The sequence below is a fragment of the Canis lupus genome, chromosome 4 (assembly GCF_011100685.1).
Source record: "Canis lupus familiaris isolate Mischka breed German Shepherd chromosome 4, alternate assembly UU_Cfam_GSD_1.0, whole genome shotgun sequence".
Taxonomy (NCBI): Eukaryota; Metazoa; Chordata; class Mammalia; order Carnivora; family Canidae; genus Canis; species Canis lupus.
The window spans coordinates 19,749,405-20,226,558 of NC_049225.1; the positions used below are offsets into that span (position 1 = coordinate 19,749,405).

General features: G+C 37.7%; 7 protein-coding genes, 2 non-coding genes and 3 pseudogenes across 34 annotated transcripts; 6 read left to right on the plus strand and 6 right to left on the minus strand.

Moving 5' to 3' along the window:
- The first annotated feature begins 8,510 nt into the window (after positions 1–8,510).
- Positions 8,511–8,630, plus strand: LOC119871731 (annotated as a pseudogene).
- Positions 8,631–35,816: 27,186 nt separating this feature from the next.
- Positions 35,817–35,898, plus strand: TRNAS-UGA. The gene has a single exon. It is a non-coding gene; the product is annotated as a tRNA-Ser (tRNA).
- Positions 35,899–60,817: 24,919 nt separating this feature from the next.
- On the minus strand, positions 60,818–111,361 carry DNAJC12 (DnaJ heat shock protein family (Hsp40) member C12). Of its 4 annotated transcripts, none has more exons than XM_038534080.1 (7): positions 111,232–111,318; positions 106,235–106,341; positions 104,970–105,076; positions 92,148–92,226; positions 78,352–78,491; positions 69,765–69,969; positions 60,818–61,243 (listed from the first exon to the last, which is right to left on the minus strand). In XM_038534080.1, the coding sequence occupies exons 3-7, from the start codon at positions 105,045–105,047 to the stop codon at positions 61,149–61,151; spliced, it is 597 nt and encodes a 198-aa protein (XP_038390008.1). In that variant the 5' UTR covers positions 105,048–105,076; positions 106,235–106,341; positions 111,232–111,318; the 3' UTR covers positions 60,818–61,148. The 4 variants fall into 4 exon arrangements, with proteins under 4 accessions (XP_038390008.1, XP_038390009.1, XP_038390007.1 ...); XM_038534081.1 differs by having other exon boundaries at positions 106,235–106,321; positions 111,232–111,272; XM_038534079.1 differs by lacking the exon at positions 106,235–106,341 and having other exon boundaries at positions 111,232–111,361.
- Positions 103,097–103,817, plus strand: LOC102153257 (U1 small nuclear ribonucleoprotein C-like). The gene has a single exon (XM_038534082.1). It carries the CDS (start codon positions 103,121–103,123, stop codon positions 103,655–103,657), a length of 537 nt encoding a protein of 178 aa, XP_038390010.1. The 5' UTR covers positions 103,097–103,120; the 3' UTR covers positions 103,658–103,817.
- A 783-nt stretch (positions 111,362–112,144) lies between the features above and the next one.
- LOC106558672 lies at positions 112,145–123,296 on the minus strand (annotated as a pseudogene).
- An 18,965-nt stretch (positions 123,297–142,261) lies between these two features.
- On the plus strand, positions 142,262–143,753 carry LOC119871461 (annotated as a pseudogene).
- Positions 143,754–152,534: 8,781 nt separating this feature from the next.
- Positions 152,535–184,933, plus strand: SIRT1 (sirtuin 1). Of its 4 annotated transcripts, XM_038534098.1 has the most exons (10): positions 152,535–152,970; positions 154,762–154,878; positions 156,742–156,983; positions 159,129–159,281; positions 169,408–169,555; positions 170,263–170,342; positions 171,421–171,607; positions 174,104–174,667; positions 182,275–182,619; positions 184,768–184,933. In XM_038534098.1, exons 1-9 carry the CDS (start codon positions 152,553–152,555, stop codon positions 182,601–182,603), a joined length of 2,238 nt encoding a protein of 745 aa, XP_038390026.1. In that variant the 5' UTR covers positions 152,535–152,552; the 3' UTR covers positions 182,604–182,619; positions 184,768–184,933. The 4 variants fall into 4 exon arrangements, with proteins under 4 accessions (XP_038390026.1, XP_038390025.1, XP_038390027.1 ...); XM_038534097.1 differs by lacking the exon at positions 184,768–184,933 and having other exon boundaries at positions 152,538–152,970; positions 182,275–184,390; XM_038534099.1 differs by lacking the exons at positions 152,535–152,970; positions 184,768–184,933 and adding an exon at positions 153,247–153,265 and having other exon boundaries at positions 182,275–184,390.
- Positions 173,438–176,372, minus strand: LOC119871462 (60S ribosomal protein L7-like). The gene is given in 2 exon segments (XM_038534101.1): positions 173,438–175,721; positions 175,724–176,372. Coding segments are annotated over 2 exon segments (612 nt in total). The 5' UTR covers positions 176,214–176,372; the 3' UTR covers positions 173,438–175,599.
- A 3,011-nt stretch (positions 184,934–187,944) lies between the features above and the next one.
- Positions 187,945–320,801, minus strand: HERC4 (HECT and RLD domain containing E3 ubiquitin protein ligase 4). Of its 14 annotated transcripts, XM_038534093.1 has the most exons (28): positions 320,421–320,800; positions 318,385–318,689; positions 313,837–313,970; positions 290,881–291,040; positions 290,109–290,150; positions 284,451–284,540; positions 283,518–283,594; positions 280,364–280,585; positions 279,189–279,280; positions 270,492–270,622; positions 256,641–256,801; positions 245,956–246,032; positions 245,563–245,687; positions 244,263–244,322; positions 244,019–244,130; positions 243,344–243,533; positions 241,537–241,709; positions 229,821–229,940; positions 221,237–221,260; positions 218,648–218,746; positions 216,782–216,949; positions 216,418–216,561; positions 202,758–202,924; positions 202,024–202,090; positions 199,497–199,579; positions 195,605–195,788; positions 190,207–190,309; positions 187,945–188,609 (listed from the first exon to the last, which is right to left on the minus strand). In XM_038534093.1, the coding sequence occupies exons 3-28, from the start codon at positions 313,850–313,852 to the stop codon at positions 188,401–188,403; spliced, it is 3,096 nt and encodes a 1,031-aa protein (XP_038390021.1). In that variant the 5' UTR covers positions 313,853–313,970; positions 318,385–318,689; positions 320,421–320,800; the 3' UTR covers positions 187,945–188,400. The 14 variants fall into 14 exon arrangements, with proteins under 14 accessions (XP_038390021.1, XP_038390011.1, XP_038390013.1 ...); XM_038534083.1 differs by lacking the exon at positions 313,837–313,970 and having other exon boundaries at positions 320,421–320,801; XM_038534085.1 differs by lacking the exon at positions 313,837–313,970 and having other exon boundaries at positions 284,469–284,540.
- On the minus strand, positions 229,128–229,234 carry LOC119871741. The gene has a single exon (XR_005358720.1). It is a non-coding gene; the product is annotated as a U6 spliceosomal RNA (small nuclear RNA).
- Positions 320,802–332,463: 11,662 nt separating the features above from the next.
- MYPN (myopalladin) lies at positions 332,464–442,543 on the plus strand. 6 transcript variants are annotated; one of them, XM_038534105.1, is made up of 21 exons: positions 332,582–332,596; positions 349,741–350,031; positions 360,344–361,249; positions 380,172–380,347; positions 382,814–382,865; positions 386,034–386,148; positions 387,382–387,453; positions 397,818–397,959; positions 399,812–399,835; positions 402,293–402,409; positions 403,015–403,387; positions 410,602–411,198; positions 411,557–411,695; positions 420,638–420,859; positions 422,040–422,189; positions 423,106–423,188; positions 424,986–425,112; positions 426,421–426,628; positions 428,480–428,645; positions 431,382–431,515; positions 434,051–442,543. In XM_038534105.1, the coding sequence occupies exons 3-21, from the start codon at positions 360,345–360,347 to the stop codon at positions 434,218–434,220; spliced, it is 3,972 nt and encodes a 1,323-aa protein (XP_038390033.1). In that variant the 5' UTR covers positions 332,582–332,596; positions 349,741–350,031; position 360,344; the 3' UTR covers positions 434,221–442,543. The 6 variants fall into 6 exon arrangements, with proteins under 6 accessions (XP_038390036.1, XP_038390034.1, XP_038390033.1 ...); XM_038534103.1 differs by lacking the exon at positions 332,582–332,596 and adding an exon at positions 346,271–346,361; XM_038534104.1 differs by lacking the exon at positions 332,582–332,596 and adding an exon at positions 346,298–346,361 and having other exon boundaries at positions 349,690–350,031.
- On the minus strand, positions 433,296–447,400 carry ATOH7 (atonal bHLH transcription factor 7). 2 transcript variants are annotated; one of them, XM_038534110.1, is made up of 4 exons: positions 446,851–447,400; positions 443,314–443,514; positions 437,928–438,022; positions 433,296–434,825 (listed from the first exon to the last, which is right to left on the minus strand). In XM_038534110.1, the coding sequence occupies exon 1, from the start codon at positions 447,398–447,400 to the stop codon at positions 446,942–446,944; it is 459 nt and encodes a 152-aa protein (XP_038390038.1). In that variant the 3' UTR covers positions 433,296–434,825; positions 437,928–438,022; positions 443,314–443,514; positions 446,851–446,941. The 2 variants fall into 2 exon arrangements, with proteins under 2 accessions (XP_038390038.1, XP_038390037.1); XM_038534109.1 differs by lacking the exons at positions 433,296–434,825; positions 437,928–438,022 and adding an exon at positions 441,141–441,279.
- Positions 447,401–477,154: the final 29,754 nt, after the last annotated feature.

Here is a 477,154-nt window from a genome sequence, read left to right on the forward strand (position 1 = left end):
TTCTTCTGAAATCTTGCCTGTCTCACCAGGTATCACACACTCTGCTCCCAGAATTTATGCAGAGCCACATAATTATCAGTAAAGCTCGTACAGTGAAGATTTACCAAAAACTCCACAGATGAAACCAGTATTAAAGTTACCAAAAAAGTCTTCTCCAACAGAATCTTTTTCCTGTGGCTGTTCTTTTTCACATTCCTCCCCTTTTTTTTTTTTTGAAATCCTTTTCCTCGATAGCCTATCATTCACCGGAACACATCCTGCATATCCCTGCCTTAGGCTTTATCATTTCATCAGTTCCTTTACTCCCCACTTGAACTCATACCACATTTCCTTACACATTACAACTTCTGCAACTTTTTTCCAATAGCTTCTAAAACAATAGGTGGTAACTTAAAAAGAACTACTCCACTGTATGTTAATTATACTGGAATTAAAATCTTTAAAAATATATTTAATAAATAAATAAAAGAACTACTTGTTTGAGTTTTTGGCATTCTTGTTCTTAAAACGCTGAATTCAAAATAAAAAGAAGTAAAAAAATACATTAAAAAAAGAAAAAGAAGGCATTCGTTTATTAGCTCCACAGGCACTCTTAGAACAAATATTAGGGAGCCAAGAGAAAACGCAGGGTCCTGGGACTGTCAGAATCACTGATGAAAGGGGCTTAATTTTATATTATTTCTAAGGAAATCTGCAAATAATTGTATTTTCATGTAGCTTCCTTTAAAATGTGCATAATTGGCATTTCATTTATCTAAAGATTCTTAGTTGCTGACATACTGTCCTCCCAGATTTTTTTTAAAGCAGCTCTTTCCCCCCGGAGAATCTAGGAATAGCCTCTTTTCACACTGAAAACAAAGAGTAAGTTTTATGTCTCTCAATCCATCTTTTCTTGAATAAAGAATTCACTTGACACTTGCAAAATAGAAGTTTTTGTTTTAGACTCTTAATAATGAATGTTTTCCAAACCCAGACTGTTGAACTGAACCCAAGATAAGATATCCAAATTCTATTACGAGCCACTCTGCCCACACTGTAAAACCACAAATAAGTTACTTACCTGCTCTGTACCTCTCTTTCCCATCTGCAAAATGGAAATGAAAACCCATACTCTTTCTGTTTTTCAGGGTATATGTGAATTAAATGGATACAATCTGAAATGCTTCAAATTATATTGAACTTCTCATAGATAAAATACAAATACAATTACAGTATTCGGTGTTATCAAAACAATTAAATATTATAAGTATCTGAAAGATACTTTTAAAGAGCTCTGTAGAGGCTTTGTCTTGTTTTAATTGCCTCATTAAAAGGTAACCTCTGAGATAGGCTTCAGTTGAAGTATTTCCCACTACGGCCACAAGAGGTCCTCGTCCTAGCAATTCAAATCACGTCAGATTTGATGGGCAGAAACCTCACAATCCCCTATATTTATATCAGCTGGCTGAGAAAAAATACAGATCACCTATGTCAAGTTTCCATGGCTAACTATAGAGCAGGAGACAAAACCGGCGAAATCCGGCTTTCTCTGGGTGATCACTGAAGCATGCTGAACACTAAATAGTTTCTGTAAACTACATAGCCACCGTGTTTTGCACCCTGGCCCCCTTCCAGGTTTTTTAATTCCTTCTTGTAACCTTGCCCAGTCTTGTTCAGTATTTATTCTTCTTCCCTATTGACTTGTTTCCTTTCTTTATACTTCTCAAACTTTAAAATTTTGGCTCACACTCTTGCAAGCAAACAAAGGTTAGGGGTAAAGGAGATGGAAAAAAAAAAAAGAGAGAGAGAGAGAGAAGAGAGAGAATAAACCAGACCAGTAGTAGCAATCATCCTGAGGTAATCAAAAGTGTGTCTTTGGCCCCAAAGTCACTCAACTACATATACTGAGAAACCCCTTGATGTGGAGTCTATGTTAGGAGCCAGCTAGAACATCAGAGGCACAGAAGGGAGGCCTCCAAAAGAAAATATTTCCATCTGTATCAGCAGCCCCTCTTGGAAAATAAGCCCTCCAGGATACAATCAGTTCTTCAACTAGAATAAAATACCTTTTCTTCTTTTCATTAAAATACCTTAAAGAATGAATTTAGCTTTTGCATGAACCATGAGTCCATTTTATTCTATACATGATACCTTAAAATGTTTCAGACAATTTCAGGTTGAGGTTTCAAAAAATTATGTGATTTTCTGAACAGTTATAACACTTTTCAGCATGCGTTTTAAAGCTAAGGATGGGACACCTGGGTGGCTCAGTGGTTGAGCGTCTGCCTTCGGCTCAGGGCCTGATCCCAGAGTCCTGGGATTGAGTCCCACAGCAGGCTCCCTACAGGGAGCCTGCTTCTCCCACTGCCTATGTCTCTGCCTCTCTCTCTGTGTCTCTCATAAGTAAATAAATAAGAATCTTTAAAAAATAAAATAAAATAAAGCTAAGGATAATTTGTCTGTGATACATAAAATTATCTTATTCCAAAAATGTGTGATAAATAGTTCTGGCACTTTGTCAGGTGTTTTAGATGAAACTAAATGAATCTGCTCCTGTTTCAAAGGTATTTTATGCTGCAACAACAACAACAACAACAACAACATGTTTCTCAACTCTCCCTTCCCACTTACCCTGTAATTAGCTACTAACCAACTCTCCTGTTTCAAAGACAAAAAACAGAAGCCACCTGGGAAGATGCCCCATTGCCTTCTCATCATCAAATCTACAAAACCACAAGCACTGAGTCCCACCTTCTCTGGGTTCCCTCCTACTACAATGTAAGCAGTACCCTTGCTCCTATCAAAGACTAATAATCTCTTCTCTTCTGGATCCCTTCTCCCCTGCCCCCCACAAGGACTCTGCTCCTTCATTATCACTTCATGTACCACATTATCACCCTTTCTCTAATGATCCACACAAAAATATGCCACAAGACCTCTAACTTAAAAATAGCCAACAAAAACATTAGCTTCACTCTAGGGCTCCTCCTAGCTTCTGCTACCTTCATCAAAATACTTCCCAAATAAGCTACTTACCGTAATTACCTACATTTTCAACTGTCAATCACTCCATAACTCATTTCTGTCCCCTTCCCTGCCCTGAGGGCTATTTTTAAGTCTACTACCAAGTTCTGTGTGGCCAAATCCATACTGTCACCTCAGGGGTATCTCATCCAATCCTACAGCTTTAAAAGAGATCTGTAATAAGATGCCAAGTGGGATTTCTCAATTGTGCAGAATTGGCAACTAAGCTCAAAATAAAAGAGACTTAAGCCATCTGTGTACATTGCATGCTAACGAATTTCCAATATTTGAAGACAGACACCTCATTTAGGGCTAAGACGCAGTTAAGAAAAGAGCTACATGATCTTGGCCTCCTGTCTCTTCTCCTAGCCCTAACACTACAGAAAAAGTCAGGGGATTGAAAAGTTGGAGGAACAAGGCCGACTAGATCTCTCCTCTTGAGAGATACCAAATACAGAGATACCAGAACAGGAGCAGTGAAAAAAATCAATCTTGTCCCGTCCCATTTCTAAGTCTCTTGAGAAGATATCTGGTCAGTGCTGAAGGAAAAGGAGATGAGATTTAAACTGGAATAAAGTACAAGTTTTAAAATGGACTACACCACCTTTAAAGCACTGTACTAAGTGGTAGGAAAATTATGGAACCTACTCAATATGTCATTCAAGAATGAGAAAGGGAGAAGCAACAGACCAAAGTGACATCAGACACTGGAGAAGGCAAATTAGCTCACCAGATATGCCAATCATACATCCATTTGCTAAAGAATTCCAAATTTGTATCCCCAATCTGGACCTCGCTCATGAGCCCCAGAGGTATACATCCAACGGCCTTCTCCATTTGTTTAGCTAAAAGACATTTCAAACTTATTATGTCCCAAAAACGAGCTTTTGATTATGCCTCTCAAATCTACTTCTGTCATTCATATCCTAGTAATTGGTATCATCTCCTAAATGCTTAAGCCAAAACCTAGGAATCATCATTCATCCATTCTTTTCCCTCACAATCATCAAGAATTTCCACTAATCCTACTTCCAAAAGTTATCTTTAACATATCCACTTCTCCCTATCTCCTCTGCCCCTACTATTTTAAGGCATCTGCCATCTATTCTCCACAAAGTATTTAAATGATCTTCCAGAATACAGCTCAGCTCATGTTATTCTCCTGCTTATTATCATACAATGCCTTCTTACTACTCATAGTAAAAAAAAAAAAAAAAAGTCCAAGTTCTTTGATAAATCTAAAAGGCTCTCCGTGATCTGGCTCCCGTCAACCTCTTCCAACCTCTTCCACTTCGACTTTCAGTACTCTCCCCCATTCATTGACTTCAATTATATTTTTTTTAATATTTTATTTTATTTATTCATGAGAGACACAGAGAGAGAGGCAGGGACACAGGCAGAGGGAGAAGCAGGGTCCATGCAGGGAGCCCGATGCGGGACTCGATCCCAGGACTCCAAGATTACGCCCTGGGCCAAAGGCAGGGGCTAAACCACTGAGCCACCCAGGAATCCCCTATTTTCTATTCATAAGATACCCAAGCTTATTTTCCTTAGGACTGCACTTACTGTTCCTCTGTCTGAAATAATTTCCTCCCAACTATTTATATGTCTGGCTCATTTTCATCCTTCACCTTCTCAGGGAGGTATTACCTGATTACCTTATCTCACTACCCCTGTCACTTAACACAACCTTGCATATTTATTTGTTTGTTTACTTATTCTGTCTTCACTTGAGAATAAAAGCTAAGGGCAGTGGCATAGTCCCTAATGGTACAGCATTTGCAAATTAATTTAGCATATGCAAATTAACTTAATAAAATGTGAAGCATCAATAGCTATGGGATTTCAAAGGATTGAAAGATGCTCTAGAAGAGGACGATCCAGGAATTTTTCCTGGAGTGAGTTACATTAGCCTTCATGCAGAAATAAAAAATACCAGCAAAATACAAGAACAATGTTTTATTACTTTTATTTATCAAATATCCCTCAAATCCACTGCACCTCCATCTTTACAGCTACTACCCAGCCCTAATAAAAACAAAGCCTCAGGGCACCTGGGTGGCTCAGTTGGTTAAGTGTCTGCCTTCAGCTCAGGTCATGATCCCAGGGTCCTAGGATTTAGCCCCATACTGAGCTCCCTGCTCAGCGGGGAGCCTGCTTCTCCCTTCACCCTCACTTCATTCATGCTCTCAATCGCTCAGTCCTTATCTCTCTTTCAAATAAATAAAATCTTTAAAATAAATAAATAAGATAAAATATCTCAATTTAACTATTTCAGAACTATCAAAATTGACACATCAACTTCATTGCCTTCATGATAAGAGGGACAAAAATGAATGTTTTCTCATTAATTTTTCTTATTTAATTTTCTCAGAGTGCCATGTTTCAACTTTGACAGCCCATCTTGCTGTTAGTCAATAACCTTAACAAGCACAGTAATTACAGTCAATCATGTCTGCTTTAGTACATTGATTACTTTGTTATTTCTTTTTCAACTTGTTAATGAAAATTCCCAGCACAGACCTTCTTGGTGACATTTCTTTTATTAATTAACCATCCTATCATCCCTTGAATATATTAATCAACCACAGGATCTAGTATTGATGGTTCTAAGAACAACTTGCTCTTGCAGCTTTGAAAATCACAATCATTTTCAGAGATACAGAACATCTAGAAAGAAATCAACATTTACTGTCATTCAACTTGCCTTTTTGTTTCATATTATTTAAACAGATGTAATTATTGTATGTAACTATTGGTCAAATTATTTAATACAAGAGATGTATTTAAATATACTTAATTTTTACTTGATATAGCTTTTATTTTTTAAAAGATTTATTTATTTATTTATTTTAGAGGGAAAGAAAGCGCATGAGTGGGGGATGGGGCAGATGGAGAGGGAGAGACAGACAGACAGACTTTGCACTGAGTGTGGAGCCCAATGCCAAGCTTGATCTCACAACCCCAAATCATGACCTGAGCCAAAAATCAAGAGTCAGAGACGCTTGACTGAGCCACCCAGGTGCCCCTTTGATACAGCTTTTTTTTTTTTTTGATACAGCTTTTAATATGCTAGAGAAATTGTCTTATCTTTGTGAATGTAACATCAAAAGCTAATAGTAAATAATGTAAATAACAAGTAATATAGCATCTTAGCCTAGAGGCCCTCAACAAGGAACACAGTAATATTGATATCATTTAAAAGATAGAATCATTTCTGGCCTCCTAAGAGTACTAGGTTAAATCTATCTTTGAGGCAAATTGTCTCTCTGTTCTGAAAAAAAAAACAATATGGTAAATTTTCTGGTTGTACAAATACACAAAAGCTAGTCTCACCTAAAATGTGAAGAAGAAAATGACTACTGTTTTAATTTTTTTTTAATTTTTACTTATTATTTATGATAGTCAGAGAGAGAGAGAGAGAGAGAGAGGCGCAGACACAGGCAGAGGGAGAAGGAGAAGCAGGCTCCATGCACCAGGAGCCCGATGTGGGATTCGATCCCAGGTCTCCAGGATCGCGCCCTGGGCCAAAAGCAGATGCTAAGCCGCTGCGCCACCCAGGGATCCTGAAACTGTTTTTTTAAAGAAGCAATAAAAATCTGTAGCGACATACCTTAATGAATTTCTCTGTATAAAACAGTAGTCAGGGATCCCTAGGTGGTACAGCGGTTTAGCGCCTGCCTTTGGCCCAGGGGCGATCCTGGAGACCTGGGATCGAATCCCACGTCGGGCTCCCGGTGCATGGAGCCTGCTTCTCTCCCTCTGCCTGTGTCTCCACCTCTCTCTCTCTGTGTGTGTGACTATCATAAATAAATAAAAATTTAAAAAAAAAAGAGAGAGAGAACAGTTTCTTTTCCCTTGATGGATTTTTATGGTTCTTAAGCCCATCAGAACACCCTCTTTATAAAATAAGTGTTTTCCATGTCCTTTTTTAATATCTAAAATGAAATTCATAGTTACTAACTACACATTAACCATCTATATTGAATCTTTAAAAACACATTTTAAAAAAAAAATAAAAATAAAAACACATTTTATATAGAAACTTAAGTTCTATACATTTTAAGTATTTACATAAATTATATATTTGTATTTCATTACACAAATGCTCAGTCCCACACTGGAACACATGATGAAAGTCACTTTTCTCCTTAAGCATAGAATCACTGTGAATGTGATACTTAAAAATGTAAATTGATATGGATGTGCTGTGTTGGTAATTCAAATATCTACAGCTGCTTTGCAACAGTGACAAGATTTTTTCTGAAATGGTGAACAATCCCCCATATAATACAGAACAAAACAAGAACAATCTTCCTTTGATATACCCAAGCGCAATCTTCCTTAGATATTCTCAAGTGCATTCCTAGAAAAATCAGTATATATTAAAACTATGCAAAAAAAGTTAGTGTTTAGAAGTTCTACCAGAGTTAAGTTCTAGGCTTAGAAATTTATAAATGGGACCCACATGAAGTCCAGTGGGATTTCTGAAACTTGCTTGGGCTGTGGGACAATTCATTTTAGAGGAGTTTCACACATTGCAAAATCTGTAAGCTTCTTTGGCTCAAGCCAATTAAATGCCAAATGAGCCGGACACTACATGACAACCAAAACTACCTGCCCTAGGGTGAAGGTGAAGAGACGGGACTTGAGAATCACTGCTGTAAACATTCCGTGTTTATAAGAGCCCCAGGGCTGAAATGAATTTAGATAGATAGATAGATAGATAGATAGATAGATAGATAGATAGATAGATGATAGATAGATAGATAGATAGATAGATAGATAGATAGATGAGAGATGATAGGTAGGTAGGTAGGTAGGTAGGTAGGTAGGTAGGTAGGTAGATAGATGATAGATAGAAAAGTAAATTTTGTAAAAAGTCCTAACTAAAATGGCATTGCACAACTTAGAATGGACTACTATAGTCCCAAACATGGTCTTAAAAAGAATAAGTCAGATTTCTAAAAAATGTATTGAAGACAGTTATGGTAATTGCCTAGAGGAGAGGAGAGAATGGGCAGTACCCACAAGGCCAGACTTTATCCTATAAGTAAGGGAGTGAGGTTTCTGTGAAAATACTGGATATTTCCACTGTTACTTACTCTGGGGAAGAAGTTGAACCTAGGACAGGAATGAGAACTGGAAAGTCAAGTTTTTAGCTGAAAATGCCAGGGGAGGGGAATCCCTTTCTCTGGGAAGTCCATGATTTGGGAGCCTGGACTCCAGATAGAAAGGAAAAGCCCGATAGTATCCCACAGTGAAAAGACAAGCTGACATGTTCATAACTGGTAGACAGAAACAAGGTAGAGAAACACTTTTAAGGATGCCTTAAAAATGACTCAGAACTTGGACCAGAGAATACTGAGCATAGCCCCAGTAATTATTTATCTGTATGTGTTTTTACCGTAATTATTGTGTTATCTTTATCATGCCTCTTTCTGTTAAACTCTGGTTAAAATGCTAGGCTGTGGAAAATTAAGAAAAGCATCTGTTTTCTAATTCAGAGCTTTGCACAGTGGCAGTATCATAGCCAATGAGGTTTTTCCGAGGCGCGATTATTGCTAATTGTTTTCTAATTCAGATGGAATACTGATCTGGAGAACATGAGCAAAAGCAACAATGCAACACATGACAAAGTGTCTAACACAGAAAAACATGGTAGGGCTCTTCATAAATATAATTGAGAGAGTTCTGGGGATGACTCAGATATAGCCAAGAAAGACTTTAAGAGGCTGATTTCTGGCATTAAAACAATGGGGACAAGGTGGGCCTGGCTGGCTCAGTCCCTATAGTGTGCAACTCTTGATCTCAGGCTTTTAAGTTTGAGCCCCCCGTTAGATGTAGAGATTACTTTAAAATAAAATATTTCTTAAAAAGGTGGGGGGAGCTGCCAGGGTAGCTCAGTTGACTGGGCTTTAGACTCTTGATTTTGGCTCAAGTCATGATCTCTGGGTCCTGAGATCAAGGCCCTCATGGGGCTCCAAGCTCAGCAGGGAGTCTGCTTGGGTCTGCCTGTCTGTCTGTCTGTCTCTCTCTCTCTGAGTCCCTCTGCCCAGTACATGATCTCTCTCTCTCTCAAAAAAAATACCTAAAAAAAAAAAAAAAAAGAAGACAATGGAATCTTGAGCTATTGAAATCTAGATATTTAAAAGAATATGTGACCTTATCTTATAAAACATGGTAATTCGGACATATCGAATAACATACAGTTAAGTCTTCAAGAAATGGTAGCTATATATACTCATGTTAACTATTAGTAAATGGTATATAGTTCACGTTGTATTTTAGGCAAACTCTACCTCAACTTTAGCAGTGAGCAAGCACAAGAAAGAGAAAGGACCAAGCAACAATATTGAGCAAGCAAGAATTAAGGCTAGAGGAACTGACCAAATGATAGGCCAAATCCCAAAGAGACCCAGACAGCAGCCCAACAAGTTGTTTGGGGGTGAGGAGGATACAGCAAATTTGTACTTAGCTAGGACCAGTTACAATGTCCAACAATCTAGAAAGTGGGGCGCTGCAGCAGAAATCTTCCCCAGCAGTGTGATTCTATGCTAGGTGGCAGTGATGCCCTATTTCAGGTGGTTCATCTGGGAACTGCTAAGTATTAGGCAGGGAATTAGAGCCCCAGCCAAGTGCACGGGGTCAAAACTCAGTCACCCAGATTGAATAAACATGGTGGAGACTTAGAAGGAAGGTTGTCATTCAATGGATACATCAGATATGGGAAATTCCAGATTCCATCTACGAATAGGATTTGTTTGGGAACTGGGATGGATCCGACCAAGGCCGTGGATTGCAAATGTCAGTATCAATACAAGTGAAGAAGTTTGAGATAGACATTCTTTACATATTGCAGGTTTAGTTTTTCTCAAATAATACATGCAAACACTTATTATGTCCAGAGCTATAAGAACCCTTTTCATATATTCTTGAGGGTAGGCATCTTAACTGACCAGCGAGTCAGCTCGATAAACAGAACCTTTACTATACAGCCCCTGGATATGAATGATCCTTATGGGTTTTTTTTCAGTATGCTATTCTTTTCAATAACAAAAACATAAGAGTTCAGTGTTTTATTACTAGAATTCATGTTATCAAATATGTTAACATGATGTTTAAACCAGGAATTTTTGCTTCAGAAATTACGTGATAGCAGCTAAGCATTAGAGATTTTAAGGTACTTATTAAAGGACCTAGTTAGTACCATGGATTCAAAAATAAAGAAAATCTCAGTAGCTGAAAAACTAAAGACCATAACTCACAGACATCTTCTAATTCTGATTGCTAATTGTGAATTTAAATAAGTTAAAACTTCTGGGGCACCTGGGTGGCTCTGCCAGTTAAGGATCTTCTCTTGGTTTCAGCTTAAGTCATGATTTCAGGGTCATGAGCTCAAGCCCAGAGTCGTGCTCTGTGCTCAGTGCACAGTCTGCTTGAGATTCTCTGCCTCCTGTCTTCCCTGCCCCCCCATCCCTCTCATGCATGCCATGTGTGCTCTCTCTTTCTAAAATAGATTTTTTAAATCTAGCCAAGTTAAAACTTCTATTAACAATCTTAATTGTTTCCTCTTGTTAATAAACAGAGTTAATATTTTATCTTGGAAACTAAGACAAACACTAAGAACTAAATTTTTAAAATTCAGTACAGGGCTTTACATCTAGCAGCATTTCTCAGAATCTCAGACTATTCACTAGTTTGACAAATGTTCAGAGAAAAAGAGTGACAAGGAAGGTTAGTAACAGATAAAAGAGGTAATGAGAGAATTCTTTTCTAGTAAGACTAGACCAGTTCTAGTTTTTGTTCCTCTTTTTCTAAAGAAGGTGAGGCAAAGCATGAATCATGTCATATAGTTTTTGCTATCCTCCTTGCTCTCTTTGAATTTTTACAGATGCCTCAACTATACAAATAATTCACAGCTACCAACCTCAAAGGAGGAAATAATGTAAGGATGCTATCTATCCCCAAATAAGAAACTGTCAAGGAGAAAGAGGTTTAATTAGAGATGTAGCTTTGAGACTATTATTGATATTTTGTCTTTATTCCTTTACCGAATGGAAAGAAACCATAGCAGAGACCTATGACTAAGTAGTAGAAGCACTAAAACTTCTAGAAATGTTCTCTCAAGGAAATAAAAATAATGAATACCTAAATTTCATCAAAGTTGTTTTATATGATCCCTTATCCCTTATAAAACACCTATAAAGACCTTTTAAAGGACTTCATGGGGGCAGCCCCGGTGGCACAGTGGTTTAGCACCTGCCTTTGCCCCAGGGTGTGATCCTGGAGACCTAGGATCGAGTCCCACATCAGGTTCCCTGCATGGAGCCTGCTTCTCCCTCTGCTTCTCTCTCTCTCTGTTTCTTGTGAATAGATAAATAAAATCTTTAAATAATAATCAAAATAAAATAAAAAAGGACTTCATGGTTCCATTATTTAAGTTTATATTTTCACATTTCTCACCAGGACACCTGTACCCCAATGTTTATAGCAGCCATGTCCACAATAGCCAAACTGTGGAAGGAGCCTCGGTGTCCATCGAAAGATGAATGGAAAAAGAAGATGTGGTCTATGTATACAATGGAATATTCCTCAGCCATTAGAAACAACAAATACCCACCATTTGCTTCGACGTGGAGGGACCTGGAAGGTATTATGCTGAGTGAAATAAGTCAATCGGAAAAGGACAAACATATGGTCTCATTCATTTGGGGAATATAAAACATAGTGAAAGGGAATAAAGGGGAAAGGAGAAAAAAATGAGTGGGAAATATCAGAAAGGGAGACAGAACATGAGAGACTCCTAACTCTGGGAAATGAACAAGGGGTAGTGGAAGGGGAGGTGGGCAGGGGGTTGGGGTGACTGAGTGATGGGCACTGAGGGGGGCACTTCGCGGGATGAGCACTGGGTGTTATGCTATATGTTGGTAAATTGAACTCCAATAAAAAAAATTTTTTAAAGTTTATATTTTCACATTTCTAATGTTAAATATTCATTGAATGAATTCACATATTTGATCATGTCTTTTCAATGTTTATGAGCTTTATTAAGATCTTTTCTGTGGGTTTCTTATGACACAAAAACACTACATAACCCAGAGTTTTACTTGAAGGAAGAGAAGCCTACCTGGCTGGCTCAGTCAGAAAAGCATGTGACTCTTGATCTCAAGGTCATGAGTTTGAGCCTCACACTGGGTATAGAGATTACTTATATAAATGAAACTTAAAAAAAAGAAGAAGGGAGAGAAACAACTACATTTGCCCCCTAAATTCTTAAACAACTAATGCCACAAGGCCCACGATCCAAAATAGTAGCTTCATTGTGAATAAATGCTTTTTAGTCTATTTTTCAAAATACTATAAACCAAGTATCACTGTATCAGATACTTCCAGTGCCCTGCCCACACAAGTTCAGCTTCATTTGTGATTCCAATCACAGTGGGGAAGATAGTTCCTGGAGGGCCACAACAACACCACCTCATCACTATCACACTTCATATCTTTCACTGGCTGCCCCAGGGCTTTTACAATGCCACAGATGATACAGGGAGCCCACTCAGTATATGCATATCCCTACAGATTTGGAGGAGTGAGTGCTCAACCAGTGAGGGCCAAGAACAACTAATAGACTATTGCTCCTTCTAGTTGACCCATAGGTTAAGAACTCTAAGGGGCATCAAGCCCCAAACAGGGCTCAGCAGTGAATTTGATATTGCAGGCTTATCCTACATTACCCTTTCCTCTTTTCATCACTCTGCCCGGTCCCTCATCCCTACTCCCTGCTGTAGGAGTAAATAAACTACCTAATAAACTACTTAGACACAAGTCTCAGTCTTTTTTCTTTTGGGAAGAATCTAAGCCAAGACCATTTATACCAGGAGTGGGCCTAGAAAGCAGACCCTTAGGATGGTACTTTTGAACAGGATCACTCACAGTCCAGATGGAAATGAGAGCCCTTTGCTGGTGATAAGCCCTAACATATGACAGACAGTTCACTAGTGTGGATTAAGACATAGTACAAGTGAAAGAGCTGATTGTGAGCATCTATTCCCAATTCTGCATTCAGTGACATCACACAAGTAATTTAAGAACAGCCATAGTTGTAAGTATTTACACCACAAAAACTGGCAGAAACTACAAATCAAGGTTTCCCCACCATTAGCATTCTACTGAAAGGCCTGGATAGTTGAGAAAAGGCACTAACTAGCAGATTCCTTGCTGTATAGAATTTTGGCCGAGACTCCAGTTTTCTGCTTCCTTCTTTCCATACTCCCATTTTTAGAGGTACCTGGTCAGTACCCTTTCCAGATTCTATGCCCAAATCACGAAATCCCAAGACTATTCCTGTTCCTATGGCACAAAGCAGAAGCTTCTAGTATGAACAGCTCTTATCCAAGTACACAAAGAATACTTTTAGCAATTAGAAAATTCCTTTAATAGTAAGGCTTGAGAAAGTTTCTAAATACGTATTATATTGCAGTCTGCCAAGGCTCAGGTGAAAATTCTATAAACACAAAAGGGTAATATAAATTAATCATATTCTATTTTTTATAAAATTTGTATCATCTGTACTCCCACTACAACCTATTTTCAACTTTTTACTTTCTCAGGGCACATACTATTTGATACGACATGGATTTATAGCCTGCATGTGTCATTTAACTATACACTCACCTAATAGAAATATTAATTTATTATATTGTTCATATATAATAAGATCTATCTGATATACTGTAAGAACAAGACACTTATCATTTGTCACACATCAGAGTACTCTAAGTCCAGAACAGAAAACAGTGATAGTTAATATTTTAACAGAACCATGATAACCAAGGAGGGGAGAAAAGGGTGGGGATGGGAAATGGCAGATGAGAGAGGGGAAATGAGAGATGTGGGATGGAGATGGGAGATGATAAAGATGCAGATGATGGAGATGGGAGTGGGAGATGAAGGTGATAGAAATGTAGTTTTAGGAAAACTTGAACTTCATAAGAACAAGACTATCTTTATACATTCAAGTTGTCTTTCATTCATGTCAGCTGAGCTTTAAAGTTTTCTTCCTTAGTGGACTCTACATTTCTCACTAAATTCATTCCAATTTATTTCCTCTTTTGTTACAATCTAAGTTTGATTTTTATCTTTCTTCCCTTTACAATCTAAGTTTGATTTTTATCTTTCTTCCCTTTACAATCTAAGTTTGATTTTTATCTTTCTTCCCTTTACTCTCAGGTCAGTTTACAGCAAGTATCACTCCTGGTCTGTGCACAGCCTCTCTCTTGTTATTTTCTTTTTAATTTTTTAAAAGATTTTATTTATTTATAGAGGGAGAGAGGGCACATGAGTAGGAATGGGGCAGAGGATAGAATCTCAAGAGACTCCATGCTGAGCACAGAGCTCGATGCAGGTTTCTTTTTTTTTTTTTTTTTTTTTTTAATTTTTTTTTTTATTTATTTACGATAGTCACACAGAGAGAAAGAGAGAGAGGCAGAGACACAGGCAGAGGGAGAAGCAGGCTCCATGCACTGGGAGCCCGATGTGGGATTCGATCCCGGGTCTCCAGGATCGCGCCCTGGGCCAAAGGCAGGCGCCAAACCGCTGCGCCACCCAGGGATCCCCCTCGATGCAGGTTTCGATCTCAAAACCCTGAGATCATAACCTGAGTTGAAATCAAGGGTCAGATGCTTAACTGACTGAGCCACCCAGGTGCCCCTCTTGTTACTTTCTTTTATAACTTGAGACCCTTCTCTTTCCCCACATCCTCAGAGGCAACTACCCTAATATACCCAAAGTATATCTTTGTGTTTGTATTTGTTCTGGAAAAATGTGCATTGTTTAGTATCAATATATTTTAATTCACATAAATGGTATTGGTGTCATATATCTCATTATTTCATGAGATATATGGTTCTTGGCATCATAATTTTATCATTCGTTTCTGTATATGTGTTTTTCATTTCTAATTCCTGTATAAATCTCCATGGTGTGCATCTACCATATTTAAACTCTCTACTTTCACTGTAATAGACACTCAACTTGCCTTCAACTCCCCTACCATAAAAAACGTTGCAACAAATACTCCTGTGGTAGTAATTAGGAGAATGTTATGTACTATAACAAACAAACCCAAAATTTCGTGCTTAACAAAATAGATTTATTTCTTGCTCTCATACATGTCCGATATACATGTTCCTGGAAGGTGAATCTCTTTCCTTCATGTGGTGGTACAGACAGATTACAAAATTTGCCCAAAATCACACAGTAAATAGTATAGCCAAAATTCAAAACTAAGTTGTCTCATTACAGAATCTGAGCTTTTAATCACCCTGCTATGCACGTTTCTTCATGGACATGTGTGAGAATTTGTAGTGATATCTTTTTTATATATTAAGATCTCATATTGCACCAGATATTAAATTATTGTCCCTCGGATTCAAATCTACTGCTCCTTTACTTTGCTTTGTGATATTGTAGCTGGAACCCAGCTAATTATTACCCTTTGTCAGCTGGCTTGCTTTTAGGTTCTTCCAAGGACACTGGAAGGCAAGAGAGTACATAGAATTCCCTTCTCCCTATTTCCTTGCGATTTATACAGCTCAGCCCAGCAATGGTTCTTCATTCTATCAGCAATGGCTCTTCCAGTGTCAGCTCCTTTATACTCTCAGAGGTGACCTCTCTGTAACCCCTCTTCCTGGCAGTACTCTCCCATCAGATGACTGAATCCCAGCTCCATCAGGACCTGCTCCATGCCTGAGAATTCTAAGAACTCCAACCTCTTCCCTTTGTTCTCCCAGGGGTGTTTCCTCTCATTTGGTCTGTTTTCTAGCCATCCAACACAATATAGCCATTGCCCAAGAGTGAATTATTTTTATTGAACCTCCTAGTATGTTTTCTGATTTCTTGACTAGACTCTGACTGATGTACATATGCAGTCGATTCTTGTTAATTATGCAATAAAGTCACCACAAACACTGAATTAGCAATACTGAACCATTGATCCTAGGAGAAATATGGTTCCTATAAATCTGTAGTCACAATATTTCTGGTACAATCAATACTTAACCTAATTTTGTGTGTGTCTCTGTTTAAAGATACCTTAGTTAATATATATTGTTAATTATGAACATTGAGCTCTCAGTTAACAGCACCATATAACATGTCTGAATGAAATTATATGACACAAATATTTTTCCAGAAAGCACATCACAACCTCCCTGTGCTTAAGAACACTAGACAGCACTTCAACACTATGCATCGAGGCCATTTTAAACAATGAGGTCACCATCAAAACACACAAAAATGCAGAAAACTTGGCTCTAAACAGACTGCAAATAGGATACATGTATAGTATGAGCACTGAAACAAGAAGAGCATCACTTTGTTCAGCTGGAAACATGCTTCTGCTCATCAGGCAACTCAAATTCTTCTCAATTCTACACACATTGGTGAATGACTGCAGAAGCACTGTGAATATCGATTTAGGTTTAAGAACAAGTTTTAGCAAGCCGATGAATTTGCAATATAGAATCTGTGAAGAGTGAGAATCAACTAACATACATAGCCTATCTCCAAAATCTCTAAGCTGTTTCATTGTGTAATACTGTGGCTTTTAAATATGTCTTAATACTTCATTTGATTTCATCTCATAAATCTTCACCCTTTGCTTTTTTTTTAAGGCTAATTTAGTTAACATTTATCAAATCCCTGAAAAAATACAACTATAATTTTAATTGGAATTGCAATTAATCTGTACACTCTTTTTTTAAAAGATTTATTTATTTATGATAGACATAGAGAGAGAGAGGCAGAGACACAGGCAGAGGGAGAAGCAGGCTCCATCCCAGGAGCCCAATGCGGAACTCAATGCAGAGACTCTAGGATCACGCCAAAGGCAGGCACTAGACTGCTGAGCCACCCAGGAATCCCCAATCTGTACACTCATTAAGAGAGAATTGACATATATTTATTAAGTTGTCATATCCAATAGGGGACATCCCTCCATTTATTTGGCTAATTTTGTCTTAGTGTTTCAAAGTTTTTGCCATTTAGATTTTGTATATTCTAGATACTTGAGAGATATTTTATATTGCGAATGAATTATTTAATTACATTTTCTAGTTGGTTATGACAAGTGTAAAGAAAACTATTAATGTTTAGAAGCTGATCTCACATTTGGCAATCTTGCAGGCCTTTCCTTCACTTTCCATTTCTCAGTTTATTTCTATGTCATCTATAAAGGATGTCCCTCCCTTTCTCTCAGACATACTAGCCTGGACCACCCTGCTAAATTTGTTTCCTTTCTTCAAAGCCAGATCAAACACTACCTTCTTGACAAGTCTTACCTAATTGCCTGGCCTCACAAGCAATCATCAACCAGCCCTCCTTGCTTTCCACCCAAGTTGAATGCCAAGTTAAAGGTCCTACCACATGCTTCTACAGCACTTTCTACATACTTCTGTTAAACTACTCAGCACACTATTGAAATTACTTGTTTCCATATTTCTCCCCCAAAATATAAACTCTTAAGAAGATATACTCTATCATAGCTTTCTCATGCTTATACACCTAGCACAAAGCATGGTACCTACCACTAACACTCATGCAACAACTGGGTAAGTGAATCAAGTGAGTAGGCCAAAATGTTGCACACTTCCCAGCATATGTAGAAAACAAATCAGTATTAATATAATCACTCATATGAGTAACTCATGTTAAACAGGTTTCTCAAATTCAATATATATATATGCACAAAATCCCTAAAATTATGCACAATGAAAATAAAACCCATCATACTTCCTTTTTTTTCAATTAGTACCTTGAGTTATGATGCTTAAAGACTAAGCAAGTTCGCAGATTGCAAAGGAAACACTGAATGTGCTTATAATCAGGGATCCCTGGGTGGCTCAGAGGTTTAGCACCTGCCACTGGCTCAAGGTGTGTTCCTGGAGTCCTGGGATCAAGTCCTGCATCGGGCTCTCAGCATGGAGCCTGCTTCTCCCTCTGCCTGTGTCTCTGCCTCTCTCTCTCTCTCTGTCTCTCATAAATAAATAAAATATTTTTTAAATGTGCTTATATTTAATAGCCTACTAATATATACATTTCCCCACAAATTTCTAGGAAATCTGTATTATAAAAACAGTGAAAATACAAGTATTCTACAAAAGACAACTTTCTCTGAAATAATTTTCAATTCTAAAACAAAAAAAATAAATATGAATCTGAGATAACATCTTCTTAAAACATTTTTTCCATAAATATTTAAAATTTGTCACTTTAAAGTTAAATTTAACTGTGGGATAAAGTAAAGCAAATTTTCCACTAACACAAAATATAAACAATAAAAAATTATTAGTCACAAAAATTAAGGACTAAAAACTAGGAGTCTCAGCAAACTACAAAAATGGTTGTAGACTTAAACAAACACTAATAGTACATTGTAATTGTAATAACTGATAGTTATTGAGGATTTATTATGTCAGACACTATACTAGCACTTCAGATATAATGTAATGCTCACATCTATAAATTATAAATTGTATAGAATGCAATGTTCATATCTATAAATTAGATACTATTAGACTATTAGATGAGAAAACCTAAGCTCCAAGGGATTTATTTGCCAAAGACACAAAGCTAATAAGTGGAGATGTGGTTTATCTGACTCTACAGATCCTCTATTAACCGCTAAGCTCAAGTAAGCAAGTGCCTCTATCCTGAGATTAAAGGCAAGGAAAGCTTTCTGCCCCTGGACACTGCTGAGTAAGCATCATTAAAGTCTCCCCTCCCACCACTGTCATGTCTAAGTCAGAGTCTCCCAAAGAGCCTGAGCAGCTGCGGAAGCTCTTCATCAGAGTTTTGAGCTTTGAAACAACCAACAGAAGTCTGAGGAACCCTCTTGAGCAATGGGGAACACTTACCAACTGCATGGTCATGAGAGATCCAGACACCAAGTGCTCCAGAGGCTTTGGCTTTGTCACCTATGCCACTGTGGAGGAGGTGGATCCAGCCATGAATACAAGGCCACACAAGGTGGATGGAAGAGTTGTGGAAACAAAGAGGGCTGGCTGTCTCAAGAGAAGATTCTCAAAGACCTGGTGCCCATTTAACTGTGAAAAAGATTTTTGTTGGTGGCATTAAAGAAGACACTGAAGAACATCATCTAAGAGATTATTTTGAACAGTATAGGAAAATTGAAGTGATTGAGATCGTGACTGACCTAGGCAGTGGCAAAAAAGAGGTTTTGCTTTTGTGACATTTGATGACCATGACTCTGTAGACAAGATTGTCATTCAAAAAAATTATACTGTGAATGGCCACAATTATGAAGTAAAGAAAGCCCTATCGAAGTAAGAGATGGCTAGTGCTTCATCCAGCCAAAGAGGCCAAAGTGGTTCTGGAAACTTTGATGGTGGTCGTGGAGTTGGTTTTGATGGGAATGACAACTTTGGTTGTGGAGGGAACTTCACTGGTTGAGGTGGCTTCGGTGGCAGTCGAGGTGGTGGTGGATACAGCGGCAGTGGGGATGGCTATAACGGATTTGGTAATGATGGAAGCAACTCTGGAGGTGGTGGAACCTATAACGACTTTGGCAATTACAACAATAAATCCTCAAACTTTGGACCCCTGAAAGGAGGAAATTTTGGAGGCAGAAGCTCTGGCCCCTATGGTGGTGGAGGTCAATACTTTGCCAAACCACGAAACCAAGGTGGCTGTGGCATTCCAACAGCAGCAGCAGCAGCTATGGCAATGACAGAAGGTTTTAATTACTGCTAGGAAACAAAGCTTAGCAGGAGAGGAGAGACAGAGAAGTGACAGGGAAGCTACAGGTTACAACAGATTTGTGAACCCAGCCAAGCACAGTGGTGGCAGGGCCTAGCTGCTACAAAGAAGACATGTTTTAGACAATACTCATGTGTATGCGCAAAATACTCGAGGACTGTAATTGTGACTAATTGTATAACAGGTTATTTTAGTTTCCAGTTCTGCGGAAAGTGTAAAGCATTCCAACAAAGGGTTTTAATGTAGATTTTTTTTTTGCACCCATGCTGTTGATTGCTAAATGTAATAGTCTGATCATGACGCTGAATAAATGTGTCTTAAAAAAAAAAAGGCAAAGAAAAGCTCATCAGACCCAAAATATCTTCTTCGATTGCTTATCTTAGTCCCCAAATTCCTGCTTTTAAAGGGCTTCCCAGTAGAGTCTGTGAAAGACTGAAAATATTTAAAGGAAGGAATCAAAAAGGACTAGAATGAAGGAGTGCCTGGGTGGCTTAGTGAGTTAAGCATTCAGCTCTTGGTTTTGGCTTAGGTCATGATCTTAGGGTTGTGGGATCGAGCCCCACAGTCATCAGGCTCCTCAGGCTCCTTGCTCAGCATGGAGCCTACTTAAGATTCTCTCTCCTTCTCTCCCTCTGCCCCTCCCCTCACCCTGCACTTCTGTGCTCACTCACACATCCTCTCTAAAAAAAAAAAGACCAGAGCAGCCAAGGCCAATAAACTGAGGTGATGAAAAAGCATGAAATGAAAAATAGAAAATTCTAATAGATTAGCATTCTTAAGCAGCCACTATTGCCTGATTTACAGTTTTAATAAATTTGTCTATGCCTCTGGACATAGACATGACAGGACACTAGTAAGTATATACAAAGATAATATAGTAGGCAAAAAACTGTTTCCCCATACTTTCTTCTAAAAATCCACAAATGTGGAAAACAAGAAGATGAAATTATGAACTATTAAGCAGTCTTTCAATATTGTTTACCAAGTATTTTTAATGACATGGTTTTTCCATAATATTAAGTCCAAATTCTTTTGCCATAATGTTAAGGCCAAAAAAGACCAAAGTTTAAAATTGTATAGATATTTTCTAAAATTTGCAGAAGTATATACAGAAAAAAGGCTTGAAAGAAATGTTGAGAGAAGGTAAATTTTTTTCAGAGGGGAAGAAGAGAGAGAAAAGGAGAAGGAGAGAAAGAATCTTAAGCAGGTTCCACACTCAGGGCAGAACCCAACTCGGGGCTCAATTTCACAACCTGAGATCATGACCTGACCCAAAATCAAAAGTCGGATGCTTAACTGACTGAGCCACCCAGGTACCCCAAGAGAAGGTAATTTTAATTTTTTTTTCTTTCATTTTTATCTTTACATGCAATTTTGGCCAAAAAAAACACTAAAGGACACCCTATTACACCTAATATAGTGGTTTCCAAACTAAAATTGGGTCCTACATCAGAACCACATGGAGGGCTGCTGGACGTTACCCCGAGAGTTTCTAAATTAGTACACAGATACTGCATTTCTTTTTTTTAAGATTTTATTTATTTATTTGAGAGAACGTACATGCATGCAGGAGGGAAGGGCAGAAAGAGAAACCCAAGCAGATGCCACACTCAGCTCAGAGCCCAACACGGGGCTCGATCTCATGACCCTGAGATCATAACCTGAGCTGAAACCAAAAGTCAGACTGCTCAACTGACTGCACTATCAAGGTACCCCAGATATTGCATTACTAACAAACTCCCAGGTGATGCCAATGCTGCGGTTCCAGGAACGGCACTTTGAGAACCACTTATCTAAATAATTACATATGTGAATATATTTATATACATACATTTAATTAACATGTAATTTTATTTTATCATTTTATTTATTATGTTATCTGTTATTATTTTCTATTTATTTACACTCTGTAATTATTAATAATTACACCTGTGTGCTAATTTATAACACTCCATAGTTAAATTTGTTAGATCTACCTGTTGTTAAGTGGTATTTTATTCCACACTAAAACAAAACAAAACAAAAAAGATAGGCCATGTTTATATGTGACTGACAGAATGGGACAACAAATCTGGCTCACCTACTACCCATGACTAACCTGGCAAAAGCTGGCAAGAGTGTGCTGAGAGAATGTTTCTTCCTTTGAAGTTTCATTATTAATATCTAAATGTTACCAAATAAACAAAGAGTTTTTAATATGAAAAGCAGGAATGCAAAGGGACTCTTAATTTTTAAAATAGGGGGGAAATGAAAAGATAAAAGGAGTCTCTGGGGGATCCCTGGGTGGCGCAGCGGTTTGGCGCCTGTCTTTGGCCCAGGGCGCGATCCTGGAGACCCGGGATCGAATCCCATGTCGGGCTCCCGGGGAATGGAGCCTGCTTCTCCCTCTGCCTGTGTCTCTGCCTCTCTCTCTCTCTCTCTCTCTCTCTCTGTGAGACTATCATAAAGTTTAAAAAAAAAGTAGTCTCTGGCAGTTCTCCTACTCTTTTTTCTCACTGCCTCTCTAAAGGTACCCAGAAATTATTCTCCAAGAAACCCCAGCCACTTTAAGTTCTATTCAAAAGAGAATCTCACTGAGTGAAGTAAGTCAATCGGAGAAGGACAAACAGTGTATGTTCTCATTCATTTGGGGAATATAAGTGACAGTGAAGGGGAATATAAGGGAAAGGAGAAGAAAAAGACTCCTAACTCGGGGAAACGAACTAGGGGTGGTGGAAGGGGAGGAGGGTGGGGGGTGGGGGTGACTGGGGGACGGGCACTGAGGGGGGCACTTGACGGGATGAGCAATGGGTGTTATTCTGTATGTTGGTAAATTGAACACCAATAAAAAATTAATTAATTTAAAAAAAACAAAAACAAAAACAAAAGAGAATCTCCATCACAGAATGACAAGATGATCATCCTACAGCATGTGACAAATGGCAGCATAATGTGCTGGTGGAAAAAACGGAAACATTTATAGATCTATTAACTTATTGGTTAAATGAACCATTTCTTCATGAGATTTACTTACTCTAAAGTTCTTTGGCAGTACATTTCTAAATATTCTAAAACAAAAACAAAAAATACAATCTAATTTTCCGAATACTATATTCTAGTTTAACTCCTACATTGTAATTCAAAAAACATGATAGGCAGGAATTTTGTGATTTTTCTGGTAAGAAAACTATAAACTGTGTACCGTGTAATTTGAAGGAACTGAATAGTCAAAATATAATAATTTGCCTTATTTCCTAAATGACTACTGATATATTAAGACTAAAGATGAAAGCCACCATACAAGTTTATGTTCTAAGAAAAGAATCAGTATCAATATTTGGCAATCCTTTCGGGGTGATGATATGTTTTGGAACTACACAGAGGTAGTGTTTGCACAACGTTGTAAATGTACTAAATGCCACTGAATTGTTCACTTTACAATGGCTAATTTTATTTTTTGGACTTGCCTGTCTTTGCAATAGCTTGCACATCCCAAATTGCAACTGTGATTCTCTGCTACTCCCAAATAAACCCATTTTACTGATTTAAAAAAAAAAATTACAACAGTATTGACCATATTCCCCATGCTGTACTTTTCATCCCTGTGACTTATTTACTTTTTTTTTAAGATTTTATTTATTTATTCATGAGAGACACAGAAGGAAAGAGGCAGAGACATAGGCAGGGGGAAAAGCTGGCTGGCTCCATGCAGGGAGTCTGATGTGGGACTCCAGGATCACACCCTGAACCAAACACAGACACTTAACCGCTGAGCCACCGAGGCATCCCGTGTGACTTATTTACAATTGGAAGTTTGTTCCTCCTAATCTCCTTTTTCTATTTCACCCATCCCCCATCCCCATCCCCTCTGGTAACCCACTTGTTCTCTACATTTATGAGTCTGTTAATCTTTGTTCATTTGTTTTGTTTTTTAGATTCCACATATGAGTGAAATCATATGGTATTCATCTTTCTCCATCTGACTTATTTCACCTAGTATAAAACTCTTTAAGTCCATTGCATTGTTACAAATGGTAAGATTTCATCCTTTTTATGGTTGGATATTATTATATTGTGTATATGTACCACATCTTCTTCATCCATTCATATATTGATGGATACTTAGGTGTATCTGTACCTTGGCTACTGTAAATAATGATACAATAAGCATAGCAGTGCTTTTGTCTCTTATACTAGTTTGCATTTTTAAAAAAAGATTTTGTTTATCATTTATTTTAGAAAGACAGTGTGAGCTGAGGAGATGGGGAGGGACCGGGCGAGAAGGAGAGACTCTCAAGCAGACTGTGTGCAGAGCATTAGGCTCAATCTCATGACCCTGAGATTATGACGAGCCAAAACCAAGAGTCAGATGTTTAAACCGACTGAGCCACTCATGTGCCCTATATTAGTTTGCTTTTAACAAGTGTTTCTATTGGGGGGCCTGGGTGGTACAGTGGTTGAGTATCTGCCTTTGGCTCAGGTTGTGATCTCAGGGTCCTAGATCGAGTCCCACATCAGGCTCCTTGCAGACAGCCTGCTTCTCCCTCAGCCTATGTCTCTGCCTCTCTCTCTGACTCTCATGAATAAACAAAGTATTAAAAAAAAACAACAACAAGCATTTGTATCATTAGATAAAAAAAGTAAAATGTATTTACAGATTTCTATGATACCAACCATTGGACTTGTATTTTAAAAATCAAACAGGGGTCCCTGAATGGTTCAGTCAGTTAAGCATCTACCTTCAGTTCAGGTCATGATCTCAGGGTCCTGGGAGTCTCATCTGGGAGCCTGCTTTTCCTTCTCTCTCTCTGCCCCTCCCCCTACTCATGCACACACACATACCTGCTCTCTAACAAATGAAATATTTTAAAAATAAAATAAAAACCAAACAAAAGTAGTATGTTATATAAAATAAGTATCTAAATGTGCTTAAATTAAAACATGCTTATAATACTTAGTCATTTAAGTTAAAATCTTGTTTGAGAGGGGTACCTCGTGGTTCAGTGGTTGAGCATCTGCCGTTGGCTTGGGCTGTGGTCCCCAGGTCCTGGGATCAAGTACCGCATGAGGCTCCCCACAGGGAGCCTGCTTCTCCCCCTGCCTGTGCCTCAGTCTCTCTCTGTCTCTCATGAATAAATAAAATCTAAAAAAAAAAAAAATCTTATTTGAGTATCTAAATGGGATGTGGTCTTAGAAAAAAAAGTGAAAAGAAAAGAAAAAAGTGTAATAAAAATCACAGTTTTTCACAAAATCACAAAAATCATAATCCTTACACCATTAATCCTCTGATCAGTAAAAACTTCATGTTAGTAATTTCACCTAACCTGAGAAGTCCTTTTAGCATGTTATAAGCACTTCTCATTGACATAACTTTCTAATTAAAAATGCCAAATGCGTTTTAGGATAAAAAAGAAATGCAACTCTCCATTTCAAAGCTCATCAGCAACAGAATGGCCCTAAATCTTACTATATATTTACTTGAATAATGAGGCAATAACACAAAAATGGGCGGTTTTGTGATCAAGATAGAGCATGAAATTAGATAAAATATCTTTTAACATACTATCTCACAACATATAACTTTCTCATTATTTTTTCATTTGTCCACATGACTCTATGAGACCTGAGTGTTAAAACTATGCAACATGACTTAATAAGAAAATATTAAAAATTAGGCTAAAGATGACAAATTGAGCACAGCCTTATCTTGTCTTCCTCTCAAGTCTCCATTAAAATTATAGAATTGGACAAACAAATTGAGCTCCTAAATGATCAGACAGCAAACACACCAAACCTGGAACACTGTTTATGGGGGAAATGCTCAGATATAGTAACAGTAGTAGGTTCACAGTCACCAGCTGCCCATTACATAACTGAAAATATAACCCATTAGGTATACAGTGTACGTACTCTTTCAAGAAGAAAAAAATTAAATAATGCAGAAAGGATTGTAATGAGTTATCCATGTACCTATATGAGTTTTTTTTATTTAAAAAAAAATAAAATAAAAAAAATAGTTAAGGTCAGCTTTAGAAAAGCAGAGATTAAAAAATAAAGTGGCCCACATAAATTTTCTTTGAAAAATTGCTACCATAGTTCCAATTGATAAGATTTGATTTTTCCCAAAAGGGTTCCAAGTCAAATCATGATAAATCTATTTAAAAGTATCAAATCTATCTGAATGTGGCATTTCAAATATAATACATCTATTATAGAATTCTGGATTCCTCAACACTCACCCTCCATTCCTAGATCTCCTATCCTCCTATTCCTAGATCACACCCAAATCCCACCTTTGTGCCTTTATTCAACATTAAAGAGGCTGTCCTCCAAGAGAGGAGCCACAGGGAGAACTTCTGGTGGTACGCATCCCCTTCTATTCAAAACAATTCAATTCTGGCCCTAAATGTGTACTTGCCACTCAGCAAAATAAGAACTGGACTCGCCTTCCTTGGGAAGTACGTAATTGGACACATCTTCCTTAGGAAAGAGTTTAACAACAACTTTTGTTATTGGAGCATGTTCCCCACAAATACCCTACTACTAGCCCCTTACCACTCCAAGTGTCTTATTCCTTCCTACCATATTTACTTTTCTTCCTGAGAGGCATTCTGGAAAATGGACGTTCTCCATCCTACTACACTGCCACTGATGTTTTATTAACACTTATAAGTAAACATTCTGCGCAGCTCCATGGTGGCCAGAACCTAAATTTGGTTCTGGTTTTGAGAGATTAAAAATATAAAAGAAGCCGTGTGCAAGCCTTCAGGAACTTTCTCTTTCCGTGAAAAGGCTGCACCTGGACCATTCAGAGGGAGACAGATTTTTCAGAAAATACTTAACTTCCACCAGAGAATTTATTTTAACATCTCATAACAACCACACTGAAACTCCTTTTATTATTTCCTAGCTTAAACTCTTCCAGGTGCAGGAACTCTTTCAGTTCCTTCTATCCTCTATGTAATATCCACGCAGAGACCTGAGACCTTATTAAATAACCCTTTCCCTTTCTCTTTTTCTGGCCAATCAATTAAAAACTCACTTAACCTTTGTTCAAATATTAAATCTACATTTTAATTAATTCAAATTAACGTTCCTATTTTTTTTTAATTTTTATTTATTTATGATAGAGAGAGAGAGAGGCAGAGACACAGGCAGAGGGAGAAGCAGGCTCCACGCACCGGGAGCCCAACATGGGATTCGATCCCGGGTCTCCAGGATCGCGCCCTGGGCCAAAGGCAGGCGCCAAACCGCTGCGCCACCCAGGGATCCCGTTCCTATTTTTTTTAATATGAAACTAAGAACCACATGAAGATGAAACACCTGATTGTGGTCAGAATCAGTGCACAAATGGGACTGAAATATGAACAATCATATTACATGTTCTGAATCTGGAAGTGAGAGTTGAATAATCTGCTGTTGTTGGAAATTCAAGTCAAATATACAAAAATTGACTGAGTACTTATCCAGGACAAGATTCCAGCAAGGACAAATAAAAGAAAAAAAAAGAGTCAAAAACTATCTCCTGAAAAAGTGAATAATCTAGCAGAAGAAAATAGTATGAGGGATTTTACTTATTACATTAAAAGATAATTAACACTGACATTAAATAATTAAAACAATAAGAAGATACTATTTCTTGCTTATTGTTGAAGATTTAAAAGAATGATAAGAGTGTGGGCATAAGAAAGTCAAGAGTAGGGGATCCCTGAGTGGCTCAGGGGTTTAGCGCCTGCCCCTTTGGCCCAGGGCATGATCCTGGAGTCCCAGGATCAAGTCCCACATCAGACTCCCTGCATGGAGCCTGCTTCTCCCTCTGCCTGTGTCTCTGCCTCTCTCTCTCTGTGTCTCTCATGAATAAATAAATAAAATCTCTTTAAAAAAAAAAAAAAAGAAAGAAAGTCAAGAGTATAGAGATACAGATACTAAGACACTTTTGGTGTAAATACAAATTTTGTGTGTGTGTGTGTGTGTGTGTGTGTGTGTGTGTGTAAATACAAATTGAGAAAACATCTCTCAAGGGCAACCTGGCAACACATACCAAATCTTGAATAGACCAGTTACCGCAAAGAAACTGGAATCAGTAATCCAAACACTCCCAACAAACAAAAGTCTAGGGCCTGGGACGCCTAGGTGGCTCAGCAGTTAGCATCTGCCTTTGACTCAGGGTGCAATTCCAGGGTCCTGGGATGGAGTCCCACATCGGGCTCCCTGCATGGAACCTGCTTCTCCCTCTTCCTGGGTCTCTGCCTCTCTCTGTATGTCTCTCATGAATAAACAAATAAAAATCTTTAAAAAAAAAAAAAAGCCCGGGGCCAGATGGTTTCACAGGTGAATTCTACCAATCATTTAATGACGAGTTAATACCTATTCTTCTCTAACTATTCTGAAATATAGAAAATGAAGGAAAAATTACAAATTCATTCTATGAAGTCAGCACTACCCTAATACCAAAACCAGAAAAGACACCACCAAAGAGAGAGGGAGACTACAAACCAGTATCTCTGATGAACATAGGTATAAAATTCCTTAACAAAATATCAGCAAACCAAATTCAACAATATATTGAAAAAATCACTCACTACAATGAAGTGGAATTTATTCCTGAGTTGCAAAGGTTGTTCAATATTGGCAAATCAATCACATGATTGATACATCACATCAATAATGGAAAGGATAAGAACCATATGATCACTTCAATTTTCAATGGTGCAGAAAAAACCTTTAACAAAGTACAACATCCATTATTGATAAAAACCCTCAACAAGGTAGGTTTAGAGGGAACATACATCAACATAATAAAGGCCATCTATGAAAAACCCACAGCTAACAGTCATCCTCAATTGGGAAAAAACTTTCCCCTAAAATCAAGAACAAAACAAGGACATCAACTCTTAGCACTTTTATTTCACATAACACTGAAAGTCTTGGCCACAGTAGTCAGCCAAGAAAAGAAATAAAAGGCATCCAAATCAGTAAGGAAGAAGTAAAACTTTCACTATTATCAGATAACGTGATGCTATATATAGAGAACCCAGAAGACTCCACCAAAAAACTTACCAGAACTGATAAGCAAATTCAGTAAAGATGCAATATACAAAATAAACATACAGAAATCTGTTGCATTTTTATATACCAATAAAGAAGCAGCAGAAAGAGAAATCAAGAAAACGAACCCATTTACAATCACACCAAAATAATAAGATAACTAGGAATAAACCTAATCAAAGACCTATTCTCTGAAAACTATAAAATGCTGATGAAATAAATTGAGTGCAACACAAAGAAATGGAAAGACATTCCATGTTCATGGATTGGAAGAACAAATATTGTTAAAATGTCTGTACTACCAAAAGCAATCTACATAATTTAATGCAATTCCTATGAAAATACCAATGGCATTTTTCACAAACTAGAAACAACAATCCTAAAATTTGTATGGAACCACAAAAGACCTTGAATAGACAAAGCAATCTTGAAAAAGAAAAGCAAAGCCAGAGGCATCACAATTCCAGACTTCAGGTTAAATTACAAAGCTGTAGGCATCGAGACAGTATGCTACTGGCATATAGATCAATGGAAAACAGAAAAGAAAATCCAGAAATAAACCCCCACATATATGGTCAATTAATCTTCAACAAAGCAGGAAAGACTCTCCAATGTATAAAAGATAATCTCTTTGACAAATGGTGTTGGGAAAACCAGACAGCTACAAGCAAAAAGATAGAACTGAACCACTTTCTTACACCAAACACAAAAATGAACTCAAAATAGATTAAAGATCTAAATGTGAGACTTAAAACCATAAAAATCATAGAAGAGAGCAAAGGCAGTAATTCTCTGACAGTAACCATAGCAGCTTTTTTCTAAATAGGTTCCTTACGGCAAGGGAAATAAAAGCAAAATAAATTATTGGGGACTACATCAAAGTAAAAAGCTGCTCAGCAAAGGAAACAATCAACAAAACTGAAAGACAAATTATGGAATAGGAGAAGATATTTACAAATGACATATCTATGAATGAATGACATCTTAATGAATGAATGACTTCATTCATATACATCATTTAAGAAACAAAACAAATAAGCAAAGGGGGGAAAAGAGCAAGAGAGAGAGACAAACCAAGAAACTGACTCTTTTTTTTTTTTTAATATTTTATTTATTCATGAGAGACAGAGAGAGAGAGAGAGAGGCAGAGACACAGGCAGAGAGAAGCAGGCTCCATGCATCAATTTTATTGACACTTTTTTAAAAAGATCTTATTTATTTACTCATGAGACACAGAGAGAGAGAGAGAGGCAGAGACACGAGTAGGCTCCATGCAGGGAGCCCAACATGGGACTTGATCCCAGGTCTCCAGGATCACACCCTGGACCCAAGGCAGCACTAAACCGCTGAGCCACCCAGGCTGCCCAAGAAACAGACTCTTAACTAGGGAGAAAAACTGATGGTTACCAAGGGAAATTGGTTGGGGGGACAGGTATAATAGGTTATGGGTATTAAGGAATGCACTTGTCATGATGAACATTGGGTGATTAAAAACTCTAAAAAACTATTAATATATCAAATTTATTGCATACTTTAAAGTCTAATACCATTTTTAAAAATCCTGATGCCACCAATAAAGTTCTGTTCTAATAAAAAAAAAAAAAGAAAGAAAATGAGGGCAGCCCGGGTAGCTCAGCAGTTTAGCACTGCCTTCAGCCGAGGGCCTGATCCTGGAGATGGGGATTGAGTCCCATGTCAGGCTCCCTGCATGGAGCCTGCTTCTCCCTCTGTCTGTGTCTCTGCCTCTCTCTCTCTCTCTCTCTCTGTGTCTCTCATGAATAAATACATAAAATCTTTAAAAAGAAAAAGAAAAGACTATTCCATTTGTCTTGATTCTATTTCTTAATTCTTAATTGGCATGGCATTAGGGGACCAAGTAGGTAGGAAAATCCCATAAATAAGTTGTGCTATGCTGAGTAAGATATATATCTCTAGTCTTCCTCAAATATATATGTGTAAGTAACATAATGACTATAAAGCAACCCCCAATTAATTGCTTAGGCTTCAAATGTACAGTCATTCACAATGCAGCAATTCCATATTTCCATTATTTTTCATGATACCTGTAGCTTACCAGCTAAACCTTCATTAGGGTTTTGTTGCCAACAACTTAGTAAATTTTTTTGACCAACCTGAATTAAGTCCTCTTACATAAATTGTCTAAAATGGATAGCTAGAGTTATTCTGCAATCAGCACAGGATTAAATTCAAGAACCCTGAAGGATGGCTAAGACTAAAAATTCTGCAGTTGTTGCCAACTCTATTTCTTTCAAATGAGGTACAAAAGCACATAAGGCAGCCAAAGTAAAATTTCCAGACTCTGATCACCTCTCATTGATTACTATGTATGTGTTTGGTGTGGGATGTCCATAAAAATACAATTGTGTAACAGAAAGAACGGGGATTTAGAGATGATGGGATTGGCCCAGCTTGAGTTATGTGGTAGGCAGGATTCTAAGATGCCCCCAAGATCCCTGCCCCCAGCTAAATGTATTCACCCTATAAAATCCCTCTTACTTGAGCTGGATTTGTGAACATGGTGCAATAGTCACTTCTGTGATTACCTTATATTTCATAAAACTCCACTGGAATAAACTAGAGAGTAATTCTTATGATGGCCACATGATAAGGGACAGCCTCTAGCAGCTGAGTGGTCCTCCACTGACAGCCAACAAGTAGTGATCTTGGAAGAGGACCCCAAACCTTAGATAAGATCAAAGTCCCTGTCATCACCTTGAGATCTGGTCAGACCCTGAACAGACAACCCAGTCAACCCATGACCACACCCATGAGCACATTCTTGACACACAGAAACTGCGATATAATAAATTCATGTTGCTTTAAGGCACTAAACTTGTTGTAATTTGTTATGTAACAACCAAAAAACAATGTAAGTCACATGCCTACCCCTACCCCTTGACCAGAAGAGGGTGAGATATCTTAATTAACAGCTGAAGAAAAGCTGTATCCAATCGAAGAGGAGCGGTCCTCTTTAAGCACAACTGAAGCATCATCGTCAGTTGAGAGGATGGATACTGGAATAAAAAAGAATCAGAACTCACCTGCCACAATATATGCGATATCTGACATCTCATAGGCCTTTAAATTTCAACTCACAACTCTCCCCTACTATTGCCTCTGTCTACGGCTATATATACCCACTTCTTTGTCTACATGCCACTGGGCCAGAGACTTTTTTGTTGTTGTTGTTGTTTAAAATAATTTTTTATTGCCCAAGATATTCTTTTTCTTGTGTCTTATTTTGTTTGTTTTCTTTTCCTTTTTTTTTTAATTTCTTTTCATTGGGAGTTCAATTTGCCAACATATAGCATAACACCCAGTGCTCATCCCATCAAGTGCCCACCTCAGTGCCCGTCACCCAGTCACCCCCACCCCCCACCTACCTCCCTTTCCACCACCCCTTGTTCGTTTCCCAGAGTTAGGAGTCCCTCATGTTCTGTCTCCCTCTCTGATATTTCCCACTCATTTTCTCTCTTTTCCCTTTTATTCCCTTTCACCATTTTTTATATTCCCCAAATAAATGGACCATATAATGTTTGTCCTTCTCCGATTGACTTATTTCACTCAGCATAATACCCTCTAGTTCCATCCACGTCAAAGCAAATGGTGGGTATTTGTCATTTCTAATGGCTGAGTAATATTCCATTGTATACATAGACCACATCTTCTTTATCTATTCATCTTTCGATGGACACCGAGGCTCCTTCCACATTTTGGCTATTGTGGACATGGCTGCTATAAACATTGGGGTGCACGTGTCCCGGCGTTTCATTGCATCTATATCTTTGGGGTAAATCCACTGGACCAGAGACTAACAAAGAATACATGAAGGTGTCCAAATCTAGTAAGAACACTGCACTAATACAACTAATTACAGTCTTGAATCTACCATTAATTAGTTACATGACCTTGGGCAAACCATTCATGGACCACAGTTTCCTGTCTGTCTGTATTGGACTAGCTTTAATGTCTCTTCCAACATTAAAACTATGATTTTTTTTTAATTCAAAAATAAAACCACCAAAATAATTCAAAATAAATTGTGATTGCTATAAAAAGAATCCATCTGCTCCTAAACACATGCCCCATCCCCCTCAGTATTCTGCCTCTGAAAGCAATACCGAGAAAGGTTTTTAAAGAAAGCCACAAGATACTTGCCTTCCACACCAAATTAGCTTACTATAAACTACCATATAAAAGAATCTGAGGTTAGTAAAGAGGAGAAGGCAATCAGAATCACCAGGGGATCTTTACAGAGTAAAATGTTCATGGTTGAAAATCAATGTTTTATGATGTTACTGTCATGAATCATAATACATTTGTTATAATTACATTGGACCCATGTATTTTTTTCCCTTAGCTGCCACTCACTGCATTACACAGTAATGCTAAAGACCTAAGATTGCATCTAAAAGAATTCATTTGTAAATTCACACTTTTTGAAAACCTATCATAATTTTATCTCTTGGCTCATTTTTGCAATATGATAAATCAGAAAAAAAGGCAATTTCATTTATTAGCTCAAGCAAGCTGAAAATCAAACATTAATGCAGATGTTTCACTTCTGAAATTTTGCAAAAAAAAAAATTAATCACGGTCATTCTCACCAAATACACATTTACTTTATAATAGATTCTTTGCCTTTGCAGTCTTCCCCTTCCCCCAAAATTAAACCAGAAAATGAGCATGAAACCTTCTGAGATTTTTTTTGGTTAAACTATTTTAACCATAATCAATTCCCATTACTATCAAGCTTTTTTTTTCTTTTCTTTTTTTAAAGATTTTATCCATTCACTCATGAGAGACAGAGACATTGGCAGAGGGAGAAGCAGGCTCCCTGTGAGGAGCCCCATGTGGGACTCGATTCCAGGACCTGGGGATCAGGCCCTGAGCTGGAGACAGACGTCCAGCCGCTGAGCCAGCCCGCGGTCCCTGCTGTCAAGCTTTTAAGCAAATCAGGAGAATTCCTAAGAGGGGAAGGGGGGTTAAGGAAGAGAAACAACTTCCAGTGAATATTATCATTCAACTCCACAGAAAAAAAAAAAAAAAAAAATTTAAAGATTTCCAAATCAAGATACAACTAATGAAACAGTATAATTAGATGATAGGTTATCTCAGAGTACATGTAGAATCCAAGAAAAGGATTAAAGAACAGAAATCTATTTCTTCTTGGATAGTCTCTACTGGAAAAGTGCTAAATAAAGTTCACATATATGATAAAATTTATGCCTGGGATCGTTGGAAATAACTCTGTTCCCGTATGGTAGTCATAGAGAAACTGGGACCGTTCCTGTGGCCTTGCCAAAATGAAAAACAAAAGATAAAAAGTCTAAAAACAATCCCAAACCAGATAAAAAAAAAAATTCATATAATTCTTAAGTATTTTGTTCCCCTTCCGCAATTAAATCAGTTTAGACCCTCAGCACCATAATTTCGGTCTGAGAAACGGTGTTGAAAGGTCTCAAGAAGATTCACCCATCGTGAGTCCCTTGCCATTCAGGTTTCCAGAAGGCAAGGATTTGCCTACTTGATTTCTTTTTTTTTTTTCTTTTATTTTTTTAATAAATTTATTTTTTATTGTTGTTCAATTTACCAACATACAGAATAACACCCAGTGCTCATCCCGTCAAGTGCCCCCCTCAGTGCCCGTCACCCATTCACCCCCACCCCCCGCCCTCCTCCCCTCCCACCACCCCTAGTTCGTTTCCCAGAGTTAGGAGTCTCTATGTTCTGTCTCCCTTTCTGATATTTCCCACACATTTCTTCTCCCTTCCCTTCTATTCCCTTTCACTATTATTTATATTCCCCACATGAATGAGACCATATAATGTTTGTCCTTCTCCGACTGACTTACTTCACTCAGCATAATACCCTCCAGTTCCATCCACGTTGAAGCAAATGGTGGGTATTTGTCGTTTCTAATGGCTGAGTAATATTCCATTGTGTACATAGACCACATCTACCTGATTTCACACTGGGAGATTAGATGGTGAAGTTTCTTTCCAGGAACAGTTTTAGAATTGTAAAAGTTTGAATTTAAAAAGAAATTTAGAAATGTTGTGAAAGGTTCCTTTTTTTTTTTTTAACCCAAATCGTGCATCAACAGCTAGAACTTGCAGGGGGGAGGTGGGAGGTGGGAGGTGGGAGGTGGGAGGTGGGGGAGGGGAGGGGTGGGAGGGACGGGAGGGTCCGCGCGCGCGGGGAAGCGGCTGCGCATGCGCCCCGGAGCCCGCCGCGCCGAGCCCGTCTCCCGAGTCGTAGTCCGGACCCGCCGGTTCTGAGAACGTTAACGGAGTTAGCTCAAAAATAGGATCTAGCGCTTGCAAGGGAGAAGACTCATGGTATTTAAAGGTAGAAAGCAGACCTAATACGCAGAACTTGATTCTCAAACCACGTGCAAGGCTCCTCAATACTTGAGAGAGCTGAGACCACACCTAGAGCCCGGTTTCTCGCCGCAGGGCTCAGCAGGAAAAGGGCCCTCAGGGGAAGAATGGAAGAGGACCGCTCGGGAGGGGCTCGGGCAGCAGAAGCCACAGACGGCGGCCCGGCCCCTCGCGTCTCCCTCCCCTGCGCACAAAGACGACGGCTCACGGCCACCCCCACGGAAAGGCGGAAATTTTCCAGAGCGCAGGCCCGCAGCACTGAATAGGATAGGTCTTTGTTTCACGGCTAATCTCCATTACCTAACGAGGAAGTGGGAGGGCAAAAACCAGGTCCGCCACCACTAGGCAAGCAACTTTGCGATTTTCGGAGCTCAGCGAAGGGAAGAAAGGTTTCCCAGACCTTCTACTTAGAGGAGTTTAAACTACTTAAGGGAGTTTCTGTTAACTTCTGTTTTCACGGTATTCCTCACGCAATTCGAGCGGACGGCCCCTGACGGCTCTGAACCGAGCTGGGGAGTTTGGCGGCTCCGCCCTTTGGTGGCCGTGGCGCGCCTGCGCGCACGCATTGCACTAAAGTGTCTCTGCGTTTCCCTCGCCTCCGTGGCAGCGATGGCCGAGTGGTTAAGGCGTTGGACTTGAAATCCAATGGGGTCTCCCCGCGCAGGTTCGAACCCTGCTCGCTGCGGAAGCGGGTGGCTTCTCTTTTCCTTTTTCAATATATGCTATTAAGTAATAGTCCTTGCTCTAACTGCTGCATTCCCTTCCTGCTGGCTTAATGGCTCACCTACAGAGACGTTTAATATGTTAAAGAAAAAAAAAAAAAAGAAAGAAAGAAAAGCCATTAAATGTGAGTGCTGCAAAGGTACACAGTTTACGCTAAAGGGAAAAAACAAAAATCCTCCTTTGTCCTAACTGGCAAGGTGATGGTTTTAGAATTCTGTTCCTCAATGTGAAAAAAAAAAAAAAAAAAAAAAGTTGGCAAAATAAAAATAAATACTGGCGCAATTTTTGTAGCTATCACAGCCCAAACAAGCTATCATATTAAAACTGATAGCAAATGAGGGGATGGGTTAAAAAGATGAGCACAGGGTGATGTATGGAAGTGTTGAATCACTGTATCGTACACCTGAAACAAAACACTGTATGTGGACTATATTGGAATTAAAATAAAAACTTTTAAAAATTTAAAAAAACAAACCTGATGCCAAGGCTAAAGCTACTTCTTCTACAATGCCAGAATCAACATCAACAGTTCCCCCCACTGTATCCAAAAGTGGTAGGAAGATGGGAAATAAGAATGTTTAAAAGTGTGACTTCTAAAGCATGACAGATACATCCACAGAATGGAACACTGCATGTGGCCACTAAAATGACAGTGATGACCAGAAAAGACCTTCTCAGTTTTGCCAAATGCAAAATGTTGCACAGACTGGAAAACAATATATAAAATCACATTTTTGTAAAACTATCTATAGAATCATTTTTGTGGAATGAATGGGAGAAAAGACTGAATGGTGGCTGGAAAGAAATAATCAAAATGTTAGCATTAGATATCTCTGGGTAGTGGAATCTGGGAAGATTTTAATATTTTTAACAGATACATTTTTGCTTAACTGAGTTTTCTAAAATTTTTATTTTGACTGAGTGTTTTTTAATAATAAAAGAATGTAGGAGGTTAGTCTTTGAGACTGTACACATCCCCTTCCTGCTCCTTTTCACCCACTTTCACAATCTTCCTCCCACTCCAGGCTTTCCAGGTGCTCTTATGGAGTTCCCTAACATCTCAATGCTGGGGATAGTTTTCTGTGGTGCCTGAAGGAGATTCCACACACATTGCCCCCATCCCATGTGACACCTGGCTGAACATATACACTTACCATATCCACATCTTCAATCCATCCTCTCTGCCCAATCCTACCTCTTCTGGCCCCCTCATCGAAGTCACTTCTCAATGGCTGTATTGGCTTCCTAGCTGGTCTCCTTCCCTCTTTCAGTCAGGATCACATTTCAGCTGCAAATAACAGAAAATCCAACTCTAGTGACTTAAAAACACACAGGGCGTGTCTCAAGAAATCAGGAAGTAGGCAAGTCTCAGATGACAGAGGGAACAACGCTCTTTCTATCATCTTGTTCTGCCATTTTAATGCATAGGCCTGGTCCCCTGCTTGTTGTCTCTTCACCCTAAGATGGTTGCTATACCTCCAGAGCTCACATCTGTTCAGCTAGGAAAGGAAGAGACAAGAACCCTCAGTTTGTGTCTCGTTTACTTGAACTGTGTAACATGGCTGTCACTAGCTACAAGGAACTCTAGCTGAGTATAGAGCTACCCAAATCAAAATTGGAATTTTCAGAGGTAAGGAAGACACATGGATACTGAGTGGATAACTAACTGAATCTGCCACACCCACACCCCTCTAACTGGGAAGTCAAACATGTAGGCATAAAGCCTTCAAAACAAGTCCCCCTCTCTGCCTTCCCAGCCCCCTTCCCTGTCTCCCTTCTCCTTTTGAGTTATTAGCAGGCCTCCCAGCACTGCATGCTAGGTCATGCCTTTGAACCTTTCTACATATTCACATACAAGTACCTGGGATATTTTTCTCTTGCCTTCATCCTTCTCCCCTCATTAGGAAAATAGGGCCGCCCATCATTTGAACTCCCCTTCTAGTTAGAGGACTTTCTCTCTTTTTGAATCTAGGTATGAGGCTGCAATCCATCCTCCTGCCCCATCATAGAAGCTGAAAAAAACACATATTTACTTTTCAGGATTAACCTCGGAGCTAGGGAAGCAGACAATCAGATGTGCCCACCTGCAACTTTCAACCAGAGACCAGAGTCATTAATGCAAAGAGGCAGGGAGGGTGAGGATCCAACCTGGTGATAAGCAGAGGCCTTGGTGGCAACCACAAGCATTACTAACAGCTGCAGGGCCAAGGTTACAATTGGTTCAGCATCAGTGACACTACTGTCTATACCAGACTGGTTTTGTGGTGTCATTCTGAAATGATCTTGGACTGTGCCTTACTCCTCTCCCATTCTCCAAAAGTAGCTTTGCAGCCTCCCTGGTAATTCTATGAACTATTCAAAATCCTTACAGTAAGTTTTCTGCTTAAATCAGCCCCAGGCTTCCCCTCCCCCCCCAACCGCAGATATATCTTCCCTCCTCACCCCACCATCACCTGATAGAAACTCATGTTTTCTTTTCAAGTATCATCTTGGGGGTAAAGCATTCCTGCAATCCCCCAGGCTGACTCATAAGACCCTTTTATATTCTCCTATTCCCTATTATAGCAAAGACCATGTTGAAATATTTCTGTCTGGTTGCCTGTCTCCCCACTAAGTGCTATTTCCCTGCAAATATATAAAGGGGTCGTGTCTCTCATCTTCATAGCCTGCCTGGCACAGAAAAGACACTCAATAAATTTGGGGTGAAGAGCTAAATAAATATGCAAGTTAAGCACACAAAACCACCCTCTGCCCTAAGAATCTCCCAGAAAAGGGGATGGAGGAGGACAACAGCCATTTTCCTCTTGAGAGACATTAATCTTTGTCTATGAGTTAATATATAGTATCCTCCTCTCAGAAAATTTTTAAGAGAAGAGAGAACAGAACCCCAACAATGGGGGCACCTGGGTGGCTCAGCAGTTAAGCGTCTGCCTTTGGCTCAGGTCAGTAATCCTGAGGCCTGGCGATCAAGTCCCACATCAAGCTCCCTGAGGTGAGCCTGCTTCTCCCTCTGCCTTATGTCTCTGCCTTATGTCTCTGCCTCTCTTTCTGTGTCTTTCATGAATAGATAATAAAATATTTAAAAAACAGTATATCCCTACTTGCCTTCCCTTTTCTTATTTTTGCCTCACCTTCTTTTACTTTTTCTTCCATTCCCTTGTCTTCTAGCACTAAAAGAGCAGATTTGAGCCAGGAAGCAAAAGCACCTGCACCACCTTCCTCTCCATGGGTCAACTCCCATGCCCATTTCCCTGAGAGTGGTTCACTTTCACTCTGGCCTCCATATAACCCGATCTTAGCTCTCTCCATGACAGAGAATCAGAGAGAGGAAAATCCATGGCGGATTTTAGAGGGGAGATGTGGCAGAGGTTCTGCAGTGCATTCCTCAGAGGAAGGACACTACTTTGACTTCTCTTTTCCATGTTTCTCTTCTCCCGAGTCCTCTAACCCCTTCACATTCCTGCGTGTCCCCTGGAGCCTGCTTTCTCCAATCCAGCTTTACAAAATGCATGATCCTGAAATTGCCCCTCCAGATCTCAACTTTTTCACTTTTTTATGGCACAGAGCAATTCTCTGTGCATTGGCATCAGTGTGCCCAGCCATCAAAGCCTCCCCTTAGAAGGCAGAGGAGGTTATAAATATGACACCGAAGTCTCCTTTTTCTCTAAATGTTTCTCTACTCACTTGTATAAATAAAAGATAAATCCTGAAACTTCCCAGAATCCAAAGGTTTTAAATGTAAATAGACTAAGGTGAATTTTTTCAAATGCAGAACTCATAATCATTCCTTCCCTTCTAAATCCAAGTCCTTCTCCATGTTCTTCACCCAGTTAGTGGCATCTCCAGCCATGGAGCTGGACACACCCACTTGGACTCACCCTGATACTCCCTGTTCTTCACCACATTTCCTATCCTACTCAAATGCCAGTAAGTTTGCCCAGAGTATACTCAGAATCCACTGTGTTCCAAATCTACCTCTATCACCCAGTCTAAATCAAATGACCTCCCCCACTCCTTCCACTACTTCTCAGTCTCTTGTCTTCCATTCTTCCTCTCTTTCAATCTGTTGTCCATTAAAATTTTTTTTTCTTTAAAATGCACATTTGATCTTATAACCTGCCTCCTGAAAACCCTTCTGGGGATTCCCATGTGCTCTTAACACAGACTAAAATCCTTAGCATGAATCCATGCCTTCCAGTGATCCAACCAGCACACCTATTAGGTATCTCCCATTCGTTCTCTAGCCAAATGTATTGTCCTTTCTTTTAGTTCCTTGAAGAAACCAAACTCTTTCTCAGCTTAGGACTTTAACACATGTTCCAATGTCATCCTCCCCTTTAAATTGGTCAGGTCCCTTTCTTATGTGATTCCATACCATTTTATTCTCTCTTTTTTTTTTTTTCACAACACTTACCATACTATGTATTACATTAGTATGAATATTTGCTTGGTTTCTCCTTGCGTGTGAACATGTGTATGGGGTGTATTGTGTATGTGCATTTAACCACTAGATCTCCTTATCTTGTATTTAATGAGCCCTCAATAAATAATTTTGTTGAACAAATTTTGTGTCTGGGAAAGTCAGAGAGCAAGAGGTCTCAGAATACCTGAAGTACTGGGAAATAGAGTCTCTAGTGAGGGTGGGTAGACTCTGCTTTCCTTCAACTTTGGGAGATGAATCAAAACTGTGCCTGAAGAGATTTGTGCTCTGACTGCATAGATCAGTGGGAATATTGCAGCTAAGCCACCTGATATATTGCAGTACTGTTTAGTGTGATTTATGAAGCTGTTATTTTGTTTTAACACATCATGTTCATTGTAAAGGAATTTCATCCCCAGAGGTTTCATTAATGGAGGCATTGTTGTGTAGTGAGGCAGTGGAAAAGGGATTGAGAGACACGGCTGGCATAGGACACGTATAAAGCTTGTATTCCAAGTCCCTCTGGTTTTGACAAGCCCTCCAGGTCCACTTTTGGAGGTCTTGCTCTCCAGTGTTCCATGTTCCCAAGAACACCTGCTCTTGGGCCCTCTCTACATACTAGAATACAAACAACTAGTAGAGATAGCTAACCCTAGCCCCTGCAGAGTTAAAGAGATGGAAGTTCCAATACTGGAATTTTCAGATGACGTGTTCTATTTGAAGCACTGATGGAAAAAAAAAAAAAAAAAACTTAGGAGCTTTCAGCTCTTATTCTAAAGACTAGATTCCTTCCCAACCTACACAAAATTGATCAGTCAGGTTCACCCAAGCTAATAGATTGGATGTCATGGGAAGTGAGTTATTTCCATTTCCTCTCCACTCTCCCTGACATCTACTGATCTGTGTTAGGTCTGGGGACACACTTTCAGAGATTGGACTCTGAGACCTAAGGATGGGATGTGATAGACTTAGATTTACCTTCACTGCTTTTTCTGGCACTGGGCTGCCTCAGGAGGCATGAGAGTAAGGCCAGGTCTCCTTTGACATCTCTAGGCCATTCAGAAGACTCCAGTGACAGAGAACATCGCCCACGGGCTTTATGCTCTTTATACTCTCTGCTGTTTGGATAGAGAAGAGTGAGGGTTGGTAAGTTCACATGGGTACTGAGGTAGTCCACAGCCTTCACCTGGTTAACTCATAAGTCCCCTGGTCCCATTCCAGAGTCCTTTGTTCCTTCACACCACATTTGTCCCCAAAGACTTTTAGGAAATATCCCAAACATATTCATCTAAGACAAGATTCTCAGAATATTTATCCAGTGAGGGAACTTTAGACACAATTTACCTGACAGCACAAGTCATTCCAAGAGATGAGAATATACAGTGTCCATATAAAAGGTACTAATCTCCCAGATGTTAAGACACATACATTAGTGGAGACACTTCACGCCATTTTCTGAGCTCCAACCATAGGCCAGGCACTGTGATAAGTGCTTGACATACATTATCTCACTTAACTCTTAAAACAGGTCACAGCTAGTGTGCTGCTGAGGAGCGGAAGATGAGATCGCAGGCTGTTACTTAACTTCCTCTTTACCCAGAGCAGGTCCTTCATAAAGATATTTGGGATTATCCTGAGGGAGCCACTGGACAGAAATAAAAGAGGCTATTTAATTCATGTTACTGGAGTGGAACTTTCTATGCTTTATTGTGTCTCTGAGCTGGACTGTCTCTCTGAACTGAGCAAGTTCCCTGGGAGTTGATGTACAAAGCTGCCCAGAGCTGGCTCTGGCCAGGGACATGTTCAGGACTTTATGAGGCCCTTCTCTCGGAGGCTTGGGGTTACTTTGACATTCTCTCCTAGCGGGGCTTTATGCCTTTTATAGTTCATTATTGGTTTTACAAATATCATTTCCCAGCCTGTGTTACATTCCTTCTTCCAACTCCAGTTCATCCCAGTTTTTTTTAAGATTTTATTTATTTATTTATGAGAGACACAGAGACACACAGAGAGAGGCAGAGACGTAGGGAGAGGCAGGCTCCCTACAGTGAGCCCAATGCAGGACTTGATCCCAGGACCCCAGGATCACACCTGGTGCCAAAGGCAGATGCTCAACCACTGAGCTCAACCAGGTGCCCCATCCCAATTTTTAATTATATCATATTAATTTGCTTACTGAACAGATAATATATTTTCATGATTCAAAATCACAATGACTCCCTCCTCCCCCTGTCCTCCTGCCACCAACGTCTGGTGCACCACCAATTACCAGTTTCTCATCATTTATTTCTATGCCTTCTTTATGTACATGCAAGAATATACATAGCTTTTATACACACGTTAGCATACTATACAAAATGTTCCGAACCTTCCTTTGTTATTTTAAAATATATCCTGAACATCTTTCTGTATAAAGAGCTTTCTCATTAAAAATGGCCTCTGCTAACTGAAATGCCCTCAGCAGCTAGAGCTCACTGCCTCAGAATAAAAAGACTATGACTTATTTAACCAAATCCCTATTTATGATAATTAAAATTATTTCCAATCTTTTGATTTTACGGGAAAAAAATGTTTCAAAGAAAATCTTGTATCCATGACATTTTCTAAAGCAGGGATCTTAGTCCCAGTCATCTACCGTCATGCAGAATTGAGAGAAAGGAGTCAGGCCTTTTGTGCAAGTATCAGGAATTGGGCACAAGAAATCACAGTGGCCGACCACTGTGATCACTAAAAACATAAGCTAACCTCAATAAAACTGAAAAGGATAATAAATAAAAGTATAGTAGTATAGTACAAACAAATGCCCTAGAAAGAAAGAAGAAGCTCTCCTCTCTGCTAATCTATTCTATTTCCAGGAAAAAGGAAGGGGCAAAAGTGAAAGTGCTCATTGACCTTGTATCATCTCAAATGAGTGAGTTCTTGGAAACTCTTTTCTTCCTCTTCCTGTCTCCTCTCTGTCCTTATCTCCATATTCTAGAAACTACTGGACTTCATAGAATTTTTATTAACAGTTCAAGATGCTTCAGTAATAATTCCTGTGACCACAGCCTCTGCTTACTCAAATGCTCTTAGGGTGTAGAATTCACTGCCTTTGGCCATAAAAAAGAGCAACAAAGTCTGGATTACAAGGAATGCAGGTATGGAACCTTCGCTGCATAATGACAAAGGTTACTTATAAGGAAAGAGAATGATGGGAGGTCCACAGGACCAACTGTCAGTTAGTTACTGCTTCTACTTGCCAAACCCTTCAGGGGTGAGATGTATGACTTGGATTTTTTTCAGTACTTACGTTAATATGGCACAGTCCCAATGCCTTTGCAAGACTGACTTGAGGGTGGATTCTTGTTAGAAATGAATTTATTTCTAAAATTCAGGCAAAGAGGTTCACAGACACTCTTATCTATTACTTTCCTTGTTCTTCTTTTTGCCATGAAAATTAGACAATATATCGTTCAGATCTACTTGTGACAATTTGATTTTCATTTACATTCATCCAGGCTTGAAAAATGACCGCTGCTCAGGCAGATTGATGCTTCCTGAGCCACTCTTTTCTAACATATATTAATATATCAATACCACCTTCACGTAGAATGTCTTTCTAAATTATTCTTTGTTTTCCCCCCAGTGCTATTTAAGCTTCATTTAAAAACAAAAGCAAAAACAAAATCCCTCTAACCATTTTTCTCAAGATTGTCTCTATAAAACATCCAGCCTGCTGCTGACGAGGCCATATCTTCATATTTCAATTTTTTAGTCGCTCTTTTTTTATTATCTATTATTATTACTACAGCATTTGAGAATTTCTCATGGTGGGGGGGGATGTTTGGCCACTGGAAAAATAGAGATTCTCATCTTTCCAGCTTAAACCCACCACACAGCTGTAACATTTCCTAGTTATGACCCTTCTGCAATGTCAGATTCCGGTGAGCACTAGTCACTTTATAAAAATAATAAAAGTATCAAAACACTGGGATCTGTTTTAAAATGTAGGTTTTATGCTTCTATCTCATGAAAGAAGATGTCAATTGAAAGACACTTTCCCCAATAAAAAATAAATAAATAAAAGAATCTTTGAAAAAAAGAAAGAGAAAGAAAGAAAGAAAGAAAGAAGAGAGAAAGATGCTTTCCATAGTGTTCTTTCTTTAAGTTAAGTATATGGCATTTCCCCTATGCTTCTACATATGCATATGAAAATGCTTCCAAATGGGCACCTGCACCCCAAAATGTTCATAGCAGCAATGTTCACAATAGCCAAACTGTGGAAGGAGCCGAGATGTCCATCAACATAAAAATGGATAAAGAAGATGTGGTGGACCATTTGCTTTGACGTGGATGGAACTGGAGGGTATTATGCTGAGTGAAATAAGTCAATCGGAGAGGGACAAACATTGTATGGTCTCATTCATTTGGGGAATATAAAAAATAGTGAAAGGGAATAAAGGGGAAAGGAGAAAAAATGAGCAGGAAATATCAGGGAGGGAGACAGAACAGGAGAGACTCCTAACTCTGGGAAATGAACTAGGGGTGGTGGAAGGGGAGGTGGGTGGGTGGTGGGGGTGACTGGGTGATGGGCACTGAGGGGGGCACTTGAAGGGATGAGCACTGGGTGTTATTCTATATGTTGGCAAATTGAACACCAATAAAAAATAAATTTATAAATAAAAAAAGATGTGGTGGATATATGTAATGGAATATTACTGAGCCATCAAAATGGATGAAATCTTACCATTTACATCAATGTGGATGGAACTGGAGGGTATATGCTGAGCAAAATAAGTCAACCAGAGAAAGACAAATATATGGTTTCATTCATATGTGGAATATAAGAAACAGTGCAAAGGACCATAGGGGAAGGGAGGGAAACAGGAATGGAAAGAAATCAGAGAGGGAGACAAACCATGAGAGACTCTTAACTGTAGGAACAAACATAGGAAGGGAGGTGGGTAGAGGGATGGGGTAGCCGAGTGATGGGCATTAAGGAGGGCATGTCGTGTGATAAGCCCTGGGTGTTATATGAAACTGATGAATTACTGAACTCTACAGCTGAAACTAATGATATACTATATGCTGACTAATTTAAGTTAAAAAATAAAATGTAGGTGTTAGGGGTGGCTGGCTGGCTCAGTTGATGGACCATGTAACTCTTGATCTCAGGATTGTAAGTTTGAGTCCCATGTTGGGTGTAGAGACTACTTAAAAATAAATAAATAAATAAATAAATCCATCTTTAAAAAATAAATAAATAAAATGTAGGTTTTATTATTATTCAGGTATGAGGAAGTCAACAGATCAGAAGATTGCCACTGAAAGGAAAGTCCGTTAGTCACAGCTCCCAAGAGGAGAGGGCATGCCACACAGCAGAGGCAATGCAGGAGGCACTGGGTCTGTCTGGAGCAAGGGGGTAATACAGGCTAGAGTCTTTATTTTGGTTTCAAAATAAAGTGGGTTTAAGATTGGCTAGTTTGAATGATTTCTGCAGGCTCTGAAACCTAGGAGCTGTCTCTTTTTATCTGGTACCTGTCCCTGGGGCAGGGCGATAAGGGCAGGGGAATAGTGACCTTGAGTGTGAGAGCTTGAGGAAGGAGGTGGTAGGGTGCGGGCTCAGGATTGATTTAAACACTGATAGTATTTACAAGAGGCACAAGAGCAGGTGAATTGTTTCCTGTCTCTAGGAGTTGGCTAGCCAAGGGAGGTTTAGTAAGGTCTCATGGGCCAAAGCATCAGAAATGCAGAAAATAAAAAGGCGTGATTAATATAGCATCAGTCATTATCTCAGCAGGAAGCAGAAGGCACACTCAATTTAGGACAATTCTACGTGAGTTTTTCTTTTTTTCTATATGGGTTTAGTGAACAATCTACAAAGGAATGGAGAGGGTATAGAGAACCCACAGGGACAGAAGAGCTGTCACCATTCCTAAGAGAGGAAGGAGCAGCCACTGGAACCCAGAAGAAAAGTTCTGAAAAGAGGGCTGCCCTAGAAGAGCAGCGACCTCCTTTTAGGGGACACAAGTGGTTCAAGGTGATCCTGCAAGGGGGTGGTGCATCTCCCCATTCTTCTCCCTCCCTCTGCTCCCTGGCTGGGCCTACCCATTAACCAAATGCAACTGGCCAGCCTCTGCAGCTCAGGACAGCAGAAGGTGGGTCTGAGGGACAAACAGAAATAGCCAGGACTCTGCCTTATGTAAAACTTGGAAGCAGTGTGAAAATGGAGAGGCAAAGAAACAACCAGGTCTAGAGTCTTTTTTGCACCATCACGGCAACTAGCAAATGCTTCTTGGGAGAATCTTTCTCCTACATTAGCCCAAAGCTGCCATCTTGTGGCCATCTGAGGAATGGTGACTTGGCCTTACAGATTTGAAGAACCATTTTTTAGGGGTCATGCGAATGTATTGCTGGGAGGAAAACTCTACATTTCATTGTCATACTTTCCAACACTTTTTAGTCTGGGTAGAACACAGTTTGAATTATTTTTGAAGTGGAATAGAAAATATTCCACTCAAAGAAGCATAGAAGTTTAGAATAGAAACAATCCTAAAAACCACCTTGTAAAGAAATAGCCAGGCAATTTGTAAGACTAGTCCACCAAAATGCCAGTCTTAATGTCTCATTCTGCAAAAGTCACTGTATATCAGATTACACGTTTGTCACCTGATAACTTTGCATCGTGAAACCCTCCTTGTTCCTGAAATGGAATCACCCCCAAGGAAAGACCTCACTCTATAGTCACTGCAAAAACCAAACTGCATGCGTTTGAAGTGCTTCCTCTGGCTCATTTTTCTTCAGGGCTTCAACTGTTACATGCATATCTGTAGTTCTGATGTCTTCCCTTGAGCAAAGAAAAATCCTTCTTCCAAGTCCTTGTTAAACATCGATAGTACTCTGTCGCTTTCTTGTTTCCTCTCTGAAACCAATTGTAAGGCTTAACTCTCATCACTAAAAAGCACAAAACTTTTGACACACTCAGAAAAATCGACCCCGGGGAAGCACTTTCGTTATCCTCGACACAGTTTTGGGCATTGTACCAAGTGCAGAACTAATGTCAAGCACCGTGAGATAGAGCCTCTGGGAGGGGAGACACTGATCCCCAAATAGTATATGGAAGAGAGGTACCGGCCAGAGTCCAGAGAAGAGTTAAAAACAGTTACATGCAATCAAATGACTTCTTCGGTAGCCACTCTGAAAGATTTACTATAAATGCAATATTGTTGTGGCAAGCTACTTCTGTTGAGCATTTACTAAGTGAGAAGCCAGAAGTTCAGTGAGGGGATCCCTGCTGAACAAGAGGGTCCCTGCCTCAAGGAGCTCATGATTCTGTGGCAGTGACCAATGGTAACCAATGGCAAATGGGATAAATGCCTGCTAGAGTAGGAACAAGTTGGTTCAGGTGCTAAAGGAGCCCCTGAGCCAGTGTAAGGTAAACAAGGAAGGTAGGTTTACTGGAGTAACCCAGCCCCCTTGCTTTACTGAGAAGAAAAGAAGTCTGTCATATTTTACGACTCGCCCAGTAATATCTCCGGGTTAGATAATGGTATGGCCAAGACCAAAAAATAGGTCTTCTGGCCTGAAGAAGGAACTCATCATCCCCCAGAGAAGTATGGTTTATTTGGGGCCCCGCAAGGGGGCCTGATGAAGCAGCATAAAATTGGTGAGGTAGTTTATGCATTTGTCTAGTTTTCTGAAAATCCATCCTTCTTTACTTCCACCTCAACCTCACACTCTTGGATTTTTAGTTCTGAGTTGTTCTCTTTATTCAGAGTAACTGAGCATCATGCCCAAGGTGGACACATAGTGAAGGTATTTAGATGAAGATGGAAGAGGAAGCAGAGAAGGAAAAAAGAGTTTAAGAGAGGGAAGTGGGTGATATTTATTATTTTAATTTTTTATTAATTTCCCAGGACTTCCATAACAAAGAACCACAAACTGGGTGACTTGTCTTAAAAAAATTATTCTCCCACAGTTCTGGAGGCTAGAAATTAAAGTATAGGCAGAGTCATGCGCCCTCTGAAGACTAGAAAGGAGACTTCTTTTTTTTTTTTTTTTTTGGAAAGGAGACTTCTTCCTTGCCTCTTCCCAACCTCTGGGGTCGGCTGTCCGCGTTCCTTGGCATGTACCTGTGTCACTCCAGTCTCCGCCTCTGCCAGTCATGTGGCATTCCCCCTATGCATCTCTGTCCAAACTCCCCTCTTCCTCCCTGGTCTTCATGGAGATGTAATTGCATAAGATTAAGGTGTACAATGTGTTGATTTCATATACCTATATGTTGCAAAATGATTACGACCAGGGTGTTAACTCACACCTCCATCATGTCACATAATTGCCATTTCTTTTTCGTGGTGAGAACCTTGAAGATCTACTCTCTTAACAACTGTCAAGTATACAATACAGTATTATTTTTTTAAGATTTTATTTATTTATTCATGAGAGACCCAGAGAGAGGCAGAGACACAGGCAGAGGGAGAAGCAGGTTCCTCCCATGCTCAACGCTGAGCCACCCGGGGGTCCCAATACAGTATTATTAACTATAATTACTTGTGGTATATTAGATTCCCTTTAACTTATTTGTCTTATATAAGTTATATAAGACAAACTGGAAGTTTGTACCTTTCGACCAACATCCCATTTCCCCCACCTCCACCCCCAGCCTTGGTAAACACTCTCTTACTCTGTTTCTATGAGTTCAGCTTTTTTGGATTCCACATATGGATTATATCATAGAGTATTTGTCTTTCTTCATCTGACTTATTTCACTTAGCATAATACCCTCAGGTTTCATCCATGTGTTGGAGATGGCAGGATTTCCTTCACTTTTATGGCTGAATCATATTTCTATGTTTGTGTGTGTGTGTGTGTGTGTGTATCATAACTTCTTTATCCATTCATCTATTGACAGACAAGTTGTTTCCATATCTTGCCTGTTGTGAATAATGCTACAATAAATATAGGAGTGCAGATACCTCTTTGAGATCTTGTTTCCATTTCCTTTGGATATACACCCAAAAGTAGCAGGATTGCTGGATTATATGTTAGTTTTATTTTATTTATTTTATTTATTTTATTTATTTTTTATTTATTTTTTTGAGAGAGAGAAAGTGCATGCGCGTGAGTGTGCAGGGTAGGAGGGGCTTGCAGAGAGAGAACCCCAAGCAGGCTCCATGCCCAGTACAGAGCCTGACCTGGGGCTCAATCTCACAACCCTGATATCATAACCTAAGCCAAAATCAAGAGTCAGACATTTAACCGACTGAGCCACTCAAGCACCCTGGTAGTTTTATTTCTAATATCTTGAGGAACCCCTGTACTGTTTTCCATAGGGCTGTACCAATTTACATTCCCAACAATGCATCAGACTTTCCTTTTAACCACATCCTCACCAAATCTTTTTTTTTTTTTTACATCCTCACCAAATCTTGTTATTGCTTTTGTCTTTTTTATAATAGCCATTCTAACAGGTGTGAGGTGATAGCTTATTGGGTTTTAATTTGTATTTCCCTAATGATTAGTGATGCTGCATACTGTCTTGTGTTAACCTGTTGGCCATTTGTATGTCTGATTTGAAAAATTGTCTATTCAGTTCCCCTGCCCATTTTTAGCAGAATTATTTGGGTTTTTGTTTTTGTTTTGTTTTTAAGATTTTATTTATCTATTCATGACAGACAGAGAGAGAGGCAGAGACACAGGCAGAAGGAGAAGCAGGCTCCATACAGGGAGCCTGATGTGGGACTCGATCCCAGGACCCCAGGATCATACCCTGAGCCGAAGGCCGACACTCAACCGCTGAGTCAACCAGGTGTCCCTATTTGGGGTTTTGAAGTTATAGGAGGTCTTTACATATTTTGAATATTAACTCATTATCAGGAATTGCCTTGCAAATATTTTCTCCCATCCTATAGGTTATGTTTTCATCTTATTGATTCTTTTGCTGAGCAGAAGCTTTTTAGTTTGACATAGTCCCAGTTACTATTTTTGATTCTGTTGTTTGTGTTTAATGTCCTATCCAAAAAATAATTGCCAAGATCAATGTTAAGGAGTTTCTTTCCCATATTTTCTTTCAGAAGTTTCACAGTTGAAAGTCTTATGTTCAAATCTGTAATCAAGTTCATTTTTGTGAGTGATATAAGACAGAGATCCCATTTCATTCTTCTGCATGCAGTCATCCAGTTTTCCCAACACCATTTACTAAGAAACAATCCTTTTCCTATTGAGTATTCACAGCTTTCTTGTCAAATATTAGTTGGCCATATAAGTTTCCCCCTTCTTATAAAGACACGCCAGTCATATTGCATTAGGACTAATGACCTCATTTTTGCTTGATTTCATGTGGAAAGTCCCTATTTTCCAAATGAGGTCTCACTCAGAGATTCTAGGAGTTATGACTTTAACATACCTTTTTAAGGACTCAATTCAACCAATAACATAGAGTATTTCAAACAAATACATATGCAAACATATTAAGAAATAGAGTCTAGCATAATGAAACCCCATGTACCTACTACCTGGGTTCAACAATTTTAAGTACACAGCCAATCATATTTCATCTGTACCTCATCCACTCCCTCCCTTCCTAGGTTATTTTCAAGCAAATCTCAGACTTCTTAGCATTTCATCCATAAATATCTGATGCACCTCTAAAAATAAGGATTTATTTTAATGTAACCAAAATATCATTATCATATCTAAAAATGTGAATTATTAATATCCAGTTAGTGTTCAAATTTCCAATCCTTTCACAAATCATCTCAGTTTTCTTTAACCCTAAGTTTGAATCAGAATCCAAGTAAGGTTCTGAGTCATTGATGTTTAAACTACCTTCCTAGGAAGTGGGTTAACAATCTCAGCATCTTTATTCTCCCTCTGGTTGGTTGAGCACTGGGTGATTTTGAATATAAAAAGAGAACTGAATTTTAAGTAGATGGAGGGAGATCTAAGCAGGGGAGAAGAGGGAATGAAAAGACAATGGGGAGTAGGAAGAGATTCAAGAAGAAGATTTAGATCCAGGGGACACAAGACTAGGCAAGAGGAGCCTGGGGATAAAGGAAAGTGGCCCAAATAGTGGTGGGAAGTGGCTACCAGACAGAGTATGAGAACAAGGAAGTCTGATAAATAACTTTTTATACCTTATACATAAGCTATCCAGAAGTTTTCTCTTTCTAAACACAACAAGCATTGTCAGGTCTCTAACCTATTCCTCACACTACTCTCTCTCACTCCTATCCCAGCTCTTCAGCCTGGAGAACTCCTGCACATCCTTTAAAACCCATCTCAAATATCCATATATGTGTGACAACCTCTCTGACCTTTCCCCCCCTCAAAGTTGATTCAACTCCTTTATATACCATTCCATAGGGCTTTGGACACACCTCTACTAGAGCACCCCACAAATTATACTATCATTACCTTAATTCATGTCTGAGTGTCCCACCAAGCTGTGGACTCTCTGAGGCAGAGGAGCAATGTTGCTTCTCTTTGTACCCTCAGTCCCCGGCACAGAGCATTCAACAAATGCTTACAGAGTGAAAGAAAAATTAGAGGACAAGAAAGAAAAGAACAAAAGGGAAGGGAAAACAAAGATAAATCGAAAAAAGAGAAGAAATAAGAAATAGTGACAAGAAAGGGGGAAATACACAAGGCAAACAGTTGATCTGGGCAAGCCAGAACCACACAGCTTGATTTTCAGGTCACAACACCAAGGTCAAATCAGATGTTCAGTAATGCTGAATCAGCTGTTTAGTAATCAAAATTTAAGACACATAAAAATCCAGAATTCTACATTCTTAACAATAAAACTGTCTAGTGTAGCCAGGGCCTAACCATGGTACCCATTGGCTGGATGTGAACATGCTTTCCCAGTTTACACAGAGCCCAATACTCCCCACAGTAGCCCCGGCATGGAGGCTGAGTCTCACTGGCCACTTGCCATTGTGCTTGTGCTCATTGCTCTCGTATATATGACATACTTCATTATTTGCTTTACCTGCCTGGCCCTTTTTTTATTATTTATTTATTTATTTACTTATTTATTTACTTATTTATTTAATTTATTTGACAGAGAGAGAGAGAGAGAGAGAACACAAGTAGGCAGAGCAGCAAGCAGAGGGAGAGAGAGAAGCAGGCACCCCATTGAGCAGGGAGCTCAATCCAGGACTCGATCCTAGGACCCTGGGATCATGACCTGAGCCAAAAGCAGACGCTTAACCAACTGAACCCCCCAGATGCCCTGTCTGACTCTTTTAAACATTAGTTTGTCACCCTTATCTCAGGCAATGCGCGCCATCTAGATGCTCTGTGGCTACAAAAAAAAAAATACAGTAATAATTATTCTAGAGGGATGTCTGGGTGGCTCAGTGGTTGAGCGTCTGCCTTTGGCCCAAGGTGTGTTCCTGGAGTCCCGGGAACGAGTCCCACATCGGGCTCCCTGGGAGGAGCCTGCTTCTCCCTCTGCCTGTGTCTCTGCCTGTGTGTCTCTCATGAATAAATAAATAAATAAAATCTTTTAAAAATAATAGCCATTATTATTATTGCTCTAGAGATGCACTATCCAATAGAACTTTCTGAGATGATAGAAATGTTCTGTAATCTATACTGTCCAATACAGTAACCACTAGCCACATATGGCACTTGAGCACTTGAAGTATGGCTAATGTGACTGATGAACTGTATTTCTAGTATTATTTCATTTTAACTAATTTAATTTTAATTTTTAAAAAATATTGTATTTATTTATTTGAGAGACAGAACACGGATGCGGTGAGGGGCAGAGGGAGAAGCAGTCTCCCTGCTGAGCAGGGAGCCCAATGCGGGGCTTCATTCCAGGAGAGTGTGATCATGACCTGAGCTGAAGGTAAATGCCCAGCCAACTGAGCCACCCAGACACTTCTAATTTTAATTTTAATAGCCACATAAGGCTAATAGCTACTGTATTAGAGATGCAGTGCTAGGGCAATGCTTCTCAAGATTTACCATGCATAGAAATACCTGGAGATCTTGTTAAAACATAGGTTATAATTTAGCATATCCAGAATGGGGCACAAGATTCTTCATGTCTATGTTCCCAGGTGATGTTGATGATTCTGGGCTTTAGACCACACTTTGGGGAGCAGAATTCTAAAATGGTATTGCTCAAACTTTAGCATCCACAGATCCTGTGGAAATTTCAGAAGGTTTCCAAACAGCTTCCTGGGCCTTATCCCTCATAGGTTCTGATTCCATAGATCTGAGGTGGGGTCCAGTAATGTACATTTGTATCAAGTTCCTGAATGATGCTGGAGCACTACTCTAGAGATTGGGAAGGTGTTGGGAAAAAAGTTTTAGTCACTCTGATTTTCTTTCCCAACTGCTACTGTTATTAGTTAATATTTTTTAATAGTTAATATTTGTGTCCTAAATCAAGGTAGCTACTATCCCATTTTACTGATGAGGAAGAGACACACGGAAGATAGTGAACTCGTCCAAGGCTTTGTTTTGTTTTAAGGATTTTATTATTTATTCATGAGAGACACAGAGAGAGGGAGAGGCAGAGACACAAGCAGAGGGAGAAGCAGACTCCCCACGGGGAGCCCAATGCGGGACTCAATCCCCAGAACCCAGGATCATGCCCTGAGCTGCTGAGCCACCCAGGAGTCCCTGACTTGTCCAAGGTTATACTGATGGTTAAGTGGTGTCTCCAGAGCCACCATCTTAACCACATATTTCACCAAGAATGACGTCACCATGAATGTCTGCCAGTGTAGTGTCCTTGCCTTGATGCATAGACTCCCTGATTCCTTGACTTTAGACCAGAAGAGAAGAATTAAAACCAGAACAGTCTGGCTTGGGTTCATAATTTTCCTGGGTTCATTTCATTTCCTGCATACAATGAGGTTTATATTTCCTCATTTTACAAAGGAGGAAATAGGCTCAAAGAAATAAAAGTGAAGGACCTGCCTTGGGCCACATAGCCAATCACATCTCTGAGTATTATCTGTGAACAACCTTCACATCAGCTTTTTTTCCTGTATCAGCATTTCTTTCTAAATTTTTCAGTCCCACATTTTGATTGTTTAAGCACTGATGGAATTTCTAGAACTGAGCATTTTTGCTGGCTGCTACTGGTGGAGACACATCACTCTCCCCTCTCCACATCCCCCACCCCTGACAGAATCTGTCCTCCTCTGCCCACGTGATCCTTTTTCCACAAGTGGGGGAAGAAAAGCATTTGGATGAGCCAATGTGAGAAAAGAGAAGGACTGGTGAGGGAGCTAGGTCTGTGCTCCACGTTAGGTGGGTGAATCAAGATCTGTGACAACTTGGTTCAGGGGGAGTCCCAGGTGCTAGAAGACTTCTAGACAAGCCTAGTGAGAAGGTAAACTGCAGGCTCTGCAGAACTTTCTTTCTGTTGGCAGGTGCTCAAAGCCTGGTGGGCGAAGATGAAGACAAGAGAGCCTAGGGGAAGTGGAGAGATGGCTGTAATCACAGATCTGTTTGGGAGCCCAAATGGAGTGCCCTTGGCATCATGGGGAGCTCCAGAACTAACTAGGGGCATGGAACGGAGAGCTACAGTGTCCTATATATGGGTAGAGCCATCAACACATTAACCATTTCACCTCTAATCCGTATGTGTTTAAGCTATCATGGCTCTCAACCTTACCTGCACTTGAGCATTACCTGGAGTTATCAAATCCCAATGCTGAAGGCATGCCCAGACCAATTAAATCCAAACCTCCACGATAGGACCTAGGCATTAGGTCCAGTTGACTTCATGTTTCCCAGCTGACTTCAAGATTGAAAACCAACAGCTTCAGAAAAAAATACAATAATGTTTTCCATTCTATTGCAGTTTTTAGAATGTAACAAAAGCTACAATTTCCTCAAGAAAATGAGGGTAGTTGTGAAATTCAAACAAGAATCATAAGAAAAGGCTCTGGACACTGTCAAAGGTGGGAATCACTATTATTATTGTTATTATTATTATTATTAAGACTCTAAGGAGCTGGCAAGTATTTAATATATTAAATATAAGAATGTGTAACATACTCTACTCTGAAGACATATCAGCGTTGTCTCCAGAGGTGCAATGGTATCAAGAATGGCATGAAATTTAGCTGAATGTAGAAAGATAACTGAGGTGTGTGGAGCTGGTATATGCAGTGATACACCTACTTAACTGTAATCTCTCCCTTTTTATCTCTGCCCTTTTACTTAAAAGAACAGTAAGGAAGAAATAATATTAGAAAGAAGGATGGAGGGGCAGCCCAAGTGGCTCAGCGGTTTAGCGCCACCAGGATGGAGTCCCACGTCAGGCTCCCTGCATGGAGCCTGCTTCTCCCTCTGCCTGTGTCTCTCTGCCTCTCTCTCCCTCTCTCTGTGTCTCTCATGAATAAATAAAATCAAGGAAGGAAGGAAGGAAGGAAGGAAGGAAGGAAGGAAGGAAGGAAGGAAGGAAGGAAGGAAGGAAGGAAGGAAGGAAGGAAGGAAAGAAGGAAAGAAGGAAAGAAGGAAAGAAGGAAAGAAGGAAAGAAGGAAAGAAGGAAAGAAGGAAAGAAGAAGGAAAGAAGGAAAGAAGGAAGGGGCACCTGGGTGGCTCAGTTGGTTAAGCGGCTGCCTTAGGCTCAGGTCACGATCCTAGAATCCTGGAATCGAGTCTTGCATTGGGCTCCCGGCTCAGCGAGGAGTCTGCTTCTCCCTCCTCCTCTGCCACTCCCTCCTGCTTGTGCTCTATCTCTCTCAAATGAATTTTTTTTTTAAATCTTAAAAAAAAAAAAAAAAAAAAAGAAAGAAGGATGGAGAAGACACATCCTCTTCTACACATCCTCTTCTCTGCCTTCCTGGTCCTCACTAGTCCGTGATTTTTGCACCACATACTCCTCCTCACTTCCACTGTCCTGGCCCCCCGGTCCTGGGCAGAGATCCTGGGTTCTACAAATATGGAGAGATTCATATTTTCAGCCACAGGTAAAAGAAACTGGATCAGAGAGCTCAAGTGATTTTCCCTAAATTCCACAGGTTAGAACAAGAGAAGTATCTAGTTCTCCATAAAACCTAGCCTAGATTCCACTATGAAAACATTCTCACCAAACAGCTAATTAATACAAGAAATTGTCAAAGCAAAGACATTGGAAGAAATGAAAGAGCCTGGATGGGAGGAGAAAGGATGAGAAGGAGCTGCCTGCTACAAAATATTCTGCCTCAAGGAAGGTGAGACGACACAGGCAGCTGAGAAGTAATAATGCTGAAGACACAGCCATACTGATGCATATCACAAAACCTGAAATTGAAGGGAACTGAAGCCTTTCATTGTGACACATTTCATCATTTTCTCAGTAATTGCATCAGTTTTATAATTTCTTCCATCACTGACTCCCCAGTGGTCCTGGCATCTCCTCGTCCAGGATGTGGAGGTGGCGGGTAATGGTGTTTGCCTCCAGGAAATTAAAGACCCCTCTCAATAACTGCATTAGTCATCGGCACTTGCTGCTGTGATTGATCTTGTAACCACCATCAGATCTGGGCACAGAAAGGATATGAAAATTCATAAGTAGGAAAACAATGTTATCTTCCCCTGAGCCAGCTCGATCTTTGTAAGAAGTGTCTACAAGTGGTTTTTTTGGTGTTGTTGGTTTTTTTTTTTTTTTTTTTTTTGCATTTCTAATTTGCTCATCAAGGGGCATACTTTTGACAGGCTGGGATACAGCCATTCAGGACTGGAAACTATTTGGGATCACAGGAAATTGCGAATTCTGTCTAGATTTTCCAGAGTTGCTCTGTTGAGTTCCCTGTTGCTCCATTACTTAAAGGAGCAAAATATTTCAGAATTATATTTCAACATTCCAGGACGCCCAGAAGGCAGGGAGCCATAACACCAAAAAAATACTCTGTTCTCTCTCTGGCTCCGTGAGAAGTTACTGGAAGAAAAGTATACTCTGGTTTTCTTACTGCTTTATATGTTGGTCACCCCCTGATAGCAGGGGCTTGGGGAGGTGATGGGTACACTGTTCCATAAGCAGAATGCCTCAAGCTGAGCCACTCAACAATTGTGGCCTAGATTAAAAAACAAAACAAAACAAAACTGTAGGCAGCAATCCCAATGAACAAACACTGTTTTCTGGGTTTTCCAATCCAATGGCCCTAAGAAACTTGACAAATTGCATCAGTTGTTTGTTTAAGAACATGATAATCAAATTCTAAATATATCTACTTATTCTTTGATCCAGTCCAGTGCTCACTTTTTACCCTACAGGTGTACTTCACATGCAAGAAATACTAAGTACAAAGCAATTCATTACAGAGTTATTTGTGATTGGAAAAAAAAAATGTAGGGGCACCTCAGTGCCTCAGTAGCTGAGCATCTGCCTTCAGCTCAGGTTGTGATCCCAGGGTCCTGGGATTGAGTCCCGCATCAGGCTTCTTCCAAGGAGTCTGCTTCTCCTTCTGCCTATGTCTCTGCCTCTCTCTCTCTCTATGGGTCTCATGAATAAATACATAAAATCTTAAAAAAAAAACAAAAAAAGAGAGAGAGAGAGAGATGGCCTAAGAATTTAATAAATTTAATGTAAAACTATCTTTTAACCAGTTTGCTAGGCCATGAAGTTGTCATAATCCAAAATAAATGGCTTTGAAAATATGCTGCTATATATACATCTGACTGTGGTCATGCTAGACACACTGGAGAATTCAAACAAATTATTGAAGAAAACTTGTCCAGTTTTCACCTTGTTTTTCCTTCAAAGAGAAAAACTATATTATCAAAGCACTGTCCCCTCACTTTATAAACTTTGAGCTGAGGAAAATATGTAAGTGTTTAAGAATAAAAGGCCTCCTACTAAGTTATGTGGGATCAAGTATATAAAGTTTTATGTCAATTGTGACCCATCATAAACCCACATCCAAGAAGAGCTATTTCCCATTTCTTATTGGAGGTTTCAGGCCATCACGGGAGAGAAAAGTAAACAAGAGCTGGTCTCGATCTTGTCAATAACTGGGAAAATGCAACTGTAATAAAAACAAAGTGGACTGTAGGAGTAGGGGTGATTTTCCCCTAGACAAGCACTAAAAGTCATCAATGCTATAAATTAGTCTGGTGGAAAAAGAGAAAAAAAAATGAATACCCTGATTCTTAGATTCAAAAATTCTCTTATTTGATCTCTTATCTAGTATTTATTTGAGGGCCCACCTAAGCCATACAGACCTATGACAGGCAATTGTAGTCCAAAAGCTCATTTTATTGACTTAACATGCTATATTTTTCACCACAGGGACATATCTGGTGAGCTGCTAAGGCTGTAGAGGCCAACCACCACCCCTGGCCCCAGCAATGCACTGTGGCCTGATGTTCTCTGACTGCTTCCTGACCTTCTACCAGACCCAGGGGTCCCCAACCAGGCCTCCCCTGAGACACTAATTCTGTGGAGGAGAGCTCCATGGCCAGCTTGGCTGAGCTTGAGATTCATTCCTCCTCATGCCACCTCCTAAACAGGTCCTTAGTCTTTCGGGTGGAGCGCAGAGCAGAAGGAGAGGGCAAAAAAATAATCCTAAGCAGGTTCCATATCCAGTGCGGAGCCTGACTCAAGGTTCAATCTCACAACCCTGAGATCATGACCTGAGCTGAAACCAAGGGTCAAATGCTTAACTGACTGAGCCACCCAGGTGCCCCTGACCCTTAGTCTTTTAATGTTCTTTGAATAAACACTTTGTTTTCCAATAAAACTACAAAAAGAAAAAAAACCCTTAAAAAATACTTCATTTCTATTTTTGAAGTAAAATTTGCAGATCTGTAACAATGCCAAATCACATTTTACTGAGGCGGTAAAAATGTTAATAGAAATAATTCTCTAAACAGCTGGCCCTGATTTTTTGGATTTGACAAAAGGGTAAAAATTCAAATAAAATTTAAGGAACCAACACAAGGTTGTATTTGTTTTGTTTTGTTTGGTTTTGTTTTGTTTTGTTTTGTTTAAGTTTTCATCCAAAAGAAAAAAAGTTTTCGTCTATGTTATGGACTAAATTGTATTCCTCCAAAACTCATATGTTGAACTCCTAATCCCCCTTACCTTAGAATGTAACCTTATTTGGAGATAAGGTTTTAAAGAGGTGAATATGTTAAAAGGAAGCATATAGAGTGGGGCTTTAATCCAATATGACTGGCATCCTCATAGAGGAAACAGAAGTACCAGGGATGTGTGTGCACACAGAAAAGTCATGTGAAGACACTCTGAAAAGGCAGCAAGCCGAGAAGAAAGGTCTCAGGAAAAAAACAAACAAACCTGCAGACACCTTGATCTTGTACTTCTAGCCTCCAGAACTGTTAGAAGCATTGTTTAAACCACTCCATCTATATATTTTGTTATGGCAGCCCTTGCAAATTAGCTCTATTTACCATGATACTATTTCATAAAAGGAAGCACATTTTAAACCACAAAGGACATAAGTTCTAATAATGTAGCTTTAATTTTTTTTAAAGATTTTATCTATTTATTCATAGAGACACACAGAGAGAGGCAGAGAGACAGGCAGAGGGAGAAGCAGGCTCCACGCAGAGAGCCTGACGTGGGACTCGATCCAGGGTCTCCAGGATCACGCCCTGGGCTGCAGGCGGCGCTAAACCACTGCACCACCAGGGCTGCCCAATAAGGTAGCTTTAAAAAAAAGTTCCCATATTCTTTTTTTTCTCATTTTGCTATATACACCAGTGAAAACTCTGTCACTGACTAAGAAACCCCTGCTCTAATATTATTTTTCTTTGGGGTACCTGGGTGGCTCCGTCAGTTGAACGTCTGCCTTTGGTTCAGGTCATGATCAAGTCCTGCCTCAGGGAGCATGCTTCTGCTTCTCATTCTCCTGTAGCCTCTCCCCTTGCTTGTAAGCTCTCGCTCCCTCTCTCAAATAAATAATGTTTTTAAAAATGAATGAATAAAATAAAATTGTTTTTCTTCTTAATTTTTCATTCACTTGTTTGGAAACTAAAAAATAACCACAGACTACACACGACCATCAATAACTTCAACCTAGCAGATATGTTCTCACTGTGAGAACATAGTTTATAAACATATCACTTGCTATATATAACAAAAGAAATCTTATAAAAACATATTTTCTCAAATAAATAATAACCTTTTCAATTTATAATTATTAAAATTAAAATAGAAATATCTAATGAAATTATTTTCAAAATACAGTTAATTTTTAAGTTCATCATGAAATTTGGGAAATTATTTATTTTACTATGGGATTTAGACAAGTAATTTCACATTTCATTTTTTTTTAAGATTTTATTTATTTATTTGACAGAGAGTACAAGCAGAGGGAGGAGCAGAGGAAGAGGGAGAAGCAGGCTCTCTGCTGAGCAGGGAACCCAATGCAGAGCTCAATCCCAGGACCCTGCGATCATGACCTAAGCTGAAGGCAGATGTTTAACTGACAGATCCACACAGGTGCCCCTCACATTTCATTTTAAGTCAAAAGTCAGAAAATATTTCTTGTACATCAGCACTGAGAGATTACAGTATATTTAAGAATTATTTAAATACAGAGAGAGTTTTTTTTAATGGAATTCTATAAATAACACTAATAGGAAAACACATACCATACAAGCTACTTTGGATCTAAGAGCCTTAATTCATTCAAATATTGAAAGAAACTAGTCTGAAATTTTTCTCATTCATAAAACACATTGTGATAGAATGGGTTCAAGGATGGAGGAATCAATCGGTACTGATACACAAACATGACAGAGAAATATAACATTGTTAAGACTTAAAGACTTGCTGGCAGCACAGAAGATGGTCTTGCTTTCTCTCTCTCTCCTATTGAGCAGGCACTTTTCATATTTCATAGTTTCTGAACTTCCTCAGGAGTTCTGAGGGAGCATCCCCAGACCAGCGGAAACGAAGGTGCCAAGAGTTCACATTTGAAAAACCTTTAAAGCACAGAAGAGAAGATTTTAAAATCAGAGAGGTAGGAAAAGAAAAGTCACAGTGTCATGTCAAAATAGCTTGCTGATAAGATTTCACTAAAATAAATAAAATGTAAGGGTAAGTCTTTAATATGGATTATTAGTATCTTATATAAACTGATTATCTTAAGCAGATTTTTTAATCCTTTTTCCTGCACACACATACTTTTATTTGGTGCACTCATTCAGTCATTTGTAAAGAAACACTTATCTAGCACCTATTACGTATTGCCAGGCTCTGTGCTGTGTACTGTGAGACAGCAGTGCATATCTCCTGACAGGGGTAACAGAAGAATCCACCAAACTATTAATGTAGAAAAAAAAAAATGGAGGGAAACAAGAGAATGGAAGACCAGAGAAAGGCATTCAGTGTGGACTAGAAAGAATAAAGGTAAAAATTTCTGGAAGGAAATCACATTCAAAGTGACCATGAGTAGGAATTAGCTAGACCAGGGAATCTCAAACTTCCATATGCATAGTAATTATCTGGAGATCTTGTTATACTGGAGAGTCTGATTCTGGACGTCTGGGGTGGAGCTTGAGATTCTGGATTTCTATGTTGATCCAAGTTGATCTGGACAACTTGATTCAAGTAGTCCCCAATCTCCACCTCTATCCCACCCTGTCCCCTTACCCTACTTTTTTTTTTTTTTTTGCTTTTTTTTCTATAAAACCCTTGTGAATATCTGATATTAAATATTCATTTATTTATATATTACATATGGAGAGGCCCCACTAAAAAAAAAAAAGAAAGGGCACTGTTGGTGGGAATGTGAACTGGTACAGCAACTCTGGAAAACTGTGTGGAGGTTCCTCAAAGAGTTAAAAATAGAGCTACCCTACAACCCAGCAATTGCACTACTGGGTATTTACCCCAAAGATACAGATGCAGTGAAACACCGGGACACCTGCACCCCAATGTTTACAGCAGCAATGTCCACAATAATGAAACTGTGAAAGGAGCCTCAATGTCCATTGACAGATGAGTGGATAAAGAGGATGTGGTGTATATATACAATAAAATATTACTCAGACATTAGAAACAACAAATACCCAACATTTGCTTCGACGTGGATGGAACTAGAGGGTATTATGCTGAATGAAGTAAGTCAATTGGAGAAGGACAATCATTGTATGGTTTCACTCATACAGGGAATATAAGAAATAGTGAAAGGGATTATACGGGAAAGGAGGGAAAATGAGTGAGAAAAATTAGAGAGGGTGACAAAACATGAGAGACTCCTAACTCTGGGAAACAAACAAGGGTAGTGGAAGGGGAGGTGGGCAGGGGATGGGGTGACTGGGTGACGGGCACTGAGGGGGGCACTTGACAGGATCAGCACTGGGTGTCATACTATATGTTAGCAAATCAAACCTCAATTAAAAAAAAAGGAAGGGACTTCTTAGTGATCACAAAATGTAACTAAAATGAGGAATAGATCTCAGATTTCTTTTTCCTTTCAATTTATCTATTTTGATTTTTATTTATTTTTATTTTTTTCGGGGGTTGGGGGGGCCTGGGTGGCTCAGCCAGTTAAGCATCTGCCTTCAGCTCAGGTCATGATCCCAGGGTCCTGAGATGGAGTCCTACATCTCTTCTCCCTCTCCCTCTGCTCCCCCTGCTGGTGTGCTCTCTCTGTGTGTCAAATAAATAAATAAAATCTTTTAAAAAAAAATAAATAAAGTAAAATTTTATTTATTTTTTGAGTAGGAAGTATATTCACATGGCTACAATTCAAAAGGCACAAAGAGTACATGCTCCAAAAGTCTTCCACCCTTCCACTCTTCTGATGTTTCCAAAAGACAAATTTGCTACCGGTTGCCTGCCTATCTTTCCAGAGATAGTACAGGTATATACAAATACATGCATACATTCTCCAACACCACCTTCTCATCCCTTCTTTAACCTAAATCCTAACATATGGTCCCCTATTCTGTTTTTTCACTTTTTGTTTCTAATATAGCTTGATGTTTGCTCTTTATCAGTATATGAAGAGCTTTCTCATGCTCTCTTACAGCAGAGTATTCTGTTGTATGATACACAAAAACTCAACCCTACTGAGGGGCATTTATTTGTTATTCTGCAGTGAATAACATGGCACACATGTCATTTGGTACATAGGTGGTCTGTAGGATAAAATTTGTGGAAGTAGCATCAAAGCCTTTGTGCAGGGGCACCTGGGTGGCTCCGTTGGTTGAATCTTGGCTCAGGTCCTGAGATGGAGCCTCACATCCTGCTCCCTGCTCAGTGAGGAGCCTGATTCTCCCTCTTCCTCCGCCCCCTTCCCCAGCACTGCTTATGCTCTTTCTCTCATGATCTCTCTCAAATAAATGGATAAAATATTTTTAAAAAATCATTGTGCATTTGTAGTTTTAATAGACATTGCCAAACAGTTCTCCATAAAGCTTGACCCAGCAGCAGTTGTTTTCCTTCACCCTCATTAACACCATGTTAACAAACTTAGTAACCTTTGCCAGGCTAATGAACACGAAACAGTGTGGTTTTAATTTGCCTTTCTCTTAGTATGAGTGAGTTTAAGCATCTTTTCATATGTTTCAAGGCTATTTGTGTATTTTCTCTTCTGTGAACTATCTGTTCATTTCCTTTGTTCATTTTTTTTACTGAATGGTTGATCTAATGTCTCACTGATTCATAGGAGCATACATTAAGAGAATTGCTAATTACATTTTGCTAATTACATTGAGATTAAACATCTTTTCAGATGTTTAAGAGCCACTGTATTTTCTCTCCTAAACTATTTATAGAGTTTCCCTCCTATCAACAAGAATTAATTTATATATGGATGAAAGAACCTCATGTGCATAAATGCTTAATAATAAAAGGATATTTATAGATGCCTCTAATCGTGGGAATTTGGACACTTCACTTGAAAGGAAATTGGAAACAACTTTCAAACAGCTGTCGTAAGGAAAAGGTTAACAGTAAAAGATCTCTAGAAATACAAATAATTTATTCCACAAGAGTAAGGTTTCTTTCATTCTAAACAACTTTGTTAAAAACTAGAGAAAAGAAAAAAATAATAAAATAAAATAAAATAAAATAAAAAAATAAAAAACTAGAGAAAAGGTCATTTTTCTTCTCTACTAGAGGGAAGGTAAACTGACAAAAGTTTTCTTGCTGGCAATTTTGGCAAAATTTATCAAACTCATTAAAAAGTTTAAACCTTTAACCCAATAATTCTACTTCTAGAAATTTATCCTAAGGAAATAACCACTGATGTGCTCAAGGGTTTAACTATAAGAATATTTATCATGACATCATTTATAAATGTTTTTTAAAATCAAGAAACAATCTAAATCTCCAGCAATAGGGCAGCCCAGGTGGCTCAGCGGTTTAATGCCTGCCTTCAGCCCAGGGTATGATCCTGGAGTCCTGGGATCGAGTCTCACATCGGGCTCCCTGCATGGAGCCTGCTTCTCCCTCTGCCTATGTCTCTGCCTCTCTCTGTGCGTCTCTCATGAATAAATAAATAAAATCTAAGAAAAAAAAATCTCCAGCAATAGAAAGTTGGTTAAAAGTCTTTGATATAGTCATTAATAATTTTTTAATATTTATGGAAAAATAGAAAAATTCTTATAACATATTGCTGACAGATAGTTACAAAACAGTTTATACAGTTTGATCTCATTCCTAAATTCATTATTGCATAGATATTTACATAAAATTTTTGGAAAGTCTACAAGGAATTTTGGAAAGTCTAACAAGGAAATAGTTGGAATAGATGTTTTTCATTTTTGATACTTTTTAAAAATCTATATTTTCTTATTACTCTGCAATGAATTCCTTGTGTCTTTTTTTTTAAGATTTTATTTATTTGAGAGAGAGAGAGCATGAACAGGGGAGAGGCAGAGGGAGAAGCAGACTTCCTGCTGAGTGCAGAGCCCGAGGATGCAGGCTCTATCACAGGACCCTGAGATCATGACCTGAGCTGAAGTCAGATGCTCAACTAACTGAGCTACCCAGGTGCCTCCCTTGTGCCTTTTTTTATGTTAATACTATTGTATATTACAGAATAATATACAAAATATGCTTCCATTGATATTTTAAAATATTATCTAAATATCTAGTCAGAAAAATACACACAGAACAGTTGTCAATGATTGTCTTAAGAAGATGATCTGTTGGGCAGCCTGGGTGGCTCAGCAGTTTAGTGCTGCCTTCAGCCCAGGGCCTGATCCTGGAGACCTGGGATCAAGTCCCACATCAGGCTCCCTGCATAGAGCCTGCTTCTCCCTCTGCCTGTGTCTCTGCCTCTCTCTCCCTCTCTCTCTCTGTGACTCTCATGGATAAATAAATAAAATCTTAAAAAAAAAAAAAAAAAGAAAAGAAAAGACGATCTATTTGTACTATCTTTAGAATTATCAGAGAAAACAAATTTTAGAATTTCCCTTTTGGGAAAAAGCAAAAGGAAATTTCTGACAACTGTAATTGAAATACACACACACAAACACACACAATATGTACAGTATGATCCGCTTAGTTTTAGATATACTGACAAATATAAAAATATAGCAAAAGATCAATAATAGATATGTCTCTAGGTGCTAAGATTACAAGTTGTATTTTCTACCTTTTATTTGACCACATTTCTCACATTTCTACTGTAAATATACTTGTTATTTCATAGTTTGAAAAATGGCATTTTCTAGTTTAGGTTCCAATAGAAACAGACCCCCAAACAAGAATTCAAATGTAAGTGGCTAGTTCGTTTTTTAGTAGGCTCCACATCCAATATAGGGCTTGAACTCATGACCCCAAGATTAAGAGCTGGATGCTCTATTGACTGAGCCAGATAGGCTCATAAGTGGCAAATTTAAAAAAATGATTCACGGAGGCCCTGGTAAAAAAGTAGGGAAAGGAATCAAGTTTATAAAAGGTACATTATCATGCAAGTTGCTACCCTGGGCAACTGGAGTTTGATTGCACTAAAGACCCTTGGAAGACAACATAAAAACCCCTCAGAGTTATCCAGTTGGAGAAGTAAAGGAGCCTCCCACTGGCATTCATCAATAGCTGATGGCTACATCCAAAGGGTGTTTATTTTTTTTTTTTCAAAGGGTGTTTATTCCCTAGCACTAAAGCCAGGGAATAAACCGGCTCAATTGCCAGAGAAAGCCCTCTGGTAGAAACTAGAGAGTTGACAAAGGGAAGGTAGATGTCCAGAACCTATAGCAGCACACGTCTGCAACATATGATCTTCTTTTTTTTAATTTCAGAATGTTATACAAACTATTTTATTCTAGAATTGCATTTATCAGAAGTTATATTTATTGCATATTTGAATAGGAAGAAAGGAAAACTGAGATTGTTTCAAACATCAGTTTTCAGAGACTGTGCTCCATATTTTACTGGTTGTAGTGAAGAGTCAGAAGAGGATGTGGAATATTTGATAGATGTTCATCACAGAAGAGGCATCAAAAGGCAAACTCCAGGGAGCCCGGGTGGCTCAGCAGTTTAGTGCCGCCTTCAGTCCAGGGTGTGATCCTGGAGACCCGGGATTGAGGCCCACATCAGGCTTCCTGCATGAAGCCTGCTTTTCCCTCTGCCTGTGTCTCTGTCTCTCATAAATAAATAAATAAATAAATAAATAAATAAATAAATAAATAAATAAATAAATAAATAAAATCTTCAAAAAAAAAAGGCAAACTCCAAAGTAAATATCAACCACTGCTTGAGGAAATTATTAAAATATGCTGTAAAGGTATGTGAGAAGTCACTCTGGACTCGGTAAAGCTGACATGAATAATATTTCTTAAATGTTGATGTTACAGAAATTTACAGTAAAATAAAGTTACAAACAATCACACAATTGCAGTTTGGTATATAAACTCCAAATGTAAGGTGCTACTCATTACACCCAATAATCTCTTAAATGGCATTAAGAAAATACTGGTAAATGAAGCTTTTCGTAAAATCTCATAATTCTTCTCCAACAACAGCTTCTCAGAACAATGATCCTCCTGTACCACTCCCCGACCTCATTCCTTGGTCACAGTAAGAGAATACACCTCACCATGTGAGGGCATCCAAACTGACATCACAGGGGCACCTGGGTAGCTCAGTTGTTGAGCAACTGCCTTTGGCTCAGGTCGTGATCTCAGGGTCCTGGGATGGGTCCCGCATCTGGCTCCCCACAGGGAGCTTGCTTCTGTCTCTGCCTCTCTCTCTGCCTCTCTCATGAATAAATAAATAAAATATTTTAAAAAATAAACAACTGACATCACACTGTATTGCACACCTGAAACTAACACAACACTGTATGTTAACTACACTGGAATTTATAATAATAAAATAGGAGTAAAAAAAAACTGATACCAAAATTTATTCTGAGTAAATTATAATAGATTTATCCTCTGGAATACTTATCTGCTATTTAAAAGAATGAGTTAATTCTAAATGTAAGAGTCTAAGGAGAAGCCCCATAATAATAAATGCCAATACCAAAAAAAAAAAAAAAAAAAAAAAAAAGCACCTACCATGTACCTGGTCTAAATATCTTACATATTTTATTTACTACTCAGAAAAACCCTTAGGAGGTAGACACTAATATTTCAGCCATATAATAAGAAAACACAGATACAGAGAGGTTAACTCACTTGCCTAGGGTCACACAACTCATCAGTGGAAAAGCAGAGACCTGGTTCCAGAATAACATAGAAAAATGAGCACAGTATAATGCCATTCTTTATTTTGAAAGCCCTCATAAGTGAATGTATATTTGTATATGCTTGTTTTAGCATAGAGAAAAATGTGGAAGGAGACGCACTTGGGCATCTGCATTGGTTACTTCAGGAAACAGAAGCAAAGAACTATGGGAGGCTGGGGTAGACACTAAGTCACTGTCTATATATGAGTCTTTGAATTTTCTAATAACAGCTCCTATTACTTTGGGGTGTTTTAAATATAAAAATAATTAATTTTTTAAAGGAAGAGAAAATTTCATGGAGTCTGCTGGGAGGGATTCCAGTGGGGCTCCCAGCCTCATGCCTGAATCTCTGACATAATCAGCTGCCCCTACCCCTCCAGTTTGGGTAAACTCAGTCTAGGTCTGAATCTGAAACAGAGTCAGAGGGAGGCCCCAGGGGTTCAGGAAGCACAGATCTGAACATTCCAGGCTGAATAGAAAAACATTTTTATGTTTGCCTACGTGTGCCTGTGCGTAGGTGTTTGTTCTCGTGTATTTGCTTAAAACTGTTTTTTTTTTCCGAAATTCGGGCTTCTGCTTTGATCAGTTTGTTACATTATAACCATTCCCAGTTATAAGGCTGATGCAACCAACCATTTGCAGACTCCACAAAAGGAAATCTTGAGTAACCAGCAGAGACACCTGAACCACACCCTAAGAATCTTTATCCTAGCAAGTAATGAGCATATAGAAGTTCTCCCCAAAGAGAGATTTCAAGTGACTATTTCTAGAAAGACTGTAATTCACCATAAATTAACTGTCTTCTTTTTCTTTTTTCAATAAAGATTCAAGGATTCAAGGACTTTCAGGAGCCTTTGGTTTAAAGGCTAAATTCTAAAGAGGTGTGGAATCACAACCCTGAGAATCAAGCAAGAATCTGCAGGACAGTGACAGGGTGTGAATATAACACATCTAGACGAGATCAACACAGTGGGATGGCTAGAGACACAAAGAAATGATAATCATGGCTGACATTAACCCAAGACCTGCTTGGTAGGTTAATCACTGTGCTACGAATTTTGCACAGATCTCAACTACTCCTCATGATAACTCTATGAGAAGGTACCATTATGATCTTGATTTTATAGATGAGGAAACTGAAATCTAGAGAAGTTAATTAACTTGTACCAAGTAATACAGATCATAAGTAGTAGAGCTAGGATGTGAACCCAGGTGGTGTGTAGCTTGGGAGCTTAACCTCTATAATGCTCTGCTTCAGTGGATCTGTATATCACTCAGAATGTCTACAGAGCTACTTGCAGATAAGGTACCTTCTCCAGCTGGTGCAATGCCTTACAAAAAGACTCTGAAGCCAAAATACCTTCATTCAGGTCCCCCCCCCCCGGCTGTATACAACTTGTACAGCTTTGAGAAAATTACTCAACCTCTCCAGATGTCAGTTTTCTCATTTGTAAAATAAGAATAATATTGGTACCAACCTCACAAGCTTGTAGTGAAGATTAAATAAATTAACGTATATAAAATGAATATTAAACAAGATAATACATGTCACGTAACGTACACAAAGAACATTCCTATACATAGGAAACACCCAATAAATGGCAGTATTATTTCAGAATAACAAAAATGCCCCAAATCTTCCCTTGCAAGGAATGTATTGAGGAATGTGTCTTCCAGTTTCTGTGTCAGTGCTAAGTAAGCAATCCTTAAATTTGGCACTATTGTTTAGTTGGAAAAGGTTGAGAATAAATACAGTATAAACCAAGCCCTTTAATTTCAGAAATTCTTTGTCTGCAAAGCTACATGACTTGACTTACTTGGAGAATCAGGATTTTGTGGGGAGAATGACTTCTCCAAGGACTTGGATTCTTCTTGCTCCATTTTCTCTGTGGTTGAGCCCAGCTCCTCTTTCTTGATTTCTCTTTGCTTGTTCCATTCCTCATTTTCAATCGTTTTGGTAAGACTCTGGTCAGATTCTTCCAGCATCAGGTCTTTTTTACCTCTGACAGCCCAGTGCATTGACTACATTAATTAAAGCAGACACATAATATAAACATTATATAGTATTCCATATTTAAAGTTCGATATGTGATAAAATCTGACATAGTATTATGAATTTTTCTGTAGGTTTTATTTCAAAATAAAAATGTTAATTTTGGGGTGCCTGGCTTGCTCAGTCAGTGGAGCAGGTGAGTCTCGATCTCAGGGTGGTGGGTTTGAGCCCTGGGTTGGGCCAAGAAAGAAAAAGAAAAAGAAAGAAAAAGAAAAGAAAAAGAAAAAGAAAGAAAAAGAAAGCCCTTCTGTTGGCCGGGAAGGAAAGAAAAGAAAAAAAAGAAAGAAAAGAAAAGAAAAGAAAAGAAAAGAAAAAAGAAAAGAAAAGAAAGAAAAGAGAAAGAAAAAAAAAAGAAAGAAAAAGAAAGAAAGAAAGAAAGAAAGAAAGAAAGAAAGAAAGAAAGAAGAAAGAAAGAAAGAAAGAAAGAAAGAAAGAAAGAAAGAAAGAAAGAAAGAAAGAAAGAAAGAAAGAAAGAGGTGCCCGGATATTCCAGTCGGTTAAGTGGCTGACTCTTGATTTCAGTTGAGGTCATGATCTCAGGGTCCTTGGATAGAGTCCCATGTCAGGCTCCATGCTCAGCCAAGGAGTCAAGTCGGCTTGTGGATTCACTCTCTCTCTCCCTCTGCCCCTCCCCCTGCTTGTGCTGGCTCTCTCTCTCTCTCTAAAAGAAAAGAAAGAAAGAAAAGAAAAGAAAAGAAAAGAAAAGAAAAGAAAAGAAAAGAAAAGAAAAGAAAAGAAAAGAAAGAAAAGAAAGAAAAGAAAAAAAAGAAAAGAAAGAAAAGAAAGAAAAGAAAAGAGAAGAGATACAGAAAGAGATGGTATGCCTGGCTGGCTCAGATGGTAGAGCATGCAACTCTTAATCTCAGGGTTGTGAGATCAAGCCCCAGGCTAAGTAAGGAGAATCCTGAAAAAATAAAATCTTTAAGAGGCACCTGGGTGGCTCAGTAGGTTGGTTGTCTGAATCTTGGTTTTGACTCAAGTCATGATCTCAGGATCATAGGATCGAGACCTGGGGGATCCCTGGGTGGCTCAGCAGTTTAGCACCTGACTTGGGCTTAGGGCGTGATCCTGGAGTCCTGGGATCAAGTCCCGCATTGGGCTCCCTGCATGGAGTCTGCTTCTCCTTCTGCCTGTGTCTCTGCCTCTCTCTTTCTCTGTGTCTCTCATGAATAAATAAATAAAATCTTTTTTTTTAATTTATTTTTTATTGGTGTTCAATTTACCAACATACACAATAAACCCCAGTGCCCGTCACCCATTCACTCCCACCCCCCGCCCTCCTCCCCTTCTACCACCCCTAGTTCGTTTCCCAGAGTTAGGAGTCTTTACATTCTGTCTCCCTTTCTGATATTTCCCACACATTTCTTCTCCCTTCCCTTATATTCCCTTTCACTATTATTTATATTCCCCACATGAATGAGAACATATAATGTTTGTCCTTCTCCGACTGACTTACTTCACTCAGCATAATACCCTCCAGTTTCACTCAGCATAATACCCTCCAGAATAAAATCTTTAAAAAAAAAAAAAAAAAGGATTGAGACCTGCATGGGGCTCCACTCGGCAGGGAGTCTGCTTGGGATTGTCCTTCTACCTCTGCCCCTATCTCCACCTCACTCTTTAAAATAAATAAATCTTTTTAAAAATAAACATGAAATCTTTTTTAATGTTAATTTTAGGGGTGCCTGGGTGCTCAGTCGGTTAAACATCTGCCTTCAGCTCAGGTTATGATCTCAGGGTCCTGGGACGGAGCCCCATGTCAGACTCTGCTCCCCAGGGACTCTGCTTCTCCCTCTCCCTCTGCCCCTCCCCCAACTCAAGGTTGCTCACTCACTCATTCTCTTTTTTAAAAAATGTTTATTTTTGAAAAGGGCAGTAGCCTCAGCTGATGCAAAAAATAATCTGCTTTTGGTCTGATTGGTTTGGTTCTGCTGTTGGTTAGTTTGGTTTCTTCCTTTTCCTGCATGTGCACAGAGTAAAAGAGGCTGGCCAGTGGCTTTCTCTGTAGAGGGAAAGGATATTGGAAAGGTCAGTGAAAAATAGAAAGTAAGAAACTCAAGAATTCAGGGCCCAGAGAGCTGAAAATGTGGTCTGTAAACATTACAGGTCAGTTAGGTACAGGTCTTGTACCGTGTATTTACTTTGTGCCCTGGTACTTTTGTCTTGAAATAAAAGTGCCTGCTATTTTCCTTAGATGGTGTTGAGGATTAATGACTTACCTACAGTAAATGCTTTGATAACCATCAAGCAATTGTGAGATAATAGTTTTACTCATCCATCCACTTTATAAGAATAAAATATTTTATCATCAGACCTCTGTATCTGCTGATCCCAATGAAAGAAATACACAAGGGAAAAATCCAAACTGCATCTAACCTCATATACAGGCACCTCTCATGCTTTGTACTTCAATCAAAGGACTAATATAAGAGCAATGCTAAGCAACCTGATTTACAGGGACACAATTAGGGCTTATTTCTGTGTTCACAGATTGTATTTCTCAGATTCCCTAAGATACTGATTTAACAACACTCAACATCAAGCAAACTAGTATGGAATGACTCGGTTCAATAGAATGATCATCAATAGAGACACCTGGGTGGCTCAGTGGTTGAGCGCCTGCCTTCAGCCCAGGGCCTGATCCTGGAATCCCAGGATCGAGTCCCACATTGGGCTCCCTGCATGGAGCCTGCTTCTCCCCCTGCTGTGTCTCTGCCCCTCTTGCTCATGAATAAATAAATAAAATCTTTAAAAAAATGATCAATAAAAATATCAAATGATAGTAGTTGACAGAGACTGAGAGGGAGATTAGGAAGAGGACAGTCTGTACAGCAAAATAATGAACTGCACCGGACAGAGTACCATTGTGTGTAGGGGGTGAACCAACACTAAACAGACACTAAGCCTGGGGGCAAAAGCCACTGTCCTACAGTCCATGAAATTGGTATGTTGTCTATTCTATCTTCTCAATTAACTTGTTTACCAGCTTTCCCTGATGTGTTTTTTCCCTTAGGAAGTTCCAGTCATTTTTTTAAAATTCTGGACTTTGGGGCACCTGGGTGGCTTAGTGGTTAAATGTCTGCCTTCAGCTCAGGTCATGATCCCAGGGTCCTGGGATGGAGCCCCGCGTCAGATTCCCTGCTCCTTGGGGAGCCTGCTTCTCCCTCTCCCTCTCTCTCTCCCCCTGCTCATGCTCTGTCTCTCTCTCTCTCTCTCCCCAAATAAATACATAAAATCTTTAATATAAATAAAGTAATTAATTTAATATAATTTAATTCTAGACCTTGGTTAACAATAAAAAATTGTGCCTACAAGCCAGTAAATATTAAGTAGACAAATAGAAAAAATAAACAAATAGAAAAAAATCAATTGACTCATGTGAGCCATGGATCAGTTGAACAACTATTCAAAATTGATTAGTTGTTATTATTCTGGATCAATAGAAGTAAATTATTTGCTTGTCTGGGTGATCTTTGACCTGCTTTTGGATAACATTCAATTAGGACTGACTGCCTTCTGAACAGGTCCAGAAGGTGCTTCCCATCTGACTGGGGAAAGTGCAACCACACAGGCATAGTAGGAAGCTTCCCTAGTCATTTTTAGCCAACTGGACTCACCCCAAGGACACCTCACCAAGCCCAGGAACCAAGAAACAATCAGTAGACAAACAGACCCATATGAGGGTAACTGGCAGTCCCAACAAGCCCTATAAGAAGCAATCAATTTGTCAAACAATCAATTCACCAAAAATGCATTTCTATTAACTCTTTTTTAAAAGATTTTATTTATTTGAGGGACAAAGAGTGTGCATGAGCAGGGGGAGGAGCAGAGAGAGAGGGAGAAGCAGACTCTCCTCTGAGCACAGAGCCTTATGTGGGGCTCAACTCGGGACTCCACACAGGGACTCAGGGCTTAGGGCTTGACACCAGGACCCTGAGATCACGACCTGAGCCCAACTCAGACGCTTAACAACTGAGCCACCCAGCACCCCTCTATTAATTCTTTATAAAATGTACAGCAACGGATATGACATGACAGTTATAACAGTTTATAAGAATTTTTCTCAGCACTTTATTTTAAGATTTTATTTATTTGTTTATTCATGAGAGGCACAGAGAGAGGGCAGAGACAGAGGTAGAGACAGAAGCAGACTCTCTGTGGGGAGCCCGATACAGGATTTGATCCCAAGACCCTGGGATCACCACCTGAGCCAAAGGCAGACACTCAACTACTAAGCCACCCAGGCGCCCCAACCAGCACTGTGATTGTGGCTTTGCTACAACCATTTTCTCACAGGCATCCTAAAGCCATTCTGCCACATATTTCAGAACTAGAGAAAAAACATTTCATACCCTGGATCCTTTGGGGTAAAACTATTTAGCATGACAGCAGTGAATTTCCCTACGATCCTTTTAGCTAGAAAGATCTCTGTTTTCAAACTATCCCAAGACTCAAGGGCCACAGTAACTGAAAACCTCACTCCATATCTCTTTTTTAAAACCAACATCACATATCTAAACTTAAATTTCCAGGACGCCTCGGTGGCTCAGTGGTTGAACATCTGCCTTTGGCTCAGGATGTGATCCTAGGATCCAGGGTTGAGTCCCACATGGGGCTCTTTGTGGGGAGCCTGCTTCTCCTTCTTCCTGTGTCTCTACCTCTTTCTCTGTGTCTCTCATGAATAAATAAATAAAATCTTTATAAATAAATAAATAAATATTTTTCAAATTAAAATGTCAGGAGAAGGGTGCCTGGGTGTTTCATTCATTAAGCGTCCAACTTTTTTTTTTTTTTTAATTCACGAGAGACCGAGAGAGAGAGAGACAGAGAGACAGAGACAGAGACAGAGACAGACACAGGCAGAGGGAGAAGCAGGCTCCATGTGAGGAGCCCGACGTGGGACGTGATCCGGGGACTCCAGGATCAGGCCCTGGGCTGAAGGAGGCGCTAAACCGCTGAGCCACCTGGGCTGCCCAGAGTCCAACTTTTGATTTCAGCTCAGGTCTTATCTCAGGGTGGTGGGATCAAGCCCCCTATCCACACCCGTGCCCTCGTTGGCTCTAAGCTCTGTGAGGAATCTGTTTAAGATCCCCTTACTCCCTCTGCCCCTCCCTCTCTGTCTGCCTGCCTGTCTCTCTCTTTCTTTCTAAAAAAAAAAAAAAAAAAAAAAAAGAACTATCAAGAGAGGGGGATCCCTGGGTGGCTCAGCAGTTTAGCACCTGCCTTCAGCCCAGGGCATGATCCTGGAGTCCCCAGATCACGTCCCACATCAGGCTCCTCACATGGAGCCTGCTTCTCCCTCTGCCCATGTCTCTGCCTCTCTCTGTGTGTCTCTCCTGAATAAATAAATAAAATATTAAAAACAAAAAAGAACTATCAGGAAAAACTTCTAAAAAGGAAAAGGAAAATAAATAGCTAGTAAAGTGACAGAGACTTGGTGTGGGGAAAAAAATACAGTTTCATCACTCTGGGATCATAGAAATCTGTCACCCCTGAAGTTGTGCCCATTTGAAGAATTCTCCCAAAGGAAATTCCTGTGATATGAACTATATGTGATGCTGCAAAAGTGCATTAGGATTTGTCCTGCCTTGAAGGTACAGAGACTAATATTGTTCTCACCAATTCTTCTCCTTCTAGAGGGATTATACTGCTTCAATAAAAAGCAGAAACACAGAGTTGGTGATGTAAAGGGTAGGATTTTAGGAGATTTAACAATCTACAAAGGTATAGGGCAAACAAACATGCATATGTGTTTCAGATAAATGTCACCTAAAATAAATCCTTTTTTAAAAAAAGATTTTATTTATTTATTCATGAGAGACACAGAGAGAAAGAGGCAGAGACAGAGGCAGAGGGAGAGGGAGAAGCAGGCTCCATGCAGGGAGCCCAATGTGGGACTTGATCCCCGGACTGCGGCATCACACCCTGAACTGAAAACAGATGCTCAACCACCAAGCCACCCAGGCATCCCTAAATTCTTAGTTGTAATCATTTTAGTCAGATGGCATATGTAACATACCTCACCCAAACACCCTAAGAATGATGTTTATCTACAAAAGGAGAAACAACGATCTCTTTAGATGATGAACAATGTTAGCATCATAATTGCTATTAATTTCTCTAAGTGGGGACGGTGAAAGGATGAGCAAATCCACTCACACAGAAAACAATAACTCAATGTTATAGACAGAGGTGAGGCTTTCACTTGTAGGGCTTAGAAGAGAAAGGAATGAGAAGAAATTTACAGAAAGTCTATTTAGGGGGATCCCTGGGTGGCTCAGCGGTTTAGCACCTGCCTTTGGCCCAAGGCGCAATCCTGGAGTCCCGGGATCGAGTCCAGCGTCGGGCTCCCAGCATGGAGCCTGCTTCTCCCTCCTCCTGTGTCTCTGCCTCTCTCTCTCTCTCTCTCTCTACGTCTATCATAAATAAATAAATCTTTAAAAAAAAAACACAAAACCTGTGAGACTTGGCATCAAGGATTCAAGTCCATGGAGAAAGAGAAACAAAAGCAAATCAAAAACAACAAGATTTTGCCCAAAGAAGCGTGTATGTTTAAAAAAAAAAAAATCACTGCTGATTTAAAGCATAAAAATGCTTCTTATCATTTTTGTACCATTAATAAAAATAAATCTCAAACCAAATGCTGGCCCAGCATACTATTTCAATTTTTTTTAAATTTTTATTTATTTATGATAGTAACAGAGAGACAGAGAGAGAGAGAGAGGCAGAGACACAGGCAGAGGGAGAAGCAGGCTCCATGCACCGGGATCCCGACGTGGGATTCGATCCCGGGTCTCCAGGATCGCGCCCTGGGCCAAAGGCAGGCGCCAAACCACTGCGTCACCCAGGGTTCCCACTATTTCAATTTTATTGACAAGACAATTGGTGCAGACAGTAATATCTAAAATATTATTATTGTAAGACCTCAAACAGTCCGTAGTTAGGCTAAATTCAAAGCAGAAATGGCATGTTTGGAGACAGAAAATTAGCATTTTTTTTAAAGATTTTCTTTATTTATTTGAAAGAGAATGTATACACATGAGTGGGGTGGAGAGCCAAGGGAGAGGGAGAAGCAGACTCCCCAAAGAGCAGGGAGCCTCAAAAAAAAAAAAATAAAATAAAAAATAAAAAATAAAAAATAAAAAAAAAAAAGAGCAGGGAGCCTCATGTGGGGCTTGATCCCAGATTCCTGGGATCATGACCTGAGCCAAAGGCTGATGCTTAACCCACTGAGCCACCCAGGAGCCCCAAAAATTAGCATTTTAAGGAAAGACATCAGCCATTTATATTAGAAGAGAAATTTGGAGAAAAGTTTTTGAGAAATCCACAGCAAATTTGATATTAGTGGTTAAGATTAGGTTCAGTGGGTCATCGGGACACCTAAGTGGCTCAGCGGTTGAGTGTCTGCCTTTGGCTCGGGGTATGATACTGGAGGTCTGGGATCGCGTCCCACATTGGACTCCCTGCATGGAGCCTGCTTCTCCCTCTGCCTATGTCTCTGCCTCTCTCTTTCTGTGTCACTTATGAATAAATAAATAAAACTTTTAAAAAAAAGTTCAGTGGGTCATCAAAAAACAACAACAATAACAACAACAAAGTATAAATCAAAAGACATTCACATAGCTAAGGTCACTAATTCAGTTGCAGTTACAATGTGTCACACTCAGAAGAATGGAAATATGGTGATTCACATCTCTTAAATTATAGCCCTTCAGGTTTACATTTAGATTTCCTTCTTGGGGATCCCTGGGTGGCTCAGTTGGTTGAGCATCTGCCTTCAGCTTACGTCGTGATCCTGGGGTATCAAGTCCCACATCGGGCTCCCTGTATGGAGCCTGCTTCTCCCTCTGCCTATGTCTCTGCCTCTCTCTGTGTGTCTCTCATGAATAAATAAGACCTTTTTTAAAAAAGAATCAATTTAAAATAATTTGCTGCTTTCTTTAATTAATCAGGCTCTGTTTTTTATGGAATTTACAAGCCTTGAGAAGAGAATATGACAATATGAACTAAAAAGATGGAAGAGATGAATTTGCCTTGGTTCAAAATTCAGCAGTATTATATGAGCAACATGAGAAGCAGTTACCAGAATGTATAAAATAATAAATGATAACAAGAAGTGAAGATATTGAATCAAACAACCAAAGAGATTGACAATTGTAGTCATGAGCTCTTCTGGTGCTGATCCATTGAATTCTCTTTCACAGGATTTATGAACAAAGTTGTATCCAGATTCTAACAGCTTCTTGGTCTTCTCCCTCCTATTGCCTACTAATTTTTTAAGCTACTATGTGAGTCGAATACATGAGCAGCCTGAGCTTCATGAATTCACTTCATCCCAGGGAGAAACCTACCGTTTTCACCGAGTCACTCAAAGCTTCCCACTGCTGAAATGGCATCGATATCTGGCTCCTCCGCCAGTGGTCATAGCGGGCACGACTCTCTGTATTAGTCAGAATATCCTTTGCCTTCTGCAGTTTCTGAAAAGTCTCCACTGGAAAACAAATCAAAGATGAGCACTTCTTTCTTGAAGGACTTATTTTAAACTCCTTAAACTCCCAGGCAAAGTGATTTCACTGAAATATGTCTGTTGTTTACTCACTATGTGACCTTGGGCCAGTTCACCTCTTCAAGCTTTAGTTTCCTCACTTGCAGAGTGAATCACAAGGATAAGTGAGATCACATATGTAAAGTGCCTGGCTCACAGTTTATCCACTCTTTTTACTGAGCTCCAGTGATATGCCACATGCTAGTCCAGGTGCTGATGATACAGGTGAGAACAGTAGACATGAACTACTTAGGTATTAACATTTATAAAGAACAAAAAAATTTCAGTTTTGTCTCCTAGGGAAAAAACTACCTTTGCTAGTGGTAATTGTGAGCAAGGGTAGTGATCAGTCTAGAGGAACAGTGTAAATGAAGATTCTAAAGCAGGAAGGAGCATAGTGATTTAGAGAAAGTAGAGAATGCCATTGTGGGGATCCCTGGGTGAGTCAGTGGTTTAGCGCCTGCCTTCGGCTCACAGCATGATCCTGGAGTCGCGGGATCGAGTCCCACATCAGGCTCCCGGCATGGAGCCTGCTTCTCCATCTGCCTGTGTCTCTGTCTGTGTGTGTGTGTGTGTGTCTTTCATGAATAAATAAATAAAATCTTTTTTTTAAAAAAAAAGAATAAAATACTAAGAAAAAATGTTAATAAAAGAACTGCAAGACTTACATACATTGAAAACTATAAGGGGATCCCTGGGTGGCGCAGCAGTTTGGCGCCTGCCTTTGGCCCAGGGCGCGATCCTGGAGACCCAGGATCGAATCCCACATCAGGCTCCCGGTGCATGGAGCCTGCTTCTCCCTCTGCCTATGTCTCTGCCTCTCTCTCTCTCTCTCTCTATGTGACTATCATAAATAAATAAAATAAAAATAAATAAATAAATAAATAAATAAATAAATAAATAAATAAATAAAACACTGTTGAAAGAAATTAAATATCTAAATAAATAAAGAGATCTCCATTTTCATGGATCAGAAGACCTAACATTGGTACTCCAACTGCACTATAGATTTAATGCAATCTGTCAAAATCCCAGGTGCCTTTTTTGCAGAAATTGACAAGTGGATCCTAAAAATCCATATGCACATGCAAGGGACTCAGGATAGTCAAAACAAACTTAGAAAATAAAAACAAAGTTGGAAAAACTCACACTTCCCAATTTAAAACTTTCTACAACACTACAATAATGAAAACCGTGTGGTACTGGCATCAGAATAAACATAAATAAATAGGATATTGAGAGTCTAGAAATAAACCCTCAAATTTACAGTCAATTGGTTTTTTCTTTTTTTAAAGATTTTATTTTTAAGTAATCTTAACACTCAACATGGGGCTCAAACTCACAACCCCAAGATAAAGAGTTATATGCTCCACTGACTGAGCCAGCCAGACACCCAAAGCCAACTGGTTTTCTACAAGATCATTCAACTGGGGGAAAAAATCATCTTTTTGGAGTGCTTGGACAGCTCAGTTGGCTGAGCGTCTGACTCTTTATTTCAGCTCAGGTCATAACCTCAGGGTTGTGGGACTGAGCCCAGTGTCAGGCTCCACACTCAGCACAGAGTCTGCTTGGAGTTCTCTCCCTTTATCTTCCTCTCCTCATGCACTCTCTCTTTCTCTCTCTCTCTCAAATAAATAAATAAAATCTTCAAAAAAATCATCTTTTCAACACGTGGTGCTGGGACACCTATAACAGAATGAAGTTCGGGGTGCCTTGATGGCTCAGTCAATTAAGTGTCCAACTCTTGATCTCAGCTCAGGTATTTTTTTAAGATGTATTTACTTATTTGACAGAAAGAGAGAGAGAGAAAGCATGTGCGCATAGGGAGAGGCAGTGGGAGAGGGAGAGAATCTCAAGCAGACTCCCTGCTAAGCATGGAACCCAACATGGGGCTCAATCCCACAACCAATCTCAGCTCAGGTCATGAGTTCAAGCCCCAAATTGGGTTCCACATAAGGTATAGAACTTACTTTTTTAAAAAATGAAGTTGGATCCCTACCTCATACCATATACAAATATTAACTCAAAATAGATCACAGATCTGCACTTGATCTTAACCAAAATGCTGAGAAGTGATAAAATGGATCACAGATCTAAATGTACAAGCTAAAACTATAAAACTCAGAGAAAATATACAGGAATAAATGATTATGACCTTGGATTTGGCAATAGCTCTTTATATATGACACCAAAAGCAAGAGCACAAACGACAAAAGAAAAAAAAAACAGAAAATTGTACTTCATCAAAACTGAACATTCTGTACTTCAAAGAACATCATCAAGAAAGTAAAAAAATAAATAAATAAATAAAAATTAAAAAAAATAAAAAAGAAAGTAAAAATAAAAGCTATGGAATGGAAGAAAATATTTGCAAATGATAGATGTGATGAGGGATTTCTATCTAAAATTATAAAGAACTCATAACTCAATAAGAAGACTAATAGCCCAATTTAAAAGTTAGTAATGGGGGATCCCTGGGTGGCTCAGCAGTTCAGTGCCTGCCTTTGGACTGAGGTGTGGTCCTGGAGTCCTGGGATCGAATCCCACATCGGGCTCCCTGCATGGAGCCTGCTTCTCCCTCTGCCTGAGTCTCTGCCTCTCTCTCCCTCTCTCTCTCTCTGACACTCATGAATAAATAAATAAAATCTTTTAAAAAATAAAAAAATAAAAGTTAGTAAAGGATTTGGATAGACATTTCTCCAAAGAAGATAAACAAATGGGCACTAAGCACACGAGAAAATGTTCATCACTAGTCATTGGGAAAATACATATCAAAACCACAGTGAGATACATCCATTTCACAATCACTAGAATGGCTAAAATAAAAAGGTAGATAATAACAAGTGTTGATGAGGATATGGTGAAATTTGAAGCCTCATGCATTGCAGATAGGATTGTAAAACAGTGTACTGCTTTGAAAAAGTTTAGCAGTTCTTCAAAATATTAAACATGGAGTTGACATGTGACCCAAGAATTCCAACCTTGGGACGCCTGCGTGGCTCAGTGGTTTAGCGCCTCCTTCAGCTCAGGTCATGATCCTGGAGTCCCGGGGTTGGATCCTGCATCAGGCTCTCTGCATGGAGCCTGCTTCTCCCTCTGCCTGTGTCTCTGCCCCTCTCTCTCTGTGTCTCTCATGAATAAATAAATAAAGTCTTTAAAAAAAAAAAAGAATTCCAACCCTAAATATATACTCAGGAGAATTGAAAACATATGTCCACACAAAAACCTATATGTGAATATCCATAGTAATATTATATATACTAGCCATGAAGTCAAAGCAACTCAAATTTCCATCAATTGCTAGTTGGATAAACAAATGTGGTATACAGATATAATGAAATTATCATTCAGCTACAAAATAAATGAAGTACTGATATATGCAACAAAATGGATGAGCCTTGAAAACACTCTAATAAATGAAAGACAGCACTCACAAAAGGCCACATATTGTATGATTCCATTGATATAAAATATGCAGAATAAATGAGGGGCACCTGGGTGGCTCAGCTGGTTATCCATCCAACTCTTAATTTCAGCTCAGGTCATGATCTCAGGGTTGTGGGATCAAGCCCCAAGTCAGGCTCCATGATCAGTAGGGAGTCTGCTTGAGATTCTCTTTGTCTCCCTCTCCCTCTGCCCCTCCTCCTTCTCTAAAATAAATAAATAAATCTTTTTTAAAAATAGATGAATCTGTAGAGAGTAAGTAGATTATGGTTACCAGGGGTTGGGCAGGGGGAAATGGGAAATAATTGCTAATGAGTACAGGGTTTCTTTCTTTTTCACAACAATCGTATAAGGTGGATATTATTATTATTATTATTATTATTATTATTATTCCCATCTTACAGAATCCAAGACTGAAGAAGTTGATGTAACTTTCCCAAAGTCTCAAAATTTCAAGGGATGGAGCCACAAATCAAACCAAGCCTGCCAGGTTCCCCGGCTGGTGCTCTCCACTTGACTGCCTTTCTCCTCCTTCCATTTTCCTGCAATGGATATTACCTTCCAACCCCCACTTTCTCCTCCACCTCCAGGGCTAATAAAATGTAATCATTCACCAATAACATCCAATTTTTGCCCTTGAGAACCTCAGAGTCTAGTAAGGAAGCAGACATATAAACAAATCATTTCAATTACAAGGTGATATCGAGGCAAGACTAGTTCTGTTTGGGAAGTCAGAAAATATTTCAGTAGTTTTCTTGGAGTCATCCTTGACTTTTACTCTCACATCTCACTTCTAATCCCTTAGCAAACTCTATTGGCTCTACTTTTAAAATATATCTAAGATCTGACCCGTTAGGGCCACTTCCACTACCATCATTCTTGTTCAAACCACCATCTTCTCTTGGTTGGAGTATTATACTAGGTTCTCAACTGATCTCCCTGCCTTTGCCTCAGTCTGCTTACTACACAGCAGTCAGAGAGATCTTTTAAAAAACAACATTGCTCTTCTGCTCAAAATGACTTTTAATGACTTCCCACTTCTCTTAGAGTAAAAGTGAAAATTTCTACCATCAGTGGCATGGCTAATAGTTCTGACATGCTCTGCCACCCTCTACCTTCTCTTCCTTCTCTGACTTCATTTTCTTCTACTTTCCCCATCTCCTCTTGCTACAGCTATAGGATCTCCCCTGATACATCTTGAGTACACCAAGCGCACTCCAGCCCTAGGACCTTGGCACTTACTGTCCTTTCTATAAAGAATACTTTTAAACTCAGGCATTCATATAGCTGACTTCCTTCAGCTATCATCTCAAATGCTGTCTTGTAGAGGGGGTCTTCCCTGACTATGCTATATAAAATGACTGCCTACCAGCCCCACGCCTTTGTCTCCCTTGACTTGCATTACTTTTCTTTATAATACTTGCCCTCAGCCATTGTGTAATTTTTTTATGATCTGTCTCCTCAACCAGAATACAAACTCTGTGGAAACAGAGGCTTTATCTGTTTTGTTCTCTGTTGTATCCTTTGCACAGAAACAGTATGGGATGTGCTCAAAAAAGTCTTTGTTCAATGAATCAATGAGTGAATGCTTCCTATTTTGAATGTGAATATATCTTTATCTTTCTATACAGTGCTACTCCCTTGAGTGCCAATCACCAAAGAAATGACACATATCATTTAAATATTTTGTGAATTAGGAATATTTTAATACCATCAGTGGGAAAACTAACTTAAATTGCCCTGATAGTGTTCAAAAATACCTCATGGTGAAGGGTGCCTGGGTGGCTCAGTTGCTTAAGCACCTGAATCTTGTTTCCAGCTCTGGGTCATGATCCCAAGGTCGTGGGGTTTAGCCCTGCACCCTGCTCCATTGTCAGTGTGAGTCTGCTTGAGGTTCTCTCTCTCTCCCTCTCCCTTTGCCCTTCACCCTGCTCGCATGCACTCATGCATTCTCTCTCTCTCTCTCTCTCTCTCTCTCATTCTCTCTCAAAATAAATAAATAAATAAAATCTTAAAAAAAAAAAAAAAAGAACCCTTAGAAGTAGTCAAGAGTCTCTCAAACCATTGTTGTGGCAAATGTTCAGTCGGCACTGACAGTATTGAAAATACTGAAGTACTTCTGTACCCCAGGTGGTAAAGAATTGCTATTCCTGAACCCCAGTCCTCCGAACACCACCATTTTAAGTGTTTCCCCAGCAACCAGAGATACTCCTTGCCACAGCAGGGTTTCTCCAAGACCCTGCTTCAAAGCTGGACAGCACAGTATCTAATAGGCCATTAACTATTTTTTGAAAAAAATATTTTATTCATCCATTCATGAGAGACACAGAGAGAGAGAGAGAGAGAGAGAGGAGAGGTGCAGAGACACAAGCAGAGGGAGAAGCAGGTTCTGCGCAGGGAGCCCAACGTGGGACTCGATCCCAAGTCTCCAGGATCAGGCCCTGGGCCGAAGGCGGTGCTAAACCACTGAGCCACCAGGGCTGCCCCGCCATTAACTATTTAATATGACCACTGGAGGTGGTAGTGATTAGTGGGTTAAAGAGAAGACTTTAAAGATGGAGCTACTGAAAGCTATAGGAAACTAAACAAACTAATAAGCAGCATCTTGCCATAGCAGCTCACTCCAGTGACTAATCCTTCCTACTGCTGACAACAATTAAATATCCCACTTACAAATAAGATGTCACTTTTTCCAACAGGAATAAAAAGCTCATTAAATTATCACCATGGATGCACACGCCAGTTACTATTACAGCAGCATTTATAAAGATTTACATATTTATCTATGAGTCACTTTTTCTTTGCACATTATTCCTAGCCTGTTTTCCAGAGTCTCCAGAATGAAAGAAGCCTGCTTGGGATTATTCTGATATCAATCCCTCAACAACAATTGATAAGCAGAAAGCTAAAATACTTTATCTTTCCTGATCAGTGGCCTTTCCTTGTTCCATCCTCTCTACCACCTTTAATAAAAATGAGATTGTGTTTATATTTGTCCTTTAATATATCAGCTAACCAAATGAGTCACACAAGATAAACATTTACCAGTTCTGGGAAGAGAGATCTCATTTACAAGCTTATATGAGCAAATGATGCTAGGACCTCTGAGAGACATTCCTTTTTAACTCCTAGGTCTACTCTGAAAATACAGAGGTTCTTTAAAAATCGTATTTCACAATAGAATTTGTATTATTATAGTCGTACCTTAAATGTAGGCCTCTTACAATTACTTGAAAAATATTAATAAAAATATGATGTCAGAAAAATGCTTTGAAAAAAACCTGGAGGAAAATATACCACTGTTAATAGTGGTTCTCTGGCAGGGAATGATAAGAACAGACTTTCACTTTCAAGATTATTTATTACTGTATGCTATTTTTATTCAAAGGGGAAAAAAGCAATAGTTTTTAAAGTGGGAAAGCATAGAGACATGGAAAGGTATCAGTTAGCAAGGACAAGGAGCTCTCCTTCAACTATCCACATGTCTTTGAAGCCTACAAATAAATAACAAAAAATACCATCTCACAGATCCTTATTTTAGTCTGAAATCCCTTTCTTCCAGGTTGGAGAGAAGTTACTAAAGCATTGGCCTGAACAGTTACCATCATGTGTACACACAGGACTGGCATGAGCAGGAGCTTTTTTTTTTTTTTTTAAAGATTTATATATTTATTTATTCATGATAGACATAGAGAGAGACAGAGAGGCTGAGACACAGGCAGAGGGAGAAGCAGGCTCCATGCCGGGAGCCCAACACAGGACTCGACCCCGGGACTCCAGGACTGCACCCTGGGCCAAAGGCAGGTGCCAAACCTTGCTAAGCCACCCAGGGATTTCCAAGCAGGAGCTTTTAACTCAGTGACACAATTTCTACAGCATAGAAAGTAGTCCTGCCTACATCACTGACACCTGAAGAGAAGAGATTTCTAAAAGTCTAAAATCTTAGAATTTAGAATTTTTTTTTAAAAATGAAAAGGATAAAGAGCTAATGCTTACTTACAAAAAAGAGAATTATCCCATTTTATTAAATTTTTCTGTTGTGGGGGCCTGGGTGTCTGTCGTTTTAAGCCTCCAACTCTTGATTTTGCCTCAGGTCATGATCTCAGGTTCATGAGATTGAGCCCTACTGTGCTCCATAATGGGTGAGGAGCCTGCCAGCAACCCCTGCCCGCCCATCCCACTTTTGTGCATAGATACACATATGATCTCTCTAAGAAAAAAAAATGTATCTTGGAATGCTGCGTAAAAATAAGAAAAGAAAATGGATCCCTGGGTGGCGCAGCGGTTTGGCGCCTGCCTTTGGCCCAGGGCACGATCCTGGAGACCCGGGATCGAATCCCACATTGGGCTCCCAGTGCATGGAGCCTGCTTCTCCCTCTGCCTGTGTCTCTGCCTCTCTTTCTCTCTCTGTGACTATCATAAAATAAAAAATAAATTTAAAAAAAAAGTCCACTGATTCATAATTGCCAACATTCATTGAGCTACTCTTGCATGCAAGATACCTCATTTAGTCTTCACATCAGATGCATGAAGCAATGTACTACTAGTCTACCACTTTTCCTATGAGAATGCTGAGGCTCAAAGAGATTGCCCAAGGTCAATTAGCTCATCAATTGGAGCTAGAAGCAATCCAGACAGACAAGACTGTGTTCCATATCTACCACTCCATCATGCTAACAAATTAGTAATTTCATTGGAAATGACTGAGACTACACTTAATGGACCAAAAAGGTATACATACAAGTTTAATTTCTCCTACAAGCAGTTGTTCTATAAGCTTTCACTTCGATGAAATATGTTTCAAAATCTGCCCAACATATTCTGGATTTCTGCCAAACTAAAATTCAGCATCTGGGGACACCTGGGTGGTTCAGTGGTTGAGCATCTGCCTTCAGCTCAGGGCATGATCTTGCGGCCAGGGATCGAGTCCCACATCAGGCTCCTTACTGGGACCCTGCTTCTCCCTCTGCCTATGTCTCTGCCTCTCTTTCTCTGTGTCTCTCATGAATTAAAAAATAAAATAAGGGATCCCTGGGTGGCTCAGCGGTTTAGCGCCTGCCTTTGGCCCAGGGCACAATCCTGGAGTCCCGGGATCGAGTCCCACGTCGGGCTCTCAGCATGGAGCCTGCTTCTCCCTCCTCCTGTTTCTCTGCCTCTCTCTCTCTCTCTCTCTCTCTCATAAATAAATAAATCTTTTAAAAAAATAAAATAATAAAAAATATAATTTAGCATCTGGGTGAATTTTTAATATTTTATTTTTTAAAAGATGTATATATTTGAGATGGCTGAGTGGCTCAGCAGTTGATGGTCTGCCTTCAGCTCAGGTCATGATCCTGGGGTCCCAGGATTGAGTCCCACATCAGGCTTCCTGCATGGAACCTGCTTCTCCCTCTGTCCATGTCTCTGCCCCTCTCTCTCTCTCATGAATAAATAAATAAAATCTTTAAAAAAAAAAAAGATGTATATATTTTACCTGAGGAGAGAGAACACACACACGGGAGCAGGATTGGGACAGAGGGAGAGGGAGAGGTAGACAATCTCAAGGACTCCCTGCTGAGCGCAGAGCTCGAGGTAGGGCTTGATCTCACAACCCTGAGATCATAACCTGAGCTGAAATCAAAGTCAGACATTTAACCAACTAAGCCACCCAGGTACCCCATTTAATATTTTAAAATATTGTTATCAGTACCCTTAATCCTTCTTCAAGTGTTATAAAAAAACACTTACATTTTCAGAAAGTCATATTAATTCAAATTGAGTAAATGGGTGCTTAAACAGATTTGAAAATAATTTCTACCCACAGGTTGAATCCTCTATCAACTGCAAGCCTGACAGGGGAGGATATTGATGTCTGTGTACCTATCATTTTAAACAATATTTACAGTTCAGTGTTTCTCTGAACAAGAAGCCATGAGGTAGCCCATACATGAAAACTCCCATCACTATGGCAACCAGAAATGGCAATGATTGCCCAGTGATTCATTGTGTATCCCAAATAGAAATTGTTTGCCAAGGACAGAGAAACAACTCACAGCCATGCTTTTCCTGGAAAAGAATCCAGTTAAAGAATAACCTGGGGTAGTGGTTGTTTTTAAGTGTTTATCAATTTTCTATACATTTATGTTAGGGCATCTATCTTTTTTTTAAGATTTATTTATCTGAGAAAGAGTGCAAGCTGGAGGAGAAGAGGCTGAGAAAGGACAGAGAGATTCCTCAGGCAGACTCCCCACTGAGCTCGGAGCCCCATGCAAACTTAATCCCAGGACTCCAAGAACAAGACCTGAGCCAAAATGAAGAGCTGGCTGCTCAACCAACTGAGCCACCAGGTGTTCCAGGATGTCTACCTTAATAGTAACTCTAGTTCAAAGAGGTAATTAATATGTTTCCTAAATAAATGTTCAGGAACTCATTCATTAAGTCATTCAATAAATGATGTGCACAAAGTAAGTGTCCTCCATGGTAGTAGGTGCTCTATGAGGTGTCGGGCATATTACTATGAACAAGATAGCAGGAAGCCTGTCTTACTGACTTTTCATTATGACTAACAAGCAAATACGCAATAAGGAGATGGCATGATACACAGTTTGCTGCCTGTCGTATAGGGTGCTCTGGGTAGCTGGGCCACACGATTTCCCAAAGGAAGTGATGGCTAAGCTGAAACCTGACACAGGAGCATAACCTAAACAATCAAAGCAAAGCAGCGAGGTGTGCAAGCCTCAGAGGGAGCCAGACAGAGGAAGCAGCAGGCATAAAGGTCTGAAGTGCAGGGCACCTGGGTGGCTCAGTTGGTTAAGTGTCCATCTCTGGACTTTGGGTCAGGTCTTGATCTCCCAGGGTCATGGGATCAAGCCCTGCATCAGGCTCTGTGCTAGGGGTTCAGCCTGCTTAAGATTCTCTCTTCTTCTGCCCCTCCCCTCACCCCCTAAGCCCCTCAACAGATGTGCTCACTCTCTCTCTGTCTCTAAAGAATAAAAGTTCTGAAGAGTAGAAAACAGAGCCAAGGCTGTGTGGCAGAAACATGGGGTTGTGGGCATAGTGGTGGAAATGGAGAGATGGGGAGAGGTAGAGAGCACATGAAGGGGCTTGTATCTATAGGCCCAGCAATGACAAAGAAGGAACTATTACTACATGTACAAAATGGGCAAATACCACAGACATAATGTTTTTTTAAATCTTTTTTTTTTTTTAAAGATTTTATTTATTTATTCATGATAGTCACAGAGAGAGAGAGAGAGAGAGGCAGAGACACAGGCAGAGAGAGAAGCGGGCTCCATGCAGGGAGCCCGATGTGGGATTCGATCCCGGGTCTCCAGGATCGCGCCCTGGGCCAAAGGCAGGCGCCAAACCGCTGCGCCACCCAGGGATCCCCCACAGACATAATGTAAAGCAAAAGAAGTCACACCCAAAGGAGTATATACTGTATTCCATTTGTGTGAAAGTCAAAGCCACACAAAACTAATCAATGATAATAGAGATCCAAAAATGGAAAGGATGCTGACTTTGAAGAGGATGTGAAAAGGGACCTCTGGGGTGCCAGAAATATTCCACATATTCCTCCGAGTAGTGGTTAAACTGGTTATATAGACAAAAATGTATCAAGTTTATATTTACAGTCTGTTCACATTGCCTTAAACAAACTATGCCTTAATAAAAAGAGTAAAAATCCAATGAGCAAAAGTAATAGTTAAGTCTAACAAAAAATGACTCCATATATTAGAAAATGACCTGGTTCTACAAACCAAAGGGATAAACGATTTCCAGAGAAAATTAATAAAGAGCTTTAATGCTACAGATGACTTTTCTAGTGAAGAGGAGTTTGGATCTTATCATTTGTGCAATGTGGATTAAGACAGGGCTTAATCAGGGCAGCCCTGGTGGCTCAGTGGTTTAGCACCACCTTTGGCCCAGGGTGGAATCCTGGAGACCCAGGATCAAGTCCCATGTCGGGATCCCTGCATGGAGCCTGCTTCTCCCTCTGCCTGTGTCTCTGCCTCTCTCTCTATGTCTCTCATGCATAAATAAATAAAATCTTAAAAAAAAAAGATGGGTCTTAATCATATTTTCCTTATAGAAAAGTCACATACATATACATACAACACACAAACCTATAGTATGCACATATAGTAAATACAATCATCTAATTTAAGATAGTATTACCCACCCTGAGGATAAAATCAGAGTAGAAATACACAAAAGACTTCAACTGCATTCATAAAGTTCTTGTTTGTGTGTTTGTTTGTTTGTTTGTTTAGAGAGACAGACAGCATGCATGTGCAAGTGGAGAGGGGCAGAGGGAGAAGGAGAGAGAGAATCCTAAGCAAGTTCCATGCTCAGCACAGAGCCCAATGTGAGGCTCAATTCCCCGCCCCCCCCAATCTGAGCCAAAACCAAGAGTCAGAGGCTTAACCAACTGAGCCACCCAGGTGCCCCTGCAGGAGTAAAGTTTTAAGCTAGGTGTACATATATGGGCATTTGCTGTAGTATTCTTATGCCTTTTTGTACCTATTAAATATTTCATTTTTTCCATGATTAAAAAGAAATCCACTACCTGCAGTGTGAAGCTATTAGAGGAGTGATGTAGAGATCCAGGCATGAAATGATAAACTCACTACTCTTGGGACTGTGAAGATGGAGGGAAGAGGACCTCCAGGAGAGAAATGTGGAAGGAAAATCACCAGGATTTGGTAATTGACCGGATGTAGACATAGGGGAGAGAAAGGAGATAGGTTTCTGCTTGAACAACTGAATGGATGCTGGTGCCATTTATTAAGATGGGGAAACAGGAAAAAAAATAAAAATAATAAAAAATAAATAATAAATTTTTAAAAAGATGGGGAAACAGAAAAATAAGCAAGATTTTAGAGTGAGAGGAAAACAATGAGTTCAATTTCTGACAGGGCGACTTTGGAACATCTCCAAATGGAGATGTCTAAGAAGCAGTCAAAACTAGAATCTGAAGATAGGAATGAGAACCAAGTTAAGGACAGATTTGGGAGCCATTAACAAAGATCCACTGATTGAAACCACAGATTTGGACAAGACTCCAGAGAGAAAGTGGGGAGTAAGTCCAAAAGAGTTTAGGAGGGAAACTTAGGGCAGAATTGAGAAGGAGTCACAACAAAGAGCAGCCCAAGAGTTTGGAGGAAAAGTATGAGCATGTATGTTGGTATCTAAGAGAAAAGGGTGATTCAAAGAGGCATGATCAACAGTGCCAATTTCTGATGCAAACACAGGGAAGATAAAAACTAAAAAGTAACTGTTGGATTTGGCAGCCAGGAAGTCCTCAGTGACTATTAGAGCCACTTCCAAGAAAGGTGAGGAGGAAGTCAGACTGGGATAAATTGAAAATTGGTAAAGGAAAATAGAGATATCAACAGTGAACTTCTTTTTCAGGAAGTTTGGCTCTAAAAGGAAAGAGAGAAATAGAAGAGGAGCAGGAGGGAGACAGGCTGATTCGTATTAATTCAAGCCAAGATACACAAAAGCCTTTATGTCAAAATTCATGTTTTCCTTTAAAGATTGTATTTATTTAGTTGACAGAGAGAGAGAGATAGCAAGAGAGAGAGAGAGAAAGAGAGAGAGCATGAGCAGGGGGGAGAGGGAGAAATAGGCTCCCTGCTTAGCAGGGGGGCTCAATCTCAGGACCCTAGGATCATGACCTGAGTCGAAGGCAGCTGCTTAATCAACTGAGCAACCCAGGCAAACCTTTGATGTCAAAATTTATGATAATGGAACTTAAATTATGATAAAGAAAAAAACAAAAGTATGAATATGTTTTCAGGTTACAAATAGACATATTCAATTCCCCAAGAATGAAGAAAATACAACAAGGTTCTCATTAAGACAATCACTTGGTTACAAACATACTTAAGATACGTTAACATCAAGAGCTGGTGAATTAAAGCATAAAATGGATAAATTTTAAACCAGGAAGTAGCACGTTAGGGCAAAGAAAAATGGATGCTAAATGCTATTGGAGAAAAGACCCTATAAGGTCCCTCCCCTCCTGCCACCCAATAGTGCAAAAACATTCTTTGGTATTGAATGAAAGAATAAGTTTGAGCATAACATACAAAAGGAAATTAAGTTACTATTCAGTAGCTTTTGGTTCTAGATGCTATTCATTTTCATGGAAAACAGATATTATTAAATATTTACCAGCTTTGGAGTTTTCAGGATGCTTGTCAGGGTGACATTCCAAAGCTCTGACTTTAAATTCTGCCAGGATTTGTTCAACCTAAAACAAAAATCGATGTTTAAAATAAGGAATCCAGCTTAAATGGCATAAAGGAAGAAGTTGGGCATCATTCCTTCTCAAAACAGCCATGATCAACCCAACATTTTATTTTGATCCTTATATTTGTATTTTGACTTTTTACTCTAAGAAATAATTTCCTCCATAATGAAACTCAGAAAGCACCCAGTAAAAACTTCTATGCAAACAGCAGTCCATGATCACAATTTAATTTGCTACTGCATTTAGATGATAGCCCAAGACACCTATGAGCTTAATATATTTAAATGTCAAAAATAGAACGGTTTATCCTAAGAATACATAAATTAGACATATTCACTCATCTGAGTTCTTCATGTTTTTTCATCATCTGACTTCTTCAAAAGATGCTTAGCCATCATTCATTATTCAAGGATGCCTGTCTAGTTTATAAATTATCCATTATAAAATTCCCTCTTTCTGCCTTTTGCCCCCTCCATTTTCTTTATTAAGAATTTCATGATTTTTTAAAAAGGACAGAATTCAAATCTGTTAATTATGTTACCAACTAACAGTGTGGCTAGAGATTTTGACTGGGGGGAGAAAGAAACTTGAGCCCAAACTAACATGAAGCTTGAGAGGCATTTTGATTTGATTTGATTTCACTCAGCCCTCTAATCTTTGTTATACTTCATCATCAACCTGTCTTTGTTACTTGAATTCCAATGACAGCAGCAGAAGACAACAGTGGTTATGTGGCTTGTTTTATTTTTTTTAAGATTTTATTTATTTATTTGAGAGAGAAAGAACACCAGCGGTGGGGAGGGGTGGAGGGAGAAGCAGGGAATCCAATGTGGGGCTGGATCCCAAGACCCTGAGATCATGACCCAAGATGAAGGCAGATGCTTAACTGACTGGGCCACCCAGGCGCCCCTGATTGCTTCATTTTAAAATCCAGTTCTGTCCCAAGACTTTAGGCAAGTTATGTAACTTCCATGTGCCTTGGTTTCCTCATCTTTACACTATATGATCAATAGAAATAAGGCATTTAACACAAAGCCTGATCATAGTAAGACTTCAATAATAATAGCTAAAACCAAAAGTCAGTGGTTAACTAACTTGTCTGAAATCATTTAGCTAGTTACTTAAAAAAATGAATTTTTTGTTAACCAAGCAGTTGGACTTCAAATCCAATAATCTCAACCACTCAACTGTTTTATATGGCTGAATTCTTCAGGCTTATGGACCTATTATCAAGTTCCATATTTACTATCCACAAATTAATGAAAGCAAATTACCTCTTGTTTGAGAAACAAATTCTCAAGCAGCTCAGCTTAATATTGTCATAAGACTCATGGAAAAAACATAAATTTATCAGTTCCGTGTTATTTTTAATTTTCAAAAAAAAATTCTTCACATTTATAAAGCCAGGCTGTATTAGATAAGCGTATACATTAAGTACCCAGACTAATAACTATTCTTTTCTGTGTTAAGCATCTACTGAGAATCTCTTGGGATAACAGGAAGGGATAGACTTCCTGTTAAGAACTGTAATTAAGGGGCAGCCCGGGTGGCTCAGCGGTTTAGTGCCTGCCTTCAGCCTAGGGTGTGATCCTGGAGATCCGGGATTGAGTCCCACATCAGGCTCCCTGCATGGAGCCTGCTTCTCCCTCTGCCTGTGTCTCTGCCTCTCTCTCTGTGTCTCTCATGAATAAGTAAATTTTAAAAAATCTTAAAAAAAAAAACTGTAATTAAGGGATGCTGGGTGGCTCAGCGGTTGATCATCTGCCTTCAGCTCAGGGCATGATCCTGGAGTCCCAGGATCGAGTTTAAATTTTTATTACTCAGACATTAAAAATGACAAATACCCCCACCATTTTCTTCAACGTGGATGGAACTGGAGGGTATTATGCTGAGTGAAATAACTCAATTGGATAAGGACAAACATTATATGTTCTCATTCATTTGGGGAATATAAATAATAGTGAAAGGGAATAGAAGGGAAGGGAGAAGAAATGGGTAGGAAATATCAGAAAGGGAGACAGAACATAAAGACTCCTAACTCTGGGAAACGAACTAGGGGTGGTAGAAGGGGAAGAGGGTGGGGGGTGGGGGTGAATGGGTGACGGGCACTGAGGGGGGCACTTGACGGGATGAGCACTGGGTGTTATTCTGTATGTTGGCAAATTGAACACCAATAAAAAATAAATTTATTATTAAAAATAATAATAATAATAAAAAAATTAAATAAAATACTAGGGCAGCTGGGTGGCTCAGTGGTTGAGCTTCTGCCTTTGGCTCAGACTGTGATCCCAGGGTCCTCGGATTGAGCAGGGAGTCTGCTTCTCCCTCTGCCTATCTATGTCTCTGTGTCTCACATGAATAAATAAAGAAGATCTTTAAAATAAAATAAATTTTAAAATATTAAAAATCCTAAAGATTCTAGTAGTATAAGCATTTTTTAATTATTTATGAATATTCACAATCTCTCTTTGATAAAGTTTATATCAATACAGAACAAAAAGTAAAAGCCACTTTACTACTTATCCCCCCCAAAAAACAGGTTTCACTCTTCAAGATACATTTTTTGCACACTTATATACATATGTATGTCTATATATGTGTATATATATATATTGGAGGATTTTAATAAGATAAATAGGTAAAATTATACATATCTATCAAAGGTAGAAAATTTGGAGAGTGTTTATTGTTGTTATTTTCTTTTTTCATTCCTATCACATTAGGAAACATTCTAGTATTAGCCCATGGAAGCAAATGTTTCAAAATGGTTCATTCTCAACAGTGCTAACGTATGTGATTGTTAGTTTCTTCTTTATATTTTCTCTTTTTTTAATTTTATTTTAATTTTTTATTGCAGTTCAATTTGCCAACATATAGCATAACATCCAGTGCTCATCCCTCGAAGTGCCCCTCTCAGTGCCCATCACCCAGTCACCCCAACCCCCACCCACTTCCCCTCCCACTACCCCTTGTTCATTTCCCAGAGTTAGGTGTCTCTCATGTTTTGTCACCCTCACTGATATTTTCACTCATTTTCTCTCCTTTCCCTTTATTCCTTTTCACTAATTTTTATATTCCCCAAATGAATGAGACCATATAATGTTTGTCCTTACTTTGCTAATTTTATATTTTAAAAAATTAAGAATACTCCATAACTGTCTTTCATTACTCTTTATAGTTTTAGTATCACAAAATTTATCATGAGTCTCCTATATAGGGCTGGTTCTGGATAAACCAACTAGTAAAGTGGGTTAGTTTGTCTTGTGAATGTTCTATTTATCTCCTGGCATCCACCCCATGTGCCTGTGCCGACTGCAGCCCATGGACAAATGAGGCTCGCCATGTCAAGGTCCACTGAATCCTGCCTTCTTGATCCAATGCCCAATGGTCTGGAAAACTGCCTATTATGCTGGCCAGTAAACATACAAACAAATGTTCAACTTTACTCATAATCAAATAAATCAAAACATCCAAGTCATGAGAATGACCAGTGTCATTGAAAGTGCAAAGAAATAAACATTTCTATATTCTCCCAGTGAAAATGCAATTTCTTGGAAATATGTGTGTATATGATAGAATTAGATATATATCAATACATATACTCTTCAATACAGCAATTCCAATTCTAGGAATTTGTCTAAGAAGACAGAGGTGGGAAAATTATTTAGTTATAAGAAGGTTCAATGAATAAAATGTTCTAATTTTTTTTTTTTAGATTTTATTTATTTATTCATGAGAGACACAGAGAGAGGCAGAGATATAGGCAGAGGGAGAAACAGGCTCCATGCAGGGAGCCTGACGTGGGACGTGGGACTCGATCCCTGAATTTGGATCACGCCCTGAGCCAAAGGCAGCCGCTCAACCGCTGAGCCCCCCAGGGGTTCCAAATGTTATAAATTTTAAACAAAAACTTATGTGCCCAGTAATAAGACTTAAGTTAATTGAAATATTGCTATAGACTAAGAGATCTTGCAGTCATTAAAAAATCATCTTGTAGAAGACTTTTAACAATCTAAGAAACATTATGTAACATATTTCTAGGAGGAAATATAAACTACAAAGCATTAAATGATAAATTTTACCTTAAAAGGGATTATGTAATATATATGTATATAATAACAATAATAATAAATAGCTAATATTTATTGAGACTTACTATATGCCAGGCACTGTTCTAAGCACTGTGCATATAGCATCTCATTTAATTCCCACAACAACTCTGAGGTGGACACTGCTATTATTCCCATTCTACAGATTAGAAAACACATCAATACAGCATATGTGCACACATAGATATGTCATACTCTCAGATTTTAAGCATTTAGGTTAATATTTTTCTCTGTTTTCTCTTCATATTCCACATTTCTTATTGAAAATATATTAGTTTTAGAAGTTAAACTTGAAAACTTAAAAACTTATCTTTTCCAGAGTCTATTAGCACAATATTTTGATCTATGTTAGGAAATACTCTAGTACAGAATAACCACTAATCTGATTTCCACTTAGATGGATCCTTTCCAACTTTCCCTGGCCACACAAATGCCTGGTCTCTCCCTCCATGTGTCTAAATTTTGACCCGGTAAGATCACTTCAAGCCTCATCTCTTCTCTGAAATCTTTTCAGATATTCTTCCTTTAATTCCTGTTGCGCTTATAAATAGCATCTCATAGCACCATACTTATTTTTTCTCAAATTATTTCCTTTATATTAGCTTTGACTCCTCAGCTGGATGCCAAGTTTCTTACACACTATTTCTCACCTTTTTGCTTTGTTTTGTCTTACTCCCATTACTTCCAGTACTGGCCCTATGCCAAGTGTTGAATAAATACTTGATTATTGACTGACAGATATTCTTTAAATAACATGATTATAGCATAATAGGACCTTTCTGAAAATTATGATTTATTCATCAAAATAATGAACTGATTCTAGTGATGGAAACTGATACGCTGTAGAAAAGAGAAGATTCATTTTAATAAGTGAGTTAATAAGTATCCATCATTTCAATTAACTTAGCATGAAATTGGATTTTTCCCATAAAACCCCCAATATTAGCAATATCTCTGAAATAAACTCCATAAGATGATCCTACATCATTCTAATCAAAAGATAATTAAAACATGAGCTAGAGAACCAACTTGAGCCACAAAATATATAACGGCAGTATTGTGTTACAATCCATAAAATACAATAACTTTAATCCATGGTGACAAAAAATAGTTGAATAAATAAATGTGGGAGAAAAAATAACTTTTCTTTACAGAAGAATTCTGAATAATAAATGTAAAATGAATGAGGAAAATAGGAAGTCACCATTAGGCAAACACCATAGTAGTAATTGTTACGGGCAAGATATGCCAAAGGATGCTAACTAAAATCAGTTGGTGAAAGTCTGCGGAGACACACTACAGTCTCAAAAAATGACCATCAACAATATTTTTTCATGACAAAAGGGAAACTAACAACTCTACAGGGCAAAAACAAGGCAGAAGAAACATGACAGACACCACCTTGACTATGTGTTCAGGTCAGTAAGACATATCAACATCATGTAGCCCAGATGTGATACACTGACAAAGGTATAATATCACTTCGGCAGTCTTCTTTCCAAAAACACATAACTTCAGTCTAATCAGGAGAAAACCTGAGACAAACCAAACTGAGGGACTTTCTAAAAAATAACTGATCATTACTTTTCAAAGTGTCCAGATCATGAAAGACAAGGAAGGTGTGTGAAATTGTCACTGTGGAGAAAAATCAAGGAAATGAGACAACTAAGTGTAAGAAAGGATTCTAGCTTGGATCTTGGAAGAGAAAACGGACACTAGTAGAGAAACTGATGAAATTAGAATGAGACCTATCCTTTAGATCAGAGGGTGACTAACTCTGGCCCAAAGGCCAAAGCTGGGCTGTCCCTGTTTTTTTAAATAAAGTTTTATTGGAAAACAGTCATCATCATTCATTTTACATATTATCTATGGCTACTTTCTTGCACTACTAGCAGAACTGAGTGGCTGTGATAGAGGCCATAAGTCCTGCAAAGTCTAAAATGTCCCCTAGCTCAAAAAAAGTGAGGGTGCCTGGGTGGCTCAGTAACTTAGGTATCAGACCCTTAATCTCTGCTCAGGTCTTTTTTTTTTTAAGATTTTATTTATTTGTTCATGAGAGACACAGAGAGAGAGGCAGAGACACAGGCAGAGGGAGAAGCGGGCTCCACACAGGGAGCCTGGTGTGGGACTCGATCCCAGGACTCCAGGATCACTCCTTGGGCTGAAGGCAGACGCTAAACTGCTGAGCCACCCAGGGATCCTCTGCTCAGGTCTTCTTGATCTTGGAATCATGAGTTCAAGTCCTGCACTGGGCTGCATGCTGGGCATACTTAAAAAAAATAAATAACAAATATAACATAACATAACATAACATAACATAACATAACATAACATAACATAACATAACATAAGATGTTTGCTATCTCAGGACTAGTACCGGGGTGAGACAAGCAGAACACCTAGATTTAAAGAGGTACTCTCTCTTTCTTAGGTTTCTGCACGTGCACAACCCTAAGAGTTAGTGCCTCCTTAAATGTTGTGTCCTAAGTGCCTTGCATGCCTCACCCTAGTCCTGACTCTATCTGGTCCTTTACAAAAAAAAAAAAATGCTTGCTGGCCCATGGTTAACACTATTGTGCCAAAGCTAATTTTCTGATTTGTATTCTTTTACTGTGCATGATAACTCTAAATATAATGTTAATATTAAGGGAAGCTGGATGCATATATATACACATATAGAAACTCTGTAATATTTTTGCAACTTTTCTATAAATCAAAAATTACTCAAATAGATGGAGCACAGAGGATTTTTAGAGTAGTGAAACTATTATGTATGATAAATGTCATTATACACTTGTCCAAACATATAGAATGTACAACCCCAAGAGTGAACCATAATGCAAACTATGGACTTTGCATGACAGTAATGTGTCAGTGTAGGTTCATCAGTTGTAACAAGTGAACCACTCTAGTAGAGATGTTGATAACAGCGAGGCTATGCATGAGTGGAGGGAAGAAGTATAGGGGAAAGCTCTATGACTTTTGCGCAATTTTGCTATGAATCTAAAACTACTCTTAAAAAGTCTATTAAAGGGACACCTTGGTGGCTCAGTCAGTTAAGCGTCTGCCTCCAGCTCAGGTCATTACCCCAGGGTCCTGAGATCGAGCCCTACATTAGGCAACCAAGCCTGCTTCTCCCTCTACCCCCTGCTTATGCTATCTTTCCCAAATAAATAAATTAAATATTTTTTAAGTCAATTAAAAATCATTTAATGGGGAGGTCCCTGGGTGGCCCAGTCAGTTAAACGTCTGTCTTGGGCTCAGATTGTGATATTGGGGTCCTGGGATCCCCCTGTGTTGGGCTCCCTGCTCAGCGGGGACTCTGTTTCTCTCTCTTCTCTGCCTGCCACTCCCCTGCTTGTGCTCTCTCTCTCTCTGTCAAATAGAAAAAAATATTTATTAATTTTTTTAAAGATTTTATTCATTTATTCATGAGAGACAGAGAGGCAGAGACATAGGCAGAGGGAGAAGCAGGCTCCCCAGAGGGAGCCTGATGCAGGACTTAATCCCAGGACCCAAGGATCACGACCTGAACCAAAGTAGATGCTTAACTGCTGAGCCACCCAGGCATCCCAATAAATAAAATCTTTTTTTAAAAAAAGTCATGTGCAGTCCAGGTGGCTCAGCAGTTTAGGGCTGCCTTCAGCCCAGGGCGTGATCCTGGAGGCCTGGGATCAAGTCCCACGTTGGGTTCCCTGCATGGACCCTGCTTCACCCTCTGCCTGTGTCTCTGCACCTCTGTGTGTGTGTGTGTGTGTGTCCCTCATGAATAAATAAAATCTTTAAAAATAAATAAATAAATAAATAAATAAATAAATAAATAAATAAATAAATAAATAATCTTTAAAAGTCATTTGGAGAAACCTGACTGGCTCAATTGGTAGAGCATACGACTCTTGAGCTTGAGGTCATAAGTTCAAGCCTCAGGTTGGGCATCAAGCTTACTGCACAAAAAAAAAAAAAAAAAAAAAAAATTTAACAGAAAATATTCATTGAAATGTCAATTATAGAATAGTCCAAATTTACAAGGTTCTAAGTCTACAATTACTGTGAGGCCAAAATCACCCACATACACAACTTACTATGTCCCAGGCACTGTTATAAGCATGTTATTTATCATATATCATTTAATCCCCATAACAACTCTATGAGATGGGTACTATTATTACCCCCATTTGCAGATTAGGAAACAAAGGCATAGAAAAGTTAAACCATTTTCCCAAGGTTACATAACTAGTAAACAGTAAGACTTAAACCCAGGTGGCCTAAAAAAAAATAATAAACCCAGGTGGTCTGAAGTCAATAAGAAAGAGAACTAGAAACAAAAAATAAGTATCTCGGGGATCCCTGGTGGCGCAGCGGTTTGGCGCCTGCCTTTGGCCCAGGGCGCGATCCTGGAGACCCCGGATCGAATCCCACATCAGGCTCCCGGTGCATGGAGCCTGCTTCTCCCTCTGCCTATGTCTCTGCCTCTCTCTCTCTCTCTCTGTGACTATCATAAATAAATAAAAATTAAAAAAAAAAATAAGTATCTCCATTTATCAAGTTTATGCTCAATTTTCAAGTCTGTGAAATCTTGAAATCAAGATGCCTTATCATTGCTACTGAAATGGTGACCAAATATCAAAAAATCAAGTAAGATATAAACCAGAGAAGATGCTTTACACCACTGGTGTGTGGTGTATGCATTAGTAAAGACTTTAGATTTTATAACATGTGTCTTTTGTGTAAAATCTAGTTCAAGGCAAAAAAAGCTGACTAACTTGAAATCAACCTTCTCCAGTAAATGTTTTTGAAATGAGGGTATGTTGTTTTCTACTCAACAGTGTGGAAATCCTCATGGGATTTATATATGTCATTTCTTCAATTTTCAACAGAAGCTTGAAATTGTAAGAACTATATACTAGAGGAAGCTGGGTGGCTCAGTCGGTTAAGAGTCTGCGGTTAAGAGTCTGCCTTCAGCTCAGGTCATGATACCAGAGTCCTGGGGTGAAGTCCCGGGTCTGGCTCCCCATTTGGCTGGAAGTCTGCTTCTTCCTCTGCCTCTCTCCCACTCATGCTTATTCTCTCTCTCTCTCTCTCTCTCTCTCCATTTGCTCTCTCAAATAAATAAACAAAATCTTTTTTTAAAAAAATCAGAAAAAAGAACTATATACTAAAGCAAAAGTATTATATGTGTGTCTACACAGTTGTTATAAATAGAATCAAAATATTAAGTTGCTTTGAAACTATAACTGCTAAATTGCTTTTGAGTATGAATAGTTCTGGTCAACTTTTTAAAGCATCAAATCAAGGAATATTTGAAGTAAAAGAAACCATCCAATACAAATCAAGTAAAGGAAATGTCACACTAAATATTCAAAAAATGGAATTAAAATATTTTTAGGGGGGCTGGCCTGACTCAGTCAGTAGAGCATGTGACTCTTAATTTTGGAGGTGAGTTCAAGCCCCACACCGGGTGTAGAGATTACTTACAAATAAAAAAAATTTAAGATTTTATTTATTTATTTGACAGAGAGCACAAGAAGGGAGAGCAGCAGTCAGAGGGAGAGGGAGCAGCAGGCTCCTTGCTCAGGGAACTCAATTGCAGGGTTCAATCCCAGGATGCTGGGTTCATGACCTGAGCTGATGGCAGACACTTAGCTGACTGAGTCACCCAGTCAAATAAATGACTTTAAATGATTTTAAATATTTAAAATATTTTTAAATGGGAAAGATATATATGAAAAAAGGGGAAAGATACATATAAAAGGAATTGACAAAATTGTGACAGATCATTTCATTTTAAATAACTGATTGTAATCCTAAACATGCTATGTCATTGACAGAATCAGTAAAGAAGGAATAGCAAGACAATGCTTTCATTCTCCTTTTACTATATGCCACAGTACATACATGGAAGTATGACATAATTGGTAACTAAATTGCTGGCTATAATGAAAGAGACTGTTATAAACATTATTCATAAACAATAGGATTTTTTTTAGTCTATTCAAAACTAATCCTCCTTCTTTGTAGACTGAGTAAACAATAATATAACTATAAAAGACTGACTAAAAGGGTCTAGAGATTTATTATGGGGATATAATGACCCTTATTTTATAACTCAGCATGACAATGGTTTTTAATCCAAATTGTGAAGCTTATCAAGGTAAATTACGTTTCTTTGATTTTAAAAATCTTCAAAAATTATTTGGCAATAGTACAATTCATAACACAGATGGTAAAAATTGTAATAAATGTTCTCCATTGCTATAAGTAAATCACCACCAAAGTAAACAAGAATAACATATTATCCTAAAGAAGAAATATGCAACTAAAAGAGTATTATAACCTGGGCTGTGTGTGTGTGTGTGTGTGTGTGTGTGTGTATTTAACTACAAGATACTTAATATAGGGCAGCCCCGGTGGCACAGCAGTTTGGCGCCACCTGCAGCGCAGTATGTGATCCTGGAGACCCGGGATCGAGTCCCATGTTGGGCTCCTTGCATGGAGCCTGCTTCTCCCTCTGCCTGTGTCTCTGCCTCTCTCTCTGTGTGTCTCTCATGAATAAATAAATAAAATCTTTAAAAAAAAAAAAAGATACTTAAGATAACTCCCTCAGTGTGATGAAGATAGAGATTTTAATCCTTTACATCCAACGTCACATCCTATTTTCCATACAAAATTAAGCACATTTTGTTACTAAACTCTAGCCTTATGAAACAAAGATAAATAAAAAAGTATTTTGCTTTAAAATATTTTAATATTAATAGCTGGGAGTGGCCAACGGCCTGCAGAGCAACATGCCTAAGTTTTATTGTGACTACTGCGACACATACCTCACCCATGACTCTCCATCTGTGAGAAAGACACACTGCAGTGGTAGGAAACACAAAGAGAATGTGAAAGACTACTATCAGAAATGGATGGAAGAGCAGGCTCAGAGCCTGATCGACAAAACAACCGCTGCATTTCAACAAGGAACGATACCTCCTACTCCATTCTCTGCTCCTCCTCCTGAAGGGGCAATGATCCCACCTCCCCCCAGTCTCCCGGGTCCTCCTCGCCCTGGTATGATGCCAGCCCCCCATATGGGGGGCCCTCCCATGATGCCAATGATGGGCCCTCCTCCTCCTGGGATGATGCCAGTGGGACCTGGTTCTCAGCATGGGCCTCCTGCTCACCTTTCCTACAACTCCGAACAAACGCTTAGTGCTCCTGGAATGAGGCCACCTATGGGAGGCCATATGCCAATGATGCCTGGGCCCCCAATGATGAGACCTCCTGCTCGTCCCATGATGGTGCCCACTCGGCCAGGAATGACTCAACCAGACAGATAAGGAGAGACAGGAACCTCTTTATATTCATTTTATATTACTTGTTCTACTTCACCAGGAGATCATGGTGCTGTGACTCTGGGTGTTTTCTAACAGCATGACAAGGAAGACTTGCTTCCCCTTCCTATTGAGAATAGTTTTTGCAGGGGAGTAGTGAGACAAAGAAAAGGCAATTTTCATTTGTATTGTGAAATGTGAAAATAAAATTGTCAACTGTTTTAGTTAAAAAATATATATTTTTTTTAATATTAATAGCTATATTTTAGTATTAAATTAAACATTTTAATAATTATTATATAAAATATATCTAATAATTGAAATGTACTTCTTACTCATCTCAATAGTATTTAAAACATTGAAAAACTAGGAATAAATGAAATATTTAACATTAAGGGAATAATCAATTGTAATACAACAATAAAGTGAAATGTTTAGCATTAAAATATTTATGAAGAGTGTTTAATAACATGGAAATGTTATGATGTTGTAACATTATAAATGTTATAATGTTATAATGTTAGTGGATAAAAAGCCAGAATCAACAAGTAACATATGTTATCTTCCCAAACATGTCTTAAAAAATATATATATATATAGGAAAAACACTGAAGATTAATAAACAAAACATTAATTAATAAACAAAATATTAATAGTGTTACCTTTGGGAAATAGAATTATAGGAGTTTTCCATAATTTAAAAAACTTTAGCAACCTTCATCATTGTCTATGTGACCCTTTAAAGACATTATTTCAATGTAGATCAAGTGAACAACTACAGCATTTTCACGCATTGTGTTTCAGAAATCACCCTTTTAAGTAACTTCTCTCACATGATTTTAAAATGTTAACATAAAAGGATGTTTCTTGATTTATATAATTTAACTGCTCATATAAAAATACATATTTTAATTAAACATTTTAAAAACACTAATTACTATAAAATTATATTTCAAAAAAAAGAAAATTATATTTCATCTCAATTTTGGTATAAATTACCATAACAAAGCTATAGCTTATGTATTCTGTGAAATATTGCCAACAACATTACAATAAAATTTCAAATACATATTTTTTAGTGTATTTGAAATAAGTCTATGGCCATGTGCCAGAATACACATACTCAATCAGAAACATCTATAAAATCACAAAAGGACATTATCCAAATAAAGACCCAAGCTTTAAACCCTTAACTGTCTCTAAGCCAAATGTGCTTTAAAATAATATAAGGTTAGGTTTTTAGGCAATGTGACTAAAAGTACAGAGTTACAACCTTAAATAAAAACTTGAAAAAGAACAGCATTATCCACTGTCTTACCGAAGACAGTTCATCACATCCTAGTAGCATGTAGTAATCTTCAGTGTCTTCTGACCTGTAATTCAGAATTGCATCCATTTCGGTTACTAAATCAGCTTCTCTTCCCTCTGAAATAAGAGACAGAATAAGCTGTGAATTAATCAGAAAAGCCTTTTTAAATCTGGTTCTCAGCAGCACGTTCCAAACAGCAGTAACTAGATTTAAGGCTGGCCACAGTCAATACACCATATGTCATCCTAGACCTTTGTAAACTCTACCCTTCATTGGCTGTTTGCAGAAGAGAAAAGAACAGGCCACGTGCCTACCTGTTGCAATGCTGTCTGGGATCTGTAGTTTGAGTTTATGTAAATAATGCATTTGAACCATTCTTTTTTTTTTTTTTTTTTTTTTTAAGATTTCATTTAACTTGAGAGCGAGAGAGAAAGCACAAGCAGGGGGGAGCAACAGAGGGAGAAGGAGAAGCAGACCCCTGCTAAGCAGAGAGCCCGACACAGGTCTTGATCCCAAGACCCTGAAATCATGATCTGAGCCAAGGGTAGACACTTAACCAACTGAGCCACCCAGGCACCCTGAAACATTCATTTTATGGGTTGACAAAGTCTATCCATTTTTATGTACTCCCCAAATTAGCCATTTCTCCATTTCTTTTTTTTTTTAAGATTGTATTTATTTATTCATGAGAGACACACACAGAGAGAGGCAGAGACATAGGCAGAGGGAGAAGCAGGCTCCTCGCAGGGAACCCGATGTGGGAACTCAATCCCCGGAACCCAGGATCACAACCCGAGCCAAAGGCAGCTCAACCACTAAACCACCTAGTGCCCCTCCATTTCTTGTATATTTTTATCTTTTTTCCTTTATTTTTTTAAGAGATAGAAGAAAATTCGAAGCAATACAATAAAACTCTCAGAATTTGTTAAATCTGGGTAGTGGGTGTTTTTCTGAGACTATTTTAGACTATTTCATAATGTTTTAAATAGTTTAAGCATAGAAGGAAGTAGACAAGGAGAAAAAATTCTCAATCATTTGATAGTGTGTTCATTAAACAAATATTTATTGAGAACCTGTTCTGTGTCCAGTGTGATTGTGGGAAAAGGTGTAGTAAGTCAGTTGGTTCTTAACAAGCTTACATTTTGTTGGAGGAAGACAGACAAGAAACATGCAAACAAACAAGATCAATTAAAATAGTGATTTATACTATGAAGGAAATAAAATAGGGCAGTAAGAAGAAGAACTGTATGATGACCAGGTTTGGTTCACTGTACCTTTGCTCCTGAGCTGGTTCTCTCCAGACTCAAAAGTGTGTCTGGTGCAAAGTGTGTTCAGGGAATATGTTTCAGTTCACTGTGGCCCTAGGATACACAGGTCAGATCTAGGATTTAGAGAAGGTGAGTAGTCACAGACGGAACATTTTAACCATCTTAACCCTTTAAACATTACCTTGAAAAAAGAAATGTTTTCATGGAGCTCACCTATATGCATCTTCTTTAAAATTTATTTTGGAAAAGAAATAAAGCACTGAAGCACCATTCTTACAAAACCTTCATTATATATCCTCTCTTACTAAATTTCTGTATGGAATTTTAAAATAAAGGATAGCTATTTCTGTTTTGGAAACTTTACATCCCTTGGGGTATTTAGACGCTTATTTGGAAATCACAAAATGCTGATTAGAATAACTAACAGCTGAGTGAAGTAAGTCAGTCGGAGAAGGACAAACATTATATGTTCTCATTCATTTGGGGAATATAAATAATAGTGAAAGGGAATATAAGGGAAGGGAGAAGAAATGTGTGGGAAATATCAGAAAGGGAGACAGAACGTAAAGACTGCTAACTCTGGGAAATGAACTAGGGGTGGTAGAAGGGGAGGAGGGCGGGGGGTGGGAGTGAATGGGTGACGGGCACTGGGGATTATTCTGTATGTTAGTAAATTGAACACCAATAAAAAAAATTTTTAAAAATCTAAAAAAAATAGAATAACTAACAAACAGCCTTCAAATAATGTAAAGTTGCTGCTATGGAAAATAGGGTAGTAAGTCCTCAAAAAATTAAACATAGAATTACCATATGATGCAGCAATTCCACTTCTGGTTATTTATCCAAAAAAATTGAAAGCAAGGACTTGAGCAGGTATTTGCACACCCATGTTCATAGTATCATTATTCACAACAGCCAAAAGATAGAAACAACCCAAGTGTCTGAAACAGGAAAAAATAAAACACAATATAGCAGTGCCTGGGTGCTCAGTCAGTTCAAAAGCATTTGCCTTCGGCTCAGGTCAGGATCCCAGGGTCCTGGGTTCAAACCCCGAGTCGGACTCCCTGCTCAGAGGGGAGTCTGCTTCCCCTTCTCCCCCTGCCGCTCGCCATGCTTGTGCTCTCTCTCTTTGTTAAATAAATAAATAAAATCCTTCAAAAAATAAAATGATGTAGAAACATACATAATATCTGGGAAATGTTCATATTCCAATTTTTTGGTGAAAAAAATTTACAAACCAGTATGTATTATGTAAAAACTCACTGAGCACGAAGACTCAGTGGGTAAAAGTCTTACCTCAATCTAAACAGGAAAAATAGGGCAGCCCAGGTGGCTCAGTGGTTTAGCGCCACCTTCAGCCCAGGGCCTGCTCCTGGAGGCCAGGGATCCAGTCCCACGTCAGGCTCCCTGCATGGAGCCTGCTTCTCCCTCTGCCTGTGTCTCTGCCTCTTTTCTCTCTGTGTGTATCTCATGTATAAATACATAAAATCTTTTAATAAATAAATAAATAAATAAATAAATAAATGGAAAAATATAAAACTAAAAATTTTAAATATGTATGGTACAATATCAGTTTTATAAATATGTTATGTATATTGATAAAATATGAAAAAGCATATATACCAAAACAGACCATTATCACTACATAATGGGGTCACAGATAGCTTACATTTTATTCTTCTTACTCATCTCCATTTGCTAAGATAAACATGTATTATTCTTTTAATTAAAAAGGAGCAATAAAAATAAAAATTAAAAAGGAGCAATAAAAAACAAATCAGTAAAAACTGCAAAATGCCAAACATCACACAGCTATTTACAGACTTAATAGAAATGACAATTCAGAGTTTGTTCTTCAGGTGGTTTGATTTAGTTTGGTTTGTTGCATTCCCCACTGCAGCTATGTAGTTAGTCAATTTACTCATCCTGGGAAGCTAACATTGTGCTGTAGAGTTGACAAAGAATAAAATGATCTCTGCCATCACAGGGCGGCCCCTCTCTCAGGTATCTGGACTACTATCCATTCCAACCGGTACGTCCAATTGTTGTATCTTGGGAAAGACTCCTTGCTTACAGGAATCATAATGCAAGGTAAACAATGCCAAACCCTTCTCCTTATTCCTAAATGATATTTATACTCCAGAACTTCTTTTAAGGGTAAAGTATTGCACTGCTATATCCACACTAAAGCTGTGATCAAAAATAGCAAAATAGCATGGGGCGCCTGGGTGGCTCAGGTCATTCTCAGGGTCCTGAGATAGAGCCCTCCATTGGGCTTTCTGTTCAACGGGGAGTCTGCTTCTCCCTCTCCCTCTGTGCACTTTCTCTCTCTCATATGCATGCGCTCTCTCTCTCAAGTAAATAAATAAATATTTTTTAAAAAATAACAAAATGGCAAAAATATACCATGTACTATGTAGAATACACCATATACCATAGACCTCAATAAGCCAACTCTAAGTTCCATCAAAAGACAATCCAAAAAAATTAAGTAAGTTTGAGTCCAAATATGTATATATATTACATACAATTATTATAGTGCCTATATTATAATCAAATGCCTACACATAATACTTTCATTATTTAGTTACATACAAAATGATCAAATGATCTCACAATTTTTTTTGATCTCACAATATTTAACTTTTAAAATTTCCTTTAACTTACATGTTTTAAATCATATATTATGAAATAAATGTAAGTTTACAAGTACAAGGCATCTACCTTTTTTTCTAGAGGATGATATTGGGGGCAGCCTGGGTGGCTCAGTGGTTTAGCGCTGCCTTCAGTCCAGGGTGTGATCTTGGAGACCCAGGATTGAGTCCCACGTAGGGCTCCCTGCATGAAGCCCGCTTCTCCCCCTGCCTGTGTCTGTGTCTCTCATGAATAAATAAATAAAATCTTTAAAAATAAATAAATAAAAAATAAAGGATGATATTTGGAAAAACTTTGCCTTATATCTGAACATACATGATACTTTTTCAATTTGGGAATCCTACTTCAATAATTCTCATGTTTTAAAATCATTTTCATAAATTTTTTCTCTTAAGTTATATATTATTTAGAAAAGTTTTCATTCCTTATTTTAATAAATATTAGCAGTCTTTTGGGGCATTGTTCAGAAAAAGTAATAATACAAGATAACCAGATATTCTGAGAATAGTTGGAGTGCCACTTATTTATTTCTACTCTTTCCCAAAATTAACCTCCAAACCTGCCATGGCATCTCATTATAGGGTTTGTTTTTATTTTTTTTAATTTTTATTTATTTATGATAGTCACAGAGAGAGAAAGAGAGAGAGGCAGAGGCATAGGCAGAGGGAGAAGCAGGCTCCATGCACCGGGAGCCCGATGTGGGATTCGATTCCGGGTCTCCAGGATCGCGCCCTGGGCCAAAGGCAGGCGCCAAACCGCTGCACCACCCAGGGATCCCTAGGGTTTGTTTTTAATGCTCATTGGGGTTTTCTCCCCAACAAAGGTAACAAAAATCATGTTGGGACCTCTGGTTAGTATTTGGAGAAATGATAAATGATAAAGCTAGAACCATTTCTCCTTATGCCAAAATAAATTACATACAATCAAATAACCCAGAAGCCATAGAAAAATTAACCAATATGAGTATATCATTTTCTTTTTAAGTAGCCTCCACACCCAGCATGGAGCCCAACTCGGAGCTTGAGCTCACAACGGTGCGATCAAGACCTAAGCTGATATCAAGAGTCCATGGCCTTAACCAACTGAGGCACCCAGACCCTCCAATGTGAGTATATCAATAGTAAGTGCATTTTTGTGGCAAAAAAAAAAAAGAAAAAACCAGCAAAATCAGAAAGTTAACAATGTGCAAGGAGAACAATTTCATAATTCTCAGACAAAAGACTAACTTCCTTAATTTACAAAAAGTGCAAACAAATTAGTAAGAAAAAAACTAACAACCCAGTAGAAAATTGGGCCGAGAATATGGATACTTTTAGAAATATAGATGGCCAATATACATTAAGAGTATCACCTCATTTATAACTATGAAACTGCTAATCAAAAGAAAATAAATTGTTCACCTTTCAGGAAAGTGGAATTTGTAAAGTTTGATAATACCCAACACTAGTGAAAAAGTAAACACACTCATACATTAATGGATAAGAGTGTATATTGGCACAATTTGGCAAATTGGTGGTAATTAAGATTTATAAAGCTGTATCTTCTTAACCAGGCAATTTTGTCTCCATGAATTTACCCTGTGGATTTACACCAAAATATGTTCAAGGTGATCACTGCAACATTCTTTGCAACAGAAAAAAATCAGAAACAACTAAAATATCCCTCGATGGACCGGAGAAGAAGATGGCAGTAGATGAATAAATTATGGTATTTGCAGAATAAACTACTATACAGTCATTAAAAAGAGTAAGATAGCTTTCTCTGCAAGTACGGAAAGATCTTCTAAGATGGATTATCAAATGAAAAGGGAAGTTTGAGAAGCATATTATAGCATTATCACTTTTGTGCAATTATACATATTGCACCTTATATCTTCTTTTAAAGCTGGTGTTTGGGACGCGTGGGTGGTTCAGTGGTTGAGCGTCTGCCCTCCACCCACGGCGTGATCCTGGAGACCCGGGATTGAACCCCACGTCGGGCTCCCTGCATGGAACGTGCTTCTTCCTCTGCCTGTGTCTCTGCCTCTCTCTCTCTCTCTCTCTCTGCGTATCTCATGAATAAATAAATAAAATATTTTTTTAAAAATAAGAGAAATAAAAAGCTGGTGTTTTTCTTCTTAGATGGGCAGGTACAGAAGAGAGGCTTTTAGTTTCCGTTTATACCTTTCTGAACTGTTGGTACCAAGTCCAAGTAGCCACACCACCAGTTTTGGTTTTTTGTGCTTTTTAGTATTCTAAAAGAGCAACTACCATTTGTTTTATTTACATATAGTTACTGAAAAAAAACTTTCAAAATACATACTCCAAAACACATAGTAGTAATTATGTAGAACTTTTTAACAGACTTACAGTTCTTTGCACCTCAAGACTCTGAGTCAGACGCCCAACCCCAGAACCAACCGCAGAAAAAATACCCAATCTCCTCTGGCACCTGGAGGCGTCGCCCACCCCCGGGACTACAACTCCCACGAGGCACTGCGGGACTGGCGTAAAGGGCGTCGCCGGAAGTCCCAGTTACGTCCCGCCTCCAGGAACCATCCCTTCGAAAGTGTTTTTGGTGTTTGTTTTGTTGGGAGTTGGGGGGTTAGTTTGGGGGGAGGTTGTTTGCTTGTTTTTTAAGATTTTTATTTATTTATTCATGAGAGACACGGGGGCGGGGAGCAGGGACACAGGCAGAGGGAGAAGCAGGCTCCATGCAGGGAGCCCGACGCGGGACTCGAACCCGGGTCTCCAGGATCATGCCCTGGGCCGAAGGCGGCGCCAAACCGCTGAGCCAACCGCGGATCCCCGGGTTTTGTTTTTTGTTGCTTTTTTTTTTTTTTTAAATCAAATGCTCTAGTCTTTAAGTGGCAAGGGGAAAAGGAGCTAAAGGTCGTGGAAACCAGAGGAAACCTAGAAGTTCTGACTACAAGCCCCAGAAGCGCCGAGCGAGAAGAGAAATTAGGCAGCAGATCGGCGGGCTCCGCGCAGCCCCGAGCGCTTCTCGGCCTGGCCGCTCTCCGGCCTCGCGGCTTCCCTCCAGTCTCGCGCCAGATTTCTGTCGTGCTAAACAAAATCGGCACTTTTCCATGGCGGTTTTTGGCGACCCGAGCTTTCATCTTAGGTTTAGTAACCCGGCTTCCAGAAACTGCCTTTACCCCTTCGTCTTGATTTCCCACGACGCCCCGCCCCGCCCCCGGCTCAGGCTCAGGCTCAGGCTCAGGCTCAGGCTCAGGCTCAGGCTCAGGCTCAGGCTGGGATCCCGCGCGCCACTGGTGCGCTGTTAGGCCTCCGCGCGGCCAGGCTCTAGCCTGCGTGTTCCCGCGGGAAGGACCGAGCCCGCCAGGACCTTAGCCTCACCTGTGTCCGCGTCACCTGGTCGTCCCCTCCTGGCTGTGAGAGCGAAGCGGGCTTTGGAGAGCAGTGCAGGATGTTGAAAGGAGTCTTTCTGTTAAATCAGACATACAGTCGAATTTGTGAAACATCCTTTAAAGGCTGTTGAAAAAAAATTAAAAAAAAAAATAAAGGCTGTTGAAAAAAATAATAATAAAATAAAATAATAAAAAAATAAAGGTTGTTGAAACATTGCTTTGAAGCTTTAATCTGTGATCCCATTCCTTTTTTTTTTTTTTTTTTTAATTTTTTGTGATCCCGTTCCTAATAGTATAGGGAGGGATATGGATAGTGGGAAGGTTATGCGTGTTGGGGGAAGAGGGGTATGTGGAAACTATACTCAATTTTGCTGTGAACCTAAAACTAAAAAGGAAAGCTTTTATTAATTTAGGAAAGTAAAAAAAAAAAAAAAATTAGAAAAGTAATAGCAAGAACAGGTAATGTAGGGCAGCCCGGGTGGCTCAGCAGTTTGGCGCCGCCTTCAGCCCAGGGTGTGACCCTGGAGACCCCGGATCGAGTCCCACGTCCCGCTACCTGCATAAAGCCTGCTTCTCCCTTTGCCTGTGTGTGTGTGTCTCTCTCTCTACTCTGTGTCTCTCATGAATAAATAAAATCTTAAAAAAAAAAAGAGAACAGGAAGTTATAACCCATATTGAGCTCCTACTCTGTGCTAACAGTAAAGCTGGGGTTTGAGCGCTGCTGTGTCTGACTCCTGAGCCCATAGAGAAGAAAATGCATAAAAACGCTACATTAAATTATCCAGCCAGAATTTTGGTGTATTGGAAAATGCACACGACAAGGCTGTTAGGAGACCTGATTTCTAGCATCAGCTCTCCACTGGCTCCTTGTAGAGCCATACTTCCTTGATTTGTGCCAGAGCAATGATTCCCAACGGTAAAGGCTTCCCCTGAATCATCTGGTGACCTGGTTCAAGGCCAGCTTCTGCTTCAGGATATCTGGGTGTGGTTTGAGATTCTCCGTATTTGACAAGCCCCCAATGAGGTCCCTGTTGATCCAGGGATCACACTCCAAGTAGCAAAAGGACTCGCTCTAACACTGGAGCACTCTTATACTCAGTAGTTCTTTCCCCTTTAACTTTATGGCCTTTACTCTCAAGGAATTATGAAAGGATTGTCAAAAAGGAGAGTAAATAAAAATGCCTCTCTCAAGACACAAAAATAAAAAATAACTTTTTAAACTATGGTAAAAATGCCTCTAGAAAGATACACAAGAAACTCATAAGAGCATCTGCCTTCAGAGAGGGGGACTAAATGCCCAAGTATAGGAATGGTAGGTAAATTTTACTATATACTTTTATATCTGTGGAATTTTCACTATTCTGTATGTATTTTCCATTTTTAAAAAATTATTTATTTTAATGATCATAAAGTGGTTAATATGCCATTTGTTAGTAAACAAAGAAGTCATCAAGTTATTGGTTTCTATTACTCTAACAGATTTATTTTAAACAATAAAATTCATTAAATAGTCACTTGATAATGTTTGGGAAACAAGCACTTAAATATGTTACTGAAGGAGGTGCCTGGCTGGCTCAGTCAGTGGAGCATACAACTCTTTTTTTTTTTTTTTTTTTTTTTAGATTTTATTTATTTACTCCTGAGAGACACAGAGAGAGAGGCAGAGACATAGGCAGAGGGAGAAGCAGGCTCTTCACAGGGAGCCAGATGCAGACTCGATCCTGGAACCCGGGGATCACACCCTGAGCCGAGGGCAAATGCTCAACCACTGAGCAACCAGGCATCCTATGAGCCACCTGAGCATCCCAGAGCATGCAACTCTTGATCTTGGGGTTGTGATTTTGAGCCTGCATTGGGTGTAGAGATTACTTAAAACATCTTGTAAAAAAAAAAAAAAAATAAGTCCCTGGTATTTCAGCTTTTTTCCCCTTCTCAAATAGAATTGCAATGGAGGGGCAGCCCCGGTGGCGCAGCGGTTTACCGCTGCCTGCAGCCCGGAGTGTGATCCTGGGGACCGGGAATCGAGTCCCACATCGGGCTCCTTGCATGGAGCTTGCTTCTCCCTCTGCCTGTGTCTCTGCCTCTGTGTGTGTGTGTGTGTGTGTGTGCGCGTGTGTGTGTCTCACGAATAAATAAAAAAAGTCTTAAAAAAAAAAAAAGCATTGCAATGGAGCATACAGTAATCAAATCAGATATGATGATCACTTTAAAAAGTAGTGTCTTGGGGATCCCTGGGTGGCTCAGCAGTTTAGCTCCTGCCTTTGGCCCGGGCCTCGATCCTGGAGTCTCGGGATCGAGTCCCACGTCAGGCTCCCGGCATGGAGCCTGCTTCTCCCTCCTCCTGTCTCTGCCTCTCTCTCTCTCCCTCTCTCTCTCTCTCTCTATGTCTATCATAAATAAATAAACAAATAAATAAAGTAGTGTCTTAAGGACATGAAACTGGGCCAAATCATCCATGTGATAACTCCTGGCAGTAAGATCTGTGATTCTCTGACCCTATGAGTCCTGACTCCCAGAACATACACAAGGATCTTCTAGTGTGGCTACACATCAAAATCACTTTGTGAATATATCTATACACACACACATACATATGTATACAAATATACAGGGCAACCTGGGTGGCTCAGCGGTTTAGTGCTGCCGTTAGCCCAAGGTCTGATCCTGGAGACCTGGGATTGAGTCCCACATCCGGCTCCCTGCATGGAGCCTCCTTCTCCCTCTGCCTGTGTCTCTGTGCCCCCCTCTCTCTCATGAATAAATAAATATACATATGTGTATATACATATACCTACACACATACCAATGCTAGGACCATCCTGTAGTCTGAATTAAAAAGGAGGTTCTGTGGGTATGGCATGAGTATTTTGCAAAGTTTCTCTCAGTGATTCTAATGTGCAGCGAACCTACACTGAGGATATTAATCTGAGGATTATTACTCGGGCAAATTAATGGAATAAAAACAAGAAACTTTCATTATTTTTTTAATTTTATTTATTTTTTTTAATTTTTATTTATTTATGATAGTCACAGAGAGAGAAGGAGAGAGAGGCAGAGACATAGGCAGAGGGAGAAGCAGGCTCCATGCACCGGGAGCCTGATGTGGGATTCGATCCCGGGTCTCCAGGATCACGCCCTGGGCTAAAGGCAGGCGCCAAACCACTGCGCCACCCAGGGATCCCAATTTTATTTATTTTTTAAGTAATATCTGCACACAAAGTAGGGTTGAACTCAAAACCCCAAGTTCAAGAGTTGCTTGCTCTACAGACTAAGCCAGCCCAGCATCCCCAAAACAAGCAATTTCAATTAATATTTTCTATGTCCTAGGCCCCCTTCTCTTTGGTGAATTCAGAAAATCATTTTGGTTTTGTAGTAAATTCACAGACACTATGTGATTCTGTGAAAGCCCAAGCTGCCAAATGAATGTTTGCCAAAAGGAATTGAAATCTAAGTATAGAGTAATACTCATGAGCAGCTTCATGGCTCAGCACAAATTCTTTGAGTACATGGTGTGTACCTACCACTGTGGAAGATCTAAAAAGAATCTGTTTTAGTGGTTCCTCACAAGAAACTTGCATTGCAATTAAAGAGACAAGATTGGGATCCCTGGGTGGCGCAGTGGTTTGGCGCCTGCCTTTGGCCCAGGGCGCGATCCTGGAGACCCGGGATCGAATCCCATGTCGGGCTCTCGGTGCATGGAGCCTGCTTCTCCCTCTGCCAGTGTCTCTGCCTCTCTCTCTCTCTCTGTGACTATCATAAATAAATTAAAAAAAAATAAAGAGACAAGATTGAACTTGTGACTCACAGATCAAGTCAGGCCTACCAAACCATGTACCTAATAATACATGAATTAGCTGCCAACATTTTAAAATTGGGCAGCTAAATATTTAAACTTTACATAAAACTCTAGGCTTCTGTTTCCTTTGAGACATTGGAAGATCTGACAATTTGGGGTTCACTTGGCATTCCCAGTGGCAACATTTGCCTGGAGCTAAACTGGGACTACCCCCTTTAGATGGGGCCTATGCTATGGTGTCAAGGTCTCCTGACTCCTTGTTATTTGTTGACACTGAAGCCAAGTGTGAGTTGCCAGGCATTATTCACTCACATTTTTATCATAAAGAGAAAAAGAAATATTTAGAATAAGGAAAGAAATATTTTAAAATATTTCTTGATCCCTATTTTTATCAAATGTGGAACAATGAAAGATAGAGAAAGAAGGCCCTATTTCAAGAAAAACAAGAGGAGGGCAGCCCAGGTGGCTCAGCGGTTTAGTGTCGCCTTCAGCCCAGGGCATGATCCTGGAGACCCAGGATTGAGTCCCACATCGGGCTCCCTGCATGGAGCCTGCTTCTCCCTCTGCCTGAGTCTGTGCCTCTCTCTCTCTCTCTCTCTCTCTCTCTCTGTGCATCTCTAATGAATAAATAAAAATCTTAAAAAAAAAAAAAAGAAAGAAAAACAAGAGGACATAATCCTTTGAGAAAATACAAAGTGTAGTATCAAGTTCTCTGCACTCACATTCTGATCCCTATACACATCTGAGTTTATGACCCATGATCTACACTGATTAAAATATATATGTAATATCTATCTAAGTAAACAATATATTCAAATATAGGTAACTGATTAAATATATGTGGTCTAGAGTCAGACAGGGATTCAATATCAAGCTACCATTTACCAGCCATGATCCTACAGTATGGGCCTGTGTCTTAGGTAGCCCCTCTCCATCTTTCTAAGGGTAGTGATGATAGCAAATACCTCACAGTTGATTTGAGGATTGAAAAAGGTAACATGAATTAACATGGTATCTGGTACCCAGTGACAGCTCCCTAAATGTCAGCTATTTTTATCCTGGCCAGGAGGTACTAAGGGGTGAGTTAAGAAATGGACAAAGCATGTTGCTGGGGAACATGTGTAGAAGGGGTGAGCTGACCAAGATGGGGAGAGAGACATAACTTATCCAGGTGGAGACAAGACAGGGAAGTATAGGCCTCAGCAAAGGCTCAGAAGAGATGCTGACCAGGCCCTGGATGTTTAAGTTATACAGTTGCAAAACAACTGAACTGCAGCATTTTCTTCACGTTTTAATTTTAAAATCTGAAGGTTTTGCTGGCTCCTGCTTCATTATGTACAATAAGTGACTGTAACAATCACTGTAGAGATTTTGGAGTTTTTCTCCACCCACAATTTGTCAAGAATTACACAATTTCAAGAATTTAAACTCTAACTTTGTCAGAGTTTTCCTTCAAGATTTTTTTAACTCTCACTGTAGGATGCTTGAACCTGGACACCGTTACCAGCAGTACCTCAGGACTACCACTAGAGGGACCAGAACCAAAGGAATCATCAAGCTTCCAGGTACAGTATTCATTTTACTAGATTTCTACTCAACATTCTGCATTAAAACAAAACAACCCACCTTTTTTTTTTTAACCCACCTTTTTTTGAAGCACCTTTCTTATTTTATTCATTTTTATATACTTTAAGAAATTTTGACTCCTCTTGAAGATAGAAAATTTAAAGAATCCCCAATACCCACCCACAAAACAGCCACTTAATAATGTTGAGATTCTTGTGTGTCCTTCAAATATTTGCAACTTATGTATAAACATAAGTTTTACATAACATAATACATATGTATTATTCTATTATTTCAAACCATGATTTGTCCCCTGACTACCACTCTGACTTCATCTTCCACCAGCTTCCCCTGTTACACAGACTGTATCCAGATCTTCAAACTTGCCAACGTGTTCCAGTCTCAGGACCTTTGCACTCACTACACTATTTTCCTAGACCACTCTTTTCCCACATCCTCCTTATTCAGATGTCAGCTCATTTGTCACTTCCTCAGGCTTTTTGTGACATCCATCAAATAACTATTTCTCAAATCAGTCTCTGTTACCTTTGCTTATTTATGTGCTTGCATACCTACTCACTACTAAAATGTAGTCTTTATGTTAGCCAGAGCCTTGGCTGCCTTGTTTACTTCCATATCCCTAGATTCTAGATCATGTATTAGGAACTTAAAAGTATTGTTAACTAAATAAATGTAAAGGTGTTATACATACTATCCTGCAACTTGTTTTCTCATTTAATGTATCTTGCATAAGTTATTTTTACATTTGTGGATGAACTTTATTCTTTTATTTCAGTTATCTTAATTTTAATTTAATTTTTTAGGTTAGATATTGACATGGCTCAAAAATAAAACAATATAAAAAGGTATTCAGCAAAAAATCTCACATTCACTTCTATCATCTACCTAGTTCCCACTTAACGAGATTATCATTTGCATTCGTTTGTTGTGTATCCTTTTTTAAAGATTTTATTTATTTTTATTTTTATTATTTATTTATTTATTTATTTATGTTTGTTTATTTATTTATTTGACAGGGAGAGAGAGAGAGCACAAATAAGGGGAACAGGAGCGGAACAGGCTTCCTTCTGCTAAGCAGGAAGCCCAAGGTGGGGCATAATCTCAGCACCTCAGGATCATGACCTGAGCTGAAGGCAAGTGCTTAATGAACTGGGCCACCCAGGTACCCCTATTGTGTATACTTCTTTATGCAAATACACATATTCTTATTCATATTCTTATTTTTATTTTCTTCCCTTTTCACACAAAATAGTAACATGTTATGTATACTCTTTCTATACTTTCATTCATTTAACCAAACACAAACCCATAATTTACATGGATTTATTTTACTTAGCACTCTATTAATGGACTTTTAGTTGTTTTCAGTTTTTAATGATCTTTTTTCAATTGTACTGTTACAATAATTATTTTAATGCTCAATAAATGTATAGCAGAATCAATCCCTGGAAGTGGAATGACAAAATCAAAAGGTGTTTGTATATTGAATCATAAATGATCTTACCAAACCTCCCTCCAGGAAGATCACCTCAATTTATACTCCCAACAGTGTACAGGAGTGCTAACCTCCCCACACTTTTGCCCGTGATAACTATTGACTTGAAAATGTTTGCCAAAAAAAAAAAAAAGGAAATGTTTGCCAATCTGATGGATGAAAAATGGTTGCTCACTACTGTTCTGATTCTCATTTCTTTATTTACGAATGAAGTTGAACATCTTTTGTATTTTAAAAATAGCTTTATTGATGTACATCTTACATATCATATAATTCACTCACTTAAAGTGTATTTAGCATATTTACATTAGGCTCCCTGTTCAGCAAGGAGCCTGTTTCTTCCTCTCCCTCTGCCCCTACCCTGGCTTGTGGGCATCGTATGTATTCTCTCTCTCTCTTTTTTAAAGATTTTGTTTATTTATTCATGAGAGACAGAGAGAGAGAGGCAGAGACACAGGCAGAGGGAAAAGCAGGCTCCATGCAGAAGCCTGACATGGGACTCCGGGATCACACTCTGGGCTGAAGGCAGGTGCTGAGCTGCTGAGCCATCCAGGGATTCCCTCTCTTGTTTGTTTGTTTGTTTGTTTTTTAAGATTTTATTTATTTATTCATGAGAGACACAGAGAGAGACAGAGGCAGAGACACAGGCAGAGGGAGAAGCAGGCTCCATGCAAGGAGCCCAAAGCTGGACTGGATCCCGGGAATCCAGGATCACGCCTTGACGCTCAACCATTGAGCCACCCAGGCGTCCCTCTGGTGCTTCAAATTAATAAATGCCAGTTGTGGTCTCCAGTTAGTGTGACTATGGAAAATTCTCTCCTGTATTTCCAAGTGCTGCATGGAGGTGAGGTGGTCCTGACGAAATCTTCTATAGTTTATAAATGAGGAAACAGGGGCAGCCCGGGTTGCTCAGCGGTTTGGTGCTGCCTTCAGCCCAGGGTGTGATCCTGGAAACCTGGAATCAAGTCCTGCATCAGGCACCCTGCACGGAACCTGATTTTCCCTCTGTGTCTCTGCCCCTGTGTGTGTGTGTGTGTGTGTGTGTGTGTGTGTCTCGTGAGTAAATAATTTTTCAAAAAATTTTAAAAAATAAAAAATAAATAAATGAGGAAACGGGTACAGAGAAGTCACTGAGTGAGGAGCTCTGACTTCTTCCCATGTTCTTTCCATTGTTGCTCCTTGCTCTCACTACTCAAGGTTAAAGAAGTAGCAATTCTCCCTTGGAATCTATCCTTACTGCCCACATCTTTCTTGCCTTTCTTTTCTTTTTAAGATTTTATTTATTTATTCATAGACACAGAGAGAGAGAGAGAGGCAGAGACATAGACAGAGGGAGAAGCAGGCTCCATGCAGGGAGCCGGATGTGGGACTCGATTCTGGGTCTCCAGGATCACACCCCAGGCTGCAGGCGGCGCCAAACCGCTGCGCCACCGGGGCTGCCCTTGCCTTTCTTTTCTATCCCTTTTTTCCCATTTGGCAATTCAATAGGCTCGAGTCCAATTAAAACATTTCATCCACTTATTTTATTTTTTTTTAATTTTTATCTATTTATGATAGTCACGGAGAGAGAGAGAGAGAGAGAGAGAGGCAGAGACACAGGCAGAGGGAGAAGCAGGCTCCATGCACCGGGAGCCCGACGTGGGATTCGATCCCGGGTCTCCAGGATCGCGCCCTGGGCCAAAGGCAGGCGCCAAACCGCTGCGCCACCCAGGGATCCCACTGCGCCACCCAGGGATCCCCATCCACTTATTTTAACACATATTTATTGGATCTCTGATATATTTCAGGCTCTGGTCTAGGGTCTAGAAACAATGGTGAACCAGACATGGCCGTGACCCTGGTGGCCAAAGTGAGGGAGATGAACAATTTTGTTTATTTTTTTCAAGAAAATATTAAATCGTTTATTGATTACACATGATAATGGACTATACACAAGCTTTAAATTTTTTATTTATTTATTTTTTTTATGATAGGCACACAGTGAGAGAGAGAGGCAGAGACACAGGCAGAGGGAGAAGCAGGCTCCAGGCACCGGGAGCCCGATGTGGGATTCGATCCCGGGTCTCCAGGATCGCGCCCTGGGCCAAAGGCAGGCGCTAAACCACTGCGCCACCCAGGGATCCCTATACACAAGCTTTAATCCCATCTATCATTTTATCTGATACCATACTTCAATTTAGATATATTACATAGGATGTGCCAACAATCATAATAACCAGATAAACTCCAGGACTTTTCTTGGGTGACCCTTTTAATGGTGAACTCCAGGTCACAACACATCAACTGTCAGTTCAACCACACCAAGGTTTGTGGAGACAATGGCTTCTGTGCCCTAGCAGGTGGCAAATAAATTTCGAATGGAACCTGGCATCACCCTGAAGGAATTCTAACTTCACACTGTTGGGGTAGTTTACCAAGATGGCTTCAGAGTAGACTAACTTTACGCAGCACATTTAAAAAAAGACACATTTATTCAGCGTCATGATCAGACTATTACATTTAGCAATCAACAGCACGGGTGCAAAAAAGAAATCTACATTAAAACCCTTTGTTGGAATGCTTTACACGTTCCACAGAACAGAAACTAAAATAGCCTGTTATACAATTAGTCACAAATACAGTCCTCAAGTATTTTGCGCATACACATGAGTTGTCTAAACCATGTCTTCTTTGTAGCAGCTAGGCCCTGCCACCACTGTGCTTGGCTGAGTTCACAAATCTGTTGTAACCTGTAGCTTCCCTGTCACTTCTCTGTCTCTCCTTTCCTGCTAAGCTTTGTTTCCTAGCAGTAATTGAAACCTTCTGCCACTGCCATAGCTGCTGCTGCTGCTGCTGCTGTTAGAACCGCCACAGCCACCTTGGTTTCGTGGTTTGGCAAAGTATTGACCTCCACCACCATAGGGGCCAGAGCTTCTGCCTCCAAAATTTCCTCCTTTCATGGGTCCAAAGTTTGAGGATTTATTGTTGTAATTGCCAAAGTCGTTATAGCTTCCGCCACCTCCAAAGTTGCTACCATCATTACCAAATCCGTGATAGCCATCCCCACTGCCATCATATCCACCACCATCTTGACTGCCACTGAAGCCACCTCGACCACTGATGTTCCCTCCACAACCAAAGTTGTCATTCCCACCAAAACCACCTCCACGACAACCACCAAAGTTTCCAGAACCACTTCGTCCTCTTTGGCTGGATGAAGCACTAACCATCTCTTGCTTAGATAGGGCTTTCCTTACTTCACAGTTGTGATATTTTTCACAGTATGGTATTTTTTTATGACAATCTTGTCTATAGAGTCATGGTCATCAAATGTCACAAAAGCAAAACCTCTCTTTTTGCCACTACCTCGGTCAGTCACAATCTCAATCACTTCAATTTTCCCATACTGTTCAAAATAATCTTTTTTTTTTTAAGATTTTATTTATTTACTCATGAGAGACACACACAGAGAGAGGCAGAGACACAGGCAGAAGGAGAAGCAGGCTCCATGCAGAGAGCCCAATGTGGGACTCGATCCAGGGTCTCCAGGATCACGCCCTGGGCTGAAGGCAGGCACTAAACTGCTGAGCCACCTGGGTTGCCCTCAAAATAATCTTTTTTTTTTTTTTTTTTTAAGAATTTACTTATTCATGAGAAACACAGAGAGAGAGGCAGAGACACAGGCAGAAGGAGAAGCAAGCTCCATGCAGGGAGCCTGATGCGGGACTCGATCCCAGGTCTCCAGGATCACGCCCTGGGCCGAAAGCAGAGGCTCAACTGCTGAGCCACCCAAGTGTCCCTCAAAATAATCTCTTAAATGATGTTCTTCAGTGCCTTCTATAATGCCACCAACAAAAATCTTTTTCACAGTTAAGTGGGCACCAGGTCTTTAAGAATCTTCTCTTGAGACAGCCCTCTTTGGTTCCACAACTCTTCCATCCACCTTGTGTGGCCTTGTATTCATGGCTGCATCCACCTCTTCCACGGTGGCATACGTGACAAACCCCAAGCCTCTAGAGTGCTTGGTGTTTGGATCTCTCATTGCCACCCAGTCCGTAAGCGTTCCCCATTGCTCAAAATGGCTCCTCAGGCTCTCATTGGTTGTTTCAAAGCTCAAACCTCTGATGAAGAGCTTCCACAGCTGCTCAGGCTCTTTGGGAGACTCTGACTTAGACATGACGGCGCTGGGAGGGGAGACTTTACCGATGCTTATTCGGTGGCATCCAGGGGCAGAAAGAAAGATGAACAATTTTAAAGTTGAATAAACACACATAGGTAATTTTTTTTTTAAAGATTTTATTTATTCATGAGAGACAGAGAGAGAGAGAGAGGCAGAGACACAGGCAGAGGAAGAAGCAGGCTCCATGCAGGAAGCCTGATGCAGGACTCGATCCCGGGTCTCCAGGATCATGCCCTAGGCTGAAGGCAGCGCTAAACCACTGAGCCACCAGGGCTGCCCATGGGTAATTATTAATGTGATAGTGGCAGAAATGAAAAGGACAAAGGAGAACATAATTTAGAATTGGGGCACCAGGGAATACCTCTGAGAGGAAGTAACATTTAAGATGATGCCCAAAGGCCAATAGGACTGAAGAGGAACAGAGATGAGCAAAGACTCTGAGTAAGAAGATGCTGGGAAAGACCAGTGTGAATAGAACACCATTATAAATGAGCACAGCCTAGAGCCTGCAGATGGTGTTAGAGGACTAAGAGGGATACAAGGCCTTGCTAGCCACAAGGGGGAGTCTGGAGTTTATTCCAGGAGTAATAGGGAGCCATTAAAGATTTTGAGCAGAGGATTGACAAGATCCAATTTGTGTTTTCGATTTTTAAAGATAAGGGGCACCTGGGTGGCTCTGTCTGTTAAGCAGTCAACTCTTTGTTTCAGCTCAAGTCTTGATCTCAGTGTCCTCAGATGAGCCTCCCTCTAACTCGGAGCTTAGTGGGGAGCCTGCTAGAAAACACTCTCTTCCTCTCCTGCTGCCCCTTCCTCTGCTCTATGTGCTCGCTCTCTCTCTCTCTCTCTCTCTCTCTCTCTCTCAAATAAATAAATACATAAATGAATCCTTAAATTTTTAAAGATCCGAGGTGCCTGGCTGGCTTAGTTGAAAGAGCATATGACTCTTGATCTCAGGGTCATGAATTCAAGCCCCACATTGGCTGTAAAGATTACTTAAGTAAACTTTTAAAATAAAAAATAAATTTTAAAAGAGCACTGTGAACGAGTGCACGATGGGAGATTTCATTTCAGCGAAGTTCAATAACTGATCTAGGGTAATGAAAGTCAGAAAAGCAGGTCCTTATGGGGAGAGTGGCAGGGCTGACTATGAGAGCATAAAGAAAATTCTGGGGTCACAGCTACACAGGTGTATTCATTTACCAAAACTCATCAGAATGTTAATATCTGTGCATTTTACTGCATGTACATTTTACCTTGATTAAAAAAAAAAAAAATCATTCTGGCTGCAGTTTCTTAAACGAAGCAGTTTTGTCAAAAGCGAGTCTGTTTCCTGGCCCCGGTTCTTGAGCTCGGTCAAGAAAGAATTCGAAGACAAACTCTTAAGCAAGCTAATGTTTGTACAGCAGTTATGTGAAGGTATCCTCCGGAGATAGAAGAGTGGGCAGGTCAGGGGAGGGTGAGGGAGGAGCTACACCAAGGGGATCAGGCCTGTCTTTCCTTTTTTCCCCCTCTTTTTAAAGCAATCTCTATGCCAAACCTGAGCTCAACCTCACAACCCCCAAAACCAAGAGTCTCAGGCTGTACTGACTCAGCCAGCCAGGAATGCTCCTTTTTATGTTTAAATAGGTTAAGGGTCATAGCCAGGACAGTTCCTGACCAAGGTTGCAACCAATGATCTGACTCCTCCTATCGGTTGGGAGGGGCAGTTCGGGGCCCTACAGGATCCTCGTCCCAACTGGGACCTTACCACCGCTTTCCCTTCCTACCATGCTGGCGGGGGGGGGGGGGGGGGGGGGGGTCAAAACCACAATGTAAACATATTATAAGGAAGCAATATATTACTTTAGGGCAGTGGCCATAGGGAAGAGGGCAGGCATGTCCCCTAGGGTCTGCCCCAGCTGCTTGGAACTTGGTTTCTGCCCTTTTATCAGAGGGATAGCGCTTGTTCCCTGCTTGTATCTAATTACCTACTCTGTCACTGTCAGGGTTCAAACTACATAAAATTGAGGTTATAGAAATTGTTTTTAAACCAAGGCCCAGAAAGATTAATAACTTAGAGTCTCCCAGGCCTCAAAGTACCATTTAGTTCATTTAAGACTACTATGCTCTAGGGGGATCCTTGGGTGGCTCAGCGGTTTGGAGACTGCCTTTGGCCCAGGGCGCGATCCTGGAGTCCCGGGAACGAGTCCCACGTCGGGATCCCGGCATGGAGTCTGCTTCTCCCTCCTCCTGTGTCTCTGCCTCTCTCTTTCTCTCTGTGTCTATCATAAATAAAAATAAATAAATAAATCTTAAAAAAAAATAATACTACTGTGCTCTAGAAGCAAAAAGGAAGAGGGTAAAGTCAACTACTAAATATGAAGAAATGCTTTCTACATAGTTCCTAAATATTGATTATACTCTAATATCATATCTACTCCTAAATTTTATTGCCGACTAAAGCATATGTTTTGACTTCTAAACAGAATATTTTAACTTAAATTCAGTGAGTGTCCAAGAGCTGGGCTTCCCAGCTCTCTAAAAGTGGGGCTTCACACCGTATTGGGATCAGCTGAGCAGCTTTAAAAATATTAACACCTGGACCCCTCCCCAGAGATTCCAATGTAAACTAGTCTGGGGGACGACCTCGGCATTCAGATTTTTAACCACTCCAAGGCTGAAAGGTTGCCAAAGTTGGAAATCCCTGCCTACCCAGTTCCACCTGGATTCCATTCCTCTATCTTTAAAATGACTCCCATCAAAGATTGCCTGAGCGTTTTTGCATAATAAGGGCCCTGGAAACTGCCATTGACTTCTTTTGGATTATGTAAAGATAACTTTAAGACCTTACATTAAGATTTAGATTTTGGTATTTTCTCAATCCCCAAGTCTCAAACGGTTTTATTGCGGACCTGAAATCGGCTCTCCAGCGCCCCACCCCCATTTTTGGAGCTCTGAGGCCATGATTACATCTACCCTTCTGGATATCTTCTTGTGGTTCATTCAGTGCCCCATTCCCCTTGGCAAAGCAGAGTTTGCTTTTGAGTGTGTTTTCTGACCCTCTTCCAGCTTGCTGGGTTAAAATTTTTTGTCTCCTAAAAATGAGTGGGAAATATCAGAAAGGGAGACGGAACATGAGAGACTCCTAACTCTGGGAAACGAACTAGGGATGGTGGAGGGGGAGGTGGGCGGGTGGTAGGGGTCACTGGGTGAGGGGCACTGAGGGGGGCACTTGATGGAATGAGCACTGGGCGTTATTCTATATGTTGGCAAATTGAACACCAATAAAAAATAAATTTATTAAAAAATTTTAAAAATTAAAAAATTAAAACTTCTCTATAATAAAGGGAAAAAAATTTTTTTGTCTCCTTTATCCAGTTCTCTCAGGTCTAAAAGGGATGGAATTAATGAGGGAAGAATAAACCATTCGTCCTCTTTCCTCTTCACCCAGAAGGCTAGATGGGAAAGTAGGAGAACTGCAAATCCCAATTCAATGGGGGCAGTACAGACCAATTACATTCTAGCCTCAGGCAAACCAAAACTACCTCCTTCCATCCTATTGTGCATTTTTTTTTTTAAGGTATACTAATGTTTTCTCCTACACTCCCCGCTCAAATCTCCTTCAACTTGTTCAGGATTTCTGAAATTGCCTCATTTCCACCATGTATGTACAGTTTCCTGACAATACTTATTTGTCAATCACCTTCCAAGTTCCAGATGAAACATCTCCAAGTCCCCATGTTTAATTTACAGAATACAGTGCTCCCCGTAAAACACAATCAACTGTACTACAGTACTTTTCTTCCTTGGGCAGTGCAGTTGCATTGTTTAAGAATCCGTATCATAGGGATCCCTGGGTGGCGCAGCGGTTTAGTGCCTGCCTTTGGCCCAGGGCACAATCCCGGAGACCCGGGATCGAATCTCACGTCGGGCTCCCGGTACATGGAGCCTGCTTCTCCCTCTGCCTGTGTCTCTGCCTCTCTCTCTCTGTGACTATCATAAATAAATTAAAAAAAAAAAAAAGATTTAAAAAAAGAATCTGTATCATGAAACGGTGAGATCCTGTGACATAAGAATATTAAATATTCTTTTGAATATGTAAATATGGAGATAATACAAACTTCCTAAGTTAAAAAATTCAATAATACATGATTTCAGAGTCAGGGAGCTGGGTCAATTGCAAATATTGTTGGTACATAAGCTGCTAAACAAAGATCATTTTGCTGTAGATATTTGTCCAAATTAGTCTTAAAAAACACAATGTTTGGGGCACCTGGGTGGCTCAGTGGTTGAGCGTCTGCCTTTGGCTAAGGTTGTGATCACAGGGTCCCGGATTGAGTCCCATATCAGGTTCCTTGCAGGGAGCCTGCTTCTCCCTCTGCCTATGTCTCTGCCTCTCTCTGTGTGTCTCTTATGAATTAAAAAAAAAAAAAAAAAAAAAAGAACCATGATGTTTGAATTGATGTGAGATCTTCAGGAGCATAGAAGATGTTATTTATTTTATTTTATTTTTATTTTTTTAGAAGATGTTATTTAAAACGAAATGATTCTGTTTGAACTTTCTGTACATGAGTCCATTTTCCCAACTGGACTGTGAGTCCCTGAAACTCAGGAACCTGGCCTCTCATATCAGCAACCCCTTCCCTCAAAGAACCACAGAACTTTAGCAAGGTGGATGTTCAACAAATCTGTGTTGGATTTGTAGTGCTTAGACGATAGTGGTTCTATTCACATGGTAATTTCTGAAGTAATGTGGTGATAAAAAGATGGCCTCTGGGAAATAAATGTAAGGGAGAATTATGAAGCAAGAATCGGACTGGTTATCCCACTCTCTCCAGGCAGAGGGACACTTTCTAGCAGACCAGAGTCTCCTGTGCCCAGTGAAAGGCCATTGTCTACTTTTCTATTACCTGCCTCACCCAGTGTTAAGGGAGGACTGGAGGGAATAAAGATCATAAGATACAGTCACTGACCAGGATTAATTTACATTCTAGGGCCGAGGTCTTCAAACTGGAGTACTGGGAGATTTGCCAGGGGATATGTAGGTGCATATAATGTAAGAAAATTGTATTCCCAATAAAATCTTTACTGTTTTTTAAATATTTTATTTATTTATTCACGAGAGACACAGAGAGAGGCAGAGACACAGGCAGAGGGAGAAGCAGGCTCCTTGCAGGGAGCCCAATGTGGGACTCCATTCCAGGACCCCAGGATCATGCCCTGAGCCAAAGGTAGATGCTCACCGCTCTATTACCCAGGCGTCCCCCCAATAAAATCTTAAAAAAAATAATAAAGGTACCTCGACTATACCCTTCAGTAGCCTGATTCAGACTATCCTTATCCTTTCCTTTCATGACAGCATTTCTCCTACCTCACAAAGAGGTCACTCACTACCCATCTCTGTCCCAAATACTACTGCCCTGTAACATCTCCAATGTGACAACTTCTTAAGATGCCATACAAATGGACAATGGAAAATGGCCCAATTTAACGTTCAGTCAAAATAGCATAAACCCTCCGTAGCTTCTTGCTATTCCCAGACTTAAACATATTTCTGCTAAGGGTGGATCACTAATTTATAAAAGGGGTGTACTGGCCTTGGCCTTGGCCTTGGGATGTTCTGAAATCAGTGTGGATGGTGGAAGCAATGACGGTTCTGGTTTAACCTAATTTCTTTCATCCTTCAACTATTGTCCAATAATGCACTGTTCATGAAGGAAAGCCTGGGAAAAGCAAAGAGAACTTCAGTTCTAGAACAATCTAGACTATTGAAAGGCTTAAAATAACTTATTATGAATTTAAGTTTGTTTTTTGTTTGTTTTTTGTTTTTATAGAGGGCAGCGCAGAGCCTGACCGGAGGCTTGAGCTCACGACCCTGAGATCAGGCCCTGATCTGAAATCAAGAGTCAGATGCTTAACCAACAGCCACCCAGATACCCCTGAATTTAAGTTTTAAAAATTATCTTCATCTGTTACAGCATTAATCCCCAGGATGTGTCATTAGCTGGAAAGAAAATACAATTGAGTAGTTGAAGTAGTAGAAGTTAGTAAGACTGATTCTTTTATTTTTTTTTTAAGATTTTATTTATTTATTCATGAGAGACAGAGAGAGGCACAGACACGGGCAGAGGGAGAAGCAGAGGGAGAAGCAGGCTCCATGCAAGAAGCCCGATGTGGGACTCAATCCCGGGTCTCCAGAATCATGCCCCGGGCCAAAGGCAGGCACTAAATCGCTAAGCCACCCAGGGATCCACAAGACTGATTCTTTTATTTTATTTTATTTTTTTATGATAGTCACAGAGAGAGAGAGAGAGAGAGAGAGGCAGAGACACAGGCAGAGGGAGAAGCAGGCTCCATGCACCGGGAGCCCGACGTGGGATTCGATCCCGGGTCTCCAGGATCACACCCTGGGCCAAAGGCAGGCGCCAAACTGCTGCACCACCCAGGGATCCCAAGACTGATTCTTTTAAATGAAACTAGAAAGTTTCCTTGAAATACCAATTTTTTTTTTTTTTTTTTTTTTAGTAAATATTCCACCAAGGTAGAGCTCAGTAGCATGACCCAGAGACCAAGTCACATGCTTTACTGACTGAACTAGCCAGGTACCCCTAGAGTACCAAATTCTTCAAGTTTTTGACACTGGATAAAACCCACAGGTGAATATTTTGCATAATTTATTTTAGATTCTGTGTGGATTATTAAATACCATAGTTACCACGTTAAATCACATCAAAAATATTTCGCATTAAATCACATCAAAAATATTTCTTCCCTTACTACAGGCCATCTGGGTAAGTTTCCTATGTTTCATGAAAAGTTACTATGAGAGGCACCTGGGTAGGTCAATCATGCCTTCAGTTCAGGTCATGATCTCAGGGTCTTGGCATGGAGACCCACATTGGGCTCCCTGCTTAGTAGGAGTCTGCTTCTCCCTCTGCCCCCTTCTCCTGCTCCTGCGTGCTTGCTCTCTCTCTGAAAAAAATAAATAAAATCTTTAAAAAAAAAAAAAAAAAAGAGAGAGAGAGAGAAGAAAGGTTATCATGAACCACAGACTCCATAGCTCTAAACAGCATAGTTATTGCTGCAGTTTCCATAGGTCAAGAGTCCTGGCAGGGTTTGACTGTATCTGCTACTCAGGGTCCCACAGTCCACAGTCAAGGTGTAGTCAGGGAGTCTGATCTCATCTGAGGCTTGGAGTCCTAAAGCTCACCGTTTGTTGGCAGAATTCAGTTTGGTGGTTGTAGGACAGAGGTCCTAGATATCTTGCTTATGTCAGCTGCTCCTAGAGACCCCTGCCGTTCCCCATCAGGTGGCCAGCTCACAAACTCCCTCACTGCGGGAGAGCTTACTTCCTGGAAGCCAGCAGGAGAATCTCTCCAGTGGGCTACACAAGGTTTATAGAAAGTGACTTAATCAAAGGAGTAACCATCCCATTGCAATTACAGGCCCCGCCTACATGGGGGGTGGGGGGAGCAGGGATGATAGATGCTGCAGGGCAGGAATATCTTTGAATGTTTTGCCCACCCCACCATTTTCATCTCATTGCTATTTTTGAAATGTTTAAAATTTTTTGCTCTCTATTACCAAAAAACAAAATTATATTTTACTGGCTAGAGCAGCTGATTAATTTCTTGCATTATATCACTTCCTCTTTTTTGCTAAAATACACAGGGAAAATGTGATGATGTGTCCAGAAAAATTAATAGAATGATTTAGGATCCATCTTTAAGTAATGGAATTCTTTAATAATCCTTATTTAATTATTCCTTAAAAACAATATCGGAGGGATGCCTGGGTGGCTCAGTGGTTGAGCATCTGCCTTTGGCTCAAGTCGTGATCCTGTCCCCCCCCCGCCCCCCCGTCTTTCATGAATAAATAAATAAAATATGTATATAGTGGATACTTTGTAAAATTGAAGACCTAATACACAAAACCTTAAGGGGCACCTGGGTGGCTCAGTGGTTGAGCGTCTGTCTTTGGCTCAGGTTGTCATTCTGAGGTCTTGGGATTGAGAGGTCCTGGGATCAAGTCTCACATCAGGCTCTCTACAGGGAGCCTGCTTCTCCCTCTGCCTGTGTCTCTGCCTTTCTCTCTGTGTCTCTCGTGAATAAATAAATAAAATCTTTAAAAAGAAATAAAAGAAATCTTAATATCCTTACAAAGCTTATCACCAAACAGGCGAGATAATACAAATGCACAAATAACTATTATAATGCTGGATGTGTAAAATAAAATAAAATCACACCAGTTTCTATAGAAATATTCAAAACTGAAAATAAGTGAAGATTTCAAGGTAGAATTAATATGACAGGTAAAGCTAAAAACCAGGGCCCAATAAGGCTTTTTTTTTCCCCCAATAAGGTTTTAAATCAAACATATTTGATATTACTTAAACCGATAAAATTAGGTAGAAACATCAGAGGGCTTCATACAAGAGGTGTAAGTGGCAAAGATGTTTCCAAGAAAACATCATGACCTGGATTTCTGTCTATTTCTTAATACTTCAGGAGCTGGCCTGATAATCATGGCATACCTTGATTTTGCCCAGAGGACTTCGTTATCTTCGAGGTGAGCCAGTGCTCTCTTTGGAAACCTAAAAGGTAAATACAAAGCTCCTTCACCAGTTCTTCCTCAGAGGGTTTATGCTATTAGCACAGAATCTCATGTACTAATCTGAAGTTAGCTTGGAATATTTATCATTTAACCCCAAAGAAATTTCTGCCACATGAAGCCCAGGACATGATCAATAGACAAAAGCAGATCATTTTGCTCTCTACTATTATCTCTCAGGTATGGGGTAATATTTGGAATGAGTAAATACCATTCAAGGGCTTCCCACCATTAGGAATTGGGAGTGATAGAAGAGAATATTACTCATCCTAGTTTCCTCTGTTGAGTTTCTTTTTTTTTTTTTTTTTTTTTTTTTTTTTCCCTCTGTTGAGTTTCATCTGGCTCTTCTTTGAGACACTAGTACCAAAACTTACTCGGCTAAATAAAGTTACATTGTATTAATGATTATGAAACTTTTGATTCATTAAAAAAAACATTTCTTGAACTCCAATGCTAATGCTAGACATTGGGTCAAAAGTTGAAGCCAAAAGTGAAAAAAAAATAAGTAGTTGTTGACCTTACATAGTGGAAAAGAGGAGATACTCATTCAAGTTCTTTCTTTTTTTTAAATTATTTTTTAAGATTTTATTTATTTATTCATGAGAATACACAGAGAGGAGAAAGAGAGAGAGAGGCAGAGACACAAGCAGAGGGAGAAGCAGGCTTCATGCAGGGAGCCTGACATAGGACTTAATTCCCGGTCTCCAGGATCACTCCTTGGGCTGAAGGTGGCGCTAAAAAAGCCATCCGGGCTGAGCCAGATGGCTGCCTTTTTTTTTTTTTTTTTTTTTTTTTTTTTTTTAAGATTTTATTTATTCATGAGAGACACAGAGAGAGAGGCAGGCTCTATGCTGGGAGCCCAAAGTGGGACTCAATCCCGGGACTTGATCCCGGGACTCCAGGATCATGCCCTGGGGCGAAGGCAGGCGCTAAACAGCTGAGCCACCCAGGGATCCCCACTCATTCAAGTTCTTGTGACATTATTAATTACATATCTTTTGGGGTGTCTGGGTGGCTCAGCAGTTGAGCATCTGTCTTTGGTTCAGGCCGTCATTCTGAGGTCCTGGGATTGAGAGGTCCTGGGATCAAGTTCCACATCAGGCTCTCTGCAGGAAGCCTGCTTCTCCCTCTGCCTGTGTCTCTGCCTCTCTGTGTGTGTCTCTCATGAATAAGTAAATAAAATCTTAAAAAAGAATTCATATCTTTTAAAAAAAAAAAAAAAAGAATTCATATCTTTTAAAAAAATACGTATCTTTAAAATTCTACTTATACATTAAATTATTTAGAGAAGTAACAGTTTGTATCTTAGTAATTTGTGAATTGATCTTATGAAAAATGAATGATTAAGTATTTTTTTGTTTCTTCATTTTTCTTTATTTTTTATTGAGGTATCATTGACATATTAGTTTCAGTTATATAATATAATGATACATGTATATATTGATACATTGTGAAATAATCATCATAAGTCTTGTTAACATCTGTCATCCACACATAGTTACAGATATTTTTCTTGTGATGAGAACTTTCAAGATCTACCCTCTTAGCAACTTCCAAATATATAATATAATATTGTTAACTATAGTCACCATGCTGTACAGTACATTGCCCAGGACTTGTTTATTTTATCACTAGATGTTTGTATTGACCACCTTTAAAATCTTATTTGGCTGCTTTTAGTAACTTATTTTATAGGACAAATCTTTATAAATTTTTTTCATTTTTCATTTTTTAAAAATTTAAATATTACAAAAAAATTTAAATATTGTTGATATGCAATGTTACATTAGTTTCAGGTGTACAACATAATGATTCAATAAAATTAAACGTTACATTATGCTCACAACAAGTATAGCCCTTATAAAATGTTTTTATAATTTTATAAGTTATCACACTGTGTATTAACATCATTTCTTGTTAAGAAATGAGGACTTGGGGGGCATCCCTAGGTGGCTCAGTAGTTTAGCAACTGTCTTCCGCCCAGGGCATGATCCTGGAGTCCCAGAATTGAGTCCCACATCGGGCTTCCTGCATGGGGCCTGCTTCTCCCTCTGCCTATCTCTCTCTCTGTCTCTCATGAATAAATAAGTAAAATTTTTTTTTTTAGTAAAATCTTTTAAAAAAATATTTAAATGTGGGATCCCTGGGTGGCGCAGCGGTTTGGCGCCTGCCTTTGGCCCAGGGTGCGATCCTGGAGACCCGGGATCGAATCCCACATCGGGCTCCCGGTGCATGGAGCCTGCTTCTCCCTCTGCCTGTGTCTCTGCCTCTCTCTCTCTCTCTCTGTGACTATCATAAATAAATAAAAATTAAAAAAATATATTTAAATGTAAAAACCAAGACAGCGTAAGTTTTATTATATTGATTATACTTCGAAATGATATGATATTTTAATATGTTAATCTAAATGAAATACATTATTACATTAATTTTGTCTGTTTTAATTTTTTTTAGTATGGCTACTGAAAAAATTAGAATTATGTATGTGACTCACATTCTATTTCTACTGGACATCATTACTCTGTACATTGGGCTAAATTTGGAATTTCAAAGTTTTGACAAATATATTCAAGCTGCTTAATAAGATAGAAGAATGTTACAAAAATGTATTGACTTAACAATATTTAATATTCTAATCTTTTTTTATATATATATTTTATTTATTTATTCCTGAGAGACACACAGAGAGAGAGAGGCAGAGACACAGGCAGAGGGAGAAGCAGGGAGCCTGACATGGAACTTGATCCTGGGTCCCCAGGATCACACCGTGGGCTGAAGGTGGCGCTAAACCACTGGGCCACTGGGGCTACCCATAATCTTTCTTTAATAAACAAAATGTCTCCTATAGAAGAAAATTGGATACAATTATATATTTATTTGTCAGTCTTGCTGAATCTTCTCACAAAATGAGAAAGTGAATGACACTAATCATTGAGTAACAAATCTTTTTGAAGATCAAGTAGTTTCTAATTCTTTCCTTCCAAAATCCAAAGGAAGAACTAGTCAAATTGTCAGCTATTAGATCATTAAGAATAATTTTTGAAAATAGAAAGTATGTGATTTTTGGCACATAACTAGGAAGAAGTTGAAAGAATTGGGTGACAGCAATAACAAAATTCCTTTCATTTTCAACTACTTAGGTATGTGGACAAGGTTTTTCAGAGCTGATTGATGCTGAACCTCTCTCATTCTAGTCATAATATTCATTCTGTAGATGCTTAAATTATTTTTTTAAAGAATTATTTATTTATTTATGATAGACATAGAGTGAGAGAGAGAGAGAGAGAGAGGCAGAGTATGTCACAGTCAGAGGGAGAAGCAGGCTCCATGCCGGGAGCCCGATGTGGGACTTGATCCCGGGACTCGAGGATCGCGCCCTGGGCCAAAGGCAGGCGCCAAACCGCTGAGCCACCCAGGGATCCCCTAGATGCTTAAATTAATTGAAAAAAATTTTCTTTTTTTTTTTTGTTTTTTTTTTTTAATTTTTATTTACTTATGATAGCCACACACACAGAGAGAGAGAGGCAGAGACACAGGCAGAGGGAGAAGCAGGCTCCATTCACCGGGAGCCCAACATGGGATTCGATCCCGGGTCTCCAGGATCGTGCCCTGGGCCAAAGGCAGGTGCCAAACCGCTGCGCCACCCAGGGATCCCGAGAAAAATTTTCATACTGATTTGTGTCATTAGGTATACAATTCCAATACAAATTTTTTCTTAATAATTATCAGAATTGGGTAGCATGGGTGGCTCAGCAGTTTAGCACCTTCAGCGTGATCCTGGAGACCCAGGATCAGGTCCCACGTCGGGCTCCCTGCATGGAGCCTGCTTCTCCCTCCACCTGTGTCTCTGCCTCTCTCTCTCTCTCTCTCTCTGTGTGTGTGTCTCATGAATAAATAAACAAATTTTAAAAAATCTTAAAAATAAAAAAATAAAAAATAATAATTATCAGAATTATATTGTTATTTTGTTAAATTGCATAATAATAATGCTAACAATAGTTCATTCCAGAAGAAATGTTTTTAAAACTCAAGTGTTTTTTTTAATGAAGTGTGTGTGTGTGTATATATATATATATATATATATATACACACACACACACACATTTATATAAATAAATAATACAGACATACAGAGATGTGATATGGGATCAATCCATAAAATACTTCAAGAGTTCTGGTTTCTGGTCCTGGCCAAGATAGAGTAATCCCACTACAGCCCATCTTTCTCAATGATTACAACTAAAAATTCTGGACAAAATATAGAAAGTAACTACTTGAGGACACTTAAAACATAGTAGCAGGTAGATTGGGGAGGAGAACCAAAGGGGAAGGACATACACAGTTTCCAATATTTCTCCTCTTTTATCTCTTTGCTTTGACTCCAAGATGGCTATAGCACATAACAGCACAAGTGGTACAGGCATCAAAACCTAGAGAAATCCTGTATTTCTGGTCAGACTACCAGGAAAGGGGGTTCCTGCAAGCAAGAGAGTGTGGAGGAATCTTTCTTGTTTTTTCTTTTTTTTTCTTTTGCCTGACCCCAGGACAACCCCAGTCACAGAGCTGTATTGCAGTGGCAGTGGCACAGCCTTTTAAAATGTCCAGCAAGAGGGGTGCCTGGGTGGCTTAGTTGGTTCAGTGTCTGACCCTTGATCTCAGGGTTGTGAGTTCAAGCTCCAAGGTGGAGCCTACTTGAAAATAAAAAATAAAATAAAATAAAATAAAATCTCAGATAGGATGCCATCTGGGTGGCCCAGTGGTTGAGTGCCTGCCTTTGTCTCAGGGTGTGATCCTGGGATACCGTATCTAGTCCCACATTGGGCTCCCTGTGGGGGAGCCTGCTTCTCCCTCTGCCTGTGTCTCTGCCTCTGTGTGTGTGTGTGTGTCTCATGAATAAATAAATAAATCTTTAAAAATAAATAAATGAATAAAACTCTCAGTGCACCTTGGTAGCTCAGTTGGTTAGGCATCTGCCTTCATCTCTGATCATGAACCCAAGGTCCTGGGATAAGGCTCCCTCATTAGTGGGGAGTCTGCTTCTCCCTCTCTCTCTAACCCTAAACCCTGCTCATGCTCTTGCTGTATTTCTCTCTCAAATGAATAAATTAAAAAAAAATCTAAAAACAACTCTCAGCAAACTAGGGATAAAAGAAACTTCCTTCTTCTGAGAGAGAAAGTCTACAAAACATTGCAGCTAATATTACACATAATAGGAAAGACTAAATGTTTCTTCCTAATATATGAAGAAGACAAAGATGTCTGCTCTCATTACTCGCATTAAACATTGTATTGGAAATTATAACCCATACAATAAGGCAAGAACAGGAAAAGGCATACTGATTTGAAAAGAAAGAATAAAACAGTCTCTAATCTCAGATAACGTGATTGTCTATGTAGACAATATCAAATAATCTACTAAAAAACTGTTAGAACCAGAGGTTCCGGGGATCCCTGGGTGGCTCAGTGGTTTGGCGCCTGCCTTTGGCCCAGGGTGTGATCCTGGAGTCCCGGGATCGAGTCCCACATCAGGCTACTGGCATGAAGCCTGCTCCTGTGTCTCTGCCTCTCTCTCTCTCTCTCTCTCTCTCTCTCTCTCTCTGTCTATCATAAATAAATAAATAAATCTTTAAAAAAAAAAAAAAGAACCAGGGGTGCCTAGGTGGCTCAGTTCATTAAGCATTTGCCTTTGGCTCAGGTTGTGATCCTGGAGTCCTGGGATGGAGCCCCGTATCAGGCTCCCTGCTCAGTGTGGAGCCTGTTTCTCCCTCTCCCTTTGCGCCTCCCCCTGCTCATGATCTCTTTCTCTCAAATAAATAAATAAAATCTGAAAACAAACAAAAAAGCACCTCCTAGAACCAGTGAGTTTAGTAAAGTCATAGATTACTAGCTTAACATTAAAATTCAAATGTTTTTTTCTTTTAAAGATTACTTACTTCTTTATTTTTATTTAACTGAGAGAGAGAGCACGCGAGTGCGCACCTGCACAACTGGGGGTGGGGGGTGGGGGGACAGGGAGCAGCAGGCAGAGGGAGAGGGAGAAGCAGGCTCTCTGTTCCTTGGGGTCATGACCTGAGTGGAAGGCAGTGGCCCCATCAACTATATTTTTATATTCTAGGAATGACCAATTAGAATTTGAAATTTTAAAAAGTACCCATAGCCCACCAAAAATGAGATATTTAGGTTTATCTAACAAAATATGTGCAAGATCTATATACTGTGGGACGCCTGGGTGGCTCAGTGGTTAAGCATCTGCCTTTGGCTCAGGTCATGATCCCAGGGTCCTGGAACTGAATCCTGCATCAGGCTCCCTGCAAGGAGTCTGCTTCTCCCTCTGCCTATGAATCTGCTTCTCTTCTCTGTGTCTCTCATGAATAAATAAATACAAATCTTAAAACAAACAAACAAACAAACAAACAAACAAACAAAACTAGCCCAAATGAAGTGGACTTAAATGTAAGTGAACAACTACAAAACTTCTGGAAGAGGGCAGACCGGGTGGCTCAGCGGTTAAGCGCCACCTTCAGCCCAGGGCCTGATCCTGGAGACCGGGGATAGAGTCCCAAGAGTCCCACGTCAGGCTCCCTGCATGGAGCCTGCTTCTCCCTCTGCCTGTGTCTCTGCCTCTCTCTTGCTCTTTCTGTGTCTCTCAAGAATAAATAAATAAAATCTTAAAAAAAAAAAAAAACTTCTGGAAGAAAAATGTAAGAAAATATTTGTGGCCTTTGGTTAAGCAAAGAGTTAGATATAATACCAACAACAAAACTCATAAAAGAAAAAATTGATAAATTGATCCTTAGTAATATTAAAAAGTTCTGCTCCATAAAGAGATCCAGTTAAGAGAATGAAAGACAAACTGCAGACTAGGATAAATATTTGCAAATCACATATCCAACAAAGGACTTTAATCCGAAATATATAGAGATCTTATAAGACACAGCAAAACACTATGACAAAAAAGCCAAGAATATACAGTAGGGAAAGAATAGTTTCTTCAATAAATGGTATTGGGAAAACTGGACAGCCACATGCAAAAAATAAAACTGGACCACTATCTTTTACCATACATAATTTCAACTCAAAATGGATTAAAGACTTGAACATAAAACTTAAACCATAAACTTCCTAGATGAAAACATAAGGGGAGTAAAGCTCCTAGGCAACAGTCTTAGAGATGATTTTTTTAAAAGATTTTATTTATTTATTCATGACAGACAGAGAGAGAGAGAGAGAGAGAGAGAGAGAAGCAGAGACATAGGCAGAGGGAGAGGGAGAAGCAGGCTCCATGCAGGGAGCCCAATGTGGGACTCAGTGTGGGACTCGATGTGGGACTTGATGTGGGACTCGATGTGGGACTTGATCCCGGGTCTCCAGGATCACACCCTGGGCTGAAGGTGGCGCTAAACCACTGGGCCACCGGGGCTGCCCTAGAGATGATTTTTTAGATTTGACACCAATAGCAAAGGCAACAAAAGCAAAAACAAACAAGTGGGACTATATCAAACTAAAAGCCTTCTGTATAGCAAGGAAAACCATCAATGAGATGAAAAGGTAACCTATGGAATAGAAAAAAAATTCATAAATCATATATCTGATAAGAGGTTACTATCCAAAATATGTATTTAAAAAAAGTAAAAAAGGGGATCCCTGGGTGGCACAGTGGTTTAGCACCTGCCTTTGGCCCTGGGTGCGATCCTGGAGACCTGGGATTGAGTCCCACGTCGGGCTATCCTGCATGAAGCCTGCTTCTCCCTCTGCCTGTGTCTCTGCCTCTCTCCCTCTCTCTGTGTGACTATCATGAATAAATAAATAAAATCTTTAAAAAAAAAAAAAGTAAAAAATAAACTCATACAACTAAAAAACCCCCATAATTTATTTTATTTTTATTTTTTAAGAGAGTTCATTTATTTATTCATGAGAGACACAGAGAGAGATGGGGCAGAGACATAGGCAGAGAGAGAAGCAGGCTCCATGCAGGGAGCCTGATGTGGGACTTGATACCAGGACCCAAGGATTATGCCCTGGGCCGAAGGCAGGCGCTCAACCGCTGAGCCACCCAGGAGTCCCCTCTGCCCATTTTTAATTTTTATTTTATTTATTTTTTTTAAAATTAATTTATTATTTTTATTATGTTTTAAGATTTTATTTATTTATTCATGACAGACACAGAGAGAGAGAGAGAGAGAGACGCAGAGACACAGGCAAAGGAAGAAGCAGGCTCCATGCAGGGAGCCTGACATGGGACTCAATCCTGGGTCTCCAGGATCACGCCCTGGGCCAACGGCAGGCACCAAACCCCTGAGCCACCCTGGCTGTCCCACCTCTGCCCATTTTTTAATTCAATTGTTTGTGAGGGGACATCTGGGTGACTCAGCGGTTGAGTGTCTGCCTTTGTCCCACCATGTGGTCCCAGAGTTCTGGGACTGAGTCCCACATCGAGCTCCTACATGGACCTTGCTTCTCCCTCTGCCTATGTCTCTGCCTCTCTCTGTGTCTCTCATGAATAAATAAATAAAATCTAAAAAAAAAAAAAGAGAGAGACTGGACAGAGGATCTGAATAGATATTTTTCCAAAAAAAAAAAAAAACCATACAGATGGCCAAGAGGTACATGAAAAAGTGTTCAACATCACTCACCATCAGGGAAATGCAAATCAAAACCACAAAGAGATATCACCTCACACCTGTTAGAATGACTATCATCAAAAAGATAAGCAATAGGGATGCCTGGGTGGCTCAGGCAATAGGGCCACCTGAGGGTCTGCCTTCGGCTCAGAGCAAGATCCCAGAGTCCCAGGATCGAGTCCTGCATTGGGCTTCCTGCACGGAGCCTGTTTCTCCCTCTGCCTATGTCTCTGCCTCTCTCTCTCTGTCTCTCTCTGTGTCTCTCATGAATAAATAAATAAAATCTTAAGAAAAAGATAAACAATAATAAGTGTTGGCAAAGATGTGGAGAAATGGGAACCCTTGTGTACATTTAGGAATGCAGCTACAATAGAAAACATAATGGATGTTCCTCAAAAAAGTGAAAATAGAACTAACAAATAATCTAGCAATTCCACTTTTGGATATTTATCCATAGAAAACGAAATCACTATCTCAAAAGGTATCTGCACACTCATATTTACTGAAGCATTATTTACTGCAGCAAAAACAAGGAAACAACCTAAGTGTTCACTGAGGGATGAATGGATAAAGAAAATGTGAAAATATGATATATGTGGAATATTACTCAGCCATAAAAAAAGAAAATCCTGCAACAACATGGATGGACCTTGAGGATGTTATGCTAAATGAAAGAAGTCAGAAAAAAGATTAGTATTGTAGGATTTCATTTACATGTGAAATCTAAAACCAAACCAAATTCTTTTTTTTTTTTTTTAAGATTTCATTTGTTTATTCATGAGAGACACAGAGACACAGGCAGAAGAAGAAGTAGGCTCCCTGCAGGAGCCTGATGTGGGACTCGATCCCAGGACCCTGGGATCACGACCTGAACCAAAGGCAGATACTCAACCACTGAGCCACCCCAGCGCCCCCAAACCAAATTCATAAAAACAGAACAGATTAATGGTTACCAGAAGCAGGGGGTAGGCAAAATGAGTGAAGGTGGTCAAAAGGCATAAACTTCCAGTTATAAGTCCTGGGGATGTAATGTATAGCATGGTGACTATAGTTAACAAAACTGTATTATATATTTGAAAATTGCTAAGAAAGTAAATCTAAAAGTTCTAGGATCACACGCTGAGCCAAAGGCAGATGCTCAAATGCTGAGCCACCCAGGTACCCCTAAAAGTTCTCATCACACACATACATGCAAGATTTTGTGACTTTGTATGGTGGTAAATGTTAACAAAACTCATTCTGGTAATCATTTTGGAATATATGCATATATCAAATCATTATGGTGTACACCTAAAACTAATACAATGGTATATGTCAATTATAGCTCAGTAAAAAAAAGAGAGAAGAAAACAAACAACCCAATACAAAGAACAAGACTGATAAATTAGCCTACATAAGATTAAGGCTTTTGTTCATCAAAAGACACCATAGAAGAGGTGGATCCATTCCATTGAAAGCTAGATAGAAACTTTTTTTTAACTTTTTTTTTTTTAAGATTTATTTACTCATTGTGAGAGAGAAGGCAAATGGAGAGACAGAGAGAACCTCAAGCAGACTCTCTGCTGAGCATGGCACCGGATGCCAGTCTTGATCTCATGACTGTGATCATGACCTGAGCTGAAATCAAGAGTCAGATGCTTAGCTAACTGAGCCACTCAGGAGCCCTGGAAACTCTTTACAAAGTTATAATGAGTGGACTTTCCCCTACATTGACTACCTGAGTCACACTATAAGAAGCAACAATATCTCCACCATCTGCTCAGTAGCTACAAAGCAGCAACCATGTGTGAATGTATCTCCATCCATGTTGGCCAGGCTGGTGTCCAAATTGATAATGTCTGCTGGGATAAGACCATTGTGGGAGGAGATGACTCTTTTAACACCTTCTTCAGTGAGATGTTTGCTGGCAAGCATGTGCCCAGGGTGATATTTGTAGACCTGGAACTCAAGAGTCATTGATGAAATTTGCATTAGCACCTACTGCCACCTCTTCCACCCTGAGCAGTTCTTCATTGGCAAGGAAGATGCTGCCGATAACTATTTCTGAGGGCACTACATCATTGGCAAGGAGATAATTGACTTTGCCTTAGACCAAATTTGGAAACTGGGCAACCAGTGCACAGGTCTTCAGGGCTTCTTGATATTCCATAGCTTTGGAGGGGGAATTGGTTCTGGGTTCACCTCCCTGCTGATGGAATGTCTCTTTTGATTGTGGCAAGAAGTCCAAGCTGAACTTCTCCATTTACCCAACTACCCTGGGTTTCCATAGCTATCTTTGAGCCCTAAGATTCCATCCTCACTGCCCACACCACCCTGGAGCACTCTGATTGGGCCTTCATGGTAGACAATGAGGCCAACTATGACATGTATTGTAGAAACCTCCATATTGAACTTCCAAACCACACTAACCTAAATAGGTTGATAGGTCAAATTGTGTCCTCCATCACTGCTTCCCTCAAATTTGATGGGGCCCTGAATGTTCATCTGAGAGAATTCCAGACCAAAGTGGTGCCCTATCCCCACATCCACTCCCTCTGGCCACATATGCTTCTATCATCTCTGCTGAGAAAGCCTACCATGAACAGCTTGCTGTAGCAGAGATCACCAATGCATGCTTTGAGCCAGCCAACCGGATGGTGAAATGTGACCCTTGTCATGGTAAATACATGGCTTCCTGGACATTGTACCATGGTGAGGTGGTTCCCAAAGATGTCAATGTTGCCATTGCCACTGTCGAGATCAAGCATATCGGGATCCCTGGGTGGCGCAGCAGTTTGGCTCCTGCCTTTGGCCCAGGGCACGATCCTGGAGACCTGGGATCAAATCCCACATTGGGCTCCCGGTGCATGGAGCCTGCTTCTCCCTCTGCCTGTGTCTCTGCCTCTCTCTCTCTCTGTATGACTGTCACAAAAAAGAAAAAGAAAAAAAAATCAAGCATATCATCCAGTTTGTGGACTAGTGCCTGCCTGGCTTCAAAGTTGGCATTAATTGCCACCCTCCCACTGTGAGACCTGGTGCAAACCTGGCCAAATTACAGTGAGCTGTGAGCATGCTGAGCAACATCACAGCCATTGCTGAGGCCTGGGCTCATCTGGACCACAAATCTGACCTGATGTATGCCAAGTGTGCTTTTGTTCACTGATATGTGGCTGAGGGCAAGGGGAACGAAGAGTTTTCTGAGGCCTGTGAGGACATGGCTACCCTTGAGAAGAATTATGAGAAGGTTGGTGTGGATTCTATAAGAGGAGAAGGTGAAGAAGAAGAAGAATACTAAAGTTAAAAATGTCACAAAGGTGGGACACTTGGGTGGCTCAGTCTGTTAAGTTTTCAGCTCTTGATTTGGGCTTAGTAAGTCATGATCTCAGGATTGTGAGATCAAGCCCTAAGTTAGGCTCTGAGCTCAGTGGGGAGTCTGTTTGAGATTCTCTCCCTCTCCCCTCCACTTGTTTGCTCTCTTTCTCTCTCAAAAAAATAATTCTTTTTTTTTTAAATTTTTTTTTATTATTATTTATTTATGATAGTCATACAGAGAGAGAGAGAGAGGCAGAGACACAGGCAGAGGGAGAAGCAGGCTCCATGCACCGGGAGCCTGATGTGGGATTCGATCCCGGGTCTCCAGGATCGTGCCCTGGGCCAAAGGCAGGTGCCAAACCGCTGTGCCACCCAGGGATCCCTTTTTTTTTTTAATAATTTGGCACTTGACTATCATGGTGCCCTCTTTTTTTTTTTTAAGATTTATTTATTTATTTATGATAGACAGAGAGAGAGCGAGAGAGAGAGAAAGAGGCAGAGATACGGGCAGAGGAAGAAGCAGGCTCCATGCTGGGAGCCTGACAAGGGACTCGATCTCGGGACTCCAGGATCATGCCCTGGGCCAAAGGCAGGCGCCAAACCGCTGAGCACCCAGAGATCCCCAATAATTCTTGTTTTTTTTAAATATTTTTTTCTCTCTCTTTTCCTCTGCTGCTCACCCCACAACAACAACAACAACAACAAAAATATCACAAAGGTACTGCTTTTACAGGGAGACTTATTCTGTTTTGAACATTGAAAATTTATACTCCAATCAGTTAATTTGTATGTGGCAGCATGTACTCTCATATACAATAACTGACCTATACTTTAAAAAATGATGATTTGTTATGGACGCAAATTGTGCATTTCTCTGGAGGGTTTGAATAAAGTATTTCATGTCTTAAATGGAAAAAAAAACTTATAATGAGTAGATCCTCATCATCGTCTTTTTTTTTTTTTAATTTTTATTTATTTATAATAGTCACACAGAGAGAGAGAGAGAGAGGCAGAGACACAGGCAGAGGGAGAAGCAGGCTCCATGCACCGGAAGCCTGACGTGGGATTCGATCCCGGGTCTCCAGGATCGCGCCCCGGGCCAAAGGCAGGCGCTAAACCGCTGCACCACCCAGGGATCCCTCATTGTCTTTTGTCTGCCCTCAACTTTATTCTGTCACCTTGAAGGATATAATTTCCCAGGATTCCTGGTTTGTAGCCACTTGACTCTTTTTAGGTAGTTGAATGGGACAAGGAGTAGTGTCTATTCCAGGACTGGCCCATAAAACCTTTCAACAGATATTAGTTACTTAATTTCCTTTGCCTGTCCAGTGGTAGAGCTATAAGATAGAACTCTTGTTCACTTTTCAAAGGAAAGTTGACCCCAAAAGCCACCTGATGAAGAACAGTGGTATAGGATTGTTATATGAATGAGAAGTAAGTTTTGTTGCATGTAGCCATTGGAATCCATGGATTATTATTATAGCAATTAGTCTACCCTAATACAAATCTAACAGTGGCTTTCTTACTATGTTTTTTTAGCACCCTAAATCTTCTTAGTGATGTCTTGAGAGATGTTGTGGTGGGAACTTGGGTCGTCTGCTTCAAAGAGAACAGCCTTCTTTTTTTTTTTTTTTTAAAGATTTTATTTATTTATTCATGAGAGACACACAGAGAGAGAGAGAGTGAGGCAGAGACACAGGCAGAGGGAGAAGCAGGCTCCATGCAGAAGCCCGATGTGGGACTCGATCCCGGGACTCCAGGATCATGCCTTGGACCAAAGGCAGGTGCCAAACCGCTGAGCCACCCAGGGATCCCCGAGAACAGCCTTCTGTTTATGTATTTAAGATATGTAATATATGACATACTAACACACGCATGTATGATATTTAGTGATGCACATGGTGAAGGCTTCAGAGCACACAAAAGATTTTACAGTAAAAAAAAACAAAAACAAAACTCCTTTATACCTTTGCCTTTCAGTCTCCCATTTGCCCCCCTGAAGCAATTTCTGGGAGTTTACCCATTTCCTGAGTTTAAGTGATAATTTACGTACATATAAACATATGTACTGGTTAAATGTTTAACCAGTCCCTCACTCGTGGACAATTAGTGTATTTCCAACTTTTTGCTAACAAACAATGGCACAGTGAATGTTCTTGCATATATGTTATTTTACATGTATGCAAGAATATCTCTAAAATACATTTCTAGAATTGGAATTGTCAGATTAAAAGGCATATGCATTTTACATTTTGATAAATAGTGCCAAATTGCCCTCCATGCGGTTGTACCAATTTGCATTTTTTTTCGAATTTACATTTTTACTATTACTATACAAGTGGGCCTGGCTCTTCACATCCTTTTTTTTTTTTTTTTAAGATTTTATTTATTTATTCATGAGAACACAGAGAGAGAGAGAGAGAGAGAGAGAGAGGCAGAGACACAGACAGAGAGAGAAGCAGGCTCCAAGCAGGGATCCCGACGTGGGACTCGATCCTGAGTCCCCAGGATCACGCCCTGGGCTTAAGGCAGTGCTAAAGTGCTGAGCCACCCGGGCTGCCCACTTCGTATCCTTTTCAATGTAACATATGGTCACATTTTGATTCCTTACTACCTTGATATGTGAAAAATAGCATTTCATTGTGAATTTATAAGTGAGGTTTTACATCTTTCACATATTTATTTTCGTCTTTCCTTTCTCTTTCACATGTTTAAAAGCTACTTGCGGGCACCCGGGTGGCTCAGTGGTTTAGCATCGCCTTCAGCCCAGGGTATGATCCTGGATACCCAGGATTGAGTCCCACATCGGGCTCCCTGCATGGAGCCTGCTTCTCCCTCTGCCTGTGTCTCTGCCTCTCTCTCTCTCTCTCTCTCTCTCTATGTGTCACTCATGAATAAATAAATAAAATCTTAAAAAAAAAAAGCTACTTGCATTCCCTTTTCTGTGAACTCTTTATCTTATTGTTGAAAGTCCTTTAATACATATTAAAAGAAATGTATCTGTATTTTGTAATAGAGTTAAGATCATTGAACAGATAAATTCTGCTGCTAAAAACCAAAGTTTGAGAATCACTCTCTATGCTACTTTTCTTTTTTCTTTCTTTTTTTTTTTTTTTTTTAAGTAATCTCTATACCCAACATGGGGCTTTGAACTCACAAGCCCAAGATCAAGAGTTAGGTGCTCTACCAACTGAACCAGCCAGGCACCCCACTGCCTATGCTACTTTTTAACCCAACCTTGCTAATAAAAGCTTGCCCCTTCATCCCCTTGGGAATCTTTGTCCCTTAGAGTCTCGACCAGTACTACTTGTCCTTATGGTTGAAATCCTAGGACAAAGTTTCTCAATTGTGTCACTGCTCTCATTTTGGCTGGAAAATTCTTTGTTGTTGGGGGCTGCCCTCTGTATTAAAGAATGTTTAGTAGTATCATTAGCCTCTATCTGCTGAATGTCAGTAGTCCATCTCTCCCTCCTCCATGGAGTTATGACAACCAAAAAAATGTCTTCAGATTGTCAAAATTCCTCTGGAGGATAGGGGGCAAAATTACCCCAGTTGAGAACCACTGGTCTAGGTCTTTATATTGTTGGAGGAAGGCAGGCTGCACTACTGTTACTATTTGCTTTAGTTTGGATATCCCACACATCTACCCAAATGGTATTTGATAATGTATAGAATACTAAGTTTTGCATGGAAGTACAATACTTATGTTATAAACTAATCAAAAAGACAAAATAAAGGGGCACCTGGGCGGTTCAGATGGGTGGGTGTATGCCTTTGGCTCAGGTCATGATCTCCAGGTCCTAGGGTCGAGCCCCACAGTCAGGATCACAGCTTGGTGGGGAATCAGCCTCTCCTTCTCCCCCTGCCTGTGCTCTTTTTGTCTATCTGTCTCTCAAATGAATAAATAAAAAAAATCTTTTAAAGAAGACTAATATACACGAAACCATCAATAACATCTGCCAAACTTGTGGTTATACCTAGCAAATTTAAAAACAAGCAATAGAAGACAGGAAAGTCAGCCACCACTTAAGCCTCAGAGGGTAGGAGGGGCTTGATGAAATCTCCAGAACCCAGAGTGTAGCACTCAGGTTGTAGGTTTGCTTTGTTTTGTTTTAAGATTTTATTTATTTATTCATGAGAGACACAGAGTGAGAGGCAGAGACACAGGAAGAGGGAGAAGCAGGCTCCCTACAGGAAGCCCAGTGGGGGACTCGATCTTTTGACCCCAGGATCAGGGCATGAGAGAAGGCAGACGCTCAACTGCTGAGCCACCCAGGAGACCCTAGGTTGTAGTTCCAAAAAATGGTTCCATTTTTCTTTTAATTATTATTTATTTTAAATTATTATATTGACTAGTAAATCAGTATATATCATACTTATTATCATATATTACACAAATTATTATATACTATACCTTTATTATATCTATATATTATATTTATTAAATTAAATATTTCATTAAAAATCATTTACTTATATATATGAATGCTCATTTTAATGTGTGAAATTTTAGCAAGGAACATTTATTGACATGTCCTCGATTCTTTTATGCCTACCCTCTCTATCAAGGATATTAAAATGTTAACATTTTGACAAGTAACTTTCCATACTTTTCCCAAGCCTCTATACCCATACTTATAGAGCTTATAAATAGGTGTGTGTATAGGTATATAGAGGTTTTAAAAATAAGGGGTAATTATTGAATAAAAAAAAGATCAGGAGCAGCCCGGGTGGCTCAGGGGTTTAGCGCTGCCGTTGGCCCAGGGTGTGGCTGGAGACCCGGGGTCAGGCTCCCTGCATGGAGCCTGTTTCTCCCTCTGCCTTGTGTCTCTGCCTTTCTCTCTGTGTGTCTCTCATGAATGAATAAATAAAATCTTAAAAAAATAAAAAAATTAAAAAAGATCATAATATACACATTTTTGTACAACATGCTTTGTCATATAAACATTTCTCAAGATCAGTTATAGATCTTCTCAATGATTGCATAATAGGCCATAGTAGGTGTACACCATAATTTGATCAAGTTTTCCTATTGAAGACATCTGGATTGTTACTTTACTTTTTTCTCTGCAACATCAATACCATAATAAACATTCTTGCAGTCATAGTCTTACATTTTTATTTTGTTAAGATAAATGGGATTTTGGATTGAAATGTACGTGTGTATTTATAATTTTAATAAATATTCCAGATTACTTTCCAATACTCTGATAGCAATGCATACCTATGAGAGTATCAGTTTCTCCATAGCTTGGTAAACAATAGATGGTAACAATAAAATTTGTTTGATTTACCTATTAAGAAGTGAAAAATGGTACCTCATTTTACTTGCATCTCTCTGACTTCTAATAAATTTGAACATATTTTAAATTTTTGGATAGTCAAATGTATATTTTATTTTTTTAGATATTTTATTTATTTATTTGAGAGAGAGAGACAGAGATAGCTAGAAAGAGCAAGAGCAGGGAGCAGAGCTCCACTGAGCAGGGAGGGAGCCTGACATGCGGCTAGATCCCAGGACCCTGGGATCAGGACCTGAGCCACCCGGGTGCACTCTCTCAATTTTTTTAAACATAAACTGTTTTATTTTGTAGGTTTTTGTTGTTCTTGTTGTTAAGTAATCTCTACACCCAAGCTGGGGCTTAAACTCAGAACCTCAAGATTAGGAATGCCTGGGTGGCTCAGCAGTTGAGCATCTGCCTTAGCTCAGGGTGTGATCCTGGGGGTCCCATGATTGAGTCCCACATCAGGGTCCCTGCAGGGAGCCTGTGTCTCCCTCTGCCTATGTCTCTGCCTCTCTTTCTGTGTATCTCTCATGAATAAATAAATAAAATCTAAAAAAAAAAAATTCCAAGATTAAGAGTTACATGCTGTTAACTGAGCCAGCCAAGTACCCCAAATTTTCTCCCAATTTTGATGGGATACTGACTCTAAACATTTCATATATTACATTCCCACCAATGTGGTTGAGAATCAATTTATGAAATATTTTATAGGGTAAGGAAGAGAAAGTAGAGGGGAGAACATGTACTGAAGAGTATCAGCCAGGAATGGTGAGGTGCCTATGTAGTTAGGAATTGGGGAGAGTGTTGGAGGGAAGGAAGGACAACAAGATTCAGTCACCAATTGGTTAGAAGGCATCAATCTGAAGGAACACTTCAAATATGATTCCAGGGCTTCAAGAACAAAAGGGATCACTGTTGGAAATGAAAAGTGACTAGTATGGAAAGTTTCTCAGTTTAATTTGAAGTGCAACGACTTTTGGATTTAAAGATTTTTTAAAAATTTATTTATTTAAAGATTTATTTATTTTAGGGAGGGAGAGAGAGAGCGCACAAGCAAGCACATATGTGAGCACCAGCACCAGTGAGCTAGGAAGGGGCAGAGGAAGAGAATCTCAAGCTGCCTCCAACGGAGTGGGGAGCCCCAGGTAGGGCTGGCTGTATCTCACCACCCTGAAATCAAGACCTGAGCAGAAACCAAGAGTCAGAGGCTTAACCAAACTACCCAGGCATGCCCAACTTTTGGATTTGGATGGGACCTTAGAGATACATTTCCAACATTCTTTTTTTTTTTTTTTTTTTAAAGAATGAAGAAACAGGGTGCCCTGGGTGGCGCAGGTCATGATTCCAGGGTCCTGGGATCTAGCTTCCTGTTGGGCTCCCTGCTCAGCAGGGAACCTGCTTTTCCCTCTCCCTCTGTTGCTGGCCCTGCTCTGCTCCCTTAAGCACACGCCCTCTCTCAAATAAGTAAAATCTTTTTTTTTTTTTTTTTTTTTTTTTTTTAAGAAAGGAAATAAATTGCTTGCCTAAATTTTCACAATTGGCTCAGTATAGGCAGGCCCCATGGTTTACTATAAACTTGGAGAGGTCCTTTAGGCAGTTTTTAAAAAATTTTTAAAAAAGATTTTATTCATTCATTCATGATAGAGAGAGAGAGGGGGGGGTGGGGTGGGGTGGGGGGGCAGAGACAGGCAGAGGGAGAAGCAGGCTCCATGCAGGGAGCCCGATGCAGGACTCCTCATCCCCGGGCCCCAGGATCACATACCCTGGGCAAAAGGCAGGCGCTAAACCACTTAGCCACCCAGGGATCCCCATTTTTTTTTCCTTTATTTTTATTTATTTATTTTTTTTACCCACAGTTCTAGAATTTAATTTTATTGTAGTACATTAAGAGTCATGTATGCCAGGAAAGCCAGTAATATTCATAAGCTTAGTAGTTCACCACAGTTTTAGAAAGCACATAATACATTCAAATAAGGCATTACAGAAAGTTTTGTAAAGAATTAAATGTGTCCTGCAATCCTTTTTAAAAAAAGCCTTGGTCCATTCTGAAAGATCAACATTGAATTTTTAAAAATCAAAAGAAAAGTTTTTTCCCACAAAAATACACGAAGAACCACTTGCTGGCATTTATATTTTGAGTGCCTGGGATAACAGGCCGGTGTTCAAAGGCAGTTCATAACAGGTTGTACCAGGACTCGTTGCATCTGATTTAGCACCAAGTAAGAGTAAATATCCCACTGAAGATGTAGCTGATTTTTTCATCCACCTCTCATCGCCCCACTCTTCCTGCCTTTTTTTCCTTTAGATAGTTCTAATGCCACACTGCACAGGTGGTAGATGCCCTACCAAACATTGGCTCTAGATCTGCCATGTATTATTGGAGTCTTTAGTTAAGACTAGATGTAGAGTGACAGTGCTCTGGAATTTCAGGAAAGTGGAAAGTAGAAGGGCTTCTAGTATGCAAGGAACTTCATTCATTCATTCATTCATTCATTCATTCAGGGACTGGTATTTTTGAGCTACTCCTCACTTTACATCTATCTTCTAGCTTATCAGTATAGGTCTTACAACCCTACAAATGTTACCATTTTAAAGATGAGAACATTGCCTATAGAAAGGCTAAATTGCTCATGCTAGTAGGTGAGAATCTCAAATTCCAACGCAAAGTCCCAAGCGTAGACCCGCCAAGTCATCATGTTCATTCTGCTCTTTGCGAATGGCCCACTTGACCCGATGCGTTCAGAAGGAATTCAAGACACCTTTGCAGCCCAGGTGGTGCCAGAAAACAAACAGGCTGATCCCCGGCGCCCCAGGTCAGGGGTTTTCAGGGGGAACACATGCCTTTAAGGATGACAATTCACACCACCCTACAAGTGATGGGGCTGGGGGGGGGGCAGTCAGCTAGAGACAGGAGCAAGAAGTAGGAAGAGGAGCCAAGAGGAGCTGTCACATTGGTGTGAGGATGAGGAGTGAAGTCTTTTATCCTCCACTTAGGCTGGTGGACACGACTATCCAGCGTGCGAAGCTCGGCCTGGGCCAGCTTCATTCCTCATCGTTTCTCAGGAACTAAGTTTTAACCCTTTACCTTAAACCTGGAAAAGACTAAAGCAAGCGAGCCGTGCGCTTCAGACTTCAGCGGAAACTCGCAGGGGGAACCAAAAACTTGGGCCGGCCGGGCGACAGCGACGCGAGGCCGGTTTCGAAGAGCGGCCGGGAGCCGGGCGAGCGCGGCGGCCGGACGCGCCTGCCGCAGAGGGTGGGTGGGGCCGCGCTTCCTCCCAGCCCACGCCGCCTCCGCCCGCCACGTGACCCGCCGTGTTGTGGTCCGGCCCGCGTGGGTGGCGGGAGCGGCGGGAGGGCGGGAGGGCGGGGGCGACGGGGCCGGGTCACGTGACGGGGTTTAAATCTCCCGCAGCCGGAGCCGCGGGGGCGCCAGTGCCGCGAGTCGAGCGGGAGCAGAGGAGGCGAGGGAGGAGGGCCAGAGAGGCAGTTGGAAGATGGCGGACGAGGCGGCGCTCGCCCTTCAGCCCGGCGGCTCCCCCTCGGCGGTGGCGGCCGAGAGGGAGGCCGCGTCGCCGCCCGCCGGGGAGCCACTCCGCAAGAGGCCGCGGAGAGACTGTCCTGGCCTGGGGCGGAGCCCAGGCGAGCCCGGCGGGGCGGCCCCTGAGCGGGAGGTGCCGGCGGCGACCGGGGGCTGCTCCGCGGCGGCCGCGGCGCTGTGGCGGGAGGCGGCGGCGGGCGGGGAGCGGGAGGCCCAGGCGGCGGCGGCGGCGGCCGGAGAAGGAGACAATGGGCCGGGCCTACAGGGCCTCTCCCGCGAGCCGCCGCCGGCCGACGACTTCGACGACGACGACGACGACGACGAGGGCGAAGAGGAGGAAGAGGCGGCGGCGGCGGCGGCGATTGGGTACCGAGGTGCGCAGGGCGCGGGCGGCTGGGACTGCGCATCCCCTCCTCCCTCTCTGGGGCCCCTTGCGGTGTAGGGCTTTGGGGGCTCCGGGGGGCGGGCTGGGGGCTCAGGTCTGGCCTGCGGCGCCCCCTTCCCACCGCGGGCCTCGGCTGCGCTCCTCCCCGGCTGCCGGCGGGGCTGCGGGAGCGGCCCGCGCACCCCCTCCCTCCGCTCCCTTTTTCCCTCCCTCCGCCGCCCGCCTGCGCGGCTTTGCGCTTTGCGCAGCCGCCGGGCCGCGAAGCTCCCGCAGTTGGTTTTAAAGTAAGTTTCTCTCTCCTCCTACTCTCTTAGCTTATTGCCTTTGTTTAACATCTTTCGCTTTTCCGTATCCCCGCTTCCTTGCACACGTAAGTCTGCAACTTTTGCCCGTCCCTTTTCATCAACCTTTTGCAGTTGTCTTTGCAAACTGATACACCTGTGCAATTCACGGCTTTTTTTTTTTTTTTTGAGGGCCTTTATTTTTAAATTTTAAGGAGCAAAGCTATTTCTAAAGTCATAACCCACAAAATTTGAGAAGCATCGCTAAATTTCTGAAATGTTGCAATGAATGCGTATTGGGAGACTGATAGTACTTTAAGACTAGTAAAGTAGGCTTTTTTCTTTTCTTTTTTTAAAACATAAGATTGTATTTATTCATGAGAGAGAGAGAGGCAGAGACATAGAGGGAAAAGCAGGTTCTCTGCGGGGAGCATGATGGGATCCCAGGACCCCGGGATCACGACCTGAGCAGGTTCTCTGCGGGGAGCATAGGGGATCCCAGGACCCCGGGATCACGACCTGAGCCAAAGGTGGACTCTCCACCAACTGAGCCATCCAGGCGCCCCAATAGTACTTTTTTTTCCTAATTATATATACTTAGAATGTTTTTTAGATTAGATATAATTTTGCGTGTATGTGCGTATCTGATAACCCTGAAACACAAACTCATTTTTGTTGTTGTTGTTATGTTAAAGCAGATGTGTTAGTTGTGTATGTCATATCATCTTTGAGAGTTTTCATATTTTTCAGTCTGAGGAGTTTCTGTCGTGAATGTTCGTCTTTACCAGTAAATTCAATCTGGAGCATTTGATCATAGAAGTGCATTAAGTTCTTGATTAGTAAATCACTTATTGATTTCTGTAAACAGTTTAATATGGGAAACGAATAATGCAAATATATCTTTGGAAGTCTAGTATTATGTAAGAGAAGGGCAAATAATTGTCATGAATTTGAATGATTTCTGTTACATTTTTGACCAGTTTCATGAATTCCCATTACTTGTGATCAATAAGTTCAGTTTAGATTACCACTCTGTGTTTTGATTAAGTAAACCTAACTTATTCCTAGATTTTCATGAGCTGAAAGTTTTAAGATTCGGTGCAGAATGTGTAAAGATGTGCATATATGGCTCTTAGAATGGTGCAAGCTGACCCAGTAGGAAGTTTTTAACCTAGGTACTATGAATGAATGTTCAGTGGTTTATTCAGTGAAAGTCATTGCATCATAACTGTTACAGATTTGTATACATTTTATTTTATTTTATTTTATTTTTAAAGATCTTATTTATTCATGAGAGAGAGAGGCAGAGACACAGGCAGAGGGAGAAGCCGGCTCCTTGCAGGGAGCCCGACGTGTGGGACTCGATCCCGGGTCTCCAGGATCACGCCCTGGGCTGAAGGTGGCGCTAAACCGCTGAGCCACCCGGGGTACCCAGATCTGTATACATTTTAGAGGCAGATTGTTTCATCAGCCTTTAGTTACTTTGGTTTCTTTTGCAGATAACCTTCTGTTTGATGATGAAATAATCACCAACGGTTTTCATTCCTGTGAAAGTGATGAGGATGATAGAGCCTCACATGCAAGCTCTAGTGACTGGACTCCAAGGCCCCGGATAGGTACGGTTTCAGAGCTTTAGAGAATAATGTCTTTTTCTTTTTTGTATTTTTTTATGTCAATTAAAAATAGTTTTCTGTACCCTTATAACTTGATGAGGTTTTTAGGTGCTTCTTGAGATTTAGTGTCAGCTTGTGTTTCTACGGAAGGTCTAGTACTTTGTTCTTTTTGGTTTTAAACAGTTTAAGCCCCTGGAAGCTGGCCTCTGGTATTTCTCAATCAGGTCCTTCTCACACCACCAGTTCTTTTCACTTGTACCTCTCTGTGTGGAGTGCTTTTTCTCCAGCGTATCTTGCACTCTCTCAATTCAAGTCTGTTTTTTTTCTTTTCCTTAATACTTAATCACTTTTTTTTTAAGATTTTATTTCTTTATTCGTGAAAATACACAGGAGAGAGAGAGGCAGAGACACAGGCAGAAGGAGAAGCAGGCTTCATTCAGGGAGCCTGACATGGGACTCGATCCCGGGTCTCCAGGATCAGGCCCTGCCTGGGCTGTGCTAAACCGCTGAGCCACCCAGGCTGCCCCTTAATCACCTCTTAATAAGCTCTGTATCTTAAACATTTTTTATTTCCTGTACTAGAATGTAAGCCCCACAGGGGCAGGGATTTTTGACTGGTATACTGTTTTGTCAGTATTTAGAAAAGTGCCTGGCCCACAGTTTGTGCTCAATATTAAGTATGTTGTTGAAATGGGAAAGTGTTTTGAAGTAGAGAACACCATGAGATTTTTATACCAAAGTTATAACATGATCATATTGAAAATGGTCTCTTTCTTTTTCTTTTTTTTTTTTTGAGAATGGTCTTTTTCTTAATGTGCTCTTCTTCTTTTAAAAGTACCTTGACTCTTTAAACAGTGGTGATTAGTTCCTCCTTAGTGTCTGTAATGTTCACTCTATTTTTGGTTTTCTGAAACTAGGAAACTAAGAAATTTCAGGGTAAAAATTATTAATATTCAAAACATCGGTATGCCATTTTGGGAGATTGGTTAAGATCAAATTAAAGATTGTTACTGGAAAAAAAAAGATTAAAAAAAAAAGATTGTTACTGGAAAAATTTAAAAAGTGATTATGTATAGATTTCCTGTGGGCTTTTTGGGACTGGTACCTTTTCCTTTATTGATTGGTAAAACTGATTTGTAGAACTATTTTGTACACACTGTTATTAGTGTGTATTCTAGATCTTAGCCATAGAAATTTAATTCTGGTAGGTTTTTTTCTCTTATTTTATTCAATATTGTACTAGAGGTTCTAAATATTACAATAGACAAAAACAAAAGGAATCTATTAGAAAGGCAGCTATAAAGCTGTTATTTGCAATAGACCAGATTAAGTAGAAATTTTGATGGAATGTTAAAAAAAGCCTACCAAAATTAAGTGATTAGAGCAAAGGTATAGGGTACGTGATCGTTTTTTCATATTTCAGGGAAGACTTATGTGAATTAATAACTGACACTTCCAGACATTAATTAAGTACTTAGTAAATGAAGATGATTATTACCAGTATTTGAATAATTGGTGTTGTAGTCTTTTGACCCAAATCAACTTAACATACTAAGTTTTTAAGTATCACATGACAAATATTTTTTTGAAAGAAAATATTAAATGATCTGAAGAGTAAATTATAGTTTTATTTTTAGAAACAGGAGAAAAGAGGCTGGATTTAAGAGCTCTAAGAGCAGGTACAACTCTTGATCTCCTTAATTTCCTTGGGAGAGAGTAGTCACTAGCTCTAAAAAAACTAAATACCTATATATTTCATTTTCCTTGCAAAAAAACTTTAAAGATTGCTAATTCATTACTTTAGAAAATGAGATTTTTGAATGACTTAAAGGTGGATTAGATCTAATTCTTTTCTCTCTTATGTAGGTCCATATACTTTTGTTCAGCAACATCTCATGATTGGCACAGATCCACGAACAATTCTTAAAGATTTACTACCAGAAACAATTCCTCCACCTGAATTGGATGATATGACACTGTGGCAGATTGTTATTAATATCCTTTCAGAACCACCAAAAAGGAAGAAAAGAAAAGATATTAATACAATTGAAGATGCTGTGAAATTACTGCAAGAGTGCAAAAAAATAATAGTTCTAACTGGAGCTGGGGTATGTAAGATGTAATAAAACACTAGTAAAAGGGTGAGGTGGTGTGTGATTTTTTTCTTAGCCTTTTCCAAGTCAGAAACATTTTTTGGTTAGAAGAATTTATCCTAACATGATAATGGGAATTTGCATTTGGAAACCATGAAAAGTGCTGCAGCAGTTGTTAAATTGGTTCATTTCTTTAAAAACTTCTCCAATAAACTTAGGAAGTATTTGTTTGTTAACAGTACATGGAGTTAGGAAAGGGTTTTTTACTTATAGTATTCTGCTACAGCTCCTAAAGGAGATGCAGGTAATTCGGTTTGCATAAACTGGATCAGGGTCTGCTGGAAAAATTGGGTCTTTGTTCCATCTTTCTGGGGGAAACCAGGAACCTAATTAGTGTTCACAAGTAAATAACTTAAGTTGGGAAGGCAACAGGTTCCTGCCTCCTCTCCATTTTTTTTTTTTTTTTAAATTTTATTTATTTACTCATGAGAGACACAGGCAGAGGGAGAAGCAGGCTCCATGCAGGGAGCCCGACGTGGGACTCGATCCCAGGTCTCCAGCATCCCACCCTGGGCTGAAGGCAGGCGCTAAATCGCTGAGCCACCCGGGCTGCCCCCCCCCCTTATTTTATTTTATTTTATTTTATTTTATTTTATTTTATTTTATTTTATTTTATTTTATTTTTTATTATATTTTATATTTTATATTTTATTTTATTGTTTATTTTTTAAAGGTTTTATTTATTTATTCATGAGAGACCCAGAGAAGAGAGAGAGAGAGAGGCAGAGACACAGGCAGAGGGAGAAGCAGGCTCCATGCAGGGAGCCTGATGTGGGACTCGATCCTGGGTCTCTCCAGGATCAGGCCCTGGGCTGAAGGTAGCGCTAAACCTCTGAGCTGCCAGGGCTGCTCACCCCCCCCCCCCCCCATTTTAATTTAAGGTGATGTGAATATGGTGGCTTGATGTGTGGGCATTGGCCTCACTTTGGGTTTGTACTTAGCTACCTAGGGCCATTGTGTGTTGAATACAGAATATGTTACGTGTTAGTGACCTAGGGTGATTGTTGGAGTAAAATTCAGTCCTGCATTTTGCCATTTTGAGTTAAGGCAGAGTGCTATTTAATCATAAATGATTGTCAAGAATAGTTCTGCCTTGTTCACAGATGTGATTTAGTCAAATTAGTTTTATCTGAGGTCAGAGTGGAGTCAACTGATAAAATTGTGAAACAATAAGTTAGTTGACTTCTGAAATTCCTATTTGAAATGTCAGTTAAGAATTAAAATACTAAAAAAAAAGAAAATTAAAATACTGGGGACGTCTGGGTGGCTCAGCGTTCCAGCATCTACCTTTGGCTCACGGCTCCTGGAGTTTGGGGATCGGGTCCCACATTGGGCTCCCTGCATGGAGCCTCCTGCTTCTCCCTCTGCCTGAGTCTCTGCCTCTCTGTGTCTCTCATGAATAAATAAATAGAATATTAAAAAAATTATTGTACAATAGAGTTTTTAAAGAAAATACAGGAATTTAATATTCTTGAAGTAGTAGAACCCTGACCAGATGACATTTTTGTTTTTGCAAATATGTGACTGATAGAGAATCTTGCCTGCTTTGTAGTTAAAATAATTTGAAATGATTTATTTACTCTGTTCTCAAATTGCTGTTGCTTTTTTTTTTAATTTTTTTTATTTATGATAGTCACAGAGAGAGAGAGGCAGAGACACAGGCAGAGGGAGAAGCAGGCTCCATGCACCGGGAGCCCGATGTGGGATTCCAGGATCGCGCCCTGGGCCAAAGGCAGGCGCCAAACCGCTGCGCCACCCAGGGATCCCTCAAATTGCAGTTGCTTTCATTCATTGATTAAATGCTTAAAGGTTTAAAATTAGCCAGAAAAAAAATTAGCCTGACTTAAAATTCCTTACCCCATTATGATTGGAAAATATGGTGGATTTCATTATACTGCTTTTTGGTGTTTGTTATATTTGAATTTGAAATTAAAGTAGGGAAAAAAAAAATAAATTGGAGTAGGGCAGTATTTTTGTTCCCTCAAGTTTTAAAGCAAAATATTTTTCAATTCTTCCCCTAATTATATGATGAAAGAACTAGTAATTATAAACATAGAGATAGAAGATTTAATTGTACAAATTATGCCATGCATATTTCAGGTTTCTGTTTCTTGTGGAATACCTGACTTCAGGTCAAGAGATGGTATTTATGCTCGCCTTGCAATAGACTTCCCAGACCTTCCAGATCCTCAAGCAATGTTTGACATTGAATATTTCAGAAAGGATCCAAGACCATTCTTCAAGTTTGCAAAGGTACTATGAAATCTTCTAGTTATTCTTTGGCTTTCTCTCATGAAAATGTATTCTATTCGCATTGGGGGTTCTTACGTTTACCATTCATGGTCTAGTAAATTGGGTAGTAGGACTGTGATAGAGTAAGATCATTGAAATAAAGTCATTTCAGTCAGAATTTTCTGATTCCCAGAAGAGGCTCTATCAGTTACGTTTCATTTTAGGATTGGGCTTATTTTTAAAGAAGAGACTACTTCTATCTTTCAAGTTTGCATTTTAGTAATGGCCTTTATATCGTTCAGGCTATTTTAGAGATTAGTAGACCATATGAAATTAACAGCACTTTGATTTTTAATATTTTTTATGAATCATAAAGGTTGTAATCTCTGCTTTGGTGTTTTTTTTTTTTTTTTTTTTTTTTTTAAAGATTTTATTTATTTATTCATAGAAACACAGAGAGAGAATGAGAGGCAGAGACCCAGGCAGAGGGAGAAGCAGGCTCCATGCAGAGAGCCTGACTTGGGACTTGATCCAGGATCTCCAGGATCATGCCCTGGGCTGCAGGCAGCGCTAAACCGCTGCGCCACCGGGGCTGCCCTGGTGTGTTTTTTAGTAGCCAGGTTTAACACATGAGGATATGCCTGAAAAATTTGTGATTGGGGATGAAGATTCTTAGGTTGCATGATGTTAGCCAAGTTTGCTTTACATTGTTTTAGAGTTTCTTGAGCCTGCACTGTCTTAATCCAGAATCCTCTAGTTACATGGGTCTGCTAAGTACTTAAGTATATTCAGATGTGATATAAGTGTGGAAGACACCAGATCCTGGAAACATAGTACGGAAAATAATATTGTTATATATTATTAACAAATACTGATTATATGTAGAAATAATATTGTATTTGATATTGGATCAGAAATTATGATGATTTCGTGCTTTTAGTGTGGTTACTAGGAAATCTAAATTGTGTGTACATGGCTCACATATTTCTATTGGGCAGGTCTGTTGTAATAAAGTTTGAGATTGTTACACCATACCCAGGAGATTTTAGTCATTAGAAAACTTTTTATTTTTTTTATTCTATAGTTTAATCCTATGGAAATAAATTATAAAATTGTTGCTAAGCTTTGGTATATTTTTTAACGATCTTTTGTATTATTGATTAGTTTTTCATAAATCTAGAAATTAAATGAAACTGAATTTTAATTAAAAAGTGCTATTTTCAAACCATATAGTCTTTTTTTTTTTCAAAGATTTTAGTTTATTCATAGAGAGAGAGAGAGAGGCAGAGACACAGGCAGAGGGTGAAGCAGGCTCCATGCAGGGAACCAGACGTGGGACTTGACCCTGGGTCTCCAGGATCACACCTCGGGCTGCAGGCAGCGCTAAACTGCTGCGCCACGGGGGCTGCCCACCATATAGTCTTTTTATATAACTCAGAAAAGTTTAACATTTCACTGCTAGTAGTAGTACACGATTTTTGAAGAACAATGAAATACCACATAATTCTAGGTTTCTTGAATTGGACCTAGGTCACTTACTTAATAGCTCTAGTTAGCGGAATCAACCCTTAGAAGGCCAGCAAGTAACTAGAAATTACTTTGATCTTATTATTTGATGATAAAAGTTGATTCACTGGTACATTTATATAATGCTTACTAGATTTATACTGTAAATTCTGTGTTCTGAGAAGAAACATGTTGCCCAAACTAACTTAGCTTTTTTCCTTAAGTATATATTAAATTGCCTAGTAAAGTAGTAACCTGATACTTGGAAAAATGTGGTAACTGAGAATTGAAACAGCAAGGGTAAGAAACCTTAGTTGTCTAATGTCCAAACTGAGTATTCAGTTTAGCTTAAAATAGCTTGGACATGGAAGAATCTGTAGAAGCAATTCAGAATTACTCTGCTAAAGACAAACTGTAGGAGGAACTTAAAAAAAATGCACCTAACTGAAATCTAGACTGCATAAGAGAAAATAAGTGAGTTATAGTAAAAAATGGCACACTGTTATTAACAGTTATAATGTTTTTAATCACCTATATACATCTTTCATGCCACCTGGGAGAAGTTTGGAGGGGCAGCATTTTTCTCTTCTATAAAAGTTTTAAGAATTTGTCTATTTAGTTTAATGAAGTGAAAAAAAGTTGTCACTTAAAGTACATCCTTTTTCAGTTTTGTTTATATAAGTTTAATTCTGCATGATTGAGTGTTCATTAAGTTATGTTGAGAGCCAAATATATTAACCTTTGTAACTGCTACTCATATAGAATTGTTATACTTTAATTCTCACATTAGGAACTGTCTAAACAAATGCTTTTAGGTCTCGAAGTAGCACTTAAAATTGATAGTAATGGTAACAGATTGAGTTAATTTGGGCCTAAAAATGAATAGGAAAAGCTTAAGGGGAAATAAGGACAAAGAATGAAAGATCATTTACAGAAATGGAGAATGAGGAGAATGTATAAATATTCCACAGTTTTTTTTACTAGAATCTTTATTTTTTTATTTTTTTAAAAAATTATTTATTCATAGAGAACACAGAGAGAGAGAGAGGCAGAGACACAGGCAGAGGGAGAAGCAGGCTCCATGCAGGGAACCCAATGTGGAACTCGATCCCGGGTCTCCAGGATCACACCCTGGGCTGCAGGTGGTGCTAAACCGCTGTGCCACCAGGGCTGCCCAAACTTCGTATTTTTTTTTGAATGTTTTATTTATTTATTTATGAGAGACACAGAGAGAAAGAGAAGAGAGGCAGAGACACAGGCAGAGGGAGAAGCAGGCCCCATGCCCGCAGCCCGATGAGGGACTCGATCCCGGATCCTGGTGGGATCACGCCCTGAGCCAAAGGCAGATGCTCAACCATTGAGCCACCCAGGCGTCTAGAATCTTTAAATATTACATAAATAAAATACTCATAACCTAAAATTTTTTTATCAGTTTCTCTAAATGGGCAGAAAGTTCATAAAGATGGTTTATGATTTTGGCCTGTTAGTGAATTTAATATGACACCATGAAAAGAGTAAATATTACTGGTGAAATTTAGACATTTTGGAAGGAAGGAGTTTCTACACATGTATTGAGGCAATGATTATATATAATTATTGAGAAGAAACATTTCATTTAGAGGGGAAATTCCAAGTAAAGGAAAAGTGTGTTGAAGAGATTATTGGCCCATTAGAGTAGTTTCTTACCCAATTGACATTTTGGGATGGATAATTCTTTGCTGTCAGGAGCTGTCCTATGCATTGTAGGATACCTAGCAGCATTCCTGGCCTTTTCCCACTAAATGTGATTAATAACACTGTCACACCCAGTCTTGACACTCAGAAAAATGCCTCCAGACATTGCCCAAATGTCCCCTGTAAAATTGTTTCCTCTTTGAGCACCACTGTATTATACAGTGTGCCTACCTGTGGTTTATCTTTTTGAATCCTGGTGTATAAGGAAAAATTAAGCCTAACATTAAAGCTGTATAACCGTGTTTTTTTTTTTTTAAAGATTTTATTTATTTATTCATGAGACAGAGAGAGAGAGAGAGAGAGAGAGGCAGAAACACAGGCAGAGGGAGAAGCAGGCTCCATGCAAGGAGCCTGACATGGGACTCGATCCCAGGTCTTCAGGATCAGGCCCTGGGCTGAAGGCGGCACTAAACCGCTGAGCCACCCGGGCTGCCCCGTATAACTGTGTTCTGAACCATTATCCTCCTGCATGGTAAGGATTTGGATTGATAGTGAGTTGTGGTCGTGGTTCTCAGGAGTCTGATATGGTTAGAAAGGAGTGGCTGTATTAAGAGTCAAGGTGAAACTGAGAATGTACAAATAACTTTGTTGTTGAAAAGGACTGTGTTCAGAGAATATAGATGTTATCCCATATTGAATTCAGTGAATGCCCTTTAACCTAAAGTGATTAAAAGTCAAGAAAAAGTAGAGGGAGAGATTAAACTGAATTTTATTTTATTTTTATTTTTATTTTTATTTATTTATTTATTTTTTTTTTTACGTTTTTATTTATTTATGATAGTCACAGAGAGAGAGAGAGAGAGAGAGGCAGAGACACAGGCAGAGGGAGAAGCAGGCTCCATGTACCGGGAGCCTGACGTGGGATTCGATCCCGGATCTCCAGGATCGCGCCCTGGGCCAAAGGCAGGCGCCAAACCGCTGCGCCACCCAGGGATCCCTAAACTGAATTTTATTAACTTACTTCCAAACATCTTTAAATTTTATTCAGTACATTACTGCTTTATTGATAATGTGTAAACATACCAGATCCTGTAGTTATAAAGTTAAGGAATCTTAAAACCAGTTCATTACCTGAAAATCAAAAAATGCAAGTCAGAAAAAGCTATATAGTCCCATTCATCTGAAGACAGGGATAATACCTATATGTATGTAGGTTACATATGTATAAATGCATCTATAGTTTTATACCTGGATGTATATAATTATATGAATGGGCTCTTTTGCCTACTGCTTTGGATTTGTAGTCTTTGTATTTAATGAACTTTTTCTGTCAGATATTATAATGGTTATAATGTTCATCAATGGTACTGTAATTCTACAAATGTGTATTTTGGGTGTTTCCTACTTTTATTGTAAATAGTGTTGCTGTGAATGTCCTTTTTGGTGTGTTTCCAATGTTGTTAGGATAAATTCCTGAAAGTGCAGTTGCTAAGGGTTTTGAATCATTGCTACCTGGAAAGGTAGAATAAAATATACTATCAGAAGTGTTTTGGGATGCTTGGGTGGCTCAGCGGTTGGGCGTCTGCCTTCAGCTCGGGGCATGATCCTGGAGTCCCAGGATCAAGTCCCACGTCGGGCTCTCTGCGTGGAGCCTGCTTCTCCCTCTGCCTCTCTCTTTCTCTGTGTCTCTCATGAGTAAATAAAATCTTAAAAAAAAAAAAGTGTTTTAGAAGGCTGATTTTTAGCATGCCCCTCTCCCCTACATACCCCAAAAACCCTCCATAGTACACTATTAGCATTAAAATACTTTAAAGAAAAGCACATGCACATGTGTGTATTGTATATATGGTTTAAGAAATTCTTTTTTTTTTTTTAAAGATTTTATTTATTCATTCATGAGAGAGAGAGAGAGAGAGAGAGAGAGAGGCAGAGGGAGAGGGAGAGGTAGGTTCCACAGGGAGCCTGATGTGGGACTCAATCTCGGGACTCCAGGATCACACCCTGAGCCGAAGGCAGGTGCCAAACCGCTGAGCCACCCAGGGATCCCCTGGTTTAAGAAATTCTAACAGTACAAAACATGTTAGTTGGCCTCCCCCTTCAGTCTTCTCTACCTCTAATCTCTTCAGAGATTACCATGGTAAGATAATTTCTTGGGTTTCCTTCCAGGAAAAAAAAAAAAAGAAGTAAACTTGTTTGTATATATAGGTGAGGGGCATTATTTGTAGGTTTCCAGTATTTTGAAAATAATTACCAACAGAATCATACACCTTTTTCTCTACTTTGCTTTTTATTCCCTGCTTAATATTCTTGGAAATAGTTTCATAATGGCACTTAACAGATATACATTATTATTATTATTTTTAAAGATCTTATTTATTAGAGAGCACAGGCAGAGGGAGAAGCAGACTCCCTGCTGAGCAGGGAGCCCCATGAGGGGCTTGATCCCAGGACTCTTGAGATCATGACCTGAGCTGAAGGCAGATGCTTAACCGACTGAACCACCTAGGCACCCCGGTACACCTCATTTTTACGATAAGGCTGCATAGTATACTACAATATATTTAGTCAGTTTCCTATTAATGGATATCTAGAGTTGTTTTTAAGGCAGTTAAAACTATCAGTTTAATAAATAAAAATGAGCGTCTTCTTGTATTACTGTTTTATTGTGGTTTATTAGTGTAGAGGACTACTTTTTACTACTGGCCAAATGTGTATTTTTGAGTTGCCTATTCGTAGCTGTTCTTTTCCATTGGGATGCTTTTCTTTTTGCTACTGATTTGTGGATACATCATGTATATTTGAAGACTTTTTATGTTAGTTGGTGATTGGAATTCCAGGTTGCAGTAATCCCATGAAGATGTGCACAATGAAGTGTATTTCCTAGACTGGTTTTACAGGACTAGCTTGCAGTACATAATAGTGGTGCCTATTAACTTAAAAGAGAAATCAGAAACTTAATTTTGAGGGATCAAATTTGAAAAAGATGGTCTTTTACTAGAATTTTAGTGGTAAAGTGATAAAGAGTCATAGTGATAAAGAGCCATATTTTGTTGTCAAAACTGGATTTGAATGATAACTCTGCTACCTACTGGCTCTTGTGACTTTTGGCAAGTTATTTCTGTGCTTTGGTTTTTTCATTTGCAAAATGGGAATGCATATGTCTATAGTAGAGTCAGCAAACCTTTCCAGTATAGGGCCAGATAGTAAATACGATTTTCTTTGTAAACCATATAGGAACTCTCATATTTTTTTTTTTTTTTTTTTTTACTTTTTGAGCCTTTTAAAATGTAAAAACCCGAGTCCTCAGCCTGGTCTAAAGCATTATAACATAAATAAAGGTGTTAAGCCTGGTACATGCTAAAAGTTCCATTAAGTGGTCACTAATAGCTTAACTAATTGAAATTCTCTTGTGTTTATTTCTGGATACATTTGTGTAGAAGCATTCCTTTTTTTTTTTTTTTTTTAAGATTTTATTTATTCATAGAGAGGGGTGGGGGGTAGAGACACAGGCAGAGGGAGAAGCAAGCTCCATACAGGAAGCCCAGGTCTCCAGGATCACACCCCAGGCTGCAGGCGGCGCTAAACCGCTGTGCCACTGGGCTGCCCAGTGCATCTTTTTAATAGCATTTAAAGCATTTGGTCCCAGTTCTGCTTCCATTCTAATCTGTAAGTTACCCCTTGGGCAGTAACAGAATGTCCCAGCCCACGTGATTGTATTGTTATCCTTTTTTTTTTTTTTTAAGATTTTATTTATTTATTCATAGAGATACAGAGAGAGGAGAGAGAGAGAGAGAGAGAGAGAGAGAGAGAGAGAAGCAGGCTCCATGCAGAGAGCCTGACGTGGAACTCGATCCAGGGTCTCCAGGATCACACCATGGGCTGCAGGCAGCACTAAACCGCTGTGCCACGGGGGCTGCCCCTGTATTGTTATCCTAATAGTACTTAGGATATTGAGATTTGTCTTACTTAGAACAGGGTTAGCTAGCATGTCAAACATAGGAGATCAGTCCATACCTTTGTGACTTTTTTTAAAGGTTTATTTGAGAGAGCAAGCGAGCATGAGTTAGGGGGAGAGAGGCAGAGGGAGAGAGAGAGAAGCAGACTCTTTGCTGAGCGTGGAGTCCAGGACACTAAGATCATGACCTGAGCTGAAGTTAGATGCTTATCTGACTGAGCCACCTAGGCACCCAATTCATACTTTTATCTGAAAGTTATCCCCAGCCCATTTGGTTTTTAGCTGTCTTCACGGTAAGAGCATGAGGACAGTCTTTTACCAGAATCTTTAAAAATTACATAAATAAAATACTCATAACCTAAAATTTTTAGGAGAAGTTTCCGTTAATAGTCCTTCCAGGGTAATTTCTTTTCCATTATTTCAGATTATATCCCTTAGTTTGAATGTAGTATTTGAATCTAATGACTCAGTCACGGTCTACTGTATATTCAAAAGAAAATAGACAAAGTTAAGATTCAAATCACTTAGGTTCTAACATAAAATACAGGCTTATAAGATAAATTATTCATAAGTTCTCCCCAACTACAGGAATTGATTTGTAACGTTAAGGGCTAAATTACCCTGAACTGTTATGGATTAGGTATGATGGGAAACTGGAGTGTGGAGTTGAACTACTGTCCTACATATTTTTTTTTTCCACACATTTTTTTTTAAAGATTTTATCATTTATTCATGAGAGACAGAGAGGCAGAGACACAGGCAGAGGGAGAAGCAGGCCCCCCATGCATGGAGCCCGATGTGATACTTGATCCCGGGTCTCCAGGATCATGCCCCGGGCTGAATGCAGGCACTAAACCGCTGAGCCACCCGGGGATCCCCATTTTTGTGTTTCTTACCTTCCTCTTTAAGAAGGAATGGGGAAGGGGCACCTGGCTAGCTCAAAGTTCAAATCCTAGCTCATTAGAGCATGCAACTCTTGATTGAACTCTTGAGCATGAACCTTGAGAGGTGGTTCAAAGTTCAAGTCCTGTGTTGGGTGTGGAGCCAACTTTAGTATATGTGCTGCTAAAGTGAGCACAGTGAAGCCTACTTTAAAGAATATCTATATCTATGAAGGAAATGGGGGATGAGGAGACACAGAAAAGTTCATACTAGGAGGGTAGAGTCTTGTTACTCTTGTTGCTCTGGAGGTAGTCATTTGTTCATGTTACGAGTTTGGCATGCTATTCTTATTTTGCTTATTAACTTAGAACTTATTTTTGTCTGTAACCTAGCATATTAGAATATTTGTTGTAAAAAAATATTTTTTAAAATAAAAATCCATTTCCAGAAAGAGAGAGCTTAGTAAAATAACTATGATGATTAATCCTTTAAACGTCCTAAAACAAAGCATCCTGGAGAGAAGACAGTGGTTAGTATAGCATGATGCAAGTGCAGTGGTTCAAAACATAATGCGGCTTTCGGTTTTCTATAAATATAGCTTAAATAAGCCCTTTACTTGTTACTACTTTTTATATGCATTTCTGTTTCTTATGTTGTAATGTTGTCAATGAAATTCATGAGAAAAATTTGAATGTGAGGTAGAATTTTTTTTTTATTTTTTTTTAAATTTTTTATTTTTGTATAACCTTTTCAGTAGCATATGGACATATGTAGGGTGGTAGTTATAATGAGATCTGCTGATTATATTTACCTGAAAGGTATCCCTGTAGGTAGTTTTTTTAAAACTTGAAATATTAGTTTTTTAAAATTTGAAATATTAAATAGGTTAAAAGTAAAGTCATCTATAATCTTACTAAACTTTCTTTTTTTTTTTTAAACTTTCTTGTATAATGTCAGAAGTTGAAAGTTTCCTCACCTGTTTATAGCTTGTTTGCATTCTTCTTGATGTTTGTATGAACTTACTGTATACATGTGCATATAATTTCCATTTTTGCTTAATAACAAAACAACAAAAAACTCTACACACTGGTGACTAACTTGCTTTTTTTCACATTGAACCATTGAACCATTTTCCAGGTCAGTACATTTAGACCTCTCACGTTCATTTTAATGGCTGCATACTCCACTATTATGGATGCACTGTATTTCTACAACCAGTCCCCTATTCCCACAGACAACAACTGTGTCTGATTTTTTGTTAGCATTGTAATAGGTTAGAGGCTGTAATGAATGGTAAGGAAGTAGGTAGCATTACTACTTAAAAAAAAAAAAAGTAGAGAAGAAAACTTCCTTTGCCATAGTCACTAAATGAAATTTAATAAAAACACTGTCAAAAGTTGAGAGGACCAAAATTGATACTTTTTCTCTGATCTTTTTGCCATGTGTATATCTGAATTCTTTGTTTTTAAAGAAGAAACAGCATTGAAGCATTATTTGGGGGGAAAAACACACACACAAAATCCAGCAACTCAGCATTCATGAGCAACTCTATACTATACCAGTATGTGCCTGTGCAGTGGAAGGAAAACAATTTTGGTAAGGAAATAAAACTTTAGCTTTAAACTTCCAACAGGTTGATATTTATAATGAATGATAAATGAACAACTTTTAATATTGTGTTTGACAGTGCCTTTTAGTTTTTAAAAGAAGTCACCATATCTTTGGTATCTTTAATTTCAACTTTTATTTTTTCTTAAAAACAAAAACAAAAAAACAAAAACAACAAACCCTGAATTTGCAGCCAACAAAAAATTAGATATATTCTCAGGTGTGTATTTCTTCTGACTTTATTAAAAAAAAACCCTGTTAACATTTATTAGAGATGGTTATGGGTTGACTTTTTCCTTCAAGGGGCAAGTTCACTAATTGCTGAGTTTATGCATATTACAGCAGCAATCCTTTTGTAGGTGTGTGTTGCAACCATCTAGATGCTTTGAGATGCTCATGTATTTTTTAATTTATTTATATATGGGGGACTATCATTGGTAGTTTTTTGGTTAAACCTAAACGTGACATGTATTATACTTATTTCTTTACTGTAATCTTTTTTCTGCCTTTTGCATTATATAGGAAATCTATCCCGGACAGTTCCAACCATCTCTCTGTCACAAATTCATAGCCTTGTCAGATAAGGAAGGAAAACTACTTCGGAACTATACTCAGAACATAGATACACTGGAACAGGTTGCAGGAATCCAAAGGATAATTCAGTGTCATGGTTAGTAACCTCAGAGTTGATTTCTTTTATTTAGTTTTATAGGAAAAAATAGGATTAGAAAGTAGGCTGCTTTCCTGAAATGGAAATTTAGTCATGTTATCTGATTAGTTGTAGATAAGTTTTAAAAAATGGGGTGCAAAAAATTTAAACCAGAATTATTGGCCTTGATACTTAATTGTACAAAATATCAGCTTAATGTCCTATTGTGTTTCAAAAGGTTTAGTGGTTGTATTCCATTAAATTCTTCTAAATAACCTCCTTTGATTACAAAAGTAATACTAACTCATGTAAGAAAAATATGACCTGTTTAGTTTATGAAACCAAAGGAATGGGGTAATTCAGATGTATAGAATTTAGATATTTAGAAGACTTTCCAATCTAAAACAACAAGTAGGAGCAGACCATTTTCTTACGTTTTTTATGTATAACTGTTAATTAAGCTAAGGTCATACAATTACAACCTTCCAACTCTGCAGATTTTAACTTTCAAGGAATTGGTTTATTTCATTGAAAGACCATCTTTAGGAAGTGTCACTATGTCAACATCTCAATAATTGAGGATTGGATTCTGTCTGTATTTTAATTATTTATTCCTGAGTTTCCCCTGTGGAGTGTCAATTCTCTTTTCTGGTGTCAAACTTTATAATCTTTGTGGTATGTTTAAAGAAATAGAAATCTTTTTTAGCGGTGCATGTGTTGTTTTTTAGGTTCCTTTGCAACAGCATCTTGCCTGATTTGTAAATACAAAGTAGACTGTGAAGCTGTACGAGGAGATATTTTTAATCAGGTAATTTATCACCTGTATTTTAGAAATTGTGCATATCTGTGATCTGTTTCTTCTTTTGCTTTCACATTTTTCTTATTTATTTTTTTTTCTGAAAGTTTGTGATACAGAAAGATCCAGGAAGATAATGTTAGCATTGCGAATTCTGATGATCTATACGAGAACCTTTTAATCCCTTAAGTTGAAAACATTGCTCTATAAATAATGTCTCTAAAATGATGAAATTGGCTTCTTAATATCTAAGTTAAAAGCCCAAATCATAAGTGAAGTGTTGGATATATTAGAGTTTCTCAAAAAAAAAAAAAAAAAAAAAAGTCTCTCTTACTTTCCCTTTTTAGTGCCTGTCAGATTCTGAATCTTAAATTTAGTTTTTGGTAATCCTTTAAAATATTTAAAAAGTTATTATAAAAGGTATTTCATGTATGATCACTGTCCCCAAAACACAAATTCAGGAAAATAATGACAGAGAATAAAAATCATCCCGATATAAATTACATGTGCTTAGCTGTATATATAGTTAATTATACATAATTATGAGTGGAGAATAGCATATTAAAAAGGGATAATTTCTTACGTTTTTTAAAGGATTAAGTCCTGTGCATACATATATACAGATGCTTGATCTGCTGTGGACTCTTAAATATCAAATGTAGGTGTCTTCCTGGACATTATAATAGCTACATACTCAGATATTAACATCTTTGTATTTGATCGTATGTTGATAAAGTCATTTGGCATTGCCATTGAGAGTTGTATCCAGTTTTCCCTATTACTTATCCACAGGTTTTCTGTTTTCTTCGGTAATTTTTTTCCCCTAAGTATTTAAGTACACGGCCCTTTTTCATATGCTTCCACACTTCAGCTTGAAAACACATCTTTTTTTTATGTGGGAATTCTAGTTTTTTAAGTTTTTAATTTTAATTCTACTGTAGTTAACATACAGTATTAGTTTCAGGTGTACAATATAGTGATTCAGCTTGATAATTTTGAAATGTGTTCTTGCGAAGTGTGTAAATGTTGACTATTTCTAACTTGGGCTTTCCCCCTCCCCCCAATCTCAACCAAAATCTGGAACACGTAGGTGGTTCCTCGTTGTCCTAGGTGCCCAGCTGATGAGCCACTTGCTATCATGAAACCAGAGATTGTCTTTTTTGGTGAAAATTTACCAGAGCAGTTTCATAGAGCCATGAAGTATGACAAAGACGAAGTTGATCTCCTCATTGTAATTGGGTCTTCCCTGAAAGTAAGACCAGTAGCACTAATTCCAAGTAAGTAGCTGATGATTTTTAGAGAATATTTCTGTATAGATGGCCATAGGTTGTGGGGTTTGTACAGTGGACCCAATGATCTTATTCTCTTTCAGGTTAAAGAGTGGTGAAGAGCCAAACTTTACTTTTTAGCTGATACTCAACATTCACGAAGATTGGTTAATATGACATTTTGATGTAGGGGGTGTGGGAGAGGCTTATCAAAGCAGAAGTAATGTCAAGTTGTGATGTGTATGAAAAATTAAGACAAAGGGAAATAGTTCAACTTTTAGCAGAATGTATTTTTTATATGACAGGAGTTAGCTTCAGCTAATTCACCTATGCTTAGGAAACAGTCCTTAATTTTTGTTATTTCTAGTCTTAGATTATAGTTTATCTTTCAAATTTAGTTGATATTAGGTTTAATAAGTTCAAATGTATAGCTAGATATGAATGTAATCTATAGAATTGTAATATGTTAGAGAATTTGGGGGCTCAATATAGTCTTGTTTTTATAAGAATAACAGTCATGTTTTAGGGTGCCTGGGTGGCTCGGTTGGTTGGGCATCTGACGCTTGATTTCAGCTCAGAACATGATCTCCGGGTCATGAGGTCTGGTCCTGTATCAGGTTCTGTGCTGGGTGTGGAGCCTGCTTAGGATTCTCTGTCTCACAAAAGTAACAGTCATGCCTTGTCCTAAACATTGTATGTGGGGGATGCTTGGGTGGCTCAGTGGTTGAGCATCTGCCTTCGGCTCAGGATGTGATCTCAGAGTTCAGGGATTGAATCCCGCATTGGGCTCTTGTATGGAGCTTGCTTTTCCTCCTCCTGCCTATGTCTTTCTGCCTTTCCCTGTGTTTTTCATAAATAAATAAATAAAACCTTCAAAAAGAAATCATTGTATGTGGATCAGTTTTACCTATAAGGGTGTTTGTATATGAAAATGCTCAAATACAATTTTAAGTCCTGTTTACTCTCAGGAATATTTAACATGTACTCTCATATTATTTCTTTTCTCCCTCTAGTGAGGAAGCAAGGGGAGAGGAAGTTAGAGGGGACTAATTCATTAACATCAGGTGTGCCCTAAAGATGAGAGAAGAGAGGAGAGAGAGAATATTGAACTTTTAAGGATTTTATTATTTTAGAGCATGTGAGAGCAGAAGGAAGGAACAGGAGGAGGGAGAAGGAGGGGAAAAAGAATCTCAAGCAGACACCTGTACTAAGTGCAGAGACCCACATGGACTGATCTCTGATCCGGAGATGACCACCTGAGCCAAAACCAAGAGTTGGATGCTTAACTGACTGCGCCACCCAAAATATCAATCTCTTAATCAGAGAATTAAATTAGAATCCTACACGAGCAATCATAGAGCCAGAGCAAACAGTTGGAAGAAACAGGAGTTCAGCTCTACAATTCTGTATCTTTTCCCTACCAATATGTAATGGCTTTATCAGTTTCAGTCGTTTCCCCAAAAGAGCTGTGAAATTCTTTGTCAGTAGAATATAGGATAATTTGTAATGAAATTTAATGAATAAACTCCTTCATTTTTGAGTATTTTTTTTCTCTTTAAAGGTAAGCAATTTTTTTTTTAAGCAGAGAAATTTTTAAAAGATTTTTATTTATTTATTCATGAGAGACAGAGAGAAGCAGAGACACAGGCAGAGGGAGAAGCAGGCTCCACGCAGGGAGCCTAACATGGGACTCCATCCTGGGTCTCCAGCATCACACCCTGAGCTGCAGGTGGCACTAAACCGCTGCGCCACTGGGGCTGCCTGAGAAATTCTTTTTTTTTTTTTTTTTTTTCAAGATTTTATTTATTTACCCATGAGAGACCCAGAGAGAGAGAGGCAGAGACATAGGCAGAGGGAGAAGCTGGCTCTGTGCAGGAAGCCCCATGTGGGACTCAATCCAGGGACTCCAGGATCACACCCTGGTCCACAGGCAGGCACTAAACCGCTGAGCCCCCTAGGCGTCCCGAAAATCTTAAAAGCTTTCTGTGGGGCAGTATAATAGTGTGTTGCTAATAGGCAAAGGTGTAATTTTTTAAAGATGTAAGATACAGGTATATAATAGTGGAAAATAGACTTAAATGAATTTCCACATGCTAGATCAGGAGCTGTTTTGATAGAATATCACTATGTGCCAAGAGCTTTTCTTTTTCCTTTTTTTTTTTTTTTCCTCTGAATTCAAGAGCTTTTCTATGCGCTTGACAACCTTGAAAAAGTACTGTTATCTCTATTATGTAGACAAGGAAAGTGAGGTACAGGGTAGAAGAGTCTGAGAAGATTGCTCAGAAATAATCAGGTGATGGGAAACAGGACCTGAAATTTTATGAAGATGCTTAACTAATGTTTATTTGATATCTTGATAAAATGTGATTGCTTGGTTGAGTAGTAGTGGTGCATTTCTTTTTTCATTATAGGGAGCATGTTAGATTCTTGTGTAAAACATCTGTTGTGGCTTTCTTAAGTTAGCTTCCTTCCCTTTTTCTAATGTATCTTTCATCTTTCTTTTAGGTTCCATACCCCATGAAGTGCCTCAGATATTAATAAATAGAGAACCTTTGCCTCATCTGCATTTTGATGTAGAGCTTCTTGGAGACTGTGATGTCATAATAAATGAATTATGTCATAGGTTAGGTGGTGAATATGCCAAACTTTGCTGCAACCCTGTAAAGCTTTCAGAAATCACTGAAAAGCCTCCACGAACACAAAAAGAGTTGGCTCATTTGTCAGAGTTGCCACCCACACCTCTTAATATTTCAGAAGACTCCAGTTCACCGGAAAGAACTTCACCACCAGATTCTTCAGTGATTGTTACGCTTTTAGACGAAGCAACTAAGAGTAATGTTGATGATCCCGGTGTGTCCGAATCAAGAGATTGTATGGAAGAAAAATCACAGGAAGGACAGAATTCTATTAGGAACATTGAAAGTGTCACTGAACATCTGGAAAGTCCGGATTTGAAGAATGTTGGCTGTAATACTGGGGAGAAAAATGAAAGAACTTCAGTTGCTGACCCGGTGAGGAAGTGCTGGCCAGCTAGACTTGCAAAGGAGCAGATTAGCAAACGGCTTGATGGTAAGGAAATGCTGAAGGTATAATTATTTTACCGTTTTGAAGGTATACTTATTTTAACAAAATATTTCCAAGATATAAGCAATTTTTGCAAGGTCACTGATAAGGTAGCTTTATTTATAGCTAAATCAATAGTTGTGTTTAGAGAAACTGTAAAATTGAGAATTTAAGCTAGAGAAAGGATAAACAGTGGTATCTTACAATAAACCAAGGGAAGAAATAGTGTGTTTAAGTCTTCTCTGTATCTTGTGTTTCTTCAGGGAATGAGAAGGTAAGCACTGAATTGAGAAGAAAATTGGGAAATCTATTGTGCTCTGCCATTGTCTGGTGAGCTTTAGCTGGTAAAACTGATGACTGAGATTTGGGTATGGTTACCAGAGGGCAGCTGTTTTATTTTATATACATTATTTGATTTTAATCTCAGAGAAGCAGGAACTATTATTACTTAATTGCTGTTGGTGGGGATACTGAAGGCTGTAGGGGTTAAGTACCCTGTGCAAGGTAACAGAACATGGAAGAGCCAAACTGGATTCCAGGTCTATCCTCAGGGCCTGTCCTCTTAACCACTATGCTCTGTTGTCTCAAATCTAGAAAACATCTTTGATCCTTCTCAATAGAATACTAGGAATAACAGGTACCTAGTTTTTTGTTTTAATTGAAATATAGTTAACATGCAAGAGTACCGCATAGAGATTATATACCTTAGGAAATGCCTACATGATAAGTGTAGTACTGTCATCATACAAAGTTACTACAACATTCTACCCTCCCTTCCTCTTTGGCAACCACCAGTTCTCTTTGAGTCTGTTTTGTTTTTTAGATTCCACATATAGAGGAAACCATATGGTATTTGTCTTTCTCTATTTTTTTCCATTTGAAAGTAGTCATTTATTAACTGACCAGATTACAAAAATAATCATGGCAGATACCTTAGTTCATCTTTCTAATAATAGCCTATTGATCTGGTCTTCCCTGTTGCGAGCATCTCCACTTTCTACAAAATGAGTGGTCTTTTTCTTCATTCCACCGCGTGGAAAAGATAATTTGAAGGGCCATAAAAGTTTTTCGCTTCTTTGAAACGTTTTCCTACGGTATAGATCTCATGAATCAGATCCTCCATGCAGATGCCATATTTACCAAGAGATTGGGCAATCAATGTGTTATCTGTCAGGGCAAGTTGATTCCTGTTGATCTTGCCATAACCACGCTTGTAGATCAATTCATTCACTGACTTCAGGTTTGGGTACCCCCATGCTATATATGCTATAATTCTTAGCATGTTAACTGAAGCCTCGTTGAGCTTAACAAAGGTGCCATTGAAGATCTGGCAAAGGCGAAGAAGCTGCAACACCTTTCGAACCTTTGGGCTCACACCATTGATACCTCTGATCCTGATGACAAATGCCAACTTGGGTTCTGCAGGCACGTAGAAGTTGCCAGCTTTTCTTGCCATCCTCGCCATTTGAATCTGTTCTGTACATCTGCCTGTATTCCTGTGGTAATGCTTAGCTTTTTCATAGATAAGCTTCCTCCTTGCCTTTGGAAGCATCTTTTGGGCAAACGTTTTTCTCAGACGATCTTCAACTCTGCGAAATTCCTTCGCTTTTTCTTAAGGACTTCTGGCACAGCAGGAACCTTCTTCTCTTCTGCACCCTCCGTGGATCCAGCCGGAAAAGAGTTGACTTCCTTTGCATGACATCCTCTAGGTCCATCTTTCACAAAAAGCAAGATTTTATTCTTTTTTTTTTATGGCTGAGTAATATTCTATTGGAGATATATGTGTATATATATATATTTTAAGATCTCATCCATTTTTCATGAGACACACAGAGAGAGGAGCAGAGACACAGGCAGAGGGAGAAGCAGGCTCCATGCAGGGAACCTGATGTGAGACTCATCCCAGGACCCCAGGATCACGCCCTGGGCCAAAGGCAGGTGCTAAACTGCTGAGCCACCCAGGCGTCCCTCCATTGGGTATATACAACACATCATCTTTACTCCTTTATTGATGGACATTTAGGATGCTTCCATATCTTGACTGTTGTAAGTAAATACTTAAGTGAACATAGAGGTACACAGATCTTTTCAAATTAGCTTTTTGCTTTTTTTTAATTTTGAGAGAAAGCATGAGCAGCAGGGTCAGGGACAGAGGGCTGAGCAGAGAGCCTGACGTGGGGGTCAATCCCGGAACTCAAGGATCATGACCCAAGTTGAAGGCAGAGTTTAACAGACTGAGCCATCCAGGTGCCCCATGTGTTTTGCTTTCTTTGAAGGAAAATACCCAGAAGTAGAATGGCTGGATTTATTTTTATTTCTAGGTTTCTGTTTCTGACTTTTTTTTTTTTTTTTTTTAAAGATTTTATTTATTCATTCATGAGAGATACAGGCAGAGGGAGAAGCAGGCTCCATGCACCGGGAGCCCGACGTGGGATTCGATCCCGGGTCTCCAGGACCGCGCCCTGGGCCAAAGGCAGGCACCAAACCACTGAGCCACCCAGGGATCCCAGCCACCCAGGGATCCCTGTTTCTGACTTAAGGAACTTCCATATTGTTTTCCATAGTGGCTGCACCAATGTACATTCCCACCAGCTGTTCACGAGGGTCCCTTTTTTTCCATATTTGTGCCAACACTTGATATTTCTTGTCTTTTTGATAATAGCCATTCTGTCAAGTGTTAGGTCATCTCATTGAGGTTTCATTCTGCATTTCCCTGATGGTTAGTCATGTTGAGCATCTTCATGTGTCTGTTGGCCATCTGTATATTGTCTTTGGGAAAAATGTCTATTTGGAGTCTCTGTCCATTTTTTCTTAAGATTTTATTTTTAAATAATCTCTACACCCAGTATGGGGCTCACACTCAACAGCCCTGAGATCAAGAGTCACATTTTCCACCGACTGAGCAAGCTAGGTGCCCCTATTCCAGGCCTCTGCCCATTTTTTAATCCAGTTGGGTGTTTTTTATAGGAGTTTTTGTAGAATCTGGATGTTTACCTTTACTTGGACCTGTCATTTGCCAAGTATCTTCTCCCAGTCAGTAGGTTTCCTTCATGTGTAAAATTTTAGTTTGATGTAGTCCCAGTTTTGTTTTTTTTAAAGATTGTATTTATTCATGAGAGACACAGAGAAGCAGAGACATAGGCAGAGGGAGAGAAGCAGGCTCCATGCAGGAGCCCCATGCGGGACTCGATCTTGGAACTCTGGGATCACGACCTGAGCTGAAGGCAGATGCTCAGCCACTGAGCCACCTAGGCATCGCAGTGTAGTTCGTTTTAATTTTCAGGTCTTTCATGTATTTTGTGTTTATTTTTGTGTGTGGTGGTATGAAATGGTTGAGTTTCATTCAGTGTGGAGCTTTCTAGTTTTCCTAACACCATTGATTGAATAGACTGTCTTTTCCACATTGCATATTCTTGCCACCTTTGTCATAAATTAATTGACCAATAAGTCTGGGTTTATTTCTGGGCTCTGTCTTCTTTTCCGTAGATTTATGTGTTTTATTTTTGTGCTAATACCATACAGTTTTGATTACTGTAGCTTTGTAGAATAGTTTGAAATCAAGGAGCATGATCCCTCCTGTTTTGTTCCTTGTCAAAATTGCTTTGGCTGTTTGGGGTCATTGTTCCATACCCATTGTTCCAGTTCTGTGAAAAATGGTACTGGTATTTTGATAGGGATTGCATTGAATCTATAGATTATTTTGGATAATAATATATGTTACTGGGATCCCTGGGTGGCGCAGCGGTTTGGCGCCTGCCTTTGGCCCAGGGCGCGATCCTGGAGACCCGGGATCGAATCCCACATCGGGCTCCCGGTGCATGGAGCCTGCTTCTCCCTCTGCCTGTGTCTCTGCCTCTCTCTCTCTCTCTCTCTCTGTGACTATCATAAATAAATAAATAAATTTAAAAAAATGTTACTAAAAAAAATGTTACTAATAAAATGTGGACATTTTAATAGTAACAATTACAATGTGTTTAAATTTGTGTTTTCTTCAGTTTCTTTTCATCAGTGTCTTACAGTTCTCAGAATATAGGTCTTTTACCTCCTTGGTTAAAATTATTTCTAGGTCTTTTAGTCTTTGATGGCAGCTATAAATAGGATTGCTTAATTTCCCCTTCTGCTACTTCATTATTAGTGTATAGAAAGACAACACACACACACACACACACACACACACACACAAAAAGACAACACCTAGGGACTGGGCAGCCCGGGCAGCCCCGGTGGCCCAGCAGTTTGGCGCCACCTTCGGCCAGGGTGTGATCCTAGAGTCCCATGTCGGGCTCCCTGCTTGGAGCCTGCTTCTCCCTCTGCCTGTCTCTCTCTCTCTTTTTCTCGGTCTCTCATGAATAAATAAATAAAATCTTTAAAAAAAAAACCACACATAGGAACTCTATACCAAGTAGTAGGGTGAAAAATCCTATTAAAAAAAAATTATAAAAAAAAAAAATTCTTAGGGCACCTGGGTGGTTCAGTGGTTGAGCATCTATCTGCCTTTGGCTCAGGCCAGGATCCCTGGGTCCTGGGATCGAGTTTCACATGAGGCTCCCTGTGGAGGGCAGCCAGGGTGGCTCAGCGGTTTAGCGCCACCTTTGGCCCACGGCGTGCTCCTGGAGTCCTGGGACCAAGTCCCACGTTGGGCTCCCTGCATGAAGCCTACTTCTCCCTTTGCCTATGTCTCTGTGTGTCTCATGAATAAATAAAATCTTAAAAAATTCTTAGACATAACAATCTTGTACAACTTAAAACATTTCTATCCCATTCCATTTACAATATATGGTATAAACTGACATTTTATGTCAATATATTACTACTTGTTCTAATTATTTGTTTATTTGAATAAGCCATTGTGCCTTTTCCATACCAGGCAGGCTGTTTTAAGTTCTGGATATACAGTGATCAGTCTGTTAATGTTTGTGTATAATTATAAAAATAGCTGATTAAACAAAATAGATCTTAAGAACTATAGATGCTACTTGGAGGGGATTATATAATATAGAAGGTTTTCCAAAACCTAACTTATGACTTTGGTCTTGAACAGTAAGTAAGGAGTTAAAATAGGGGACATCTTCCCAGGAGAAACTAGGCAAAGCATAATTCCACCCTCCTCCCCTGTATTCTCTCTCTCTCTCTAAAATAAATTTTTAGAAAAATGGGAATAGGGCACCTGGGTGGCTCATTGGTTGAGGTCTGCCTTTGGCTCAGGTTGTGATCCCAGGGTCCTGGGATAGAGTCCCGTATCAGGTTCCCCACAGGAAGCCTGCTTTTTCCCGGTCTCTGCCTCTCTCTGTGTGTCTCTCATGAATAAATTTAAATCTTAAAAAGAGAATAAAATAGCATACACTTCAGCATTGTGAGAATTTAAAAAGGTAACATGTAGAGTGTAAAATTCCAGCTGTTAGAAACGAATTACCACAGTAGTCCTTAAATTTTTTACTGTGATTTTTCTGTTGGTAAGATCAAGGCTGAAAAGAAAGTGGGAGCGTATATGAGGCAAACTTTAATAAATCTGTCTTGATGGTTCCCAAGAAGAGGCAGAACCAAACAGAGATTCAAGGGCTGAGAAATAATGTTCATCAAAGGGGCTAACGCAGAATGAAAATAATATTTTAGGGCAACTGGGTGACTCATGGTTGAGCATCTGTATGCTTTTGGCTCAGGTTGTAATCCTGCTGTCCTGGGATCGAGTCCCACGGGGAGCCTGCTTCTCCCTCTGTCTGTATGTCTCTGCCTCACTCTTTGTCTCTCTCGTGAATAAATAAAATCTTAAGCATTTTTTAGAAGCATGGGCCGGGATCCCTGGGTGGCGCAGCGGTTTCGCGCCTGCCTTTGGCCCAGGGCGCGATCCTGGACACCCGGGATCGAATCCCACGTCGGGCTCCCGGTGCATGGGGCCTGCTTCTCCCTCTACCTATGTCTGCCTCTCTCTCTCTCTCTCTCTGTGTGACTATCATAAATAAATAAAAATTAAAAAAAAAAAAACTTAAAAAAAATTGAAGCATGGGCCAAAAACTATAGAAAAGTGGACACAGCCATGTGCAAGGACCCCTTAAAAGAATGTTAAGAAATTCCAGATAGGTTTTTCTGTTAGCAGCTAGAATACAGGTACTCTTATCCAATCATGGAAATTAATATTAAATAGCTAAGAAAACTGAAGAGTACTGTGTATTCTTTGAAAATAGAAGGAAACGTGGTTTTCACACTGTAATTTGTGATGTAGTGGAATGTGAAATCAATTTTGCGGATTCATATCAGGATTTTTATACACCCATATTAGGTTGTTGTAAAGTGAGAACCTGGGTCATGATCTTACAAAGTTTGAAAGCCATTTTAAAGAGAAACCTAGGTATATCTTCAGATAAGATCTACTTCAGATCAATTATTAGCAGCCAGGCTTTTGTGAATCCTTCTGGCATATGGTACAATAAATATGACATTTATTATAAGAAACAGAGGAGTTAGAAGTTACTCTTTCTTATGAATTCAAAGGTAGAAAACATTTCACCATTAATATATTTATTTTTAAAAGATTTTATTTATTCATGAAACACACACACAGAGGCAGAGAGACACAGGCAGAGGGAGAAGCAGGCTCCATGCAGGGAGCCTGATGCAGGACTCAATCTGGGTCTCCAGGATCACGCCCTGGGCTGAAGGTGGCGCTAAACCGCTGAGCCACTGGGCTGCCCTCACCATTAATATTTAAAGTTCCTACTAACAGGTGCTGTTAACCTGGACCCATAGCTTAGGGGAGAGAGAATTGTCCTTACCAACAAAGGTCACATCTTAAACTGTGAATGCAAATTTGAGAGGGAATTGGGGTTTAACATCCAATGCTAGATCAGTGTTTCTCATACTTGAATATGTCTAGGATTCAGATTCAGTAGGTGGGTGGTGGGGTTTGAGAGTCTAACTTTTCCTGTGATGCCATTGCTGCAAACTACACGTTTAAATAGGTGGTGAAGCCATTATGGAATCAAACCTTTTATTTATTTATTTATTTTTTTATGATAGTCACAGAGAGAGAGAGAGAGAGAGAGGCGCAGAGACACAGGCAGAGGGAGAAGCAGGCTCCATGCACCGGGAGCCCGACGTGGGATTCGATCCCGGGCCTCCAGGATCGCGCCCTGGGCCAAAGGCAGGCGCCAAACCGCTGCGCCACCCAGGGATCCCGGAATCAAACCTTTTAATTCTAGGTTCATAAAGTTAAATAAAAATAATGAAGGTGTCTTGAAGATAGAATACGGGCGTTAGAGAAGTTCTATTCAGTGAACATGAATTGAGTAATGTAGGCCGGCCTTGATATTTTAGGTCATGAGATCTGTTCAGAGGATTTGATTAAGTAACCCTTCATTGAACATAGTTCTTTACTTTTCCAGATGAGGAAATTGAGGCATAGAGCTTAATTCCCCAAATTTATAAAGCTGGTTGGTGGCAGAACTAAGATTTGCAGCTAGGAGTGAGCACTTAGCAGCTTGTTTTTGAAGAACGCTACAGTAATAAGCCCCCTTGTAATGATGCTCAGGTTTAAAAGGCAGAGCTGGAACCTATAATCAGACTGTCTTAAAAAACTGGGAGTAACTTACCATTTCACTTTCATTACTGTATTTCAGGTAACCAGTATCTCTTTTTACCACCAAATCGTTACATTTTCCATGGCGCTGAGGTATATTCAGACTCTGAAGATGACGTCTTATCCTCTAGTTCTTGTGGCAGTAACAGTGATAGTGGAACCTGCCAGAGTCCAAGTTTAGAAGAACACTTGGAGGATGAAAGTGAGATTGAAGAATTTTACAATGGTTTGGAAGATGAAGCTGATGTCAATGAGAGAGCTGGAGGAACTGGATTTGGAATTGATGGAGGTGATCAAGAGGCAGTCAATGAAGCTATATCCATGAAACAGGAAGCAACAGATACTAACTATCCATCAAACAAATCATAATGTAGTAATTGTCCAGGTACAGGAATTGTTCCACCAGCATTAGGAATTTCAGCATGTCAAAATGAATGTTTACTTGTGAATTCAACAGAGCAAGGAAACCAGAAAGGTGTAATATTTATAGACTGGTAAATTAGATTGTTTTTTCATGGATAATTTTTAACTTCTTATTTCTGTACTTGTACACTCAACACTAACTTTTTTTAAAAGAAGGGTACTAAGTATCTTTAATCACATGTTGGTCAAGACTTTTCTTTTAAAGGTTCATTTGTATGATACATCCATATGTATATATAATTTTGTTCTTGCCTAGTGAATTTCAACATTTTAAAGTTTTCAAAAAGCCATTGGAATGTTAAATTAATGTAAAGGGAACAGCTTATCTAGACCAAAGAATGGTATTTTCACACTTTTCTTTGTAACATTGAATGGTTTGAACTCCTTAAATGTCTGTTCTGCTAAACTTTTGATTCTTTATTAGCACACAATTACCTATTTTTAAACACTGGCATTTTCCAAAACTTGTGGCAGCTAACTTTTTAAAAATTTCATGACATGCAGTATGTATAGAGGGAAGTCAACAATATGTGGGAGAGCACTTAGTTGTCCTTGCTTTTTAAAGTAAGACTTGGTGCTAAGAGTTTCAGGAATACTGTATTGTTGAAGATGGCTTTTGTACTTCCTGTGGACATGTAGTAATGTCTATATTGGCTCCTAAAACTAAGCTGAAAAAAAATAAATGCTTTGGAAATGTTTCAATTGCTTTAGAAACAATAGTCCCTGCCTGGGTACCCTTAGTTTCAAGAATATTTGCCCTTGTTTAAATACCTATCACTGTGGTAGAGCTTGCATTGCTTCTTTCCCACAAGTATTAAACTGCCCATATGTGAATATGCAAAGCCTTTATGAATCTATAATAATGGTACTTCATCTGGGGAGAGTGTAATATTTTGGACCGCTGCTTTTCTTTTCCCTTAATGAGGAGAGCAACAGGCCACTGATTACGGTTCCAAAGTACTGAGATGTTAATTATAACTCAGCCAGTAAGTACATGTCTCCTGTTGGGAGGATTTGTGTAATAGACATCAAACTGCTAGCCTGGTATTATGAAGATGAACATGGTAATAACTTTTAATAGAATAGTTAATAAATGAAACTAGTTCCTATAACATCTTTATTTAAAAGCTTAGCCTGCCTTAAAACTAGAGATCAAACTTTGTCAACTGCAGAAGCTTCTTAGCCTTTCAAAAAAAAGTTCATACTTTATAAAATTGCACAGAGCAATTTTCCACACCTTCCCCCACATTACTCCCACATTATAAAGTATTCTTCCTAATGTTGCTTTAGTATTTATTACAGTTTTAAAAAAGGGTTTGAAATATAGCTGTTCTTTAAGGATAAAATATCCAGCCAGGACCATTACTGCCAGAGAGAAAAATTTTATTGAATGGCCATTATTTCCCTACTTTGAAGATGTTTCAATCTGAATTTATTTGGCTACACTAAAGAATGCAGTATATTTAGTTTTCCATTTGCATGATGTGTGTTTGTGCTATAGATGATATTTTAAATTGAAAAATTTGTTTTAAATTATTTTTACAGTGAAGACTGTTTTCAGCTCTTTTTATATTGTACATAGTCTTTTATGTAATCTACTGGCATATGTTTTGTAGACTGTTTAATGACTGGATATCTTCCTCCAACTTTTGAAATACAAAACCAGTGTTTTATACTTGTACACTGTTTTAAAAAGTCTATTAAAATTGTCATTTGACTTTTTTGTTAAATTACATCGCTCAAGGTATAAAATTTTAAAGAGAATTTGTACACCTTTGAGGGCCATATTAAGATGCTTCTCACATTTTTTCATTCTACTTATGAGTCTAACCAGAATAATAAGCAAACACTGATACTGCAGATTGTAGGAGTTGTGTCCTCCCCAAAAGTTTCAAAACTAATATTTCAATCTTAAGCCCCAAGAGCCTTTGTTAGGTGAAAGAGAGGCAAGGCAAGGCCCGAACTTGACATATGAAAGACCGGACATAGGCTTAGCACTTTGGGATTGGGGAGACCAGCATAGTGGAATCGTAGTGAACTCGAGTTTATGTGCTATAAAAGCTGTGAAAGTCTAATGCTTCATGGATAAGACAAGTTTTTTAATACACAGGAAGGTGTGGACAAAAAATGGAGACCACATTTGGTATGAAGTTTTCAAGGCTGATCTGCAACCTTAGTCCATCAAGTTTGAGTGACAACGTACTGTTAAAACAGCCAGGGACATGCCCCTTCGAAAGTATATGTAATGAATAAAACCTTGACTGGCAGTTTCCTTATCTCAGGACTCTTGCCTTCCTCACCAGTGTACTTTTTTTTTTTTTTTTTTTTAAGATTTTATTTATTTAGTCATGAGCGACACAGAGAGGCAGAGACACAGGCAGAGGGAGAAGCAGGCTCCATGCAAGGAGCCAGATGTGGGACTCCATCCCGGGTCTCCAGGATCACACCCTGGGCTGCAGGCGGCGCCAAACTGCTGCGCCACCGGGGCTTCCCACCAGTGAACTTTTGAAGTGAATTTTAAAGTAGTACTCTGCCCTGGTATGTCCGGTTATCACTAGAACTACCTGTAAAATCTCGTCCTCAGATATAAAAATAAGGAACAGTGACTTCATTCGCTATATGCAAAAAATGGGAAGGCAGTTTATACCTTGAAAGGTGGTGGTGGTCATTTTAAGTAGTTAAGTATTTGTTCTTAATTTTTATTTGAAAGAAGTCTTAACTCCTAGACTTGTAACCTCGAAGGGGAGTGTGTATAGTATGCACACCATAAGCTCTCCTCAGAAATGAACAAAGTCTAAAGTCTTAAGCTAGGGTGTTTCCAGAAATACAGAGGAAAAGTCTAATGACCTCTCCTACCCCAACCATAGTTGCCTGGGCATCACCCCTTAGAACATTTAATTAGCGTAAGTAGGCCTGTGCATAGTTTTAAAAAAAGGTATTTCCAGGGGATTCAAAGGTATAGCAAGGGTTGAGAGAAAAACAAAAAACAGGAGTTCCCTTCTTCATGTAACATTCCATTCCAGGGGGGGCAGCTGGCCTCACTGGAAGGTAGACTTCCAGGAAACAGACTACTCTCCATTCGTCTCTAGAAGTAGTTCACCAATTAGCAAACATTGGCAAGAATAGCTACTGAAATAGGGTGAATTCCTTAGTGTAAACCTCCATAAGGAGTATGGATGGCTAAAGTGCAAAAGAAAATGGGGAGTTGGGAAGTGGCTGTGAACAGGAACATCTGCCCTTGCTCTCAGCTTGCCATTCGCTCTTCAAGGCAAAGACTGCCCTATTATACTTAGAAGACTTGTTAAACTAAATGCGGTAAAAACCAAATGTAAGAAAAGCCAGGACTTAACTGAATCCAGGAGCTACAAACACATAATCGCTCTTACTAGATCTGAATGGAAGCCAGATATTTTCTCGTTTACAGTCAACTCCATTATAGTCCTTACAATTTAGTGAACTCAGTATTTTGCTTACCTTTTAATCTACAAAGCTCAAGATATTTTTGCTATTTTTTAAACTAGGCTCCACACCCATTGTGGAGTCCACTGCAGAGCTGGAACTCGAGACCCTGAGATCAAGGCTTGAAACTGGGCCACCCAGGCACCCCTCTTGCTATTTTTTAAAGGAAATAACTTGAACACTCTTAAATGGTATTTTAGTTTTCCACCATTAATCTCCTTATTAATGCTACTTACTGTATGTCTGCAGCAACAGAGGGAGGAGAAGAGTATCAGACTTACCTAAATTAAGCCTTGTACTGTTGTGCTTCTGGATAAGAAGCCAGGTTCTTGTTAAAATATTTGTTCAATGAAATCCATCTGTATTAATCCAAAGTGGCTATTTCACAGATCAGCTACATAAGCATAGACATTACTAAAGAGAAAAATCATATGACATATACACATTCATGTGTTTTCAATGTGAACAATCACTACCGTCAAGAAATGGATGCACAGGGAAACAGTATAAAAAAGTGGTTTTCAGAGGGAGACTGTTACTTTGTGCTCAATTATCATATGTGAGAATACTGTTAAGGGCTTCCATCTATATGAAGAGATACCTATGGCTTACTACTGGGAGTTCTTAAGTTAAATTGAAAAGTATAGGTCCAAAATCCCTTCTCCAAAAACCTTGGGCTCATTTGCATTTTGGGATTATGAATGTTTATGAAATTTTTATTTTTAAAATTGTTATTTTTTTTTAGAGATTTTAATTTATTCATGAGAGACACACAGAGAGAGGCAGAGACACCAGCAGAGGGAGACGCAGGTTCCATGCAAGGAGCCTGGTGTGGGCCTCAGTCTGGGGTCTCTAGGATCACGCCCTGGGCTGAAGGTGGTGCTAAACCACTTAGCCACCTGGGCTGCTCCTGAATGTTAATGAAATTTTTAAAGCGCCCTACCGAGTCTGAGGAGCACCTAAGCTCAAACACTAAGAAGTAAAGCAAACCTAGTAATACCACAGTAAAAAGTACAAATAGTCCCATATAATATAAAAGCCTCAACAATTCAAGTTTTGCTGCAAAATGAGATATGCAAACTATTTTCAGAGGAGTTATGGACTCTGGAATATAGCTAAGAAAATTGGAGACCTCTGTAAAACAAATTCTGTGTGGGAACAGAAATAATCCAAAATTTAAAAGACCTTTCCTTGAGACATTGAGGAATCTGGAATTTTCTATGAGAACCACTGAAAGGTTAAATATTAAACCAATAAATCTTTATTACTTAAACATTTCACGGCATTTTAAAAAATAAATTTAAAAAATAAATATTTGCATTATAGCAGAAAGTCACATGTGTTGCATCAACTCACTGTTACAGTTCATCACAAGAGATAACTAAGCATCAGCACCATAAAAATCGTGTTAAGATTTGTTTCTAAAAATTCAAGGAAATCATTCTAAAGCATTGAAAATTCTGAAATAAATACCAACCTGCAGCATCAGTAGTTTTTGGAAGCTATAAGCCAGCAGTTGGTTCTCCTAGTAGCCAGTTTCTATTCTTGGCAGCTATAGGACTTTTTTCCAGTACTAAATATTAAGCTTTCTGATAACCTCCCATTTATCAGTAGCATCTCCAGGTTCACAAAAGCAAAGAACTACAAGTTATTTAGATAATTCCTATCTGTAATTTAGATTTGCACAAGGATATTTATTCTAGTAAAAAAGCAAAAACTGTTTCATCATGCTAATTTTTTGCTTTTATAGATTCTCAATAAGATTTAATCATAATTATTAAACCTTTTAAATGTCAGCTCAGTTCAATTACAACCATAGAAACTGTACTGGTATCAGAACATAACTATTTTATTACAAAACTTAACATTATTTACAAAATGAAAAAATAATTGAATGACTATTGCAGGCCAAAGATAAAGGTTTTTCACTCAGTGATTGAAAATTAAGCAACATTTCCATGCATTCACACACCAGATCATTTGTGAAATATGCAAACTCTTAAAATTCATGTTAGTAAAACTTCAATGTATTCACAATACTTGTATGTTTATTGGAAGATGGCAAAAAAAAATCCATGGTTCTGTACATTAAGTCTAATATTAACACAGTTTGTTCATTTTCCTTTAATATTTTTTGGCTTTCATGAATACTCATAGCATTGAACATTTTGCAAGTAAGAATTATTATAAGTACCTCTGTCACCTTGCTGAATTCATCACCACAAGAAAAACACAAATAATTAGTTTAATGCTTTTGCAATAAACTGATTAGTTATTTCCAAAGTTATATTAAACTGAAGCCTTCATTATGATCAATTGCTTGAATCAGCTTAGAGCGTAGAGTTTCTTTTTCGGTGTATTTTGGAAGATCCAGAAGATTAAAACAGGTATGGGAAACTGGGAGATATTCCTCACCACCTCCTGTTGACTGGATGACTAGTTTTAGACTCTTCATACCAAGAATAGGTATTCGATCACTACCTGTCAAAAATACTACCAAGAAAAAAAATCATTCAGCCAACCACTTTTATCAAAACAGTGTGGAGTACCAAGGTACTTAGTACTATCACCATGGCAAACCTTTACATTAATTTTTGTTTTTAAAAAGATTTTATTTATTCATGAGACACAGGCAGAGAGGCAGGCAAAAGGAGAAGCAGGCTCCCAGTGGGGGAGCCTGATGCAGGACCAGATCCCAGAACCCTGGGATCAAGCCCTGAAGCCAGAGGCAGACACTCAACCACTGTACCATCCAGGCATCCCTACATTAACATGTAATGTGGAAGCCTAACCAGATTTATGGAAGCATGATTTGAGACATACTAATTATGCATCCATACAATATTTTTTCTTTAAAAGTGTAATCTTAATGTTAGCACTTAAAAAATGTTTGATGAATAAATGACTATTATTCTTGACAAAACATTTGAGAGCCATTCTTTTGGGAATAGCCATTTAGTCTATATATCAAATACAAAATGTAGGTTTGATTATTATTCCCCTTTTAATGTGTTTTTGGGCATTTTTGAACAAAAATTTATAATGGACAGCCAAAACTCAAATCACTTGAATGACGTGTCATTCTTAGAATATACAAAATAATCTAAGATTCACATTTCAACTGTCAAAAAGGGATTGACCAAAAGATTCTTGGCGATAGCAGGAATATCAAAGGGAGTGTCATTTCCTGATGAATGGATAAAGATGTGGTGTATACACACAATGTAATATTATTCAGCCATTTTAAAAAATGAAATCTTACTTTCAAAGACATGCATGGAGCTAGAGAGTATTATGTTAAGCGAAATAAGTCAGAGAATGACAAACCACATGATCTCACTCATATGTGGAATTTAGGAAAGAAAACAGATGAATATATGGGAAAGGGGGAAAGAAAAAGGAGAGAGGAAAACAAGCCCTAAGTGACTCTTAATAGAGAACTGAGGGTTGGAAGGGAAGCGGGTGAGGGATGGGCTAAATGGGTTATGGGTATTGAGGAGGGCACTTGTTTTGATGAACACCAAGAATTGTATGTAAGTGATGAAGCACTGAGTTCTACTCTCGAAACCAATATTGAGCTGTACGTTAACTAACAAAATTTAAGTAAAAAAAACCCCACAAACACAGGGAGTGTTATTTCAATTAGAACCCACATCTGACAGATGAAAGACACATAAAAATTAGGATATAAATAAGTACTAAGTCCTAGAAAAAGTTCTATTTTCTACAGAAATCCCCAAAGTTTTGATATGGAAGCCAAAAGAAAAAAAAGGAAAAAAGCTATCCTCTAAAGATCTTTTTAGAAATTCTACAAGGAATTACAACCCCAATTGATTGTAATCAGTGTTACAGTTTGTTTTCATTTGAAAGAACCAATTTTATTTGAGGCAAATTGAATGTAGCTTTCAAAACAAAACATAATAATGCAAATCAAAAATTCACTCAAATTGAAAATTAACAACAGTACCTTGGAATAATACTATAAGGAAAGAACCTTATCCAACAAACTGAATCAACTAATCTCCTATGAAAATAAGTTTAATAGTTAATTCAATTTCCCATAAAACAAAGTACAGTTAGAAATACTTACACAGAAATTGTTTTTTCTTTTCCAATGGTAATTCATGAAATACTTCCCAAAAAATTTTTATCGTTGGATGCTCTGCCCAATACTCCCCTTTGTATTCTGTATTCTAAAACAACATAATCTTTCATTAATATTAAGTGATGTTAGTTTTGTCTTGTATCTGACAGATTTTCTTGGTAGTCAAGTGTCTATAATGGCCCTGAATGATCTGTCTCCTGCTTGCTTGTGTAGCCCCTCCCACAGTGTATAGGCCTGACTATGTAATCATTAAGATACTGTGGGTAGGAGAAATACATGACTTCTGAGGCTAAATCATAAAACACTCTGTGGCTTCAACCTCTTTTTGACCATTCACTCTGGGGAGAGCCAGGTGCTATTTCAAGAGGACAATTATAGAGCCCTATGGAGGGATCTTTGTGGTGAGACACTAGGCTTTTAGTCAATAATCTTGTGAGTGAGCCATCCTAAAAGGGTATCTATCCTTAATCAAGCCTTCTGATGACTAAAGCACCAATCAGTATCTTGACTGCAACCTCATGAGAGACTGCTAAGTTAAAAGCACCCAGCTAAAGCCTTCCTGAAATTCTAACTCACAGAAAGCGAGAAAATAAATGTTCACTGCTACTTTTAAGCCATTGAATTTTTAAAAACATTACACTTTTTTTTTTTTTTTTTTTTTTTTAATTTCATGACAGACAGAGAGGCATAGACATAGGCAGAGGGAGAAGCAGGGTTCCTCTAGGGAACCTGATGCAGGACTGGATCACCAGACCCTGGGATCATGCCCTGGGCTGAAGGCAGATGCTCAACCACTGAGCCACCAGGTGTCCCTTAAGCCACTAAACTTTGGGGTAATCTGCAGCAATGGAGCTAGGGTACTTCTCTTTAAAAAATATACTAGCATTAAGAGAAAAGTTGTGGTAGAGAGAAGCACATTAGTAAATCTTAAACTGTAAAGTGCTCTCTAAAATTCAGCCACTGGGGCGCCTAGGTGGCTCAGTCGGTTAAGTGCCTGCCTTCAGCTCAGGTCATGATCCCAGGGTCCTGGGGTTGATTCGCATCAGGATTCTAGCTCAGGGGGGAGCCTGTTTCTCCCTCTCTTTCTGCTCCCCATCCCTCGCTCCTGCTCTAATAAATAAAAAATCTTTATACAATAAAATCCAGCCACAGTTGGCCTTAACTTTTAGTTCTTAACAAGAACCTTCCAGCATTAGGGCCCTTGGACACACTGTTCCCTCAACCTAGACCTATTTTAGATATATCCATCCTCCTTCTTGCTTTGTTCATCAGGCTAATTTCTACTTATCCTTTAGGACTCAGGTTAAATGTCACCAAATTCACTCATGATTCATTCAACACAGTTTTAGTCAAAATCTGGAGCCCTTGGGGAAACTGCAGTGTACAAAGTCCTTACTTACCCTGTAAGAGACTACCATCTACTCAGAGGCTTTCCCAGATTTGTGTATAAGTTCCTCTTTATATACTATTCACTGAACACTCTTCCTTTGTATTCATCAGAGTTTTTTTTTTTTTTTAAGATTATTTATTCGTGAGAGACACAGAAGGAGAGAGAGAGGCAGAGACACAGGCAGAGGGAGAAGCAGGCTCCATGCAGGGAGCCTAATGTGGGACTCGATCCCAGGTCTCCAGGATCACGCCCCGGGCTGAAGGCGGCGCTAAACCGCTGAGCCACCGGGGCTGCCCTCATCAGAGTTAAATTATTTCATGTCTACCATATTACAGGGCAAAAATCACATTTCAATCTTATTTATTGAGGTCTCTCTAATGTCTTGCATGTTACTAAGTATCTGTAGGGGCTCAATAAGTATTTGCTGCTAATGGCCTTCTTAAATTTTGGGCTATTTGTAGCCATGATTATCTCAATAACTAATCTCTTAAAATCTACAAAATATTTGCTATTTATTTGTAAACAGGTTTGGAGAAAATGGCTGAAATTCTAGCAACCAGTTAATGGATTAATGAATATGAATTATAGTCTGTGAGCATGTTAGTAGGGAATGAAAGAAGGATGGCTAAAGTTTTTTTCCTTTTTATTTTTATTTTATTTTTTTTTAATTTTTATTTTTTTTAAATTTTTATTTATTTATGATAGTCACAGAGAGAGAAAGAGAGGCAGAGACACAGGCAGAGAGAAGCAGGCTCCATGCACCAGGAGCCCGACGTGGGAATCGATCCTGGGTCTCCAGGATCGCACCCTAGGCCAAAGGCAGGCGCCAAACCGCTGCGCCACCCAGGGATTCCAGTTTTTTTCCTTTTTAAAAAAAACTTCTAAATGCTTCTGGGGAAATATGTACACAGTCCTGATGAAAGAAAGCATTTAAAATCACAAATCATAATTACTGAAATTAAAATGAATCACATATACAAGGGAAGAAATCAAATATACTAAGTACACTAAATAACTAAACCATCTTACTGAATATTTCTATCAAGTGAGGTTTTAAGTACTTACTGAGTGCTCTTCTGTGCTCTGGGAATATAGTAGTGAACAAAGAGACAAAATCCTACCTTCATGGCGCTTACAATGTAGTTGGGGAAGGAGCCACAGATGGTAAAAGACAAGTCAAATTCAAAGAGAAAATAAAGCAGGGAAGGGAGACAGGGTATGGGTGTGGGTGTATATGCACACTCAATTTTAGGTAAGTTAGCCATTAAAGGTCTCTGAGAAGGTATAAAGACAAAGGAAGTAAGAGAAAGAACTCTTTTGGAATTATCAAGGTGAAAAGAGTTCCAAGCACAGGGAATAGTTAATAGAAAGGCCCCAAGACTGGCTCTGCAAAGAGGCCATTAAGGCTGAAGTAGTTTAAGTGAGAAGAATGACAGGAGAGGAAGCTAAAAGGACAAATTGTGTAGGATGTAAAGTGTGATGAGAAGCCATTGTATCTTTTTCATTTTAGGGTGATTGGAGGTGGAATCCATTTCCACTGGGGTCTCCTTAAAGTCAGTACAGCTTTCTTCTCTTTAGCAGATCAATTTAACCCCAAAAAAGAAATCTTCACTTTCCTTCCTGAAGGATTTAAGCTTGCCTATCAGCTTTCCTCAGTTCTTCTTGGTTTCCCAGATTCTGTGGCTCTCCCTAGAGTTGTCCTTTGCTGGGTCAGAGATAGAACCTGAGGAATCTAACAATCTCTTAAATTAGCTCTGAAGTAATTCTATTGCTTTTAACCTAACCAAGCATACTGCCACTACAGCAACACAATGTACCAATTCCTGAGCCTTTTAGAAATTTCAGGGTGTGAAATGGGTTGCCTCTTAAAAACCCTCTCAGGAGGCTTAGAATTCCATTTTCTTTGCTTTATTTATTTATTTTTTTAAAATTTTTATTTATTTATGATAGTCACAGAGAGAGAGAGAGAGAGAGAGAGAGAGAGGCAGAGACATAGGCAGAGGGAGAAGCAGGCTCCATGCACCCGGAGCCCGACGTGGGATTCGATCCCGGGTCTCCAGGATCGCGCCCTGGGCCAAAGGCAGGCGCTAAACCGCTGCGCCACACAGGGATCCCCATTTTCTTTGCTTTAATCATTCATCAACTTATCCATGCATTTTCTGTCTTCCAAAACTATTTTTTCCCTTGGTTAATAATATTTTTAGACTATATTTAGAAATATTTATATTTAGAAATATTTAGAAATATATATTTAAAAGACTTCATTTATTTATTCGAGAGAGAGAGAGAAAGGCAGAGGGAGAAGCAGACTCCATGCCTGATGCAGGACTCGATCCTGGGACTCCAAGATCACGCCCTGGGCCGAAGGCAGGTGCTCAACCACTGAGACACCCAGGCGTCCCTCTCTATTTCTATTTTCATTCCTTTATTGTCATTCTAGTGAGATTTTGGAAAGGAAGAGAGATAAACGTGTTTATTCTAGTATGTTCAACTAGAAGTCATAATTATTTAAATTAAAAAATGTATTCCTTAAATTATTACATAGTAAAATTAGCTTTTTCTGGTTCTAGGACTTTTAAGCACATGTACAGACTTGTATACCTACCACATCAGGATACTGAACACTTCCATCACCCCAAAGAACTCTCTTGTGTTACCCTCTGCTGTCACAAAGTCCCTCCATCCCTAGTCTTTTCAAAAAGTCCTATACATGGAATTTTAAAGTATATAACCCTTTGAGATTGGCTTCCTCACACTACATAGGACTCTAAGAGTCATCCCTGTTGCTGTATATATCATTAGTGTATTCCTTTTTATTGCTCAGTAGTATTCTACTGTATGGATATACCCTAGGTTGGTTTATCCATTCACTCAATGAAGGACATCTGGGTTGTTTCTACTTTTTGACATGTTTGCAGATTTTTAAAAATAAAATAAAAAAAAATTGTGGTAAAATACCTGTAACAAAGTTTACCATCTTAAACTCTTTTTAAATGTACAGTTTGGTGGCATTAAATCACTTCACACCATTATGCAACCATCACTACCATCCAGCTCCAGAATTCTTCATTCAGCTAAACTCAAACTCTGAACTCATTAAACAGTAATGCCCCATCTCCCCTTGTTTACAGATTTTTGTGTGAATATGACTTAATATCTTAGAGTGGAACTGCTAGGTCATGTAGTAAGTACATATTTAACTTTATAAGAAAATGTCAAACTGAAAAAAAAAAAAAAAAAAAAAAGAAAATATCAAACTGTTCCCAAAGTGGCCATACCATTTGTATTTCCACCAGCAATGTATGAAAGTTCCCAATGCTTTGTATCCAACTATTAATGCAAAAAAATCTATCAGAGATTGCTAGATTACAAAGATGGGAAAAGTTATGAATCAAATTTGCATACATCTTTCTCAAAGCTGATCTAACCTAGCACTTTTTATTCAATGTTTATCTGAAGAAATACCTGAGAGTTCTTTGTATAGAGAAGGAGGAAAAGAAAAAAGTTGTTTAAAAATTCCCAATCTTCTTCCTAAAGATCCCTTTATTGGCTAAGGCACTAGTAATGAAGATCATGAAGATTATTTACTTTCTGCTAAAAAATTTAATATTGAGAGTAATCACAAAACAAAACAAAACAAAACAAAAAACAATGACCTTAAAGCAATGTGTGTGCTTTGCATAATGGTTTTCCTATGATTGGGCAGAATGAAAACTTAAGTTTTAGCTGAGACCTTTATCTGACCTCTGTCATAAAGGACATTTTTCCAATGAAAACTATCACTACCACAAGTACAAAAATCTAGTATCTAATTCATATACAACTAAAATTCATTGTGGAGTAAGAAGAGTACAGTGTTTTCCTATAAAAAGGACTGCAATAAATAGTGTAAAGTGGAAAACAGTAAGTGAGAGAGCAAATTTTCCATCAACAAGACCATATTTTCCTTTTGCTTTTCCATTAAAACAATTTTATAGATTTGTTTTCCCCTACCTTTTCCAGTTCCTTCCAATCATAATTTGTGTTTCCAATAACCATTGCTTGTAGTTCATTTGGCTGGAAGAGCTGAAGGACCTTTCCTCCACAGACCTTATGAAAGCCCGCATGAAAAGCATCAAACAAGGAAGCCACTGATTTATTGAATATGTAATCCACATAAGCATCAACAAACTCCTGCCTAGAAATGAAAAGGCATACATGACATAGAATATAAAAATAATTTTTTAATGGAGAATGTAGTCTTATTATAAGTTTGAGTGCTCCGTACTTTTTGCTACTCATATTTAAAACTGAGAAAATATGAGTAAGATTCTTAAGGGACAAAGTGTTTATGGACAAGTTTATTATTCTTTCTAGACAAAAATCCAGTATAAACTAGTAGGCATGTAGACTTAATCTATCATTCATAGCCTAATGTAAATGAGGTTATTCTGAGGTAAAATGTCATTTCCTAATGGGAAGAATGATGATGCAAATGTCTATCAAAATAATTTTTAAATACTCACAAATTATTGAGATTTATATGCACCATTCCACATGTAGCCCTAAAAAGAATCATCTGTCAAAAAATATCAGGTGATGAAAAAATGAGAGCTCTGGGATTCAGACTAATGAGACAAGTTACAGTCTGTTTCTCCTTGAGTTTCAATGAATCTGAAAAGAAAATTTCTTTTAAGTACCCTCTATGCCCAAGATGCAGCTTGAACTCATGACCCTGAGATTAAGAGTCACATGGTCTACCAACTGAGCAAGCCAGGTATCCCAGCAAAATTCATTTTAAAAACTAAATACCCAAAAGGGTTATTAAGCATTCAAAAGGATAATCATTAAAGATTATAAGCACAGTTTCTTTTCAAAAGTAAGTGCGTATACATATATGTAGCCATATGCACACAAACACTTCTGATGCTTTTTCCTGCCATGATACAAAAGGAAACTGTAAAAAAAAAAAAAAAAAAAAAAAAAAAGGTTCCTTTATCCAGTAATTAGCACTACAGTTTTATTCATTTTGTTCTGTTAACTACAAACATTTTATGCAGCTATCTGGTCAAATAATAAGAATGGGTACCAGAAAATTTCAGTATTTTATATGTCTGTCTTCCAAATTAAAAAGGATAATTCTATAAGTGAGAATACTGGCAAATTCAGTTATCCATAGGTAATTTTCTTAGCAATTATAAAATAATTCCAAGTGAATTTACATTAAAAAAAAAAAGGTTAAAGGAAGCCATTGTAATATGAAATTAGGCAGGCCTAAGGAAAAATAAATAACATATGTTATTAGGTTCTGATGAAAAAGCAGCAGATAATTTTGGTATGCATAATTTTATAATTCATTTAACTGGAAAGTGAAATTTATCTGTACAAATGCCTTAAACACAAAAGGCTAAATTGTTTTATATGCTAACATTTTTATCTTCAATACTTTCATTAACTAAGATTGGTAATACAAACATAAAAATTCTTTAAATTATTTCTAAACTAGACTTAAAAAACTAGAGACTTTAAAAGTAGAAAAAAATCCTTCTAAATCACAAAGTTTTTCAAAACCAGTATTTTTTTAAAGAGTTAGATCTAATTTTTTCACATTATTTTAAAAACAGCTTTATTTTTAATGAAATAAGACATATGCACAGTTTAAAATGTCAAATAGTAATATTCCTAACAGCCAACATTTACTGAGCACGTGCATGTGCTAAGTACTATTCTAAGCATCTTAGAATTATTGCCTCATTTAATCCTCAAAATAACCCTATGAAATAGGTACAATTTATCATCCCATTTTACAGAAAAGGAGACTGAGGCATGGAGACATAGACTAATTTACCTACAGTTACACAGTTTCTAAGTAGCAGAACCAGGATTATAACCATTTGGATAAAGTCCCTGAAAACAGCCAATAAGCTAACATTGTCTAAAGAACTGTAACGCAGTAGAAGAGAATGAAGCAGTTCTGTCTTGCAACTTTTCCATTAGAAATTCTTGATATTCGAAGGCAAATACTTAACTTTTTGCTATTCCTTCTGATATTTACCTTCAAACTTTAACAACCTAATTATAGTTATTCCTTAATTTTCAATTTAAAATATAATCTAATAAACTGAGTATTGTGAAAGGTGAGAATTTACATTTTACTTAATTGCCCCACTCTCACTGTCTCCCCAAAAGCTCCCATTATAACAATTTTGGTTCACTATCTGCTGTTAAAATTTTTATGATTATAAATATTATTCAGAATTAAGCTAGAGTATTTTAGTTACCTGCCTTTTCTTAAAAAGAACTTTTGCTAAAAAAAAAAAAAAAAAAAAAAAAAAGAACCTTTGCTTCCGTAATTTACTACTACATTCCTAACTTCAACAGAAGTGTCAATCTCCTTTAGATTCATTCAACTCCAGGGAGGATCAGTTATATTTTTCTCCTGGAGCCTTCCATCCTCTTGATTTACCCACATTGGTTGCTCTTTCTTGCAGAAGGATTCCTCCTTGCCTCTCTTCTATACTGGATCCTGTTTTTTTGAATCTCATGTCTTTCTCTTTCTTAATTTAATTTCCTTGTTTAGTAGAACACATCCTTTAACTTCCTGAGAAAACTGCACTGGAAGTAGATTTCTCTGAGATTCTGGATGTATGAAGATGTTTTTACATACACTCACATACTTGATAATTTTGATATAGAATTCTAAGTTAAAAAAATATTTTTTTTCCCCAGATTTTGATCTCCTGTCTTCAATGTCATTCTTTAGAAGTTTGACGTTATTTGATTCTTAATTCTTTGTACATGGTGCGCTTTTTTACCCTGAGATTCTGAAAATCCTATTTTGCCTTGGTATTTTTTGTTTGTTTTTTTACTTTCCATTCTCTCAATTTTAAAGGCATGTCTTTTAAGGCATATTACTCAATTCTGGCAAGTTTTTTTGTACCATTTCTTCAACAATTTTCTCAGGGAATTTTTTTCAGTTTTTAATTGAAATTTTTTAATTGAATTTTTGAAGTTTAAGTGAATAATTTTTAATCCATATAGATGAGAATACTGTTTTCAGTTTCTTTTGAAGTTTTGTTCTTCATCCTGCATCATTTCTCTTTTCTTACCATTCTTTTCAACTGTTTTGGTTTTTCCTTAATTGGTATCAATTTTTGGCTATCCATTCATATATAAAAGTAAGGCAGTTTATCCAAAGAATCCTTCAGTACACAGCGTCAAGGACCTGGAGCTGTAGATTCATTCTACTTGTTTTCAGCTCTGCCTCTTACCCCCAGCTGTGCCTAACTGTACTCAAATCCAATATGGTCTCCTCACCCACTCCCCAACATATCCAAAGTCCCTTCAGTTCAATCTCCCCAGAAGATAAATTTTCAATCTTCTGCCCAGGTCAGAACGGAGAAATTGCCAGAGTACTACGTTAATTAAAATGGGTTTCTAACTGCTTTGAAAACAGAAATCTTTCTGTTTCCAGCATTCCCCTACGCCCCATACACTTTTTTTTTTTAGCCCCATTTAGCCCCATACACTTCTAACGTTTTTTATTCTCAATACCCCAAGCTTTTGTTCACCAGTATAAACTGGCTGCTTTCTTGGCTCCTCCCAGTCCATCTTATGTTGCTGCTGTCTCTGGTTAAAGTTAGTTACCCTGTTTTCTAGTTTCCAAAAATGTGTTTGCTGTTCTCCCCTTTTCCTTCTCTGTGTTTTGCTTATGATCTTTTTGTCCCAAACTTTAGTAATGTCTTAAAGAGATTTCAGAAGCAAAAGGCAGTTACTTCCTTACTAACCATTCAAAAAGTAAGTTTTATCTGAGTAAAAATTTAAGGCTATGACAGGATTCTATATACAGAAGAAAAATGCCTACGGAATCTTATTACTACCACTGATGCTGCTATAATTCACTTACCGATTTTGTTTGTTAACAGCTGTGTCTGCACCATTTAGAACCAGCTCTTTCACTTCTGTTGCACCAAAGTTTTCAACTGTGATCTATTAATTTAAATTTTTAAAAAAAGTCAATGTCAGACTCAAAACTTCTTAGATTTTAATAACCTGTTATTATATTCTACCTTTCTCTCATTAAATATAAGAATAAAGTTGAGGTAAAATTCTGCTACTATCATAAGCTTATCTGTGAATTCTGCGTAAGACTACAACTAGAAATTTTCATCCTCTGTAGTTAGTCCTACCGTGACTAATTACAAACCAAGTGTTTAGTTAGTTAAGATCAAGAAAGTATTTATCATGTGTAAAACTTTAGAACAATCACTACAGGAGTAAAATATTAGAAATAATGTTTTCATTATACGCATGACAGAATCAAGTGTCAAATGTATGCAGTCCAGACCAGCTACACATTCTTCTCACATGACAGCTACTCCTGTGTTCCTAATACCTGCCTTGTTTGCATTCTTGATCACAGGTGGTTTTTCAAAGTTTGCTATTAATTGGATTTATAAAGACAGTCAATTATTTTGAAACATTTTCTTTCCCTTACTGGTCTAATTTTCCTATTAATATTACCATTCCCACCTTTTATCTTTTCTCTTTCTATCCCCTCTTTTTGGAATATTACCCTCTTCTATTAAAACTTTTTTTGGTACCAGCTATTTATAAAACATCGCGGTGGCATTGGGATGGCAAGAGATGAATAAATCCCCTGCTGTGGAATTCACCATCTAGTTAAGGAGGAGAAATGTGTTATGTAAACAACTTCTTATAATAAAATAAATGCTGTAATAGAGACATGAACAAAATGCTATCAGACCACAGAAAAAACCCACTGATTTCTAAGCGGAGGAAGTATGAAAGACCTTGAGGAAGAAATGTCATTTGAAAAGCACCTAGAAAGATGAATAGGGCTCTCAAAAGATTGACCAGGGATTTCTGACTGAGCAAAGAGATTGGATAGGATTGATATGAGAGTAAATATCAACTTCTGAAAATGTATGGCCCTAAAAAACAGGAAGCTAAGGTATGAAAGAATACTGTGTGTCATGATAAAATTTGGTATGATTGGCGGGATGCAACATAAGTCAGAAAGAAAGTCAGATTACATATGTCCTTGAGGCCCATTCTAGAGCTATTACTATGCAAGCATTAAAGAGCCACTGAAAATTTTCGGGAGAGAAATGGTAGTGGGAAGGAATGTTTAAATTACCATTAATATATTAAGCATTCATAAACTTGGTGATTGATAAATTAGAAATTATATTGCTTGGAACCCAATGTTTCAGTCCGTTGAGATAATCAATAAAGATTAAAAAATAATTGGTATCATTAAAAGTGAAATTGAAGAATCAAATCATTAAAACCAACCATTCAGTTGAACAAGGGAACTCAAAATTTCATAGTAAATAGAAAAAAGCCAAAGGGGATGTTTTTTCTTGAAAAAAAAAATTAAAAAAAATTAAAATAAACTCAATTATTTCATCATAAATCTACCAAATTTTCTTACAACTGTACTATGTGCCAATTCTTAAAATGATCAAAAATGGCTAAACTTTTTTTGCAGGGGCATGTAATTCTTTTGGCAAACTGTGGGATAGCAGAATATGGTTATCTGTCAGATTTGATCACAAGATCATAAAGAGGACTATCTGAGGGGAAAGCAAACAAATACAAAAGTTTTTGAAAAGAAAACCAAAGATTTTTATCATTTTCCCAAGAGTCTAATTTATAATATTCAAATCTTTCCATTCTGAAGTGTCTTCTTATAATCCTTGCTGATTTTCTCTTCTTTGCCAACTGTCTACTTTTGCCAGATCCTGGTTTCTCAATGGCTTTGCACATGGATGGGTAAGTTATTCAACATCCCCTTTCAAAGAATTAACAAAATTCTGTATTTCTGACAAGATTTGCAATTTCATTTTCCAAATAACATTCCAACATATTTGCATTTGACTGTAGTATGTCATTTCAAAAGTAAGATAAATGGGCAAGGATAAATAGTAGTATGAAGCAGAAAGACATGTCTGAGTAGGAATTAATCTTTTAAGTGGCAAGTTCATTACTGAATATTCTAGAGTCCAGTAACCTTTGCTTCTCTAAACATTCTTATAATTGCAGACTCAAAAAAACAAATACTTGAATAAAGAGGTCTTCTTGTATTTGTAAAGGATCTTTAGCATAATAATAGAGCACTAGGCTTTGAAGCCACAGACCTGGATATACATATTATTTCTCACATGTAATGATTGTTTTTTCAGTTTTCTTCATCTATAAAATAAGGATAATAATACTAATCTCATAGGACTATTATGAGGATTAAATGAAATAATGTACGTACTGTGACTAGAATATAGTTAATGCTCAATAAATGTTAGCAAAAGGGTTAAAAATTCCACCCATCAAAATAAAACAAAAACCATAAGGCACAGCTGTTAAGTAAAAGGGATGATAAGCAATCAGGCTATTCTGTCTTTCCATCTTACCGTAAAATTAAGACAAAATGTTTCCTCAACATCATCTTCTGGATAATCCAGTAATTGCTGCATGCTTCTGCAAAACAATATACATGTTTCTTTGAGGTAAAACATTGTTGGTATTTTGACTATTTTGGTTACAAATAAATGTATTTCTCATTCATTCTTGATAAAATCCTTATTAATCTGTACTTTTATATTTGTTTCAGAATGGCAGATGTACAATGAGCAATTGTACAACAGTTAATGAACAATTATGAAGAAAAAAATCACTCTAAGGTTTTTCTCTCTTCTGAATACAAAAGGCATGTATCCATCCATTTTCAACATTTGTTCTTACTTATATACAGTTTTAAAAAATATATATATATATACAGTTTTTATTCCATTTAATGTAACAAATAAAAAGAAACTTTACATATTCCATCTAGGAATGAAGATAATCAGAAGTCCAAATGAATAAATTAACTACTTTCAGGAAACATTATCTCTGTAAGTTTATTATCCAATATTTGCAAAATATTCTTAAATTACTAAAAATTTAGCAAATGGTTCTATACATAGAAGTCTTTTAGTAGAGAATTTTGGATCTGAGTGACACAAAGAATTCTCCAATATCAGAACAGCATTTTGTTTATTTTGGAAATACAAAAAGAACAAAATACAATTATTCCTAAAAGGAAAGCTTTCTGTACCTTTTCCATTCCCTATTACCTAAACCCTTGTCACTTTTTATTACTAACCTCCCAACATCAGGCACTAGTTCCTTCAAATCATCCAAGGATGGCTTCTTTTTCAGCAGTTTCTTATATAAAGCCAAAGGAAAGTGGAGGTCCACAATAGTAAAATTATAAATTGCTAATCCACAGATAACACCAATCAAATGAAACAAATCACTGTCTTCAAATGTCTAAAAGTAAAAGACGACTTGTTAAAATAATAAATTTTTCTGATGACAAAAACACATACTTGTAGTAGAAAATTTTGAAGACACAGAAAAAAGTAATGAATAACAAGAAAAAAGCCCATTCTCAATCACATCTCCCTGGGATAATATCACTATTAGTATTTCTGCACAGTCCCATCTAATATATTTTCTAAGACAAAATTAAGACCTAGCTAAAAATGTATAACTTCACAAGTAGCTTTTTTTCCCCTGGAAATACAAGCATTTCCACATCATTAAGCATTAAATTAATAAATGAAATGACTACTAGAACATTTAATCTGATTTAAATAATTATACACACTCAAAATTTGGAAAACAAAAAGCATAAAGAAAAATGAATGCCCGTAATGCAATTACTTAGAAACGATTTAAAAAGTATTTTTATGTACTTCTATCCACTGTAAGTTCAAAAAATAATTTAAAAACATTATATAATGTTAAGGTTTTCTTTTTCTAATCGTATTTTCTTGAGTCATTAAATATTATTCTAGAACATGATTTTTATTTATGTAATTTTACTTTTTTATTTTTTAAGATATGCTCCACAGCCTGCAATGGAGCCCAATGCGGGGCTTGAACTCAGGACCCTGAGATCAAGACCTGAGCGAGATTAAGAGTTGGATGCTCAACTGCGCTACCCAGCGGCCCCATAGAACATGATTTTTAATGGTTGCAGATCACTCATATAAAAGTACCAAGGTCTGCTAAATTAGCTATTTTACTATAGTTGGACATTTATATTATTAAAACACTGAAAATCACAATGCTTATTTCCCTCTATCTTTAGAAAAGAAATATATGGTCAGGGCAGCCTGGGTGGCTCAGCGGTTTGGCCCTTGCCTTTGGCCCAGGGCGTGATCCTGGAGACCCCGGATAGAGTCCCCCATTGGGCTCCCTGCATGGGGCCTGCTTCTCTCTCTGCCCGTGTCTCTGTGCCTCCCTCTCTCTTTGTATGTCTCTCATGAATAAATAAATAAAATCTTAAAAAAAAAAAAAAAGAAATATATGGTCATGGCAAATTCAGTGAGCATGATAGTTAAGAGGAAAACTTTTTTTTTTTGGTCAGATTTGAGCCTCCAGACCTGGTTCTTTCACTATCTAGCCTCAGTGTTTTTGTTTTGTAGGATTTTGTTTCAGAGAGAGTGAGCAAGAGAGAGTGCACAGGTGGTAGGAGGAGCAGAGGGAGAGGGAGAAGCAGACTTCCCAATGAGGAAGGAGCCTGATGTGGGGCTCCATCCCAGGACCCTGAAACCATGACCTGAGCTGAAGGCAGATGCTTATTGAACTGAGCCACCCAGGTGCCCCATAACTTCAGTGTTTTTAAAGATATAAACAGTATCTCAGGGTATCTGGGTGGCTCAGTCTGTTAAATGTCTGCTTTCAGCTCAGATCATAATCCCGGAGTCCCAAAACTGAGCCCTGCCTCAGGCTGCCTGCTCAGTAGGGAATGTGCTTCTCTCTCTCCTTCTGCTCCTTTCCCAACTCTCTCTCTCTCTCTCTCTCTCACAAATAAAATCTTTTAAAAAACCCCAGTATTTATCTCATAAGATTGTTGTAGCCTAGTTCCTGCAGCATATAGTAAAGGCACAATACATGTTAGTTATTTCAACTAGCTAATAATATTCAAAATAAGATGGTATCATTTCTTCATATCTATATCTATATATGTTTTTAAAGATTCTATTTATTCATTTATTTTAGAGAGTGAGCAAGCATGCACGAGTGGGTGCATGTGCAAGCAGGGGGAGGGGCAGAGGTGCAGGGAGAGGGAGAGAATCTCAAGCAGACTCAGCACTGAGCATGGAGCCCCAAGTGGAGCTGATTCTCAACAATCCTGAGTTCATGACCTGAGTCAAAACCAAGAGTTGGATGCTTAGCAGACTGAGCCACCCAGGGCACCCCACCATTTCTGCATATATTTTTGCCCACAGTTCGGAATATTTGCTTAGGATAAATTCTACTTTGTAAGACTTTCCAAGTCAAATGACAGTTAAGCATACCCCCAAACTGTTTCTGTTCACACCTACTCCAATTTATACTGCCATTTGTAGTCCAGGAAAATGTGTATCTCTCCACATTTATACACACATTTGAAATGTGTGTATACAAACAAACACACATTTCTGAGTTAAGAAATGAAAACTTGGGGCACCTGGGTGGCTCAGTCAGTTAAGTGCCAGACTGTTAATTTCAGTTCAGGTCATAATCTCAGTGTTGTAAGATCAACCTCCCTGTCAGGCTCCATGCTAGGTGGGGAGACTGCTTAAGATCCTCTCTTCCTCTCTCTGCCCTTTCCCGCTCCCCTTCCCTTTCTCTCTCTCTCTCCCTCTCTTAAAAAAAATATATGAAAAGAAAACTTGTTTTGGCATGTATTTCTATTAATGATACTGAAAATCAGGGATTTGTGTATATTTGTAAATTCCTCGTTGTATTCTTGGCCCATTTATCTTTCGGAGGCTAGTGTTTTCTTTTTTTTTTGGGGGGGGGCAAAAAGAGGATTTTATTAAAGGATGGGGACACAATCTGTGGGCAGAAAGAGCTGCTGCCCCTAGTGTTTTCTTATATATTTACATTTGAATTCTTTATATACCAGGAGTATTACTCTGTCATATTTGTTACATATATCCCAGTCTGCTATACACTTTTTAATAATCTTTTTTTTTTTACTTTTTAATAGTCTTAAGTTACGTATAAATGTCACATCTTCCCCCAGGGGTGAAATTAATCTTTTTCCTCTATGATGTCCTATACTGTAAGTTTAGAAAGTCCTTCTTAAATAGGAAGGACTGAAAAATGTGTTAATCTCTCCTCCTCCTGAAATTCCTATAAGAATAAAGGAATAAAAATAACATAAACCCACAAGAAAAGAGAATAGGGGATAGTTTTAATATCACTAAAGAGATGTTGATATTTTAAAATATGAAAAGTAGATGGATACTGGTAATTGATTCAATTCAGTATGGCAGAAGAAACTGAAACAGCAATTTGTTAAGAGAAAAGCCAATGAAAAACAAGCTAATTTGTACTTAAGGCTCAGGAACTGGAAGTACTAAAAAAATACCTTTAAAGTTAAATAGACCAGCTAGCTCAGTTGGTAAAATGTAAGACTCTGAAGTCAGAGGTACTCAAGTAGGGTTGAAGATACAATGGGTGGTGACAAGTCCCTTGCTCTTCTGGAAAGGATGAGCCAAAGTGGCTCTGGATTCTGAGACAGGTGATACATAGAAGCAAGGGTATCAAAGAGTTCAAGGGGATTAATAAGAGATACAGTTATAAGTCACAGGGATATAAAAAACTATAGCAGAGGGAATATAGTCAATTTTATTTTAATAACTTTGTATGGTGACAGATGGTAACTACACTTATCATGGTGAGCAAGTACTGTATATCATGCTAAATCACTGTTATATACCTGAAACTAATATAATTTGAAGGTCAACTATACTTCAAAAACAATTTAAAAACTTAAGTGCCTGCGTGACTTGGTTGCTTAAGGGTCTGCCTTTGGCTCAAGTCACGATCTCAGGGTGCTGGGATCGAGCGCCACATGGGGCTCTTCCAGGAGTCTGCCTCTCCTCTTCCCTCTGCCCCTCCCCTTCACTTGTTCTCTTTCTCTCAAATAATAAATAAAATCTTAAAAAAAAAAAAAACTTAAAGTGTAAAATACACACACAAAAAGAGGATTAAATGAGGGTATGTATAAGTTAACAATGAGAATCCTAGCTTCCCTTTCCAGGGTTCAGAACAGTACTAAAGCACTGGCAGCCAACCAAAGAGTAAAAAAACTACACATGCTGACAATTGAGGGTTCCCCCTTGAAATGTCTCTACCTAATCACTCTATGAATGGGGTCTATAAATCATAAATATGTATGGCCAGGGGATCCTGGGTAGCTGAGTCAGTTAAGTGTCTGACTCTTGATCTTAAGGGTTGTGAGTTTACCATGTTGGGTTCCATGCTGAGCATGGCATCTACTTGGGGAAAAAAAAGAAAAAAAGGTGTATGACCCAAAGAGTAGCTTTTAGTGTCATGTTCTTTTTTTTTTTTTAAAGATTTTATTTATTTATTTATGAGAGACACACAGAGAGAGAGAGAGAGAGAGAGAGAGAGGCAGAGACACAGGCAGAGGGAGAAGCAGGCTCCATGCAGGGAGCCCGACGTAGGACTCGATCCAAGGTCTCCAGGACCACACCCCAGGCTGAAGGCGGCACTAAACTGCTGAGCCACGGGGCTGCCCTAGTGTCATGTTCTTAAATGTGAATAAAAAGCCAAGGATCAAAAGAAAAAGACAAAAGAAAAGAAACCTGGAGGAATAACTGGTACTATGGAGAAAAAATTCTGTCAACAAAAAAAGTGTCCAGTATTCACCAAAAATTTATGAGGCATGCAAAAAAAGAATATGGTCCATTCATAAGAAAAAAGTCATATAAATTGTTAGGTCTCATCTAGTAAATCCAGACACTGGATTTACTAGATAAGACTTAATTTTTTTTAAAGATTTTATTTATTTATTTATTTTTGGGGGGGGGGGGTAAGCACAAGAAGGAGGGAATGGCAGAGGGAGAAGAAGCAGGCTCCCCATTGAGCAGGGAGCCCAATGTGGGGCTCAATCGTAGGGCCCCGGGATCATGATCTGAGCCAAAGGTAGACATTTAACCAACAAAACCACAAAGGCACCCTAGTGAAGACTTCAAATCAAGTGTTTTGTTTTGTTTTAAAGATTTTATTTATTTATTTATTCATGAGAGACACACAGAGAGCGGCAGAGACACAGGCAGAGGGAGAAGCAGGCTCCATGCAGGGAGCCTGACATGGGACTCGATTCCGGGTCTCCAGGATCATGCCCTGGGCTGAATGTGGCACTAAACCACTGAGCCACTCGGGCTGCCCTCAAATCAACTGTTTTAAATAGGCTCAAATAGCTAAAGGAAACTATGGGCGCAGGAGGTGCGGGGAGAGAACAGAATAACAATGTCTCATCAAAAAGAGAATATCAATAAAGAAATAGAAATTATGGAAAAGCAGCAAGCCAAAATTCTGGAAAAGTACAATAACTGAAACAAAAAATTCAGTATAAGGGTATAAGAAATTTGAGCCGCCAGAAAAGAGAACCAACAAACTTGAAGATAGGTCAACTGAGATCATCTACTTTGTGGGACAGCAGTAAGAAAAAAGAATGAAGAAATACAAAGAGGGGGGCACCTGGTTGGCTCAGTGGTTGAGTGTCTCTGCCTCTCTGTGTCTCTTTCATGAAAAAATAAATAATCTTAAAAAAAAAGAAATATGAATAAGTTCCTACAAGACCTATGGGACACCATCAAGTGTACAATCATACAAACAGCAGAGTCCCACAAGGAGAGGAGACATAAAGAATATTTGAAGAAATGTTTGAAAACTTCCTAAATTTGACAAGAGACATAAATCTTACATCCAAGGAGCTCAATAAACTTCATTTATGACATACCTGGGATCCATATTCAGGCACATTTTAATCTAAGTGTTGAAAGTCAATTATAAAGAGTATTGAAAGCAGCAAAAGAGAAGCAACTCATCACATAGTAAGGATCCTCAATGAGACTAACAGTTAATTTCTAATTAGAAACTATCTGTGCCAAAAGGCAGTAGGATGACATATTTAAAGGGCTGAAAGAAAAAAACTGTCAAACAAGAATTTTACATTCAGGAAATCTCAGAAAAAGAAAAACTGAGAGTTTGTTGCTACTAAACCTTCCTTATAAGAAATGCTAAAGTCCATCAGCTGAAAGGAAAGGATGCTACACAGTAACTCAAAGTCATAGAAATAAAGGAACTCTGTGAAAGGTAGCTACATATAAAAGTTAAAATTATTGTATTTGATTTGTAATCTTTCTCTTTAAATGGTTTAAAACTGGGATCCCTGGGTGGCGCAGCGGTTTGGTGCCTGCCTTTGGCCCAGGGCACGATCCTGGAGACCCGGGATCGAATCCCACGTCGGGCTCCCGGTGCATGGAGCCTGCTTCTCCCTCTGCCTGTGTCTCTGCCTCTCTCTCTCTCTCTGTGTGACTATCATAAATAAAAAATTAAAAGAAGATTTAAAAAAAAAATAAATGGTTTAAAACTCAAATGCATAAAATAATTCTAAATCTGCATTAATGGGCACGCAATGTATAAAGCTGTAAGGTGTGACAATAACAAAGAGAAAGGAACAGAGCTGTTCTAGGAGCAAAGTTTCAGTATATTACTGAAGCTGGTACTGATTCAAACTAGACTTGGAATTGTAACCCTCAGAGCATCAACTAAAGAAATTATATATATGTGTGTGTGTATATATATTTTTTTGAAATGAGAAAGGAATCAAAACAATATACTAGACCAAAAAAATCAACTAAACCCCCAAAAAGGTGGCAATTAGGAGGAAGATATATGACTTACAGAAAACAAACAGTAAAATGGCAGAAGTGCTTCCTTATTAATAATAGCTTAAGGGGCACCTGTGTGGCTCAGTTGCTTAAGTGTCTGCCTTTGGCTCAGGTCATGATCCCAGAGTCCTGGGATTGAGCCCTGCATTGGGCTCCATGCTCAGCAAGGAGTCTGCTTTCTTTCTTCTCTTCTCCTTGCTTTCTCTCTCAAATAAATAAAATCTTAATATAATGTTCAATAGGTCAGGTGTATTCAATACATGTAGAGTTATAAAATTTCCAACTTACAATGGGTTTATTGGAACATAACCCCATTGTAAGTCTAGGAAGATTTATATATGCTGTCTACATTTATATATGCTAAATCCAAAAAGATACTAGATTGAAAGTCAAAGTTTGAAAAATGATATGCCATGTAAATAATAACCAAAGAGAGCTGAGCGGCTATACTAATATCAGGCAAAATAGACTTTAAATCAAAAACATCAATTCATCAATAAGATATAACCTTTACAAAACATCTAGATACCTCACAATATAATATCAACACAGATCAAGTAAAAACTGATACAACTAAGGGGAGAAATACAGCTCTAAAATAACAGTTGGAAGCTTTAATATCCCACTCATAGTAACAGATACAACTATCACACAGAAGATCACTAAGGAAATAGAGAACTTGAACACTACTATAAGATAACCAGATCTAACAGATAGCTACAGAACATTCCATTCCACAACAGAATACATTCTTCTCAAGTGCATATGGAACATTTTCCAGGAGATACCTTATGTTAGGTCAAAAACTAAGCCTTAGTAAGTTTAAAAGACTAAAATCATTAAAAAAAAAAATTTTCAGACCACAATGGAATGAAATTAGAAATCAACAACAGAAGGAAATATAGAGACAGGGTGCCTGGCTGGCTCATTTGGTGGAGTGTGCAACTCTTAATCCTGGAGTTGGAGGTTGGAGTCCCACACGGGTTGTAGAGATTACTTAAAAATAAAATCTTAAAAAAAAAAAGGAAATACAGAGATTTCAAAGATGTGAAAATTAACACACTCTTAAACAACCAATGTGTCAAAGGAGGTATCACAATATAAAAACTTATAGGATACAGGAAAAGCAGTATTCATAGGGAAATATATAGTCATATACATACTAAAAAAGAAAAAATATCTCACACCAATAACCAAACTTTATATCCTAAAGAATTACAAAAAGAAGAGCAAACTAAACCCAAAGCTACTACAGAGAGAGACCAATGAAGATTCAAGTGGAGATAAATAAAGAGTAGAAAAACAATACATAGAAGCAACAAAATCAAAAGTTGATTGTTCCAAAAGATAACATTCTAGATAGCTAGAATGACCAACAAAAAAAGAAAGACTCACATTACTAAAATCAGGATTGAAAATAGGAACATCAACCATCGTCCTTACAGGGGCACCTGGGTGGCTCAGTAGCTGAGCCTCTGCCTTTGGCTCAGGTCATGATCCCAGGGTCCTGGGAAAAAGTCCTGCAACAGGCTACCCACAGGGAACCTGCTTCTCCTTCTGCCTGTGTTTTTCATGAATAAATAAAGTCTTAAAAAAAAAAAACAAACCCAAAAACCTATCGTCATTGCAGAAATAAAAAGGATTGTAAGACAATACAAAAAGGATTATAAGGGAATACAACTGTATGACAACAAAACAAATAATCTAGATGAAATGGACAAATTTCTAGGAATATTCAAATTATCAAACTGATACCAGAAGAAAATCTAAAAGAAAATTTTTTTTAAAGAAATCTAGAAAATCTAAAAAGACCCAAGCACCCCCCCCCCCCCCCCCCCCCCACCGACCAATCTATAACAAGGAACTGAATCACTAATAAAAAAACTTCCAGGGGTACCTGGCTGGCTCAGTTGATTAAGTATCTGATTTTGGCTTGGGTTGTGATCTCGGGGTCCTGGGATTAAGCCCTGCATTGGGCTACCTGCACAGTGGGGAGTCTGTCCTCTGACCCCCCTGCTCATGCGCTCTCTCAAATAAATAAATACAATTTTTTTAAGAAAAACAACCCCCAAACAAAAAAAACCTTCCAACAGGGGCACCTGGGTGGCTCAGTTGGTTAAACGTCTCAACTCTTGCTTTCAGTTCAGGTCATGATCTTAGGGTTACAGGATCCAGCCCTGTGTGGGGCTCTGCACTCACTCAGTGGGGAGTTTGCTTGGGATTTTCTCTCTCCTCCCCTTCCCCTGCCATGAATGCTCTGTCTCTCTTTATCAAATAAGTAAATAAAACCTTACAAAACAAAACAAAAACTTCAAACAAAAAAGCCTAGGACCAGATTCTACCAAACATTTCAAGAATAATTAACATCAATGTTTCCTCTTCTAAGAAATGGAAGAAGGGAATACAAGAAATGGAGGATGAGGGAACATTTTCTAATGTATCTGTGAGGTCAAACTACCATGACACCAAAGATCGACAAAAGCATCACAAACACCAAAAAGAAAACTGTAGACCAGTATCCTTAACAAAGATGGAAAAATCATCAACAGAACACAAGCAAACTGAATCCCACAGCAAAATAAAAGGATTACACACCATGACCAAGTAGGCTTTCCTCAAGAATACAAGGTGGCTCAACATAAGAAAATGCACCAATATAATACATCACATTTATGGAATGAAGGAAGGAAACTACATGATCATCCTGATGTAGAAAAAGCATCTGACAAAATCCCACTCTCTTCCATGATAATATACTCAACAAACTAGACATAGAAGATAACCTCCTTAAAGTGACAAAAGTGAAAAACCCAAAGCTAACATCCCACTCAGATCAGGAACAAGAAAAGCAAGTCCACTCTTACCACTTGTATTTGACAGTGTACTGGAAGTTCTAGCCAGGGCAATTAGGCAAGAAAAAGAAATAAAGGTATCTAAATTGGAAGGAAAGAAGTAAAATTAAATCTATTGCATTTATGGATGCCATGATCTCATATAAAGAAAATCCTAAAGAATCCACAAAACAATCTAGTAGAGCTGATAAATAAATTCAGCAAAGTTGCATAATACAAAATCAACATTCAAAAAGCAGCTGTATTTCTTTTTTTTAAGCAGTTGTATTTCTATATCGTAGCAATGAAAAAACCAAAAATAAAATTTATGAAAAAGTTCAATTTATGACAGCATCAAAAAGAACAAAATATTTATTCAATACCTTCTTCATCAAACTCTTAATGTCCTTTTTTTGCAGAAATGACAAGCTAACCATAAATTCATACAAAATTTCAAGAGATCCCTAACATTCAAAACAATCTTGAATGAGAAGAACAGTTGGAGGACTCATACAATTCAATGTCAAAACCTACTGCAAAGCTACAGTAAACAAAACTGTGTGGTACTGGCATAAGGACAGACATATACATCACTGGAATAAAACTGAGGTCCAGGAATAAATCCATATTTCTGCAATTAATTTTCAACAAAGGTGCCAAGACTAGTCAATAAGGAAAGAATAGCCTTTTTAACAAACAATGGTGGGACAACTAGTTATTCACATACGAAGAATGAATCTGAACTCTTACCTCACACTATAGACAAAAATTAACTCAAAATGGATCAAAGACCTCTAACAGGTAAAATTGTAAAACTCTTATAAGAAAATCCAGAGGGGTAAATCTTAATGACTTTGCAACAGTCAGCGGTTTCTTAGTTATGACACCAAAAGCACAGGCAACAAAAGAAAAAAATAGATAAGAGGATCCCTGGGTGGCTCAGCGGTTCAGCATCCTTTGGCCCAGGGCGTGGTCCTGGAGTCCCGGGATCGAGTCCCATGTCAGGCTCCCTGCATGGAGCCTGCTTCTCCCTCTGCCTGTGTCTCTGCCTCTCTCTCTCTGTCTATCATGAATAAATAAATAAAAATCTTAAAAAAAAAAGAAAAAGAAAAAAATAGATATGGAAACCCTGGGTGGCTCAGTGGTTTAGCGCCTGCCTTCGGCCCAGGGCGTGGTCCTGGAGTCCCGGGATCGAGTCCCATGTCAGGCTCCCTGCATGGAGCCTGCTTCTCCCTGTGCCTGTGTCTCTGCCTCTCTCTCTCTTTCATAAATAAATAAAATCTTAAAAAAAAAAAAAAGATAAAAAAGACTTCAACAAAACTTAAAACTATGGGTCAAAAGATATTACCAAGAAAGTGAAAAGACAACCCATAAATTGGGAGAGAATATTTGCAAATCTTACATTTGATAAGAATCTAGTATCCAGAATATATAAGGAAGTCTTAAAACTCAACAGCAAAAAGACAATGTAATTTAAAAATGAGAAGAGGACTTAAAAAGACATTTTGCTTAAAGCATATAACAAATGGCCAAATAAGCACATCCCTGGCCATTAGAGAAATGCAATTCAACACCACAATGAGATGCTATTTCATACTCACTATATTATTAAGAAATAAACTAAATATATTTTTGAAATATAATTTTAAAAAAAGGAAAATAGCAAATGTTGGAAAACAGTTTGGTGGTTCCTTAAAAAGTCAAACTAAATTATAACATGACCCAGCAATTCCACTCCTAGGTATACACCCAATTAAGTGCAGTGTGCAAACATAAACTTGTACGTAAACGTTCATAGCAGCATTATTCATAACATTTTATCAAAAGAGTTAAACAACCCAAATGTCTATCGACTGATGAAACATAAACAAAATATGGTATTTCCATACAAATGAATATTCTTCAACTACAAAATGGAATGAAGTATTGATATATGGTACAGCATGGATGAACCTTGGAAATATGTTAAGTGAAAAGAAGCTAGCCACAAAAGGCCACATATTATATATGACTCCATTTATAGCAAATATCAAGAATAGACAAATCCATAAGACAGAGTAGAGTAGTGGTTGTTGGGCTGGAGGGAAAAGGAAGTGGAGAGTAACTGCTTAAGGTGTACAGGTTTCCTGTTGAGGTGATGAAATGTTCTGGAACTAGACAGTCATGATGGTTGCACAACACTGTTAATGTACTGAATACTACTGATTTGTACCTTAAAAAATTCTTAAAATTGTCAATTTTGTTATATGAATTTTACTTCATCAAAAAAAAATTATAAAGAACATATGGCCCTCTGCTTTCTCCCTCTCCTTGTCAGGACTGAGCTTTTAGCCAGCAAGGAAGACAACTGACTACATACGTGGTAGATTTGAGTAAATATCTTCAAGATGATAGCTATGCCCTTACTCACTGGTGATTTAAGTCACATAAAATGAAAAAGGAGGCTACAGAAAATTCTGGTGTTTGAATAGAATTAGAGGTATCAGGGGGTGCCTGGGTGGCTCAGCTGGTTAAGCACCTGCCTTTGGTTCAGGTCATGATCTCAGGGTCCTGGGATTGAGCCCTTTGTGGAGCTCCCTGCTCAGCTCGGGAGTCTGTTTCTCCTGCCAAGTTGTGCACGTGCTCTCTCTCAAATAAATAAAATCTTGAGAAAAAAGAATTAGAAGTATCAGTATGATCTCATGGTTGGAAACCATATGTATGTTGGAACCATACATGAGATGTATGTGTATATACATTCATATAACTCCTAGTTCTGCCTGCTGAGAACCTGAAAGCAGTGACTCCCTCGTAGCAATGAGTACACTTAGGATCCAGAGCATGGTTTCTAAATTCCATTTTCACCTGAAGAAGTCAGGGCTTTTAAGGAGAAATGGCTACTGCCAGGACTGGGGTAATCACAAGAAGAGCCTAGAATGTATGTTTTCACTACATGTAAAGAATCAGGGGCACCTGGGTGGTTCAGTTGGTTAAACATCTGCCTTCAGCTCAGGTCATGATCCCAAGTCCTGGGATCGAGCCCCGAGTTGGGTGTGCTGTTCAGTGGAGAGTCTGTTTTTCCCTCTGCCTCCTTCCCCCTGCTCATGCTCATGCTCTTTCTCTCTCTCTGATAAATAAAAACCTAAAATAAATAAACAAATAAATGTAAATAATTAATTAAGGAAAAATGGGGACATGTAGAAAGTACACAAAGGAGGAACCAATTCAACAGGGCTCCCATTGGCTACATCAAGATATAACTAAAAAGGTCTTACAGAAATCCAAAATAAAGCTTAAGACTGCCCCTCCCCTGAGTTCAAAACATTACCTCTCTATAGAACTGAACAAAGGCCCACAGAACTCTTTGTGTTCCTAGTAAAAGAGGCCTCCATTCCATGTACCCTCTCAAATTCTCTCTGCCACACCGTTAACAAACTATCCCTAAGAGACTAAGCCAAGGAGGAGACCATAATTCGATCAGATTGTCCACCTACCTTGGAGGCTATCAGTATTATTCCACCATGCCTTACGTGCTTGTTTATCAACATAGGAAGCCTCAAACTCATAGATTATCCCTAATCCCAACTCCATGTGGCATTGTATTGGCCCTTAAATCTGACACAATCCTTTTTTTTTTTTTTTTTAAATCTGACATAATCTTATCACCATTCTTCCTCCATCAAATCCTTTTACTTGCCCTGGAACTCACAATCTATCATTTAGAAAACTGCCCACATCCTAAACATCTCTCCAAATTTTCCTTCCTTTTATAAATGAATAAGACTGTCTTCTGAGGACATGATTTCTCCTATAGCTCTTATAAATGGTGTTTGTTTTCTCTTCTAACCCCTCATACAACTAGGCATAGAAGTAAATTCCTGGTTTTTCACTCCTTCTAGACCTCCTTTCATTTGCCTTCCTAAAATCTCCAGATCCTCTGAAACACAGGATGATGGACCACATCCTATGCTACTGCTCTATTATTTGACTGTGTTGCTTTCCTGCAGGGTACACTCAAGAATGAAAAAATACCAACCTGCAAAAACAATAAAGTTTGCTAATTTGAAACGTGTGAGAAACATTAATGTGTTCTGATGACTCTGAGTTCAAAAGTTTATAATTTTCCAAAATGTAATAAAGCAAATCTCTGAATATGTAATAACTTTTATTTACTGAGTCAACTTGACACATATGGGTATATATCCACAGGTGTATACACAGAATAATTTAGATGGTTGGACCTCACCTTATCAGAAAACCAAATGAGCCTGGAATCTTCATAATACCTAAACATGCCATATTTAGGATCCAACAATTCTCTCATGATGAGCAAGAAAAATTCTTTGCGTACTCCTCCTGCATCAACAGCATCTTCTCCAACAAATATAACCTGAAGTAGCATAATGCAAAAACTGAATGTAAAGAAATGTAAGTATATTCTGGAGAGCCCATAACATTTAATTTATTACAATAAATGCTCAACAATTCATAGTTTAAAAATAGTTTTATTTATTAAGTTTCAAAGATACATATTAAAACTTTTTAATTTTCTAAAAGTATGAACTGCTGAGCATATACTGTATGTAATATATACAGAAATGTTAAATTACCTTGAGTGGCTTTTTGTAGTCTATATTCTTTGTTTTCCTAAGGACTTCCATTGCATCTCCTACAATATTTTCTCTACGTACAACTAGAATTAAGCAGGGATTCACAGATTCAATCACTGGGAGGAAAAGAGAGGAGACATTCTGTCTGTGGGCCTGGTCAATAGCCATCTAGAAAACAAAAGATTAAAATTTAAATAGCAATGCTATAAAGAAGCTAATGTGACTGGGCAGGTTAATGTCTATCTATCAATTATAATCTTATATTTATAATTCTATTATAGTATATATACTACTAAATTCACAGAGGACCTAACACAGTATCTAGTAGAGCATAAGAGCTTATTAAACTGTATTCTCAGCATAAAGAGTGTCCTTTTGAATGTTTTTATATTGAAGTGTAACTAATGATACCATTTAGCAAGCATGAAAGTCTTAAATGGTAAATCTGAACACTGCTGTTTCTCAACAAATAACTGGCACCAAGAGTGAGGAGTAAAAGAAAACAGCATTAAAACAACCTCTAATGAGAATAAGGAAGAATCTGGCTGAAGACTTTCATAGAAATGCATCTAGTAGAGTGATCATTGCATCTGCTCATAAACCAAGCATTTGGCTTTTACCATTTAAAACCTTTTTTTTTTTTTTAAAAAAGGTTTTCCCTGTGTTCTTGTTCTATACTATATACTATAGTATACTATACTGAGTATACTATACTATATTAACTGAGTATACTATACTATACTAATTCTAATTCTCTCTGCCACACCGTTAACAAACTATCCCTAAGAGACTAAGCCAAGGAGGAGACCATAATTCGATCAGATTGTCCACCTACCTATATTAACTGAGGCATTATTGTTTTAACAACCACCATCAAAAAACTGGCTTGCCAGCTGTTAGTATAAACCCTACCAAAATATTTATTTCTTCTGTTGATGAAAATGGATATATGGATAGAAGCACATCTCTGAAATTCCCCTAGTAATTATGATTTAAAAATCTGGAGGCATGTAAAATACCAAATGTATTTATTTTAAAGGAATGAAAATAGCTATCAAAATTGGGTACAGGGATAATTTTTTAAGGCATTTTTAGAATTTTAAGTGCTCAAGGTTTCTTTCCATCATTCTCTTAGTCCTTACCTTCTATAGTCTGACATTCTACACTAGAAAATAAAACTCAAAAGCTTTTTAATTTACAGGCTCAAAAGATAAAGTAAATCTATCGTAGCTCTCAAAGTCACAAAATATAAAACATTAAAAAAAAACCCTCATTATAAATGAAAAAGTGTTCAACATAAAACATAGCAGGTTGGGGGAGAAGGGAGAGGGAGGAGCAGATGATGACCAATCTTAGGAAAACGCCTTATTTATTATTAAAAGCTTTCTTCAAGGAAACTTCATATCCTCCCTCTTAACTAAAGTGATGCCTCTTCCTTTATATCACCTCACCTCTAGCTACCTCCAACTTTTACCAAGTATATAAATATGAAGTATATAATGAAGCAAGATTTGAAATAAACCAGTGTTTGTGAAGTAAACTAGAAAAACTGTTTATAAAGATTGCATATTTCTATAATCAAAAAGGCTTATAACTTTTTTAAAGATACAACACAATTAAAGGCTAAACTATTGTATTTTCACTTAAATACATAAAGTAGCCCTCATAAGAACATACATGTCATATACAACAGTCCTCTTTTTAAGGTAGCAAAGATACTTTGCAAAAGACAGACCACTGAGGTATAGAATGTTCCCAGGGATTGCTGATTATAGGCAAACTTCAAATATTTATTTTTAAAAAAACTTTACAGAAAACAATTCAAAAACCATCCTCAAATCAGATTAGTATTAAACTATATTTTACCTGCATCTGTAAGACTGCATCTGTTTGTAACAGAGTAGTTTTTGCTTGGGCATCAAATACAAATGGATATGTGCAGATTGTAACAGGGATATCTGCCAACTGGAAATAAAAAATTAATTTGTTAGTACAAATTGATTTGTGATGTATTTTTTTGTATATACTATTATTTCTTTTAAAACTGATCACATTCTGGTTTATTCACCTACATGTTGTTCAGGAATTATAAATAAAACATTGCCTACTTCCAAAATATGGAATTTTTACTGATAATCAGATGAGGCATGGAATAACCCCAATTCCCAATAACCCCAATTTTAGGAGGGAATTATATACTTGAAAGTCCATCTAATTGTAAATTACAAGTATCTTTTGGTTAGCATATATTAACCCCAAGATCCAGCGAATTATTCGGCTGCAAATATTTTCTAAAACTGGGGGCTCTTGGGATGCCTGGGTGGCTTAGTCAGTTAAGCATGCAACTCTTGATTTTAGCGCAGGTCATGATCTTGGAACTGTGAGAAAAAGCCCTGCATCAGGCTCTGTACTGGGCATAGAACCCACTTAAGATTCTCTTTCTTGGGTGCCTGGGTGGCTCAGCGGTTAAACATCTGCCTTTGGCTCACATCATAGTCCCACGATCCTGGGATAGAGTGCCACATCAGTCTCCTTGCAGGGAGTCGGCTTCTCTCTCTGCCTAGGTCTCTGCCTCTTTCTCTGTGTCTCTCATGAATAAATAAGTAAAATCTTAAAAAAAAAAAAAAAAAAAAAAAAAAAAGGATTCGCTCTCTCCCTCTCCCTCTTAAAAATAAAACAAAACTGGGCATTCCTATGTTAAATACATTACCCAGTTCTTATATATTAGTACTCTAGCAACTGAGGCCAATGATAAAAGCAATCTGATTATTCATTCATTTAACAGATATTTATTGATGCCAGTAGAGAGCCAACATTACTGTAAGTCCAACAATCTTTCTTTCATTTAATCTACAAAATAAAGCACCACAAGTATTATTTTCTATTAACCTTTAAAGTCGAAAAAACTGACCTATTATTATCATTATTACAACTTAATCACTTTACAATTATTTATCATAGAAAGTAATACGGTGATTGTTAAGTATTTTAACAATGCAGAAAAATACAAAGAACTATGAATTTCCAGCCAGATTCTTGCAGTTGGAAGAGGACGTATTCCTACCATCTACCCAACAGGGCAATGTTGTTGTGTCAGCTCTGAAACAGAGCCCCTGCTGTAAGGTTTGTTTGTTTGTTTGTTTCTTCTCTCTTTTTTTTTTTTTTGCTGTACTGTTTCTAGTGAAAACAATATATCATGAAATAACCCACTCCTTAAGTGCCTAGGAAGTTCTTTTTATTAAGTCTGAATTCCCATTTCTATACATCACTATGCATTATTCATTTTGTATTTCAGTCTTCATTGCAGGGAGGCATATATGTTTTAAAATATTTCAAGTCCCCAAGCTCTTTTTTCCACAGTAAACATTCCCAGTTTTTCCAGCCATCCTGAAAATAATATGGTTTCTAGCCCTTCTTCATTCTAACTGCCTTTTAAATGTATTTTATCTAAGTCTCTCTTAACAAAAACAAACAAAATAATCCAATAGGACTCAATCAATATTGCTATGATAAGACTACCAACTCTTTGTTAACAACACGTAAGACAGCAGGCTGAGTTATATTAACCTTAAATTATCATTCTTCACTATTTTTCATACAACAATTTTTACCTTGATCCTGTATTTGTGTCACTACCTTCTGACAGCAGAAAAGTAATTTCACTACTCTGAAACTCAAAATGAATGACATGATTTCTAAGGTTTGCTCTGGTTCCAAAAGTCTATGATTTCATAATTTTATGTGCTACTTCTATGTGAAGATGAGGAAGCAAACAATAGTAAGCCTATACAATTAAGTTAATTCTAAATGTTTCACTGGTTCAAGTGCTGGGGGAAAAAACAAAAGAAAACAATAAAACCTAAAGTCTGTAACAGAAATATAAAAGAAGTACTATTTATTAACAAGCTCAAGTGTTAAAAAGGTGGTTCAGGTTTGCTGATAATGTAAACCAAAATGTTAGAACTTTGTATGTTAAGATAGTATATTATACAAAGTAAGGAAGATGACCATAATGAGTTCATTTAACTTTGAGTATCAATTACTAGTTTCAAAAAAATTGAAAATCATTTTAGTTCTGTAATATAAAATATTTCCTGCCTTGCTAGGTAAACATTTGTCAGATTTTAAAAGTTTGCCTTTTTAAAATTATTATTACAAAGGACACGTATTAACTTTATACTGGAAGATTTTAGAGAATAGAAACTATTTTAACACAAATATTGTTAAAAGGCATCATGTAGGTGTAATAATGTTAACTAAAACAGAGGTTTTACTTTTCTTTAGAAAATTCTTCTGAAATGTTATGTACAATTCATATATACTCATTTAAAAATTTATATACATACATATAAATTTAAAAGTCACACAAAACAGGAATCTTTTGCTCTCCTGTCACTTAAGACAAAACAGAGTGTATCTTACTCTGAACATGAGACTTCAATACACCAAACTTACCTCAGTTAATCCATGGTTGACATCCTAAGACAGCAGTGCAGAATGTAACAGTAATGAGGAAAGAGCAATGTTAGTGTCCAAATTTAACTATTTCTATTCAAAGTAGCATTTCATATATTTTGCTACAGCAGAACACTGAATTAATGAAGTAGACCAAAATATACCTACAACAAAACTTACCCTTTCCACGTGCACCTTATGTATCTATATCTACAAAAATAAGAACTTTGTTTCATGTATCTTGTGGTCACAAAGTTATCAAGGCTTGAACATAATGAAATCTGGCTTTAGCAACTAAGCACCCCATTTGTAGAGTTTAGGTAGAATAGGGAAACTAAATGTACACCTGACTTGGTTTTGAAGATACAATTTTATGTCTGTTTCTCCACCTGGAAAATGGGAAAAAATATTCCCTAGACCTCAGGACTTGATTAATCTTGACAAAATGTCTGAAAAGTGTTTTGTAGATTAAAAGGCTATATGTAAACAAAGCGAAGAAAATTAAGTTGTCAGTTGTTTTAACCAACTGATTTTAATTTATGTGCTTCTCCTATAATAAACTGTAAACATCAGTGTAACAGTTGTCAGTGAGTTTTGTGAGAACTTATAGCAAATTACTGAACTAAAGGTGGTGTGGGGAACCCCCCAAACTTGCAGTTGGTGCCAGAAGTAAGGGCAGTCTTCTGTGGACTAAGTATATTTTCACTTTGTATTTTGCTAAATGCTCACATGCCTCAGGGGTACCTTTGGGGAAGCTTTAAGATATGAACAAGGAGGACTTGGTTCTCTCACTATATTGTGCTCGATAAAGTCGGAGCAGTATGAACATAAGCAAGATATGATTCCATACCAATCCTATTCAGAAAAAGGTAATTACTGATAATATTTTCTTCCAAAAAATTCAGAGTACCAAGTTATCACTACATAAGTGCCTCTACTGGTGGTGTTAACAAAACACATTTAGAAGATGTACTGCAGAGAAAGACTTTTAGATTACACTCAGCTTAATTTGAAATCAACTTAACAGGAACATCTGACATTCTTTTATAGTATATCCTGTGGAACATTTTAAAAGTGCTATTATTACTACAAAAGTCTAAACAAGCAAAGAAACACGTCTCAATATTTTCTGACTATCTATAGCCTGATTTGATAACTATAGTAGATATCAAGACAGTTTATATCATGGGAGATAATTTTTTCTTAAGTAAATAATAAAACATTATTTTACTATACACACTTTTTATTACTATATATAATTAGATAAAGGTGCTATGCATATCATTATGCACTGAGGAGGTCAGTAAGATTGTTAGAATTTATGGTGTGACTAAACCATACTAAAGTAGAACCTATATTTGATTGTAAGCTGGAAGAAATACAGGAAATAATGGGATATGTACAAAACTTGAAAAAAGGCTTTTAGATATCAAATAGGATAATTCTCTAGGAGAACAGCATCAAAGAGTAAACCAGATTAAAATCATTATCAGAAATTTCAATTTAAGGGTCAAGGATATGAGACAAAAGCTCAAACACTTTTAAAAAGGTAAATGCAAGAAGAAAAAAAAGCAAATGCTTAAAAGAGCATGGATGAACTCTTCCAGGAAATATTAGGGTTGCAAGGTAGTTGTTATTAGTTGCAAACCTGTTTCAATCAAAGTTGTATTTCCAAGGGAATTTTAAAAGGAAAACAAAGTGGGGGTTGGAGGCAGGCGATCATAAAACACATGAGGTCAAATTAAAAGTCTATTGCTAAAAATTCAACATTTCATTGGCTCCAAATCCACATACTCAAGCATTTGTTGACTGTTTTTAGAGTCAGAGTCCTGAAATTGGGACAAGGCATGCCTAATTTTAGTTACTCAATGCCCCAGAAGCTGGAGTGAGAAAGGCTTGAAGAAATGTTCTAAAGTCAGGTTCTCATGGTCTAACGCAGACTTCACTAAGGCTGCTTTTAACACCAATGGTTAATGATGGTTCCAGTTGGTCACAGACAAAAAGAGCTCCTTGGCACATTTTAGTTTCAACTAATTTCTTATGGTAAAACATTATGCCATTCCTGGTGTCATCTTCATTTAATGATATAACACAGGATTACTCTAAGAAGGCATAAAGAGGGGATATTGAAGTTAATGAAGTAATTCCAGTAAATATGAAAGGTCCTGGTGAATAGATAGAAATAAAAAGATAACTTCTAAAACATGAGGGAAATGGAAATCTATGAACATAATTTGGTAATCCAATGTTTAAGGAGTCAGTCCAAAAGTTCAGTCAGCAAATATTAATGCCATTAAAAAAAACATAAGGGAGCTTTAAAAAAGATGAACTTTACTTGGAAATATTATAGTTGCAGGCGAGCACAAATGTACTTTTTTGGTTTTTATTAAATGAGAACAAAATTCAAACCCAGAAGTACTGATGTATCTTTTCTAAACTGGTCTCCCCAACACTTTTATCAGTCTATCTTTCTACTTTACTAGTGAACAGGTCATGTTGCTAGCTCAGCACTGTCCACAGTTAAAGTACAACTTAACTCCAGAGAACAAATACACTGATGATTTATATATACAGCACAACTAATATCAAAATATATGATTTATGACTTAAAAAAATATGTACTACAGCACCAGAGACTATAAAAATCTCATCAATTTACCATGAATCTTCATTAGGATCTACTTGTAACTGACATGCCTTACACAGGTAAACATTTCTTGAAATAAATATGTAGTTTAAAAAATGTGTAACATGAATCATACAGTACTTTAAACAAGCAGACCCAGCATATACCTTTCTATACTTCATTCTAAGTCAATTTTTACTAAATATTGATACATATGTACAGAAAGTAGAAGTATAAGAAAGAGAAGAAAAGAGCGCACAGATCAGTAGCAACCACTAAAGTATTTTCAACTTAAAAGCAAAGTTAAAAAAAGGTAAGGAAATACACAACTGAGAATAGTACCTAGAAAGTGGAGAAAAATCAAGTATCAGAGGAGAAAGAGAACCCATGTGCCATTTTATTTTGTCAAGAGATTAGCCATAAAAGGAGAAATATAGATAAAAAGCGAAAAGGAATTCAAATGAAAAAAGTTGCATACACCAAGATCACAGCCTTGAAAAAACAAAAAACAGAGAAGCTTATATAGTAACCAGCAGGAGTAGGAGGATCAAGAAAAAAACTTCATAAAAACATGTAAAAAGAGTTAGGTTAAAAGGACAGAAATGAAAGGGGATGAAGTGAAAAGTTAGAAGTCTCAGCAGTACAAAAGCAGTACAAATATTAGAAGGAAAGCAAAGAACTTCACAGAATTAGTTTTTAGTGTTTAGGGATCAGGAAAGTGTTTATCTGTTGGATTCTTAAAATCTTTGGGGGAAAAAGGAAATGGGAGAAAAAATATCTTCAAAGATTATATATAGCATGAAGACAAATAAAGTAAAAGCAAAAAAACTTCCTTGCAATATTTAGAACAAGTTATATATATATGTATATATATACACATATACACTATACACATGTGTATATCCATAAATAAATAAAACTTACAGATATATATGCCTTATAACTCATAGTAATTATGTTTTATCAAAGACTATTTTATGCTTCTACACTGAAGCAATGGAATTCATGATTGTAACTCTTATTCAATAGTAGTATACATAGTATACAAGTGTATATACATATACATATGTATATACACACACATATATGTATATACAAATACACATACAAACACATCCATATCATCACAAAATAGCATGTGAGTATCTTCAGGATAGATTCTTTAAAATCTTACTTAGAGCTGTTAATGTAATAGTTCAGCATAGCATCAGGATTAATACTATAAATACTATAAATATGAATTCTATTAAAAAGTCCCAGGAGTGGACTTAGCAGTGGTTTAGCGCCGCCTGCAGCCCAGGGCCTGATCCTGGAGACCCTGGATCGAGTCCCACATCAGGCCCTCTGCATGGAGCCTGCTTCTCCCTCTGCCTGTGTCTCTGCCTCTCTTTCTCTCTCTCTCTCTCTCTGTGTCTCTATGAATAAATAAATAAAATCTTAAAAAAAAAAAGTCCCAGGAAAAAATTCTTTAGAGTTATGTGTAAATGTGAAAGTACCTTAAACTCTCTCAAAGAAAGAAAGCTTTGTGAAATCCAAAGTCACAATATAAATTAATGAACTTTAAGAGTTGCACAAAGATCTTTAAAGTAAATGCCAGCTCTCCATTCCCAAATGTAGATTAGAAGAACCCAAATCATAGGTTCTACATTCTGATTTCTAAGATGTGATATTAAACCCACTATGCAAATTAAATAAAGGAACAAGCTTTCACTGCTACAGCCACCTATTCAATATGTGATACAATATGTGATACAATATGTGATACAAGTATGTGTCTACAAATGAAGAAAAAGGAAAAGCTTATGGCTGAAAGAACAGAGTAATAGAGAGCAATTATCAAGCAGAGCAAACATACAATCTGAAGAGAATGAGAAGCAGTGAGGAAAAGCCCAGAATAGGAAAGTAGTCCTATACCGCCTCCCTCTTAACAGAAAACTCTAGCACTGAAATACCTCCTAAGGAAATTCAATTTGAAATGACCACAGCTATATACCAAGAAGAGCTTGGATACAGGCCCAACAAACTTAAAAGTACACATTCAAACCACAGCTTTTCCACAAAGTACAACGATAACCACAAACTAAAACATCCTATTAGATTTGCACTTGTCCAACTTAAGAACACAAATAGTTTATGACCTACATATTAGATATAAATTCAAATGGCAAAGGGTAGTATCTAATTCTTAGTGATACAAGAAGATAGGACTCTTTCTTAAGATAGTTTCTCAAACAAGCCTTGCAGATCCAAGGGATATATATTTTAGGGTGGCCTATGAGTGCTCTGAATTTTTAATTTTAGTGTTTTCATACCAGAGTTTTAAAAAACTGACTAAAAAATATAAATTTAGAATAATCCATTTATAATCCCAGTATTACCATGAAACTTCAAGGGTTGTAATAGTTGTAAACATAGCCAAACCAGCACCAAACAGGAAGGATCTCTATGTTTAGGACTTCATGCATAAATGATATACTTGATGAGTGAAGGCCAAATGAATATGACATCTCATTCTAAAAGCAAATGTTTCATTGTAGTTCAAATAGAGAAAGGCAGCAAGATAACTGTTACTAGACACTGCAGTATAGAGGCTACTGCCAAACTGACAGCCTGTGTATAGACAGCCAGCAATAACCATCATTTTACCAAGAATTAACTGTGTCAAGAACTTTCCTAAGTACTTTATATAGATCATATCCAATTAACCTTCTCAGGAGCTCTATAAGGTAGGTACTATTATCCCTAACTTACAGAAAAAGAATGAGTAATTTCTCCAAGGATATAGAGTAAATGCTAAGGGGCGATCTGAATCCAGGTACTCTTATGTTACACTACTTTCTCATCATATTTAAGTTGTGAAGTGAGATTTCTGATCATCAAAATGCAATTATCCTCCATACTAAATATTAATTTGAGTTTTAAATTTGTAGTGTTATTTATAATTTATAAATTTGTTATGGTTTTAGAGTTCTTTTAAAATCTAAGCCTCAGGAGGGATGCCTGGGTGGCTCAGCGGTTGAGCAACTGCCTTCGGCTCAGGGCATGATCCCAGAGTTCCGGAACTAAGTCCCACATTGGGCTCCCTGTGAGGAGCCTGCTTCTCCCTCTGCCTATGTCTCTGCCTTCTCTCTGTCTCTCTCATGAATAAATAAAACCTTAAAAAAACGTAAATAAAATCTAGGCACCAGGAGTTTAGAACTAGTTTAGTGTTTGTATATATTAAAATAAGACAGTCAGGGACGCCTGGGTGGCTCAGTGGTTGAGTGTATGCCTTTGGCTCAGGGCATGATCCTGCAGTCCTGGAATTGAGTCCCACATCGGACTCCGTGCATGGAGCCTGCTCTTCCCTTGCCTACATCTCTGCCTTTCTCTCTCTCATAAATAAATAAATAAAATAAAAATAAAGACAATCATAAATAACGTAAGTGAATGCTGGACTTCTTAGAAATTGTTTTACTATAGGGGCAGCCCAGGTGGCTCAGGGGTTTAGCACCACCTTCAGCCCAGGGCCTGATCCTGGAGACCTGGGATCGCATCCCACATCGGGCTCCCTGCATGGAGCCTGTTTCTCCCTCTGCCTGTGTCTCTGCCTCCCCCCACTCTCTGTCTCTCATGAATAAATAAAATCTTAAAAAAAAAAAAAAGATTTTCCCTCAAACCAATAAATTTATATATAAAAAAAAAAGAAATTGTTTTACTTTAAAATGGGCCACATCACTTCAGCTTCAAAAATACTGCTCAAAGATCTAGGATAACCTAAATTGTTGTGTCTGGGCTTCTATGCAGTTAAGATTCCAACCCTCGGGGACGCCTCAGTGGCTCAGTGGTTAAGCGTCTGCCTTTGGCCCAGGGCGTGATCCTGGAGGCCCGGGATTGAGTCTCACATCGGGCTCCCTGCATGCAGCCTGCTTCTCCCTCTGCCTGTGTCTCTGCCTCTCTCTCTGTGTGTCTCTCATGAATAAATAAATGAAATCTTAAAAAAAAAAAAAAGCATTATTTGAAGAGCAACTTATCATGTGAGGATAATATTAATAATAGTTAATATTTATTTAAAAAAAAGATTCCAACCCTCTGATGGCTTATCTTAACACCTTAGGTAAAATCCAAGTTCTTTTTTTTTTTTTTAAATCCAAGTTCTTAATCTTAAATTTACCAAACCCTCCATGATTTGGTGCCTGTCCATTTCTCTTATCCTTTCCCAGAACTCTCCCCACTCCCATCTTTTAACCATACTGGCCTCTTCCTCTCCTCCTTCAAAAATGTCAAGCTTGTTCTCACCTAAGGTCTTTTACTAGATATTCATTTTTCTTGAAATCCTCTTTGCTTTGATCTTATGTTGCTGCTTCTAGTCACTTAGACAATAACCCATACTTCATCAGGCAGGACTTTTCCGATTATCCAATTGCAAAAAACAAACCAGTCTTTATTTTAATTCTCTATAGAGTGCATGTCATTAGCTAATATTTTTTGCTTTACTGGATTACTGTCTATTTTGCCAACCAGATTATAAACTGCATAGTACACGGCCCTTCTCTGTCTGGTTAATCACTGTTATTTCCAATACCTAAATTGATGCCAGTCACTGGAGGTTCTCAATATACTCAGTATTTGTTCAATGAGCAAATGAGTAGACCTAAATCTGTAGAAAGGCTACAAACTTGACCCAGACTCCCAATGATTCTTGGGGAAAAAAATCAACAAGTCTCTCCCTATCAAGATGCATATACCTAGGAAAGCAAAAGATGTTCTAGAAGTGACCTGATTCCTACAGATGAGAGTACTCTAAAATTAGCATGCACTAATTACACTGCCATTCAAAAACTACTTTATGTTTTTGATGCATACTACACATATTCCAGACACTATTAAATCCAGAAGTGCTGGTGAATAAACTTACAGAGTGCTTATCCACAAGGAGCTTGCAGCTGGTGTCTAGCAAGCAGTGAAAGACTACTTGCCTTTTACAATTGCTACACACATATTGCTTAAATTATCTACTTCACGGGGAAAAAAAGTTGGTTTCAAGTATACTTCAATGGTTAGCAAATCTGTTTTTTTAGTATTTTATTTAAATTCAATTTGCCAACATATAACACCCAGTGCTCATCCAATCAAGTGCCCTCCTTAGTGCTCATCACCCAGTTACCCCATCCCCCCACAATCCTCCCTTTCTGTAACCCTTTGTTTCCCAGAGTTAGGAGTCTGTCTCTCATGGTTTGTCTTCCTCTCTAATTTTTCCCCACTCAGTTTCCCTCCTTTCCCTTAAAAAATATGGAATGCTTCATGAATTTGCGTGTCATCCTTGCACAGGGGCTATGCTAATCTTTTCTGTATCGTTCCAATTTTAGTATATGTGCTGCTGAAGTGAGCAGAGCAAATCTGTTTTAGATCTTAACCACTTACCCAGTTCTATATTAAAATTTTGTGTCTAAATGAAGCTTTATAAAGACTATTATTTTAATGGGACATGAAGTGTCTAGTTACTAGAGACTTAACCACATGGGAAGAAGTATGTACACATGGTGATATATGTCAAAACTCTGAAATAAAATTAAACACGGGGGGGGGAAATTAAATCAAAATGACTGTCTTTGGATAATTCTGAGATATTAATCTCACAATAGTAATACATTCTTAGAGTTTCACTATCAGGGATTCCAGTATTCTCAATATGAGAGAATTAAGAGGCAACCTCAAGGAAAATACGTGAAAGTTAAAAATCCATGTCACCTTTGTTTTTTTTTAGTTTGCTTTGGCTTTGGTAATAAGAGTGGAATGTTTACTTATAAATACTGCATAATAAATAGTTATTCCTTCCCAATGTGTTTTTATTTCAAAAATAAGTTTGAATAAAAGCTCTGAAAAAACACTGGCGTCTCAAAAACAAGCAACTCTTTCTTTTCTGTGAGAATAAATGATACATAAAAATGAAAGTATAAAATGCAACAGGAAACATACCATTCCATAGGCCTGCTGTTGGACCCAGTTGATATAATCATTCCTTATGTCTATCAATTCTTGTACTTCATGTATATAAAATTTATCATACTGTATAATCTGTCCCGTTTTCTCATTTACCTATAAAAAAAAAGTATAATTAAGTTTAACTAGTACCTAATACAAAGAATAAAAAATATTTAAATAGAAAAAGTCTTGAGATTTCTTTTTTTTTTTTTTAGTTTTGAGATTTCTTAGCCAATTTTCTCTATCTATAAAAAAATTTACTGAGTACCTAATATATACAAAATGCTAGTTAAGTGCTATGTGAGACATAAAGATGTCTAGGATGGAACATCTGTATTCAGTACCTAAAAATCTATTAAAAAAAGAAAAATATTTCTGTAACCATCACATGAGATTTGTACCATTAAAGAATATATACTATATATAGACTAGAATCTCTAAGAACTTTTGCTTGGGGAATAGGAATTAAATAATAATAGCTAATGCTTGTTAAGTGTTATTCTGTACTGATCTATGAATAAAACTGAGAGGTGACATTTGGGTAGGACACAAAAAATGGAGAGAAACCAAATCACTACCCTTAGAAATAATTTACTAACTGCAAAGGGAAAAACAAATCTTTGCAGTGGAGAGCATTACCTTAACTGAGTGATCAAACCAATCACCACCAATGCTGAGACAACCAAATATAATGTTCTTGCTGATATAATCCAAGAGGAAGTACAGGCATCATCCATGACACAGAAAAATATTTAACCTGAATCTAATCAAGTCTCTTGATCTTAATTCTAGTTCATAGGTAATACTAGGGATAAAGGAACAAATTAAACATCACCAGAAGGAAACAATCAAATATTCTGATTGTAGGGTTTTCATAAGAAGACTGGCCAGGAGTTTCCAAACAGTTAAGGCAATGGGATAAAAAAGTGGGGGTTGTTATAAATTAAAAGATAAATAGAAATATTCCAGTATTGGATATAGTAGCAAACTATATGTCACACTAACCTCCTGATAATAACAATTATAAACTCTGGACATTATATAAAAACTCAACAATTTGAAAACACTGGAGTTCAACCAAAAGTAAGCAAAAACAGGGAAGGACACAATCTTTCAAAGAAACATGTGTGATACACATTTTTGCCCAAGGGATTGCTTCCAAATCAGCATCAGGGGTGGGGGTAAGAGCTCAAGTACAAAGCAGCCGTTTTACCAGACAGAAGAGTGAAATGTCACAAAGTAAGGCAGCCAATGTGGCAGACAATGAGGAAGAAAAATCCCAAAAAGGAATCCAAAGGGTGAAGCCATAAAACCAGGATGTAAATTCCCCACACCCCCATCTTTGGTTAATTCTTTTTTTAAAATGCATTTTTATTTATTTTTTATTTTTTAAAGGTTTTATTTATTTATTCACGAGAGACAGAGAGCGAGAGAGAGGCAGAGACATAGGCAGAGAAATAGGCAGAGGGAGAAGCAGGCTCCATGCAGGGAGCCCGACGTGGGACTCGATCCCGGGTCTCCAGGATCACGCCCTGGGCTGAAGGCAGCACTAAACCGCTGAGCCACCCACCCAAGCTGCCCTAAAATGCATTTTTAAAAATTTCTCTGTCTTTCTCAGATAAATAAATTTTTTATTTATTTAATAATAAAACATTATTATTAGACAGAGAGAGAGAGAGAGAGAGAGAGAGACCGCAAGTGAACATCAGCAGGGGGAGGGGCAGAGCTGAAGAGGAAAGCTCCCAGCTGAGCAGAAAGCCCCAACATGGGGCTTGATCCCAGGGCCCCAGGATCCAGGATCATGACCTGAGCAGAAGGTAGCCACTTAACAGACTGAGACACCCAGGCACCCTGCTTTGGCTAACTCTTAAATTATGAGTGCACAAGGTGAGACTGGGGGGTGGGGAGGTGAAGAGATACACAATCCAGTGAAAGCAGAACCTGGGAGGCTACACTTAGACATCAAGACAAGCATTTCTAAAGGAAAAAAATGCACATTTGGGAGGCATAATGATAAAAGGATTAATTTATCAAGAAGTCATAACAATTCCAAGTAACAGTGCTTCAAAATACATGAAGGAAGAATTAACAAAATTTGTTGGTAAATTTTAACATCCTCTCTTGATAACTGATAGAATAAAATAGACAAAACTACCAAGCACCACAGATCTGAGTAACAATTTCAACCAACCTGAACTCACCATAATAGAATATCCCACCCAGTAACTGTACATAGAACATATACTAAAATACTAAAGTAAAAGATCCTGGACCATAAAACAAGTCTTTATAAATACATTTAAAAGAATCCAAGGTATAAGAAGTATGTTCTTGGACTACAAGGGAATTAAACTAAGTCAGTAACTAAAAGATATCTGGAAAATCCTAGCACACTGGAATCTAAACAAAACACCTCTAAATTACCCAAAACTTCTCTTGAATCTATCAGAGAGCTAAAGCCATAAGATAATCAATCAAGTAGCCTGAATGACAAGGATTGGCAGATAGTTCCAAAGAGAAACAGAATGCCAGAAATGGGTCACCTGTGGCAAAGCAAGAAGATACCACTGTCAAGCAAGCAGGGAAGAAGAAATCACTTAAAACTGTAAGAAACTGCTTAAAGCTGAGTATGGGGGATCCCTGGGTGCAGCGGTTTGGTGCCTGCCTTTGGCCCAGGGCGCGATCCTGGAGACCCGGGATGGAATCCCACGTCAGGCTCCTGGTGCATGGAGCCTGCTTCTCCCTCTGCCTATGTCTCTGCCTCTCTCTTTCTCTCTGTATGCCTATCATAAATAAAGTTAGGAAAAAAAAAAAAAAAAGCTGAGTATGGGATAGCTTGACAGCATAAAACCGCTTGGTGCCCCAGATAGTTTCCACTCACTCACAGAGTTTTTTTGCACACACCTCCACTGGGTAGTCATGAGGATGACTAGGAACAGGGCAAAAGATCATGAGTCTCTTCCAGTGGTGCAAGGAACTGGCTGCCACTGTGAAAGGAAAGAAGGCCTGTCACCCTGTCCAAATTCTTCTTTCATATATTTATAGAGAAAAAGTCTTAAATCACTGAGGAAAGTGAAGGAAATTCCATGCCCTGTTTTTGGAGAAGGTAAAAAAAAACCTTCACCTCAATAGGAGGAATGGGGGCAAGAAGAGTCCCAAGCCCAGAATCTTCTAACAGTATGAGGACTAGAGGACCTGCTGAGGGAGGGATCAGAAACTCTGAGAAAGTCCCACCCTGAGGTCCAGGCATACATAATCACCTATGATCAATGCTATATAATAACAATAAAGAACATTTTCTGTGTTCACTCCTCTGTTAACCTAAAAAACACTGAGTAACCAGCAGGACCAGTTTACCACTGAGGCAGGGCAAGGGTGAGAAGAGAAATCCCTCTATCAGGCATACAGAGCAGAATACAAACACTGAGAAAAAAACTGATATTTCACCTCTGTTCTTTTTTTTTTTTTTCACCTCTGTTCTAAGCATCAGGCAGCATTAGAGGAATCTGAAGCCTCTGGTACAATGAAGGTAACTACAGCAAAATAAAAATTTAATCCCAGTTTAACTCTTGACTAGACTGACTTAAGTCCCTACACTGACAGCTGCACAGAAGAGGCGAACCCATTTATAGGCTTTAAATCTATTTACCCCCGCCTTTACTATTTTACAGACAACCAAATATTATGAGACATACAAAAAAAGCAAATAAGCAAAACAAAACAATCAAACAAAAACCACACACACAAGTCACAGAAATCAACAGAGCCAGACTCAAAGATAACTCAGATGATGGAGCAAGGCAACAGAGGTTTTACAAAAATATTCTGAACTTAATGAAAATAGAAATACAGCATATGAAAATGTGGGGTGCTGGTCAAACAGCGCATAAAAGAAAACTTAGCATTAAACAATCCTGTTAGAAAAAAAGGAATAAAACCTGTGATCTAAGCCTCTCTTTCAAGGATGTAAAAAAACGAGCAAATTAAAGAAAAATCAAGTAGAGAAAAAAGGATAGAAAGAGCAGAAATTGATGAAAGAGAAAATAAAAACACTAGGGAAAAAAATCAATGAAAGTAACTGCTTTATGGAACTATCAATAAAGTTGATAAGACTCTGAGAAAAGGGGAGAAGAGAGAAATCACCACTATCAGGAATGAAAAAGGGGACATCACCACACAGGCATACATAAACATCACCATATTGGCTTACCAAAACTGACTCAAGAAGAAACAGAAAACATGAATTACACTGTTTATTTTTATTTAAATTCAATTAATTAAAATATAATTTATTATTGGTTTCAGAGGTAGAGGTCATGATTCATCAGTCTTATATAATACCCAATGCTCATTACATCACATACCCTCCTAATGTTCATCACCCAGTTACCCATTCCCACACCCCTACCCAATTTATTTTAAAATTTAATATGACATTTTTAAATTTCCCAAAAGAAAACTCCAGTCTAAGATGGTTTCACTGGTGAATTCTATAAAATATTTAAGGAAGAAATAATACCAATCTTAAACTCAGAAAAGAGAGAAAGAGGGATTATTTCTTAATTCATTTTATGAAGCTAGAGTAACCTTGATAATAAAAAAGTTGATGACAATATGAGAAACAAAAATTATCAGATCAATATCCCTCATGAATATAGATATAAAATCTTCAGTAAAGTATTAGCAAATTAAACCCAACAGTATGTATAAAGTATAACATATAATGCCTAAGTGGAACTTATCCCAGGAATGCAAGATGGGTATAATATTCAAATATCAATGGATTTTACTACATTTGAGGAAAAAAATGCAGAGAAGAAAAAAAAAAAGCCTTGTTCATCTCAACAGATGCACAGAAATGCATATAACAATATTCAGCAACTCTTCACAATAAACACTCCAAGCAGAATAGGAATAGAAAGGGACACTTCTTCAAATTGATAAAGCCCACCTAAAAAAAACCCACAAATACTCTACAGCTACCATCATACTTAGTAACAAAATACTGAATGCTTTCTAAGATTAGGAACTAGGCAAGATATCCACTGTAACCAACATTATACTAGAAGTCTTAGTCAATGAAGGAAGAAAATAACATGCTGTGTACATAAAAAATTCAAATGAATCTGTAAGAGAATTACTGAAACTAATTTAATTTACCAGGGTCACGGGGTATAAGGTCAATACACAAAACACAAATGAATTTCTCCCTACCAGCAATAAACTGGAAAAATTTTTTAAAAATGTATTTCAAGGGGATCCCTGGGTGGCGCAGCGGTTTGGCGCCTGCCTTTAGCCCAGGGCGCGATCCTGGAGACCCGGGATCGAGTCCCACATCGGGCTCCCGGTGCATGGAGCCTGCTTCTCCCTCTGCCTGTGTCTCTCTGCCTCTCTCTCTTTCTGTAACTATCATAAATAAATAAAAATTTTAAAAGAATTAAAAATATTTAAACAAAATGTATTTCATTACAACGGCAACAAAAACAAAATATTTAGGAATAAATTTAACAAAAGATGTTTCAGATCTCAGAACTACAAAACACTGCTGATAGAAAATAGAGATCCAAATATATAAAGAGAGCTACTTAGTTCACAGACAGTAAAAGACTCAACAAATGCAAAAGATACAAAATTTGACTGGACTCCACAGTTTTTTAAAAAGCAGCAACAAAAAAAAATTTGGTACAAAAGAAGAAATCTGAATATGCCTGGATAGCCAGATAGATGATATTACAGAATTACAGTTAAATTTCCTTAAGAAAAGTAACAGTATTGCTGTTATGCAGGAAAATACCCAAGAAGAGAAATGCTAAGGTGATATCAGGATTTACTTTCAAACGACAAGAAAAAAGTATATACATACACATATGTAAAAGCAAATGTGACAGCAAGTTAATTTCTGAATCTAGAATGGAGGGCATGTATGTGTATGTGTTTCGTTTGTCTTTCAATGTTTCTTTATATATAAAGTTAGTCAAAATAAAAATTGAATAGTAAAGTGAATGAAAAGGATTTCAAAGAAAGTTTGAGGAAGAAAATTCTAGGCAGAGAATAGCATGAGCTAAAAGAAAAATTCCATAGAGAAATTAGGTTTTAGAGTCAATAAATGATAGAATGATATTTTATTAAAATTTTCTATTGACAGTGTGAAGAATAGTCAAAAATAAGTACAAAGGCTAGTGGTAGGGAAATAAATAAAATATTAAAGACTCAAGATTTCTAGATAATAAAAAAGAATGCAGAGGCTGTGGTAGCTAATTGATAACAAAAGAGTCAAAGCCAAGTTCAAAATTCAAGCATGACTAATTGAAAAACAAATGCTGGCAACACAAATATATAGAAGTCAGGAAAAGGTGACAGTTTTGGTAGGAGAGAAGAGCTGGAAGTATGAGAAATTTGGTATTAAATCTTTTTTAATTTTAAAATGATGGCAAGACTGACAAGAAGCTCAAGAGGAAGGTTTGCCTAAAACACCTAACTGAGAACATTTTCTTTAAAGAAGACAAACCTAAAAAAAAAAAAAAAATAAATAAGACAAACCTGTGGCAGGAGATGAGACAGAGGTAGAAAGGGCCAATAAACAAAATAAACAAAGAGGGCCAAATGCAGACCACTAAGAAAGATGCCACATTTAGAAGAAAATAAAATATCAAAAGAAACAACTTTTAAGCTCACAACAAACTAAATAAAACTAGCTAAATATCGTATAAAATATAACGAAAGTACTTGGTTTAGGAACAAAAGAAATCACTTAGTAGAGGTATAAATCTATGAGACAGTGCTTGTGTCCAAACAAGCACTCTAGAACCATGAGATGAATGAATGGACAAATAAAATGAGAAACAGATTATCTATCTATCAATCTATCTATATCTACACATAGTTTGTGCCTCTGATGGCACTTTACATTTTCACCAAAATGCAGATTTTTACCTTAAAATCCATTCAGATGTTATGTTGCACTAATAAAATAATAATAGGTATCATTATGGACCACTTACTAAGTAACATCATGTACATTACCTAGTTTAATCCTTAAAACAACTCTACAAAATAGCTACTATTACTACCATCATATAGATGAATATATACTAAGGCTTGGAGTTCAAGAGTCTTAACCAAGGTCACAAAGCTAACAGAGCCAGAAATCTAACATGGGCCTCTGCAATATGCATGCACTTTAAAAAAAATATACATTTTTAGGCATTTTCGGGGTGCCTAGGTGGCTCAGTCCATAAATTGCCAATTCATGATTTAGGCTCAGGTCATGATCGCAGCAGGGTCATGAGCTGGAGCCTTGTGTGGGGCTCTGCTCCAGCAGGGAACCAGCTTGTGATTCTCTCCCTCTGCCCCTCCCTGAGCTCTCTCTCAGATAAATAAATAAATCTTTAAAAAGAAAATAATGCTTTTCAAAGTTGATACTTTTAATCCCTCTATTCGGTGACAAAAGCACCCTGAGCTCTTTTTTTTCATTGTTTTATTAAATTTATATCTGTGGTCAGGATACACGTTTGGGAGCCTGACTAGGTTTTGTAAAACTCCTATTCCTGGCTTTCAAACAAAAAGATACTTAGCTTATACATGGAGATCAAAACCTTCATCCAAGAGCAGTGGTCAGCAAACTATAGCCTGTGGGCCAAATTGTGCCCATAGACTGTTTTTATAAGTAAAGTTTTACTGGAAAGTAGCTATGAATATCCATTTACATATTGTCTACAGTCTAGTTTAGAACTTTTTTTTTTATTTTAAGAGTTGAGTAATTTCAAGAGACCATATGGCTTGCAAAGTGTAAAATATTACTACCTGGCCCTTTACAAGTAAAGTTTGTAGGCCCTTGCCCTAGCATCTTTAGTCAAGCTCTTTCTACTAAAAAATAAAACATACACAATAATTACATAGAAATCTCTTCAGCTTTTCCCTGTCCAATATTTATGTTTGTAAATATACACACCAACTTTTAATCACATTGGACTCTAAAATTTAGTAAGCCTGGTACAAAATGAGCCACATCTCACTGACCTCTGATATATATTTTTATCTTAAATATTTCAGATTTTAAAAGTAAACTGTAGTTTCCTTCACAAATAGCAACCAATGTTTGCAGTTTGTAATATCCTACAGATAAATGTTTTTGAAAAGAAGTGCTATGTTAGAATAAAAATTAACAATTTAGAAACCATTTGGTTCATAAACAAATTTCAGTCAAATTTACACTTGGGGGAAAATTATGGCTGATACTTAACTTAGTCACAGTGATTTAACAACTAAAGAGAAAATCAGTTAACACTGCTTTTAAAAACAGGGAAATTAGACATTGAACAACAAGACTAATCTAAAAGACCTGCATACATATATAATGATATACTTAGAAAATCAACAGTTTTAAAAATAAATTTAAAAAAAATATAAAAATACATTTGTGTGGTAGATAACACTGACATTTTCTGGAGGAAGCCTTCTTCCTTTATTCTTCAGAGTTATGAGCCCTCTTACGTGTTCTCACAGCACCCTTAATTTTCCTTAATCTAGCACTCACCAAGCTATGTATCAAATGTTTATTTACTTGTATGTATATAACTGCTTTATATTTATAACCTCAACAAGGGCAGAAATCACATCTTTTCCTCATCGCTGCATCCCTAATACACTGATAAGCATATAGCAGGCACTCAGTAAATATTTGTGAAATGAATAAAAAAGAAGAAATCACAAGTTCAAAACAACCTATACATTATTATTGCCTAAAATATACAAAATAAAATCTATATGTTTGATCATAATACTTATTTCACATTTTCATTACTGTTTAGTAGTATTCTGGTTTACAAACCTCAGTTCAGAGGTGGTGTATGTTTAGTATATATGTGTGCCTGGTCTGTTTGGTTTATTAAGGGTTCCCTATAAAAAAACAAACAAACCACAAAACAAAACTGAAAATCACTGATTTAGAAGGTAGCATGATATGTAGCAATTAGGCTATGGAGACCAAATCAGTCTTCTCTTTAGGTACATCAGACTCTACAATGTACTGTGTCAAAACTCAAAAACTACTAAATAACCAAATGACTTGCCAATAAACTCATGTATCTAGTAATATATCCATTCCTGACAGCAAGTACCAAAGCTATCTTTCTTATAATACCATTTGGAACACTGGGAATGATTTTTACTTAAAAGCTTTTGAAAGGACATGACATAAGGGAGGAACAAGTCATCCATATATCTTAAAATGATTAGTAAACACACAGTCCAGTTCTCTAGCTCCTAATCTGGTTCCTAATCCTTGTCAAGAAGGCAACTGTTTGAGGAAACTTCTAATTTTCAACCATGGAGCAGAGAGAAGGAATATATACACAGCTGTCAGACAGAAGGTGTCTTTGAAAAAACAAATTTCTGATAAGCAACTTGGGTTTCACTAAAGATGAAAATGAATCATCCTGATAGTTAATGTCCACAAATACCTATTTATGGCAGATTAGGACCAAGGAAAGTTTTCTCCAAAGTAAGGAGCAGGAGAAAGATAAATGATTGCCCTAAAGACCCCCAGTAAGAGATGCTTCAGACATTAATATCATTATCATTCTGCTTCTGAGTATATAACAACTTCAAACAACAAACCCATTTCCTCATAACCCAATAAATCAAACTGAAAGTAGCTGTTTCCCATCCAAATAGTGGTAGTGTTGGTTAATAAAATGAGTCTAGATGTATGATTGTAGATTACATGAATTCTTATGAATGTAGATTACATATATTGTATAATTAGAATAATACATTAATCCTGGGAAACTATCAAGGCTAGTAATCCTTATTGTATAGATCATTTTTCCATTTACATATATGATAAAAAAGACTTGTTTAAAATCACACTGGAAGCAGCAAAAAATGGTCTTTTAATAATAAAATGCTATCTACAATTATTTAAGTATGCCTACAGATATAGGGGCATAAAATAAAAGCAAATCCTCTTCTAAACATGTTCTATTACTATACCTGCGGATAGAGAAATACATTAGAAGCAGCAGGGGCTTTGGAAGTAGATTTGGATTTCAACTCTGCTACTTACTAGTTTATGACCTTGACATTTAGATTAAAGGGCAAAATATAAACTATTCAGAATTTACTAAGTTAAATGAAGAATATATGTAAAGTGCTCACACGAATTAATGTTCAAAGGAGGTTCTAATTCTGGTCACTGTTAAAATGATTTCCCCATCCCTTTTAGCCAGCAAGAAGAAGGATCCTAGTATCTCAAGTACAGCTCCATCAAAAAAGTCTCTGGAGATGGAGCCCCATAGGGTTCTAGCTCAGTAGAAGTTGAGGCTTCTGAACTAGGCAAAGCACTTTAAGCTAATTGCTCAAGTTCTGTCTTTAATTATGAAGAAAAGTTCAACTTCCCCTCCTTCTCCCACCTTCCCTTTAACTTGTGGTAAAAGACACAGCTAAGGAAAACAATTATTTTTTAAAGAGGTAATAAAGATAAGTAGATAAAGAAGTGAGAGAGTGAATAATTATTTGGCAATAGAGTCCAACTGACAAAGGATGGTTCACTGAAGTAAAAGGAAAAGAGAATCCAGAGGTTAGAAAAAAAATCTAGTTAATCTCTTGAATCCTAGACAAACGGCATACAGAAAAGTAGAGACTCATCCTATGAAGACATAGGATCTTAACAGCATTTTACTGCAGAATCCAATTAACCCTAAAATGCTGGAAGAAAGTCTTATTCCAGGAAAGGCAAGTTTAAGAATGATTTGTTTCCCATGGGAAGAAATGGCAATCATCTCATCAATTATAATAAGAGAAATGACTATTTTACTAGGAATCTTGAAAATACTCAATACCAAAGAAAAAAGTAAATAAGGAAAAAAGGAAATACCCAGGAACTACACTGAAAGAATAAGCAGTACTATCTCTTTTATTCATTTCCCTTAGTACTAGGGAAAAAGGGTCTGAAAATGCTAAAGAAGCTATTAAGGAGAGGAAACTAAAGATTAGGTTTGTTTGGGTTTTTCAGTCATTCTAGAGATAAGAAACATGCTTCTCCCTTACGTCATGTCTCCCAAAATAGCTTCTCAAGAATACCAAATGGCATAACAGAGATATACCTACCAGCTGTCAGGGATGTCTCAAATCCATCTTTAATGAAACAGCTGAGACTCTACTTCTTCCCATAACTTTGAACTGCTACAAGTGTAAAGGTTACTATTTGTTACACTGGGAAGAAGGGCAGGAAAGAACAATAGGCAAATTAATGAATTATATATGGTTCCAATTTCAAGTTAGTCGTTTATTTCAAATGAAACATTCTACTTCGATTGAAACCATTAATACCCAATAGCAAAGAACTTGAGTTTAAATGTTCATCATCACAACCAGGATGCAAATCTCTCTCATATGATAACCACATATAAATGACAAAACTATATTTAAACTAATAAATTATGTTCTTCAAAGGGAAATGTTAAGTAGAATTCTAATTCATTAGTATGCTATTGTTCTGCCCAACTACAGACAAGTTACCTACAAATGCCTAACAGAGCTCCAACTTTTTTTTTTTTTTTTTTCAGAAAAACTTAGGTAACTTTTCCAAATATCTTTAATCTATATCTCTTACGCTAACCTAAACCTATAATATTAACGATAAAATAAACATCATCAATCTGTTAGCATCAATGAGGAAAGAGGAAAATAAAAGAACTATTGGACATACCTTATGCAATATTTCTAAAACCTTTAATGCAGTATGAAGAAAACTGTTGAAAATTCTTCTTTCAGAAGGGGGAATGCCGATCTTGTAGAGTTTCAAAAGATGTACCACAACTTCCTTAAAAAGTTCTACAATCTTGAGGAATAGTGGAGGTTCAAGTACTGACCACCAGTTTTCTGTTATTAAAGGGTAAATATACAAATAAAATGAATTTTTTTTTAAATCACAATTTTCAAAATCACACAAGACTTTTCTTCTAAAAGCAGTGGTCTTAACCCTTTCAAAATTTCACAAAGACATAAAAAACACAGTATTTTATGTAACATTTCTACCATTTACAGATACCATCTACTTTCAAGTTAAAGAATACTGTTCTACAAGCTCTTAGAAGCAAAAATAAAGTAGGAAAGGTCTACTGAATGTATTTCTTGGCTTCTTAAATTACATTTAAAAACTCATTACTATACCTAATATTAAAATCAGTTATTAAAAAGTACTTTGGGGGATGGGGACACTCGGTTAGCTCCATAGGAATAGCACATGACTTTTGATTGTGGGGTCGAGAGTTCATGTCCCATGTTAGATGTACAGATTACTAAAAATAATAAACTTAAAAACTCATACCACACCTTAAAAAAAAGGTCCTCTGAAAGTAAGAATTTTAATTTTTAAACACTCTAAAATCCCAATATTAGGGATCTTTCCAAGTTTTATTTTCCAATTTAACATAAAGTTGAAATATTGTGAAGCACCACTTTTAAAATGCAAGGTACTCTTGAAAAATGGATACAGAAAATAATGTATTCTTCCCCATATTCACTATGCTTGTAGTTATTAACTACAAACACCATAATCCTATGAAGCAGATAGAAATACTAGGATTTCTGACAACATGGAAACAATATTCTTATGAATACTGCTTCACTTTTATTCACTATCTCAGAATCAAGGATTTTTTTTTTAAGATTTTATTTATTTATTCATGACAGAGAGAGAGAGAGAGACAGGCAGAGGGAGAAGCAGACTCTGTGCAGGGAGCCTGACGTGGGACTCGATCCCGGGTCTCCAGGATCACACCCTGGGCTGAAGGAGGCCCTAAACCGCTGGGCCACCGGGGCTGCCCAGAATCAAGGATTCTACTCCTTGCTTGCTACTTCCTCTGTTCACTCTCAGCCTAAAACTTTTTGTACTGATTTTATGACTTCTATATATCTTAGTTTTACTAACCAATAAATACTATCAGGAAGGGAAGTATTGGGTTAAATGTAGCAAGCAAACTGTAATGGCCAGGAGACAGAGATGAAATCTATAAAACTTGAAAACTAAGGCTGAGAAAAATTTAGGGCAAAAAATTGCAGCAGATAGAACAATAAGATCAGATTAGTGGTAGACTCTCATCTACATGTAGAGAAATAAAATCAAACATTGGGAAATTAGCAAGTGAGAGATATACAAGGCAAAGAATTAACAGAGCTCAAAGAGGATTTAATATCCATGTCTGTTCAGTTTTAAATTGTTCCTCCTACTTTCTTTAATAGCAAGACCAAGGGGATGAAGGAAGGAAAACAGTTTTTATCTTTCCAGATACTGTCTCTACTGTTGTATTTGATTAAATTTTAATATTTACAAGCTTTGCCTCTAATAACTAGCATGATTAGAAAAAAGCAATGAAAGGAAAAACAAGTTCATTTTTCTATAAGACAATGTCAAATAAGCAGGGTAGCAAAATTTAAGTCAGCAAAAAATTAAAAACTTATTAGCATTTTCATTTAAAAAGTTACAAAAGAAAAAAAATACTAAAAATCCTTACCAAGTACTTTCAGTGGTGCCTTTTCTAGATTTACAAGAGCTGTACCAAAGGGAATTGCTATTGTTGTGAAATTGTTGGAATCACTCATCAGGGGACATTCTGGTAGAGTAAGATAAAACCTCAATGCTTCAACATCAGGTAAGGAACTAGTCAGTTTAGGAATAAGATTCTTTTCCAAACTAGCTGCCACCTATATTTTGACAAAAAGTAAAACCTACTTTATTTAAAATGAATGTACTTTCAAAAAAGAAGAAGGAGAAAAATCATAAACACAGCAAACATGAAATGGTAAAAAATATATGTATTACAATGAATCACTGAATGTACTTTGAAGCACAGTGAAAATGTCTAAGAATTGCTAAGAGCATTTTAAAAATCTTGTCTCAAACTCTATAGCTATACCTATATAAAGACTTAACCAACACTGTAATGTTAAGTAAAGGTTTACTCAAATATCTGGAAAGATTTATAGATATTTGATAGCTAAATTATAAATGTTCTAAAATAAAACCTTATTTTAATTCTTATATTAGCTTATATAATAAAATAATAGAAAATACATCATAATGAAGCATTTGAAACTGAAGTTAATTAGGCTATAAATATACAAAGTAACATAGAATGTAAAGTTCAACAGGCTACATGACACAAATATAAAATACTTTAAGAACAAACCTGCTGAGATATCTGAGGATGATCAGGTTGTATAAGTTTGTGGAATAAAAGCCTAGCAGCATTCATATCAACCCCTGAAAACTTGGTGCCTGTTCTATAGTGATCATCATTGCTATAAAAGAAAAAAAAACAAAAAAAGGAGACAGAGAGAAGGAAAATAATAAAATCTTAAAGTTATTTCACTTATTTATTACTTAATACAATAAATTTGAAAAATTCTGCATACCAAAGAATTACCACTTACCTAACAGCTAGAAAACTTCCATTTAGACAGCCAGAGGAAGAAAATGTTCCATCTATTTCACTAAAAAGAAAGTCAAAAATCCCCGAATCACAAAATGAAAAATCTACTGTTCATTTTTTCTTTTTAATAAAAATACTTAATACTTAATACCACAGAGCATTCCTCTAACCAATACTCAACTAGTATAAATCAGAATTTTATAAATTATTAAAGATTAAGTAACACTTGATAAAAGTATTAATTGCTGTTTACCCTAGACTTTCTCATTACTTTCATCCTCTGATTCATTAAACAAATCTGATGTTCTTTCCTTTTTGTTTTAAGCCTACAGCACCCAGTATTCTCAGGTGGTCTCCCACCCAAGTATTAACCAGTCTTAACCCTACTTAATTAGCTTCTAAAATCAAATGAGATTAGGCGCATTCAGGATGGTATGACCCTAGACACAAAGCTAATGTTGCTAATTTCTTTTTTTACATAAACATATACATTTAATTTTCTTAATTACACATAGTGGTAAATCTAATCTAGGATGTTACCCTTTTAAGGTCTATACTTTGGGCTTTTAAGAAAAATTTTAATTTGGAAAAACCATCTATACTTAAAAAAGCAGCTTATCAGATATAGTCCTTCATCTCCAAAACCAATGCCACCTGCAACAATAGAAAACTCTAAGTACTAAACAAGTTCATCTATAAGCAAAATATTCAAGAAAGAAGTAATATTTAAATCTTTTAGGGAGTATAAAAGTTAAAAGACAGTGACCACTAGGAAGCCTGAAGTAACATTATTTCAAACCCAATCCTAAAGTGATTGTATTTAGCATTTTAAATTATCAATTAACATTATGTATATGAAAGAATTTCAACGTACATAAATTTAAGAGATCTCTTAAAATATCCATGATTATAGAAATTCTAGACATTTAAACTTACGTATGTAAACCATTTGGTGAATGATTTTTTTTTTTTTTTTTTTTGGTGAGTCATATTAATGAAGTATTTATTTAAATAAAAACCTCTGGGGCACCTGGGTGGCTCAGTGACTGAGCATCGATTTGCCTTTGGCTCAAGCATCGATTTGCCTTTGGCTCAAGTCGTTATCCTGGGGTCCTGGGATTGAGTACTGCAGCAGGCTCCCTGTATCTCCCTGCTTTTCCCTCTGCCTATGTCTCTGCCTCTTTCTCTCTCTCTCATGAATAAATAAAATCTTGAAAAAAAAAAACCTTCTAAGTACAAGATACCCTACCATGGAGATAAGAGGTTTTGTTTGTGTTGTGTAAGTAAAATGTTTTTCTTACTTGGCTATCTCCACAGGAAACCTCCCAGATGGGTAGCTCAGCCATTTTTGAATTAGAGTTTCATTCACAGTCCAGATCTGCTTTGAAGGATCAGGACATCTAAAGTCATCTGGTGGCCCACAGTTCTAAATTTAAAATAGGCAGATTAGTCAGAGAGAAGATATATATGACTTAAACCAAGACACATTTCCACTATGTATTTGTTTTAACAGAGTGTATCTCTATTAAAATACTTGAAACAATACTTATCGACTGGATCAGAAAAATTCTGTAGACTTGGGGGCAAAAAAATTTAAGGCAATTACTTTGTAACACACAAAGAACATTAACATGGGCTTTAAAAATTCTTCAAAACCATTTCAGCTTAGTAATTATTTGTATGACTACTGTTACCTGGGGATTAGAGTAATGTGAAAAGCTTTGATCTCCACCTGAGAAAATTCTTTTCACACAGAAATATTCTTCAGAATCTATAAAAAAAAAAAAACAAAATGTAAAGAAATTCAAGGTTTACATGACATTTTTCAGAACATCAAATATGCTTTTGTGTTTTCTCTTAATCATCTAACTCAATTAGACCTTCCATTCAGCCATTCAATGATATAAACTGACTTGGAATGTTTTGATTACTATGGAAATGAGGCTCACCGAGTGATACACATTGAATGATTCCAGAAGCCTAAGCAGCACTTAGTAAGTTTACAAATCTTTCTTCTAGCCTGTCAAAAAAGTGGTGTTTTCTAGTCTATGTGTTATCTCAATATATTTTAATTTAACCTGAAGATGATATAAAAATTGCATGAATGGTATATAAAAAAACAGCTCAGAATAAAATAAAAATTAAGAACATTCATTTTTTAAAAGAATGACAACAAAAAAAGTAACTGTTAAAGCTTGAGTAAAATATTCATTAATGCAAAATTATTTTCTCTTAATATAGCTGTACAAAAGTAAGATGACACACACAGCTCTTCACTGGAAACCAGTTATCAATAAAACCCAAATCCAGGGACACCTGGCTGATGCAGTCAGTTAAGCTCTGACTCTTGGTTTCAGCTCAGGTCGTGATCTAAGGGTCATGAGATCAAGCTCTACCATCATTGGACTTCTTGTTCAGTGGGAGTCTGCTTAAGCCTCTCCCCTACTCTGTATCTATCTACCTCCCTCAAAAAAAATCTTAAAAAAAAAAAAACAAATCTAGTCCGAAAAAATTAATAAGCAAATTTAGTAGCAGTAAAGTTAAGGCAATAAAGTTCTTTTTCAAAAAGATATTCAAAGCCTCTCCTTTTCTTCTTTTTGGCTTCTTAAAATGGAAAAGAGTTTCTATTATCAAAAGTACTGCTGAAAAAAAAAGAAAAAAAAAAAAAAAGTACTGCTGGGGGAAAAAATGTACTGCTGGGCTAGTACTTAGAGGTATCACATATCAAAACATCAAAGCTCAATACTGTAACCTAAGGCTCATTATTTCCAATAATAATACATTCTGTCATCCTACTCCTGACCACCCCCCCCAACCCTTTAGTTGACTAATTCTTTACCTTGCGTTATTGTGATCATGGCTGCTACAGAATTATAAATTCTTTTTCTTTTTAAAGATTTTTATTTATTTATTCATCTGAGACACAGAAAGAGAGAGGCAGAGGGGAGAAGCAGGCTCCACACAGGAAGCCCAATGCAGGACTCGGTCCTAGAACTCCAGGACCATACCCCGAGCTGAAGGCAGATTCACTCAACTGCTGAGCCACCCAGGCATCCCCAGAATTATAAATCCTTAAGGAATTTAAGTATTATTGCCATAATATTGAGAAAGGCTTTCCTATGTTCATTTGTTTGTTTTTTTAAGTAATCTCTATACTCAATGTGGGGCTCGAACTCACAACCCTGATATCAAGAGCTTCATGCTCTTTCAAATGAGACAGCCAGGAGCCTCAAGGGTTTTCTGATGTTTAAATCAGAAAATTATTTTCTTGTCTTAAGAACTTTTGAACATTTTATTCTTTATTCCCTTTATAATTTAGTGTACACTACTAGGTTAGGATCTAAACTGACCTTTTCTCCCCAATTTTCATGTGTTGAGTAATTCTCCCCTTCTCAGGTCAGTGATACCTTGTTTTATTTTTTTTATTTTTATTTAAAAAAATATTTTATTTATTCATGAGACACGTTGAGAGAGAGAAACAGAGAGAGAGAGAGAGAGAGAGAGAGAGAGAGAGGTGGAGACACAGGAGTCACAGGCAGAGGGAGAAGCAGGCTCCATGCAGGAAGCCTGATGTGGGACTTGATCCCGGGACTCCAGGATCACGCCTTGGGCTGAAGGCAGGCGCTCAACCACTGAGCCACCCAGAGATCCCCGATACTTTGTTTTAAAGTTATAAAAATGTATTACCTCTTCTACCCATAACCATAGCGCTAAACAACACTGATACTCTTCTCTACCAAAAGTGTTCTCTACGACCTTCTCAATATAAATCTCCAAGAACCATTATCAAGCAACTAGAGTATGAACTTGAAATAAAGCTTATATACAATCCCTACATGGAATTCCCACCCCCAGACTTTCCATTAAATTATAATGATCTCAATATCTATGTAGATACCAGTAATCTGATTTTTTAGTTTTATATAATACATATTGCCATATCTAGGAAAGCTATTTCACAGTCTCCTTGCTCTTTACAAAATTTTTTTTTTTTTTTTTTTACAAAATACTTTTTATATTGTCAGAAAAAATTGTGAAGACTTTGAAGTGGGGCCCCTGCGCCTTCCTTCCCCTCCGATTACTAAGCTCTGATTAGAGGACACTTCAGGAATATTTCCACCTGAAAGGTGTCACTGAGCTACTTAATATTCCGCTAATTGTACTTCTATGTAGTAGCAATACTGACAGAAATACAACTATGTACAATTTTTTTAAAAAGATTTTATTTATTTGAGAGAGAGAGCCTGAAGAGCACAAGCAAAGGGAGGGGCAGAGGGAGAGAGAGAGGCAGGCTGAATAGGGAGACCAACCTAGGGTTGAATTTCAGATCATGATCTGAGCAGAAGGCAGACGCTTAACCAGCTGAGCCACCCACGTGCCCTTGTAAGTGCTTTTGATTTACAAGGAAAAGATGTAGTTTCTTATGGTCTCTGAATTCCTTCATACTTTTAGGACATTCAGGACCCCAAATAGCTTCTTAAACAGAGTTTAAGGGGTAAAAAGCACTAATACTTACTGTATTCAAATTTAAAATTAAGAACAAATTTTTTAAAGGTTTATTTATCTTGAAGAGAGAGAAAGCATCAGAGCGGGGGTGAAGGGCAGAGGAGAGAATTCTCAAGTAGACTCCCACTGAGTGTGGAGCCCAATGCAGGGCTCGATTCCAGGACCTTGAGATTATGACAAGCTGAAATCAAGAGTCGGATGCTTAACCAACTGAACCACCCAGTGCCCCTATAACTGAAAATTTTAAAATACTGATCCATTTAAAGATCAGCAATAATGAACACACTCCATGTTAACAAAGATAAGATTTTAGTATTAATACAAATGTCATTTTGAGTTCACAGACCCTCTAACATAACACCACGATCCTGAAGCAAGCCCATTTGTTTTTGAATATGAAAGAACATAAATGAAGACAATGTGGCAAGTGAATTTCATTTGCCGTTTTTTTTTTTTTTAAGATCTTATTTATTTATTCATGAGAGAGAGAGAGAGAGGCAGAGACACAGGCAGAGAGAGAAGCAGGCTTCCCACAGGGACAGCCTAATGTGGGACTTGATCCTAGGACCCAGGATGACACCCTGAGCCGAAGGCAGAGGGTCAACCACTGAGCCACCCATTTTAAAATTTTAATTTTAAAACCTCCTTACCTTGGTTTATATTTGACTCTGAAAGAAGCTATAAAATGTGTTAGTATCTTAGGGTGTGCTCCCATGGTTTACTGATTGATGCCTTCACCTATGATATAAAATGTTATTCTTTACTTTTATGTGTGTAATCTGTTAGCAAAAATTATGTGTCTTATTAGAATAGTTTTCGATGCGTTATGTTGACTTTATTGTTTTTCATTATTTAAGGGGGGAAAATCAAATGTCCCTTAGTTTTAAAAGAGTCAAAAAGTTCTTTTCAATCTCATTACCCTCTACATTTATTTTGAAATCTTTTACTGTTACTTTAATAAAAGATAACTAAATATTGTTTCTAGCATCAATAATCGTATCTTAACAAAGTGTTCAAATCTCCTCTCACAATTTCTTTGATTTTTGCCTTCCTTTATGGGTTTGTTTCCCAAAAATTCATATGTTGAAGTCCTAACTCCCAGTTAACTCAGGATATAACTGTATTTAGAGATAGAGCCTTTTAAAGAGGTGATGAAGGTAAAATGAGGCTGTTAGGGTAGGGCCCTAATTCAATATACCTGGTTGTCCTTATAATAAAGGGAAAAGATGCATACACAGAAAAAAAGCCATGTGAGGACATAGGAAAAGGGAGTCATCACTAGCCAAGGAGAGAGGCCTCAGAAGAAACCAAAACTGCTGACATGATACCTTGATCATAGGCTTCTAGCTGCCAATCTGTGAGAAAATAAATTTCTGTTTTTTAAGCCACCCAGTCTGTGGTATTTTTTATGGCAGCTCTAGCAAACTAATATGATCTGCAAAATTATATCCTAAACAAAAAAATAAAACTTCTAAGATACTTTTTATGTATTAGTGAAAATATCTTTGAAATATCCCAAAGAGGCCTTGGAGAATCACAAAAGTTGTTTTATTACATAAGAAGAGATGCCAGAAATAATCAAGTTTGTATGACATGTTACTATTTTAAGAGTTGCATAAAAAGAGATGTCAAATCAGAAAAGATACTTTATCTTCGCTAAGTTAAATTTATATGGTAAAATGTAATTAATATAAATATTATAGGGGAATCCCCGGGTGGCTCAGCGGTTTAGCGCCTGCCTTTGGCCCAGGGCGCGATCCTGGAGTCCTGGGATCGAGTCCCACGTCGGGCTCCCGACATGGAGCCTGCTTCTCCCTCCTCCTGTGTCTCTGCCTCTCTTTCTCTCTCTATGTCTATCATAAATAAATAAATCTTTAAAAATAAATAAATAAATAAATATCTTAAAAGCCCCTGGATATTTGTCAATATCCCTGCTTTCATTATGTTTCAATATGAAGTAAAACACAATTCAAAACTTTTGAAATTGCTAATTTTCCTATATTTATCAAAGTTCTGGTCCTAATTTCAGTTATTATTTAACTGTTATTTTAAATGTTTTGTGGTATATTCTTACTGCTTTAATTCACATCTAGTATCTCCTTGGTTTGCAAATGGTTTGTAAGTATTTCAGACTTACCCAGGAAGTCTTATAAAAAATACTGATGCCGGGACACCTGGGCGGTTCAGCGGTTGAGCATCTGTCTTTGGCTCAGGATGTGATCCTGGAGTCCTGGGATCGAGTCCCGCATCAGGCTCCCTGCACGGAGCCTGCTTCTCCCTCTGCCTGTGTCTCTGCCTCTCTCTCTGTATCTCTCATGAATAAACACAATCTTTTTTAAAAAAAATACCGATGCCTAACTTATTCAATCTCTTCACTTGATATTCCTGGTGTTATTCCTGGTACATTAGGTATCAGGATTATGTTATATCTCAACATTTTTTCATCTATAAGAAGTTAAGAGTCCTCTACATTTATTTAAAGATTTTTAAAAAATATTATTTATTCATAATTTTTTATTTATATATTTTTTAAAGTTGCTAAGTAGTTTATGAAACTGCTAATCCAAAATCCAACAGACTTAAGAACACTTTACACTGGAATGAACAAACTGATGAAGAAAATTTATTGTGGTTATCTGTTTAGAATAACGTTTAATTTTGTTTTATTTTTTTTAAGATTTTATTTATTTATTCATGATAGACACACAGAGAGAGTTAATTTTGTTTTAATATTGTTTTTTGAATATATAAGGGAACTATTTGTCCTTCTAAAGGTATCTAATTCATAATTTTGTAAATTCTGCTTTGTTAAGCTGAAATGAAACACAGAGACAGCAACAGAGATAGTGAGAGAGAGCACAAGAGGGGAAAAAAGGGAGAAGCAGGCTCCCCACTGAGCCGGAAGTCTGATGCAGGGCTTGATCTCACGAGCCTGGGATCATGACCTGAGCTGAAGGCAGACACTTAATTGACTGAGCCACCCAGGTGCCCCAAAATGAAACATTTAAAAATGGTATTTCCCTCTGCCTCACTTCAACTTGCCAGTATCTCCTGGAAAACAGCTTGTATTCTGGTCTGGCATCCCAATTTTTGTGGCTCTGCCCAGGGACCTCTAGGTCACCTGGCTTTGGAGGCCAATAGGGCTTATATTCACAGATTTCATAGGACTGTAATCAACAGAAAAAAAAGAGTTCTTGAACAGCTACCACCTCTAGGATATAGCAAGAGACAATGTAAGGAGATGTTCAATCTTTCTGTGAGAGTCCTCTTAGTTTATCTTTGTAGCTGTGGCCTGAGAGGCAGGCTTCTAATTACAAACAGGTCTAAGGGTCTACTGTAATCCTCTCCAGAAACCTCAGAAGGAGGGCCTTATTCTCTGTGCTTTCCCTCGGCTACTTTCCAGAGTACCATTACCTCCCAGAGGTGAGCTGTATACACATCCAGTGCCCTGGTTTTTGTGGCTGCCACCTAGTGGATGCCCTTTGATTGCCTGGCTGTGGTGGACTGCGATACTTGTATTCTGGGAACAGGGATCCAAAGAGATCAAAGAGACAGTTCTTAGCTGGCTATCATCTTCCAGCCACAGCACAAACAGCAGACTGAAATATATCCCCAGTCTTTCTGTGAAAAAGGCCTACTTGCATGTTCTGGAGCTTCTAACTTAGGGACTGGCTTCTGGTTTAACATACATCTAGTGACTTAACTAAGGTGATCTCTGGGGATTAAGGCTAGCAGATACCATCTTTGCCCTGTCCCTCTGCATTACTATGAGTCACTGCTATCTCCTGGAAAGGAGGATGGACCATTGTCTGGTGTACTGATTTTCATGGCTACTGCCCAAGCAACCCTTCTAGGCTCTCCGGTGCCTAGTGGGACTTTCACATATGGCCCCCACAGGACCGTACATATTTATTTGCATACTTTAAAAGCTACTGCCTGAGAATCTGCCTTCCAATCAGCCTGAATCTAGTTGCTCCCTGAGATCCTCTCATTTGGGACACCCACAGGCCTTGGCACACTCTCAATTACTAGGAGCCACTAAAAATGAAAGACTGCTTAGACAATCACAAAGGTTTGAGAGACAACCAAGAGCTAGGGTAGGGTTGAACCCATATTACAAAACTATAAATAATCAAAACAATATGGTATTGGCATAAAAACACTTAGACCAATGGAATAGAAAAGAGAGTCCAGAAATAAACCCACACATATATGGTCAATTAATTTATGACAAAGGAGCCAAGAATACACAACGGGAGCCCAGGGAGCAGACAGCGTAGTCTGAGGATCCCCTTGGTTGCACCGGGAGAAGGAGTTCCCCTGCTTGAAGTGCATTTGGTAGAGGTGATACAGTTTTTGTTTTTGTGGATACAGAAAAAGCAATTCTCTTATTTTATTTTTAAATTTTCTACATATTTTTGTAATTTTTAATTTTCTTTTTTGTCTCTCAAGCTTCTCTTAACAAGCAGATCAAAACATACCTAACTTCCTTTATTTTTTTAATTTAAAATTTTTTATTTTATTTTGCTTTATTTATTTATCTATTTAACTTATTCACCCCAAAAGAAAGAATAGGAAGAAATGATGGCCAGGGATTTAATCAATATAAATATAAGTAAGAACTTAAATTCTGAACTAGAATTTCAAACAATTATAAGAATACGAGCTGGGCTCGAAAAAAGCATAGAAGACACTAGAGAATCCCTTACTGCAGAGATAAAAGACCTAAAAGCTAGTCAAGTTGAAACTAAAAATGCTATAACTGAAACGAAAACCCAAATGGATGCCATAACAAGGACAGATGAAGCAGAGATGATCAGTGATATTGAAGATACAATTACAGAAACTAATGAAGCTGAAAAGAAGAGAGAAACAAAGACGATGGATCACAAAGACAGACTTAGGGAACTCAGTGACTTATTAAAACGTAATAACATTTGTATCATAGGACTCCAAGAATGAGGAGAAGAGAGAAAAAGGGGCAGAAGGTTTATTTGAAATTACAGCAGAACACTTCCCTTAAGTAATCTGGGGCAGGACACAGACATCAAAATTCAAGAAGTAAAGAGAACTCCTATTAAATTCAACAAAAGCTGGCCATTGCCAAAGCATATCATAGTCAAATTCACAAAATACACAGACAAGGAAAGAATCTTGAAAGAAGCAAGGGAAAAAAGTCCTTAACCTACAAGGGAAGACAGATCAGGATTGCAGTAGATCTGTCCATGGACATCTAACAGGCTTGAAGAGAATGGCTGGATATATTCAACGTGCTGAATGGGAAAGACATGTAGCCAAGAATAATTTATCCTGCAAGGCTATCATCCAAAATAGAAGGAAAGATTAAGAATTTCCCAAGCAAACAAAAACTAAAGGAGTTTCTGACTATTACACTAGCTCTGCAAGATATATTAAGGCGGACTCTGAGTGGCGGAAAAAGCTACCAAAAGCAACAAAAACTAGAAAGGAACAGAGAACATCACCAGAAACACTAACTTTACAGGTAACACAATGGAACTAAATCCTTTTCTTTCAATAATCACTTTTGAATTGTAAATGGACTACATGCTACAATCGAAAGACCTAGGATATTAGAATGAATAAAAAAACCAATAACAATTGATTACAAAAGGTTCATTTTAGACCTAAAGACCCACTCGGAAACTCTGTACCCATTAAATAACTCCTTGTTCTCTCCTTCCCCAAGTCCTTGGTAACCACTGTGCTACTTTCTGTCTCTGTACATATGACTGTTCTAAGTATATCGTATAAGAGTGGTCATATGATATATTGTCCTTTTGTGTCCGGCTCTTTTGATTTAGCATATTTGCAAGGTTCATCCACGTTGTTGCATGGATCAAAAACTCCTTTTTATGGCTAATTTTCGATTACATGCATATACCACATTTTTTTCATCGATTCATCTGTTGATGGATACTTGAGGTGTTTACACCTTTTGGGTACTGTGAATGATAATTTTTTCAATAAAACTGAATTGCAGCGGAACAACTAATCTTAAAATTCCATTTCCTTTCCCATTTGAATACAAATAACTTCAAGGCACACTGTTTCAAGGATAACAAAATACACCTCTAAGTGACTAAACTTTACAAATATACAAATATTGATTCCTTACAATATTCATGCTGCTTTAAATTATAAAATCTCTTTGTTATGTTATTAACAGTGCTTTTCATGAAAGAAACTAATATAGTAAAACATCAACATGCCATTAAGGGCATAAGAACAGTATTACTAAAATAAATGCATGTTCTAAACCTAATAGTGACTGGAAGAAAATAAAGACATATACAAAATACAAAATGAAACAGAAACAAGAAAAAAGTGTATCGTATTCTGACTTTTGCTAAATAAAAGCATAACTGAGATAGTCTTTTAGTTACATAAATAAATAAATAAATAAATAAATAAATAAATAACCTCAAGGTCATTAAAAAAAAATTATGGACCTTTTCAAATATCAACTTTCGCTGTATGCTCATCACTAAGTAAAACCTCAGCAGATCCCTCAGTCTCACAATTCAAGGAAAAATCCCAAAGAAACTCAGACACAGAAATGAACAAAGAAGAAAACCCTGAAGAATAATTTAGGATGATAAAGGAAATATACGTATTTTTAAAAAGCATATTTTAGTTGCAGCATGTTAAGAAGTAAATAAGAAAACAGCACTCAAAATATTTCAAACTCTTTAGTAAATTAGTACCAATGAAAAAAATAACCAGATCTACTGAAAAAAACAATAGAGAATAAAAATAAATCACACCATGTGGCTAAAGCAGCAGCCATATAAAAACAAATTAAAAAAATTAATACTCTGAATAGGTAATATATCCATATGATTCAAATTTCAAAAAAAATAGAAATTGTTTGGACGCCTGAGTGGCTCAGAGGTTGGGCATTTGCCTTTGGCTTAGGGCATGATCCCAGAGTCCCAGAAGCGAGTCCCACATCAGGCTCCCTGCATGGAGCCTGCCTCTCTGTCTCTCTGTGTCTCTCATGAATAAATAAATAAAATCTTTGAAAGAAAATAGAAATTGTTATATATTTTCAAGTTCTGCATATACCCAAGTAAATTGAAAGCAGGGTCTTCAAGAGATATTTGGTACACCCATGTTTTTACATGATAGTCACAAAAGGTAGAAACAATCCACGTGTCTACCAACAGATGAGCAGATAAACAAAATGTGGCATACATGTATAAAATGTTATTCAGTTTTAAAAAGGAAAAAAATCCTGGCACATGCTATAACATGGATAGACCCTTAAACACATCATGCTAAATTTATGAAATAAGTCAGTCACAAAAAAGACAAATACTGTATGATTCCACTTACATGAGGTATATATAGTCATATCAAATACATAGACTGAACGTAGAATAGTGTTTGCCAGCTAGTGAGAGTGAATGCAGAGTTGCTGTTTAATGAATACAGAATTTTACTTTTATAAGATGAAGAGTTCTAGAGACTAGTTGCACAACAATGTGAACGTACTGAACACTACTGAACTGTACACCTTAAATGGTTAAGTTCGTAAGTTTTATGTTATGTGTATTTTACACATAACAAAACATTCCGGGCCTACTAACATCTAGCCACCACCCAAGTTCCCATATGTCCAGCCCTCTGAAACCACGTTTACTACTTTATTTATCATGAGCTTCCTTATGTATAAATAAGCAAGTATAAACAAATTCAGCAAATGTATATGCTATTTTGTATCTTGCTCTTTTCATTAAACAATATTATTTTGGAATTCTTTCACTTCAAACACAGCAAACTTCATCATTTAAGAGGTACATTTTAACAATAAATTTAATGTGTAGCAAATCTTTAATATAAGAAAACTTACCAATATCTGGTGGACACTGCCCATTATAAGGGAACCAATTTCCTTTCACAGTAAAAGGACTTTTCCTGTTGCTTGTTGAACCAGTTCCTAGCTGCCCATTACCACCAAGTCCAAAAGAATAAATTCGTCCTGATGAAGGAACAAAAGCAGAAGTGTGCTGCCTAGAGTAAAATGATAGAAAATCTCAGACTTAATGTCACCTTCCAAATAACTTACATTAAGAAAACCACACAAATATTAACTGGTATAATTCTTCTCTTTCAAAATACATTAACAAAACCATTATAGTTCTAAAATTTTCTGTACATACTATTTATTAAAAGTCTTATTCTACACTGAATGAATTCTCTACCACGTACGTAGGCTGCATAAGCATGACCCAGAAAATTTCCACAGATGTCCAAATTTAAAAAGGCCCACATCTATACTAGAATCCCTTATAAGGGATGGTTCAACATAAGAGGTAGCATCTAACTATACTGTCCAAGTTCTCCCCTTCCCTTCCCTCTAACATTCTAGCCTAAAGCTATCGTCTATGAGGGCCCACCATCTGGACATCAATCAGAAGTTTTACAATAAGAACTGGGCAAGAAATCCAGTACCAATCAGGTGTGTGTGTGTGTGTGTGTGTATGTGTAACAAACAACACATAAATATATTCTTCTAAAGAAACTGATGCTTGGGATGCCTGGGTGGTTCAATGATTGAGCCCATCTGCCTTCAGCTCAGGGCGTGATCCTGGAGTACTAAGATTGAGTCCCATATCGGGCTCCCTACATGGAGCCTGCTTCTCCCTCTGCCTATGTTTCTGCCTCTCTCTTTGTGTCTCTCTCATGAATAAATAAATAAATAAAATCTTTAAGAAAAAAAAAGAAAAGAAACTGATGCTTATGCACTCAGGCTCCTTTGGAGGTAGCAGAGTAAAGCCAACCTAAGAAATTGCAGACCTGAAGATGAAAAACCCACTAATCAGTGAACCTATGGAACTCCGTCTGATGTTTCACCACTGTATATTTAGGAACACTATATGTTTGGATTAAAGATGATTATCCAGCTCAGGCCTTCTGTTCCTCCATCTCAGGTCTGACTGTTTCAAACAAGTCTGGCAAATTCCTAAGTGTTATTTTTATAAATACTATCTGTCTCACATTTATTCAATTATTTTCTCCTTGATAGTATTACACAAATGTTGCAACTTTCCAATATATCCTACCAGTCTCTTAATCTCTCTTGTATACCCATGCCCCTTTGTGTTTAATTTCTTTGGATGTTTTACAAATCATTACTTTTCTTTTTAGCAGTATATCCAACTTGTTTTAATTACCCACTTTATTTTTAAATTTCAATGATAATGTTTCATCCCATTTCTAGAAGTATTTTTTTAACCCCAAATTTGCCACCCTGTTATTTCATTTAAAACCCGTTATACACCGTGAAATTTAATATATACACAACAATCCAGGATGATTTTGACAAGCCCCAAACTCACCTAAGGACAGTCCTGTGATTACAAATTCATAGAGGAGATTCAAGACAGAAACTAAACCAAGAACAGGAAGTCTCCTTATGCCAACAAGGGAATATTTCATGATGAACTCTTTCCATGATGTAATTTTAATTGGAGGAGATAGTTTCTCAGGCCTCACTAATGCTTCTATCAGTTCTTAGGTCTCATCTCCTGTCCCAAACTTCTTTGCCCTCTATGGTATATTATCAAAAGTGCCAAAATTATTCCTCTCGCTATACCCATTATGCTTACACTATGACTTTTGCAACTGTTTCTCATCAAGTTGGGGAATCTATTTCTCCATGTCTGACATCTAGGCTCTAACCTCTGGCTTGCTTTGAATACAGAATGGGGCAGAAATGACAGCATACCTGATCTAATATTATGCCTTACAAGTGGCTTTGCATTCTTTCCCTCTCTCTCTTTAGGACCTCCGTTCCACTATCATGAGACTAATCCAAAATTAGCATGTAAAGGATGACATACAACCTGGAGCAGAGACAAGCTGTCCCAGCTAAGACCTTGCCAAACCACCCAGCTCTTAGCCAGATAATCAGCTGATGAACTAAATCCAGCTAAGACGAGAACTAGCCAGCTGAAACTAGCTCAAATTACCAAATCAAAGAACTATTAGGAAACAACCATTTTAAGCCACTATGTTTTAGGGTGGTTTGTTTAGCAATATAAGCTAATTAATATATTATCCACCCTGGCAAATTCTTTCAGGGCACCTCCAAAGTCAGTTCAAACAAACACTAGTGGTTCCCAGATTTGTTTTTGCCCTTTGGCATTCCCTTTAGTTCCTGGCAAACTAATCTGTTTTTTAAAAGGTGTTTTGATTCAAAAAGGCTTTCAAGTTATCTAGTCTCCCATATTACTGAAAAACTAAGTAGAAACTAACAACCATTTTACCTTTGAGCCAAGGGCAGTAAGAATTTTTTAACCAAGGATACTCTTTTAACAAATGAGATGTTACATGGAATCCCAGCATATAAAAAAAAAACCAAACTGGTCTGCTTGAAGGATTTAACATTGCCCAGTCTGTCTCCTCAGGAAGCAACCACTGTGACATCGCGAAAGAACATACAGTTTAAAAATTATTGCAGTACTGGGATGTCTGGGTCGCTTAGTGGTTAGGCATCTGTCTGCCTTTGGCTCAGGGCATGATCCTGAAGTCCTGGGATCAAGTCCCACATCGGGCTTCCTGCATGGAGCCTGCTTCTCCTTCTATGTCTCTGCCGGTCTCTCTCTCGGTCTCTCTCCCTCTCTCTCTGTGTCTCTCGTGAATAAATAAAATCTTAAAAAAAAAATTACTGCAATACTAGTTCATTAAACTCCTCTTCAAAATGGTATACCAAAGGAGTGGTTCTTAACCCTTGCTGCATAGTGGAATCACCTAGGGGGTTAATCTGATAATAACACACATTTCTAAAAACTCTCTGGAAGAAAAAGAGCACTATGAACAAAATTTAGCAGAAAAAAAAAGAAATAGTGGGATGCCTGGGTGGCTCAGTGATGGAGCCTGCTTCTCCTCCCTCTGCCTATGTCTCTGCCTCTCTCTGTCTCTCATGGAAAAATAAATAAAATCTTAAAAAAAAAGAAAAAGATCCTAAAGATTTCAGGTATGAAATTAACACACACAAGAATGTAGAACTGTGCTTAATAGTTGCTTAGTGTCCACGAAATAAAAGCCAAGCTTGAAAACTGAAAGACAACTAGAAATACTAAAGAAAAAAAAAATTTTTTTTATTTTTTTATTTTTTATTTATTTATGATAATCACAGAGAGACAGAGAGAGAGAGGCAGAGACATAGGCAGAGGGAGAAGCAGGCTCCATGCACCGGGAGCCTGATGTGGGATTCGATCCCGGGTCTCCAGAATCGCGCCCTGGGCCAAAGGCAGGCGCCAAACCGCTGCGCCACCCAGGGATCCCAAAGAAAAAAAATTTTTGATTTTAAAAAGAACCAGTTAGAAATACTAGAACTAAAAAGCCAAAATAACTGAAATCAAGGTCATGAAGGACAGGTTTAAGATAGGTCATGAAGGAGACAGCATAAGAACAGGCTGAAACACAAATCATAAAAACAATCAAGAAAGCAGCAAAAAGGGTAAAAAATATAGAAAATGAAGAATAAGGCTACAAGGCAGATTGAGAAGACTCAATACACATCTGGAATCCCATGAAGAAAGGAGAAGGTATATCTAAAGAGATATTAGCTTAGAATTCCCTATACTGATCAAAGATATTATTCTACAGATTCAAGAAGCCTCATCAGAAAATGAGGAAATCATACCTTGACAAATGAAAGCAAAATGGGGGAAAGATAAAAAAGAAACACATTACCTTCAAAGGAGCAACATACTGATTAATAGCTATTTTCTCCACAACAACCAAGCCAAAAGAAAATAGAATGTTATCTTCAAAGCAGGAAGTAATTACCAAGCTAGACAAGATCATTCAAGAATGAAGGTGAAATAAAACATTTTTAGATACATAAAAGGGCCTATAAATTTACTTAAAGAAAATTCCAGAGGGTATTCAGACAAAAGGAATTAGAAAATATGAAGAGTGGAGGGAAAAAAAGATAGTAAATATACAGGCATTTCTAAATGTACATTGACTATACGAAGCAACATTTTTATGAAGTTTAATACACAGATTAATTTTAAATACTCCCCTCAAATTTTTTGGAGAATATGGACAGGCTGATATTAAAATTTTTATGAAAGTAAAAAGCCAAAACAATGCAAGCATTCTTTTTTTTTTTAATAAAGATTTTATTCATTTATTTGAGAGGAAGAGAGTGCATGGGGCACGGGGGTGGGAGAGACTCCCCAGTGAGCAGGGAGCCCACTGTGGGGCTCAATCCTAGGACCCTGAAATCATGACCTGAGCCAAAGACAGATGCTTAACTTAATGAGCCACCCAGGCACCCCAGCCCAAGCATTCTTGACGGATACGATGAACAAAGATCTGCTTTATTCCAAACAGCAGAATTATAGTGTCGTAAAATTTATATAGTGTGAAAGTGGCACAGGGATATAGAAATTGAAGGAATAATGGGCAGCCCCAGTAGCTCAGGGGTTTAGCGCTGTCTTCAGCCTAGGACGTGATCCTGGAGGCCTGGAATCAAGTCCCACATCAGGCTCCCTGCATGGAGCCTGCTTCTACCTCTGCCTGTGTCTCTGCCTCTCTCTCTCTCTCTCTCTCTGTGTCTCTCATGAATAAATAAGTAAAATCTTAAAAAAAAAAAAAAAAACTGAAGGAATAAGATACAGACCACAGAAGACAGATCTGTGTTTATATGAAACTTAACTTACAGCAACAGTGGCACTAAAGAGGAGGGTGAAGGAATTTTCAAAAAGCAATGAAAGGATGATTCTAAGAAGATGGCAGAGTAGGAAGCACCAGGAATCTGACTCCCCACCTAGACAACATTTGCACTGACAGAATCTGTCTGTAACTCTTTTAGAACTCTTGAGACTATTAAAGGCTTTCAATTTCCAGGGGAAGGCTTAGGTAGTAAATTCTAATGAATTTTGGCCAATCTCAACCTGTAGCAGAGCCCTGTGACGGGGAGCCATCCTTACTCCAGGAGTTGCTTGTACACAGCTTAAGGGAGTCAGAGTTGGTTGGCAACAAGGACCTTGTCCTTATTTTTGAGATTGGGACTCTTGATTGTAGATCAAGGAGATGTAGACACAAAGGTAGGTGAGCCACCGTTGTTGCCCCACCGTTCCGAGTCCTTCTCTTCTAGCTAAGAGACTTCCAGAGGATTTAAAAAGCTAGTGCCTTTTTCCATTTTATTTTTTATTATTTTATTATTTTATTTATTTATTTATTCATGAGACACACACATAGGCAGAGGGAGAAGCAGGCTCCAAGCAGGGAGCCTGATATGGGACTTGATCCCGGGACTCCAGGATCACACCCTGGGCTGAAGGCAGGCGCTAAACTGCTGAGCCACCCAGGCATCCCCCCTTTTCCATTTTAATTTCTTCTCCCCTCACCCTTCATTTCTTTTTCCCCTTCTCAGAGTCTGACATTTGAAATTTAGAACATTTGCTTTGAATGTACAGAGGAATTTAGAAACTCACTGTGCCTGTCCAGGAAGAGGAGCAGGCTCAGAAAAGACCGGAGAAGACCTTACATTTATACCTCAAGGCTTATGTGTCCCTGCCACAGAGTCAACTTATGACAATCAGCACTGCTGGGGATTTACCTGAAAGATACAGGTGCAGTGAAACAGCAGGACACCTGCAACCTGATGTTTATAGCAGCACTGTCCACAATTGCCAAACTGTGGAAGGAGCCTCGGTGTCCATTGAAAGATGAATGGATAAAGAAGATGTGGTCTATGTATACAATGGAGTATTACTCAGCCATTAGAAACGACAAATACCCACCATTTGCTTCAACGTGGATGGAACTGGGTATTATGCTGAGTGAAGTCAATCGGAGGACAAACATTACATGTCTCATTCATTTGGGGAATATAAAAAATAGTGAAAGGTAATAAAGGGAAAAAGAGAGAAAATGATTGGGAAATATCAGAGAGGGTGACAGAACATGAGAGACACCAGACTCTGGGAAATGAACAAGGGGTGGTGGAAGGGAGGTGGGGGGGGGTTGGGGTGACTGGGTGACGGGCACTGAGGGGGGGCACTTGACGGGATGAGCACTGGGTGTTATGCTATATGCAAAAAAACCCCAGCAAACCCTGGAAAACAGAGAGAATCTGATGTCCAGAGCCACAATTAGGCTCAAATGTTCAGTTAAAACAAACAAACAAACAAACAAACCCACAGGGCTTACAAAGAAATTGTGAAATGCAGCCCATTAAAAGGAAAACAGTATTAACCAACATGGGTATGCAAAATGATACAGCCACTGTGGAAGGCAGTTTGGTGGTTTCTTACAAAACTAAACATACTATTACAATAAGATTCAGTAATTATGCTCCTCATTATTTATCCAAAGTTGTTAAAGAGCTGTATCCACACAAAAACCTGCACACAGACATTTTTAGCTATTTTATTCATAACTGCCAAACCTTGGAAACAAACAACATGTTCTTCAGTAGGTAAATGTTTAAACAAATTGATACATCCAGATAATAAAATATTATTCAGTACTAAAAAAAAAAAAAAAATCAGTGACCAACCCATGAAAACTGAAGGAACCATACATAAATGCATATTACTAAGTGGAAGAAGTCAATCTGAGAAAGTTATATACTGTATGATTCCAACTCTACAGTATTCTGGAAAAGACAAAACTAAGAGTAAAAAGATCAGTGGCTGCCATGGGTTAGGGGAGGTGGAAGGGATGAATAGGTAGATCATAGAGGAATTTTATGACCGTGAAATTACTCTATGCAATACTGTAATAGTGTGGATACACGTCATTATACATTTATCTGAACTCACAGGGTGTATAACACCAAGAATGAATCCCTAATATAAACTATGTTCATCTGATAATGATTTGGCAATGTAAATTCATTAAGTGGGACAAATATATCACTTTGGTGGAGGATGTTGATAATGGAAGAGTCTATACGTGTGTGCAAGTTCAATGGAAATATCTGTATCTTCCACCTAATTTTGTTGTGAACCTAAAACTTCTGTAAAAAAGAAAGTCTATTTAAAAAAAAAAAAAACGCACAGAAACTGGGGTGCCTGGGTGACTCCAACTCTTGGTTTCAGCTCTGACTGTGATCTCATGGTCATGAGATCAAGCCCCATGTTGGGCTCTGCACTCAGTGGGGAGTGTGCTTGAGATTCGAGATTCTCTCTCTCCCTTTGTCCCTGCTCCCACTTACTCTCTCTGAAATAAATAAAATCCTAAGAAAAAAAAAAAACAAGAGAAACTGTCTCCAAGAAAGACCAGATGAAAAATCTTAACAGACAAAAACTAAAACAATTATCTTAAAGATATTCAAATAACTAAAAGAAGGTAAAGAAAAAGTCAAGAAAACAATATATAAACAAAAATGTAAAAATCAATAAAAAAACAGAAAACACAAAAACAAACCAAAAAATTTTGGAGCTGAAAAGCACAATGACTAAAATGAAAAACTCACTAGAGGGACTCAAAAGCAGATTTGAGTGGGCAGAAAAACAAATGAGGGAACTGGAAATTAGAAAGAAAAAAGACTAAAGTTGAAGAGAAACTAAGGGATCTATGGGATATCATCAAGTGGACCAACATAGGTACTATGGAAGTTCTAAAAGGTAAAAAGCTAAAGAGAGAGAACCTTGAAGAAATAATGGCCAAAAACTTCCCAAATCTGATGAAAAACATAAGGATCCAAGAAACTCAATGAACTCCAAAAGGATGAACTGAAAGAGACCCACACTAAGATACATTACAATCAATCAATTTGTCCAAAGATAAAAGAAGAGGGATGCCTGGCTGGTTCAGCGGTTGAGCGTCTGCCTTCGGCTCAGGGCATGATCCCCAGATCCCGGGAAAGAGTCTCATACCTGGCTCCCTGTGGGGAGCCTGCTTCTCCCTCTATGTCTCTGCCTCTCTCTGTGCCTCTCATGAATAAATAAAATTTTTAAATTACAAAAAAAAAGATAAAAGAAGAAATATGATAGCATCAAGAGAGAAATGACTTGTCATAACTAAGGGATCTTTAATAAGAGTATGAGATTCTTCACGAGAAACTCTGGATGTCAGAACAGACTGGGCTAACATAGTCAAAGTGCTTAAAAAAATAAACTAGAATTCAACCAAGAATCTAATGTCTGGCAAACTGTCCTTTGAAAGTGAGGGAGGAATTAAGACATTTATATATAAACAAGAGCTGAGGGAATTTGTTATCACTAGACCTACCCTGCCAGAAATGCTAAAAAGAATCCTAAAGGTTGAAATGAAAGAACATCATACAGTAACTCAAAGCTGCATGATAAAATAAAGATCTTTGTAAAGGTAAACACATGGATGTTTATAAAGGCTAGCATTATACTTCTATTTACAAGTTATTTTGTTTTCTTAAGAGACTGATGCATAAACAACATATTTCTGAATACACAATGTATAAATAAGTTATTTTGTGAAATCAATAACTGAAAGGAGGTGGGGATAAAGCTACATAGGGGCAAAGTTTTTTATGTTATTAAGGTTAACCTGGTATCAATTTGAATTAGTATTATAACTTCAGGATATTAAATGTAATCACCATGGTAACCACAAAGAAAGTAGCTATAGAATATACAGAGAAGGAAATTAAAACATCTCACTGCAAAAAAAACAACATAAAAGGAGACAATAAATCCAGGAATTGAGAGACAAGAAGCAAAGAGCAAAATGATGAAAGTCCCTACATCTCAGTAATTACCTGTAAGTGGATTAAGCTGTCCACTCAAAAGACAGAGACTGGCAGAATGGATAATAAAACATGATCCAACTATATATTATTTACAAGAGATACAAATAGGCTAAGAGTGAAAAGATGGAAAAAGATATTTCATGCCAACAACCCAAAGAGAGCAGGGTAGCCATAATAGTTTTTTTTAAAAGATTATTTATTTATTTATTCATAAGAGACACAGAGAGGCAGAGACATAGACAGAGGGAGAAGCAGGCTCCCCAGAGGAGCCTGATGCAGGACTTGATCCCAGGACCCTGGGTCATGCCCTGAGCCAAAGGCAGATGCACAACTCCTGAGCCACCCAGGTGCCCCAGACAACATAGATTTTATTTTTTTTTAAAGATTTTATTTATGCATGAGAGACACAGACACACACACACACACACACACACACACACACACACAAACACAGGCAGAGGGAGAAGGAGGCTCCACGCAGGGAGCCCAACATGGGACTCGATCCCAGGACTCCAGGATCACACCCTGGGCCGAAGGCAGGAGCTTAACCACTAAGCCACTCAGGGATACCCAGCAAAATAGATTTTAAATAAAAAAAAGGTTATAAGAGACAAAGGACATTATATTTTAACAAAAAGCTCCATACAGCAAAAGGATAACAAAAACATTTACACATCTTATAAAAGACCATCAAAATATATGAAGCAAAAACTGAATTAAAGGGAGAAATTATTCTACAATATGGTAGGAGACTTTAATAACCCTGCTCTCAATAATAGAATAACCACACAGAAGTAAGGAAACAGAGGACCTGAACAACACAATTAAGTCAACTAGATGTAACAGGGCACACACTACCCAATGACAACATACACATTCTTCTCAAATGCACATGGGGCATTGTCCATGTTAGACCCTATGTTAGGCCAGAAAGTAAGTCTAAATAGATTTTAAAAGATAGACATCATACAAAGTATCTTTTATAACCACAAAAGGAGGACATTAGCAATCAGTAACAAAGAAATTAGAAAATTCACAAATTTGTGGAAATTCAACAACATACTTTTTTTTTCAACAACATACTTTTAAATGACCTATGAATCAAAGAAATCACAAGACTTAAGAGAATGAAACACAACATATCAAAACAAAAGATGCGGGGGAAAAAAGTGCTAAGGGGGAAATTTACATTAAAAAACATGAAAGATCTTGGGGTGTCTGGTGGTTAAGTTGGTTGAGCGTCCAAATCTTGATCTCAGCTCAAGTCTTGATCTCAGGGCTCTGGGTTCAAGCCTCGCACTGGGCTCCATGCTGGCCATGGAGCCTACCTAAAAAAGACAAAAACAAAACAAAACAAAAACAAACAAAACAAAACAAAAAATACAAGAAAGAGCTCATGTGCACAACCCAACTTGACAATATAAGGTCCTAAACAAACCACCAAACCACCTAACTAAACACAACGCTGGCAGAAGAAAGAAAATAATAAAGATGAGAGTTGATATAAATGGAATAGAAAATAGAAAAATAGCAAAAGTCAATGGAACTAAAAATTGGTTTTACAAAGATCAACAAAATTGACAAAACTTTTGCTAATTTGACTAAGAAAGAAGAAATTAGAATCAGAATAAAAGTGGGGGGGGGTGTGTGTCCCTGAGTGGCTCAGAGGTTTGGCGCCTGCCTTCAGCCCAGGGCGTGATCCTGGAGTCTGGGATCGAGTCCCGTGTCGGGCTCCCTGCATGGAGCCTGCTTCTCCCTCTGCCTCTCTCTCTCTGTGTCTGTCATGAATAAATAAATAAATAAAATCTTAAAAAAAAAAAAAGTGGGGGCACTACTACTTATGCTGCCAAAATAAAAAGGATCGTAAGAGAGTACTTTAAACAGTTCTTTGCCAACAAATTAGATGATTTAGATGAAATAGACAAAATCCTAGAAATACAAAACCTACTAATACTAAATCACAAAAAAATAAGAAACCACAACAGATCTGTAAATGGTAAAACAACTGAAACAATAATAAAAAATCTCCCAACAAAGAAAAGCTTTACACCAATGGCTTCATTTGTGACTTCTACCAAACATTTAAAGAATCAACACCAATCCTATTCACACACCGCCCCCTCCCAAAAAAAAGTTGAAGAGGTACAACTTTCTAATTCATTCCATGAGGTCAGCATTGTCCTGATATCAAAGTCAGACAAGGACACTACACAAAGCTACAGACCATTATCCCTTATGGGTACTGATGCAAAAACTCTCAATAGAACATTAGCAAACAGAATTCAGTAGTATATTGAAAAAACTAAATGGGATGCAGAGATGGTTCAGGATATGCAAATTGATCAGTGTTAATTTACAAGGCTAAGACAATGAAGAAAAAACCCACACCATCATTTCAATAAAAAAATCAACAAATTTGATACTATTTTATGATAAAAACACTAAAAAAGTACCAATAAAAGAAAATTATCTCTGGGCAGCTCAGGTGGCTCAGTGGTTTAGCATCGCCTTCAGCCCAGGGCCTGATCGAGTCCCACGTCAGGCTCCCTGCATGGAGCCTGCTTCCCCCTCTGCCTGTGTCTCTGCCTCCCTGTGTGTGTGTGTCTCTCATGAATAAATAAATAAAATCTTAAAAAAAAAAGAAAAGAAAATTATATCTCAACATAATAAAAGCCATATATGAAAAACCCACCACAAACATCATACTCGATGGTAAAAGATTGAAAGCTTTTCCTCTAAGAACAGGAATGAGACAAGGATCCTACTTTGAATACTTCTATTCAACGTAATACTAGAAGTTCCAGCAAGAAAAAGAAATAAAAGGCACCTAAATTGAAAAGGAAGTAAAATTATTTCTGTGTAGAGATGATACGACCTTATATGCAAAAAACCTTAGAGATTCCACACAAAAGAACTATCAGAAATATAAAAGACACCGAAGCAGCAGGATACAAAATTAACATGCAAAAATGAGTTCCATTTCCATACACTAATAACGAAAAATCCAAAAAAAACTTTAAAAGACATATGATGAAAACTACAAAAAGATTACTGGAATAAATTAGAGACATAAATGGGGAGATATCTCATGATCGTGGACTGGAAGACTTACTACTGTTAAGATGTCAACATTTCCCAAAGTGATCTACAGATTCAATTCAACCTGTATCAAATCATGGAAATGCAAATTAAAATCATGATTAAGGAACACTATATACCCAAGAGATTAGCAAAAATTTCAAAGTGTGACAATACCAAATGGGCACAAGGACACAGAGTGTCAGGAATTCTCATACAATATTAATAGAAATGTAAATTGATATAATCATTCTGGTAAACAGAGTGACATTAACCTGCAAAATTCAAGGTAAGTATCCTCTATGACTCAACAATCCTGTTTTAGGTAAATACTTAGAGATATGAAGGTTTATGTATATCATATAACAAATGTTCAAAACATTATTTGTAATTGCCAAAAACTGGAAGCACCCAAACAGCTGCCAGTAACAGAATGAGCAAATAATTATATACACATATAACTGAATAAAATACAGCAATACTCTATGATGGAAAACTACATCTTCACATATATAGATAATCATATAAGTAGCATGTTAAAAAAGTCACCAAAGACTACCTACAGTGTGATTTCATGTATTTGAAGTTAACAGTTGGCAAAATTGAATCCTACTGTATATGGATATATACTACATATAAAAAATTAAGCTAAGTGGTTAAAACCCAAAGTACATTTTGTTTTTGGGAATCTACCTAATTTAACCCACCAAAGGTGAAGCTCAATTTCAAAGCTGTGACTTTTCTATTTACTCTCAAGAACTGGGAACCAATATTCCAATTCAACTTTTATCAATAACAATTGGTTACTGGTAAAATAACTAGCTGTTAAATAATTAATTAGCTGCTAATAATCAGCTGCTCAATTTCCTCATTCTTTAAATAAAAAAAGGTGGAAAAGAAAAAGAGGATTTGTACTTTCCCTTTAAGTGTGATGTTATGTACAACAAATATTACATATTCAATATTAATGTCTTTGCCCAGATAAATTTGTTTCAAATAGAGAAACGTAAAATAATCAGTATAAAAGATGTTCTCCTATTACTCCTTAGCAGCAAATTAAGCATTTAGGGAAGAATGTTTTTATCTTAGATTCCTAAACTGCTAAACAATTTGTTAAAAAAAAAAAAAAATTCCCTACTTTCAGCTAGGAACTGCCATCTTCTAGTAATCTGCAAAATGACCAACACAAAGGGAAAAAGGAGGGACACCCCTATTATGTTCTCTAGGCCTTTTAGAAGATATAGAATTATTCCTTTGGCCACATATATGCAAATCCACAAGAAAGGTTATACTGTAGATATCAAGGGGACAGGCACTATTCAAAAAGGAATGTCCTGGGACACCTGGGTGGCTCAGTGGTTGAGCGTCTGCCTTTGGCTTAGGGCGTGATCCTTGAGTCCCTCATTGGGCTCCGCATGGAGCCTGCTTCTCGGTCTGCCTATGTCTCTGCCTCTCTTTCTGTGTCTCTCATGAATAAATAAATAAAAATCTTTAAAAAAAGGAATGTCCTACAAATATTTCAATAATCAAAGTCTACAATGTTACCCACCATGCTCTTGGCACTGTTATAAATAAACAAGGGCAAGATTCTTTTTGTCTAAAAAATTTTTGTGTGTACTGAAAATGAAAACATTAAGCACTCTGAGAGCCAAGATACCGCTTCCTGAAACACAGAAAGAAAAATGATCAGAAAAAAAGAAAGCCAAAGAAAAAAATACTTGAGTTCAACTGAAGTGCCAGCCTGCTCCACCCAGAGAAGTACATTTTGTGCAAACCAATGGAAAGAAGCTTCAGCTGCTGGAACCCACTCCCTATAAATTCATGACCAAAAACGTGTAAAAAAATAAAAGGCCTCTGGACTGTCAAAAAAAGAATCCTAATAACTGAGTTATGGAGAGTAAGATATTCTCTTATATAATAGCTTACCTTCCACAAGCAATCTGAGTAACAATGCTTCCCATAAGTTCAAAAACTTTCCGTGGGTTTATTTCATGACTGGTAGAGTTATGACCCAACTGACCATACCCTCCAGCTCCAAAAGTAAAGACGCCACCTTCCTAAAAAAAAAAAAAATAAATAAATAAATAAATAAATAAATAAATAAAGACAAAACCCTTTATAATTAGAAGGCTTGATAAAATAATCTTTAAGAAAACAGGTTACATCTTTAATATATGGAGTCAATTTTTCTCTTCTATTGTCTTCACAATTTAGGTGATAGCTGAGTTTTCAAGGTAAAATGACTTAAAACTAAGAGAATTCCAGGTTATTTTCACATATTTTAAAAGTACTTAATTATGTCCTTGTCATATTTAGTTGAAGCTATTGTTAAAGAGATACTAATAATTTTTTTGCATTGCCTTTCATGATCATTATATTCTTGTTGAATCCCAAGTACACACCCATAAAATATCACAAAACCTAAAAATGGTATCTTCAGTTTTCAAACTCGTTATGCTTTTGACATAAAGACTCTGCAGAAAGATTGTAATTAAACCAGAGTGCACAAATATAGCTATTTTTAACACATAGTTGCTACAATATACAGTTGACCCTCAAACAAAGCAGGGAGGGAGGGGTGTTAACCCCTTGATGCAGTCAAAAATCCACATACAACTTTTGCTTCCCCCAAAAGTTAACTACTAATAGCCTACTTCTGACTGAAAGCTTTACTGATAACATAAACAATACCTAACTTAGCTTTTTTGGTATTTCTAGGCTACACAGTTTACCTGTGTTTTCAAACTGTTGCAAATCTCCAAAAACTTTACCAAAAAAGATCTGTGAATATGTGGACCCATTCAGTTCAAACCTGTGTTGTTCAAGGGTCTACTATATATCGTCTTTAAAAAACTTATGGTAAAAATGTACAACTGGATAAGGTTATGTATAAAAAAGTAATTTGTGATGACAGCTTAACACAAGTACAATTACTGTTTTTCAATTCAACTGCTTTTCTTCAGAGCTGTATCTGTATATACAATTTTATATCCTGCTTTCATCATTTAATAGTGTAAGTATATATACTACTATTTAAGGAAATTGGTTTTTCTTTTTTAAACTTTTCATCATGGAAAAATTCAATTATACGAAAGTAAAGACATGTATATACAAATATAAATACAAATATAATAAATAAATAAATACATACATACATACATACGTACATACAAATATATATACATACATCATCATATAACCATCACTTGGCTTTAACCACCAGCAAAAGTTAAATAACCTTGTTTCATCAATGCCCCTCCCATTTTCCTTTTTCAGGGTACTTTAAAGCAAAAAAGAAAAAAGTATTGGAGTACTTTAAAATAAACTGGTCATCAAATCATTTCATCTATAAATGTGTTAAGTATCCTTAATGGCATATGCCTCTCACACATATAAATGTGTAACTAATATCGTTATCGACTTACAAAATTAATTTTCTTTTTTTGATAGAAATGGCAAAAATGTCCATTTTTATTTATGATTTTTGTAACTGGTATCATTTTTTCCAGGTTTATTTAGGTATGATTGAACTGACAAATGAAACTGTATATATTTCAAGTATACAACGGGATTAGACATATGTATGCATTGTGAAACGACTACCACAAAGAAGTTAATTAACACATCCACCATCTACTTTTGTTAAGAATGCTTCAGATCTACTCTCCTGGCAAATTTCAGGCATAGAATACAGTACTGTTAATTATAGTCACCACGCTGTACATCAAATCTTGCTTCAGAATTTACTCATAAGAGAAAGTCTGTACCCTTAACCAATTTCCCACTTCCTCTATAGACACCACTCCCTAGCCCCTGGGGCAAACAACATTTCTACAAATTTGACTTTTTAAAAAGATTCCCCATATAAATAATAGTATTTGTCTTTCTCTAGCTTAATTCACTTATAATAATGTTATTATGAACCTCCAGGTTCATCCATGTTGTAAATGGATGCAAATACAAGTATTCCTTTTTTTCTGGCTTAATATTATTCCTTTGTGTATATACAACATACATTTTCTTTATCCATTCATCTGGTAATGGACACTCAAGTTGTTTATTGGCTACTGTGAAAAATGTTACAATGTACATGGGAGTGGAATTATTTCTTCATGAATCTGTTTTTATTTCATTCAGATAATATACCTAGAAGTGGGATTTCCTGGATCATATAGCCCCATGTATCATTTTTGGAAAAACCTCCATATTGTTTTCTATTTGCACCAGTTTACATTCCCACCAGCAGTGACAAGGGTTCCCCTTTTCTTCACATCCTCACCAATACTTGTCCTTTGTCTTTTTTAACAGTCACTCTAACAGATGTCCTTTGTCTTTTTTAACAGTCACTCTAACAGGTTATGTTACCTCACTGAGGTTTTGATTTGAGTTTTGCTGATGGATCATGATGCTAACATGAGGCACCTTTTCATGTACCTGTTGCCCTTTTATTATTATATTCTTTAGGAAAGTACCTATTCAAGGTCTTTGCCCATTTTTAAACCAGATTATTTGGGTTTTTAGCCATTGAGTTATAGTTTCTTTTATATTTTGGGCATTAACTCCTTATCAGATAAATGGTCTGCTAATATTTTCTCTCGTTCCACAGGCTACTTTTTCATTTTGTTGATGTGTCCTCTGCTATGCAAAAACTTTTTTCATTTGTAGTTCCACCTATTTTTTTTTCCTTTTGTTACTTGTGCTTTTAGTGTCATACCCATAAAATTACCAAGACCAATGTCAATGGGCTTTTCACTCCATGTGTTCGTCTAGGAGTTTGTTTCAGGTCTTACATTTATGCCTTTAATCCATTTTGAGTTACATTTTGTTAATGGTAAAAATAGGGATCCAATTTCTTCTGCATATATTGTTTTCCCAACACCATTTATTGAAGAGACCAAACTTTCCCATTGTGTTTTGTCAGTGTCTTGTCACTGATTAGTTAAACATTAGTTTATATGTGGGTTTATTTCTGGGCTATCTACCGTTTGGTCTATGTGTGTTTTTATGCCAGTACTATGCTGTTTTGATTACTATAGCTTTGTAATATAGTTTGAAATCAGGAGCTTGATGCTCCAGCTTTGCTGTTCTTTCTCAAGATTGCTTTGGCTATTCTAGGTCTTTTGTGATTCCATATGAATTTCAGGATGGTCTGTTCTATTTCTGTGAAAAATGGCACTGGACCTTTGACAGGGGTTACACTGAATCTGTGGATCACTTTCAGTAGTATGAACACTTTAACAAAATGAATTATTCCAATCCAAGAATATGCAGTATCTTTCCATTTCTTTGCATCCTCTTCAATTTTTCATTGATGTGTTACATGGTTTTCAGTGAAAGACCTCTTCCACTCCTGAGTTAAATTTATTCCTCAGTATTTTGTTTTTCATGATATTATAAATGGGACTGCTTTCGTAATTTCTCTTCCAGAGTTTGTTCTTATAGAAATGCAATCGATTTTTGTACGTTGACTCTGTATCCTGCAACTTTACCGAATTCATTTATTAGTTCAAACAGAGTTTTGGTAGTCTTAAGGGCTTTCTATATATAATATTATGTCATCTGCAAACAGACCATTTTAGTTTTTCCTAATTTGGATGCCTTTTATTTCTTTTTCTTTACTATAATCACTCTAGCTAGGATTTTCAGTACTATCCTGAATAGAGGTGATGAGGGTGTGCAACCCTGTCTTATTCTTGATCTTACAGGAAGAACTTTCAGCTTTCCACCACTGAATATGAGGTTAGCTGTAGGCTTGTCATTTATGGCCTTTATAATGTTAAGGCATATTCCTTCCTCCTATACTTTATTGAGAAATTTTATCATGAAAGGATGCTGAATTTCACCAAATGCATTTCCTGGATCTATTAGGATGATCATATTACTTTTAACCTTGATTCTATTAATGTGGTGTTGACTGATTTGCAGATAGTTAAACCATTCTTTACATCCCAGGGATAAATCCCACTTGGTCATGGCATGTGATCGTTTTAATGTACTGTTACATTTGGTTTGCTAGTATTTGGTTAAGGAGTTTTGCACCTATGTCCACCAGGGATATTGGCCTATTATTTTATGTTCTTGTAGAGTCTTTGTGTGGCTTTGGTATGAATATAATAGTGGCCTCATAAAATGCATTTATAAGTGTTTCCTATTTTTTTGAAGAGTTTGTAATGGATTGGCATTATTTATTGAATGGTAGAACTCACCAGTGAAGCCATCTGGTCCTGGGGTTTTTTGTTGTTGTTGATAGGTGATTTTTTTTTTTTAATTTTTATTTATTTATGATAGTCACAGAGAGAGAGAGAGAGAGGCAGAGACATAGGCAGAGGGAGAAGCAGGCTCCATGCACTGGGAGCCTGATGTGGGATTCGATCCCGGGTCTCCAGAATCGCGCCCTGGGCCAAAGGCGGGCGCCAAACCGCTGCGCCACCCAGGGATCCCTGATGGGTGATTTTTGATTAGTGATTCAATCTCCTTACAAGTTAAAGGTCTGTTTAGGTTCTCTACTTCATGATTCAGCCTTGGTAGTTCAGATATTTCTAGGAATTTATCCTTTTCATCTATGTTATACAATTTGTTGGCATGTGATTGTTCATAGTAGTTTCTTATAATCCTTTTATTTGTGTAATATCAGTTGTAATGTCTCCCAGTTTTTATCCTGGGTCTTTCTTCTTGGTTTCCCTAAAAATACATTGATTTTTTTTTTTATTATCTTTTCAGGAAAACAGTTCTTAGTTTTACTGATCTTATGTATTTAAGTCTCTATTTCTGCTTTGACCTTTGTTATTTTCTTCCTTCTGCTAACTCTGGGCTTAGTTTGGTTTTCTTTTTCCCTAGTTCCTGGAAGTATAAAGGTTGTCTTTTGAGATCTTTTTTTTTCTTAATGTAGCTGTTTATTGCTATAAACACTTTACTGGATATGTGGTGTATAGCTGTTTTTGTTGGATCCCATAAGTTTTGGTATATTGTGCTTCCATTTTCACTTGTCTCAAGATGTTTTTTTTTTATTTCCCTTTCATTTCTTTTTTGACCCACTGATTGTTCAGGAGCATGCTTTTAAAAAATTTCCACACATCTGCAAATTTCTTTGCTCTCCTCCAATTATTGATTCATACCATTTCAATACCATTGTCATTGGAAATGATACTTGATACTTTGATACTTTAAAGCTTTTTAAATTTATTAGGACTTGTTTTATGATCTAACATATCTCTCCCGCAGAATATTCTATTGCATGCTTGAGAAGAACATATATGTGCTGCTGTTGGATGGAATGCACTGTATATCTGTTAGGTCTGTTTGGTAGAAAGTGTAGCTCAAGTCCTATGCTTCCTCCTTGACTTTCCATAAGGATGAACTATTTGTTGTTCAAAGTGGGGTACTGGAGTCTCCTACTATTACTGCTATTTCTGTTTCAGCTCTGTTAATATTTGCTTAACATTATGTAGGTTCTCTTATGTTGGATGCATATATAAATATAGTTGTTATACCCTCTTCAGGAAATGACCCTTTTAATTTTAATTTCTTAATATCTGATACTGAGGCCATGTTAAATCTTGCTCATTATTTTATTACCTCACATCCAAGTGTATGTCTGGTTGGTAATATTAAAAATAAGTGGCTTAATAAGTTTCACAGCCTAATCCATTGACATTACAGTTAATGTTTCAATCTTCCTCTTGCTTCATGTTAGGGAGTATAAAATGGAAATTTTCTAATCTTATTATTTCTTCCAGATTTATCAGTTGGAATTTTTCTATAGATAACTTAACTCCTCACTATTGTTACTCTGAAATACAATCTGCAAATAGGAGGCAGGAGAAATATCTCTTTCTCATTTACTAATTTTTTAAAAAATGAGTTGTTGTCCTAGCAACCTTCAAAGATAAGCAATGAAGTTTGCTTTGTACTGACTTGAGGAATAAGAATATCATATGGAAGTCACGGATTTTTATATATTTGATATATTTCCATTTATTTCCATCATTATTTCTTTTTGTGAAAACTCCTGGATGTTGTCCCCCCTGACATGACCTTAGTCCCCTTCCTTGTAATACACAATACCCAAGGCTGTTCTTAGACTTCTTTTTTTCCCCTCGTATATGAAATTAGACTCTTCTCTAAGAAGCCCTGGTTATTTTTCATATTGAGTCTACAACAATCAAGGGATGCTCATTGCTTCCAGAATGTACATGGCTAATTACTTCTAGAACCATTAGTAGTCATGACCAAAAAAAATTTTTTAGAAGAGTATGAGTTCATAATGATACTCATGATTAAAAGTAAAGATCACAAGATTTTAATTTAATTCCTATTGTTTTATAACCTTTTATCTTAAGCTGAAAATCATAGTTTTAGTCTAATGACAGTAAAGTACTTATTTGCTTTATCCTGTCCTGTATGTAATATATTGAGAATAAAACTATCAATTTTATTACTAACAATAATAAGACTACAGAAGGGAGTTGAAAATTTTTGTGTGAATTCATTTTATCTTCAGGCTATTTTCCACTAGTGATATACAAAAAAATATTGTATTTTAAATATTGTATTTTAATTCTTTTGTAGTTATGCCACTAGTATTTTTTTTACTTTCAATTTTTAAGAATTGCTTAAAAACATATGTTTGCTTTTTAATTATGTGTAACACTTTACAGGTTCTAAAGTCAAAACTATAAAGCAAAGTACATTTGATCTAGTTATTAAATTTTTAAAAATATAAATGCCATGTAACATGTTCATCTTTTATCCCTGCTTAAAGGACAACTATTCTGTACCTTCCTTTTACTTACCAATATATCCTAAAGATATTCCACAGCATAATACCAGATCTTCCTGTTTTACAAGTCCGTATGGTTACCACAGTTTATCTAACTAGCTGCTACTGAAGGACATCTGCATTCTTTCATTCTCTTGCTATTGAAATAACGCCACAATAAATGGCTTTGTGTATATATAATTTCCTATCTTTGGGACAGATTCTTAAAAGTACAATTGCTAAGTCAAAAGATATAAATATATATGACTTGCATAATGAATTTATAAGTGAACTTGAAAAAATCTGACATCTTTATGATAGTGTGTTCAAACCCATTAACATACATGTCTTTACAGTTCTGGTTTTTTAAAGTCTGTTTTTAAATTCCTAAGGTCGGTTTTGCATAAAGAAAATGCTTTGTAAAGCAATCCTAATTTATCTGCAAAAAGTTCTTCCAGAAAAACAAAAGATATGTGGATATGGAACTATATTCTAACTTAAATCAAGGGAAAACAAAGTATTTTCCTGTTAGGATATTTAAAACTATCTGATTTTGGTAAAAATAATATACACCAAAAATTCAAGGGAACAAGTATCACCAGCTACTATCTTGAGAGGAATATAGAATATTAGCATTAAAAAAAACTCAATAGATATAAATAGTTATATATCCTGGGAAAATAAGATAAGTGGTTATTTGAAGGGCTGAATTTGATAAGCATTAACATTGTGAGTCTTTCTACCAAAGTTAGTGCTAAGGAATAATATACAAAATATTTTTTACTATTATTTCAACATAGCCTTATGTCTTCTAACTCTCCATGACAGAAAAGAATGACTAGATTTATAATTTGCCAACATGAGTTAATAAGACTTTAGTAATTACGTTTGTAATTTGAATGACAAAAATCAATAAAATATGGTAAGATTAATAGCTAAAAGTTCCTTACTAAAAAGCAAGTAACGTAAATTATTCAGAATTAACTTTTATAATGAGTCATCATATTTTTAAAGTACTCTGAGTACACCATACTTGATAGTGACTAAGAATAACTCTTATCAAAAAAAAAAATTTGTTTTTAAATTCCCAATGTGGGAGTGTGTAGAATTTTGTGTGTGTAGAAGTTTGATTAGAAGCTAATTTTTTCTTGCTAATTTTATCTGCTATGCAGAATGAAGATAAAGAAGCAAAAACATTAATTTCTAATTCAGCCAATAAATAACATGCCCGTTCCTTTATGTTAACACAACTATAATAAATAATATTCCTGGTAAAGGTTAGTTTAATGTTTTTATTTTCATTTTACTTTTCTAATCACTAGAGAACTACACAGTCCTGATCATGAAATGGCACATACCCAAGAAAGTTACAGGACATAGTTAAAACCATTAATAAGATTGTGATGAAAGCTCCTTATAGCTGCTTGCATAATACTTAGCCTATGGTTAACAGATACATTACTCTCTATTACTTGTTATACAGTATTTATAAGCCAAATGGGAATTAAAATTAGGTAATTATGCAATATAAATGGGATTGAAACACATAGAATGTCAAGTCTAACAAACTAAAAAGGAATTTTTTTCCATTCAAAATATTAAACAGTATTTCAAATGAAGCTGAGAAATTCAACAAAACATCACATTTAATAGCAGATCATAATTCATATTTCATAACATAAAACAAAGTTGAAAATTAAGGTAAACTGTTTTTGACAAGTAATAATCTAGTTCTTGTCTTCAAGATAAATTACTTTTTAGACATCAATAACATTCCAGTTTTAATGTAATTATCATGAAAACATTCACTAATTATAAATAACTACCATGAGTAATAATAAAGAAGTTTTATAGGAGTACAATACCTTGGTTAGTGCTGCAGTATGATCTTCTCCACAACAAATATAAACTATTTTCTGAGTTCTTAGTGACTTTAGTAAATTAGGAACATACCTATCTGAAAATTCCAACAAGAGACGTTAACGGTATTTTTTAAGTTAAAACTCTTCTAAAATGTGTTTCTTCTATAGCTTCCCAAGCTCAGTAGACAGTGATAAATAATTTTAACTGTGATTCAGTGATTTGGTAGTACAAGCCTACTTAATTGGGTTCCCAGGTCTTTCTATTCATGTTGCTGTGATAAAGGAGGGTTTTAAAAAGTAATTTAAGTGTTAATCTGCCTTAACACCAATCTGCAGAGGACTAGAAATCAAGTAATTTCAAAGCTATTTGACTGCTTCTAATATCATTCTTTATATTCACCTCACGATAATTAAGCTCACAGAATTCTATTTAAATACTTGAAAATTATACTTTCTGCTATTTTGTAGCAGAAAAGAAATATGTCCTAATCTGACATATTTTTCTTATGCAGAACAAAATATTTTAAAATTCTGAGTATTATTTATCATTACCAGTTGTTACTAGACCAACAACTCACTTTTGTTCACTTAAGTCAGGACAATTATGTTGAATTTTATGATATTAGTTTTTGTATTTCAGATATTTCCATCTGCACTAATGTAGTTATGAAAATCAGTTCAAAACTAACTTGTTTCAAATAATAACTTTTAAAATTCAAATTGCTTATTTTCAAACTCTAAATCAATGTTAAAAGTGAAGCCCAAAATAAAGATTTAATGATTCAGATTATTTTAATATTTCCTTGAAAAACTCAAATAGATTAACAGTTCATATTACCTTCCAGAATAATTCTACAACTTCTTTCACCAATGGTGGCCAATGATGTGATCACCAATTGAAGTAATGTTTTTCACAACTTCCTTTTAATGAATATCTAACAAAGATTTTTACCCAGATATACTTCTTAGAGTTTATTTTGTAATAAAAAGATATTTCTTTAGCATTCCCACCATCCCTTAAAAGTATTTTCAAATGGAATTTTTAGGTAAACCTCTCAACCCCTTCTCCACATCAGGGAAGATTTGGGTACATTTCTTTATGACATTAAGACTCACTGGTCCATCTCAAAAGATCATTTCTTTTTAAGTACATTTTTCTATAAATGATGACAACCTACCATTTTCATCATTAAGACCTAGTTGACCAAATTTGTTGCGTCCCCATCCAAAAATAGCTCCAGAAAGGGTGAGTACAAAACTATGGGCTCCTCCTGCTGCAACTTGCATGAAAGGAATTCCAAGCAAAGACTTAATCAGCTGTGGTGAAGCTTGCTTTTTACAGTCAATGCCTAAACCCAACTGGCCATATTTATTCTGTCCCCAACAGAAGACTTCACTCGCTGTAAAACAGAAATTACAAAATTAACTATTTTCCTCACACATACAAAAATTTCATTTGAAGATCATCAGTTATTTGGGGACATTCTCCCTCTTACCAAATGGAAATACATATTTCCCCTTATTAAGTTTAAATCTTATATGGAAACATAATACCACCTAAAAGAACATTCTGTATTAGTATACTTTAAGTTTGACTTACTAATGAATGGTAAGTCACATGACTGAGGGTAATCTCATTTCCTTACATTCCTTAAGATAGGACTATTTTTTAATATTTACATCTCAGTTTTATTCTATGATTAATCCCAAGAGGCACTCAACCAGGCTCAAGGCTTCAGTTATTATATACTGATCACATTCAAAATTTTATCACTAGACCAGACATCTCTTCATGAGCAAACAACTCATGTATCCAATCGTTTATCTGATATCTACACTTGGATATTACAAAGGCACCTCCAGTTCAGCGTGTTCCAAACAATTTATGACCCCCACACTACCTTCCATATCTGGACCTACTCTCAGTATTCTTCATCTCAGTAAATGATATTATAACTGATTCAACAGTACAAGCTCTAAACATACAGAGTCATCTTGAACTCTTCTCTCTTATACACAGATTGGTATCAATCTATCATGTATCACCACATAATATACAGTTTTCCTTCTAAAGAAAAATATGGCAAACAGATCTACTACTCACCATCTCACCTGGTTCCTATAATAGTTCTCTCTGCTTGTCATTTTTGCTCCTCCAACTGCCACTCTTTTTTGCAACTTTAGATATCTTATTTTTTTTTAAACAATGGTACTAATAACTTTTTAAAATTCATACTATAAAATAGTATACACTTAAAAGTAAATTTTAGTCTAAAATTAGACCCCAGGTACTCTTCCAAGAGACAACTATTCTTATCAATTACTGGTATATACTTCCAGAAATATTTTATGGACATACTAGCAGACAACTGTATATTTACATGGAGATATTAAAATGTAGATATGATAATGTGGCTCACCTGAAAAAAAGGTATCAGAGCCTTCCCTTCCCTTAATACCAAGATAAGCACTTTTAACAAGGCCTATGATGTTCTATATAATCTACCTATATTTCCAAGCTCATTTCATACCAATCTCTTCCCTCACTCACTATACTCGAGTGAGACTTGTCTTCCTTTACATTCTCCAATGCCCATTTCTCACATGCTTGCAGTTTGCGTGTATCCCTCTGTGTAGACCTCCCCCCATGCTTTGTCAAGTTCAGTTCCACTCCCTCCCAGTAAGAAGCTTTCCCTGGTGGGACGCCTGGGTGGCTCAGCAGTTGAGGGTCTGCCTTTGGCTCAGGGCGTGATCCCGGGCTCCAAGGATCAAGTCCCACATTGGGCTCCCTGCGTGGCCTGCTTTTCCCTCAGTCTCTGCCTCTTTCTGTCTCTCATGAATAAATAAATAAAATCTTAAAAAAAGAAGCTTTCCCTGGTCACCCAGATTAAGTTCAGTCTCCCTGTTTTATGTTCTAAATATCCTAAACTTTTTTTTTTAAGATTTTATTTATTTATTCATGAGAGACACACACACAGAGAGAGAGAGAGAGAGAGAGAGAGAGAGAGGCAGAGACAGGCAGAGGGAGAAGCAGGCGCCATGCAAGGACCCCAGTGTGGGACTTGATCCTGAGACTCCAGGATCACACCCTGGGCCAAAGGTGGCGCTAAATGCTGAGCCACCTGGGCTGCCCTTTTTTTTTTTTTTTTTTTTTAGGATTTTATAAACTTTTATCTTTGTAGTCCTTTTTCACGGTATGTAAGTACATTGTTATTTATATGAATATGACTGTACTGTTCTTCATTCCTATTGCACTTTACTATGACCTTGACCAAAACTATTTTTTCTGTCTCAAACTAGTTATTTATCTGCACCCTCCACTAGATGGTACAGTCCTTAAAATAATTCTCTCTGCTTATCACTTAGGCTCCTCCCACTGCTTCTCTGTTTGCAACTGTATTATCTTACCTTTATTTCCCCACAGCTCTGGCCTGGTGCTAGACATTTAATGAGTTAAATAATAATAATGAAGCTCCTGGAACTTATTTTTTAAATGGTAAAAAACCAATATGGTAACCTATGCTACAATCCTTAGCTGGCAAATGAAAAAGTTAAAAGAAGAAGCAAAAACAAACAAACCTAATAGAATGCTTAGCATTCTTTGTTTTTATTCACATAAAGTCTGAGATCAAATGAGATTGGGCAAGTTATAAACTTCCTCCATCTATGAAGGTATAGGATTTAGTGAACTATAGAACAATTAGACACAAAAATCAATTCCATGTTTAGATACTAGCAATAACTTGAAAATGATTCAAAAATATAAAATAATAAAAAAAATCATTTGATATCTAGGGAAAAAGTAGTAAAAGATGTATAAGACCACTCCACAGAAAACAACAAAATGCTATAAAGAAAAGTTGAAAGATTTTAAAAGATAGAACATGTTCAAGAATTGAAAGAATCAATATTGTAAAAATTTTCTTAAAACTGATTTATGGACAATGTAATCTCAATCAAAATCACAATAGTTTGTGTGCCTATGAAGACTGACAAGCTAATTCTAAAATGTATGTGGATATAAAAAGGATCAAAAAGAACCAGGACAATCTTGAATTTCAAGAACAGGGGATCCCTGGGTGGCTCAGTGGTTTAGTGCCTGCCTTCGGCCCAGGGCATGATCCTGGAGTCCCAGGATCAAGTTCCACATCAGGGTTCCTGCATGAAGCCTGCTTCTGCTTCTCCCTCTGCCTGTCTCTGCCTCTTTCTCTCTGTGTCTCTCATGAATAAATAAATAAAATCTTAAACAAACAAAGTTGGAGAGCTTTCTGCTAAATTCAAGTATCCAGTAATAAAACTGAAAAGGGGTAAGAAAATTAAAATAATGCTTACCTTTAGAAAGTGCAAGTGAATGATAGTAACCGCAAGCAACCTGTACTATCTGGATATCTGACAAACTTTTAATATTTCTAGAAAATAAGAAAAGACATCAAAATCAGTTAATTCCATGTAACAAATGGTTACTGAATACTATTTATTAATGCCACTTATTGACCACCTACTATGTGCAAGTAGTTTCCTACTGACCTAGCAGTTTATTCTATTTTTTATATAAGTCCATTTTACCCAATTATTTATGCTAACATCGTGAACAAAATCGAATGTAAAAAATTAAGAGGTGTAATGAGAAAGTACTTTGAAAAAATTATTTAGGCAAACTATATTCACACCCTCAAGTATTCCTTACAATGCTTTTATAATTCAGATATTTTCTTTTATCAAAAGAAATCTTTAGCTCAAAGTGTAAAACCTAGCAATCTATTTGTAAGACAAATGAACATGATCTAATTTGTCTAAAATTGGTGTTTGGCCTAGTTTAATTCATGCTCTCTAGCAGGTTTCTTAAGAACCAACAGGGATTCCTATCATACCATGCTAACAATTCGCAATTTATGAAACCCCTTCCTTCTGAGTTATCCTTTTCCTTTACATCTTAATCGGTTTATATTAAACTTAATTCTTCACTGGAGAAATTTAATAAATTAGTATTTATTATGATCACTGATATGTTCAGTCATATTTCTGCCATCTTGCATTTTTTCCTTATATTTTTATAATTTCTTCCCCCCCTTTCTGATTTTTCCTTAATATAATTCTAAAGGCTCATTATTAAAGCACTATGAAAATCAAGTAACTTTGTGCATCAATCATGCCAAGTGTTTCTTATGTAGTTCCCCTTCTCCTGGTCATTCTGTTTTTCCTGAATGAATGCTTTCAAGATAAAAAGGGGGGAGGAAACATAATATGTTTCTTATTTCCCTTTACCTGATACTGCCACCTGACCTGATTCTGCCATATGAGAGTCCGGAGCAAGTTCTGACCAGAGTGTCGATACCCATGATTTTCGGGAGGCAGCTTCAGCAAATCAAATTTTGAGTAGGAGAAAGGAGAGTTACTCTAATTCCATATTGTTGTATTAAAAATATTTTTATTTAGTGGATATGTTCTTAACTACAAAACCTGATAGTTGCACTGCTATAATTTAGCAGAATCCAACAAGTTAGCAGGATCCAATGCATCTTCAGATTTTTTAAATGTAGCAAAATGCCACTTTTTTGCAATTAGCAAAATCAAATACTACCAATGCAAAAACAGGAATAAAAAAGTACATGGATATGTACAATTGTGCTAAAGTTACTGAACATTTACTGTTACTGTTTATGCATATTAGGCACATGATATACTGACCAATGAACTATATTATATATTTTTAAACTATATTGACCATTTTTAAAAACTTGTTTCAGGTATCAACTCCAAGTAAAACATTTCAAATACTATACTCTCATAGCACCTTATGCTTTTTCCTTTACAGCGTTTATCACTGTTAATTACTAGCGTATTTATTCATTTAATTATTACTAGTGTACTCTTCTAAGTAATAAGCTCTATAGAAGTAGACTCTGTGTCTTACTCCCATAGACTCCCCAGGACTTACCACATTGCCTGGCAAAAAATATGTAATGAATACACTGTTAAAGGATGAGTTTATAGAGTCTTCGAAGCTTTAGTATTAAACTATTCAGAAAGTCTGTCCCTAAAACTTCTAAATTTGCATAGCAATTTATACTCAGTGACTTTTACAGTTCTAAAATTATCCTAAGGCCTGGAATACAGCATAAATGCTAATTTCTGGGCAGCCCAGGTGGTTCAGCGGTTTAGCGTCGCCTTCAGCCCAGGGCGTGATCCTGGAGACCCAGGATCAAGTCCCATGTCAGGCTCCCTGCACGGAGCCTGCTTGTCCTTCCACCTGTGTCTCTGCCTCTCTCTCTGCCTCTCTCTCTCGCTCATGAATAAATAAAATCTTAAAAAAAAAAAAAAAAGCTAATTTCTTTAGCCATGTCTGCTACAGTGACAAGGAAATATTTTTCTATGGTATTACCATTAAGAAAAAAATTAACTTTCATCTCCATGTAAATTAATATACTAAAGATTTGGGGTGGGATCCCTGGGTGGCGCAGCGGTTTGGCGCCTGCCTTTGGCCCAGGGCGCGATCCTGGAGACCCGGGATCAAGTCCCACGTCGGGCTCCCGGTGCATGGAGCCTGCTTCTCCCTCGGCCTATGTCTCTGCCTCTCTCTCTCTCCGTGACTATCATAAATAAATAAAAATTGAAAAAAAAAAAAAAGATTTGGGGAGCTGAAGGAAGATATGTTTTTCTTCCCTTCTTTTTAGCTTACAGGAATGAAAAAGAAAGAAAAATACTGAATGGTAAAAAGCTACCATGTTAGTTCCCCATGTCCCATTTTTCCTAAAGAGATAAATTAGAAAATTCTTTTTTTTTTTTTTTAAGATTTTATTCATTCATTCATGAGATACACAGAGAGAGAGGCAGAGAGAGAGAGAAGCAGGCTCCATGCAGTGAGCCTGACGTCGGACTCGATCATGGGTCTCCAGGATCATGCCCTGGGCCGAAGGCAGGCGCCAAACCGCTGAGCCACTCAGGCATCCCCAAATTAGAAAATTCTTAATGTATTTTTAAAAACTCATCAAAAGTAATTCTCCTTAAGTAAAAAGGCTTATGTAAATGTTTAATTGTTTTCAATTTTTTTTAATGATTCAAATGTAGTTAAATAAGCCAGAATAAGTTTTGTAAATAAAAATACATACTTATATACACACACACACACATACATACACACTACATGAAGATTCCTAATTCATCAGAACTATGAAGAAAAAAATCGTAATTCAGACATCTAGGGTCAACATTTTCTAACTGCTTATAAATAAGAAATAACTCCCTGAAGTTTAGAGTATATCAAACACTTTAAATGGCCATTACATCACTAAATGATGCACTGTAAAGAACTGAATCATTTCTTTACTGAATTTTGAAAGATGTCTAAAATTTGTAGAACAGTTAATAAACCTGGAAATAAGATTTTGTACTCCCCTCTCTTGGAAAGTCTGTCAAAATATACTGTACTGTTATACTTTCCAATTTAACGTACAGGGGCATTAGAGGCAGAAACCAGGTGCTTCCAGTTGTTTGTGAAGTTAAAATTCCAACAACTGTTAACAAAGACCAGTGAAAATTTTTGATTATATAATTTAAAATTTCAGAACTAAAACATTAACTATTTTACCAATTTCAAATTCAACAAGGTGTTTACATTAAGTACAGCTTTTTTATGTCAATTATACCTTAATAAAGTGATTTTTAAAATATATTTTTACCAATAAAACATTAACAATTTTCTACTTCCTACTGAAGCCACAACTTCCTTACTGATTTGAGAAATCTTAGCACCAATTCCTCTTTGAATTTTGAAAAATTTACACTAACAATCTAGTCTCTACCATTAAAAAATACTTTTTCTTTTTAATCTAAAATTGTTATATGTTCAGAGTTGAGTGAAATCAAGAAAATAAATTTTCCTTTTGACCAAGCTGACAAGTCAAACATATTAGTTTCTACAATCCAGAAATAGCTGTACTCACAAGGATCATGTTATACCACTCTGTGATGTTTTTTATTGCATATGTCCAAGAAATAGGACTTCAAAAAAATTTTACAACTTTATTGCCAACAACTGGTTTTCCAAAGTTTGCATGGAAAAGTATTTCCACTGACTCAAACTAAAACATAGTAAAATTAGGCTTAATTTTTTTTTATAAAGGCATAACATATATTCCACCTAAAAAGAAAATAACTAGGCAGAAATGCAGGTCTACAAAAGAAACTCTTAAAATATAGTGAACAAGTTGAGGGTTTGGAGGAGAGCCAGGTGGGGGGAGGAGTAATTGGGTGACAGGCATTAAGGAGGGCACTTGATATACTGAGCACTGGGTGTTACACCCAACTGATGAATCACTAAATTCTACCCCCAAAACTAATGCTACACTATATGTGAACGAACCTGAATTTAAATAAAGTTCTGAAAGAAAAAAAAAAGAAAGAAATGCAGATCTACAGAGACCAGCATTAGTATTGAATAATTTGTCTTTCCCCAAGTAGTTCTTTCAAAACCAGATAAAATTAGAAGTAAAGATTATCAAAGTAGCAACAGTTTCAAATATAATCTATCATTAATTTTACATTCTTCTTTCATTTTAAAGTGTTGCTGAATTTATTTATATTTATTTATTTTTTGTTGTTGTTGCTGAATTTAAATACTCTTCTCCACTGGCATAAAAATGGACTTTGTTCTCAAGAAAGTACAGCCTAATGTGAATCCTCACTTTTCTGACCATTTTTACTAAAATTATAAACACTAATTTTTAAAAAATTTACAGATAGTTGAGCTTCTTCCTGTCTTCTATACATGTTTTATTCAAAACAAATGCAATATTTACAAAGCTGACTGACAACTCTAAGCATATAGAAAAAGGCTTGAATCTAACAGTGATTTGGTACTACAATTTAAAAGAAAAAATAAAAGAAAAAATCACTGGCAGTGTTTCATAAAAATATATTTCTATGTCGTATATTGATCATATGATTTTCAGAAAAAATTGTTCTTAAGAGTAAGTTGTTTTGATATAAAGATGAAGTAAGTTGTATCAGGATATCATAATATCATCTGTTCTGGATGAACTCAGTGGGGCTCCACTGAAGGCTTACCAACAAAAATACATGAAGAAAAACTCTAGCTATAGAGGACTTTTAGACTAAAATACTGAGAGTTTGTGAGGACTATCCCAGACTCTTAGGTCTTACCAAGGCCACTCTTTGCTGACCTAAATAGCTTTCTGAAGACATGGCAATTAGTGCCAGCCACAGTAAAGGAGACTTTTAAAACCTCAGTGGGTAAGACCAAACAGCAATCTGTGAAAAAGATCCTCTCACCCATCAACATTGCTAGGTGTAGCCTTCCCTAGCAACACGCTCTAGAACAGGAGACTTTTTTTGTGCTGGCCTCTTTCTTTTGTGCTGGCAGGAGGATTATCAGCTCTCAGTTGGCTAAGCCATCCCTCCCTAGTATCAAGTCATATAAAGGTATGTACCTCACCTAAATTTATCATCTCCTCCTGCTTGAAACAAGAGTATGATTTATCTATCATCAGTTTGGAGTATGTTATTTATTCCATATGCTACTGGCTTGTGAAATTCCTGCAGTAAACCTGTGTTAAATAGATGGCTGGCAAAGACAAACTCAGTCTCTACTCATGATTTTCCCAAAACAAAATATACTGAAATACTAAACTGCCCTTTAACACATGAAAATATCAGTAAAAACTATATAATCATCACAAATCGAATCAGTCCATTGAAAAATGAGTACGCTGAACAGGAGAAAGGCCTTACCATAGAGCTTAAAAATTAACACATGCATTTAGCAAATACAAAAACATACAAACTTAAACCAAATGACTCAAATAAGATTTCTTTCGGGTCCCCATCCAGGTTCATGAAATAATAAAGTCACAAACACATAATTTATTATAGGACACTGTTCAAGTAAACTGTCATATAATAAAATTTTCTCCTTATAATTACTTTCTTTCCATTTACTAAGCATCTATAGATCACTGACTGAAATTGAAATCCCCAATACTAGAAGAGCAACAAAAATGTACTTATGATTTTAAGGAACCAGTAAAGTAAATACAAAAGAAATTAGAAAGTTTTGACATAAATCATGGTTCTGAGAATGCTGATTTAGAAAATCTCATACATAAACCCTTTTTTAATCACAGAAAATACAAAAATTTTAAGAATCTTAAATTAAAAATCCCACTCCACAACAATTATTTGTGGGAGGAAATACAATCAGTAGAGGATATGATAAATGTGAGGTCACTATGTTTCTATGAATGCTTTGTATTATTATCTAGCCAAAAGCCATTTGGTTGCAAATTATCATTTTCTGAAACAAATCAAAATTGAAAGGACTAAAAAAATTCAATTTATTTAGCTTAAGGAAAAAAAAGTTTTCTCCCAAGAGCACCATCATTATAAGACATTGAAAGCAAAATGGGAGTTGTATTTGTTATTTAATTGTTGTAACAGAAGAAATAAAGGGAAAAAAATTTGTTTGGAGAGTTCTGTGGAATTTAGTTACAAGGTCAATCAAGGAAACATGTGAATATAATGTATCCACAAGTCTCAACAGACAGTTTTTACTAGAAGAAAGATAAAACATGAAACTAAAGACCAAAAAAAACTTTTAATAAATTAAAACAAAGCAAACACTCTAAATAAATGCTTTTAAGTTCTCAATAAACATACATGAGGAAAGGTCATATGCTTATTACTAAAGGAACTAGCTAGCCTTCCTAGTTAAAAAAAACTCATTTCTAATAATAGTTTCTGTTCTGAATTAGATTATTTGTCCTGGTGTTCCATTTTCTTATCCTAGTAAGTTACATCCTATTTCTTAAACCAGACAAACATTACCAATGATAAGTTAAAAACAAAATTTCTAAATGTGTGTAAAAATAACTCTACCTAGATTTATATCTAAAATTAGTTTAATACCTTGTTTCTCTGGAGAGTTCTCTTTTGTCCCTATAACTATTACTAGAAAGAAAGAACAAGAGTTTAAGGAAGCAAGAATTTGAATAATTTAAAAAACAAAGTGTGATTAATGTATTATTTCTGTATTTAAAATAAATTGGCTACTTTTCTTTAAATATATTTTTACCTAAATATGTTCAAGCTCTTATAATTTTTAATATTAAAACAATGGCCATGCCCTATGTAAATCTCTAAGACTACAACACTAATGAGGTGTTTATTTTTTAATTTTGAAATAATTCTATGATGAATTAGTGCTTAACAAATTAAATCATGGCCACTACACTTTATAAAAATTGGAAATTGAATTATTTTTATACTAAGTATGTGGGGTGTTTCTATATTCAAAAAAAAACAATAAAAAACAAGATAGAGAAAGATGTAAGCAACGAATATTTAATAAATCTTTCAATAGCTGGGGTAGTCACGATTCTAGAATTAGTTTAAATTAGCCTAAACCACTTTAAAATTTTAGTAGGAAAATATTTATAATAAAGTACATATTCCCCATCCCTTTTCTTTACAAACAAATAATTTTGGGGGAAAATATGTAGTACATAAAAAAAAGCACTCAGCTCAAATTAAAGGTAAGAATCTACCTAGAAAACTTCCTTAAGAACTCAAAAGGGAGAAATAATTAGGTATCAACTCTTAAATACCATAGTAAGAATAACTAAGTAACAAATTTATTATAAAAAGATTGTTAAAGACCTCTTTTGGTCACCTTTGTTACCTGGGTACTCTGATACATTCCTCTGATCCTAGCAGGCCAAGCTGTCCATCAGAATCGAGACCCCATGCATACACCTGGCCTTTGTCATTTAGAGCTAATGTATGAGCTTCTCCACATGAAACAGCTACGATATTTTGGGCATCCAGGGCAACAACCTGCTCTACAGAAATCAAGAAGAGAGACATTACATTTTAGTTTTGAACTACTAATGACAATAAAACATTCTTCGTCTTGTACAAAAAAGCTTAAGAAAATGATAAAATACAAACTACAGACTAAGTGTAACACGAGTTACTTTAAAAAATTTAACAAGTATGTGCCATATAAAATTCTCATTGTGGTAAATACAGATATATATTCTGGGGCATAAGCAACTCAAAATATTAAGTTTGGACATTAAGTTTTGAACATTAAGTTGGAACATTTTGGAGAAGAAGTGAAAAGTTTATAAAATTTCTCTCAAAGTGCTCTTCATTTAAAGCCATTACCAATAACAGAAGAGTCCAGCTGAAAAAAGAATCATTTAAACATCCTGGGCCAAATTATTTAATAATGAAATCATAATTGACATATACTACTATGGAGTGATTCTGAAATTAATAATCTGAATTGGCAATTTCTGATAGAAAAGCAAATTCTTTACAAATCTCATAAATAGTGCTACTAGATATGCTGAAGAGAGAACTTTTCGAAGCAATGTACCATAACAAACAGGTTTCAGTTTATGGACTGCCATTTTAACATCAAAGATATAAAAATCCCATATGTGGCTAAAATGTGTTCAAGTTTTAAACCAGAAAATAATTTAGAATACTGTTCCTTCCTAAGACTGTCAGTAGCTATTGACAAACCAGTAAACAAAGTGCAATTGATTCTTTAGTCTCCTTAAGATGTGTAAGGTCTGTCAGTTTTTTTACTACTACTATGACATGGTTTAAGATATCACTTATAATAAGCCCTTTAATTTCAGCTTACTAAAAAAGCTATAATTTCTGTCTTCAATAAACTGAAAGCTGAAGAGTTGTTAAATTGAATCAGAGTTTTCTTCTGAAACACACTTTAGCTCATGTACAAATGCAGATATTCAATAAAGAAACCAATTGCATCGAAAAAGTTTAAATCCCCATGTCTAGAGAATTTCAAATTCTATCTAGATTACTACCCTTGCATTTTGGGGTAGGATGTTAGCCCTATTAGCCTCTAAGAATCTGTACAACTCTAATGCTCTAATGGTACCACTTAAAGTACTTACCTTAAAGTACTATTGAGTTAGTAACTTGTGAAGATGGTGAACAGTATGTAGAAGTTCATTATACTTATCTTTTGCTATTTATATATATTTTGTGTATGTTTTTATGAAATTATATTGTAGGAACAAAGAAAACAAGCAAACAAAAAGAACAAAATGTAACACACTGCCCCCCCCAAAAAAAAATCAAGAAAAAGTAGGACATTATTTGTTTACACCAAAACATCACCATAAATCTTAATTATAAAGAAGGCAGGCCTGTTCTCTTTCACAGAGGCCCCAGAAATAAGTCAACGTCTCTCCAAGACAGTAAAGAGCAGAAAATGACAAGATGACAAGACAAATGAGTAAAGACTGGATGGTACAATAGCAAATGAAGAGTACTTTAGATAGCAACGGCTATAAAGTCAAAGACACCAAAATTCAAAACAAAGAAATGATAATCTTTACGGAAACACAACGAGAATAAAACATTTCTAGCCCTCAATGAGTTTACAGTTTACAGAAAAACAAGTGAGATAAGGATTGTGATTAAATGCTAAAATAAAGATATACACAAAAAGCACCATGGGAATATGAGATACTTATTAAAACCTTAAAAGACAGTAGGAAGAATTCTGGAAGACAGTAACACTTAACACCAAATCCTGAGCTGAGGAACGAGGAAGAGATTCCATGCAGCCATTTGAGAAAATTCTTATAACAAAACTAATCAAAAACAAAGTTTAAAGACAAATAAGAAAAATGGAAAAAATGTTACTCATACCTCAAAGAAATAATCTCCCTAATTTTTAAAGACTTAGTTGGAAAAAAAAAAGACCAGTAATTTAATGAAAAGTGGACAAAAGATGTTAACTGATATACAGTTCACAGAAAAAGAAACAGAAACTGCCCTTAATCATATGAAAAGATGTTCAACTTCATTGATGAGAGAAATGTAAATCCAAACTACATTTAGAAGCCAATAATATGTTCACTTAGAAATGTATAAAACCATACACTTAGAATTTTGTACTTTTCCATACAGGTTATCCTTTAGGCATCAAAGTTTACATTTTTCAAGAGAATAAGAAGAAAAGCCACAGAATGGGAAAAAATATTTGCAAAAGATGGATCTAATAAAAAAACTACCCAAAATATATAAAAAATTCCTACAACTCAACAGCAAGAAAATAAATAGCCCATTAAAAAACAGGCAAAAGAACTGGACAGACACACCTCACCAAGTAAGATACACAGATGGCAAAGTAAGCCAATGAAAGGATGTTCTACATTGTATGTCATCAGGGAATTGCAAATTAAAATGAGATACCACTATACACCTTATTAAATGGCCCAGATTGCTGGAAAGGATAGAGAGCAACAGAAACTCTCATTTGCTGCTGGAGGATATGCAAAATGATACAAGCCACTTTTGAAGACAATTTGGTAGTTGCTTACAAAACTAAACATATTCTTATCATATGACCCAGCAATCACACTCCTTGATATTCCCCAAAGGAGCTGAAAACTTATGCCAACACAAAAACCTACACAATAGATGTTTACAGCATCTTTATCCATAATTGCTAAAACATGGAAACAACCAAAATGTCTTAAATAGTAAATAAAGCGTTGTACATCCAGATGATAGAATATTATTGAAATAAAATGGAATAAGCTATCAAACCATGAGAAGACATGGAAGACACTTAAGTGCATATTCCTAAGTAAAAAGAAGCCAATCTGAAAAGGCTACAATTCTGTATGATTCCAAATACATAACATTCTGGAAAAGCCAAAAATTTGAAGACAGTAAAAAGTTTAGTGGTTGCTGGAGGTTGGGGGAAGAGAGGGATGAACAGGCCAAGCAGAGTGTTTTTTTGTTTTTTTTTTTTAAGACTTATTTATTTATTCATGAGAGACACAGACTGAGATAGAGGCAGAGCCATAGGCAGAGGGAGAAACAGGCTTCTTGCAGGGAGTGATCCCGGATCCCAAGATCACGACCTGAGCCAAAGGCAGGCGCCCAACAGCTGAGCCACCCAGGCGTCCTAGAGCAGAGTGTTTTTAAGGTAGTAAATAAAACTATTCTGTATGATACCATTACTATTCTGTACAATAATATATATCATTATGCATTTGTCAAAACCCATAGATTGCACAACACAAAGAGTGAACCCTAATGAAACTACAAACTTCAGATGATGTCACTGTAGGTTCGTTTATGGCGGTAAATGTGCCACTGTGGTATAAGATGTGGATAATGGGGAAGATTGTGCATGTGTGGGGATGAAGTATATAGGAATTGTGCTTTCTGCTCAGTTTTGCTGTGAACCTAAAACCACTCTAAAAAAATAGTTTATTAATTTAAAAAGTTTATGACTATAACAAAACTCACACACCAAGATACTACTTTTCACAAAAATCCCGAAGTTTGATAACAATCTGTTGGAGGAAAAAAAGCACTCACCTATTATCAGTATATGATAATAGAGGTGTAAAACAGAACAACCTTTATGGAGAGAAATGTGGCAATACCTAACAAAACATGCATTTACCTTCTGGACCCACCAATTCCATTTCCACGGAATTATCTTACAGTAGCAGAATATGCCATTTAGGCATAGGATTATTTTGAACTCAAAGACATTTTAAGAAGAAATAGATACAAGTAAAGCTCTCTGCCCTCTCCCTATTTGCCTAAAAGGATGACATAAATAATGTAAAGATGCCACTCTTTCCCTATCAAGAAAGACAGAAGTCAATCACCAGAGACAACTCTAAACCCTGTCAGCTCAGAGATGGCACCAGAAAAACCTACGAAACTTTCCTAAATAGCTCTTATCTTCCATTAGTTTCCCCACATATTTAACCTTCCCATTTTGCCACCTTAGAAACTCAGTCCTTTTTGTTACTTCTCTAAAAATTTACTGTTCTTTTAAGATGCTATATAAGCCCATGTTCTATCACCTGAGTTACTCATCACAGAATGCTCCCATGTGTAAGCTCAGCACGTTAATAAATTTGTTTTTTCTCTTGTTAATCTTGTCTTTTGTCTAGAGAGAGCCTAGCTAGAGAACCTAGAAAGGTAGAGTAGAAATACGTGTGTGTGTTTATGTCTGTTATGTGTGAACCTGTGTATTTATACATACTTGCACCACTGTATAAAAATTAAAAAAGACTGGAAGTATTCCAAATAGCCATCAATAAAGGATTCCATCTACAGATTGGAATATTATACAAAATAATAATAAGGAAACTCTACATATCAATATGTAGATATAGAAAGATCTCAGGGGTATATTAGCAAAAAGAAAAAAAAATCAAGATGTGCAATACTGTATGATTTAAGATGTAAGAATAAGTATATTCATATTTGCTTATATCTACATAAAGAAACTTTGAAAAGACACAAAAAACCCTATTAAGCATATTTTAGGTGATGCAGGAGGAGGGGGAAATACAGTATTCAAATTTAAGAGCAAAACTTCCCAATGTCTATTTATATTACCTTGATTTTTGAATCATGTGAATATATTGCCTATTTCAAACAAAAAAATAAAACTTAATACATCAGTAGAGAAAATAGTTAAAGTCATGTATTAAAAACCAGTGTTTTCTTTTCAAAACTGATCTGAACTCTTTATTTAATTATTTTCTGGGCAGCCCCGATGGCCCAGCAATTTAGCATCGCCTTCTGCCCAGGGCGTGATCCTGGAGACCCGGGATTGAGTCCCACGTCAGGCTCCCTGCATGGAGCCTGCTTCTCCCTCTGCCAGTTTTTCTCCCACTCTCTCATAAATAAATAAATAAATCTTTAAAAAAATTATTTTCTACATACTAAAAACTTAAGACAAATAATCTTGGTTTTTTCAGAATTTTAGTCCCATCAAATTACTGAGATACCTATTTTGAGAATAGATAGCTACTTCAGAAATACATTATTAAACATAACAACACAATTATTATAACTAATTTGATTAGACCTGAAATGTCTCAGTATACCACTGATCTGACTTTCTAGCATACTGAGAGCGGGGGTTGGGTTGAGGCAATTCATTTTGATGAGTCATTGAGAAAAACTAAGTAATTTAAAAAATTTGTACAGGGAAGTTATAAGTTTGGTATGTTTGTTGTCTGAGAACAACATTCCAATGTACGAAACAGTGGTATACTGAGACATTTCACATCTAATCAAATTAAATGGTTGAATGCTCAAAACAAGATGGCCTGAAAACAGAATCCATGATAAGCAAGAATGAAGGAGGAATAAAATAACCCAGCAGGGATCCCTGGGTGGCGCAGCGGTTTGGCGCCTGCCTTTGGCCCAGGGCACGATCCTGGAGACCCAGGATCGAATCCGACATCAGGCTCCCTGTGTATGGAGCCTGCTTCTCCCTCTGCCTGTGTCTCTGCCTCTCTCTCTCTCTGTGACTATCATAAATAAATAAAAATTAAAAAAAAAAAAAAAGAACCCAGCAAAACAAAAAAATTCACTAGAAGCCCAACTCAATGATGCCATGTGTGAGAAAGAAAACAAAATTCATACCAAACCCAACAGCTAACACTTATTATTTACTATGTACCAAGTACTATGCTATTAAGTGTTAATCACCAAGCTACATTTGCCTTTCAAGGCCAAGTTAACACAGAAAAGGGAGGAGTAAGAAGGATTTAAATTCACTTCAACTAGGATAAGTATGAATACATAAGGTAAAAACTGGAAGTAAAGGAAAAACTTGCCAAACAAGCCCATTAAACAGTTGATTCCTTTGATAGAGAGAGGCTACAAGATGATGTTGGAACTATGAATGTATGACGCTAAACCTGATGCTAAAGTTTTAATAATGCCACATCATCGGTAGTCAATCGTAGTTCAGAAAGTAAATTATCCCTTTAGAAAAATATATAAACAGGGACGCCTGGGGGGCTCAGTGGTTGAGTGTCTGCTTTTGGCTCAGGGTATGATTCTGGAATTCAGGGATCGAGTCCCGCATCGGGCTCCCTGCATGGAGCCTGCTTCTCCTCCCTCTGCCTATGTCTCTACCTCTCTCTGAGTCTCTTGTGAATAAATTAGTAAATAAAATCTTTATATATATAGACACACACACACACACACATACAGATTAAGTATGTGTAAATGTTAACTGTTAGTCACTGTGTTATTCATTCCATCTTTTTATGCTTCAAATGTGCAATAAAAAGTTTGAGAAAAGTAACACTGTGTTCGTATCAGTATTTATGGTTCACCAGAACAATTAGTTTGGGAAGGCACAAAAAAGGCAAACAAATTATAAGTTGTGGGGGATTACCTTGAGAAAGAAAAAAATACATTATTCAGAGACAGGAGCAAAAACAGAAAAGATAATGAACTAGAAACATGTCACATATCAATCTTGTAAATATTGAAAACATATATTCTAAATATATCTCTAATAGGTATAAGTTCATTACTTCTGGTTGTTCTTATATTTACATCGTTAAAATGCTGTATTTTTGAAAACTAATGCTGCATTATTTTAGTAAAGAGGAAAAGGCCATAATCTTTACTCCATACATGCAAATAGTCACTTTTAGACTTCTAAAAGCCAACTAAAATGTTCAACCTACTAACAGTTTTTCTACATCATCTATTTCCTCCTAATTACCTCTGAATGTGTATCTGACTTCAGTTATTTGTTCATAAACTGCATCAAATAAATTTTGTTGCACACATATTGTAAAAGAATACTGCTGCACATCCTTCTAACAATACAGGATAGATCCAGATTCTTGCTGGAAAATGTTACATGATAAAATCCTTCCCATTAAATAACAGGATAAAAACATCCTATTTCCTTTGGGACTAAGAAATACATTAGTCAATTCTTGATTTTGTGAAAATTTACGCAGAATATTATCTCCAGACTCACTGTTTGAGTTCATTTATATGACCAATTTCATTATAATCATACAGTGATGATATTTACCTTCACCCTGCAATTTGTCTAGTAATTGTGAAATTTCTTCCTCTATCAATTTTGTGTCATTATGGACAGAAATGAAAAATTTTGCATTCTCAATTTAGCATTTGTACTTAATGAAAGCTACAAAGAGAAATAAAAGCTACAAAGACAGTGACTCCAGACTTCTTTTATATTTTCTTAGACGCTAGTACAAAACTCTGCACAATATATGAAGAAAACGGATGTTAAATATTGATTATTTATTTCATAGCACCATCCTTCTAGGAAACTCCATCATTGTTCCACTTACAATTTTAGTCTGTTTATTTTAGTCTACTTGGAAATACAATCAATTCTCATTACTGGCAATAGTTATGTTTATAAAGCCACCACAAATGCTTATTTAGCAAATACTGAAACACTGCTCCCAGGGAAAATACAGGGTTAGGCTTCTGCAAGCCTCTGATTATATTTTCATGAACTGATCAACACATAACCTTGTTTAATGTGTGTTTCTGCTTAAAGACATCTTATGATTAATATATATATTGTTGATTCACTAACATTGAATTCACAGCCAACAACACTATAACTCATGCCTCAATGTATTATCTAGTAGGGAACATCACAGTGTTCTTATGCTAGAACACCAAATAGCACTTCAGTACTACCTCAGAGGGCATTTTAAACAGTGAAATCACCAAAAGTACAAAAATGCAAAATCTGTGGTACTAAATATACTGTAAAAAGTGTACTTGTTTACAGAATGAGAGCTGAAACAAGAAAGCAGAGCACTGTTTTGTAGAACTTTGGCTGGGAACGTGCACATCAGGAGACTCAACTATTTTGCAGCTTTGCATATGTGCATGTCCAGGAATGACCAGAAAATGCCCATTAGTATTAACTGACTACAACCTAGTCAGGTCGATTTAATAACAGTACACATATATACCTCTTCTTAGACAATCAATCACAAAATACACAAGATTAGTAGTCTTTTGCTAGCCAGGGTTTAAACCTGATACTAAGATATAATCATCAGGGGGCACCTGGATGGCTCAGTCAGGTAAGCATCTGACTTGAGTTTCAGCTCAGGTCATGATCTCATGGATTGCAAGATTAAGCCCTGCAGGTGCACTCCACATTCAAACGGGGAGTCTGCTTGAGGATTCCCTCCCTCTGCCTCTCCCCCCAACAACATGTGCACGCTCGCTCTCAAATAAATGTTTTCTAAAAACATATAATTAATAATATGCTCTGAAAATCTTGTAAACAAAAAATACTAAGAGTAAAGAATGCATTGCCTTTTGGATCTAAAGGTAATACATACTACAGAAACATCATTAGTAACATATTCACAACTACCATCTCTTAAAAGCAGCTTCTTATTCAAAATTCTAAAACAGCTAATTTGAAGGAAAATATGTACATTATGTTACTCTCCAGCCTCTTTCACCAATAGATCTCAAAATCTTGTTGTTAAGAGTATGATTTGTGTTCTCCCAAAATGCTTATGTTTAAGTACTAATCCCCAGTACCTTGCTTGGAATGATGTGACCTTACTTGGAAACAGGGTCACTGAGGATATATTTAGTTAGGATGAAGTCATATGGGAGTAGGGTAGACCTCTAATCCTCAAAAGAGGAAATATGGTCATAGTCACACCATGTGAAGAAATGCTTAATATTGACAGCAAACCACCAGAAGCTAGGAAAGAGCCTGGAATAGATCCTTCCCTTATAAACTTTAGAAGAAATAAACTCTGCTATCACCTTGATTTTGGATTTCTAGCAAGTAGATCAAATAATGCATTTCTGTTATTTAAGCTACCTGGTTTGCAATACTTTGCTATGGCAACCCTAGCAAATGAAGACACTAGAATAAATATTTTCAAGTTCAAATCATTTTTGTCAAGTTGGCCATGTATTACCATCTCTGTTTTAAAGGCAAACCATAGGAACGCCTGGGTAGCTCAGCAGTTGGGCATCTGCCTTCAGTTCAGGGCGTGATCTTGGAGTCCCAGGATTGGAGTCTCACATCGGGCTTCCCGTGGGGAACCTGCTTCTCCCTCTGCCTATGTCTCTGCCTCTCTACCTCTCGGTGTCTCTCATGAATAAATAAATAAAATCTTAAAAAAAAAATCAGTAAATAAAGGCAAACCATAGAAAGAAATAACTTATATTGAATAATTCATCACAGATAAACTTGATCTTAAAATTTAGAAATTTCTAGTTCATAATTACATTATTACCATGCCAAAAGATTAAAATAAATGGAAGAAAAAGTTTTTTAAATTTTATTTATTTATTCATGAAGAGACACAGAGAGAGAGGCAGAGACGTAGGCAGAGGGAGAAGCAGGCTTCCGGCAGACAGCCTGATGCAGGACTTGATCCCAGGACCCTGGAATCATGACCTGAGCCAAAGGTAGATGCTCAAACACTGTGCCCCTATTTAGTTCTTAACATGCATGCCTTACAACCAAGAAATGTTCCTTTTAGGAATTTATTGTAAACTAATGTTTATTGAATCACATTTTGTAACTAGGAAAAAACAACAGGAAATAATCTGATTTTCAGTAACAGGTAGGTAAATAAATTATGAAATATCCAGGTAAAAGGAATTGATGCTTTCATTAAAAAAAAAAAAAAATGTCTATTGTGGTGCCTGGGTGGCTCAGTTGATTGGGTGTCCAACTCTTGATTTCAGCTCAGGTCATGGTCTCAGGGTTGTAGGATAGAGCCCAACTGGCTCCATACTCAGCATGGAGTCGTCTAGAGATTCTCTCCCTCTCTCTCTGCCACACCCCCACACATGTGCTCATTCTTGAAGTCTTTAAAAAAAAAAAAAGAATGTCTACTAACATGAAAACTAGAAATATATTAAATGAAAAAGTGAAACCACAAAGCTTTTGTATATATGTACAGAATTATGTATTTTTATACAGATACAAAAGGTAGGAAAATGTAAACAATAGTAGTCATCTTTAGAATGTAGGGATAAAAGTGGCTTCCACTTTTTTAAATCACATATTTCTAGGACTTAAAAAACAAGCCATGATAAGTGAAGAGTGAAGATAAATTTCTGATATCCAAATTTAAAATTCAATTGAGGAGTGTGGGGGCAGCCCCGGTGGCGCAGCGGTTTAGCGCCGCCTGCAGCCCCAGGCCTGATCCTGGAGACCCTGGGATTGAGTCCCACGTCAGGCTCCCTGCATGGGGCCTGCTTCTCCCTCTGCCTGTGTCTCTGCCTCTCTCTCTGTCTCTATGAATAAATAAATAAATAAAATCTTTAAAAAAAAAAATTGAGGAGTGTGTGGGTGGTTCAATCTAAGCATCTGCCTTTGACTCAGGTCATGATCCCAGGATCCTGGGATGGAGCCCTACATCCTGGCTCCCTGCTCAGTGGGGAAGCCTACCTCTCCCTCTCCCACTGCTTGTGTGCACATGTGCATGCACTCTCTCTCAAATAAATGAAAAAAAAAATTTTTTTAAGATTTTTATTTATTTATTTGACAGAGAGAGAGCATAAGCAGGAGGAAAAGAAGAGGGAGAGGAAGAGGCATGCTCCCCACTGTGCAGGGAGCCCAATTTGGGACTCTATCCCAGGACCTGACCTGACCTGAAGGCAGAAGCTTAACCAACTGAGCCACCTAGGCACCCCTAAATGAAATCTAAAAAAAAAAAAAAAAAAAAAAAAAAAAACCAAAATACAAAACTTCAAATGAATTTTTCCATAGAAAATGTTACAAAGGTCTGTTAAATATAATTACTGATAGATTATAATACTTAGGTATTATCATTTTAAGATTATTTTGAAAATCTACTTGTGATATCTAGCAATATTTCCATAAGTAAAGAAAAATGTACGGTTTTTAAAAACACCATTCATAAATCAGGGACTGTCTGGTTTAAGAGTACAATTACAAGCCATGATCCTAAGTCCACAATTAATCTTAATTCTTAATGTGGTCAATGAGTTTAATGAAGTTCTACACATATTTTTAATAGGAAAAAAAGAATGAATTCCAACAAAGGCTAACTATCAATCTGTTGATGTTCAAGTTATCAAGGTCTAAAAAAACAATAGTTATGAATAGCAATAAGCATAACAATTTGATAACAAAAAACTGAGTTCTAAAGGAATAAACTTTTAAATAGTTAATTTTAAAAAACATCATTTCAACTTCTTACTAAAAGTTTAATTCTGTCAGAGTTTAAGTTTCAAAATCCTCTGTCCTACCATGCCTCATTAGTTGCTAAAAATATGTTTCCTTTTCCCTTCTCTCTGAATAACTCAAAACTCTAACTAGAGCAATGGAAAGCACACTTAAAATCCATCTCTAAAAATTTAAAGTTTACAAAATACCATACCATGAAATTTAAAAAGTACTGTATAATTTCATTTTTATTTTAAAATATGGCACACACAGCCTAATATATATGCAGAAAAAATACTGAGAAAGTAAGTACCAAATTGTTAATACTGGTTATCTACAGTGGCTTTTTTTTCTTTTACCATTCTTTAATAGTTTAAATAACTGTGTAGTTGATACACTTTACGATTTTAACTTTCTAAAGATGAAGACATTACTTGGGATTAATGAACAGCACCAATAAATAATTCAGAGCGCTTTCTTCCCTCTTTATATATAACCACAGGACTAATTTTGTTACAGAGATAATAACCAAAGGCTACTTCACTCACTCAAGGCATATACTTCTCTATTCCTAAAGTGAAATTACTGTTTATTGACACTTTTTAAAGGATCTGTAATGTAATGCACATAATGATAAAAAAATTAAGAATTAAAGAAATAAAACATGTAAACTAAATAGGGGGATCCCTGGGTGGCGCAGCGGTTTAGCGCCTGCCTTTGGCCCAGGGCGCGATCCTGAAGACCCGGGATTGAGTCCCACGTCGGGCTCCCGGTGCGTGGAGCCTGTTTCTCCCTCTGCCTATGTCTCTGCCTCTCTCTCTGTCTCTCTGTGTGACTATCATAAATAAACAAAAATTTAAATTAAATAAAAACTAAAACTAAAAATTAAATGAAAATGTTTATTTTCTAAAATTACCACCAATAGGAATTTGGAATGGTATAACCAGTAGTCACCAAAACATTTTAATGATTCCCTAATAAAATCTAGTTAACATAAAGTAATTTACATGCCTTAGTTGACAGCCGACAATAAAATAATGTTCTTATGGAGATACAACGAATTAGATTACAAAATTCTTCATAATAGATGTGTTTACAAGTTCATACCCTTTTTATGCATTCTATTACATAAGATGTAAAGTCAACATATGCAGTTTATTATATGCCTAACATTGTGTTAAGTACTTTATTTAATTTCATTTAATCCTCATAACACCATGAAGCAGGTGTACCATCATCCCTACTTCACAGACAAAGGCACTAACATAAACGTTTCCCTAATTTATTGAACTGCTGTCGTTTTAATATTTAAATAACAAGGTTATGTTTTAATAACTTATTTTCAAAATATACTTAAAATTTTTTAAATATTTAGGGCTTTTTAATACTTTTTCTTTAGAAAACTCCTTTCTGGGGTCAGAAAGGTTGAGCGTACAACTATGATTTTGGCCCAGGTCATGGTCTCAGGGTTGTGAGATTGAGCCCATGACAGCTCGGTGCTTAGCACAGAGTCTGCTTGAGATTCTCTCTCTCCTTCTTCCCTTCTGCCCCTCCCTTCCCTGACTGCACGAAATAAATAAATAAAATCTTAAAAAAAGAAAAGTCCTTGCTGGATGTCTAGGAACCATTGAAACTAATGCTTTGAAGAGAAAAGGAGAAGTTGATATATAAAGACCCCAACATAAATATAATATAAATCAAATAGTTGCTTTACTTTCTTTTTAAAACAAGCAAGAATGAACCCTCAGAATATACTAACAGAGTTTTTATTGTGTTTTCTTAGATTCTTTGTATATTTGAATGACATCCACTCATCATAGGGCCAATTACATTAACTATATTTTCTTGTTTTCTGTATTCTTGAGGTTGGTATTTGGGGAGCAGCAGGACAGATGCTTCCAGAAGAGGTGGCCCTTCCTAGGGCTAGCGAATTCGTAAAGATAACAACTTGTCCACCAGCATGCCTTTCATATGCAAACCAACCAGTCCAAAATTTATACCACCAACTACCTCCTTATCTAACTCACACACATAAGCCAGTAATTCTCTTACCTTGAATTACCCCAGGGCCACGTACCAGGAAACTAAAAACCAATCCTACAGCCCAAAGCCTGGAGGAATTAACCAATTAGCCAATCCAAACTTTATTCTGCCCAGTCTTGCCCTTCTCAAGGAAATCCCTACAAAGGCCATGATCTAAGATCTCACCTGTGCTCTTGTCTTCTGCCTCTTGACTACCCTACTGTTCTCCCCTATGGCTGTGTATTTGCTGTAATCTGAATATAATAAACTTATTCCAACCTCATTCTTGTTTCCTCTTATGGCCACACGGACTTTATCATACCAAATCCAACTTGTGTACATTCTTCCAATTTCCAATTTTACAATTTTGGTTATAACAGAGCTGATGGCCATCAAGTTCATTAAGAGTCTATAATTTTCTTCTCTTCCTATGGTACATCCAATAAAATACAATGATCAAGTGTTTATTCAACAAACCCTGGGTTTCATCTGTGTGTACCAGTGTTGTCACTATGTAGTGATAAAGATATATAAAGGTTTCTACCTTTTAGGAACTGACATAGTAGAGAAGATTTTTATCCAAATAATTCTATACAACAGGAAAACAGAAATGCAAGTTATTAAATTACTGAATGCCAGGTAACTACACAAATGATACTGCACAAATATTTGACTTGAGTTCTTACAAGAGTGATCTTGAAGATGTAGGATAATCCTTCAGCTAGGCAAGATTCAAGAGACAGAAATGGAAATATGCCAGAGAATAACCCGGAATTTCAAAAAGGATGAATTAGTGCAGGGAGATCAGTAGAAAAGCTATTGCCACAGTTTTTGCATTGATAGTAATAGTCTAATTAGAATAAAACAAAAAAATTAGTTTAAGATAGGAGAAACCTAAGGGTCTGAGAATTTTGGGTTGTTTTTTTAAGATTTTTAAGATTTATTTTTTCATGAGAGACACAGAGAAGCAGAGACATAGAGGGAGAAGCAGGCTCCTCGCAGGGAGCCCAACACGGGACTCAATTCTCGGACCTGGGATCACACTGAGCCAAAGGCAGACACTCAACTACCGAGCCACCTAGGCGTCCTAGGTCTGAGAGTTTAAAATAACTGGCTCAACAGCAAATATTTAACCATTTGCAAAAAAAGAAAGAAAGAAAAAAGAAAAATAAAAGTTACTAAACAAAAACAGAAACAACCCAAACAAACAAACAAAAACCCCACAAACGATCAGTAAGATTTGGCAAATGAGTCAATGTCGGTGCTATAGGCTAAAAAGCAGACCCTAAGGTGAATCTACGGTTTGAACCTAAATAAGTTCAAGAAACTTTAATAGGGACACCTGGGTGTCTCAGCAGTTGAGCATCTGCCTTTGTTTTTTTGTTTTTTTATTTTTATTTTTATTTATTTATGATAGAGAGAGAGAGAGAGAGAGAGAGGCAGAGACACAGGCAGAGGGAGAAGCAGGCTCCATGCACCGGGAGACCGATGTGGGATTCGATCCCGGGTCTCCAGGATCACGCCCTGGGCCAAAGGCAGGCGCCAAACCGCTGCGCCACCCAGGGATCCCGAGCATCTGCCTTTGACTCAGGGCAGGACCCTGGAGTCCCGGGATCGAGTCCCACATCAGGCTTCCCGCATGGAGCCTGCTTCTCTCCCTCTGCCTCTCTCTGCCTCTCTGTGTCCCTCATGAATAAATAAATAAAATCTTAAAAAAAAAAAAAAAAGAAAAGAAACTTTAATAAACAAGGAAAAGTTGTTTTTGTAGTCTGTCTTGGAGAGATGGAGATAGCTAACTTAAGTACAACTGTTTCCATTTAAAATGTTCCTTTTTGGGACGCCCGAGTGGGTCAGCAGTTTAGCACTTGCCTTCAGCCCAGGGTGTGATCCTGGAGTCCCAGGATCAAGTCCCATGTCCAGCTCCCTGCATGGAGCCTGTTTCTCCCTCTGCCTGTGTCTCTGTCTCTTTCTCTCTCTCTGTGTCTCTCATGAATAAATAAATAAAATCTTTAAAAAATAAAATTAAAATAAAATAAATGTTCCTTTTTTTCCATTTTATCAGTTTCATAACTTCAGAAATATGTATTTTTGGCTTTCTTTTTCCTATAGTCAAACACCATATAAACAGTGGATGCCCTATTAACATATTTATATATTATGCAGATAAATGTAGGCACATTGGTGTTAAAATAACTACAAATGCTAAGAGGAGCAAAGTGTAACCAAAAGCATTTAGTTTAAGCATCAGTCTGTCATTTTAGGAGGGGCAGAATTTAAAATTTAAATTTTATGTACTTATCACAGGAACAAAAAGGGATCTTTAATTCTTTTATTTTTCTGTATCATTTTATCTCTAAAGTCTGATGGTAAAGGAATCCAATTCATTTTATATCTTGCTCCAATGGAGCATTACCTCTAAGTATCACATACATTTTCTTGAAATTTTGGCATAATTTTGAAAATTTGGCATGTAAGCTCCAACAAAGTAATAGAAGACAGAAGTATTTTCATGTTTAATGCAATATGAGAGACATAGTAGGAAGACACGTTTGTTGAATAAATACCTAAAGTTCAGTTATAAGTAAAAAAGATGTGCATTGTCTATCTAAAGACAAATATGGAAACAGCATATAGTCTACTTCAGTGTAAGGCAGACCTAAAATTAATTTCCCATTCTAATACTAATGGTAGTTTTCCTTTAAGAAACATTTAGAACTCTCACCACATACCAGGGAGTATTCTTTTCACTTTATATGTTATCTCACTTAATCATTACAACCACCCTAAGAATGTAGCATGATTATTCTAACAGAAGTGAATACTCAGGCACAGAAAGGCTAAGCAATGTGCCCAAGATAACAGAGCTAAGAAGTAACAGAGTCAGAATTTGTACCCAAGCACTCTAATTCCAGAGCCTATTTGAAAATGATGATAGTATATTTATGTTATTAAAAAAAAAAAAAAAGTATGCAGTGAAAATCTAGGTCCACTATCCATTACCCTATATCAACCTAGTTCACACCCCTGATCTTACACCTCTGCACCAAGGTAACAGCTATTATAAGACGTATATATCACTCCAGGGTAAATGCATCTACAAGCAAATACAAACACAAACTTTTTCATATTTTATCCAAAATATAGCTTTCTATAACAACGTTCTATACCATGCTCTTTTTACTTCATGATGTATCATAGAGACCTTCACATATTGTCAACTACATAGTATTGTATCACATTGACTGAATAAACAACAATTTTACCAGTTCTCAACAACCACAAGGTTGTTTACAAGGTTTTGCAACTATAAATAATGTTGCAGGGCAGCCCGTGGTGGCTCAGCGGTTTGGCGACGCCTTCAGCCCGGGGTGTGGTCCTGGGGACCCGAGATCGGGTCCCACGTCGGGCTCCCTGCATGGAGCTGGCTTCTCCCTCTGCCTGTGTCTCTGCCTCTCTCTCTGTGTGTCTCTCATGAATAAATAAAATCTTAAAAAAATAATAATAAATAATGTTGCAGTAATATGCCACTGTGTTATTTTGTACAGACAAAAATGGAGCTATGAGAGAGAGCTATATTCTTGTGGTTTTGTTTTTTTTTTAAGATTTTATTTATTTATTCATGAGAGAGACTGAGACATAGGCAGAGGGAGAAGCAGGCTCCCCACTGGGAGCCCGATGCAGGAATTGAGCCCAGAACCCCAGGACCACAACCTGAGCCAAAGGCAAATCAACCACTGAGCCACCCAGGCCCCTATTCTTATGCGTCTTGAAAAAAGGGTAGGTACACTTGCAATTCTAACATATGTTGGCAAAATACCCCCATAGTGTTTATCAATTTACACTAACAACCTATGAACACTTGTTTACGGACAGCCTCACCAGAGAGTACACAGCAGTCCCCTCCCCTTATTTGCAGGGGATACATCCTAAGGCCTAGTAGATTTCATCTTGAAACCATGGATAATAATGAACACTGTATATACTGTTTTCTCTATACATACATAACATTTAATTTGTAAATGAGGCACAGTAAGAGATTAATAGTAAAGTAGAACAATGATAACATACTGTCATAAAAGTTACGTGAATGGTCTCACCCTCTCTCAAAACATCTTATTGTAATGTACTCACCCTTCTGTGAGATGTACTGATGAGATGAAGTGAGGTGAATGAGGTAGGCATTGTGACAAAGCATTAGACAACTACTGGCCTCCTGACAACATCAAGACGACCATCTGCTTCTAGACCGGCAGATGACTGTGGGTAACTGAAACCTCTGAAAGTAAAACTCTGGCTGGGAGGTGAAGGGGCCATTGTATTATCTAAGTTAAGGATTTTTGCTAACCTGTTATGTAAAAAATGGTACCTCAGTGTAGCTTCTGCCATTCTCTTTAATACAAGTGAGGCTGAAGAACATTTAAGAGTCATTTGTATTTCCTTTTTTTTTTTTTTAAAAAAAGATTTTATTTATTTATTCATGAGAGACACAGAGAGAGAGAGAGGTAGAGACACAGGCGGAGGGAGAAGCAGGCTCCGTGCAGGGAGACTGACTTGGAACTCGATCCCGGGTCTCCAGGATTAGGCCCTGGGCCGAAGGCAGGCGCTCAACTGCTGAGCCACTGGGGATCCCTGTATTTCCCTTTTGTGAACTAACCATGTTGCTACCGGACTGTTTTCATCTTGTCAATTTCTGGGAGTGCTTTATATCCAGAAAATTAGCGTTTTGACTATAGTGAGTCAAATATTTTCCCATTTATCTTTTAACCTGTTTACAGTAATTTCTATCTGGCAAAATTTTTTTCATGTGGTTACTTTTCTGTGCCTCCCTCACAATTCAGTCAGAAAGGCTTTCCTGACTCCAAAATAATAAACAAATTTGTCCATGTTTTCTTTGAGCACATTTATCATTAGTCTTTACATTTAAATATTTGATTCATTTGGAATTTATCCAAATATATATATGGCATGAGGTAGTAATCCAATTTTCTTTGTTCCCTGGATGATGCTTCTACTTATTCTAAGATTATCAACAGCTACACTTGGAATTTTTCCCCCATTGATTTGAGGTGATTTAGGTCTATGTCTGGGCTTTATATTCTTTTAACACACCTATTTGTGAGGCAATTTTAACTATTTAAAGACATTAAAATAAGTTACATATTTCTGTTATTTTTCAGAGTTTCCCTAGTTGCTTTATTTTTCCATAACAACTAAATCCATTTATCTAGTTCCCTCAAAAACCAAAACAAAACAAAACACCACTTGGTATTTTTGTTAGGATCACCTCAAGTTGACAAATTAACTTTAGAGAAAAGTGACAGATTTGTTTAGGTTGACTAATCCTACCCAACACGGTTTCCATTTGTTTAAAATTTTTGTGTCCCTCAGAAATGCTTTCAAGTCTTCTTCATATAGGTCTGGTACACTTCTTGGGTTATATTCCTGGGTCATTTCATCTTTCTCTTGCTAATATAAATAGTGTATTTTCTTCCACTGTTGACATCTAATTGGTTCTTGTTTCCATTACATTTTAACCTTGATTGGGGCAAGTTTTTAGCCTCTTGAATTTTTATTTCCCTCACCAGCAAGACTGAGCTAGTATGTCCTTTGCAGGGTGGTTTTATGATTCTGGGATAAAGTACAAAGGACTTAGCTCAGCGCCCGGCACATAACGGTGGTTACCATTATTATTTTTAAATACCAGCATTCCCATACCTAAGTAATATATTCCAAGTAATATTTCTAGTTAAATTTCTCTCCAGTTAAGTATGAGGTTTGTATCTTTCTTCTCCCCCTTACACTGCCATACCAACTTCTAACATATTCCCTTTCCTCTGTATTTCCAGTTACAGAGGAAACTGGAACTCAACTCCCCAACTCAGTGTAGAAATAGACCTATGTTCAGACAGAGGTAACACCAACCTGTCAGGCTTTTACCTAATTACTCTCCAGAAGATAAGTATAGGTCTATTAAGTCCATTTCTGTTAGAATGCCTAGGTATGAAATCTATAGATAAGCAATAACTGGATCAAAAACCAAAGTATATATGTGCTAATTGATAAATACTTGGGAGCAACTGTGGAAAGCAATCTAAGCTCCACTTTACTCTCGTCATATCATACAAAAAAAAATCACAAGCTTCTTCAAATAACTTATAAGTAAGGCAGCATTCCTCCAATTGTTTTCAGATGCTCCTAATCCTGCTCCTCTTTTAGCCTTATGCTATTCCTTCCCCATTCTCATTTCCCTTTCACAAAAGCAACAGCATATCTGAGGACACATTTCCTAGGAGCTCTTGCCTACATGCTAACACATATGCAATATATAGTTAAAATTATTTCAGCTATTAGTGGAATCAAAAAGTAACTTTTATGTGATTGCATCTTGTGACTTCAATAACTTTGCTTCCAGTGAAATCTAGAAGGAAGTCATAAAATCAGGCACAATTAACAGGTTTGTGTTAAGCAAAAACAAGCAAACGAACCTATTAATAAAATTCAAATGAGTGGGCTATATGATGGTACCTGGCAAATAAATGTTTCAATTTTACAGAAATATTACATCACCAGGTACTTTAAATAGTCCCTACAAAACACAAAATTAAGTACTGTTAACAGATTACTAGTTGCTCAAGTAAATAGGTTGCAATCAGGGAGAAATTTACAGTTGAAATGTTAGCCTACTTTGAACTGAAGAGGAAAAAAAAAAACTGGAAATAAAACATCTCATGCTGTTAGCACTAATCTTTCTCCCCACTTACAATACTGAATTTCTTATTGATCACTGAATATTGTTATCAAGTTCAAAACAAAATTCACTTCACTCTATCTTTACTCCCCTCCTAAAACAAAACAATTAACATTCCTTTTCCTGGATTCCACATTTCTATTAATTACTAACTCAACCTAGAACCACACCTGGCTCCCCCCATACCCTGCTTGTTCACTTCCATTTGGTTAACCAAAGCCTGTCCATTCAGCCTCCCCTAATCTCTCCTTGATTTAATAGCTCCTTTGTATTAAAGGGCCATAATTAGAGCCTAACTGATTTCTTTACCTCTAAATTCTCTCCCCTCCTCTCCAGCACGAAAAACCTGATTAATTTTCATCCCAAAGTATCAGTGGACATCCACCTTAAAATTAAATTCAAGCTCCCTAATTTGATTAATTCTACAGTCTGAGCACAATTTATCTTCCTAACCTTCTTGCTCATTATTCTCAGACATTTTAGTTAAATAGACTACTATTCCCTCAAAAGGCCTCCAATTTGCCTAATTGCCATTTGAACTGCTTTACCTATAAAGTTCTTATTCTTTCCTCCTTGAAATACTATACATCCTTGAAATACTATAATATTATATATCATATATTATCTTCCCTATAGAAACTCACCTACAATCCACTCCATTCCAAATGGTTACAATATTCCTCCGTACACAACAGTAATCTGGTTATGCATCTTCTAACACTTAGTACATTTTGTATGCATTTCTGCATTTGTTTTATCTTCCTTTCTGGATCTTTAAATGATATTCATCACAGTATAATCAAAAGCTTGTCAAATGAATACATTTTTAAAACTCATTTACAAATATCTTTTTAGCTTATCAACTTTGTAGAGTGAAGCACAACTATGCTTAATTTTAAAATAAATTCAGTTACCATATCTTCTAGAATTGCTAAAATTATTCTTTTTCCTACAGAAACTAACAAATGCAAATAAAGACTAAGTTGATATATACATACATGGTATCATAATTTATAACAAAAATCTGGAAATAAATTCCAAAAAAACAGAACACAAATGTTGGTACATTTAAATGATGAAGTGTTAAACTATCATTAACAATATCCCTAAGTAATATTTTAAAACATGGGGAAATACTTATTAATATTTATTAAAGTATTATTCAATTATTAGTAAAACAAAAAACTGAGATATAAGAACATACGCCTACTCTGATCACACACATATATGAGTATAGAAAAAGTCTTAAATGACAATAGTACTTATCTATGCATGATAGTATTATGGTTGATTTTTACTTGCCTATATTTTTCAAATTCTCTACCGAGAACACGAAATACTTTCATAATTAGAAAAGAATTATAAACTAAAAATGTGTTATTTCAGAATAGCAGAACACCTAGCAAAGGAATAAAATAAAACTAAACTCAGATATCAATAAAGAATTAGAATATTTTAAAATATGTGAAAAACACATTATTATTAAAGGACTCTAGAATATTTTAAGGTCAACAAAAGCTAAACTAAACTTCTGCCATCCTAGAACTGGAGAAAAAAAGAATAATTCCATGCAAATAAAATATTATGGTTTGAAGACTGAGTCACTAATATTCAAGAAACTTCCCTTTTAAATAATAACTCCAATAACACATTCATACACAGCACAGGTTTTTCTCACATGTAAAGTAACTATCACAATTCATTAAAATAATTATATATCTTAATAAATAATTATTGCCTTCTTAATTCCATCAGCATGAAAGAAATCCATGGAAGCTGAAAGGAGATAAATCATGGGCTCTTTAATATGGTTTCTTCATTAGTGCTTCCCACTTTTCTACTAACAATCCTAGCACAAAAAAGCCCCTGTAACAATACATGAATGCATGTCCTTTATTAGGTTTTCTTTAATATGTACCGGTACCTGATACATACCCAAATACCTGATATGCTTTCTAGCCTAGGAAAACTAAATATCTATGAAGTGAGACTTATTTCTTCAAAGCAATTTAAAAAATACATGGGGTCTGTAAGAAATAAGCTTTAATAGCACTACATATTTGTATGACATATTGGGAACACAGAACCCTAAAAACACTTACCAAGATGATGGAAACTAACCACCTAAGCTTTCACCTGCAACAACCTAGGAACTCCCCAAACCGCAAAACTGAAATCTACCATACTCCTGTTCTTTCAAGGAAAGCAAATCGTTCACTACCAATCAGATAAAAAATATCAACATACCAAACACACACAAAAAAAATCACTGGTTCTAAGCCTCTATTTGTTAGACTGCTCAGATTAGGCATCTACTACTATAACTGTCTTCTTTGTGGGTTAAAGGTTTTATAAAGCATTCATCAAACCAATGCATCCTACAAAGAGATACATGGCAGACTTGATAAAATATAACTAATCCAAGTTCCAATATTGACACCAAATCCACCACACCTGGAAATTACTATGGATCTTGGATAGTAGCATAGCATAGCATAAGACAACAAAGGGAAATAGAATGTGATATATAACAGAAGAAAGAGAAAAGACTAGGTGTTACCATAGTTGTTTGTTTAAATATTCTTCATACCACACAAGGTTATAATGAAGTACCAAAGTGGTAACACAATGCAAACATCTTGGTAAAATAATGATTTATTTTAAAAGGCCATCACATAAAATGGCAAAGAAACAAATTAGTATTTGATCTTCCTTAAATAGAAGATATTACTGTAAATAATTCTAAACATAAGAACAATTTAGTGAATAAGGTAGGTGACTGGTAGACTTAAATTTTCAGATTCAATTTATAGATGTTCACCAGTCACCTGCTGTTTTGACAAGTTACTTACCAACTTGTGCTGCCATTTCTCCGTAAATTTATCCCCTAAGGGTGAGGATAATTCTTGCAAATTGTGTCACAAGCATTTTGAAAGGAACCATGAGTTATTGTGTAATGCTCTTGAAATTCCTCAGATGTAGGGTCCTACACAAAGTAAAGTATTATTATACATCTCTCTAACAGTAGTCATCTGTTTGCATTATGATTTTTCTTTCCTACCCTTGACACTGTGATTCTTGGGCACTAACCTTCCTCAAAGTAAAGTGTCCAAAACAAGCCTCCATTCCTGTCCCAAGTAATTACTTTTTTCAAGTCTTCATATCATCCACATCCTTCTCATCCTTAGAAGGTATCATGAAAACTAAGAGTTATAAAACAAAATAAGCTTCTTTGATATTATATGCTTTGGTTTAATAAGAAATATGTGGGATAATTTGGTATTTTTAATCTCTCAAAGTGAGTAATTTTATTTCACATATTTATACATTTATTTTCCTATTATTTTAAATTGACTATATTTTAAGGAGTTCATGTAAAGATTTATGTTTTATGAACAGAGAGAGCAAGTCAGAAAATGATGAAGCAAAAAGGCAAGCATGTAACTACTGCTATATGACCAAAATGCTTTCATTGGACTGACCTTACAGTAGAAATCACCATTTTGGGATATAGGAAACAATCAATGCTCATCATCTTTACAACTTCTGTAGAAGAGTTGAACATAAGCTACAACATGTTTATCATACTATTTAAAACTTTATCTGCCGCTGACTTTGCAAATCAAGCTAGTCTTCAGTTCAGGAATAAAATATATATATTTGAATTTTTAGTTTATGTTGGCACGATATTACATCCTGAAAACACAACGCTCAACCTTCTTATATAGTTCCTAAAATGGTTTCTTTCTGAATTTACACATCAGAAGGGAGGAGATAGTAAAACATGGTATCTTCATTGTGTAACATTGATTATAATAGAGTAAAATTTTAAGAGTTTTTTTTTTTTTTTTAAACCTCAGAATTACATTAAAATACTGATGGAAACTAGTTTCCTCCTAGATGAATAAACATTGTTTCATCATCTAAATATGGCATGGGAAAACCTTCATGGGATAAAGATAAAACCACAGGATTTAGAGTGCTCCCTTAACATTGTTAGCCTACTAACTGTCAGTCTTTTAATCTCATTTTACTTCAGTTTTCCTCATTTGTAAAATGGGGACTATAACACCTGTCCTAGCTACAAGACTGTTATGAGGATTAAATGAGATAATCTAACTGAAAGAACTCTGTAAACCATGAAAAGCTATCAAACAATCATCTCTAAGAGGACTACATCATATTATTTACAAATTTATGGTCAAAAAATATTTAGTACTGTTTCTAACATGAAACAAATGGAAGTAGATGTGCAAAACATTAGGACTATGGTTACCAAAAATAATACCTATTATTGAATATACAATGAACAAATGATCTTGTTAAAAAAAAAAAAGTACACTTCCTATACTTAAAATATTCAGAAATGAATTTGGAAGGAAATATAAAACAATTTACTTAGATAAACCAGTCTAGCATATTAAAGATCAGATATATTTACCTGTTAGCTATGAATTAAGAAATGAAGAGCCACTAGCTATAAAAGAGTTTTAAAAAATTTTTATGAAGGAAAAATACATACACAAAAGTGAAACAGATGTTCACCCCTCTGGAAATTATCAAAAAGAGCTCATAGTGATAGCAAGGGGCATACATATACAAGAGAACGGAGATGAACATGGACACAATCTGTACTCTTGGTATATAATAAAGAGTATCAGTGAGCCTTTCCTATGTGGTTCCTAAAATTTTCAGGATGGAAACCTCTCCCAATAGGTAGGCTGAATCTATTTACTACAGTATAACTCTCAAGATTAGCTTATCCTTAATGAATGAAGCCACCTTTCTCTTTCACTCCTTATTACAAAATATTTAATATGTTTATAAAGCCAGTTATCAATAAGGAAACAATTCCTAGCTCCCTCCTTTCTATATTCTTTGTCAGTTCAAAGCTCTGATGAAATGAATTATGTTTATTACATGGTTCTAGAAAATCAGACTCACTCAATTAACAGAAAACTTTAAAACCAATTAAATAAGAACTCCTTACCTTCCAATTCAGGTCTCAAACTCACAAATTAAAAAAAAAAAAAAAAAGTTGGGGAAGGAGTACATTTAAATCATTAAAGATTTATTCCCAAGGGAAATAATTTTATTTAAAAACATTAGAGGTTTCCACTCAAACACCTTAAATCAAAACTGAGGTTAAAAAAGTCCCTATCAGAGCAACTGCTACCTTTTGAACTTTTACTTTCTCCTAACTCTCTAATTCAGATATACTTCAATGTGTTGCTGAACCTGGATTTCCAGTAAAAAGCTTTTCTCAAGATCAGGCTCCTCTCCTATACAACTAAAAACTATTTCAGTTCCAGACTTACTGACTACATATGTGATCAGTGGTTGAATTAAAATTAAGACTTTATTTTCTTCCAGAAATCTTCAACCTACCCCACAATGACATTTCCTATTATTTAAATTTCCCAGTTTCAGGGACACTATCATATCATGTCAACTTTCAATCTTCTCCAGCTATTTCATTTATGTATGCCACATCTCCCAAATCAGGCTGTAAATTTTTCGAAGACAAAATTCATGACTTTTTCACTTTTCTAGTCCATAAATGTACCCAGGACAATACGGCAATCCTGAAGAGGTACTGAAAGTTAGGTAAACCCACCCTCCCAACTTTATATTACCAAATAACGTTTCCAAAATAAATCAATACGGTGATATAAATGTCACAATGCAATCATCACAATGTCAACATGACCACAAAAAACCCTCTTCTGGCTAGTTAAGTTTCTCAGAATCTTACCTACAGAGTTAAAAGCTGATAAAGACACATCCTACTAATGCAGTGTCTACCCTGTCCTGGACACAAAACAGATGCTCAGTAACATTTAAAAAATTTAAACTTTAGTAAATTTCAGTAACCATATTACCAATTTCTTTGTACTGGCTTTGTACCTTTTACTTGTCCTGTGGCCTGTCAGAAATTACTAAAGCAATACAGAGATATATGTTCAATTATTTCTGTTGAGCATGTCAAGTATAAAAAAGGCAATAGCCCCAAAACCATGAAAATCTTAACTTGAGGCAGCATTCCAAGCTAAGCAAAAAAAGTAAAGGATACATCCGCCTCTGAAGCAGTGATAGCAAATACATATCAATAAATTACCATTGTCTACACACCACAACCTCAATACCTAAGATTATGAAATTCTGGTAAGATTCCATAAAACATTCTTAGTGAGGTAGAATATAAGACAGCTGCCACTTTAGCTTGAATTATGCAATTATTAAACCTACTGTATTAAAGGACTGCTACCATTCATCCAAAAGATTTAAATTACAAATTAAGGCAGAAGGAAAAAGATTAAGATCCTACCAAAAAGAAAGGATGGAAACTATACAGGATTTACAAGTTAGAAAGGTGAGGTTTGGCATGGTAGTGAGATGATATGGAAGATGAATAACATGCTTTAATTTAATATTTAATATTTTACTATTTTATACCTACATTTACCTCTCAAAAGTAGACTAACAATAGAAGCCACTTAAATAATGAAGTGGTAAAGAAAAATAATTCCATAGAAAATACTTAAGTGCCATTATTGTTAAAGTTAAAAGAAGAAACTATAAATCAGTACAGCGGAGGCCCTATCTGAATTTACCACCTTAAAAATTAACTTTTAGTAATCATAATTAAGAGCAAAATTCACTTAACAGTATTTCTAAGTGTGGTAATAATCTTATTTTAAAATACGTCTGTATATCTAGAAAGAGAACATGATGTGTGAACAAATCCCTCAAAATTCTCGTTATACACTAAAAATTATTCTACATTTGGCTTATACAGCAACTACAAAATCAGGACATATTATAGTCACAAAACTTTTAATAGCTAGTGCTTCTACTTGAAAGTAGGAAATTAGGGGAATAAAAGATATTTCTAACTAAACCAAATAAAATCTTGTATTTAAAATACAACAATAGGGAGAACAATAGGAAAATTAGGATATATTTTAGGCAAGCTTCCATCTTATTTACTTTTCTTTCTGATGTATTGAAAATAACACGATAGATCATGCATTTAAAATCTGCCAAGGTAGCTGAATAGTACTTATTAAACAGGACCTACATATATGCTCTATACCTATATAATCTGTCCAAAAGAAAAGGTATCCACATGGCATGCTGAATTTTCTCTATTGTTTTACATAATAATTACATTCTAAAACCAAAGCTTCATACAATAAGGGTTTATAACAACAGTTTAAAAAAATAGAAACCACGAAGTAATTGAAGTACTTAGAAGCATGCAAATGTAAAGGATATATTTAACTCCAGCTCTGCTTTTAAAGCTTAATAAAAAAACATAGGTCTAGTACTAAAGAAATTCCTTGACATTTCAAACTTAGATGATATAATTATTAGAGCAAACAAAATTTTCAACTTACCTGGTTTCTTTCTGGATTTTTCATGACCCAGCTGTCCTAGATCATTACATCCACATGTGTACACTGTTCCATCATCCAGGACAAATACAGTATGTCTGAGTCCACATCCCACATCTCGGACCTTTTTATTTATAAAAAAGTCACTTTTTCTGGGCTCTAGTACAATTTCTTCATCAATTCCACCCAAACCTAGCTGTCCAAAAGATGCATTTCCCCAGCACAACATGTTTGTAATTCTTTTGGTCTTCCAGTTTCAATAAAAACCTTCCTTCTGAAACACTGGAAAGTTGGAGGTATCCCTATGTCTGAAGAGATACAAAAAAAGTTAATATGACTTCAAGGAAAACACGTATAATTATTCTCTCAAGTGCTATGCTACAGTAATTACTGCATAGTAAACATGGAACCTATTTTATCAGATGCTACATAAGTATCATCCGGTTTCAGAAACCAAACAACTGTATTTTTAGAAATATATAGAATCATTTACAAAAAAATTCTCTCCACAATTCTTTGCAAAATTTAAAACTTATTACTAGAGTTGCTACCTTGTGAAATCATTTCACTCTGAGCAAGAAATAAAACATCTACCCACTACCCCCAAATCAATATATACACAGTGAAAAACTGTGCCAACTACACAAACAAAACCCTGCAATCCCCCTCAAAGCCTAACATAATTAAGCCTTTAAATACCCACCTCTGCATCAGCAAACTGAAGTTATTTGTAACAGAAATAAAACCAATAATGGAAACTTTAAACTTCCCACAATTTATATAATCTTCCAATTATTCACACTAACACACCCTACAGAACAGCACGGTTCTCTCTTCAAACCTCAATCTTAAGACAATCGCCTCCCAAGACATTTTACAGATCAAAATAGTAATACTCCTACCTCATCACTTAATTTTAAAACTAAACCTACGTAATTACATACTCACAAAAGAAAATACGCGGTTTAAATATCAAGATGCTCTCCCCAATCCAACATTTTCTATTACGAATGGTAACTCTGACTGAAAAATATTTCCCGTGGGCAATCTGTATCTATCTACACCTCTGAGACAAGTATTTGGAAACGGGGAGGAAAAAAAAAAAAAAAACTGCAAATAACCCCAGTACTGCCGATTTTTCAAGAACAGGAATGGGGGGATGGGGCATTAATAGTCTGGTGGCGAAATCTGTAGAACTTTCCAGTACACTGAAGATTTCTTCCCTTGTAAAGACGCCTATCAAAGAGTCCATTTCATGCAAACCCACACAGATTTTTAAACACATCACGTTACTAAATAACAATTACAGAAAGTCAGCCTTATTCCCGCTGTAGTCACCCACATTCCTTACACAGAACCTGAGAAGTTTCAAAATCCAACTTTCCTACGTTCGGGCTAGCTATTACCAAAGCTGTCCATTCCATGACCTATCCATTCAGAAAAGTTTGGTTTTATTCTTTTGGGACATCGGAACTCGATGGTTCCCAAGAGTTCTGCATTGTCTAACCTTTTTTTTTTTTTTTTTTTTTTTTAAGAATAGAGGACAGAAAAATACCTCAAATATTTCAGCGCATGAGGGTTAATCATCCTTTTCTTTTAAAAAGTCAGAAGATATGAAAAAGGCGTCCTCTCGCTAGCAACAGGTAGGGGAATGAGAAGCACTTTATTCCCATCATCCCCCGAACAGGCACTCGGATCAGCTCACGGGAACCAGGAGAGAGAAATCGTCCGTACACACCCAGCCCCGCGGGCCGATCGGCCAACCACGGCAGCCGCCCGCTCGCAGCAGCCGCAGAGGCCACCGACAGGGTCCGCAGTTCGGCGGCCCTCAATCCGAGGGAGGCCCTTCCCCAAGGAGGTGCGACATTCCAGCCCCCCGGCCCGAGATCCCCCACCGTCCGCGCCGCGCCCCCCGCCCCCCACCCTGAGGAAGCGCTGAGAAAGCACCCAGCGCCAAGCCGGCCTGTATCCGCCCGGCCCGGCCTGCCCCCTCCCTAACGCCGTCACACGCCCCCGAACCCACCGGGGCAACGACTCACCCAGCCCCTCACGGCAGGGGAAGCCCAGGGCGACGGGGGGCGGCGCCTCCCCAGAGAGTGAGGCAGCGCGGCAGCTGAGGCAAGCGGCAGCTGAGGCAAGTCTCCAGCTCCTGGACCTTCCTCCTTCAGCCGCCGGCGACGAACACCAGAGCTGCTCCGGCGTCCGTGCTGCTGCTCCGCGGCTCCCCTCCTTGGCTCCTGTGAAACTTTACCGGGTACCTAGAGAAAAACAGCAGCCGCCGCTGTCCAGTCCAGAGACAGCCGTCAGCGACCCGGATGGAGCGGGCGGGGAGGGACAGGCGGCAAGCGGGGCGGAGAGCGCGAGGGGTGGGGAGAGTTGGGGAAGAGACTGGGGAGGAGAAGGGAAAGGGGGAAGGTAGGTAGGCGGGGAGGGGGAGGGGCAGGCCGGAAGTGAGCTACGGAGCACGCGCACGAGCCCGCCCACTTCCCGGTCCACGCGCCTGCGCTGGAATCCTCCCAGGGCACCTCGACTCGCGCGCCTGCGCAGTGTTGCTGCTTTGCGTTGCTTGGAGGAAAATGCCAAATACAGAAGTTGGAGTTGGCCAAGGCGGTTGGGAGTGTTTTGCGTGTCTTGTAACAAAGGTTCTGCGCGCTGAATGGCATTTTGGTGAAGAAAAATCTCTCCGTTTGCTGGTTTGGCTTTCTCCCTAGAGGCTCCAGTCTATTAGGTCATGCTTCCTTTTTCCAAAGAGAATTTGGAGTGGCAGATACACATCACAAATCCGAATACAAAGACGGGTGAAACCTTTTCTTATACCCTTAGCCTCAACGGGAGCTAATCTGAGGATGCCAGGTATATTCATAGCAATGACTGAACCAGCTGGCAAATGTATCCGCCCCACCAGTTCAGGCTCCTGGTGTGATGGCTGCAATCGCTTTCTGCGCTCTGCCTGAAAGATACACTACACAGTGCAGGGCCTCCTTCATTCAGAGAAAATTAAGCAGTGCATGTGACTGGAGTCCTTGCTTCATAAAAACGGAATCTGGCTTTCCTAGGGCAGTGTTCATAACAGTCTCTTAAAAATGAAAACTTGAAACAAGGTACTCCTGAAATTTTGCTAGACTTTGCTAGAACCTGTGACATCAGAGTGAATGTTGAGAGCTCAGGAAGCTTTCCTCAATAAACCACGTTTCTTTATTTCATTGAAAAATCAATTTCAGATTAGGAAATGTCTGTGCTAGAATGTGTATGTGTATTATTTTCTCACAGCTGCCATGACAAAGTATCATTAATTGGATGAATTAAAACAGATTTGCTGTCTCACAGTTATGGAGACTGGAAGTTGGCAATCAGTGTTGCAGCAGGATTGGTTCTCTCTTGAGGTCTCCGAGGAGGATACTCTCCATACATTTTTAACTTCTGGGGGTTGCTGACAATCTTTGGTATTTCTTCATTTGCCGATGCATCACTCTAATCTCTGCCTCCATCTCTGTATGATGTTCTTCCTGGTGTGTCCATGTCCAAATTTCCCTTTTATAAGGACACCATTCATTGGGTTAAGGTCCACCCTGATCCATTATGACCTCTTTTTAACTGAATTACATCTGCAAAGACCCTCTTTCCAAATAAGGTCACATTTTCAGGTACTAGAATTTAGAGAGAAGCATATCTTTGGGGGATTCAATTCAACCCACAACAATGTATTATAGAAACAAGCATAAAAATGTCAAGATACTTAAGTAAAGAAGGCATAATTTCCATATTGGGAGTGGTGGGATACTAACAAAAACATACTTTGTTTTTATTTTGATAGCTTCATTGCCCTGGACTTTTGTTGTCTTTTTTACCTTAAGGATTTGATGTCTCAATATATCATTAAAGGGGGAAATTGTGGGATATGATATCTTTAAGATGTGTACTTGACATTGCAACAAATAAACACTAAAACTTGAGTGGCTTAATTTAATGGAAGTATATTTTCTTTTATATTTTAACAGCCCAATTGAGTGTTCCTAATGAGTGATGAAACTGATTTCTAGGAACCTTGGGAGATGGAGGCACAGGGAGCTCCTTAAAACCCTTGTTGGGGAGATGCCACATACCACTTCTGCACCAATAACATTTGCAAGAACCACATACCTAGATACAAAGGACCTGGGAAACACTACAGTCTGAGTTCCCAGGTACTTCTTTTTTTTTTAAGATCTTATTTATTTATTTATTTGAGAGAGAGAGAATGCAAGAGCACAAGCAGTGGAGAGAGAAAAGCAGGCTACCCATCAAGCAGGGTGCCCAGTGCGGTGCTCAGTCCCAGGACCCTGATCTTTTTTAAAGCAGTTCTTTTTTTTTTTAATTTTCATTTATTTATTTATGATAGTCACAGAGAGAGAGAGAGGCAGAGACACAGGCAGAGGGAGAAGCAGGCTCCATGCACCGGGAGCCCGACGTGGGATTCGATCCCGGGTCTCCAGGATCGCGCCCTGGGCCAAAGGCAGGCGCCATACCGCTGCACCACCCAGGGATCCCCCCAGGACCCTGATCTTGACCTGAGCTGAAGGCAGATGCTTAACTGACTGAGCCACCCAGGCACCCTGCCAGGTGCTCCTTTATGGAAGAGAAAGCATGAATTAGTGGACAGCTATCCCTGCCATATGGATGCATCTTTGGAATATTTTTAAAGATGAGTCTTGCTTGTTAGAAAGTGGAAGGACATTTCTAGATTTTTTTTAACCTTATAAACCTATGAAACTATGGTGCAAGATCTTAGAAAACAACCTTTAAGTTAAGACAGGTGTCGGTTCAGAGGGTAGTTTGGATAATGTAAATTTGTTGTATAAAAGCAGCATGAGATAAATGAGTATGGCCTCTGGTGCTGGTTTCTATGGATTCAGAGCCTGAGGCTACAGACCATCTCAGGCTTCTGTCCTTCTATCTTCTCAAAGATACCTAAAGACATTTATTAATGGTCTGTTTTACAGAAAATTACTTCTCAATCACAATTTCTATAGGTGGGGAATGTTGATGATCCATATTTCACTGGGTTGTGAGGATTTAATAAGGTAACATGTACAGTGCACTGTACCTGGCAAGTGTTTAGAAGTTATTACTATTTAGCATTTCATCTCACCAATAATGATGTAATTTTAATTTAGAAGAAATGTAAAATACCTTTTACTTATTGTGTTATTTTCATTAATAATAATAATAATAATGCCCAGACTGTTGAAAGACCATAAAATATTCATTCTGTCACACTCTACCCTTTTTTCCTTTCCATCCAGACACACTGCTTGCACTGGATCTCACCTCACTTCCATTTATGTCTCTACTGGTCACTTCTCTAGTCTTCCTTGACCATCCTATCCATATACTACCCTCAACTCTCTAGAATCTTACCATGCTTTTTTTTATTTCATATCCATGATCACTACCTGATATTTTATTGTATAATACATAAAGGTATAATATTTATTATATTGCATGTCATATATTGATATCTTTTAAAATAATCAATTATATACAATCTGTATATACAGCTTGCCTTGAATAGCACAAGTTTGAACTGTATGAGTCCACTTACATGAATTCCTCATGATAAAGTACTGTAAATGTATTTTCCTTATGACTTTTTACTTTTTAAATTTTCTTTTCCGTAGCTTACTTTATTGTAGAAATACAGTATATAGTACATATAACATACAAAATATGTGTTAATCAACTGTTGATGTTATTGGTAAGGCTTCTGGTCAACAGTAGGCTAGTAATTAAGTATTTGGGGAAGTCAAAAGTTATACATGGATTCTGCAGGTGACCCGTAACCCCTACATTGTTCAAGGGTCAGCTGTGTTATATAGGAAGATATATAACTTTTGTCTCCTCCACTGCAATGAAAACTCCATAAAGGCAGGAATTTTGTCTGTTTTACTCAGCGCTCTATTCTAAGTATCTTGAACAGTTCCTAATCTACAGCAAGTACTCAAAAAAATTATTGAATTAATTTATTAATAGTATTGGTAGCATAAATTATCACAACCTTTTTATCAATAAATTTGCCAGTAATATTTCAAGAGCTAGTAAATTTCACTCAGCAATAGTTAACAATATTTGTTATGAGACATTGTACTAAACTATTTATCTGTATTATATTGCACCTGGACTCTGTCCTAAGAAAATACAAGATGTAGTCAACAAATCTTTATTGTGAGCACCCACTGTGTGCCATGTCCCAATTCTAATAGGAAAAATAGATAAAAACAAAGAGGCAGCAAATAAAATTATGAACAAAGATTTTTATTGTGATATTGTGATTTCTAGTAGCAAAAGTTAAAAACAACCTAAATTCCAAAAAATGGAGAAATGGAATGTGTGCAAATGTTAATCTTTTTATTGTTCACTTTGATAGAATTTGTCACCAATTGCTGCCAAATCATAGGTTCTGCCGTGAGGGGACAACTGGACAAACCTCCTTCAGCCATTTTCCCCACTCCTGCCTTCCAAGTTCAGAGTGTTCAATTAAGCAGTTACCCATCTACATTTACTTCAGCCCCTCAGTGAGTCCCTCCATCTTTTCATCCAATTTCATGGGCCTAGTGTTTATCTCATCTTCTTGGTCTTTGACCTAGCATTATGGCCTCAGCCTGAAATGTACAAAAGGCAGGCAGATCTGTAAGATTCTTGAACAAATCAATACTGAACACCTACTCTTGTGCTGTCTTCCCTCTTCTAGTAAGATATATATAAAACAAGTAGGCACCGAATAAAAGTACTTCAAACTGTAAAAATATCAAGGAGATAAATAAAAGATAGAAATGGAGAATAGAGTAAGTCATTGAAATAGAATGGACAGTGAAGGCTTCAATAGAGGAGTTACTATTAAAATTGAAAACAGGAGCACCTGGGTGGCTCAGTCAGTTATGCATCTGCCTTTGGCTCAAATCATGATCCCAGGGTCCTGGGATGGAGCCCTGCATCAGGCTCTCTGTTCCACGGGGAGCCTGATTCTCCCTTTCCATCTGCCTGCCGCTCCCCCTGCTTGTGTTTGTTCTCTCTCTCACACACACACACAAATAAATAAATAAATAAAATCTAAAAACAAAAAACAAAAACAAAAAACGAAGAGAAGGGTCAAGCCTTATGGAAAGAGAGATGAGAAAACATTCTAAATGGAGGAAGCAAAGTGAAGCCTTTGAGGGAGGAAGGAACTTGGCATTTTCCAGGAATTGAAAGAAAATCAGAGTAGATGGAGTTCAGGGGCATGAGATATGTTTGATGATAGTCAGAGGCTAGGTCAAGTAGATCATATTAAAGGGTTTTATTGCAACTATTGTTCAAGAGGGTTAAGCCAGGAGAGAGGGGCAACAATTTTAAGTGTTAAAAAGATTACTTTTGGGGACATCTGGGTGGCTCAGTTGGTTGAGCATCTGACTTTTGGTTTTGGCTCAGATCATGATCTTGGGGTCTTGAGATCAAGCCCTACATTGGGCTCTGCACTCAGCGGGGAGTCTACTGGAGATTCTCTCCCTCTGGCCCCCCATCCCCACTCTTTCTCAAATAAATAAATAAATCTTTAAAAAGAAAAAGGTGACTTTTGCTGCTGAAGTGGACAGGACTGCTGAAGTAGAGGAGGGTGAAGTGGATGAAGTTACTTAGGAGGCTTTGCAATAATTCAAGTGAATTAATAGTGGTGGGGACTACAATAGTGGTGATGGTGGTAAAGTGAAGAAAATAGGTTCAAAACATACTTTTGGGGATAGGACTAACAGGGTTGCAATGGATGGTTTGTAGGGGATCAGAAAACAGGAGGAATGTTGGGTGATCACCACTAGTTTTCTGACTTGACATTTACAAATATGAGGATGGCTGTTGAGGGAAGAGAGAAGACACGTTTTCACTAGGAGAAATTGTGTTTCATTTTGATTTTAAGTTTGAAAAATCAAGAATCTGTTTCTGTATTCATTTGGTAGGGCTCCCATAACAAAATATCACAGACTAGGTGGCATAAACAACAGAAAATTATTTTCTCTAAATTCTGGAGGCTAGAAGTCAGACACCAAGGTGTTGACAGTTTTGGTTTCTTCCAAGACCTCTCCTTGGTTTACAGATTGCCTCCTTCTCCCTGGCTGATCACAGGGCCATTCCTTGGTCCCTGTGTTCTCTGTGTCCTAGTCTCCTTGTAAAGACACTGGTCATATAGGGTTGGGGCTCACCCATTTAAACTCAGTCTACTTTAATTCTTTAAAGCTCTATTTCAGGGGTGACTGGGTGGCTCAGTGAGTTAAGTGTCTGCCTTCAACTTGGGTCATGATCCTGGAGTCCTGGGATCAAGCCCCAAGTTGTACTCCCTGCTCGGTGGAAATCCTGCTTCTTCCCCTACCTGCTTCTGCTTGTGCATATTTTCTCTCTCTCTCTCTCTCTCTCTCTCTCTCTCTCTCTCTCTGTGTCAAATAAATAAAATATTTTTAAAATAATAAAAAATTTAAAAATAAGGCCCTGTCTCCAAATATGGCCATATTCTGAGGTACTGGGGGTTAGATTTCAGGATATGATTTTGGGAAGACATAATTGAGCCCTTAAATGTTTTTTTTAATTGCATTATAAAAAGTCTTTCTTCTGTTATCTTAGTTGTGTATGAGCCTAGCCCAAAGTGAGTGAGATAGAAGAAAAAGCTCTCTTTTTTAAAAAAAGATTTTATTTATTTATTCATGAGAGACAGAGAGAGGCAGAGACATAGACAGAGGAAGAAACAGTCTCCCCGCGGGGACCCCAATGTGGGACTCGATCCTGAAACTCCAGGATCATGACCTAAACTGAAGGCAGATGCTCAACCGCTGAGCCACCCAGGTGTCCCAGAAAACACGCTCTTTTGCCACATAGATGAGAAAACACAGGAGAAAATTCTGGCCCTTCTTTTTAATTCAAGCAAAAGCATTTTATTGATAATATTATATGTTATGATATATGCTATCTAATCTACAACATTAAGAGTAATAATTCTGAATATTTATTATAGAATATTTCTCAACTGTCAGTGTCAGAACTATGCTAACCTCCTTTCTTGCTTCAAATATACATTCCGGCTTCAGTTACTTTCTCAGTATCCCAGCATGAATCAGTAGTAAATGTTCATGTTATGAGTATCTGAAATATTTTTAAATGCTATTTTTTATAACTCTAAAAATCTTTGTGTTTGCTTTTCACCCCCTAATTACCAGAATTCAGCTAGCATTCAAATAGACATAAGCCCGAAAATCACATGTAATGTGGTCCTTGACCAGTATGTGGGGATGTGTCCATGCCTTTGAAATTACAGTGCAATTACTCCAGTTACTACACTTTCTAAACAGAAAGTTATCAAAACATCGTGGAGTTTTTTATGTGTCGATGGTGGCAAAAACAAAAATTGTTAAAACTTAACTGTGTGATAAACTATACTTTAAAATTAATTTTATCCTGAAGCAATCAGAAGATGAGGATTCTGTGAGTCCAATTAATAATGAACATCACCAAAGCAACAGAATGTGAAGTATGGGATCTATACTTCTATGAATCTTTTAAATCTATGTTTTCTTAAAAACAAAAACAAAGTAGCAATAAAGAGGAAGAATCTCAACTATTAGAACTTAACAGTTAAAGTTTTGGGCAGCAAATGGAGTTATTTTGTTGCTACTGATTTCAGAGTCTTACAAAGATATTTGAGGTTGGGAAGTTCCAATTTAGCTGTTAGAAATATGAAATCTGGGAAATTTGATTTATTTTGTCCCTTGTCCCAGGTCCTACACCAAGCTATCATTAATATAACCATCAAGTCAAAGGGCAAGATTATATATGTATGTATATAGAAACACATATGCACACACATACATATATACATACATAGACATATTTTTTTGTAAGTGTATATTTTTAAGTGACATGTCTCACTGCCCTCAAACAGGATCAGGACTAAAACTAATTATAACTACAGGTTTGTGTCAAATTAACAGTACTACTTCTTTGAACACAAATTAGCTGCAGCATGATTATCTCCATCTATTGAATCCTTTAATAATAACTTGCAAAGTAATGGTATAAAAGAAACAGCATTGCTGTGCATCCTAATCAACTATCACTTTTTATAAGGAGAACTGACAACATATTTTAAGAGTGTTAAAAATCTTATGAAGGCAGCACAGAGAACTGCAAAATTAAGGAAAAACTTTTTAAACTCCCCCTCAAAAAACCATAAATAAATAAACAAACTCCCCCTCAATGCTCATACGACCCATGTACTCTAGAACCAACTGTTGGTTGTCTTCAGCATACAGATAACTTTCATACTTATTGATTAGCAAATTTTTAAAAATGTGTGCTGCTACTCATAGTTTTTTTGGGAAAAATAAAAAATATATAACTGGGATCCAGAAATAAAACAGACATTTTTGTGGGCAGATTTTCATTAGAATTTGAAAATGTGTTCTTATAGTCTCAATGTAAGATCTTATAGCCTGAAGGAACAGTTGAGAGTAGTGACTAGGCAGGACAGAGTGTTCCTAGAAGACAAATTATAGTTGCCACCTCCACATTGCCTAAATACGGTTTAAACACATTAAAATGACAGAAATGTTTGTCCAAGAAGAATGTCATGCAGTTCAAGCTTGTTTTACTTTTTTTTTTTGCAATATTTTTTTATTGGAGTTCAGTTTGCCAACATATAGCATATCACCCAGTGCTCATCCTGTCAAGTGCCCCCCTCAGTGCCCATCACCCAGTCACCCCAACCCCCTGCCCACCTCCCTTTCCACTACACCTTGTTCAAGCCTGTTTTACTTTTAAAAAGGAGAGAGAGAAATTACTCTTTGTAAACATAGGGATATGAAAAGTGGAAGTGTTGTGTGCCGTTTACACAAACAACTTCGTCTGTTCGATCAGTTTCAATCAAACTGTTCCCGTTCGCAAGTTCTGATATCGTTGACAATAAAATAGAAATCCTGTGGAATGGTGAACGTTAAACTTGATCTTAGTGTGGAAAACATCTTTTTAAAATGCAAGGTACAGGATCCCTGGGTGGCTCAGCGGTTTAGCGCCTGTCTTTGGCCCAGGGCGCGATCCTGGGACCCCAGGATTGAGTCCCATGTCGGGCTCCTGGCATGGAGCCTGTCTCTCCCTCTGCCTGTGTATTTGCCTCTCTCTCTCTCTATGTCTATCACAAATAAATAAAATATTTTTTTTATTTTTTATTTTTAAATAAAATATTTTTAAAAAGAATAAAAAATAAATAAAATGTAAGGTACTGCATCATCAGAGAATGTAATTACACACTAAATCTATGGTAAGGTAAAAAAACTTTATCATCTGTGTCTAACTTAGTTACAAATAGACTGGGTAAAGATTTAATGTAACAACTTCTGCTTAAAATCTAAATTTGTTTAGTATGGGTAATTGTCATTTAAAAATTAAAATAGTCTTTATTTTAAAATATTAATGCTTATTGTTGGTAATTCAAACATACGAAGAAGAAAATAACCATCAGAAATACCTCCTTAGGAGATACACATGGCTAACATTTTATTGAATATCATTCTGATATTTTCCCTACTCCAAAGTATATTTTACATACATTAAGGTCAATGTAAGTTTACCTAATGGATCTTGAGCTTTGTAGCCTATTTTTTTTACTCAACAGGGTGCCAAAGACATCTTCCCAAGTATTGGGTTGCTAAGGACCTCTTTCCAAGTATTAGGGACTTAAAGTTCATGTAGAAGACATGCCCAGACCATGAAACTACAGGACCAATTATCCACAAATCTGAATAAATAATATGTTCAGTCTTCTCTTGTTCAAGTCAAATAAAATCTTTTTTTCTAGTGTTATGAAGTAGAATTGACATGTAACATTGTGTAAGTTTAAGGTGTACAATGTAATGATTTGATATATGTATGTATTGTGAAATGATTACCACAATAAGAGAAACACCTACATTCTCTCAAAAAAAAATCCTATTAACTTGAATGTATGCGGATTTATCTTATTACACTGATATTCATCATCTGTGTTTTCACCCCTGGAATTGGCTTCTTCGGGTTCTTCAACCCTTCTGGCTCCACAGAATGGCAAAATGTTGGGGTGCCTGGGTGGCTCAGTGGTTGAGCATATGCCTTTGACTCAGGTAGTGATCCTGGGTTCTGGGATTGAGTTCTGCATCAGGCTCCCTGTGGGGATCCTCTGCCTATGCCTCTATCTCCATCTCTCTGTCTCTCTCTCTCTCTGTCTCTGTTTCCCATGATTTAAAAAAAAAAATAGCAAAATGTTTATGGGAATATAAAGGAGAGCCTTGAGATACTGCTTAGCATATCCATCTTGTCTACTACCTTTGTATATTTGTATCATTTAAGTTAATAAGCAATTTGGTTATAACAATAACACATGAAGACATAGTTGCTTTGCTTTGTGGCCATAATTATTCAAACTTTCATCCCTCCTACCATTACCTCAGTTCTAATTATCCAACCTGGACTTCTGCCATAGCCTGTCCTGGCTTTTTGGTTCATCCACACAACCACTGGGGTGATATTTCTAAAATGCAGATTTGATCATATCTCCTTATAATTTTTTATCATCTAGGCATTTAACATGCTATGTAATCAAGTCTTTACCCCCCTCTGCAACCTCATCCCTACCACATCCTCCAAATCAAACCTTTATTTTATGAGCTATGAAAAATTCTCATACCTTCCCACAGTTTCATGTTTTTTTTTAAAGATTTTACTTATTTATTCATGAGAGGCACAGAGAGAGAGAGATTGAGAGAGAGAGAGAGAGAAAGAGAGAGAGAGAGAGAGGCAGAAACACAGGCAGAGGGAGAAGCAGGCTCCATACAGGGAGCCAGATGTGGGACTCGATCCCGGGTCTCCAGGATCACGCCCTGGGCCGAAGGCAGGTGCTAAACCACTGGGCCACCAGGGCTGCCTTCATGTTGTTTCTTTAACGTAGGGAAATTATCATTTTTCAAGATTCAGCTTAATCAGTACTTTCCTGTGAAGACTTGGGAGAACTCAGTCCTCTGTTGTAGAACTTGCCATTTTACAACATAATCAATTGCCTGTCTTCTCCCTCACTAGGTCAGGTCAAGGTCAGGAACTTGGATCTTTTCACCCTTGTATCCCCAAGAATGAATAAATATAAATTATTTCATATTAGTCAGAAGCTCTAGTTGGCATAATTTTTATCTTTGAATAATAAAACATGAGAGAGAAATTGTTAGGAAATCTTTCAAAACAATGTCTCCAGGGAAAAAGTTTTTCTTTGTTTAGATTATAATCTTTCTAAAGGAGGGGCCTGTATTATACTCTTTTTAAATTTTTTTCCAATGTCTGGGAGAGTACTATGTTCATAGAATAATCTGAAGTCCATTTTTAATGATGTATATTGAAATATCTTGTAAGTTCTTTGATGACAGGAGCTTTGCCTTATTGATTTTTATATTCCTAGGTTGTAACTGAGAGCACAGAACACAGCAGAAGTTTGATAAATCTGTTATCAAGATTACATTAACGAAACACACATCTGCTTTGCTTCTTATTGTACCTCTATGACCTAAGGCAACATCTCTTTTTAAATAATTTTATTTTTTTAAATTTTAATTCTAGTATAACATACAGGAATGTATTAGTTTCAGGTATACAACATAGTATATAATAATTCTATATATTATTAGGTGCTCATCAAGGGAAGTGTCCTCTTGATCGTCTTCATCTATTTCACCCATCCCTAAGACAACATCTTACCCACAGTAAAAACCCAGTAAATATTTTTTAGATAAATATGATTTGGAATCTGGCTATTGGAAGGACAACTAAAGTCAAATGCAAAAAAGTTTTCCGTGTTCCCTTGGATTCAGGAATAAATTCAGATTAGAATAAGTGTAATTGTGAAAGATATTTTATTTATTACCATGAAAGAGCTCAACACCACGGAGGTGGGGAGGTGGAGGAGAAGAGAAAGAAGTTGGAAACAAACAAGTGAGACTCAGAGGAGAAAATAGCTCCTCCGAGGGGAGCCACATGCTCTGATACCCATGGCAGCCGCATGAGGAAGCAACCTAAAATTAGCAGAATGGGCAAGCCCAGGGAGGGAAAGCCACAGCAGCTCTCCCTGCCCTCAACAAGTGAGGTGAAGGGCCCAGAGCCCTGGGGGAACCCTCCTTAGCCTGTGGAGCTCCACTGCATTTCATGCCAGGTAAGGCTCTTCCTTGGAACTCACCTTGGGATAAAAAGCAAGAGACTTCTTAAGGGGATGTCCAGACAATTGAAAGATTTAATATTGCCTAGTAATGAGGTACCTCTAGGAATCTAATGATTAAGAGAGCAGTAAAAGTATTCCTTATATCTGACTTTACATAAAGTATTCAACTGAACCACCCCTTTTTACCTTGTTGAATTGAGGCTCTCTGAGGTATGTAGATGCTGAGATTTGGGTTTTTTTAATAAAGTGTTGAAGTAAAGGGAGGTGGCTGTCCTAAAAAAATTGTAAAACCATGCTTGCAAGAGGAATGAGGAAAAGATCCCTCACAGTGGCATAAGAAAAAGGATGAGCTACTGTAGAGCCAAAAAGGAAAGATTAGCGAGAACACAAATAGGACTACAGTGTGCATTTTTCACAGATAAAGTACAGAGTTGTTGAGCTGACTGAGGGGAGACAACAGAATTCTGGAGGGGGCCAGGATTATCTCAGTGTTATTATTTCATAACAGGAGATCAGTGATTTATTTTATGATGCACATATATTATTCCCAGTGGGGGTATTCATCTATCACTCTCCATGGTTCCTGTAAGTTCCTATTTTCTGTAGATTTCCTATTATCTGTAGATTTTATATTATCTATTGCTTTTGGAAGTTATAAGTTTTTATCATTTATTAATGATAAAAACCTCTAGTGCTACTAAAAGGGTGTCTCACATGGTTGATTTGAGGGATTGCGCAATTGGATAGGAGAAATTCAGAACTACTTAAAATTACAGCGGTATTGAGATATAATTCACATACCATACAATTAACCTATTTAATGTGTACAATACAGTGTTTTTTAAAGTATATTTACAGAATTCTGCAACCATTGCTGCCATCAATTTTAGAACATTTTGTCACCTCCCCAACTAAAAAAAAGCCCCCCCAAAAACAAACCAAGCAAACAAAAAAAACCCCATCCTATACCGAAAAGCAGTCACTCCTCGTTTCATCCAACATTTCCCTCCCCCACAGCCCTAGGATCTACTTTCTGTTTCTATAGATTTGCCTTTTCTGAACATTTTATTTATTGCATATGATTTCATTATTCAATCATACAATATGTAGTCTTCTGTGATTTTTTTTTTGGTGGGGGTAATGTTTAAGTGTGCAGCTACAAAGAAAAGAACCCTCTTCTATTGGGAGTATTAAGTGTCGGTTCATCCTAAAAGAGACTTGTCATTGCCTCCAGTCTCCATTTATGAGCATTTATAACCCATTACTCTAAGATTATTCATTTATAGTGGCACTTCAGTGCTATATATAATCATGTAATTAATAAATGTTTGTCTATCACTTTTATTAAATGATAATCTTGGATATAACCTGATGGGATAAGTGCATCCATTCAGGATGTCATTAGATGGTATATCCTAAGGTTTGGTAAACAATAATAAATAAAGTAAGATGTAGTATGTCTAAAACATTGGCAGGTATTAGATTCTCAGAAAATAGCCATATATTCTTCTATGCCACTTTCAATGTCAAACATTTAATTACTAAACATACAGAGCAGATTTGAAGAAACTCTTAACCTAGCAGAGGGCTTTAAACATACTAGTTACTCAATAAATGCTTATTAAAATAGGGAAGGGAGTATTTTACAGCTATAATATTATTTCATAAAGGCTGTGGAAAACAGTTTCATATGCTGGACTAGGAGGCACCAATTGTAATTTCAATTTCAAGTTCAGGCTGATATCAACTGCAGTCTTAGACAACTGACTTACTTTCTCTGATCCTCAATTTATCTACAACTCCAGACTGAGAATGATATGCTGGATCATAGCTAAAATGCCATCCCCGTTGTTCATACTGTGGAAATATCTTAAGGCAAGGTCTTCAAGACACTTCTGCCCTATATTTATTTCATGCTAAAGGTCACACACTGAGTTATAGGATTGCTCCTTAGGGAAGTCCAGTTGGTTGTCCTAAGATCTTGCAGCTTATAATTACCTTGGTAAAATCACCAGATTCTATCACCTGATCTTCAGCTGTCAAAGCTCAGGAACCTAATTTGTTTTTCAAAATTTCTTTTACTGATCCATCCTTTAGCAAAGTACTTACCCTATCCAAATGTTCACAAAAGTCATACAGCATCCACAATTCCAATTTGTTAATTTACAAGAAAGATGGCTTTTTGACAAATCAAAGGTGATGTTCTCCTATCAACTTACTTTTTCTCTGCAAGGAAATCTATTTTTAAAAAAAAAAACTAAATTGAAATCAGAATACTGCTATGTGGAACATTCGTGAAGCACATGAAGATTTAGAAAACTGCTTTCAGCCTTGCTATAATTCACTGTATTTACTTTTCAAGTATTATAAAGGATTGGAGCAAAACAGGTAATTGGCCACGGCATTTCGCAGTGTTGGCCTGGGACTCCCAGTACCACTGTCAGGATCAGGTAAAGGCTCTCTTGGATAAATGCTGCTGATTCTTCTTTGATTTCTCTTTCCTACTTGTCATTTTGATTACTTCCTCAGATATAGATGTAGGTGTAGATGCAGATAAAATGTAGCCACATATTTATATTTATATACACATACATTTGGTAGATAGATAACACCAATTAGGTGATATCCAAATTTTGCTATTTTTTTTCCTTCGGGTGTTCTTCAAGCTTTTTTTTTCCTTTTTGTCTTGAGGGGAGACTATTGTTTTTCTCTTTATAAATATAATACATGCGTATATATAAAATATTTGCTTAGTAGAAGTATTTAAAAAGTATTAAAAAGTACAACCAAGGGGATCCCTGGGTGGCTCAGCGGTTTAGTGCCTGCCTTCTGCCCGGGGCATGATCCTGGAGTCCTGGAATCGAGTCTCGTATCGGGCTCCCTGCATGGAGCCTGCTTCTCCCTCTGCCTGTGTCTCTTGCCTCTCTCTTTCTGTGTGTGTGTGTGTGTGTGTGTGTGTGTGTGTGTGTGCCATGCATAAATAAATTAAATCTTAAAAAAAAAAAGGTACAACCAAGAAAAAAATGTGAGAGAAAATCCCCCATAATTCCACTTCCTAGATATAACCGTTTAACATTTAGGAATATTTTACTCCAGAACTTTAAAAAATAAAACAGAGGCATATTATAAACACTGTTTTGGTGACTTTTAAGAAAAATTTTATATATCATTATTATCTTTTGATGTTAAAAATGTATGCTGTTTTTTAATTTTTGCTGCTACAAACAGTTCTTTATGAACATCCTTATAAATATATTGGAATGATAGTTGTTCTTTTCTTAAATTTACATATATTAGTCAGAGTATGTTGATTTTCTATTTTAATTTTCTGAGTGTTAGAGGTGCTCTACTGATGCCTCCATGTGTTTCCTAAAATATAAAATTCTTTTTTAGCCCTTCTTAAAAAAAAAGATTTTACTTATTTATTTGAGAATGAAAGAGAAGAGAGGAGCAGATGGGGAGGGAGCAAGACAAGCGGACTCCACACTGAGCATGGAGGCCCTCTATCTCATGACCGGAGATCATGACCTGAGCGGAAACCAACAGTTGGCTGCTTAACTAACTGAGCCACCCAGGCGCCCCAGTATAAAATTCTATCATATTTATATATCACTTCTAAAGATTTTTTTGTTTCTATATCACATTTAGATTTTAAATACTTTATATATTATACTTATATTCATAATCTCTTGAAACAAAATATTTTTCTCAGTTTTCAGTAACTGAAAAAATAAGTTAACTAAAGCATATAGCATGATTTGCTCAAGGTCACATAGCTAAAGAGAGAGCTGGAGCTAGAACTTGCTTTTTTCCTTAGGTCAATGATTTCCGACTTGTGAGTAAGACCCCTGGACAACCATGAAACAATTGTAAAGGGTCCGCAAATGCATGTGTACATCGAACATTGTGTGAAAACAGAATAAACATATTACTTACTAGTATTACCAGTAATAAAACATAAATTTGTTGGAAATAAATATTAATGATTGCTTTTGTCATTACGTATTTTTAAATCAATGGGTAAAAAATTATCATCACTTAAGAAATCCACATTTAAAAAAAAGATTTTATTTATTTATCATGAAAGACACACAGAGAGAGGCAGAGACATAGGCAGAGGGAGAAGCAGGTTCCCTGCAGGGACCCTGATGTGAGACTTGATCCCAGGATCCTGGGATCACAACCTGAGCTGAAGGCAGACACTCAACCACTGAACAACCCAAGTCCCCCTACAACACTTTTTAAAAAAGATTATTTATTTATGTAAGAGAGAGAGCATAAGCAGGGGGACGAGGAGGGTCAGAGGAAGGGTCATAGGAACAGAGAGAAACAGACCCTCCACTGAGCAGGGAGCCTGATGTAGGGCTCCATCCCAGGACTCCAAGATCATGACCCAAGTGGAAAGCAGACACTTAGCCAACTGGACCACCCAGGTGCCCCAAGAGATCCACAACATTTTAAATGTGTCCTTATACTTAAAAGAATTAGGAAACTACTTTCGGCCTTTGCTGTAGTTCACTGTATTTGCTTTTCAAGTATTATAAAACGGCTTAGAACTCTTGACAAAGCTATAAAAATATGGCCAGCAGTATTTTTTCACAAATAAAATTCCCCTTGTGAGATGTAAATTGTGCTGCCCTAAGATAATCGTACTGTGTCTTGTTCTTTAGAACTTTCAAAGAAAACAAAACAAAATAGGTGGTTGTAACTGTGTAAAGATGTAAGACATGAAAGGAGGTGAGACATGAAAGGTATGCCAATAACTCTTTCTTGCCATCATTTGCAGACGTGTCCTGGACACTGGCAAGGTAGAAGATCCAATCATAAATCACATCACAGACTGGAGGCCCCTGCCTCTCATCTCAAGTATGAGCCATTTCACAACTCTACAGACTCAGTACTTAGAACTAGCCCAACATAGACTCTTAAAGCAGAACCTTTATGTTTAAGAAACTGATCAGAAATGAACAGTTTAAGGAATTTCCCCCGAAGCTTTCTTTAGAAAGTTTTGAATATTCTTAATAGGTTACCTGGAACTATAAGTGGTCATATTTATGGGAACAGAAGGTAAAATGATTGTCAGGGGCTGGGTACAAAGGGGAATGGGGAGTTATTGTTTAATGAGTCCAGAGTTTCAGTTTTGCAAGATGAAAAAGTTGTGAAGATGGAAGGTAGTGATGATCATGCAACATAAATGTACTTACCACTACAGAGCTATGCACTTAAAATGGTTAAAATGGTACGTTTTATGTCACATATATTTTACCACATTTAAAAATAAATAAATTTTTTAAATAAATAAAAATTTTTAAAAAAGAATATGTTATGTAGAGATGGGATTTTGAAATAGATTTTTTGACTAGGACTTTTACTTAGAATGTCAAAATAGAACAGAATTATGCTAGGACATTTAATTTCTTTTTGTATGAATTTGATTCAGAGATGGATAAAAGATACTTATACTTCTTTTTTTTTTAAGCTTTATTTATTTATTTGAGAGATAGCATAAGTGGGAGGGGCAAAGGGAGAAGGAGAAAGAATTTCAGACTCTGTGCCAAGCACAGAGCCCAATATGGGGCTCGATCTCACCACCTGAGCTGAAACCAAGAGTTCAACACTTAATCAACTGCACCACCCAGGGGCCCCAAGATATTGATACTTCTAATAATTCCTAAATCCTATGTATGTGGACACAGTTCACCAAAACTTGAAGATAAATAAAATAATAGAGATCTATGTAAATAATAACACTCAGATTGTTTTCTAGTAGTGAGTTGCTGTGTAACTAAGGTGATTATTCTTTCTGTATATCAGTTTCCTCATATGTAAAACATGAGTATTAAAACATTTGCCGACAGGACTCTGATGAGAAGTCACTAACAAAAAATAATAAAATACGTTTCAGATACAGTGTTAATACATAAAAGCATTTAAATAATAAGATTTAAAATATAACTATTCTTTATATTTGACATCTGCTCCAGTCCATCATCATTTCCATTCCAGCATTTACTTAATAGCTCTAAATCTGCTTTATCTTACTCTGCATGGTCTTCCTATGCATTCAGCCTTAGTCTATTAGATAATTCAGAATCATGGAAATGTTAAGATATTCCTCACTTCCCTAGCTTTCTCCTGTCTAAATTACTTAACCTTAACAATTCTTTTGTTAACCTAAGCTGAATATCAGTCTTATGCTAACATTCTTTTTTAGATCATATTAGAAATAAGATACTTACCAGTACCCTTAATTATTATTTTCTTGTCATAAAGCACATACCATAAGAGTGGATATACTGCTCTGATATTTGTCACCACTCTACTTATTTGGCTAAAGAAGTCTCGTTTGATACCTGGGTTGTCAGATCAAATTATAATTTAAATCCTTTAGCTATGTTTAGCCCCTTGGCAATGGGTGAGTTGAGAATTTAGAATTCAGAAGCAGATGGTTCAGGAGCATGGTAACTAGATATGAAGCATTTTACCTCTATGTCATTGGTTTGAATCTGAACACGGTTGATCACTGTTGGTGTTCTATACAAGATGTAAGTGATCTGATTTGAATCTCTGATGAACAGCACCCCATGTTACAAAAACTCATCACTCTTGGCACTAATTGGCATTCTTGTTGTCAGCGTCAGGAAAGAAGCCAAGGACTGAATCAGTCTGGAAACCTGAACTGCTGCTGTGTCTGAGTCATCAGTCTAGGTGGCCCATTCAGCCTTTGGCCTTTCCTTAGGGTTTACAGTTTAGCTCAACTGTGTCTCCTTCACTCCCTGGAACTTCACAAAGCTAGATTAACAGATAAATAATTAAAATATATCTTTTTATAATAAAAATGGCAAACATTTATGGGCCACTTTCTAGAAGCCAGGCATTGTTCTAAGGGTATTAACTCCATTAATTCTCAGAGCAATCCTATGATGTAAATACTATTATTTTCCCCACTTTTTAGAGATTAGGAAACTGGGATTAAATAACTTGCCTAAGGCTTCTCACATAAGTGGTTAAGTTGGAAGCTGACTCTTAATAGAATTATTCTCTTCCTAATTATAGCATTTATTTGATTTTTTTTACCATATTACTTTACCATTTATATATTTTTTAAATTCTGTGTTTAAACCAAACAAGATATATTAATGTCTCAACTTTTTTTTCTTATATTTTTAAAGATTTTATTTATTGATTCATGAGAGACACAGAAAGTGAGGCAGAGACATAGGCAGAGGGAGAAGCAAGCCCCCGCAGGGAGCCCATTGCGGGACTCAGTCCCAGGATCCCAGGATCACACCTTAATAATGTCTCAACTTTAAAATTTTTCATCTTTCTGTACTAGTTATTTTTTTTCTGAAAGAGGTGATGAATCTTTCTTGAATTTGATTCATGTGCATCATTATTCTGATTTTAAGGTAAAGATCTTGATTTTACAATGGCTTTTTTGCTCATCTACATTTTCATTGTTTGAACTAAACATTACCTGTTGGAAACATTCTCTCACTTTACCTTTCTAAATTAATAGAGAATAGATAAATAAAATAAACCTCTACCAACTACTCCATCCCAGTGCAAATGTACTAAATCTCCTACTTACTATTCATACAAAATAAGAAGGCAGGTAAGAATTTTAAAAAATCTGGGTCTCTATTTTAAGAAATTTCCCAATAGTGAGGGAGAAAGTTTTTAATACTTTGAAATGAATGACCATTAAAATAAAGTTCATGAACAATTAGATCATTTTAATGAATAAAACAGATTTATTGGTTCTCATAACTAGTTTTCTTAAGACTTAGTAAATATTATTTGCTATAATGACCAGGTAGAAATAAAAAGGAATCTATCACCACTTTTTTCTTTTCTTTGCCATCTATCATCAGTTACTCAAAGCAAGTTGTCTCATTTGGCACATACTTATTGCTCCAATTTTGCTAACAGTTAAAACTGGAAGTATCCCCCAAAATAGCTGTTACTGAACTAAGTTAATAATGTAAACTTGGTAATCAGGATTTTACTGCTAATATATATCTACATGTAGTATGGGCATTCTAGTGGTTAATTTTCCTCTGTAAAAAATAATCAGAATAAAGACTTTAAGCTGTCTTAAAAGTATGTCATTTTGGTTTGGATTTTGTTGTTTTTATTAAGCCTAATAACAAACATGTAATTGTAAATGACTTAAAAAGATGAAATGCTGGGGCACCTGGGTGGGTCAGTAGGTTAAGCGTCTGGTTATGATCCCAAGGTCCTGGGATTGAATCCCACATCCTGGCTCCCAGCTCAGCAGGTAGTCTGCTTCTCCTTCTCCCTCTGCCCCTCCTGCCTGCTCATGTGCACGTGCACTCTCTCTCAGTCTCGGAATAAATAAAATCTTTTTTAAAAAGATGAAATGCTAAGTAAACATCTACCTAAAATATGGTAACCATCTGATCTCTCATGCCTAATTTCACTATGATTAGTAATTTGCAGATACAGATGCACAGAAGGAATTGTCCACTATATATTGTTGCTTCCATTGCTTTAAGTTGTTTCTGTGACTGGTTAGAGATTATGAATCATCAATTTCTGGTGACTTGGAAGGGCTTTGGAGCAAGTCACTAAATGAACATAATCCCAATAACACTGGAGGTCTCCTTGTTACTCTACATCTTCTTTTTTCCAAATTGATTCCTAAAGGCATTACTAACAGCGTGGATTCCTCTGAAAGGTAGTGTGATATAATAGAGAAGAGCTTGGGCTTTGGCGTCATGTAGATCTGGGTGTGAATCACAGCTTTGAGTGGCCCTGTGCAAATTCTTTCTCTGATCTTTAGTTTCCTCCTCCATAAAAACAGGATAATAATATAGTATATCTTGGACAATCTCAAGGTATACTTCCTGAGACTTTTTCAGATCCCTGAATTTGCAAAACCACAGTACCATATAATTTTTTCAGTTTCATCCTCCATAAAATGGGGATAATGACCCATACTTCCTGGTTGTTATATTAAATTAAATTATGTATTAAATATTAACAACAAAGCTTGGTTGATGTGGACACTGAGCTGGGTCAGCTAGGATCACACAGAGAGCTAACTCATTCTGGCTTATCTGCCTTTCAGGAAGTCCAATTTGGAGTCAGTCCCAAATAGATGACATTTTAATCTAAATGAGAGAATATTTTAAGTGTACTGTTTATTTCTGTGAAAATAGGAAGCTCTGTATGTGACTTGAACTCAAATCCCCAAAACCAAGGCATGAGAGTGGATGGAAGTGCCTCTCAGTGATGAGCAATTGGGTCTGAAAACCCAGACTCAAAGAAGCAGTCTATGGAAGCCAAAGGAGTTTGATTTTATAGAGTGAACAGAAAGCAAGGACCTGATATAAAGCAAAGGTTATAAAACGGTTAAAAGGGGGGAGGGGCAACAAAAATTACTAAAACTAAGCCAGTTCAAGAGGATGCAAAAGTATGAAAGTGCCTCTATGGAGCACCTCGGGAAAACTCTTAGGCAAGTTTGGGCAAGCTCCAAGCCTTTTCCGAAAGCAAGGGTACCCCATATCAGTTAACTCAGGAATTGTGAGCATCCACTGAGCCAAAGCACGTAGTTCCTTACTTGATGACTGTATGCAATGAACATCTAATCATTTTTGGCTCCCTTCTTCAGTTGAATTGATTCTTAATAGTATTTCTGTGTTTAATATCATAACCACCAATGACAAATCAGTTAATCTTGCTGAGAGTTTAGGTCATTTAATCTTTCCTGGAACACAATAAATGTTCTGTAAGTATTTGTAGAATTGAGTGAGTAATATAGGACAACTCAACAATTAATGCATCATCTTACAGCGTGCTATGGACAAGTATTTATTAAGTGCCTATTTTTTTCTATGTTATGAGATTGAAACTGTTCGGCCTATAGATAACTTTTTTATAGCTGCAATTCTCAAGGTTTTGATCTACTTAAATAGATAAAGCATAAATACCGAAATGAAAAAAATAGTTTAATTCAGCAATATGAGAAATGTTGTGATCACTAGTTGTTTAATCATAATAATTTGAAGAACACAGTAAACAAATCAGGGAGGAAAAGAAAGGTAAGGACATATTAGTGAAACTTTTTAGAGACAGGATTTGTGTAGAAGAAGGGCAAATATTTTATATGATTGAGGTGATCACATTTCTGTTTATACTCTTTTCTTATTCTTGGTTGAAATTTGTACAAAATTGTCAGACAAGTGGTCCATCTACAAATAGATTTATCCCCTACTCAGTTTACACGCAAATTTTTGTGTTTAATTTCTCTATGACATTGTATGTTTACTCATCCCTTTTATTGACATTATCACCCACATTTTGAATTAAACCTTATTGGCTAGGCCAGAAATAAAAGGAAAGTATGTCTAAGATATTAACAGACTAGGTTTTAACGATCCATTTTCAGTTTGGAATGAAGAACAATTGAGTGATGAGCAGAATGAATAAAAAGGTAAAACAAAAAAAGATTTTCCAAGTCTGCCTATACTAAAGTATGCTGCTTTTATTTGACAGGAAGTTTATGAAAGCAAGAAACACCAAATGAGTAGATCCATTTACAAATAAAAATGTAAATTGGTTAGGGTGTAAAATACCAATTCCTTCTGAGTTTTTCATGGTTTATATTCTCAGCTCTTTCTCTGTAACCTACTCGCCAGAAAGTTGCTTCCATTCCACATTTGCTAATTTCATGATAGGTTTCATGTAATAAGATGATAAATCCTCAGAAATGTGTATCAGGGGACGCCTGGGTGGCTCAGCAGTGGTTGAGCATCTGCCTTGGGCCCAGGGCATGATCCCAGAGTCCTGGGATCAGTCCCGCATTGGGCTCCCTGTGAGAAGCCTGCTTCTCCTGCCTATGTCTCTGCCTCTCTCTCTCTTTCTCTCTGTCTCTAGTGAATAAATAAGTAAAATCTTAAAAGAGAGAGAGAGAGAGAAGAAATGTGTATTGGGCCTTGCTGTTTCAAAGAATTTTACTAAATCTTTGTTGAGAAAGTAGCCCTAGATTAGTCACATACTATTTTTCTGTTCTCTTCTTGCTTCTGAGAAAGTAGCCCTAGATTAGTCACATACTATTTTTCTGTTCTCTTCTTGCTTCTGTAAAAGAAACATTAAATTCCCAAAATCAGATTCATAGCTTGAATCCTTGTTCATCGATACATATAAAAATAATGGTGAATTTTCTCCTTTGGGTGATTTCTGATAAAAAATTTTAAAAAATTAACCTGCATAATTACTCTTTATGGGAAGGCAGTAGGAGCCAATAAAAAGATATTGATTTTAGTGATTCATCACTTTCACATAACATCCAGCGCTCATCACAAGTGCCCTCCTTACTACCACGTTACCCATTTAGCCCATCCCACACCTGCCTCCCTCCATCAACCCCAGTTTGTTCTCTATAGTTAAGAGTCTCTTGAAGTGCTTAGATGGTTCAGTCACTTAAGTGTCCAACTCTTGATTTCAGCTCAGGTCATGTATGATCTCAGGGTCCTGAGATCAAGCCCTGTGTCAGGCTCTCCGCTCAGTGGGAAGTCTGCTTTGAGATTCCCCCTCTTCTTCTCCCCCTACCCCTCACCACCTGCCCCAAACACACCACTCGTGTGCTCTCTTTCTCTCTCTCCAAAATAAATACATCTTTAAAAAAAATAGTCTCTTATGGTTTGCTTCTCTCTCTTCCCCCCTTCCTCTGTGTTCATCAGTTTTGTTTCTTTAATTTCATACATAAGTGAAATCATATGGTATTTATCTTTAAAAGAGAATTTGTTTTAAACTAAAATGCCTAGATGTGAATTCACCCAGCTGTGCAGCTCCCTGGTTGGGTAACTTTGAGAAAACTAAACTTCTTTTATTTATTTATTTATTTATTTATTTATTTATTTATTTATTTATTTATACTAAACTTCTTTCAGGCTTAGTTTCCTCCTCGTAAATTCCAAGTTAACAGTACTTTGTAGAGTTGCTTTGAGTATAAAATAAGAGTTAACTTAGGGTACCCCTGGCTTAGAGTACGCTTGGAAGAAATGCTAATTCCCATTTCCTTTCTTTCACATCATTAGTGTTAATGCGATTATCTGGGTCATGCATAAGAACACTGAACTTTGTTTTTGGCTTTCTGAGATGTCGGTGCTACCCAAAAATAGAATCTGAGTGGAATCACCCAGAGCCTGCATACTGGCATTTAAGATATTCAGTGCTAACATTAAAAAGAGAGAATATTTCAACTGTTGTTTTCCTATCCCTAACTTGCAAAATGTTTATTGACCCATATCGAAGTGCTGAGAAGTAACACCAGAGCATTTAAATTTACATTCAAAAGAGCAAAACTCTTAAATTGTCTCAGCAAAATGACTACCATAAATAGAAACCAAAACATAGGTCTGTCAAAGCATTCAGACTCTCTTCTAATGCCCTACCTTTCAGCATTAATACTCAATGCTTCGTTGTACCTATCAATTCATGTTCTCAGCTAAAATATTGCCGATAGAGTGTATCTGAAAGCATTTGCCTTTTTTCCTTCTGTATTTTCTCTTCTTTTGTTTGTTGAGTCATCCAAAAAAACTTCAGAGTTGGTTCCAGTCAGAAAAATTATAAACTTAAAATTCTATGTAACATTCCTCTAAAATACTTACTAAAAGAGAATATGTTTTTTGTTCATTTTAATCCTTATTTTTTCACAAATACCTTAGAAATGTCACCATTTAAATATCTGAAGTGGTTATGAGCATAGACATAAGAGTTAACCTTATGTTTCATCCTGGCTCAGTCACTCACTTGTGTGACATTGGACAAATTTTTGACCTCTAAACCTCAAGTTTTCATCTGTAGAATTCAAACAGTACCTACTTCATAGACTGTTGGAGGAACAGGGAAATAAAGCACAATATTCATAAAGAGGTTAGCTTACTACCTAGCACACAGCTAGGAATATTAACTTATTTCTACTGAGATGATGTGTGTTATATGTGTGTTAATACATGTGTGTTATGTGTCTGTTAATATAATGTGGTGCGAGAAGGGAATCAATTGTACACCTCAGGATTACATACTCGATACCAATTGTTTTGAATTTCTTCAGTAACATAGTATTAATCACAGATGCTCTTTTTTAAAATTCTGGGAAGCAGATTTTCTTATTGGAAATAATACTTTCTAAAAAATATATACGTTGATATGTTCTCCATATCAAAAGCACAAGTAAAGAAAGTCATATTGTATTTTCATGGAAACCACACTGCAAAGCTTTAATCTAATTACCCTAAAATTGGAGGAGTACACATTATTATTATAATAATTAATTGTGTTCCCATATTGACTTTAATAAATGTATTAACCATATTCTTAGTTTTGTATCAAATAAAAGCATTTACACGTCATACGCAACCTGTGTATATATATTTTGCCCATATTTATGCTTTATTCTTTAAAATTCCTTCCTTATTGTCCTTTTCATCTAAGGAAAGACCAAGAAAGTCTATTTCCTTAGTCATCTTAGTCATTATCCGCCCCCACCATCCCTCCAGGCTAAGAACATTGTGCAGACTGAGTTATTAAAGTTGATCTGAAAGAGCAATCTGTTCTAAATGACTGTCCCTGGATCCACCACGGAACCCTGTAAATACCCTTCATTACTCTGGCGGGGTAGTATCACATTACCTTCATGATACTTCTGTGGCTGACACAAGTTAGGCAGTGAGATTTGGACTTTGGATGATCCTGGTTGATTGATATAGGAATGGTGCTTCTCCTCCAGGTAACCACAAATTTACTTCTCAGGATAATGTTTTAAAATAGGTATTCTGTTTATAGCTTCAAAAAATGTTTTTAGTTTTTAAAACTAAGGCTTTGGACTTAGAGCTTTTTTAATGTTTTTGGTTTTGGTTTTAGTTTTAGGTAAGCATTTTCAATACCGTTTAGATGAAAAAGAAGTTTCTTAAGAATTTAATTGTATTCCTCAATAACATTGTATCATGGAGTTTGTATAAGACCCTCTATAATCCACCATATATATATCGTTTGGGATCGTTTTTCTTTGATTGAGTATTTTTCTCATAAACAAAAGTTAGGAAATACATGTCTCTGTTCTTTAAAAATAAGATACAGAGGGGGTTTTGTTCTCATCTGATACTAGAGGGGAGTAAGTCAATACAAACCTATGAACTTTAAGCAAAATTTTTTGAAAGTTTGGTATATATGAGCAATTTCTTTTAAAGAATTAAAATCTATAGCAATATGAAAAAATAGGAAATATAAAATTTTACATGAATCTACTAGCACAGAATTCTTGCATTCTTCTCCAAGTGAAGACTTCCTCTGTCATAGATATTTAGGTTCCTTGGTATTCCTGTGGATCATCCCAGTGTGAGTAAATTGTTTCTGTAGCTGAGTGACTGAATTAAGAAAACAGCTGAAGGCAAGCTCAGGATCATGTTCAAACCACAATAAACACATGTGTTGGATGAGCCACTCAACTTTATGGGGAAGGCTTAAGACATGTAACCTTGTGTTTATTTGTCATTTATGAAATTTCTTTTTAATTATGTTGGAATATTTTTTAAAGTTTTAAAAATTAATTTTTGTATCAATAAACTCTGGTAAAATTTGAACTAGTAAGTGTGTGGTACAATGTTTATATAAGTACTACAATGATATTCAAGATAGAGGCTGTAAAAAAAAAGATAGAGGCTGTGTTACTTGGAAGAAAAAAACTAATTTTATTTTATTTTATCTTTTAAAAGATTTTTAGATTAATTAATTAATCATTCATTCATTCATGAGAGACACACAGAGAGAGGCAGAGACATAGGCAGAGGGAGAGGGAAAAGCAGGCTCCTTGCAGGGGGCCTGATGTGGGACTCGATTTCCGGACCCGGGATCACACCTTGAGCCGAAGGCAGATGCTCAACCACTGAACCACCCAGACATCCCGAAAAAACTAATTTAAAAATACCAGAATATAGAACACAAATTTGATGTATTGTAAGCAAGGTATTCACAATTGCTGAATATTATTTATTTTAAATATTTACATGCAGCTTTTTTTTCAGTGTTCAAAGAATTTTGTACACTGTCTTATCATGGCATAGTTTATATGGAAGTAGAAATGTGTTCATTTACAATATGTGCACACATTTCCCTTTGGAAGGTCAAATTGTAATACACCTATTTTTACCTGAAATAGAAGTTGCACTTTTCCACATCCCTAAAGAAGACCTAGCAGCAGTTATATTAGTTAGGTCTCAAGTTAGGTCTTAGTTAGGTCTCTATCTGAGTGGAATGGGAGGGAGTTTATTTATTTATTTATTTATTTATTTATTTATTTATTTATTTAGAAAAGGGGAGAAAAGTTTTTTTTTTTCCCTCTTTTCTTTTAAGATTTTAAAATTTAGATAAGAGTTTCGGGGGAGGGGGGAGAGAGAATCTCAAGCAGACTCCCCACTGAGCACTGATCCTAGTGCAAGGCTAGATTCCACAATCACAAGATTATGACCTGAGCTGAAATCAAGAGTCTGGTGCTTAACTGACTGAGCCACCCAGGCACCCCAAAATCTTATCTTTAAATAAGAAATTGTAGGAGCATCCACATAAATAGAAAATGCAGAAATACAATTAAGTAGTCTTGAGGTTGGTATCAGCACAGGATTAGGTAAGAGACCAAAGGAATCTGTCATTAAAGATCTGGACTACAACGTTTCAGGATCCCTGGGTGGTGCAGTGGTTTAGCGCCTGCCTTTGGCCCAGGGCACGATCCTGGAGACCCGGGATCGAATCCCACGTCGGGCTCCTGGTGCATGGAGCCTGCTTTTCCCTCTGCCTGTGTCTCTGCCTCACTCTCTCTCTCTCTGTGTGACTATCATAAATAAATAAAAATTTTTAAAAAATTAAAAAAAAAAAAGATCTGGACTATTGTGGTAATAAAAACAGCCTGCCTGCATAATTCAGTTCTTTTTATACCTTTTCTCCTCCTCAGTAATACTACTTTTAACCTGAGTTATTGAAAAGTTTTCCTCAATTTTTTTCACTCTGCTTGTGTGAATAGAACTCTATAAAAAAGTAGTGAAATCTCTGATGTGATCACAATAAACAAATTTTATATCTATTCAATATACAATAGGTGGTCTCAAAATGACTGATTTGGGTAAAAAGATCTCTTGGTGAATTCCATAAGGTAAAGAATTTTGGTATATTTTAGGTACTGCTTTATACCTAGTACCGGGCACATAGTAGGCATTAGGTAAATATTTGTTGAATGAATGAATGGGAAGAATTCCTACAAACTGTTGAGTGATTTAATTAAGAATCTAGATGTAAACTAAAAATTTCATGCTATCCAAATCTAAGAATGATCCTTTTAAATAATAACCTGTGACATTTACCTAAATTTTCAAAACCCAGGCTTCTGCCAAGATTTAATGATGTTACAGCACACTTAATCTGTACCAAACAATGGAATTAACTTCTTTTTCCCCAAATTTCATTCTGAAAATGTATGAAATTAATATCAAAAAACCTATACTTTGACAAAGGAGTTTTTTGAGCAGATGTTGGTTTGGTTAAGCATTCTTTTTTATTGATTGGTAATGCTTGTGAGAGAAGACATCTTAGCATAGACCTTTTCAAGCAATATACAAAAATGTTATTCCAGATACTAATACTGGGTTTACTCTCAGGCTGATGGTTTTTTCCTCTCCATTTTTTTTTTGTTTGTTTTTGTGATCTCTAATTAACACCTTTTAATGTTAAATATCTTCTCTACTTTTGCTTAGCTTTTGGATGAACAGTGAAAAAACTCTCCACTTTTAAATGTTAGGCCTCAGCTTTATATGGTTTCTCACAGCTTAATTTCCTAAAATGTATCTATCAGTGATTAAATGACAGTAAATTTTCATTAAAATTAAAGTTCCTAAAAATTAAAAATTTTGATGTATTCAAAAATAATGCCATTTTCTTTGACAGATGGAACATGGTGTCATGAAATTAGTTAGTATTAACTCCACACATAAATCAATAAAGAACTTAGGCCTCTAGCTAGAAGTGAAATTCTATAGGTAGAAAAACTGATTGACCCCCACCACCCATAGGTGCTGTCCTGCTGTGGAATCCCTTTGCTCAGTTTTCTCCTGTCCAATCAGGTGGAATGTTTCACAGGCACATGGTTTATACAGCTCAAAATAACTTGGGACCTGTGAGCTGACAAATGCTCTGGCTCCGGTGGTGACAGGTTGTCCAGCTTCTTACAGCCATCTTCACTGAAACTAAGGTTAACTCCTCACTCTCTATGGACGGCTGCTCTCAATTTCCAAGCGTGTGAAGAATTTTCTTTTTCTCCTGTGCTTTCATCTAAAAGTTCTCCTTGGATAATTATCATCACAGTGGATTGCCTGGGTTGGACATTCTCATCTGAGTCAACTAAAAAAAGAAAGGTAATATTCAGATTTAAGATCTCAAGTGTGTTTTGATAATGGGGCACTGACAATGGGAAAAAGGGATATTTCAGAGACCTAGTTACTGTTGTTTAGAGTGAAACCTAGGATAGCTTCCTAATTATGTATGATGGGACACAAAATTTTGTGAAAAATAAAGTTTTCTACATGTAAAGATTTTGGAGGGGATTATTGATGAGACAGAGATCAAAGCCTTCTTGGGTCCTAAGGAAAAATACCTCAACAGAGGAAGTTGTGTCATGTTACATACAACATTGGCATTTCCACAATTCACTTATTAAAATAATGGTTTTTGTATAGAGAATATGTGTGCAATGCCTATTTCCTTTTTAAAGGAAATCAAATCTAAAATAATATGACTATAGTTAAAGACTTCATTTAAATTTTTTTTTATCATGTAAAAGGATATGCTTGCTATATTTAGTGTTGGGAGATCTGCTCCCTGGATTAATGTACACAACAGCTGCAGAAAGTCTTGCTCAAAGGACATTGCTCTTTCTTTCTCCTTTCTCTCACACACACACACACACTCTCTCTCTCTCTTCAACTGCATCAGAAAGACACTTGACAGTCAGTGGCAAGTGTTTGGCCTGGTACACTGCACTATTAGCAGTAATTAGATGCACATCTTGAATTATATTTTAAAACCATATAAGCAAAGAAAAAGAGAACATGGATTAATCTGTATTTCCATTCCCCCAAAGTGAACATTACAGCAATGGTGCTAAGAAATTTTACTATTTTATCAACAGATTCTTACTCACACTTGTTAAAGACACTAGAATCAATCAGTTTGAAAGAAACAAAACACCTATCCAGTTTCCTTTCTGAAAAAAATATGGTTCAATTATTTTCACATTGATAATGACTAAATGAATTCTACAAACTCTAAATAAAGAACTTGTCACAACTTTTCAGTCTCTCCTTAATAATGACTCTTAAGTTCATATAAAATCCATAATCCTTTTCTAAGAAATTGAGAATGTCTATACTTAAAGCTATAATAAACATATTTTTAAACAAAAATTAAGATACGCTGTCTGACACATGATTTGAAAATAAACAAAATGTTTAAAATCAAGGCCATTCCAGGAAATATGAAATATATGCACATTATACTTATTTTGTCAGTAGACAAAATTATAGCCATTACAGAATCTTATAATAACAGACTATGAAACAAACAGTTGGATACTATCCAAATTCTGGGAGTTTGTCTCTATTCCCACTTATAGAATATGGCAAATGCTATTGGAACTCATACTAATGTGTTAAAGCCCCAGTTCTATATATCTGTAATTTAGAATACAGGCTCTATTACATGTTTCTATTACAATGTACTTGGTCCATGCAGTGGAATAGACTCAGAACCACAATTCACGGACACCAAAAATTGAATGGGTTTTTAACCCAGGTTGGATTTTAGAATTCATAGAGATGGCTTTTCAAATTAACTTTTGAAGAAATGGAACAGATGACAAATCGCATTTTATGGTGAAAGGGCTTTATTTTTTTAAAAGATTTTATTTATTTATTCATAAGAGACACAGAGAGAAGCAGAAACATAGACAGAGGGAGAAGCAGGCTCCCTGGGGGTAGCCTGATGTGGGACTCAATTCCAGGACCCCGGGGTCACAACCTGAGCCAAAGACAGATGCTCATCCACTGAACCACCCAGGCGCCCCCATGAAGAGCTTTAATAATCTAAGGTGACAGCTAAAGTTTTCAACCATTAATTCCTTATATGTAATAGGAACAATGAACTCAGCTTGCTAACTTGAAAATACAAGACAAATGATCCTGCTAACCCCAGAATAATTACAGTAGTTTCCTTCATTGACATTGAGATTTGTCAAAGGCATTGCTTGTCATCTGGTGTCATTGCCTGTAACAAGACCAAAAAAAAAAAAAAAAAGAACAAATTAACTTTTTTCCTCTCTTAGGAGATATAGAAGAATCAAGCACCATGGAGATATTTTCTTAAATTTCTATGGTGCTTCATACTTGACAAAGAGCTTTTAGAACTGCTAGGGCATTGCACTTTTGCTTAAAGGGAACAACTCAAGTGCAGACAGAATAGTTTGTTTAAAAATTTAAGAGGATATATTCAGCAAATACATTTTTTTTTTTTGGTGGACATAAAAGCTTGTATGACTATTTACTTGCAGTCACCAGAGTTTGTAGAACTCATCTATAACCAGAGTCACCTTGACAAGCTCTGCACAGGCTGTGTGTTACATAGATCTCTACTTGGAGTCACAGTGCACTATACCCTGTGGGAGGGGTCCAGCACAGCCTTCTCACCAACAACCACATCTTCAGATCCTGGCCTCTTGGGGTACTTGCTCTTCTCTCAATCTAGCAAGCATGTTATGTCAATGTAATTTGGAAAGTTATCTTTTTCAAATCCTTCCTTCATCACCTAGAAAATTGACAGGCTGAAGAGGGATGAAAATGTTCTATTTTTATATATATATTTCTCTTATTTAAAATGAATCTTTGAGTTAATGAGATTGATAATGTTCTCTCATTTTTGATCTCCTGTTTAAGAGCTAAGTTGGTGAGATCTTGAGAGTAATATAAAACCTCATTTTTGTGACTACCACCAAACCCTTTGTAAAAGATCCTAGGTGCCTGCAGTCCTCTTGCTCACTTTTCAGGAGCCTTTCCACATGTTGTAGAGTTTACTTTTACATAATTTCTTAGCTGTCAAGGTTAAGTACTAACTTTGGGCTCTGACTTCAGTATCCTTTTCTCTAGCACTTTGCTACATGCTTATCCTGTTCTGTATTCAAAAGCATATGAAAGTATGTTTCATAGAAGCCAATCTCTTTTCTCCCACTCAAACTAAATCTTTACTTTCTTTCCCACCTTCCCACCTTTACCAATTCATTTAAAACAATAATCAGAGAATGGTTTACTCACCTTTGGCCTCTTACTTAAAAATATTTTCCTTCCTTAGCCTCTGTCCTTTAAGGAATGTCCCTAATGAAACAGATTTCTACTGTTTCTCTTGTGTATTAGCTCTGCTTTGCCACTTTAGTTTGACATTCTCTTCTAATGTGTACATTTGTCTGTATTTGTTTTTATCTGCTGTTTTTCCATATTGCCATTGACATGTTTCCATATATTTCATGTTTTTATTCTGATAATGCGACAGATACTAACTTATTAAATCACGAATGTCACTCACACCAAAAATACACTAGAAATAAAAGTAAGATAAGTGGGATCACTATAATAGTAAGGGGATGGAAACTGTAACAATGAAGGATTTATCTCGAAGTGCATCTATCTGCAGCCAAACTTTTAAAAGATGGTTTGCAGCCAACTCTCTAGGACTAGTTCCTATGTAATGGGATTTGGTTCTTGGCCCAGCAAGTTTCTCCAAAAGAACTAAGTTAGATACTTCTATTGTGTGGGACACCATGGGACAGAGAAGGCAAGACAAATAGGTCAATACCAGCATTAAAGAGAGGAAGTAAAACTTAATTTTGGTGATTCTTCCCCTAAAGAAAATTCTAGTTATAATAATTACACACCAGCAGAAAATTATTACTTTAAATTGCATAATGTTCTACATTGTTTAAAGTGCTTTCACAAACAAACCTATGAAGTAAGTGGGGCAGTTGTGCTCCTCCTCAGTTTAGAGATGAATTGCTTAAAGATGTCTTATCTTGTCCTATTCCAGCTCTCTAGATGAATAAGTATTAAATATTAAGCTATTTTTACACTTACGTAAAACCAGATTTGTTTTTTCATTTAAATATCTAATGATACTTCATAGCCAGAAAACTTCAGCATTTATGTTTGAGTCCAAATTACTTCATATTAGGTTTTGCCAATTCTCTGGTCAATACCCCAGTTTAAATATTCATATTATAACCCAAAGATGAATGTATTACCACATGATATTTCCAGCAAGGTTTTCTTAGAGCCTACAAAAGAGTAGTGCTCAGTTAACATGAGTTGAAAAATATGCCCAAAGGTATCAACATCAAGTTTTGTTATTATGAACCAGACCCTTAATTTTCAGCAAGTTCTCAGGGCAGATCCTCTCTCCAGGAGAAATCTTAGGGGAGAAAATAGAGCTATTCAGCAAAGTAAAGAACATTCAATAAACCTTCTATGTCACCAAATTAGTTTATATGATTTACTAAAGTCTGTCTTGATTATTGATGCCACATTAACTGTTTCATTTCCAACCTAGGACAATTTCAACTTCACCATGGTTTGTTTCCAAGAACAATTATTCATTCTTATTTTTTGAAAGTGGCATTAAATCTGTTTCAGTTTTGTAAGAAGCTGAAAAAAGGAAACAAAGTCCAATGTCACTCTGAACACCTCAGATGAAACGTCCAAGAGAATTCTTAATTTCCTTTCCTGAAACCTGCTTGTCCAAGTAAATAATTCCACCACTCACCTAGTTGCTTGGGCCCTAAATAATGGAGTCACCATTGGCTTTGCTCTTTTTCTCATATGTTTCAGTCCATTAATAATTTATACTGGCTCTACTTTTTTAAAAAAATACCTCCAATCTGATCATTTCTCACCATGTCACTGGTACCGTTCATTGATCCAAGCCACCATCATCTCTTGCATAGCATATTGCAATAGTCTCCTAGCTGATGTGCTTGTCTCACACTTGCTCCCTTCAACTTGATTCCTTGCATAGCAGCCACAATTAAATGTTTTCAAATCTATGTCATCTGGTTCTCAGAACTATAAAATGCTTTCCCATTTAAATATGTAATAAGATTCGAAGTCCTTCCCATGGTCTGCAAGGCCTCACATGATCTTGGTACTTTTGTGACTCCTTTTTCTTCTACTCTTCTTTTTCATTCACCTCTTGGCACACTGGGCTTGGCTTAAACACAGCAAACATTTACTTCTCTTCACCTTGACACTTCTCAGAAACATTCTTCTCTCCCCAACATGGTTATATAGCTAACTTCTCCACTACATTAGAAGATATGCCTGATCTTCTTAGCTAAAATAGCATACCTTCCTCTCTCCCCCTTCATTCTCTATTCCCTTGCCTTACTTATTTTTCTTCTAAACATTTGTCTTAAAAAAATAAAATAAAATAAAATAAAATAAACATTTGTCTTCTCCACTAGAATGTCCAACTTCATGAGGGTAGGGACTTTGTCATTTGTTTACTGCTGAATCCATAGCACCTAGAATGGTGCCTGGTACATAGTAGATGCTCAGTAGATATTTATCGAATGAATAAATGAAAGCTAAATTATCCATAACAGCATTTGGGCTTTTTAAAAGTATAAATTTTAAAATTAAAAAAAAAAAAAGGGGATCCCTGGGTGGCGCAGCGGTTTGGCGCCTGCCTTTGGCCCAGAGAGCAATCCTGGAGACCCAGGATCGAATCCCACATCGGGCTTCCGGTGCATGGAGCCTGCTTCTCCCTCTGCCTGTGTCTCTGCCTCTCTCTCTTTCTCTCTCTGTGACTATCATAAATAAATAAAAATAAAAAAAAAATAAAAAAAATAAAAGTATAAATTTTTTTGGTAAACAGATAGTTTTTACATTAATGCTTGAAAGGGAAAATGTTACATTTTCTTATTTCCTATTGTAAGTGATATTTATCAGCTTAACAATTTATATGTACGTTTTCATCTGAGAACCATCTGAAACAAAATTGTTGTTATCCCATTTGAAGGATGAGAATAATTGAGATTCAAATGCCTTAAATGAATTGCTCAAGATAACACAGTTAATTAGTGTTGGAGTTAGGATTCAGATCCAGGTTTCTGATTATGTTCTTTGACACATATGTTCCATATGTTCTTTGATACTTCTGGTATAAAAAGAAGGAATAATTCCAAAAATAAATTTTCTTTTGGAAGTCACCTTGAAGTTATTACTGCTTTTACCAGCTGATATTTTTCTTTATGTCTATAAATTTTCTTTGTAAATATGATTTCTGTTTATCTGTCTTACTTTATCTTGCAATTAAAATAAAAGATAAGCAACAATAGGTTTAGCAGGAAATTCTAATGAACAAAAGAATTCAATAGATATTTATTGATCACTTTCTATGTGCTATATGTGCACAGAGATGATGGTATACAAAAACAAAGTGAGGGATACAGAAAAGTAAATAGGCAAATTTAATATATTGTGATAAGTGCTTTGTTTGGGGAGCACACTGCAGAGGTACCCAACCCAGAACAAAGAAGAAATTCCACAGTGATGTCTCAGTTAAGAACTGAAGACCATGTAGAACTTGGCCCAGTAAGGTAGGGAAGGGAGGTGGGGACAGGGAGCAGCCTAAGTAAAGAAAATACATAGAAAGACCTGCAGGCAGCACAGTTCATTCATGAGACTACATGTATTTCAATAGAAGATAGATGGTGCTGAATGAACTACAAATCTAGAGTTCAGTTGCTCTTCAACCACTTTACTAGTTCTACTTCCATTTTTTATAGTATGTCAGTATAATTGTTATATAATAATAATAATAGTAACTATTATTTATTGAGCATTTACTAAATGCCAAGAGCATTTAATCATCACTTCAACCTATGAGATGGCTAGTGTTATTATTCCTTATAGAGGTTAAGTGACTTTGTTGAATTTATTGAGTCAGAAAGTGTCAGAACTGGGTTCTGAACCACATCTATCTAACTTCCAAATTTTAGATAATAAATACACTACATTAAAGAACATTAAATGAATTAATTAAACATTAATTAAATTAAAACCTTAAAGCAATTCTTTATTTTGAATACTTGAAAGTATTATCATAATAATTTCTTTTTTTTTTAATTTTTATTTATTTATGATAGTCACAGAGAGAGAGAGAGAGAGAGAGAGAGAGGCAGAGGGAGAAGCAGGCTCCATGCACCGGGAGCCCGACGTGGGACTCGATCCCGAATCTCCAGGATCGCGCCCTGGGCCAAAGGCAGGCGCTAAACCGCTGCGCCACCCAGGGATCCCCCTCATAATAATTTCTTATGATCAGGAACACATTTACACCTCAATTGGCTTCAGAACAGGTATAGGTATACATTTACACCTCAATTGGCCTCTTTTCTTTAAAAAAGAAAAAGATTGGTTACAGAGAGCAGTGATTACTTTTTATAAGTATTTTCTTTCTTATTTCCACCGTAAATATAAAGTTCTTAAAAGTTTTTCAACATTAACATCACCTTTGCTTAAATATTGTTTTTCACTAGCATCGTTTGAGTGTCCATTGACAGGGGCTGGCCCTGTTTTATGGGCTTTGCATTCATGATGTTATTAATCCTCAGTCCCCTAGAAATTAGATATTATCCATGTTTTACAGATGAGGAATCCAAAGCTCAGAAAAGTAAATAATTTCCTCAAAGTCACTTGACTGCTAAGTGTTCATGAAACCAGAATCTGAAAACCAACCTGATTCCAAGGTCAATTCTCATTCCATGTTGCTGTGAGATAAAAGCCATCTTAGAATACAAAATTAGAGATGAAGTTACATTAAAATACAATATACAGTAATGTTCAACTAATAGAGAATGATACTGATTTATAAACTATTTAATTTTCCCCTTTACATTTAAATACAGTTGGCCCTTGAACAACATAGGTTTGAACAGTGTGTGGGTCCACTTATACATGGATTGTTTTAGATTTTTAAAAAATACAGTACAGTGCTGTAATGCATTTTCTCTTCTTTATGATTTTTTAAAGGTTTTATTTATTTATTCATGAGAGACACAGAGAGAGGGGCAGAGACACAGGCAGAGGGAGAAGCAGGCTCCATGTAGGGAGCCGGATGTGGGACTTGATCCTGGGTCTCCAGGACCACGCCAAGGACTGGTGGCGCTACACCGCTGAGCCACGGGGGCTGCCCTATTAATTGCATTTTAAAATAGCAATTTGCACCTTATACATATCTTCCAACTCTTCTCTTATATAGTAAATGCACAATGAGACAAATTTTCAATTGATATATCAATTACACTTTCATATACTATTTTGTATATCATTTATAGTCCTACCAAGTTTAAAATAACCAGATAGCTTTATTTAGTATAATTTAATTAACTAATTTCTTATTGAATGTAGTTCTAATTTTTTAGTACTATCATCTTTGTGATGAATATCTTTGTAAATAAATCTTTGTACTCATCCAACACCTTATCATTTTTAATTTATCTTTAAGGCACAATAGATTTCACCCAACAAATGACTCCAGTAGTGGCAATTTCAGGCTGTAACTAGCATATGGGATAATATTTGGCTGTAGGTGATCCTTTTAGCCATTTCTAATTGCTCTCTCAAGGTGACTGCTTATATTGACAATTTAGAGGTTAGTTTTGGGTAGCTCTCTAAAAATTTGAGAAGTTCCTAGGAAGCTTTCTATATGATGTAAGTGAGGCTGTCATATAAGCGAAAGGAACGAACTGAAACAAAAGTTTGTCATAGAATCATAAAACTTAAAAATATTTAGATTACTTTCTTCTCCATCTTTCCAGCACAAGGCCTAGCACATAGTAGCCAAGAATGGCAAATGGTCTTCATCTCTATTACCATCTCTGATTGATTGGTGGTTACTGAAGGAGTAATGTTAAGAAAGTCAAGATCCATGGGAAGAACACTGTATACTGTTAGCTATGTCTTTTAAGAAAAGACAGAAGTTAACAGCCTACAGGTCACAAGTTTGCCATCCCTCTAATAAATTTGTGATTAAATAAATGATAAAATGTTAATAATATAAAATTGCTTTGTATTACCAAACTCTCTAGTCCAGGGGCTTTGAACTAAAGTTACTGTAGTATTTCTTAATGTTTTAAAAATCATTTATTTTTTGAATCAGTAATATCTTGGTACAATTAACACTCTAAAGTCAGGAAAGGTACACAGTGAATTACAGTATAGGATGTCCTTTCTTGAGCCTCATTTCCCTATCTCCTATGTCCCCTCTTCACCAATGTTAACATAAGAGATTTTTTAAAATCTAGGCTCTAACTCATATATTTGTAGAAATTAAATTAATTATACCTGATTTGAAAAGGCTAAATCACTATACGTTTCAAGAACAGATTGAACTTATAAACAACATTGAATTTAAACAACTTGTCTCTAGTCAAAAAACAAAAGCATTACTTATTTTCATGGACTGGATTAAACTGATGTTTTCAGTTACTAAGATTATGTTGTCAGTATCTTTTTCTTCTGTTTCAAAGAATTTAGTCATTAGTTTAACAATTATTTATTGGGATCAAAGTCCTTGCATTGGTGGTAGTTATATTCTAATGGGAGGGAAATCACAAGCTTCTCAAAATGCACACCCCAGATATTTCTCATGGACATAAGTGGTACTGAGAAAACTAAACTGAGTAAAAAGGGTAGGCTGAAAGGAGATTGCCTTCTTATGTTGGGCCCTAAAGAAGGAACCACCACGGAGAGAATAGATGGCTGGATAATTGAAGGAAGATGAGAAGTAAGTCACACAGCATTGTCAGAAAAAGCACTCCAGACACAGGTAATGACAAGTGCAAATGTTCTGAGGCATTTCAGATGTGACTTGAGAATATTTCAGAAAGGGCAGCCCCGGTGGCTCAGCGGTTTGGCGCCACCTTCAGCCCAGGTGTGATCCTGGAGACCCCGATCAAGTTCCGCCCCGATCGAGTCCCACGTCGAGCTTCCTGCATGGAGCCTGCTTTTCCCTCTGCCTCTCTCTCGCATTCTCTCTCTCTCTCTCTCTCTCATGAGTAAATAAATAAAATTAAAGAAATATATTTCAGAAATAATAAGAAACCAGTGTGGGTAAAACGGAATGAAAAAGTCTTGAAACAATAAGAGATAAAGTCAGTTTATGCAGGGCTTTTAGGAATGAAATGAAAAATTGCTGTTGTCATTATCTTTTAATTTCTATTATACTATTGCATTCAAGATGAAGAGGAGAGTACAGACAGCAAATCTCTGTGTATGAAAGATTTTCATAACTAAAAGGCCTTTACAGATATTATCAAAATTATGCTTAGAAATTTCATTTAATATCACTATAGTTACATTATAGCTTTCACTGTTGAACTTGTATTAAGAACTTAATAGAATGGTTATCATCCATGTTTTTATTTTATAGTTTAGGGCAATCTCATTCAGTTCCTCTTTATTTTACAATTTGGGGTTAATCTTTAAGTCTTTAATGTAAATTTTGTACAAGTATCAAAATTAGGCAATTTTTCAATTTCAAAATTTAAGTTCCTAAGAATCCATCATACTTATAGACTTGTTATTCTTTAGAAATGACCCAACTTTTGTTATTATTGTTATTTTGTGACAGTATGCAAGACGACAGCATAGAAGCTTCTACTTCCATATCTCAGCTTCTAAGAGAGAGCTATTTAGCAGAAACGAGGCATCGGGGAAACAATGAGAGGAGTCGAGCAGAACCTTCCTCCTCCAACCCTTTCCACTTTGTCAATCCTTCTGGAGCTGCTGAGGGAGGAGGAGGCCAAGATGACCTTCCAGATCTTTCAGCTTTCCTGAGCCAAGAAGAATTAGATGAAAGTGTCAATCTGGCAAGATTGGCAATCAATCACGATCCTTTGGAGAAAGCAGATGAAGCTCAAGCTAGAAAACGTCTTTCATCTGATCAAATGAAACACTCACCTAAATCAAGTTTTGACCCAAACTTCTGTCAGGATAACTCTCGAGATCCTACCAGCTCTAAAGAGAGCCCCCAGGAGGCAAAAAGGCCACAGTATAGTTCGGAAACCCAGTCCAAAAAAGTATTCTTAAATAAGGCTGCTGATTTCATTGAAGAGCTGTCCTCCCTTTTCAAAGCCCATAGCTCCAAAAGGATTAGACCTCGTGCCTGCAAAAACCACAAGAGTAAACTGGAATCTCAAAACAAACTTATGCAGGAAAATAGCTCCAGTTTGTCAGATATCTCAGAAAGAAGAGAAAGATCTTCTGTTCCCATCCCTATCCCTGCAGATACTAGGGATAATGAAGTGAATCACGCCCTTGAAAGACAGGAAGCTAAGAGGCGCGAAGCTGAGCGGGCTGCCAGCGAGGCAGCTGGTGGAGACACCACCCCCGGGTCTTCCCCTTCATCTTTGTACTACGAAGAACCTCTGGGGCAACCTCCTCGGTTCACTCAAAAGTTACGGAGCAGAGAAGTTCCAGAAGGAACCAGAGTACAGTTGGATTGCATAGTGGTAGGAATCCCACCTCCTCAAGTAAGGTAAAAATGTCCCATTAGCAATGTTTGGTGATTGCTTTCCATCTACCCTGATCCTCCTAAGTTTATCTTTTAAGCATGTGGTTTCAAAAATTATATACTCCTTTTGGATGAAAAGTCCGAGTCTAACATAGCACTTCCGATAGGAATATAATAGTAGCCATATTATGCAATTAAAATTTTTTGAGTAGCCATATTTTTAAAAAGTAAAAAGAACCGGGTAAAATTGACTTTATAAATGTGTATCATATTATCAATATATTATGATATTATCATTTCAACAGGTAATCAACATGGAAATTATTAGTAGATATCTGTTGTGACTTCTACAGTTATAACAACACATCTCAATTTGGCTGCTTAAATTTTCCTAGGAAATACTTAATCTGCATTTAGATTCCATAACATTTACACTTGAAAAAATAGCTTGACATACTCGAGTTGTTCCTTTCAAAATTTCCTAACAGTGGAATTATCAGTTTTAAAATTTAAGTTAATTAAAATTAAATATAATTCAAAATTCAGATCCTTGGTTGCACCAGTCACATTTCAGGTACCCAATACCAAATGTGGCCAGTGACTGTGGTATTGGACAGTGCAGGTCTACAGCCCGAAGCTTAAAAAAAAAGAAAGTATTTAGGATTTAGACTCAATGAATACCTGTGATATTTTTTCAGTTTTAAAGAAAGCCAAATGATAGAATAAAGACTAATAGAAAAAAGATAGAATAAGGTTGTAGTTAGGTAAGATCAGTTTAGAGATTCATTTTACATGCGTTGTATTTATTATGAGCTTAGTGATAACAGCTTAATGAATACTATTCTCCATAATGCTCAAGTCTTTGCCTAACAATGACTAATAAGTAGAGAGAATATTAATCTTTTAAGTGCTTATCAGTTAGCTTTTCTTTGAAGCAAATGAAGCTTAAGCTTCAGGGCTCCTCATTTACATAAACTATGCCAAATTTTGTGGTCTAATTTTATTTCATTTTTTAAAGGGGCCTTTCCACATTTATGAGCGCCAGGCCCAACAAACCTGGATCTGGCCTCAGCCCCAGGGTGACCTTTGCGAACTCTAATATTACAGTGTAAGAATATGTGAATAAAGTGCTTTAGTGTGTTGCTTTTGTAGAGAATTACTGGTATTTAGAGTCCTGTTACAGTCACTTTGCCTTCCCAACCATTTTTACTAGTAGAATATGACTTCATTACTATCTAACATTTACTCAAGGTGTAAACAGAGCTTTGTCTTTTTCTTACACAGTATTTATATCATGGGACAGTAATAGTATTAATAATAATGGTTTTATTTATATTTGCATATTGATTCAAGAGATTCTAGTCCAAAGACATATTTATATGTTGAATTTTGCTTTTCAAAGGCAACATAATACACTATTAAATAGTATTTCTACAATGGTATATATACTACTATCTAGTTACCCAAATGAACTCCTTGAGGGCAAGGGTTTTCCTTTGCAACTTGAGCACCTTTGTATCTGCTTTGTATCTTTCTAGCCCATAGTAGTCACTAAGAAATGTTTAGTAAACTAATGCATAAAGAAACAGGAAAACAAGAAACTTAATTTAGATTTAAATCAGGAGTGAGTCATTTGGCCTAAGACATGACCAAGGGTTGAAATTGTATGACACAGGGCAGTGCCTACCCTTCTATTCTAAGCATACCTGATGACATTCTCTAGAAGTCTGGTTGGTAATGCTGCTGAGACTTCACAGCACCATAATAGGAACCTCTCAGTGACTTCTGGTCAGTCTAAGTAAGCTGGTGAGCACTCAAGTTCTAGTACACACACAGCTTCCTTAGTTTAGTCCTGTCCAACCCACTAATCCTGAACATAGAATGGACCAAAAAATCCACAAAAACTAGACCAGATCATTCAAGACTGATTCTCCCCATTTCTGGACTGTGACAATCTCAGATACAAAAAAAGAATTCAGTGTTCCTATGAGAAAAATCAGCCAGGAAGAATTGTAAGATATCTATTCCCCCCAAAACAAAGTAATCTGGTGGTCACTCGAAAACTACTTAATCAACCAACTACAAATTTACAAATATAAAAATGAAAAAAGATGTACACGGCTCTATGTAGCAATACTAATTTTACCTGAAAGAATTTCCTTACTAGTAGAATTCATGCCTGTATCCCAACCACTGGTTTGGTGCCAGAAAATTCCTAGGTATTCACTAGTTTCTGAATGAATTAGTACTTAATTTCGTGATTGCAATCATATTGTGAAAAGTTTAGAATTTTCCAGGTAGACTATTAGCTGTGATTATTTTCCTAAGCCCAGAGTTTACATGACTCTAATTAACTGGACAGCAAATACATATTTAGCTTTTACTATGTGCTCTGCACTGTGACTATTGCAATGACAGAGACAATATAAGATGTGTCCCCACCCTCCAGGAGCTTATAATTCAATTAAAGAAATCATCCAAATTTCTATAGTACAAAACCGTAAGAACTATTGGGCTTCAGAGAAGGGTTGCAGGACTAGAAAGATCAAAGAAGGCTTCAAACATGTAGAGGGTGAAGGAGTGAGAGGATTTAAAAAGAAATCTACTCATTTATTCATGCATTTATTCATTCAACAAATACCTATTAAATTACTAAAATGACTCACTGGGAGTACAAAACAACTGTGAGCTATTAGAGGTCAGGGACCTTGTTTTGAAACCATGTCTAAAACTATTCTGAGAGGGTACCTCACAATCTAAAAGAGCAATCAAGCAGGCATGTAATCAAAACATTGCAATATTGTATGATAAGGGCTGTAACAGAAGTATATATAGAACACAACAGCATCTCAAAGAAAGATGTGATTATCTTGCCCAGAGGGCAGGATAAAGAAAGCATTCCCACAGGAGGTGCCTTTAGTTTGAGGAGACTAAGGGTGGAGTAGAAAGCAAGTGCAAAGGTCTAAAGACAAGTGTTTTCAAAGAACTGTGAGTACTTGGCTATGTGAAGAACATGGGTAATAGGTGAGCAAAGATGAGAGTAAAGATTGAAGAAGTAGGCAGAGGGATGGGTCCCTAACTTTAGCCCAGGTCAACTTAACATGTTTATATAAAGGCGCAGATGCTGGAAGAGTAATGTTTTTATATGACAGGGAGGAGACTGACCTAACCTGAAAAGACAGTAGAGCTAGATGATTTTGATGCCTTGAAAGCAAAGCAGAATGGTTCAGACTTGGTTGCAAAACCACCTGGAAACCATTTATAAGGTTGTGTCTAGGGAAGTACCAAGATGAAAGGGAGCATTTAAGTAGAATTAGTCTGAAAGAATGCATTAGACTTGAAAAGAATGGAACCAGTAGGCTATTTAGGAAGCTGCAGAAGATAATCCCAGGTGTCAGATGCTCCAATTGATTTGAATGGGAAGCAGTGGGAAAGCAGAGAAAAGATGGGAGTGAGCAAGATTTAGAAGAAAAGAAATCAAGCCAAACTTGATCACGGACTATCAGATAGGAGGGATGAGTAAAAAAGGTGACTCCACATGTTCGAAGTCAGGTACGTGAGAGAATATTGGGGTCAATAGTAAGGACTAAGAAAATGGGAGAAGTGGCTAATTTATGGTGGAGGGTGATGCTTTGAGTCTGAGAAGACCAAAAGATGATATTCAATAGGCAGTTGGACATACAGGACTGAAGGTCAAAGGAGAGGGTAGTGGAACTGGAGACATTCCAAGGAATGACCTGGACACTGGGAAATCTGGACACAATATCTCTCTAATTACAAAGGGACTATATATAAACAGGTAACACTTGGAACTAATTTCTACTAGTGCCAAACTGGAGTAGTGTTTTCCAATCTTCTTTTAGCAGTAACTTCTCCTCCCATCTTCCAGCATCCAATCTGTTACATGTTATCCCCACCCCCACCCCAAACACACACACATATTTTTTTAAGGATAAAATTAGAGCTTTTGAGACTGAAGAACCTGTAACACTTAGGCATCCCCATAGAAGCTAGGAACACAGATTCTGATCCAGAGGCTACCTTAAAAATGCATTAAAATAATAATGAGACATTTTGGTTTTCCATGTAGGAATGCGACAGTCAATAAGAGAAATATCCTTTTGACTATTTTTTTTTCCTTTTGACTATTTTTGCAAGAAAATGTAATAAGCAGGGCAGCCCGGGTGGCTCAGCGGTTTAGCGCCGCCTTCAGCCAGGGGCGTGATCCTGGAGTTCAGGATCGAGTCCCGCGTGGGGCTCCCTGCATGGCGCCTACTTCTCCTTCTGCCTGTGTCTCTGCCCGCCCCCCCCCCCCCGTCTCTCACAAATAAATAAATAAAATCTAAAAAAAAAAAAGGAAAATCTAATAAGCATACCCAGCAACTAAAGACTGACCTTGTATCTGTGTGCCTGTCTGTGTAATCAATATTTTATCCATGTTTTGTGACTCAGTTTTAGCAAACCGAGAAATCGTTTTTGGTATATTTGTTGATTTCCAAGTTAATTGGGCAGAAATTGTTTTGTTTTGTAGAGGCGAGATCCTATATCACCGAAGGTAGCATTTTTAAAAAGCTTGTTAATTTTGGACATAGCTTCATTGAAAGAGTTGCCTTAGAAAATGAATTACATTCATGCATCACCCACACATGAAAGAGTATGCAGGAATTCACAGCAAATGGCCATGATCCCTTTTTGTATCCTGACTTCAAATTCTTTTCCTAGGAATGTACAGCTGGGTCACACTAAGTATGTTTGCTTATACACAACCTTCTGAAGCAGCACAAATTTACCCTTTATAGACATCAATGCCAGCTTTGGCTATTTCGTTTTGCTATTGTTACTTCTAGACATTGGCCTGCAAGTGATGTGCTCAGGAAATAAATTAGTTACAAAGACAAAGGGTATTTTATTTGTTTGTTTGTTTGTTTATTTTTATAGATTTTATTTATTTATTCATGAGAGACATAGAGAGAGACAGGCACAGAGGCATAGGCAGAGGGAGAAGCCGGCTCCATCCAGGGAGCCTGACATGGGACTTGATCCCAGGTCTCCAGGATCCCACCCTGGGCTGAAGGCGGCGCTAACCACTGAGCCCCCGGGGCTGCCCCGACAAAGGGTATTTTAAAAGATACAGAGGAATTATAAAAATATTATTATAAATAGTTATAGATGATATATGGTGTCAAATATTATACAAATATTTTGAAATATTACATTATTTAGGGCATTTTTCATCTACCTTTTGGGAAAATCTAGATGCCTTCATTCATTCATTTATCCAATCAATAGGAGGGCCTACTATGTGCCATGTATTGTTATAGGCAGTAAGATTAAAGCAGAAAACCAGAAAAATTCCCTGCCATCATGGAGCTTAGGGTCTAGTAAGGAATGCAGACAATAAACAAAAATTCCCCAAATTATTACATAATTACAATTGTGATAAATGTGATAAAGGAGGGTGCAGATAATGAAGGCACCAAACCCTATAGATAGGCTGAGGAAGGTTTCCTTAAAAGACGGTATTTAAGCTGAGAAATGAAAGATCTCTAGGAGTTAGCCCAGCAAAGTTGGGCTTGGGGAAAGTGTTGTATGGTGAGGGAGCAGCAAATTGGAAGCTCTTAAGGCTGCAAGACCATTGTTGATTTTAAGGAATTGAAGGAACTGATGTTATCAGAACACAGAGTGAGGAGGAAACGGTTTGAGTAAGTCCAGAGAGGGGGTAGAGGCTACATTTGAGAGCCTCCTAGAATACACTACTCAAAGTGGGTTCCTGGTCAGCATCATCTGGGATCTTAGTGGATAGCAAATTTGCAGGTTCCACGTTATAGCTAGTGAATCAGGATCTCTGAAAGAGAGGCCCAGACATCTGTGGTTTAACAAACTGCTGTCTGCCTCTATGCTGAGAATTTTTGCAATTTCTTCGGAAACATCCTCTATGGAAGGGACCTTCCCCACACTCAGTTCCCTGACCTAGATGTTGAAATCTCCAGGTAACATTTTAGCACCTGCTTCTCAGTTCTCACTCCAACAGTACACTCCTCACACTCTTTCTGTTGGAGTCACCTCACCCTAGTAAGTGATTATTTGAGCTGAGATGTATTTTGAGGTGGAACACCAGGCTCACTTCTGCGAAGTCCACTTGGCCCATGGGAAAACCTATATCTTTAACCCATAAACATTGGAAATTTAGACTGCTACCATTGAAGCCCTCTCTCCTTGTCCTTCCCTCTTGGGCAATACTAAACATCCTTTCACCTTAAAAGGTTTTGAGGCAAGAATTGGGTATAAGCCTCTGTACCCCCACAGACTCCAGAGGCTAGAAGTCAGGCTCTCTAAGGGCTTCTTCTTTTTTTTTTTTTTTTTTTTTCTCTAAGGGCTTCTATAGAAGTCCCTGCCACTTACCTACCAACTTCTTTTCATCAGTATCTGGACTTCATATACACTCCCAAAGTGGACAAGGATCACCAAACTGAATTGTTTTGAATTATCTAAAGTATATTTTGAACAGATACTGAAGAATATATATAGATGTATGTGTGTGTGTGTTCATGAGATAAGAATAATAGCACAAACATCCGTGTGCCCACATTACCATTATTTTTAAGACTGCTGTCTTTCTAATCTTATCCCTTCCTCCCCTCTTAGAAGTAACCACTAACTCAAATCCTGTGTTTCCTCTTTAAGTTTTTCTTAACAGTTTTTCTTCATAGTTTTACAACATATTTTTATGTTCCTAAACAATGTTAGGTATGGAAGTATTTACAGGTGAAATGACACAAAATCTTGGACTTCTGTTAAAATAAGTCAATGTGGGAAAAAGTAGAGAATATAAAAGATATACATTTGCCATTCGTTGATGATTTGTTGAAACTAAGTGATATGTGCATGGTGTTTCATTATATAGTGTCTTTGAATATGTTTGACAGTTTCTATTTAAAAAGTTCTTAAAAATAATATTAGTGAAATTTACATATTTAAAAATGTTTATATAACATTTTGGAATCATGGAATTCCAAAATCATGGAATCGTGGAATCATGATATATATATTCTTCTGCTGCTTGAATTTTTCCTCCAAAACCTATATCCATGGTGTTGCATGTAACTCTAATTTACCTCATTTTCATCACCATAGAGCATTTCACTGTAAGGCTAGAAGATTGTATGATCGATATACATTTGGGTTGTTTCCAGTTTTTTTCCTAATATGAACAATGTTATTATAAATGTTCTGATACATTCTCTTGGTACTTAAGTGTGTCAAACATGGAATTGCTGATGGAGTCTGTACAACTTCAACATTATAATAATACCAATTTTTTCCAAAGGAATTATTTCAATTTGCATTCCCACCTATATTATATAAGAGTTCTGGTTGTTCTTTATCATTGCCAATAAGGATATTATTATTATCAGACTTCTAAATGTTTGCCAATTGGATAGATATGAAGTGTTATCTTGTTGTGATTTTAATTTTCATTTCTATAGTTATTGATGAAGTAGACAATTCTAAAAAATATGTTTATTGACCATTCAGGGTTCACTTCTGTAAAGGGCTTCTTTACATCTTTCACTCACTTTTCTATCAATTTGTTTTTTTTCTTATTAATTTGTAAGACTAAAAAAAAAAGAAATTTGTAAGACTTCTAAAAATGTGATTAAGATACCAACCATATGACATATTGACATATATATTATGAAAATATCCTTTCCTGGTTTGATTTGCCTTCTTATCTCCTCTATGGTATCTTTAATAATTAGATATTTTTAACTTTAGCATAAAATTAATTTTTTTATGGTTTGGTTTTTATAGTACGTGTCCAGCTTAAGAAATTTTTCCTAACCTCAAAGTAAGATATTCTTATATATTGTCTTCTAAAAGTTTTATAATTTTGTCTTTCACATTTAGGTTTTTAATCCATTTAAAGTTGATTTTTGTGTATGGTGTAAAGCAGAGAATCCATTTCAATTATTTTTTGAATGGATAACCAATTGTTTCAGCTCCAGTTTATTGTAAAGGGTATTTCCTCCCACTGACCTATAATGCCAGCTCCATCTAAGTCAAAATTCCATAAACATGTGGATTTAGCTCTGGGCTTTCTATTCCTTTCCTGTCATTTATTTATTTCATTGCCATAGAGTTTTCATAATTCATATTTCTAGCTTTTTCCTTTTAAGGATTTTTAGTTCTTCTTGGTGTTTTCCTCTACAATATGCATTTTAGAACCATCTTGTCAAATACCATAAGAATTTTTTTAATTTATTAAGATTTGGGGGACTGCACTAAATCTGTAGGTCAATTTAGGGAGAATTTGACATCTTTAAAATATTGAGGCTTTGGGTCCCCTGGGTGGCTCTGTCGGTTATGCTTCTGACTCTTGATTTCAGTTCAGGTCATGATCTCAGGGTTGTGAGATCCAGCCCCACATTGGGCTCTGCACTTGCTAGGGAGTTGACCTGAGATTCTCTCTTTACCTCTCCCTTTGCCTCTTTGCCCTCTCATTCTCTCTCTCTCTCTCTCTCTCAAAATAAATAAATAGATCTTTTTAAAAACTAAAATAGGGCAAACCGGGTAGCTCAGGGGTTTAGCGCCGCCTTCAGCCCAGGGTGTGATCCTGGAGACCCTGGATCGAGTCCCGCCCCAGATGGAGTCCCACGTCAGGCTCCCTGCATGGAGACTGCCTGTGTCTCTGCCTCTCTCTCTCTCTGTCTCTCATGAATAAATAAATAAAATCTTAAAAAAAAAAAAACTAAAATAATATATTGATGTTTCATATTCAGGGTCATACTATATTTCCCCATCTATTTAGATTACCTAAGTAATAAGCCTCAATAATTTTTTCTGAGTCTTAACAAATCTTTAGCTAGATTTATCCATAAGTACCTCATTTTCATACTATATAGATGATAGCTTTTTTAAAAAATTGCTTCTATGTTTGTTATATAGAGAAATGCAATCAACTGTTGTATATTGGCTTTTCTAACCAACAACCTTGCTACATTCTAGAGATTTTCTATAATTTGGGAGCAGCATTCTTCCTTTCTGGTCCTGTATCTTATATTTCATTTTCTTGGCTTATTGAACTGGCTAAGCCCTCCAGTACAATGTTGAAAAGAAATAATGACACTAGGTATTCTAGTCTTGTTTATCTTAAAGGCAATACTTTCCATTTTTCACCCTGACATAAGATTTTGTTGTAGGTTTCTTTTAGGAAGAGTAAGACTTTTTTTTAAATCCTGAGTGGATGTGGAATTTTATAAAACATTTTTCTGCATCTATTGAAATCATTATATGATTTTCCCTTTATTCCTTGATATGGTAAAGAATATTTATTTTATTTATTTTATAATGTTAAGGCAAATTTGATTTCTTGGAATAAACAAAATCAACACCATCAAAGTGGTTCCAAATTGAATGAATAGAAAAATTTATTCTGAAAGAAAGATTAACATAGTAAACAGAAGAAAAGAAAAAAAATTATACTTTAAAATATACAATATTGCAAAGATTCGAGTACGTTTTATCAACAAAAGTAAAAAATTTAGTATGCTCATTTGTTTATTCATTCAATAAAAATTCGTTCAGCACTCACTGTGCAACAGGAACTATTCCAGGCACTTGAAATTCATTAGTAGATAAAGCAAAGTTTCCTGTCATATTCTATTTTAGTTGTGATGAAGGAAATAGATGATACACAGTAAATTTAATAAAAAAGTAAAATTATGTAGTAATTTAGTAACAAGTACTATCAGAAAAAGCAAAGGTAAGAATTCCAGAAGGAAACAATAAAAAGTTTCCAATCAGCCCTACCCTACTCCTTTAAAAATTATCTTAGGGATCATTTTCATTTTCACTTTATTAATCCTCACTTTTATTATTAAAATTGGCTAGGTCTTGGTATCTTGGTATTTACCAAGTGCTTACTTATGTTTTTCTTAAGTTACCAATAAGTTTCCATCTGGAAGAACTCAGTAAATTTTAATAAAATTTCAAACATAGGCATATCCTCCCCCTTGTACTCCCACAGCCCTGTGATCGAAATACATCCTGGTCATGAACACTTGAGTTTGTTAACTCAGTAGCAAACAGGATGTACAAAACACCAAATTGTGTTGCAAAAACCAACATAAGTTTGAGTTTTATTAAAAAAATGTCTACTATTATCTTATTGTTCCATATAATCCAGAGTCCAGTGCACTCTGCCTGGGGAAGAGTAACTTTACTACATGGAGAAAGCTGAGGATGTCATGAAGTAAAAATACTACCTTTGTCTCTTTTAGGCCCTACACCCTTCACATAGGAGATCGGCATTCTTAGACAAAGCTGGGTAAACGCAATTCAAGGAAAGTTCTTTTTTACCCCCAAACTTCTTGAAAAGTGAAAGCAAAACAGGCTTGATGTTATAATAATCCTAATTTGAATTCACTCATTTAACATCTATACAGCAAACATTTTTTGGAGCAGCTCTGATGTGTCATCCACTGTGCCAGGAATCAAATAAACAAGTGATAAACAAAACAAACATGATTACCTCCGCCCTGTGGTGTTTACTGTTCAGTAAGGGAGAGAAATATTAAACAATTAAATCTACAAACCACTGTATAATTGTAAGGGATATCTAGGTTAGCAAAGGAAACAAACATGGAGAGGGAATAATGAATAATAAGAGGTAGGATAGGGACATTGGAAAGGCTGGGGCAGGGCTAAAGAAATGGTCTGAGTAATCATCCTTTTAATGAGCATTATTGCTGGTGAGTCAGAATAACACATCCAAATTACATTTAGAAGTTGTTAATGTGCTAAAGCAATGAGTCATAACATTTATCCAAGTCATATTTTTGATAAAATAGTAACCTAACAGCAGTAACCAAAAATCCAGTTTTATCTGAAAAATGCGTTTCTTCAGCGTCTTCAGTCCCAGGCTTGGTAGCTAACCAAATGAGCAGATCTGGCAAGCTGTCCTGAGTGCATGAAAGCTGGGTCCTTCTTTTTCATTTGACCTGCCTTATTTTCCCAGATCACTGACTCATTTCTGCTGAGCCATGAATCACGTCTGGCACCACTGTCATTCTGTGTCATGAGGCTTTGGCGTTCTAAAACACGTACCTTGGGCAGGGCATTTCTGTGAAAGCATTCCCTAACATGGATAGATGTTTGAAGAGAGTGTGTTTCCCTTCTTATCCTCAAAAGTCTTCTGGGTAGCTGGATAAATTTTAATACTTTTTTAGAAGACAGCCTGACCAGTGCATTATTTCTGAGTGGGTCATGGTGTTAAAGTCAGAGTGACGGTTACTGATTATTCTTTGGGACTGGCTGAAGATCTCTTGCCATCTGAGTAGGACAAAAACGCTTCTGACAGAGAGTTTGGGCATTTGAATCATTCCACTTATCGCCTTCTGGCTGTCCAATTGCTCTAGATGTTTCCACTCTCGTTTTGGTAAGGAAGAAAAACATTAACTAAAGAAATAACATAACCTTATAATGTTTATATAAGAGAAGGTATTTGTTTATTTGTTTTGAAATAGTTATTCCTATTTACTTTATCAAATTAATACAAGTACAGTGCTTACAAAGTCAAATAACATTAAAGAACAGACCAATTTCAACTTTTTGCAGTTTCCTGTCTATTTACCTCTAGATTTCTAAATAATACTCCAGTAGTTCTCATACTTTTTTGTTCTCAGGACCGTTTTACAGTCTTAAAAGTTACCAAAGCCCAAAAGAGGTTTTGTCTATGTGAGTTATATCTATAATTATCATATTAAAAATTAAAACTGGGGAGTGCCTGGCTGGCTCAGTCAACTAAGAATCTACCTTTGGCTCAGGTTATGATCCCAGGTCCTGGGATTGAGCCCCGCATCTGGCTCCCTGCTCAGTGAAATGTCTGCTTCTTCTCCCTCTGCCTGCAGCTCTCCCTGTTTGTGGTCTGTCACTCTCTCTTTTCAAATAAATAAATAAAATCTTTAAAAAAAAAAAAAGGAAATTAAAACTGAGAAATATTTTAAGTAGTTATTTCTTACTCATTTTTAAGTAACCATAATGAACATGCTAATATAAATAATTTTATGAAAAATAACTACTTTCCAAAAAAAATTTAATGAGAAGAGTAGCATTCTTTTCTATTTCTTGCAAATCTCCTTAATGTCTAACTAAATAGAAGAGTGCTAAGATACTCATATTTGTTTCTACATTCAGTTTGGTGTAATATGCTGTTTGGGTTGAAGTAAACTTTAAAATCTGGCCTTGTCCAGGTATGTAATTGGAAACAGAACAAATATTTCAGTGGCTTTTTCGAATAATGTGGCTATTCCTGCTTAGTACTACATCAAAATTCATCTAGCAGTGGTTTCTAGAAGATTAGTCACAATGTGAAATCTGAAACCATACCAATGAACTTTTGTACTCTGCTATACTAAAACCCTTTGTACATCTTGAACTTTGAATGGATAGTATCATGCACTGGTAATCTGGAAAATGAGTAATGCAGATTTTCCAAATATTGACACATTTTATTATTTAATATTTAAAAAACACATTTGTTAATATCATCATTTGGTTTTATCAAAAAGTAAGTATGGTACTTCCCCTTTAAGTATGGGGAAACCCTAAATTCCAGTGGGGGATACAAGTTTTCCAAAACTTTAATTTTTCCTTGAAAGCTCCAATTTTTTCATTGGCAATAAAAGTATCAGTTATTTTTACTTGAAACAACAGGTTTATCTCATTCATTTCTGAGAAAACATCTGCCAGATACCCAAGTCTGAATAACCATAATTTGTCATTATTCTTTCAAGTTCAATTATGGTTTCATGCATTTAATGCTTAGTTCCACTAAAAAAAAAAATCACACAAGAAATGTGTAGAAATGCTTTATGCTACTTTCCACTTCACCACCCAGAATGTTAGAAAGATATGGCTGAGATTGAATGAAAGTCATAATTTGCACTGCTTCACTGAGGACATTTTTAAGTGAATTTGAAATTAAAATTTTTTTAAAAATATTTTATTTATTTATTCATGAGATAGAGAGAGAGAGAGAGGCAGAGACTCAGGCAGAGGGAGAAGCAGGGACCCCGATGTGGGACTCAATCCCGGGACCCCACAAATCACGACTTGAGCCAAAGGCAGACGCCCAACCGCTGAGCCACCCAGGTGTCCCCTGAAATTTTTTCTTTTAACTGAGTGTGTGGAAGTGAGGAACACAGTGACCATAAGTCAATTTTTGGCAGTGCCTTGATTTTTACTCCTAAGCACCACAGCTTTACTCACTGTTTTTTTTTTTTTTTTTGCACCATCAGTATAAATGTAAACACAGTGAAAAGGCAAATATTTTATTTCATTTAAGATTTTTATTTATTTATTCGTGAGAGACACACAGAGAGAGAGAGAGAGAGGCAGAGACATAGGCAGAGGGAGAAGCAGGCTCCACACAAGGAGCCCGATGTAGGACTCCATCTCAGGACTCCAGGATCATGCCCTGGGCAGAAGGCAGGCACTAAACCTCTGAGCCACCCAGGCATCACAGCAAATATTTTAATACTCTATAAAAATAGCTTTGTCTTCATGGAAAGTGAACTACACTTTGAGAATCACTGTGTTCTGATTGTACTACTGTTGCTTGGCATATTGATACTATTTTCTGTTGACTTCTGATTCCTGAAGATGGCGGTTCAGCACCCCTTTACTAAACCAGCACCTTTGTTGCTATGTTCCTTCACTACCTCAATATAATCAAATTACAGTGTTGTTTAAAAAATATTTTATGTGTGGCACCTGAGTGGCTGTTGGTCAACTTTTGATTTCAGCTCAGGTCATGATCTCAGGGTTGTGAGATCTACCTGGTGTCTGGCCCACTCTCTCCATCTCTCTTTTAAATAAATAAGTAAATAAGTAAGTAAGTAAATGAATAAATAAATAAATAAAATTTAATGTTTACTTTCTTCTTACTATGTATTATTCACTGACAATCAGGTAGAGTAAAATGACTGTTTCATTGCTTGTACAACTTTCTTTTTTTGACCTGGAATTGATTACTGTCTTGTGTTTTATTTTGTTGTTGTTGTTTTTTATGTGCTTAGTTTTGTGGTCCTATCACAAATTTGTCTCAATTCTCCAATACATTTGTAAAATATCTCTTAAATATTCTATTTCATGCAGTTGAACCATGAGGCCCATTTGTTTCTCTCCAGAGAAATCTCTCCAGAACCCTTCTTCCTCTTGTTCTACTATGAAGCAGCTGCTCCTGCAGCCAGTCACTCAGCCTTTTCCTAGGGCATCCTCAGACTTTCAGAAGACAGGATGCAATCTGCCGAGGGGATCTCCATGTTTGTTTCCCAAACTTGAAATCAGTTACTCTATTTTAAGTTCTCTTCCCCGTTATTAGTGTGTTTTCACACCTCAAACTTAGGTCTCCAAATTCCGACTTATAGGTTTGTGCAGCACAAATTGGCTTCCTTCATTGACATCCTGAAACAGACACTTGATTTTCAGATTTTTCAACTCTCCTGGCTCTTCAATATCCTTTCCACTTTCCAAAAGGTTTTGAGGTCTCAGTCTGCTCTTGTCTCCCTTCTCATTGTTTTGGTTCTTCTGCTTTTATACCTTTTAAAAATTCCTTTATTCTCATTTTAGGGACATTTCAGGAGGGGAGTAAAGATAAATACGTGTAGGATACCTGGGTGGCTCAGCAATTGAGTGTCTGCCTTTGGCTCAGGGCATGGTCCTAGAGTGCTGGGGTCGAGTCCCACATCAGGGTTCCTGCATGGAGCTTGCTTCTCCCTCTGCCTATGTCTCTGCCTCTCTCTCTGTGTCTCTCATGAATAAATAAATAAAATATTTTTTAAAAAGATAAACACATGCTTAATATATTATGTTTGGATGTTCACTGTTTGTACTTAGAAATACACACGCTCTCAGGGTTTGCTATATAAACTCCTCAGGGTTTTTTTTTTTTTTTTTAGATTTTATTTATTTATTTGAGAGAGAGAGAGACAAATAAGGGGAGGGGCAGAAGGAAAGGGAGAAGCAGACTCCTCGCTGAGCAGGGAGCCCTATGTGGGGCTTGATCCTAGGACCCTGAGATCATGACCTGAGCCAAAGGCAGACACTTAACTGACTGAGCCACCCAGGTGCCCTCTAAACTACTCTAGGTCTTTTTTTTTTTTTTTTTCAAAACCTAATTTTTAAAGATTTTATTTATTTGATTTTTTTAATTTTTATTTATTTATGATAGTCACACAGAGAGAGAGAGAGAGAGAGAGAGAGGCAGAGACACAGGCAGAAGGAGAAGCAGGCTCCATGCACCGGGAGCCCGATGTGGAACTCGATCCCGGGTCTCCAGGATCGCGCCCTGGGCCAAAGGCAGGCGCTAAACCACTGCGCCATCCAGGGATCCCACTACTCTAGGTCTTACTGAGATTTATGCCTTGGGAGATTTTATTAGCCCATTTCAGCAGCTACATATATTAGCACTGTCACAACAGATCAAAAATTGGCATAGAATTTGATAAGTTTAACAATAAAATTCTTACAAAATATTAATTATCAGTCCTGTCTGTCATTTGGTCTTTCAACAAATCCAACATATGTTTTCTGAGTACCTGCCATGTATCAGGGCACTGTCGTAGGTGTTGAGATTACATTACTAATAAGGTCCTGTCACGGACTTTACAATCTAGTGGCTGGGGTAGAGAGTACAAACAATAGCAAAGTGAACTGACTTCAGATAATTTCAGATAACAAGTACTGTGAATACAACAAAAGAGGGTAGCATGATAGTGTCTGAGGCTAAGGGGGCTACGTTAGGACGAGGGCCGGGGAAGGCATCCTCGAGGATGTGACATTTGAGCTGAGGCCTGCTTGACTGATGAGAAGGACCTATCTTTGCAAAGATCTGGGGAAAAGAGAATTTCAGGAAGAACAAAAACCCCTAACATGGAAAATAGTTCAATGTGTTCGCAAAGTAGATAAAAGACCAGTGTGGTTGGAACATAATGAAGAGAGAGTGGCAGGAGAAGGTATCCAGAAGTCAGGGCTTAGAAAGACAGATTTGATTGTAATACCAAATAGAGGTGATATTTGAAATTATGAGATAAGATGGCCAGAGGAGAGTGTCTATAGAGAACTGTACGAGGCACTGTGCATGTTGCAAGAGCATATGAAGCACTGTCCCTACCTTCAAAGAATTGACAATCTGGTCAGATTGGTGGGAGAAGATACATTCCCCAAATAAAGAATAATAAAGACAATGTATCACCAAGCCTTGCATGACATAGCACAGGTTTTTAAAAAAAGAAGTGAAGTTAGAAGAAAGTAAGTGAAGTCAGAAAAAAAAGTGAAGGTAGAAAAAAGTAATAATTTTTTGTATAGGAGATGATATCTGAGCCAAACTGATAGATGAGTTATATTTGCAGCAGCTGAAAGGCAGAAGAAGAGAATCTTAGATAGAAAAAACATGAGCAGAGACTTGAATGTTGGGGTAACTATGACATATTTTTGGAAGAGTAGAGAAAAGCTTGACTTTTCAAATCAAGAAGTAATCGAACGGGTGAATTGCTTTGGAATCTTGCTTTATTAATGGTGAGAGGGAGAGAGTAAAACACTGAATGGTTAGAACTGAAATTATAGTAAAGATTAACAATTGCCAGGATTCCTTGATTTTTGACATTGAATAGTCCTAACACCTTCTCACTTAATTACTTTTTATTATGATGTTGATGAATAATCATTATTTCAAAAAATGAAAACAATATAAAAAGGGGTACACTGAGATATCTCCCTCCTATCCGTGTTCATCCACCTTATTTTCCCTCCTTCCCAGTAGGGAGCCAGCTTTGATTTTCATTTCAATCTTACCAGTTTTCTTTATACAAATGCAAACAACATGATTATATCTTATTTTTTGCACCCCTGTGCTAGTTTCCTTGGGCTATTGTAACAAAGTGCCACAAACTGGGTGAAATAAACTCTGTTTTGGAGGTTAGAAGTCCAAAACCGAAGTGTCACCAGGACCATACTCTCTTTGAGACTCTTGGCAGACTTCTTTCTCATCTCTTCTGGCTCATGGTGGTGGCTGTCAGGCCTTGGCATTCCTTGGCTTGTAGCTGCCTCACTCCAATCCCTGCCTCTGCCATCAAATGCCATTCTCTCTGTGTCTCTGTCTTCACATAGGATTTTCCTCTTCTTAAAGAACCCCATTCATACTGGATTAGGACCTATCCTAGTAGTTTCATTGTAACTAGATTGTGTCTGAAAAGACCCTATTTCCAAATAAGGTCATATTCCCAAGTACTGGGGCTTAGGACTTCAACATATCCTTTGAGAAAGGATAATTCAACCCGAAACAACCCACATTTTTTTTACATAAATATTCCATATTCACTATTCTGTACCTCCCTGTTAAATTTTTAATTATATATCTTGTGGTTCTTTCCATATCAATGCACAGTGATCTTTCTCAATCTCTTTATACAGTTGCATAGTGTTCCATTATGTGGCTGTATCAGTTTGTTTCATAAGACCCCTAGCTATGGACACTGAAGTTGTTTCCAGTCTTTCACTACTTAAATGAGTAATGTGTGCATTTGCCATTTTGTATGCAAGCAAGTGTATCTGTGTGAAAGATTCCCATAAGTGGAATTGTTGGGTCAAAAGATGAACACATCTGTAATTTTGGCAGATATTGCCATATTCCTTTAATAGGGGTTGTACTATTTGCATTCATACTAACAGTGGATGACACTCATCAAACTTTTAGAGTTTTGCTAACATGTTACATGAGAAATTGTATTTCTTTATTGTTTTTATGTCTTTTTCTCTTTTTATGCACCTCTACATTTTTAAATATTTATTTATTTATTTATTTGAGAGAGAGAGAGAGAGAGAGAGTGCACATGCACATGCAAGCAGCATGAAGGCAAAGAGAGGGAAGGGCAGAGAAAGAGAACTCCAGCAGACTCCCCACTGATCAGGGATCCCAATGTGGGGCTAGATTCCACAACCCCAAGATCATGACCTGAGCCAAAATGAATAGTCAGATGCTTAACTGACTGAGCCATCCTTAACTGACTGAGCCATCCAGGCACCACTAAACATTGTTGTATGTATTATTTTATGTAAATTCTTAGCCAAAAAAAAACTATAACAAAAATTTCTAACCTCAGATATATAGATCAAAATAAAATACCAACCTATAGAAACAATCTTAGGTTATTAGCCACTGTGGTGCCAATACTGAAGAATATGACCCATCCTCATTACTCTGACAACTCAAGTAATGGAACAAAATAATTTTCATTTAGCTAGGTTAGATGCAATCTGATAGTTGGGAATGAGTGCATTCAACCTCATGAAATTTTAATATCCCTTAGATTCTCTCCAAATAAGAAAATGAACATTTACTTAACACATAGTATAGGCAGCTATACATCTTTTTAGGAGAAGCCAAATTCCACCTCAAAGACCCTTCTCCTTGTGATCATTTGTATTTGCTTTCTCATCCATCTTCTTTCAGTTGTATCATTCTTTTTTTTTTTTTAAGATTTTACTTATTTATTTTAGAGAGAAAAAGAGAGTGCAAGAGCAGGGGGAGGAGCAGAGAAAGAGGGACAAACAGATTCTGTGCTGAGCGTGGAGCCTGACTCAGTGCTCCATCGCACAACCCTGAGTTCATGACCTGAGCCAAAGCCAAGAGTCAGGCACTTGACCGACTGAGCCACCCAGGTGCCCCACTCAGTTGTATCATTGTTAATATGAGCCACTTTCTAATTTCCTGAATAAAGTGTCAGTATAGTCTGAATACTGATAACTTTTCTCATTGTTATAATCAAATTATATCATTTAATGTTCTGATTCCAAGTTTTCACAGTTTTCTTCTTAGTGAACATCTGGAGCATCTATGTAATTAATTTTCACACTTCAGTCATGTGCAATATTTCCTTCTTTGCAGGTGGTACTGTGAAGGCAAGGAGCTTGAAAATTCCCCAGACATTCATATTGTCCAGGCAGGAAATCTGCATTCACTGACCATTGCTGAAGCCTTCGAAGAAGACACAGGACGCTATTCCTGCTTTGCTTCTAACATCTATGGGACAGATTCAACCTCTGCCGAGATTTATATAGAAGGTAAAACAAGATACTCTTAGAGCATAGCACTTACTGGTAAGACATATACTTATAATAAATATTTATCGAAGGCCTATGGTACCACCACACTCTTCTAGGCAGTGGGGGACAATAGTAGTGAAACAAGTAGACAAAAGTTCATGGACAGATGGAATTTACACTTCAATGAGAGAGATAAAAAATAAATGAGATAAATAAATAAAATATGTAATATGGGAGGTATATGAAATGGTTCTGATTACCAATTCCAATACGTGTGCAGTGTGTGAGGTTGGGTATCCTACAGCTTAACTCACTATTTACCTGGATACAGTGTCAGATCTAAGAGGTTAAGGGCTTAGTTCTACAAGACTGCTCCTGCCTCACTTCAGATGCCAATCACAAGTATTAGGTCCCCCAAGTTATCCACAACTTCTATCTCACTTAGCTACAAATCAGAGGTTTCAACAACCCCCTCTTTGAGTTCAATTAATTTGCTAGAGTGCTTACAGAACTCAGGGAGACACTTATTTATATTCACCAGCTTATTAAAAGATATGATAGAGGATCCAGATGAACAGCCACATGAAAAGATAGATAGGGTGAGGTCTGAGAAGGTCTGGGGTGCATTGAGCTTCTATACCTGCTGAGTTGAGGTGTGCCTACACTGGATGTATTTGCCAACCTGGAAGCTCTTCATACTGCTGGGATTTTATGGAAGCTTCCTCATGTAGCATGATCAATTATTATCTCCATTTCCTACCCCCTCTTCCTTCTCAGGAGGATGGCAGATAGGGCTGAAAATTCGGAGCTTCTAATCATGGCTTGGTTTTTCTGGTGACCAGCCCTCATTTAGGAACCATCTAGAGTCACCTCATTAGAACAAAAGATGCTCTTGTGCTCTTATGATTTAGGAGTTTATAAGAGTTTTAGGAGCCCTGAGGGGTTCAAAGACAAATATTAGAATAAGATATGTTCATGACTTAGGAAATTATAAGAGTATTAGCAGCGCATGCATGTGTATGGGTGTGGAGTGGGGCTGCAATTCTACAGATAGGGTGGTCAGGGAATACTTCACTAATCAGGTGACATATGAGTGAATCCCTGGAAAAAAAGGGAGGGAGCCACAAGTATATTCAAGGGAAAACCACTCCAGGTGGAGAAATCACTAAGTACACACCGTGAGGTGGAAGTGAGCCTGTGTTTAAGTATAGAGATGAACCAATGTGGCCAGGATGGAGCAAAACAAGGTAAAAAATAACAGATGAAGTCAGAAGTCCAAGATGGGGTAGAGGTGGGAGGATGCAGGTGAGCAGATTGTATTGGTCTTTGCAGGTCATTGTAAGGACTTTGGCTTTTACTCTGAGGGAGATGAGAAGCTGTAGAGGATTCTGAGCAGAAATGTGACCCAAGCTGGCTTAGCTTTTAATGGGGTTACCCTGGTTCCTGGTAGAGAATATACCTCAGAGAGTCAAGGATACAGGCAGGGAGACTATTTGGGAGCATTGAAAGGCATTTACATCAGTGTCAAATTTACATGACTAATTTTAGGGACAAAATCAATTTGTGTTTCTTATGTATCTGCCTAAGTTTTTGTTCCATTTTATCTCATCTCTGAGTTTTTCTGAGGACTATTTTTTAGCACTTTTATCATCTATAATACCTTTTGTATGCCTTGGTTTTAGCATTTAAATATTGTATTATTTTGGTATAAGGGCTCATTCACCAACTAGATTGTAAAGCTGGGAGTGTTTCATTCTTTTTTATAACTTTAATACCTTAGGTAGTACCAAATACATAGTGAATTTTTGATAAACATTTATTGAATATATGCATGAATAATGACAATAATGAATAATGCATGATAGAAGTGTGTTGCATGTTTTTATCCTCAAATTTTTAGAGTACAATAAATACCTCCAGATTTAGCCCAGTTATATCTTCCTGGAATTCACTATCTTGAGAAGTAAATCCAAGATCAAAGCTTTTCTATCAGTGCTGAGATTGGATTGCTGATTTTTTAAATTTCTGGCAACAGAGCTTCAAACACCCCCACTCCCAAGATGAAGTATGACTTGTTAATATTAGGGCTGGGCGGAAGAGCATCCACCTACACCTGCAATGTTTAGAATCCAATGTAATCCCTCCTTTTATTTAATCTGTGTAGGCCAAGAGCAAGAGGATTTATGGACAGCATAAAATGTCTGCAAAAACTGCTCTGTTAGAGGCATCGGCAGGTGTTTTATATACCAGAACATGTGGCATTTGGGCCAGTTAATTTGAACTTTGTCGCTAACTAGCCATATGACCTTGAGTGAGTCCTTCAACTACTTAGGGTCTATTTTCTTATTTGTAAAATTGGGTGTTATTGTAGAAAATCACTGAGTTCATATCTAGGTCTAAAGTCCCACAGGTCTTCAAATGCCTAGAAACTAGTTTAAAAAATTATCATCTTAAAGATTTCATGTCTTGTTTTTACTTTTCCAGGGGTTTCTTCTTCTGACTCAGAAGGGGACCCTAACAAGGAAGAGATGAATCGGTAATTCTAATTTCTATCTTATAGCTTTAACATTCTCAGATCCTGAGAAAGCTGCTAATTGGTTTAGTAGAACTTGAAAAGGGTAGACCTCAAGAAATACGTATTGAGTGGATTTAGAGAACTCTACTTCTTTTGCTTTAAGTCTTGTCTAACAGATGAATTTTAATATTCCTAATATTTTAAAAATGTGATATCACTTATCATCATACTTATATCATCATGCTATATCATATTTATATCTATAAAGTAAAACGCAAATAGCCCAGTGCTTCAAAAAAAATCTTGTTTTGTGACTAAATAATAATATTCATAAGGACACAAAACCTGGTTAACCTAAATTATATGTGCGAGTGATCTGAGTAAGTCATAAGCATTTTGTTAAACAATTATACCAAATACTGAACAAAGATATCCTCCATTCTTTAATTTCCCCAACCATCAACTAAGCACCTACTCTATACCAGATGCTTCATTAGACGCAATGGATAATAAGAAAAATCAGATGCTTCCTACCTGTGAGACGTTCACAGTCTACTAGAGGGAAATATATAACAAATATAGCAAGAGATATATGCCAAGCATATAGACAGTAAAAGTAATAAAGTGTAATAGACTATGATGTAACCATGAGCAGGATATATAGGCCTTGGTACAAAGGTCTCTTAATTGTTTGGAGAAGGAATGAGAGATCAGGAAAGGCTTCACAGAGTTGGTGACCTTGAGCTGAGTCTTAAAAGAACAGTAGGTGGACACCCCCAAACAAGGAAGGAAAAAGCATTTTCAGGTAAAGGAAGCTGTGACAGAGGGATGGGACCTGAAAACAGATAGAACATCCATTCCCTGAGATCACCTGAAACAAACAGCAACATTTGGAAGACTGGTTAGAGCTGTTGACTGTGTTTGCAAATTCTGTCCTCCCTTACAGAGGGAAAGCGCCTTAAGGGCAGAGGTCATGTCTTATTCTTTAAAATCCTTTGCGTGTGCTTACCTTGGATCAATAATTTGCTTTTAGCTTTTGTGCAGATATGAAAACTCATAACCAGAGTAAACAATTTCTCCCGTTTAATTCTCTTCCTTATTCTCGTGGCTTTGGTGCAATTCCTCCTTCTTTCCTGACTCTTTGTGCCAGTCACCTCCTTACAGTTGCTCCAGCCCTTTTCTCTCTTTTACAGTCTCCAAACTACAACCAGTTATTCTCTAAAAGATAATTCTGATCCTATTATTTCCCTGACTTAAAAAAAATATTATCTATGGGAAAATAAAAACCAAGCACAAAATGAACAACATTAAAAAAATTTAACATGACATATAAAGCCTGATTGAGTAGAGTATTAATGTGGTTTTTCTGACATCTCAGGCTCTCTACACTGCTCCCATCTCACTCAAGCAATGTACATCATTGCTTAATGTACATACACTCCTATGTATTCTTCAAGGCCCAGTCAAGTTCTCTAATAAACTCCTCCTCCATTGCACATTTCTTACTTCTTCCTCAAGGCTCTCATAACATGGTTTACAAGCCTACTGGGTAGGAATTTTGATATACAAATTTAAGCAAGAAATATTTCAGTTGATTATTTTCTTTAAATATGCTTTTGGTAGATAGGATTTTTTTTAAAAATATTTTTATTTATTTATTCAAGAGAGACACAGAGAGAGAGAGAGAGAGACAAGAGACACAGGCAGAGGGAGGAGCAGGCTCCTCGCAGGAAGCCCGATGTGGGACTTGATCCCAGATCTCCAGGATCACGCCCTGGGCTGAAGGTGGCGCTAAATTGCTGAGCCACCTGGGCGGCCCGGTAGGTAGGATTTAGCTTCAGTTCTGTGTAAAGGACACCAAAATAATAGTAACTTAACACAGATATTTATTTCCCATTTACATAAACATATGGATTTGGCTGATAGAGTGGCTCTACATTTCACTGGGTTCCAGTTGGCTTCTAGCTTCGTCTCACATCTTAGTCTTAGGAAGGAATAAAGGGCATTCCCACTCCCTTCTTAAGATCATTCTCCTTAGATAACATACATCACTATCCTTCAAGTCCCATGACCAGAGAGAAGTCATGTGGCCATACCTTGCTTAATGATGGTCAGGAAATCCAATCTTTACTTGGAATGGTCATGTAAAGAAATCAGGAATTCTATTATTACAGAAGAAAAAAATGGATTCTTTGGGGACACTGATAGTTTGTATATCACTATATAATTCTGCTTCTGAGACCCCACCCTTCTTGGCTGGGAAAAAATTCAATCATTCATTGTGGGGCATCCCTTTCCCCCTCCATAGCTGTGCAGATGATAGATATAGACATAGTCATAATGTTTATATTAAACTGCTCCAAACATCTTACACGAGTTACCTTATTTAATCCTTACAAAGTAAGAATTATTATTTACCCATTTTAGAGATGAAGAAGCTGAGGCAGAAGGAGGTAACAGCTGGACAAAAGGGAAGCCCATCCTGTCATTAATCCCTACAGAATATGGGTGGGAAACCTAGGTCCCAGACCTCAAGGTCCTATCAAGTCCAGCGCTTTGTTGCTTCCCGACCCGCTTGGTACTGATATCTTTAATAAGACAGGGAACCCCTCTGAACTCTGGTTCTCCCTCTTGTCAGGTTCTCGGACAAGATTCTCAGACCTCTCTCTTCTCCACAGCAAAACCAAAATAATCTCCCTTCCACAGTTTTCTTATGAATATTTCCTGGCTCTTTTGCTCTTCAAATAATAATTTAATTTGCATAAACTTGAAGAACTTGTTGACTCAGGCTATTTCTGCTTTCTGCCATGCCAAAATCCCACAAGCAACGGTTTATAGCTGGCCTTTTACTTGGAAGGGAAGGGGGAGGAAAAATACAGAGGACAACAACAACAAAAATCTCAAAAAAATTATCTTCTGCACTTGTCTTGAATCTCAGTTAGTTATGAATGTGCCTGTGTCCCCAGCTGAGAGTAACTAACTCAAGGACTCTAGTGGCATGTTATCATCTTCCTGTTGACACTATCAAAGTGTGTAGCAAAGAAGTGTAAGCATTTGCAGAATATTGTTGAACAAAGATTTTTTATTACACCTAACTGTGAGAAGTGATGAGATTATTAGCTTTTCTGAAAGAATTTTCGTAAGCAATGATAAGTCTGTTTTAAAATCTATATTTTAATTATTTCTCAGAATCCAGAAGCCTAAAGAAGTGTCATCTGCTCCCACTACTTCTGCAGCCATTCCTTCAGCAGCACCCAAAGCCCATAATGTGGTGGCCCAGCCCAGTGTATCAACCATCCAAAAGGTACAAGAAACACAAGTGCCATGGACTGTGACGGGCAGGCACTGTGACCATGCCCACCTTGTATGGCATGATTGTATTCTCCTCTGTCACAGCTTCATGACTTTGGGCAATATGCTTCCATGGTCATGATAATTGCGATGTACTTCTGATGTAGGCTATCAGCGTTTCCTATTGTTTTGGGTACATATTCTCTAGCTTCATAGGCAAATTTCACGGGAAAAGAAACTCTTTATAAATTATTTTGTAATATGATATTCCAGCTTAATGAAGGGCATTGATTATGTATACAAAGAGTTGCCAGCTCTCCTACTGGCCTAGGCAGGAAACTCTGTATCATGTAACTCAGCTTCTTGGAGCTGCAAATAATTCTACTTTCTAAGATACAACTACCATGAAATGAGTTTTTAGAAAGGATTAAATCCTCTCATCCTTAATGATGATGATGATAATGATGATGATGATGATGATGATATTGTAAAAACATTCAAAAGATACAGAAGTATACTCGATAAAAATCTTGGTCAAGGTACTACTCCCATGCCCCGACTCCTCCAGGGTACCTCTTGTTAATAGTTTCTAGCAGACAGTTTCACGCGTTTTCTATGCATGTGTAGGAATATATATATATATAATATTTTAAAAATGTGAAATCACACTAATCTAAACACATTTGTAATATGTTATTGATATATTTATTTATGTATAAGTAAACATATTGATCTATGACTTTAAAAAAAAGTTCAAACAGTTTCTTATTTAATCCATTTGGTAATGCAGAGGGGTCACATTTTAGTTCTAATCCAGTAGTTTTCAAGCTGTGATCTGTGGAGACCTGGATTTTATGGAACTTCCTCAGAGGTTTAAGGTTATTTACAGGCAATAGAGCTTTCTTTGTGTGTTGAGGGTGGGCAGCACTTATTTACAACCACTGTGACCCCTCCTGGAAACCAAATCATTAGAATCATCATGTTATATTAGAATTGAACAGCAAGTTATAAGAGCAGATTTAACAAATGAAAACAAAAACGAAAAACAAAAAACAACCACCATTACCTAGAAAGAAATACAAGCAGTTCAGCATAAAGTCTGAAGTCTGTGATTCATAGACTTAGAAAATAACAGTCTTTTGGTTTTAGATTAATTGGAGGCACCAAATTCTGTAGATTTGTTCTATCTATCATCTAGGTAGTAATCATGGTGACAATGAATCTATTGTTGATTCCCTTCTAATAGTGTCAGAGCCCTACCAACTATCTGCAAGGATTGGATGGAAAACCTATCATTGCAGCTCCTGTGTTTACAAAGGTAATCAAAATATTACTTCTTTCTGTCATGGGTTTAAACATACCATACTACTCATACAAAATTGTTGGATCCCAGGTTTCCTGATTTAGCTCAGGGTTTTGGTCTTTTATAAGTACAGTGTAGGTTTGGGGGTTTTGGGTAGTTGTTACTATGTCACTACAAGTTCCAGATTTCTAATAACTTGTTTGCATAATGAGAGGAATGTCTTCCCCACTCACCACATTGATCTCTACAGCCATATTCTTGCTGTTAAATACAATAGCCATACCTGGGGGTCAGATGGTAAGTTTCCAACCACTCACTACTGCAGAGGTTTCTCAGGACTTTCAGAGGAATCAGGTTGCAGGCACATGTCTTTGGTGTTCAAGGAGATGGGAGTTAAATGCTCTTAGGAGGCTTAACAGAAAGGAACACACTAGGACAAAGAATTCTCTTTTTCTATTCCACGGTATCAACTGTTGCGGTGGCATCAAATTCTGGGTCTCGTAGTCTTTGTATTTAGAACTGGAAAATTTACTCACCACTTTCGCTTACAAATGAAAACACAAGGGAGGGCCAAGGACATGAAGCAGTTTATCCAATGTCATAAAGCTAGTTAGTAGCAGAATCCAGACTAGAAACAAGTTCTCCCAATTCCCAGTTGATTATTCCTTCCTTTATATAACATAGATTTTGTTTATGTGTTGCCCAAGACAACAAATTTAAAAGTGAAAATTGAGTCCCATTTGATTTTTTTTTTTTTTTTGGTATTATGAAGACCACATGAATGGACTCTGTACCTGGAATATAGATTATTGTTTGTATGAACGCCAAACTTAGGCCCAAAGAGATCTTGTCCTGTCAGAGGTATGCTTTAGTTTAGAGCAGTGGTTCTCAATCTGAGTTAACTTTATCTCCTTGAGGGGCATTTTTAATGTTTGTAAATATTGGTGGTTGTCACAACAGGGAGATTATGCTGTTGGCATCCAGAGATGCTGCTAAATGTCTTCTAATGCATAGAATGACAGCCTTCTATGTGGTGTTCTGACTGAGTGGGGGCAAGTGGGTGTGAGTGATGAAAGAAATCACCCAAAGCAAAAGAAAGGAGATAGAAGTTTATTGACTACACTGCAAGGGAGCAGCAGGCAGGACAGCAAAGAAGAAACTATCTAGGACAAGGCAGTAGTGAGGGGGTGTAGTTATAGAGTGGAGTGAGGGCATATGGGGTTTTCTCTTTTTTGGTAATCTTAGGAACTGTGCCAGGTAGTAAGTAGCCCATTGGTTGGTTAGGAACTATGGCTTACTGAGCCTGTTTGCACTGAGCTCGGTGGTTGCTGTCACCCTTCTGCTTTGGTCAAGTTTCTATTGCTCAAGCTTATTGCTCAAAAGCAGCTTCTACACCTCCCACAATAAAGAATTCTCTGGCCCAAATTATCAATAGTCCTGAGGCTGAAAAATCATGGTTCAAACCAAAATGGCAAAAACAGTATATTTCCCAATGACTATTAACCCTAAAGGAAGAGCTAAATGCAAAACTTCCGTGGAAACATCAGTTTTAGGAAAGTTCCATCATATCGGTTCATCCAAAATGGTTTTCCAAAATCAAGCAGAGTCTAGATTGAGACACATTTATCCATATCAGTTGGGCAGACATTCTTATGGGAAGCAAGATGCCTTTTGATTTTTCGGGTTTGTTTCTTATAATCTGCTTTTGGAATTTCAGCCTTGCTATTTTCAAAGACTTGACGTAGGAAAGCAACATGTTTGTGACTTGGAGAATATAAGACTTTGGTGAAGAGTTATAAGTGGACCTTTGAATAGGGGTGTGTGTGTGTGTGTCTGCGTGTGCGTAATACAGCCAATAGTGCTACCTCTAATTGTCTCTTATTTCAGTAAGTCATCTAGCCTTAGAGCTTAAGTGCTGCAGAATTGGGACTTTTTAAAAAGATTTAATTTATTTATTTGAGAGAGAGCAAGAAAGAGAGTACGAGTAGGGGTGAGGGGCAGCAGGAGAAAGAGAAGCAGACTCCCCACTGAGCAGGGAGCCCAAAGTGGGGCCAGTCCCAGGAGTCTGGGATCATGACCCGAGCCAAAGGCAGATGCTTACCCTACTGAGCTACCCAGGTGCCCTGAATCAGAATATTTTAATTTTTCATGCCCTTTTGTCACACCCTAAAGACAGTGCTGACTCTTCAAGGCAACTAAACTATAAAATAATTTATACCCAGTCCCAGCTGAAATCTCCTCTCTCCTCTTCCTCACCACCACCTGCTCAGCCAGACACCAGACAAGTGTCCTTGTCTCCTTCTACTCACTTTCAAAGCTTCCCAGGTATTCTGTCTTCCCTGCATCTGCATCCCCAGTGCATAACTTTTGTACATATAGCCATTAATAAAGCCATTTGCTTTTGTGTCCCTTCCAAGCAACTCAAAGGCTCTAATAGCTAGATAGAAGTCCATGAAGGAAATAATAGGTCCAAAGCTCTTTTTATTATTCCAATAAATCCAATAGGACTTTAGTGCTTACTTTTTACATTTAATTTTCATGGGCTACACAGCAAATATCATTCTCAATGGGGAAGCACTGGGAACCTTTCCCCTAAGATCAGGAACAAGACAGGGATGTCCACTCTCACCACTGCTATTCAACATAGTACTGGAAGTCCTAGCCTCAGCAATCAGACAACAAAAAGACATTAAAGGCATTCAAATTGGCAAAGAAGAAGTCAAACTCTCCCTCTTCGTCGATGACATGATACTCTACATAGAAAACCCAAAAGCCTCCACCCCAAGATTGCTAGAACTCATACAGCAATTTGGTAGCGTGACAGGATACAAATCAATGCCCAGAAGTCAGTGGCATTTCTATACACTAACAATGAGACTGAAGAAAGAGAAATTAAGGAGTCAATCCCATTTACAATTGCACCCAAAAGCATAAGATACCTAGGACTAAACCTAACGAAAGAGGTTAAGGATCTATACCCTAAAAACTATAGAACACTTCTGAAAGAAATTGAGGAAGACACAAAGAGATGGAAAAATATTCCATGCTCATGGATTGGAAGAATTAATATTGTGAAAATGTCAATGTTACCCAGGGCAATTTACACATTTAATGCAATCCCTATCAAAATACCATGGACTTTATTTATTTTAAGATTTGTGTGGAATCAGAAAAGACCCCAAATAGCCAGGGGAATTTTAAAAAAGAAAACCATATCTGGGGGCATCACAATGCCAGATTTCAGGTTGTACTACAAAGCTGTGGTCATCAAGACAGTGTGGTACTGGCACAAAAACAGACACATAGATCAATGGAACAGAATAGAGAACCTATAAGTGGACCCTGAACTTTATGGTCAACTAATATTCGATAAAGGAGGAAAGACTATCCATTGGAAGAAAGGCAGTCTCTTCAATAAATGGTGCTGGGAAAATTGGACATCCACATGCAGAAGAATGAAACTAGACCACTCTCTTTCACCATATACAAAGATAAACTCAAAATGGATGAAAGATCTAAATGTGAGACAAGATTCCATCAAAATCCTAGAGGAGAACACAGGCAACACCCTTTCTGAACTCGGCCATAGTAACTTCTTGCAAGATACATCCACGAAGGCAAAAGAAACAAAAGCAAAAATGAACTATTGGGACTTCATCAAGATAACAAGCTTTTACACAGCAAAGGATACAGTCAACAAAACTAAAAGACAACCTACAGAATGGGAGAAGATATTTGCAAATGACATATCAGATAAAGGGCTAGTATCCAAGATCTATAAAGAACTTATTAAACTCAACACCAAAGAAACAAACAATCCAATCATGAAATGGGCAAAAGACATGAAGAGAAATCTCACAGAGGAAGACATAGACATGGCCAACATGCACATGAGAAAATGCTCTGCATCACTTGCCATCAGGGAAATACAAATCAAAACCACAATGAGATACCACCTCACACCAGTGAGAATGGGGAAAATTAACAAGGCAGGAAACCACAAATGTTGGAGAGGATACGGAGAAAAGGGAACCCTCTTACACTGTTGGTGGGAATGTGAACTGGTGCAGCCACTCTGGAAAACTGTGTGGAGGTTCCTCAAAGAGTTAAAAATAGACCTGCCCTACGACCCAGCAATTGCACTGTTGGAGATTTACCCCAAAGATTCAGATGCAATGAAACACCAGGACACCTGCACCCCAATGTTTATAGCAGCAATGTCCACAATAGCCAAACTGTGGAAGGAGCCTCGGTGTCCATCGAAAGATGAATGGATAAAGAAGATGTGGTTTATATATACAATGGAATATTACTCAGCCATTAGAAATGACAAATACCCACCATTTGCTTCAACGTGGATGGAACTGGAGGGTATTATGCTGAGTGAAGTAAGTCAATCAGAGAAGGACAGTGTATGTTCTCATTCATTTGGGGAATATAAATAATAGTGAAAGGGAATATAAGGGAAGGGAGAAGAAATGTGTGGGAAATACCAGAAAGGGAGACAGAACATAAAGACTCCTAAATCTGGGAAACGAACTAGGGGTGGTGGAAGGGGAGGAGGGCGGGGGCTGGGGGTGAATGGGTGACGGGCACTGAGGGGGGCACTTGACGGGATGAGCACTGGGTGTTATTCTGTATGTTGGCAAATTGAACACCAATAAAAAATTAATTTATTAAAAATAATAATAATAATTTTCATGGGCTAGTCAAAAGAACAGGTTTAGCTGCTTTTGTGTGATGATTCTAATACCTCCTTGCAATTAGATACTTTAATTGGCAGATTCATATTTGCTTTGACAAAGAAAAATGGGAAAATGAATTAATCATTAGTTACATCCTGGTAAACTAATTATAACTTGAAAATATCATAGGTCCAAATGCATTTAATATACCTAGCTTTGCCTACTCTACCTTAAACATGCTCGGAACACTTACATTAGCCTGCAAAATGGGCAAAATCACCTTATACAAAGCCTATGTTATAATAAAGTGTTGCATATCTCATATCATTTGTTGAATACTGTACTGAAAGTGAAAAACAGAAAAGTTGTATGGGTATAAAATGGTTGGCATGGTATATCGGTTGTATGCCTTTGTGACTGCGTGGCTGACTGGAAGCTGTGACTCACTGCTCCTGTCTATCATCACAAGAGGGGATCATACCACACATTGCTAGGCCAGTAAAAGATAAAAAACTCAAAATTTGAAATACAATTTCTACTGAATGGGTATCACTTTGGCACCATTGATAAAGTTGAAAAATCATAAGTTGAGCTATCCTAAGTCGGGAACCATCTGTGTATACTGTTTGTTAGATAAATCTCCAAAAACATTAGATCCATAGTAGGAAAATAGTCCTTAGTACAAAGACCCAAACTCTGAATAGGTTTTCTCAGCCCTCAGGATATGTGCTTTTGCCTCCGTAAATGGGATCAGAATCGTTCAGACACCCGGCACAAGGATAGGCTATGGCTCAGATTCCAGAGAGACTTATCAGCAACGGTGTGCTTGTGTTTGTTTCCACCAGTGAGGGCAGAACTGAGGTCATAGTTATTGCCAGTGTCAGAAAATTTCTGAGTCAGGGCTACTGATGTTGGTAATCACATGGCCTGAGCCATGATAACTGATCATATGCAAATGTTTGTTTGGATTGTTCCTGCTTTATTTATTTCTTTAGGGACTTCTGGGATTCCAACCCCTATGACTCATTTTCTATACTGCCCAACAAAGCATTTCTTTGCCAGTAATGGCAAGGAGCCATTTTTCTAAAGCAAAAATTAGAGAGCAGAGTCTTATTTAACTCCTTGTGTCTCCTTTGGTGATAAGGAAGTACTAGTATTATCTTCTTTTTAAAGAAAGTTAAAATGAAAAGGAGGGTTGACCAGCAAAACAATGATAGTTTAAGAACTACCGTATGCTAGTTCATTGCTCTACTCATAGATGATATCTATATTTTAAAATATTTTATGGAAATAGACTATCCTCCATCTTCTATACAGTATCAAAAGCACTTTCACTCTATTTATGGGGGAGAAAACAGCTCTCACACTTCTTGAGTGCGAAGGGAGGTAGATGATCAAATTAGGTTAGAATCTTCCTGCTATCGCTGCTCCCACTCCAACAGCAGCTGCCCTGGCCGGCTTTCAAGGCTGCAGCAGCTCTGGCTCCAGCTGCTTCAGCAGTAATTTGAAGAGTGCAAGGGGGCAGGGGAAGTGAGAATTTGAAGAGTCCTTCATTATATAATAGCAGAAACAGGAAAACCCTGAAATAACTGGGCCATTGGCCGGATCCAGATTTCTAAAGATTACGTGGGCCCCCTTTCCCAACCCAACAATTCCCAACCCAACAATTCCAGAAACTTTTCTGGGTTAACTGTTGCTCTGGGCACCTGAGGGTCCTCAGTCAAACAGTTCTTTATTCATAAAAACTTCTTTGATCCAACTGCAGCCTAAAGCACTATACACATTTACTTTCAGCCTGTCTCTTTTAAGGTGCACAAATATTAACTGGATTTAAAAAGGAATGAATGGGGTGAACCTGGGTGGTTGAGTCAGTTAAGCCTCTGACTCTTGATTTTGGCTGTGAGATCAAGCTGGCTTCGGGCTCCTTGGGCTCATGCTGGGTGCAGAGCTACTTAAGATTTCCTCTCTCCCTCCTGCTTTGCCCTTACCCCCTCACCCCTCTCTAGAAAGAAAGAAAGAAAGAAAGAAAGAAAGAAAGAAAGAAAGAAAGAAAGAAAAGTAAAATGACAGTATGAACCTTGTAGCTGACATCTTTTAACCAGTAAGGGAGTTTTCTCAGGGTAATCCCTATTTTATATTTGTGGGTATGAATCTACTAAATACAAACTCTGTCCTTTCAACTCATATTTAAAGTACCTGACATAGTGCTTGGCACAAAGCAGACACATAGTAATATTTATTCTGTCGTGAATAACTTCCATTTCTGCTAACTAAAGAATTTTTGCTTTCATTGCCTCGTGGCTTCAGAGTATCTTTAGGAGGCATAGAGGGGAAAAAAAGTCCCATATCAAATGGCTGTGGAAGAAATGCTTCTCGAGGCTCTGTGCTGTCAAGTCACCTACAAAGAATGTCTTCCCAGATGATCTGTATGGTGATGACACACAAGACAGATTTGCACTTTGGATACTGTTTACCTCAGGAGGTTGTAGACCTTTCATTATAGTTCCTTTAGTCCAAATCTGTAATTCCTAGTTAAGACTAACTAAATCTTTGCTAGTTGAGGAATGTGTTTCATTTATCTTACTCATCTTCGGTGAAGTCCAGATGATTATGATCAGATCTGCAGATATTGTGCTGTTCATAACAGCCTAAGACCTACTCCTGTGTTGAACGTGGCACCATCTGCACCGTGTTCAAATGGTCTGATTGATTTGGACCCTGGTGTGAGTCAGCTCCTTCTCGTGAGACTTTTATAGAAAAGCACAGTTTTCAGCAGTAACAACTATCATCATCCTTCAAAGTATGACTTTCAATAACTTTTTCTAAGTGGCTTATAAAATGACCCTTGGCACCTCTCTTACTAAGTATTGATAACGTATCAACTGGAATGAGTTTCCATCTCATATCACAGACACTTAGCAGGCATATTATATACACTAAAGTATCTGAGGTATTTGGGCGGGACTCTCAAATAGAACACAGGTCTTGACCTTCAAAGTCAAATGAATAATTGCAAAATGAATAATGTTGGTCTCAACTGCGAGCAACATAGTCTCTCATGGATATCCTCTTGCAAGCAAGGCTTTAGGGTAACCTTTACGGATTGAGAACTAGCTGATGTATCTGAACTGAACTGCAAGCCATGTCAGAACATGTAGACTGACCTCACTCTTCTTACATTCACTTAAAAAATATGTCATATTTAATTTATTCAATCCCTTCTGCCCCCATCAACATTTTTTTTTCTTGGTCTATTTTTCTAATTTGTTTGCCTCAGGAATGAAACTCTATTTTGTATGAATCCCAGGGAAATGTCTGACTGCCATTAAAATTTTTACTAGCCCTTAAAGCTGCCGCTTTAGCACAGAATTCGCTTGGATGCCAGGAGCACCCAAGACTCCTTGACGTTCCCTGCTTACTAAGAACATTCTTTTCTTGTCACTAGAAGTTGTTGTTTGGGGTGGACAAAGAATAACAAGGTGGGATTTTTTTTTTTAAGATTTTATTTATTTATTCATGAGAGAGAGAGAGACAGACAGAGACAGAGACACAGGCAGAGGGAGAAGCAGGCTCCATGCAGGGAGCCTCACGTGGGACTCCATTCCAGGTCTCCAGGATCAGGCCCTGGGCCGAAGGTGGCGCCAAACCACTGAGCCACCTGGGCTGCCCTTGTGTGGGTTTTTTGTAATTGTTGTTATCAATAGTTCCTTATCAGTTCAGAGACCCCTCTGTGCAAATCTCATCTTGAATTACTTCAGCAAATTTGGGAGTGCAAAAAAAACAAAAAACAAAAAACAAACAAACAAAAAAAACACTAATGTTGAACTATAGTGCCCCCTGGCTTTCACAATATCAACTTACATACCTCTGAGGTAAAAGTCATCCACTATATATAGCTAAAGCTGTGTAGTCATCCCCACCCTTATATATTCCTTAGACAAATGTCATAAATATGATGAGGCCATGCCATGCACAAACTATCATAAATTGTTCTTAAAATAACTATAAATAATCACAGAATATTTATAACAGTGAATGACAAAAGCAAAAAAAATAACTAAATGCCAGCTTTCCCCTTCTCTGATGAAGGAGCCAATATTTTCTTTATGCAGACCCCCAAATACTAATAGTAGAAAGCCTTGCAGCTAACAGACCTTGTGGAGGAAGTTAATCATAATCATTCCGTGTTTATAATGTTTGCACCAACACTAGAAATAATAAGATGAAAAAAAACTAATAATATGCCCAAAGACATGCCGAAGAAGAATTTAATAATCAAATGAAGCACCAGGGGTACCTGGGCAGCTCAGTCAGTTAAGCATCAGACTCTTGGTTTCAGCTCAGGTCATGATCTCAGGGTCATGGGATTGAGCCCTGCCTCAGACTCAGCTCTTAGCTTGAAATCTGCTTGAGAGAGTCTCTCTCTCCCCTTTCCCTCCAACTGTGCACTCTTGTGCTCACTCTCTCTCTCTCAGTGCAAATAAAGTACCAACTACACAAAAGAATGTGTGACTTTAAGCTCACAAATCATGAGTGAAAGACTGGTTATGAATGGAAACTTTGAGTGCCATTCTTCAGGAGAGTCTATTATAGAATATATTCATATGCTACAGTTCAAAGTGGCTTTGTTGGGGTATCTGGGTGGTTCAGTTGGTTAAGCGTCTGACTCTTGATCTCATCTTAGATCCTGATCTCAGAGATGTGAGTTCAAGCCCCACATTGGGCTCTGTTCTGGGTGTAGAGCCTACTTCTGACAAACAAACAAAAAACCAAAGTGCTTTTGTAAACCTTTTTTCCATGGATGTATGGAAAAGCATTTAATAATGCTTTCATATTTTGCCATGACATAAGATTCCACTTGTGACTATGATTTTATAGAGATTGTCATTGTTTATATACCTCAACAGATCATTGAAGCAGCTATACTGTAAAGAACACTTAAGGAAAACAAGATAACAAAAATCAATTTCCAGGACTACAGTATGTAAATAAGACAAACCCAGGAAAATAGAATCAGTTATTTGAGCCACAGAGATGTTATACCTCATGAACGGTGACATTCTTGTGTGGAAAGATACATTACCACCATGTTGACTACACCTAGTAGATACTCCTGCAGATTTCTTAAATTGTTATTATTTCTGGAAACCAAACTCCCCTTGGGCATTTAAGAACAGAAGTACTTAGGGACGCCTGGGTGGCTCAGCAATTGAGCGTCTGCCTTTGGCTCAGGGCGTGATCCTAGGTTCAGGGATTAAGTCCCACATCAGACTTCCTGTGAGGAGCCTGCTTCTCCCTCTGTCTATGTCTTTGCCTCTCTCACCGTGTCTCTCATGAATAGATACAATCTTAAAAAAAAAAAAAAAAAAAGAGCAGAAGTACTTTATCAAAAGTTAGCATTTTTCCAAACCCTCAAAATGTGTCACCAAGTATTTAATAAAGTTGTCTGGCACTGCAACAGAGAGGAAAAGGAAGAGGATAAAGGATAGTGAGGGAAAAGCTTCATATGGGCTCAGATGATTCTATCTTCAAAAATAGACTTGATGAATATCCACAGAATTAAAACTGCTGGAGACGTAGATTTGGAGAAAATCCAGATATGAAGGTGATAGTATCTTTTTCTAAAATTTAGCACTGGGACTAGATTCCAAAAATGTATAGTTTTTAGCTCTAACAATATTCTTCTCATTACAGATGTTACAAAATTTATCAGCCTCTGAAGGTCAGCTGGTTGTCTTTGAATGCAGAGTAAAAGGAGCTCCATCTCCTAAAGTTGAGTGGTATAGAGAAGGGACCTTGATAGAAGATTCTCCAGATTTTAGAATTTTACAGAAAAGTAAGTTGATACCTTAAAATTATTTTCCTGATAGTTAATTTTTATAAATGTATTGTAGTCGTTCATTTCTATAACTTTTTAACAACTAATTTAAAATATAATTAAGAGAATAAAAGAACTACTTGTAATCATAATCCTCCAAACTAGACCCTATTAATATTATGTCGTCTATTCTCCAAAAGTTTCTCCATGCATGTGTTTTACAAAAATAAAAATAAATCATACACTTTTTTGTAAATTGATTTCTTTCACTCAGCATTTCATGAACACCTTTTCATGTTAATAAATATACTTTAAAAACAAATCGACACAATCAATTTTATATTTACTTAATCTGTTGTTGAATACTTAGACTGTTTGCAAATTCTTTTATTTTGTAAACTGCTTCAATGCATTTAAAAGAAAAATTATTTGTATCTATAGACTAGAGTACCTGATTGGCTTAGTCAGTAGAGTGCCTGATTGGCTTAGTCAGTAGAGTATGTGACTCTTGATCTCAAGGTTGTGGATTCAAGCCCCATGTTGAGTGTAGAGATTACTTAAAAATAAAATCTTAAAAAAATAGAATAAAGAGTACTAGAATTGCTACTATAAATCCACCCAGTTTTAGGCTTTCAATAGGTATTGCCAAATGCCAGCCCAAAGGATTGAGCTAAATTGAGGATAATCACATAATTGATCATCCAATCTGGGACACTTTCAGAGTGAAAGAGACTGCTATTAATAATTACAAAGAGATCCCAGGAATAAATCAGGTCTATCCCAAATGAATGTTCTAGCTTTATTCTACTACAACCAGCAATATATGCGAATGCCATTTGTCTCATACCTTCATTAACAATGGGTATTAAAGTTTTTTAATCTTCACTAATTTTATAGACCGCAAATGGGAACACTTGTTTCAATCTATACTTCACTAATTAGATGTGGGGTGGAGCTTTTTCTCATGTTTATTGGATCTTTGTATTTCTTTATTTTTAAATTACCTGATCATATCCTTTGCTCATTTTCATATTGAAGTTTTGTTCTTTTTTACTGTAAGAATTATTTATATATCCAAGTGGTCTCTTCTTTCTCTTATCATGTACTTCTTTCACCTTGACCCATTTTGGTTATAAAATACATTGTAATTTGTTTACTTTTTTGTTAATTTGTCTCTGCCTGTCACTGATATATGAGTCAAACTGCTCTCATATTTAACAACAGTAGCAGCAACAATAATATAATCTGAATGCCATTTAAACTGAGAAAAAAAAACTATCAGTTTGAAAGATTGTAACGAAGTCCAACTCTTATGAATGCCTGTAATTGAACACCTATATTCAGTACCGTGCTGGCACTTTCAGGATGCCAAAGAATTTTAAGATAAAGAACCTGCTCTCTTGTTCTCTGTCCTGAGGCTCTTAATATTGGAAACCTCAGAGCAGGAGATAATAGTGTACATTTTATTAGGATGTGAGAATCCAAAGCTGAAAATGAGCTCTTAATCTTCACAAACTTTGTTTCAGGTGAAGCTGAATGGGTACCAGTAAAAAAAAAAAAAAAAAAAGGTTCCTGAATCCCTAACCCAGTAACTTTTCCTTACCTAAGTAAGGCTTTAAATGTCCCAAGTGGAAGTCAGGTATGTCCCAAGATGTGGCAACATTTGGTTAACAGCTCTCTTGCTACCCTTCTGTGACAACTCTCCTGTCCCTGTCGAGGTCATTGGTGCTTTACTTCCACACTTACAGAACTAATCTTATTAAATCACGCATGAGTATACAAGACATTGAAATTCTATAGGAAGCTTCTGATGAAAATATAACCTCTTGGTAAGATAAATGCTTGAAGCTTTCTTTTTTTTTTCTTTTAGAACCTCGATCCATGGCAGAACCAGGTAAAGATTATTTTAACTTTGTTGGCATGTGATCAGTGGTTGTATATAATATATATAAATCAGTGATTATATAGATAGTATATAAATAATAAAACATATTGAAGTTACACTGGTGTCAAGAAAAAGTGAAAAATAAGGTTTTAGAAACAAGATTCCAACCAACTCTAGCTATTATTGTAGGAGAAGGAAAGGAGGGGAGCACATGCAAATGTGAAATTTATATTTCATACTGAATATGAATGCAGTTAGTTCTCGGTTTGTAAGTGATGTTTCTTTGGAATATTTTCTCTCTCTTTTTGGCCCCTACACCTGACCTCCCAAAACTTGGCAGAGCAATTTCCATGACGCTAGATCAATTCTAATTCCCTAGCTTATGTATCTTAAGACATCAGATTTTGAACTTTGCAGAATCAATAAAACGTCCATGTTGTTATTAGATTTGGTTGGGAAGACACCAGATGACATGGGAGTGACAGTAGGTGAAGCTCTTACCTCTAGAAAATACAAGTTACTCAAAAGCCACAGCGTAAACATCTGAAAGCGTTCTCTGTGATCAACCTGGGAAATTAGATTGTATTTGTACCCCTGAGTAAGAATGATGGTTTGGGGTTTTATTATTATAATTCTTTCTTCTGAGAACTGAATGGAAAAGCATTCCAGAAATAGACATGGAACATCCATATCGCACAGCCCTACACTAGGGCCTTGAGGATACGTAGAAAAGAACAGAGCAGTCTTATTCTTGCATTGCTTATAGTGGAGTGGTGTTTTTCCCCTTTAAAATATTTCACATTTTGACACTTTTGTCCAGACCAGGCTTTTCAATAGGCAATTTCATACACAAAATCCTTTCAGAGTCACCCAAAAGGGGTCCCTTCCCAAAACAAGTGCTGCCTTTCCCAGCTCCATGATCTAAAATTTCTTAGCCAGGGAGTTCTTCCTCCATCTTGTATATGCAAATACTCTTTGGAGACAGAATACTTTATCTGGCAGGTACAATGTAGTGGGAATAAATTAATCAGATCATTTTCTAAAAGTGGCTGTTGAAAGCTGAGAGTAGAAATGTTTGGGAAGGGGAACAGAGAGAACAGAGAGAAGGAAGACCAATGGCTCAGAAAAAGTACAGAGAGGCACCAAAACCAAACTTTGCTTCTCCATCATTTAGGATACTTGGCAGCAAGTGAAGAAGACCTAACTAAAAGTGGCTTAAGCATTAGGGAAGTGTATTTTCTCACATAGCAAGATGTCCTGAGAACTGTCTTGAGATTAGATGATTTAGTATGTCTACGATCATTGGGAGGCAAGCCTTTTTTTCATTTCCCATTCCACTGTCTTCAGGCTTAGGCTTGTATTACCCATCTACCCAAGACAGTTGCCACAGTTCTGAGTCTTGCATGCAGACAGAACAGTGCAGAGGCAAAATTAGGGAACGAAACTCTTTTATTCTCTTCAAAGAGCAAGGAAAACTTTCTCATGATCTCCCCAAGAGACTTTCCCTCCTATTTCATTGACTGAAATTGTGTGGTGCATGCCATCACTTCACAAAAATAGAGCTTAGCATGACCAATCATGATTCACCACCTGAGACTGGGAGATGCCAAGTTGCTTTGAAGAATGTGATCCCCCCCAAGGAGGGTGGACAAAATGAGAATTCTATTAGGAAGGAGGAAGGAGGATGAAGAGCTATGGAGCAGGTACTCAACACCACCTGCCGTGGCTGCCTGTCCAGTCTTCCCAGAAGCTGGGCAACTAATTCAATTCAGTTATAATGAAAGCAGTGAGATACCAAGTCCCTCCTAATCCAACTATGCTTTTGTTAACTTTGTTTTTAGTGTCAGGTCCACTGAGTGATAATTGATAGTTTATTCTACTGTTCTATACTTCTCTTCCTTAGCTGTTAAGGAGTATCTAACTATAATAATTTTAGGGAATAATCATGTGGTTCAATCTGAGAATCAATATTTCTTGCCCAGTTTTAAATTGTGGCCTTCATTTAAAATTACCTCAGCGCAAAAGTTCCCCATGGACATAATGAGAGACCTAGACTTAAAAATATTTTATTAATCCTTTTATTTTGCACAAATCTCCTTTTGCTTAAACTCCTAACTTGTTTTTGTGAATTGTAAGTTTACTGTTTCTCAGTTCTATTTTTGTCATCTGGATTGCTGACATAAAAACAAAATAATCTGGGAATTCACAATATATTAAGATATAATATTATTGTAAAATCCTCTTGTCAATAGTCAATGTGGAGTTTTCTGTTCTACATTCTTTGATTCATTTAGCCTATTCATCAGTCAATCCAATCAGATAATTGTTTGGACTAAGTATTTTCAATCAACTAATAGAATCAACTTCTTATATTGACTTTTGTAGAATCATCGTCTGATATCAGTAAATTTTTTAATTTCATTTCCCAATTTAAGTCAGTAACCATTCTGTTATACTGATATTTAGAGGAGATTTGTACTTTGGTCATTGCTGAGGTGTTTGCAGAAGATTCTGGGTGCTTCACATGTACTGCAAGCAACAAATACGGCACAGTATCAAGCATTGCCCAGCTTGATGTAAGAGGTAAGGGTTCGGGGCAGCCCGGGTGGCTCAGCGGTTTGGCACCACCTTCAGCCCAGGATGTGATCCTAGAGACTCGGGATCGAGTCCCGCATTAGGCTCCCTGCGTGGAGCCTGCTTCTCCCTCTGCCTGTGTCTCTGACTCTCTCTCTGTGTCTTTCATGAATAAATAAATAAAATCTTTAAAAAAAAAAGAGGTAAGGGTGCCTGAAAGCCCAGAACAGTTTAGACTAGGGAACAATATCCAATTTTCAATTTCTTATTATGTTTATGACCACCACCATCACCCATTATCCTGCTGTTATCTATTATATTCCCTAAGAAAACATATCCTTGGTCTTTTATAAATTTCTCATATTCTTTCCAAAATGGTACTTAGATTTTTAGTTTAGTGGGGGTTTTTTTGTTTTGTTTTTTGGTTTTTTGGTTGTTTTTTTTTTTATCCTCATCATTCTTTAATGCCCCAGATTATGGTTACAGTTTTTGACAAATATTCTCCCATCAGCATACTCATCTGATTTGGATACATGCCCCAGCTCACAGTTATAATCTTCTCTGGATCTTCTTGAATAAGGCTAACAGCTCAGGTCCTATTGTTGTCCTTTCAGGAAATGAAGACCTCAGAAATAATGGGTCTCTTCACTCAGCCAATTCCACCACCAACCTGGCTGTTATTGAGCAACAACCATCCCCACCCAACCCAGAGCCTCCTTCTGTGGAACAACCACCTAAACCCAAACTCGAAGGAGTTCTGGTGAACCACAATGAGCCCCGGTCCAGTTCAAGGATTGGGCTCCGTGTGCACTTCAACCTGCCTGAAGATGACAAAGGAAGTGAAGCTTCTTCTGAGGGTGGCATGGTGACCACCAGCCAGACCAGGCCTGATTCTTTCCCGGAGAGATTCAATGGACAGGCAGCAAAAATCCCTGAGCCTTCGTCACCTGTCAAAGAACCCCCTCCAGTTCTGGCCAAACCCAAACTGTAAGTAAAAATTAGAATGGATGACCAAGGGTACCCGTGAGCTTCACTGAATCTGCCCTTAAAAGTAATGTGCCTGAATGGGACACCTGGGTGGTTCAGTTGGTTAAGCATCCAGGTCTTGATCTCAGGGTTGTGGGTTCAAGCCCTGCATCAGCCTCCATGCAGGGCATGAAGCCTATTTTAAAAAGGGGGGGAGCTAAAAAAGTGAATTACAGAATGAGAAAATACAATTTAAATGCTTTGCAAACCATAAATCCTTACATCGATGCTAATATACTATCACTACCATCCTTACTGTTAAATATTCTACCTCTGAATATTTATATCAGCTGCCCTAAACTAGCTGATAAAGATGTTTGTCTAACATTAGAGGCTCCAGCTGAAGCACTTCTACACTCTTCTTATAAAACCCTTTCTTGCATCTAATAATCCATATAGTCTGTAATTTTATTTTTATGCTTCTAATTTGTGCTTTAAGTGAAGCTTTTGTAGTCATGGTGGAAGAGATATTTAGTACTTTTTCGACTATTTTTTGCTATTGCTAGATAGACTATAGTAGCCACAGTAGGTTTTGTATAATATAATGGGGATGAAAGAATGGGGAGTCAAAATTTTCAGACTCACTTTGGGGCCTGATGTGGTGTCACCCTAACCCGCTAGAGAGCCTCCATTAGATGCAATGTTTAATGTTCATCCCTAATAATGCAAACACAGAACATGATACTACTACTGTTCTGTTTGATTCGCACGTCAAAATTATGAAAAATTATATTTATAATCACATAAACCTTTAAATGTCAACATTAAAATCTATAGTAACAGTACTCCCATCATTTGTTTCTCAGTGCAGAACACAAGATGTTCATTGGAAGCAAGTCATGTCGTTTAGTTTTATATTCTTCTCACTACCACATAAGACAAAATCCTGGGCACATAATTAAAAACATGCCTCTTGGAAAACCACGTCCAAAAATGTCTCTGTCCCCTGAAAGTTCTGCTGGTCTTACTTTAGTAGAAATCTACTAAAGTAAAAAGAGGGAAGAAATTATTGTAGGGAAATAGGCAGGAATGTGGACCAAAAGGCAGCCATGCCCTGCCTAGAGAAGGATAACCCAAGCCTGTCCACCACTCAATTCTCTGCCTTGAGCACCTCCTTCTTCTTTGCATATCCTCTCCGCTCCTCCCCCTTAGAAGACTCATCAGTTCACACCTGGTCCATCATGGCCTGTCCCATTCTATGATTTGTGTCAAGTTCTACTGCTAATTAAATCATTCATAGGAGCTCAATTCCAAATACCAGTTGGGCAGCCTGGGCAGGTACAGAGGATTTATGTGTGGAGGAAAGAAGAGTCAAATGGACTAAATCAGAACTGTGAAGGGCCATGGGGTGAGGGGTGGGAGCATTTATCAGAAAAGGGAGTTTTGAGAACAGGAAATCCAAAACCATTTCTTCAGGAACTGCCTTCTTTCTTTGTAGGGCCTCCTATTACCCAGGGACTATTAGGAATGTCAGTTAGGATTAGGTTTAGCTTCATGTTGCAGAAAACCCAGACAAATGGTGGGTTAAACACATGAGGGTTTTCCTCTTAAATAAAGGAATTAGGGGGATCCCTGGGTGGCTCAGCGGTTTAGCGCCTGCCTTCAACCCAGGGCCTGATCCTGGAGACCCAGGATCGAATCCCATATCAGGCTCCCTGCATGGAGCCTGCTTCTCTCTGCCTGTGTCTCTGCCTCTCTCTCTCTCTCTCTCTCTCTCTCTCTCTGTGTGTTTGTCTCATGAATAAATAAATAAAATATTTAAAAATAAATAAATAAAATAAATAAATAAATAAATAAATAAATAAATAAAAATAGAGGAATTAGGCAGTCTGGGGCTGTTATAGTGGCTCCACAGGACTAACAACCTTGTCTCCTGTCTTTCTGCTCTGCCACCTTCAGTATTGGCTTCTTCTCCAGGTCCCCTCGTGGTCAGCATGGCTGATAGTGGTCAGGATGGCTGATAGTGGTCTGATGTCAGACTCCTTTTAGGGAGTCTTCTTAGGTCTTACCCAAAAATCTTGTGCTTGTGACTCAACTTAGTCACATGGTATACTAACTGCAAAGGAGACGAGGAAGTGTAGTCTTTGGCTGCATATGTTGCCTCCATGAATAAAATCAAGTCTTTTACAAATGGAAGAATTAAGCAGTCAGCCAACAGTAACTGCCACATTAGACTTTCAATGAATATAATAATTCTTGCTACTAAATTATGTAGTGACACCCTCTACAAATCCCAGTCCTCTGCACTATATAATTCTTTAATCTTTTTTTGCCTTCCTAAAGTTTTCTCTTAATTGTGTGTATATAGGTTTGTATTAGTAGAGGAATAAATATATTTGTACATGTGCACACATACACTCACGAGTCCTTTGGGGACCCATCTACAGCATTTTCTTACTAGTTTTGACCTCACTGGTTTTAATCTTTTAGGTTTTGCATTAAAATGTATTGACTCTAGGAATAATCTTGAGGATACGATTTTCTGCTTGTTCCTTCAATTTGCCATTTATACAGAAAATAGACATAGTTCTTACAGATCCTAAAACTGCAAGAGAAAGAGAAACTGTCATTTTTAAACATTGTATCATCCAAGCCTAGATAATTCAGACTTTGAGATTTTCAACTTGAATTCAAGCTGTCTAGAGCAGTGATTCTTCATCCTAGCTACATTCTCTAATAAAATGTAGAGCTTTTAAAAAAATATTTATGCCTTCCATCCCAACTAAATCAGAATCCTTCCACAGATTATTTTAATATTCAGCCATTTTGGAAACTACTGGTCTAAAGTTGGAAAGTCTGGGATACAACCCTTTATCATTCCACCCCACCCCATACAAACACCCCTCCACACCCAACAGAAAACAATAACTAACATTTAAAGTGAGGAAAATGTCAGACAAAAATCAGAATGTACTGGGAAAGCCTATGTTTTGGGGACAAGTGTTTCTTTAGAGTAGTGGTTCTCAGTCCCAGATGCCTGAGAAAACCACCTAGAGCCTTGCTATTCATAGCATGGGCATCCCCTGGGAGCTTGATAGAAATGCAGACTCATGTCCCACTCCAGACTTGAATCAGAAATAGGGGTGGGGCTGGGTGAACAAAATCTGCATTTCAACAGCCCTGCAGAGGCTTCTGAGGCTCACTAAAGTTTAAGAACCACTGACCTACTTTTTAAAAGATAGTAATAACTAAGCCTGGATGTTTTCCCGGGCCAACTGACTCTCTGAGCAAACAAACCTCAATTATTGAGGTTTGTTTGTCTTTTACGCTCTGTGGGTGATTCTAGTGTGTAGCCAGCATGGTAGCCACTGTTAAAACCACAGCTAAAAGCCAAGTGCAGAGACATGTTTACTCAGAATTAGTTATCCTAATCAGTGATGTGCTGGCAGATGTTTTAACAACGGGTGGAGACGGGGAAGCCCATAGCATTTGCCAATTTTCTCCCACCGTGTTCTATTTCAAGCTGTTAAAGAAAGGTCATTAACTGGGAATTGGAATGAGATGTGCACAGTCGGCTCTCTAGAGCAGTCCAGAACGGGCTCCAGCACACACTGCCCCAAATTTTTGTTGCCAAAATTGCTTTCAAAAATACTTGATACTTGATCCCAAGTTTGTTTTGTTGTTTGATCATTAAGCCTGTTTTATTTCAACAGTTCAAAATCCCTAAGAAATTACTTTGTATCTCAGAAACCACAAGAGGCATCCTTATAATTTGGAAACTCTAATTTTCATTCTTAGAAATCTTGAAATTAATATTTGTAGTTTAGAAACTAAAAAGTAAAAGAGCCACCATTTATTGATTACTTATATGTGGTAGGCAATTTATCAATTTTCACAACAGTGTTGAGACGTTAGTTATTCTTATTTTATTTATGAGGGAATTGGGTCAGAAAAAGTGTAGAAGCTACCCAAAGCCACACAGATAATGAGTGGCAGAGCCAGGATTAGGACCTAAGTCTGTCTGTCTGTAGAAACCATATTCTTGAGCATTATGCTTAAATTATGTGTGTGGCAATGGACAAGATATATTCAGGTAACCCAAGAGAGATGATAAATCTGCCTGGGTAATGATGTCAACTTGAAAACTGATAAAAGAAACCTTGGGTATAAACCTGATTTCAGATATCCTCATGACAACAAGAAAAGAGCAGCTGAGCTTATAACAATTTATGATAGGCAGTTACTTTGAATTAGAGATGTTACTCAGGATTTTAGAACTGGTAGCCGTTGTAATTAATTTTCTCTTCCTTTCTTCTTTCATTGCAGTAGATAAGTTCCACATGTTATCTGTAAATAACCAGTGGTTATTTATGTCATATGTATGTATAATAAGATTTTTGAGTCCTGAATAGCTTGTACTATCTCATGCATATTCATATCTCCTACACAGCCTATCAAAGTAAACACAGAAGATTCAATAAAAGTTTGTCGAGTAATGGAATTGACACCCAATGTAATGAATAAGAGAATCCAAACAACTGTTTTAAATCCCTTCTGAAACAAGACTAATAAAATGAGAGGGGGAAAAAACAACCTTGTTCAAACAAAAAGAGACATTATTTCCAAGTGAATTCTTCCAGAAACTCAGATAATCAAAACAATTTGACACTGTATCTCATATATCATTATGTTTAAGACTTGTGACCCTCTATAATCCAATGTATTGCATTGGATGATAAGGGCTAATGTGCCTTGGGAAGCCTTACTTAAAGTAAAAAGCTAGTTCTTAGTTTTTATTCAGTGAGAACTAAAGGAAACAAGAATCAATCAATACCAAATGACTTCCTGCCCCCTTTTATCATCCTTATCTTTCTAAGCTTACTTACTTGTCATATACTACTTTTTCTGTTTCCCTAAGCACAATAAAACATTTCTGCAAAATCATTCATGTAAACTACTCTATGCAGAGATGTCCTGAAAACCATATAGCATTATTTTCTGGCTATAGCAATCACAGAATGTGACCTGACAAATATGAAATCCATTAAAATCTAAAGATTTCTGTATTTTCATTCTATTGACTAAGTTAACACAGAAACAATACTAATTGTATATATTTTTATTTTTCTAAGGATAATCTAACAAAGTTATTTCTGTTTCTCTTGGTCGCTGAATCTTTCCTCTATGATGAAACTAAAAGGTTTAATTAATTTTTAATTATATCACTTTATTCTCTCAGCTTAAAACTTCTAAAAAGGAGAGAGAGATAAGAAAGTTACTATACCAAGTGGCTAACACTTCTGAATTCTTAGTTTAACTCAAAACAAGAATTTTCATAGATGAGTAGAATGATTGCAGCCATTTGACAGCAAATAGGGTCTGTTTGTGAAGTTACTTTTCCATATATTGTGTATCAGAAATGTTACTGAAAGAAAGGAAAAAGATCTTAAACTCCAAGAATTCAGAAAAATCAACGTTTGGAGAACCTCCTGATTCAACTTTATTATCACTGGTGTTGTTGACCTTCCTGATGCTATAAAAATACTGAACTTTTCATTTTTAATAGATCTCATGTTCAGCAGATCACCTATGTTACAGCAGCAATCCAAAGAATGTAAAGCTGTGGTAGATTTGAAACACCAGTCTTCCTTGTGGAATTTCCTGTTGTTATTCATTTGAGGGTAAATACTTCTAAACAGCAAAGTTTAGCAGCCCTGATGACTTTATGCGTATAAGATTTTTAGAGATTTTCATTTTCCATTTTCTTTCTTAAGAAATAATTAACCAGGGGCACTTAGGTTGAGTGTCCAACACTTGATTTTGGCTCAACCTCCACTCGGGCTTGCTCCCTCTTTAGTGGAGTCTCCTCTCCCTCTCCTTCTTCCTTCTGCCCCTCCCCACTGTGGTTGCTTGCTCTTTCTCTCTCAAATAAATAAACAAATCTTAAAAAAAATAATTAACCATTTTATTAAGATAAATAGATTGTAGGCAAATCATATAATGTTTCTGCAACTCAGCTTCCTACGAAAGAAAAAAGTACTTCCAGCTTTTCTTCTTTCCCCTTAGGAACAATTAAAGTCTAAGGCAATGTTTCTTTTCTTTTCTTTTCTTTCCTTTTCTTTTTTCTTTTCTTTTGTTTTCTTTTTTAATTTTTAAAAATTTTTTGAAATTTAAATTCAATTTGCCAACATGTAACACCCAGCGCTCATCACATCACATGTAAGGCAATGTTTCTAACTAGGGTGGCCATATAATCTACCATTCAAACCCTGATATTTTTTAAAGTAAAAGAGCATTATTAATAATTATGCCAGGAAAACAGGCATAAACCAAGACTCGAGGATGTATTGGGACATATGATCACCTTATCTATAATGCTTTGTTGTTGAGAGAGGATTAGAAACACCAAGACACATCCAGCAGTTTTATTAAGGTTTGCTTTAAAATGAGGCAGAATGGGGGCACCTGGTGGCTTAGTTGGTTAAGCATCTGCCTTCAGCTCAGATTGTGATCTCAAATCTCAATCTCAGGGTCCTAGGATTGAGCCTGGTGTCGGGCTCCCCACTCAGTGGTGAAACTCTTTTTTAAACTCTTTTTTAAAATAAATAAATAAATTGAAGCAGAATGAAGAATACAACACACTCAGTTACTTATGTCGCTGCCTTCTGTCCCAAAGCTGAGATACAGTTTGCTCCTACCAGAACTTTAGGCACTCCCAACAGAGGAGCATTGTTTCAATTTCTTTTCCTAACTTATAAACACTCTAGAATTGGGCTGCCATGTTGTAGGGTCACAACACAAAGAATATAATGTAAACGATGCCTTTTGGAGCTGTGCGTTATGAGGGCTTTTCCCCTTTTCCTCACAAACAGATTTAGAAAGGAGAAACAGCTCACAAAGAATTGATGAGCTCCTTCCTGGCAACTCTGGTTGTGTGTTCTGAGTCAGCATAAAGTTATAAATAGCCTGTATACACATTTTATTTTTAAGATTTTATTTATTTATTCATGAGAGACACAGAGGCAGAGACAGAGGCAGAGGCAGATGGAGAAGCAGGTTCCCTATGGGGAGCCCTATGCAGGACTCGATCCCAGGACTCCGGGATCATGCCCTGAGTGGAAGGTAGACGCTCAACCACTGAGCCAGGTGGCACCCAGGTGCCCCTACACATTTTCTGATGAGTGAGGTCAAGGGTGACAGATTTCCCTTCTTTCTCTCCCCACTCTCGTGTGCAGTGATTCCAGTCAGCTGCAACAGCTTCACAACCAAGTCTTACTGGAACAACAGCAGTTGCAAAACCCGTCTCCTTCATCTCCTAAGGAGTTTCCTTTCCACATGAGCGTTTTGAACTCCACTGCTTCCCCGGCGGTGACAGCGTCCGGCAAGCAGGTGAAGGCCCCACCGGCACAGACATTCAGCCTGGCCCGGCCCAAGCATTTCTTCCCTTCTCCAAGTGCCACCGCAGCAGCAGCAAGCGCGTCCCCTTCCAGCTCTCCAGTGTTCACCCTGAGCGGCACACCTCAAACCATTCAGAGGACAGTGAGCAAAGAGAGCCTCTTACTTTCTCACCCCTCCATGCAAACCAAATCTTTGGGAGGAGCGTCCATCCAAAGCGAGCCACCCCCTCCGGCTCCCATAGAGCCAGCACAACCACCACTCACATTTGCTGTCTCCAGTGGAAACCAGTTTCAGCCTCGCTGTGTTTCCCCAGCTCCAGTCTCTCCTACCAGCCGGATTCAGAACCCGGTGGCTTTCCTCAGCTCGGTCCTGCCTTCTCTCCCTGCCATCCCGCCCACTAATGCCATGGGGCTGCCCAGAAGTGCACCATCTGTGTAAGTGTCATTAAGATCTCTGAAGTAAAAGATGTCACTTAAGAAAGGACCTATGCCTAGAATAGCTTCATCTGGGACAGGACTCTCATTGAGTGGATTCCTAGATAACCCTCATAGACACTAAACGGATTTTGAACACTTTAGAGCAAAGGGCATGATTACTTTAAATCATTTTCAATAACTTAAATACTGAAAACCCCTCTACAAACACAGATTCTCTGTGCAGTGCTCAACGTTGGGGCCTAAGTGCCTGATGACTCCTGGTATCTGACTGCCATTTCAGCCACCCTGATTCCTAGGCTTTCGGGTACTGGCAAGGGCTTTTCATGGGTGTGTCAGCTGTGACTTTATTTTACAGGCCATCCCAGGGACTAATGAAGAAAAACACAAAGTCTCCCCAACCAGTGAATGATGATTACATTCGTGAAACTAAGAATGCAGTGATTCTAGACTTGGGGAAAAAAATGAATTTCAGTGATGTCAGATCAAACCAGCAGGTAAGATTGTTGGGCTCAAATGGTTTATTGGAATTTCAATACAAGAAATACAATTTCACTTAATTCAGTCCTTGGATGGTTGGGCCACCAGACCTCAGTGAGGCTGACCCTGCAGTGTTAGAAGATAGAGCATAGATTAACCAAAGGTCATACAGGAAACTCACCTACATGGATCTACCGTTCTTGATTACTCCAGTAGTTAATTCAATGTAACTGTTTATATGTTTTTATGTAGGATGAAATATGTTAAGGAAAGAGAGATTAGATAGTCTGTTGGCCATTCCAGCAACCCTCAGCTCAGTATTGACAAACACCATCACATCTTTGATATATTTCAATGTATGAGAAGATCTAGATTGAAATTAACTCTAGGGTTCCACGCTGTCCTTTATTTGACTTCTACAATCTAAGGTGCTAGAGGTCTATTCACCAGTTCCTTTCAATCTTTACATTCAACATCAGTTGAATCATGTAAAATAGCCATTAGTCAATATCCTGTGGTTCAACCCACACAACTCTTTGCTCACTAGTGAGTGTTCACACTGAAGGAGAGAAAGAAAAGCCATAAGTGAGCATCAAATTAAAAAAAAATAGACTATTTTGTTATTTGAGCTATTTACTTTTACATTTCATAACATGATTATTTTTAAAAATGTATTACTTTTTAATAACCAAACTCTTGATTTATTTCCCAAGGTGGAAACTGATAAAATCTAATTTGAAACATAACACAATATTTCAGTCAAAAGTATATGCCAAATATTGTAGAATTTGTAGCATAAGTAATCCCTGGAAACAAGGCTCCAGATTTTCCTGACCATATGCTGTTTTCCTTAGTGTTTCTGTCCTTTACCTCCAGTGGAGCCATGGATATACAGTATTTTACAACTGTGCTGTATGTTGGGCAATTTTTACTAAGTAGATTCTTTTGAAAATGTGCTGCTTAAAATCTTTTTCAGTTTGACTTTAAATTATTGAATCGAAGAAGAACAGTTAAACTCGCTATAATTGAGTACTTTTTCCTGTATTGTTTCACCAAATTACATATGTTTCTGGGAGGCAAATGCCAAGGCAACTATTCTTCTCTCTTCCATCTTCTAAACGGAGAAATGGAGGCACAGTTGTCAAACTGTCAGTGTTAGAACTAAAGCTGGAGGCCTGGTCTCCAGGACACCACATTTTCCCTGCAACTATGCAGCCTTTTACAGTTTTATGGCAATTACCTGTAAGCCCCATAAATGTTGCTCTGTCTGATGCAGATTTGCTTTCCTGTAACACTGTCATCACATATGTGGTTGTTAATCCTTCTAAGTGTCACTGAAATCGGAGCTGTGTTCAGCCTATGTCTTTTATAACTCAGAGAGGGAGCAATTAAAAGCCTGTAAAAATGATACCAGGTGGGATCCCTGGGTGGCGCAGCAGTTTGGCGCCTGCCTTTGGCCCAGGGCACGATCCTGGAGACCCAGGATCGAATCCCACATCGGGCTCCTGGTGCATGGAGTCTGCTTCTCCCTCTGCCTATGTCTCTGCCTCTCTCTCTCTCTCTGTGACTATCATAAAAAAATTTAAAAAAATGATACCAGGTCAGCACACAAGCTGTTTGATTTTACTTTTATAGTTACTCTGTAGGTAGATCCATGCTAATCTGCTGTCCAACTCCAGCAAAGTAGGGTTTTTCTCCTAATTACCTGAAACGTGAGCATATGTAAACATGAACTTCTATGAATTGAATGTCATAATCCTGATAGAGCTCATTATTAAGCTTCCATCATGAATTAACTCCAAGGCTAATAGAAGGGACTAGGAGCAGTTTCAAAAAGCATCTCAATACTCTCCATTTGAATATCTGTGACGTGCATCAGTGTTCTTCTAAGAATCATTAGTCTGAGAATTGCTATGGTGGTTTAGTTACAGAATTGGTCCTAGACTGAGTTCTATGCCATGAATAAGAAAACCAAGCTGCATAAATGCAATTCTGGAAACTAAGGATCTGTCTAAGATGGAAAGTTTGCATTAGGTTGGTAGATGTTGATTCTGAGTAAGTTTGGGGAATAAAAGGATGACCACATTATAATACTGTTCTGTCATTGTTGCCTTGGGAAATGATAGTGAAGATGTTGCAGAGAACTGTCTAAAATGTATTGTGGCCTATTGATGAAGTTAGAAGAAGAAAATTTGCTTGGGAAAGTGGAAAAACAATCATAAAGAAACACTTGCCTATTGATAGCCATCTATATCTGTAGTCTGGGGACAGAGGAATCAAAATGATCAGTTTTATCATTCCCATATTAGCCTGTACATATGAAGGGGAAGAAAATTATTTCTTCTGAAGAGTATGCATCTGTTTTTGTTTTATTTTGCTTTGAAAACTTTTAGATCTGAAAGTTGGACTCTTACCCATTTTATTCCTAGCAAATGAAGAACAGCAACCTTTTAGAACATGTGTGTGGTCTAACCTCATTCCACTATGCTGAGCATGGAAATAAATCAGAGGTCCTTGAACAATGAATATTGACTATAGACAATTTCCTCCCCAGAACTCAAACTTATAAATTAACGTTTTAGAATATGGGTTTTCTTTGACATATCTACCACTTTGTATTATCATAACTGTAATATTTCAGCATTTACCTTCTAACTCATTTTATATAACATTTCTAAATAGCAATTAACATTTGCTTGTTGATTCTTAGAACATTGTGTGACACAAAGGTTCATATTTATCTGGCTAGCTTTCTAAACTGACAGTGAAGTTTCTTTGAATTGATGATAAGTTGAATTGACACGAGAGGTACCCAGCCTCTAGATTTTAGGCTACATTATTCCTTATTTTGAAGTGTATCATTCACCACCAGTGGATCTTCAGTGGACAACAATAAACATAAATGGTTTAGGATAGCAAGGTGAATCTGAGAAGTCAAAGGAACATAGGATCACAAAATATAATAATGAATGTTTCCTGACCAATTATTTTAATTCACACATGACTTAACATGATTTTCTTTACCCAGTATATATTTGGTAACTGTTAATTTCTAAACACACACACACACACACACACACACACACACAGAGTCTTATTTCAGCTTTCCTCCTTGACCTCATTTCTCTGGAAACATTCCCATCACTTTATTCTGCTCATTCCCCCCAACACACTTTTTAAATTAATGCTTCTTTAAAACTGTCTGTGGTTCCCAGATACTGCCAAAAGAAAAAAATATGCACCTAATTCTTGCTATACTTTTTGTTCCTCTAATCTTCTTCTCTAAGCTGCTTAGTCCTTTCTTCTACCTAAAGCATACCTCTTTCATCTCTTACTATGAACTCTTTATGAAAATCCTATTTTTGGGATCCCTGGGTGGCTCAGCGGTTTGGCGCCTGCCTTTGGCCCAGGGTGCGATCCTGGAGTCCCGGGATCGAGTCCCGCGTCGGGCTCCTGGCATGGAGCCTGCTTCTCCCTCCTCCTTTGTCTCTGCCTCTCTCTCTGTCTATCATAAATAAATAAATAAATCTTTAAAAAAAAAAAAAAGAAAATCCTATTTTGTGAGTCTTGCCATCATTCCTTTTCTAATAAGAATTCCACACAGCCATTGACCTTAGGTTGCTTATTTGGGGCACAGTAGAACCTTGGGATAGTGAAGTATCCCCATGTCATCTGCCATAGGCCCACCCAGGATACACCAGTTATAATCTCCCTAAGAGCTGGAATTGGTGGATGTCTTAATCATTGCTGCACCCCTGTTGTGTCTGGCACAGAGTAGGTACAGAATATGTGCTGAATTAGTACATGGTTATGGGATTTACATTAGTTTCATATAAAATAATGAGACTTTCGACCAAATAGAAAATTTTGGATTTGTGGCCTATCTATGGAAAATATCTCACTTGACTATATAGATTCTGATTATGCCTAATTATGGATACTACCCTATGATAATAATCCATTTCACTCAATAGATTAAAAAGATGAAAACATTGAAAGTAAGCGAAACTCTGGTGTTAACTGAATGTCAGTTTCAGACAGAAAAACATTCTCTCCTTTGGGCACAGACATCACTTACAAGCATCTGATGCAAAAACTGCTGCTTTTACTGACAAAGGGATAAGGCAAGGGGAAAGGGAGATTGCAGCATAAATTCAGTCCTGGGAATTCAAAGCCTGTGTCCACCAGCAGTAGATCAGTAGGACAACCTTTCTGCAAACAGTGAAGAAAGCACTTAAATTTAATTCCTACATATTGCTTTTATTTGCAAATTTCTTTACAAAATCTGAGTCCCATCAGTTGTGACTTGGAATGACAATCTTGATTTATGTGTAATCAGGGTAGTTATCCTTGTGATAACCAACTTTTAGTTGCAAAGCACTACAAAAAGAGGTCAATTTCTTCTTTGGGGATGGTATACATCTTTGGTAACCGCTCAGGAATAAAGATTCAGTGCTTTAGCAACAGGCGACGTACCCCTGTCACACAACTGTATGGTTTCCAACTGCATGTTCCTGTTTCCCATTTCCCAAATATTTGTGAAACCTTTATGGGAATTCCTTGATTTACAGCATTCTTATTTTGTTGCTGATTTGCAATTTATACATTATATACTTGGTAAATTAAACAAGTATGTCTAAAAAAATTTTTTTTTCTCCCAGTATCCCTTTGAATTTATTGAGTGGGACTATTTCTCCTGCTCTAGCAATATCAAACCTAAGGCAGTCAGTCTCAAAACAGTTTTGGCCCATCTAGTTCTTTAAGGTTCTATGGTAACTTTGTTGTGAAATAGTCTTGACTCAGTAGCACAAAATTTCCAGTCCTTGTAGTAACCAACACTGTAATCCTTATTCAGAAATATAACACCACACACAAATACTCCCATCCATACCCCCACGCTGCAGAGACTGTTATAAATGGTGAACCTAAAGCCAGGAAGGGAAGTATGGCCAGCTTCTCTCTTTTTTGCTTCATCCTCCCCCGCTTTACTACACTGTTCCATACTCCCTTTTCCAGCCACAGAGAGACAAAATCTGACCCCATAGTGGCTTTGTCTTGTATGTGGCCCATGTGTGCAGGATGGAACCTATCACAAGTCCTCTGCCCTGACACAATGCAGCTTGCCCAGTGACAAAAAGCTGCCTCACTCCTCGCTTTAGCTCTTTTAGGCAGGAGTCAGATATTAACCCATTGTAGAAAACAAAACAAGCTCTCCAGATGGATCCATTTAATCTCCCTTGCTGAGCTTAAAGTGAAGGCAGGTACCCTTGGAGTAGAGGAGGAGGTAGGAGCTGCAGAGACACAATAACTTTTTCCAAAGTCCTCTCACTGGATCTTCCTCCTTGCTTCTTTGTAGAGGAGGAGGTGAGGGGTTTAGATGGTCTAGCCTGTCTGTAAGCACCTGCTTTTGAAATTTCTGGGGAATAGTTTGTCTGCCAATTCACTTGTTTTTTTTATATCTAGCCCATCTTTGTGCCTCGATAAAAACTTCCAGTTAAGATCTGGTTGCTACTGTGTCCTCAGTACCTAGTTATGAGTAGTATTTTTTAAATAACTCAGTGAGTGTTCTGTTTCCATCACCTCCCAATTTGCTATACTGATAAAATAATAAATATATAACCAATATGCATACCTTTATAGTAAGACAAAATGTGCATATTTTCATCATAGTGCTTCTGTAGTTCCTTGGATCAAATCAATTCAAATATTTATAAACTCCGTAAAGTCAGGCCGCAACTTGGTCAAATCAAGTTTGGAATACATGGAGACAATGTGGTATTTATATTCTCAGGCAGGCACTTGAGGCCTCATATATATCATCCATTGTATTCCTGAAGGTTAAGTATAATCATAACTTACCACTATGTATAATAACCCTTCTTTGGGAAAATTACTTCATACTTTCAAAATAGAATTTCAGGAATTCATCTCTCCCTATAATAACTCTGACAATCTATTTAGCCAGGAAGTTACCAGCCCTTACATGTCTGGCAGAAGCTTCAGGAAAGATGCTTTAATTTAGAGCAAGAGCTCCATTAGACAATGACTAGAGGTGGTATGGAAAGAACTGGGGGGAAAAAAAAGGAAAGGACTAGGAATTTGGGGACTTAAATAAAATAAGATGAGAAGCCGTAGAAGGCTAAGACATCCCTCGTGCCACCCTCACAAAAACTCTGAGGTTTCCTGAACTTTAGGATCAGTGTGTGAGGTTTGAGAACTATGTGAATTATTCTGTTTGGATGTAATTTTCAAAATAATAAAGCCTCTATTTAACACCTACTTCATATGTAAGGGAATAAAATGACTCATTGGTTTTAATCCTCAATATCCCAGAAAATAAACAAATGTGTTAAAAAGAAAAATAATATATAATCAGAAGCATAAATGCAATTCAAGAAAGAAGAAATATATATTCTTCATGTGATTTTAAACTGGCAAGTCTTCTCGGCCTTTTGGCTAAGATCAAGTGTAAACTGGCAAGACTAAAATATTTCACATTTGGGAGATCATTAAATGTATTTATGGAAAATATAGTCATTGTGTGAAGTATTAGATTGAATCATATGAAATTCTATATTTTTGACCTACAAAAAGGTCAGCCTCATATAGTTTGGTCTACTAGGTAGCTGGAAGCTTTGTCAACTTTTTAAAAAATTCCTATAATATATAAAATAGTCTTAATACTTTTAAACTAGGTTTCAAATTAATGGAAGTGGACAATTTTTTACTTTAACTGGTTTGAATTATCTGATTAAAAATTAATAAGCTAACTGAAGATTAATCATTTTCTCTACCCTGAAGAGCTGTGGGTTTATTTTGCTTACCCACTGTGAGATGTGGCCAAGAAAGGAGGATTTAAAATTGGGTTCAAGAAATTGAAACCAAGAAACACCTGATTTCTGTATTTCTGTTTCCTAAGTTCCAATTCTACACAAATTCAGGTGATAATATGTATAAGATAATAACTAAAGGGCATGAGTAATGTGATTTAATAGCTTGAGAATACATTTTATGAGTCCTGAATGCAATCACTCTGCGTAAGACTGGAGGCAGATGTGTATCATCCATGTACTTCCGAATTCTATTTCAGGAACATCCTAGTGCTGTCTCCATGGTGCTCACCTAAATTATGAAATTGTGGTTAACTAGAGTCACAAGCTTAACAGAAGGTCTTACCTTCAGCCCAAAGCCATGGCTCAGGAGTCCTCAAAGATGCAGTTGGAACAAGTGATTGCCCCCATGTCATCCATGTATTCACTCATTCTTCAGATACTCACTGAGCATCTGCCACAAGGCAGACACCATTCCATGTTCTGTTGATATAGTGAGAAGCAAGATAAACAAGATCTTTGCACTTGTGGAGCTAACATTCTAACCCTTAGAGATATTCAGTCGCTCAATCAATAAACAAACAAGAAATATACTAGATAGTAACCAGTACTGTGCAGAGAATTTGAATGGAGAGTTCATTTACATGAAGTGGACTGGGAAGGCTGCTTTAAGGAGGTGACATTTAAGCTTGATAGTATTCAGCAGGGAGAAGGAATGACAGGAATTCAGGACAAGTCCTAGATTCAGAGTTTAACTTGGTACACTCAAAGTGTGGTCTGAGGTCCTGTGGCAATCTGTAAGCTATCACCTCTCCACCTTGACATAAGTACAGAAACTGAGAGTAACCATTAAGAAATCTTCATAGCAATTTGACAGAAAAATTTTATTTACCTATTAAATATAATAATTTTGCATGCCTCCTAAATTACATTTTTGCTATGAATTCATTTTTATTTTACTTTATAAAACTATGCATTGGAAATTTTTTAAAACCTGGTTTTCACCAAAAATAGTGTGAGAAACACTGGCTTAACTACTCAACAATTGGATGAATAGTGGCATGATTTCCTGATTTGGGGAAGAGCAGGGTAAGAACATTTCTGGGAGACAGAAACAAAATGTGTATTGTTTGGATGATGCTAAGTTTGAGATGTCCATTGGGTGCCCAAGCCATGATATAGAATCAATCACTGGGCATATGAGTCTCATGATGTACAGTAGATCATTGAGTATATGAGTTTTGAGGAAAGCTCAGGCTTGAAGATATGGATTTGGGTCATCAGCATACAGAAGATAATGAAGCTGTGAAATGGGATGAGACCACCTACCTAGGACTAGGAGCTAGGAAAGGAGACTGATAAGGATCAGCTTAAGAAAGAAAGGGAAAACCAATATGGTGTTGTGAAAACAAACAGAAGAAAATATTTCAAAAAGGAGGAAGTAGCCATCTTTGCCTAATGCTGCTGAGGGGTCAGGTAAGAAAAGATTAGTAGCAATTGGATTTGGCAAATTTGGAGACCCTGACAATCTCAGTGGAACAGTGAGAACACAAGCCTCATTGGAGTATATTAGCAAAAGAGTGGGTAACAAGGAAATTATCCTGTAACAATACAAAATTACTTCAGGTAGGTTTGTTGTGGTAGGCGTAGAGAGATGCAATGAAGATGATGTGAAGTAAAAGATTTATTCAAGACAGGTTTCATCAAGTATACAGATGGGAACGTGCAGAATAGATAGGAAGTTGGTAATGGAGGCATGCATCAGAATGCAGTTCAGAATAGTTTTTCCATATTACCAGATAAGAAGTTCTACATATTGAAATGGACATTAATACTAGAAATGGAAATTACATTCCATCTTCATTTCTCTACAGGATGCTACTGGGGCTCCATACTCAAGGTGAGGAATCAGGATTCACTAAGGCAGTTTGGGATTATAGTAGAGACATTGACATCTCCTTTAGTGCTCCATGGTGAGGAACTGGAAATGGAATATGTTTGGTTTATTGGGTTTCCATGATATATATTTAATATCTGAATCTAAAAAGTTCCATCCTCAAATTATACTCATAGTCATCCTCTTTCTCACCCATAGAACTGAAATTGAAACATATTTGCCATTTTGACAGGAGTACAAAATTTCAAGCTTTGAGCAGAGGCTGATGAATGAAATAGAGTTTCGCTTGGAACGTACCCCTGTTGATGAATCAGATGATGAAATCCAACATGATGAGATCCCCACGGGCAAGTGTATTGCTCCCATCTTTGACAAAAGACTTAAGCATTTCCGGGTTACAGAAGGCTCTCCAGTGACATTTACTTGCAAAATTGTTGGAATACCAGTTCCAAAGGTAGGAGAAGATGACCAGTTGGTTGCCCAACCAACAACACAGAGCTGTAGACGGTGCCTTAATGAAAGTTTTGTCAGATTCTAGGGAAGTATCTACAGAGGGAATAAAAACTACTGCCAGAAAACTAACAAAGCCTAGATAATTTTACTAAAAAGAGAGAGTCAGAGATAGGATCATTAAATAATTAGGCCAAAAATAAATCAGATTTATGGGTAAGTTAGAATTTTAATACAAGTTTAAAATAAACTTCTTAGTCATGATCTTCCATTTTGGGCTATTGATTCTCTCAACCACCAAACTCACCAAACTGATATTTTTCTTTTTACTTAACATTTATTGAATACCCACAAAGTGCCTGTTGTTGCACAAAGTGAGCTATATTTGTATTATGACTATTAGGTTGGTAAATGCTGAAAATGTCATATCGTTATTACTGGCTGCTGAAAAATCTTATGAGTCACCAGATTTTTTTGGCAGTCAGCTGAAAGAAGGATTTACACCTGGTATGGCTGTGGTAGGGGATCTCTCTGCTCTACTTTCAAAAACATTAGCATGGTGTTATCATGTATGGTTAGGTAACCAGGAAATGTGAAGAAGAACAGCTGCAGCCAGTATTTTAACCCCCTATCTTTGAGATATCTCCTTGATACATGCAGAATTCAACATGAAAAATATACTTACTTAAATTTTAGCCAGATGAGAAATTTAACAAGTGACTCCTGGCTTCCTTCCACTTGGTATAATAAACCATACTATCCTTTCAAGTAAGGTGAGCTATTGTAGACTCTCAGATCTGTGACTGCAGAAGACTTGAGCTTGTAAACAGGATAATGGGGGGGGGGGGGCGGAATTCACACTCCTGGCTTTCATTATTTTGCCTCTGAAGACATGTCTGGTCCTTGGGGTGGCTTTTTAAGTAATTATGAAGTACAATAGAAACAGTCAAAAGCTTGATCTTGATCCTAAATTATACAGAATTTTTGACTTATGTATTGTGTATGTACAAGTGCAGGAGCATATTATATAGTCATTTTTAATATATATTTTTCTAAGTGCTTTATAAGGGATGGGGCACTTGTAGAGATGACTATCAGTCCTTGCCTCACCCTACTTCCTACTTCATCATCCTCAAAAGATGTACAGAACAGTGTATGTTCTCCTCGATTAACTCTCATTGCAGGTTTACTGGTTCAAAGATGGGAAGCAGATATCAAAGAGAAATGAGCACTGCAAAATGAGGCGAGAAGGAGATGGGACGTGCTCTCTGCACATCGACTCCACCACCAGTGATGACGATGGCAACTACACTATCATGGCTGCCAACCCCCAGGTGGAGAAGCAGGGTTCTGCGCTGTGCTGCACTCTGAGGAAGGAGAACTTGATGTCATTGTGAATGAGACCTTGAGAAGTGCCAATTACTAAGGATTGCTGAGGAAAATGAATGAGAAGCATTGTGATTGTGTGTAACTAGAGCACAGTATCACAGCTTAAAAGACCAGTTAGCCATTGATGGGTCACTCAACCCTTCAGCCTTTGTCAAAGGAGATTTGTAGTATCTGTTCACTATATCCCAGATGTATTGGGCTAAATCATATGGTTATCAACTCATTCACTCTCTTGAAGAGTCTATAAATCATTCTACCAAAGAATGATTTGTTTTGTTCTTTAGAAAATAAGCAAATTACTCCAAAAACACTTGTCAATATTCCTCAAAATCATAATGTCTTTTTTTTTTTTTTTTTGGTAAAAGTTGGAAAGCCATAATATTTCACTTTCCTTTTCTGAATGAGATCAAGACTTAAAATTCCCCTAAAAGTCATGGTGGCAGAATAAATATCTTCAACCACGATTAGAATACAAACTATAGAACTATAATTTCTATTCTCACCCATTCTTCTTATTAAAAATGTTAGTTTTGAGGATAATCTCTATTAAGAAAAGTATAAAATACTTGGCCACAGTCTCTGCATGTGGCTGCAGATAATGTTAAGTGCACAAGAATTCAGATTTGTTTACATCTGTGCTCTATTCATTTCTCAGCTCAAAATGAAAGTCTCCATAATATTCTTTAAATTCCTCCCTGGAATATTAACAGTGATCTAAGGAGTCATATTTTATTGTTTTCATTCCCACCCCCAAGTTTTTGTCCTCAGAATAGTTAGCAAAAGGTTCATAATGCTCCAGTCCAGAAAAAAATTCATATAAATTGAAAAAAAATGTGGAAATCTCTTATTTTTGTTTCTCAGGGGAGAATCAGCTGTTCAGGCCACTTGATGGTCCAAAGTTTGCCCATTCGCAGTCGACTAACATCTGCTGGTCAGTCTCACAGGTAAAGACAGTAAGAATCTCCCTTCTCTAGCTCCTCCCAAACATCCGCCCACCACAATAAACATCAAAGTATTGGTCTACAAATTGTTACATAAAGTGCAGTTCTGCACCTGTAGCATCAACATTCCTTGGGAGCCTGTTGTAAATGTGGAATCCCAAGCCCCACCCCAGACCTACTGAATCAGAAAGCGCATTATAGGGCAGCTCGGGTGGCTCAGAGGTTTAGCGCCGCCTTCAGCCCAGGGCGCGATCCTGGAGACCCGGAATCGAATCCCACGTCGGGCTCCCGGTGCATGGAGCCTGTTTCTCCCTCTGCCTGTGTCTCTGCCTCTCTCTCCCCTTTCTGTGTATTCTCATGAATAAATAAATAAAATCTTGAAAAGAAATAAAGTACATTATAATAAGATCCCTAGGTGATTTGTGAGCACATTACATTTGAGATGCAGTGGTCTGTCATATACTCTTAATGGCTCAAAATTTGTAACCATCAGTAGCACCTGTGCAGATAATATATAAACCAGAATCTTTGAATTAAATTACCATATTTTCTTTAATAAAACAGAAACTGGGGACGCCTGAGTGGCTCAGCAGTTGAGGATCTCTGCCTTTGGCTCAGGGTGTGATCCTGGAGTCTCAGGATCAAGTCCCACATCGGGCTCCCTGTGGGAGCCTGCTTCTCCCTCTGCCTATGTCTCTGCCTCTCTCTGTGTGTTTCTCGTGAATAAATAAAATCTTTTAAGAAATAATACAACAGAAACTGTTAATGGGTATATGTATATAGGTCAAATATTTTTGTTGTTGTCCCCGGTATAACAATTGTCTCTAATATAGCAATTGGCTTTATTCCTCTCTGATTTTACTAACCGTTAAGAATTAAGAGCCTGGCTTCCCCTTGAGTCTTATGGTGCCATGAAGTCTTAGCAAAGCATTCCATAGTTGCTGACATGGATAAATTATATTTGACTTACCAAAGGAGCAAAAATAGTGACCCATGGTTCAGATACAGTATTTCATCACTGCTGCAACTATACCTTCTTCTTCATTTTTTTTCCTCAGGAACAGCTGTTACTGTTGGTCAGTCTTAACCAGTTTAAGTTCATGACCATCTTTAATGGTCTGCCATAATTTATAGCCAGGTTAAATTTTATTACTGAGACACAGGGATTGCAGCTGCCTTGTTCTGGGTAATAAACAGGACTTGTCTTTTGGCTCTCATTTGAGATTCAGCTTGAATACTGATTTATTTGTTTATTTTGAAACTTTTGAACAACTGGTCAAAGCCAAGGCAAGGGGAGCTGAGCTACTTAACCCAGAATGACTTCAGAGAGAAAGAAGCTAAAGCCTGTTTATTTTATTACAGATCTCATAAGATAATCCTACAGTGTATGAGATGCTTACCACTTTGCTTTTTTACATAAGCTTCACACCATTATTTATTATTTTATTATTTGTTTACAACCTCCTTCCTCACCCCACCCCCAAAATATCTGTTCTCTGGACTCTATAACCAGGCCTAAATGCTTGCTGTTTTAAGTTTATAGATTGGAGGTTTTTTTGTTTTGTTTTGTTTTGTTTAGATTGGAGGTTTTTTAAAGATTTCATTTATTTATTCATGAGAGACACAGAGACCTAGGCAGAGGGAGAGGCAGGCTCCCTGTGGGGAGCCCAATGTGGGACTTAATCGCAGGACCCTGGGATCACACCCTGAGCCAAAGGCAGACACTCAACCACTGAGACACCCAAGGGCCCCTATAGATTGGTTTCTATGTTTAATGCCTGAACATGCTTGTTTTTATAGAGGAAGGTCCCGAGTACAAGAAAGAGACAAAGAGCCCCTACAGGAACGCTTTTTCCGACCGCATTTCCTGCAGGCTCCTGGGGATATGGTAGCTCACGAGGGGCGCCTCTGTCGGTTGGACTGTAAGGTAGACTCTAATACCTATCCTTGGTTCCAGCTCTGTTCACATTTTGCATTTGTTTTTTGTTTTTTGTTTTTTTTTTACTTATTTTTGTCTGTATTCGTTTTGTGTCTTGTTTTGTTTAGCGAAAGGGGGACTGGGGAAGGGAGAAAGATCACTTCTTTTCTCACAAGGCTTTTTCAGAGCATTTAATACCCGTCAAAAGAATTTCATGGAATTTTTAAGTCTCTATATCTTAATAAAATTACATTGGTATTGTATCAAGTTAACTCTTCATCTGTAAAAGACAACCAAAAAGTGATATAAGTCCCTGGAAAGTCTTTATTACTATAAAGCCAACAGTGTGATTTTTGCATCCTTGATGTGAATTTCTATGATATATATATATAGATTGAAAAAATTAGTCATGAAAAGATGGCTCCACGGTAGTTTATGAAAATGGGAGTTGGTTTCTCAGACTAATCAACATCCACCACCTTTAGCTATTCTACATGCTAATTCTTCAATCAGAAACTATGTTCAGTTGAGGAGCATGAATATCTCTCAATATGAAGAGAAATTTAAGTCACCTCTTCTATCCCAGACAAAGATGCAGAATGCTATGGGAATTTTAGATGCTAATTAGTAAAGGTTTGAGATTAAGCATCCGTGGAGTCTACTTCTCTAGGTGGTTCTTACTCTGCCAATGGCTGCCTAAATAATATTTGAGATTGATTGTTACTTCTTCCATCCTACACCCAAAAAGATACCCATTCCAGGTCCCATCCCCAGAGATTCTGATTTAATATAGCAAGTGAACATTGAGATTTTCAAATGCAACCCACATGATTATAACACACAGCAAGGTTTGAGAATTCTAATTTAATGTCTTCCCTTTCCTTGGCTGCCTCTTGCTTATCATGTAAGCAATATATATAAACAATATATATCCAAATATCCTGGCAACAGAGCTGCAGAATGTCTGCAGACACCAAGGGGGATGGCATCCACACCGACAATGTAAGCAAAATATCATCTGTGAAACTAACTCTGCAGGCCTTTTTTATCTATTCATTTAGTTTTTTTTTATTTCTTATTTATGCTAATCTAGAATATATTCATCACTCAAATTTGGGTCAAAATCCTATACAGTTTAAATTAATTTGGCAATTCATCCAGCCCCTCTTGTCCTAATGCCTCTGAGGAGAGGTTTTTATCCACCCCATGATTTTTCTCACTATCTCTGGTGCCAGAAGAGGATGAAGAATTCAACCACCAAATAAATCTGCCTGTCATCGGTCTGTCATTTGCCTCAGCTGTCCTGTTGTTTATTAGGTGAGTGGCTTACCGCCCCCAGAACTGACGTGGCTGCTCAATGGCCAACCTGTGCTACCAGACGCCTCCCACAAGATGTTGGTCAGGGAGACTGGAGTCCACTCTCTGCTCATTGACCCGCTCACCCAACGTGATGCAGGGACCTATACATGCGTTGCTACCAACAAAACCGGCCAGAATTCCTTTAGTCTGGAGCTCACTGTAGTAGGTAAGGTTTGCAGCTGGGACCCCTAACTCCCTTCAAAGTTATTGCCCAAATATGCACAGCCTCTGACACAATTCCTTAGTCCTTTGCCCAAGTTTAATCAAGTTAAACTTTAACCAAGCTTAATCTCAGTTTCTCCTTCGCTGTAGTAAGGACCATATTTTCTACATTGCTTTCAAAGACATATCAGTAAACACATAATGTGGTATGTTGTGCATACAACATGTAATAAATCGGAGTCATTGTAATAGTTAATCAATTAATTAGTATATTGACTACCAATAAATTCAAGTCCCTTGCCCCACAGTTCATCACTCCTGGAACATACCAGGATCTTGCCCCTACCCCAAGCATCTATGCCATTGCTTCACTGATCCTTCTACCTGGAATACCCTTCTTTGCCTAGGAACCTCCTAGTTACTCTCTAAGGCTTAATTCAAATGTCACCCCAGAGGCATATCCTCCTCTGTTTCCATAGCACTTAGAAAAGGAGGGACTCTTTAGAGTACTTGCAACCTTCCTGTAACTGCCTTCCATGTAAACTTTGCCTTCCTGAAGAGACTGTAAGCTTCTAAAGTCAGACATTTTGACTCTTTCTGTATATTTCCAGTTGTCTGACTCGGTGCCTGGAACATGCACGGTGCTCAACAAGTGTTAGTTGATAACTAAACAAACAAACCTTTACCTTAGAAGATTATATAAACAAAACACTGTCATGCCTACAAATAAGGACAACAAGTCATCATCACTTGGTTGATACCAGCCCTCAAGGCAGGGGTCCAGACAGAATTAGATTTCAGAATACACGAATTCTAGTGCTGAACTTGCTCCCATGTTTGGCCCTTACCAGAAACCAGGTGGGGTTCAGCATGCTATCCTCTCTCTAGACTAGTGGCTGCTTACCCCATATATCCTTTTCTTTTTCTCACTAATTTTTTTCTTACCCAACAGAGTAGGAAAAGCTCATTCTACAAGGATGTATTGATTGCAAGCTTTTACTTTTCCCCCACTATTTTGCCAATATTGACTCTGGAATCCTGATATATGAGGTATCTTTGCCTTATCTAGTTCTGGCCCCCTCTCATTAAAAAGTCTCCTTAGAGACCCGGGATCGATTCCCACGTCGGGCTCCTGGTGCATGGAGCCTGCTTCTCTCTGCCTGTGTCTCTGCCTCTTTCTCTCTCTGTGACTATCATAAATAAATAAAAATTAAAAAAAATATTTAAAAAAAATAAAAATAAAAATAAAAAGTCTCCTTAGGAAGCATAATTTGCACTGTAATGTACTTCTGGGACGCCTGACTAACTTACTCAGAGGAGCATGCAACTCTTGGTCTCTGGGTTGTGAGTTCGAGTCCCACTTTGAGTGTAGCTATTATTTGAATAAATAAAACTTAAGAAAAAGTAGTATATTTCTTTTCTGTAGCTATAAACTTCTTCAAAATAAAAGTTGAGGGAAAATTAATATACCTTCTACAAAATAAACTCCTCTAGAAAATAAAAAGCATATATTCAGTACATAAAATCTATTGTTTTTCAAAATTAAAAAAAAAATTTACTGCTGAGAATAAAAGAAACTTCTTAAATTTCACACCCACCATTCGCATCCCCTGTGAGCAACTCAGATCCCTTACCCTCTCATACAATATGCAAAGAGGTTCTCTCATGCCTTTTTAAATCACTTCCAGAGCTTTTGTCAAGGCAATGATCTTCACTTAGAGCTGTGGGAAGTGTTCTGAAGAGGAGGTAAAATGGGTAGGCGCCCACTCTGCTAAATTCCAGGGCTGTAATGAGTTTGAAGCATGGACCCCAGGGTACTTAATATTCAAACAAGGATGGCCCTTCTCTCATTCAGCCAAAGAGGTGAAGAAAGCACCTGTGATCCTAGAGAAACTGCAGAACAGTGGAGTTCCTGAAGGCCACCCGGTGAGGCTGGAGTGCCGAGTGATAGGCATGCCGCCACCCGTGTTCTACTGGAAGAAGGACAACGAGACCATCCCTTTCACTCGAGAGAGAATCAGGTATAGTCTGCTCTCATGTTCAAAGGGACTTCCAAGCTCAGTAGGGCTTGCTGGGCACCCAAATAAGTCTGCTGTCTTTTAAATCTGGCATCTTTCACTCAGCATGATGCATTTGAGTTTCATCTGTGTTATCGTGCATATCAAGAATTTATTCCTTTTTGTTCCTGAAGGGTAGTCCATGTCTCAAAGTTTGGGGTTCTTTTAAAATATTTTATTTATTTACTTCTCAGAAAGAAAGAGAGAGTGCGCACAAGCAGGGGGAGCAGCAGGCAGAGGGAGAAGCAGGCTCCCTGCTGAGCAAGGAGCCTGATGCAGGGCTCAATCACAGGACCCCAGGATCATGACCTGAACCAAAGGCAGATGCTTAACCGACTGAGCCACCTAGGCACCCCGAGTGTCCTAAAGTTTTAAAACTTTAAGTTTTGGGAGGATTAATTAGCAGGGGTTTTTATTTTAAATTCAGTATAGTTAACGTTCAGTGTTACATGAGTTTCAGGTGTACAATATAGTGATTTAACAATTCTATACATTATTAAGTGCTCAAGATAAATTTATCCTATCACCTTTTTCACTCATCCCTCTACTCATCTCCCCTCTGGTGACCATGTGTTTGTTCTCTACAATTAAGAGTCTGGTGTGTGTTTTGGTTTGTCTCTTTTTTCCCTTTGTTCCTTTGTTTTTTCTTAAATTCCACATATGAATGAAATATTATGATATGTCTTTCTCTGGCTGACTTATTTCATTTGGCATTATATCCTCTAGATCCATTCATGTTGTTGCAAATGGTAAGATTTTATTCTTTTATGGCTGAGTAATATTACACACACACACACACACACATCTTCTATATTCGTTCATCAACCTATGGACATATGGATTACTTCCATATCTTGGCTATTGTAAATAGTGCTACAATAAACATGAGGGTATATATATCCTTTCAGATTAGTATTTTTGCTTTCTTTGCACAAAAACCCAGTCAGTAGTGGAATAACTGGATCATACAGTGATTCTGTTTTTTAATTTTTTGAGGAGCCTCCATACTGTTTTCCACAGTGACCATACCAGTTTTTAGTCCCACCAAAAGTGCATTAGGGTTCCTTTTTCTCCATACCCTTGCCAATGCTTATTGTTTCTTGTGTTGGTTTTACCCATTCTGACAGGTGTGAGGTGAAATATCTTATTGTGGTTTTGATTTGCATTTCCCTGATGATGTGATGTTGAGCCTCTTTTCATGTGTCTGTTGGCCATCTGTATGTCTTCCTTGGAGAAATGTCTGCTCATGTCCTCTGCTCATTATTAAATTGGACTATTTGGCTTTTTGTGTGTTGAGTTGTATTAAGTTCTTTATATATTTTGGATACTAACCTTTTATCAGATATGTCATATGCAAATATCTTCTCCCACTCAGTAGGCTATCTTTTAGTTTTGTTGATTGTTTCCTTTGCTGTTCAGAAGCTTTTTATTTTGATGTAGTCCCAATAGCTTATTTTTGCTTTTGTTTTCTTTGCCTCAGGAGATGTATCTAGAAAAATGTTGCTATGGCTAATGTCAGAGAAGTTACTGTCTGTGCTCTCTTCTAGGATTTTTATGGTTTCAGGTCTCATATTATGTCCTTAATCCATTTTGAGTTTATTTTTGCATGTGGTGTTAGAAAGTGGTCCAGTTTCATTCTTTTGCATGTAGCTATCCAGTCTTCCTAACACCATTTGTTGAAGAGACTGTCTTTTCCCCATTGCATATTCTTGCCTCCTGTGTCAAGATTAATTTACCATACAATTGTGGGTTTACTTCTGGGCACTCTATTCTGTTCCATTAACCTATTGGTCTATATTTGTGTCAGCATCATACTGTTTTGATTACTACAGCTTTGTAGTATAACTTTAAATCTGTGATTATGATACCTCCATTTCTGTTTTTCTTTTCAAGATTACTTCAGCTATTTGGGGTTTTCTGTGGTTCCATTCAAATTTTAGGATCATTTGTTCTAGTTCAGTGACAAATGCCATTGGTACTTTGATAGGGATTGCACTAAATCTGTAGATTGCTTTGGATAGTATGGACCTTTTAAGAAAAAGAAAGAAAGAAAGAAAGAAAGAAACAAAGAAAGAAACAAAGAAAGAAACAAAGAAAGAAAGGAAAAGAGAAGAAAAGAAAAAACTGCAGGCCAATATCTCTAATGAACATAGATGCAAAAACCCTCAACAAAATATTAACAAGCTAAATCCAACAATACATTAAAAAAATCATTCACCATGATCAAGTGGGATTTATTCCTGAGTTGCAAGGGTGGTTCAATATTCATAAATCATTCAATGTGATATATCACATAAACAAGAGAAAGAACAAAACCATATGATCATTTCAATAGATGCAGAAAAAGCATTTTACAAAGTACAACTTGTATTCGTGATAAAAATTCTCAACATAATAAAAGCCCATATATGAAAAACCCACAGCAGACACCATAATCAATGGTGAAAAACTGAAAGCTTTTCCCTAAGGTTAAGAATAAGTCAAGGATGTCCACTCTCACTGCGGGCAGACACTCAACCACTGAACCACCCAGGTGCCCTGATAATTACTTTAAGCTGATTGCCCTATCCCTCCCAGTAAGGTCAGGGAGAAGGGAAACACTGCCCTGGTGGATTTGCCCCAAGAATTTTCCTGAGCCCTGAACTGCTCCAGGCTTTTTCTGCCCCCAGATTCAATGGATATGTACTCTTTTTCCTCCAGTATGCACCAGGATACAACAGGCTATGTCTGCCTCCTCATTCAGCCAGCCAAGAAATCCGACGCTGGATGGTACACGTTGTCAGCCAAGAATGAAGCTGGTATCGTGTCGTGCACTGCAAGGTTGGATATATACGGTAGGTATAATGTCTTCAGTGAAACATCTGTGTGTGATAGGCAGCTTTAAAAACATTTTTTTAAGGATAGGCATAATATGTTTCCATAACTGAATTGATTAGATTATATTTAGTGCTTAAACAATGGATTTTTAAAATCATTTCATCCTAATCACCTCAGGGCTTTTGTACACTTTTGCATTTTACTATGAGCTTAAGCTTCTTAAAAAATGTCTTTTAATACTAGAAATTAGAGCTATATCAGAGTTTAACTGTGTTTGTGCTTCTGATCATCCAACATCTCTTGCTGTCTTCTTAATACCATGGGCCACCCACCCATTGGAACTCCCTCTCCACTGCCTGTCATTCCGCCCAGCCAAACCTCCCCCCAGCAGAATTTTCCTGTCCTCATTCATTTGTTAATTCACTCTACAAATATTTATTGTGCCAGTCTCACAACCAGACTTATAATAGAGAGCTGTCCTAATAAAAATATCAAATGGTGTTTGTATACTGACTTGTAATTTACAAAATGGTACCTTTTAGCCCTCCCAAACAAGTATTGCAATTGTTGTCACCCTCATTTAAATGCTGAGGAAATTGAGACTCTGGAAGTTTAAGTATCTAAAGCCAGGATGCAAATCCAGGTTTTTGAATCTTTCCTTTGAGCCATGTTTCTAATTTTCAAAAGAATTTAACAACTTAATCTTTATTAATGTATTTATGTACCCTACTCCTCTCCTCTATACTTTTGACATTAACTGGTATTTTTGGAGACATATTCCTTAATTCAAAAGGGTGATTCTTTTTTTTCCCTCTCCTTTAAATTTTTTTATTTTTAAAAAAATAATGCAATAATTAATAAATTTCTTATTCATTACTGGTTCAACATGATTAACTAGAATAGTAAATAAGAGTCACTGTGCCTAGAATCTGAGGTCCCTGCTATTCATGAGTGCATACTAGGTATACCCCTTTTTTAGGACCATTACGGGAGGGAGCTTGGCCTGCTATTTTCCTCCAATATTTGGAGGAAATATATTAACTTTCTGATTTTTCCCTTATCCTTGGACTTGAAAAGAAATTCAAATGTGAGGGAAGCTGACTCTAATGTTCTTTCCCCTGGTGAGGGAGGGCGAGAGAGAGGCCATTGATATATTTAACCTAACCTAAGTCCCTTATTCATTTCATCCACTTCACCATGACAGAGGGAAATAGGTCTCCAACTAAGAAACTCAGTACCATTAAGCCCTGAAACTGATAAGTCTTGTCCCAATCCTGCCCTCCACTTCCCAGTTCCGTTTTTCTGGGCTCACCTCTCTCGGGCTCCTGTCTCCATTGAGCAGCACCAACAATAGGGTGCTATTTCCTCAGTTGGGACCTGGGAGTGGAAAAGGGGGTTGGAAGAATTAGGCTAAAATCAATCCCCTACTCCCTCACCACCACCACCACCACCACCACCACCACCACCACCACCACCACCACTTCCTGCCTGTCTAAGGGATAGCAGGTAGGGTCCCCTCTCTCATCCAAAGTAGGGCTTCTAACAGAAGAGGTTAAAAGGTATGGAGCAGAGACTGGACTATTCACTGTGGCCTTACTGAGTGCCTACTCTTCAGTGGAATTGCTAGAAGTTTTGTCCTCACTTTCGTAGCTTTCAAAATTTGATCTTATCAATTCAGTCAGAGGTATTTAGACTCTAAAAAACTGAATAAGGAAATCAATAAAGGTCCAGTTTAAAAATCAGAATGCTAAATAGATCCATAGCTTTCTAGGATCTGGAGCATCCATGTTCCCCACCTGATGCTCCCCCCTTCTCCACATTAGGGCCCCTGGAAACCTAAACAATCAGAAGTTGTTTGATAATTTTTGAATCAGACACAACAGCAAAGACAAAGCAGTTTGGATGGATATTTTCATTCAGACCGTGTTCAAGCCTAGGGACCACCTCTGCTAAAAACAGGGTCTCCTTTAGACGATACTTGCTGAACATGGAAATTGTAACAGATGCTCTTATGTCCCTGAACCATGGTTGATTGCACATAAGTTACTTTTCAGTCTTCTTGCTATAATTCATTAAAATCTGATTAGGGTGGTGGGTAGTTAGTGGTTGATGAGTGATTAGGGTATGGGATAGGTACTTCTCAGAGGTCTGGACCCATCTTTTGGCTGCCATTACCTCAGGTTTCTTGTCGCTACTTTCTGAGGTACCTTCCTTGAGAGCCTACAGCTCTTTCTACGCTGTCCCTGGAAGACCCCATACTAGGTCAGTGTGAGGGGACCTAAGAGGAGATATTTTGACAATTCACCCTAGTCAGCCACTTTTATAGTCCCAGATTGTGGGTTTCAGAATTAGGAGTATAAGACATCACCAAGTGCAATTTGCCCATTCCTGGCAGAGAAGGAAAGATTTTATTGTTCTTTTGCAAATCACACATTTCAGACCCGGATAATATTTCACAGCAAGTATTGGAATGAGAACAGAAAACATCCCCGCACTGTACCCACTAGAATGCATTCCTTTGATCGTAACATATTATTTGGTCCATTTCCCAGCTCAATGGCACCAGCAGATCCCACCACCCATGTCCGTCCGGCCCAGTGGCAGTCGCTACGGATCCCTCACCAGTAAAGGACTTGACATTTTCTCTGCCTTCTCCTCCATGGAAAGCTCAATGGTGTATTCATGCTCTTCGCGGAGTGTAGTGGAGAGTGATGAACTTTAGGAATGTCTGGGTGCCAGCTGTGTATGGGGGCAGACTGTGGAGGGGGAAGGAGGACAAGCCAGACACAGTGGTTTCCAAGCAACTGGATTTGAGTAAGTTCTCATGCTGCTGGACCCTTGGCAAGAAGTGCTTTGAATAAGTCGGCTGTGGACTCTTGCAGTCTCAGCTGGGGGAAGGATTTGGGCTGTGCCTTTTAAAGATTCCAACAAAAATGTGAGAAGATGATACAGATGAACCAAAGATGTCATAAAGTCATCCACTGCTTTGGGAAAAAGCTAGCATGCTCCCCTGCCCCTTGCTATGTTAGGGATATTTAGGCCCTACTAGGAGCAATGAGGGGCCATATGCTTGGGCTGAAAGGGGTTAGACAGTAGTGACCTTAGGTATCACCAACTCACCAAACAATGCAAAGGAAAAAGGTGGGGAGGTCTCCATTGCCTGTCATCAATTACGTCCATAGCAGTCATTTTGATGGATTCACTTAATCCGCTTCTACTTAGCCTTAAGAGATCATGCCATACAACTCACAAATGTGGAGAAGCACTTTTGATTTACTTATCCTGAGTGTACTGAGCCATATTATAAGGTGCCAAAATGTGCTTGAGCTACAAAAAAAAAAAAAAAAAAAAAATCACTGAAACACTCAATATTGCACAGTGCACTTGTTCTATAGCCAAAACAAGGCCCCATTAGTCTGCACCATTTTCTTTTGGATATAATGGTGAGTGGTTTTTCTTTCTGACTTTATACATCCTAAATTCTAGAATGAAAAGGTTTTTAGTAAACCAACCAAAAAGAAATCTGTGGGGTCACTTTTAAAACTACTAGCTTCAGTTGCCCTTGCAAAATACGTAAGAGTTGTCATCATCGGCCACTCCTCTCTCCCCAAAAGTCTGGAAGTGTATGAGGCAGTGAGGGAGGAAGAGATGCAAACAAGGAGAGGAAGTGATTGGAGAATGTTGTTTTTCACTTGCCCTAGAAGAGCAGTGGGTGTGGAAGGAGAGGTCTTTAATAGGTATGAACTGTTTTTGAGGTCATTCGTTTGCATTTTCTATATAGAAAATATCATGCTAACCAGGAAAGTGGAAGGAAAAGGGAATATGCATCTTTATTCTAAGCCACCTATTCAAAACCTGCCTCTTAAGGAATTTTTAGACAAGTTCACTGCAATTATCCCCAGTGCCTAAATGAGTGCTTAGCACCACATAGACATTCAATAGATATTTGTTGGATGAATGAATCTTATATTAAAGAAATCTGCAATTCGTACAGCAGTCCAAAAATTACCCTGGGAATGGTCATCACAGCACAGTGTGCTCCAGACCCACCTGTGAAATGAATTGGAGATGTCTGTTACCATCCTTATGCCCAAGTGTCTGGTGTTCTCAGGCACCCTCAGGTGGCATCTTACTCAAATGAACAAATAGAGTAATTGTTTAGAAAGGCTTGAAATTTTCTTCACTTCGAGGCAAGGATTTCCAGTACAAAAAAAAAAAATAAATTCATTCACTCAAAAAAATCATTTGTTTGTCTACTCTGTATAAGATGCTATGCTAGAGACTTATGAATAAGACACAGTCCCTGACCTCAGGGAGCTTACAATCTAGTACGGGACGTAAGATGTAAGGCATAAAGAGTGCTGCTTTGGGGGGCGGGAATCTATTCTTTATCAAATAGAAGTTTCTAGTACTTTCCATCTGATATATTTTATGATTCTAAAATCATCTTAGTATTTTCAATCCTTATTTCTTAATGAGATAAAATGCCATAGGTTACATCCTTAAGAAGTAAAGGTTTCAGTCAATTATGCAGTGAAACTATTAGATTTGGTTTCCTTTTTTCATGTATTCAGGAACAATACTAAAAATACAGGTAACTGTAATGAAATAGTATATGTTTCATACAGAATGCATCCTATAAAATGTTCTGTTTCCATATTGGCTTCTATTATGAAATATCTTCTAGCCAAAGAGACCTGCAGAATTGTCCCTTCACAGTCTACACTTGACCTCCCCATCACATCTGTTTCTGTAAACCCTAAAGAGTCCTCCCAAGAAAGGATATTTTTCTCCTCTATATGTCTTCACTTTCCGAATACTTTTTATCTGCTGCCTTTCAGTGTCCAGCAGAGAATTAGGATAAATATTAAATTTGGCCACTGGATGGCGCTGTCTAACCTAAAATATAAGAAACCTAAAAATTCCTGAAAGTGCAGGTACTGGATTATGTCAATGCAGGATTTCTGAACTTTAGCATTACTGACATTTGGGGGTGGATGATTCTTCATTGCAGGGGACGTCCTGTGCAGTGTAGGATGTTTGGAAGCATCATTGGCCTCTAACTAGATGCCAGTAGTATTGTGGCCCATCCCCAGGTTGTGGCCACCCAAAGTCTCCAGATAGTGCCATATTTCCTAGGAAGCAGAATCCTCCACTGTGTTGCACACGAATCAGTGCCTTGCTCTTAGAATTCCATTAGAAGTCAATTATGATGAGGGATACTTATATAAGAAATTTGGGTTCTACTGAATATATTTGGACTCAACATATCCAAAATCAGGTTCATCATCTTCCCTTTCATAAACCATTCTTCAGCCTCGCTTCATTTCTATTAATGACACTATCACATTCCTAGCAATCCAAATAAAAAGCAACCAAGTCATTTTTTGCTTCCTCTAGCCAATCGATTAACAGATCCCTTTAATTCTAACTCTATTATTTCTTTTACATTCATCCTGTTCTTTCCATCCTGCTGTAGTTCTCCAGTACAGACTTGCATTACTTTGTTAATTTCCCTCAATATTTCTGACTTCAACCATAATAAAGGACTTCTAAGTGGCCTTTCTGCCTCAGTTCCTGCCATTTCTCCCACTCAAATCTAGCCCAGATCCATGTCAGCATTTTCTTCCTGAAGTACTGCCCCACTCATATTATTCTCCAATTTCAAACCCCTATTCACTTCCTGGAGCCAAATCAGGTACCAGCTCTTCTGCCCTATGATATTCAAAGCCTGTTCCAATATGGTCCCAAAGCTTTTCAACCCATTCCTCAGAAGATACACCCAGTATGGCAGCAAACACGGGCCCTTGCTTTCCAGCTACATGACTCTCTTTGGCTCTACCTGGAAGGTCCTCTCCCCAACCTCCACCTATGGCAATCTTGTCTGTTCCAATCCATCTGAAATGCCACTGCCTCTGCAAAATATTTTCTGATCCCCCAGGCCCCACCCAAATACAATTCTACTTTCTTTGAAAACTTATAGCAAGTTTCTTGAATCTGGAAGAAGATGACCTTGTGTAGTATTTTATACAAAACATAGCCTCTGTATACTTGCCTGCCCCCTCCCCTTGCACTAGCCAGTCTTGCCCACACTAGGTTTTAGCTACTGCTGGTATGGACTGTGTCAAAAGTTAGTTATGTACCTTATACAGAGTAGGTACTCAATAAATATTCATTGACCTAAATTGAACTTTAAAATTCAGTTATGTAAGTCAGTATGTTTCTATATAGTGAATTGAGTCTAGAGCAGTGGTTCTTAACCTGGGCTGCATATCGGAATCTCCTGGGGAGCTTTAAAAAAATCTCAATACCCAGGCCACAACCCCAAATCAAACCCTGAATTGTGGTATAAGCATCAGTATTTTTTTAAAGCTTCCCAGGTGATTCCAAAGAGCAGCTAAGATTGAGAAGAATAATTTCAGCACTCACCCGGAAAAGTCCGGAGGGATGCAGATGACATAAAACTGTAGTTTTGGCCCTGGTGAAGAATATAACTTCCCCCTTGTGGCACATGCAGAGCATGCCTAGAAAGTAGAAATAAACACATGCTTTGGCCTTGTTAGACTCTACTATTTTGTGCAACATGTAGCATCCATGAAGCCCCCAGAGGAAGCTCAAAAATCTGCAAAAATGGACCAGGGAAAGAGGGAAAGTTGGTGTAATTTGTCTGGCCCTTTGTTCCTAAAAGCCATACAGGTTCCATAAGCACTTTTCTCTCCAAACAACTTGAAGGGCTTTTCATAACTTGATTAGTCATGGAAATGGGGATCAAAAGGGAAATAGAGAAAGAAAATGCACCATTTAAATGAAACATAGCACCTTTTTGAAACATAGCACCCTTCACTAAAGGAAGGTCTTTCATCAGAATTACCAAATAGTGAAACTGGTATCACTGCATCTTTCTCTTTATTCCTCCTGTAATTTTTGTAAGCATCCAATGAGAAATTAAATGGCTGAGAGACGAGCAGTAGATAGAGCCAGAGCTCTGAATTAAACTTACCACGGAGAATAACTCCCAGAGGAGTCAAAAACTGACTTTTGTAGAGACAGGTTAATTTGGATAATCTTCAAATGATAAATGGGTTGCTTGCCAAATGTTCGCTTACAAATTGGTTGTTTAAAACTCAGAATATATTTCCTTACACACATAACACCCAATGTTAGATTCCCAAGTGGACTCAGTAAAGTCCATTCAGTTCATGACTGAGTTATACTATTTATTACCCCTGATTAGGTTATGGTCCCAAGAACAGGATCCAGGCAAATTAGCCAATAAAAGAAGAGAGACGACTTCCTCCTTTTTTTGTATCTATGATGTGTCAAAGCTAACATGTGTCGAAGGTCCTTTCTGCATCTATCCCCCATTCTGTGTTTTTCTCCCTAGATGCCCTGTGCTCCCCCTCTATGGTAACACATCCCATCTCAGCCTTTCAGCATGCTTCATGCTCCAAAATGACCTAACTCCAGTTCCAGGCATCTTGGCCCAATGGTGAGAAGAAAGCAGTCCAACTGAACAAATTCTGAATGCCTGAGAGAGTCTTTTAACTTCACAGAGGGGCTGCATTTTTTAAAGCAGCTGCCTTTTAATTCCTATCAACTTCTAATTGACAGAATTGCTGACAAAGTAAAAAAAAAAAAAAAAAATCAGGTTGGGAGAGGTCTAGAAAACTAACTGGATCAGACATCCAAATTGTTGTTGTTGATCACAGCTTCCTTCTGTCCTCTTCCTCCCCACACACTCCCAAAGTACCTTCCAAGCTGAGATCCTGGCCTAAGTCTGTCTGTATAAGGGCCATTTTTAAGTTGGTTGTAAACTCAAAGGCAAATTTCTAATGACCTTTATTCAAGGTCCCTTCAAGGGTCCTTGGGTAACCTGGTCTCAAAGTATCTCTGCTGATGGTTTAGTAGAAAAATCAATGTGCCTTACCAGTAAGACAAACAGTTACTTAGATTACAATAAGCTTGTTGAAGTCCTTTTTACCACTAATTGCCTTTTCTTGTTTTATGTGGATCAATATTTCAGAAAGTTAATTGCTGAAACATTGCTTGAAGAATGCCAAGCATCTTCTAAACTTTGACAATGCAGTGGTCATCAGTATGCTAAAAAAGTTGCTAATACTATGTTTTTAAAAATCTGTGCAGTGCAAAAAAAATGCATATTTGTTGAAAATATGTTTGCCTCTTATTTCTATTAGTTAGCATACTTGGTAATATAGAATGATAAACAGGCTGCCTTTTGTTAACATGTAAATAATGGCCACCTTAAACTCCAAAACGCAATAGCCTTGGAATTGCAAGAAATAGAGAAAGAACACACTTTTCAATCCTCTGAGAATTGTGCTGTAAATGCTGAGAGTAAGCATAAAGAGAATGGCTGTAATGTAGAGGCCTATAAACACAAATTTGCTAGAATATTTTAACATGAGTGGACAGAAAATGTTTCCCTAATAAGAAAAATTAAAAGATTTCAATATGATTTAACAATAAATATTTTAAGGCTGAAATAAATGTATTTTTTCTTTAATATAAAGAAAACAGTTCTAGTTTCCAGGTTTAAAGATGATTTTTTGATGATGATTCAACCAATTTTTTAATGTACGAATATATTTGACACTTAAATGATTTTTAAAAATTGTTCTTATCCAAATTGTATAAATTACAACATGAATTATAAGTTGGTTAAATACCAACAGAAAGATAACTAGGTTTTAATCTTCCTAAAATATCAGCAAATCCACTAGACTTCTTATAGTATGTTCTTTAACACTCTAAGATAAAAATTCATTCTAAAATAATAAAATAAAATAAAATTTAACCCCAATGATTCATTTCAACCATGGGAAAGATGAGGGTGGAGAGGCTTGATGAGTTTAGACTGGAAATTAATGGAGATACAACAAGAGATGTTTTGGGATGCCTGGCTGGTTCAGTTGGTGGAGCATGCAACTCTTGATCATGGAGTTGTGAGTTCGGGCCCCATGTTGGGTGTAGAGATTACTTAAAAATAAAATATTTTTAAAAAGAGCATTGGGGAAGGGATGCAGACTCCCCATTGAGCAGGAAGCCCAATGCTGGACTCTATCCCAGGACCCTGGAATCATGACCTGAACCACTGACTGAGCCACCCAGGTGCCCCTCAAAAAAGAGGTGTTTTAATACCCATAAGAAACATGTTACTTTCATATAGTATGGTAAGAGTGAATTACTCAATGTTCCAAAATTCCAAAGAACCTGATGTTTCTCACAGATTCAGTGTTATCTGCAAACTAGCAGATTCTTGTAATTTTCCCATAATTAACAATGCAAGAATTCAGCAAACTATATGCTAGTATTTATTGACTATAGCAGTCACTACCAAAGGATTACTAAATGTGTATGTGTACAGAGTATAATGGTTTTACTGTGTTTAAGGAGAGTTAAAACGCTAAAATAATTCAAATTAAACCATTTGCATATTTGCATGCAATTGCATTTTTTAACACACGTAGATAAATTAAATTTTACTTTTTCAGTATTTTCATTTCAGAGACACCTTATCTTCTATTCTGATTTTCACTTACTTTTTCCAATCTTTAGCATTAAGTTTCTGAACCTAACCTCCTCTCTTTGTTACCTTTCTGTTAAGATAGAAAATCTATAAAATACTTCATAGCATTAGGATAGCTCTTTATTTCTAGGAATTCTTAGGTAGATTTCTAGGAATTCAGGGGGGATTTTAATAACTCAGATGAATTTCAGACACATTCTGATTTTTCCATAACTCTGAGGTCTGTTTCTTTACCTGTAAAATAAACAAAATACTTGATTGAAACTTTCCCAGTATGGATAAACAAATATTTATGAAGAATTTACTTTAGAGACTGAAAAAATGGTAATAGCAGTTTTTTATTCCCTAGGAAGCATTTAAAATATTTTTCTCCAAAGTAAGTAAATTTGCTTTAAAGATTCACATTTCTCTCCTGCCCCACTATTTTGTAGTACATAATGGTGAAATCTTCTTCCAAGATAGTATGCAGTTAAAAAAAGAATCTAACAAAAAAATCAAATGAATTCAAGAAATATTCCATCCACTTTCTGCAGGCAGATTCCAGAAACATTTATTTTGGCATAGGTACAATAGCCTACAGGAACTCTGACTCCTGTGTCCACAATGAAGCTAGTGGAAATAATGACTCTGCAGCTCACAAAGAAAGAGCAAAGGAGTTCTTGTATTCTTTTCTGGCTTAAGCAGTTTAGGTCAACTTCATTGTACTATTCAAGACCCCAGTGATAAAAACGTTCCATGCTAGCACATCAATGGCTTTATGTTGAAATGAATCAACTTTAGGATAACAGATACGGATCCACAAAAATGAGCATAGCTCTTGGCCTCTATTTTTGCATTCTCAGCTCATCAAGTCTGAATTTAACCCCAATGATTCATTTCAACCATGAGGACTGACAAAGGATGTACGTATGCCCACAGGCATGTACACACAGGCTTCAACTGAGGTATAGAGCACCCACAGCTAATGTAATTCAATCAGAATCAAGAGACACCTCTTACAAACATGGTGTGCTTCCATCTTAGGAAGCTTGAGTCAACTTATTTTCTAAAGTATATTTTTGGTTATTGAAATCCTAATGGCGAAACCATTATAGCAGCCATTTTGAAATGTGTGAAATACATAAACTGTATGTTTTGTTTCCATTACTAAAAGCAATTAACGGATCTTGGCTTTTTTTTCCTGTTCTTCTGCATCGTGCATGTTAGATATTCTGTGGAACTGAAAACAAGTGATCGCTTAAGCCCAAATGTTTGTGAGCAAAAACTGTCTTTCTTCAGAAGGTATATGGTACTGTATTCTGGTAGACCAGTCATCTCCATGACATTGTTACTGTTTGTTGGGGGTTGTTTTTGTTTGGAAATTTTGCAATTAGAAGAAGAAAAAATAAGAATTAAGAACCAGTATTTAATTAAACCTGGATATTTTAAAAAGCAATTTAGAGGATGTGATGGACTGTTTCTTTATTCATTAAATAAAATTTTATTTATTCTCAATTAATTGTTGGGTTTGTTTTGCTTTGTATTTTGGATCCAGATGATGTAGTGAGATAGGTAAATTCTTGTTTTCAGTGGTTTTCTTTCAGCTCAGGTATTTTTTGGATACACTGCCAGTTTAAAATAGCAATCTCAAAGACCTGTGTTACTTCAATAAAACAATTGTTAAAGCTTGTACCCACTTGTATTCATGACTTATACCCATGTAAGAAGACAGACCATATGTTTATGATTTTGATCACTTTGAAATTGTTATGGGTGAAATTGTTTTCACCCATAGGTAGCAAAAAGAGGTATCTTTAGTGATGCCTGAGCAGAGAGCAGAGGTTAGCCAAATTCAGTCCAAAAACAACACTTTGCTTTTACTGTAAGATGGCAAAATTTAAGTAACTGAGCCTTAATTGTTGAATTCTACAGTTCTACTAACCACAACCCAAATACATTCTATCTGGCTCATATCTAACAGAAATTTTAGATCTTCATTAGTACAAAGGCCACCTCAATAACTAAGAAGCTGGTTGTATTGGATGTTATGAAAGATAGCCTGATCCTTCTTAATATCTGCAAATACCAAAAGTTGGAAGTCAATATAGTTTCTGGTAATGAGGTAAGTGGTGTCATCTTAGTGATGTCACAGTACACATTGTTCAGTTAAGTGTTTTTTGTTTTTTGTTTTGTTTTGTTTTGTTTTGTTTTGTTTTGTAGTTAAGTGGTTCTTAATAATGACAGCAATCATCTGGGGATAATTTTAAACTATCTACGCCCAAGTCTCACCTTGGAGCAGTTAAATCAATTCTTGAACTGGAGGTCCCAGACTTGGTATTTTTTTCAAGACTTCTAGGTATGATTCTGGTGAGTGGACAGGGTTGAGAACCACTGGCTTGGTTGGCCTTTCCCAACTTGATAGCTCTCTTCATATATGGTTCTTCAAGACTTCTGACCCTGGGGTTTGGGGATTCAGCCTCCAGCTAGCACCTAGGAAGAGCCCAAATGTATAACTGATCAAACTGAAAACCTGCCCAGGGTAGTCTTCTTTTATTATTTAATGTCCCCTCTTAAGAGTTCTAATGGCATATGTTAGTGGTACTACACTGTTAAAGCATTCAGCTATACTCTGTTTAAAGTCTTTTTAAAGTCTTTGCTTATTGATTAGTATATTTGTGTTCTTCTTGGCTGCACACCCAAGGACAAGAGTGGTGCTGAGTAAGCCTGGATGTGGGTAGGTGCTTGATAATATTTGTTGATTTTTTTATAAAAGGGAGCCCAGGTAAAAGAATATTTTTCAATTTCAATATGTCCTGTTGTCAAATTAGAAAGAACACAGATTTTTCAAAGGTGGACAATATAGAATACTGTAGCAACTCTTAGGTGTTTTGGTAATCTACAATCTGTTATGTATAATAACATACAAATCTAGGGATCCCTGGGTGGCGCAGCGGTTTGGCGCCTGCCTTTGGCCCGGGGCGCGATCCTGGAGACCCGGGATCGAATCCCATGTCAGGCTCCCAGTGCATGGAGCCTGCTTCTCCCTCTGCCTATGTCTCTGCCTCTCTCTCTCTATCTGTGTGTGACTATCATAAATAAATAAAAATTAAAAAATAATAATAACATACAAATCTTAACTTCAAAAAGATTTTATGCTTGTGCTATCCAAGTTTCTACTACATAAATCATAATGGATTTCCCAATGTATAGTTTTTGGAGTTTTATCAAAGACTGGATTTGTTCACTGAGATCCATTTACTTTTCCCTCAAGTGTCTTCCAGGAAAAAATAGTACATCAAGTGGGGTGGATAGCTTAGGGATTTGGTAAGAACTAAATTGCTTCCAGAGGGGATCCTGGAAGCTCAACAGTTTAGCGCCTGCCTTCCGCCCAGGGTGTGATCCTGGAGTCCTGGGATCGAGTCCCACATCGGGCTCCCTACATGGAGCCTGCTTCTCCCTCTGCCTGTGTTTCTGCCTTTCTCTCTGTGTCTCTCATGAATAAATAAATAAAATCTTAAAAAAATACGTAAATAAATTGCTTCCAGAGATTTCAGAAACACAGAACAGGCAGTCATAGACAAAATATTTAACAGATAGATTCCCATTCTTTTTGGAGAATGGGGATGAGGAAGAAAAAGCATGGGATTAGAACGCCACCATTTTAATTAAATTGTTCCATTTCATTAAGAAATTACTGTTAATAACAAAAAAGTAATATTTATTAAGAGTTTATTCTATCCCTCTACAGAAATAAAAATGAAAAGCACAGTTCTCTTTTACAAGGCATTTATAGTCTAGAGAGTGGGATATAAACTCTACCGGAAAAATGACTCCATCTTACTATATTTTTGAGAACTTTCCTGATTAATACATTTTTTGGTACTGAATTTACTCATTCTCAAACTCTAAAAATTTACTGGGTTATTAACAAAGCATTCTGAGTCTAAATAATAAATTATTATGCCCAACGAGTACAGAAGGCAGATGCCCAGAGACTTGCCATTCCTTCAAGTGCACACTGCAGTGTGGAGTGTGGCCAGAAAGAAGCCCTGGCATCATCTCTTCTAGAGCTGCGTAGTGTGAGCTATAGTGTCTTCTAAGAGCCTAAATGTTTTAGTCTCTAATTTGTAGTGAGGAAGCAAAGTCCTGAGCCTCCTCAGTTTCAAATATCAGAAGGAAAGGGAAATGCAGCATTGGCTTCTCAAAGCTTTCTAGATATAACACTTGTGATTTTATAAGTTTACATTTATGCCCTAGGGAAGACAATTTCACTCATTACAAACCAAATGGATTTTGATAATTAGGGACAACTAAGAAAGTAAAAATACAACGGAGACTTTCTATAAGATAAATTGCGACTAGGTGGCTGCATCTGATGTTAGGCATTGGAATCCATGATAAGTTTGGGGGATGTCACTGTTGTTCCTGTTGACTTGTGAAAATTGCCAAATGCACACATAACTTAAGAGTCCTGCCTTTTCTAGTTATTATTTCTAATTATTATTCCTTCTAATAATGCGTGCAGTGCTGATGACCACCAAGTCACTCTTTATTTTAAGGGTTTGGTTTATTCATCCAATGGTTAAGCAAATTTATAAAAGTAATTCAAATACCAATACCATGCATATTATTTTGCTCTAATCTTGATTAGCTTTGATGGTAGTGATGCCCTTTTTGCTCCTTTTAATCAGAAATCACTTACATAAGCAACATTTTAAGATTTCTCTGTGCTGGTCATATTTATATATATAATATTAACATATATATATTCCTATATAGGGCAGCCCTGGTGGCTCAGCGGTTTCGTGCCGCCTTCGGCCTGGGGTGTGATCCTGGAGACCCTGGATTGAGTCTCACGACCGGCTCCCTGCATGGAGCCTGCTTCTCTACCCGTGTCTCTGCCTCTGTGTGTGTGTGTGTGTGTGTGTGGGTGTCTGTCATGAATAAATAAAATCTTTTTTTTAAAAAAAGTATATATTCCTATATAGGAACAAATATGTATTTTGGGTACTTGTAAGGAATTAGTAGTAATTGGCTTAAATAAAATATTGAGGAATTGTGTATCTACTTACTTAAAAGCTAAATATTATTTTGACTAATTTAATCTTTAAAAAACCATGAAAAATATATCTACATTTCCAGGTTCACAGAGAAAGTTCTCAAATTAATTACTTGTACACTCTCATCAGCTTGTCCTTTTTTTTTTTTTACAAAAGGGCACATTTGCCAATTGATGCAATTAAATTTAAACATTCAACATCTTTATTACTCAGGGAAGCACTCGATACCATCGCTCCCAAACAGGCCTTTATTGCCATCAGGAAACTAGCAGGGCACTTGGCATGAAAAACAAACCCACATTTTTATTTATATATTACAAAATCTATTTTTAATAATGTATACATTAAAAAATACAGAGACTCTAGCCCATGTACTCTAGCAAAAGGAAAGTATGAACTACTTCATGCATACACACACAATGCACTAAGCATAAATACATTTACACGACGGGAAGGTAATTGTTTTAAGCACACACAAGTGATGGATATTCCAACTTCATCCGAACAGGTCAGACTCACAAAGTTTAAGAAGCTGATCGTTTCTCGGAGGACTGAAACTGCATTATAGCCTAATCCTATTTTTTTAAAGTTGTGTTCCCTCAAAGTAGTCCCCCCCCCAAAAAAAAAGGGAGGAGGGGGCATTATTTTCACAGCAATCAAAACCATTCACAAGATCCATTAATGAAATCTACAAGATACTAATAAAGAGGAAAGAGAAAGGCAATAAAATCGTGTCCGTAAGACCGGTGATGCAAATAAAAGCAACCTGAGAGTCTGCTGTTTTATCCTAAGGGTGCATCCGAGGCCACCTGCTGGAGCTCCGTCCCCGGGCATCGCACCCTGGCAGGCCCGGCGCCCTAGCTGGCCATCTGGAAGGGCTCCGGCTGGAAGCCGAAGAGCCTCTGGCCGTAGGGCTCGCTCTCACTCGGCAGCTTGGCGCCCGCAAACGGCAGGTAGTGGTCGCGGCCAAAGTGCTCGCAGTGGAGACTGACCCAGTCCCGCTCCGAGCCGAATCGCTCGGCCTCGGCCAGGATACGGGTCAGAGCCATGATGTAGCTCAGCGCCATCTGCAGGGTCTCATACTTGGACAGCTTTTTATCCTGGCCCCACTGGGGCACCACCCTGCGCAGGCGGTCGAAGGCCGTGTTGAGCCCCTGCATGCGGCGGCGCTCGCGCGCGTTGGCCGCCAGGCGCCTGCGCGCCGCGCTCTCCAGCCGCCCGGCCCCCGCGCACGCGCCGGCGCACTGGGCGCCGCCTGCGCACGGGGCTGCGGCGCGCGCTCCCGCCGCGGGGGACCCGGGCTTGCAGGACTTCATCCCCCGGCCGCGGGGAGCGGGGCGCTGAGCTCGCTCGCCCGCTCGGGGCCTGCGCGCGAGCCGGTCTACGGAGCCGCTTCCCCAACGTGGCTCTGCTGAGCGAGTAAGTCATGCACGGAGCCGACCTGCGTGGAGTCAGAGTTTACAGTGGGGAGCGCGCCACCCCGCCTCGCGGTACTGGATAAACCAGATTGACGTCTCTCCGCTTGCTCGAGTTTAGGGGGAAACTAAGGTGCTGAAGACAAAGTCATTCTTTCCCCCAACGTGAAGTTGGAAAAAGAGAAGGGAACCTTCTTGCTGCGGAGTTTGGTGTGGCCGGTTTGGGCAGGGTCTTTCGGGTCCTCTGGGAAAGCACGAGACTTCTTTTTTTCAGGAAGACGAGATCTTTCCAGATGCTCAGAGAGGGAGAAGGAGCGCTTTTTCCCCCCGCAGTCGCTGTTGGAGAGTTGCTGGATGCAGCTTTGAAGGAGGAGGATTTATAGCCGAGGGCGGAGGGAGGGAACAGGTGGTGGCAGGTGGGCGGGCGTCCCTCGGCTTCCATCTCAGCACCTTCCTACCCTGGGAACTGCAGGGGGGAAGGGGGACGACGCACAGCAAAATCCTGACACTACAGCCTTCGTCTGTTGAAGTTCCTCCAAAGCTATGTCCAACAGTAACACACCATCTGGAGTGGCCTGGCTGTCCCCGAAAGAATAGCGGGGTGGGGGTGGGGAAAGAGCTGGGTCCATCTTTTCCCATATCGACGGGCAGCTTACATATCAAAAAAAAAAAAAACGGGACCGATGTTTTAAAATTATTGGAAATTATTTGTGTGAACATGTTGGTCTCGGAATTAATGAGCTATATTAGAAGCTCAAGAAGATTTAGCTTTGTCAAGATGTATGACAATTTTGGTTAATGCTGGCCTAATGTATTGACATTTTTATTCTAGCTATTAAGTAAGTCGGGACAAGTGAGCAGGTCCTAATATTGCAGACCTGGAATTTTACTGTGCAAATGATTTGGCTGTGTTCTGCAGAATAATTTATTGTAACATATCAAAAGATATTAATGGTATATCGAAAAATATTTTTCTGATTATATAGTTGGATTGCATGAGTTTGGATACTTAGGCAAATTAACTCAAGATTTATACTCCGTTTCCCTTGAAAGAGGTTCATAGATGTTTTGGGTACATATATTGAGATGATTATTATTTAATTTGACATTTAAATCTAATAAAACCAATCAGAATGCACATATATGTGCAAAATGGAAACGTCTAAGTAATTTGTGAGATTTAAAAGAATAAGTCCAAAAAAATAAGAAAATAAAATAAAAGAATAAGTCCTAGTGAAGGAATTTCCCCCCCCCCCCCCCAATAAAACTGTAAATATTTCACACTCTGTGAATGTTTCAGTTATATAAGCTGTCCTCAGGAACAATAACAAAGAATGATTTCCACTATTGATAATGATCTGATTTATACAGAGAACCCATTAACTTGATTCTCTCATCACAGCTTTTTTCTAGCTCGTAAGGAAGAGTAAAGTGGCAAAGAAACCAGCTCCAAATAGATTCAAGCCAGGATCATTTCTGGAATCTTCAGGAATACCAAGTATGTCTCTCTCCTTTTGAAATACGGATTATATCAGCATATTTCTCAGATATTTTTTGTTTAATTCAGTTTTCAACAAACTCACAATCAGTCCTCTTACTATAACTCTCTTCCCTCACCATTGCCTCAGACTAAAATCCTATTGTGAATGCTCTGACTCCCAAGTCCAGTCTTCCCATAAATAGTTGATTAACCCCAGCTGAAGCAATGACAGTGAAATGAAGTTGAGTAACACGAAGACAATAGGATGCGATTGAACACTAATGATATCCAGTGTGACAGATGTTGAACACAGACTTTTGTGTGGAGCCACTCAGCTCTGTTACTCTGAGTCCTGATAGTCTTAGTCAGGAATGGTAGTCCTGTGATAGGAAAGACAGTTATTTCATCATCAAAATGTCAAATATATTTTTTGAATTTTTATGGAAATCTGCCCTATTAATCCTATTATTTTTCATGTTCATTTATCTCATCCATTTCCCCTAAGGAGCCTCTTCTGTGATACTCTTTGGAATGTTCCTCCACAAAACATACTATGCACTTATTCTGGAGTACTACTGATCAAACTGCTAATAAGATGCATGATTTTTAATAAATAAATAAATATTTTTTATAAAAGATGCATGAGGGATCCCTGGGTGGCGCAGCGGTTTGGCGCCTGCCTTTGGCCCAGGGCGCGATCCTGGAGACCCGGGATCGAATCCCACGTTGGGCTCCTGGTGCATGGAGCCTGCTTCTCCCTCTGCCTGTGTCTCTGCTTCTCTCTCTCTCTCTCTCTGTGACTATCACAAATAAAAAAAATAATAATAATTAAAAAAATAAATAAATAAAAGATGCATGATCTTTCAGGCCACGTATTAATGTTTGGAGAGATTATAGCCTGTGCACCAAGAGAATCAATAGCACAATTTGAAGAGAAAAAGGAAAAATACCAGTATACACACAGCACATAAGAACATAAACGAACAGATATCTATGACGTGAAATCGATCCAGGATAGAAAATATTACTGTAATAAAAGGGCCTTAGGCGGCATATAGTGTGTACAGTAAGACATTTCCCAAATGTATTCTGAAGGACAATTTATTAGTACTACAAAGAGGGTATTGGAGAAAGGATTTCATTGTCAAGTAAGTTTGGGAAACATATCCACTATCTCTTCCTTGGAGAAGCATGAAGCAAAATTGGTATAGTAAAGTTTTTGCAAAGTCCTAAGGTACAGAAACCTAGACCTTTTTGAACACAGAACGCTTTTTTCCTAGAAAAACCTTTCACAAAGTTCCTTGGAATACACTTTTTCAAACCTGCTCTAGTACCTCCCATATATTTTATAAAGGAGACAGTGAGATATAGAAACTAAACACTATGCTCAGGGGTATTAAGCAACTTAATGACTGTATTAAAATCTCCTATATCCTTTGATTTTAGAGGCTTTCAAATTACAAGATCACTTAATACAAGCTACTCAGTTTACAGTGGGGCAACTGAGATCCACCAGTGACTTCCCAAAGTCAGACAGGCCAATAGTAAAGGTTTCAGTAATAAAATTAGAAATTTTGTGCTTAACAGAGAGTGTTATTTATTTTATAATCCTAATTTCGGGCAGCCCGGGTGGCTTAGCAGTTCAGTGCCGCCTTCAGCCCAGGGCGTGATCTTGGAGACCCAGGATCGAGTCCCATGTCAGACTCCCTGCATGGAGCCTGCTTCTCCCTCTGCCTGTGTCTCTGCCTCTCTCTCTCTCTCTCTCTCTCTCTCTCTCTCTTTCTCTCTCACACATGAATAAATAAATAAAATCTTTAAAAATATATATATATATAATCCTAATTTCTAGCACAGTGCCTAGTCAATAAAAGGTAATGAATGACACAAATGGAATGGCTAGAAAAATAAATTAGGTAAATGATAGATGTTAATCAGAAAGAGTGCATTCCTACTGAATAACCCATATAAAGGATTTGCTTTCCCTCATATTGTAAAGAATATACTCATTAGCTCCACATTTTGAATGCAAAATTGCAAAGAAGCAATTTACTTACTAAAAAATACAGCCATTTGAGCCAGAAGAACATGCATGTCAGAAACTTCCACAATGTTTCTATACTGAGGGTATGATCCTACCAGGTGAACTGGCAGTTACTGTATGTCTCAGGGTTGGCCTGATTTCAAAACTGGCAGATGGAGATGGGGCAGGGTGAGGTGGGGGGGGGGGGGGCAGAGAATAGAAAGAGCTTACACCTGTAGGAGTAGAAAAATAGGAGAAACACTATTTTAGAGGAAAGATGACAAGGATACAGGGGTTCCTGTACCAGGCTCCAGACATGATTACCTATCTCCAGAAAGTATGGGCTCACCTTAGTGCCCCAGGTGATTCTCCAACCCTCATCACTTCACATACTGCTTGAAAATTCTGGCTGGACAGTCTAATTTGGTTTCTCATCGCCATGAACCAGACTGACTTGCATGGTTTGGGCTCCACATTCACTCTTCTCCATCGTGGATCTTAGCCTCCTCTTAGCATCTGGTGTAAACACCATCTTTGGAGTCAGTTTTGAGTCCTGTGTCTCCTGTCAACTAGCTTTGTGCTCTTGCACAAATCACTTCTATTTTTCCATCTGCAAAGTGGAATCATGATACCTACCTCACAGGGCAGTAGAGAGCATTAAATGAGACTCTAGCTATAAAGGACCCTGCCTGGTCCCTAAGAAAGTCACTCTTTAAATGACAGCTAGGGCAGCGGTTTAGCGCCGCCCGGCAGCCTGGGGTGTGATCCTGGAGACTGGGGATCAAGTCCCACGTCAGGCTTTCCGCATGGAGCCTGCTTCTCCCTCTGCCTGTGTCTCTGCCTCCCTCTCTCTCTCTCTCTCTCTCTCTCTCTCTGTGTCTCTCATGAATAAATAAATAAAACCTTTTAAAAAAATAAATGACAGCTAATACTCCATGCTGTGAATAGTTTTTACAAATGATAATGAAAATGAACTTAAGGAATAATTTTTTAATCTTTTACACATAAAGCTACAGTTAGCCATGTGCGAATCCCAGCTGTACAAACTTGGGCAACTTACTTAACTTCTCTATGCCTCTTAACTTTATTTGTTAAAAAGAGGGTTAATAATAGAGCCAATCTTACAGACTGGTATGAGAATTGGATAGTTACTCTTTGTAAACACTTAGATCTGTGCTTGGCATACAATTAAAGCAGTATAGGTGCTTGTTTGGGTAAATAGAATGACCTATGGCAGTTCAGTTTCGGGCAGCCCGGGTGGCTTAGCCACCCCTCCTTTCTGCTCATTTTTGCTTTATTTTCCTGCTTTTCCATAGAGAGAACAGGAGCAGGGAGAGAAGAGTAAATTCAAAGGAGTTCCTCTTCCCTTTTGTTGCTCAGAACCTTATTGGGCAGTAAGTTTGGTGATTTCATTATAGTTTGATGTTCAATTTTATGGTTACAGACACATATTTTAAAGTGTTAATGTTCAGGGGATGCTCTATTTTTCCAGTGACTGGAATATTTGCATTCACCATCCAGGGCCTTCCCTTCCTAGAACGGAGGTATTTGAGAAGACAAGTCAATAATCATGATTTCTTTTCATGGGTCTAGAAGCAGAACAAAGGGAATCAATCTGAGGGATGTGCTGCACTGTTCTATGGTAAATTTGGGCCAGAAGCTGTGTTTCTCAGAGTGCCCTTCCCTGTATAGTTCTGGATTTGAGGTAGGCAAAAGGAAGTTACGTGAGCTTTGGGAAGCAGAAGAGAAGCCACCATGCTCTGAACATCATTATAGGTTAGAGGCCATGAAAGATAGTCACAGAGGTGCAAGTGGTTTCCAGTTTGTTCTTGAACTTTTTCATTGTGTATCTACTCTCCCCTCCTGACTGCCAGCTCTACTGAGCAATACCTACCCACCCAGTGTTATTTCAGTGGCTGGATATACGTGCCTTCCAGACCTCCGTGCAAGCTCTCACTCTTTCACCAAAGCCAAGGGCTGCTTAGTGACTATTATTTGATGCTTCAACAACCCTTGCTGGACCCTTGCATTCTTAGCTCCTTCCTGGTGTAAGTCGTCACCTTTGTAATGAGTTCCTTCTTCCATAATCTGCACCGTGGCTCTGTTTCCCTGGTTGAACCCTGACGGGTACAAGGAATCTTTTATCTAGGCAACAGCAAAGTCACAGAACCTATGCATCCCAGCGAAGACCCTCTACACTGATGCCTCCTTGTCTGTGTGTTCACCAGTAATTACTATTTCCATCTGTTCAGTCCTGTGCCAGACAACATCAGGGTTAAGACAGCCATTAGCCTAATGGAATTCACAATCCAGTTGTGGAGATAAGACCCAACACATCAGAAAACTAACCCTGAGTAGTAAACCAGGGTTATGGTCTCCAAACAGCACACAAGATAGTCCATTAGAATATGTGAAAAGATTAGAAATTCTGCTGATACTTATTTTACCTCATTTAAAAAAAAAATTCTATCCTGGGATCTATTTATAGTATACAAAATATAAAAACATTTATATATGAGTATGTACTTTGCTTTTTTTTTCTGATAGCAGTATATGATCAGAAAAGCTGGGACCACTGTCCTAGGCATGAAGCAGTACATGATTAGTACCATTAGGAGCTCAGAGCAGAGAGATGTTACCATGCTCTGGAGGAAGAAGGATTTCAGCTGGTGACCCCACCTCTCTGACATCATCTCGTACTGCTGCCCCCTCAAAAGGATGCTCCTCCTCCACTTCCCATGCTTACCCCCACCTTGGGGCTTCTTCCCTGATTACTCCCTTGGCCTCAAATGCAGTTTCTCCAGATCTTCCCTGGCTGGCTTGGTTGTATCATTCAACTCCTGTTTTATCCAGAGTTTTATGTCCTTAGCTGCTTGTTTGGCAAGTCCAGGAATTCAGAATTTTCCTCTTTACTGTATCTCCAGTATAGTAGAATTGTGTCTAGCACAAAACAGATGCTCAAGAAATATTGATTGAAGAAAAAAAAGAAGGGAGGAGGAAATGATAGACCAAGGGACCACACACACAAAGGGAGAATAGACACTGTTCCCCTAGGAAGATAGCTCTTTCTCTTCCTGCTAATACAGACTCTTTGGGGGGGGGGGGCGGGGAACTGTCCTCCAAAAGCAGTGGCAACAGACCTGCTGCTTTTGTGTCTGCTCTGAAATTGTGGTATTCGCTGTTTCACAGTAAGCAGGTGGCTTACTTCCCCAAAGGGTGGCTCTCATTACAATCCAGGTTTCAGGCAGTACCTGAGTCAGCTCAGAGTAAAAGCCCAGAGGTCTTGCTGGCCCAGGCCAGCCGCTGATACCTGCTCCCTGCCCCCAGGGGGAAGTGGTTTTCTCTCAATTTTAGTTGGTGTTGCTTTTTTGTTTCCTTGTGCAGTTTCAGCAACTTGGCTGAACAAATTTTTCTAAATGTCCAAAGACTTGGGTCTTTTAATTCTGTATTCCTGTTCCTCCTCACCATCATGTTTGATTCTTACTTCTCTGTCTGTGCCCCAGCCTCCTACTGACCTCCACTGAGCAGGGAGCAAAAGGATAGCATGCCAGCTGACCAGGTATCTGTATAAGATTCCTGGCGGTGACTAAGTGGAATCCAGCACTGGTAGCCATAGGAGTATATACACTTTCTATTCATTTGACAACCATATCTCAATTTGTTTCATGGTTTCAAACTTTCATTCCTTTATTCAACAAATATTTATTGAAGTCACTGTGTGCCAGGCACTAGAAATAGCGTTGACCATACTGCAAAAATCTCTACCACCGTGAATATTTAAAACTGGTATTGTTGGTCTCTGTTTATGAATTTGTTTCCTGTTTCTCCAGATAGGTTAAAAGTTCTTTGAGGGAAGGGGCAAATTTCAGATACCTGGGTCTTGCAAGAGTGTTGGATAAATATGTATTTGCTCCTTGGTTGACTGAAGTTTTTATTCAGGCTGACCTTACACCAAAGAAACCAATATCATCACCATAATAAAGTAATGCCTTGAGAAAATGCCAAGTGTTTACCAGGTGTTAATTCCTATCTTCACAATACCCTTTGAGTAGAGACTGTTATAATCTTCATTTTGTGGCCAAGAAAACTGAGGGCCCTGATAAAACCAAACTCATAGCCAGTGAGTAGACTTGAAACCCAGTTCTTTCTCCCTAGAGCCCATGCTCTGTGCTGTACTGGGCCCTGTCTGGAAGACCTGTGATGTTAGGGACAGGGCCTTAGTTGCCCCAAGTGCCTAGAATTATGACCAGCACATAGCAGTTGTTCATTAAAGTTCAGAGGACTAAGGGTCTGCTTTAACCTACATATACCTCCCTAGCCCCAGGACTTGACCACTTCCACATTTCACCATACCTACAGCTTCTTGTTTCTGCATCTCTTCACGTATCAGATTCTTAGAAGTCAGTACCAGATGACAGAGTCTAACTTTTCAATACCCCTGTGACCCTGGACTTCTGACCATCCCCCTCATAGGCCAAGTTCACCAGAGTCAGCTCTTCCAACCCTGGTGCTCCATTGCTTGCTTGCATGTTTATCTCCTCTTCAGTGACCTAGGCAACTGAGCACCCTGTGCTTTGCCAGTCATGCAACCATGCTGCTGACTGCATTGCTCAGATGACAAGTGATGCCCTCAGCCCCTCCCTCCACACATCTGTCCTAATCCTCAGTGGCTAATGTGCACTTTCCATGTAATTTGTCACTGTAAGTCACTTGAATCACTTAGCAAATTTGCTTTGCTACTAACTGACAAATACTGAATTGCACTCCAGGAAACATAGGTTCATGGCTCCATGCCCCCTGATGGTATGCAGGATGCAAGAAGTCATCTCGGATGGAAGCCAAAAATTTACTTAAATACTTGATAACTTTAGGCCAAGAAATATCCCTAGAACACAAGTTTTCTGCAGAAGCCCATTATGAGAACCTCTTACCAATTCAATCTCCCCAGTGTCCTCAGACTCGAGTGGGTCAGAGGAATTCCAGAGTGTGACTTTAGCCTCCAGTGCTTCCTTTCTCTCATGCCTTACTTTACCCAGAAAATCAGCTTTATTGGTATCTCAAAAAGTATTCTGAAACTGTTACCCTTCAACTAAGAAAAGGAAATTCTGGCTTCAACAAAGCTATATAGGCATTTTACCTGAGTACTCTTCAGAGCTTTCACTATGATCATGGTCTTTCTCAGCATGAGATATACAGAGTTCCCAAATTATGTGGCCATGGAAACTCTTCATCTCAGAGGTTATCCAGAGAGCAGTGTCCACACACAAAAATTTTGGAAAATACAAGCTGAATCCATAATCTTACATTTAAGGAAAAAGCCTCCTTAAAACATTTTAGTGTTTGATTTAAAAAAAAAAAAATATCTGTATATCTTGGAGTGCCTGGGTAGCTCCATCGGTTAAGCATCTGCCTTCAGCTCAGGTTATGATCTCAGGGTCCTGGGATTGAGCCCCACCCTGATCAATAGGGAGTCTGCTTCTCCCTCTCTCTCACCCCTCGCCCTGCATGTCTCACCTCCTCTCTCTCAAATAAATAAAAAATAAATTTTAAAAAAATCTATATATCTTTACAACTCAAAAGTTTAACTTGCAATTTTGAAATTAATGAACTAATTCCTTCTCTTCTATATTCTAGTCATTCTTTTGAGTCCTGAAGATTTCCCTAATAAAGTTACTTGAGAGCATGTAAATTTTCTGGCAATGCCAATGGTGAGATGAATGTGCTGGGAGAAGTATGTTAAAGCTGGAAAAATTTTCAGGGCAAAAAACTGTCGGGAAGATAATCAGAGGTTCACTGCTCAGCCAGGTGGGAATTTGACTGTAATTAAAGGGACACAGAAAAGGAGAGGAGTGCCAGTAGAGAGAAGGGCATTGGCGGCAGGGTCAGATTCAATCTGTCCTAACCCAAAGTTATTGCCCAAAGCTTAGTGGTAGACCTCATGCCTGCAAATAACCTACCTCTGTTATTTGAATGCTTCTAATTATTGTCCAGTTGACCAACTAAAAAGAGTTGGAGACAGAATCAGACACTGTATGCCTCCTAATGGAAAAACACAGCACCTAGTATATCTGCTAAAAAATTGAACCTGAATGTTATTAGGCCTCTATATCTAACAATAAACTTGTATGACATTTAGGAGACAGAGAAACATGTTAAGAGATACCATGGGAAGACAGTGAGCAAAATCCAGAATTGAAAGTCTAAATAGGACAATAACTGGTTTATCAACAAATATACTGCATGAGAAAAAAGGAAAATCAAAGTGGGAACCTATGGAATTATGAGACAAGAACCATATCAACCATATGTAAGGTGTGGATTTTGTTTGGATCCTGATTCAAATAAACCAATTTTACAAACATTTATGAGGCAATGGGGGAAATTTGGACACTTATTGCATATTTAATAATAAAGAATTAATAATAATTTATTATTAGCAAGTTATTTTAGATTCAATAGGTAACATGGTTACATTATTTAAGTCCTCATATTTTAGAGATACATTCTGAAATATTTATAAATGAAATTATATGTGGAATTTGCTTCAAAATAATCTAGGACAGAGAGAAACAGGTAGAAGTATAGGTGAAACAAGATTGCCAATGATTTAATAATTGTTGAAGCTGGGTGATGGGCATATTGTGGTTCATTATACTATTCTTCCTGTCTGAAATTCTGCAAAATACAAAGTAATAAAAAGTGGGGTGTCATGAGTTGATCATACCATATGAGCTCCTGAAATTAGAAAAAATTAGTCAATAGAAAATTTCCATTTCAGGGTTATATTGGGTGATCCTTCAGAAATGAGGACATAATTCAGAACAAGAGCAGTGTGTCTTTAGGTACTAGTGGTCAGCATCAGTGCTTTGGGGACAAGGAGGTGACCCTCTTTGCACTTCAGTCAAACCACAAAATCTGCTTCTAGATTCCCAGAAGTTAATCCAACCCTTTTCTGGTTTTATCCAAGATACACCTAGCTGCTTCTTCCTGGTCTGATCCTAATCCCTTTATCTACCAAGTGGGGAGGAAAGGAGGGCTGAAGACAGAGAGACAAATGGAGGGCCCAAGAGTCCTCAAGGGGGGAACTCCATAAGAAGATTCTAACACTAATTTATGACATGGAAACATGAAAACTCCAGGAAGCATGGAGGAAGTTTTGGTGAATCATATGGTCTATGGTAAGCTAAAACAGTACCACTGACATTCTGAATGGCTCCTACAGAAGTGAGAATGGATTGTGCTAAGGGTAGCCATCTAGGAGGAGCTTGATCATAGCCATGGGGAGAGGATGAACTACATGGCCAGAAAAGAGAATAAATTGAACAGGCCCTAACAAGAACTCGTGTCTTTAGCTCTGCTATGGAGTTAACCAACCCTTGGTGATATCATGTGGAAAGTCTCCCTATTTGAAGGACCTGGGAGAGAAACTTTGATATTTTGCTCTGGGATTTTGCCTACCTTCAGAGTTGTCATTGATAAAAGGACCCAACCTCGAATTTGGGTCCTCAGGGGAAGCTCTTCAGAGAAGATGGAGGAGCTAAAGCTTTCCCAGTCTGAATCAGCACCCAAACATGGATTAGAAGGTTGGGTCCTATGGAAGAAGCCATCTCTAGTAATAACAATAGGAAACCCATGGCCTGCTTCACCAGATGATTGGCATAGCTGAGGCTGTTCCAGTTCATCACTGAAGTTAATATTGTAATTCCTAAAGAATAAAATGGAGGCACCTGGATGGCTCAGTCAGAAGAGCATATGACTCTTGGTCTCAGGGTTGTTAGGAGCCCCATGTTGTATGTAGAGAGTACTTAAGTAAAACTTTCTTAAAAACTAAAAAAAAAAAAAAAGTACTTGGCTTTATATATTTGTGCAGATTAAATGAGCCTAGGATCCTTGTCCAGAGATCGTTGACATTTGAAGAATTAACACTCCAGTGTCACTTATTCTTGAGAAAGCCCACTTGGTCATTTTGTGTAGGCATGAATTAAATCCCAGGCTTCCAGACATAGATGTAAACCATTAGCCAAGGAACAAATCCAGCTGGTTAACCACATGGTACATGCATCTCCATGTAGCCTTCTAGGTCTCATGATTGAAGACCCCTTTTATGAGGGAAATTCTATGTTATGATGATATTCTCAAGGTTGGAAAACCCAAAAGTTTTGGGTTAAACCACTTGCAAACATCACAAGCCTACTGTACAAAACTCACCTCTCTCTGCCTCTTTTTAAAAAGTTTTCAGTAAGGGGCACCTGGGTGGCTCAGTTAAGTGTCTGCCTTTGGTTCAGGTCCTAGGGTCCTGGGATCCAGGCCTTTGAGGGCTCCAGGCCTTTGAGAGTGAAGAGCCTGCTTCTCTCTCTCCCCACCCCTCTGCTTGTGCTGTCTCTCTGTCTCTCTCTCTCTCACACAAATAAGAAAATGCTATTAGATAGATGATAGATAGATAGATAGATAGATAGATAGATAGATAGATAGATAGATTTCAGTACGAAACAGTATTGCTGAAGGTAATTGTAGAAGAAAAAGGAAAACAGAACCAGTCTTTTTTTTTTTAAGATTTTATTTATTTATTCATGAGAGACAGAGAGAGGCAGAGACATAGGCAGAGGGAGATGCAGGCTCCCCACAGGGAGCCCGATGAGGGATTGGTCTGAGGACAACAGGATTAAGCCCTGAGCTAAAGGCAGTCAGTCAACCACTGAGCCACCCAGGCATCTCCAGAGCCAGTCTTTAAGGAAAAAGGAGACAAATGAAATGGGGAATGGTTGACTAAATCAAAGGAAGCTTAACCAGTTCTCTGGCAGATGAATGAATGTAGGTGACCTGGGACCTTAGGAGCCTTTGCTCTTGGTCCTAGAGCAGTACCATGAGATAGCTCTGCTCCAGCCCTCTTGTCTATTCCAGTCAAGTTTTTAAATACCCCCGGGGACACCTGGGTGGCTCAGTGGTTGAGCATCTTCCTTTGGTTTAGGGCATGATCCCAGGGTCCCAGGATCAAGTCCTGAATTGGGCTCCCTGCAGGGAGCCTGCTTCTTCCTCTGCCTATGTCTCCTTTCTCTCTCTCTTTCTCTCTCTGTCTGTCTCTCTGTCTCTCTGTCTCTCATGAATAAATAAATAAAATCTTGAAAAAAACAAAGTTTTCAAATACCCAGGAGAGAGAATTGGCCTGACAAGCCTGTCAAGTGTCTTTAGCAACGAGGTCATTGGGGGTTGGTAGTGAGCCAGAAGCCACTGCAGTTTGTGTCTGTTAGTGAAAGGGGAACCCTTTCATCTTGCCCCAATAATGGGGATTCAGCTGAAGCTATAGATAAAGGGAAGAAGTAACCAGGCATCTCAGGAAAGCTTTAGTTTGGGCTGTAGCACAGTTCTCTGACCACCACTGCTCTCCGGTCATCTAAGAGAGTTGGCCCTTCTTCCCTTGCCCTCTTCCCCCAGCTGCATTCAGAAGCAGGGTTCCTGGTCCCTGTTCCCTTGGTGTCCATTGCAATGAAACTGCCTCTGATGGGGGAAAGGAAAGCTTGGGGTACATATGGCCAGGTAGGCCCATCTCCATCAGAGTTTTGGCCATGAAGAAAGCAGCCCTATCCCCAGCAACACAAAAGTTTTTCTTCCTGAGCCATCACTTAATCCTGATTACCCAGCTCCCTTGGGGGAATGATTTACCTGAGAAACATGACAGAAGCTGTTGCCATGACTACTGCTGGGTTCCCTGGAGTTTGGGTTTTGATAGGACCAGAGACTGGCATGAAGTGGTCCTAATGCAAGAACTCATTCATTACAGAGTAAACTAAAATATGTGCCTGGATCTTCATCTCTGTGTTGAAAAACAAGAAAGGCTAATAAGTCTGAACAACAGAGAAAGGAACAACTTAAAGACTTCCCAAAAAAAAAAAAAAAAAGACTTCCCATACAACCTTAAGACTATAGACTTCAATAGTAAAAATGTTATCATTCAAGATTTTAAAACCAGCACTACTCATTCAGTTCCTGCCTATTTATTTAACATCTATCTTATTCATATTTGGCTGGAATTTTCATTATTACCTATATTGTCATTTTTAGTACCTGAGATTTATTAAAAGTGCACCAATGTACCAGGTACCATACTAAACCCTTGCAACATGTTATTTCATCCTCTAACTAGCCCAGTGAGATGGATATTATTATTGTCTTCATCTTACAGATGAAAATGAGGCCCAGAACTGTTAGAAACTTGTCCCAATGTCCTTCCGCTGGTGAGTGGTGGAACCTGAATTTGTCTGACTGCAGAACATAACCTAAACATAACACTGTAAAATCTGTGTCAGTCCAAAGAATACTAGCCTGCTTAACATTGAGTCAGAACATTGAACATAATGATTTGATATTGCCACATGCAGGGGAACCCACATGTCTCCCTCAGGCTGGAGACAATGTGGTAGGCTTTGGGGCCTTACATGTATTGCATTTGTGGTCAGACCTCCAGACTTGGATAAATAGCAGCTAACTGGCTTAGCCTGAAACCAGGTTCCAACCCTAGCCTCTAGTAAACAAACTCTTCAATTCAATTTATTGATGGGCATCAAAGACATCAGACTCCATTGGAACAATCCTGGGAGGCTGCTCTGAGCTCTGCCCTTCCCATTAGGGGCTGTAAGTTTGTGCAAACAACCATAAAATTAAACCCACCCAGGGAGGGACATTGATTTCCAATTGGCATAGTTCGCCAGATGCTGTTTGGTCTAAGAACTGCTTGACCTCTACTAGTGACGCCACCTGCCCTTGGCTTTACAGGGTGTGTTCCCAGCAGGGAAGGCCTCTCCACTAATGCTTGCTACTGGAACTTGGGCTGAAGGCGTGGTGGGTTCCCCATATGTTGCAGGGGAGAGGCCAGCCACACCCGAGTTTGGATTCACCCTCTTATCCAACCCTAGGACTAAAGCTGCCCCCAGGAGATTACAGACGCTGCCACCCTCAACTAATTAAATAGGTGGCCTCCTGCTGCTAAAAGGGAATGAGGGCGGAAAGACAGAGGATGCCTGATTTAACTAGGACCTGGGTAAGTAGCTCAGCAGCCGGACCCAGAAATCATTGATGCGTGCCTAAATGGTCTCTAATGGTTATGGGTGGTTCTAGGCCTGAGACCTGGAGTTCTGCTTATTTTCAGCTTGCTTTGTATTTTTCAGATCTTATAGTCCAAAACTTTTATTACAGAAGCTTTACACGTTATTAAAAACAATATTGCCTATCAATGAGTATATCTTACAATTGTTATCACACACCTATCCTTGTGTTAAAGCATTGGAGTAAAAGTAACTATTCAGAGACACTATTTTTTTCTCATGGAACAACCTGAGGATGATTCCAGCACTTCTTACACATGTGCACATGCCACACACAGACACACATGTACAATGTGCACATGTACTGTGCACAGAGCAGACTTCGGATACAAAGCTAAATGTTTGTGTGAATTACCAGTGCTACATCTAAATGTCCATGCAATTATGTTTACGTAAAAACTAAAATGGTTTAGATTAAGGAAAGAAACCTTTCAGTTTTTCAGGAGTTCAGCCCACAAGTGAGTTATTAGTTGCTCTTGTTTTCCATTCTGTTTTGCTACAAATCACTTAAAAGGAAAGAGGACCTGAGAGGCAAAGAGGAAGACAGTTGTAATAATAGGAAATTGGACTAAATTAAAATGATACTAAGTCACAGCACAACTTGGCCTCTTTGCCACCAACTTTTGACATTCTAATTAGGGTAAATGGTTATGCAAATCTAGTCTGTCACTCAAGTACCCCCTAGCCAGAGTGTCTGTAATTGTTTAAGTGAGGACTGTTGATGGCGTAATTAAAGCTCTCCTAAAAATTAATTGGGAATTGGAGGACAACCTCCAAAGATGCCCTAATTTGTGGTCAGCCCGGCACAGCTGTCCTTTTGTCCTGCCCGCCACCAGGACGCCTTGAGTTTCCCCATCAAGTATAATAGAATGTGACACTTGAGGTGTTCTCAAGCCTTGGTCCACAAGATGGAGTGGCAGATAGACCAACAGGAGTCTGCAGCACCCAGGGTCACCTCCTGGGCAGGTTCAGCTGAGGAAACAGGGTTTCAGATGAATCCAAACGTGGAGCACCAAACACCTGGGTTTCGGGGTGTATATGAAACAAAACTGGTCACGAGTTTGCTAAATATTAAAGCTGCATAATGAATATGGGTTAGAGGGGACAGGAAGGAGTAACTGTAGTATTTGCTTTGCTTTTGTGCATTTAAAATTGTTTTCATAATACAAAAAATTTAATGCATACACTGCTATTAAATTAATTAAACAAGGAAGCCACAAGACTGAAGTGGTTCTAATGCCTTAGCTGCCTATATAAGCAAACTAAGACCTAAGCCTGTAAGAGCCTCAAGGTTAAGAAGTCAAAACCTGAGGACAACCAATCATAAACAGCCAACTAGGCTTTCCCAAATAATGCAACTGCTTAATCTGTAGCCAATCAAATAATTTACTTGCTCAGCTTCCAAGTCTTTTCTATAAAAGTTTGGTCCATAGCTCCTCTTGGAACATTTGCAACCACTTCTGATTTGGCACTGCCAGACTGGAACTAATTTTTGTTCAAACTTAAAATGTTTAATATGCCTCAGTTTATCTTTTAAAACTACCAGAAAAACTTACCACCATGAGGAGGAAGTTCTTAGTAGTGAAAATCAACTTATGGTTATACTCTTAAAGGAGAAGAGTCAGCTGAGTGAAGTAAGTCAGTCGGAGAAGGACAAACATTATATGTTCTCATTCATTTGGGGAATATAAATAATAGTGAAAGGGAATATAAGGGAAGGGAGAAGAAATGTGTGGGAAATATCAGAAAGGGAGACAGAACGTAAAGACTGCTAACTCTGGGAAACGAACTAGGGGTGGTAGAAGGGGAGGAGGACGGGGTGGGGGAGTGAATGGGTGATGGGCACTGGGGGTTATTCTGTATGTTGGTAAATTGAACACCAATAAAAAATAAATTTTAAAAAAAAGGGGAAGAGTCAGAGTAACTGATTCTAAAAATGAGTATGCTGTTCTAGTACTTCTTTTTTTAAGATTTTATTTATTTATTGAGAGAGAGAAAATCTTAGACTCTTGTTAAGTTCAGTGCCCAGCTCTGGGCTCAATCTCACACCCTGAGATCATGATCCCAGTTGACAAAAGTCAGATGCTTAACGGACTGAGCCACCCAGGTGCCCCTATTCTAGTACTTCTTCTCACATCCAACACATCCCCATATCCAGCCTGACTCTTCCTAGTTTTGCTCTACCTGGGAATAAAGAGCAAGAAATGAGGGAAACCTAGGAGAGAAATGGGGCCAGGTGAGAGATGGACAAGGGGAAACTGGCTGAGTGGGTGTCATGAATGAGCTCCCCAGGTGAGCCTGGGTGGCTCAGTAAGGTAAACATCCAACTCTTGATTTTGGCTCAGGTCATGATCTCAAGGTTGTGAGATTGAACCCCACACAGGTGCCATGTTGGGCATGGAGCCTGTTTAAGACTCTCTCTCTACCTGCTCCCCTCCCCACTTAAAAAAAATGAGACCCCCCCAAAAAAAAATGAGACCCCCATATAATCTATCCAGAGGAGAATTGAGAGTTGATTATAGATTAACTCCATGTCATAAAAAAACCAATACAATCCCATTTAACTTAAAAAGAAAAATAACTTGGGGCCCCTGGGTGGCTCAGTCAGTTGAGCATCTGACTCTTGCTTTCCGCTCAGATCATGATCTCAGGGTTGTGAGATCAAACCTGACAAAGGGCTCCATGTGCTTGGGATTCTCTCTCTCTCTCACTCTCAAAAAAAATAAATCTTTTTTTTTTAAAGAAATATAACAAATTTAAAAAATAAACGCGTGATAGTTAAGGGCAAATTCTCTCATGATTAACAAGCCTGCCTTGGCTTTCATGAGTTAAAATGCAGTGGAGGAAGCAGTTGGTAGCTTCAGTCCTATAGGCAGAGATTTCTGAAAGACAAGGAGCCTCTTGGCTACAGGAATTATAGTGAGGATAACTGCAGGCCTTGGAGATCACCTATCTTCCCCCAACAAAATGATGTTTTTTCCTTACCTTTTAGATGTATCCATGTCTGGGTGACAGTAATTAATGAGCTAGTAAAAAGCTGCCCCAGCCAATGTTTCCTAACTTTGTTAGGGAAACTGTAGAGAACCAGTGTGGGCTAATTAATTGGTCCTCGGGTAGTACCTAAATCAAATGTGTCTTGGGTAACCTGGGAAGCCGGAGTCTCCTCTTTCTTGAGAATCAATCAGTGCAAGATTGATGAAGGGCTGCTAAGGTCAGGCTTAGAAACACAAAACCATCTGCCAACTCTCTAGGGCTGGTACCTGCAATAGAGCAATTTTAGAAGAACAGGTGTTCACTTTTAACTTACCTCTTCTTTTCTTTTATGCTGAAATCATGATTTTAGCTAGAAAGAGCCTCCAGTTGGTTGATGAAATTCACAAACTGTCTATTGTAACTTAAAATAACCTGGCCCAGAGGTATTGTGATAACCTCAACTGGCTCTTGCACAAAGTCATAAACCACTCAACTCTGACAGTAGCTGCTCTGGCCTCTCCAGAAGCTTTTGAGAGCATAGTGACTTCAAGGTATTGCCTTAAAAGGTCTGCTATAAACTGAATATTTATGTCTCCCCAAAATTTACATATTGAAACTTAAACTCCAATGTGATAGTATTTGGAGGTAAGGACTTTGGGAGGTAATTAAACCATGAGTATACAGCCATCACGAATGGGATTAATGCCCTTATAATAGAGACCCTAGGGGCACCAGGGTGGCTTAGTGGTTGAGCATCTGCCTTTGGCTCAGGGCCTGACCCTGGGGTCCTAGGATTGAGTTCTGCATCAGGCTCCCTACAGGGAGTCTGCTTCTCCCTCTGCCTATGTCTCTGCCTCACTCCGTGTCTCTCATGAATAAATAAATAAAATATTTTTTAAAAAGAGAGAAAGACCATAAAGATCTCCCTTGTCCCCTCTAACATGTATAGACTACCATCTATGAACCAGGAAGCAGGGTGTTACCAGACATCAAATCTACCAGCACCTTCATCTTGCACTCCAGAACTCTGAGAAAGAAATGTTTGCTATTTATAAGCCACCTAGTCTATGGCATTTTTGGTTACCCCAGCCCAAACAAATGAAGACAAAGAGCTAAGCCAGGGAACACTGCTTCTCTTTTTAAGTGTGGTACAAATCCAATCTGGCTTGTCCACTTTGCAGAGTATGTTTGAGAGCCCACATGTCCTTAAAAGCTGACACTTAAATGTTTGTTTCTGGTTCCTGGAAAGTATCTTCTGATTCATCAGGCTAGGAACATTTTCAAAAGTCTTTGATGATGATCTATAAGCATATCCATCTTTTAGTTGATGATAGTCCAATGACTGGAGCTGTCCTTTCTATATAAGAAAAATCTTTTTTTAATTCAGGATTTACAAGTTTCCTTCTTTTATTTTTTTTTAAGATTTTATTTATTTATTCATGAAAGACACAGAGCTGAGAGAGGCAGAAACACAGGCAGAGAAAGAAGCAGGCTCCATGCAGGGAGCCTGATGTGGGACTCGATCCCAGGATTCCAGGATCACACCCTGGGCCAAAGGCAGGCGCTAAACCGCTGAGCTACCCAGGGATTCCCAAGTTTCCTTCTTTTAAATGAAGGTAGTTCTTGTTCCGCTAACCATTTATGTTCCAATTTCCCAAGAATATGGGAAGTTTTCTAATACACCCATGTGGTAGGTTGTATTGTTCCAAAGATGACTATAGCCAAGTACATTACATTTCATAGGCTCTTATTATAATGTGACATCAACAGCCCTCCATCAAGAGGTGGGATTTGTGTTCCCACCCCATGAGCCTGAACTGACCTTTGTAAATGCCTTGACCAGTAGAATGTAACAGAAGTAAAACCATGTGACTAATACGGTCATAAAAGGTAATGCAGCTTCCACTTGGCTCTCTCAGGGCCTTGGAGACCAAGCTAGAATGGAGGAAGTCCAGCTACCGTAAACCTGCCATGTTGGAAACATCATATGGAAAGACTATAAAGATGAAGGGGTTCAGTCGGTTAGGCAACTGACTCTTGATTTCCCCTCAGGTCATGATTTTGGGATCATGGCATCAAGCCGCATGTTGGGCTCCATGCTCAGCATGGAGTCTTCTTGTCCCTCTCCCTCTTCTCCTCCCCCCCACTTGTACTTTCTCTCTTGCTGTCTCTAAAATAAATAAATAAATCTTTAAAAAAAAAAAAAAGATAAGGATATCCAAGGAGCCCTACCTATTCCAGCTCCCAACTGTTTGAGTGTTCCCAACACAGGTTTCAACAAGTCTTCATGGTCATAGCCCTGCATTTGGCACCAAATGGAATATAAACAAGTCTTCCCCAGCTATGTTCTGTGCAAATTTCTGGCCCACAGAAACTGTGAGCACAAGAGGTTTTTATATCTCTAAATTTGAGGGTCATTTGTAATAAAGGATAGTAGCCAGAACAACTCTGGTTGTTCTAGGGATCTTCCTTGACTGGAGGGCATTAGATTTGTCATCACATAGCCTGATTTTGAATCCAAATCTAACCATCTTACTAACTGAGTAAACTTAAGCAAGTTAGAATCCTTTCTGAGCATTGCTTTCCTCATCCATAAAATGAGCATAATAATGACCTCCTTGATAATACATCAAATTTTTAAAAAGCAAGACACATAATAGTGTGGTAAGCTACCATTAGTGTGAGACTACGTATATAAACACATACGCACATACACAAACCCATATTACTACATTTGTGCTACATAACATGACCGGAAGAATGTGAATTGGTGGCAGTGATTGTCCCTGAGGAGGGAAAAGGTAGACTAGTGAGGATCAGAGGTGGAAGAAAAATTTAGTGTATAGACTTAATAAATAGACTTTGCAGTACTTGAATCTTTTACAAGTGTTTGTATTAACTATTTCAGCGATAATTTGGAAGAATATCTTCAGGAACTCAAGAATAAGAAAAAAATTCTTAAGATACAAAATGCATATATGATAGAGGGGAGGAAAGTGGTAAATTCAGCTGCATTATTTGTTTATCAAAAGACAGGAGAGAGTGAAAAGATAAGCCCTAGTATAAGCAAAGAAAGATATTTGTAACACCTATGACTAGCAAATGACTTGTATTCAGAATTCCTACAAATCAATAAGTAAAGTGCCCAATAGAAAAATGGGCAATGAATTTGAAAAGATGTTTCATAATAACAAGAAGTAGAAATTGCCAATAAACTAAAATATGTTCAACTTCACTAATAAACTAGACATGCAAATTAAAACTTCAATGAGACATTTGTAACCCACCCACTAGATTGGCAAAAAAATGTTAAAAACCTGACCATACCAAGGGTTGGTGAGGATGTGACATTATGGAAACTATTGTGTGGGAGGGAGGGGGTCTGTAAATTGGTACAACTGTTTTGGAAACCAGTTAGGTGGTACCTATAAAAGCTGAAGATATGCATAGCCCATGATCCAGCAAGCCTGCCACTGGGTACCTACCACAGAGAAAATTTTGCAATGTGTACATTGAATTCATAAAGAAGAATATTCATGGCAGCATTTTTGGCAAAAACTAAAATAAGAAACAACTAAATACATAAACTGTGATATGTTCGTTCAGTAGAATGCTATGACATTTGTATGTCCATTTGTAAGACAAATTATGGCTGCACATAAAAATGTAGATGATTCTCATAAACATTATGGAGAAAAGAAGCAAGACATGAAAGAACACATGTAGAATGATTTCATTTGTGTAAAGTTTGAAAATACACTATTTTGGAAGAATACATACACAGGTACTAAAATTATAAAGAAAAGCAAGGGAGTGGTTATATAGAAATCAAATAGTGGTTACCTCTGGAAGAAAGGAGAGTTTTAAAATGAGAAAAAAAGGAGTCTTATAATAGGGAAAGGGAACATGAGGACCTTCTGAGGTGCTGGCAGTGTTCTATTTCTTGATCTGGGGTGATTATGTGGATATTTGCAATAAATTATTTGTTAAACTATACATATGTTCTCCAAATTTATGTTATATTTGCAATAAAAATGTGAAATATTTTTAGAGCTAGATCTTATGTTTTTATTTTTTTAATTCCAGTATAATTAACAGAGTATTATACTAGTTTCAAGTGTACAATATAATGATTCACCAATTCTATACATTACTAAGTGCTCATCGTGATGACTGTACTCTTAATCTTTGACCTATTTCACCCTTTCTCCACCTATCTTCCCTCTTGTAGCCATCAGTCTGTTCTCTGTAGTTAAGAGTATGTTTTGCGGTTGTCTTTTTTTTTTCTTTGTTCACTTTTTTTGTTTCTTAAGTTCTACACATGAGTGAAATCATTTAATATTTGTTTCTCCTTGATGACTTATTTCACTTAGCATTATACCCTCTAGGTGGATCTATGTTGTTGCAAATGGCAGAATTTCATTCTTTTGTGGCTAATATTCCAGTGTGTGTTTGTGTGTGTACATCTCCTTTACTCATTTATTTATCAGTGGACACATGGGTTGCTAAAAATGTGAGAAAACTTTAAAGCTCAGAAAGAGAACATAGAATCTACAGAAAATTTTAATATATGACAGAACAGGAATTTCATTTCCATGGGATAAACTGTTCAGTTCATTTCAGGATGGATGGATGGATGATTTAGTAAGTATTACTGGCAATCAACCAAAATAAAATATCTCTATGTACAAAAATAAATGTCAGATGGATTTTTAAAAACTGAATGTAAAAAAAAATAAAAACTGAATGTAAAAATTAAAGTATTAAAGATCTTGGAAGAAAATTTAGGAGACCGTATATACCACCTATGCTGTAGGGAAGATTTTTCTAACGAAAAGTGGAAGCTCAGAAGCTATTAAAGAAGTAATACAGGGGTACCTGGGTGGTTCAGTCAGTTAAGTGACTGCCTTCAGCTCAGGTTGTAATCCCAGGGTCCTGGCATAGAGCCCCAGGTCAGAAAAACCTACTAAGAGGGGAGTCTGCTTCTCCCTCTCCCTCTCCCCCCCTTCCCCACCCTCCCACTCATGCTCGCTCTCTCACACTGTCTCAAATAAATACAATCTTTTCTTTAAAAAAAAAAAAAGTAATACATGTTTGACTACATAAATACTTTAAACTTGTTTGATGAAAGTCACTGAGACAAAATATTGGGGAGAATATCTCCGTACCTATAACAGGTAAAGGTCACAATAGTGTTTCTGCAAACTGATAATAAAATGCAATTGAAAATAGGCAAAATAGGGGCACCTGGGTGGCTCAGTGGTTGAGGATCTGCCTTTGGGTCAGGTCGTGATCCTGGGGCCCTGGGGTCCAGTCCCTCATCAGGCTCCCCACAGGGAGCCTGCTTCTCTCTCTGCCTATATCTCTGTCTCTCTCTCTGTGTCTCTCATGAATAAATAAAATCTTTTTTTAAAAAAGGCAAAAGGGCAGCCTGGGTGGCTCAGCGGTTTAGTGCCGACTTCAGCCCAGGGCCTGATCCTGGAGACCCGGGATCGAGTCCCACGTCAGGCTCCCTGCATGGAGACTGTGTCTCTGCCTCTCTCTTGCTCTGTGCGTGCTCTCTCTCTCTCTCTCTGTATGTCTCATGAATAAATAAAAATCTTTTATAAATAAATAAATAAATAAAAGCAAAATACATAAAGAGTTTAGAGAAGAGAAAGTATAAATGGCAAGTAAATATTTCAAAAGATGCTTAACTTCCCTAATCAGGTAAATGCAAGTTAAGTAACAATGAGCTATCATTAGCAAAATTCTGCCAATGGGTTTGTGGTAAAAAGGATGCAGTGTTAGTGGCCACTTGAATAGCTATAGCCTTTTTTTGGAGAGCTATCTGACAATATCTACTAAAATGAAAAATACATTCTTCAAACTGGAAATTCCTCTCTCAACCTACTCTCAAGAAATAAAAGTACCAAGACATTAAAAAATACAATAAATTTGCTCTCTTGTAGTACAGCTTGTAATGGTAAAAATCTGGAAATAAAGTAAAAGATCTAACATAGATTGAGAGGACTGATCAAATAAATTGTGGAACAGCTATTATGTGGAAAAATGTTCAACCATTTGAAAGAATAAGCTGGAGAATGAGCTAAAAGATCTAAAGCGGTTGACTGTGGCATGAAAAAAAGAAAGATGCCGAGGGGTATATCATGCCATTATTTTACAACAAACATATAAAATCAAAATTATATGTGTGTGTGTATATAAGCTGATGGATTATATGATCATGGGGACAAGTATGGAAGAATATACCAGATTATCAATAACCATTTCCTGCGGTGGGGAATGGGGAAGGAAGGAGTGACAGTTGGAGAGAAAAGGAAAAAGACTCCTGTAGGAGCGCTGACAGCACCACCTCCATCTTTGGCCCTCCATCTTGGTCTCCCTCTGGTGCTCACATGGCGTCACTTTAGATAACAACCTGGGACCTTACCACCAAGCCTCTCACTCCATCAAAGCTGAGGATTAAGGTCCAGGTAGCAGCAGAGAAGAGGGTCAGAGAATAGTTTCGGAGTGCCCTGCCCCCTCTACTGCCCCGTCATGAAGTTACCCTCAATAAAACTCTGTATCAGTGGTGTGGAGTGGCTTGCTTCATTTTTCCATTTTCTGTATTAAAGTGACTTCTCAGTCTGGAAGATACATTATTGACCCTCCTCTACTTTGTAGAGGCACACAGATGCCGATGGGACCCAGGGTTCAGAATCCAAGGAAGGGAAGAAGGGCATTCATGTAATGAGGGTGGTAACCTGAGATGGGAGACAGAGCCCAAGCAGGGAGAACAGGGCTTCCCTGCAGGATATGGGGTGGAGAAATGGGAGATGGTTATAAACGGGGCACGGATCAAATAAGTAAATGTATTAATGATGATGGAAGGAACTTTTCACTGTTGGTGAAGGGAGTTACAAATAGAGAAAAAGGCTGGCAATGTTGGATTAGAATTGGAGATATTCATTTGAATGCATGCTTTTCAGGATAGATAGAGAGATGATAGATAGATGGGTATAGAAATAAATATATTACGGCACCCGGGTGGCTCAGTTGATTAGTGTCTGCCTTCAGCTCAGGTCATGATCTCAGGGTCCTGAGATGGAGCCCCTCTTCAGGCTCTCTGCTCAGAGGAGTGTGCTTCTCCTTCTCCCTCTGCCTCTCCCCCCTGCTTGTGCTCACTGGCTCTATTTCTCTGTCAAATAAATAAAACTTTTTAAAAAAAGAAATAAATATGTGTGCAAAAAGATATATATGTAAATCAAACCACCAAGCTATATACTTAAAATTTATATAGTGATATATGTCAATTATTTCTCAATAAAACTGGATAAAAACCATTTATTCCCTAACTCTATCCACTGAGAGGCTGGAGCAGCAATACCCAAGAGATATAACAACTAGATCCTGGCTTCTTTTTTTTTTATTTTTATTTATTTTTTTTTTTTAATTTTTATTTATTTATGATAGTCACACAGAGAGAGAGAGAGGCAGAGACACAGGCAGAGGGAGAAGCAGGCTCCAGGCACCGGGAGCCCGACGTGGGATTCGATCCCGGGTGTCCAGGATCGCGCCCTGGGCCAAAGGCAGGCGCCAAACCACTGCGCCACCCAGGGATCCCAGATCCTGGCTTCTAAATGTAATTTTGTACTAGAAGGAATCAGGGCTCCTTGGAGAAATGGCTGATTCCAAATCTGGGGCATAGAAAGTACAAGATGAACTGGAATATCTTATGTGCCAGAAGGCAAGGAAATATTCAAAAAATGATGTGGACAAAAGCCAGCTTGAATGGGCTCTTTCTGGCCAAATTTGGGATAATTTGAGTATCAAAGCAAATACAATAATAAATTATAGTTCATTATATAATATAGAAAGCCATGAATCCATAGAAATATTAAAAAATGAATGAATAAAGTTGAAAGTTTGTTGAGAAACAGGGTATTTAAATGGTTTTAAAGTACTCCTCCACACAAAATGCTTATTAACTACAAAGGGGAAAAGAGTAACTATAAAGTGAAGAAATCTAGCAGACAGCACCTTAATCAGATAATCAGAGTGAAGGTCATCAGTCCTAGGGCTGATCAAAATCAGGTACCATCCAAATAGGATTGCAAAGAGGACACATTGTCACCTCTGTGATATTGCTGAAATAGATGCCCATCTTGAAACTAACTACTAAAAGGCTTTACACGAACCCAAATTGAGGGACATTTCACACAAAGACTCGTCTATAATCCTCAAAAATGTTACTGTTATGAATGTCAATGAAAGACTGAACAACTTACTCGGACTAAAGACCAAAGAGACTTGAAAAACTAATGGAACATGTGATTTAAGACTGGATCCTTGCTATCAAGAGCATATGGTTGTTGTGGACTGTTGTGAAACATGAATCAGGTCTGAAGATAAATGAAAAGTAGTGTTATCCGAGTTAGCTTCCAGATTTTGATGATTTTATTGTATGCATTTAAGAAAAGGTCCTTGTTGGGGCACCTGGGTGACTCAGTCGGTTAAGTGTCTGACTTTAGCTCAGGTCATGATCTTGGAGTCCTGGGATCAAGCCTGACATTGGTCTCCGTGCTCAGCGGGGAGTCTGCTTCTCCCTTTCCCTTTGCCCCTCCCCTGCCCCCCACCCCCAATTCAAGGTCTCTGTCTCAAATAATAAATAAAATCTTTTAAAAAAGAAAATATCCTTGCTCTCAGGAAATACTAAAGTATTTGGGATAATGGAGTATCAGCTCAACAACTTAATTCTTGAATATTTCAGGGGGAATCACTTTTGTATTGAAAATTTTCTGTAAGTTTATTTCAACAGAAAAAGAGGATAATGCCAAAGAGAGAAAAATAATAAACACAGGCATCTAATTTAGCTCAATTCCAAACACCACTGAATTAAAATAAAGGTATTTTTAAAAATATTTTGTTGTGGTTACATAAATATAACCTAAAACTGGCCATGTAACCCATTTTTTTCTGTTTTAAAGAATGTTTATTTTGCACACTTTATTGGCACTTAGCCATTTAACCCATTTTAACTGCACAACTCAGTGGCATTGAATTCATTCACAGTGTTGGGTAACTGTTATGGACTGAATGTTTGTTCCCTCCAAATTCATAGGTTGAAGCCCTAATCTGCAACATGAGGTATTTGGGGTGGGAAGTAATTAGAATTAGATTAGGTCAGGAGGCTGGGGCCCTCGTAATGATATTCATACCCTTATAAGAAGACAGATCTCTGTCTCCGTGTGCCTGCATGAAAGAAAGCCCACATGAGCACACAGCAAAAAAGCAGCTTTCTACAAGTCAGGAAGAGAATTCTCATCAGGAACCAAATCTGCCAACACTTTGATCTTGGAATTCCCAGCCTCCAGAACTGGAAGAAATAAATTTCTGTTCTTGAAGCTGCCCACTCTATGGTATTTCATTATAGCAGATGCAACCCTTTACTACTACCTATTTCCCAAACTGTTTCATCATCCTTAAACAGAAACTCTGTCACCATTAAATAATAACTCATCATTCTCCCCTTCCCCCAGCTCCTGGTAACCTAATTTACTTCCTGTCACTATGAATTTTCCTATTCTAGATAGTTAACATCTGTAAAACAACATAATATTTGTCCTTTTGTGTCTGGCTGATTTCACATAATGTAATGATTTCAAGGTCCATCCATGGTGTAGCACATATCAGAAATTCCTTCCTTTCCTAGGGCTGAATGACTTTGAATTTTCTGTATATGCCAGTTTGGTTTGTCCATTCGTCTGCTGATGCACAATTGGGTTGTTTCCACCTTTTGGCTAGGGTGAACAATGCTGCTATGAGCATTGCTATACACGTATGTGCTGAGTCACTGTTTTCAGTTCTTTTGGGTACTTACCTAGGAATTGAATTACTGGGTCATATGGGAAAGATACTTTTTTTTTAAAAGGCATAGTTCACAAGGATCAAGAGAATAGTGAGGAGTAATAACAATACCATTTTGGAAGCTAAAAAGAAACAAGTGGTAATCAACTGAACTGAACTGAGAATCAGATTCTACACTGGCAGTAGGGAAAGAAAAGAACCATGACTGGGTCCTCAAAAAGCTCAGGAACCAGTAGCACTAAGTACCCCTGAAATTTGGAGGTGAGAGTGGTGTAAATAAGATAAGGCGAGGGTACTGGAAGAACAGGACTGGTTAAAAGACAAATAAGAAGTGGTTATAGAAGGGTACCTGGGTGGCTCAATTGGTCAAGTGTCTGACTCTTGATTTCGGCTGAGGTCATGATCTCAGGGTCATGAGATTGAGTCCGAAACAGGCTCCTTACTGGGCATGCAGCCTGCTGAAGAGTCTCTCTTTCTCTCTCCCTCTGCCTCTCCCCCACCTATGGGTGTGCTCTTTCAAAAAAAAAAAAAAAAGTGGTTATAAAATATCCAATTGGGACCACCATAAAGTGACTGGTATCAAATTAAAGGCCTGCTGTTAAAAAAAAAATTTTTTTTAATTAAAAACCTGGACAAAATGGGCAGCCCCGGTGGCCTAGCGGTTTAGCGCCACCTTCAGCCCGGGGTGTGATCCTGGGATCCTGGAATCAAGTCCCATATCGGGCTCCCTGCATGGAGCCTGCTTCTCCCTTTGCCTGTGTCTCTGCCTCTCTCTCTCTCTCTCTCATGAATAAATAAAAAATCTTTTTAAAAAATTTTAAAACCATTTCCCCTTATTTAGCTATCCTTAAGTTTCCCTGTTGCTCCTTTGCCTGAACAGTCCCATTTCTTTCTCTGCTCCAATAGCACAAGGCTGTGAATCTGCTTACTGTGATTTAATGCAGAGTGTTCATGGTCTCTAAGAGTTCACAACCTCCCCCCACCCCTCATCTGATGTTCTCTGGAACAAAGGACTGGTGTGTGATTTTTACTCTCTCTGCTGTAAGTCCCATCCCATCAATCAATGGTTTCTGTTTAGCAAAGACTCAGGATAGCAGTTTGTATGTGTGAAAAACAGAAAATAGCAGAAAACAGTCCTCCCCTTTAACAGAATGTCACTGGAGTACTATACACTTTGATATGGGGATCAGTTCCTCCTGGAAAAGATTGTAACATTAATTTGCATTGAATGATTAACATTGCCAAGCCAACCTCCTAATTTTGCATAAAACAAAGTTTGCTTTGGATCCCCTAAAAATTTGTGTTTCTTATTCTTGCAGGTCTCAGCAGCCCAACTTGTTTTGCATATGGTTGCATGTTTAATTAGCGGTCCTTCTGTGTCTGCAATTAGCACTGTGATGATTAATAAAATAACTCCTTTAAAGCTCCATTTAGCTAGCAGAACTGCACAATCAGGTATAATTAATTCATCATTAATAAATCATGGCTGATTAACTAATCTGTTTATTACCAACACATTACTGAACAGCTCCCACCTGAGCACAGCTAATTTTTCTATGCCCAACAGAACTGGAAGCTAATAAAACCACCACCACAACAGCTCCTCCAAAACTGCATTGAGCAGCAAGTATATTGATATGGTCAGGGAGATGTTGAAGCAATGTACAAGTAATGTGATCAAGCTGCATACAGTTACTGCTTTGGAGGGAAGAAAGCAATGGCTACATCTGGAAGCCTGAACACCAGTGATTCTCAAACTTCAATATGCACTGGGATCACCTGGAGGGCCTGTTAAAAAAACAGATTTCTGTTCCCCACCTCCAGAGCTTCTTATTTGGTAGGTCTGGGAAGGGGGCCAAGAATTTGCTTTTCCAACAAGCTCCCAAGTGATGCAGATGCTGCTTGACCACACTTGGAGAACCACAGTTCTACCCTTTCACATAGACGGGGGATGACTCACAATTGCCATGATTCCCAAGTCCTTTCTATAGATTTTAATAGTTTAAAACAACAACAACAACAAGAATAGATTTCCATATTATTCATCTGTCCTTGTGCTTACATGCTATCTCTTCAACTGGACTGATAGTGTAAGAATTACCTTATTTCTCTCTCTGCCCTCACAAAACCTAACAATTACTTTCTAGATGTAGAAACTTGTCGACAAAATGCAGACCTGCTTTGTGTATTCATCTCTGAATCTTTGCTCATGCCCCTGTTTTTCTAAGCCCTGC

What these genes read in the sequence shown, in the direction of transcription:
- MYPN (XM_038534106.1), top strand. Translation starts at nt 360,345, where the DNA reads ATGCAAGACGACAGCATAGAAGCTTCTACTTCCATATCTCAGCTTCTA. An exon ending in GTGTATCAACCATCCAAAAG is followed by an intron (nt 386,149 to 387,381) that starts GTACAAGAAACA and finishes CCCTTCTAATAG; the next exon opens with TGTCAGAGCCCTACCAACTA. An exon ending in GTTCTGGCCAAACCCAAACT is followed by an intron (nt 403,388 to 410,601) that starts GTAAGTAAAAAT and finishes TCTCGTGTGCAG; the next exon opens with TGATTCCAGTCAGCTGCAAC.
- DNAJC12 (XM_038534079.1), bottom strand. Translation starts at nt 105,047, where the DNA reads ATGGATGCAATTCTGAATTACAGGTCAGAAGACACTGAAGATTACTAC. An exon ending in TCCTGAAAACTCCAAAGCTG is followed by an intron (nt 78,492 to 92,147) that starts GTAAATATTTAA and finishes TTTGTTTTCCAG; the next exon opens with TGGAGACTTTTCAGAAACTG. An exon ending in ACAAAATCCTGATTCTCCAA is followed by an intron (nt 61,244 to 69,764) that starts GTAAGTCAAGTC and finishes TGTGCTTTAAAG; the next exon opens with GTTTTTCAAATGTGAACTCT.
- ATOH7 (XM_038534110.1), bottom strand. Translation starts at nt 447,400, where the DNA reads ATGAAGTCCTGCAAGCCCGGGTCCCCCGCGGCGGGAGCGCGCGCCGCA.
- HERC4 (XM_038534083.1), bottom strand. Translation starts at nt 318,610, where the DNA reads ATGTTGTGCTGGGGAAATGCATCTTTTGGACAGCTAGGTTTGGGTGGA. An exon ending in TCATTTGGTTTTCTGATAAG is followed by an intron (nt 202,925 to 216,417) that starts GTGAGGTCCAAC and finishes TTTTACTTTTAG; the next exon opens with ACATTTGAAGACAGTGATTT. An exon ending in GCTGTTAACAAACAAAATCG is followed by an intron (nt 195,789 to 199,496) that starts GTAAGTGAATTA and finishes TTTCATTTCTAG; the next exon opens with GCAGGAGTTTGTTGATGCTT.
- LOC102153257 (XM_038534082.1), top strand. Translation starts at nt 103,121, where the DNA reads ATGCCTAAGTTTTATTGTGACTACTGCGACACATACCTCACCCATGAC.
- SIRT1 (XM_038534098.1), top strand. Translation starts at nt 152,553, where the DNA reads ATGGCGGACGAGGCGGCGCTCGCCCTTCAGCCCGGCGGCTCCCCCTCG. An exon ending in GACTCCAAGGCCCCGGATAG is followed by an intron (nt 154,879 to 156,741) that starts GTACGGTTTCAG and finishes TCTCTTATGTAG; the next exon opens with GTCCATATACTTTTGTTCAG. An exon ending in AAGGATAATTCAGTGTCATG is followed by an intron (nt 169,556 to 170,262) that starts GTTAGTAACCTC and finishes GTTGTTTTTTAG; the next exon opens with GTTCCTTTGCAACAGCATCT.